The 482,826-nt window shown below is 35.4% G+C and overlaps 13 protein-coding genes across 27 annotated transcripts in view; 8 read left to right on the plus strand and 5 right to left on the minus strand.

Annotated features, from left to right (window-relative positions):
- LOC123686427 overlaps positions 1–634 on the plus strand; it is a 1,220-nt gene extending 586 nt beyond the window's left edge. Inside the window, exon 2 of the mRNA XM_045626539.1 lies at positions 89–634. Coding sequence (XP_045482495.1) covers positions 89–548 — 460 coding nt within the window. The 3' untranslated portion in view covers positions 549–634. The remainder of the gene's footprint in view (positions 1–88) is intronic.
- A 59,767-nt stretch (positions 635–60,401) lies between these two features.
- On the plus strand, positions 60,402–81,345 carry LOC123686428 (casein kinase I). 3 transcript variants are annotated; one of them, XM_045626543.1, is made up of 9 exons: positions 60,402–60,420; positions 65,702–65,752; positions 71,486–71,722; positions 71,870–72,018; positions 72,690–72,937; positions 73,488–73,794; positions 76,030–76,104; positions 76,174–76,370; positions 79,344–81,345. In XM_045626543.1, the coding sequence occupies exons 2-9, from the start codon at positions 65,710–65,712 to the stop codon at positions 79,393–79,395; spliced, it is 1,308 nt and encodes a 435-aa protein (XP_045482499.1). In that variant the 5' UTR covers positions 60,402–60,420; positions 65,702–65,709; the 3' UTR covers positions 79,396–81,345. The 3 variants fall into 3 exon arrangements, with proteins under 3 accessions (XP_045482499.1, XP_045482498.1, XP_045482497.1); XM_045626542.1 differs by lacking the exon at positions 60,402–60,420 and adding an exon at positions 61,086–61,629; XM_045626541.1 differs by lacking the exon at positions 60,402–60,420 and adding an exon at positions 61,769–61,802.
- Positions 81,346–86,101: 4,756 nt separating this feature from the next.
- On the minus strand, positions 86,102–90,776 carry LOC123686429 (probable basic-leucine zipper transcription factor G). 2 transcript variants are annotated; one of them, XM_045626545.1, is made up of 8 exons: positions 90,465–90,685; positions 89,986–90,404; positions 88,492–88,694; positions 88,219–88,424; positions 87,906–88,160; positions 87,589–87,817; positions 87,178–87,535; positions 86,102–86,978 (listed from the first exon to the last, which is right to left on the minus strand). In XM_045626545.1, exons 2-8 carry the CDS (start codon positions 90,088–90,090, stop codon positions 86,691–86,693), a joined length of 1,644 nt encoding a protein of 547 aa, XP_045482501.1. In that variant the 5' UTR covers positions 90,091–90,404; positions 90,465–90,685; the 3' UTR covers positions 86,102–86,690. The 2 variants fall into 2 exon arrangements, with proteins under 2 accessions (XP_045482501.1, XP_045482500.1); XM_045626544.1 differs by having other exon boundaries at positions 89,986–90,776.
- Positions 90,777–108,010: 17,234 nt separating this feature from the next.
- Positions 108,011–382,829, plus strand: LOC123686431 (furin-like protease 1). Of its 5 annotated transcripts, XM_045626552.1 has the most exons (11): positions 108,011–108,165; positions 145,342–145,585; positions 372,876–373,070; positions 373,697–373,825; positions 375,022–375,360; positions 376,057–376,342; positions 376,422–376,964; positions 378,332–378,453; positions 379,058–379,139; positions 381,427–381,491; positions 381,621–381,786. In XM_045626552.1, the coding sequence occupies exons 2-10, from the start codon at positions 145,409–145,411 to the stop codon at positions 381,486–381,488; spliced, it is 1,935 nt and encodes a 644-aa protein (XP_045482508.1). In that variant the 5' UTR covers positions 108,011–108,165; positions 145,342–145,408; the 3' UTR covers positions 381,489–381,491; positions 381,621–381,786. The 5 variants fall into 5 exon arrangements, with proteins under 5 accessions (XP_045482508.1, XP_045482507.1, XP_045482503.1 ...); XM_045626551.1 differs by lacking the exon at positions 381,427–381,491 and having other exon boundaries at positions 381,621–382,829; XM_045626547.1 differs by lacking the exons at positions 381,427–381,491; positions 381,621–381,786 and having other exon boundaries at positions 379,058–381,204.
- A 50-nt stretch (positions 382,830–382,879) lies between these two features.
- On the minus strand, positions 382,880–393,466 carry LOC123686432 (IDLSRF-like peptide). Its single transcript, XM_045626553.1, has 3 exons — positions 393,157–393,466; positions 387,963–388,247; positions 382,880–384,635 (listed from the first exon to the last, which is right to left on the minus strand). Exons 1-3 carry the CDS (start codon positions 393,305–393,307, stop codon positions 384,442–384,444), a joined length of 630 nt encoding a protein of 209 aa, XP_045482509.1. The 5' UTR covers positions 393,308–393,466; the 3' UTR covers positions 382,880–384,441.
- Positions 393,467–403,332: 9,866 nt separating this feature from the next.
- Positions 403,333–406,278, plus strand: LOC123686433 (polyadenylate-binding protein-interacting protein 2B). Its single transcript, XM_045626554.1, has 4 exons — positions 403,333–403,594; positions 403,703–403,879; positions 403,938–404,059; positions 404,773–406,278. Exons 2-4 carry the CDS (start codon positions 403,706–403,708, stop codon positions 404,924–404,926), a joined length of 450 nt encoding a protein of 149 aa, XP_045482510.1. The 5' UTR covers positions 403,333–403,594; positions 403,703–403,705; the 3' UTR covers positions 404,927–406,278.
- Positions 404,615–416,028, minus strand: LOC123686430 (ubiquitin carboxyl-terminal hydrolase 8-like). Of its 2 annotated transcripts, XR_006748465.1 has the most exons (10): positions 415,833–416,028; positions 415,626–415,741; positions 415,270–415,571; positions 415,040–415,193; positions 414,830–414,989; positions 414,010–414,771; positions 410,946–411,610; positions 410,711–410,887; positions 407,788–409,283; positions 404,615–405,004 (listed from the first exon to the last, which is right to left on the minus strand). XR_006748465.1 is itself a non-coding variant. In XM_045626546.1 (9 exons), the coding sequence occupies exons 2-9, from the start codon at positions 415,724–415,726 to the stop codon at positions 409,181–409,183; spliced, it is 2,424 nt and encodes an 807-aa protein (XP_045482502.1). In that variant the 5' UTR covers positions 415,727–415,741; positions 415,877–416,018; the 3' UTR covers positions 408,937–409,180. The 2 variants fall into 2 exon arrangements, 1 of the variants encoding a protein (XP_045482502.1); XM_045626546.1 differs by lacking the exon at positions 404,615–405,004 and having other exon boundaries at positions 408,937–409,283; positions 415,877–416,018.
- Positions 416,029–416,397: 369 nt separating this feature from the next.
- On the plus strand, positions 416,398–422,503 carry LOC123685949 (histone deacetylase 6). Of its 7 annotated transcripts, none has more exons than XM_045625847.1 (12): positions 416,451–416,469; positions 417,613–417,681; positions 417,738–417,967; positions 418,068–418,254; positions 418,356–418,627; positions 418,810–419,002; positions 419,061–419,120; positions 419,190–419,634; positions 420,240–420,403; positions 420,466–420,782; positions 421,199–421,394; positions 421,457–422,503. In XM_045625847.1, exons 2-12 carry the CDS (start codon positions 417,619–417,621, stop codon positions 421,952–421,954), a joined length of 2,625 nt encoding a protein of 874 aa, XP_045481803.1. In that variant the 5' UTR covers positions 416,451–416,469; positions 417,613–417,618; the 3' UTR covers positions 421,955–422,503. The 7 variants fall into 7 exon arrangements, with proteins under 7 accessions (XP_045481805.1, XP_045481803.1, XP_045481804.1 ...); XM_045625846.1 differs by lacking the exon at positions 416,451–416,469 and adding an exon at positions 416,882–416,930; XM_045625843.1 differs by lacking the exon at positions 416,451–416,469 and adding an exon at positions 417,226–417,267.
- Positions 422,504–423,696: 1,193 nt separating this feature from the next.
- LOC123686712 (synapse-associated protein of 47 kDa) lies at positions 423,697–430,371 on the minus strand. The gene is made up of 8 exons (XM_045626949.1): positions 430,009–430,371; positions 429,628–429,840; positions 429,488–429,567; positions 429,301–429,422; positions 428,616–428,893; positions 427,352–427,482; positions 426,930–427,046; positions 423,697–424,472 (listed from the first exon to the last, which is right to left on the minus strand). The coding sequence occupies exons 1-8, from the start codon at positions 430,134–430,136 to the stop codon at positions 424,330–424,332; spliced, it is 1,212 nt and encodes a 403-aa protein (XP_045482905.1). The 5' UTR covers positions 430,137–430,371; the 3' UTR covers positions 423,697–424,329.
- Positions 430,372–431,119: 748 nt separating this feature from the next.
- LOC123686711 (lysine-specific demethylase RSBN1L) lies at positions 431,120–438,031 on the plus strand. The gene is made up of 6 exons (XM_045626948.1): positions 431,120–431,548; positions 431,603–433,098; positions 434,363–434,499; positions 434,612–434,894; positions 435,021–435,171; positions 435,240–438,031. The coding sequence occupies exons 1-6, from the start codon at positions 431,374–431,376 to the stop codon at positions 436,025–436,027; spliced, it is 3,030 nt and encodes a 1,009-aa protein (XP_045482904.1). The 5' UTR covers positions 431,120–431,373; the 3' UTR covers positions 436,028–438,031.
- An 8,352-nt stretch (positions 438,032–446,383) lies between these two features.
- LOC123685675 (host cell factor 2) lies at positions 446,384–456,546 on the plus strand. The gene is made up of 16 exons (XM_045625470.1): positions 446,384–446,767; positions 447,259–447,407; positions 447,687–447,951; positions 448,579–448,860; positions 448,937–449,223; positions 449,310–449,508; positions 449,570–449,637; positions 449,721–450,084; positions 451,556–451,731; positions 451,797–451,989; positions 452,110–452,682; positions 452,743–452,936; positions 453,028–453,273; positions 454,480–454,638; positions 454,701–454,893; positions 455,144–456,546. The coding sequence occupies exons 1-16, from the start codon at positions 446,590–446,592 to the stop codon at positions 455,242–455,244; spliced, it is 3,627 nt and encodes a 1,208-aa protein (XP_045481426.1). The 5' UTR covers positions 446,384–446,589; the 3' UTR covers positions 455,245–456,546.
- An 8,257-nt stretch (positions 456,547–464,803) lies between these two features.
- LOC123686157 lies at positions 464,804–466,829 on the minus strand. The gene is made up of 2 exons (XM_045626158.1): positions 466,659–466,829; positions 464,804–466,594 (listed from the first exon to the last, which is right to left on the minus strand). Exons 1-2 carry the CDS (start codon positions 466,827–466,829, stop codon positions 464,804–464,806), a joined length of 1,962 nt encoding a protein of 653 aa, XP_045482114.1.
- Positions 466,830–476,656: 9,827 nt separating this feature from the next.
- LOC123686166 lies at positions 476,657–477,799 on the plus strand. The gene is made up of 4 exons (XM_045626168.1): positions 476,657–476,783; positions 476,834–477,100; positions 477,197–477,418; positions 477,475–477,799. The coding sequence occupies exons 1-4, from the start codon at positions 476,719–476,721 to the stop codon at positions 477,695–477,697; spliced, it is 777 nt and encodes a 258-aa protein (XP_045482124.1). The 5' UTR covers positions 476,657–476,718; the 3' UTR covers positions 477,698–477,799.
- Positions 477,800–482,826: the final 5,027 nt, after the last annotated feature.

Consider the following 482,826-nt stretch of genomic DNA (forward strand, 5'->3'; position numbering starts at 1 on the left):
ATCGTAGCCATTTTGAAAATTTGAAGACTTGATTTGATTTTTTCGTATCGGACGAAAACCTCCTAATTTTTCTTTCTTTTTTTTACAGGCGAAAATTCGCTGAATGCAGTGACAGGCTCAAGATCATAAATCTCGATAACGCGAGAAATGTGTTCGAGAACTGCGAGAAAATCAGGAAGGTCATCAGAGTAGGTGGCATCCTTTTCGTCGCAGTTAGCAAGAACATATTGACTCCAGAAACATCATCCATTCTCGCAAATGAGATCAACAAGGCAACATCCACTTCTACTACCACCGAAGTGTTCAGCAAAAGCCAAGAGGACGCTATAGACCTCGAGGGGTTCAGTTTGGTAGAGGCCATACAATGTTTGACTTTTCTTACTGAAGACGATCCACAGCCCATGGTCTTGGATAATCTGTGCGTGATGTCTTATGAAGATAAGTTTCAACTTTTGGAAGCTCTGCTGGACGATGGTCGCATAGTTATCAAGGCTAATAGTTTTGAAGGCCAGTCTGGTGATTCTCAGCCAGGGCCATCTCATGCTTAACATTATGTTTTTTTGAAATGTATGTTCTTCTGTTCTTGTTCTTTCTTTAATTTGTTCGTTTGATGTCAATAAAGATTTTTTAATAATTTGTTTTTTACTTACCAAAATGTATCATTCATTTTGGAAATTTCAATAAATAAGAAAAAATGATAGGTGAAAATAAAATTTTTGGTGTTGGTAAACATGATCAGTAAATTAATGTAAAATATTTTAGAAGGACAATTTTAAGAATATCCCAAGAGCCTTCTATATAATTCATCAGTTGAAAGACCTTTAACCTCCAAATACTCAACAGCAATGAGGTAAGTGAAAAATTGTATCATTTAGGGGTCTTTTCTGAAAATTTTGAAGAATATTTCATTGAAACATTTCTTTTTTTATTCAACATAGAAACAGGGCTCACAAGACCTTGGTCTTTTTGTGTACAATAAAAATCAGAGGTCAAACAGTCGAGAGTGCTATTTCGAATATTATTGAAAATATTCTTTATATATGATTGAAATTTACTGGAATAAGAATTTCTGCTCGAAATAATTACATGAAATAGCTAAAGAAGGTTCGAACACGAATCAAATTTCACATTGAGACTCATTTATTGAAATATCAATTTTTTTTAGTATGTGTTTCTTCAATTTAATAATCTACCAATCTGGTTTCACATTATTCATTCGATTTTTGACCACCTTTCTAACGGTGGATTGAAATTTTTTGACTGAGACAATCTTGAAGATCATTGGAAATCATAAACTAACAGCATTTATTTGGGAAGAAAAATTTCCGCCATTTGCTAGGTCAAAATGGCAGCTACGTTGTCAGATCGTGAAATTAATCAGGTATTTGAAGTAAAGTAAGTAGTAAATGAAATTCCTGGGATTTCTATATCTTTCGTTCTACTAAATCGATGTAAATCAAAATTTCAATAGATATTCGAATCGGTTAGTAAATTGTTTCATTTAGATTTGAATGATTGAAATAGTAGCCTCGCTGCAAGACTCCGTTAGTAATCTCGCCGCGGGGTACGCCACACTTCGAAGTAGGGACGCTTGCGCAACGGTCATGCGCTAGGGAAGCACGCGAGAGAGCATTTGACCAATGAAAGCAGTTTTTGAGCTCCTTCTCTGGCAAGTGGCAAGTGTATAGGCCTCTTCATTTCCTTCAATTTGGCAACCCAGACTGAAAAGACGTTGCTATTCTTGCCTATTTCGTTGAGTTTTCTCCGGACTCTTATTCCTACTATATTAGAATTGATGATATGTGAGATCAATGCTTTTATTGCAGCCTCACTGTCAGAATGTATCGCTGTATCACATTTCTGATACTAGGTTAATTTCCACACATCTTTCTATTTCAAGTATCTTCTGCATGCAAGGCCTTTGTTGCTTTGTTTCCTGTGACCTAAATATGCTTCTTCCACAGAAAATAACTAGGTTTATTCCCAGACTTCAGATTTTCACCATATGATGTCTTCATTCAGAGAAAGAGATTTCATAAGTGGAAGTTTCTTTTCCCAGTAAATTGGATTACTGGTCTTGTATGGGTTGATGTTTAGCCCCACTGACAAGCACCATTGTTCAATAATTCTGAGGCCTTTCTGTATTAAATCGCAGAAGGTGCTCTCGAAGTTTCCTTCATGTTTTAGGGTGGTTCCATGAGAACTTGAGCTCTTTGGAATATAAATTGCATGCAAATTCATGCAAGTTGGTATGAATAATTGGTTTGATGAGTCTTCAACTCTTTTGAATATATAGGAGTACCTACATTGTGCGATACACATGCGTAAATAAGAACTTCTCGGCGGGTTGAGTTTTCAGTAGCGATGGAAAGAACCATAGTGCCACACATATGACCTATGTGCAGATTATATTAATTTGGATGTAATATGGAAGAATTTCAAAAACGAAAATGGGTGAATAATAAATTTTTACAGTTTATATTTTCGAATATTTGGAATTCAAAGTTTTCCTTCAAAGATTCATTATTGGATAAAATCAACAACAAAGGTAACCTAACCTAATTAAATCAGAATATTATAAATATTACTCAAATAATTAGGGTTCTACCGTTCCAATACCGAAGAAATGCCGCAAAAGGCTTGAGAGTGTGTCTTCATTGTACGTAATTGGCGTTAGCTCTTCAGATGACCCTCTGTTGAGGTCTCGACCTAGCCTGTACAATTATTTCTAGGAATTGGAATTTATCTAAGGGCCCGACTTGGTCTTAACGATTTTATTTTCGTCACGTAATCCCAAGCTCCAAGATCTTCATAATATCACCAGACTCCTATCAGACATATGAATCAATGTCACTTTTTAGTCGAGAAGTGTCCAGTTAAGATATGTATGAAATAATTAATAGTGGTAGATAAGAACTTGAAAATTGATAAACATTTATTGTTTCTTCAGAATGTTTTCTTTCGTTCTTCTCTATCAAAAAAAAATATTATCGACTATTCTTCCTCAGAAGGAATTATGAGAATTTTTATTGATAATCCGCAAAATTTGACAATCCAACCAGCATTGATAATAAAGAAAATTGGAATTTGAACACTATTCATTATTGATGAAATTTGTCGAATGTTGTTTCTCCTCGGGAACTCATTGGATTATTTTAATTGTTTTTCTGGTCTGTCCTAACTGTGAATGAACGTTATGTGCGGTCGTTCCCCGAACAGATCGCTTAGATTAGATTAGATAGAGATTAAATTCCATTCAACGTAACAATTTCAAGATTCGTGTTAAGAACGTCAACAAATCTGGAAATATTGAAGCAGAAGATCGAAAAAAAATCTAATATTATTTATGTAGAATTTTTATTTCATCGCGTCATCAGAATCATAGAAAATTCTATAGCAGAATTAAAAAAATGAGGAAAGCATTGGCGTGAAGTCAATAACTTTAAGTTCAACAGGAAGTCTGTGATCTCTAAGGGCACTATTTTTTTTTGGCTGTTTGTTATAGAGGTTTCATTTTTTTCACGACTTCGAAAAGTAATTATCAAAATAATGTTCATAATTTTCGGAGTGAATTATGTTCTAGACATTCTAGAGCATAAAAGAGAGAAACATTGACGTGAAGTATCGACTTGTCCGTGTAGTTTGCGTTGTCGAAAGCCTTAAACGTTAAATAATTTACCTAAACGTATGACAATAACCCCCGCTCATGCATAAATGTATAAGGATAACGTCCGTTACAGTGAAATAAAAATTTTATGATAATACGATTGCGGAATATGTTTTATAAATGAAACATTTTTGAGGGATTTCGGATAAAATTGCTATTTGCATAATTTTATTGTGACGAGAAATCATTCCGTTCTGTCTCCTTTATTTTTTCCTATTCGAAATTCAAATTATTCTTTTTCTCCTGCAGAAAGGAGAATGGATTTATTTTCGGAGGATATCTATGTTTTCACAGAAATCATACTGTTGAAAGGAAAATTTTTATATGACATCGCATTCAATATTCGATAGGAGAAGAGGAAACTTTGTATTGAGGAATATTTATGCCTTCCATCATATAATTATTTTACACTTTTAAACATTAATTTATTCATTTGATGTATCCGCTTTATTTTTGAATTTTATTTTTCTTGCGGTTAATGTAATGAATTGTTGAAATTTTATTTCTAGGCATTCAAAAACATACTGAAGCGATAAGTGGTAGTGGAAATAAATAGATCATAGATGTCATGCAATACTCTTAGGTATTTGTTAACATAACGCCATCGAAATATTCATCGAATTGTTTCTGCATCATGAAGTTATTCTCAATTAAACATGTCAGTTTACGAGCCAAATTTTCGTCATTTGCGGCAGGTTTTAATTTTTTGCTTCAATATGAAGAAATCTAAGGCTGCGGCTCATCGAATGCTCAAATACCTATAGTAAGGCTGCTTTAGTGAAAGAACGTGCCGAGAGTGGTTTCAACGCTTCAAGAATGGTGATTTTGACGTCGAAGACCAGCATGTCGGTAGAAGAGAAGGTTTTCGAAAATGCAGAATTGGATGATCAAGACTCGTGTCAAACACTCAAACACAACAAGAATTGGCAGGATCATTGGGAATGAAGCAACAAGCTATTTCAAAACGCCTGAAAGTCATAGGAATGATTCAGAAACAGGGAAATTGGGTGCCGTTCGAGTTGAACCCGAGAGATGTTGAACGGCGTATGTTTGCTTGTGAACAGCTGCTTGCAAGGCAGAGACAGAATGGATTTCTGCATCGCATTGTTACTGGAGACGGAAAATGGGTTTATTACGATAATTCGAAGCGCAGTAAATCGTGGGGATATCCCAGGCATGCTTCCATGTCGACGGCGAAACCGAATATTCACGGTTTCAAGGTCATGCTCAGTATTTGATGGGACCAACTCGACGTAGTGTATTATGAGTTGTTAAAACCGACTGAAACAATCACAAGCGTTCGTTATCGATCGCAATTAATGCGTTTGAGCCGAGCATTGAAAGACAAACGGCCGAAATACAACGAGATACACGATAGAATGATTTTACAGCATAACAATGCTCGACCCCATGTTGCGAAAGTGGTCAAGGACTTGGAAACGTTGAAATGGGAATTCCTACCCCACCCGCTGTATTCTCCAGGCGTTGCCTCACTTGTTTCGATCAATGGTACACGATCTGGCTGACCAGCACTTCCAGTCTTATGAAGAAGTAAAAAATTGGATCGATTAGTGGATCGCTTCAAAGATGGCAGAAAGTAGTGGCCAGCGATGGACAATACTTCGCATCACAAATGTGGACAATTGTATGATTGCTTGATTTATTTTCACTGATTCGTATGAATTCGGCTTCCGAAGGGCCATGAACAATTGTATGCTGCTCTATTTTGTGGATGAAGGAAAATACGATAATGATTTTTACTTGTTTAATATGTTAATAGTTAACAGTGAATAGAACTATTATTGTTATAATAGTAATAACTAATGAATACTGAATGAACGAATACTTTCTTAATACTTAAAATGAATTCTTAATTATTGAAGCACTCCCTAGAGGTGAGAGCATGTTGCGAGTAATCATAGATTTAGAATCACAGAGAAGTTCTTCTTCTTCTTCCTGTGTAAGCCTTAACAAATGTATAACCAGTTTTTTACAATGAAGCCTCGAGTTTCGGAAAAAAACGACGGAAGAAAAGCTGTTGTACTCCTATATGTACATACTACATGAAATATGAAGACGAGAAAGCTGAATAAAGTGTTGTAGGAAATATATCGGTAAAATTTCAAATAAACTAAAAGGCACATTCGCTCAAATTGAAATGTTTCTTCGTTTTTCAGGTACAGCAGGAGACCAGATTGAATTGAATATGAGTATTATAATAAACTAAAGAGCAACATGCCGATTTTCAACGTCCCCGCATCAGATCCTGAAGGAAACCAGAACCGTGATGAGGGACACAGTTCCAGAGGGGGTGAGAGATGCCTTATGTAATTAATCACCGAACTCACCAGTGTTTGCCGTGGTAAGCGAGCCGTCTTAATTTCTAAGATAAATACCTACATTAATTAGATTGCGTCAACAGGAGAAGTCGTATAATTACTTAGTGAAGAGACGATGTTCGTTCCTAATACTTTATCGGTGAATTGCAGGCAGTACGATTTGCATAAGCATCATCGCAAGCCCAGCCTGGACTGTTCTGCCATCCGTGCTTCAATTTTTAACACCTATTCCCAATTGCGTCTCGTATTCGTCGTGAATATAATATACAGGGTGAGTTAATAGTGACAGTAGGTATTCAGCGTATAAGATTCGATTATTTTTCTACAGACTGGTACGAAAATGGTGAAACAGGATACCAGCCTGTTTTTAAAATGGGAATGCCCAATTTTGATATCATATTAGGCCAATTGATAAGTCCCCGGTGTGAGGCACAGATGGTGGTCTAGTATCAAATCCATATGATTTTTAGTAAGTACCAACCTTCAAACGATACGTGTCAAAATTTGACAGGAATCCGACCATTAGTTTGTGAGAAATTGTGATGTGAGTTTAGTTACTTTTGTTATTTGAAACAAAAAAATGGAAAAAAAGAATTTCGTGTGCTGATAAAATATTGCTTTTTGAAAGGAAAAAATACAGTTGAAGCTGAATCTTAGCTTGATGAAGAGTTTCCGTGGTCTGCATCAGAAAAATCAACCATCATTGATTGGTATACTAAGTTTAAACGTGGATAAATAAGCGTAAAGTAATGGATGACTGTAAAGTGAAATTGATCGAGATAGCTGACATTGTGAAGATATCATCCGAACGTGTACATCATATCATTCACGAATATTTGTGCATGAGAAAGCTGTGTGAAAAATGGGTGCCGCGCGAGCTCACAATCGATCAAAAGCAACAACGTGTTAATGATTCTGAGCAGTGTTTGAAGCTGGTTAAGTGCAATAAACGTGAATTTTTGCGTCGATATGTGACAATGGATGAAACATGGCTCTATCATTTCACTCCGGAGTCCAATCGACAGTCAGCTGAGTGGACTGCACACGATGAACCGAATCCAAATCGAGGAAAAACACAACAGTCAGCTGGCAAGGTTATGGCATCAGTATTCTGGGATGCGCAAGGTATAATATTCCAAAAGGGCCATACCATCAACAGCGATTATTATATAGCGTTATTGGATCGTTTAAAGGATGAAATCGCGTAAAAACGGACCATTCGATGAAAAAAAAGGTGCTGTTTCATCAAGACAATGCGCCGTGTCACAAATCAATGAAAAAATGGCAAAATTGGGCTTCGAATTGCTTCTGCATCCTCCGTATTTTCCCTGTACTCAAACCTCAAAAAAATGCTTGCTGGAAAGAAATTTAGCGCCAATGAAGAAGTAATCGCCGAAACTGAGGCCTATTTTGAAGCGAAAGACAAATCGTACTACAAAAATGGTATCGAAAAGTTGGAAGATCGCTATAATCGCTGTATCGCCCTTGAAGACAACTATGTTGAATAATAAAATCAAATTTTGCCAAAAAAATATGTTTTACTATGGTAGACCGGGGACTTTTCAATTGGCCTGTTACAAGCTAAGAGCTACTTGTAATCACAGAAAATCAACTCTAATTTCTCCACAGCTCTCTTGACCACGAATTTTAATGAACGCTTGTTAGTTACTCTCGATCACAGATTGAAGTAATTCGAAAACTCTTCCTACCAATCAATGATTGTTGATGGAATAAATTATTATTATTAATCTATGAGTCTGACTTGCAAAAATACGAGATTCACGTGAATCAATCAATTTTTCCTTCAGATAGTTATTTTCGAGGTATTTTATGTTCAGTTTTCATACAAGTTACATATACTACTTTAATTTATTTCACCAAATGGTGGTTATGATACTAAATATGATCTCTATTATAGATTTATGATGTGTCATCAGTCAATTGCTAACAGTGATGATGGAAATGATACACAACGCAATTCTAGGAAAAAATGAATCGAAGTTTATAATGATGAATTGCTCTTTCACATTAAGGAATAAACCCATCGGTAAGAACTTAGAACAATTATTATAGATAGATAGTAAGTTCATTCAGGGAAAACAATATTTTCCAATTTTTTTTTCAGTCTTTGGATGCGTAGAAACTTTTTTTTTGGTCGCTGCATTCGACATGCTCTTCTAGGTCTTCCTTTTCTAGAATTATCGTGTTTGCGGCAAGTCGGACGAAGATTCTGGAATGTAACCATGAATTCATCATCATAGTGAGGGTAATCTTATCGTTTGAGACCATTCTCGGCTCAAAATTCGAAATTTACATACATTGGGACGAAATCATAAAATGATCTGTTCGAGGAACAACCGCTCAATTTAAAATTTATCGAGTGAACTAATATAATGGCTTTCAAATTTGGGGAACCGAGAGCATGTTACATTTCGTTCGAAAAGTGTTCAACTAGTTGCGAATTTCTTTTTTTCTATATTCTGACATACTACCATGCTCTGCACAATTGTCTGGGAGGTTTTAGAAAGAATAAAAATTGTTCTGATCAGGTTCTCAGTCTTCCTCTTATTATTGAATCAGGTTTCGATAATAAGTTGAAAATTGGAGCTGCCTTTGTGTATCATCTGCAGCTTATGATACAGTGTGGAAAGATGGTTTGATTCATTAACTCCATAATCATGGGAAAATGATTTGTTTATTTGAAAATATGTTATCTAACAGGAGACTTTGTGTTTTTTTACGACAAAAGTGGTAGTTTCAAAACGTTGAATAATGGACTTCCACAGGGATCGGTTTAGTGTCCCATACTTTCCAATTTATAAAGAAAATAATAACTCATCTCAAGATCTACAGAATGAGAGAAGATGATAAATTGACAATTCGACCAACCTCAAAGGTTAAAATATTCAATTCTAAAAATAATAATAAGGGTAAAATAGCCCCTAATAAACATAAAGAACAAGTGTTACAAAAATGGTTCTTGATTGCGATGGGGCAAATAGGTTGATCAGTGACATTCCGTACTGAATATCTTGAGGCTGTATTGTCACAGGACCGTCCACGGTATCACTAATTGCGTTGTTGGAGAGGGAAGGCCCTTAAGGGTTGGGAATCGATGAAGGAGAAGCGATAGTCGCAGAGGTAATTCAGTGAAAACAATCGAAAGACAGATCGACAGAGAGATCACATTGCCTGTGGAGGGAGGCTTGTCGTAATTATATGTGGCCAACCAAGGTTACTTAATTTCAAAGGTCTCTTGGGTAACGGACTGATTGAATGCTACCCCACTTCTTCTGCACAGTCGAGATGAGGGATGAACAACCCTCGCGTTAACCACGATATGAAGGCGATGCCACATATAATCAAGTGCGCTCGGGAATATTTTCCAGTAATTTTAGGTTTGTCATTTCCTATTATGGAATTTGATGCATTTTTTAGGAGGTTGGACCATAAATAGGTATTGAGGATATTTAAGAAAAACTGTTCAACTTATAATGAAATTATAAATGGTTGCTCAGCACTAAATCTGAAAATTCTTAAATATGATTTTCATATTCGTCGTACTCCCCTATTGATGCGCATTTTTCTGGTGTGAGGATGGTATAATTTTGACAATTTGTTGATTATTTTCAAATTTTGAGCAGAAATGGTCTCTCTGAAGAAAAATTCTCAGTAGGAATCAAAAGGGAAAGGTAAAAAATTAGTAGAGTAAATTTTTTCGCTGCTTGAACGCATTCAGTTTGAGTTCATCGTGCTTCAGTACTTTTGCCATTTCGTTGGACAATAGGCCATTTGAATGTATAAAAAATATTGTCATGTTTATTGAAATCCTCATAGATACGATTTTTATGCAAGATTAACGAAAAAAATATGTAAATATGCAAAGAAACTTTGAAAGCTCGAAAAAACCTATGAATTATCATATGATGAAAAACGAACTGTATTAAGTGAACTTACGATGACGTCAATTTGAAGTAAACACGTATATCAATTGCATTTTTGTTTTCTAAGTGTTTTATAGGGTTTGGCTGTGAATTTCTACATTTTCAACAAAAAATATAGCAGCTTTTTGAAACTTGGAACAGATTCTTATTCCTTATTAAAAGATCACTGAGAATTTAAGGTATTTAAAAAAATATTGACTTTGATCCTTGAACAGGCTATAGTAAAAATGCAATAGATCAAAGTAATCTCCACAATTACATTTAAATCATATTAAATTTATTATTTATCATCAAAATCATCTCCACAAAAAAAACGGATGAATCAATAATAAAAACAACCGTTTTGGTACTTGATTGAAATTAGGGATTCACGGCTCGACTTGATTACAAGTCAAGCTCAAGTCAAGTAGTAGTTTTTCAATCCCAAGTCAAGTCAAGTATTTATTTATCAAGTACTTGAATCATATCAAGGTACTTGATTTTTTGCAGTATTATTGTGTACCTAGTGGTAATGAAAAAATGATGAAATGAGGAGGAACCTTGAAAAAAAAACACTTTTATTTATTAAACTTATTGTAGAAAAAACCGAAAATATCAACTTTTTTGAAATATAACATAAATTAAATCACTATAAATCATAACAAAATAATAAATAATAAAAAAATAAAATTTCTCAATATTGAAAAACCTCCAGGCTTTGTTTGATTTCATAATTTTCCATCCAGGATCTAAGACACATGAGGTATCTAATAGATTTGTCGCCTAACCTATTGCTGGTTTTTTTGTAACTGTAAGAGCAGCTCTGGAAAATTGTCTTTCAACAGGAGCTTAAGATGCTGGAGTTGATAAAAAATCCTTAGCCATATTGGCCAAGTTTGGAAAGATATTTCTGAAACTACCAAAATCTACCAATAGATTTCATAGAAAAGTGAGAAAACTACTAATAAAGTCACACTGGCGAATGCTTCAGTCTCTCGGCGCTCGAGGAACCCCCTAACCTGCGTCTAACACACGTGCATATCAAGCTCAAGTAATATCGAGTAGCATGATATCAAGTCAAGCAATAAATATCTAAAATCAAGTCAAGCCAAGCTCAAGTATGTAATTTTTCACGAGCTTGATTTTCAAGTCAAGTAGTTGGTTGAAATGTCAAGCTACTTGGCTTGATGAAACCCTAGTTGAAATAATCCAATATTTTGTGCTAAATAAACATCACCGAATGATTTAAGAGGATTAGTCTATCAGTTCATAAATGAAATAATTTTCGTAAGAAAGGATTCAAGGAATGGAAACTTCATTTGGGGAAATAAATTAACAGATTAGGTTTTGAAATTCAGTAAAAAGTTTCAAATACTTGCTTCATTTCTCAAATATCTTGGAATGAAACGTTGAAGCTATATGTTAAAAAACACAAAATTTCACGATGATTGTTATCTAAAGAAATTCAAAAGAATTCATTCTCCAGTAAGCAATCAATTATGCATGAACCAAAAGGCTGTCGATAGAATTCAACCTTCCACTTAAAAGGAAAAGTTTCATGTTATAAGTATCATCGATCGGCTTCAATCTAGATTTAATAGATTGTCTCAATACCTCCAAGTACCTGATAGAGGTAATGACCGATTTGGTAAAATGTTTTCTTGAGCAGAGGAATTCTCCTATCCAGAAATAACTTTCTCACTTGTCAGTTACCATGATGGAGTGAACACGATACAACGACATATCGTTGACAAACTGTATTACGTTCTTTTCGGTTCATTGAATAGAGTGCTCCAACTCCCAATATTCAACGTCATTTCGTATTCAAGACACGAATTGCATATGTGAAAATTTTTGAATGCAATTTTATATATTCAGCGGACGGGTGAAGACCTAAAGTGGCCAACACACTACACGTCCTGGAGAACATGGAAAATGATTCAGGAAATTTCCATATTTCAAATCAGCTATGAACCTAATTTCTTTAATTTCAACTCCTAATTCAAATAAATACGATAGAATAGTCTTGAGTCGTTGCACCAGAAAATTTCCTAGTGGAATTCATAAAGAATTAATTAATTTGAATCTTACTCAAAGCAAATTTGAAGCAGTCATAATTAGATCGGATTATTATAGACTTATTCAATTCATAGACCAAAATGTTTTTTCGAGTACTTCAAAAATATTTTCCACAACGAAATTCTTGCGATAATATCACTGTCCAAACTCATAAACACTTTCAACCTCATCAGAATCCCGAAAGTCTGTTCCCTTCTCATTATTAGCAGGTGTCCAAACCATCCTATAAATATTTCAATGTGTGGAAGCCTAGAAGCTCTTCTCTCTCCTATAACCATTCAGTTCGTGCTGTACCAAACTCCCTTCAGATTGAAACTTTCTAACTTATGGGTTCGTTGGAATTCAATCATTTTTCAATAATTTTAATAGAGGCGAAAGCTGTGGAAGGAAAGTAGAGAAGTTCAATTTGGTGTCGAAATGTTGGTCTCTTTTCAGGTTTGACGTGAAAAAATCTCGAAGAAAATGATGGCTAAAGAGCTGGTCAAGTTTTTGGTCGAATCCCAGTATCGAGATGATGATATTGCTTATTATTTTTTCTACATATAGTCGGTTATTGAATTTTTATTCGATGATCTTATCAACATTTTATAGCACCGCAGGTGCGATCAAAGAATCAACTATAATAACAAACTCATAAACTTCAAGATGTGATTTACATATTGTTGAAGGATGTCAGAGCAAATGCTGAAGGACAAATACTATTACTGTTTATTGATGAACGGGGGGCCATTCCAACATCTTTTATATTAGGCCACAATCGATCAATATCAACAACGTGTTAATGATTCTGAGCAGTGTTTGAAGCTGTTTAAGTGCAATAAACCTGAATTTTTGCGTCGATATGTGACAATGGATGGAACATGGCTGCATCATTTCACTCTGGAGTCCAATCGGCAGTCAGCAGAGTGGACTGCACACGATGAACCGAATCCAAAGCGAGGAAAAACACAGCAGTTAGCTGGCAAGGTTATGGCATCATTATTCTGGGATGCGCAAGATATAATATTCATTGATTACCTCCAAAAGGGCCAGACCATCAACAGCGATTAGAATATAGCGTTATTGGACCGTTTAAAGGATGAAATCGTTATAAAATTGCCACATTTGAAGAAAAAAAAGGTGCTGTTTCATCAAGACCATGCGCCGTGTCACAAATCAATGAAAACAATTGCAAAATTGCATGAATTGGGCTTCGAATTGCTTCTGCATCCACCGTATTCGCCAGATCTGGCCCCTAGCGACTTTTCCCTGTACTGAGACCTCAAAATAATGATCGCTGGAAAGAAATTTAGCGCCAATGAAGAATAAATCGCCGAAACTGAGACCTATTTTGAAGCGAAAGACAAATCGTACTACAAAAATGGTATCGAAAAGTTGGAAGATCGCTATAATCGCTGTATCCCCCTCGAAGGCAACTATGTTGAATAATAAAATCGAATTTTGCCAAAAAAATGTGTTTTACTATGGTAGACCGGGGACTTTTCAATTGGATTGTTACCAAAACGAATTCCAAACAGATTTTTTAACATTACCTGAAATTGTAATGCCTTTAGACCTGTGTGTTACTCGACTCCTATTTAATGATAATAACTACATATCAATATCAATTTGAAAGCATAATAGTCTGAATGGCACCTTTTCCATAATCTATACTTTCTCGAAAATTAACAAATTGGGTGTTCAATATTGTAGCTAAACTCATAAATATGTGCAAAACAATCGGAACTTGAGTCAGAGGCCTGAACTATTTCCTTTTTTTACAATTTTGGTATTTTTCCAACAAAAAGTTTTCCGTTGTTGCGTGAATATTCAGCTCAATTGATTTAGGTGTGCCTATAACTTCAGTGTAGCTAAAAGTTCAAGTGGCATTCAATGGTAATCAATGGATATTTATTTCATCGTAAATGAAAAGGTATGCCATCAACGATATCAGCCAAATGGCAACAGTTGAACCAATGCATATCCTTTTCATGTTGAAAATAAACGTTGTCCACATTAATATCGTCCAATTCCCAATCCAAATTATTAATCATGGCTCGATAGTGCATTCCATTCACAGTTGAACCAGCCTCATTTTCGAATAAGTGAGGTCCAATCACATCACCACCCCAAAAACCGTATCAAACAGAGACATGTTGAGGGTGGAAAGGCTTTTATAATACTCGTACAGAAGGCTCATTCTACCACTCGTTCATTCAAAAACTCGCCACTTCGTGGCTCGTTTTTGAATTTTGAACTCGTGGAAGAATATCAATGCCTTCTGCACTTGTATTATAAATAACTATTCAACAATCATTCTTCTTATTAACGTAGCTTTCGAGATGAAAATGGATGTCATCAATGAAAATGATTTTTCGATGAAAATCATAAAAAAATATATCATTCTGTATGTATTTGACCCAATCAGCGAAAATAAGACGCTGCTGGTGATCGACCTGCTTGGGTTTTTGTGTTAATTGAATTTTAAAAGCCATAAGACCAAAGTCTTCATATTATATGTACAACTTTGCTTACGCCGTTTTGCAATAGATGGTAGGTGGTAGTTGAAATGAATAGATCGTAGATACAATAAGCTTAGGTATTTGTAAATATAACGCCATCGAAATATTAGTCGATGTGTGTCTGCATCATAAAGTTATTCTCGATTAAACATGTCAGCTTACGAGCCAAATTCTCGTCATTTGAGGAAGGTTTTAATTTTCCGCTGTAATATGAAGAAATCTGCGGCTGAGGCTCATCGAATGCTCCCAAATACCTATGGTGAGGCCGCTGTTAGTGAAAGAACGTGCTGAGAGTGGTTTCAACGCTTCAATAAGAACGATGATTTCGACGTTTAAGACCAGCATGGCGGTGGAAGAGAGAAGGTTTTGGAAGATGCAGAATTGGAGGCATTAATTGATCAAGAGTCGTGTCGAACGCTACAAGAATTGGCAGGATCATCAGTAGTGACGCAACATGCCTTTTGAAAACGCCTGAAAGACATGGGAATGATTCAGAAACAAGGAAATTGGATGCCGTACGAGTTGAAGCCGAGATATGTTGAAGGGAGTTTGTTTGCTTGTGAACAGCTGCTTGCAAGGCTAAAACGAATGGGATTTCTGCATCGCATTGTGACTGGAGACGAGGAATCGGTTCATTACGATAATCCCAAGCGCAGAAAATCATGCGGATATCCCGGCATGCTTCCACGTCGACGGCCAAACCGAATATTCACGGTTCTAAGGTCATGCTCAGTAGGACCAGCTTGGCGTAGTGTATTATGAGTTGTTAAAACCGACTGAAACAATCACAGGTGATCGTTATCGAACGCAAATAATGCGTTTGAGCCGAGCATTGAAAGACGAACGGCCGCAATATTACGAGATACATGATTAAGTGATTTTACAGCATGACAATGCTCAACCCCATTTTGCGAAAGTGGTCAAGACAAACTTGGAAACGTTGAAATGGGAAGTCCTACCCCACCCACCGTATTCTCCAGACTTTGCAGAAAGATGGGAGAAATTAGTGGCCAGCGATGGACAATACTTTGAATCATGGAAGTATAACCAGTTTTTTACAATAAAGCCTCGAATTTCGTGGAAAAAACGGCGGAAGCAAAGTTGTACGCTTATGTAAAAAAAAATTTTTTGGGTGAATTTTACTCTCCAATATTTTCATGTCATGTAACATTCCTGTGGGTGTATAATGAAGATTTCCAACTTGTCCGTTGATGTTGTATTAAGTTTCCTTCAACTCTCACTAATGGCTCATCCCATCATTGTATGGCATCATTACAAGCGGCATTCGCAATAAATCTGTCAGAGGGATAAGATACCCTTGTCTTTTCGCTGTTTGTGTTTTAGGCGGCGAAAACACACCTAACCTGTGTGTTACGGAATTACATCCAGGACCTTCTGTTCTTTTTCAGCGGCGTAATAAAACTGACAAGAGGAAGTGTTTTTGCCACGAGCTTATCTGATTATGAGGTCCACGTGTACGGCTATCTTTATTGGCGCGATATGTGAAAATTGAAAAAGCACGAGGGGCATTACGATTTACCCCAATCACGAAAATTAGGTCTCGACCAGACATGACAAAGTTATGTGTAGTTGATTGTCTCTTGGATAAAGTGTTCCTGTTTTAGGAAATATGCACAGGGTTATCCAATAAGAGGTTTGTTTCATTTTGAATAGCCAGCTGTCATCTTTCGACATTTGAAAAGTATGAACAACGCCATTACTAATAATGGAACGATACACGTTGGGCAACACTCTGAAATTGTTAAAATTCCATATATTGCAAAACTGTGGAAGTAAAGTTGTACATCTAATATATGTTTTGGAAACGTTTGTGTTTATCCAAAAATTCACCCATTCAGTTGTTTAAACCAAAAATCTCATTTGGTTAATGGTCAAATTTCGTTCGATGGTTATGAATATTTGAAAAAAAAGACCCATCAAATCGAATGGAAATCCAAAAAGCATTTTATAAAGCAGGGCGAATGTTCATGCAGAATTCTGTCAGGATCAATTCATTGAAATTTTGTGCACGTATCAAGTTCATCGTTGAAGAGAGTTATCCAAAATTCCGCAAAAAATAATTGAATAAATTCGTATTATTATCTATATATTGGGTATATTGAAAAAATTACATAAATACGAATCTGAAGAATCGCGCAAAAGCTCGTGTTTTCACGTATGTTTGGTTTGATTAACAATACTCAAGTTCGATTAGATTTATTGTATCCCTGACCTAACGTAACCTGTGAAAATTTCAATTCAACTAAACATTTATATGTAACCCTTCATTTGTAATTAAAAGATTTATATAAAGGGTGTTTTTTTAGAGCTATAGAACTTTAAATTGCAATAAAACAACGATGGTTTTTTTCGATTGACATGAATTTTATTAATCCGCAAGATAATCTTGTGGCATTACATTTTAAATATGATTTCTAGCATATGACCGCCACGGCTGGCTCGGATGAAGTCCAATTTGGACGTCCAATTTTCGATGACTTTTTCCAACATTTGTGGCCGTATATCGGCAATAACACGACGAATGTTGTCTTCCAAATGGTCAAGGGTTTGTGGCTTATCCGCATGAACCAATGACTTTACATAGCCCCATAGAAAGTAGTCTAGCGGTGTTCACAGGTCCAAAACGTGAAATTAGGCGGTCACCAAACGTGTCTTTCAATAAATTGATTGTGGCACGAGCTATGTGTCATGTTGCGCCCTCTTGTTGAAACCATAGCTCCTGGACATCATGGTTGTTCAATTCAGGAATGAAAAAGTTAGTAATCATGGCTCTATACCGATCACCATTGACTGTAACGTTCTGGCCATCATGGTTTTTGAAGAAGTACGGACCAATGATTCCACCAGCCCATAAAGCGCACCAAACAGTCAGTTTTTCTGGATGTAACGGTGTTTCGACATACACTTGAGGATTAGCTTCACTTCAAATGCGGCAGTTTTGTTTGTTGACGTAGCCATTCAACCAGAAGTGCGCTTCATCGTTAATGGACATAGTGCGCGTATTCCGCACAGAACCATATTTTCGAAATAAAATTGCACTATTTGCAAGCGTTGTTCAGGCGTGAGTCTATCCATGATGAATTGCCAGACCAAACTGAGAATACATCACTTGACAGCTGCTAAATCTGTCGCCATCTTGAACAGTAATGCCAACTTAAAGTTATATACCTCGAAGAAAAACACCCTATATAAGAATTATGAATAAAATAATATCGGAAAGTATTTCAAAATCAGATTTTCATCCCATAACAACATTTTTTTAGAAAATGTTTCCTATGAAATATATTGATCAAACAACCTATAAATATCGAAAAAAAGAGATAAATAGACCACACAAATGTCGACGGAAATACTCATTTAACTACAGTCTGTTTAAATGCCTTGTAATCAGTGAAATTAATTCTATACATTATCTGAATTACTTTATTTATCATCAAGTCAATTCCGGATTTTTCAGTTGTTTTTGATCCTTTAGTTGGAGTAATGAATAACAGACTAATCTATCTTACAACTTTGATAATAATAATAAATGGGAATTTATCTGTTGGGGTTTTTAACAACATCAGATCGCTTAAAATATAGCAATAATGTTTTTTTTTCGTTGTCATTTCGAACGATGATTTTTCTAGAAAAAATAATATGAATATCAGATTATATGACCAGTCATTATCTTTTAGTGACAGCACAAAGTTTTTAGGCCTATATGTTGATGCTAACCTTAACTGGAAGTCACACTGTGAATATTTGGTACCAAAAGTTAACTCTCAAAGCTATGTTCTGGGACAGCTGAAAACTGTTCTAACGGAGAAACAACTGATTCAGGTATATCATGCTAATGTTGATGCAAGACTGAGATATGGTGTCTGTTTCTGGGGTTGGTCGACACTCTGTGAGGACGTATTTGTGGCCCAGAAGAGGTGTATACGTTCTATTGCAAGTACACCGAAAACTACTAGTTGCGAAGACTTTTTTAGAAAGTTTAAAATTTTGACTGTTCCGTCTTTGTTTTTGTATGAAATGTGTTTGTATGTTTTTACAAATCCCGATAAATTTAGGAGAAACTGTGATGTTCACAATTTCAATACCAGATATAGCTCGAACTTGAGAACCAACGTTTGTATGTCTAAAGTTGCATTTCGATCTCCCCATAATTTAGGCCCTCTAATATTTAATAATTTGCCAGATAATATTAAAACTTGTCAATCACTAAATGAGTTCAAAATCAAGTTGAAATCTTTTTTATTGAGAATTGTTTTTATCGTGTGGACGAATATTTAAAAATTTTAATATGATATGTTATCTTGTTTTTATTTTTTTTTTGTATAATTTAGTATTGATGATATAAGTTTGGATTTGACTATTCCTATACAGTTGTAAAATTGTCTTTGGAAATAAATGAATTGAATTGAATTGAATTGAATGATAACTTTAAAAGCAATTCGCAATGTATGGCATCTCCTAGAATTTATGGAAACCTATAACGTATCTACTGAGAAAATTGATCGAATTCTGCAAAAGCCTCATTTCCCTCTTTTACCTCAGAAGGGTTTTTATACCGATATAGTCTTGTCCCAACTGAATGGTTCCTTAAAACATTAGCACCCTTGGGACACAGGAAATTTGGGTTTAAAAATAATCGTTTCTTTGACAATTGAATTTCCGACTAAATGAAGAAATTGTAACGTTTTACATATGGCATGTGACTAGGAAAGCACAAGATCAGGAAGATTTTTTTTTGATAGACAGATGCGAAGTGTGAGTCTCCAGATTTAGGGGAACTTGTACGTATGTGAAAGGTAATAAACTGCATTTTCTGAGGAAAACCATTTGCATTTAACACAACAGTTTATATTGTGTAGTAGGTAGAGTAGTTTTTGATTATAAAGTGGATTTAGTCGCTTAGACTGATTTTACATAAAACTTGGCGACTGTAACAAAAAAGTTTAAAGTTATTTGAAGAATATAAGTTTGTAGGAGATAAAAAATAACAGAACTCAACTATCTCAAAATAAGGAATGTTTGTTATACTCAATCAAAACTCAATTTGACTGACATTTCAACAAATAATCAGATAGCAGATAGAATAAAAGGCCAATTGAAAAGTCCCCTGTCTACCATTGTAAACCACATTTTTTTGACAAAATTCGATTTTATTATTCAACATAGTTGCCTTCGAGGGCGATACAGCCATTTTAGCGATCTTCCAACTTTTCGATACCATTTTTTTAGTACGATTCGTCTTCAAAATAGGCCTCAGTTTCGACGATTACTTCTTCATTGGTGCTAAGTTTCTTTCCAGCGAGCATTTTTTTGAGGTCTGAGAACAGGGAAAAGTCGCTGGGGGTCAGATCTGGCGAATACGGTGAATGCAGAAGCAATTCGAAGCCCAATTCATGCATTTTCGCAACTGTTCTCATTGATTTGTGCACGCCGCATAATCTTGATGAACAACACCTTTTTTCTTCAAATGTGGCCGTTTTTTATCGATTTCATACTTTAAACGATCCAAAAACGCTATATAATAATCGCTGTTGATGGTCTGGCCCTTTTGGAGGTAATCAATGAATATTAAACCTTGCGCATCCCAGAATACTAATGCCATAACCTTGCCAGCTGACTGTTGTGTTTTTCCTCGCTTTCGGTTCGCTTCATCGTGTGCATTTCACTCAGTTGACTATCGATTGGACTCCGGAGTGAAATTATAGAGCCACGTTCCATCCATTGTCACATATCGACGCAAAAATTCAGGTTTATTGCACTTAAACAGCTTCAAACACTGCTCAGAATCATTCACACGTTGTTGCTTTTGATCGATTTTGAGCTCACGCGGCACACATTTTGCACACAGCTTTTCCATGTACAAATATTCGTGAATGATTTGATGTACACGTTCAAATGATATCTTCACATTGTCTGCTTTCTCGATCGACTTCACTTTACGGTCTTTCACAATTATTTTTTTATTTTATCGTCGGTGACAGCCTCTTTTGGGCGTCCACTGCGTTCGCCGTCTTTGGTGCTCATTTCACCACGTTTAAACTTACCAAACCAATCAATGATGGTTGATTTTCCTGGTGCCGACTCGGAAAACTCTTCTTCAAACCGAGATTTTGCTTCAACTGTATTTTTTCAAAAATATTTTCACTGGACTGACCTGGACCGTTGTATAAGAGTTAATTTAATCACGTACTCGTCATCAGCGAGTCAAACTTTATCGTTTATGACCAGTCTCGGTTCGAAATTCTTAATCCCAGCATCTTAGGACAAGTATAGATCATTGAGCGTACAAAAAATATTGAATATTTAAGGATTATATGGAACAGTAGTGGTTCATTATATTCAAATTATCGTTATGAATCCATTTGAAAATTTCCATTGATTCTAAATATTCAGTTTCCTTCCTTCAGTGCTCATTACAGAATATTAACTTGTTTTTGTTCAATTCACTTTGTGTCTTTGTTTTGAATAACTCCGATCTATGTAAATTCATACCAATATACTTCTGAAATTTAAATCTATCCCCCAAAAATTAGAAAAAGGTATATTGGCTGCAATTAGGTATTCATCAAGCCAAGTAGCTTGACATTTTAACCAACTGCTTGACTTGAAAATCAAGCTCGTGGAAAATTACATACTTGAGCTTGACTTGAATTGATTTTAGATATTTGTCGCTTGACTTAATATCAAGCTACTTGATATTGCTTGAGCTTGATATGCACGCGTCGCACGGCATATATTTTAGCGATCTCATGCACACTTGGACTAAATAAGGGGATTCCTCGAGCGCCGAAAGACTGAAGCATTCGCCAGTGTGACTTTATTAAGTAGTTTTCTCACATTTCTATGAAATCTATTGGTAGATTTTGGTAGTTTCAGAAATATCACTCCAAACTTGGCCAAAATGGCCAAGGATTCTTTATCAACACCAGCATCTTCAGCTCCTGTTGAAAGACAATTTTCCATAGCTGCTCTTACAATTACTAAAACCCGCAATAGGTAAGGCGACATATCTATAAGATACCTCATGTGTCTTAGATCCAGGATGGAAAATTATGAAATCAAACAAAGCCTGGAGGTTTCTCAATAATAAGAAACTTTAGTTTTTCATTAATTTTCATTTTTTATATGATTTATGTTTCCATTCGAAAAGTTGATATTTTCGGTTCTTTTATACAATAAATAAAAGTGTTTTTTGACTTGAAATTAAGTCTAGTTCAAGCCAAGTAGCTCAAAAATCAAGCCGAGCCGTGAATCCCTAGCTGCAATTTCGCCTGAAAATTGCGCAGGAAAATGTATCAATTTTCCCCAAAAATTTCAATTATTTTTCAGATGAAAATCGAGAAATACTCCCTTGGACCTTAAAAATCTTCCTCTAATTATTATTATGCAGAATAATGAATTCTTCTTGCGTCAACTGAAGAAATTAAAGCAGTTATAAAGTAATAAAGAAAAATAATTGTTTGAGGGAAGTCGGTATGTTTTTTTATCGCACGGCGAATTTCCATTTTAATTACTAAATTACAATCTGGCTTCTTGTATTAGCATGATAATTTTTTTCGAACGGGAACAAGGAGGCAAAGGACACCAATTATCGATTTAGGGGTGTAAAATAAGTGTAGGATGTGCGGAACCCTACGTGGTAAGCCGACGGAACGGATTTAGATAAGGGGACCTCGAGAAGAATCACCGCGTTCGAAGGGACTTTCTTGGTGAATTTGCATTCGATTCCAACCCTTATATCTCACTCTAAGTGTACAGCTTAAACCACTGGCGATACACATCGGCATTTCTATGGGGTTGAGGTCTGATTTCGTTTCATTGTCGGATTTCTTATCGGCAGTTCATTTCCTGCATAAAATCTAATTCGATGAAGATTTTTCGGAGAGAATAACGGAACCTTGCTCTTGAAGAGCACTGCTCTGTCGCAAAAAGTAGTGTAAGAAACGCATAGTAAATGTAGAAAATATAACAAATCTGCATTTGGTATGAGGCCATTAGCGACCTCATTTGAATACCACTTCAAAATAAAAACTGATAAGAATTTTTTGAACGGAAGTTTTGAAATAAAATACTAACAATTTTTTCTTGGAAACAGTAAAATTCAATAGCTAGCTAATAATCATATCAAATCAATAAAAAAAAACAATATTCTGTATATACTGAAAGCTTTTACCCTTGGTTGTAAGCTGACTCCAATACTATGAATATTTCGATGAGGCTTGGTGAGGTAATTATACCTTTCAACACCCCTCTTGGATCCGCACAGACTCCAGCAGTCGTGTTTCTCGTGTTGAGCAACTACTCAAAAAGCTATCTGGATATGGTTTATCCGGTGTTCTTATACCTCTCTTGGAGACCTTTCCAACAAATAAGGAGCACTACGTTGAATATGAAGGATTGAAATCATTTTCGTTCACGGCAACCTTCAGCGTTCCTCAGGGGTCTAATTTGAGACCACTTTCATTTGTCCTTTTTAACAATTACACTTCAGATAAATTTTGAGATATTCGGAACTAAGAAGTTTACCTCATTTCATTTATTAGCAAAATTATTTCAACTGACTTTGTTGATGGCGTGATAATGAATTATTTCTGAATGTGAGGAAGTGTGAAACGATGACGTCTATGAGAAAATTATTTTGGATTACATATCAACTCAATAACTTGGATGTGATTAGAGTAACTGAGGCAAAAGACTTAGGCATTTTATTCGATGATAAACCAACGTTTTCTTCTCATATAAGGGATATAACTTCTAGTCCCATGAAAAGTATAGGTTTTGTGATACTCAACTTTTTTTGTTGAGAGCGATTTCATCCGTACATCAAGCTTTTGTTGATAGTAAACTGACATATTGCAAAGTAGTATGGAATCTTTGTCATAAAAAATAAGTTTATTGTAGAGAAAACATTCCTATTTATGTTATCAAGCAAAACGATCGGACAGGTCAATTTTCGTTTTTAACTAACCACTTTATGACATAAAATTTTACTTTGGACGTTATTCATTTCTACAGAGTGAAGTCAAAACTTATCTAGCATTCATCAAGCCAAGTAGCTTGACATTTCAACCAACTACTTGAGTTGAAAATCAAGCTCATGAAAAATTACATACTTGAGCTTGATTTGGTTTTAGATATTTATTGCTTGACTTGATATCAAGCTACTTGATATTACTTGAGCTTGATATGCACGCGTCGCACGGCATATATTTCTGCAGTCTCGTGCGCGTTTAGACTAAATAAGAGAATTCCTCGAGCGCCGAGAGACTGAAGCATTCGCCAGTGTGACTTTATTAGTAGTTTTTTCACATTTTTATGAAATCTATTGATAGATTTTGGTAGTTTCAGAATTATCTTTCCAAACTTGGCCAAAATGGCCAAGGATTTTTTATCAACGCCAGCATCTTCAGCTCCTGTTGAAAGACAGTTTTCCAGAGCTGCTCTTACAGTTACAAAAACGCGCAATAGGTTAGGCGATGAATCTATAAGATGCCTCATGTGTCTTAGATCCTGAATGGAAAATTATGAAACCAAACAAATCCTGGAGGTCTTTCAATATTAAGAAACTCAATTTTTCATTTGGTATGATTTTTAGTGATTTAATTTATGTTTCTTTTTCAAAAATTTGATATTTTCGGTTCTTTTATAAAATAAGTTTAATGGATAAAAGTGTTGTTTACAAAGTTCCTTCTCGTTTCATCATTTTTTATTGATGTGACACTACACAATAAAACTGCTAAAAATCAAGTAGCTTCACATGATTCCAGTACTTGATTTATTAGACTTATTGATGATGGTTTAAAAAAATGGGTACCGTAGATAACAATGTTTTTGAGAAAATAACACATTTACAGTGAGAGTTAAAAATGAATCTTTCAAGAAGGAAAATGTTTATTCAAACACAAACGAAATTTGGCGCAAATGCTCACATTGAGCTCCGTCATAAGAAAAAATGTTATGTCATAAGGTGGATGAATAAAAACTCAACTTGACCTGCCCGAGCGTTTTTTTTTTTAAACATTCAATAACGGAGTTATTGTGTTCCTTGCTTTATCCACACAATGTATATCGCCTAATACCATCAAAAGACGTCCCTTAGGAAGTTGCGCTGATTCCAAAAACCGAAGTGATCTTGCCTAATTGAAGGAATCCATCCCCCTATATGTAAAATATGTCGAGCATCGGTAATAAGGAAGCGGAATTAGGGGGAGTCTGAAATGAATTTCGCCGGTGTTATGACATCGAAGTACCAACATGTTATAAATCTGGGCGTGGGAAGAAGGAAGTGGTTTTGGATGCTGCGTATGATGTTTGGTGTTTTTGCGAAAGCGCCCCTCTGCGTGGGAAAAGATCTAGGAAACGGCCCAGACTGGTCTAGGCTGTTCGATGTTTCCGGGATTCCACACATGGTGGCGAGTCGATCACCTTCTTAGTGCACGTGTTAAAACCACGGCTTTCTTACCGGAAGGAAGCTTGAACTCCTGAAGGCAAGGTTACAGAAGGGACCACGTTGCACCTGATCTATATAACTTACCGAAAACCGGAGAAACCACTGACTCGATGCTAAGAACCTGTAATCGATCTGCCAATCGATTGGTTAGATTCAGATTTCAGACATACACGTAATACTTTTGTATTCACTTAAAAAAGGAAATTCTCCTCAATTCACGTTTATTACACTTCAACTGAGAATTCAAACTTAACTTGATGTTGAAGGTTTCAACACCCTAGTAAAGCAAGCAGAACCGCTTTGAAATTTTGTATTTTTTGGCCATATTGAAAAGGTCTTTGCTCTTGAAAAAGGGAAGAAATGCTTAACGATATGCTGGCAGAACCAATAAGACAATTGTTTTATGGACAATCTGATTACACCATAATTTTAGGCTAATTTTAGACTCACGTTTGATCCCTCTGCAAAATTTCTGAATTTACGAGTTTTAAAGAAATCCCGAGTTCTGCTAGCTTCACCGCTAAGCTAGGATGTGAATCAAACATATTTCAAGAGGTTATTCTCAACGTCGAAATTTCTGAAAAACTAAGTTCATATCAGACTATATCTTAACAGCACAAGTGCACTTTTTTGTGTCCATTTGATGATTAACTTAAAATCAGTATACAGCAGATTTTGGATAACTCCGCACTCTATATTTTCAAGTATACTTGTCATTTTCAAGTATGCAATTGAATGGGAAGAATGAAGAAAGGACTTCAAGTAATTTTTCCACAAAATTCCACTTGAATCATATACTTATAGTTCCCTGGCCATGTTATTTCTCGAAATGGTGATCACGATTAGGGATTCACGGCTAACTTGATTTTTAAGCTACTTAGCTTGAGCTTTACTTGATTTCAAGTCGAGTAGTAGTTTTCCAATCTCAAGTCAAGTCAAGTATTTATTTATCAAGTACCGAAAATATCAACTGTTTTGAAATAGAAACATGAAATAAATCACTTCAAATCATAACAAAATAAAGAATAATAAAACAAAAAGTTTCTTAATATTGAGAAACCTCCAGGCTTTGTTTGATTTCATAATTTTCCATCCAGGATCGAAGACACCACGTTTTCGTTCCGAAACGTTGGCAAAATCATAATTGATTATTTATTTCTGTCCAAATTCCTATGACAAATTGCTTAATTTTTTGAAAAGATATTTCTGAAACTACCAACATCTACCGATAGATTTCATAGAAATGTGAGAAAACTGCTAATATAATCACACTGGCGAATGCTTCAGTCTCTCGGCGCTCGAGGAATCCCCTCATTTAGTCTAAGCGCGCACGAGATTGCAGAAATATATGCCGTGCGACGCGTGCATATTAAGCTCAAGTAAAATCAAGTAGCTTGATATCAAGTCAAGCAATAAATATCTAAAATCAATTCAAGTCAAGCTCAAGTATATAATTTCTCACGTAATTGATTTTCAAGTCAAGTAGTTGGTAGAAATGTCAAGCTACTTGGCTTGATGAATATCTAATCACAATTGACCACTGAGTTTTTTGATTTGAAACCTTGATACTTTTCGTTGGTACTACGTGAAAGATGAGATCTATGCCAATGCTCCACAATATATTCGAGACCTTAAAGATGGAATTCTGAAGTTATCCAGGATGTACAGCCGTTTTTCATCGTTATGACATACCTTCCTCTTTACAATGAAATAAATATCCATTGATTTTTCTTGAAATATACTCGTTTTTAAATGTCAGAATGAAACCTCTTATTCGAAAACCCTCCACAAACAAAATTTCATTGAAATCTGAGGATTAAATATCGTTTAAGGTTCATTATTACCCTTTTCTATATAAAATATATCGAAAGATCAAAAAAAAATGGGGTATTCGAAAATTTCATAAATCTCTTAACTCATAAGAGGCAGGACTTTGCATTCAAGAGTATGATTCTTTGTGTCTAGACCGAATATTTTGAGTTGTTCATCTTGAAAGCCACTTTTCGACCCCTTATGGACTGAACGAAAGGAACAAATACATATTGAACGATGGTTGAATCGTGAAGCAGAAGTCGAAGGATATTTTTCGATGTGACTTTCTATATTTCGATTACACGGTTTATAAGAAAGATTGTGGGGTTGGCTCCGCCCGCCAACCACACCCCTTGCACTCGAGCAACCGTGCTTAGGCCTGCCGCCCCCAAGTTCACACCACGTCAACTCCGCTCCTAACGCTATATATCAGTGGTGTCACCTTGAAGGTGAGTCCTGCCACTTACGAAGTCAAAAGCGGTAGTTGGATTATTGGAATTTTATGTTTTCACTATTTCGCCCCTTTTTCTCTATATGGTAGTTGTTGGAGATTGATTCAAACGGATTTTGCAGCATTTGGTTCGATGATACAAAGAAAAAAAATATCCTAAACTGCGTTGTGGCCTCTATTTCTTTCAATTAGCAAAGCAGGGAAAGATGCCCAAGTTTAATGTGAGTTTGAAGTAATAATTTCATAAGTTTCATAAGGAAAAATTTGACGTCTGAAACTGAAAATATTGATCACAATCCAGCTAATCAAATTTAAAGAATTTTTCATTTTCAGACAGAGGGATATTTCATTATTTTCTTTATGCCTTTCTACATGGTTCATTCAAGTGTAGAAAATAGGGATTCTCGGTTTGACTTGATATTCAAGCCAGTTGAATTGTCTTAACTTGAAATCACCTCAAGTTCAAGTCGAGTAGTAGTTTTCAATTTCAAGTCAAGTATACTTGATAAATAAATAATTGACTTGACTTGATATTCAAGCTACTTGGCTCAAACACAAGCTTAAGTAGCTTCAGCTTGACTTGAAATCAACTCAAGTTCAAGTCAAGTACTAGTTTTTCAAGTATTCAATACTTGACTTGACATTGAAAACTACTACTTAACTTTAACTTGAGTTAAATTCAAGTCAAGCTCAAGGTACTTGAGCTTGAGCTAAGTAGCTTGAAAATCAAGTCAAACTGTGAATCCCTAGTAAAAAAGCGTAAAGAAAATAATAAGATATAATGAAATATCCCTCTCTTCATGAAAATTTCTTCAAATCTTCACATTGACTACATCCCTTCGAAGTTATCTGTCATAGTATTATGCCAGAATAAAATGTTTTCTGATAATTGAATGGAAAACTTTGATGTATGTGCATTCGCCATTGTGTCATGTTCAAGTTCTGTGTTGAAATCAAAAAGTTTCAGAAAAATGATTAGTATTTTAATTTTATCGAATGCATTCACATAAAACACAACAGGATTTCCTAACTTGAGAGATCTCACTGAAATCTAGGAAAGTCGAGATAGAAACATATATCTATATAAATTTCAATTACACTAAACAGATATCGAAAGAAAAGATAAAATGATATGATAGTCATGATGTGTATGAGATTTTCGCTGAAAATAAATTCGATGAGTCTTGGAAGCGCCACTGGCTTGGATAATCTCACTATCAGGATCCTCATCAATCCATTAGAGAGACATCAACACTATAATACTCAAGTGAAGTGTTAGAAGAGCTCTCAGAGATAAATTGCGAACGTATCTTCCATATGACGAGTACTTCGTAGATCTGAACCATTATGCTCTAGTTAAAACCACGGATGAACGTGAAATTTGTCAGCTTTTAGGTCAAGATGCTGTACGGAAAGCTCAAAATTCAACGTTCGTTGAACCCTTTTATAGAGGAGAAGTTTCAGTGGATTTTTGAGCGTTAATTCGAAAACATCGATTCATCAGGTAGATTTTCAATTGATATTTATTCAAAGAATATTCAAATTTTAAAATTTGAATGTTATCCAACTGAAGTCAGATGGAACTTCAAATCAATTTTATCCTTGACTAACTTGTTGCTCTCATCGAATCGATTCTTGAGGAAAAATATTCAGCTCTCTCTGGGAGTATTTTGCTTTTTGAGTAATGTAAAACCATTGAATCGGTTTTGGTTTATTGTTTTATATTTATTATTGACATAAAAATTGCCATCGTCCAGTCCTAATCATTAATGTGAATCGGATTTCAAAAGGTCCTATTTAACAGTACCTACTCATTTTGAAAAATACAATGGTTTTAGTTTCTCTACAAATCAATCAACTTCTGGACTTCCGCAGGGTTCAAATCTTGGGCAACTATTGTTTTCCTTTTTTATAAACGGTCTTCTTGAAAAAATTAGTTCAAATCCAAACGCGCTCTTCGATGGGCTGGGGTAAGAGCTGGGCCTCTTGCCGCGACACGAGGCCTCAAATCATATTCTCTGAGGCGATTTCTTATTGTCTGAGTGCTAATTTGCACCCCATGAGTTTGCTCAAGCTGAGTTTGAAGGAGGCGGTTGCAAACCGTTGCCTAAACGAAGAAACTCTCAAGTAACGTTCTTGAATGGCAGTTGTTACCCGTGGTCTACCCTGTCCCTGACACACTGGCGTGGTCTACCCTGTCCTGGTCTTCGGACATTCATACCCGTCTCCCTGAATCGCTGCAACATTCTGGACACACTTGTATGGGAAACTCCAAACCTTTCTGCAATTCTTGTGTATGTCCACCCTTCTTCTCGCAAAACTACCGCTTGGGCACATTCCTCTTGGGTCAAATTGCGTGTTTCGCGTTGCATAGCGATCGAGTGTAGAAAATCAAACGAAAGAAAAACTATTGATCACTAGAATTGAACGAGAACAACAGATTTCAGAATGGAGCCAATACATTCAAAATCTGATAATCTTTTTTTATTCCTGCTGGGAAAAAAACATCTGTATTGAAGAAAAACGTTGAAAGTGGATAACATATGCATGCATAATTCTGATAAAAATAATTATCATTGAGAACACCTTCAGTTGTAGAATAAATTTGAGATTTCCATAATGTGCGTTAATTTTTTTGCGCAGTGTATTATGTTATTAGACAAATCAACAAAGAGTGATTATCGAAACTCATCCACGCAATATGAAAATTTTCGCCCTTCAACCCTAAAATGGCTGAAAACAATCTCAGCAAAACCTGATCTGGGCTTTGTCGAACTGGATGACAGAGCTTATGTTCGTAAGCTCTCATAGTCCCACATTAATTCACCTAACTGATTTATTCGTTCACCTATGAAATATCGCCCCATAAATTTTCGTGACATCCAAGCACTGCGCTCGCACATGTGATCAGAAGTGGCTGCGAATTTCACTCTCCTTTTTGCAAACTCCGATTAAGGTCATGCCTCAACAAATGGAACAGGAGATAAGTAATGGCTTTTGTTGCTGTAACGCTTTTGTGCGTCCATCGATAGATACCAGCCGAAAGGGAAAGTGTATTGGTTTATTATTAACAATAAAATAAGCCTTCGGAATCGGTCAAAGAAAAAAATTATTTAATTAATCTCTCAAGAATTACTATGAAGCACTCAAGATAAATTCGAAGGTACTTTGCAAATGAGTGTGACACTTTGCTTCCTCGTATCTTGCTCCTGAAAAATCAGACATATGCAGTACGTTATTTTTGGTATAATCTCCCAAGTGGATATGATTTACGTATGCACACAATAATTTATTAATCCTCTTAGACAAATAGATTAGGGATTCACGGCTTGGCTTGATTTTCAAGCTACTTGGCATGAGCTTGACTTGATTTCAAGTCAAGTAGTAGTTTTTCAATCTTAAGTCAAGTCAAGTATTTAAATCATATCCAGCTACTCGATTTTTAGCAGTTTAATTATGTAGTCACATCAATAAAAAAAATGATGAAATGAGAAGGAACCTTGTAAAAACACTTTTATTCATCAAACTTATTGTTTAAAAGAATCGAAAACATCATCAACTTTTTTGAAATAGAAACATAAATTAAATCACTATAAATCAAAAAAAATAAAAAATAATAAAAAATTAAGTTTCTTAATATTGAGAAACCTCCAGGCTTAATTTGATTTCATAATTATCCATCCAGGATCTAAGACACATAAGGCGTCTTATATATTTGTCGCCTAACCTATTGCGGGTTTTTGTAACTGTAAGAGCAGCTCTGTAAAATTGTCTTTCAGCAGGAGCTGAATATGCTGGCATTGATAAAAAATCCTTTGCCATTTTGGCCAAGTTTGGAAAGATATTTCTGAAACTACCAAAATCTACCAAAAGATTTCATAGGAATGTGAGAAAACTACTAATAAAGTCACACTGGCTAATGCTTCAGTCTCTTGGCGCTCGAGGAATCCCCTTATTTAGTCTACGCGTGAACGAGACTTTGCCGTGCGACGCGTGCATATCAAGCTCAAGTAATATCAAGTAGCTTGATATCAAGTCAAACAATAATTATCTAAAATCAAGTCAAGCTAAGCTCAAGTATGTAATTTTTCACGAGCTCGATTTTCAAGTCAAGTAGTTGGTTCAAATCTCAAGCTACTTGGCTTGATGAATCCCTAGCCGAAACCACTACCAAAGCATCATCAGCGAACAGATTAAACAAAAACTTTCTTATAGAAGACGAAAAGCATATTCAGAAACATTGCTCTCAAATTAACAGGGAGATCATTGATAAAAAGCAACAATAGAAGGGGTCCAAGGATGGATCCTTGTGACACTCCAATACAAAGATCGTGTTCGTTTGATAGGCAGCCTTCAACTTTTACAAAAATGGATCTACCCCGGAGATATTCGAGATAGCTCAAATTCTCATGGAATTATTTATGTCTGTTACCAAATTTCATAAAAATCACGAAATATTTCATATGTGCGCATGAACTAAAATTCTGTGGAACTACGATCCTTCCCAAATATTCATATTGTACTATTCATGATCCATCCAGGATATATTTCATGAAATCGAAAGAAGAAAATCTACCAATATGAAACAAGAAATCTACATATCTTTTCAGATTTATAGTCGCTAAAATAGTAAGTTTTTTTTCGAAATTGTGCTTGAATATTCTGATTTTGATAATACGGCCAATGTGAGATATGAAAAAAGGAATAAAATTGTTATTTTACCTTAAATTCAAATTTCACGTCAGTCGAAATCATTAGGAAAAAAAAAATTTCGAATTTTTTCAAGGAATCCATTTGTGAATGTTTTACATCTTAGAGGATTCGAATTCTTCATTGATTCCAATAACCATTTACGTTCAATCCATCTGAAAATTCATCCATCCCACGAATAAATAATTAAAATGATAGAGGCGGAATTTCAAATGAACCCATACAAAATTCCGTTTAGGAATGCTCAGTAGCGTGAAGAAGTCACGCCGAGCTGGGCACGCGCTTGAATTGTCACTGATTACTAATTGCCACTAATATAACGACACCATGTGCATATTACGACAGTTTACAGTTCACTTCGTAGTCCCTTAACTTTACCACTACAAGGGTTATGTTTGTTTACGTCCCTTCAAGTGATCCTTCAATTAGCGTTGGAACGAGCTAAGTACCAACACGGATACGTACGCCAATCTGTTAAATCAAAGAGGTTATTAGGGTGTAAGGATGCTGTCACGAACTTCTGAAAAAGAGCCATTAGGGTACAGACCCAACCGATATCCCTTTCAGAGCATATAAAGTGAGGGTAGTTGACTGTAAGAAAAATATTTTCAACGGTTGAACCCCTAAAAATGAGGAAAGCGATGACGTGAAATCGGGAGCTTTTAAGCGCTTGTTCATTCGAAGTCCAATTGCTCGAAAGCTCCTGTCTTCAAGTCTTCAAGTGTTTTCTTCATTTTTTTTTTCGATATTCTGCTTGAATTATCGTACGAGATAGTGTGATAATGTCGAGCTTCATAAGTAATAACTAGGGGTTCAGGCTTGACTTGATATTCAAGCAACTTGACTTGAGCTTGACTTGAAATCAACTCTAGTTCAAGTCAAGTAGTAGTTTTTTAATGTTAAGTCAACTACTTAATAAATACTTGACTTGGCATTGAAAAACTACTACTTGACTTGAACTTGAGTTGATTTCAAGTCAAGCTCAAGTCAAGTAGCTTGAATATCAAGTCAAGCCGTGAATCCCTAGTGATAACAGATATATGCCAAAATAATATCCAATCATCTACAAGTAAAATCCCATGAATTCTACAATTATCTACGTTATCAAATTGATTGAATGAAGATAAGAATTATGTTATTCTGTTTATGTTGAATGCATTCTTTCAGAAGAAGAAAATTATGGCCATTTTATGAGCTTCCTATTGAAGACGTTGCGTGAGGAAATGGAAAAGATTGCTGAAATATTGATAGATGCCATAAGGGCATATTTTCAACTAGAAAACTATTGGGATCTTTATAAAATATAGTAGGAAATAATGACACTCTACTGAAATCTGTATCAGATATATTGAGGTATTCAGGAACGTAACAAGATTGATGTTCCAAAAACTAAAATTTGAAACTACTAAGTAGTTCTGATGAATAAAAACTGATAAAAAAATTTGTGAATATATCTACTTAATTCCGTGAAGGTAATTTTGATGAAATTTCTTCGTGTCCCAAAATAAACTGAAACAAATTACGTACTTAAACTTGAATTGACTTGATTTGAGATATTTATTACTTCAGTTGATATCAAGCTACTTGATATTACTTGAGCTTAATACGCACGAGTCGAACGACACATTTTTCTGCAAACTTCTGGACAAAATAACCATCTTCAAAAAATAAATAGGTGAGTTTGACATCGATCTCTCAAATCATTTCGAGAAATCTCCTGTAAATCGAGTAAATGAAATAGATTGGCCTTATGAAATGTACAAATTCCTGACTGAACCACGTGCTGACAGTTCTGAATATATTTCAGAATGATGGCACGAAAACGTTTTTCCAAACTCGGCTAAAATGGCCAAAGATTTCTTATCAAATCTAGCATCTTCAACTCCTGTTGAAAGACAATTTTCCAGAGCTGCTATTACAGTTACAAAATCCCGCAATAGGTTAGGTGATAAATCTATAAGATGCCTCATATGTCTTTTTTGTCAATTTAAGTACTTTGTGAGTAAATATTCGACTTGAAATCACCTCAAGTTCAAGTCAACTGGCTTGAATATCAAGTCAAACCGAAAATCCCTATTTTTACTACTTCACTTGAACTAAGGGATTCACGGCTTGACTTGATATTCCAGCTACTTGACTTGGCTTAACTTGAAATCATGTTCAAGCAGTAGTTTTTTAATGTCAAGTCAAGTACTTTATGAATAAATACTTGATTTGTCATTGAAAAACTACTACTTGACTTGAAATCACCCCAAGTTCAAGTCCAGCCAAGTCAAGTAGCTTGAATATCAAGTCAAGCCGTGAATACCTACTTGAACTTGACTTGATTTCAAGTAAAGCCGTGAATCTCTAAAGGAACGGTGCGTGAGTAGACACCTCAATAAATCCTAAATATTTCAGAATTTTATAGATGACTAGTGGAACATCCCTAGTGCGCTTCTGTCCACCAAGTCATTCCATATGATATATAAAACGATCCTGTCATGTAACACGTACCGTCAGTCATGTTTATTGAAAAGGAAAATCGAACACGATATATACCACTGGCAGAATAGAAATAGAATGGAAATGGAATGATGATATTTTTATCTCCTTTCCATTCCAACCGGTCGGATATAGCTGAGATATTTAATTTCCATACGATTAACTCGAAACGTCTGATTCGCAAAGATTACTCTCTACTTGTCAAGTGTACCGCACCAGTGTTTGACGATGCCACACACTCGGAAAGGGGATTTCCTGATGATTTCCTCAACAACGAACTTCTAGACACCGAGGAAATCATTTTTCCCGAGTGGGATGCCAAGAGAACTTGTACAGAAGTCGACGGATCAATGAAACTTATAGCACTCCAAAGGACATGGATTTTCAGCTGATATAGGAGGAAAGTTTCGAAACATTGTAATATTTAATTCAAACACCACTTACTTCGCATTAGGACTTATTACTTGTTCATTTATAATAAAATTCCTATAACAACACATAAGGAATGTGTATTGTGATAAATATAATTGAAAAAAAATCCTTCAAAAAATCTTCTTCAACAAATTTACTGTTTCAAATATACCATAATCAATTTATTTATTCGTATATTATGCTATGTCTGAACTTTCGGCAAGGAGTAGAGATTCACTGCTTGACTTGATATTCAAGCTACTTGGCTTGGCTTGAGTCGGAATCAAGTCAAGTTCAAGTCAACTTCAATGTCAAGTCAAGTATTTATTTATCAAGTACTTGAAACATCAAGTAAAGTGTTTTTTTAGAGCTATAGAACTTTAAATTGCAATAAAACAACGATGGATTATTCGATTGACATGAATTTCATTTATCCGCAAGATAATCTTGTGGCATTATATTTTAAATATGATTTTTGGCATATGACCGCCACGGCTGGTTCGGATGTAGTCCAATCTGGACGTCCTATTTTCGATGACTTTTTCCAACATTTGTGGCTGTATATCGGCAATAACACGGCAAATGTTGTCTTCCAAATGGTCAAGGGTTTGTGGCTTATCCGCATAGACCAATGACTTTACATAGCCCCACAGAAAGTAGTCTAGCGGTGTTAAATCACAAGATCTTGGAAGCCAATTCACAGCTCCAAAACCAAACGTGTCTTTCAATAAATCGATTGTGGCACGAGCTGTGTGACATGTTCCGCCGTCTTGTTCGAACCACAGCTCCTGGACATCATGGTTGTTCAATTCAGGAATGATAAAGTTAGTAATCATGGCTCTATACCGATCACCATTGACTGTAACGTTCTGACCATCATCGTTTTTGAAGAAGTACGGACCAATGATTCCACCAGCCCATAAAGCGCACCAAACAGTCAGTTTTTTGTGGATATAACGGTGTTTCGACATACACTTGAGGATTAGCTTCACTCCAAATGCGGCAATTTTGTTTCTTGACGTAGCTATTCAACCAGAAGTGCGCTTCATCGCTAAACAAAATAAAATGGACGTAGTGCGCGATACGTATTCCGCACAGAACCATTATTTTCGAAATAAAATTGCACTATTTGCAAGCGTTGTTCAGGCGTGAGTCTATTCATGATGAATTGCCAACCAAACTGAGAATAACTCACTTGAAAGCTGTTAAATCGGTCGCCATCTTGAACAGTAATGCCAACTTAAAGTTATATACCTCGAAAAAAAACACCCGTTACATCCTATCAAACTTCTTGATTTTTAGCAGGTTTATTGTGTAGTGCGCACACCAAAAAAAAATAATGAAATGAGGAGAAACCTTGCAAAAAACCTATTTATTTACGAAACTTATTGTATCCAACAACCAAAAATATCAACAATTTTAAAATACAAACGGAAAAAAAATCACTATAAAATATAAAAAATATAGTTTCTAAATATTGAGAAACCTCCAAGCACTATTTGATTACACCATTTTGCATCCAGGATCTAGACAAATAAGGCATCTTATGGATTTTTCTTTTTTCGACTCATCTATTGCGGGTTTTTGTAAAATTCAGAGCAGTTCTGGAAAATTGTCTATGAACAGGAGCTGAAGATGCTGACGTTGATGAAAAATCTTTGACCATTTCAGTCCAGTTTGAAAAAAGTTGTCATGCCTCTTCAACCATTCTAATACATATTCTAGGGATTAATGGCTTGACTTGCTATTCAAGCTACTTGACTTGGTATTCAAGCAACTTGACTTGATATTCAAGCTACTTGACTTGAGATTGATTGAAAACAACTCAAGTTCAAGTCAAGTATTTATTTATTAAGTACGGAGATGGACTTGACTTGAAAACAAATCAAGTTCAAGTCAAGTATTTATTTATTTAGTACGGAAATGGACTTGACTTGAACTTGAGTTGTTTTCAAGTCAATCTCAAGTCAAGAAGCTTGAATATCAAGTCAAGCCGTGAATGCTTAATATAGTCATAACTATCAGCACTTGGTTCTGTCAGAAATTTGTATGAATGACGTCAAGCAATTTTATTTGCTCAATTTACAGGAGATTCCTCGAATAAACTTAGGAGATCGATGTCAAAGTCACCTACATATTTATTCTTTGAAGATGATTTTTTCCCTGTCTTGTGAACGCACGAGCTTGCAGAAATAAACTGCTCTTCAAAAGTAAGGAACACCCTCCTATGAATCTAATTTCATTGAAATTTGAAAAACATCGTTTTTGGGGATTTTTCGTGATGTTCTTCTAGGTGTCCTCTATCTCCTATTAAAATGTTTCCTAACTTATCCGGGTATATTCTGTATATTTTCAAGGATTTCCTATTTCTATCTGACTCGTATTGATTGGATCAAATTAGTTAAAAGTGAACTGAAGAGTTTTTTGGGGATGTTGTTGTCCATTTGGTGATGATGCTATTGAAAAGGCACTTACTGGATATGTTCAAGTCCACATATCCAGTGGTTTCATGAAATATAGTTTTTGAAACGAGGCAGGGGGTGAATATTCTTAGGGTCGAAGCTACGATATCCCGTTGAATAAGTTGAGAATCCCAAGTGGTTATTTATGCCGATGGCAGGCTTCCCTTTTGCAGACACATGTTTTAAGCTACTTACGAACGGTTATAAAAAGACCGAAATCTCATTTTTTAAAGCTATTTCATAAAATAAATGACGCGAAGCGAATACAGTTAGAGTAAATGTATTTTTGTGTTTCAGAGAATGCCGTGAAGGAGCTATTATTTTATATTCGCTATCGTAAAAATGTATACAGGACCTTCGAATCAAGGCCCTTAATGCTTTTTAAATCTTTCCGCCGATGTTGGTTAAAGGTTCAGGAGAAACATAAAAATGATTTACTATTGGAAACAATTTAGTTATGGCCGATTCTTGTCATTTTATATAAACGGAATGAAGCACACGTAGATTCAATTTAGACAACACAGAAATCCACTGTGAGAAAAATATTGTTATTCAATTTTTTTCTGTTTTAAACCCCAAATGAATACGAGATTATTCAATAATTTTGATATAGGAAAGAAACTCAATGGAATGAGCGAGTGTTTACATCATTTCAAGATTTGATTCACAATAAGGACGTTATTATTCAATTCATTTATTTCCAAAGACAATTTTACAATTGCATTGGAAACATGATAATATACAAGGTGATTTACCGCGATTACCTATTAGACGTTTATGGAAAACTGATCTATATGCATAATGACATGTCCAATAATGACATACATAATGATATGTCCAATACAATTCAATTTGTGAATGATGGATCAATAAAACTTGATTATTATCCCGACTTTAGCCTATACGCGTAGGATAGAAAAATATCCTCGCAGTCGACTTTCACACTCCCCGCTAAGAGGAACATTCACTCAATCCCAGATATTCAAAATATCAGAAGGGAAGAGCTCGGTCGTGTCCGGTCCTTGTGGTCCCCCTGGTTCTCGTCGAACTTCTGGTCCTCTTATACGCGATCCTTGGACCTGTCCGTCATTTCCTAGGAATTTTCTTACCGTCCTTGCAGTACCTAAAAGAACAGCTTTTTGGATTATATTACATATATACTCAATAAGTCCTAGTTGCTTGATATTTCTCTTGAGATTTTTGGGTACTATTCCTGTTGTTGAGATGATAATTGGAATAGTTCTCGTTGATATCATTTCCCACTGCCGCTTTCTCTGAAATTCGAGATCCCTATATTTTGAAATTTTTTCGACCTCCTTTTGGCGCATGTTGTTGTTATTTGGTAATACTACGTCGATGAGTATCGATGTATTTTGATGTTTATCGACTAGCTGTATATCTGGCCTGTTGTGAGGGACTGTTTTATCAGTCAAAACTGTACGATTCCAGTACAGTTTATAGCGTTCGTTTTCCAGGATGGTTTCCGGTTGGTACTTGTAGTATGGCATTTTTTCAGAATGAATTAGTTTTAATTCGGTTGCCATTTCTTGATGTAGTATCTTTCCTAATGCATCGTGTCTCTCTTTATATTCATTTCCTGCAAACATTCGACATCCTTCTGTGATATGTGTGATTGTCTCATTCGTTGGACACCCATAACGGCATCAATCGTTAGTAATTGTTCGATCCTTTATGATATGCTTGCAGTAATTTCTAGTTGAGATCACTTGATCTTGGATGGCTAAAGGAAATCCTTCCGTTTCTGGATACATCGCACCTGATGTGAGCCAATAGTTCGACGCTTCAATGTCGATATGATCCTGGTTCACCTCGTTGAAATGTAGTCCATGTAGGGGCTTTTCTCTCCATCTTTGCAGTTTTTCTTAGATTGTCTTATGGTTGTATGACAATGCTCTGCTTAAAACGTATTTTGTAGACCTCTGACGTGCCTGATTCGTCTTTGAAGTATGTTCGTAGGCATTCTGTTTGCCCATGGGCAAGTTCTATGATATCTAGCAGACCTCTGCCTCCTTTATTCCTCGGCAGTGTCGTCCCCTCAATGGTACTTTTCGGATGGTGCTTGTGTGCTTTTGTCATCAAGGTTCTCATTTCGAGTTGCAGGTTTTCTATATCTGTTTTACTCCATGGAATTATACCGAAAGAGTATGTTAGAATTGAACATGCATATGTATTGATAGCTCTCGTCATATTCTTGCTGTTGAGGTTTGTTTTTAAAATTTTGTTGATTCCCCTAATGAACTCAGTGTTAAGTGTTCCTTCATTCATTCAGAAACCTTTTTCAGTAGCATTCAGTTGTTCAGAAGGGGGGTTCAGTGCCAAGCAGAACCATAAGGGACTAAATGAATCTCCTTCGAAAATTCCACTTTTTATTGGAATCTGTTTAGTTGTTATGTTCGCCGTAGAAAGTTCGATATTCGTTTTCCAGTTGCACATTGCATACTTCAGAAAGTTTATTGTAATTGTTATTATTATTATTAATCATTTTGTGCTGAAATTTGGGGTTTCTCCATGAAATATTTTCAGACCTCTACAATTCCCGGTTATACCGGTAACAGACTACTATACTTTCTCATTTCAAAAGGCACACCTATAGTATATTATTGCTTCATCAGATTATTGCTTATTAAATGACAATTTCAGCAAATGCCAGAACTTGGGTATAAACTCAACGGTTCATGAGTTAATGAGATTCTTATGAAAAAAATGGTTGCGACTAGGACTCGAATGAACTTTTTTTATTTTAGATGAAGACTAAATTATTTCAAGAAAGATTCCATAAATTGAGTTTATATCTATTGAAACTCTTCATTACGTTTTTATCACATATGAAAATATTTTCTTGTTGCCCTTGTACATCACTGTGAACTTCACGTTTTCCAAAGTAGTTATCGAAATACAGTGGAATACCATACGAAACATAAATAATATTTTTTTGGAATTTCGCTGAAAATTAAGCTATTTATAATTTCCAAACGATTTGATTTTACGATTTAGTTCACAATTCCGGCCATTCGTTGGGGTGTAGAGTGAATGGTTTTCAATCGATAACCAACATATCACCGCGGCATCATAAAATATAACATCCAGCTAAATTGTAGAATTTGGGAATCCAACTATTATTTAATTTGGACACCAGCTCATCTATAGTCAATAACATTAACATTGATTGGTTTGATCAAATGCAAAGGTTTGACTCGTTTAGAATTTGACGCGATGTAGATTGAATTTTTCACTGTTTATCAGTGGACTGCAATTTCGTTCGCGTATTAAATTGCAAAATTTCGAATAACGAGTACTAGCTTCAATTTAATACAATTCCATTGGAATCAAAATGAAAAGTAGCTATATTGTTTTGAAAATAAAGGGATTTGCAATATGATGTTTCATTTTGATATTAAAAAAAAAGTGAGCCGCTGTATGTCATCGATAATTACATCTTTAAGCTCTTCATTCGATTGTGGAATATTGGCATACGCCTTATCTTTCACGTGGTCCCAAAGAAAAAAAGTGTTAGATCACAATATCTCGGTGGACAGTTAAATTAGACGGCCATGAAATTTTTCTTGCAAAATGGCAATTGTTTCGTTGCTTGTGTGGCAACTTTAAACTTCAAAAGCCTTAAGACCTAAGTTTTTATGCAAAATACGGTGTAATATCGTTTGTGGAATGTCTAAGACTCCAGATCGACGAGGAATCAACAAACCTGGGTTCTCGCCAACATTACGGGCTACAGCAGTAATATTCTCAGTTGTTCTTGAGAAACGCACACTGTTTCGACTCTTCACATCACTAACTAGTCTCAACACATGAAATGTCACCACCAGTGTCACTATTGGCGCTCTAGAAGGTGCTTCAAGACGACTGTGAAGAAATCGAAAATAATTGATACTGGTATTGAATTTGACAAACTGAAAACAAAAACGATAGATAGACTTCAAAACATTCAATCTTCAATCGGTATTTGGATAATCTTGAGGTGAACTGTGTTGCTCTAGGTAGAGCAAATAACAGGTCAATTGAAAAGTCCCTGGTCTACCATAGTAAAACACATTCTTTTGGCAAAATTCGATTTTATTATTCAACATAGTCGCCTTCGAGGGCGATACAGCGATTATAGCGATCTTCGAACTTTTCGATACCATTTTTGTAGTACGATTTGTCTTTGGCTTCAGAATAGGCCTCAGTTTCGGCGATTACTTCTTCATTGGCGCTAAATTTCTTTCCAGCGATCATTCTTTTGAGGTCTGAGAACAAGAAAAAGTCGTTGAGGGTCTGATCTGGCGAATACGGTGTATGGAGAAGCCATTCGGAGCACAATTCATGCAATTTTGCCATTGTTTTCATTGATTTGTGACACGGTGCCATGTTTCATCCATTGTCACATATCGACGCCAAAATTCAGGTTTATTGCACTTAAACAGCTTCAAACACTGCTCAGAATCAATAACACGTTGTTGCTTTTGATGGATTGTGAGATCGCGCGGCACCCATTTTGCACACAGCTTTCTCATGTACAAATATCCGAGAATGATATGATGTACACGTTCAAGTGATACCCTCACAATGTATGCTATCTCGATCAACTTCACTTTACGGTAATTCGAAATTATTTTGTGTACATTTTGATTTTTTCGTCGGTGACAGCCTCTTTTGGGAGTCCACTGCGTTCGCCGTCTTCGGTGCTCATTTCACCACGTTAAAACAGCATACCAATCAATGATGTTTATTGATTTTCCTGGTGCAGACCCCGGAAACTCTTCATCAAGCCAAGATTTTGCAGCAACTGTATTTTCTCCCTTCAAAAAGCAATATTTTATCAGTACACAAAATTTGTTTTTTCCATCTTTTTTCAAATAACAAAAGTAGCTACACTCACAACGCAAAAATACTTTTTTTTTATTCAATTTATTCGGTCCTCACTTGATTATTTTTTTAATTTGTTTCATTTTTATCAATGAAATTTCAACATTACTTTGAAATGGAATCTTGTGGACAACACCTATTCGATATTTGATCTGCAACACTTTGGATATTTGTTACCCAATAATTGTTATATATTATTAGTTGCGTGTTGTTATTTGATGTTGCATAAATGCACGAATTATTTGAAGATAAAATAAACTTTTGCGAATAAAATCTGGCGTTTGATCACGGTTTGTAATCTTGAATGACCTGTAATTTATGATTGAATTCATTACCACCCTTTTCCACATGAAGAATATAATTGGGGACGTACTATACACACAATTGTGGGATGACATTTGAAGGATTATGGGAGTAATTTCAAGCCATGTGGTCCTCGACCTTTCAGCCACCGCAGAGCTCTAGATATTAATTGAATACGAGGCAGCGTTGATTAAGAAATTGGAATGAATTTTGAATGGGGTGAGGGATGAACAGGTCCGGCAGAAGGGTTGGAATCAAATGGGCGAGCTAACGAGCCGGAAAACATTTTTGCATTTGGTTTTAGGAGTATTTGAGCTTGAGGGGCTATAAGAAATAGAGATTCACTGCTTGACTTGATATTCAAGCTATTTGACTTGAACTTGACTTGAAATCAACTTAAATTCAAGTCAAGTACTTAATAAATAAATATTTAACTTGACATTGATAGTGGTGTTAAGCTATCGATATTTAAAGGAATAGAAGATCATTTTTATTAGGGATTCACGGCTTGACTTGATATTCAAGCTACTTGACTTGATATTCAAGCTACTCGACTTGACCTTGACTTGAAATCAACTCAAGTTCAAGTCAAGTAGTAGTTTCTCAATGTCAAGTCAAATATTTATTCATTAAGTACTTGACTTAACATTGAAAAACTACTACTTGACTTGAACTTGAGTTGATTTCAAGTCAAGCTCAAGTCGAGTAGCTTGAATATCAAGTCAATACGTGAGTCCCTGATAAAAATGACCTCTTATTCCTTTAAATATCGATAGAATAACACCACTATTTTAGATTCATTTCAAAATGAAAATCTAACTTAATGATTCCATCATTGAAATAGGGAAAATTCTGTCAACTCTCAGTAAAACAGAGGATGGTTTTCGATTTCCGATATTCATTGATATTCATCAGACAAAGTTATATCGACCTGCTTAGATTTCCAAATAATGTAGCATTTTCAATTGAATCCACTAAATCATGAAAAATTGTCATTTAGCTAGTTTATTTAAAATTTAGCTGTAAGCCTGAAAATTTCAAGAAAAACACTCATAAAAACTGAAACTATTGAATTTAAATTTAGAAATCAGTTCTATAATAGTGAAAGAATGGTCATGCAAAATTTCGTAGGTATTGTATAATTGAGAGATTGAAGACATTTGAGAATCTATCAACCAGATTTCAATGAAATTTTTGTGTGTATCCGGTTTCCCAAATTCGTTATCTAGTGGGAAGATCTCAGAATCTCTTTTAGCTAGAAAAAAATGAATGGAACATTTTCGACTGAATTTTTGAGAGAATTAATTTGGTGGAAACCGCAACCTCATGAATTCAACTGTTTTCAAGCTATAAGAGAAAATTGGAAAATGGCGTGAGATGAAAAGTTCTCAAAACTTCATTGTAAGTACTTGAATCATATCGAGCTAATTGATTTCAGGCAGTTTTATTGTGTAGTGTCACATCAATAAAAAATGATAAAATGAGAAGAAACCTTGCAAAAAACACTTTAATTCATTAAACTTATTGTATAAAAGAACCGAAAATATCAACTTTTTTGAAATAGAAACATACTTTAAATCACTATAAATCATAACAAAATTAAAAATTAAGTTTCTTAATATTGAGAAACTTTCAGGATTTGTTTGATTTCATAATTTTCCATCCAGGATCTAAGACACATGAGGCATCTTATAGATTTGTTGCCTAACCTATTGCGAGTTTTTCTAACTGTAAAAGTAGCTCTGGAAAATTTGTCTTTCAACAGAAGCTGAAGAAGCTGGCATTGATAAAAAATCCTTGGCCATTTTGGCCAAGTTTAGAAAGATATTTCTGAAACTATCATTATTTGCCAATAGATTTCATAGAAATGTGAGAAAACTACTAATAAAGTCACACTGGCGAATGTGCTTCAGTCTCTAGGCGCTCGAGGAATCCCTTAATTTAGTCTAAGCGCGCACGAGATTACAGAAATATATGCCGTGCGACGCGTGCACAACAAGCTCAAGTAATATCAAGTAGCTTGATATCAAGTCAAGCAATAAATATCTAAAATCAAGTCAAGTCAAGCTCAAGTATATAATTTTTCAAGAGCTTGATTTTCAAGTCAAGTAGTTGGTTCAAATGTCAATCTACTTAGCTTGATGAATCCCTAATCTGTGATAATCTGTGAACTTCAGATAATTAAATAAAACATTCGGTGGCCACCAAGGTTTCCGGATATAATACCATCATCATTGTTTATCATACTTTTAATAGTGTCGAAGTTGATTTCTACTTCCGTTGAGTTGGTAATAATGATTCCTTGTGAAAAATTCGACAAATTCTAGTGCAATAATCTAAAAAAAAATAAAATCAGCCTAATCAGGGTTAAATCCGATAATCCATATCGAAATTGATCCAATACGAACCTGTTCAAAAGGGGGTTGCGGTTTCTGCTCAACAGAACAAGGCAGGGGTGGTGCGGTCCCATGTGTGGTGCGGTGGTTTGTCTGTGGTCACGTGTTAGGGGAATAATTCGCCCTTTATAAATATAAAGCTTCATCATAGCTACTACATTCTTGACTTTTTAATTCTATAATCATCGATTTATCGTCAAGTTCATGAAGAGGGATTTCAAGGAATTTCTACGACACTGGCCTAAGTACTTGAAGAAATTTCCGTTAAGTATAAATTTTCAATTCATATTTTGGGAAACGTTATAGATCGCATTGGATTTTTCTGAATAGCAGGTGCGGAAATTTTGAAAAAATTCAAAAATCACAGGATTCCAAAAGCAAAAATCTAGATTTGTCACCTTTATTTGTTTGTTTTTTCTATTCTGAATGGAAATCTTAGTATTATCAAACCTGGAATCGATATGCTGACTATGTGTTGCCAGATAAAGAACATTAACTCCTTTCATTGGCTCAGAACCTTTTTGTGGTATAGATAACTGTTAGATAAATATTACTACCAGAAAGAGTTTCAGGAGAAGGAAAAAAACTGATGAAAATACTGCTAAAGGAATTATTATATTTGTAAAGCTGTTGGTTTCAATTCAAACTGCATGATGAAATATTGGATACACAAAAGATCTCAGAATGTTCAGAACCTGAATGACCTTAGGATGCGTTTGCTAAAATATGTTGTGACTATTCCGAATCCACTGCAAGAACATACTGTCTCTACTTACCACTGGAGTATTCGACCAAATGCTAAATATCATTAGGCTGCTGTCCAAGTGCCTTTCAGGCAGAGATACTTGCAGCTGAAAGATGTTTGGAAATGAACCCAGCAATACATTCTGATGATCAGGCTGCAAGTATTGGGATTCTAACACTTGCCCAGATTCTTTCTGTGGTATAGGTAAATATTTCTACCAGAAAGAGTTTCAGTAGAAACAATCTGGCGAGATCTTCCTGGGTTGGATCATTCCAAAATCTTACTTTAATACTGCGAGGTCTAAAAATTATCTGGATCTTAGCCAGAATATGCTACATCTATTCAATGAATTCCTTATAGAGCATTGCAGCCTCAGGAGGCATCTCATGAGAAAACACCTTATCAGGAGTTTTCAGACTTTTTGTCGGCAATAAAGCCTAAAATTCCTGAATAAAATTTTTTTATTATGACTAATGAGTCTAGCAGAAAAAGACGAGTGCAGATTCTATGGGAAGGAGGAAGAAACTCCGGTTCTTCTGGTGACGGAATGCCTCGCTAACGCAAAATATACTTTGGACAAGAGAGTGAGGAAGGAACCTTCTTGAAACAATCCCAGATAGTGGAGTTCATCAGAGCTCTCGAACTGGAAGCCGAGCAGTAGACTACGACTCCTAATGATGAGAACCCTTCTGATAGGGGCACAATATACCATAAGGTCTATAGGCTCAATATGCAAGACAATTGCATTTCTTTAGGTAACGAGAAATTAACAAAGAAAGAACTTACTATTGAAAATATAATATAATACTGGTTTCGGGGGGGGATCGATTATGGTATGGGATGGAATATTTTTGACTGCTCGCACAGACCTAGTGGTCGTTGATAATGGAGCTATGAATGCTGATAGGTATATAAGGAACATTCTTGAAGAGCATGTAGTGCCATTTGACCCATACATTGGTGAAAATTTCATTTTTATGGACGATAATGCCAGACCCTATCGTGCGCGCATCGTTCAGGAGTTCCTTGAAGAGGTTGAAGTCTCTCGAATGGAATGGCCAGCAAGAATTCCAGATCTCAATCCGATTGATCAGGTTTGGGACAACCTCAATAGAAGGCTGAGAAGTTCAGAAAATCATCCAGCTACTCTGAATGACTTAGGAATCCAACTCAGAGAAATCTGGGAAGGATTAGATCAGAACATTTTAAGATCACTCATTTTGAGTATGAACCGTTGTTGCCGAGCTGTAATTAACGCAAGGGGTGGAAATACCAAGTATCAAATCACTTATCAGCATTCCAGTATTTTGAAAATTGTTTATTTCTCTTCTTTCACATAAGATTCGGTGAAATCCTGAATTTTTCTTCCATTTAATGTGTCTTGTTTCGTTCAAAACTTTCATTAAAATTGAGATTTTCAGAATAAGCGTTAATTTTTTTGCGCAGTGTACTTACGGTTACTTTTCAGAATGGTGACTCTTCAGTATATCGCTGTTCTACTGGGTGCTACAAGTGTGTGGTCCATACTACAGCCTTGCAAAGAGTCGCCACAACGTTTTGGAATGAATAGAATCCAAAAATCAAATGAAAAATCCTCTATTTCGTTTCGAAGCAAAAATGTTCGTGACTACCCCTTCCCTAGACAAAGCCATCGACGCCTATGATGAGTGGGAGTGACCAAGGGTGAACTTGGAACTTTCCTTCGGGAATCAGGATGCGATATACTCGACCCCAGCCTACAGCTTCGTTCTGCAACGCGCAAACGACGAAAAGGACCAAAAGTTAATGAGACAGTGGCGGTAGGAGAGGGAATCGACATGTTTTGAATGGGAACCGTCTCAAAAGACCGCTTTCATGTAGAACTCGTTTGATCTCAATATGTGACACAACCGCTCAGATGAAAGCTTCTTCTCTCCTATTTGCTGTTTAGGAGAGCCTCATCCATCACGGCACAGACTCACTGACTCTTTTCATCTCGTCTCCTTTTTTTCTTCCACGCAGGGAAAATACCGAGGTAATTTCAAATTTCTCGTTCCCTCTTTAAATGTTCATCATCTCGAGTGTGTATTCATCTATTTATTCTTCGACTCTGAAGCGATTTGCATGTTTATTTGTTTCATCTGCTCGATGTAACATGGAGAAAACACACACAAAAAAACTGATGTGAATACGTCCAAAGTGCGTGTAGCTAATCAAGCATTTGATGTCTACCATTTCTCCCTTGCTGAATGTTGGCACACATGATTTGAATGATACGAGTCCATTATGCGATTCTTTTGAAAAATTACATTTGTTTCCAGGAAATGAAGGAAGGAACTGATTGCTAAAAACAATCAGAATCAATTATGATAATTCGCCTAATTATATACTAAATAAAATGCAACTTTCCTCAACAGGTGAGGTCAACAGTGTTAAATATAACATGGAAAATAAGTGATTGACGGTTCCGAGCGATTTTCCACATTTTCGTATTAAAGTCGGAAAATCGAGTTTTTCGTTGGACCACCCTGTATATTGTTATTAGGTGTACAATTTGATTCCGCCGTTTTGCAAAAGATGGGTGTAGCGGCAAATAGTAGTCGAAACAAATAGATCGTAGATGTCATACAATAAGCTCAGGTGTTTGTAAACATAACGCCATCGAAATATTAGTCAATTTGTGTCTGCATCATAGAGTTATTCTCGATTAAACATGTCAGCTTACGCACTTGTCATTTGCGGGAGATTTTAATCTGCTTTAATATGAAGAAATCTGCTGCTGATACTCATCGAATGCTCTCAAATACCTATGGTAAGGCCGCTATTAGTGAGAGAACGTGCCGAGAGTGGTTTCAACGCTTCAAGAATGGAGATTTTTGACGTCGAAGACCAACATGGCGGTGAAAGAGAGAAGGTTTTCAAAGATGCAGAACTGGGGGTATTACTTGATGAAGATTCGTGTCAAACGCAACAAGAATTGGCAGGATAATTGGGAGTGATGCCATTCCAAAATGCCTGAAAGTCATGGAAATGAATGGAATGATTTAGAAACAACAAAATTGGGTACAGGACGAGTTGAAGCCGAGAGATGTTGAACGGCGTTTGTTTGATTGTGAACAGCTGCTTGCAAGGCAAAGATTTCTGGATCGCACTGGAGACGAAAAATGGGTTCATTACGATAATCCCAAGCGCAGAAATCATGGAGATATCCCGGCCATGCTTCCACGTCGACGGCCATACCAAATATTCACGGTTGCAAGGGCATGCTCACTATTTGATGGGACCAGCTCGGCGTAGTGCATTACGAGTTGTTGAAACCGACTGAAACAATCAGAGGTGATCGTTATAGAACACAATTAATGAGTTTGAGCCGAGTATTGAAGACAAACGGTCGCAATACAACGAGATACATGATAAAGTGATTTTACAGCATGACAATGCTCAAATCCATAGTGCGAAAGTGGTCAAAATATACTTGGTAACGTTGAAATGGGAAGTCCTACCCCACCTGCCACGTTGCTCCCTCGGACTATCACTTGTTTTGATCAATTGCACCGGCCTGGCGGACCAGCACTTCCGATCTTATGAAGAAATAAAAAATTATATCGATTCAAAAGATGACCAGTTTTTTCAACGCGGGATTCGTGCGCTGCCCGATATATGGGAGAAAGTAGTGGCCAGCGATGGACAATACTTTGAATACCAATTTATACCAATTTTTTACAATAAAGCTTCGAATTTGGGAGAAAACGAGGGAAGTAAAGTTGTACGCCTAAGTATTTTCTGGCAGAATGAAAGGATTTGCCACAAAATTGGAGAAAATATTTTTTCATGTGTAGTATTCAATGACTTAACATAATGAGGAACAAATTAGAACCAAATACCTCATCAAGACAGGCATAAAATATGACTGCGATGTCTTTTGGAAGGTCGTTGTAATATCTTCGTACGCAGCATACAACAAATAGGATTTTGAGGTAACGAGAAATGATCCATCAAGGGATTGAAGATGAATCGGACTCTTGGGGAAAGGCGACATCAATTACGCCTTTAGTAATTAGAATATCCAGTACAGGAGCCTGTGCTGTTGAGCACAATCTGAGTAGCTCTTTTGCTACGGAATTTGTTTGAGGTCGCTAATGAGAGGATTTGGTGATATTCTCGGAAATTTCAAAGAATATGATCTGGATTTTGTGTTGGAATGAAGTTTAGGGAGTGAAAAATTACGCGAATGCTGGAGCAGAATATTATGCAAGGATTCCTTACTGACAGTGAACTTTGAACGAAAAATAGATAATGGTAAATAATGAATCAAAACTATAAAATAGTATCGAAATCAATAATTCGATAAAAAAAAATATCGACCTAGAATCTGTTTCCTTTCTTTCTCTGATTTGGCTTATCCTTAATTGATATTATTGAAATATATCAAGTAGAGTTGAGTAACCTTATTCCTTTGAAACTACATGCGTGGAAAGTCACTGCACAAAACATGAAATGCGAAGCATTTCGAAAACTATTTAACAAAAAATTAAGACTACTCACTAGGCTTTTCGACTGGAGAAAAAATTTCAGGGCATGCCATTTCAATAAATTGACTTCTTGATATTTTTCAAAGGTCATTTCAAAAAGTTGCAGTGTCTTTCAGAACACCAGTAGGTTGACCCGTACACTTGCAAAAGCCTTGAAAACTTTTCGGGAATACAATAAAAAAAGAAAGAGATATTATCTTTAACCATTATAACCATGAAATTTGTCGAAACTATAAGGCCAACTGAGAAGTCCCCGGTCTGATGCACATATGGTGCTAGTATTAAATCCATATGATTTTTATTTAGTACCAATCTTCAAACAATACGTGTCAAAATTTGACAGCAGTCCGACCATTAGTTTGTGAGATATTGCGTTGTGAGTATAGCTACTTCTGTTATTTGAAAAAAGAAGGAAAAAGCAAATTTTGTGTGCTGATAAAATATTGCTTTTTGAAGGGAGAAATTACAGTTGAAGCAAAATCTTGGCTTGATGAAGAGTTTCCGGGGTCTGCACCAGAAAAATCAACCATCATTGATTGGTATGCTATGTTCAAACAAGGTGAAATAAGCACCGAAGGCGGCAACGCAGTAGACGCCCAAAAGAGGTTGTCACCGACGAAATAATCTAAAAGTTCACAAAATAATTTTGAATGACCGTAAAGTGAAGTTGATCGAGATAGCAGACATTGTGAAGATATCATCTGAATGTGTACATCATATCATTTACTAATATTTGTACATGAGAAAGCTGTGTGCAAAATGGGTGCCGCGTGAACTCACAATCGATCAAAAACGTGTTAATGATTCTGAGCAGTGTTTGAAGCTCTTTAAGTGCAATAAACCCGAATTTTTGCGTCGATATGTGACAATAGATGAAACATGGTTTCAACATTTCACTACAGAGTCCAATTGACAGTCAGCTGAGTAGACTGCACACGATGAACCATATCCAAAGCGAGAAAAAATACAACAGTCAGATAGCAAGGTTATGGCATCAGTATTGTGGGATGAGCAAGATATAATATTCATTGATTACGTCCAAAAAGGCCAGACCATCAAAAGCGATTATTATATAGCCTTATTAGATCGTTTATAGGATGAAATCGTTAAAAACGGCCGCATTTGAAGAAAAAAAAAGTGATGGTTCATCAAATCAATGCGCCGTGTCACAAATAAATGAAAACAATGGCAAAATTGCATGAATTTGGCTTCGAATTGCTTCTGCGTCCACCGTATTCGCCAAATCTGGCCTTCAGCAACTTTTTCCTGTTCTCAGACCTCAAAAAGAATGCTCGCTGGAAAGAAATTTAGCGCCAATGAAGAAGAAATCGCCGAAACTGAGGCCTATTTTGAAGCGAAACACGAATCGTACTACAAAAATGGTATCGAAAAGTTCGAAGATCGCTATAATCGCTGTATCGCCCTCGAAGGCAACTATGTTGAAAAATAAAATCGAATTTTGCCAAAAAAACGTGTTTTACTATGGTAGACCGTGGACTTTACAATTGGCCTGTTAACATGGATCGATGAAGGGGGGGATCTAACTATTATTTGGCGCAACACCACTGACTAATGCCCCCTCATAAATATGCCACCGATGTCACTTAATACATAAAGATAATAATCCAGCAATTCAAGGACTGCCATCCTAACCTAACAGTCCTGCGATTTGTTGTTAATCACGAAAAGAGTTGAACGCCAAATGCAGGTGTCTTGGTCCTCCCGATGCATGTCCGAAATGCTACGCCTCGTTGACTCCGAAGTCGTTCGATCTACGACGTCCACCCCTTGGTGTTATGGAAGAATGATCCTCATTGTCCCATTTCCGCCCTGGACGGAAATCACAACGCCGCAATCTGCGCGATTTGTTTCAAAACGCCCTGTAAAGACCTGTCATTATCCGCGGACTTCATTGTTTACCTCAGTCCGTTACTGTCGCTACTCCCACGGCACAGAAGGCCCTGCGGTATCTGGTCTTTTGTGTCCGAAAGAACAAAAACCGTCTGCATCTGTTCCGATAACTCGATCGCCATAAACACCTGGTTTAATTCAATATATTTTATTGTTTCAATGTCCCATGTATTCGAGTAAACAATATCAAGGTGCGAATCAATGCGGTATGGTTCAACCTGACCTGTTTCGAAAGGAACAAGTTCGTTATTTGAGTTGACACCTGAATTCCTGAAGCTGCATGTACATTTAGAATTGGCGGAGAGTGATTCAGGCCACCAAACTTGTATACACCGCATTAAAGTACAGTAAAACGCTAGACATTAAGAAAAAATGGCCTTTATTGCAATTTGCACTTGTAAATTTTGTTAGTAAACTTGCTAAATGTATTAGAGCTTACTTTGAGAAAGCTCTTGCCTTCAAGTAGTAAGTGCATTCACTTTCTGACGGTTTACAGATCACAAGTTTATTGGTACTGCTCTCACTTTGGGAAAACGCTTGCTGGCTTTCTTGCAGTTTACACATTACAAATTTATTGGTAGTGATAAGTAATGATGATCAATGAACTGATCAAATGTAAACGAACGCTTTCTGCCTAGTAACAAGTGCACTTCTTACAAGCTTATTGGTACTGGTAAGCACTGGTCATTACCATTAGTGAACTTGCTAAATGTAAACGAATCTCATTTCGTGAAAACACTTGCTGGTTGGCAACAAGTGCACTTTCCAACGGTCTACACATTACAACTTTATTGGTACTAGTAAGTACTGGTCATAAGTGAACTTGTCAAATGTAAACGAATCCCATATTTTGAAAACACTTGCTGGTTGGTAACAAGTGCACTTTCCAACGGTTTACACATTATAAGTTTATTGGTACTACTAAGTACTGGTCATTAGTGAACTTGTCAAATGTAAATGAATCTCATTTTGTGAAAACACTTGCTGGTTGGTAACAAGTGCACTTTCCAACGGTCTACACATTACAAGTTTATTGGTACTACTAAGTACTGGTCATTAGTGAACTTGTCAAATGTAAACGAATCTCATTTCGTGAAAACACTTGCTGGTTGGTAACAAGTGCACTTTCCAACGGTCCTCACATTACAAGTTTATTGGTATTACTAAGTACTGGTCATTAGTGAACTTGTCGAATGTAAACGAATCTCATTTCGTGAAAACACTTGCTGGTTGGTAACAAGTGCACTTTCCAACGGTTCACACGTTACAAGTTTATTGCTACTACTAAGTACTGGTCATTAGTGAACTTGTCAAATGTAAACGAATCTCATTTTGTGAAAACACTTGCTGGTTGGTAACAAGTGCACTTTCCAACGGTCTACACATTACAAGTTTATTGGTACTACTAAGTACTGGTCATTAGTGAACTTGTCAAATGTTAACGAATCTAATTTCGTGAAAACACTTGCTGGTTGGTAACAAGTGCACTTTCCAACGGTCCTCACATTACAAGTTTATTGGTACTACTAAGTACTGGTCATTAGTCAACTTGTCGAATGTAAACGAATCTCATTTCGTGAAAACACTTGCTGGTTGGTAACAAGTGCACTTTCCAACGGTTTTCACATTACAAGTTTCAATCAGTGGACTTATCAATTGTAAACGAATCTCATTTTGTGAAAACACTTGCTGGTTGGTAATAAAGACACTTTTTTGTAGTTTACACATTACAAATTTATTGGTACTGGAAAGTACTGGTCATTAGTGAACTTGTCAAATGTAAACGAATCTCACTTTGTGAAAACACTTGCTGGTTGGTAACGAGTGCACTTCCCTGCGTTTACACATTACAAATTTATTGGTACTACTAAGTACTGATCATCAGTGAACTTGTCAAAGGTAATTGAATCGCTTCATGGCAGCTAGCAAGAGCACTTTCTTGTGTTTACATATTACAGCTTTAGTGGTCCCAAGTACTGACCTTCAGTGAACTTGCCAAATGTAAACTAAGCTTCCTATGGATGCGCTTACAGATAAGTAACAGGTTTACACATTACAAGTTTAGTAGCCGCAAGTACTGATTATTGTGAACATACTAAATGTAAACGAAGATTACTTGGGGAAAATGCTTCGAGGTAAGTGCCAAGTGCACTTTCTTGCGATTTACAAATGACAAGTTTAGTAGTCCCGAGTACGGGTAACGTAGCGCAAAATCATGAAACACTGAAAATTGGAGAATTAAACCTGTCTTGACTCCACTAATGAAGGAAACTCAAGGAGTTATGTTTAAATAAATATTTATGATATCAAAACACCTGCACCTTTCGGCTTTTTTATTCGTAAATATTATTGATACATATCAAGTGAGCACTCGTCTCAATAATTATAACCTAATGAAGGTAAGCCGATATTATTCCTCGAGGGTTACTTCAGGTCAATATATTCCCTATTCGTACAAAGGAAGGGAAGCAGTTTGGGTTTGGGGGTGCTTTTTGCGGTTGGCAACCTTCACACTGTAAATTAGTGGGGATTTAGTTATCATTGGTTTATCAGATATGCAGATTCCGCTTTTGTCGTTTCATACTAATAAATGGTCCACTATCCTTGGGTTCAGCTATCTAAGTTTACTATCGTGACGATCTAGCTTCAATTCGAATTCAGAGCATACCATTTGAAATTGCTGACTCTCGTACAGATTTACTGTGAATCTCGTCTACACCTCATTTGAGATCGAGTGATAATTCTGAGACATTTTTTTTCGGTAAATTCGAAAAATTCGTGCAAGAAGAATTAATCAAGCAGTGAATTCAGACAAAATTAGCAGTAACCCAACACAGATTTTCGGGATTTATCAGGTGTAGTAAAAAAGAGCCATTATTTTTCCAATAGATGGCTTTGGGTGTCTGTATCTCGCGTTGTATATGCCCGATTGGATTCAACTAGATGGCGTTGGAAAGATGGGATTTCATACTACAACAACTTTTATGATAGTTTTCTGATTATTTGACTCAGTTTATTCTGAGCGCACGTCAAGGGTGACACTAGCAAAGAGAAAATACACTAGGTTTTACAGATCTTCGATAGGAACAAAGGACAAAATGCAAGCCAGGTGGCTGAAAATATAAATAGTGTTTTTGGTCCTGATACTGTAAGAGCCAATCACGCGCAATTTTGGTTTCGTCGATTCTGTTCCGGTAATTTCTATGTACCACGCACAGGAAGGCCAGTTGCTGAAAATGTCGATAAAATCATAAACGATGTCGAGTTCAACTGTCATGTAAGCACAAGAGCTTAGCGTTTGGAATCATTTGCTTATGACTGGTCTCAAAAAGCTGCTTGATGCATGGGTACCAACGAGTTGAAACAAAAAACTTCATAAGCCGAATTTTCATCTGCGAATCGTTACTGAATCGAACAAAATCGACCCATTTTCGAATCAGTTGGTAACTGGTGATGAAAAGTGGATCACTTACGACAACGTCAAGCAAAAACGGACATGGTCGAAAGGCGGTGAGCCGGCGGAAACGTTGGCAAGCTAGGATTGAGAGCCAGGAAGGTTTGGCTGTGTGTTTGGTGGGATTAGCAGGGAATTATCTACTATGAGCTGCTCCCTTATGGCTCAACTACTAATTCGGAAGTGTACTGTCAACAATTGGACCGTCTGAAGGAAGCAATCGCCCAGATGCGGCCAGCTTTGGCCAATAGGTGAGAAATTGTGTTCCATCAGGACAACGCCAGTCCACACACATCTATAGTGACTCGCCAGAAGCTCCAGGAGCTTGGTTGGGAGGTTCTTATGCATCCACCTTATAGTCTGGAACTAGCACCAAGTGATTACCATAGATGTTCCAATGTCAATGGTGAGAAATTGTCTTCAACAGCGGCTTATGAAAATCGACTGTCTCAATTTTTTGCCAATAGGAACGATGGCTCCTATGAGAGAGGCATAATGATATTATCTTCAAAATGGTAACAAGTTATCGAACAAAACGGCGCATATTTGACCTAAGTCGTATCATTCTAACTATGGTAATTAAAGCCTTGTTTTTCATGCAAACTTAATGGATTTCTTTTTACTACACCTTATGTATTGTGATTTGTGTTTGATCCTGATTTAGATAGTGCATAGAGAGCCATATGTTCTCCCTTACCTCAACCGGCTCGAGAATCCAATATTTCAGGAAGATAATGCCCAACCTAATGTTTCCAGAGTTAGTTTAAACTTTTTTGAAGTGACTCATGTGAATATTTTGCCATGGCTTCCCAGATCCCCCGATCTTTCGCCCATAGAGCATGTTTGGGACATCATGGGTAGAAGGCTTGGAAATTTACCCCAGCCTCCCGGACTTTGGCGGCTCTGAGACAAGAAGTACAGGTAGCTTGGGATAGTATCCCTCAAGAAGAAATAGACCATCTTATGGCATTAATACCGAGACCTTTTGGGGAATGTATAGATAATCGCTGTGGACAAGTACATTATTAACAAATTTATCAAGAAAAAATTGTAAACCCTTCGTTTTTTCCTCCAAATATCAATCATTCATTCCTTGCTATACTATCTATGTTTTACCAAAAAAAATTGAACAGCTCCTTCTGGGTGCAGCAGTTTTTTTGTCAGATAGTTTAATTAACAGTGAAATGATCCAGATACGATTGATTCCCACTGGAAGTGAGCTAACAGTTTGAATGCCTTACAAATTGTGACGTGATTTCAAATCATATAATTTCTTCTTCAGATGTTCACCTAACGAAAAAAAATGAATTTGATAATATTCTTCTTAGCCATCTACCCTATTGTCGATAGTAGTGGTAAAGTGTCAAACATCCATCCGCTGAATTGTGGCAATAAACAGGATATTAGTTTTCATGGGCTGTGAACGGAAAGGGGACGAAAAGCCGTCTATGTCGAAGGCTGGACACGAGAGGCTTTTTTAGTTTGTCCGATTTAATTTGGGAAATGGACTATCAAGTGAAACTACTAAAAAGACGCACGATCCCTGACGTGCCGCTTGTTCTGTCTAAAAGCTTTTCGCGCCACTCAATTCGGCTAAAACCTCTTGAGATACTGCCTGGTCACAATTCACTTTCACCGAGTTAGAATATGAAACTTATTGGGTTTCCTTTTTTTGTGGGAGAAAACTATGGGTTGACGGTAGATGTCGTCGATGCTTGAACTTCATTCAGCTGCCTAAATTTCTCATTTGCAGAAAATTGGTTCCCGGTCTTATTCTTAACTCATCCACAAGATATTCAACTGAAATTTGGCAGAACCATTTCAATTTGAAGTTTACATAACGTGATATGACAATTTCGGTTGCAAATCTACAAGGTGTTATTTTTTCTGGAACAGTGCCTGTTTCTTCCTTTAGAACTTTTTTGAGTAGACTAATGGTAATTTAAAGAAATGTGAAAAGTAACTTTGATCTATTACATAATTCTTGTAGTTTTGTCGTATCTGTATCCGATTTCGAGAAAAGAAATTCGAAACAATTTTCTGGAAATACTCAGGAAAGTTCAATCTTAATTATTCACTTAGTAAGTTGTTATAAATAATCATTAGTTAGAGCTTATTACCTCGATCCGTAAGAAGGATTCATAAATATTCAATAAATTCGTATAATCGTCACAAAAAAAGAAGACTACAAGAAACACCCTGTATAGCGGGCCCATATTAATAGGACTTTCCCTAACATTATTCTCATTTTGTTTGTACCTCCAATTTGGGAACAACCTGTATTAGTTCAGGGGAACCAAATCTTATCCGCTATATTGTTAAAGAAAAATTATTATAGATGTGATTTGACTCCTATGTCTTCAATAGGAGAGTCTTTTTTATTTCGAATTAAATTTCATTCAATTTATTCCTGTTTTTAAGTAGTTGATATCTGGTCTTGTTGCAATGATTCTTTCAACTATTTCTTCAAGAGTTGGCAATAGACTTATTGACCTAAGTACCTATAGTTTAGGCATGAATAGCCTCAATTTGTGCTCTTATACCTATATTGTTATTCATTCAGACCACGCATTGCTGAGACGAGAAACACTTCATTTTTCGATGTCCACATCTTCGCTTGCAGGCTTGATCGTACTGAATGTGTCGAGCATCTGAGGGTCAACTTAAACGTCTTTTCCCACTTTGATTAAGTGGGATTTTCTCCATTTAATTATTGAATTAAATGAAGTAAAAGTTTTTTTTTTATTCTACACATTTCAAAACATAAACTGTGCAAATTTCAAAGTACCATTATAGGAAATGATAAAGACCGAAATGTGAGTGTATGTGAATTAGTAGATACCCAGATGGTCACTTAATTGTGAAACCACGAACAAAACAAACAAATAGCATTTATAATTCATACGAATCATAGTTGAGAACTAAATGCATCGTCTTCGGTGCGTTCATCATTCAAATATGCCATTTGAACAAATACCCGCATGGATGAGAGAATACAGGGAGTTTAATGAAAGAGAGGCCGAAGTAGGTAAACAAAACAGTATTTCAAGATTCGTGTAGCGTCCCCATTTTATCATCGAGCGGATCAAAAAAAAGGCTAACTAATAGCTGTTTATTAAAAAGATAGTAGTGAATAAAAAAGCGCTTTCCCTCGCAATATATAGCCATTCGTCATCGGAATATTTTTATCTCCTGTCAGTTGGAACATAAAGCGGTGGAGATAAAGTGGAGCAGTTTCCTCTGGAGACCTCTGCGCGGTCCACCACCCGATATTAGATGGACGTTCTGGCTGTGTTGACCAAAACGTCAAAACTATACGAAATGATCGCTCTGTTGATGGCAGCTCTGAAGTCCCACCATTGCCGTAGTGGTTTATTGTCCTAAATCGCTGCTTTCGACTTCCTGGAAGTGATAATAGATAGAATAATTGATATTTAATCCCAGAAGAAGAAAGGTTTTTCCATGGTGAATAATGCAGTGTCTATATTTTATAGAGTATGTAGTGTCAGCATTATATATAACATAAAATGATCCAATTGTGCAGAGGCTTCCTAACTCTTTCAACCCTTAGTTTAAAATATTTTCAAGGGCTCACACTGAAAAGTGTATAATATATAAAAAAATTATTTAATTTCCATTCTCTACTTTAATCAAATATAAAGAATTTCGTTAACTTTTTCGCCTCTAGTGAAAAATGAAATTAAAAATTCACAAATAACTATAATATTCATGAGAACACGCTAAAAAAACGATAATACATAATACAGAATTAAAAAAAAATCAAGGCCACAAAAACATTATGCAAACTCTTCTTGAAAGACTATTACCCATAATGATTCAACTGAATCGATCTTCATTCTTCATCATTATTGAAAAAGTTATATTTGTGCGTTAATTAGTTAATTTCTCACTTATCTCTAGTGATTCTTACATAGGTTATCAGGACATTACCTTCTTTTACTTTTAATATCTGAAATTTAAAAATTTTGGTAAAACGTTGAAACTCTTCAATAAATGGTTTGAATTTCTATGTGGACTTTTACAATTGGGCAACTCTTTCGATCCCTAGCTATTTTTTTCAAGTTTTATCTGATCGTGCGGAACAAACATTTTGGTAATCACAATTTACCTTATAAACTACCAGTTTACGATACGATCTTATAATACCTAATAATGATAATCTTCCTAGTTTTTTTTTTTAATAAAAGCAAACAAATGATCTAATATTTATTTCATTTTCTCCGATTTACCAGATATATAGTACCAAATGATTATTATCCAGTTGTGTTTTGTACCCAAAACTCCACAAATATTTAATTTTTTTAATTCAAACTGATGGCGCCCCCTATACACAACATACAGAAGTTATTCAATATATCCTTAAAGGAATTCTGTAATATTGAACTCCAGTCACAGACGAGACTGGAGATCAATATTCACTGAATATATTATATGAATTGTATTATATTTTAGCTTCTGCTGGGATTATCTTTTTAATCGCTGTAACAAATGAGAAATGTGTCAACTAGTTAAACATTACAATCCAATTAGTGTCTTTACAGTTTGCTTTTTCTTTCATCGATTTCATTCTGAAAGAAAACCCTTACATGAAACTGTAAAATATTACTAACATTCGACCGTGATGAGCTAGATGTCGCCAGTTGTTGCCATTGTGAAGTTCAGCTCGTTAATTGTCGACTGGATTGTCGGAATTATGATAAAAATAGCGAATAACATGACCAATTACGAATTACGGTTCAATTCAAACACGAAATATGAATTTATAAAAAGTTATACTCAAATTGATTCCAAAATTCCAATAGCTACCAAGAATACTAGTTGGACAAGTTGAGGCTTGAATCACCTTGAAGCCAGGATGCATAATTATCAATTCAATGAGTCATCAGTAAGTCATCACTCATAATTCAATATATGTTCATTTTTCCCACAGTCAATAGCAACTAGATACTGAAAAGAGGTGAAATGTAGACATCGATAAGTCTGACATCTATTTTCGTTACGAATAAACAAAAAAAGGCTTTTTTTATTAAGATGTTTTATACTTTCTCTTTGTTAGTTATTGTACAATGTCGGTACCGGATTTTAAACCTATAATACTTTACAAATAGATGTTTCATATTTTTCATCAAGTAATTTTCTCCCAGGAGTTTGTTTTTTTCACATATAAAAAGTAATTATAATTGAGTCCTTGATTTTAATTCAGTTATCTATTCGAATGTATTTTGAGAAGAAGATAATTTCAAATAGATATTTCTAAGAATTGATAAACTGGATTTCATTGTTCGCGGTTATGTTTGAAAGGTTATTTGCAACAGTTGTCATAGCAACGGTAACATATGATTCACCACGCCTTCATTCCTAGAATAATTCATGAGAATTTATTCGAAATGAAGTTCCACAATTTTATTTTAACCAAAGGACCATCAGAAACATGAACTTACATTGGTTTTCGTCAATATATTTGAATAATATTGTTTTTTCGTGATCGTAGAATATTTTGCGATGTATCCGAAATGACATATCGGAAACTATTTTTGGCGCATGTGCAGATACATTCGTCGAGAATGACCCGAAGTCAATGGTTCCTTGTATATTAGTACACTCTTCCTGGAAAGGAGCGAGTGAAAATGTTTAATTTTTAGGCTAAAACGGCCTTTTCTCAACCAATAAGTGAAGATTGTGGCCTTTGTTAGCTTATAAGTGCGCTTCGGCATCCGTGTACGTTCAAAAAGAAGATGAATAAGGTCCTGAACTGGGATGACCGGGTGTCTATGTGGGTATAATGGCGTTCAGTTCTGGTCCACAAACTTAACCACAAGTGCGAATTTCAAAGGATTTTTCTTTACTGGATTTCCAGAATTGACCATTAGCAGTGCGGCATTTTCATTTTGCAGCCGAACTACTCTGGAAAAAATCGAGTGAAATCATACAGAGTCCAAATCACGTCGTGTTTGAGTTCTGTGATACAATTAACAATGTGATATAAAACTCCAAACAAAATTCTAAGAGTGGATATTTCCTAAGATAAACTTCTGTTCATGTGTATCTGGGATAGACTGATCTTATTTGAAATAGACATACCATTTTTATAACGGTAAGTTCGAGGGGAAGAAAACATTAATTGCATTCAAAATGTCAAAACAGGATTTAGCAATAATTTGATTTTCTACTTTTGTGTTGAATCGGACTGAAAATTCGGTTTTTAGGTTATCCTTCACAATCTCTCTTAATCAGTTTTTATCAGATCTATGTTAATTTACTATCAAGGTAGGTATGAGAACTTTATTATGTTTTTGAATGAAAGACAAAGTTTGGTTATGTTCTCCAATAGATTCATCTCATATCCTGATTGACAAATCTGCATTCTGGTGATTTGTAGAACAAAATCAACATATTTTAATGTTTATCAACATTCCCCAATTATTGAATTCGAATTGTATAATATTTACAAACATTATATCACAGGAAGAAAAATCTCATTGTCTTTGTAGTGTGATGATTACTCACCACCACAGATTCAAGAAATGAAGAGGTGATAAATAATTCTAATAAGAATAAAATAATACTCGGACGACAACAAATTATATGCGTTCTCAAATTTTCTTAGAATATGAATTTCTAACAGATTCCAGTTCTTCTGTTTTTAGTGGATGTAGTTTTTTCTTTGCTTACATATGGTTTCTGCTGTTTATTTTATTGAAGAATTGGATAGCTTTCTTCTTTTAGTCAATCTTCAATTCACTGCTACAAATATATGTATTAGAAGAAGTCAATATTCTATTCCTCTGTGAATATATGATAGATTTCATCTCACGATAGGTATTTCGTTCAATTTAGTCATTCAACAGGTTTAAGGAACCATTGTGTTGATTATAGTTTAATTATCAATTTGTGCTATTCTTCATTTTTCCTTTTTCAGTTACATTTCATTATATATTTCCGTTTGATTAATAATTTTATCAATATTATTTGATCGACTCGCAGAAATTAAATGTTGGTTCTAAAACAGATTTGGAACAGATTAGAATTTCTGTCATATTATTTAATGATTCGACACTTGAAAGGAAATCTGTATTAATTTATTTATTATTTTAACTTTTTTATTTCTAAGGATCCTAAACCTGGTCAATGAACCTCTCATTATGATGACTGAATTTACCAGTTGATTATTGTTATTATATAATTTCTTCCATTTGGTGATCATTTTCTCATCACAAATATAACAGTGTAGGTAGTAAAAGTAATGAAGAATGAAATTTTCCTATTCTTCGAAAACCAATAAATTGAACAATTTTTAAAATATAGCTAACGTAAACAAAATTTTCCAGAAGGTTTTTATGTTTTCTCGCTTATATATTCTGTAGAGTTTAATATGATGGTATAATATTGTTCATATAATGATTTTTTTATATCTGAAAAAAGCAATTTTTTCTGCTCAAGACAAATTTTTTATTACTTTTAAGGTTAAACGTCATTATTTTTATTATTGGGACAAGTTGCAAGCAATATAAATACATCCACTCTGTAAAATTTTCGAAAAAAAGTGTATAACGAAAAATCTGACTGAATCTTTTGTGCAAAACTGCAAAAACTCCTTCAAAAATTTGTATTTGTATGATTAGTTTTTGTTTTGAACGTTACTGGAAATTCTTCAAGTGTTTTCGTGAAATATATTTCGCGTATCTTGTTCACATATGTGGCAAATCCATTTCAGTAATGGGAAAACTCGTATTAAATAATTTTTATCTTTCAGTTATCATTCCGACTCTATTGTTCCTTATCTTCAATACAAATAATATTAATTCAACAACTGGCTTTTTTTAAGGGAAATCTAATCGAGCAAATAAAATTGCTTTACTCCAAACCTCTGATAACTAATATGAACATCCGACCTCCGTTGGTGACTTGAAAATAATTGAGTTTCTCCCATAAATTGAAACTGTCAATCCCGTGGAAATTTGATTTGAATTTCCATCGCCTCATTTTGGATGTGAGAGCTCAAACTTCAAAGTGATTCCTGATTGAATATTGCCATCGACACATTTCCCCTTCTATTGAATGCCAATAACTTGAAATAATGTTTCAAAAAAATATGACCGCCAATTTATTTTTCCATCAAAACTGTTCTGACCAAATATTTTCATCGAAAGTTGAATGTTTATGAGCTGTCCTATTCAGAATTGGAATTTTTTTAATCTATTTTTCGTGGTATGCTTGAAAAGAAAATCTTAGAAATATATCAGAAATATTTTAATAATAATGTTATATCAGGATAAATGGGGATTTAAGTATATTTATGGTAGAGACATTTTGGGAATTCGGTAGTCTGAAACATTGCTTCAAATGCCTTCTTAAATCTCGCTCAATTTTGACAGTCAGATCAATTTGAGAAGATATGATTATTTGAAAAAAAATATTCCCATCTTTGCTTTCCCAAAACGTCATGTCTATAAATATGAGTGAACGTTTTTTTCTAATGCTTTCTAATTCGTTGAATTAGGCAGCAATTTTTCATCTTAAACATTTCGCAAAAAAAAATTATTTGTAATGAACGGTATGGGGTATTTTGGAATTTTTTCATTAATTTCTTTTGCTTCTATGGCAATTTCTAAGGAGGGTGAAGATGTTAATAGCATCCGTTTAAATAGGTTAAAGGGGTGAATTGAATTTTGAAGTGTTCATGTTTGAATGCCAAATGTGAATGATATAGAGGAGTCTCTGACAAATGCTCCTTTTTTTATTTAAATTCATGAAAATCGGTTATTCAAAGATTTGATTATCAACAATCCGATGAATACAAATTTTCATGAATCATTCTTAAATTTGCTTCTACGTGATGTTCTTTCGTATCATACATCATTTATTCTGTATTCCATTCATGTACTAAGCACTGTGTTCATTGAATTCTCGTTATAGATATGAAGGATCCCAACTAAACTCATTTTTCGAACATATAGTCGCTTTGACCTCGTTTTATAGTATGTACAATATTGACATATTATTGATTTTCGAAAGCATCATCAACTTTCTTTAAATTATTCACTGCTATTCGAAATGATGTCTGATTATTACCCTGTAAATTTATTCAAAAATGTTGCCCTTGAGAGATGCTGAAATTCTTATCGATTCTTGTGCATCATTCACCAGCAAAAAGTTACGTGATTGCACAAAATTCGCATAAGAGTTTATCTCAGGTTATCTAAAAAACATTTCATCTAATAATATTGTTTTTTTTTAATATCACGTTTAATTCGAAATATCATTCGAATGCTCATAGCAGTGCACCTGTAAGACTCAAACAAAATTCTTTACTAGTACTTTACTCAAAAAAGCCATTCCACAATAGTTTCTTTTTGGTCCCAATATCTCCCAAAAGGTTTCAATTTTTGCATGCGCAACGTGCTATGGGACATTTCATGTCTAAACCTGAATACCCATACCAAATTTTATTGAAGTCGGGTGAGAATTGTTGAAGTTACCACTGTTGTAAGGATGGCGTACACACAGACAGACGGACACAAAACCGAAGTTATGCAGGGTGGTCCGAAATGCATTTCGCGAGTGGAATTGTTGGAATCGGAGACCACAAGTGATCGCGGTAGGCTCGGAAGTAAAAATTAACATGGAATAAAAATCGCCTGAACGCTATGCATTTAGGTCACACTCATAACTAGTTGACCCTTTCAATTTTGGTGTATGGTTATTATGCTGCTGGATATTCATTAAATCTCTTCACATCAATATTGAGGAAATAATAAACAATTGTGTAAAGTGTGCAGTGTTTTTTCTCTTGTTTACGGTGTCTTTAAGATAAAAAGGATGTTGTAGTTTTCGTAGTATTCCATTTCCATTCATCAAGGTTAATCAAAAATAAATCAAAACGTTCCTGGAATTTTTATGACTCAGAAAAAAATCCCTATTTATCTCTGATTTACTACTGGTGTAGGTAATGGTTTAACTGGATTACATACTGTATTAAATAAGATTCTCACAAAATCAATAACTCCTCTTTCAATGAACATGAAATAACTGTTTCTAAATTCGTTTAAGGATAATGAGAATTTCGAAGAAAAGATATTGCTATGAATTATTGATCGGACAAAAGAAAACTCATGCAGGATATTAAAATTTTCTGATTAAAATTTCTATTTATTTTTCAATTTCAGGTGGTGCCATGGAAAAGAACGACCAGAATAAAAAGAATTCAAAACGCCATGGTAAGTTAGGGTATTCCCCTGTAGTAATTTTATTTTTTTCAATTATCCCACTTCAATTTATGTAAATTATATAGAATATTTTCAGTTAACAGTGGTATTATACTCAAAGTTGAAATAACCAAACTCGTTTTCACGAAATCTTTATTAGTCTTCAATGCCGTTTCGACAACAATGTTCTCATCTTCAGAAACTAAAGGTTACTCAGTACTATAACCTTTAGGTTTTCTGATTCAATCTTAATAGGGTTCTTACCCTATTCATTCACATCCTCCAAGATTAGACTTTTAAGGAGTATATAAATTAACTCGCCAAAAAAAATATTGTAAGAGGAAAAATCGAATATACGAGTATACCTATGATGAGAAACGATAACGTCAATTTGAAGTAAACGCGTATCATTTGTATTTTGGTTTGCTTAATCAAGAATTTAATGAATCAAAGTGATCTTTATAAAGGAATATATATTATTAAATAATAATAGATCTATTACGCATATCGAACTAATTCTTACAAATGAATCATTAATGAAAATAAACGTTTCCTTATATGGCATATGTTGTTTATATATCCATTTTGACAGCCTCTGAGTGTTAATTTAATGATTGCCATTTTTTTGAGAATTATTTATGCGAATTGAAAAATCTGCCAATTCTGCCTTATCTTCTATAATTATCATCTTATTTGGATCTGAGTGAGTTCCATGGGGATTCAAGCTCATTTGGATATACGGTGCAGATATCTCATGCGCAAACTTGAAATTACCGTAATCTCAATATTTCGCGGTCCACTATCCGATTTTGAGTATATTTGTTGTGAGTATTCGGATAGGGACATAAATGATTCTATAGAAATTTCATTTGTTTAGAATACACGGTGGGTGTGGGTAAATTTTAGGGATTCAATGGTTTCAAAATAGAAATCAAATGACGTAAAATTTATTGTATATTGTATTGGTTTTACTTATAAAAAGTATATTTAATGTAGTCAATCGAAAGTTAATGTTTTTAGTTGTTGATAACACTTTAGCAATAATTATAAAGAAATCGATTAATGTATTAGAAAACTGTCTCCTATAAATTCGTTGCACTGCCAAATTAGTTCTTCATTGGCAAATCACAGTGTATATCAAATTGCCGCAAATTGATTAAATTTGCATATCGTTAGGTATATCATTGAACTCAATTATGGGAGATATACGCAGACTTTCTTTTTTAACGCAAGATAGAATTAACTTAGATTTCCTTTCATATTTTTTTGTGTTTAAGCGAAATTTATAAACGATGACGGTTAGGATTTTTCTTTTTGCATGTCTAATTCATTTTAATGCTATGGAAAAAGTAAAATGAAAGTTTATTTTTTCGAAAAACTAACAACTAGTCACTTCGTAACAGTTCTTAACAATGTGGTCAACCACATTGATGTTCAATTTACAAACTATAACGTAATTATTTAATTACGTTATTAATAATAATAATTATTAATTATTTAATTTAAGAGTAATCGAAAAAACGCTTGAACTAACAGGCCAATTGAAAAGTCTCCGGTCTACCATAGTGAAACACATTTTTTTGGCAAATTTCGATTTTATTATTCAACATAGTTGCTTTCCAAGGCGATACAGCGATTATAGCGATATTCCAACTTTTCGATACCATTTTTGTAATACGATTTGTCTCTCGCTTCAAAATAGGCCTCAGTTTCGGCGATTACTTCTTCATTGGCGCTCGAAGCTCAATTCATGCAAGTTTTGCCATTGTTTTTATTGATTGTCTCGATGAAACAGCAACTTTTTTTCTTCAAATGGGGCCGTTTTTTAACGATTTCATCCTTTAAACGATCCAATAACGCTATATAATAATCGCTGTTGATGGTTTGGCCCTTTTGGAGGTAATCAATGAATATTATACCTCGCGCATACCAGAATACTGATGCCATAACCTTGCCAGCTACCGATCACTGATGGTTGATTTTCCTGTTGCAGATCCCGGAAACTCTTCATCAAGCAAAGATTTTGCTTCAACTATATTCTTTCCCTTCAAAAAGCAATATTTTATCAGCACCAGAAATTTTTTTTTTCATCTTTTTTCAAATAACAAAAGTAGCTACACTCACAACGCAATATCTCACGAACTAATGGTCGGACTGCTGTCAAATTTCGACACGTATCGTTTGAAGGTTGGTGCTAACTAAAAATCATATAGATTTAATACTAGCACCGCCATCTGTGCATCAAACCGGGGACTTTTCAATTGGCCTAATTTCTTTGGTAAACTCGGGAGCAATAATCACTTTTTATGCTATCAATAAACAACAATCACTGTATAATTTTGGAGGGTCTAGGAAATATGTCAAAGAACCACTCGTTAACTACCGGATTCATTTTATTTTATTATTAAATGTAGGAATGGTTGTGGGAAGGCTTTTCGGAAATTGTTTGTTATGGAAGAATGGTAATGGTCGAAAAATAAGAAATGTACAAATGAAGAGATATTTTCAAGAGATTGCTGTCGCTTATACAGTCTTTTTATGTTCCCTAAGGAACAAGAGGTAATTTGAACGCTATCGGTGAGATTTCTCGGTCGATCAAGATTTCAGGGTTCCGTGTTGCGTGTTAGTATATACATATCTATTTTCGAGGAATCAAGGTCATTTTCATCACCTTGCTGAAAACAAATCATATTGGGACCTGGCATTGACCTCCTTTACAGTATGAGGAACGACCCGTTGCCTCCTTAAACTGTTCAATCCTGTTTCAGTTGACTAATAATTGTCATAATAATATAATTGACTAATAGACGAATAAAACAATACAGATTCTTATCACGTTTTCCGTAATGACTAACTAAAAATCTCGCCAAAAAGTTTTCATTCACTCAACCGAACGAAATTATACTTGTTACACTTTGGCCCTTTTCGTGCCTATTAGGTCAATTGAAAAGTCCCCGGTCTGATGCATAGATAGCGGTGCTAGTATTAAATCCATAGGATTTTTAGTTAGTGCCAACCTTCAAACGATATATGTCAAAATTTGACAGCAGTCCTACCATTAGTTTGTGAGATATTGCGTTGTGAGTGTAGCTACTTTTGTTATTTGAAAAAAGATGGAAAAAAAGGAATCTCGTGCTGATAAAATATTGCTTTTTGAAGGGATAAAATATAGTTGAAGCAAAATCTTGGCTTGATGAAGAGTTTCCGGGATATGCACCAGGAAAATCAACCATCATTGATTGGTATGCTAAGCTAAAACGTGGTGAAATGAGCACCGAAGACGGCGAACGCAATGGACGCCCAAAAGAGGCTGTCACCGACGAAAAAATCATAACAGTTCACAAAATAATTTTGAATGACTGTAAAGTGAAGTTGATCGAGAAAGCAGACATTGTGAAGATATCATCTTAACGTGTACATCATATCATTCACGAATATTTGTACATGAAAAAGCTGTGTGCAAAATGGGTGCCGCGCGAGCTCACAATCGATCAAAAGCAACAACGTGCTAATGATTCTGAGCAGTGTTTGAAGCTGTTTAAGTGCAATAAACCTGAATTTTTGCGTCGATTTGTGACAATGGATGAAACATGGCTCCATAATTTCACCCCGGAGTCCAATCGACAGTCAGCTGAGTGGACTGCACACGATGAACCAAATCCAAAGCCAGGAAAAACAACAGTCAGCCGGCAAGGTTATGGCATCAGTATTCTATGATGCGCAAGTCATCATATTCATTGATTACCTCCAAAAGGGCCCGACCATCCAACAGCGATTATTATATAGCGTTGGATCGTTTATGGATGAAATCGTTAAAGAAGAAGAAAAAAAAAGGTGCTGCTTCATCAAGAAAATGCACCGTGTCATAAATCAATGAAAACAATGGCAAAATTGCATGAATTGGACTTCGAATTGCTTCTGCAGCCACCTTATTCGCCAGATCTGGCACTCAGCGACTTTTTCCTGTTCTCAGACCTCAAAAGAATGCTCGCTGGAAAGAAACTGAGGCCTATTTTGAAGCGAAAGACAGAGCGTACTACAAAAATGGTATCGAAAAATTGGAAGATCGCTATAATCGCTGTATCGCCTTTGAAGGCAACTATGTTGAATAAAATCGAATTTTGCCAAAAAATGTATTTTACTATGGTAACCTAGTGTAATAAGCGAATTAGGCAAGAAAACGGACACGAAAAAAGCATACATTTTAAAGATAAATCAAGAATTTGCATGGCGAATTAGAAAATTTGATTAGGCTTACTCGGAAAATCTATCATCGGCAAATCCAGCAAGTATCAACGTGACACGTATTTTGAGGAAAGGAAAGCTGATAGTGGTTACTGATAAAGAAATTTAGTTGAAGAATTATTGGAACCTTATCGTGCCTGTTCTGATCAAGGACGAAGCATGTTTGATTGGGAATTTCGCTTCTAAAAACTGGATAACCGAATTCCGTTTTGGTTTAAAATATACGGTAAAAACCTCAAGAATGCATGCACCGACAAATATTTAACCTTGTCCAAAATCAATTAAATATTTTGCAGCGGGATAAAATCTGTCGTACAAATACATATTCTAAAATATATGGTCTTATCTTTTATTAGTTTACTTTATCTTTTCTATCGATACATACAGATACAATGAAGATGTAGAATCTGTGTCTGTACATGAAACAAATTAATCAAAAAATAGAAATTCGAAGGCATAAGTGTTGGAATTGCCTTCTGCAGCGAGTATTAGACTATATTTTCTCTATTTCAGTCAAGTTTTGTGAAATATTGTCGAAATTCAATGGAAAATTCAGAATATACATCCTAGTGACTTTTGTTTTGTATTTTGGCAGTTGGTGCGACTGTTATGAAAATTGACAGATTATGGAATTTGAATCGTACGTTTCTAATTTTGAAATAATTTATAATTACGCATTAAATTCGTGAATTATGTCTGAAGAAATCGATTTAACACCACCAGAATCGAGAGAAATTGCGAATAAAGTTGAAAATCATTTCACTACATCCAAATTATATTATATTGACAATTGAAGTGTGTTGAAATGTGATCGGATCGGAAGTCAGTGTAGACAACCACAAAAAGAACTGTAATGAACTCATTACGAAACTGAAATAGAGAATTATATTTTTTAAATCTCCAAAATTACTGAACAGATTTTCTTTGGGTTTTCACAGGTAGATTATGCTCAGCTTGAAGCAACATTTAGGGTGTAAATAAAAAGATTATTGTCGTTTGAAGATAGATTTTGAATTCATCTCTTGATACTATTTATTTCAATTCACAAAAATTTGATTTCATCAATCAAAGGAAAGATAGTCTAGGCAACTGTCTTTTTAGTTATTGTACCCATTACTCACCAACATATTAGATAAATCAGAATATATTTTTTCGTCAAAATTTGATTGTCGAAAAGAGATAGAAAGAAATAAAGGAAGAGAGAATTTGAACCCAATGGTGAATCATATTTTATTTATTTAGATATTTATTTTTGGGTCTTAAACAGGGAACTTGTTTGTTGGTATCCTGGACTGAGATCAGCAGTAAAAAATATAACAACACTAATATAAAGCAATAAGGTCATCATTATCATTTGAAAAATTTACGATTATTAGAAAAGGGCATTCATTTCTTTGGAAATTGGAGCATAATTTTTATACAAAATTAAAAAGTGAAAATATTGATGAAAACTAGTTTCTTGCAGAGACTGATCTTTTTAATTTATATTTTTTTTTTCAGGGGTGAACGAGGGTCATCAAGCCAGATATAATGCAAACTCCACCAGTTCGGGTGTTGTCATGGTGGGCCCGAACTTCAGGGTTGGAAAAAAGATAGGTTGTGGCAATTTTGGAGAACTGAGACTAGGAAAAAATTTGTATAATAATGAACACGTAGCTATTAAATTGGAACAAATGAAATCCAAAGCGCCTCAGCTGCATTTAGAGTATAGGTTCTACAAATTGTTGGGCAGTCACGGTAAGTTCAGTTTATCAAAAAATATTGATAATCATGTACTTTTCTGTTCAATCCTTTGAGTAGTTGCTACCAGTTCGTTAGAAAGGCTGTAAAAAAAACTCTTTTCAGAATAAGCTGTATTCTTTTCTTAAAATCTTATTGTTTCAGAGGGCATTCCTGAGGTGTATTACTTCGGACCTTGTGGTAAGAATAATGCCCTGGTTATGGAACTGTTGGGTCCTAGTTTGGAGGATCTGTTCGATCTCTGTGATCGTAAATTCTCCTTGAAGACTGTTTTAATGATAGCGATTCAATTGGTGAGTCGAAATTTTATTCAATGTTTGTGGAAAAATCGTTAGGAAATAGAGTTAGCTACAATTTCAAGGAATCAACTGGTCTTGGTTTTAATTTTTTTAAATAATAATTCTTATCGGTCTAATCAGACATTGAAAACCATATACAACGACAAGTGGAATTAATAATGGAGGGACATAAGTGGTTAAAAAAAACATGAATTTTTTAGGGTTTTGCAACTCTTCTAAACGTATATTCTTCAACTGCAAGTAAATTACATACTATTACTTCATATTTCCAAGTCTTTCATTCTTCATTTCTTAGAAAGTTCCACAAATTGTTAGCATTTAATTTTAATAAGTTGGAGACACGAGTATGAATCCCATTGGGGGTTAGTATTGATCCACTTCATTTACCTACCACAACTTTTTCAGAGAGTTTATGAATGATGAATAAGATTTGATTTGACTGTTGGCAATATTGATTCAAATTTAAAAATAGATTTCTCGTAAAACAAAAGGATTTCCAACATATCTCCGAGTCCTTACATCGATGATTTATTCATCTAATATGAATTCATCTTCACTAACAATATGTACTTGAAATTTTAAGATAAGATAATACTCGTAAATACAGTTTTCAAGTATATTGCATATTATGAATAAATTTCTTGAAAATTCTCTCTATATTTCAGCTCCACCGTATAGAATACGTTCATAGTCGACATTTAATCTACAGAGATGTAAAACCCGAAAATTTTCTAATCGGTAGGAGCAGTATCAAGAGAGAAAAAATTATTCACATTATAGATTTTGGTCTTGCAAAGGAGTACATTGAATTGGAAACCAATAAACACATTCCGTATCGAGAACATAAATCTTTGACTGGCACTGCGCGTTATATGTCAATTAACACGCATCTAGGAAAAGAGCAATCCCGAAGGTAGGTTGTTGTATTTGTCGTTAACCACAGCTTCTGGTATCTGGTTATACTGTGAAAAGTATTTAGATATAATTAATTGTTGAATTATTTCAATTGAAGGTTGCTTTCATGCTTGACGAAGATGTTTTCAGCTATCAGAAATCCATTTTTTTTTTCGTTCATGAACTTAATGGTACCTGATTTTCGTTTTTATCTTGTAAAGACAGGCTACCTAAGTAACCTTGGACCTTAATTCGTGAACATATGCAAATTTTTGTCAGATTATCTAATTTTAATAAGGATGCTTGTAGAGACGAGAATGAATTGAAAGAAGCGAAGACTTCAATTAAATTTAACTAATGATTTGAAAAATATTAACTATTGTTGTAAAATTTCGAATATAGCTTTCCGAGACCATGAACAATTGTCAAATCATCTAAAAACATATTTTGAAGATACCGGATCAACAAATTCAAACCTAACCTCACTACAGTTATCTATACTATAGTAGAAAGCCAGTGATGAGCAGCTTGTCTTTAGATTGTCTCATGCTCATGATTTTCCTTTCCAGGGATGATCTAGAGGCTCTAGGACATATGTTCATGTACTTTTTAAGAGGTTCCTTGCCCTGGCAGGGTCTGAAGGCAAATACGCTTAAGGAACGCTACCAGAAAATCGGTGATACAAAACGTTCCACAACAGTTGAGCAACTGTGCGAGGGTCATCCTGAGGAAATGGCAACATACCTGAGATACGTTCGCCGTTTGGACTTCTTCGAAACACCTGATTACGAATATCTACGAGGTCTCTTCCAGAATTTGATGAGCCGAAAAGGATATGTTGACGATGGAGAATTTGACTGGTCTGACAAAACTACGGTAAGTAAATCTATACTAATTTACTAACTGCATCAGTTTATTATTTCCAAAAATGAACCTTTCGAAACTTGATACATACACTGCATTGATTCTTCTAACTCGAGAACACATTCGATGAATTTTGAAGGAATAAAATTTGAAAAAAAAAAATTCTTAGAAACTGGGCAACTCATAATCATGAAATTAGAAATATACAGGGTGATTCACCGGGATGGCCTATTAGATTTTTATGGAAAACTAATCATAATTTTGAGCTGAAAATTTGCATATTGGAGTGAAGACAATGATCTTTCTCCCTAAAATATTTTCAGATTTCTACAACTTCCGGTTATACCGGAAACAGACCCCCAGTATATTATTGCATTATTAGATAGCTTTTTTGACGACAATTTCGGAAATATGTCATACCTTGGGTAAAAACTCAACCGTTCATGTGTTAATGGGATTCTTATAAAAAAAAACGGTGGCGATGAGGACTCGCTTTTTTTTTAATCTTTCGGCAGAAAAAGCCTTTTTCGAAAAAAATTTTTTTCTGCTTCGATTTTGCAAATACGTAGCATTATAAGACTGTTTGCGGTTTGTACCAAAAATGTACAGGGTGTTTATAAGATCATGAATTTGGACAACTTAAATTCATCAAAACTCAAGATTTTCAAGTTAGAACCAATATTTTTATTATTTCAGTTGATTCTAGGTACTAGAATTTTGGGGGTTACTTAATCAAACCCTATACCTAAAATGAATACTTAAAGAGTTATTGAGGAAGAACCTTAAATGAGGGAAAACCGCAATCCCCACTGTGTGGAGTAGTCTGTGACTTCCGGAAAACACAGAAAGAAATTAAAACTCGATTTTTGGATAACTAAATTCATAAACGTCTCCATAGGCCATCCCCGTGAATCACCCTGTATATTACTACTAGGGTACTAATACAATATTTGCTACCTCGATAGGCCTATGTAGATCTTATAGTTTCAGAGTTTTGAAATTTTTGTTCATTATTTATTTTTTTTACATGTTGAGATATTTTGCATTTATAGAGGAAATAAACCTTGGTGTAAAATTTGCAGTGGGCTACACTTGGTTAGAAAAGATTATTGAATTATTTGAAAATTTTAAGATAGATTTTTTTTTATTTACAGTAGATTTTCTTATTGTTTCAAATTTTTGCTGAAATTTTTCATTATATTGCATGAGTCTTTTGAACTAAATTCATACATATTTCAAATTCAAGGAATTAATTAAGAGTAAGAGATGTTCGCTTACAAGTATCTAAAGCAAATTAATGTTGCATTATTATGTAGTTAATGCGAAAAATCAGTAATAAGTAATGGAATATTGAATAGCTTTAAATATAGAGGTATGGAAACACTTGTATTCGCACACTTATGTAAGCAATAAGATGAAGTTCAAGAAATTATTTTCTTTTCGAGCGATGGGTGACATTCGAAAGAAGAGAATATTTCTTTTTTTGACTAGTACTACTCTTCAGCTTGTTATGGATGACAGGTAATCAAAAATTTGTGGCAAATTGATTTTTGATTTGTAGGTTCAGCGAAAATCAATTGAAATGTATAGATCATTAGTTTTGCTATTTACTTACAGATTTATGAGAATTTTCGAGATAAGTTAATGCTGAAGCAATTTTAGATGAAAAAAAATTTTTCATATTTTGTGAAATAGTTTAGGACTTAGTTTAGTTTTTATTTAATCGTTTTGAAAAAAAATTGTATAGGTGTATATTCATGACGTCTTCATCAACAATCATGAACTGATACGGATTTTATTTATAGGTTTTGATGTACCTATTTAATTTGAAAGTTTAATTTTTCAATGCAGCCACCCAATCTGTATGTTCTTCAGCAACTGAGACATGCTCCACCATCAAATAAAATAAAAACTAAGTCCGAAAAGGTATACAAATTGAAGGCTAGAATGCTTGCTAGGGTTGAACCTTCCTCTGAATTTTTCTCCTATTAGGTCATTGAAATTTTGATGATTCATTGACGTAGATATATAATTTGGGGTATGCCTGTAAGACTTTCTAATTTACTAATGTTTTATTTAGATGTTCTTTTGCAGTTCAGCCCCCCAGTTACTATTTTAGAATTCTGCAGTGGCTAGTTTGTTTACCTCGTTATTTGAAAGAAATATAGTAAAGAAGTACTGTAATCGTTAGTTTTTATATTTGTTTTTCCTTTTATGCCGACTCTCAAACTAACCTCAATGTTTCAGAGCACTCCAGTTGGATCGTTACAAACCCATGATGTAGTTGTATCGCCTAATAGAGAAAGACACGGGGCCCCTAAGGTGAGAACAATTTTTATTTTGAAATAATTGGACTATCTATTTGATTATATTTGCGTTTTTTCCTTTCAGACGACTGGTAAAAGTAGTGCCTGGCCAGAGGCCTCCAAACAGAGTACTCTAGGAAATTTGACTCCGGCAGACCGTCATGGATCTGTTCAAGTCGTCAGTTCAACTAATGGAGAGTTGAATAATGATGATCCGACAGCTGGGCACAGCAATACCCCGATAACTCAGCCCCAAGAGGTCGAGATGATGGATGAAACCAAGTGAGTAAACTTGAAATAGTGAAGGCTTCGTAGAGTAAATTGCTTTTGAAGCTAGCATTGCTTATTTTCCTGCAAGTTTTTGATCCTGTTTCAGACTAACAATACTAATAAGATTATGATTGAATAATTGACCAATAAAACACATATTTTCTTCATCCTTATGCCTTATTTCCTTATTGCCTATTCCCATTTTGTTCCACTAATAATTATTTAAGAAAAATAATGACACAATACAAATGTCAGCAAAAAATAATGAAGACAAGAAATCATAAATTCATTTGACAAATAGAAAGAAGAAATCAGAAATAATAATTTATCAAATAGATCTGAAAGAAAGACACGCAGAGACTGAAAAATTTAAAATTACATTTTTCATAAATATAACTATGCTTTATTCTTTTTCTCTATTAAAAACAAACAGTTCATCATTAATTTTCTCTGAGATATATTCGATTCTATACTGATATTTGCTTACTGGTTGCAATATAGATTTCTGATGAAGTTATTTCGTTATTAGTAAATCGCGAAATACTGATGTTCTGGAAATTCCAAATTTGGAAGTGCACAATGCGTACTGTACATCTGAAAGAGCTGATATTCCTTCGGAGCCACTATTGCACATAATGGGATCCCGGGAATTCTCAACAAATTTCATTCAAAACTAAATTGAAAGATCATCATAAAAAAAAGACATATCACTTTCACAAATCTCTGTTTAAACTATAGCTCTTTTCGTTCAATAAAAATTCTAAAACATGACAAGAAAGAGTTGGAAATTGAAAGGGTGAAATATTTTGAAATATCTAGGAGTGAACATCTAAAATATAGAATGAACCCAGAATATTGCCTACTGTTATCCAGGAAATCTCGATAAAAATTAAAAAAAAAATCATTTGCATCTAACACCTATATCAGTAACCTAACATAACACCTATATTGAGCAAATTTCTTGAACCTGTTCTTATTTTGCTGTACTACTGTCTGAAGAATGTAAAAAAAAATCTGCTACTAAACATAAAAAAAATTGGTTATAAATTATAGTAAAAAGTGATAAATATCTCAATTATGATCATAACTACTAGTAACAATTGACATAATTCATTGAAATAAAATAATCTGTTTGAATTAGGAACAATTCCTCTACTCCATCCATAAATGTTTCCATTTCCTTTTTTATTTCATGAATTGAATATAAATAGAATGAAAACAAAGTAATTTCCTCAAATATTTTATTGCCAGCGACAGTTGTTGTTTCGCCACACTGTTGCTTCATCAAGCTACATTCGTTGACTGTTCAAAAAATGTAATTAGTTTTTATTTTATTTTTCCATCTCATTTAGTTTGTATGACGCTGTTTGCCCTTCCATTAGAGAATGAACCTGTCCTTTTGTCCTTTGACTTTATTCTTACTTTCATGCATGAATCTTTCATCTCATCTACTTCAATTACATAAAGGTGTAATAAGTTCTTGGTTTTTGGGATATATCGAAACATTGCAAATAAACTAACTGACAAAGAGACTGCAACACCCAGAAGAAGCTGTTTAAATTCAATTTTTTTTTAAACATAGATAGTATAGCAAGGAGCTCATGATTGAATTTGGAGAAAAAAATCGTAAAGGTTTTTTCATGTGAATAATTCTTGTTACTTAAATATTGACAATATTGTAGTCGTTTTTTGCAAGTTTTTTAAATTTCACAACAAACCAGCTGTTTGAAGGGATCCAAAGTCGATGTAGTAGTTAAAATGCCTAGAGCATGTGTACGCGGAATTTATCACCAGCTAAGTGAATTTGAAAGAGGTCGAATTAATGGTCTACGGGAGGCGGGTTTGTCATTTCAAGAAATCGCTAACCGTACAAACAGAAATCCAACTACTGTTATGAGATATTGTCAAGCGTGGTTTGATAATGCCCAAAATTGAAAGGGCACAAAGGAAGTTCTAGATCGACGTCTTAGACTTATGGTCATTAAAGACCGATTTGCGACAACTCGATCTTTGGCCGATGAGTGGTTAGGAGAACAAGGCCATCATGTAACTGTCCGAACGGTTTACCTCCGGATAAGGTCTTTTGGACTGCAGCATTATCGACCCCATATTGTGTTACCTCTGACGGTTGAGCAACGGCGACAACGATTACAGTGGTGCAAAGAACGTCAACATTGGAATGTGAAATGACATCAGGTCGTCTTTTCTGATGAATCTCGATTCTCCTTGGGTGCACATGATGGCCAAAAAAGGGTTAGACGACATCGGGGAGAAATACGTGAACCTCAGTTTGATGTTGAGCGGACAGTAGGCGTTATGGTATAGGGTGCTATTGCACCTGCAAGTAAGTCACCTTTAGTCTTTATTCGAAGTAACATGACAGCGCTGCGGTACCTTCAAGAAATAGTGGAGCCATATGTTCTCCCTTACCTTAACCAATATTTCAGCAAGATAATGCCCGACCTCATGTTGCCAGAGTTAGTTTGAAATATTTCGAAGCGACTCATGTGAATCTTTCGCTATGGCCGCCCAGATCCCCCGATCTTTCGCCCATAGAGCATGTTTGGGACATCATGGGTAGAAGGCTTGAAAATTTACCCTAGCCCCCACGGACTTTGGCGGCTCTGAGATATGAAGTACAGGTAGCTTGGGATAGTATCCCTCAAGAAGAAATAGACCATCTTATTGCATCAATGCCGAGACGTGTTGGGGGAGTGTATAGATAATCGTGGTAGACAAACATTATTAACAAATTTATTACAAAAAATTGTAAACCCTCCGTTTCTTTATCCAAATTTCAATCATTTACTCCTTGCTATACTTTCTATGTTTTACCAAAAAAAAAAATGTAAGCAGCTCCTTCTGGGTGTTCTGGGTTTCTTTTACAGTTAGTATATTTGAATTTGTCATCAATTTTGAAATATTTCTTGAAGAAATAACCATCCAAAGTTTTTTCTGGCTTGAATTGATTGGTTTGTGTTTCAGATGTTGTTGCTTCTTTAAAAGAAAGAAGAAGAAAGGAGTACGTACCAAATGACTGCAGTATAGTGAAACGGACCAACATCTTACTCTGCTGCCATGTGGCCACAGTGGGGGCACCCTTAACTAATCGCTCGGCAGCACACATTGTACTATTTAGCTAATATAGATTAGCCTTATCTATTTTAAGTATGTTAAGTCGTACCATATCTGTACAGAACGTCTGCAGAGAAGCCTTACTCATTGGTCAGTTCTGTATTTTCTCGCTAAGTTTATTTATCGTCCAGATGCTTGTCGTCATTATTTATTTTACTTTACCAAATATTAATATGACCTAGAGTAGAGAGTGTTCTAGTAATGTTGCTTTTAATTTGAATGTTTTCCTCAGAGTAAGGCAGAAAGAAGTTGACGGCATGAGGGTTTGCTATTTGGCCACTCTGGATTCTATACAAAACCTAGGTTTCCCCATTCTGAACATCATCACAAAATTCGTTTCAATTCCTCAGAAAGTGGCCTTGTTTGTTTTTTAATTTTCTTCGGTAAGCAGAACTTCAATTCCATCTAAGGCTATAGCGCTCTATTTCTTTTTTTTTTTTTGTTTTGTTGCCCTTTGTTTTTTATAAATTGTTCAAAAATAAAGCTGCTTCATGTATTTTCGATTTTAATTATTCTATTCTCAGAATAATTTTAAGTGATCTTGTTGAACAGAAGAATTTTCTGGAGAAATGTACAGTTGCAAAATCATTTATACAGATGATATTCAAGTGAAATTCTGGATACTGTTGTATCTTGTAAAATTTCAATTTTTTCATTTTCACCAATGGCGCATTTGCTTGAAGCAGTTAATATATATTCCCGAAATTATTCTTGAATGATTTTTGTTAGAATTGTGTAGAGCAAATAATAATAATAATAATAATCGAGATGCCTTTTAAACTGTCTGGTATCCTCATGCAGTTTTGTGAGTAGACGAGTCCTCCCACTTCATTTTTGTAATTAAAGTTCAGGTGGAGGCATGTATGATGCCTGTTCCATTTCTCTGTTTAGCGACATCTGTCATCTTACTTGCCTTCACTAAGCTTCTTCATTTGACGTAACCTTGTGATTTATTCGTTGTATAAATTTTTGCTTTGTTGATCTCAAGTGAAGGTTGATCGACTGCTTGAAGTCCACATTTGAACAAAGAGATGCCAATGGAAATTGAGAAAGTGTTCTTCCGATACTTGTAATGTCGAAACATTTTGTTATTTATTCTATATGCAGTTGAGCCCAAGGAAAACCTGGTTGGGTGCTTTAGATGAAAAACATTGTCGATATAAAATCTAAAGTTGTATCACCTAAAACGATCCTGTCTTGTTTTCATTGGGCCACTCTGTATCCTTTAGGCTGAGAAACGGCGACTATCAGACTTTAGTTGTACTCGACTCAAAGTGATACTCGCTATTGTATTATATTAGTCTGCCAGTGGCTGGATCTTAAGTATATCTGTTAATTCTTGGTAAATTTATTTAAGGAAACGCTACGAGTATGTTCATGTATCTAGTTGTGAATGTTGTTTCTTGGAGAGAGAGATTGAATAGATTCTTTTCCAGCGGTTGGTCTGTTGCTCTCTTGTGGCTAGGCGTTTCTTTCGTTAATTTTTTTTGTCCTTTGTTTGACCAGTTTGTACAGGGCGTAAAAATGTAATGCCTGACCAAACTCAATATCTGCCCATGAAGTCGATAAAATTTTAATTCTTTTAATATGGCTATTACAAATATAGAATGTTATATCACAGTGTTTCTTATTCTTCAACCCTTATCGTTTGTATATCTGGCAGACTCGACAAGTTTTTTTTGTAAATATAGATTCTAGCAGCAATATAATTACATGCGTCATACACTTTTAGATGTATATAAGTACTTCCTTGATAGTGAATTTTTATCTTCCTACAATTTTGCAATTTAAATTTATTGTAACATTGTAAAAATTGTTGAACCCAAATTAATATAATAAATACTGCTATTTATTCTATTTCTTTTTATTCAGTAAGAGCTTCGAAAAACAAGACCTTGGATAAATTTATCCGGATATAATAATCTTGGGTTTTCCCAAACAAAATGGATCAATTCAATTTGTATTTGAAGGGTTTCAAGGATGTAGATTCCAAATTAAGCATCGGTTCCAATCAGAAAAATTTTTCTACAAGATTACAGCACGATTTTTGTACTAAATTCGCAATATTTAGGCTTTGAGAGGTGTTAGGAGGAAACCAATGGTAGGTTAGTATTCCGAATCGAAAATTCTCCATGATTTCAAATGTGGAAAGTTCTGAGCGGCAGATTTTATTTTTCAAAAAATTCCACAAAATGCTGGATATCTCAGTTCGTAGTTCTCCTAGGAATTCCAAATCGGTATTAAGCATCGAGCCCCCCTCATGCTATCAAATTTTGAAGCAGATCGGGCTACAAATTCTCTTAGTAAAATTTTCAAAATCGGATAATTTGCCAGGACTCAATGGTGCCATCTAGGAAGAATAGCTCAAACCGGTTATGGTAATGAGGTTCTGATCATAGGATTCTATACGTGTTGGGCCGCGGAAATTATTAGTTTAGGAAGATTCAGATAGATGGCCTGTAGCCAAATTCTAGACTAATTTATTCGAAATATCACGAAAATGTGACCTTTTAGAAGCAAACTGATTGCAGATTCGTATTCGCCGGGGTCGAATGCTTCTTCTTACAAATTTTCAAGCCAAAAAAAATTTTCACGAAATTCATTTAAGGTCTTGATTTTTTGAAAAAATTGACCGATCGAATTTTCGACTGTTTATGGAGTTGATATTGTAGTCTGTAGTATTATTTCATATTCTCATTTAGGAATTATTATCGTAGATTGGAAATCTTTCTATTAAAGTTGAAAATATTCGGATGAAAATTCGTAATAATACTTCGATTATATTTTACGACAGAAAATATGGCAAATGAGCTCCAAAATTCGACATCAAAATTGGCAACGGAGGACCATCAAAATTTGATATCTTCTAGAATTTTCGATTCTGAATAGTAACCTATCATCGGTTTTTTCCTATAGCACCCTTCTAAGCTGAGATATTACGAATTTTGTAGAAAGATAGTGCTTTAAACGTGTAGAAAAATTTTTCTGATCGTAACCGATGCCTATTTCGCAATCTACATCCTCGAAACCCTTTAAATACTCCATAAAATGTTCAAAATTCGATCGGTCGATTTTTTCGAGAAAACCAAGATCAATTTGAAAACGGCGAATACAAATTTGTATTTGAAAGGTTTCGAGGACTTAGAGATCAATTTTCATTTGAGATACCAGTATGATGAATTGTGAAACATTTCAGCCTTTCCTTTCTTTCTTTTCCGATTTCGATCAGAAATTACTGGCAATTCTTGCGTTAGTTCAGCCTTTTTCCGCAAAAGTTAGACAAAATGAAAATTTGGCGCTGCGATCGCTTGTTCTTGGATGCGACATGAAAAATTCAAAATTTGATGTATTGTATGATCAAAATGATAAAATTTTAATCTTAAATATAAAATGACAGGACATGTGAGAATTTAGGCTTGAATATTTCCACGAGTTCATTTAGTTACTAAAATATTCGCTGATTTACGCTGTTATATATCACTCATTACTTTATAACTTTTAGCTTCAAGTAGCAAAAATTTGAAGTTCACTTGAATTGAATTCCGGAAACAGCAATATCCAATCATTGTAAATATTGCTAGCTCTACTCTGAGATTTTATGGTACACCTCTAGTCATCGGCCCTCTCTCTCCGTTCTCTTCGTGGATGTTCCTCATAAGCAAAGATGTTTGCTCATGAGTGTACACACATCTTGACCACTTTCGTGTGATGATAATTCTGTCTAAATTAAAATTATTCTGTGTTGGACCCTGTATTGATAAACGACAAAATTTACGAAATGTCTCTAGCATGTGGGGGTTGGCCGAAAAGTTTTTATCAATAAATATTTTAATATGTTTGAAAAACTTTTCGGCCAACCCACATTTCGTAAATTTTGTCGGATCCGAGACGAGCGATCGCAGCGCCATATTTTCAGTTCATTTTGTCCAACTTTTGCGGAAAAAGGCTGAACTAACGCAAGAATTGCCTACTAAATTGAAGCCTTGAAAATTTCATGGGTCTAGACCTTGGAAATTTCTCGAATTTTTTTAACTGGTTTTTTCTGTAGTGTATTTTGATATTATTTCGGAATATTCGGAAGACATTGAATTATCGATTTTCCTCAAAAATTAGAATGTCATAATATCCTACACTATTATTAATGGAATTCCATAAAATCGTAAAAATTGTGTGAGGGAAATCCTATAAAAACAAACTCCACAAGAAAAAATCAACTCAAAAAATTCGAGAAATTTCCTAGGCCTAGACCCATGAAATTTTCAAGGCTTCAATTTAGTAGGCGATTTTTGCGTTAGTTCAGCCTTTTTCCGCAAAAGTTGGACAAAATGAACTTGAAAATTTCATGGGTCTAGGCCTAGGAAATTTCTCGAATTTTTTGAGTTGATTTTTTCTTGTGGAGTTTGTTTTTATAGGATTTCCCTCACACAATTTTTACGATTTTATGGAATTCCATTAATAATAGTGTGGGATATTATGACATTCTAATTTTTGAGGAAAATCGATAATTCAATGTCTTCCGAATATTCCGAAATAATATCAAAATACACTACAGAAAAAACCAGTTAAAAAAATTCGAGAAATTTCCAAGGTCTAGACCCATGAAATTTTCAAGGCTTCAATTTAGTAGGCAATTCTTGCGTTAGTTCAGCCTTTTTCCGCAAAAGTTGGACAAAATGAACTGAAAATATGGCGCTGCGATCGCTCGTCTCGGATCCGACAAAATTTACGAAATGTGGGTTGGCCGAAAAGTTTTTCAAACATATTAAAATATTTATTGATAAAAACTTTTCGGCCAACCCCCACATGCTAGAGACATTTCGTAAATTTTGTCGTTTATCAATACAGGGTCCAACACAGAATAATTTTAATTTAGACAGAATTATCATCACACGAAAGTGGTCAAGATGTGTGTACACTCATGAGCAAACATCTTTGCTTATGAGGAACATCCACGAAGAGAACGGAGAGAGAGGGCCGATGACTAGAGGTGTACCATAAAATCTCAGGGTAGAGCTAGCAATATTTACAATGATTGGATATTGCTGTTTCCGGAATTCAATTCAAGTGAACTTCAAATTTTTGCTACTTGAAGCTAAAAGTTATAAAGTAATGAGTGATATATAACAGCGTAAATCAGCGAATATTTTAGTAACTAAATGAACTCGTGGAAATATTCAAGCCTAAATTCTCACATGTCCTGTCATTTTATATTTAAGATTAAAATTTTATCATTTTGATCATACAATACATCAAATTTTGAATTTTTTATGTCGCATCCAAGAACAAGCGATCGCAGCGCCAAATTTTCATTTTGTCTAACTTTTGCGGAAAAAGGCTGAACTAACGCAAGAATTGCCAGTAATTTCTGATCGAAATCGGAAAAGAAAGAAAGGAAAGGCTGAAATGTTTCACAATTCATCATACTGGTATCTCAAATGAAAATTGATCTCTAAGTCCTCGAAACCTTTCAAATACAAATTTGTATTCGCCGTTTTCAAATTGATCTTGGTTTTCTCGAAAAAATAGACCGATCGAATTTTGAACATTTTATGGAGTATTTAAAGGGTTTCGAGGATGTAGATTGCGAAATAGGCATCGGTTGCGATCAGAAAAATTTTTCTACACGTTTAAAGCACTATCTTTCTACAAAACTCGTAATATCTCAGCTTAGAAGGGTGCTAGGAAAAAACCGATGATAGGTTACTATTCAGAATCGAAAATTCTAGAAGATATCAAATTTTGATGGTCCTCCGTTGCCAATTTTGATGTCGAATTTTGGAGCTCATTTGCCATATTTTCTGTCGTAAAATATAACCGAAGTATTATTACGAATTTTCATCCGAATATTTTCAACTTTAATAGAAAGATTTCCAATCTACGATAATAATTCCTGATGACAAATCGGTGTTAAGCATTGAGATTTCTTCAAGATATCAAATTTTGAAGCAGCAAGCTTTCAAAAACAGGGGTGGTCAAGAGGGGCCGGATTTTTTTTGGGAGGGTGTAAAGTAAAACGAAACTATAGTTCTGCTAATCTTTTAGCCTTAGTATGTCAAATTTTAGGGGGGCCCGCAGCCCCTCCGCCTAGCATTGCCACTGTCCGGCCATAAACTTTCTCAGTAAAATTTTCCAAATCGAATTATTTTCTGGGCTTCAATAGTGCCTTCTAGGAAGAGTAGCTTGAACTCGGTTTAGTTGAGGAGATAGCCATCACAGGATTCTGTACGAGTGGGGCAGCGGGAATTATTAGTCTATTACAATATGGATAGATGGCTTGAAGCCACATTGTCTTAAATTTTGTTTTTTTCTGAAAAAATGGCAAAATTCGATTGTCACCAGTTCTGCATTAGGCCTTGATCTTATTTCATGCGTTATTTGATTTGTAATTTAAAATGTTCGCACTAGATCGGTCGATTTTTTCGGAAAAAGCATGACCTTCCATATTTTTCGGCCAAAAAAGGTTTTTGATTGATATCGACTTCAAAATTTGATGCTATGAAGAATTTTTCATGCTGAACTGCTCTTCGTAATCAGTTCCTTTTTAGAAGCCTTCAAACTAGAATTATCTCACAATGCCTTCAGGGAAAACAGGGTTTTTCTAATAAATGTTGAGATTCAAGAGAAACTAAAGAAAATTTTAGTTCCTTCCTTTATTGGTTCTTCACAATACTTTTAAAAAGCTTCTAGTATCTGGAGCATATAGGGAGATGGGAAGAATATTGATATTTCATCGATGGATGAATTGACTTTGAAAAATATTGCCACAATATTTAAACATATCCCAAATTTGTACAGTCTTAAATAAATAAAGGATAGTTTTGAATGATTCATAGTATGATAAAAATTGGAATGCAAAAACTAAAATCATTCAAGAACAATAATAAAATATAGAAATTAAGTCAAACAGTACAATTAAATATACCAAACATTCAACGATAAACTATGAAAATATAATAAGAGTAAAAATTCTGTAAATGAATGTAACACATTCTAATTTCAATAAATTTCAATCACATCCTAACAGAGTTTGATCATTCCCGACAGTTCTTATTTATTTACATTGTACTTTGAATCAAACTTCAAATATGATTTTAGGGAAAGGATTTTTTTTAGAAAACTATTCCTTTCAATCAGGTGGTGGATAAGTCTTTTAAGTTTTAGAGTTCTCCCAAATATTCAGTGAAACTCTTTTGGTATTCATTTCTTTTTGCTGTCGTTTATAGTGAACATTGTAGTGACCATATCTAATTGTTGATCCGAAGGAGTATTTTCGACATCAACGGCAGAATACCTATTGACATTGAGATCAAAACGGGTTCTTTTAAGTGGAGGTCCATCATCTATATCTGGTTCGGCAAAAATAGACTTGGAAGGTAATGTTTTATCTTTACCAAGCCATCTGCTTACATTCTCAATGACTTGACTGAAAACACTCTCTTTCTCATTCCAGCCTCTTTCAGCATTATTCAACATCTTGGACAATTCCTTCAAAAAATAAAGCTTATAATAGTTTTTATGCAAATACTAATTCAGTCAGTTAGCGTAAAATTTCCGAAAGGTTGAGAAAATTGAAATGAACCAAAATTTGAATTCAATCGAATAAAAGAAGGTAAGGCCTAATGTTTTCATTTCCTACCCACTTTAGTTTTTCCAATTTTAAAAGCTTGCCGGTATTTCAATTTACCTTTTCAGTGATATTTTCGGAATCTGCCATTTCAGATGGCAATTCTAGATCGTCCTTGAAAACTAAAAATTCGTCCAAATGAAGATCTTCATCAATTTGACTGGATAATAAGGCCCTCCGAGCACCTTGTTCTGCTTCATTCATTTCCTTTTGTGGCAAACGTATGTTTGGTAAAGAAACAAGAAGGGCAGATAGAAGAACAACCATTACACATGTACTTGGTGTAGCTTTCGATGTTGATGATTTGAAGAGGAGCTCTTGTAGTTTGGAGAAATGAGACATCAACTTGTTATTCTGTCTTTGCAGCTGCTTTATACGTTGAAGAAGAAATTTTTTTTCTTCTGAACTCCTTTTGACTCTGAAAATAACTCAACATTAAAAAAAGAACTGAATAAGCACTAGTTATTCTACCTTTCTTCCAAACCATCAACATATTCCTTTTTGCGTTTTCTTGAATCCTGCGCAGAAATTTTGTTTCTTATTTTGCGTCTTATCCTTTTCAACTCTCTTTCTTCATTTTTGGTAAGTGGATAATGTGTGGGGAGTTTGATACCTTCTTTTGATAACAACCTTCTTTCTTCATTCGTTAGATTCAGAGCGGGGTGTTGGCTATCAGTTGATGATACAACATCAACTTCATCTAGAAAAAAGATAATATCATTTCCTCACATAATGCGCCTTCTGACATTGAAAATATCAAGAATATACATTGCAAGAGTAATTCATACCTTCTGTTTCAGGTGAAAGTGGTTCAATCTTACACTGAGTAAATATGTTGTCCCTAGTGTCGATTTTACACTGTGTGAACATGTTATCCCCAGTTGAAGATGTCACTCTGAAATTCTCTGCTTTCAAATCACTAGCATTCAAAATCTTGAAGGAATTCATATGGAGAGGAAGAAGTACAGATCGGCCGTTAGAAGTTATATTATGGACCTTGAGGATCTTCTTGTTAGGCTTCACATTTGTAGTTTTGATTTGATCTGAAAGTTGAAATATAAGTTTGATTGAAGCTATTATAGCATTAGAAATTGAACTCACTAGGGTGTATAGGCTTTGTCACCAGAATCTTCTTGTTATTATTAGGAGTTTGCACCACAATTTTAGTGAGTTTATTCTGTTTGATTACTGGGATTGTAGGTTTACTTGGAGTATTTATAATTTTAATGTTATCATTTTGGTTCAGAAGAGACATCATCAGAGATTCATTTATGTCTTCAATAGTGTGATTTGCCATAGAGGAAACACTGAAAAATTGTTATTATTTATATTTTTTTATTTCTTGCATTATGAGCTATAAGAATTAATAAGCACCTTTCATCTGCTGACTCAATAATGCTACTTTTCTCACTCTCTGAAGTAACACTTCCTGGAGAAAAGACCTCTTCAGGATTCGAGCTAGTTTCACTGAGGAGATTGATATCATCATCAAAATTGATAACATCATTATCACAAATCCCATGATCAATAGAAATGGGATCTCCAAAAGATTGACAGGAAGTGAAGAACTCAGATGACTGCAAAAAAAAATTGGCATTGTATTTCAACATTTCCCAACTCATTTTATTAATTGCATCATTTCAATTCTGATTGAAAAAACATATTGTTTATGTTTTATATTACATCTATCAATAAACAAATAAATAAAAGTTTTCTTGAAAGCTGATGAACACTAATGAAACATCTGACTCTGAAGGTAAATTTGAAGTAACTATAGTAGGTATAATCCACGAAATATTTAGTAGAGTAATTTGTTGTTTCTGAAGATAAAAACATTATTGTCGAAACGTCGTTAAACGTATTCAAAAATCCAGTTGATAAGAGTGTAGTTACTTCAGAATATTTACTCCAAAAATTTCATAAATTTGAAAATCTTGCATCAACAGAAGTATTTGTAAATTTTGTAATGTCTGATTTTGAATTAAACTGATAAAGACAATTTTAAATCTGGGTTTTTGCATGATAGACAAATATTTCTACGATGATCTTGATAGATGTTTTTCTATTTGAATATTGTGAATAGGAATGTAGATAGCAGTATTTTTTCAATCTCAATTTTGAATGAATTTTAATGTCTAATGATTTTCATATCGTCAACTCCAAATGTATAAAATATATTATATGTTATTATAATAAACATATCTTATAGTCATTTATTAACGATCATCTTATGTTACTATTTAATTCTAATTTTCCTGTTCAATCTAGAAGATGGTCAAGAATTTTTGGAAATTCAACGTTATTAAGTGTCATTATGTCATTTTTTGCGATATATAACTTGAATTATACTCAATCAATAAGACGCAAATTTCAAAATATCAAGGACTAAATTGGCAAAATTAGGATAGTATCTAAAAGCAACCTTTCACCCAAAAGAGCACATGTAATAACATATGGGAGATAGGCACATGTGACCGAAATATGTTTATTAAGAATTCATTTGGGATAACTGTAAATAGAAATGAATGGTAGTATTGATTAAGGAAATGGGGTCGAAGTAAAATACATTGAGGGAAAACTATTACGAAATAAGTAAAAACCGTAGGAAAACTTGGAGATTATGAATTGGAAATATTTTATTCAAGTCATGTCGCTTTTTAAGTGATGTTTCATCATTGGAAATGATTAAAGGACTTTGAATCTCTCTAAAAATATCTAAACAGATAACAATGGAGCTGTCAAATGATAGTAAACAGGGCGGAAAACGATCGATGCAATTTTCAAATACAAAAACTTGTTTGTAGGCATAATTTTCCGTATCAAAGTTGAATCTTGTGTTTCCGAAAAATAATATTTATGTTTACTTACCAACAATTCCTCTGGGGTACTGTAATCGATAGACATATCGATGTTATCCATGTCTAGCTTCGAATTCACTTCCCCGTCGCTACCCAGAATGTCGTAGAAACTCATGTTTCAAATCGCGAACTGGAACCACCGTAAAAAAAACCTCGTAGACGTACGTATTCACTTAGTTGACCTCAAATTTCAGCATTTTCACTAGCAGTTCTCCTATGGGAACCCGGATCAGTCGCAATATGCTCCCGTTTTCGGGTTTCTACGATAGCCAGCGTGGAATGAGTGACGTCAAGCACTCAGTTGCCGCTTCGCCGTTGTTTCACTCACTAATAGGAACCGGTACCTGTGAGTCATGGCTTCCAAATGAAAGGCACTCACTTAAGTTTCTCCATTCGTTGTTAATGATGAAATGAACATCTGATTAATATCTGGAAATGAAGAAAGTTATCCTAAGTCGATGCGAACGAATTGTAGGGATGGGCGTGAACCTTTTGGTCCTCCGCGGTAGGATCATCTAGGCAATAACTTGATAAGCGACAACGCTGTATCCTTCGCGACCGGGTGGACCCGTATTTTCCGAAGTCCCCAGTTTTTCAGGAATTAAGGACCTTCACCTAATAATAACTAATTACTTTAAGGAAATACCAGAATAACAACAAGAGATGAACCTTTTACAGGAGTTTATGTAATATTTTTCGCATCTCGAATCACTCGTTTCATCAACTCTGATCGATATTGTGAGCAACTCAAGGATATCTTATCATTTTCAAGGATTATCATTTGTACTCGATGATAAATAATGATTGTTAAAATAGCATTGCTTCAAAGCTTTCTACGAATAGGTATACAATATCATTTTCGTTATCTGCTAAACATTGATTGAATTGGCTCAGATTTCTATTTGAGAAGTGATATTCAATAATTATTATCTACTGGAAATATGTAATGAACTATTAAAGTCCATGGTACTCGAACTAGAAGTCATTTTCTTCGTAGATTATTTTTCTGCGTTACGATACCAACTTCATAACTTTTAAAATTGACGGGTATCATGAAAAACTATATGTAGTTTATAATTTCTTTTTGGTTTATTATTTTCAATATTTTTTTCCTAGTCCGATTCCGAAGTTTCATAATTGAATATTGAAAAAAAATCCATAATTCGAAATTTCGAACAAGAACCTTATAAAATTTGATGCTATGAAGAATTTTTCATGCTGAACTGCTCTTCGTAATCAGTTCCTTTTTAGAAGCCTTCAAACTAGAATTATCTCACAATGCCTTCAGGGAAAACAGGGTTTTTCTAATAAATGTTGAGATTCAAGAGAAACTAAAGAAAATTTTAGTTCCTTCCTTTATTGGTTCTTCACAATACTTTTAAAAAGCTTCTAGTATCTGGAGCATATAGGGAGATGGGAAGAATATTGATATTTCATCGATGGATGAATTGACTTTGAAAAATATTGCCACAATATTTAAACATATCCCAAATTTGTACAGTCTTAAATAAATAAAGGATAGTTTTGAATGATTCATAGTATGATAAAAATTGGAATGCAAAAACTAAAATCATTCAAGAACAATAATAAAATATAGAAATTAAGTCAAACAGTACAATTAAATATACCAAACATTCAACGATAAACTATGAAAATATAATGAGAGTAAAAATTCTGTAAATGAATGTAACACATTCTAATTTCAATAAATTTCAATCACATCCTAACAGAGTTTGATCATTCCCGACAGTTCTTATTTATTTACATTATACTTTGAATCAAACTTCAAATATGATTTTAGGGAAAGGATTTTTTTTAGATAACTATTCCTTTCAATCAGGTAGTCCGATTCCGAAGTTTTTATAATTGAATATTGAAAAAAAAATCCACCTTATGAAATTTCAGGGAATTTAAAAATGTTTTTCCTTGAATTAATTCAAAGGTTTTTTCATTGAAAATTATAAATTCAGTTAATGAAAGTTTTTTCAACTTTATATTTCATAAACAAAACTTAAATAATATTTAAATTGCTGAGTTATTGAATTCACTTTATTAGCACCAACATTACATTCATCACTATTGATATTATATTTGTAGGATTATATGATGACTGTGATTGTGAGTATTTACTATTTCAAAACGTTGGTTTTCCATATATTTGTTCTATATTTATTCGTCGAGCATTACCCGTATAGCTATTGTTGCAAAACTTTCAGAAAACTAAATTATATTTTCTAGAGTAGCATCAATACTGCTCTCATTTCAGATGGTATCTTTAATGAAAGTTTGAATTTCGCAAGATCATAGTGGGACAGGATAAAAAAAACTTGATCAAATGAGCTCAGCAGAATTGTGAAGGTGTATTTTCTCTACGGTACTGCTGATTTAAAGTTCAACAGGCCCTGCTATCACACCCATTCTTTGTAGTAATAACGGTTTGGATACATGAACCTCATTCGAAATAGAATGAGAGTTGCAGTTTATTTCAAGAATATTTTGAGAATGATGGGAGAGCCACTTCTCAATCGATTTACAGTGTGTATTACAATCCATAACTTGTATACATCATTTGGGATAGTGCATTTCTTCATAGAGGAAGTTCGAAAATGTGTATCGAATCTTTTGAAATGAACAACTTCAATGATCATTAGAAAACAAATATCTCATCTACGTATAATGTCACATACTTGAAAAGGAATTTCTACTGAATATTGAAATAGATTTACAATGGAATTTCAAGGAATATTCTGTGTAGAATTTATTAAATGAAGAGCGCTCAAAAGCTTCTGACTTCTAGTCAGTGTTTCCCCCATTTTTTATTAAGGATACTCTTTTCCAAAATAAAGGAAATAGAAAGTTTGGAAACGGGCATTGAATTAATTTGAATAAACAGTTTCACGGTAGATATAAATTCTCTTATACGAAAGTAAATTCTACTGAATGCTGAAAAATACATATTTATACCTATACCTAAAGTGAATTTTAAAGAAATTTTTAGTTAGAATGGAATTTTTTCATTGATATGTACTTATTAATTCCGGAAATGCGCATAAATAAAATTCAGAAAGTAATAAAAACAGTGCAAAGTTTATACCTTGAATTCAAGTTGTTCCTATTGATATGACCAATAAAATTTATATAATTTCGAACAAAATTTGAACAGTACCTACTGATACCAATAATCGCACATAACAAAAACATTGAATTTTCTAATCGGCTTGTACAGAAATACATTGAAGATAACAAAAATTACAACAATAATCAAGCATGATAACACTGCAACAAATACAACACTCAAAAGTTTATTATTTACACATTAATTGAACTGATATTCGAAATTATATAACTTTGGGACCATTTCAATGAGACACCAAAAAATATTCCACTCGTAATAAACGAATGATATCATTTAAGGCTAAAACTTGATATGATTTCTTTAAAGAATGTATGCATCAAATTTCGTAGAGAATTTCGATGAAAATAGTTAGACTTTTCCGAACGATTGTTAGTTTCTACAGGCTGATTTATAATTGGATAAGATTAAAGATTAGTCAAAGAACTCTCAGTGATCATAGTTGGGATAATTAGGTGAATCATATTAAATACATATTCACGAATACGCACATACACCATGTAATTATATGCATGAGGATATAATATGTGAATTATGTATGAACTTTAATAAAATCAGGTGAATCAAATTTATAATATTGAAAACTTTCGACTCTTTTCGGTTTGATCAAGTTGAATGTTCAAGAATATTTTTAAGCGATCATCGAACTTCAAATTAAATCTGTACATGTGCCTGTACCAGAAATCACTACCATTGGGTATTGACCATGAAATAAGGTATAAAGGTAGTTCTTTTATGAGAAAGGTAAAATTTATCTCAAGTTATTCTGGAATCCGGATATTGTTGTAAAAATGTAACGTTTTAAGTGTATTTTACAAAGCTTTACTAGTTCTGGATTTATGGGTACTTATCTTCGAACAGTATTGGAGCATAATGAGTCTGTCTTATGTCTTAATGACTTACCCTTGTATAGACATTGCGATTTCAGTGGCCCTCTCGAAATCTTTCTTGGTGCCTCACTTCCTTTACAAGTCGGTGAATGTTTTCGATAGCTACTTTGTAGACAAGGATGGAGATTTGTGAGAGGAATTCGATGGTTCTGGTTGTACCGTTAGTTTAAACTCCGTATAGAGAAAGTTCAATGAGCTGACCATTCACCAATTTTTGGTCCGTAAACTCTATATGCTCTGTTTAATAGCATTCAGATTCAGATTCCTCGAACTGATACATATAAGTTTGCAAAATTATGAGGATCAGGTTGTGGTTGATCTTATTGAAAAAGATTGCTCTAGAAGATGAATTCAACCACTTTCCACATTCTCCTTGTGCCTGGTTTTATTTCTGTAACTTGCCATCGGAGAAGGTGCAACTTTCGGTAATGAACAGTTTTTACATCTACCTGTGAAGGATAGATTAATGTACCTCAACAAAAATGTATAATTATAATCTCATATAGTGAATAAAATTTCATCACCGTACAAATATAATCATTTTCACATAATTTGTCCAAACTTCTGTCAACATTTGATCACATCTATGAAGATAAAACAAAATAATTCAATGGCATCACATAAAAAAACCTGTTTCTATAGTTGCTTCAATAAAAAGACAATACAAAATAATTTATTCAACTGCCACTTTGCCTGTGGACGACCATTTCAACTCAATGATATGTTAAAAAAACAAGGATTATAAAATAGGAAGTTGTTGAAAATGGTCAATACAATAATTCAATATAAATCTATACTGGAAGCAATTACATTTGCAATGATATAGAGTAAATTTTTTCCTTGATATACATACATATTTGTTTCTGATGATCTCAACCAGCAATGAATTTCATTCAATAAAATGAGTACCTATTGGTCTCGTAGACAAACATTTGTTCATTTTGTAATTTTTATAAAATTTTTAATTGAAGTTCATACTTCTGGTCGAACAAATGTGTTCTTGGTATTATGTGTGTTTTTATCTTCATAACATTAAAAAAAATACAGTATTATTCAATTCTGGAAAATGCATACAGTTTCATTCAATTGAAAAACTGTCGATATAGGATTCCTCTGAATTAATTAGAGTTTTATGAAATGCCTGCTTTATCTAGTCTAGACTGAAAAAATTGATCAATAACCAAAGGTACAGATTCCTGTTTGATGTGTTTCTGAAAGTAATACAGCTCAGGAAGAGAGGGCAACACATCATACTTTAATTGTGTATACATGATTTTGGTGGAGGATAACTTTCAATTTATATTTTGGAATAAGGCGCCTGCACCAAAATATATTGTGGAAAATACATAGTCGAAACTCGAGAGGATTATAATATGTCGATTATTTCGGAAACAAACGTGACATTCAGTATTTTTCAACTAGAGAAAAATTGAAAAAAAAAAGGTTTTGTTAGCAAGAAGATGTAATATTTTTTTTAAAATGAATATCTAGTAAAAGGACATAAGTCATATTATAAAAGCTCGTGAATGAGGGATCCACAATTTCCAAAAGAAATATAAACTATAACAAAATTGCACTGGAACCCTAAGTACTAAATAATCTTCTTTGTTCTTTGAGAACAAGAAGAAACTTTTTCAAAGGAAAACTTTCTGAAACGGATCTGCCATATTAATTAAATATAAAATTCTCTTTATACAGAATTGAAAACTAAAAAAACATCTTACTAGGGTCTGATAAGAATATTAGTTCTTTGTTAAGAACTGCCCAAAACTATGTATGTACATGCATGTTTCCCAATACTCACCCAATTTTAACTTTTCCAGGAATTCGGTTTCTGCATGACTTCTCTAATAGGAGTGGGTCGTCCTTTCAATTCGATTTTCCTAATTCTTCGTGATTCTTCTCAATTGAATCTTGATTCGAGAGAGATTAATATCGTTCATAACAATGGAATGGAAGAATGGAATGCTTCAGAGCTATATCCAATATAAGCTTCTGCAACTTCATCTTAAGAAATAATAAGCGAAATTCAAGCCAGCGATAAATAGAAATTGAAAATGGAAAAACAGGATTCGTTTGGAAATTCTATCTTGGAAGAAATATGTTTGGATTGAATATCGGAAGAGTATTAGATTCTGATTGGATTTTATATGCTATTCATAGTGAAGGAAACAAAGAAAATAAATCGTAACAGAAATATTATCAATCTTTGATTTTGTAACATATTTGACATAAGAGAACACCTAACATAAATCCGAAAAAAAATTCGTTTACTTTATACTCGATGGAAAATTACATTTAAGATGAATTGGTGGATGCGCTGCCATCTGAAAGATTTTCACCACTTTAATTTTAGATTGGAAACATTTTAACTTCAACTAGACATACATTAGTCGAAAGCACATTCTGAAAATATTGGTTAGAGCTAGTGGACACAAAATCAAAATTGGCTCTATTCAAAATTTCTCATTTTCGTCAAAAAGATTACTTGAAATATAAAACATTATATTCCTTTAGAAAATAATACTTGAAATCATGGTATTAGTGAAAAATTTCTTGTTCAATTGGTCATCAGTCAACTATAGTTGATATCTCTGTTTTACAATAGTACCTATAACAATAATTTTTCTGATTATTGTTATTCTATGTAGCTAATATGTATGTTTTTCTTCAGGGTCGAATATAAATGCACTTTATTTTTAGCAATGGAAAATTTTTAATTGACAAAACTCTAAAAAAAATTCAGAATATCTGAAACATGCCAGCGTCCTGTAGAATGTTAGCAGCTCCTTATAAAGTTATTTCAATGCCTGAGATAAGAATGAAATATGTCAGTGGAACTGTGACTTTTTATAATAAATCATTGATAAAATGAATAATGTACTACGTGATGGATGATCTCAATAAGTTTCAGAAGATAATGAAGCTGCAAGATTCGAGCTAATGATATTTACTATCTTGAATCGAGATAACTACCTTGCATTCATTAGAGTGAACTCGAAGATATCCCAAAAAAATTGGGGTTGCAGTTTTATACTCAAAATGATTGAGATTAGCGACCCTAGTGCTTTTTGAACCAAATTGGGCAAATATTATGAAGTGAGCCATCATTTTGCTCGATTATTTTTAACACCTAATTCTACACTCATAAAAACTTGCTCTACATGCGAGCAAGTAATTAAATTAATTTATTTTTATTTTGAATTGATTGCTAATAAATTTATGTCGATAAATATTAATTAAGAAAAGCAATAAATGTAAGAAGTATCCATGTATCACTCCAGTTCCGATCAATATATATTTCTCTTATAGAAGCTTCACTCTAACTGACAGAAAAGACAGAGTGGTTGTTTTCGTGAGAAAGCCACTTATCAACACGGAACCTCAACCTGTCTCTTGAAAACTGATTTGAAATCACGATAGATCACGTGAAGCATTGGTGTCAATACCTATTTTACAAATATTGAGACACTTAAGAAGACAAGTTAAAAGGCCAATTGAAAAGTCCCCGGTCTACCATAGTAAAACACATTTTTTCGGCAAAATTCGATTTTATTATTCAACATAAAGTTGCCTTCGAGGGCGATGCAGCGATTACAGCGACCTTCCAATTTTTCGATACCATTTTTGTAGTACGATTTGTCTTTCGCTTCAAAATAGGCCTCAGTTTCTCCATTGGCGCTAAATTTCTTTTCAGTGGGCATTCTTTCAAGGTCTGAGAACAGGAAAAAGTCGCCGGGGGCCAGATCTGGCAAATACGGTGGATGCAGAAGCAATTCGAAGCCCAATTCATGCCATTTTGACATTGTTTTCATTGATTTGTAACATGGCGCATTATCTTGATGAAACAGCACCTTTTTTTCTCAAATGGGGCTGTTTTTTAACGTTTTCATTCTTTAAATGATCCTATAACGCTATATAATAATCGCTGTTGATGGTCTGGCCATTTTGGAGGTAATCAATGAATATTATTCTCTGAAGAATATTGATGCCATAACCTTGCCAGCTGACTGTTGGGTTTTTCCTAGCTTTGGATTCGGTTTATCGTGTGCAGTCCACTCAGCTGACTGTCGATTGGACTGCGGAGTGAAATGATGGAGCCATGTTTCATCCATTGTCATATATCGACGCATAAATTCAGGTTTATTGCACTTAAACACTTTCAAACACTGCTCAGAATCATTAACACGTTGTTGCTTTTCATCGATTGTGAGCTCGCATGGCACTCATTTCGCATACATCTTTCTCATGTACAAATATTCGTGAATTATATGATTATACGTTCAGATGATATCTTCACAATGTCTGCTATCTCGATCAACTTCACTTTACGGTTATGCGATTTTATTTTGTGATCTTTTTTGATTTTTTCGTCGGTGACATCCTCTTTTGGGCGTCCACTGCGTTCGCCGTCTTCGGTGCTCATTTCACCACGTTTAAACTAAGCATACCAATCAATGATGGTTGATTTTCCTGGTGCAGACTTGTCTATGTCTATTGTTCGAGAGTTATCGTGTTCACGGCTGGACCGAAAAGTATTAAATTTGAACACGGATTCGTCATCACTGAGTCGAATTCTTCATGTATAAAGGAGAAAATATATGGCTTGAAAAAACAGACAACGCTCAAAAAAGAAATAGATAATAAATCTTAGTGAAGCACTAGGAGTGCTTTTTTTAAGCGGAGAATCTATTTGGTAAATGTAAATTTCTTCAAAATTGACAACATCGCTTAAGCATATAAGGGTAAATCATACAATAAAAATGAGTTACCCCTGATTAAGCTTATTTTAATATAAGGAAGAAAAGGAATATTACAGTAATTCTGGATACACAATGAAGTTTACAATTGAACTCGATTTTTATATATGATTGTTTCTTTATAATAAACTTGAGACTTTTAAGTAATTTAGTTCAGGTTAGTCCATTAATGAATGGGTAAAAAATAAACAGTGGCCTCTCTAAGGTGAGCTCAGGACACAGTAAAAAAGCCTATAAGTATCATCATCTCTCATATGACTGGATAAAAAACACTGAAACATCACAAATTGTATATAAAATATTAACATATTCCTTCTGGATCGATATTCATCTACCTTATGTCACTATTTGAAGAAATTGTGAGTTTTGGATTCAGCTTGCTGATATGATTATTTTGGTAATGAATGAATTAATCGACTTATGTAAGTTTGAGTTGGTCATCTGATGTAACTACATCGCTATTATGAACGTTAATATTGCAAATTCTAATCTATGAATTCACTTTCGTGGAATTGTGAATTCTTTTCAATTCTAATTTCTCCAAAAAACTCTTGACCACGAATTTAAATGAACTCTCGTTATATCAGATTGTAGTTCTTCTTGAATGTCTATCATGAAATAATGTTGGAATTTTTGGTATAAAGTTGAAATGGGGATTGAAAAGAGTAAGTATCTTCCATAATCTTTGTTATAGTTCAGCAATGGTATTGAAAAATCATTACCGAAAAATACGATTAAGAATAATGTGTCAATTGAATTTGATGTGAGCGCCAAAGAAAATGATATTAACTTCCGTAAATCTTCAAATCGAGGATTGCTGATTACTACAAAAACCGCCAGTCAGACCTTTTTCAAGACATCTTAAATATGCTGCATTTATATGTTGAATTTTTCGGTAGAAAAAGGAAACGAAGATTAAAAAGCAAGTGGAACTTCCGGATACAAACCCATAAGCACCTCCTATAATTAAGATATAAGGTGGGCAACATTTTTAAAGTTTCATGTATTACAGCTTAAGTTATGATTCCATATAACAGTGAAATTTTGGGTGAGCTCCATAAAAATCGATGTGGAAGTCTACATTTTGGGATTTTAGCCAGTCTCCTTCAAACAACAAAAGACTATTCAAGAGCTGAAAAACATATTATACAAAAAAGCATACTACACAATTGACGAGTTCTGGACAGATCATCTTAGTTAGATAGTTTGTCTGTGAAGTATCATTATACCTAATTGTTGAATTATTATTGATGTATTGTTTTTTTTTATTAATTGTAACTGCCTGTTTAGTTTCATGACATATATTGTTGACTCTCCACGTAAAATTTTGGTGGGTTAAAATTATTCATAATTTACTTATTTTCCTGCGAATGAAGTTTATTATTATTATTGTAAAGGTAAATTCAACAGAGCTAATTTAATGAAGTCGCTGGTTAAGTAGGAATGAAGTAATGCTGAGTTTTTCGGTTGAAATGAAGATCAGAGAACAAGTGGATCTTCTAGATACTAACACATAGGTACCTTTTGTAATTATGTCATAAGTGAGACTACCCAAATCAATTCAGAGTGGTCTTGAATGATTGGGATCGACTCAATGATGAGGAAGTCGAGGTCAAAATCTATTATTTCCGGCCGTCGTCTGGCGTCTAAACGATATATCTCCAATGGAATGTGCTAAAGATTTGAAACTTTCAGGATAGGTTCAGAATGCCAATATCTCGGTTTATTTCGTTTGGTTTCATGTCTGTTCGTTCGTATGCCTGTCTGTCACATTTTGCGAGCTCATCTCCAGGAGTATAATCACAAATGTGAAGCTAGGTATCCCGTTCGATTAAGATTCAAATTTATAATCGTATTCAAATGAGGTATTGAGTGGTTCGCTAAAAATTTTTGCTCTTTCGTATGTGAAGCACACTAGTTGAGTTTGTGCAAAATGTGAAATACCTAGGATCTCAATATTTCACGTTATTTGAGTCCGATTTTTAGGATATTTGGTTAAATATTGAAGATTTCATAAGAATTTCTTTTTTTTTTGAGATAAGGTTTGCGTAAATTTGAACTTCTAGGCCGCTAATTCTGTTCTTAGGACGAAAATAAAGCACTGTAGAGTGCTGACTTTCCCAGTGCAGAGTATTTCTATACGTTTTTTTGTTTCCCCCTCTTTTTTCATTTCCCTAAACGAATCATTTCGTTACAATTCGAATTTTGAGCTGGAAATGGTCTCAAATGATAAGGTTCGAAAAATTCGTGGTCAAATTCTAGAATATCCGACATATAAAATGATAATTTCAAACTTCCTATAAAATTTAAATCTTCTTTCATCGGAACCTCAGAAAATTCAACATGAATATTAGAAAAGAAACCTAATATTTCTGTGAAAACAGATTCCACCGTGTTGATATTCTACAAGCAGATAAGAAATTAACAATTTCAAGCTATATCCAATATTTCGGAATCATAGAAAATTCAAGAAGAAATTTTTTTATGGAAATTATCAGTGTTTGAGCTTCTGTTCATTCATGCCCCAATTGAGTCCTTGGAGATTACATATACAATTATGTGGTCTCCAGGGGCGCATGAATGAATGAGCGCTAATAAGCTGCTGGTTTCATATCAGGGTACTTCTTCTTCGTTCTTATAGTTCAATACGAATTATAAAGGATTTTCCAATAGGAGTTATCATTTTTAATAGTCTGCTATCTGGGCAGATGTCACTTTTGAAGCTGTCATCTTTTGACCAGTAAAATCTACGCCATTACTAAAAATGAAACGAGGGAAGCTTCAACAACTTATTGAAATTGTTTAACTTCATTACAAAAATGGTAAAATTTTGCAGTCATAGTTCTGACAAAACTAAAGCACTTTGGTGTTGTCGTAAAGCACCTTCTAGGCCGAAAATAGTGCAAAAATAGTTAGTGATGTGAAGAATCGAAACCGTGTCCATCGCTCAAGAACAACTGAGAATATTGGTCTCTAGTAGAATTGACGAAAACCTAGGTTAGACGATTCCACATCCATCTTGGGGATCAGGCTTTTCACAAACGACATTACACCGTATTTTACATAAAGCCTTAGGTCTTAAGAGGGAACACCACCACGTGCGATTCTCGTAATATTTTTTTGAATTTTGTAGTCACGTGGTGTTGTTCCCTCTTAAATTTAAGTTCAGATAACACAAGAATTCAAGCCAGTAGGTCACCAGCAACGTCGTATCTTCACTGATTATGTCCAAGGAATGCATCAAGACGATGCAGATTGTCATCGAAAAAACATATTCAGTAATGTGGGCTATTTTCACTTTGGAGGCTACGTTAATAAGCATAATTCTTGCATTTGAGGCAGGGAAAATCCAAGAATGAATGTTGAAAAGCCTCTCCATCGTCAATATGTCATTGTTTGAAGCAGGTTTGGAATGGTGGTTGGACCTTACTTAATCTAAAATGAATTGATGTGGACAACGTTTATGTTCAACCGGACGGCTTTACGAGCCACGCAAGCAACTAATTGCAAATTTGAAAGAAAAGTTTCCTGGCCTTGTTATTTCTCGAAGTGGTGATCACAATTGTTCATCAAGATCTTGAGATTTAACGCCTTTAAAATTTTTTCTTTGGGGTCACATGAAAGATAAGGTCTATGCCAATGCTCCACCACAATCGATCCAAGACAAATATGTAATTTCTGAAATTATAGAGGATATACAGCTTTCTTTTTGTATCAATAAAAAGCCTCTTATTGGAACACCTTTAGAAAATTCAAGTAGAATACCAAAAAAAAAAAAAAAACTCGATGGAAGCTAGGAGCGTCATGCAGTAGTTGAGCCTTTGGAAATTCAAATTATTATGTGTACAACTTTGCTTTTGCCGTCTTAGGTAGTCGAAATAAATAGATCGTATATACAATAAGCTTGGGTATCTATAAACATAACGCCATCGAAATATTAGTCGATTTGTGTCTGCATCATGAAGCTATTCTCGATTAAACATGTCAGTTTACCAGCCAAATTCTCGTAATTTGCGGGAGGTAATAATTTTTTGCTTCAATATGAAGAAATCTGCGGGTGAGGCTCATCGAATGCTCTCAAATACCTATAGTGAGGCCGCTATTAGTGAAAGAACGTGCCGAGAGTAGTTTCAACGCTTTAAGAACGGTGATTTTGAAGTCGAAGACCAGCATGGCGATGGAAGAGAGAAGTTTTTCGAAGATGCAGGCCTTACATGATCAAGAGTTGTGTCAAACGCATAAGAATTGGCAGGATTATTGGGAGTGACGCAACAAGCCATTTCCAAACGCCTAAAAGTCATGGGAATGATTCAGAAACAAGTAAATTGGGTGCCGTAAGAGTTGAAGCCGGAAGATGTTGAAAGGTGTTTGTTTGCTTGTGAACAGCTGCTTGCAACGCAAACACGGAAGAGATTTCTGCATCGCATTGTGACTGGAGACGAAAAATTGGTTCATTATTCAAATTGAATATTTACATGCTCAGTACTTGGTGAGACCAGCTCGGCGTAGTGTATTATGAGTTGTTAAAACCGACTGAAACAATCACAGGCGATCAGCATCGAACGTATGCGTTTGAGCCGAGCATTTAAAGACAAACGGCCGCAATACAACGAGAGACATGATAAAGTGATTTTGCAGCATGACAATGCTCGACCCCATGTTGCGAAAGTGGTCAAGACATACTTGGAAACGTTGAAATAGGAAGTCCTATTCCACCCACCGTATTCTCCAGGCGTTGCTCCCTCGTACTATCACTTGTTTCGATCAATAGCACACGGCCTGGCTGACCAGCACTCCTGTCTTATGAAAAAGTAAAAAATTGGATCGATCTGTGGGTCGCTTCAAAGGATGACCAGTTTATTCAACGCAGGATTCGTACGCTGCCCGAAAGATGGGAGAAAGTAGGGGACAGCGAAGGACAATACTTTGAATCATAAATGTATAACCAGTTTTAACAATAAAGCCTCGAATTTCGGAAAAAACAGCGGAAGCAAAGTAGTACGCCTATGTAGTTCACGAGATGCTTTCAGTGAGTATCGAATTTTGAACACCCTGTATTTTTGGGTTTTATATATTTCAAGAGGTGCACTAAGGTATTTGTTAACATAACGCCATCGAAATATTAGTCGATTTGTGGCTGCATCATAAAGTTATTCTCGATAAAACTTGTCAACTAACGAGCCAAATTATCGTAATGTGCGGGAGGTTTTGATTTCATGCTTCAATATGCAGCTGAGGCTCATCGAATGCTCTCAAATACCTATGGTGAGGCAGAATTGAAGGTTGATGGACAATATTTTGAAGCATAAATGTATAACCAGTTTTTTTCACAATAAAGCCTGGAATTTCGGAAAAAAACGACGGAAGCAAAGTTTACGCCTATGTAGTTCCCGAGATGCTTTCAGTGTGCATCGAATTTCTGACACCCTGTATTTTTTGGTTTTATATATTTCAAAAGGTGCGCTAAGAAAACTTCAAAGGAGAGGTTACAAACATTTTTCCTCCAACAATTCTAAAAAAAATGAACCAACGAAAGGATATTCCTATAACTTGATGCCATCTCCATTGAAAAATCTTCAATATCGAAATACATCCCTAATAATATGGATATCCAACCATTTTCCGCCTTTGACATCTTCCAAGAACTACAATTGAAAGGAAAGCTCTTCTTACATGCTCCATCTGATGCAACACCATATAATAGAAGATGGAAACGCAATTGATGTGTGAAATCTGCATAAGAGATTATTGGAAAATATTTTATTGAGTAGTATTTTTTTTAGATAATTACGTCGAATCGTCGGCTTTATAAGACATTATCCGACTGAAAATTCTACAGAAAGCCCCTAAGTTCAAAGAGGAAGTAAGTTGTGAACTTCACTGAAAGCTTCGTGAAGTTAATAAAATAAAAAAAAAATAATATGGATATCCAACAAGTTTGCGCCTTTGACATCTTCCAAGAACTACAATTGAAAGGAAAGCGCTTCCTACATATTCCATCTGATGCAACACCATAATAATAGAAGATGGAAACGAAAATAATGTGGGAAATCTGCATAAGAGATTATTGGAAAATATCGTATTGTGTATTTTTTTATAGATAAATACGTCGAAATCGACGGCTTTATAAGACCTTATCAGGCTGCAAATTCGACATAAAATCCCTAATTTCAAAGAGGACGTTCGTTGTGAACTGCACTGAAAGCTTTGTGAAGTTAATAAAAGAAATAAAATAATATGGATATCCAACAAGTTTGCGCCTTTGACATCTTCAAAGAACTTCAATTGAAAGGAAAGCTCTTGTTACATGCTCCATCTGATGCAACACCATAATAATAGAAGATGGAAACGTAAATGATGTGTGAAATCTGCATAAGAGATTATTGGAAAATATTTTATTGTGTAGATTTTTTTATGGATAATTACGTCGAAATCGACGGTTTCATTATCCGGCTGAAAATTCGACAGAAAGCCCCTAATTTCAAAGACAATACTTTGAATCATAAAATGAATAACTAGTTTTTTACGATAAAGCCTCGAATTCCAGAAAAAAAAACGTCAGAAGCAAAGTTTGTACGCCTATGTACATATACAGTTAGGTGGTCTCCAAGGACGCATGAATAAACGAGTTGTCAAAAGCTCAGGGTTATTTTCTCATTATTATTGTATTGAAACAAGGGCGTAGAAATGGGGGAAATGGGTAAATACCCTCCCGCAAGATTTTCAAAATATAGCATTTTAGAATTCTGTCAAAAACGAAGAACGGAAATTTTTCCAAATGAACCAACAATCTTTTTAGTTTACTTTAAAATCGACACGGCAGCAAAAAATTGTACCCTTTTACTGTTTATGAGTTCATTATTGCTTTCAATATCTTTACTTTCATTGCATTGCGATCACGTCAATGTTCGAGGTTTATCTACCCGCTTTGTAGGCGTCCCTTGTTTTGCCGTCTGTGATTTTTGCATTCGTCATCGGTGTACACTTACCTGTTGTTTTCGGTTTTTTGTATCATTTTCGTCCCATAATTTCAATTCAATACTGTAGTTATCAAAGAACTGAACTGAGTAATTCGCATCGAAAATTGTCTGGGCTGTTTTGTACAATTTATTGTGTTTCATTCAAATTGCAATTCATTTGTGAAGACATCAGTTTTGAATTGACTATACAGGGCCGTTCGTGAATTGGTGGTACAAACGAAAAAGACAGATTTCTCCGATCATTTTAAGAAATAAAATCCTATAACATGGATCCGCAAATGATTTGTTTTCGAGATTCAGATGTTAAAGTTCAAGTTTTTTTCTCATAGCACCTCACCTTCACAAGATATTTAATAATTTGGTATATATATTCCAATTTAAAGTTTTTATCATTGATATGATAATTTTGAATTCAAATCTACAGGGTGATATTTTTTCTGGGGAACTACTGGTAGTTTAGAAAATTGTAAATTGTTCTTATAAAACAATTCTTCAGTAATCATCAGAAAAATTCAAATTATTATAAGATCCAGTAAGCTGGGATGAATAAAATTAATTATAAGTTTTAGTTTTTATTTATTTGTGTAGAAAGATTCAATAAACTGTTATAAGAATCACAAAAAAGTAGGACTGCATGAAACAACCTGTATCTCGAAAACAAGGTGTTTGCGGGCCCATGTGTAGGACATTATATTTTTTGAATTATTCAAGAAGTCTCTCATTTTTCTTCGTACCTTCAATTCGGGAACACCCTATACACTGTGTCCGTGAAGTATGGAACAAATTCATTTTTAGCTAAACAGACCATTTTAAGAAATAATCCTGAAACACGTCGATTTTTTATTTTGATTTACCGTATTTTAGAATAATAATCTAATATACAGGGTGAATTACTTTCGAATAATGACGTCACCGTCAATTTTTTTAATTGGAACACCCCCATTTTGTCTCAAATTTCCGGTTACTCTAGCTGAGCTGATTCCAAAAATGTATCACATGTTGATTCCAATTGGTACAGGGTGGATAAAAATACAATAGTTTTGTGTGTGCTCATAAAGTAACGCGTAACATTCTTTAATAGTTAAAGTAACGATATTATCAAAAATAATTATTGTCTAGCGGCAATAAACAAATAATGACATTTCACAAAAAACTAGACGACTATGTTTTTTTAAAATTGATAAGAAATAATTTCTTTCATATTCTGTCTGCTAGACCACAAGTACCAAACATGTTTGGAAACAGCTCATTTTTATTAATCTAAAAATGTAACAAACTACAGGGTGTTACATTCGAACTAATTGCCGCTAGACAATAAGTATTTTTGATAATATTGTTAATTTATCTAATGAAGAATGTTACGCGTTACTTTATGAGCACACACAAAACTACTGTATTTTTGACCATCCTGTACCAATTGGAATCAACATGTGATACATTTTTGGAATCAGCTCAGCTAGAGTAATCGGAAAATTGATACAAAATGGGGGTGTTCCATTTAGAAAAAATGAAGATGACGTCATTACTCGAAAGTAATTCACCCTGTATTTTGGATTATTATTTTAAAATACGGTAAATTGAAATAAAAAATCGACGTGTTTCAGGATTATCTCTTAAAATGGTCTGTTAAGCTAAAAATGAATTCTTTCCATATTTTACGGACACAGTGTATAAGGTGTTCCCGAATTGGAGGTACGAAGAAAAATGAGAGACTTCTTGAATAATTCAAAGAATAAAATGTCCTACACATGGGCCCCCAAACACCTTGTTTTCGGGATACAGGGTGTTTCAATCAGTCCTACTTTCTTGTGATTCTTATAACAGTTTATTGAATCTTCTTCTTCGTCTCAATTTAAGCCTAGGGCTTGTATATTCCACTTTAGTCCTCGTTGGATGTAGATATCCATTATTGAATCTTCATTAATTGAATTTGTTCCATACTTTACGGACACAGTGTATAAGGTAAGAACAATCGAATCGGTAATAAAAAAATACTTATTTCGAGTAATTTTCTCACATTACGGATATGAGTAAAATTTTTTTTTTCGATTACTCCCCCCACCAAGAAAAAGAAGATCTTTGCTCTTGTATCGAAAAATGATTCTTTTTTTTTTATAAGAGAAGGACAACTGGGAATGATTGGTAGAGAGGTCCGATTGTGTCCATGGGCAACCGTTTCTGGCACGAGTTCTGGGGCGCACCATCATCCTCCGACACCGCCGTTGTAAACAACGCATAGAGGAAGATCGAGTCGGCGAGGCTGACGGATCCGAACATTTCGTTTCGAACGAGCCGACACAGTCAGTGCCAGTTCAGCGAGAGGTGAGGAGGGTTGTGTTTTGTTCGGCTCGCGACTCGTGACTACACACGCACATGTCATCGAAAACAGTGTCATGTTAACATGACTGTGGTCAGTCAATCAGACCGGTATGTAATACAGTAATTTTGCAAGGCATCTTACCGTAGTATTTTTATTAATTTCGCCACTTCGTTCTTTGATTGAGTAAGAACACGTTCTTCCTTCCCATCTGAAGAATAACTTGAGTAAACTAACAATTTCTACCTGTAACAATTGACCCTCTCGCATACCTGGTTCTGTCTCTGCCTTCATCTAAATTACAACTAATTTCAGCTGAGACAACACGCTACTTCCTCCAAGAGTTACAATAAAGCCGAATCTTTGTTGAACAAACAGAACAACAGTTAGTTAATCTTTATTGTACTTTGTACTTAGCCTAGAACATTGTTACACAACTTATACATACCTTCACTCTTGGCGATTGTAATCGACAATAACTAAACACTAAACAGTTATTATTGCTAAAATATCGATATGTTTGTATATATTCGCAAGTTTTATTCGAACAAGGTCAATTAGGCAAGCGTTTCGTTTATTGTTATTCGATCCAGCTCTGCATTTACCTATGGAGAAATTGTTATTTTTATTTTGAGATTAAGCGGTTGTGTGTATCTTAAGTCTGAACCACCTCAAAACGGATTGATAGCTAGGTAAACAATATTATGTTATCGGCTACTCTTCAAATATAAGATTACCCAATATAACTCGGAATTGGCAATAAATGCGTTTGTTTTGATTACCAAAATTTTCGATGATGCTTTAATATATTTGGAGAGCGTTCGATTAATATAAACCGTTACAATATTGTCAAAAATTATCATGCCGTTTTAATTGTTCTCTAATTCCATTTTGGTAATGTTGTTAATGAAAACACCAGAACTAATTGTAAACAATAATACTGGGTAGTTTATCAATTATATAATTCATTATTACCAAATATTTTCAGTTGCGGCATTTTATGAACTCGTAGTGTTTAAATTATCGTATAATTTCATTTTTAGCATACAATTATTTCGATGGCGTTTTTTACTCTCACATGAAATCAGTGTATTAATTGCTTGAAATGAAGTACCATGATTAGTTTTTAGATTGCATTGGAGGATTTTGATATGATCCTTGACATTTGAAGGTTTAAAATCGAGGGTTCCCTCGAGTAATTAATTGTTGCTCTCAAACTATGAATCACGAATTGTTGTAGACTTCAATAGTTTGTTTTGTAAATTGGTAGAAAGATTTTCAACACATTTTGATTGATGACTTAGTGGAAACTGATCCCTGATCGGATAGTGGTTTTGAATATTAGTCCGATCTATAGAGGTATAAAAAAATGTTTGTTGAAATTTGCAAAGTTTTTTTATCGGAGCTATTACCGAAGGCTTATTGCTCAAAATAATAAACCAGCAAGATTATGGTTTACAATGTTGACACGATATAAAATTTAATACAAAAATTCATCATGACTATTTCAGGTTCAATAAATATTGAAGAATCACTAATCACAAATAATAGTAGCGTCACCAAACATTCAATATTTATATCCAAACTCAACTCTATGTTCCGAAATTTTGATAGTCATCTATTGAAACTAGGAAATCCAATCCTGCACCAAAATATCAATCCCGCAAATCCGCGGGATGAAAATTATCAATCCCGCGAATCCGCAAGAATGCGGGATTGTTAACAATATTTTTACCTTTTTTTACTCAACCTATTGAACATGGTCATAAAAGGGTATTATTCTATTAAAAACATACTATAGTATAAGAGTATTTATTTCATGGCAACAGCTGTTAAGTTTTGCCGCGACTAAACTCGAAAAATCAACCGAGAAGTGCTGTCCCACAGTTTTTCTATCTAAAAAACCATTCGTTATTCAAAATTGAGCTTTTGTGATTGGTTGAAATTGAGTCGAGATCCGGAGATGTGAACAGCTTCAAAGTATGTACTCGTTCTGCATTCAAAAAGGGTCATTTCATGTTTTAATAACTGGTCAAGTGTTCTTCGTACTCGTGCTCGTACAGCCATAGAAGAACAAGCACTATGATTCGATTCCTCTTCTAAATTCAAAGGCGATGGTTCATGTCTCTGCTAGATTTGATAAAAGTACTTTATCCTCATCAGAAAAAGTGAAATGGTCTTCGGTTTGGGATTGTGTTTTGTCTTTTAAAGACGTCCTATTTGCAGCTTGTCAGTCAAACTCTAAATATCATTTCGTAATGTTGATTTGCTATGAAGTACAAATGTATCTTCTTGGCCATTTGTAGACATTGATATCCCAGAAATTCCAGATTCTTGACTGGGTTTTCTTGATGCGGTACCATATTTGTCATTAATGAACGGCGCTCTTTTATCTTAGAAAATGAAGCTTTTACCATTTCTTTACTCGATGTCGAGTTATAATGACTTTCAAATTTGCTGATCATGAATCGTAGTGTACTTTCAGCAGTGACAAGTGTTGCTTCTTCGTCCGTAACTTCTAATTGGTTTATTGCTTTTTGGGATGTTTCAAAAGACGTTTGCGCTTTTATTGTCTAATATGCAATTTTAATATTGAATCCCGCAATTTTGATCCCGCAGAATTTCAGATGGATCCAGCATTTGAGGGATTGGATTCCCTATTTGAAACTTGTTACTTACTAGAAAAATAAAATGGTACGGCACTGGCACTGCCCTATGTGCGCCAGGCCTGGGATTTATTGAGTGATGTGTTATGGAAAATGTTAAACTGAAATGAAGAAAAAGCAATTAGGATGAGACAACATGAAACTAATTTCCCACTTTGAGCGATTTTCCGTGATTTTCATATTTCTTTCTGCTTGTATCAAGTTTCAAACACGCCAGCTTCATTGAGTTTTTTTCAAAAGGATGTAAAATAATTTCCGGAATTTGCCATAGACAAACATTGGTCTTCGTAGTTACAATTACATTCGTATTTAAATGAAATTGAAATTAGTGAAGCGAACAGATTGATCGATTATATGTCGAGTAGGTAGATTCAAACCCAACGATATCGATAGCATTAAAAAGTGAAGTGTTGAATCAATGGAAAATGCTTTCATCGACGAGCTGTTTTTCAAATAATTGAATATTTGGAAAATTCCAGTAATCCACTTCGTTTTTAGTCGAACGTTTTTTCAACATCAATTTCGAACGGAATTTCATTTCCAGTTGAAAACGATATTGAAAACTATTCGATCGAATAATACCCTTTAGAAATTTAGAATTTTGCAATCATTAAAAATTGATACGTACCTCGAAATAAACTGCTCCACATGAGTTGGGGATATTGACTTAAATTGCAGCAAAATCTAGTTCAAATAAGTTTTTTTTAATGAAAATTCATATTAATATCATTTCAAGTTGCAGGAAATAAAATTAATTTAAGCCTGAAGGTCTGCAGCGTATACAGGGTGGTTAAGAAAAATCGAGTAAAATAACGAAATTTTATTCTCACAATTCAAGCATTTTAACACTATCAATACAATGTATGGCCTCCAAGGGCATCAAGTACAGCTTGATATCTTCATTGCATACTACACACGAGGTTGTTGAACATTTCTTGAGGAATTTGGTTCCATAAACAGGGCAGAAGCTCTCTAAGATCATTTAAGGATTCTGGGATAGGTTGATGATTATCTAATCTTCTTTGGAGCATATCCCATGCATGTTCTATGATCTATGCATTCAAATCTGGTGAGTGCGGAGGTATTGGTAAATGTGGAATACCAAGCTCCTCGCGCGCATTCTCAACTATGACTGCATGGTGCGGTGTAGCGTTATCGTCTAGAAATTCAAAAGTTTCACCAGTAGTAGCGTGAAAATTTGACCCAACATTGTCAATGACATGCTCCCTATAGTGTAAGCCGGTCATATTCCCAGGACAAATGTGTAGAACTGTGCTTCTTTTGAAACATATCCCGGTCCATACCATAACACTACCCCCTTGGAATGGATGGACTTCTTGGACATAGCGACGATTACGGGGTATGCGTGGGATTGTCCATACCCTTATTCTTCGAAAATCTGAAAATCGTCCATATCTGGATTCATCAGTGAAAAGGACACTACGCCAATGATCGTTCCAATTGATATGTTGACTTGCTCATTCCAGTCTTTGACGCTTATGGTCACGTGTTGATGGAACACCTTTTAATGAACGTCTAGAATCTAGATTCACCTCTTTCAAACGTCGTCTGATGGTTTCGATGGAAACTTGGACCCCATCTGCATTTTGAAGAGTATTCCGTAGCATTCTGTACGTAGATATAGGGTTTCTTCTCGCCGAAACGGTGATGAAACGATCCTGAGCAGGTGTTGTTTTTCGTCGCCCACCAAGCCTCAGTCTTCCAAACACGGAACCTGTCTCCCTGAACCTATTCCTGACTGGCTGACTTAGAGCCTTTCCGCTACAATAACCTGAGTAAGGCCACCCTGTAGCATTCCGATAGCCCGATTAGCCTCAGCGTTTGTTAATTTACGTCTTGGCATTTTCAGAAAACTCATTTCAAATCGAAGCCGTTGATAAACTGACTCCATTTCAAAATGAGAACATTCATGAAGTATATGAACCAAACTTCAGAAAAAAGGCGACCAGATTGACGAAATGTCTCATACTGATTTTCATTGGATCGATTCAAGTTGTTATTGAGTTTTAAATGATTTTACAGCGATTTTCTCGAAGATTACATATTTTTCAAAACGATTGAATACGATATCCCTAACTCTTGTGGAGCAGTATATTTTTAGATCAGCTTGAATTTGAATTGGAGAGGCATTCACAGCCAATCCTCTCTGAGTATTGCGGTATATGACTATATGTTTATACCCTGTAGCTTACAGAATAAACCATTTTATTATTATTATTATTATTTCAACCGGATAGAATTGTCAGTTTGACAGTCAGTGACCCCTGCCAAATACACCTTCCATCTCCATAGTTTGGTTTTATATCCCAAGGGGTTTAGTATTTTCGAGACATTTTACTTGATATGGCTAATTTTCGAATTAGTGAAATGTATGATAATATGTTTTGTCGTTTCTTCAAATAATTACAGACTCATCACAAAGTGGATTAATTTAATTTCACGAAAATGCGATTAATGAAACAAACTAATTCCATTCAGCATTCTGTGAAAGTGAGGCCGACAGTAAATTCGCAATGTTTACATTGATGATATCAATGATCCTCATGAGATTAAAACTGTAATTATATCGGATAAACATTTCAAAATTACATAAATAGATTATTTCATTCATCACCTAAATATGTTATCGCAGCAGAATTCACAAGTTGTTACCCAAATAGGGACAAGGTCGATGAAAATTATTCCAGAACAAATATTTTCATCGTGATTTTGGTCTTTTTACTATTGTAATGATTTTCTTCATCTATAGTCGCCTGGGCTTTTCATATCATTTCATAAATCATTTTGGACTGAGATGCCCTTCTGGAATTTCAAATATTCTATCTGTTTTTAAATCATGTCTTTTATAGTTTCTAACTCAATTTCTTCTTTTATCTTTTGGTAGCTTACGGACTATGGAGCTCCTATGATATGTTTTTTTAACTTTTGATTCTCGTTAATTATGTTTCCATGGTCTTCTTTCTTCTTCTTGTGTTTCGAAATATATGGTTTCAGTCTTCTTTGAGTTGATTTTGATTATCCATCGTTCGAAGTTGTTCACTGCCATTTCCACGTCGTTTAGAAGTCTTGTCACGATTTTTATATCTGAAAAAAAAAAAATCAGGGACCTATTACCGAACCTTGCGGTACACCGTGTTTGATATTCCTTGTTGTCGATATTGCCCCTTGAAAGTAGACTCTGAACCTGTTTGCTAGATATGAGTGCACTATTCTCGTCTGCTTGATTGATAAATCAGTCCTAGGTGCCACATCTTGTCGAACACCTTTTTCATTTTGGGACATCTTTGAGCCTGAGAGTTATGAGATCGTATGGTGTTCTGTATAGGCTTTGGTACTCTGCCCCATCGACACTTTAAAACACGTTCTACGAATTTTAAAGATTGGAAATCTAGGAATAGAATTTATGAAAATCATTTCTTGAAAACGAGTTGATATATACAGAATTGAAATTTGAAGCAGGTGTTGCTTTAATGATACTGAATACAATAAAAGTGTAGGGTTGATGTAAAAGTGGAAAACTCCTCTTACGATCCAATTTCAAAGTCTATTCGATTGCATTATGTTATCACCGTTGTGCTTGCATGTTTTTCCTCGTTGGCTAAAGATAAGCCATAATTTTCAATCAAGTGGTTAATATAATTGAAAAATTTGAGAAACTAACTAGACGGAAGATGACTCAGTAGGAGTGCTTGAGTAATTCGAATTGCAATATATAATATACTGCATTACGATCTTGCCAGTCTGGCACAGTTTCTAACAGTAATTTAGCGTAAAGTACTGCAAATTAACAAGAGACACCACCTGGTTGCGTCGTTTCCCAATTTTGGATGCTTGTATTTATCTGTCTATGTTATGATTCACGGTATTATAATGAAGGATCACATTTCTTGCCGCTAGAGGGTCTACCCACCCAGCTTTATTTCAATAAGGTTATTGACTCTAATGAAAATATTGGCTGATTGTCCTTTTTTCAGTGTCAATTGCCAAAAAATAGCTGTGAAAGGATCTATTAATAATTCTGCATATCGTTTTGGCACTGAGATTAAGTCATCAGGATTCCCCACGCTTCGTATTTATGTAATTCACACTTCACTCAATAATTCCTGGGCATAACCAGTAAAATAAAGTTTTTCTTAAAAATTCAACTTTATTCGTCAATATATTAGGACAATTGGAAAGTCCCCGTTCTGATGCACAGATGGCAGTGCTAGTATTAAATCCATACGATTTTTAGTTAGTACCAACCTTCAAACGATACGTGTCAAAATTTGACAGCAGTCCGACCATTAGTTTGTGAGATATTGCGTTGTGAGTGTAGCTACTTTTGTTATATGAAAAAATATGGAAAAAAAGAATTTCGTGTGCTGATAAAGTATTGCTTTTTGAAAGGAAAAAATACAGTTGAAGCAAAATCTTGGTTTGATGAAGAGTTTCCGGGGTCCGCACCAGGAAAATCAACCAACATTGATTGGTATGCCAAGTTTCAACGTGGTAAAATGAGCACCGAAGACGGCGAACACAGTGGACGCCCAAAAGAAGGCTGTCACCGACGAAAAAATAAAAAAAGTTCACAAAATAATTTCGAATTACCGTAAAGTGAACTTGATCGAGAACGTGTACATCCTTATATAATTCATGAATATTTGTACATTAGGAAGCTGTATGCAGAATGGGTGCCACGCGAGCTCACAATCCATCAAAAGTAACAAAGTGTTAATGATTCTGAGCAGTATTTGAAGCTGTTCAAGTACAATAAACCTGAATTTTTGCGTCGATATGCGACAATGGAAGAAACATGGCTCCATCATTTCACTCCTGAGTCCAATCGACTGTCAGCTGAGTGGACTGCACACGATTGACCGAATCCAAAGTGAGGAAAAACACAACAGTCAGCTGGCAAGGTTATGGCAGCAGTATTCTGGGATGCGCAAGGTATAATATTCATTGATTACCTCCAAAAGGTCCAGACCATCAACAGCGATTATTATATAGCATTATTGGATCGTTTAAAGGATGAAATCGTTAAAAAAAGGCCCCATTTGAAGAAAAAAAGGTGCTGTTTAATCAAGACATTGCGCCGTGTCACAAATCAATGAAAACAATGGCAAAATTGCATTAATTGGGCTTCGAATTGCTTCTGCGTCCACCATATTCGCCAGATCTGGCGCCCAGCGGCTTTTTCCTGTTCTCAGACCTCAAAAGAATGATTGCTGGAAAGAAATTGCCGAAACTGAGGCCTATTTTGAAGCGAAAGACAAATCGTACTACTAAAATGGTATTGAAAAGATTGCTATAATTTCTGTATCGCCCTCGAAGGCAACTATGTTGAATAATGAAATCGAATTTTGCCAAAAAATGTGTTTTACTATGTTAAACCGGGGACTTTACAATTGGCCTGTTATTCACCGTCAAGAGTGATACATATTCTAAAATTTTGACACGCATTTTTTGAAGATTAGTACTAACCAGAAAAAAAGTGTTATGGCACTGGGACTGTTGGCTGAATTTTTATCCTCCTCAACCTCATCGTATTGTGAAGGTTTATCAAATAATCAGATTTAGTATTTTGGAAAAAATCGAAGAAAACGAAAAGATAACCTAAAAATCTCTCCTTCCCATTCAGTGACTTGGAGAGTGTCGTTTATTCCAGGATAATTAGAAACGATTCATCAAACCAGCATCTCACATCTGTACGTAGATATTAATTAGTCATTTCCATAATAGACCAAAAGGGTAAATCGATACTGCACAGGGTTAGGATTATAATTGTCTAATATGGCACTGAAGGTGGTTTCCTCTTGGATAACGTAATAGGAAGATGATTAGCAAGCAGTTTGTGGTGTGAACTTTTTTTGAGCGCTTTCTATTCGATGTTCGAATAGCTATTGATGTTCGAATTCAATCTGTCAAGAAAGATCCTTTTGAAGTATATCGAGTTTTCAGTTTCTAACAATTTTCGAAAATATCGAAAAAAACTAATATTTCAGGACCGTATCATCAAAACCCCAGATCTAGATGAACTAACCGACAACATTGAAATCATAATGAATAGCATCTAGCATATACAAGGTTGTTCAATAAAGTATGCGGTTCTATAAGAACACAATTTTATGGTTTGCAATATAACGGGTGTTTTTTTTCGAGGTATATAACTTTGAGTTGGAATTACTGTTCAAGATGGCGACCGATTTAACAGCTGTCAAGTGATTTATTCTCAGTTTGGTTTGGCAATTCATCATGAATAGACTCACGCCTGAACAACGCTTGCAAATAGTGCAATTTCATTTCGAAAATAATGGTTCTGTGCGGAATACGTATCGCGGACTACGTTCATTTTATTTTGTTTAGCGATGAAGCGCACTTCTGGTTGAATGGCTACGTCAACAAACAAAACTGCCGCATTTGGAGTGAAGCTAATCCTCAAGTGTATGTCGAAACACCGTTCATACAGAAAAACTGACTGTTTGGTGCGCTTTATGGGCTGGTGGAATCATTGGTCCGTACTTCTTCAAAAACGATGATGGCCAGAACGTTACAGTCAATGTTAATCGGTATAGAGCCATGATAACTAACTTTTTCATTCCTGAATTGAACAATCATGATGTCCAGGAGCTGTGGTTCCAACAAGATGGCGCAACATGTCACACAGCTCGTGCTACAATCGAGTTATTGAAAGACACGTTTGGTGACCGCCTAATTTCACGTTTTGGACCTGTGAATTGGCCTCCAAGATCTTGTGATTTAACACCGCTAGACTACTTTCTGTGAGGCTATGTAAAGTCATTGGTCTATGCGGATAAGCTACAAACCCTTGACCATTTGGAAGACAACATTCGCCGTGTTATTGCCGATATACGGTCACAAATGTTAGAAAAAGGTCAATGAAAATTGGACGTCCAGATTGGACTACATCCGAGCCAGCCGTGGCGGTCATATACCAGAAATCATATTTAAAATGTAATGCCCCAAGATTATCTTGCGGATAAATTAAATTCATGTCAATCGAATAATCCATCGTTGTTTTATTGCAATTTAAAGTTCTATAGCTCTAAAAAACACCCTTTACATACCTACAATCCTGTGGTTTCCTAGGGCGTAATAGGTGCATGAACGAACGAGCGGTCAAAAGCTTTTGAAGACTTTTTTTATGGGTAATGCGAATCCTAGCAATGGCAATGGAAAAAAAGCAATAGAAAAAAAGCGTTTTGCGGTCGATCATTATGCTCCAATTGGAAGCATCAGCTATTATGAAACCGTGTTGCGTCTGAATTTTGAACCGCACAAAATCGCGAAATAATTCGCCACGTGACTATTTCAAGTTGTTCACGAAGTATGAAGTTCGCTCTATTTTTAGAAACATCACTCGGCTATGACTTAATTTTGAAAGTACGCACCTCACTGTCGTTCTATCGTTATTTCATAGCTACTGCGGAATAACATTAAAAAAAAAATGAAACTGGTTTTGTACGATGAATAAATAATACAACCGACTACATGAATTTCGTTGGCGAATTTAATTTCAGATATATTCCATTTGCCGACAAAATTGCTGCTCGGAATTAACATTTCCAAAGAAAACATAGGCGGTTATAAAATATTTAGCCCTCTGGACATTATCCTATTGTTTCACTCACAATTCTACATAGTGTCTACATAGCAAATTCGCCTTATGCATATCTAGGGGGGATGACCAGATAAAACAATCCTGAATACTGAATGAATTGCATCGAAAAGAAGGGAAATACCCAATTTTAATTCTGGACACAAATTCTAAGGATATTTTATTATGTGCTAGAGAATTCCACAGTTTTTCATACTTTGGTCGATATTTCCGATAATAATTTTTTCATTTCATTGGAGAATTTTTGTTTTGTTTTCTGTGAATAGAAAACTCTCATGGGAAAAAAAACATTAGAAACTAAATATTATAGTTGAGGATACAAAAAAATTATGTAATTATGTACTTTTTTTGCTAGTTAAATTCCGAAAAATAACCAAGTGTCTTCCATTTTTCTTTGAAATACGAACATTTCATCAGGATTCACCCTGTTAATAAACTTGTGATCTTTTCTATTAATTTCTTAAGAATTGGCAACCAGAAGAATCGAATTATTCGAGGCCTCCAAAATGCGAATTTGGCGTCACTTGGAAGCATAAAAATAAAATCACTTAACATAGAAAGCGTTTGTTTTCATTAGTGATTTGTACGTTTTTTTTTGTGATTTTGCTTTGAGTAATAATCTTAATGTTTTATAAAAGGATTTCATTTAGAATATTATTTTAATTCATCATATCCTTGATATAGTAATCTGTGAGGTTAGAATTCAATGTTGTTTTGAATGTTTTGAGTTTTCAGTGACCTCATATAAGGAAAATGATCTCGATCAAACTCTCAAAATGACTAGCATATTTTAATGTAAAAATCGAAGAAACAAATTTGTATGTCTAATCATTGTAATTTGTGCTTAGAAGTGCAATTTATGAGGGTAAGCAATTTCAAGCTTCATGCTACATTTTACAAAAGTCAAGTGGAATACCGAAAAAATTATCACTATTTCCTTAGGGATAAACCAGATTATATTGAAATTTTCTCAGATAACATGCCAATTGATTTTATTATTCAAGATAGTTGCCTTCGAGGCCGATACAGCGATTATAGCGATCTTCCAACTTATCGATACCATTTTTGTAGTACGATTTGTCTTTCGCTTCAAAATAGGCCTCAGTTTCGGCGATTACTTCTTCATTGGCGCTAAATTCCTTTCCAGTGACCATTCTTCTGAGGTCTGTGAACAAGAAAAAGTCGCTGGGGGCCAGATCGGGCGAATACGGTGAATGCAGAAGCCATTCGAAGACCAGTTCATGCAATTTTGTCATTGTTTTCATTGATTTCTGATACGGCGCATTGTCTTGATGAAACAGCACCTTATTTTTCTTCAAATGTGACCGTTTTCTGAAGATTTCATCCTTTAAACGATCCAATAACGCTATATAATAATCGCTGTTGATGGTCTGGCCCTTTTGGAGGTAATAAATGAATGTTATACCTTGCGCATCCCAGAATACTGATGCCATAAACTTGCCAGCTGCCAGTTGTGTTTTTCCTCGCTTTAGATTCGGTTCATCGTGTGCAGTCCACTCAGCTGACTGTCGGTTGGACTCCGGAGTGAAATGATGTTTCATCCATTGTCACATATCGACGCCAAAATTCAGGTTTATTGCACTTAAACAGCTTCAAACACTGCTCAGAATCATTAACACGTTGTTGCTTTTGATCAATTGTGAGCTCGCGCGGAAACCATTTTGCACACAGCTTTCTCATGTACGAATATTCGTGAATGATATGATGTACATGTTCAGTTTCTATCTCGATCAACTTCACTTTACGGTCATTCAAAATTATTTTGTGAACTCTTGATTTTTTCGTAGGTGACAGCCTCTTATGGGGGTCCACCGCGTTCGCTGTCTTCGGTGCTCATTTCACCTCGTTTATACTTAGCATACCAATCAATGATGGTTGATTTTCCTAGTGCAGACCCCGGAAACTCTTCATCTAGGCAAGGATTTTGCTTCAACTATATATTTTCCCTTCAAAAAACAATATTTTATCAGCACACGAAATTATTTTTTTCCATATTTTTTTTAAATAAAAAAGTAGCTACATTCACAACGCAATATCTCACAAACTACTACAAAAACTACAAAACATTTGTTTTAATTCAATTTACATTGATCCTTTGGACATTAAAACGACAATAATTTTCTTCAATTTGAAACGTCAACAAAATAAAAACATTTTTTTTTCAACCAAAATATACTACTTAAAATATTTTATTTATTTATTTTTTCTCCTTTGTGTCAACTGGCTATATATATTGTTTTGTTTGTTTTTGACACTTTCAAACTAATGGTCGGACTGCTGTCAAATTTTGACACGTATCGTTTGAAGGTTGGTACTAACTAAAAAGCATATGGATTTAATACTAGCACCGCCATCTGTGCATCAGACCGGGGACTTTTCAATTGTTCTAGTATGTAGAATAATAATCATTCGAAATTGCATGCTGAATCTCAAGAGGATCAGAGACATCAACCGATAAAAGTGACATAATTATGAATACATATACCCTTATAAAGTGATGTAAAAGTTTTATACTTTAGTTATTGCTCTTTTTCGAATTTTACTTATGTATACCAATGTTTTTGTTGTCGATGAAGCAGGTATCTAGGATGGCTTGTAAAAGTAGGATTTTAATAAGATTCAATTTTCAGTGTAAATGAGATCGTGAGGCATCCACACTGCCAACGTTGTTTTATGAATATTTCAAGGGATAATTTCGAATTTCCCAGAGAAAATGGAGAAGTTGAGCGAGTAATTAGGCTAATGTTTGGATATATTTCTTGATAACGAAAGTCGTAAAAAATGGCCTAATTTAACTCCAGCAAAATGAATGGACCCCCCTGTATGTATTATTATTCAGGGATAAATAATCGTGCTCGTGAATTTCAATTCTCAACAGGACTTGCAATGAAACACGTTCAAATTAGTTGGTCCATGTTTTGTTCGATAATTTCGTTCGTACGAAGACGGAAAAATTTGCCAGGTTGAAAATTGATACGAACGGATCATGTGGAAAAGAATGAATACTAGAGCTACTGAAGCTATAAACCTTTAAATTGCAATTAAACAACGATGGATTATTCGATTGACATGAATTTTATTTATCCGCAAGATAATCTTGTGGCATTACATTTTAATAGTTATTTATGATACAAGTGCAGAAGGCATTGATATTCTTCCACGAGTTCAAAATTCAAAAACGAGCCACGAAGTGGCGAGTTTTGGAATGAACGAGTGGTAGAATGAGCCTTCTGTACGAGTATTATACATTATTTTCTCTAATTCATTGCATTTTCATTGAAATTAATGAAATATTTCCATAAATATATTTTTGTGATTTTTGCATTGAAAAATGTTGGTTGGCAGAACTGATTTCTTCAAGGCAAATTGATGAATTGACAGATAAAGCCGTGGCGGAAAGTTCGGAGTACCAACATAGAATAATAAAATATAACCATGAAAACTGTGCGTTTCTGATATATTCTCGCACGATTTCGTTCTACAAGATGTGGAAGAATGAACGGAATAACCACAGAATTAGAGAAATATGATTTCTGGCATATGACCGCCACGGCTGGCTCGGATGTAGTCCAATCTGGACGTCCAATTTTCGATGACTTTTTCCAACATTTGTGGCCGTATATCGGCAATAACACGGCGAATGTTGTCTTCCAAATGGTCAAGGGTTTGTGGCTTATCCGCATAGACCAATGACTTTACATAGCCCCACAGAAAGTAGTCTAGCGGTGTTAAATCACAAGATCTTGGAGGCCAATTCACAGGTCCAAAACGTGAAATTAGGCGGTCACCAAACGTGTCTTTCAATAAATCGATTGTGGCACGAGCTGTGTGACATGTTGCGTCGTCTTGTTGGAACCACAGCTCCTGGACATCATGGTTGTTCAATTCAGGAATGAAAAAGTTAGTAATCATGGCTCTATACCGATCACCATTGACTGTAACGTTCTGGCCATCATCGTTTTTGAAGAATACGAATCATCTTGCATCATGACAATGAGAGCTCATACACATCAAATGCAACAAATGAGTAGATGGACACACAAAAATCAAATTAATGGGTTATCCGCATTACAGCCCCTACTTGACACCTAATGACTTCTTCTTCTTTCCAGAAATCAAAAATAAACTTCGTGGATAACGCTTTTCATCGCCCGAAGATGAGGTTAAGGCGTTCAAAACGCCTGTTTTGGAACTACCATCTTCTGATTGGAAAAAATGTTTCGAATGATAGTTCAATCGCATGCAAAAGTGTATAGATCTTGAAGGCGATTATTTTAAAAAGCAATAAAAATATTTTGCATCAAAATCGGTTTGTTTTTTGTATTCTCAATACATAAATAGTAACCAACGTAATGCAATTCACTTGCTCATGAATATCAATTACAGTTTCAATTTTGGAATTAGTGAGTCGACTTTGAATGGTTTTTAATGGAAGCTTTTAAGATGGTGAACGAGACGAAGAAATCTGGAGAAAGGAACTGTTTGGCGATTCGCACTCTCAGTTTACCGGAATTCGGCTTCGGTTCCTTGTTATTTTAATCTTGAAATCGATAGAAATGTATGGAGTTATTCCAATCGTTGTGGAATGAATCGGAGTTTCTGCTTTCTCGATGAATTAACTGGGATATTCGGTCAGAAAATTCTGGCTTCGATTCCGGTCTTTGTGCCATAATAATAATAATAATTGGATGATAAGGGAAGGGAAATCTTGTGAGATAATAGAACACATGCCCCATAATGTAATTTTGTTCTAAGAGTTACGTGAAATATTGAAAAACACACACAATTAGAAATCTACAGGACTACATCGAATTCATAACTTTTGGCAAGTCGAATCCATAAGTAGTAGAGTAGATAATCCAATGGATATGCCAAAAGTTTCAAAAGCAGGGACCATAAGACATTATCAACAAAATACAAAACGAAGAAACCTTGAGACCACTCTTTTGGTATAGTTCTATGAAATAAAACTGATATCGAAAACCTGCAACGCAAAATGAGCACTTTGATAACAAAAGCAAACAAGCAAGCGAAAAGCAGCATTGAAATGACAACACTGCCAAGGAATGAAGGAGTCATAGCTCTGATCTTGGAACTTGCTCATGGGTAGATACAAAGTCTACGAACATACTTCAAAGACCAAGCAAATACGTCAGAGGTCCAAAAAACATTATGTGCAGCAGATGAATCAATTTACAATTGAATAAACACCATATTTCATACCACCTCAAGACAATCCAAGGAAAACTGCAGAGGATGAGTGGAGAAGCTCCTGCATGGAAAACAATTGAACGAGATGAACCAGGATTGCAGCGTTGAACTATTGGCTCACATCTTGTGAATTGTATCCAGAAAGTGAAGGTTTTTTGTCGATATGGGTGTCCAACGATTGAAACTATCCAACATATCATGGGTGGATGTCCAATATCTGCAGATAACGTATTTAAAGAAAGACACTCGGAAAGACACGTTGCAGTATAAAGAAGGAATGATGATACTTCATGAAGAATTAGCAACCACATAAGGAGAAATGCAGTGCCATTCAAGTACATGTGAACTGGAAACTCCATATTGGTATTGAATTGTTTTCTTTGAATATTTCAAAGTATTATCATTGAAAATTATGAACTAATAATGGATTTACTACATAAGTACCTACAGTTAATATTCAAGATGAAAAAGTCGCCTAACGATTATCATTGAGAGTAATTCCATCTCGCGGACAAAACTTTTTTGTGATAAATAACGGCTGCAAGTTCCCTTCTCCCTCTCCTTTCTTTGAGGAAAACAAAGGAGCTCGGTTGGGTTCTTTCCTAGACAAGCGAATTATGAGAGCTTCTTTAATCGACTATTTTTGGGCGGTCTCAATGAAAGTCCGTAGTAAAATTTTTTTCCCGACAAACAACATTTTAGCATGCGAAAAATTCATTATCGAAAAGTTATCATCCTATTCCATTTTAGTAGTGAGAACTTTTCGAGAAAAAAATGTCTGATCCCCTCCGAAAAGTTTAGGTATATATTTTGGTATTTTTAGGTGAATTGAAACTAATCATTTTTAATCTTGATGACAGTGATCTCTCGGTTCAGTTAAGTTTTGAATGACGTTTTTGAATCATTTTTATTTTTAAACACATACATGGTGGCCACTTTTTCAATGGGATTTTATTGGTAACTTTTAAACCATAAGAGTTAGAAGGTCGGTCAAATGGAGAAAAAGTTGCATGCATAAAAGCATTATCAAGCAGTTCAAACAAATCGAGATGATCAGGGCCAGTTATTGAGATATCATAAGAAAAGTAAATTCTGTCATTTTGATTTTTCTTTTTTTCCTACTTTATTTCAAATATTATCAAAAAATGTTACAGGAATTTTTTATTCGACAGTATATTGTTCTCAATTTGCATAATCAGATTTCGTATCCAACGTTTCGTGCTCTCTGGGCCACCCTCAACCTCATTTTTTTCAATACGGACCTGTATATTTTATGACACTTTTCGAAATAACTTTTAACGCTGAAATCAACGATATATCATACAATGTCATTCAAAGTTGATTTTCAGGTGATTTTGATCCCTATCCAAATTTCTTTGGGTCGGATCTGTAGTGAATGCAATTTATCAAAAACTGCTGTTAATAAAATAGTCAAGAGACGCGAATACAATGATTTCAAATTTGAATACCAAGCCTTGCAAAACTTATATCGTAATGATATCAAAATAAATTTCGATTCTGTAATTTGTTTCAACGGAACAAATGACAAATCCAACAATAGTGATTTCTCGCGAGAAGATTGAGAATGTATTGGAAGGTATTCAAGAAGACAAAATAAGCAAATGTATAAGAAGTATGGGTTCCAGAATCGTTAAGTACATTTAACAAATGGTGGACATTTCGAACACTTACTTCATTCATTTTCATTTACTTTCGAATAAGCATTTGATTTTTTTTTTCATTAAATGATAATTCGTTTTATTATAATGAATTGAAATATGTAAATAATTATTACTTGTTTCTTGATTTGATTCTGATATGTTCCATTCAGTTCAAGATGAGTAAGTTGATTTTCTCATCGAAATGTATTGCATGTTGTTAATTAAACTAAAGGTACCTAAATGTAATACAGATCCGACCTAAAGAAATTTGGATAAGGGTAAAAATCACCTGAAAATCAACTTTGAATGACATTGTATGATATATCGTTGATTTCAGCGTTAAAAGTTATTTCGAAAAGTGTCATAAAATATACAGGTCCGTATTGAAAAAAATGAGGTTGAAGGTGGCCCAGATAGCACGAAACGTTGGATACGAAATCTGATTACGTCAAATTGAGAACAATATACTGTCGAATAAAAAATTCCTGTAACATTTTTTGATAATATTTGAAATAAAGTGGGAAAAAAAGAAAAATCAAAATGACAGAATTTACTTTTCTTATGATATCTCAATAACCGGCAATGATAATCTCGATTTGTTTGAACTGCTTGATAATGCTTTTATTTTACCAATACAATCCCATTGAAAAAGTGGCCACCCTGTATATTTCATAGTTTCCAATCATTATTCACTATTTATATGATAAATTTTGTTATACTCATATTTAATGGCTTTTTATTCAATGCAAAATATAATGTTCTATCGAGTGAAGACTAATAAATTATTAATTTCTGTTAAATTTGTAGTATTTCTGAAAATGGAAATACATACAACGAAATTGGAAATAAATAATGCATAATCAACGTCAAAATATTATCTCGGAAACTAGGATATCTAGCAAATGATGCAAGCTAGGTTGGACTAATCGATAACGAATATATCCAATGAAAATAAGAATTAAGAGCTTAATGTCAATGCTCTTCAAAATTCCCATTTGGTATTTAAATAACCAAAACCATCTGCTGACGAATGAATATTTGAGCTTTGCAATTAACTGTGAAATACCTGAAATCTTACGGCCTAACATTCTTTCTTGAATTAGTAAAGTTATTTTGTGATTCAGGAGAAAATAATAAGTCATAATATTTTTTATTAGCTTCATCCAAATAATTTGATGTATTTTGCAAGATATGAGAAAAAAAAAATTGTGTAGGAGTTGCAGTGTGTTGATAATTTGATATTGAAATCGTATGAGCAAGAACAAAGTGTTTTCAAAATGAAATAAATACATGAAAAATCAATGAGGTTTTTATTCTGCGTAACATATGAGTATACAGACCTGATAGTGTAAATATCATTAGAAAACCCAAGACAAACATAAGATGTTTTTTGTTGCACGAAGCGTGACTAATCTAAAGATCTCTTGAATTTCCGTTGGAAAAACCGTTGAAGGAAAGCAGATTAAACGGTTCAATATACACAAATATTTTCGCAAACTCATATTGTATTCTCGAAATTGGGGGAAGGTCATATTTAGAATTTGTATAACGTTAGCATCATGAAATTCCCACTCATTTCGTTGAATTAATTAATCCCAAGTTTTGTTTCATGGCAACAGCAAATTGACTTATATTTATATACTAACCGACAAAGAAACTGCAACACCCAGAAGGAACTGTTTAATTTTTAATTTTTTTTTGGTAAAACATAGTATAGCAAGGAGTTAATGATTGAAATTTGGAGAAAAAAACGAAGGGTTTATAATTTCTTTTCAATAAATTTGTTAATAATGTGTTTGTCCACCGCGATTATCTATACACTCCCCAACACGTCTCGGCATTGATGCAATAAAATGGTCTTTTTCTTCTTGATGGATTCTATTCCAAGCTACCTGTACTTCATGTCAATTCTTGGACCGATCCTTTTCGTGATATATATGAATGATATCTTCGAGAACATACCATCAGATGCAGTTTATATGAATGCAGATGATTCCTCCTTCTTGAACAAATCAGTCTCCCGGAAAAGTATCATGGAAAAGAATGAAATATGTACGAGTAAGGCGCAGGAGTGGTTTTCGGCTAATGGACTACTCATGAATGATTCCAAGACCCAGAATATCATCTTCACCAGTAAAACAGATATTCATACATCAATCAAGTATTTAGGACTGGAACTTCAATCTGACCTGAGCTGGAGGAATCATATAACAAATTTATGTAGAAGATTATCGACATCGATTTTCATGATTCGGAGAATGAGAAAAATAGCTGGAACAGAAGTCGCAAAACTTGCGTATTATTCTTCCTTCCACAGTACGGCCATATATGGTATCATCTTGTGGTGGCAAAGTGCGGATGTTGAGAGAGTCCTACTGCAACAAAAGAAGGCAGTACGAGCCATTTTTCAGATGAAATCTACTGAGAGTTGCAGAGAGGTCTTCAAGAGAGAGAATATCTTGACCATCACGGCAGTCTTCATACTCACCTGTCTCAACTTTGTCCATCAGCACAGGTTAAAATTTCAAAAAACACTCAGATTTTCATGATTACAACACGCGTCAGAAAAGTGCATTTGTCATACCATCGGCCAGAATAGGGAAAATCCAACAGGGCCCAAACCACACATGTATCAAATTGTATGATGAACTTCCAGAATCTTTCAAGAAATTGAGTCCCACCGTTTTTCACAAAAGAGTGAAAAAGTCACTTTTGGAGAAAACGATATATAGGTTGAGTGATTTTAAATTATATTGAATTTATTATTATATTATTATATTTTATGTACTTTTTTCTGTGTATATTCTCATACATTTAAATGTTTTTATATTTATTTTTTATAATATATATTTCACTAAATTAGCCTTTCTTTCTATATTTGAAAAACCATGTGAATTTTTGATGGTGGTTATTTATACATGTATATATATTTCGTCGTGTGCAAAAAAATAAATAAATATTATTATTATGTCTCAGAGCCGCCAAAGTCCGTGGGGGCTGGGGTAAATTTCCAAGCCTTCTACCCATGATGTCCTAAACATGCTCTATGTGCGAAAAATCGGGGGATCTGTGCAAAAGATTCACATGGGCATTATCTTGCTGAAATATTGGATTCTCGACCCGGTTGAGGTGAGGAATAACATATGGCTCTACTATTTCTTGAAGGTAACGCAGCACTGTCATGTTACCTTAAATGAAGACTAAAGGTGGCCTACTTGCATGTGCAATAGCACCCCATATCATAATGCCTACTGTCCGGTGTACATGACGCTCAACATCAAACTGAGGTTCACGTCTTTCTCCCCGACGTCGTCTAACCCTTCTTCGGCCATCATGTGCACCCAAGGATAATCGAGATTCATCAGAAAAGACGACCTGATGTCATTCCACATTCCAATTTTGACGTTCTTTGCACCACTGTAATCGTTGCCGGCAATGCTCAACCGTCAGATGTAATACAAGATGGGGTCGATAATGCTGCAGTCCAAAAGTTCTTATCCGGCAGTTAACCGTTGGGAAAGTTACAGGATGACTATGTTTTCCTAACCACTCATCAGCCAAGAATCGAGTTGTCGCAAATCGGTCACTAATGGCCATAAGTCTTAGACGTCGATCTTGAACTTCATTTGTGCTCTTTCGACGTCCGGTACCTATTCTTCTTCGATTCTGGGCATTATCAAACCACGCTTGACAACATCTCATAACAGTAGTTGGATTTCTGTTCGTACGGTTAGCGATTTTTCGAAATGACAACCCCGACTCCTGTGGACCAATAATTCTACCTCTTTCAAATTCACTTAGCTGGCCAAAAATTCCGCGTACACGTACTCTAGGCATTTTAACAACAACAACTAAACATCGACTTCGGATCTCCTCGAACAGCTGGTTTGTTGTATTATTTAGAAAACTCGCAAAAAACGACTACGATATTTAAGTAACAGAAATTGTTTACATGAAAAAATACAATCATTTACTCTTTGCTATACTATCTGTTTTACAAAAAAAAATCAAAATTCATATAGCTCCTTCTGGCTGTTGCAGTTTCTTTGTTAGTTAGTATACATATATGCCTTTCAGGAATATTCACAAGTCCGCGATAAAAATATAGTCTCATTTAAATGGGATATTCAAATTGGACGATAAGCATGGCGTAGTATGAACGAATTTTGATTACAAATGGATTGATTAGTGTTTATAAACTACGTTGACAACTATGTTCATTTGTTGCGGAATTTGAATAGGTCGACCTTGGTCTTGTGCCGAAAAAATAATTGAATTTTCATTCTGACTTGACTGAATGCTCGTATGATTACCTTTATGCTTCCACAATTGATCAGTCTGGTCCTAACAGGTCAATTATTCTTTCAGTTACAGGATAATGAAATATTGGAAATATTGGATGTAAAAAACATTGGAATTTATCATTGATATGGACGGAAAAACAAACAATTCTGTGATTTTGGTGTATTTTCCAGGCATTCATTATATTTTTCACCATGGTGCATACATCTAGTATTCTACATCTATCCCAATTATTTCTGCATACATCCATATATGATTCGGAAATCGAACACCTCTGGCTTTGAATTTCCTGGTAACGAATATACAGGGTGATTCACCGGGATGGCCTATTAGACGTTTATGAAAAACTAAATGGAAAATTTTGAACTGAAAATTGGCATATAGGGGTTTGAGATAATGATCTTTCTCCCTAAAATATTTACAGATTTCGACAACTTCCGGTTATAATTTCGGCAATATGCCATTCCTTGGTAGAAACTCAACGGTTCATGAGTTAATGTGATTCTTATGAAAAAGTGGTGGCGATGAGGACTTTTTTTTAATATTACGGCAGAAAAAGCTTGTTTCGAAATTTTTTTTTTTTTTCGATACTTCAAATACGAAGTATTATAGGACTGTTTGCGGCACCAATTATTCAATAAGAATCCCATCAACTCAAGAACCGTTGAGTTTTCACACAATGTTTGGCATATTGCCGAAATTGTCATCAAAAGAACTATCTAATGAAATAAGGAAGTAGCAGTCTGTTTCCGGTAAAACCGGAAGTTGTCGAGATCTGAAAATATTTTAGGGAGAAAGATCAATGTCTCAAACCCCAATATGCAAATTTGCAGCCCAAGATTACGATTAGTTTGCCATAAACTTCTAAAAGGCCATCCCGGTGAATCACCCTGTATAAGCCATAATTATTGGCGTGCTCTCTGTGTTTCATCATGGGACCCCGCCTTATGCACCTGATACTCATAAATTGATAAATTCATATGATACGGAGATACACGGTTTTATTTCATGTGTAAATATGCATCGATACAAATACAAACAAATTTATCAAAAAAAAATTGATTTTCTTGCGGTTTTATCATACATAGGTTAGGTTCAGTTTGTGGCAACATAGATATTGTTTATTTTAATCGCGCAGATAAAGTTGTAGGAAAGGTATCAGATATCAAAACCAAAACTATAAATTTTGTCTGGCAAGACCTGTTAGGATGTCAGACGAATTACTCGTATAAATCTAAAGCCTTCACGTGTTGTCGTTTGTCGAATTCTAAGCATCATGGTAATCTTCAGGAGGTAGCCTGAATTCATAGATGAAAAGGTTGTTTTTATCCCGTCCTTAAGCTCTTCGCCAGGTGTTCCGTAAATAAACACACTAGGACTTTTATTAACTTCACAAAGCTTTCAGTGTAGTTCACTACGAACGTCCTCTTTGAAATTAGGGACTTTCTGTCGAATTTTCAGCTGGATAATGTCTTATAAAGCCGTCGATTTCTACGTAATTGTCCATTGAAAAATCCTACACAATAAAATATTTTCCAATAATCTCTTATGCAGATTTCACACATCATTTGCGTTTCCATCTTCTATTATATGGTGTTGCATCAGATGGAGCATGTAAGAAGAGCTTTCCTTTCAATTGTAGTTCTTTGAAGATGTCAAAGGCGGAAAATGGTTGGATATCCATATTATTAGGGATGTATTTCGATATTGAAGATTTTTCAATGAAGATGGCATCAAATTATAGGAATATCCTTTCGTTGGTTCATTTTTTTTAGAATTGTTGGAGGAAAAATGTTTGTAACCTCTCCTTTGAAGTTTTCTTAGCGCACCTTTTGAAATATATAAAACCCAAAAATACAGGATGTCGGAAATTCGATGCAAACTGAAAGCATCTCGGGAACTACATAGGCGTAAACTTTGCTTCCGTCGTTTTTTTTTCCGAAATTCCAGGCTTTATTGTAAGAAAAAACTGGTTATACATTTATGCTTCAAAATATAGTCCATCAACCTTCAATTCTGCCTCACCATAGGTATTTGAGAGCATTCGATGAGCCTCAGCCGCAAATTGAAACATGAAATCAAAACCTCCCGCACATTACGATAATTTGGCCCGTTAGTTGACATGTTTCATCGAGAATAACTTTATGATGCAGCCACAAATCGACTAATATTTCGATGGCGTTATGTTAACAAATACCTAAGCTTATTGTATGACAACTACGATCTATTTATTTCGACTACCGCTCACCGCTACAGCCATCTATTGCAAAACGGCGGAAGCAAAGTTGTACACCCAATATAAGAAAAAAAAAATAAAAAAAAAGGACCACCGATCTTTTTTTTTCGAAATGGGGACACCCTGTACATCAATAAGTAAGGCTTAAATTGACCAATAAAATAAACGAGCGCTCAAAAATATTCTTGGAAACTTAATGAAAGAAATGTTTTGTTTATTTCAATTATGCCAGTGCTTCATGTTGTCAGTCTCAAACTGGTTCAGAATCGGTCCAACGAAGCAGATATTTCAATTCCTATTTTTGAATTAACGGTTAAGATCAAATTCTATGATGCGGTCACAACATGTACTTCTCGGAATAATCCTTTTTTGATTCGTATAGATGAGGACTTCAGGACTGGAAACGTGTAATAATTTGTAATCCGAGAACAATAGGCAGTTGAACAAATCGAAATTTACGGGTCAGTTGAAATGCAACCGACGTTCATGCATGGGCTATAAACTTATAGTAGCTATAATTTACTACCAAATGCTTGTTTGGCAGGTACTCAGGTAAACTGCTACTTGAGCAAATAGAACGCAAGCGAAAGGTTTACATTCCGCTTCAATTTCAATCAACCAAAGATGTTTTGTTGATAAACAATTCGGTACGTTACGTATGTTATGGTTGCTGATACGAGGTATCAGCCAATTTATTAATGGCTAATAAGTTATTCATGATTCACACCACATTTAGCTCCACACGTTACCGTCTCATCGGAAATCGAAGAGAATCTATTCAACTCTAGAAAATAACGATTCAGATGTAAAGTTTTTTATTTGAAAAAACACTGCAAATTCAGACTAATAATATACAGGGTGATTCACCTCGTTGGTCTATTAGACCGTTCTGGTATTCTTTCAGTTGTACAAAAGATAGAATGTTCTGGTTTGCTCTAGACAAAATAATTTGATTTTTCAGTTCATAGTTAACTCGAATGAATTGCTTAGGTAATAATTAAAAAAACCAGGAATGTTATTGAAAAATTAACTCTGTGACATGAGGAGAATTGGCTTTGTAGTATATCTGTGTTTGTATGAAATACAAAAGATTCCTCTTTCCTGAAAAAAACCATAAATAAGCAATCCTTATAAAAGTATCGAGTGTACTTTGGAAAAAAGTTAATGGATGTTTATTAATGATGTGTCTCTGGAAGTATTGTACAAAAAGTGCGAATAATTAAATTAACGAACTATAAATATATCAAATTCATAACACAAATAACATGAAAAAACAACTCACCTCAGATTCGACGCATATCGAAGAAAATTGAGGATTTCTTTACATTGTTACACGTTAAAAACTTTGTACTTTGGTACCTTGAACTTTTTCTGTAAGATAGGCCAACCTTGAATTAATTAACGATGCATATTTTGGAATCAGCGCTCGAAACACTATAAGAAATAGTAGTCTAAGTATCTTGGAGTAGGATCTATAATTCACTGCAAATTCAGACTAATAATATACAGGGTGATTCACCTCGTTGGTCTATTAGACCTTTATGGAAAACTAATCATGAGATTGTGCTGAAAATTTGCATGTTCGTGTTTTTGACAATTCTCTTCCTCCCTAAAATATTTTCAGATCTCTACAACTTCCGGTTATACTGGAAACAGACTAGTACTTGTCATGTGAAATTGTCATTAAAAAAGCTATCTAATGATGCAGTAATATACTTGGTGTGCCATTTGAAATAAGGAAGTAGTACTCTGTTTTCCGTATAACCGGAAGTTGCAGATATCTGAAAATATTTTTGGAAGAAAGGTCATCGACAATAATCCCAACATGCAAATTTTCAGCACAAATTTATGATTAGTTTTCCATAAAAGTCCAATAGGCCATCGCGGTGAAGCAGCCTGTATATATGGAAATTAACCAACGTGCTGATATCGTTTTAATAAGAGAATATCTGTTCCCAATTTTTGGAATTTGACTCTAATTTTTTTTTCAAAATTAATAGATCATTTTTTAGCTTAGGGGATCAATGCTGTATACCATCTGATCGTAACTTAGTGGGTGTTAAAACCATTTTCTATTGATTTTTTTAATGAAGTCAAGTTTTCTTCTGGATATAACATGTTAACTTCATTCGAATATTAGGAATATTAGACTAATATCGTTGAACCAAATATAAAATTGGATATTTCTGGAGAAGAATGAACTCCCAATAGTTTCGGTTTTATGAATATTTATTGCTAGAGTGCTAGCGTTTTTGAGCCGGAATTGGTCTCTAATGATAAGGTTCGACTCACTGATGACAAATTTATGGTCTTATCAAGAATGCCCGTCCGGTCGTAAACATGATAAATCTCGGAAGAGAAAACTTAGAAACTCGAAATTTTCAGGGTAGGTTCGGATCTGGAATGTTACGTCTTGAATCTGATGAACATAATTTGATTTGGGGTTTCGTAAATATGACCGTTTAAAATTTGGTTCTCCTGATAAATCAAAATTTCAAAATCGATCGAGATGAAAATTTGTATTTTGATGTTAAATAACAATTGGGGATTTACCGCTTGGCTTGATATTCAAGCTACTTGACTTGATATTCAAGTTATTTGGCTTGAGCTTGACTTGAAATCAACTCAAGTTCAAGTCAAGTAGTAGTTTATCAATTTTGAGTCACGTGCTTAATATATAAATACTTGACTTGACATTGAAAAACTACTAATTGACTTGAACTCGAGTTACTTTCAAGTAAAGCTCAAGCCAAGTAGCTTGCATATAAAACCAAGCCGTGAACCCCTAATAACAATTACAAGCTTCATAATATAATAATATAAACGTAATCACAAAAAATTCAAGAAGATTAATAATTGAAAGAAATTATCAAAATTTCCGTGAATACAAAACCGATGGAGTCGAGATTTTGGGTGTTGATATAAAATAACGAAAATGTTTCAATTATTTAAAATAGAAAGAATAATAATCCGCAGTGTAAAACTGGCAGTGTTCTTGTGTTGTTTTAGTTACCAACCAATATCGAATGATACTATTCGTCATGAAAATATTTCAAGATGAAATCGTCACTCTTAAATAATCAGATTGTTCACCAACAACAAGTTTTATAATTGTATAATGGATGTATGGCAATGAACCATTTGTTTATTGATTCGTCCATCAACTCACTCATGTCTTATTTGGCTTCTTGTCATACAGCAATCACATGTTGAAATTCATTTCAGTCAATTGAGTATGTAATTGAAGCTCCACTGGAGAAATAAATTCTCGCTGATGAGTTTGTTTAAGGGTCATTATTCTAATCTTTTTCAAAATACAAAATTAAACGTTTGTGGTTTATGATGTAAATATGTACGTATTCTATCTCGTCAATCTATCCATTACTCGTGGAATTATTTTGGAGCGTTTTACAATGGAATTTTTATCACTGCAAAGCTTTACTCTTAATAGTTTGTGGGTTCTTACGTTTGGTTATCGGTCTACTCGAGTGAATTACCGTTCTTTTAACCTATTTCTTTGACTTTACCTCATGCCTTTCTCGTGCCCATTTTTGTGGCTGAATTTTTGACGCTAGCAATGAGATAATTGCCATTTATCTCAAGTCATTTCTGAGGTTGAGTTCTGGTTTAGAGAAATTACCATTACATTGTATTAATACAATGATTTGTAAACGTTTAATGTCCAAGACGTTAACTATGTATAATTCTGTGGTGGTTTACAAAGGCAGTTAGGTCCAGATATAGGCACGAAAAAGAAAGTGTAAAAAAAGGTTTCTGTTTCTTACATATTATATATGATTTCTATGGAGCTGAGGGGAAATAAAATAACTGAACAGGCGATTAATTGTCCCCGGTCTACCATATTAAAACATTTTTTTTTTTTGGCAAAATTCGATTTTATTATTCAACATTAGCTTGTAAAGCTAATGTTTATTTTTGATATTATATTTTGAACACTGTTTTTTTTTATTGGTTTTTTAATATTATGTAAAGTGGTTTGTCCGTACCTATAAATAAATAAATAAACATGGTTGCCTTCGAGGGCGATACAGCGATTATAGCGATCTTCCGACTTGTCGATAACATTTTTGTAGTACGATTTGTCTTCCGCTTCAAAATAGGCCTCAGTTTCGGAGATTACTTCTTCATTGGTGCTAAATTTCTCTCCAGCGAGCATTCTTTTGAGGTCTGAGAACAGGAAAAAGTCGCTGGGGGCCAGATCTGGCCAATACGGTGGATGCAGAAGCAATTCGAAGCCCAATACTTTCAATTTTGCCATTGTTTTCATTGATATGTGACACGACGCATTGTCTTGATGGAACAGCACCTTTTTTTTCAAATGGGGTCGATTTCATCCTTTAAAAGATCCAATAACGCTAAATAATAATCGCTGTTGATGGTCTGGCCATTTTGAAAGTTATCAATGAATATTATACCTTGCGCATTCCAGAATACTGATGCCATAACTTTGCCAGCTGACTGTTGTTTTTCCTCGCTTTGGATTCGATTCATCGTGTGCAGTCCACTTAGCTGACAGTCTATTGGAGTCAGAAGTGAAATGATGGAGCCATGTTTCATCCATTGTCACATATCGACTTAAAAATTCAGGTTTATTGTACTTAAACAGCTTCAAACACTGCTCAGAATCATTAACACGTTGTTGCTCTTGATCGATTGTGAGCTCGCGCGGCACCCATTTTGCACACAGTTTTCTCATGTACAAATATTCGTGAATGATTGATATACACGTTCAGATGATATCTTCACAATGTCTGCCATCTAGATCAACTTCACTTCACGGTCATACAAAATTATTTTGTGAACTTCTTTGATTTTTTCGCCGGTGACAGCCTCTTTTGGGCGTCCACTGAGTTAACCGTCTTCAGTGCTCATTTCACCACGTTTAAACTTAGCATACCAATCAATGATGGTTGATTTTCCTGGTGCAGACCCCGGAAACTCTACATCAAGCCAAGATTTTGCTTCAACTGTATTTTTTTCCTTCAAAAAGCAATATTTTATCAGCACACGATATTCTTTTTTTCCATCTTTTTTCAAATAATAAAAGTTGCTACACTCACAACGCAATATCTCACAAACTAATGGTCGGACTGCTGTCAAATTTTGACACATATCGTTGGAAGGTTGGTACTAAATAAAAATCATATGGATTTAATATAATACTAGCACCGCCATCTGTGCATCAGACCAGGGACTTTTCAATTGGCCTAATAAACTTCTGTTTTTTTACCATAAGTTTAATTCAAACATCGACTCAAATGTCATCGATCCTTGATTCTTTGTAGCATCCTTTGAACAGGAAGATATTTATACATCCGCCACAGCAAATACGCCCCATTTTATTGTCAATTATACTTCATTAATCTCGGGAACCTGTTATTTCCCGTCTACAAACCTAATTTTATTTGACATTTATTGCACGTTCCGAGGGACATTGTAATAAAAATTTAGAGTAAGATGTAACTACGAAAAAGGGAAATGAACTTCATTTTGGTTACATTGAATAACATCTTTGCTCAAGCAATTTAAGCCCTCCTGAATTGGGGTTGGTATTTTCGCTATGATATGGTAGAACGAAATGGCCAATATGTTTTGAGTAATATTCTACATCTTTCTGGATTGCATCCTCCTGGTAATTTCTCCCCTTGTTTCATTTTATAGCATTGAGGGGATGTAGGCAAACTGAGGGTGAGCAGAAAAATCTACCTATTCTCGAGAACATTCTGACGCGAATTTCACAGAAATATTTATAATTTTTCATCGGTTTTTGCTTCATTTTGTTGTCTTAAGAACTTTTCCCAGTAATGTATTCATATATACATAATAATTTTATGCCACCACGTATAACACCATACTTTGTTAAAGAAGATTTGGTTTGAAATAAAGCTTAAATGACTTGATACATCTGAAAATATTGCAACAAAACTTTTTCTGTTCTTTTCATCAATTAGGTTATTGTTAAGTTCCGAATGAGTATAATAGACAGTTGAGCGATGAAAAGCATTTCGAGAATCTCTTTGAGTGAACCTTCATATCAAGATTTTAATCGCATAATTATACAGGGTGTTTCTGAATTGGAGTTCTAAAGGAAAATGAGAGATTCCTTGGATAATTTCAAGAAAAAAAAGTTGTTTTTAGATACAGTGTGTTTCTTGTTATCCTACTTTTTTTGTGATGATCATACAAGTTTATCGAAACTTCATTAACCTTCGCTACAGATTTGGTAAAAATTCATCACAACTCATTAACTGGATCTTTATAATAATTTGGATTTAAAGAAACCGAAAAGTGTAACACTGGACCAAAGTTTCTTTTTACATTTTTCTAAACTGCCAATGGTCCACCAAAAAAGTTCTGAAAGAAAGAAACGGGGAAACACCAACCTGTAGATTTGAATTCAAAATTTCAAAATTTAATTTCAAATTGGAATATCGATCAAATTTTATTGTGTAGGAAAGGAGCTATGAGAAAAAAACTTTAATTCAACTTAAACACCTTGTATCTCGAAAACAAAGGCATATGTTTATAAGATTTTTTTTCTCTGAATGATCCGAGGAGTCTGTCATTTTCGTTTGAACCTCCAATTCAGGAACACCCTGTGTGTGAAATTTGAAAGTGAATATGAAATATCTCTTTCGATTGGCTTTCCGTTTTGAAATAGAGATTTTTTATCATTGATGAAGTATAGAAAGTTGTTTTGTTCTTTTGAAAATTATCGTGGAAACATGCCTTCAATTAGAGAAAATTGTTCTATTTATCCGGAGAAAATTACGGCAATGAGATCATGTGTAAACAGGATCCATGATCTTATGTCAACGCACTTAAAATGGAACATTCGTCTCATACTATCGACGTGTAGGTAAATATTTTCTGATAACAGACAACGATGTTATCTATACAAATCTAAGCATCAATTAAAATTGGCGATCTCTCATTAAGTTACGCTTATCTCGAAATAATCGTAAACTTAATCTTCTTTTGGGAGGATGCTGAAATCTTGCTTGAAATACATGTTATAAGGAGAAGGAGAGCTTTTCAATTTGACGAAAATGAACTAATAAAGGGTGTTTTTTTAGAGCTATAGAACTTTAAATTGCAATAAAACAACGATGGATTATTCGATTGACATGAATTTTATTTATCCGCAAGATAATCTTGTGGCATTACATTTTAAATATGATTTCTGGCATATGACCGCCACGGCTGGCTCGGATGTAGTCCAATCTGGACGTCCAATTTTCGATGACTTTTTCCAACATTTGTGGCCGTATATCGGCAATAACACGGCGAATGTTGTCTTCCAAATGGTCAAGGGTTTGTGGCTTATCCGCATAGACCAATGACTTTACATAGCCCCACAGAAAGTAGTCTAGCGGTGTTGAATCACAAGATCTTGGAGGCCAATTCACAGGTCCAAAACGTGAAATTAGGCGGTCACCAAATGTTTCTCTCAATAAATCGATTGTGGCACGAGCTGTGTGACATGTTGCGCCGTCTTGTTGGAACCACAGATCCTGGATATTATGGTTGTTCAATTCAGGAATGAAAAGTTAGTAATCATGGCTCTATACCGATCACCATTGACTGTAACGTTCTGGCCATCGTCGTTTTTGAAGAAGTACGGAAGAATGATTCCACCAGCCCATAAAGCGCACCAAACAGTCAGTTTTTCTGGATGTAACGGTGTTTCGACATACACTTGAGGATTAGCTTCACTGAACCAGAAGTGTGCTTCATCGCTAAACAAAATAAAATGGACGTAGTGCGCGATATGTATTCCGCAAAGAACCATTATTTTCGAAATAAAATTCCACTATTTGCAAGCGTTGTTTAGGCGTGAGTCTATTCATGATGAATTGCCAAACCAAACTGAGAATAAATCATTTGACAGCTGTTAAATCGGTCGTCATCTTGAACAGTAATGCCAACTTAAAGTTATATACCTCGAAAAAAAAACACCCGTTATAATGAAAAGATATCTTTTCATCAAATCGCGTTTGAAAAACACTCCATTTCCTTAAAGAGATAGCAGGAGTTGAACATGGTTTAATATTCGAAAATCCGAATTCGAATTATTCATATATGGAAGTGAATCATTGGTATGCATGGATTTGCATTGGAATTCATTGCATGATTGTTGGGTTCATTATTATAAATAGAATTAAGTCTGAAATGTGCTCAATAAATTTCCGAAAACATATTCAATTTATCTGACGGTGAATAAATATGTGTGGAAGTACCTCCTACTAATTTAACAATCAAATATAAACACTGTTCCTCTATTGGAATATACAATTTGGTTCAATTATTAATCGTGCAGTATCAATATTGCTATCAATTTTGGGTAAACTGCAGGTTTGACCTCTATTAACCTCATTGAGAAAATATGAACGCTAATATCAGCTATACGATTCAATTATATTATCTGAATTCTATCATTTTGTTTCGTTAGCTAATAGCTGGAAAAGTTTTAAAGAAATGAAGATTTTTCGACAAAAATGTCACTTCAGGAAAATTATTTCCAGTCGAGTACATAAAATGCGAGATGAAGTTGCATTAGATATTCAAGAACCATGATATCCACCGCAGGTAATTTTTTTCTAGTTGTTATCTTTTATATTCCAAAAATAATAATGAGAAAAAATTGCCTTAGTCTCATTTCTAGCTGTTCTGTTATAAAAACTAACGTTGTTTCTTTCACCCAATATTCCAGCATAATACGAAATCCTTGACTCGAGTTTCGTGATCGAATTAAATTTCGTTGCCTTGGTGACAAATGAAAGAATTTAGGAAAGTAAATAAAGCCATTCCTATAGGAACTTTCAGTGGGGAATTTTCTTTTTCAATTTTATGTTATAATTGTTCTTGTATTCTTTCAGTTGTACAAAAGACAGAATGTTCTGGTTTGCTCTAGACAAAATAATTTGATTTTTCAGTTCATAGTTAACTCGAATGAATCGCTTAGGTAATAAGCAGAAAAAAACCAGAAATGTTATTGAAAAATTAACTCTGTGACATGAGGAGAATTGGCTTTGTAGTATATCTGTGTTTGTATGAAATACAAAAGATTCCTCTTTCCTGAAAAAAACCATAAATAAGCAATCCTTATAAAAGTATCGAGTGTACTCTGGAAAAAAATTAATGGATGTTTATTAATGATGTCTCTCTGGAAGTATTGTACAAAAAGTGCGAATAATTAAATTAACGAACTATAAATATATCAAATTCATAACACAAATAACATGCAAAAACAACTCACCTCAGATTCGACGCATATCGAAGAAAATTGAGGATTTCTTTACATTGTTACACGTTAAAAACTTTGTACTTTGGCACCTTGAACTTTTTCTGTAAGATAGGCCAACCTTGAATTACTTAACGATGCATATTTTGGAATCAGCGCTCGAAACACTATAAGAAATAGTAGTCTAAGTATCTTGAAGTAGGATCTAGAAACTATAATTTCAAATTAATGGAAACAGTATTCGAAAACTTGAAAATTTCAGGAGCTCAAACATTTCAAGAGTCTATATTAACTAGTGGCGAACAAATATAAAGAGATTTGTTTGATTGGCATCATCAAATTAAATTTGAATATTTTTTCCCTGAGATGAATCAACCAATGGAGTCTCGAAGAGTGATCAACTCGAATTGCAAGTTAATGAATGTTTTACATCTAATCGAACTATATAGCTTAAAGTTTCCGAGAAGGGTAAACTTGAAGTTGGAAATTTCTTGCGAATATAACATGATGCGTTCTTTTCCCTCCAAGAAGCTTAAACAAACTTTCTTGGAGAGCACATTTAGAAAACGATGAGGGCACCTTCATATTTTCAATTTACCGAATTGTCTCGTCCCAAATAGAAGAATTTTGTAGAGAAGAAAAATTATGGATTGCCTGTAATAAGAACACAGGAAGCTCCAATGAAGGAACTTGTTGAATAGTTACACACCATAAAACCCAAGATTCTTTTTAATGATGGCATTCGAATGACGTGTATCTATTTCGTGACACACATATTGGCGCCAAATGTTATTCATTCTGCGGAAACGTCAAAAAAATGGTGGATTATCAGAACGCGTAGATATGAGAGAACGTATGTGGGTGGTCGGAACTTAAGTTTGAAAACCAAAGCGTTAATTTATTCATTGTTCATTCATGCGCCTTTGAAATTTGACAGCGATCTTTGTTTCGAAAAATTCATAAGCCTGAATTTTTGAGTTAAAACTTTTCTTATGAAATTCCTTATTATTCGTTAGAATTTCATCTTAAGCGCGTTTATGTGTGAAATAATATAAAAAAGTATGCAGTTTTCTTGAATTTTACTACGGTATAATAGAATTCTTTCTTTCTTTAAGGCCGAAATATAATGCTAATAATGATTTTTTTCTAAACAGTATTAGAACCAGAATAAGATATTCATCTCAATATACGGTGTGTTCAGCCCCCAATTGTATTTATTAGCAGTGATAAGAAACTATAGATTTGTTGGATTTTTTTGCCAGAAATTCATAAATTCATGAGTTTTTTTTTTACAAATCGAGTCATATCATGATGTCATAGCAGACAAGTGTCAATATCACCAATGAGAACAATCCAGTTACGTGAAAATAGAATTGAAAAACATTTTCACTTGATAAAATTGAAATAGGGAGTCATCTCCCAGATATCTGAAGCCAATAGATTTTTTGCGCTTTGAAGTCTTGAAATCAGTTCAGTTAAGAGTGTCTAGAAGAAGGACACAGCAGAGCGTTAATCATGAAACTCTCTGGCATTATCTTATCGTGTTTTTACATTAATTTACTGCGTTATGGGAGATTCTGAATGACATCAGTTGTCGGGGACTTCACTTTGGCCAAGCAGTTAAAAGCTGTACGATTCCTTGAAACCGTGATAGCGAAACATTTCTCTGATAGTGAGATGGTTAGTCTCGTTTCAAATACATCCGTAAACAAGTGCTTGGGTGCTTGAATAGTGATAATTGACGTTATATTTGGATTCGCTCATTTTGGATAACGATTCTCTTTTATAAAATTCATTTGACTGTGATAAAACCACTGTTGGTGAATCGTGATAAAAATGATGTGATTTAGTTTTAGAAAAAGTGAGTGGATTCGAGTTTATGTTATTGAACTCAATAATTTAGTTTCTTTGGTACGTAGTCTTTCAAGCAAAATTTTATCCTCCTGGTACTAAGATAGTTGATTTAATGAAATTCGTTCAGAAATACATACACTGTATCCGTAAAGTATGGAACCAATTCATTTTTAGCTAAATATACCATTTTAAGGAATAATTTTGGAACACGTCGATTTTTGATTTCAATTTACCGTATTTTAAAATAATAATCTAATATACAGGGTGAATTACTTTCGAGTAATGACGTCACCGTCATTTTTTTTTTAAATAGAACACCCCTATTTCGTTTCAATTTTCCGATTACTCTAGCTGAGCTGATTCCAAAAATGTATCACATGTTGATTCCATTTGGTACAGGGTGTACAAAAATACAGAAATAAATAGTTTTGTGTGCTCATAAAGTGACGCATAACATTCTTCATTAGTTAAATTAGCAATATTATCAAAAATACTTATTGCCTAACAGCAATAAACAAATAATGACATTTCACAAAAAAACTAGACGACTATGTTTTTTGAATTGATAAGAAATAATTTTTTTCATATTCTGCCTGCTAGACCACAATTGCCAAACATGTTTGGGAACAGCTCATTTCTATTAATCTAAAAATGTAACAAACTACAGGGTGTTACATTCAAACCAATTGCCGCTAGACAATAAGTATTTTTGATAATATTGTTAATTTAACTAATAAAGAATGTTACGCGCTACTTTATGAGCACACACAACTAAGAACATAACTGATGTAGGGACAAACACACCGTTTTTTGGAGTGTAGGGCCTTCGCCAATATACATACCTACTTTTTTTTTGTGACTTTGAGTAATTTTCAGTGATTGTTTCAGTTGTTGTTGAACTTGAAGTGAATATTTTTCCTAAGAAGAATACCTTTTGTGCAAAATTGAATTGTTTCGCTAATATTATCCCTGACATGTATAGTTTTTACTCTAATACTACCCTTTCACTCAAAATGTTGAATACAAATATAAAGTTCAATGAACTTTTTCACCAAATTATTATAAGAAAAATCAACCTTTTCATATGAGGAGGTTCGGAAGTTGATTTTCAGTATCTTCGAAATCTATCGTGCAAAAAAATTATATGCCCAGAATTTTTAGTTCATTTTTGTTCAGTGTTGACTCAAAAATTTTAAAAATTAGTCAATTATTCAGATCTCTTGTTAAATCGATAATATTCCTCATAATTGTTCATGCAAGTTCAGGTAATCAGTGACATAAAAGGACATAATGGAACATGGAGTAAAATTCGCTGTTTTTGATTATAGGAAATCATAATTTTCATTCTTGTTCTTAGCCCCAAATTGTATTCTATAATACTGATTCATTAATTTTCCCATATTGAATATTGAAGCACATTCAACAGATAATATTTCATAAAAATAACAGAAAAAACATGGAATAGTTATTTATAATACAAGTGCAGAAGGCATTGATATTCTTCCACGAGTTCAAAATTCAAAAACGAGCCACGAAGTGGCGAGTTTTTGAATGAACGAGTGGCAGAATGAGCTTTCTATACGAGTACTATACATTATTTTCTCTAATTCATTGCATTTTTATTGAAATTAATGAAATATTTCCATAAATATCATTTAGTCATTTTTGCATTGAAAAATGTTGGTTGACAGAACTGATTTCCTTAAGGCAAATTGATGGATTGACAGATAAAGCCGTGGCGGAAAGTTCGGAGTACCAACGTATAATAATAAAATATGACCATGAAAACTGTGCGTTTCTGATATATTCTCGCACGATTTTGTTCTACAACATGTGGAAGAATGAACAGAATAACCACAGAATTAGAGAAACAATTTGAACTGCTTGCAACATGAGATTTTCGTCTTTGCACAAAAATTGACATGCCATTGAATATAATCCAAGAAATTCATTAATAATAAATATGTAATCAATAAATAGAATTCCATAACAAAACTCGGTTTTTCTTTCCCAAATATCTGTGTATTACTTGAAATAATTACAAAAATTGTAGATATTCGAACACGTAGCACTGAACAAGTTACGTGAATTTGCTGAATTGTCATAAATCGAATATTGATCCGAATAAAAATGCAGCGTATTTCACGCATTCCACATTTTTGTGTATAGAATTTAGTGGTGTCGAATTTCAGCAATAAATGTGCATAGTCATAAATTACACAGTTCGTTACTTTTGTTAAGTACGTCGTCTCTGTTGTGGTGTCCAACCCCAAACTTGAGTAATCTATGCCGACCAGAGAGGTACCTGAGGGTATTGCATCCCCCCCACTTCGTGCTCTATGTCGGGGTACTACTGCATTTTTTGTGTACGAATTTAGCAGATGCCGGATGGTGTAGTTTGTGACTGTTCGAATTTTTCTTGTTGCAGAACTCTGCGTCAACAGGTGGAAACGACGATATTTAGTTAGTCATTTTGTGGATTTGTTGTTTTAAACATGCGGATGTGGACTAACCAAGTGGAAGCCAGTGTTGTGCCATATATTGTAGTCTTCCTTGCACTACACGTATTGGTGGATGGCCATTTCACACACCAATGGGCAGTTCATGTAGAGGGTGGCAAACAAGTGGCTGATAATGTTGCCAGAGACCATGGATTTATCAACAGAGGAGAGGTAAGTTCGAAAATTATATTTTCCATTGGTACGCCACTGAATTTTTTTACTACGACTCCATTTGATATCTTTTATTCCGAATTTACTTATTCAGTAAATCGTTGCTCAAGATCGAATACGTTATGAACTAATAATCTCAATTAACAAGCATTTAACGCGAATTCATGTCAACTATTCTACTTTATCTGTTGTGATAAAGTTTCAAGGCAAGGGTTAAGTAAATTAAGTTATTTTGATAATTATTTGGGAATCGAGTCCAGTTGAGCTCTAGTAAGTGTTTGTTTCTCAATGTCAACCTCAGACTTTCGAGAATTTGTGAAAGATTGTGTAAGGCCCAATGAATCGAAAGTCTTTTTGAAACATATACACTCTTCCATTGCTTATAAAGTACTCTCAATAGGCTTCGTCTTCAACTCTCCTCAAATAGGGTAAATGCACTGTTTAGCCGACCGGCACTGGTTCTCGACCATTCCGTGATTTGAGATAAAATAATAATAAAAATATATCATGTAGTGCAAAATATTTTCGCGGTACGTGTTCTCGACCATTCTACCCTTTCAAGATAGTTTGCATAGTTGTGGTATAGGTCAAAGTTTTCGCGCTAAAAATAAGTTTATAATCGTCTATCATAGAAAAGGGTTCTTTCTCGTCCTCTCTTAGAAAAGTGCTTTCAGATATATGACCAGAAAAAAGTAATTATTTCTTATTTTAAATGAATTATGTGTGTATATTTCGTTCCATATCAACTATAAGATATATTTTCGAGTGTATTTCAATCAAAAAGCAAATAAATGTATATTTTTTTGTTCAATATTCTGCGGTCGCGAACTGGTATTGGAAAATTTGTATCTTTTATTTCTCGACCAAAGTGGTCGAGAACTAATATGTTACTTCAATAATTGTTTATTTCAACCGATATATTTCTGTTGGATCATTTTCGTTTTTTTTTTCGATACCCTGATTCATTTATATATCAACTTTCTGAATATTAGTTTGCGACAACCGAATTAACGTTGAAACATTTATTTCTACCCTTTATTTATTCGCGGTCGAGAACCAATTCGATTTTACTTAATTCTCGACCACTGGTGGTCGGTGTTTTATATTTTATTTACTCATTAGTTTCTGAATAGATATTAAGAGCAAAATAACCAAATAATGTTGTATGAGTTGCTATTTTGAAATATTTATAGAAAGTGGAAACTTTTGCAAAATAATTTTTTTTTACATTACGAGTGTTTCTTACTTGATTACCTCATCTGAAACCCATCTGAGTGATAGGTAGTGATGTCGATGGTACGGTACGAAAGTAAGTACTAATCACTCATCTCGCTCTAAAGTTTTTTATGAAATTTTTAAGTGGAGCGGCCACTATTATTAGTGGTCGAAAACTAACACAAAAATGGTCGAGAACTCTGCGGCGTGGTCGAGAACCGAAAGTTATTGAGATTTTCTATATGTTTTCACATTTCAAAGGTTAAATGCGGAAAGAACGCTTAAAATTATATGACAAATCATTTAAAACTCGCCAAAGAATCGATAAACACCAACACCATTAAAATTTGATAAGTTTATGTGTAAAAAAATTGTGCTCGAAATCGATGTTTCTGTTAACTGGTCGAGAACCAGTGCATTTACCCTACACTTTTCTATTGCTTATAAAGTACTCTCAATAGGCTTCGTCTTCAACTCTCCTCAAATACGTATTGACAGTTTCGAAATTGGTTCAGGTATTGGATTAGCTTTTCCTTGTCTATTCTTTCAAAATTTCTACTCCTTATGTTGTCTAATCTTTCAGCCACCCACCTAATAACCAAAATTACTTCTTCTAGTTTGTCGGTTATTTAAAAATACTTCAAGTCCCCTATAATCCGGTAGGAAGACGTTTGGCGCCATGAGATGTATGGACGAGATAATTCGAATTCTTTGGTCGCTTGTTATTTAATCTTAACATACAGGGCGATGAAAATAAAACTCAACTTTACTGTCAAATTAAACTTTTGATGCATAATTTTATCCCTACTCAACACGTATTAACAGATGCGTGAATTTTAAGATAATTCCTCAGTCCGTGTAGAATTCGAATTTCTGAGCTATGGATTCAGGTAAATTTAGAAAACTTTTTTTTTTGGTTGTCCTTTAACAGTTATGAACCTTTACTTAGCTTCGTATCCTGGAGTAAAGAATGTTTTTATCACGAAAGTGACAATAGCTTTTGATGTGTTGTGTATGATCATAAATCTGTCGATTTGAGTTCGTATTGAAAGTTTGACAGTACCGTTTTCAATAATGAACAAAACAAAATCTCAACTCTTTTCAATTCTTGTTTCGTGCCTATTTTGGAGCCGAAGTTCGTAAGTTCTGGTGCCTATTTCAGGTCTAAAATTGATTTGAAAGGGTTTCACTGATTTTTGTTGGAATGTCAAGTCTGCTTGGAGTGACTTTACCAATATGAAAAAATTTACATATAGAATATAAAATTCAAATAAAATATTATCTAGAAGCTAGTTCGTCGGATTTTGAATCAAAAATAATATTGGAAAAGTCGTTCATCGAAAACATGACAAGTTGAAATGATTTTAATGCTGCAATGACACAATAAATTTTAATGAAATGTGCTATAATTGTTTTTATTTTGATTATCGTTACTATGACTATTTCGGACGATTGTAAATATCAACCCATGAAAAAGAAAATAAACCGTAATATGAAATTCTATCATTTTTAGACAGTTGAATGGTTGAAGAAATGAAAATTATTTGCTTGAGAAATATTTCATGTATTTCCATTAAGGAAAGATATTGGCCAGTCAGTCATACGTAATAAATTTTGGGAATTCACTTTACCTTCAATAATTTTCATGTGAATATAGACGATATTATATTAATCTGAAAAATTCACGAATGAATGAGTGAAATTTCTTCAATGTTTGCGACAAAAAAGAATAGGAATATAATAGAATACCTTTAAGAACAGGCACGAAAAAGGCATACTGAAGTAAAGTAAAGGGTAAAACAGTAAAATTAAGTAATTGAGTTTAGGAGAATTGAATAATATTGATCTGAAAAATTTATGAATGAATGAGTGAAATTTCTTTATTGCTTGCGACACAAGAGAATAGGAATAGAATAGAATACCCTTGAAAAAAGGCACGAGAAAGGCATAGATACTTCAATAAAGTAAAGGGTAAAACAGTACAATTAAGTGATTGAGTTGAGAAGAATTGAATGATATTGATCTGAAAAATTTATGAATGTATGAGTGAAATTTCTTTAATGCTTGCGACACAAAAGAATAGGAATACAATACCCTTGAAAATATACACGAAAAAAAGGGCAGTAAAGTAGAGGGTAAAACAGTAAAATTAAGTGATTGAGTTTAGAAGAATTGAACAAGGGTCAAATAGTAACATAAGTACATAAGTTTGTTTCGCGAAGAGGTACAGTGACATTGTGGGCAAATTTAGCCATGAGAAAGGGCCCGAAAAAAGGGCATCGTGTAAAAAGGAATTCGGAAACGTTATCAGAAACATCGGCATCGGGAAGTACGTTATACTGAACCTCCAGGTCTTCGAATTTTGAAGCGATAATTGATATTATCCGAACTAACTCGTTCCTCTTTTTCTGTGGATTTCTAATTATTTAACCAAATGTTTATCTTCCTTGCGTAACCCTATTCTCTGAAAATTATTCATTTCGAGATGAACCAACTAGACCGATGGCTTTACGTTTAAGTGTTAACCAAGTTTACCGTAATACCACAAATATTTATTCTGTAAAACGAACAAAATGTTCAAAGCGGTTTGGTGGAATTGTAATGAAGATTGCGAATGGTAGCGTTTAAATATTACGTCGATCAAAAAATAATCTTCAGTCATTTAATGAAGTATAATGTATTAGGAGCTTTGAGCCCCTTTTGAGACGTCAATTGTTTGCCCTAGTTATGTTTTCTATTCAACCAGAAATGAGGAAAAGGATTATGAATTGTTGCCTTCAGTTCTATTTTCGATTATTGGAACACAGGCTAAAATTATATATTTGGATCGAATGCGATTTTCAGAAACGATTGAATTTTATTACAAAATAATCACATTTGAATCATAAGCGAAGCCAAATAACAACTCAACCGGAGATTGCATTGTTTACATTTTGGATTATGGCAGCTTTTTGAGCCAAGATTTTTTAACCCCTCTGAAATGAAAGGAATCTTAAAATCTGAGTAAATTATTATGCCTCAATGATAGTCTAGGCACGAGATTACTATACAGGCCGTTCTTAAATTGGATGTACAAAGGAAAATGCAAGAATCCTTGGATCATTTTGAGAAAAAACAGCGTATAAAACGGGTTAGTAAAAGTTTTGTTTTCGATATTCAGGGTATTTCTTTTAGTCCAACTTATCCTATTAATCTGTAAATTTCGTTTCTACCTCTAATTTAGGAACACCCGCATAAATTTTGAAGAATCAAGGAAACAAACTTTGTGAATTCTTATCTCCAAAACTTGACTACAGTAAAATGACTAAATTCGAAACGTGCGTTGCTACGATTGTACTGAAAGCAATATGTTTTACCGCTAAGTTTTAACTGTTAACTTCAGAGATAACGAATTTTGTATCACTTTCCTCTGTTTATATACGGTGGCCCACATAAAAACTTCTAACCGAATTTAAAGTTGTGTGACTGACCCAAAATTTTGAAGATTTTGCAATTCGTTTTATTGGTAAATGAATGTCAATTAATGAAATGTTCGAATTCTCGAACGTCCATTTCTAAACCGTAATAACCTTCTGCAACTTTGAGGGTTTTAGTTGCTAACACTTTTTTCTAGCGAAGATTTTTTAGAGAAGTGTCTCAAACATAGAATAATATAGTAATTGACTTTATAAGCGTTACATCCATAAAGAAATGCGAAATTCATTCGTCATATCAGCAGGATGACCATATTTCAAGGAAGCTATGATAACGATATCAACGTTCTGGGTTGCATAAACAAAGTTATTTTTTTGTCATTTTGTTAGTCGACTTGTTTTAAGCCATAGTCCAACAAATGCCTCGCGTTCGAAAACGTCATAATTATCAAATTCCCTAAAAATGGATTCTGGGTTTACACTTCTAACACTAGGTGTAATTTCAAAATCTCAATACTGTCTTTCTGGACTTGTCACGGCCTGTAGAGAAATATTCTATAGGGTGTTTTTTTCGGAGGTATATAAATTTAAGTTGGCATTACTGTTCAAGATGGCGACGGATTTAACAGCTGTCATGTGATTTATTCTCAGTTTGGTTTGGCAATTCATTATGAATAGACTCACGCTTGAACAACGCTTGCAAATAGTGCAATTTCATTTCGAAAATAATGGTTCTGTGCGGAATACGTATCGCGCACTACGTTCATTTTATTTTGTTTAGCGATGAAGCGCACCTCTGGTTGAATGGCTACGTCAACAAACAAAACTGCTGCATTTGGAGTGAAGCTAATCCTCAAGTGTATGTCGAAACACCGTTACATCCAGAAAAACTGACTGTTCGGTGCACTTTATGGGCTGGTGGAATCATTGGTCCATACTTCTTCAAAAACGATCGATGGCCAGAACGTTACAGTCAATGGTGATCGGTATAGAGCCATGATTACTAACTTTTTCATTCCTGAATTGAACAACCATGATGTCCAGGAGCTGTGGTTCCAACAAGACGGCGCAACATGTCACACAGCTCGTGCCACAATCACAAACAAAGACACGTTTGGTGACCGCCTAATTTCACATTTTGGACCTGTGAATTGGCCTCCGAAATCTTGTGATTTAACACCGCTAGACTACTTTCTGTGAGGCTATGTAAAGTCATTGGTCTATGCGGATAAGCCACAAACCCTTGACCATTTGGAAGACAACATTGCCGATATACGGCCAAAAATGTTGGAAAAAGTCATCGAAAATTGGACGTCCAGATTGGACTACATCCGAGCCAGTCATGGCGGTCATATGCCAGAAATCATATTTGAAATGTAATGCCACAAGATTATCTTGCGGATAAATGAAATTCATGTCAATCGAATAATCCAACGTTGTTTTGTTGCAATTTAAAGTTCTATAGCTCTAAAAAAAACACCCTTTATTTAAATATTTTAGCTTTGTAGAGCGAAGTTTGGAACAGCCTGTATATAAAGTATTTGAGTTTTATAACGCCACGAATGCCCAGAATTAGGGAACAAGCAAAAAGGGCAAATTCCGGCTAATTTTTGTGCAAGACCTGGAATGCCGGAATTTAAAATACTTGACAATCTGATAAAAGAGTTTCAGAAAGGGAATCTCCCTCATTGAAACTTTATATAGATGTTGTATTCTGTAGAAAATTTAACAAACACAATACTAGCCGGCTGTATGAGTTTCACGTGGAACGAGGAAGTAAGGCGAAGATAAAAAAAGGCGTATTTTAAAATTGAGAAAGTTCTCCATTTCTTCCATTCATTGTTTACGATAAAGAGACTTTTTTGAATCTTTTGATCTTTGCAAAGCCGCGTCGCAGAGACCGCTTTGTTTCCGCAAAAAACACTGACGGGGCAACTTCGCTCATTCTGACACGGCCCGATAGAGTGGAAGATAAAGTGGAAGGTGTTTTAATTTTTGCTCTTTCGCTGCTGTGTCATTTGATTCCAATCTTTGCCCCGGGTCCTTTTCATGCATGGCGATGTAGATAGCGAGGATATGGCTTTTTTATTATCGACCCTCGTTCGGGCCATCGAAGTTTCTTTCTCGTGTGCTTTGATTGATATGTTAACCGGTGAAGATGTGCGGAAGCGTGCGCCTTCAAGCTGGCCCCCAAAAAGCGTTTTCTCGAATGAACTTTCGCAGTCGATAAATGTATCGAATGATAAATTGAATGGCGCATCGAACTCCACAATCGTATACAGGGTGAATAAAACATTAACTCACGAACTGTATGGAACGGTTACGTGGAATCTTTTTTTTTTTCGAATATCCGTTTCATTTCGATTTAGAGTTCCACGTCTTGGCTCGATATTCAATCTACTTGACTTGGCTTCACTTGGAATCAAGTCAACTTCAAGTCAAGTAGTAGTTTTTCAAGTAGTGAAGTATTTATGAATCAGGTACTTTTTTCATTTCGAATTAGAGATTCACGGCTCGACTTGATATTTGAGCTACTTGACTTGGCTTGACTTGAAATCAAGTCAAGTAGTAGTTTCTCAATGTCAAGTCAAGTATTTATGAATCAAATACTTGAAACTTTTTGCATTCCGAAAAAGAGATTCACGGCTTGACTTGGTATATAAGTTACTTGAATTGGCTTGACATGAAATCAAGTCAAGTAGCATTTTTTCAAGTCGAGTATTTATGTTACCAAGTACTTACTTGAAGAATCAAGCTACTTGGTTCTTTCTCGTGTGCTTTGATTGATATCTCCGGTGAAGATGTGCGGAAGCGTGCGCCTTCAATCTGGCCCCCAAAAAGCGTTTTCTCGAGCGAACTTTCGCAGTCGATAAATGTATCGAATGATAAATTGAATGGCGCATCGAACTCCACAATCGTATACAGGGTGAATAAAACATTAACTCACGAAATGTACGGAACGGTTACGTGGAATCTTTTTTTTCTAATGTCCGTTTCATTTCGATTTAGAGTTCCACGTCTTGGCTCGATATTCAATCTACTTGACTTGGCTTCACTTGGAATCAAGTCAACTTCAAGTCAAGTAGTAGTTTTTCAAGTAGTGAAGTATTTATGAATCAGGTACTTTTTTCATTTCGAATTAGAGATACACGGCTCGACTTGATATTCGAGCTACTTGACTTGGCTTGACTTGAAATCAAGTCAAGTAGTAGTTTCTCAATGTCAAGTCGAGTATTTATGAATCAAATACTTGAAACTTTTTGCATTCCGAAAAAGAAATTCACGGCTTGACTTGGTATGTAAGTTACTTGAATTGGCTTGACTTGAAATCAAGTCAAGTAGCATTTTGTCAATTTCGAGTCGAGTATTTATGTTATCAAGTACTTACTTGAAGAATCAAGCTACTTGTTTCTTTCTCGTGTGCTTTGTTTGATATCTCCGGTAAAGATGTGCGGAAGCGTGCGCCTTCAAGCTGGCCCCCAAAAAGCGTTTTCTCGAACGAACTTTTGCAGTCGATAAATGTATCGAATGATAAATTGAATGGCGCATCGAACTCCACAATCGTATACAGGGTGAATAAAACATTAACTCACGAACTGTACGGAACGGTTACGTGGAATCTTTTTTCTTCGAATATCAGTTTCAGTTCGAATCAGAGATTCACGGTTTTACTTGATATTCAATCTACTTGAATCGGCTTCACCTGAAATCAAGTCAAGTTCAAGTCAAGAAGTAGTTTTTCAATGCCGAGTCAAGTATTTATGAATCAAGTATTTGATAATTTTTCATTTCGAATTAGAGATTCACGGCTTGACTTGATTTTCAAGCTACTTTACTTGATATCAAGTCTAATTCAAGTTGATAGTAGTTTTTCAATCTCAATTCAAGTATTTATGAATCAAGTATTTGAAACTCTTTCATTTCGAATTAAAGATTTATGGCTTAACTTGATATTCAAGCTAATTGACTTGGCTCCACTTGAAATCATGTTCAAGTCAAGTAGTAGTTTTTCAATGTCAAGTATTTATCAACCAAGTACTTGAAAGATTAGCATTTCGAATTAGATATTCACGGCTTACTTGATATTAAAGTTTCTTGACTTGGCTTGACTTGAAATCAAGTCAAGTTCAAGTTAAATAGCATGTTTTCAAGTGAAGTATTTATATATCGAGTATTTTTGGAACAGTTAGAGTGGAAAATTGTATTTCAACAGGAGCTGAAGATGCTGGCGTGGATAAAAACTCTTTGGTCATTTCAGTCCAGTTTAGAAAAACGTTTTCGTGCTTCATTCACCATTCTTAAGTATATTTAGAATTGTCTGCACGTGGTTCAGTCACGAATTCGTCTATTTTATATCGCCAAGCCATTTCATTTGCTCGATTTGAAGGAGATTTCTCGAATAAAGTATAGATACTTTTGAAAATAATTATTTCGGCTAAGCGCCCACGAGCTTACAGAAATATATGCCGTGCGTATCAAGCTCAAGTAATATCAAGTAGCTTGATGTCAAGTCAAGCAATAAATATCTCAAATTAAGTCAAATTCAAGTATGTAATTAGTCACGAACTTGATTTTCAAGTCAAGTAGCTGGTTAAAATATCAAGATTATAAAAATGAATAGTTGCAAAAAATTGAATTTGCTTCAACCTGTAATAGCAATTAATAATTCTTGATAGTAATAGGATACAACCAACGCCATCTATCGAACGTTATTCAAAGGTCCCAAAATTAACATTTTCTTCTCGCTCAATTTCCTTTTGGTTGTGTTTTTCTCAATTTGTTTTTTAAACCTTTTTTTGTACTATGGTGGTTAAAAGAAGAAAAATCATTAAATTATTCAAGCCATTTTCCAATTTTTTTCGAATCTAACGCATATCAATATTATAATAAACGCTTGGAGTCGTTCAAGGAGGAATTCTTTCCATCTCAAATCTTGAATATTCCATAGCTGTAGTAGAATTTAAATTCTGAAAGTTTTCATATCAAAAATTTCTAACATCGAACTAATTATATTTTGTTCTCCCTCTTCTTTTCATTCAATATGTAAATATGAAAATGGTTTTCACTAGCAAATATTGTACTAGAGTTGATTATACATTCTGTTAATTTATTATTTGCCTTAATTGAAATATTGACTCCCGGACACTCAATGTTCATTATCTATAAACCCTGTCATATACATGAGGGTTTTCAATATTTTCAATGACCCTTATGACGAATATCCGCTTTTAACAATACGTAGAATTGAGCTCATCCTTCAATGGTAACGAAACAAGCTTCTGAATTGTGGTTGCATCAACATAAATCAGAGATTTTATGTTAACCTATATACCTAAACCGTTGGGCTGTCCTATTATTAATATTAATGAGACTTTATCAGATGCTTGGCCTGCTAATTTGATGATAATTTACATGCGTCTGCCGTATATAATGGCTTTCTTTTTGCGTTACGGTATTTCGGTACGTTTTTTTAAATAAAGTTGCATAATGCAGCCAACATAATTTTGTTGATAAGGTTTGGTTGATGAACATTCGAGTTTGGTCAGCTACAGAGCTATAAGTTGAAATACAATAAACAGTAAAATGTCTCGAAAATACTAAACCGCTTGGAATATAAACCCAAACTATGGAGATGGAAGGTGTATTTGGCAGGGGTCACTGACTGTCAAACTGACAATTCTATCCGGTTGAAACACCGCAATACTCAGAGAGGATTGGCTGTGAATGCCTCTCCAATTCAAATTCAAGCTGATCTAAAAATATACTGCTCAACAAGAGTTAGGGATATCGTATTCAATCGTTTTGAAAAGTATGTATTCTTCGAGAAAATCGTTGTAAAATCATTTGAAACTCAATAACACAATAACTTGAATCGATCCAATAAAAATCAGTATGAGACATTTCGTCAATCTGGTCGCCTTTTTTCTGACGTTTGGTTCTTTGCATTAGCTCCATGAATGTCCTTATTTTGAAATGGAGTCAGTTCATCGACGGCTTCGATTTGAAACGAGTTTTCTGAAAATGCCAAGACGTAAATTAACAAACACTGAGGCTAATAGGGCTATCGGAATGGCCTAACTCAGGTTGTTGTAGCGGAAAGGCTCCAAGTCAGCCAAAGTGTGATATCTCGACTTCGGAATAGGTTCAGGGAGACAGGTTCCGTGTTGGAAAGACCAAGGCTTGGTGGGCGACGAAAAACAACACCTGCTCAGGATCGTTTCATCACCATTTCGGCGAGAAGAAACCCTACACCTACGTGGAGAATGCTACGGAATACTCTCCAAAATGCAGATGGGATCCAAGTTTCCATCGAAACCATTACACGACGTTTGAGAGAGGTGAATCTAGGTTCTAGACGTCCATTAAGAGGAGTTCCATTAACACGTGACCATAAGCGCCAAAGACTGGAATGGGCAAGGTAACATATCAATTGTAACGATCATTGGCGTAGTGTCCTTTTCACTGATGAATCCAGATATGGACGATTCTCAGATTCTCGAACAATAGGGGTATAGACAATCCCACGCATAACCCGTAATCGTCGCTATGACCAAGAAGTTCATCCATCCCGAGGGGGTAGTGTTATGGTATGGGCCGGGATATGTTTCAACGGACGCACAGATCTACACATTCGTCCTGGGAATTTGACCGCCTTTCACTATAGGGAGCATGTCATTGACAATGTTGTGCCAAATTTTCACGCTGCTATTGGTGAAACTTATCAATTTCTAGACGATAACGCTAGACCGCACCGTGCAGCCATAGTTGAGAATGCGCGCGAGGAGCTTGGTATTCCACATTTACCAATACCTCCGCACTCACTAGATTTGAATTGCATAGAACATATGCTCCAAACAAGATTGGATAATCATCAACCTACCCCAGAATCCTTAAATGATCTGAGAGAGCTTCTGCCCCGTTTATAGAACCAAATTCCTCAAGGAATGTTCAATAACCTCGTGTGTAGTATGCAAATTTCGTTATTTTACTCGATTTTTCTTAACCACCCTCTAGTCTGTAGACCTACAGGCTAAAATTAATTTTATTTCCTGCAAATCACATTAATATGAATTTTCATCACAAAAATCTCATTTGAACTATATTTTTTTGCAATTTAAGTCAATATCCCTAATTCATGTGGAGCAGTTTATTTCGACATTGATTAACCATTTTTATATTTATAGCGAAAATAATATATCTGAATTTTTTGAATCAAAAAATTTATTGCTTACGGAATATGAGCAGCAGACGCTTTCAATTTTCTTAAATAAGTACTCAAGCGGATCCAGAAAATTTCATACCTCGTAAAAATTTTAATGGCTTTTACACTATGCGAGAATTGAGCTTCGCGTTTTATGCTTTCTCGATACTCAATTTTCCATTCGATGAAAACGAACATTAATGAATAGGCAGTGAAATAACCGGGATTCGTTATTTTCCCAAAATTATATGGCCCAATCGGCTCATGAAATAAATTGTTATTTTAATCGTTATTTCATTCTTTTTTGAACATTGGGGTATTCAGTGTGAATGAATTCAATTCGACAAATATTAAATAAGGATCATTCGTTCGATATTTTATGGAAACCATTATTCAGGTATTAGTAACTGAAGAAACTACAAAAAAAAAGTTTGGAATAAATAAACTAGAATTTAAATAAGCGAGAATTTTTTCGGCTTCAGATGACAATAACGCTACTGAGAATTTTTACTTCTTCCATTCCTCCATATTTGAGTTAAAAGTTGATGTTCATGAAGTTGCTCTTAGACATCGACAAATTTAATTTCATTTGGGTTGTTCATTGAGAGGAATTTTCAAAAAAAAGTTGTTGAGGCAACAGATGATTTCCGGTCTACCATAGTAAAACACATTTTTTTTATTATTCAACATAGTTGCCTTCGAGGGCGATACAGCGATTATAGCGATCTTCCAACTTCTCGTTAACATTTTTGTAGTACGATTTGTCTTTCGCTTCAAAATGGGCCTCAGTTTCGGCGATTACTTCTTCATTGGCGCTAAATTTCGAACATTCCTGTGAGGTCTGACAACAGGAAAAAGTCGCTTGGGGCCAGATCTGGCGAGTACGGTGGATGCAGAAGCAATTTGAAGCCCAATTCATGCAATTTTGCCATTGTTTTCATTGATTTATGACACGGCGCATAGTCTTGCTGAAACAGCACCCTTTTTTCTTCAAATGGAGCCGTTTTTCAACTATTTCATACTTTAAACGATCCAATTACGCTATATAATAATCGCTGTTGATGGTCTGGCCCTTTTGGAGGTAATCAATGAATATTATACCTTGCGCATCCCTGAATAGTGATGCCATAACCTTGTCAGCTGACTGTTGTGTTTTTCCTCGCTTTGGATTCGGTTCATTGTGTACAGTCCACTCAGCTGACTGTTGATTGGACTCCGGAGTGAAATGGTGGAGCCACTTTTCATCCATTTTCACATATCGACGCAAAAATTCAGGTTTATTGCAATTAAACGGCTTCAAACGCTGCTCAGAATCATTAACACGTTGTTGCTTTCGACCGATTGTGAGCTCGCGCGGCACCCATTTTGCACACAGCTTTCTCATGTACAAATATTCGTGAATGATATGATGTACACGTCCAGATGATATCTTCACAATGTCTGCTATCTCGATCAACTTCACTTTACGGTCTTTCAAAATTATTTTGCGAACTTTTTTAATTTTTTCGTCGGTGACAGCCTCTTTTGGGCGTCCACTGCGTTCGCCGTCTTCGGTGTACATTTCACCACGTTTAAACTCATCATACCAATCAATGATGGTTGATTTTCCCGGTGCAGACCCCAGAAACTCTTCATCAAGCCAAGATTTTGCTTCAACTGTATTTTTTTTCTTCAAAAAGCAGTATATCATCAGCACATGAAATTCTTGTTTTTCCATATTTTTTCTAATAACAAAATTAGCTACACTCACAACGCAATATCCCACAAACGAATGGTCGGACTGCTGTCAAATTTCGACACATATGGTTTGAAGGTTGGTACTAACTGAAAATCATATGGATTCAAGACTAGCACCGCCATCTGCGCATCAGACCGGGGACTTTTCAATTGGCCCAATATTATTATCATTGTTGTGTCAGGGTTTCCTTAATTCTATTATTTGCGGCTTTAAGTAGAGTAGCTTAAGCTAGGTTTCGCCCCTATATTATATATTATTTTTCTTGCTAATAAAGGCACTATTGTTATTATTATAATTAAACGAATTGCATATGTAGAATTGGCAATCAGTATGTCAAAAAAGTAACTTGACGCGATGTTTCAATCTGAATGAAATGGTATGGTCGGTCGTTTACAAAAAATAGAGAAAGCATTTCCAGATGAAAAGTCCATCTATCATCGGCGACAACAAGATGAAGTAAATAGGAAAAGATCGTGACTAGATCGCTGTTAAAAAGTGGAAAACAACACTCTTAAGTTTGAGCTATCGAAAAGAAAGAACGTAACATGAATTCTCCCTTCTCATCTCGAAATTGACAGACTATAAATCCTGGCTGGGAAACTTTACCGATATCATACTCAATATCCGAGGTGGATAGGTATGGACGCAGTTTTTCGAACGCCATACAGAAATTATTTACCTCCATTACATAAATTCGGCCTCAAGAAAAATATTTCCGAGCTGCCAATGAATTCATCTTGCTTTCATCTTGAGGAAGGTGAAATTTCCCATCAAAAATACATCAATGAGAAATTATTCATCAGTGCTTAACCGAAGAATGATTTCCAGGAAAAATCTCCCTTTGAATATAAAATGGGTGTTGTAATTCTCTCGCTCTTGCGGAAAAATTCCGATATTAAAACGTAGTTGGTCTTGGATCTTCCAAAAGTGACATAATGTTAAGATGAAAATTTTGCATATACAGAATGGCCCACTTGAAATTCGGCTCAGCGGAATATTTCGTTGAATATGAGTTTTACATTATGATTTCCTAGTGAAATATAGAATGTATAGGGAATTTAGCATACTAATCAAATTCCTGTTTTCACGGAAATATTCATTTTCTTTTTCGGGTACCAGATCAATATAAAATTTTGCAAAAGTCTTTAAATTGTTATTCTATTCAGGGTGTGCCTAAATTGGAAGTACAAACGAAAACGACAGGTTCCTTTTTTCATCTCAAGAAAAAAATTTTTTTTTTGTAGCACCATCTCTTAACTTAAATTCGGCATTAATATTTCAATTTCAACATGGGCTATGTTACTTTTCAATGCAAATCTACAGGGTGATCTTTTTTCTAGAACAGTGCCTGCTCTTTTCCTCCAGAACATTTTTTTTGGTGGACCACTGGTAGTTCAGAAAAATATAAAATGAAACTTTGGTCCTGTACTACACTTTCTGATTTCTTGAAGTTTTGTCGTATCTGCTACCGATTTCGAGAAAAAATTTCAAACAATTCTCTAGTCGTTATACTAGGGTTATTCTCAGAGAATAACCCAAATAATTATTAAGATCCAGTTAGTAAGTTTTGATGAATGAATAAATTATAACTTTCGGTACTTATTTACACTTATTCACAAAAAAGTGGGACTACAAGGAACAAGGACTATATCTAGAATACAACGCGTTTTCGAGCCCATGTTTATGGGACTTTTCTCTTCAAATTATTCAAGCAATCTCTTATTTTTTTTAGTACATCCAAGACCCAGTATAAACAAGAATATTCTCAACTCGATTAGATCTGATGTCTGGGAAATATTGATTATTATATTATTATTTCTCTGCTAATATTCTTCGTGATTATCAACTGCATAGATTTTGTGGATACGGAAATAATTATTAATTTTATTTGATATCTGAATAGAATAGACGAAGTTACCTCTTTGTAGAATCTGCAGCGTTTTCACCATTAACATTCTGAATTAAATATTTTTCGAATCTGATGGAAATATCACTAGATAATAACTAGAGCTGAGTATTCTCGAAGGTATTTTGTGAAGAGGATTTAATTGTGGAGAACTCCATGAAGGATTCATAAAGGATAAATGATATTCATTCAGAATAATGTTCGCGGTGTTCGTGAACCTTCAGTCGCTTAGCATGTCGAACTGTACAGGACAGTATTCAGGAGCATGTGGAATATTAAACAGTTGAATTAAGTAACCTAATTTATAATAGTTCGATACTTATTCGACCTAAAGTTAAGTTACAGTAAAAAGCCAACATTGTCCTATTTTAGTACCTAATAGATGTATGAATGATTGTAAGAATAAGCCTGTACGAGTATTACATCATATACAACTTTGCTTCCAACGTTTTTTTCCCGAAACTCAAAATGCGATGCAGAAATTCTTCCGTCTTTGCTTTGCAAGCAGCTGTTCACAAGAAAACAAACGCCGTTCAACATATCTCTTCTTCAACTCGTACGACACCCAATTTCCTTTTATCTGAATCATTAGCATGACTTTCAGGCGTTTTGAAATGGCTTGTTGCGTCACTAATGCCAATTCTTGTTGCGTTGGACATGAGTCTTGATCAAGTAATGAGTTCAATTCTGAATCTTCGAAAACCTTCTCTCTTCCATCGACATGCTGGTCTTCGACGTCAAAATCATCTTTCATGAAGCCTTGAAACCATTCTCGGCACGTTCTTTCACTAATAGCGGCCACACCATAGGTATTTGAGAGCGTTTGATGAGCCTCAGCCGCAGATTAAAATTAATGCAGAAAATTAAAACCTCCTACAAATGACGGAAATTTGGCGCGTAAGCTGACATGTTTGATCGAGAATAACTTAATGATGCAGGTACAAATCGACTAATATTTCGATGGCGTTATGTTCACAAATACCTAAGCTTTTTGTATGACATCTACGATCTAATTATTTCAACTGCCACTTACCGCTACAGTCATCTATTGTGAAACGGCGGAAGCAAAATTGTACACCTAATAATTATTAGCTAACAAATAATGAATTGACTGATATTTCATATCAGCAACCATAACATACGGAATTCACTGAATTGTTCTTCAAGAAAACATTTTTGGTTGATTGAAATTGAATGAAATGAAATATAACTATGAAATCTGTTATAAATGAGATTCCGCCCGATTATGTTGTACGAGGTATAGCAGAATGAACGGTGTCGACAAAGAATTATAGAAAAATCATTCTTATTGTATTCAGTCTTTTTATTTAGATCTATTAAGATTTGAAGTTGAAATTAGCGTCGAGAGCCTGAAACAACATTCCTGAATACGGCCCTGTAAATCTTCCGTATTCAACATTACCGAATGAATTCTTGTTTTCAAACGAGGATAGAATCGTCAGGTGAGCTCTTGACGTGTACAGTACATCTCGGTATCCAGCGGAGCAACATCCGGCAGATAAGAAAGGCAAAGCAGAAATTATATTTCAAGTAGGACAGGAATAAATGAAGTTATTCCACCCTTCAGGGATCTGGGCGGGTCCTCTGCATTCCTGGCTTTGAGGTCTTCGCCGAGGATATATAAAAAGTTCCTTCTGAAAAGCATGTGCCAAATGAAGTAAACTGGGGAAACGCGTTACAGAATAAAATGACATTATGTCGATGAATTTGGGGAGAACAACCATCTCCCCGGGTCTGTCAACCCCTTGGGAATGCGTCGAATGTGGGGATGCGTATGAATATATGAAAAAGACATAGACATTGCTTTAGGAAATAACCATTCACATCGGTGTGACGTCACTTTTGTGGCGTGTCGGCTGTTTCACTTAGTGGAAGTAACCGATGAAATTTTTATCAGTTTTCCTTCCGGCAGATACAGAATCCTCTACCCGACTTACACCCTCATCTTTCCATTTTGGCATTTGGAGGTTCATTCATCAAGAAACTGTACGTCTTCTTTCTTAATTTTTTTTCATTTTCATCCGAGTTTATTCCTATTCGAAAAATGTGAATGTTGCTCCTAACTTACTCCGTTAGAAAATCAGTTCTGCACCATGTCACTATCTGAAGAACCTTCCTAGTAATGTATTTAACATTTTGACAAATTTTCATGACGTTCGGATGAATAGCAAAGCTAGAGTTGAAGGACAAACAAACTTATATTCGACCAGACGAATATTTCTGTAAGTTTGAATTTTTGGAATGTTTTGAGACAGGTCAATTTTTGTTTGGAGAAGGCAATTTGGATTGCAAATTTGTGGATATTCAATAATTTCCTTATAGTGAAAAACCAAGATGCCTGGGACTGGCACTGGAGTATTTGGGATTGGCTCCAAATGCGTACTATCGTTAGGCTGCTGTCTAAGTGTCTTTCAGACAGAAATACTTGCAAAGAAAAGTTGCTTAGAAATTAACAATCAGAAATATGATATGCCGATACATTCTGATAGTCAGGCTGCAATCAAAGCACTGAGCTCACATATCATCGATTCTTAGATGGTATTGGAGTGCCGAAGAAAACTCAACGAAAAAAAAAGGTCTTTTTAGTCTGGATTCCTGGACACTCGGGAGTTGAAAAATATGAAGAAGCCAACACACTTGCCAGGAAAGAAGCACAAACTCCTTTCATTAGTTCGAAACCTTTCTATGGTATAGTCATATGTACCTATTGGAAAGAGTTTCAGGAGAAGGAAAAACTGAAAGAGAAGCTCTCTGGCGGAATCTTCCTGATTAGAATCATCCCAAAAAGTTCCTTAGAAACTTTGACTCTGCGAGGTTTGAGAAGTATCTGGATCTTAGCAAGAATATGCTACATCTCTTAACTGAATTCCTTACAAGGCATTGTCTCCTTAAGAAACACTTCATGAGAATGGGTCTAGCAGAAAATGACGAGTGAAGATTCTGTGGGGAGGAGGAAGATACCTTGGATCACCTGGTGACGGAATGCCTCGCCTTGACTAGCCAACGCAAAATATGCTTCGGACAAGAATCTTGTAGAAGGGAAGAAATAGCCTCCTTGAAGCCATTTCAGATACTGGAGTTCATTGGAACTCTGGAACTGGTTGGTGAGCTGTAGATTACGTAATGGAGAGTAGAAGTCTAGTGCAATGGAAACTCCTAATCATTGCCAACGAGTTTTTTTATATCGAAACAAATGCCAAACAGAAATTAACTTGTCTCGATTCTTTCCAAAAAACCTAAATTCATGGAAAAATCCTGCCTGGACATTTTTTAAAGGGGCCGCACTGTATGGATTAAGTAAAAACTACGAAAATAATCGCTACGTTAAATAAGTAATTCAACCTTCGTTTGAATTTTCTCAGGGCTTGATTTATTATTAGTTCACTCGTTGTATTATAGATGGCATAAGGCTATACATAATACCAGCACACACGAGCGAATAATATTTCAGTAATTGACGTTGCTATTGCTGTGTAATTGAGAAGACAAATTCTGTTTCAACTGCATCACTAACACACAGTAATTGCCTTTCTTTAATTTTGAAAAGGTCGGAAAATTCCTTCATTCCGTCAATATTTGCACTAATTGATAGAGAATGAGGTATACTAGCACAGAGGAAAGGAGAACAAACTTTGAACATTGCGCGGTAGTGGAAATGGTGTTCAATCCTTTTTTTTTAATGTTTTGTTTCTGTTCGACTCTTGTTTGGAGTCAGGAAGTAGTAATTAGTTCGAGCAGAGAGCAAGTTTGAAACGTTTCGCTGGCCATCTGTGTGGACGGATCCTGAAATTACTGAGCAACAGACAATGACAGTATATCGGATGCGGCCCTGTCGCGGATGGTGTTCCCTTTCGTGATACGTTCGTGGTCAAGTAATTTGCTGAAGTACAATAATGTAGAGGGAACTGCATAGAGTGTGGCCCAGTTTGGAATTAATCATCTACGAAATGTTAAGTTTGGCATTCTAGGGGATATGCAACTGATTTTGGCGTCCCAACTTGTTACGTATGCGAATTAGTTCTTCCAACGCGGCTCGCTTTAATTTGTGATCTACTAATTTATCATGCAGTTTGGGCGAACGGTTCCTTGTGGTCTGATGGAAACCGGATATACAGGGGGATTCACCGCGATGGATTTTAATGGCTGGTTTATGCACCATTCCTAAGAACTAAGACTAAACCTAAGAACTAATAATTGAATGAGGGCGTTTATGCATTTAACTTAAGGACTAAGAACTTACCCTAGCAGTAGAAAGTTGACCAACTTTCAATTAAAAGCTAAGCTCTCAGTTAAAATAATGAAGTTCGCATGCGCCGCATAGAATTTCAATATTAATGAGTACCAGTTTCTATAATTTTATGTTCCTTTATTCGTGTTTATCGATTAAAGTATTCGGTGTGTCTGAAAAAAATTAAATTCAATTGTTTCACAATCAAAGTATAGAACAAATAGAAAGTAGTTCGAGCACGTGCCCTTTCCTTCACTAAGAACTAACAAGAGAGTGCATAAACGCCACTGAATTCTTAGGTTGAGTTCTTAGTCCTTAGTTCTTAGGAATGGTGCATAAACCAGCCTTAAGACGTTCATGGAAAACTAATCATAATTTCGTGCTGAGAATTTGCATGTTGGGTTTTGAGACAATGATAGAAAATTATTACGACAAGGACTCACATTTTTGGAATATTTCTCTAGAAAAAGTAGAACCTATTTAATTATCGATCCTTCCAATACGTAGTTATCAAACTGATTGCGGTTTGGACCAAAAATGTACAGGGTGTTTATGGAAAGATCATATATTAGGTGTACAACGTTGCTTCCGCCGTTTTGCAATGGATAGCTCTAGCGCTAAGTGATAGTCGAAATTGATAACAGGCCAATTGAAAAGTCACCGGTCTTACCATAGTAAAACACATTTTTTTTTGACAATATTCGATTTTATTATTCAACATAGTTGCCTTCGAGATCGATTATAGCGATCTTCCAACTATTCGATATCATTTTTCTAGTACGATTTGTCTTTCGCTTCAAAATATGCCTCAGTTTCGGAGATTACTTCTTCATTGGCGCTAAATTCCTTTCCAGTGAGCATTCATTTGGGGTATGAGAACAGGACAAAATTGCTGGGGGCCAGATCTGGCGAATACGGTGGATGCAGAACAGTTCGAAGCCCAATTTATGTAATTTTGCCATTGTTTTCATTGATTCGTAACACGGCTCATTGTCTTGATAACACATCACCTTTTTTTCTTCAAATGTGACCGTTTTTTAACGATTTCATCCTTTAAACGACCCAAAAACACTATATAATGATCGCTGATGATGGTCTGGTTATTTTAGAGGTAATCAATGAATATTATACCATGCGCATCCCAGAATACTGACGCCATAACCTTGCCAGCTGACTGTCGTTTTTCCTCGCTTTGGATTCGGTTCATCGTGTGCAGTCCACTCAGCTGACTGTCGATTGGACTCCGGAGTGAAATGATGAAGCCATGTTTCATCCATTGTCACATATCGACGCAAAAATCCAGGTTTATTGCACTTAAACAACTTCAAACATTGCTCAGAATCATCAACACATTGTTGCTTTTGATCGATTGTGAGTTCAACGCGGCAGTCATTTTGCACACAGCTTTCTCATGTACAAATATTCTTGAATGATATGATGACCATGTTCAGATGAAATCTTCACAATGTCTGCTATCTTGATCAACTTCACTTTACGGTCATTCGAAATTATTTTTTGATTTTTTCGTCGGTGACAGCCTCTTTTGAGCGTCCACTGCGTTCGCCGTCTTCGATGCTCATTTCACCACGTTTAAACTCAGCCTACCAATAAATGATGGTTGATTTTCCTGGAGCAGATCCCGGAAACTCTTCATCAAGCCAAGATTTTGCTCAACTGTATTTTTTCCCTTCAGAAAGCAATATTTATCAGCCCACGAAATTCTTTTTTTCGATATTTTTTCAAATAACAATATTAGCTACACTCACTACACAATTTCTCACAAACTAATAATCGGACTGCTGTCAAATTTTGACACGTATCGTTTGAAGGTTGGAATCAACTTAAAATTATATGGATTTAATAGTAGCACTGCAATCTGTACATCATACTGTGGACTTTTCGATTGGCCTAATACAATGAAATAAACATCCATTGATTTTCTTAAAAATATACTCTTCTCCTTATGTCAAAATGAAACCTCTTATTGGAAAACCCTTTATAAAGCTTCCCCGACCTGTCCTATCCAGCAAAGCTAGCTGAAAGTATCAATGAATCACTATTATTATTGAACCTGAAGTGGATCAAACACAGACTCGTTAACGACAATAGCGGAAAATGACGTGGGTATGAATAATCGTCATTACCACGATGTGATTAAACTCCTTCTCATGCCACCTTGGCCCTTGTTTCGAAGCTTGGAAATATCGCAAATACCTAGTGTATCAATGCAAGGCCGCGTATCCTGCAGAGGTGCCCAGCAGGATCATTATTCACGGGATGCCTGATGCCCTGCTAAATTGAATACGTTCCGCACTCACATAACCCGTGTGGGGAAAAAATTAATTACGTTACCCCTGAATTTCGGTCGGGCATCTAGTCCCCGAAGTTTGATTAAACACAGAAACTGAATTTGGCATGAAAGCGTTTATAATTCGGCTTCAAAGTTCATTTGCGTTGAGACTGCCATGGGAGATTTTTAGACAGTTAGAGGGCAACTGCGAAATTCCCTTTTATTACAACGAGCGAGTTTGTTGCGCTCAAGTTCTAGGCAAGAGGTAATAACCTAGAATTTCCGCCACAATCTGGGAAAATCGTGACTTATCTCCAAGATTAACGGTTTATGATGATCGCCTTGACCTCCATTTCCTTTTCGATTCGAACTGTTGTTTACATGACAACTTTTCTTCAGGTATGAAAATTGTTTCGACGCTACACTCTGTCTGCATGTCGTGCAGTCAATGACCTCCTTTAACGTCGAAATTAACAATGAATTTGGTGTGAGGTCAAGTTAGTTGTATGATGAATATGTAGAGTACAAAGAAAGAGGAAATAATAACGTAGGGTAATATTTTTCAAACGACCTTGTCCTATTCATGAAGTATCACAATCGGAATGCAGAGTTATCAAGTTTCATAAAGAAGTTTAATCACTTTACAGTGATAGGGATCTAGTATTGTGTAACATCAGCTTGTCCCGATCTCAAATGTTTATTAAATACACCTTTCAATCGGACAAAAACAATAGAAATGTTTGTAATTGCATAAAACATAATATTGTTGATGATCTATCATTAGTACATAGGCGTTTAACTTTGTTTCCGCCGTTTTTTTTCCGAAGTTCGAGGCTTAATTTGAAAAAAACTGGTTATGCATTTATGATTCAAAGTATTGTCCATCGATAGCTACTACTAGCAGCATACGAATCCCGCGTTGAAAGAACTGGTCCTCTTTTGAAGCGATTCACGAATCGATCCAAATTTTCAAATCGTCATAAGACCAGAAGTGCTGGTCAGCCAGGCCGTGTGCCATTGATCGAAATAAGTGATAGTCCAAGGGAGCAACGTCTGGAGAATACGGCGGGTAGGGTAGGACCTCCCATTTCAACGTTTGCAAGTATGTCTTGACTACTTTCGCAACATGGGGTCGAGCATTGTCATACTGTAAAATCACTTTATCATGTCTCTTATTGTATTGCGGCCGTTTGTCTTTCAATGCCAGCCACGGCTGGTTCGGATGTAGTCCAATCTGGACGTCCAATTTTCGATGACTTTTTCCAACATTTGTGGACGTATATCGGCAATAACACGGCAAATGCTGTCTTCCAAATGGTCAAGGGTTTGTGGCTTATCCGCATAGACCAATGACTTTACATAGCCCCATAGAAAGTAGTCTAGCGGTGTTAAATCACAAGATCTTGGAGGCCAATTCACAGGTCCAAAACGTGAAATTAGGCTGTCACCAAACGTGTCTTTCAATAAATCGATTGTGGCACGAGCTGTGTGACATGTTGCGCCGCCTTGTTGGAACCACAGCTCCTGGGCATCATGGTTGTTCAATTCAGGAATGAAAAAGTTAGTAATCATGGCTCTATACCGATCACCATTGACTGTAACGTTCTGGCCATCATCGTTTTTGAAGAAGTACGGACCAATGATTCCACCAGCCCATAAAGCGCACCAAACGGTCAGTTTTTCTGGATGTAACGGTGTTTCGACATACATTTGAGGATTAGCTTCACTCTAAATGCGGCAGTTTTGTTTGTTGACGTAGCCATTCAACCAGAAGTTCGCTTCATCGCTACGTAGTGCGCGGTACGTATTCCGCACAGAACCATTATTTTTGAAATGGAATTGCACTATTCACAAGCGTTGTTCAGGCTTGAGTCTATTCATGATGAATTGCCAAACCAAACTGAGAATAAATCACTTGACAGCTGTTAAATCGGTCGCCATCTTGAACAGTAATGCCAACTTAAAGTTATATACCTCGAAAAAAAACACCCTATATAATGATTCCGAAAAACCTAATACTCAAATAATAATATTCATCGTTATCAAATCCGAGTATCTTGGAGGCCGTTCAAGCAGCGTTTTATATACTATATTCCTACTACGTTCAAATAAAAAAAAATGCTATCACGTCTAAATGAACTATTCATCCGAAGCCACAATAGAGACGCCACTTTGTGAACACATATTTCCAGATTATTATCCAATCTGACTCTATGGACGCGTATATATCGTCACGAGCAGATATTAAAGCTCTATCGTCCTCCGTGTAACAAAGCAAGAATTGGTGGGAGAGATAATACAAAGCGATAGATAATTTCGAAGGATAAATCCTAGGAGTGAACCGTCCCAGTTATTCTGCTCACCTCCTTCTCAGATAAATATCCTTGCCCTGAAATAACACCGATATTTTTTCGGGGATGCCCGCCTTCCCGCATATATATTATGTTTTACGGGACGCACTGATATATCCCTAGATTTTAGGGACAATCTGCCAGCTGTCGGAGGATTATCTCCATAATAGGGACTGGACAGGACACGTCTTCCTGCAGTTCTTTGCTTTTCGCCCAAATATCTGGCAATCGAGAAAATCCCAAACTTCTATATCTTCCGCCGCTTCCAGTTTTTTGATGTACGCAATGCGACAGAATATTTGAACGAAATGAAAACGGAAGCAACTGGGGCGTTTTCGGCAATTTTTGGTTGTCTCCTATCGATGACTTTTAACGTATCGAATGGAATAGGAGAAAATATTGAAACATTGTTTTCATCGACGCAGTTTGAACTGCCGTAGTATTGGATTTATCAATTTTCAATATTGCGATGTATTTCACCAAAACAATCGAGAGGAATATTTCTGTGAATAGTTTTTCCCTAGTACCTCAGTATCAGTCCAATAATAATACTAATTTATTCAGCATCAATAATTTACATGCTTTGTCAATTGAAAATTTACATTTAATCCTTTAGGAATTCTTCAATAGTGTATACTGTATCTTCTAGGAGAATTTCTTTGAGACATTTCTTGAATTTTTTTTCTATTCAGTTGTTTGTTGGTATTGGGAACTTTTACTCCCTGTTGTGCATACTTCCGTTCATGGTATGGGATGGTAAGTTTATTTTGATTTCGTGTATTAAAATTGTGGCATGTGCTATTGGTTGGAAAGGTGTCTAAGTTCTTATGGACATATGTGGAACACTCCAATACTGCTGGCACCAATGCTTTGATGTTGAAAGCACGTATCTCTTCATTATCTTCAGATTCCCCTCGTCCAAAGCCTTTAGCGAAAAAGAGTTAACGTCAGCAAACAAAAGTACAAAAAGATACATGTTCAACTCATATTTTGTTAGATTTAGGTCGTTTACGAATATTAGAAAAAGTAAGGGTACCAACTTCGATCCTTGAGGAACCCCAGACGATATATTCCTACTCCCAAGTATTAGTTTGGGTTAGTACATGTTGATCCCTATTCAACAGGAATGAGCAGATGATATCAAGAGCAACTCTTTCCCATCAGTAATATAGTAGTTCGATAAGCCTTCCATAAATCGTGTGAAATCATTTCTGATGACCATATACCATCCAGGGACTCGACTATATCATTCATGACCACCATTAGCAGATTTGTTGTTGATTTGATGGTCCAGAAACCGTGTTGGTGTTTGCTGAGCATTTTAATATTTTCAAAATGTGCTAAAAGTTTAAATTTGATTGTTACTTCTAAAATCTTTGATATGGCTGGTAAAATGGATATCGGTGGATAGTTCGACACGTCATTTTCATCTCCTCTTTTGTAGATTGGCAATACTTTTGCTAATTTAAGTGCTGTTGGGAATAAACCCTTGGAGAGATATTTGTTGGATATAACCGCGAGTTTCTAGGCAATTTCAACTGACAGGGTTTTCAAAATTGTTGTTGACATGCTATATATACTAACTGACAAAGAAACTTTCCAGAAGGAGCTGTTTAAATTTAATTTCTTTTTTTGTAAAACATAGATAGTAAGGAGTAAATCATTGAAAATTGGAGGAAAAACGAAGGGGAATTTGTTAATAATATGTTCGTTTACCGCGATTGTCTATATACTCCCCAACACGTCTCGGCATTGGTGCAATAAGATGGTCTATTTCTTCTTGAGGGATACAATCCCAAGCTACCTGTACTTCATGTCTCAGAGCAGCCAAGGTCCATGGGAGCTGGGGTAAATTTCCAAGCCTTCTACCCATGATGTCCCGAAAATGCTCTATGGGCGGAAGATCGAGGGATCTGGGCGGCCATGGCAAAACATTCACATGGGTCGCTTCGAAAAAGTTCAAACTAATTGTGGCAACATGAGGTCGGGCATTATCTTGCTGAAATATTGGATTCTCGAGCTGGTTAAAGTAAGGGAAAACATATGGCTCTACTATTTCTTGAAGGAAATGCAGCGCTGTCATGTTACCTCGAATAAAGACTAAGGGCGACCTACTTGCCTGTGCAATAGCACCCCATACCATAACGTCTACTGTCCGGTGTACATGACGCTCAACATCAAGCTGAGGTTCACGTCTTCCTCCCCGACGTCATCTAACCCTTCTTCGGCCATCAGGTGCACCCAAGAAGAATTGAGATTCATCGGAAAAGACGACCTGATGCCATTCCACATTCCAATGTTGACGTTGTCTGCACCACTGTAATCGCTGCCAGCGATGCTCAACCGTCAGAGGTAACACAAGATGGGGCCGATAATGCTGCAGTCCGAAAGACCTTATACGCCGATAAACTGTTCGGATAGTTACAGGGTGGGCTTGTTTTCCTTACCACTCACCAGATCAAATTGTCGCAAATCGGTCTCTAATGGCCATAAGTCTTAGACGTCGATCTTGAACTTGATTTGTGCCTACTCTTCTTCGATTTGGGCATTATCAAACCACGCTTGTCAACATCTCATAACAGTTGGATATCTGTTCGTACTGTTAGCGATTTCTCTTAGTTGGCGATAACTTCCGCGTACACGTGCTCAAGGCATTTTAACAACAACTAAACATCGGCTTTGGATCTCCTCGAACAGTTTATGGTAAAATTATAAAACTTGCAAAAAACGACTACAATATTTAAGTAAAAAAAATTGTTCACATGAAAAAACCTTCACGATTTTTTTCTCCAAATTCAATAATTTACTCCTTGCTATACTATCTATGTTTTACCAACAAAAATTTGAACAGCTCCTATTAGGTGTTGCAGATTCTTCGTCAGTTGGTATAATTTGAGATATTAAGTGTGATGAGAAGATATGGTGAACCATTGTGCGAAAATCTTGTTGTATGAATCGTGTCTAATTGAGTTCCATAAGGTCTACAAGTGCGACTGCATCATATCGCGTGGAAAAGGAAGCTTAATGTTTCCTCAGCGTCTCCACTCTTTTATGATTCCCGTCCGCCTACAAGACGTGCTGTCTTCGCTGTATAATGTTCGTCGGAAGAACTGGAACGGGACATGGAATCCAGGATTTTTGTTCTATTTTGCGAAGGGTTCCGGCTTTTATGATAATTCAAATACAAGTTTTCAATATTATCTTTCGGATGGAGGTATGGATTGAAAGATAGAAGGTCCAAGGGATATTGAAAACATCGGAGGAATAAATTTCGGCACTCCGCGGGTTTCGCATAATTACGTTCTGGAATACAGCTGGAGCAGTCGGTACGCTCGATTTGACAGGCCTGATGCTCCTGAAATGGAAATGACGATTCCAGGTGAAGCCAGTGAAAGTGCGGACTTTATATTGAATATCTTCATCCTGGTTGTCACATATTTTTCACTTTACAATAAAAAAAATAACATGAAAGATTTTAAAGATCACCCTGTATACGATAACGAATATAATGTGGTAGCTACTTGAAATTTCCAGGGTAGGTTCGGGGAGCATTTGAGTTGTCTTATTTAATTTAGGAATCTTCACGGCTTGTCTTGATTTTCACGCTACTTGGCTTGAGCTTGACTTGATTTCAAGTAAGGCTCAAGTCAAGTAGTAGTTTTTCAATCTCAAGTCAAGTATTTATTTATCAAGTATTTGAATCATATCAAGATACTTGATTTTTGGCAGTTTTATTGTGTAGTGTCACATCAATAAAAAAAATGATGAAATGAGAAGGAACCTTGAAAAAAACCCTTTCATTTATTAAAGTTATTGTATGAAAGAACCGAAAATATCAACTTTCTTGAAATAGAAACATAAATTAAATCACTATAAAACATAACAAAATAAAAAATATTCAAAAAATAAAGTGTCTTAACACTGAGAAACCTTCAGGCTTTGTTTGATTTCATCATTTTCCATCCAGGATCTAAGACACATGAAGCATCTTATAGATTTGTCGCAGCTCTGGAATAATTATTGTTTTTTAACAGGAGCTGAAGATACTGGCGTTGATAAAAAACCCTAGACCATTTGGGTCAAGTTTGGAAAGATATTTCTGAAACTACCAAAATCTACCAACAGATTTCATAGAAATGCGAGAAAACTACTAATAAAGTCACACTGGCGAATGCTTCAGTCTCTCGGCGCACGAGAATTCCCCTCTTTAGTCTAAGCGCGCACGAGATTGCAGAAATATATGCCATGCGACGCGTGCATATCAAGCTCAAGTAATTTCAAGTAGCTTGATATCAAGTCAAGCAATAAATCGCTAAAATCAAGTCAAGCTTAAGTATGTAATTTTTCACGAACTTGATTTTCAAGTCAAGTAGTTGATTAAAATGTCAAGCTACTTGGCTTGATGAATCCCTAATTTCATTAGACGCTTCCTGAATTGTTCTCCTCAATAACCGAAAAAATACAAATCCGATCGTTAAATACAGGGTGTTCTCTAATAACTGAGGACGTCATCTGAACGGCTATGTTCCCAGGGAATCAAGCTACAGTTGAAAAAAATTGCTGAAATCCGCCAAAGGGTCAAGAGAAAATTGAACACAAATTTCGTTGAGATTTTGTCGTTTTCCTAATTTTTGTTGAATTTTCCATACCCTGACCTTTGATTTTTTTTTCACGAAAATACAAGAGTTCCTTCATGGGAATTTTATACCTTTTAATCGATTGATTCGATTACGTCCTATATCACGAAATTGCTTGAATTTGGGCGATTAGTTCATTATTGATATGTTCCTCGAGATTGCATTCGTATGAATTCAATAGCCCTAAATGGATATGAGCATTATCATTTTTTTTTGAGCTGATCATTTTTCCCAATGTTTATGCCATTTAGATATAATCGATGTGATGCCTCATTGACCCAAATTTAATCTACTTTAATGGCCTTATGATTGTTGGAACAGTAAACATTTCGAATTCATTAAATTTTTGTTGACTTCATTTTCCAGGATGTCTAATAGTGTTATTCTCACCGAATAAAGTCAATAAAAAATAACGACAAGGGTTATTAGTGTTGTTATAAAAGATCTTCTCGAATATCGCGCATTGTATTTCAAAGCTCATGATGGTAATGTGCGTTTTTTCGAAAAGTCTTCCTATTAAGTAAGTTCATGTTTCCAGTGTCTATTAATTAAACAGCTCATCTTCAGGCCACTTTAAATAGGGGGTTTTATATGGATAACCTTATTCTTGATGTCTCATGCGCCTCGGGCAATTTATTTTACTTGTCCTTTACCCGGCATTTCAGGAAAGATTGAAGAATGTAGATTACAGAGATTTATATACTCTCCAGAGTCATGAAAATTTTATCGTTTACGAGACCAACTGGCTTATCTAATAATTGTCTATAGCCTGGCGTATTCCAGACAGAAAGGGAATAGATGCATTTATTCATTATTCCGAGAAGCCTTATCCTTTATTCCGGAAGATAAGTGTGCACGTGACATCGTTTAGAATGCGATCAAATAGTAGACATGGGGGATAAGGATTCAGATATCGACAAATACTTCTTGAAAATATGTCACTCAATATTTCATCCTGATCGGATATGTGAGAGCTCTTCGGATGGCAGTGCAGTCTACCACTCTTTATTGCTCCGTAATATTTGGGATTCGGGGAACTCAAAACGAGGGCTTATGTATTGAGAATTGGCAACACTGATATTGCCAGGTGAAATCCGATATTTGAAATTTGACTTTTTTTATGTTATAAGAACCCATAGCATTTTGACGTACGAACACAATATTTGTTATTTACAGTAAAATGAGAATTTCATCTCTGCCAAAATATGGATTTAACTCATGAAAATTTTCGAGCTATGAAATTTATAGCTTTCGACTAGGTCTAACTTGAGACTAATGCATCTATCAACTAAATTCAACTTTTGGCGTTGAAGCATCATTTTAAGTCACTGTATATCGCTGGTACACTGAATTCAAACTTAAACGTAGTTCGCTCACGGATGAAGTTAAAGAAGGTGATCCAAAATCAGTCGTTGTGTAGGAAAATATTTAAGCTGTGCGAAAACTAATTGGAGAAGATCGGCATGTGACATATCAGGAAATCGAGAGATGTTCAACTATTAGTATGACTAGTATACATAAGATTTTGCACGAACATTTGTGTGTTCGGTAGCTGTGTGCAAGTTGTATTCGACATTTGTTGGATGACGCTCATAAAATTGCTAGTGTCTATTGGTGCTGTAAAATGAGTTCGAAATACAATTGTGGTGCATCCAAAGAGGTATACAACATCGGCACAGGTGACGAGTCGTGGATTTTTGCATACTAGTCAGAAAGAAAAGGCCAATCTGCAGTTTGGGTGTTTCAATATGAAGCAAAGCCGATAAAAGTTGTTCGTTCTTGAAGCGTTAAGAAGCAAATGGTGGCCTCTTTCTTCACGAAAACTGATTCTGTGGCAATTGAGGCTCTTTATAATCAAAATACCGTTAATTCAGAGTGGTATAAAACCATTTGTTTGCCTGAAGTTTTCGTTAAATTGAGAGAAACAAACCCAAAACGGCAAATCATCTTGCATCATGACAATGCGAGCTCACACACATCAAATGCAACGAATGACTATTTGGACACACAAAAAAACAAATTAATGGATCATCCGCCTTACAGCCCCGACTTGGTACCGAATGACTTCTTCCTCTTCCCAGAAATTAATAATAAACTTCGTGGACAACGATTTTCATTGCCCTAAGATGCGGTTGAGCCCGCATGTTTTAGAACTACCATCTTCTGACTGGAAAAAATATTTCGAATGATGGTTCAATCGCATGCAAAAGTGTATAACAATAACAGTAATTTATTTGATACTTTCAGACATTTTTTACAATGTATAGGACAAGTCTTATCAGTGGACAAATACTAAAAATTATCATCTGTCATGTACTGTAGTATGCTTTTTCCATGAGTACAGACTTGATTTTTTTTCCCAAATTTGACATTGTCAAAAGTTTTGACAAGAGATGGTAATTTGTTATACATCTTAATACATTGATAATAAGGACAGTTTTGATATTTAGAGGTTTCATGTTTAGGGATGGATAATACCTCTTGACTTCTAGTTGGGTATTTATGAAAACTACTCAACCTTACAAATTTATTTTGATTTTCTCTGACATACTGAAGGCATCTATATATATATATATATATATATATATATAAACTGGGCACTGTCAAAATTCCATATCTTACAAAAAAGGCCTACAAGATTCACGTTGCCCCACATTGAATATCAATCTCATTATACGCTTTTGTGAAATGAGCAGTCTGTGGCTAGCCGAGGAACCACCCCAAAGTAAGATATTATAATTAATATGGCTGTACACAAGACTGTAATAAACTTCAATAATATTTTGTATAAATCTTAAAGGCGATTATTTTGGAAAGCAGTAAAAATATTTTGCATCAAAATCGCTTGTTTATTTTTTGTATTCTCAATACGTGAATACTAACCCTCGTATAACAATGTTTTGGAACTAAAACCGAAAATTCAATTACTGGTATAGGCAAAGTTATGAAATAAACATAATTGCTTCACGTGGATACCGTTGACCTATTTCAATTATCCAACAACAATAACATATTTCATCGAAACTATCAAATAAATTAGAAAGCAATCCTTCATAAAGTTTGATTGATGAACGATGAAAATTGTAAAAAATGTCACATCCACAATTCATGTTGAAAAATGTGCTTCAACATAGATTAAACCAGATAATTCAGTAATAAAGCCATACAGCGAGACTATCTTTCATTGTTCATCCAGAACTGTCACTTCCATTATTTATTTGTATTTTTTTGTAACCCGACATATTTTCATAAAAATCTTCCTTTCTTCCAGGTGAGCTTGATTGTGGTTCTTCCTAATCCTTTGTCGTGAGTATTATCAGCTAGTTAAATTGTTTCGGGTTCAAGGCTACAACACACAAGTGTCGTAAAACAAAATGAAAGAACAAAGCGATGAGAATAACGCTCAACACGCCACCTTGCATTATACAATTAGTTTATTCTGCTCTGCGAATTATCTTCTACAATTCTAAATTGCTGCAACACTCTCTGTTTTGTTATTTTTTTTCTCGTAATTTTTGCTCCTATACTCGTGGGATGATGATACATACAATGTAACGGTAATTAAAAAGATTACTATTTTATATGTCTGAATGCAATGTTAGAGCGGACTCTGTAATATTGATGATGTTTCGTATTTAGTCTGTTATGTTAGAGATGATAGCGTACGTACGTGGGATATTTGAATTTGTTTTATTCGATTTTGATTATTTAGTTCCGGATTTAATGCATCGGTGCAATTTCCTGTAATTTTGCTATGAAAACCCGTTTTTTTGTGGAAATTGTTTTGGATTATTTATGACTTTCATATTAGACAATTGATGGTTTGTTGTTTGTTCATTTGTAATTTTTTTCAGTTTTCACAAAATTATTGTACTGAAGTACTGAAGGTTTCGCTCATACAATCAAAGACCTGACGGCAATCGTGAAATTCACTGCATACGTTCAATTCGGATCTACAGATCTTACACTTTTCGGTAAATTTCATCAACGAAGAATATATTTTCTTTGTTTATTTCTGTCAATTATACTAACTGACAAAGAAACCGCAAAACCAGGAAGGAGCTGTTCAAATTTTAATTTTTTATGTTAAAACATAGTAAGTAGTATAGCAAGGAGTAAATGATTGAATTTGGAGAAAAAAATCTTTTATGTTTTTTCATGTAAACAATTTTTGTTAGTGTAGTAGTAGTTTGTAGCCGTTTTTTCCAAGTTTTTTTTTATTTTACAACAAACCAGCTGTTCGAGTAGATCCAAAGTCGATCTTCAGCTGTTGTTAAAATGCCTAGAGCACGTGTACGCGGAATTTATCGCCAGCTAAGTGAATTTGAAAGACGTCGAATTATTGGTCTACGGAAGGCGGGGTTGTCATTTCGAGTAATCGCTAACCGCATAAGAACAGAAATCCAACTACTCTTATAAGATGTTGTCAAGCGTGGTTTGATAATGCCCAAAATCGAAGAAGAGAAGGCACCGGACGTCGAAGGGGCACAAATGAAGTTCAAGATCGACGTCTTAGACTTATGGCCATTAGAGACCGATTTGCGACAACTCGATCTTTGGCTGATGAGTGGTAAGGAGAACAAGGTCGTTCTGTACTTGTCCAAATGGTTTACCGCCGGATAAGGTCTTTTGGACGGCAGCATTATCGACCTCATCTTGTGTTACCTCTGACGGTTGAGCATCGTCGGCAACGATTGAAGTGGTGCTGAGGATGTCAACATTGGAATGTGGAATGGCATCAGGACCTCTTTTCTGATTAATCTCGATTGATTGAACATGCGAGTAGGTCACCTTCAGTTTTTATTTGAGGTAACATGACAGCGCTGCGTTACCTTCAAGAAATAGTGGAGCCATATGTTCTCCCTTACCTTAACCGGCTCGAGAATCCAATATTTCAGCAAAATAATGGACGACCTCATGTTGCCAGAGTTAGTTCAAACCCATCTGAATCATTCGCCATGGCCGTCATGATCCCCCGATCTTTCGCCCATAGAGCATGTTTGGCACATCATGGGTAGAAGGCTTGGAAATCTCCCCAGCCCCCACGGACTTTGGCGGCTCTGAGACATGAAGTACAGGTAGCTTGGGATAGTATCCCTCAAGAAGAAATAGACCATCTTATTGCATCAATGCCGAGACGTGTTGGGGAGTGTATAGATAATCGCGTTGGACAAACACATTATTAGCAAATTTATTAAAAAAAAATGTGAACCATTCATATTTCCCCCAAATTTCAGTCATTTACTCCTTGCTATACTATCTATGTTTTACCCAAAATTAAAATTTGAACAGCTCCTTCTGGGTGTTGTAGTTTCTTTGTCAGTTGGTATATTTTGACGGCAATTCTCTGGAGGTTTTTCCTAATCGCGAATATCCTGTCGTTTTCTTATCTGAAACTTAATTTTCGCCGAGTTATACGTACCTCTTTAACGCGCAGAATGTGTCCATACGACATCGGCCTGTCAACAGATTGTGAGCGTAATTTATTTACGTTCCTCTTCTCCGCGAACCCCTCCCAGAACGCGTTCCTTTCCATTCCACTTCCTGGACGTAGAGCCGTGCCACGGCGTTGTCTTCCAATTATTCAAAACTTTTCTCAGATTCCTCTTTGAACTTTCGCTCCTCGCCATTATAAAAGCTGTTTCCGAATGTTGTTGCCCGAATCTGAGGCCGGAATTCCACGGAGAAAAAAAAGGTTCATTGCCGTCAGTGGTGCCAACTGATACAAATTCGCCACTTCTCCTCCACGAACCGGAAACGTCAGTCATTTCCGCGGAGATTTGTCAGATTTGGAAAACTCGATTATATTAGCGGTAGGTGCGAGCTAAATATACTCGATTTTTTTTTCTCTCTACTCCGATTTCTTCTCGACTTCGTCTAAAACCCTTCTTCGACCATCATGTGCACCCAAGGGAAATAGAGATTCATCAGAAAAGACGCTGATGTCATTCCACATTCCAATGTTGACGTTCTCTGCACCACTGTAATCGTTGCCGGCGATGCTCAACCGTCAGAGGTAACACAAGATGAAGTCGATAATGCTGCAGTCCAAAAGACCTTATACGGCGATAAACCGTTCGGACAGTTACAGGATGGCCTTGTTCTCTTAACCACTCATCAGCCAAAGATCGATTTGTCGCAAATCGGTCTCTTATGGCCATGAGTCTTAGACGTCGATCTTGAACTTCATTTGTGCCCCTTCGACGTCCGATGCCTACTCTTATTCGATTTTGGGCATTATCAAACCACGCTTGACAATATCTCATAACAGAAGTTGGATTTCTGTTCGTACGGTTAGAGAATTCTCGAAATGACAACTCCGCCTCCCGTAGACCAATAATTCGACCTCTTTCGAATTCACTTAGCAGCCGATAAATTCCGAGTACACGTGCTCCAGGCATTTTAACAACAACTAAACATCGGCTTTGGATCTCCTCGAACAGCTTGTTTGTTGTAAAATTTAAAAAATTTGCAAGAAACGACTACAATATTTGAGTGACAAAAATTGTTTACATGGAAAGACCTTTACGATTGTTTTCTCCAAATTCAATCATTTACTTCTTTGCTATAATCTCCGTGCCTCGGCGTTGTCTTCCAATTATTCAAAACTTTTCTCAGATTCCTCTTTGAACTTTCGCTCCTCACCATTATAAAAGCTGTTTCCGAATGTTGTTGCCCGAATCTGAGGCCGGAATTCCACGGACAAAAAAAAAAGGTTCATTGCCGTCAGTGGTGCCAACTGATACAAATTCGCCACTTCTCCTCCACGAACCGGAAACGTCGGTCATTTCCGCGGAGATTTGTCAGATAAGGAAAACTCGATTATATTAGCGGTAGGCCCGAGCTAAATATACTCGATTTTTTTTTCTCTCCACTCCGATTTCTGCCCGACTTCGTCTAACCCTTCTTCGACCATCATGTGCACCCAAGGAGAATCGAGATTCATCAGAAAAGACGCTGATGTCATTCCACATTCCAATGTTGACGTTCTCTGCACCACTGTAATCGTTGCCGGCGATGCTCAACCGTCAGAGGTAACACAAGATGAGGTCGATAATGCTGCAGTCCAAAAGACCTTATACGGCGGTAAACCATTCGGACAGTTACAGGATGGCCTTGTTCTCCTAACCACTCATCAGCCAAAGATCGATTTGTCGCAAATCGGTCTCTTATGGCCATGAGTCTTAGACGTCGATCTTGAACTTCATTTGTGCCCCTTCGACGTCCGATGCCTACTCTTCGATTTTGGGCATTATCAAACCACGCTTGACAATATCTCATAACAGTAGTTGGATTTCTGTTCGTACGGTAGCGATTTCTCGAAATGACAACTCCGCCTCCCGTAGACCAATAATTCGACCTCTTTCGAATTCACTTAGCTGGCGATAAATTCCGCGTACACGTGCTCCAGGCATTTTAACAACAACTAAACATCGGCTTTGGATCTCCTCGAACAGCTGGTTTGTTGTAAAATTTAAAAAATTTGCAAGAAACGACTACAATATTTGAGTTAAAAAAATTGTTTACATGAAATGACCTTTACGATTGTTTTCTTCAAATTCAATCATTTACTTCTTTGCTATAATCTCCGTGCCTCGGCGTTGTCTTCCAATTATTCAAAACTTTTGTCAGATTCCTCTTTGAACTTTCGCTCCCCGCCATTATAAAAGCTGTTTCCGAATGTTGTTGCCCGAATCTGAAGCCGGAATTCCACGGAGAAAAAAAGGTTCATTGCCGTCAGTGGTGCCAACTGATACAAATTCGCCACTTCTCCTCCACGAACCGGAAACGTCGGGCATTTCCGTGGAGATTTGTCAGATTTTTCGGCCAGCGTTTGGAAAACTCGATTATATTACCGGTAGGCGCGAGCTAAATATACTCGATTTTTTTCTCGCTCAGCTCCGATTTTACCGAGTGGGCGTTACTTGAATCGATGTTTTCTCTGGATTGAAAAACTTGCTCTTTTTCTGGTTTTTTATTTCTTCCGTAGTTAGCCAGAGAAATTTAAATTCTACTGTAATCATTTCAAATATTTAATATATTCTATCCATTAGATGGAAATTCATTATAAATGAAATGAAACTAATTATTCTCCACAAATATTTTTGGAAATTAATTTATTTCATATTTTTCGACTTTAATAATAACAATAATATGGTTTATTCTGTAAGCTACAGGGTATAAACTGAAGTATAAAACTGCTCTGTATAATTTTCAGTCACTGTAACCGGAAATTAAGTTATTTTTGTAGTAGGTACAGTTTAATCGACACTGATTTTATTGGAATGATATTTCAGCATATAATGAATTAATAAAGATCTGTTATACAGGGTGATTCATCGGGATGTCCTATTAGACGTTTATGGAAAACTAATCATAATTTCGAGCTGAAAATTTGCATGTTGGGGTTAGACACAATGATGTTTCTCCCTAAAATATTTTCAGATCTCTGCATCTTCCGGTTATACCGGAAACAGACTACTACTACGACTGAAATAATAAAAAAATGAAGGTTCTAATTTGAAAATCTTGAGTTTTAATGAATTTGAGTTGTCCAAGTTCATGCTCTTTTTATGAACACCCTGTACATTATTGGTCCAAACCGCAAACAGTAGATATTATAATACTACATATTTGCAGAATCGAGAAACAAAATTTTCGAAGAGCTTTTTCTGCCGAAACATTAGAAAAAATGTGAGTCCTCATCGCCAACAATTTTTTTATAAGAATCCCATTAACCGTTGAGTCTTTACCCAAGGTATGGCATACTGCCGAAATTTTCATCAAAAAAGCTATCTAATGATGCAATAATATACTGGGTGTGTCATTTGAAATAAGGAAGTAGTAGTCTATTTCCGGTATAACCCGAAGTTGTAGGTTGTAGAGATCTGGAAATATTTTAGGTAGAAAGGTCATTGTCTCAAACCCCGAGTCAAATCCCAATGTGCAAATTTTGAGCTCAAAATTATGATTGTTTTTCCATAAACTTCTAAAAAGTCATCCCGGTGATTCAATCTGTATATACAGGATGAGTCTTTGTCTTGCACATATATGTACTTCAACCGAAGATTTTTGAGGTCAAAAGAAACACTTTTTTTCTTTATCATTTTCGCCGATTCGGCTCGGTTGAAAAGGTACAGGCTGTTGAAAATCCATAAAATAGTGCTTTTTTTTTAATTATCTCGCAAATGGAATTGAATCGAAGGAAATGATTTTTGGAATATAGTTTAGTATTGATGTGATGATGTTTTCCAAACATAAAATTCCATAAAAGTCCGGTCAACTCCAGAATACTCGCTATACTAAGTGAGAAAAAAAATCAAATCGGAAAAAATAATGAACGAAAAAAGTGTTTCTTTTGACCTCAGGAATCTTTGGTTAAAACATATGTACAAGTTGGATTTGGTTTGAGTTGAAATGTGTAAGAAAGAAACAAATAATGAGGTCTAAGCAAAATTTATTGCTTTCGCATTCAATGCATATTCCGAAACGTAATATTTGTAATTGTAGTGGGTGGAAACATTTTCTTCCTGAAATGGTACCCAAGGTCAATTAAGGAAAACATTGCATCAAGTGAACTGTTTATGTCACCAATACAAAACAATCCTATACTCTATCGGTCGTAATTACAGATTCTAATGTACACGGTCAACACTCGGATTGGGAACAATCACTTTAGGTAGCTACCTACACAGACGAAAATTGAATATTCGATAATACAATTGCGTCCTAATTACCTAATTGCAAGCAGCTGCGGTTTAACTCATAACGAAATTAATACAACGATATCTCTATGAGGCATGAGCTCTATCATGAATGATAATTTCGTACCTATGTACCATAACATAACTAAGGAAAGTTGTTAACTATGGTGAAACTAACAAATAACATTGGTCACAAATATAGCCATTATCCAGGATCATCTTAATTGAGAGAAAAAAGGAAGTTTGTACTCACTGGATTTTTATTTTGAAAAACTACTCAACTGTTTTTCCTGCTAGGCATCCTCAGGAGTTCTAGAAGTTATTTTACAATTTTTAATTAACTTCTTACAATAAAACACAAAATATGGTTACTTTTCAATCAAAAATGTATTCACACTAAACATCCAATCGGAAAACAAATAACAAAACGACTGAAAAATTCTCTATAAGTCTCACGAAAGTATTAATTTAAATTTTAGGGTTAGATTCTCAAAAACACGGCCAACCACTGAAAACAAACACTGCGCTATTCAAATTACACAGAGTCAATCATCTTCCTATAATATACATTAAACTATAGTCTTGGAGTTAAATTAGGTTTTCAAAAATGGGCTTGTATGAAAGATAGGTCTCAGTTTGGTTATTTGAAATCGGCTAAACATGAATTTGACAAGAAAGAAGACATACAACTATTACATAACGTTGGGAGAGGAAATAAATTTGATTTACTTGAAATATATGAGATACAGAAAAACTTGAAGAAGAACGCAAACTTTGGTCTAAATAACCAAACTGAGACCTATCTTTCATACAAGCCCATTTTTGAAAACCTATTTTTTTTTTCTCTCCAAGACTATAATTTAATATAGGTAGGTGATTGACTCTGTGTGATTTGAATAGCGCAGTGTTTGTTTTCAGTGGTTGACAGTGTTTTTGAGAACATAACCCTAAAATTGAAATCAATACTTTCGTGATACTTATAAAGAATTTTTCAGACGTTTTGTTATTTGTTTTCCGATTGGATGTTTGGTCTGAATACTTTTTTGATTGACAAGTAAGCATATTTTGTGTTTCATTGTAATAATTTAATTGAAAATTGTAAAATAATCTTCTAGAACTACTGAGGATTCCTAGCAGGCGAAACTAGTCGAGTAGATTTTTAAAATAAAAATCCAGTGGGTACAAACTTCCTTTTTTCTCTCAATCAAATAACATTGGAATTATTTTTATGGCTTCCACCCAAAAATTCACGCACTTCACCGTTATGATGCAATCCTAGAAAAATTTTCTAACAAAAATAGTTGCCGATATGACATCCGTCTAAATTAATGAATGAAAGTGTTGGTAACTCGAATAGATTCGATGTCCTGAATAGAAGTGTAGTAAATTTAATTAACATTCAATACAAAGAACATTCTGGTAAATTTCTGAGGTGTCAGTTTTCAAATTCACCACACTCTGCAAAAGATATTCAAGTCCTCGAAGGTAATTGAAACACCTAATAAAACCGACACACGACATTTTTTTTATGATAGATACAGAGATAGGAATGATAATTGAAATAATAATCAGAACGGACATTCAAGTAATTAAATGAATAAATGCATCGTATTTCAAAGGTTATCTTCATGAAATTTAGTATGTTTTGATTATAAAAGGAAAAAAATATATACAAAATACATGGCATTTAGTAATTATTCACTCAATGGGATTGAGGAAGTTTGCCTTCGAGGCTTATAAATAGATTACTTCGTAAACCATACTATTTATAGCTTATATTCGACCTGACTTAAATCGAATTTGCAGAATAAACCAACTCAATTTCATATCACAATATAAATGTTTATTTTCACTAATATATGAGAATAGTTGATCATCTTATGAAGAGGTGATTTCTAAACATCTTCTGCTTCACTTTGATTCTGTTTCATTTCAACAAAATTCATGAGAGCTTTATAATTGTCTACAAGAATAATGATGGAACAGTTTGGACAATAACAATGGTGCTTTACATTCCTTGGAAAGAAGGTTCTTTTGTTGGAATTCTTGAGGGCAGGTATGTGTTTCAAGAGAATTCCAGGAAGTAGTGAAAAGATAAAGAACAGTTGTGGAATGTATGAACTATGGACGCCACAGATTTTAGAGATGACCAAATAAGAATAATATGGTGCACGTAAATATGGTAAGATTGAAGACAAATGATCCATTGTCCATATCGTTCAAAAGAAGATTTTAGATGAATTAATTATGGTGTGAAAAATTTCTAGTTACGATTTTCAATACTAGTTTTGAACCTAAATTTCACTGGTTATTGAAGACACAACGTTCAACTACAATTTTGGAATTTGAGTAGTTTGACATGAAAATATGGTTGTATATTATTAGAATCATTAGTGAACTAATACACTAATAATGAATAATTGATTGTTTTGATCTCTAGTTGTAGAAAATGCATAATGGATTATGAAAGAAAAACAATACCGACATATATTGCATTCCTGCTATTAGCGAAAATATGTTATTAAATAAGAAAAAAAGATTCAACAACGCGAATAATTCATACTTATTAGCAGAAATTGATAGGATTAGGTGTAGATTTGAGGTAAACACGTCATTCAATTTTCGTTCCTTTACGTGTAGTATCTTGTAGCGAATTTTCAATTAAATAACGCCTATAGTATAATTTAGTTAACAGATAGCACATGATGGAAATAAACACATTCTTATATGGACTGAAGGATTTATACTTCCAAGTGACGTCACACTAATAATGTATTTCAAACGTAAAAATCAAAAAGAACTTTTCCGTTGCATTGTTTTATGTGGGCCAGCCTGTGTATACAGGGTATTCAACGTACAAAATTAGTTGGGGTTACTTAAGGAAACCCTTTACCTAAAATGAATACTTCAAGAGTTATCGAGGAAGAACCTTTATTGAGGAAAAACCGCAATTCCTCAACATGTGGAGTAGTCTGTGACTTGACTACTGTGCAATTTACATTTCATGAATTATAATTAATTTTTTGTTGGGATTGTTGAGAAATCAATGAACCAATACAATTTTCAATTACGAATAATTCATTACAATTCTCAAAATGTCAAATTCAGTTATGAAAACATCGAATATTAGTTTCTTTCACAGACTACTCCACACAGTTATAAATTGCGGTTTTTCCTAATCTTGAGTTTTGATGAATTTGAGTTGTTAAAGTTCATGATCTCCTTATAAACACCCCGTACATTTTTGGTCCGAACCGCAATCTCATAATACTACGTATTTGCAGAATCGAAAAAGAAAAAAATTTTTGCGAAAAAAGCCTTTTCTGCTGAAATATTAAAAAAAAATGTGAGTCCTCATCGCCACCATTTTTTTTAAAAGAATCCCATTGACTCATGAACCGTTGAGTTTTTACCTAAGGTAGGGCATATTGTCGAAATTGTCACCACAAAAGCTATCTAATGATGCAATAATATACTGGGTGTGCCATTTGAAATAACGAAGTAGTAGTCTCTTTCCGGTCTAACCGGAAGTTGTAGAGATCTGAAAATATTTTATGGAGGAAGATTATTATGTCAAACCCCAATATACAAATTTTCTGCTCAAAATTATGATTATTTTTTCATAAACATCTAATAGGCCATCCCGGTGAATCACCCTTATGCTCATTCTTTGTGCTATTTCTTTCTTGTATTTAATGAGGATATTTCGATATGTTTGTACAACAATCTGACTATCTGAGGATGATTTGATCAATTTGAGGTTTCATTATCCCTTTTCATTCGTTAGGGAAGAATTATTGATGCAAAACTGCATAGTTCGGTTTGGTACCTTTCATTTTTAGTGCGATACATTTCGAAACGAATAGATTTCACTGTGTAAAAGCGGTTCTTTATGAGCGCATGGAAAATGGACCAATTCCGAATGGTTTATGGTGAAAACAATTCATTTGCAACATTCAAACATTGTCAACTTCCCGCATCGGGGTCATTCGAAATAATTTATGGTATTAATTCTTCACCAGCACACTTTGTTTGTATTTCGTCATCCAGTTTTTCCAATCTGCAGTTGGCGATATCGCTCTCGCTATATATCAGAGTTTTTTTTCGAACCTGTCATTTCAGCATGAATATCAGTACTTGACACTGTCATAGCCAGAGATTCAGTATTTCATCTCTGCATGACTTTGATGCCATCGCGGCATGATTATTTTGTACTGAACAAAAGGTATTCATCGATACAATTCTAGTGAAATCTACGTAATACTGTTGTTTGGGAAATTTGTTTCACTTTGTGCGGAAAACATCGAAAAGTCCTGACTCTTCATTACGTCAGTCTTCAGTCGTTTCGATTTCCCAGACTAATTGGCTTAGTATTTTCTCATTAACAGCCATGAAAATCAATGACGTAGATCTTTTTTTTCTTGGGGGGGTGTAATCGAAAAAAAAGGTTTGATAACGAAGTTTGAACCAAATTACTCGTAATAATTTTTTTATTTCCAAATCGATTGTTCTTATTTTATACTGGGTGTTTGAAAAATAAAATGGCCCGCAAACGCTTTGTTCTCGAGATACAGAGTGTTTCTTGTGATCCTACTTCTTTGTGATGCCTAACCAGTTTATCGAATCTTTGTTCATCTTCGCTACAGAGTTGGTAAATCAGTACCAAAACTTATAATCAGTTTATTTATCACAGCTACCTACTGGATCTTTATAATAATTTGGATTTTCCTGAGAATTAATATAGAGAGCTGTTTGAATTTTTTTTCTCGATATCGATTGCAGATACCACAAAACTATAACAAACCCAAAAGTGTAGTACTGAACCAGAGTTTGTTTTCAAATTTTTCTAAGCTACCAGTGGTTCACAAATCGAAAATTCTGGTGGAAAAAAGCGGACACCCTTCCAGAAAAAATTCACCCTGTAGATTTGCATTCAAAATTAGGATTTCTCATGATGAAAAATTTAAATTGGAATATCTATGACAATTCAAGTTGAATATCTTGTGAAGGGAAGGAGCTATGAGAGAAAAACTTGAACTTAAACACCTGTATCTCAAAAACAAAGCGTTTGCGGACTCATGTTATAGGACTTTTTTTCTTGAAATGATCCGAGAAATCTGTCATTTTCATTTGTACCTCCAATTTAGGATCACCCTGTAGATATAGTCAATTCAAAACTGATGTCTTCACAAATAAATTGCAATTTGAATGAAACACAATAAATTGTAAAACAGCCCATTTCGATGCGAATTACTCAGTTCAGTTCTTTGATAACTACATATTGAAACTTTGTGACGAGAATGATACAAAAAACCGAAAACAACGGGTAAGTGTATACCGATGACGAATGCAAAAATCATAGATGGCAAATAAGGGGCGATGTCGAGAAAGCGGATAGATAAAGGAAAATAATGAACCTCGGACAAAGACAAGCTCGTAGTGCAATAAAAAAACTCATCTTGAAAGCGATAATAAACTCATAAACCGTAAAGGAAGGCTTTGCTAGATTTCTGAAATTTTATATTTTGAAAATCTTGGGGAGGAGGGGTAATTACCCCCAGTAGCCCCCCATTTCTACACCCTTGATGAAAATGCATTTGAATTGATAATTTAATGATAATTCTGCCGGTTTGCTCGTTGACAAAAAAAAGCGAATGAATTTAAACGTTGTTGATCTAAATTCACAATACTTTCGGCGAGTCGAATGAAGCAGTTGCCTAAATTAATTAATTGGTGTGGCTTGAATACAAATGACGTAAACTTCCAAACCTCCAAGAAATTTACTGTGATAAATATGTAAGGGTTTCCGATGATATTACATCTTTCGTTCTGGCAATTCTATTAGCTCATTCAGAGGATTTCAGTTTTGCAGGTTTTCTTTCAAACTTACGACAAGTGCCTATTCACGCCCCAGCATATGAATTTCTCACAAACTCTTAATCTAAGTATATATAAAACCGCTTGCACATATACGTCAAACTTTAAACGTAAAATCACAGCCCAAACGGGACCATCTAGAGCAAAAATGACAAGAATAAGACCCCCCTCAAAATCGTCTGGAGATCCCGGGAAAAATCCCAAACCTTCGATTCTCCCCGCGGTTTTCGAGTATACGGGGTGTTTCGGATCATTTTGACATTTCAAGTCCCATATTTCTGTGGTATCTGTGGACAATTTGGCTGTCAGTGTCATGTTAATAATAAATATTCCATTTCGATATATGAAAGTTCTTGAAAAAGTTTGCAGTTTCCAAAATTGTTATTCAATATTTAAATAAATGCCGACAGATAAAATGCAAAGTTTTCGGCGAATCGAAAATTCGATAGATATTTGTCAAAATTTGGAAATGAACATTGATATCATCGAATGCATTTTCCTCAATTCAGGTTTGTTTTAAGTGTTTGTATCATTCAATTGGATATGAATGTTACTTTATTTCAGGAATTTTTCGTTTATTTTCCACAAACTATAAAACTACATTCTCTTTCGTGAGAATTTGAATCTATTGCGACAGAAGATGGAACTACAAAAGAGAACAGAAGCTTCATCTGATCATGTATTAAACAGATAGAAAAACTCCTTATAGATAATTCACAATTGGCTTTATTACTGGAAAAAGAGCCAAGTTAGTCAGATGACATTCAAAAATTTCCATGTGTTTTTGGAATATCTAAAATATACACTTTTACGACTGAAGAGTGCAAAAATATAAGTTACCTATCAGTTTTTGAAGAATTTGAGTGCAGTGCTGTTGAATTTATAATTAAGAAATCAAATCGTTGTGAAATCTTTCATACGAATAATTTCAACCATATATACCCTGTTATATTATCATAATATTATTTGTCGTTCAACTGAAACCTTGGAAATTAAGAGACTCTCAAACTTATAACCTGATTTCTCAAAAAGGTTCTACCTAGATATTAAATTTGCTTATGAGGTAACATAAGCCATGGGTATTCGAAAGGCAAGTCTATTCATTCTGTCTCTTTTCAGGTTGTTCATTTATAGCTATACTATATACATATATAAAATCAGTTCAAATTTTTCACTTGAATTACTAGTCAAAATGTTACAACAGAAATAAAATTTGAAGGATCATTCAGTATATGAAGAATTTTGACATGGCAGTTACTTTCGAAATTGGTATAAATTTTCCAGCAATTCAATGTAGGTATAAAATACTTTATACTTGCATCTTGAAATGAATTTTGCACTTTTTCAGTGTTCAATAATGAGATAATTATTGAATTGACTCAAGAGATTAACAGAGTATGCTTTATCAGGATTAGTTAATACTGCTAAAGACGTTAATAAACCTATTAATTTCTTATATGGTTCATCATTACAACTCTCTTTTGTTGAATCAAATTTCAATTAAGTTTTCAAAGGAGTTTTCATATGTTTACAATTAGACATGCTGAATTATTGCAATACATACTTGAAGAATATAAACAATTACTATACTACCTTTTTCATAATTTCTAGTGATATTCATCCCTAAACATTTTTAGCTTTCCCTGAATTCTTTATGATGAAATTATCACTTAAATATTCTATCAGATATATTCATTCAGAATTAACATTTGTTAAAACAAAAAAGTCAACCACGTACAATGCAACAACAGTTAGCAAGTTATGTTTTGATTTTATGTGAATACAATGCTCAATTGTTGATCTTTTTTAACTAATATCTGTCAAAATTTCATTTACTATATATATTTCCCTGTTCAATTTACTTCTGAGTGAAACCCAGAGCTACAAGCTTGCTCTATAACGTAACGAACCATCACGATTAAGCTTTAATTCAGCTGTCCTCCACTGAATCAGAATTATCTAGTGAAATTTCTATATCATCTCTTATCTATGATAACTACATCTCGACTGGTATTAATGAAATTGTTACCTGTATCCCTTTGATCATTCACCAGAACCCACAAAAATCATTTTTGTCCATATACCTTCAAGAAATATGGAACAGAAAAGTATGCAAAATTCATCGATACAATTTTCAGACTTTAAAAACGCCTTAGTTCTTCAGGAATGTCCAATTGGTCTTTCAATATTATAAATTATGGAAAATAACCTACTATTAACCAAATTTTTAGATTTCAAAAGGTGTCCTTCCTTGTATTTCTTAATAAATTATGAAATAGAAGAATAATTTGTTGCTCAACTGAAAAAAGTATTGATGAACCTCGGAAATGAGGGACTTCTAATAACCTGATTTCTCAAAGATGTTACTGATATGATTACGATTGCTTGTAAGGCAACATTAGCCATGGGTTTTTGAAAGGTAGATCTATTCATTCTGCCCATTTTTAGTTTATTATAGCTATACTGAATATTCCTAAAACAAAATTTCACTGTAGGTCTTTTCATAGATCTTATCGAATGATTATGTAAATTCAATATTTGTCAAAACTGAAAATAAACATTGAATGCAGTTTCTTTTTCAGGTAGTATTTCTATTGACTGATAATAACTCTCACATTTTGATTATGCATTTTTCCCAAATTTTTCAAAGAAGAAAGGAATTGCCATTTCTAGAGAAATGAGAATTTCAGATTTCAAAATGTCTAATTACTACTTCAAATATATATACACCCTATATAATTGTTGATCAAATATTGTGTATTTCTTTACAAATTAGTTAATAATTTGAAGCTTTAATCTCAATTTTCAGACTTGAATTGGTCCAACATCTCTAGATACTTCTAATTGATATTCGACAAATAAATATCCTGTATAATTATTCATCCAAACGAAAATAATCCATCTTCTGAAAAGAAAAACAATGTTTACTATATAGAATTAATTTTAATAATGATTCAAAAGTGATGAAATTTTGCAGACTTACTTATTTTGGATCTTAGATCACGAATCCCCTTTAATAAATTCCTTAATCCAGCTAGTTTTTTTTTTTATTTGGGAAATTGGCCTAATGAAGGTGAGGTTATCCACATTAATAGCTAGTTTTCTTGTATTTTATTAACTGATTCTCGTAAGAAATGATTAATTAATCACATTTCAAGCTTTCCCTGAAATAAAAATGCCTTTTTTTCGTCAAAATCGATGGTTTTATCCATTGTTTATATATGGCGGCGGCCATCATGTTTAATACGTAAAGTCTGTCAGATGCAGCGTTGCCAGGTCGACAAGCCTAAAATATCGTACCGCGTGTTTAAAATCATCGTATTTTATCGTACATATTATCGTATCCCACTGATTTTTATCGTACACATTCGAAATAAAGGAAATTTTTGCGAGAATATGACAATTTGTGGAAAAGGATGAAAAAACAAGCAATGTATCGATTAAGTAATATATTTTTTATTTAGACAAAACGGTTAATGAATAATTAATTAATTATCAGACAAGATCAGAGAACCTGTATTTTCCTATTCACAGATTGTCGGTATTTTCACTTTATTCAGAATACACCTTATTCTAATGTCTCTTATGGTTAAATTTTACTTTATGAATAGGATAGATAGTAGAGATGCGTACAGATTCGAAAATAAAACAAGAAATTTTTTAAGGAAATCGTGAAAGAATGGATCGAATTTTACTTATAACATCGTGAAAATTGTTTCTGTTATTTTTGTGTTTTTTTTTTTTTTTTAAATTACTCATTTTCATACAAGTTCTTTTCCCAAATAACTTAGAATATTGCAAAAAACATGCAATCGTCGACAAAGATGTAAAGGAAACCGAATAAACAATACCCAAATACAAAATTCTTTGAATATGGGTGTTCGAGGTACTAGATACGTTTCGAAATTGAATCTGAAATACTAATGAAAAATAATAATAAAAAAAATGAAAAATTTTTCGGAAATAATTCAAGGATCCTATTATTTAATGATACCTATACATATACTTAGGGTTGAAGTTTGTAAGTACGATTTCAAGTAACAAATTTATTTTGATAATTATATTTGACTTCAATAGTCTTTCTGAATTAAAATTAATGAATTTATTTAACATGCATTGTCATGTATTTCTTTTTCATATTAATTCAATTAAATATCTCCAGTCTGCTTTTTTGCAGATACGCCCTTTTCAATTGAAATAGCAGTATATTTTTGATGGTCTTTGTTATGTGCTTTCAACAATTGAACATTTGCTCCCATATCCACATATTATAAAATAATATGAATCTAAATACTTGAATTGATTGGAAATACGAAGAAATATCTTCGTAAAAATTCTCTATGAAATAAGGGTCATCAAAAAAACGATTTTGTTGTGTGAAATGAATATATTCAAATCTGAAATATTCAGCCACTCAAATATGTCAATGAAATACCTGTTACAAACAATTTTTTTTCACTAAATAGAATACCAAATATGAGATAATGGTATATTTTCAACTGAAGTTTGAACACCATCTGTTTTTAATGAGGCACCTACCCTTCGGATATTCCATGATTCTTTGTATTTATTTTCAACCGACAGCCAGAAAAGAAATTTTATGATTTTATTATGTTTAAGTAGGTTCGTTCTTCTAGATCCACGTAGAACGTAGAACCCCAATGAACTATGAATTGATTCATCGGAACATTCTAAAGTCTAGACTTTCCCAACCGTTTCGGTTAGATTTTTTAAAACTACTAAAATCTACCAAATGATTTCTTCCTACTAAAAATTTCATGAAAATGCGAAAAATCTACTAAAAAAGAAAATTTCTACTAAATCTGGCCATACTCAGTTTCATTATATTTTTAGTATCTATGGAAATTTCAACTCAAATGATAGGTACACTGAAATGATCGTACAAAACGCTATTATCGTACATGCGGTATCGTACATAGTACCGATCAGCAAATTATCGTACAAAACGATAATTATCGTACGAACGGCAACGCTGGTCAGATGCGAAATAATCTGCAACGTTGCCTGTATGCCAGATCTTCTTGATGGGATCGGTTTTTTACTTGGTGGAAATTCATATTAATAGATTGTTTGAGATTATGACGTATTACAAAACTGTATGGAAACTCATAATTTTCGCACAGCTATTCGAGCAGAAAATTCGGCAAGTTTATTTTCGAAATGAATAAATGGTAGTTCATATGGTGTTATTCTGGTTTTTTCGATATTGACATCGAATTCAGTATAGTCCTCCTGAACATATACAGGGACATTGATGATGACGAGGACGCTGTGATTACAAGGTTTTCAAGGGGTTCACAGACCAAATTAGATTTTGTGTTATACTTGCCAATTGTCTTCTTTTTTTTTCATATGAAACAATAGATTTACTATTTTTTTTTTTAATTTCTACCTGAATGGCTAAAACCGTGATAAGTAAATAAATATATTATAATATAACAAATACATAAGCGTACACATTTTTTTACCGAAATTTGAGGCTTTATTGTAAAACACTGGTTATACATTTATGATTCGAAATATTGCCCATCGCTGGTCACTATACTTTCTCACATCTTTCGGGCAGCGTACGAATTGAAAAAACTGGTCATCTTTTGAAGCGATCCACGAATCGATCCAAGTTTTTAATTCTTCATAAGATAGGAAGTGCTGGTCAGCCAGGCTGTGTGCTATTGATCGAAACAAGTGATAATCCGAGGAAGCAACGTCTGGAGAATACGTCAGGTGGGGTAGGAATTCCCATTTCAACTCTTTCAAGTATATCTTGACTTTCGCAACATGGAGTCGAGCATTGTCATGCAATAGAATCCATTCATCTACTCTCTCGTCGTATTGCGGCGGATTGTCTCTCAATGCTCAACACAAACGCATTGATTGCGTTCGATAACGATCGCCTGTGATCATTTCAGTCGGTTTTAACAACTCATAATACACTACACCGAGCTGGCCCCACCAAATACTGAGCATGACCTTAGAACCGAGAATATTCGGTTTAGCCGTCGACGTGAAAGCATGGCCGGGATATCCACATGATCTTATGTGCTTGGGACTATCGTAATGAACCCGTTTTTCGTCTCCAGTCCCAATCCGATGCAGAAATTCCTTCCGTCTTTGCCTCGAAAGCAGCTGTTCACAAACAAACAAACTCCGTTCAAACACCTCCCGGCTTCAACTCGTACGGCACCCACTTTTCTTGTTTCAGAATCATTCCTATGACTTTCAGGCGTTTTGAAATGGCTTGTAGGCTTAATGATCCTGTCAATTATTGTTGCGTTTGAAATGAGTCTTGATCAAGTATTGCCTCCAATTCTGCATCTTCAAAAACCTTCTCTCTTCCACCGCGATGCTGGTCTTCGACATCAAAATCACCATTCTTGAAGCGTTGAAACCACTCTCGGCACGTTCTTTCACTAATAGCGGCCTCACCATAGGTATTTGAGAGCATTCGATGAGCCTCAGCCGCAGATTTATTCATATTTCAGTAGAAAATTAAAACCTCCCTCAAATGACGAGAATTTGACTCGTAAGCTGACATGGATAATCGTGAATAACTTTATGATGCAGACACAAATCGACTAACATGTCGATGGCGTTATGTTCACAAATAACTAAACTTATTGTATGACATCTACGATATATTTATTTCGACTATCACTTACAGTTACAGCCAGCTATTGCCCAACGGCAGGAGCAAAGTTGTAGGCCTAAATCTAATATTTCGGAATATGACATTGTTCAGCTAAAATATTTTCGAAGTTCAGGCGCTTCCGGTTATATAAGAATTAAAAAAATTTTTTTTTCATTTTATGTCTCAGATATTATCGAGATTTCCATTCTCAATTACTCTTTGCTAAAATTATTGTGTTAGTCCTCATAGTTTTCAAAATATCAAGGAAAAACCGTAAAAAAGAGAGAATTTCCTTAGTCACAATTACCTGAATTATTTTTACTGTGAATATCCTATGCCTATGTCAATTCACTTTCTCAAACTAAAATGATGTTGGAACATCGTGCATATCTTGAATTTGAGAAATATCATCACAGGGTGCCAAAAATTGTAAACAAAATTTGATCATAACTTTCGATTTTCAAATCAGAACCCTATTTTTTTGTGATTTCGCTGGATTCTACGGTAAAAAATAAGGGTAGTGTCCAAACGTGATTATGCTCTCAAATTCAATAATTCAAGTGTTATTTGAGATTTTATGAATTTATGTTATACGTAGGGTCAATTTTATTCGATCTGTTTCCAGACAGACTAGCAATAATACTCTATGACCATAGAAATTTAAATATCTAATTACTTTACATGTGACAGGTATTTTCATTATCAAAGCTTCACTAATTTGATTTCACGAATTGTATTTCCGATATTCAAATGACAAAATTCTGGATATACTTTTCTCTAATTATGTGGCAAATCAGTTCTTTCCGGCACATTTTGTGGAACAAAATAGACTGGAACGGATTTATCTATTATTTGTCAAATTTGTGATACAGAAAACTGTTCTACCAACCAACATTTTTCAATGCAAAAATCACTAATAGATATTTATGGAAATTTCCGTCAATTTCAATAAAAAGGCAGTGAATTCGGGAACATAATGTTTAAAACTCGTACAGAAGGCTCATTCTACCACTCGGTCATTTTGAACTCTTGGAAGAATAACAATAAGTTCTGCACTTGTATTATAAATATCTTATTCCATATTCACGATGAATGCATTAGAATTATTGGTAGAACTCATCAAATTTTAAATCAGAAATTTCCTCATCTTCTTGAAAGGATGTTGCATACTTCATGAATATCCATTATACTGGATGGAGTATGTTGAAGTATAATAAACAGATCTTTTCTAGATTAAAATAATAAAATTACGAACTCGTTTTTGCGACTGATTTATTCAATCAATATAACTCAACTCTTTTTTTTTTCACAAACTACTACAATTAATAAACTAATCAACAAGTTCTATGTTGACATACAAATATCCAATGCTCCTAAACTTCAGGCTTCAATACCTTCCCTCATTGAATCATTGTAGTCAACCCCATTGCATTTTTTAACATTTGTAGTCTGGGTTTGAACAAAGGTTTCGTCATAATATCTGCAAGCTGGTATTCTGAAGACACCTTCTTCACTTCAATTATATTGTCAAGCACCAGTTCACGCACAAAGAAATGTCGAATATGTATGTGCTTTGTACGACGGTGATATTCTGGGTTCTGCGTTAACTTGATTGCAGCTTCGTTATCAAGCATCAATGTTGGCAAAGATCTCACATCGATCATTTCTTCAAATAGACGCTTGAGCCAAACAATTTCTTTAGCGGTTTCACTAGCAGCAACTATTTCTGCTTCTGTGGTAGAAATTGCTACTGAAGTTTGTCGCTGGCTATACCAGGATATAGCTCCATCTGCATATATACTTAAGACACCTGTTGTTGATCTACCTGTAGAATTATCGCCACCATGATCTGCGTCACTGTAGATCTTGAGCTGATCTATGGTACCAGCTTTGTAGGATATTCCGAGCTCGACTGTGCCTTTCAAATACCGGAATATTCTTTTCACTCTTGAACAGTCAGTATTGGAAGGGTTTTCGAGCTTTCTTGAAACTATACTTACTGCAAATGCAATATCTGGTCGTGTACCAGTCATCAGGTACATTAAAGCACCGACTGCTTCTCTATAAGGAAAAGTGCAATTCAATTCATCCTTATCTTCCTTCCCTAATTGAATGTTCTCTTTTACAATAGGCGTTGAAACAGGCTTACAGTCCTGCATCCCAAATCGCTCGAGTATTTTCTTGGTGTAAGCTGATTGATTCACTTGGACAATTCCAGCTTCTTGTTTTATTTCTATGCCAAGAAAATAAGATGCAGGTTTTGTTGTGATTTTAAATTCTTTCTTTAAACTCAGCAAGAATTGATCTTTCATTTTTTCATTTGTAGAAGCTACTAATCCATCATCAACATAAAGAGCCAGTAGCAGCAAGTCTTCCCCATTTTTTTTATAAATAAACAGGGATCAGCATCAGATCTTTTAAAGTTGAGTTTTTGAATGAAATCACTGAATCTCCGATTCCAACACCTTGGTGCCTGCTTCAGACCATAAAGACTGCGTTGAAGTTTACATACATGGTTGCTACCATCTTCGTACCCTTGAGGTTGCTTCATGTATACCTCTTCACTCAGTTCACCATATAAAAAAGCTGTACACACATCGAATTGAGTCAAAGACATATTTTTGCTAGCAGCAATACTCAACAATGACCTTATAGTCCCACCTTTGGCTACTGGGCTATATGTTTGGTCATAATCTTCGCCTTTTCTTTGTGAATAACCCTTGATTACCAAACGTGCTTTGTACTTGTCAATGGATCCATCTGGATTTGTCTTGAGCTTAAATATCCACTTGCAAGGTATTGCCTTCTTTCCTGCTGGTAAATTTTTCATTTCCCACGTACAATTTTCTTGCAGTGATTTTATCTCTCTCTCCATAGCTAAAATCCAGTTTTCTTTCTCATTGCAAGATATCGCCTCTTTGTAGGATAATGGTTCTCTAGGCTCATTGACTTCTGCTGCAACTGCCATGACATAATTCTCAAAATGTTTAGGCAACTTCGTTTCTCTTCTATTTCTCAGCTGTCTCCTCAATTCGATGTCGTCTTCTCTAATCTCATCAAAGACACTCTCTTCAGTTATATGTTCGTCTTCTACAACATTTTGCTTTGCTTCTATAGCTTCTCTCTGTGTGTTTCTCAGTTCTGGATTTACATGGATATCTTCTATCATTTCTTCTTCGGATTGATCTTCAAATTCATCATTTTTCAGTGAATCCTTATTTTTTATGAACTCAAGAACATTTTCTTGTGGAAGTGTAGAAAGATTCTCTTTCTCAGTCTCATTCATTATCTGTAAGGATTTGCACTCATCAAAAATGACATCTCTTGATCTGAAAAATCTCCTTTTTTCAAATGACCAAATTCTGTATCCATCGTCGTTATCATAACCCATGAGAACACCTTTGACTGCTTTCTTATCCATTTTCTTCCGGTTTTTCTTCGGAACATGAGCATAGCAAATACTACCTATAATTCTAAGATGCTTGAGATTAGGCTTCTTCTTGTGCCATACCTCAAAAGGTGATTGATTATCGATCCCTGAATTGCTTGTTCGGTTTAAAATGTATGTAGCTGTATTCACCATTTCTGCCCAAAAAGTCTGATCGAATAATCCTTCTCTTGCGTGCATCAAAGCTCTTGCTGTCTCTACAACTGTTCTGTTCTCCCTTTCAGCACAACCATTTTGTTGAGGTGTGTATGGCATTATTAGTCTTTGTCTGATTCCATGATGGCTTAGAATTTTTCGCACTTGCCCATTGTCGAATTCACTGCCGTTATCTGACAAAATCTCTCTTATGCCATATCCTTCAGCTTTGATTTCAGCAATTACTGTTTTCAGTTTTTCTACAACTTCAGATTTGTGCTTGATAAAATAGACAAAACGGTATCTGCAATAGTCATCTTTGAATAGCACATAGTAGCGGTAACCAGATTTTGACTTGCTTTCGAAAGGTCCACAAACATCTGTATGTATCAGTAAACCAGGTGAGTTGGCTCGTTCCCTTGTACCAAATTTGAGTACATGAGCTTTTCCATAAACACACCCCTCGCAAACGTCACTATCTAGGTTGACTTCAATGCCTAGTTCACGCTTCAATACTGTTCTCACATGTCTTTTATTCTGGTGGCCAAATCTTTCGTGGTAGAGCTGTAATGCATTTTCCTTATTAATAAAATTGATTTCATTCGAAGTTTCTGCTCTTATGGCTTTCATATCAAGTTTATATAAGCCCCCTGAGAGACTTCTCGAACCCACAATCAATTTTTCTCCAGATAATTTGAAATTGCATTCTTCAGCCTTAGAAACAAATTCACTGTCAGGGTTTTTATCTTGTGCTGATAATGTTGAAAACAAATTTTTTCTTATACTTGGGACATACCATACTTGAGATAGAAAAAACTCGTATTTTTCTCCATTCACCCAAGATTGTACACGAATTTTACCAAATCCAATCGCTGGTACGGAGTCCCCATTTGCTGTTTTTACTTGGTGATTTTGATCAAATGGTGTGAAGGTTTCAAACAACTCACTTTGGTTGGTGATGTGGTTTGTTGCCCCATTATCAACATACCAATTGTCATTATCATTCTCGCAAAACAACACATCACTGGAGACTGTTAATAAAGAAACGTTTTTTGGTTTCACTCCATTGTTCTTCTTAGGTTTCACAGGTTTTGGTGGCTTACCATCTGCTTTCCATTTTGAACAATCTTTCACTTTATGCCCTTTCAGTTTGCAGTAATTGCATATCAAGTTATTTCTTTTGTATGCACCACTATAAAGAACCTCTTGTCGGCTTTCAAACTTTGTTGTTAGTGCTTTCTCATATACACATAACTGGCTTGTCAAATTGTCCACATTTTTGTCTGTATCGGACATTAAGCTCCAGCTAGACTTGAATGAGAAATACTCTGCAGGCAACGTGTCTAATATTTTACAAATGAGAAGAATTTCAGGTAACTCACAATTACATGTCTTTCCATTTGTAATTTTATCTTTGGAAATTTCTTTTTGTAAACTGTTCCACAAATTCTTCAGCTTCGAAGTGTGCATTGCGATATCATCATCTGCTTGTTTTACGTAACTGAAAAATTGCATACAAACATCATATGTCTTTTTCTCGACATTTCCATCCATAAGTCTGTGCAATTCCAGCCAAACATCTCTTGCAGTCGAAAAACGCATGACTTTTTCCAAAGTTTCTTGTGTCATATTGACAGTCAAGATTAAAAGAGCACTGCTATCAGCTTGATTGAATTCCATAAGATTTTTGTCATACTCGGATTTGTCTTCTTGCGTTGCATTTTCTTCCAAGGGTTTAGGAGCTTGAAGTTTGCCCTCTAAAACTTCCAATCCTCCTTTCACTGACCTCAGTAAAATACCAATCTTGTACTTCCAAGTCGACCAATTTTCTTTTCCCTCTAGTAAGCCTATCTGTACTTTGCTGGCATCCATTATTTACTCCACCAAAATACTTTTTTACTTCTTATTGAAGGAGAAAAACTTTCTGTCACAAATACCTTTTACGGAACTTTTTTATTATTTTATTTTTCCAGATGTAGACTTCTGTTTTATAATCTACAAACCGCGCTCTGCTACCATGTTGAAGTATAATAAACAGATCTTTTCTAGATTAAAATAATAAAATTACGAACTCGTTTTTGCGACTGATTTATTCAATCAATATAACTCAACTCTTTTTTTTTTCACAAACTACTACAATTAATAAACTAATCAACAAGTTCTATGTTGACATACAAATATTCAATGCTCCTAAACTTCAGGCTTCAATAAGTACCTACCTAGAAGAAAAAAACCTCTACCTACCAAATGAAATAAAATCATGCAGGACTCCTGTGTGCCAATTCTATTGATATGAAAAAGCGGTAGAATACATTTTATGAATTCAGGAAAAAATCAGCGTGGTGATGAAAAGGGAGTAACAGAAAGTTTGAAACATCCTTCCGAATTATCTTCTCGTCAATTGGTGATAAATGTGGATATTTCTGATTGAATGCTCGACAAGTTCTCGAAACAATTCTGTTACATTCACCGTGGATATGGAATAGATCCAGAATTTCATTATTTGAATAACGGGGATTCATATCGTCAAATTATAATCTACTAGATTCAATAATGAGTACACCTGTCACTTTGAAATAATTGAATATTTGAAACGCACTCTAGAAACAGATTGAATGAAATTGACCCTACGTATAACATAAATTCATAAAATCTGGAATAACTCTTGAATTATTGAATTTGAGAGCATAATCATGTTTGAACACTACCCTTATTTTTACCGTAGAATTCAACGAAATCACAAAAAAATAGGGTTCTGTTTTGAAAATCGAAAGTTATGATCAAATTTTGTTCACAATTTTTAGCACAATATTTGAAACACCCTATGATGATATTTTTCAAATTCAAGATATGCACGATATTCCAACATCATTCTAGTTTGTGAAAATGAATTGAGTACACGCATACGATATTCACAGTGAAAATAATTCATGTGATAGTGACTATGGAAATTCTCTCTTTTTTACGTTTTTTTCTTAATATTTTGAAAACTATGAGAACTAACGCAATAATTTTAGCAAAGAGTATTTGAGAATGGAAATCTTGATAATATCTGAAACATAAAATGAAAACAAATATTTTTTTCGAAGAATTTTTTTTTAATTCTTGTATAACCGGAAGTGCCAGAACTTCTAAAATATTTTAGCTGAATAGGGCATCATGAACAATGTCATATTCTGAATTTTCAGATTTCAAATCGGCCCCGTTCTCCAGAAACGTCTAATAGGCCTTCGAACTTGAAACACCCTGTATAAATATTCATATAAATATCTAAATATAAATATTTTTGAGAGGTTACGCTCGATATCGGTGTAATCTGGGATTTGGTACCATAGAAAAACTCGAAACCCTTAACGGCGAACCCCCTCAAACTTAAGGCTAGGACCGCCCTTGATTTGTCGTCATGGAAAGTTATTTGCATCAAATATTTTCATGTGATCAAGGGCGAAATGGTATGTTCTAGGAAAAAAGTCATATAGAATTCTACCCTAGAATCAGCATAGGATACCGAGTGAATCGTCTAAAATCAGCTAACGATACAAGGTTTCCGAAAAAAATCTTTTATTTTCTAGAGGGATACCCAGTGAAGGATCTACCGGCATAGTGACGGGGTCCAAGGGGCGGAGCCCCTTCGGCGAGCAGAGCGAGTCTCATATATAACTTCGTTTTTCCTATCTGAATTTTACAAATATTCTTTTTCAAATTGACTTCACTATGTAACGGGTGTTTTTTTTCGAGGTATATAACTTTAAGTTGGCATTACTGTTCAAGATGGCGACCGATTTAATAGCTGTAAAGTGATTTATTCTCAGTCTGGTTTGGCAATTCATCATGAATAGACTCACGCCTGAACAACGCTTGCAAATAGTGCAATTTTATTTCGAAAATAATGGTTCTGTGCGGAATACGTATCGCGCACTACGTCCATTTTATTTTGTTTAGCGATGAAGCGCACTTCTGGTTGAATGGCTACGTCAACAAACAAAACTGCCGCATTTGGAGTGGAGCTAATCCTCAAGTGTATGTTGAAACACCGTTACATCCAGAAAAACTGACTGTTTGGTGCGCTTTATAGGCTGGTGGAATCATTGGTCCGTACTTCTTCAAAAACGATGATGGCCAGAACGTTACAGTCAATGGTGATCGGTATAGAGCCATGATTACTAACTTTTTCATTCCTGAATTGAACAACCATGATGTCCAGGAGCTGTGGTTCCAACAAGACGGCGCAACATGTCACACAGCAATTGAAAAGTCCCCGGTCTACCGTAGTAAAACACATTTTTTTTTGGGCAAAATTCTATTTTATTATTCAACATAATTGCCTTCGAGAGCGATACAGCGATTATAGCGATCTTTCAACTTTTCGATACCATTTTTGTAGTACGATTTGTCTTTCGCTTCAAAATAGGCCTCAGTTTCGGCGATAACTTCTTCATTGGCGCTAAATTTCTTTCCAGCGAGCATTCTTTTGAGGTCTGAGAATAGGAAAAAGTCGCTGGGGCCAGATCTGGCGAATACGGTGTATGCAAAAGCAATTCGAAAACCAATTCATGCAATTTTGCCACTGTTTTCATTGATTTGTGACACGACTCATTGTCCTGATGAAACAGTAACGCAATGTAATAATAGCTGTTGATGGTCTGGCCTTTTTGGAGGTAATCAATGAATATTATATCTTGCGCATCTCAGAATACTGATGGAATAACCTTGCCAACTGACTGTAGTATTTTTCCTCGCTTTGGATTCGGTTCATCGTGTGCAGTCCACTCCATGTTTCACCCATTGTCACATATCGACGCAAAAATTCAGGTTTATTGCACTTAGCTTCAAACATTACTCAGAATCATTAACACGTTGTTGCTTTTGATCGATTGTGAGCTCGCGTGGCACCCATTTTGCACACAGCTTTCTCATGTACAAATATTCGTGAGTGATATGATGTACACGTTAAGATGATATCTTCACAATGTCTGCTATCTCGATCAACTCCACTTTACAGTCAATCAAAATTATTTTGTGATTTTTTTTGAGCATCCACTGCGTTCGCCGTCTTCGGTGCTCATTTCACCACGTTTAAACTTGGCATAGCAATCAATGATTGTTGATTTTCCTGGTGCAAACCCCAGAAACTCTTCATCCAGCCAAGATTTTCCTTCAACTGTATTTTTTCCCTTCAAGAAGCAATATTTCATCAGCGCACGAAATTCTTTTTTTTTTCATTCTCCATTGTTTGTTTTTGTATCAGGATGTTTTGCTAACTTCTGGAGTTGTGAAAAGCAACACCTAATGATCGAATTTCGTTAGCATAATTGGCTGTTGCAATAATGCTCGGCTATAAAGAGAACAGAGGTTGATTACATGATTACAAAGACCCTGTTCCAATACGATGAAAGCTTAGTTATAACCCTTTAGCAGAACTTAACACCCATCAAATGTAGTGGTTTCTGAAAGGGTTGAAATTTCACACTATAATGTTTGATTAAGTGAAATCGGTCAGATCTGACAGAAAGTGAATTAGGGTGAGATTAAAACAGTGCACACACTTACGGACTATTACGTATCGTTCACAAACCTGAACTTCCGGTGCCAGTTTCAGTTAATAACACTAGAGAGATCCAAGGGAGTTTATTAGGGAAAATTAATATACTACCTATTCAAACTTTGTTGCTGTTTTGTTAGGTTCCGATTCATCAAAAACCCTTAATCAAGGAATGTATGTTTAGGATTTCGTTTACATATATCAACTAGCTGTATCTTCATTACCGCTCTACATAAATTGAAGTTTGTTTCTCTTGAGACTTGTTCATTCAACACTCATGAATTTTGAGCACCTACGGTTATTCCTTTACACTTACACATTTTTGGAAAAGATCAATAGAAAATTAAAATTAGATCAAATGTTTAGTTAGTGTCATTCAGCTCTAACAATTTTTTTTTTCACTGCTTATTGCCCTCTCCAAATATATTCATACTACGACAATCTATGTGATATCCTAGTAAATAAAGGATGTTTCTAAATTGGGGGTACAAAGAAAAATAAGAGATCTCATCATTAAAGGAAAAAAGACCCGAAAACACGGGCCTGCTAACGCTTCGTTTTCGAGATACAGGGTGTTTCTTGTAATCCTAATTTTTTGGGAAGATCATACCAGTCTATCGAATTTTTATTAATCTTCGTTAAATATTGGGTAAATAAATACAAAAACTTATAACATCTATGCCAAATTTGAGTTGAGAATTTTGTGAAGGGAAGGTGCTATAAAAAAACTTCAAATTTTAACACTTTGTATCTCGAAAACAAAAGATTAGCGGGTCCATGTTTTTATGACTTTTTTTTTAAATGATCTGAGGAATCTCTTATTTTCGTTCGTACCTCCAATTTAGGAACCCTGATGTCGTTATTAGTATAATGCCAATACCAGAGATGCTACAAATGATAATAATTTCATTCAAATCAATTCAACTTTGTATAATTGAAGACCTTAATACCGAATTGATGGAAAATACGCAGAACAGCATAAAACATGATACATGAACTTAATTCAAGGAGTGCATTTACAATTTAGGCCTTAGTAGATTCATCAAACATTTTTAAAGTTTAAGACTCATAGGAGCAACTTTTTAAAGAAAAAATTGATGGACTACCCACTAGTACAAAAATTCCACATATTAAACCTGTGGCTTTTAAGAATCAAAAGAGGCAAATAAGAATATGACGACTTTGAAGATGCCTACCGTAGTTGAAGGCGGTACGTTAAGCGAAAAGCTGTTTAGACCAAGGCTAGATATCTGGAAAAATTCCAATTGTTATTCGCTAAGTGATCAAGATTAATTTTTTCGATGGACGAGATTAGTCCCTTAACTGCAATCGTCTGTTTGCGTATGATTCTGAAGAAATTATTGCGAGAAACTCGTTCTGTATAGATCTTTATCTGCATGATATCGGTATACCAATATAAGCTAGTTAGCGACATGCGCATAAAATCAATTATTGTTCCTAGTGAATTCAGGACAGCTATTACGGACATTGCTTGCACACTGACATGTGGTTTCACAGTTCACTGAACTGTCATGTCATACTGAGATGCCAGTGATCGTGAATCGCGACTTATAACTCGCCAAGTAATGCTACGCTCATGACGTTGCAGGTCTTAATATCAAACCAGCCAAGTGACCAGATGTTAAGGGCAGTGAGAATCTACCTACATCGTAATTCGCATCGTCGACGATATTCATGAATATGCATAATGGCTAATTTTTTAAAATTGTGTTTTAGTAGGTTTTTACCGAAAAATAACTTCGGTCTTTCTGAAATAATTTTGATTTGTTGGAGAGACATGTTATTTTCTTTCTTAAATGAGCCCTTATTGCAGTACCGGCTCACTATTCATAAGAAGATGGTACAAACTCTTGCGGTAATTTAACCCTTCGTTCAACGCGCGTTATTTCCCAACGCGCTTAGACGTGTGGTCTACGATCGTAGACCATAATTACATAATTGTCATTGAATGACATATTGAGTGAAATATTCACCGGGCAAATTGTGAATTCATCTTTGTTTATGTCTTTGCTTCAATCTTGAATATTTTTTTTTATCAAAATAGCACTGTGAAGAAATAAAACCTGAATAATCACTTTTTTCACACATTTATTGATTTCTTGTCAATTTTGGGCAACAAACAAAAGTTATAAGGATTGGAAAAAAAGTAAATATTCTGATATATGGACGTAACAAGTAGAAAAAATATATTTTATTTAATTGAACAAAGTCATCTGTGCATCGAAATTCGACTTGAAAATTGCGATTTTTTTCAACCAACCAAACAGTCAATACAAGTATTCACTGCATGTTCTCTGCATGCAGGTTTTCTGCAGACTTTTCTTAATGATTTGTTGCGGCTTCGATGACATATTAGGCCAATTGAAAAGTCCCAGGTCTGATGCACAGATGGCGATGCTACTATTAAATCCATATGATTTTAGTTAATACCAACCTTCAAACAATACGTGTCAAAATTTGACAACAGTCCGACCATTGGTTTCTGAGATATTGCGTTGAAGCAGTTGAAGCGTTGAACAGTTGAAGCAAAATCTTGGCTTGATGAAGAGTTTCCGGGGTCTGCACCAGGAAAATCTACCATCATCGATTGGTATGCTAAGTTTAAACGTGGTGAAACGAGCAACGAAGACGGCGAACGCAGTGGACGCCCAAAAGAGGCTGTCACCAACGAAAAAAGTTCAAAAAATAAATTTGAATGACCGTAAACTGAAGTAATAGAGATAGCAGACATTGTGAAGATATCATCTGAACGTGTACATCATATCATTCACGAATATTTGTACATGAGAAAACCTTGTGCAAAATGGGTGCCGCGCGAGCTCACAATCGATCAATAGCAACAACGTGTTAATGATTCTGAGCAGTGTTTGAAGCTGTTTAAGTGTAATAAATCTTAATTTTTGCGTCGATATGTGGCAATGGATAAAACATGGCTCAATCATTTCACTTCGGAGTCCAATCGCTGTCAGCTGAGTGGACTGCACAAGATGAACCGAATCTGAAGCGAGGAAAAACACAATAGTCAGTTGGAATGGTTATCCCAGTATTCTGGGATGCGCAAGGTATAATATTCATTGATTACCTCCAAAAGGACCAGACCATCAACAGCGATTATTATATAGCGTTATTGGATCGTTTAAAGGATGGAATCGTTAAAAAACGTCCCCATTTGAAGAAATGAAAGGTGCTGTTTCATCAAGACAATGCTCCGTGTCACAAACCAATGAAAACAATGGCAAAATTGCATGAATTGGGCTTCGAATTGCTTCTGCATCCACCGTATTCGCCCGATCTGATCCCCAGCGACTTTTTCCTGTTCTCAGACCTCAAAAGAATGCTTGCTGGAAAGAAATTCAGCGCCAATGAAGAAGTAATCGCCGAAACTGAGGCCTTTTTTGAAGCGAAAGAAAAATCGTACTACAAAATGGTATCGAAAAGTTAAAAGATCGCTATAATCGCTGTATTGCCCCCGAAGGGAACTATGTTGAATAATAAAATCGAATTTTGTCAAAAAAAAGGTGTTTTACTATGGTAGACAGGTGACTTTTCAATTGGCCTGTTATACGTATACAGAAAGGATCAATTTTTTTTTTATTCCATCAGGTTTTCCATCGTCACATGTCGGTCTTCAGTTCCGGTCTATTGAATTGAAATGTCACTTGCTTTTAGCTGTCAAAGCCAAGTGACTAATGAATATGATGTCAAATCAATCAATACAATAGATTCGTCGAATTTTAAGACTTTCAACGGGAAAAAAAGTATATAATCTGCCTTTATCTTTTACAGACAACTAACCTATTGAATTTAGAATTATTATTTTTCAAGAAGAGTTTCATAATTTCATTACGCCGACTAACGAGTTAGAAAGTTCAAAACCGTATCTCACGCTATCATCTTTAGTATTTATTGAGATTTGTTCGTTTTGCACTACTCGAAACGCAATTTCATGCAGAAGTAATACTTATTCACTCGAAGACTATCAAAAATTCAATCTCGGGAAAATAACACAACCAAAAATGATAAAATCATTGCCACGAATGGTTTTCGAATTCCTTCGAAACTGAGATTGGTAAGATGAAATATAACAGGGCATTCTGTGACTGAAATATTTAATCGCGATCTAGAGATATTTATTGCATAGTGCGAAAAATCACGTAGCTCAAATGAATTGTCGAATTCATTTCACGAATAGGCCATTAGTTAGCGATATTTGTCGCCAATGTGGCACTGTGTTGTCGGCCATAATAACCACATATAATACAGGGGGCAGACCATACTGTAATTCCGAGGAAAATTAACAATTAGCAGGTCAGCTTTCCTCCACATGATAAACGTTTCTCCCAGTTTTAATTATTAAAAAAAAATTAAGTGTTCTATCCTCAATTTCGAGAGATAGATCAAAAATGTATAGTCGTTCATTAAGCCATTTACAACGAGGTTATGAATTAAGGTGAATAAAATACTAGAAAAGCACTGACTATGGTATTAGGAGAAGAAGAGAATCGTGTCAAATTTTGACACGTATCGTTTGAAGGTTGCTACTAACTAAAAATCATAAACCCATTTTGAAGTGTTGAGTATAAAGTTGAAGGAAAACTCTATAAAACACTTCTGTTGGTGGAACCTTGTATATTGAATCATCTGGTTACATGTTCCAAGGTCATATGCTAAAACATCAATTAAAATATATATACAAGTCACAAAGTGGAAAATAAAGATCAAAAATACAACGGTCACAAAGGCATAATATGAATAGTCAAATAATATACAAGGTTCCACCAACAGAAGTGTTTTATAGACTTTTTCATAATCTTTAACTGAAAATCATACACTGAGAGAAATCCATATTTTTTTATTAATAAAGCACCTATTTGGAGGTTATTTATTCATAACTATTACAGCAGATTTATATTTAATATTTCATTAATAGTTAAATTATGCATTCAAAAAAGTTTATTAATAAAGAACAAAATATTTGTTTACAAGGTATTCGATAATATTTAATATATTTCGGTTATAAATAATTTGTATGAACTTACGTTATCTCCACAAATAACATAAATTCAACTGGTAGTTTACGAACATTTGCTATTTATAAATAAACTCTTACAGGAATTCAATAATTTATTCACTTAGAATATAGGATTTATTAATAATTAACAAACTAACATAATTCTAGCGATCCAATCTGTGGAAAAGTTTAAGGACACATCCCTCAAAGAGAAGCGCATCTCCTTGAAGGATCTGTCCTTGAAGTTTTCCTTTGATTTGAATTTCCTTTTTAAACATAAAATCTGTGTTACTATGGGCTTATTGAACGCCGCTTAGCACATCTGTACTGAATTTTGGGTTTAGATCGTTTGTACGTTTTTAGTTATTAGTGACAGTGGTTAGAGGGAACAGATGCACTCAAGATGACTAGGGTTCAAACCCGGATACCCTCAATATGAACTCTAAAAAATTACCTATTTTGGCAAACGGTTCTTCTCAGACCCTAACAATCGGATAATAGAAACAACCAAAATAATTATCTAAGAAATACGTTAATCATTACCGAATTGAAATATTTTTTTTTATTCAGCATGGATACATATTACATATAAATAAGGTTTATCAATTATTATTCAATGATATATTAACCTCAACTATATTTATTTCCTTCAAATTGATATTTCTTCAGAATTATTAATATAAGTTATGCGTATATAAATGAAGTGTAATAATAAATGATGATTATTGGTGGGATTTAAAATAAATTATTTATTTCCATGAAACAATATTTGTTTGTCCATATATCCAATAAATGATTTATTAACTATAATACATTTTCGTTTATATCAAATAAACACTTCTCTCAGTGTATGAATTTAATACCAGCACCGTCATCTGTGCATCAGACTGGAGACTTTTCGATTGGCCTAATATGAGTACCAAAAGCTGTTATCGTTCGCGCATTTCTCCCATCATAACGATAATCGCGATCGAAAGCAACATGTGAAGTATCGAATTATATCCTGGAAAAGGATATTCCAGACAGTGCTATAGAGCAAATCGCTCGAAAATCTGTCCCACTGGGCGTTAACCTCAGGGTGGCAAATTCTCAACCACGACATGAATCGGTTGAAAACAAAGAGGGTCAAATTCGAGCGTTCTCCGCGGAAAGAAATGGCCTCACATTTGCATAATGTTATGGAAAGAAAATGTCCACAAATCCTTGATTCATTGGCATCGGTAGGTCCTAGCCGGTCCCATGAATTTAGCGGCGGTAAATTCACAGAAGCCATTTGCCCTGCCAGTTTATGCAATTTTCAAAGTGCGACTACTCATTCTATATTTGTCCTTTGCGAGTTGACGCGGATAGAGGATAAGGATCTAGCAAGGATCGTCGAGGGATGTATGAATCTTCATTAGACAATCATTGTAAATTAGTTTATGGAATATCTGAAATTCAGTTGAGTTACTCGTCTGTTCTACGACTGAAACTCATTATATGAAAAATAGTGAACATTAGGAGGCTATTACAGGATAATATTAATATTGATGATAATAGTAATTTATTTCGACCAGTTTATTTGCCGGTTGTATGAATCAATTCCAACTTTTAGATATATATGGTTTATTATATGTACCTTGTTTTCGTATTTTCAAATTGAGCGAATAAACTTATTACTTCAAACAGCCACATTCAGAACATCTGTACAGTGGGTTGACAAACGTCATCATAACTCAACTTAAATATATTAAAATAAACAGTTGAAGTTTAAATATTTCTCTGAATTAAAGGCTCCAATAGCGACAAAAAAAATAAAGATCTGTCTTCAAAGGGCCTTTAAACAATCTATAATTCTCATAATCACAAGCAGCTTACAACTTTTCGATACCATTTTTGTAGTACGATTTGTCATTCGCTTCAAAATAGGCCTCAGTTTCGGCGATTACTTCGTCATTGGCGCTGAATTTCTTTCCAGTGAGCATTCTTTTGAGGTCTGAGAATAGGAAAAAGTCGCTGGAGGCCAGATCTGGCGAATACGGTGGTATAGAAGCAATTCGAAGCTCAATTCATGCAATTTCGTCATTGTTTTCATTGATGAAACGGCGCATTGTGTTGATGAAACAGCACCTTTTTTTTTCTTCAAATGCGGCCGTTTTTTTAACGATATCATCCTTTAAAAGGTCCAATAACGCTATATAATAATCGCTGTTGATGGTCTGGCCCCTTTGGAGGTAATAAATGAATATTATACCTTGTGCATCCCAGAATACTGATGCCATGACCTTGCCAGCTGTCTGTTGTGTTTTTCCTCGCTTTGGATTCGGTTCATCGTGTGCGGTCCACACTGACTGTCGATTGGACTCCGGAGTGAAATGATGGAGCCATGTTTCATCCATTGTCACATATCGACGCAAAAATTCAGGTTTGTCTCACTTAAACAGCTTCAAACACTGCTTATAATCATTAACACGCTGTTGCTTTTTATCGATTGTGAGCTCGCGCGGCACCCATTTTGCACACGGCTTTCTCATGTACAAATATTCGTGAATGATATGATGCACACGTTCAGGTGATATCTTCACAATGTCTGCTATCTCGATCAACTTCACCTTATTGTCAAAGTTATTTTGTGAACTTTTTTAATTTTTTTGTCGGTGACAGCCTCTTTCGGGCGTCCACTGTGTTCGCCGTCTTCGGTGCTCATTTCACCACGTTTAAACTTAGTATACCAATCAATGATGGTTGATTTTCCTGGTACAGACCCCGGAAACTCTTCACCAAGCCAAGATTTTTCTTCAACTGTATTTTTTTTCCTTCAAAAAGCAATATTTTATCAGCACCTGCAATTTATTTTTTCCTTCTTTTTTCAAATAACAAAAGTAGCTACACTCACAACGCAATATCTCACAAACTAATGGTCGGACTGCTGTCAAATTTTGACACGCTGTTAGTTTGTATCGTTTTTTTTTCACACTTGTCCTACAAATTGCTGAATATCATAAATATATCAATAAATGATTATTATCATCATACTGCTGGTATCGAAATATACTATTCAGCAAACAATTAAATGAAGTGATTGTAAAACATATGTCAATTTGATCCAATCACGGTCGACCTTTGAATTGACAGAAATTGCATTGGCATCGATATAAACGCTCAGGGTGTAAATAAAGCATCAGCAACATGAATGCCAGTCATTCCGATAGAATAGTTCCAAATTGATAGCCATTCCGGTTGATTGAAGGTAATGTTCGAAATTAATTGCATCCGCTAAATCGCATTCAATTTGCCGATAACACGCCAAGTGATAACCCCGGAGAAAGGAACCACTTCAACTGACACCCTGAAACAATTAAAATATCGATATTCTATAACCCGCAAATTTACATATTAAAATATGCACCCTATCTGAGCTCGATCGGTTAGGGTGAATGAAGAAGAGTCCCATTTGAATATAACTCATTGCCGGGATATAGATGCCATAAGATTTCTCAGAAAGTAATTATGTTTACCGCAAACATAAATAACGTTAATTGGAATTTTTTGTAAACTGGCTTCTATTGTATTTGTGGTTTATTTTATCCAAAAATGGTTAAATTGATATCACTTTTTATTTTATGATTATTTCTACATTATTTCCCAAAACCACATCAAACTTTATGACATCACTGATGACGTCATAGTCTCTAAAACATCCAGGCTTGTGGTTAACGTGTTAACTATATTTTATAAATGACCTTTCGATATAATATGCTGCTTTTAATCCTCCTTTTTTATTCATTTAACTACCGAATATTTCATCTGCCAACACTTAATTACTCTGTTAAATATTCCCTCTCAGAAGATTCTGAAAATAGAATATAGTCAACACGATACCAGTTAGCCCATAGAGGTCCCAAAATAATATTTTTATATGAACGTTTAAGTTGTTTTCTACTTAATTCTCATCTTCTGGATATAGTAATTCCACGACGAAGTAATTAAACAGAAAGTTGTTGGCTGTACGCAGTTAATTCTGGTGAAAATATAACATTACTTGGGGGTATTTGGTATACATACTTGCATTGAGTATGTTGTTTGAGTGAGATAACTTCACTAACTCATAATACGAATGAACGGTTACTGATGGCGAAGTAATGTTAAACAAGAGTATGTGCAGTAGCGAAGTTTCAGCGTTCAATATTGGTTGGTTTCATCTTGTTTCTTTCTGATTCCAAAATTGAATATGCCTTGTTTGTAGACCGAAACAGATCGTCTTCAAAGATTTCGTAATAGATCGCTACAAAGGAGATAATTATTCAAGTTTTCTGAGTTGTCTTATGGTTCTGAAATGTGATAGTTTCCATAACGAATTTGCATTTCAGTATGTTCACGAATTGTTCTTTTCCAAAACTAATTTTCCTCCTTTTCATGCAAGATATTTTCCATCCATCTTCTATACGAACATCTTTAGAGATCCCAGAAGTTTCTAATTCTTTTGTAGACGTCAAAGCCCTCTATACAGGGTATAACCAAATGAGTGCGAAAGTTTTTAGAGGGTGAATCTTTGTTGGAAATTGAAGGGGGTCGTTTCTGGATAAGTTTTCGTTAGAGGAATGGCATTTTGTGGGTATGTTTTACCAATGAAAACGCTACCTCTTTGAAGGCGGTCCCTTTTGCAGAACATATATTCATGATAACCTGGTGCAATGAACGAATGGTTTTTCTTCTCTGAAGTTGATGGGAATGCATTCATATTTGAAAGACAAGTGGTTTTTTTTTTTTTTTTGAAATGATTTACTATTTGACATTTTGGCCTTAATGCTCGTCCGATTTCTTTAGAGCTATTGCCACTGGGCAACAAGATATGTTTCAAGTGATCCAACTCCTTCTGAAGGTATTGCAATTCACATATACGTCGAGCTCTCTTCTCAAGGGTCTTAACCGCTCCACATTTTTGTTGTGTATGGTAATTAGAGTTATTGTGGGGAAATCTGTCTGTCTCTCTTTCCAGTTCTCTGCCAATCTCAGATGTATACTCTACAGATGTCATCTTCCTCATTATTCTGAATATTCTGACCGTGAAAATATTGACCATCATACATATAAAGTAGATTATATTTGAGATGATAGCGGATGCGCTATGGAAGCTACGATTTTTCTGGAAATTAAGAAATATTTTTTTGCTTGTTTGCTCAAGTCTAGAATGTTTTGATAAAATTTGAATTCTTAATTCTAATTTTTGCCAGGGATTTTCAATTGACAATAACATTTTTCACTTGATTTCACTGAAACAAAGTCTAAATGTTGCTCAAAGCTGAAGTCTATTTGTGAAAACCAAAAAAAATATATGTACATTAAATATTTACTTGAGGAGATAACCTTGTTCATATGGATAGAAGAAATGGCAAATGGAAAACAATTTTTTTTTGTGGAAATGGAAGTGTGTTTTTCCATCGATTCATGTAAGGTCCCGCATAGTGTTTGTTCGAATAGAAAAAAATATGTAGATAACAACGACATGCTGATTGACGATGAACTTTAACATATGTCATATCCACATGAGGGAGGTTAACAATCAGTTGAATAACTGCGTAAGTCTGTTCCTTCCACACAATTTATTTTCAGCAATGATATGTGAAAGTTTTGCAGCTAGAAACAGTGGCGTCGGTACGATCAGATAGAAAATAGTTTTTTTTCATTTAGGGAATGTTTTCTTAAGGCGATAGTTTTTCAGTTGTTTGATATATTAAACAAAACAGGCAAATTGAAAAGTTCCTGGTCTACCTTAGTAAAATACATTTTTATTATTTATTCAACACAGTTGCCTTCGAGGGCGATACAGCGATTATAGCGATCTTCCAACTTTTTGATAACATTTTTCTAGTAGGATTTGTCTCAGCTTCAAAATAGTCCTTAGTTTCGGCAATTACTTCTTTATTGGCACTAAATTGCTTTCCAGCGAGCATTCTTTTTAGGTCTGAGAACAGTAAAAAGTCGCTAGAGGCCAGATCTGGCGAATACGACCAATTCATGCAATTTTGCCATTGTTTTCATTGATTTGTGACACGGCGCATTGTCTTGATGAAACAGCACTCTTTTTTCTTCAAATGGGGCTGTTTTTCAACGATTTCATCCCTCAAACGATCCAATAACGCTGTTACTGGTCTGGCCCTTTTGGAGATAATCAATGAATATTATATCTTGCGCATCCTAGAATATTGATGCCATAACCTTGCTAGCTGACTGTTGTGTTTTTCCTTGGATTCGATTCATCGTGTGCAGTCCACTCAGCTGACTCTTGATTGGACTCCGGAGTGAAATGAAGGAGCCATGTTTTATCATTTGTCACATTTCGACGCAAACATTCAGGTTTATTGCACTTCAAACACTGCTCAGAATCATTAACACGTTGTTGCTTCTGATCGAATGTGAGCTCGCGAGGCACCTATTTTGCACACAGCTTTCTCATGTACAAAATACAATATCATGAATGATATGATATACACATTCAGATGATATCTTCACAATGTCTGCTATCTCGATCAACTTCAGTTTAAGGTCATTCAAAATTATTTATTGAATTTTTTTGATTTTTTCTCGGTGACGGCCTCTTTTGGGCGTCCACTGCGTTTGCCGTCTTCGGTGCTCATTTCACCACGTTTAAACTTAGCATACCCATCAATGATGGTTTATTTTCCTGGTGCAGACCCCGGAAACTCTTCATCAAGCCAGATTTTGCTTCAACTGTAGTTTTTCCCTTCAAAAAGCAATATTTTATCAGCACTGAAAATTCGTTTTTTCCATCTTTTTTCAAATGACTCACAACGCAATATCTCACTAACTAATGGTCGGAATGCTGTCAAATTTTGACACGTATCGTTTGAAGGTTGGTGCTAAGCATCAGACCAGGGACTTTTCAATTGGCCTAATATATACCATGACGAAAGTATATTAATCTTTCGGATTTTTTTGTAACCTATTTTTTAAAAATTGTTTAAAGAAGCCCATGCCCCAAAGTTCGTTCAGCTCATGTCCGCCTCTGAATTCAGGGGGGCATAAATATCCAATAACACACCAAACTGATGCCATAAAGACGGACAGACAAAACAGCGAAATCGTAGAATGGAATTTATATGGAGGTCCCAAAGTCGAAAAGAAAAAGCAATCAGCTCATAATGGCCCATCTATTGTATTCTGAATCTTCGAGATTAATATTCATTCAGAAGCAATATTTCAGAAGTTCTTCGCTCCATCCACTTCGATTATCAAATTTGTTTCTCCAAATTGAGACGTGAAAAGAGGAACTATTCGAATGGGCTAAACAATAAACACTGCCAAAACTAAAGCCGAAATCGCGGTGCGAACTGCAGAAGGAAGAACAATTCTTTTTCTTTTTATATTATGAATATTTCTACATTATTTCCCAAAACCACATCAAACTTTATGACATCACTGATGACGTCATAGTCTCTAAATAGATATAATGGATCAAATAAAATGAATTATTATTATTTTTGAAACATCCAGGCTTGTGGTTGACGTGTTAACTGTGTTTTATAAATAACCTATCGATATAATATGCTTATTTTAATCTGCCAACACTCAATTACTCTGTTAAATCAGACCCCCCCCCCACCCCATCTATTGTATTATGAATCTTCCAGATTAATATTCATTCAGAAGCAATATTTCAAAAGTTCTTCGCTCCATCCACTTCGATTATCAAATTTGTTTCTCCAAATTGAGTCGTGAAAAGAGGAACTATTCGAAAGGGCTTAACAGTGAACACTGCCAAAACTAAAGACGAAATCGCGGTGCGAACTGCAGAAGGAAGAACAATTCTTTTTCTTTTTATTTTATGAATATTTCTACATTATTTCCCAAAACCACATCAAACTTTATGACATCACTGATGACGTCATAGTCTCTAAATAGATATAATGGATCAAATAAAATGAATTATTATTATTATTGAAACATCCAGGCTTGTGGTTGACGTGTTAACTGTGTTTTATAAATAACCTATCGATATAATATGCTTATTTTAATCTGCCAACACTCAATTACTCTGTTAAATCTAAACCCGCCCACCCCATCTATTGTATTCTGAATCTTCCAGATTAATATTCATTCAGAAGCAATATTTCAAAAGTTCTTCGCTCCATCCACTTCGATTATCAAATTTGTTTCTCCAAATTGAGTCGTGAAAAGAGGAGCTATTCGAAAGGGCTTAACAGTAAACACTGCCAAAACTAAAGACGAAATCGCGGTGCGAACTGTAGAAGGAAGAACAATTCTTTTTCTTTTTATTTTATGAATATTTCTACATTATTTCCCAAAACCACATCAAACTTTATGACATCACTGATGACGTCATAGTCTCTAAATAGATATAATGGATCAAATAAAATGAATTATTATTATTATTGAAACATCCAGGCTTGTGGTTGACGTGTTAACTATGTTTTATAAATAACCTATCGATATAATATGCTTATTTTAATCTGCCAACACTCAATTACTCTGTTAAATCTAAACCCGCCCACCCCATCTATTGTATTCTGAATCTTCGAGATTAATATTCATTCAGAAGCAATATTTCAGAAGTTCTTCGCTCCATCCATTTCGATTATCAAATTTGTTTCCCCAAATTGAGTCGTGAAAAGAGGAACTATTCGAAAGGACTAAACAATAAACACTGCCAAAACTAAAGCTGAAATCGCGGTGCGAACTGCAGAAGGAACAACAATTCTTTTTCTTTTTATTTTATGAATATTTCTACATTATTTCCCAAAACCACATCAAACTTTATGACATCACTGATGACGTCATAGTCTCTAAATAGATATAATGGATCAAATAAAATGAATTATTAATATTATTAAAATATCCAGGCTTGTGGTTGACGTGTTAACTGTGTTTTATAAATAACCTATCGATATAATATGCTTATTTTAATCTGCCAACACTCAATTACTCTGTTAAATCTAAACCCGCCCACCCCATCTATTGTATTCTGAATCTTCGAGATTAATATTCATTCAGAAGCAATATTTCAGAAGTTCTTCGCTCCATCCACTTCGATTATCAAATTTGTTTCTCCAAATTGAGTCATGAAAAGAGGAACTATTCGAAAGGGCTAAACAATAAACACTGCCAAAATTAAAGCCGAAATCGCGGTGCGAACTGCAGAAGGAAGAACAATTCTTTTTCTTTTTATTTTATGAATATTTCTACATTATTTCCCAAAACCACATCAAACTTTATGACATCACTGATGACGTCATAGTCTCTAAATAGATATAATGGATTGAATAAAATGGATTATTATTATTGAAACATCCAGGCTTGTGGTTGACGTGTTAACTGTGTTTTATAAATAACCTATCGATATAATATGCTTATTTTAATCTGCCAACACTCAATTACTCTGTTAAATCTAAACCCGCCCACCCCATCTATTGTATTCTGAATCTTCGAGATTAATATTCATTCAGAAGCAATATTTCAGAAGTTCTTCGCTCCATCCACTTCGATTATCAAATTTGTTTCTCCAAATTGAGTCATGAAAAGAGGAACTATTCGAAAGGGCTAAACAATAAACACTGCCAAAACTAAAGCCGAAATCGCGGTGCGAACTGCAGAAGGAAGAACAATTCTATTTATTTTGTAGGAGTGCAGAGAACTGAATTAGCTTCGCTCTTGTTGTTCGAAGTCAGGATGCTCGAAACAAACTTATTGTGAACAAACTTGGCTCAAATTATGAAGTGCGCCTCCTCAAAACAGAACAAACTGATTTAAGATAGCCTAATTTGCTTGCTTCTGGAATAATTCTGACGCACCTCATCAATTATTTTGCCGGTGACAGTTGGGAGAGCCAGGCCGCATCCGATAATTGTTGCCGCTGTAAAGGAAGCGAAAGTTCGTCTTTTGTTTTAGGTTCCGGAGATGGGATGCTCATTTTGTGTTGTTTCCATTTTCGCAGCTTCATTGAATTTATGACTGGCTGAGATATCGGCCGAGTTTGCGCCTGAAAATGAAATTACCTATTCGAAGAATTTTTCAAATTGAGCACTTTCTGCCTAAATCATCTCGAAAGACAATAATCCACTGTGTCCGTAAAGTATGGAACAAATTCATTTTTAGCTAAACAGACCATTTTAAGAAATAATCCTCAGTTTTTGATTTTAATTCACCGTATTTTAAAATAATAATCTAATATACAGGGTGAATTACTTTCGAGTAATGACGTCACCGTCATTTTTTTTTTAATAGAACACCACCATTTCGTCTCAATTTTCGGATTACTCTAGGTGAGCTGATTCCAAAAATGTAGTAATAGTAATAGTAATCTTTATTAATCCTTTAGATTGTATCACATGTTGATTCCAATTGGTACAAGGTGGACAAAAATACAATAGTTTTGTGTGTGCTCATAAAGTAACGCGTAACATTAATTAACAATATTATCAAAAATACTTATTATCTAGCAGCAATTGGTTTGAATGTAACATCCTGTAGTTTGTTACATTTTTAGATCAATAAAAATGAGCTGTTTCCAAACATGTTTGGGACTTGTGGTCTAGCAGACAGAATATGAAAGAAATTATTTCTTATCAATTTAAAAAAAACATAGTCGTCTAGTTTTTTGTGAAATGTCATTATTTGTTTGGTAATTTATTGGTGTTCAATGACAGTTTAGTACTACAATATTTTTGGTATTCGGTAATGTTTTAATTATTGCTTAAATTTAATTTGAACTAGAAATGGAGTTTTTTTTTGTGATACATTTTTCGAATCAGCTCAGCTAGAGTAATCGGAAAATTGAGACCAAATGGGGGTGTTCCATTCAAAAAAATGACGGCGACGTCATTACTCGAAAGTAATGCGCCCTGTATATTAGCTTATTATTTTAAAATACGGTAAATTAAAATATAAATCGACGTGTTTCAGGATTATTTCGTAAAATAATCTGTTTAGTTAGAAATGAATTCGTTCCATACTTTACGGACACAGTGTATGTACTTAACTAACAGTTACAGAACTAACAGGCGAACCTCTAGTGAGCCTCTGTTCATCGTGTTTATTTGCAATATTTATTAGAATATTATATTAGGTTGTGTTGAAAGCAAATAAACTTTATTATTAATTAACATCTATCGAACATCATAACAAAGATAATAATGTTGCTTTAGTATTACTGATAATATGCGCTTCAGATCGATCGAAAATTGAATTTGATTCCCATTTTCCTATAGGCTTCGGAGTATCAGCTACCACTGCGTTTGATTTATTATGCACTCCAATTAACTTTATGAAATCGGCCAAGAAAATCATATTTATCCTCCCTGAAATCACCATATTTAACAATTTCGTTTGTGTAAAATCCAAAAATCGAATAAAACATTCTTTTTGAAAATTTTTAAGGCAAAAATTCAATACATTTTCACGGCAAAGACGGCTGGTATCGAATGATTGCTGAGGAGTTGCCACTATCAGGAAAAAAATTGCGAAAATAAATGCAATTATTGTAGTGAGAGAATATGTGAAATTCATAAAATGTGAAGAGGTATTCCAACCATTATGTTTAAGTAAAGCTGAAAGCTTTTCTGAAGGAAGTTGACAGCAATGACTAAATTCTGGTAAGGAAATTAAATTAGGTTGTCAACTTTGCTTCCGCTGGTTTGCAATAGATGGCTGTAGCGTTAAGTGGTAGCCCAAATAAATAGATCGTAGATGTTAAATGATAAGCTTAGGTATTTGTAAACATAACGTCATCGAAAAATTAGTCGATTTGTGTCTGCATCGTAAAGTTATTCTCGATTAAACATGTCAGATTATGAGCCAAGTTCAGGTAATTTGCGGGAGGTTTCGATTATCTGCTTTGATATGAAGAAATCTGCGGCGAATGCTCATCGAATGCTCTCAAATACCTATGGTGAAAAAACGTGCCGAGAGTGGTTTCAATGCTTCAAGAACGGTGATTTTGACGTCGAAGACCAGCATGGCGGTGGAATAGAGAAGGTTTTCGAAGATGCAGAATTGGAGATTACTTGATCAAGACTCGTTCCAAACGCAACAAGAATTGGCAGGATTATTGAGTGACGCAACAATCCATTTCAAAACGACCGAAAGTCATGGGAATGATTAAGAAACAAGGAAATTGGATGCCGTACGAGTTGAAGCAGAGAGATGTTGAACGGCGTTTGTTCGCTTGCTTGTGAACAGCTGCTTGCGGAGCAAAGACTTGAGGGATTTCTGCATCGCATTGTGACTGGAGACGAAAACTGGGTTCTTTACGATAATCCCAAGCGTAGAAAATCATGGGCATATCTCGGCCATGCTTCCACGTCAACGGTCAAACGGAATATTCACGGTTCTAAGGTCATGCTCAGTATTTAGTGGGACCAGCTCGGCGAAGTGTATTATGAGTTGCTGAAACCGACTGAAACAATCACAGGTGATCGTTATCAAATGCAAATAACGAGTTTGAGCCGAGCTTCGAAAGACAAGTATGACAATGCCCACTTTATATAACGACAATACTTTGAAATTTAAATGTATAACAAGTTATTTACAATAAATCCTCGAATTTCGGAAAAAAATGGCAGAAGCAAATATGTACCGGGTTTTTCACCATAATTTGACCCCCCCTTCAACTTTGTTACTAAAAGAGGTACAAAAAAAAGTTTTTTACAAAAGTTTCACGAAATCGACTAGTGTTTTTTAAAATGATTTCACAAAACGAAATATAAACAGAGTGGGCCACATATTGATTGCAACTTAATTTTTTCAAATGGAACACCCTGTATATTTTCCTATATTTGACTAGCTCTTATTCCCCTCATTTTGAATATATAACATATGTTTAGCCTATCTCTCTTATTCTGAGTACCACAGAGTTTCAAATTTTAAGAACCACCTGACATGCTCAGTAATCAGTTTTCAAGTGGTAGGCTGCGATAACTCAAAATGCCCTTTTTTGAGTTATCTTGTTGGCAACGATATGACATATAGTCAAATTGCCAACGAGATAACTCAAAAAAGGGCATTTTGAGTTATCGCAGCCTACCACTTGAAAACTGATTACTGAGCATGTCAGGTGGTTCTTAAAATTTGAAACTCTGTGGTACTCAGAATAAGAGAGATAGGCCAAACATATGTTATATATTCAAAATGAGGGGAATAAGAGCTAGTCAAATATAGAAAAATATACAGGGTGTATCATTTGAAAAAATTAAGTTGCAATCAATATGTTGACCACTCTGTATATATCTCGTTTTGTGAAATCATTTTAAAAAACACTAGTCGATTTCGTGAAACTTTCGTAGAAAACATTTTTTTGTACCTCTTCTAGTAACAAATGTAAAGTGGAGGTCAAATTATGGTGAAAACCCGGTACGGTATGTAGCATTTGAGCTTCAAATTGAAGAGCTTACGAACAGGTTTTCAATGGATCTTTCTAGCAGCAGGTGGTTGTGCTTCGAGAATTTTGATTGAAGAAAAGTTTTTTCTCAGAAAAACAAGAATCCTCAGAATTCAACATGAGTAGAACCATGTAATCTGAACTAATTCACAGAATATTGTTGACATTCTTCCCACTTTTCTCAAAAAGCTCTGCAAATTGATTTAGTAAAACAGTAAACCGTTGGTCCACTGAATCTTTCTGTTTCCATCAAATGGTAAACATTTCACTTAATGTATGTTTCTTGGAATAAAGACCTTTTTTATTATTATTACCTTCCCTCTGAAATCCGATGAAACCAAATGGAGTAATTGTATTATTGACCAAAAAAAATTACACCGTTCGATCGGAGCCAATATTACTCATAACGACTGTGCGCAGGGCCAATTCGGAAATCAAGACTTTTCATGATTTCTCCTTTGTGTCCCAGCTAGCCAAGTTTCAAATAGCTAATGGGCTCTTTATATAACGACAATTGCCGCTCTTTATCGCCACATTTTATTCTCATTTTCGGTACAAACGACAGGCCTGGCGGATTTCAACAATTGCCACGGTCGGCAGGTGTCGAGTGTGTTCGAATTTCGGTGTAGAAAAAATCGCCCATTTCGTATTGATGGCCTCCATAAAATTCGGCATGAAATATATGAGAAAACGCAGAACTATTACGAACTGTTCGCTGTGTGCAAATGTACAGAGGGAAAATTGCGGAAATGTGCCTTTTTTAAATGGCCAAATCTGTAGAATAGGGGTGTCAAGCAGTTGGAAGCGCAATTTGACCATGGTTCTGATTGATTTATGACAAAGAGCATGGTCTTGGTGAAAGAGATTCTTTTTTGCATTTGAGGACGTTTTTTTTTTTGGTTTCTTCACTCAATCTATCCGATAACGTTATGTAATAGCCACTGTTGATGGTTTTAACTTTGTCATGATGGTCAATAAGCAATAAACTATGCTCGTTTTGAAACAGAAAGGTTATCGGGTATGTAGTCAAACTTGAACAATTTTAGCTCTTTATTGCTTCAGCCAAGCTTTCGGACAATAACTTGTCCTTCTTCAGGGCTACTGAAAATTACATAAAGTTGTAAAAAACACACAGAAATCAATACAGCAGAACTTACATCAATGTGAGTCTCAAATGTTAAAAATATTTCAATGTCCATATATAATATGTAACTTGCAAGGAAATAACTATATTTTTCTCAATCTCAACAACATAATTAAACAACGAGTCAAATCCTAAAAGACATATGAACACATGAAGACAGCTTCTTTTTCGCTGGATTGCTGAACCAGCCTAGTCACCTGCACTGACACTTTCATGTCAGGCGATGTGAGAAGATGGAATTTTGATTTTTTAGTTTTGGAAATAACTGTTTACAAAGTTCCGGAAATTTTATGGCAAAAAGTGCACTCCAACATCAACAATTATCCTGTCATATTAATGACATGATAATTGTTGATGTTGATGTTTCACTGCCTGATGGCAGTGAAATGTTTGATCTTCAGTTTCTAAAAAACTGTTAATACTGTTTCCTCCAGTCTAGTTGATCAGTTTCTGGAAAAAGAGGGATACAATCTCGAATTCCAGGACCATTGCAATCGTTCCACCCCACATATACAGCCGCGCGTAAATTAAATAACAACCCTTAGAGACGATGTCGCAACCTCACCGCCTATTTGACGGCCGACTTCCTGCAGAAAATGGCTGCAAACTTTCTGGCAGAAAAAAAACTAACGGAAATATGTACGGTCTCCGGCCTTGTTGATTTCCTCTGGGATGTATTGCTGATATTGGTAATGCGATTCATGGGAATTGGTATAAAACGGTGAATTCATTAGGTGTTGATATAGAGTCATACATAACGGCATGCGAGGGTCCCAGCTGGTATGTTCCGCATATTTAACAGGATGTGACATCGATCCTGGTCAGGATTAATGTCTGTGTACTCGGCACGGCCTTTTGAAAATGGCGCAGGTTGACAACGCGGTGACACCTGGTATGTTTTCGCATTTCTGCTCAAATAGCTAGGCCTGTTATGGTGACCGAACGTTTTGATGCGGCGCAGAGAAGGATGAAGGATGCCTTGAAATCTGGAATTGAAGGTTAAATAGGGACAATAAAATGATTTTAAAATAAGCATTGATCAAGCTTCGCAGAACTATAGAAGTCAAACTTTGAATCATAACTCAAAAGCCATCATGATGAGAATACGATGAAAACTTGAAGATTCGATCACACACATTATCAACATATATTCTAACTGACAAAGAAACTGCAACACCCAGAAGTAGCTGTTTATTATTATTATTATTACATTAGAAACAGAGTTGAGTATGTAACTATAAAACTCTTAATAAACAAAATATTCAATAAAACCCTAATGAGAAAAATAACATCAATGCGATTTGAGAAAAACAAAAAATACTCAAATATCCAACTTATGAAAAAATAATTAACTTTATTCAAGAACCCTTGACCTCCAGATGTCGAACCTATTTTTGAACACGTTCACCGACGGAGCTCCAACAACATCATGTCTAAGTTGATTCCAACAGGCGAAAACTCGGTTGCTCAGAAAATTTTCACGGGATCTCGTATGTATAAATTTTGATTTATTTGTGAATGATTGACTTTGGAGAAAAAAAATCTTGAAGGTTTTTTCGTGTAAAAAATTTTCGTTACTTAAATATTGTAGTCGTTTTTCCAAGTTTTTTTAATTTTACAACAAACCAGCTGTTCGAGTAGATCCAAAGTCGATGTTCAGCTGTTGTTAAAATGCCTAGAGCACGTGTACGCGGAATTTATCGCCAGCTAAGTGAATTTGAAAGAGGTCGAATTATTGGTCTACGAGAGGCGGGGTTGTCATTTCGAGAAATCGCTAACCGTACGAACAGAAATCCAACTTCTGTTATGAGATGTTGTCAAGCGTGGTTTGATAATGCCCAAAATCGAAGAAGAGTAGGCACCGGACGTTGAAGGGGAACAAATGAAGTTTAAGATCGACTACTTATGGCCATTAGAGACCGATTTTCCACAACTCGATCTTTGGCTGATGAGTGGTTAGGAAAACAAGGCCATCCTGTAACTGCCTGAGCGATTAACCGCCGGATAAGGTGGACTGCAGCATTGTCGACCCCATCTTTACCTCTGACTGCTGAGCATCGCCGGCATCGATTACAGTGGTGCAGAAAACGCCACATTGGAATGTGGAATGGCATCAGGTCGTCTTTTCTAATAAATCTCGATTTATCGTGTACATTGATGGCCGAAGAAGGGTTAGACGACGTCGGGGAGAAAGACGTGAACCTCAGTTTGATGTTGAGCGTCATGATATGGGGTGCTGTTGCACATGCAAGTAGGTTACCTTTAGTCTTTATTCGAGGTGAAATGACGGCGCTGAATTACCTTCAAGAAATAGTGGAGCCATATTTTCTCCCTCACCTTAACCGGCTTGAGAATCCAATATTTCAGCAAGATAATGCCCGACCTCTTGTTGCCAAATTAGTTTGAACCCTTTCGAAGTAACCCATGTGAATCTTTTGCCATGGCCGCCCAAATCCCCCGATCCTTCGCCCATAGAGAATAGTACAGAACCCATAGAGAATGTTTGGGACATCATGGGTAGAAGGCCTGGAAATTCACCCCAGCCCCCACGGACTTTGGCGGCTGTGAGACATGAAGTACAGGTAGCTTGGGATAGTATCCCTCAAGAAGAAATAGACCACCTTATTGCATCAATGCCGAGAAGTGTTGGGGAGTGTATAGATAATCGCGGTGGACAAACACATCATCAACAAATTTATTAATAGCCGGAAAATCGAGGTGTTAAGTTTTCGTTGGACTACACTGTATAATGATATTATTTTAGATTTCTTTGAATTTTATGAACGACTCAAAGCCTCCATTTTCATGCATTATCGAAATTGAACGTAAAAGCCGTTAATATTCACAATCTGGTATTCACATGCATTTTCAATATTTCATGAAACCACTAATACCTATGATATTATAAATTATTGATGAGATGATCCTATAAACCATACATTGTTCAATAGTTTGATCTATGAATTATTTATCATGGAACAAATAAATAGTTGGTGATAATGTCTAAAAGGATAAAGTACTGCAGTATGAAGAGATATGTTACCAATTTATAAAAAGTAAAAAATAGCTATTAGTTCATCCTGAGTGTTACGTCCGATAGCTCAGTGAAATAGTAGAGAAAAATGGACTGTTTACATACGTGCCTATGAAGCTGGAGCGACAGCGAAATATTTTATGATGCTGTATGTAAATAATGTAAAAATTGTGGTCAACAATGATGACTCACCAAATGGGGCATCAGGTTAAGAACAAATCGTCTCTGGTACAAATCCCAGCTCTTCACAGGGCTCCTGGTGCGGGTAAAAATTACAACAGACAAAAATGAACAAAACATGGGGCGAAAAAGTGCTTGACCCCTGAAAAAATAACTGCCTGTAGCTTGATACAATCACTCGACATAGTGGCCTTAGCTAGACATAATCTATTTCCAAATTTTATCTTAATATCTCAAATCTTGAAAGAGCTATGAAGGAAAAACTAAGAATTTCTTGATTTCGAAATGAGAAAATGTTGAAAATACACTGATCAACAATTGCTAGGGATCATTTATGAACTTCTCTTCGTTTGTATTTTTTCAAGTTATCTCGTGAATATCTGTACATTATATGTTCTCTAAAGAAAAAGTAAGATGTTTTGAGTTGATTATATCAAAGTCTTCCTCACTTCATCGTCTCTTGTTCACAAAATCGATTATTATCTGTAGGCTGTTACAGGTGGAGTGAAAAGCAATGTGGTATTTGTTATTAAATCTGTTTTTTTCTCTCGTTCAAACACATAAGGTGACAATAATTGAAGAAATGAGAACAATATCAGCTAATCAGTCATGCCGAGAAGACGTTTGGCTCCTGTGCAACTGGACCAAATCATACGGTGGATACGGGAAGGTTTGTCCCAGCGAGAAGTGTCCCGGCGGTTGAATGTTTCGCAAAGTGTCGTGAGTCGGGCTTGGAATAGGTTCATCCAAAACGACTCAGTAGCTTATGTTCATGGGGGAGGTCGGCAGCGCAGTACAACAGCTGCCCAAGATCGTCTTTTGATCCTCAATGCTAGGAGAAATCCCACTTACCCGGCGTCGCGGCTCAATAGATCACTGAGAGTTGCAACAGGAGTTCTAATTTCGAACCAGACTGTAAGACGACGACTACATGTTCGTGGTTTGAGAGCACGTAGGAGGGTACAACATCCCCGTTTGAATAGGGAACACCGGGTTCATCGACGGCAATGGGCTGAGGAGCACCGCAATTGGACACTTGAAGATTGGAGCCGATGTTTATTTACGGATGAGTCTAGATTTCGTTTGGTCAACTCCGATGGACGTATTCTTGCTTGGAGGGAAAGAGGTCGAAGGTATGCAGAACAGTTTATGGTACCCACAACAGCTTTTGGCGGAGGTTCTATATGTGTATGGGGAGGCATTTGTTTGAACCAACGCACAGAGTTGGTTGTTCTGCAGAACACCACCATGACCAGCCAGAGATATCACGATATGATTATTGAACCCATAATTGTTCCGTTTGCGGCTGCCGTGGGCGAGAATTTCATTTTAATTGACGATAATGCCCGTCCACACCGTAGTCGTCTGGTTAATGAAGCGCTAGAAACTCATGTTATTGATAGGATGGACTGACCAGCTCGCTCTCCAGACATGAATTGCATCGAACATGTCTGGTCTGAGATGTCTAGACAATTGTCAACCTTAGAACAACCGATCAATAACCTGGAGGACCTTTCTAACGCTTTACGGGATATTTGGACGAATTTGCCCCAAAATTTTATAAATCGTTTGATCGAAAGTATGCCTTGTAGGGTAGAATGCTTGAGACGAGCTCGTGGGGGACCAACTAGGTACTAGCTTAACCGAAACTTCAGCCTTCTTGTGGCTTCATCATAAAATTTTTATGTTATTCAAACACAGAATGTTGAGTGTTCCTAATAAAGCCTTTTTTTCTCTCCAACTTTCCATTTTTTCATTCTTTTCTCAAGTGAACCATATTATCAACTGAAAATACTCTGATATCTGACTAAATTTATAATCTTGGAGCGAATATTTCAGAAATAAATTTAGAACAAGTAAGTGATCCCTATCAATTGTTGAGCAGTGTATAATGTTTTGGCTTCCGTTGGCTTGTTACTTATTCACAGAGGTTTTATTGAGGGGTCAAAATTCCATGAAATAGGAGGGAAAAAACGGAGCATATTGTGTATATCGGACACGTATAAAAATATTTCTTTATTGGCTGTAGGATATCATGATATTATGTTGTTAAGTCCTTTGGGAGGCACGGTCCCAAGGATCTAAGCCTGTCCACTCGGTCTTATCAGAAACACAATTTTACTGTATATACGTAGTGCAAGGGCGAATAGTGCTATTATTGAATTGTCTCTTTGTTCAGATATCCCAGGCCATATTGTCACGATTTCTGCTCCTTGTTCGAATCCCGAATTTCGTGTCTTATGGACATATTTACATGCGGAAAAAATAAAAACGAGCGCACATGAGCTTGAAACGCCGCTCAGGGGGATTCATCTAATCTTGTCCCATCCTATAGGAAATTCTTCTTTTGCATTTCGACCTGAATTTATGTATCAGATATTCTCGAAGCGGTATCGAAAATACACAATCTATGTTGGTTTTATCCCGGAGAAGTTATTTTGATGTCTATTTTATTCATGAACGAGATCCGACCAAAACTGAATAGAATCTGTTCTGAGCAAAACGAAGATTAAATCTGGATAGAGTCAACTGGCACAACTCGGTTCATTTCTCGGCGAATATCGAATAATCCCATCCATACTCGTCACAATAAGAACTTTCCGAAAAAGAGGTCAATAATCCATATTGAAAAATCTATCAAGATGTTGCTTTTTCCTTTCATGAGATAAGCTACTACAATGAAAACAAGAAAAAAACGATAGAAGATTAAAAAACTGCTCCAACCAAATGTCGAGGTAGATTTTTCAGACAACTCACTCTATGAGAACGTTTTTCACAAGAATATATTTGTAGGCTTGGTTAATCGATCGTCTAGAGGTATGATTCGATTACCTGGCCTTTCGTCTTTTTCTCCGTGACTTTATTGGATTTGTAATAATTGAACTCTTTTGAATTATTTACATCTATTTATAAAGTCTCAATTATACAGTACAAACTCAGTATTGAGAAGATCCTAATTACGTCTTAATTACAAGTTTCTCACTACGGTACTGAATTTCGTCTTTAACTCGTTTTTTGATTACTCGAAACGTCTTCGTTTATCACGTCTTCGTCGTACTTAAAGTTTTCGGTCGTCTCGTCTCTAACTCGTCTTAATTTAGTCCGCGAACCGGACTTTTCGTCTTACGTCTTAAGTTGACCGACCGAACTTGACTCGTCTTCGACTTGAGTTAAACTGTCTCTCTGCCGATTTGAACTACCCTGTCTCGAATATCGACCTCCCTTCTTTCGGCTTGACCACACCCTTAGGGAAAGTACCATCCCCTAGTCCAATAAGAGCGTTGCCGTACCGCCCACAAAGATCTTCGCGGATTACTGGAAATCGAATATTCTCGAAGGACTAGAACCTGATACACAGATGTGACACATCTGGTACGACCGTATTGTCTTCGAACTTTTACAACCCCCCAGTAAATCTCTTCAAGATTTACAACTCCATGACATATCTTCGACACCTCGAAGAATAACACATCCTTTTTACATTATATGTACAATAACAATTCGTTCCCTGTAAATTCATTGAAACTGTCATGCCCTCGACACTAGAAGAAACTAATAGGTCTCCAAGCATCCGGTTGACCATCGGATACAATTATTTACAGGGAACAATAACTGCATCCTACATATCTATAGGCCTTTTGCAAACTGACTAGACTCCTCTAGAACCCAGGCGAATATACCATGTTAGGCTGGCTCGTTACAATACTTCATATTGGTACATTGTAGCCATTAATCTTCTTTATACCTTTAACAATCAAAGTTTATTTTTTAATACTTGTTTATAGCCATAATGGCATAATGTCGTCGAATTATGTGATTTTAAAGGTAGAAGGGTATAACAGCTTGGTTTTTTTTAGTATAACAACTTAGTCTTGTAAAGGATGTATCAACCACAAGGTCGACGGACTGGAGTCCGGCAAGGTACTGTTCTGGGTCCTATTATTTTTATAGTATACATAGATGACCTGCTGGACACCCGATACTAAGGTTTCATCTTTCATACCTAAGGTTTCATCTTTCAGAAAAAAAGTTTTGCTTTACGGCTCTGGGATCTTGGACTACATATATTATCGTAATCTGAGATATCGGAATGTTTCACTTCTATCGAGTCCAAATTTGGTTTTCTCTATCCAGTTCTCTTTCTATCACTAAATGTAATTCTACTTGAGTTAGAGTCTACCAATTTTTAACGTTTCTGATTCGAGGGGTGAATTTCTATTCGATCACTATTCGATTTGTAAAGGGTGTTTTTTTTTAGAGCTATAGAACTTTAAATTGCAATAAAACAACGATGGATTATTCGATTGACATGAATTTTATTTATCCGCAAGATAATCTTGTGGCATTACATTTTAAATATGATTTCTGGCATATGACCGCCACAGCTGGCTCGGATGTAGTCCAATCTGGACGTCCAATTTTCGATGACTTTTTCCAACATTTGTGGCCGTATATCGGCAATAACACGGCGAATGTTGTCTTCCAAATGGTCAAGGGTTTGTGGCTTATCTGCATAGACCAATGACTTTACATAGCCCTACAGAAAGTAGTCTAGCGGTGTTAAATCACAAGATCTTGGAGGCCAATTCACAGGTCCAAAACGTGAAATTAGGCGGTCACCAAACGTGTCTTTCAATAAATCGATTGTGGCACGAGCTGTGTGACATGTTGCGCCGTCTGGTTGGAACCACAGCTCCTGGACATCATGGTTGTTCAATTCAGGAATGGAAAAGTTAGTAATCATGGCTCTATACCGATCACCATTGACTGTAACGTTCTGGCCATCAACGTTTTTGAAGAAGTACGGACCAATGATTCCACCAGCCCATAAAGCGCACCAAACAGTCAGTTTTTCTGGATGTAACGGTGTTTCGACATACACTTGAGGATTAGCTTCACTCCAAATGCGGCAGTTTAGTTTGTTGACGTAGCCATTCAACCAGAAGTGCGCTTCATTGCTAAACAAAATTCGCTTATGAAAATCGGGAACAACGGCAATCTCATTTTGGGCCCATTCGACGAATCTACGCCTTACTTGATGATCGTTTGGCTTCAATTCTTGCACGAGTTGGATTTTGTAAGCACGCAAACCAAGATCCTTCCGCAAAATCTTCCATAAAGTGGATGGACACAGATCCAATTCCTGTGCTCGAAGGCGGATAGACTCATTCGGGTTTGCCAAACCAAACTGAGAATAAATCGCTTGACAGCTGTTAAATCGGTCGCCATCTTGAACAGTAATGCCAACTTAAAGTTATATACCTCGAAAAAAACACCCGATAGTTGGATTATAAGGCTGAATGTTTGGTGTAGTAGTTCTAATGTCACTCAGTATATTCCGTGCCGATTAAAGCCAGTTGGGGTTATCCAAATGAGTTTAAATCGAATGACGTGAGGTGCAGTTATGCAACTAGTCTGCGTAAATACCAAACAATGTAGCAGAATTGGAAATGGCACGATTTACCGATGTAGACGTTTGACGTCCAAGATTTCAATCCATTTATTGATTTGTCCTCTGAAACGAATTTACACAGTTGTTATCCAATCTAGTTTCTCATCAATAAAACAGTTCTGACACCCTACACAATGGTGCATCGACGAATACAGGTTAATTTTGTTTGATTTGAAGTACATGTACCTACGTCAGCTGTCAACACAATGCACGAATTTCACTATTCCCCGAACGCATGTTTGATAGAATTTGGCATTACTAGTTTACCACAGAATTCGCACAAAGATATCAAGAAATTTTCAAATTTTGAAAAAAAAAACATTGTTTTGACTTGTTAGTGTGTTTGTCTTTCATGAATTCCAACGAAATTTAGTCGATAGTTTTGAAACTTTGAGAAGTTGTTGAGTACACTGTAGCCAAGGTTTTTGTTTATTTTAATGTTAATTGAACTGATATATTTGCTGAGCAAAGAGCAACATTGTTTCATTGAGATGGGATGAAAGTGAAACAATTCACAGTTTTTATTATAGAATAATAATAATCGTTGTTAGTTCTTATCAATTTTCAATATTATCTATTACGTTTGTATCTATTCATGTGCCATTCCCATAGAACAGCACTTAAATTAACTTTTTACAAAGAATTTACGAAGAGAATGAGAAGTCACTTGACTTCATCCGAAAATTCATTTTCTACTGTCATTTGTTGTGCTCATGCCTCGTCAATAATTGAACGACATCTTGAGATTCAATTTTCCCCATGCCCAAAGTTCCTTCTACAATTTTCCACATTATTGGGCGATAATTCCTAGTCTAGCGAACCAAATATTGATTCTATTTAGAACGGAAGTATGTATATTATCACGCCACCTCTGTAAATCTTCAAATTTAATAAATTTGCTAGCACGAAGGGGGAGAAACATTTTATTGGACGATTCAGGGCTGATATAAGTGGATAGAGGGATGAGATTGGTTATGATTACACTTCTTTAGAGCAAAAAAATGTTAATGGCGAGGAAATTTAGTTTCATGATCCAGAATTACATTTTGTACTGACTAAATCTCAATGGATCCGTACAGTTATTTTCGAAAGTAATATATATTGGAATATAGTTATTGGTATTTTTATTTATAATTTTTTTAACACTTTTTTCTTTTTCAGGTAAGAAAATAAAATCGGAGATCTTGAGGTGGAAATCGATGTTCCCAGTTATTTCAACCATTTCGGTTGAATGAGTTTAGAAACTTATCCTTTCGTCATCCTCTTCCGAGAGTCTTCGAGAATATCCGTTCTCTGTAAATTGGCACCGAATGGTATGGAGAGGATAATCAATTATTTTCATACTACCGTAAGCACACGTTAACAGATATTTCTTCCGTGAACATCAGGTTGTTCACACGAGGACAAAGCAGGAAAATACCGTATTTGTTACGCTTATTATATTATATTGTCATTGGATTTTCATTCAACGTGATATTTTGGTAGGAACGTTCAATATTACATCGTTTTTCGGCCTTTAAAGAATCCAGTAAGGAAAACTGAATCGTATACGATAAGAAACATATAACTTTCGAAAGGAAAGACCTCTAAAGACTTAAATTCTCGGTATTAAAGCCATCCGATTTTGTTTTCCTTTAAATGAATTAGATCGAATTGAAACTTGGTATTTTTTTATAAAATATTCACACGAATTCTTATGCTAAATTTCGCATGCATAGCATAAAATTTTTCCCAAAATGTCCTTCGAAGTGTGTGCCATAGTAATGAATAACAGGCCAATTGAAAAGTCCCCGGTCTACCATAGTAAAACACAATTTTTTTTTGACAAAATTCGATTTTATTATTCAACATAGTTGCCTTCGAGGGCGATACAGCGATTATAGCGATCTTCCAACTTTTCAATACCATTTTCGTAGTACGATTTGTCTTTCGCTTCAAAATAGGCCTCAGATTCGGCGATTACTTCTTCATTGGCGTTAAATTTATTTCCAGCGAGCATTCTTTTAAGGTCTGAGAACAGAAAAAAGTCGCTGGGGCCAGATCTGGCGAATACGGTGGATGCGGAAGCAATTCGAATCCCAATTCATGCAATTTTGCCATTGTTTTTATTGATTTGTGACACGGCGCATTGTATTGATGAATTTGTATCGATGTTTTTCAACGATTTCATCCTCTAAACGATCCAATAACGCTATATAATAATCGCTGTTGATGGTCTGGCCCTTACGTAGTAGTCAATCAATATTATACCCTGCGCATCCCAGAATATTGATGCCATAACCTTGCCAACTGACTGTTGTGCTTCTCCTCGCTTTGAATTCGGTTCATCGTGTGCAGTCCACTCAGCATCAAAATTATTTTGTGAACTTCTTTGATTTTTTCGTGGCAGCCTCTTTTAGGCGTCCACTGCGTTCGGTGCTCATTTCACCACGTTTAAACTTAGCATACCAATCAATGATTGTTGATTTTCCTGGTGCAGACCCCGGAAACTCTTCATCAAGCCAAGATTTTCCTTCAACTGTATTTTTTCCTTCAAAAAGCAATATTTTATCTACACACGAAATTCTTTTTTTTCCATCTGTTTTCGAATAACAAAAGTAGCTACACTCACAACGCAATATCTCACAAACTAATGGTCGGACTGCTGTCAAATTTTGACACTTATCGTTTGAATGCTAGTACTGCCTAAAAATCATATTGATTTAATACTAGCACCGCCATCTGTGCATCAGACCGGGGACTTTTAAATTGGCCTAATACGCCCCTTTAACATCAATTGATTTAAAAATAAGAATAACCTGATGATTTTTCCTCCTGATAAAAACACAATATCATTTTACTATATCTCTTAGTGAGAAAGAACGGCTCCAATAAAAATTGTACAACAATACAATTAAACTATTCATATTTCTCAGAAGAATCAGTTCATTCAGAAGTTCATTACGGTGTATGAACTCATATGTTTGAACTATCAACCACACGCTTTGATGTGAATATAGTGATTCACAGGTAGGTAATTACGTTAATTGAGATGCTAATTATATAAAGATATAGATATACAATCAATTAATTTTGCCTGTTGCCAAAGGTTGTTGTGATGAAGCTGATGTCATTTGGAAATCTCAACATCTTCAACGAGATGCTAGGAGAATAATCTTTCCAATACAATATATTTCCGAGAAAATATAATCTGATTGATGAAATACGAAATTGACATTGTATTTTCGAGGAAAAAGCCAAAAGGGAATATAAGTATGCCTTACGCAGAAGCCCATTCATCGTATTTATCTAGAGGCCAAACTCAAATTGATTTTTCTAACTAAACACTGGCCGGAACCCTCACGAATATTCCTGTTTAATTAATTTTGAATGAAGAGACGAAATCATTAAAAACAAATATTTGTTCATTTGAAAGAAGACCCCCAGCCGAACTTTGATATCAAAGGCGTTGATGACTGAGAATGAAAGTCAATTTGTTTTTGAAGCACTGAGCGGAAAGGAGGAATTGGAATACAAAAATGAGGAGGTTCTGAGATCAGGCTTCAATATGCCTTGGTAATGAGCAATCTTTCTGTCTCTGGAAAAGTTAATGGGCCTTATTTCGCAGAATGCAGGTATTCCATTAGAATTATCATAATCTGATGAGGGGAAAGCAATTTCACTCTATATCAAAATGAAAGGGCGAATTTGATTCTCTTGCCTCTTCACGCCCAGAATGTGAGATTTGGAGGGATAAAAACACTACAAACTCAGCAACGTTCTTCCAAGAAATATTTACAGTTGGCCTTGGATACTCATCTCTTCCAGAGGATCGAAATTTATTCCTGACTCCTCCTTTTTAACAATTTTCTCTACAGTTGCTCATATATGTTTTCTACTAGTTTCTGCAGTTATTTCGTCTTTCATGGAGGTGCCCTTTTATCAATCTTGTTAACCAAGACATCTTGCTCATTACGCATTACTTTATTTGTTTGTACTGCCATCAGTTCCAGTTACTCTTCTGTCTGCCTCTTTATAATCGATATCAATGTTTTCTTCATCGTACTTCTTGAATTGTAATCACCAATATCTTCATCATTTTAACTCTGTTTTCCGAACATGATTTTTTTTCGAGTTCAATAACAGGTACAGTTCAATTGCTTCATTTGCATCTTATGTTCAGTCTTTTTTGAAATTATCTTGATCCTCCACCATTGGAAATAATTCCCAACTTCATCTATGTCTTCCTGGAAATCAACGCTTTCGCGGTTGAGAAATAGATGCTTCTCGTCTCTGGTATATCGGAAGCAAAAATAAGAAACAATAGGGGACCTATTACAGGTCCTTGTGGTACACCTGATTTAATATTTCTTGCCGTTCTGATATATTTTCAAATTGTAGGATAATTCTACTAATTCTAGATTTGAATCTACTCCATACGAATGAAAAAGATACGAAATTTAAACAATGCGCTTTGGTTAATCATTCATTCAACAACAGAATATGAACATATTCAAAACAATTCTGCGTGCTGATCGTATGAAGCACTATTTGTTCAACGATGGAATAAATTACATATTGATCATCATTCAACTCTAACACATAAATTCATGAATCACCAAAAATGACGCTACAAAAAAAAAAAAATAGTATGCATTGAATTTTTTGAGGAATTTCAGGTAGCCACAAACATGACAATCAGTGGTTTCCATCAATGAGTAAACAATTTTGTTGATTGTTTCGTGCATTATTGAAGTCATGCATTTTATACCACTCGAAACGCTTATTATTCAGCTAAACCTCCAAGTATGCCAACCGAATGCAAATGAAGTACCTGTAATATAGTATTGTTCTTGGAAATACACTTATATTCCAGTCAACAGTTGTTGATCAATATTTTCTCGATGCATTGACCGCTATGCTGAGAGAAATTTGAACTTTGGAAAATTAACTTCAAAATTTAATTTGATAACCCTTAATTTATTTTAATTATCTGATTCATTTTTGGAATTATCGATAAAAAAAATAATGCAAAACCATTATAAAAACCTCAGTGCAATTATAACAAACGGTGATCTTGGACTATAATATTCAAATAGTGCAGAGAATGAAACTGTAGAAGCATTGTTGTTCGAACAATGTATAAATGAAAATTAATGTCTGATTTATAATGAACATTTTTCGTTTTTGAATAACACTGAAATGTATTCACGTTTAGATTTTTCAGCAGGATAACAAGAAGTTATCTGAATGTTCATCTTAAAAGATTATCTATTAGCTAACAGGCCAAATGAAAATACCCCGGTCTACCATACTCACTTTTTTTTTGGCAAAATTCGATTTTATTATTCAACATAGTTGCCTTCGAGGGCGATCCAGCGATTATAGCGATCCTCCAACTTTTAGATACCATTTTTGTAGTACGATTTGTCTTTCGCTTCAAAATACGCCTCAGTTTCGGCGATTACTTCTTCATTGGCGTTAAATTCCTTTCCAGCGAGCATTATTTTGAGGTCTGAGAAAAGGAAAAAGTCGCTGGGGGCCAGATCTGGCAAATACGGTGGATACAGAAGTAATTCGAAGGCCAATTCATGCAATTTTGCCATTGTTTTCATTGATTTGTGACACGGGGCATTGTCTTGAGATGAAACAGCACCTTTTTTTCTTCAAATGGGGCCGTTTTTTAACGATTTCATCGTTTAAACGATCCAATAACGCTATATAATAATCGATGTTGATGTTCTGGCACTTTTGGAGGTAATCAATGAATATTATACCTTGCGCATCCCAGAATACTGATGCCATAAACTTGCCAGCTGATTGTTGTGTTTTTCTTCGCTTTGGATTCGGTTCATCGTGTGCAGTCTACTCAGCTGACTGTCGATTGGACTCCGGAGTGAAATGATGGAGCCATGTTTCATCTGTTATCACATATCGACGCAAAAACTCAGGTTTATTGCAGTTAAACAGCTTCAAACACTGCTCAGAATCATTATCACGTTGTTGCTTTCGATCAATTGTGAGCTCGCGCGGCACCCATTTTGCACACAGCTTTCTCATGTACAAATATTCGTGAATGATAGGATGTACACGTTCAGATGATATCTTCACAATGCCGGCTATCTCGATCAACTTCACCTTACGGTCATTCAAAATTATTTTGTGAACTTTTTTGATTTTTTCGTCGGTGACAGGCTCTTTCGGGCGTTCACTGCGTTCTCCGTCTTCGGTGTTCATTTCAATAAGTTTAAACTTAGGATACCAATCAATGATGGTTGATTTTCCTGGTGCAGACCCCGGAAACTCTTCATTAAGCCAAGATTTTGCTTCAACTGTATTTTTTCCCTTCAAAAATCAATATTTTATCACCACAAGAAATTCTTTTTTTCCATTTATTTAATACTAGCACCGTCATCTTTGCATCAGACCGGGGATTTTTCCATTGGCCTAATATGTAGATCAATCAGCTCTGTTGATGTATTATATTCTTGTCTTAGCTATCCTGTTGAATGGTTTTGTAGAAGCTTGATTCGCAAATTTTTACTCAAATCGAAATTAATAAATTACCAGCGTTTTGAAGAAGTATTCATTAATTACCAGGCAGCCTTCATGGATCAATTGAATTGCTATCTGAAAGAATGTGCATCACGATTGCGTCTCCAGCAGAGCAACAAAATCTGTTTCGAAAGAAAAGGGACTAAAAGTCGCCTACGCTCTTTGGTGTGAAATCGACTGATGGCATTCAAGCAGCGTCTAAATTGATTCATTTCGCAACGAACTAAAGAATAAATTTATGCAAAAAAAGAAAAGCCAGTGCTCACGACAACCGTCTCTTTACGTGTTCAACGCAGACGGAAGGTGATTTCACTCGGGTAAATTGCATTTTCATATTCTTCGATGCGATTGAACGGTCAAAGGAGCTACCAAATCCCTTCGAACATTGTTTATCCATTCCAGCGCTGCTCTTTTAGCCAGAATGGAATTCGGAATAAACATCGAAGAACGTTTGCGGTATGGAATTCAGCACATGGCGCAGTCAGATGACACGAAGTGCACTTTGAGTTTAACTCGATCAATAAATTATATAGGGCAATATTCACCAACCGACTTCAATGTGTAAACAAGGAGAATAACTATATCTCAGGCAAAAATTCCACTCTCGAATCGGATGAAAAGGCGAACTTTTCAGCGCTGCCGGTAAAATTCTCACCGGGCCACTCATAACGAAGCGTAAATTGAATTGGCTGGATCAATTCAGAATTTTCATGAGGCCGTCGTTATTCCCAAACAGAACGTCCGAAATACAAATGCAGAAATCTATGGTTCGGCCTTCTAATGAATCATATCACACGGTTGGCAACGCGGTCGATTGCTACACCGTGGACAGGAACACGGCTTAACGAGTTTTCCGAAGAATATGATGATTTCGCTGCCTACTAGCTGCACATTTTCATCCCTACGCTCCTAGGACTCTGCAAAATGTTGCGAGAATCTGTAGGCATCTGACATCGTAACCTCAACAGATTATTTACATGTTAACCCAATAGTTGACCTATTATTCTGGTGAAGATATCAAAGAAATCAATTACTTGATTGATTCAAGACGCAGTTGCATATAATTAAAGCATCATGTTACATCTGCACAAGAGCCAATTCATTCTGTTGCAGAGAAATCAATAAGAACAGCATGAGACTTCAAATTAAAGCGACTTCTACTTACCCTGTAGAGCATTAGAGCATCAAACGACGCGTCTTTCTTCGCGTTGTCTTAATGAGTCCCAATTTAATTAAATATAAATTTGTTTTGCGAAAAGATAAAACTCTTCGCTTCTGGTTCTTATGTTTGTGGGGCATTGCCCAATTTAGTATTAACTTCCGAAATCCATGCGGACTAGTCTACGCATTGCGTTTGAAATCGGGAGCTTGACTTCGACGGGCTCTATCATCTGACATAAATCATTAATTAATTCCTCGTCCTTTATCGTGAGACACCGAAAGGTGAAAAGAACCTGCCTTGTAGAGAATCTAAGCGTCACTTGAGAAACTCATCTCGAAGAGAAGATTCTCCTTGACTGTCCCTCGCCTCGTCTTCCTTGAGACCTTGTAGAGCATCTGAGCGTCAATAGACGCTTCTCTTCTCCTCACTTCTCCTGAGTAAGCGTCTAGTCCAAAGACTCCTACTTACGTATAGAGAATATGAGCGTCAATACATGCTTGTCTTCTCTTCAAGTCTCCTGAGTAAGCGTCAACTTCAAATATTGGTGCGCATATATGCGATTTGTTGTGAAGTGAAGATTCTCGAAGTAGTCAACTCTCTTCGCGACAAGTTTTAATTTTGGCACAGACTTGAGAATTTCATAGCAAAGAGATTCTCGAAGCAAATATTCTCTTTGACTGTCTCTTGTCTCATTTTCGTGAGACGTCGGTTGGCGAAAAAGACTCCTACTTATCCTGTAGAGCATCTGAGCGTCAATAGGCGCTTTTCTTTTTTCAACGTCTCCTAAGTAAGCGTCAACTTCGAATATTGGTGCGCATATATGCGATTTGTTGTGAAGTGAAGATTCTCGAAGTAGTCAACTCTCTTTACGTCAATTTCAATTTTGGCACCTACTTGAGAATTTCATAGCAAAGAGAAGATTCTCGAAGCAAATATTCTCTTTGACTGTCTCTTGTCTCATTTTCGTGAGACGTCGGCTGGCGAAAAAGACTCCTACTTATCCTGTAGAGCATCTGAGCGTCAATGGGCGCTTTTCTTTTTTCAACGTCTCCTAAGTAAGCGTCTGTGAAGGGAAGACTCTCCACGTCATCAAATGACTCGTCCCTCCTTTTACGTCAAGTTTTGATTTTGAGCGCACACTTGTGAAACGTATAGCGAAAAGAAGATTTTTGAAGCGAATATTCTCTTTAACTGTTCCTCGCCTCATTTCCGTGAGGCATCGGCAGACGAAAAACTCCTTCTTACCATGTAGAGTTTCTGAGCATCAATAGACGCTTCTTGTCTTTTCACGTCTCCTGAGTAAGCGTCAACTTCAGAGATTGGCGCGCATATATGCAATTCATGGTTAGAGAAGATTCTTGACGTCGTTTTGAGCACTGAATATACAAGGTGCTTCTAAATTGGAGGTACGAACGAAAATGACAGATTCGTCGGATCATTTCAAAAAAAAAGTTTTTTTCTAATAGCGCCTTCTTTTCTCAAGGAATTTAACTTAAATTTGGCATAGATATTCCAATTTGAAGTTCTCATCATGTCATATGTTAATTTTGAATGCAAATCTACAAGATGAAATTTTTTCTGGAGCAGTGCCTACTTCTTTCTTTCAGAATACCTTGTCTTGGTGGACCATTGGTAGTTTGGAAAAATGTAAAAATGAACTCATTGGTTATGTCGTTTCTGCTGCCAATTTCGAGTAAAACTTTCAAACAATTCTGTAGTAACACAAAGGAAAATCCAATTTAGTATAAAGATCCAATTGAAAAGCTCTGATGAATAAACGAATTAGAATTTTTGGTACTTATTCATCCAATCTATGGCGAATATTAGTAAAGATTCGAAAAATATTGTATAATCATCACAAAAAATAGGACTACTCCTGTATCTCGATAACGAAGAGTTTATAGGATTTTTTTATATTATCTAAGAAATCTCTCATTTTCCTTTGTACCTCCAATTTAGGAACACCCTGTATAAACATACCTGACGCCTTGCCATCTGGAAATCATCTCTTTGGCTGTTCCTCGCCCATTTTCGTGACGCGTTGTTAGCCGAAATCGACTGATCTGTTCGCGTCGCTTAACGCTTGAACCTTTATGGTTTGATTTTGAGGATCACCTCGCCGAACGATTTCACGCGACAAAATTCAGCTCATGGTTGATCGAAACTAACGAAGAGGGTCAAAATCAAAAACGACGAGAGGTAAACTTAAGAGGGACATATTTTCCCCAGTATGACTTCTACATTCGAGAAATTATTAACTGGTCGCTCGCCTATATATCAGAATCAGGCCAATATTTCGGGTTCGTCGGGCCACTATGTGCACCTTTATTTTTCATAACTTTCGGCTATTTCATATATATGAGCTACGTGAGTTACAACTGGAAGGGTCTAAATGAAGCCTGTGGGATTATACGTACCCAACTTCTCAGTTCCAGGGAGTCGTATTGAGGCATTATCACGGAAAAATTCTGCGGCCAATTTCGACCTAGCCGTGGTAGATGCAAGCAATTTCAGTAGGAGATACATTTAATTAAACGTTCCCTATAAATCCTATTACACCTTACACCATGTAATGATTTTTCTTGGCTCCATCTCTCTCCCTGAAGAAACATTCCCCTCGTCATCTCGATCACCTCGAGAGCCGTTTTGCTAATACACCCTCGCTGTACCCCCATTGGGGAGGATTTATACAGAGGGTAACACCTACGTGTCCCTCACAACCGAGAATTTGTCTTTCGATTCGTCAGCAACCATCGGTATTAATAATCAGAGGTTGGGGAAGCGGTTTCATTCCTTCTCGCTGGAAATTCAATTTTATCGAATTCCTCCTCGTACTGCATTTTACCTTGGATATGCCCAAGAATTCCTGGTGAAAACAGTGAGTTGCAACTCCGTAGACTCGATATAGATATACATGTGGGATCCGAATTCTTAACACCCAACTGAATGATACGCTACTGACTTTACGAAACGAAAACTACACGATCCATCCTAAAACGGAGGACCATGCAGTTTTATCGATATAGGGAGACGTAAGGGGAAGAGGTACTTGAGACTTAAGACTGAGACTGGAGCACGATACAAGGGGACGGAGGTTAGGATTCGACGTTACAGATTAGACGGAAAAGGTTAAAGAATTCGACGTTAGAGAATAGACGGACATAGTTAAAATTCGACGTGATAGACGCATATGATTCGACGTGAAATATATTAGACGCAGCTAGTTAGATAATTCGACGTTAGATATAGACGGATCAACTCGAATAATCAGACAATTAGACGATTAAGAATTATACGAAATAAAATAACTTCGATAGTTCGATAGACGAAAGTTCAGTGGCTGTACATTCAATTGAAGTTGAATTGTACATAGTGTAAATAAACAATAGTTGAGTACCGGCGGCCTTTTTATATAAACCCCTAGACAACGATATAAAAAGCCTACATACATATATTAATAAAGCTATTTTGTTGCGATTCGCAGATGTAAATTCTGTCCCATGAGGTCTTTTGCGTTACTCGTGTGGTACCCTACTTCGAGCTTCTTCTTGAGACCAGCCTTATGCAAATGGTTCCAAAAGTTTTTGGTGCAGTCTTCAGCTCTTGGGCAATCAAAACAGCGCTTACATACTCGACAATGTCCATGATTTTATCGACATTTTCGACAATGGGCTTTCCAGCACGTGATTGGCTGTTACAGTATCAGGACCACTATTTACATTTTCAACCGCCTGGCTTGCAATTTTGGCTTTATCGAAGAAAAACTGTTAAATATAGCATATATTCACAAAACTGTCAGAAAAGTTTTTGTAGTACGAAATCTCATCTTTCTAACACCATCTCTTGGAATCCGATCGGACTAATACAACATTTAAAGTTGAAATAATGAAGATAGTGTTAATTTTGAGCATCAAATACGCAGAAGCACGTGTCACAATGTGGAACCTCCAAGCAGAAGAATTTACAGTGAGTGCACTTAATAAACTGATTAGACATGCCATAGGAGTTTCATGGTTCGAGAACCAACAGATAAGAGACGACCTGAGGATTTTCAACAGCCTGTACCTTTTCAACCGAGACGAATCGGAAAATATGGCAGAGGAAAATAGTGTTTCTTTTGACCTCAGGAATCTACTGTTAAAATATATATATATATATATATACAAGTCAAAGACTCTCGTCAGAATAATAATTTACAGTTGATCAATTCCTGTTACATTTTCGACATTGTATGTGTATTCATTATCTCTTCAGTTTGACCTGGTTATAGAATACAAATTCAATTAATATGTTTCGTAGTAGGTAATGATGTTTCGGAGAAGTTCGGTGTAAATTGTAATTAAGCCCTTATGGTCGACCACAAAGTTATGGTGACCAATATTTACCAATTATAGTTGTTACCTTGTTACCCTATGGACCTTGAATCCAACTCTACATCTGAAGAATATAGTGTGGACCTTGATTAACGAAGTTGTGCTTGCGATGGAATAGCATAACACAATAATTAATAGAGTGATCTCTTTGTGAATTAATATAATGGATACGCTACGATTTTGTTCCGTACAAGATCAGTAAACTTAAAACTTAGGATCAGTTTCATAATCCATGCGAAAAGGCTCCCCTTGGTAGAGGCCGCTTCATTAGAAAGGGAGCTTGGAAGTGGATATACGGTTTCATGAACATACTCCGACCGTCTTTCAGAGAAAGTTTTCATTTATTCGTAAGTGTCAAATTTCCCAGAGTTGGCTACTCTGAGAATTAGTGCTATTTTTGAGTAGGTCAAATTTTCATTTCAAAGTCAGGTATTGAAATGGTGATAGGTAGAAGAGGACCAACAGAATGGCCACCTAGATCATCAGGTTTCATTCCACTTGAATTCTTTCTCTAGAGACTTTTTAAATCTGAAGTAAAAGGAAAACCAGTAGCTGATTCAGCAGAACAGTATGAAACTGATGCCAAGAGATATATTCACTAGGGATTCTAATTACCATTATCGTTGAAAGTAAAAATTCCACCTCGAGAGTACTTGAAATTGAAATTTTATTCAATAAAAAAAGGTAGACCATAAATAGATCATACTGTAAAAAATTGGACATCCGTATTCAACTTGAAACAATATGAGAATTTTTTGCTGTAACCATTTTCATGGAAACTATATTACTGATGCATTCGTAATAAAGAACAATTCATCTGTTAAAACAAATTTTATACGTATTTCCAGCAATGGAATTCATTACGCGTGAAGAATGTCATTTTATGTTTTTCATCGAGTTTTCGAAATAAGAGAAATGTGAACTATGACAATATCAGAGATCAAAAAGCTAATAATGAACATTGAATTGTCGGACAATTGAACCCCTGAATTCAAAAACTGAATGAAATTTGGCTTTGATCCTGCGAGCCTATCCTAGATTCATCCATATAAAATTTCCAATCACTGCTGCTTTCGATAACGCAGCAATCGAACTCTTGACTAATTCGGAATATTATTCGATAAAGCATTCCCGGTTCTATGAAATCCCTCTCTTTCAATCTGGCATTATCATTTGTTGGCAAACTCATTTCCACCTGATGACAAAAAGGCCCAATACAGTCCCCTCAGCCCATCAGAAAGTTTTCCAATAACAATTTAAATTCAATTAAACGGAGTTAAATGCCAATAGATTGAACTCAGCGATAAGCAATGTTTTCTTATTTGCCGTAGGCTGGATTTCTCATTGAACAAGATGAACACGTCTGCATGCCTTGGCGATGAACCACCAAGCTTTATTATTCCAATTTTGGGAAGATTCAGACGTCGCGTTCAGATAACATCGCAATGGAACCCTCCTAATTTTTTTTATAGGAATTGCTACCATTCCACATCAAATATAAGATCATTTATACAGGGTGTTCATTAATTGGAACAAAAATGAAAATGAGAGATTCCTTGGTTGATTTTAAGAGAAAAATGGACACACATATGCCCCCAAACGCTTTTTTTCGAGATACAGGGTGTTTCTTGTAGTCCTAGTTTATCTAGTCTTCATGGGTAATTGAAACGATTCGGCAAAATTTAAGCACCAAAAGTAATGATTAATCAATTCCTCATAGCTAACTAACGATTTTTTTTTTCGAAAATGCTAGTAACTTTGACAAAACTATAGTGTACAACTTCGCTTCCGCCGTTTTGCAATAGATGGCTGTAGCTTAGGTATTTGTGAACATAACGCCATCGAAATATTAGTTGATTTGTGTCTGCATCATAAAGTTATTCTGGATTAAACATGTCAACGTCCGGAACGGATAGGGCACGCCAAGAAGAAGAAACATGTCAGCTTACGGGCTAAATTCTCGTCATTTTCGGGAGGTTTTTCTACTTTAATATGAATGAATCTGCGACTGAGGCTCATCGAATACTCTCAAATACCTATGGTGAGGCCGCTATTATTGAAAGAACGTGCCGAGAGTGGTTTCAACACTTCAAGAACGGTGATTTTGACGTCGAAGACCAGCATGGCGGTGGAAGAGAGAAGATTTTCTAAAATGCAGAATTGGAGGCATTACTTGATCAAGACTAGTATCAAATGCAACAAGGATAGGCTGGATCATTGGGAGTGACGCAACAAGCCCGGTATTTGGTGGAACCAGCTCGGCGAAGTGTATTTCCAGTAGTGAAAACTGACTGAAACAATCACAGGCGATCGTTATCGAACGCGTTTAATGCGTTTGAGCCGAGCATTGAAAGACTAACGGTCGCAATACAACGAGAGACATGATAAAGTGATTTAACAGCATGACAATGCTCGGCCCTATGCTGTGAAAGTGGTCAAGACATACTTGGAAACGTTGAAATGGAAAGTCCTATCCCAAACGTCCTATTTCTTTCCCAAACATTAACTTTTTGAGAGAACTGCGTGTGCTCCTCTTTCATCCAGTGAGACCAGTAAACAACATTATCAGATAAAAATGTATAGTGTTTATTAAAATCAAAACGAACCCAGAATAATTCAATTCTGTATGTAGGTTACTGATTCGTGTCCAATGTCACGAAACTATCGAATACAATTTCACGTTTTCATTTCTCAGAAATATCAAAAAACATTTATGATGTTCAGTGTTTAACCAGTTATAACCTGGGTCCACCTGTAGATGCTTCGATTCGTTCAGATTCAGATTTGTTTGGGGCAGGTGTGTCAAATGAGTCACCGACCTAGACCTAAATTGGTAGTCATGAATAATTCATTGGTTTTCGCAATTTTTTCCTTCCTCATTGTTACTTTTTGATATGTCTGTTGAAAGATCCTTGCTATTATTTCTTTTGTCAGTAAACTTGAGATGAGCAACATCGTTACATCTGTGTTCAGTGCTTCAACAAATGCATAAATTTGATCTGCAGATAAAAATCATAACGGCATCCAAACTTCAATTTTGTCTATTTTGTTTAATGAAAAAGAAAGTATACAACTTGTTTTGAACATGATTAACGTCGAAACAGTAAAGGCTGAAACAGTTTCTTGTAATTTTTGCAATACTTTACATTCAAAGATTCGTTCAAAAAATATATTCAGAGAACCCGATGGATGTCTGTAGGTAAGTCCTGTGCTGCCAAAATCGCATGAAAATGGAGAAATAGAGTTGAGCTTCTAATATAATATCCCGAAAAGGAATCGAATGGAAATTGTCGCGTTGCATAGCGTGCAGAAGTGCTCTTCAGCAAACAATTAATAGCTAGGTGAAGGCAAATATTAAATCTTGAATAACGTCGCTGCCAGAAGTTACACTCTTTATTACGTTATCCCAAAGTGTTCTCAATTGCCAAGTATGTAAATATAGGGGAGACTCCAAATAGCGTCTGCGAATTACGGCTTGAATCAATCCCCCCCTTTATTTTGCTCCTCATTTATAATCTATATTAAAACACTTCGCCTCTTGCATTTAATGTGCTACTTTAACCAAATATTTGGCGGTTTTATTACGCGAAAAATCAATCATAATTCATCAGCATATAGATGTGGGAATATTATGTATTTGACGTAGCCAACTCCCGCAGGTGCGTGAGATCAAAACTAACGATTTGCAGATCGTCAGTTTTGACTGATGTGCACTGCAATCTTCATTGCACTGCTGGGGCAATTAGCACTTTTTTGAAATTCTTCATTTCTGAAAAAAATAGATATGAACTGAACGCGTTCGGTTCAATCGTATAGAAAATAACATGAGATGTAATATCAGTATTAGCAGAGGAATTGTAAACGGAGTATTATATATTTCAACGTATGATACAAGAGCACAGATAAAAACCTCAACAACAACTCTGTCTGCAAGTATAGGTGTAATGACTGGTTTGTGTATTTGTTTACAGAATAAGCTAACAAATTAATATTAAAGGCCTTCTCCATCCTTTCCCTTCACCAATGGTTGACGACTTTATAATTGAAGCATAAAACAAAAAAGACTAGAACCAGAAAGGAGTAATCAATGTTAGTTTCCATTATATTTATTTGAAGTTAGCGACCAATTCTAAAAAAGAATCTAAAACTGAATTGATAGCTTGGAAACCACCATGAAATTTATAAATTGGACAAGTATTCACCAAGTGGTCAATTGTTTCTTCTACACCACACTCAGATAGTGGGCTATCAATACAATGCCATTTGAAGAGCATACTATTACAACAACCATGACCAGTCCTGAGTCGATTTAAAATCTTCCTAGGAAGATTGAAACTTAGTGCTTTCTCTGAAGGATTAACGATTAGACTTTAGTTGAAGACATTACAAGAACTCCAATCCGAACGCCAAATTTCCTTGTCACTTTCATTAGATTGAAGGTATTAATCCATAAAGGGTGACTTTAATCTGGCAGTTTTATTATCTGTTACAATTGGAAATAGGTTCGGGTAGAAATGAAATTTTTTCCAAGATTTCTTGACTGAGACCTGTCTACGAATATTAGGCGGAAGATAATGTGATAGCACTGCTAACCAATGTGAAGGTATATAGATCTAATAATAATAATTCTCATAGAAACGTTAAGCTGTGCACCAATTTTATGAACATGAGAACTATTGAACCAAACAGAACAACAGTATTTAGTAGCAGAAAAAACCAAGGCCAAGACTGTCGTACGAAGAGTGCTGGCATTAGCACCCCATGAAGAACCAGCTGATTTTTGCTGGATATTATTCCTCGACTTCAATTTCAAACGTAAATTTTCCAAGTGAACCTTGAAACTCAAAGAAGAATCAAGTGTGACTCCAAGATATTTGGGAGTATAATTCTGCTTCAAGACGGAATTATTGAAAGTTATTTTCAATTTCCTATATTTTTGTTGATTATTCAAATGAAAACAGGATACTGGCTCAAGCTCAAGTAGCTTGAGCTTGACTTGAAATCAACTCAAGTTCAAGTCAAGTAGTAGTTTTTCAATGTCAAGTCAAGTATTTATATATTGAGTACTTGACTAAACATTGAAAAACTACTACTTGACTTGAACTTGAGTTGATTTCTAGTCAAGCTCAAGCTACTTGATCTTGAACCAAGTAGCTTGAATATTGAGTCGTAAATCCCTACATAAGCGCCACTCAAGAAAATAATTTTCCATAAATTTTCGATGTTATGAGTGTAAGTTACCATTCAAGTTTTTTTTTTTTTTGAGCTGAACGTCTCAGATGAGAATAATGATCCAATATAGTTTTTCGGTAGCCAAATTCTGAGACGATCGGTGATGCCGTTAGCCTGGCTCGATCGATATCCAGCAATGTCATTAAGTACTAGTGATGGATTAGGGCAATACGCCTGTTGCTAAGATATCGGAAATGATTAGTTGATTCGCTCAGGGGATACAATGGAATTTAGGGATTTTCTTTATCGAACGTTTCCCAGATGAGTCATCTCTTTTCCCCGGCTACCCTTAAGAAATGTCCTTCGTTCCCGTTTTCACGAAAATTGGGGGGAACGTAAGCTTCACAACAATATGGTATCGGGGTGCTATGAACACAATGTTATAATGAAGCCGTAACAGCTGACCAAACAGTATGTGTATGTGCAGACTGCTACGTTAAATTCTGGTTTAATTGTCATTAACTGAGTCTGCAAGATAGTCACTACATTCTGCTCCGGGACGGAGTTGGTCTCCGATCCGAGATACAAGAACGTGCCCGTATCTGGACGACGGTTTTTCAACATTAAGGCACACAGAAACCAATGCTGCAAGTCCGCATCACGAATAATAGTAGCGTATCCAATCCGCAACACACATGGGTTGTTCAATAAATTTTGCTGTTTGATAAGAAAGGGCGTTGCTAACAGCCTGATTTTTTATTGTTTTTATGCTCGTACACTTTTCATATGGAAGTGTGGGAAGTTTCATTTCAATCTGCCGATTCATTCTTTGTTTACAAGCCATTTAGTATCGACTTGTCACAGTATTAGTATTTATTTACAATGGAAAAAACCAGTATCGTGCAGTGCTTTTAATTTTTACAAGCTTCAAAAACAAAGGAAATTTATGAACCAATGTTGAAATTGATAAAGACTCTTCGCCTTCAATTAGTGCAGTAGAAGAACGTGGACATAACAGGCTAATTGAAAAATCCCCGGTCTACCATAGTGAAACATATTTTTTTTGGCAAAAGTCGATTTTATGATTCGGCGACATGGTTGCCTTCGAGGGCGATACAGCGATTATAGCAACTCTTCGATACCACTTTTGTAGTACGATTTGTCTTTCTCTTCAAAATAGGCCTCAGAGTCGGCGCAAATTTCTTTCCAGCGTGTATACTTTTGAGGTCTGATAACAGGAAAAAGTCGCTGGGGTCAGATCTGGCGATTACGGTGGATGCAGAAGCAATTCGAAGCCCAATTCATGCAATTTTGCCATTGTTTTCATTGATTTGTGACACGGCGCATTGTTTTGATTAAACAGCACCTTTTTTTTTCTTCAATTTGAGCCATTTTTCAACGATTTCATCCTTTAAACAATCCAATAACGCTATATAATAATAGCTGTTAATGGTCTGGCCCTTTTGGAGGTAATCAATGAATATTATAACTTACGCATTCAAGAATACTGATGACATAACCTTGTCTGTTGTGTTTTTCCTCGCTTTGGATTCGTTTCATCGTGTGCAGTTCACTCAGCTGACTGTCGATTGGTCTCCGGAGTGAAATGATAGAGCCATGTTTCATCCATTGTCATATATCAACGCAAAAATTCAGGTTTATATACCTAATCAGCTTCAAACACTGCTCAGAATCATTAACACGTTGTTGTTTTTGATCGATTGTGAGCTCGCCTGACACCCATTTTGCACACATCTTTCTCATGTACAAATATTCGTGAATGATATGATGTACACGTTCAGATGACATCTTCACAATGTCTGCTATCTTGATCGACTCGACTTTAGGTCATTCAAATTATTTGGTGAACTTTTTTGATTTTTTCGTCGGTGATAGCCTCTTTTGGGCGTCCACTGCGTTCTCCGTCTTCGGTGCTCATTCCACCACGTTTAAACTTAACATACCAATCAATGATGGTTGATTTTCCTGGTGCAGACCCTGGAAACCCTTCATCAAGCCAAGATTTCGCTTCAATTGTATTATTTTCCTTCAAAAAGCAATATCTTATTAGCACACGAAATTCTTTTTTTTCCATCTTTTTTCAAATAACAATAGCAGCTACACTGAAATTTCTTTTTTCTGAAATACTCTATTATGCTCAATTTGGTAGAGTACCTGAATTCAGGTTTGCTAGCAATTTGAAAAGATTGTTCGATTTAACGTGCATAATATTGAAGAAGCAGGTTAGGTGAACTATCGATTGTTAAAAAATGTGCAGTGCAAGCTGCAGACATTTTATTAAATGAAGTTGAGGACATTAAAGAGTGTGTAAACCAGTCTTCTAATATCCTCAACAGTTCATATCCAAATTCTTCGGAAGTTGTCATTTTGCCCGATTTCTTTCTTCTATATTTTACCCTAGGGAACTAATTCAGTTGAAATTTTTTTTCTTCAAGAAGTTTAGGTAGAAATAATATTGATTTTCCTAATCCGTTTGGACAAGCCCTGTCTTCTTCTTCTCCAAGTACGTATTCGATTCGAATGTTGGCAATCATAATTTTGTTGTAGCCTGTACGTATTGTTAATACAAGATTTCAACATAACGTACCGGTTATAATCCAAAATTCATTGTCCATCACCCTATCTATCGAAAAATATTACAGTCAGTTCAATTTTGCCATCAAACTGGTTAACGCAAAACCAGTTTGCCATTAGTTGAGTACAGAATCTTTTATATTTGTTAGTTCTGAAACTGGATACCTTCCATGAGAACTTCAAAGATTCCCAAAGAAAAAAACTCTCACGGATTCTCTTCAGCAATGTTGAATTCCCCTGCCCTATTGATAAGAAACGTTGGTGGCGAGCTTTAAAAATACGCCAGCACAAATAAATCAGGGCAATGATAAATGTGATTAGAGAAGATGAATAATTTGAGCTCATTAAAAAGTAAAACCGGAAATTCGCCGCGAAATGAATACAGGGTCTGGTAATTAAACACGAAAATTAAAGTCCAGGGCGAAAGGAGGAATTATTATACAAAAACAAAGTGGGAATAATTGAATATTCATAAGTTCCTATTGGTCAAGAAGGTTTAGCCGGAATTGGATTCCCAACGTAACTATGTAATGAATAAAAGAATTAAATTTTCATTGTTGATGAACTGCTGACTATGGTATTCGGATAATAACATTAGCAGGGGATTGCCAGCAGCATTAATAGCATAACATTATGTTCGAACCGCTTTTGTGTATGTGAGGCTTCCAGCTTTCATGAAATTAAAACACTCCAATCTACCACCGTTCGTACACAAATTTTTAAGTCAACACGATGGGATTCAACATGTTGTTACATATATCCAGGGAAATGCATTAGTAAGGAGCTGGTCTCGTTGATATAGTTTTTTCGAGGCCCTATTTTGACACTCTGTGGTGTGTTGACCCTTTTCTTGTTCTGAATTCTTCAAACCATAAACAAAGCTTACGAGTGAACATTTTTACGATAAGCTTGTGTCTTTACATAATCACAAAATTTTTCGAAGATGGAATGTTAACATTGTCACCTAAGGGTGTTTTTTTCGAGGTATATAACTTTAAGTTGGCATTACTGTTCAAGATGGCGACCGATTTATTAGCTGTCAAGTGATTTATTATCAGTTTGGTTTGGCAATTCATCATGAATAGACTTACACCTGAACAACGCTTGTAAATAGTGCAATCTTATTTCGAAAATAATGGTTCTGTGCGGAATACGTATCGCGCACTACATCCATTTTATTTTGTTTAGCGATGAAGCGCACTTCTGGTTGAATAGCTACATCAACAAACAAAACTGCCGCATTTGGAGTGAAGCTAATTCTCGAGTGTATGTCGAAACACCATTACATCCAGAAAAACTGACTGTTTGGTGCGCTTTATGGGCTGGTGGAATCATTGGTCCGTACTTCTTCAAAAACGATGATGGCCAGAACGTTACAGTCAATGGTGATCGGTATACAGCCATGATTACTAACTTTTTCATTCCTGAATTGAACAACCATGATGTCCAGGAGCTGTGGTTCCAACAAGACGGCGCAACATGTCACACAGCTCGTGCCACAATCGATTCATTGAAAGACACGTTTGATGACCGCCTAATTTCACGTTGTGGAGCTGTGAATTGGCCTCCGAGATCTTGTGATTTATCACCCCTAGACTACTGTCTGTGAGGCTATGTAAAGTCATTGGTCTTTGCGGATAAGCCACAAACCCTTGACCATTTGGAAGACAACATTCGCCGTGTTATTGCCGATATACGGCCACAAATGTTGGAGAAAGTCATCGAAAATTGGACGTCCAGATTGGACTACATCCGAGCCAGCCGTGGCGGTCATATGCCAGAAATCATATTTAAAATGTAATGCCACAAAATTATCTTGCGGATAAATAAAATTTATGTCAATCGAATAATCCATCGTTGTTTTATTGCAGTTTAAAGTTCTATAGCTCTAAAAAAAACACCCTTTATAACATGTTCTGAATATATTCTTTTTTCGACCAAAAAACTAATCTTCCTTTCCTATGGGTGTAATATTTCTAATTTCCCTCGGGTTTCTGATAGATGCATTTTTCTTAAGTTAGACCACGTCGAAAGTCATAATTTTCATAGCTCGAAAATTTTCACGAGCTCAATCCATATTTTGGAAAAGATGAAATTTTCAATTTACGATAAACAACAAAACTTGCGCTCGTACGTCAAAATGTTATAAGTACCTATAACACAAAAAATGTCGACTTTAACGATGTCAATATCAGATTTCACCTGGCAATATCAGTTTTTCCAATTCTCAATACATACATAGTAGCCCTTGTATTTTTGTGGATGGAATGTGGCTATACATTCTTTTTCCTCTATCGAGCATCGCCATTGAGCAACTTTTGAATTGTTGATCAGAATCAGAAAAATAATAATTCGTAGAACTGAATTAATATGAATCATTCAATTTAATCGGGAAACCCACATCGTTTGCTGAACAACCACTCCACTGATGACGCTACTGTATCGAGATGTCCTCATGATAAACCACGGTCAAACTGCAAAAGCCATTGAATATTCCATGATCGTAACAAACTCTGGAAACCTTGATATATCAGAAGCCCTGAAAATCTCGGTGCTCATTAGCATATATCCCAATTGAGTTCATGTAGTTTGCAGATTCTCCCTAAGGATGGTTTTCCATTCAACACTGCGAAATTTCTGGAGCATCTTATCTGCTTTTATTACACGTACGATTTACAAAAGTTGAGGAAGTTGAAAAAATTTTTGCCAATTCTTGTCCACCAATTGTTCATTCATGAGATATCAAATGTTCACTTCCTTATTTCTGAACTTTTTCAGTTTCAGACAAGTTCTTGTCTTTGAACAAAATCTGACTGTTTCTTTTTCAATAATGATTAGACATAAACTTAGGTCTTTTGGTATGATCGAGGTGTAACGTAATCAGAGAGATGTGGTGAATTTATTTCAAGTTAGTGAAGACCGAGAAGTGTATGCCCTAGATCTACCACTTATGCACAAGATCGCTTTCTAACTGTGCCTTGTACTTATCGAATCATGCAACAGCTGCATTTGAAATAGGCAAAAATGACTCAGACAGGTAATAGTTATTTATAATACAAGTGCAGAAGGCATTGATATTCTTCCACGAGTTCAAAATTCAAAAACGAGCCACGAAGTGGCGAGTTTTGGAATGAACGAGTGGTAGAATGAGCCTTCTGTACGAGTATTATACATTATTTTCTCTAATTCATTGCATTTTCATTGAAATTAATGAAATATTTCCATAAATATAATTTAGTGATTTTTGCATTGAAAAATGTTGGTTGGCAGAACTGATTTCTTCAAGGCAATTTGATGAATTGACAGATAAAGCCGTAGCGGAAAGTTCGGAGTGCCAACATAGAATAATAAAATATAACCATGAAAACTGTGCGTTTCTGATATATTCTCGCACGATTTTGTTCTACAAGATGTGGAAGAATGAACGGAATAACCACAGAATTAGAGAAATAAGTATTTAGATTTTCCATATTTAAAAAATTGTTGAATCTGTTTGAACTTCCTTAACTTTTGTGGAACAGTGTAGACATTCATTTTATTGATTTTATGTTTGATCGATATTTGAGTGGTGCTTATTTATCTTCTACATTATGTGAGAACAGTTTTCATAAAGATATACTGGTCATCATCTAAATTTAGGTTCTTGACGTTTCAGATTGTTTGAATTTTAATCATCGTAATTAAACCTTTTATTATTCAATGGACAGCCATAACGTCTGGTACACTGGATGGAAATTGGTTTTATGGGTTTGTGGTGTAAATCAAACTGTGAAGTGATGGCTATTTCTCATCAATTTCAGTATATTCCTCCTTTAATAGGCTGGCGTTGAGTGAAACGTTGACAAGGTTCCCCAGTAAATATTTTGACTTGTCAGTAAACTTTTGTGTTCAAGACCTTACAGGATGAACCCCCATTCCTAACTGAGTCCGGAAGGGGATGATCAATACTTTTCAGAACCGGACCAGATGAAGGCATCTTTCTCTTCTTGTACTTCTTGCTATAGCATAACCCTTTTATCTTTTAGGTATCTCTGTTAATAGTTCAACCATTTCATTCTTTATTTATATATGTATTTTGTTATTGTAACATAAACTTAATTGTTTTTCGGTTCCAAAACATACAGTTCACTAAATTGTTTCGGGAAAAAAACCAGAGTTAACATTTCAAATAGTTGATATCTTTCGATAAACCCTCTCCAGGTCTGAAAATATCTGGAATATCTTCAAACACAACCAAAATTTCATGCAAAACAACAACTTTGTTCATATATCCAGGGAACAGATCCCTCAAAGGATTGAGCGATGAAAAAGTTTAACCAAACTATTCAATTCCCGCTGTTTATGGGCAAGCCTTCCTGTTAATCTTCCCCAGGAATTCATTTATTGGGGGTCGAAGATAAATGGTTTACGTGATTAATCGGTACATTGGATACCACAACATTATCTGGCGCTAAGAATATAATGGCGTAATCTAAATTCTCACCCATGCCCTAGAAATAAATATGAGCGTGTGTAGAACAAAGCGGAAATTTAGTGTTGGCGAAGTAGAGTTGAATAAATAGGCTTACGTCTAGCGCAACCCCGACCAGGCAAGCAAACTTTCGGGCAAGACAAACTATATCTGCCACGCATTTCATATTTTGGACGTACCAATGCCGCAGAAAGTGATGTTGAGGAACGCGGTTGCTTGTGCGGTTTTGTAAGGGTCTTGCGATCGATAACTATACAGAATTCGGATAGAAACCACCACCAAAATCAATGAATTCACTTATACAAGGTGGCTCACAAGAACAGTTTATATTTCTTCAGGTAACTGCGTGGACGCAAAAATTCAGAGGGTATCGAAAGATATAAAAATCGTTTGCTTGGTTTCTCGGGAATGTATCCTGCGTTGTGCGTACCCGAATTTTACAAAAATTGAAATTCTGTGTCTATAGCGCGAAAATTTCCTCCAATATTCGAGGTTTTCCTCATTTAAATGATGCGCCAAGTATTCCCCTTATTCTGAAATGGTTAAAAACGTTTGATGAAATCAGTTCGATACTAGATAAACTAAATTTCAGATATCCAAAGTTATTGAATACCTGATCTCTTCATTCGTGAGCCTGAAAGTGCTTCAAACGTGCATAGATCATCGCATTTTCTACAAAAATCTGATGCTTCAGCCCTATAAAATTCAATTGTTGCGAGAATTGAAACCCCAAGATTCCATTCAGAGGTTATAATAATTCGTAAACCAGGCAATTGAGAGTTTCTAAACTTTTAGCAATAGCTTGTTTTTGGATAAAGTTCATTTTCACCTCAATGGTAAATAATTAGAACTGACGCTACTAGAGTCAAACCTTGGCTGCAAAGTCTTCTGGAGTAATTATCGTTCCTTTACTTTTTTTGGAGAGGAAAGGAGGCTTGTAATTGCTTTAAACTCAGAGTGGTGTATTAGTCTCTATGAGAGGAAACAATTGTTGATAAAAACCTATCAAACTGTAATGGCTTCTCTCATGATGTCTGACGTCGTAAGTCAAGCAGCTGTTTGAGTTCTGAAGAGTTAACTTCTAAGAAGGTGAAAAAGAGTGAGGAGAATACCGAAAGAAAAATACTCTTGCAGAATCTTACAGGCATGAATAGTCAAAAATATTCCTTCGGAACTGTAATACTGTAGGATGAAAAAAGTATTTGGATATCAGTAAGAACTTTCTCCACCATCTACCTATCTTTCTTAAAATCTACTGTCATCTTAGGGTGTACCTAATAAGAAAAGATATATCAGCCACTGACGAATGCAGATCCTGAGGACAGTAGAAAGAAACTCCTGAATACCTCGCCACAGGATGTCCCTTCAATGCAATTAAACGCAAAACATGCTTTGGATTAAAAATTTATGAGAGTTTGGTTGTAATCTCCTTGAAGTCATCCCAGATACCTACTAGCATTTATTACAACTCAGGAACTGGAAGGTGAGCTGTAGATGGTAAAATGGTGAAAACTAATTTAGTTCAAGGTAAACCCTTAACAGTAATCATGGCAGGAGCTGAGAAATTGATGTTTGTTATGATGGCAACGATATTGGAAGCAATTAGGGATCAGCCTATAGTTACTAGGACAACCAATGGGTTAGTTGGCGTGCAGAAATCACAAAAATAAGCTGTTGCTACGATAACAAGCTAAAGATTCCAGGTATTCATTACTCTGAGTTTCAAATACACGGTATCTCCCGATTCAGACTTTTTGTTCCTCTCCGTATATTTTTAATCAGTGACAAGCCTCGAAAACGAAGGTAATATATAGATTCCGACAATTCTTTGTGTTCTCTGAATTGAACAGCCAACGCACCTAATAAGCTCATCGAATTCTCACTCTTTTTTGCCGGCTAAGTGGGATGAAATATTTTCCAGGAATCAGAGGTGCGAAGAATTTTGATTGAATTCAACGAATCTCGCAGACCAGGAAAGAGAATTTCTCATCCCTGTGACTTCCGATTGTTATTCAAGGTACAGCACGTTCCCAAAGATATATTACTCTCATCTGAAAAAAATGAACTTCTGTGTTTTCCGAAGGAATTATCTATCCTTACTTTTTTGAAGAGGAAAGGGGCTTGTAATTATTTTGAAGTCATAGCGGTGTATTAGTCTCTATGAGAGGTAACATTCGCTGAGAAAAACCTGTCAAACTTTAATGGCTTCTCTCATGATTTCTGACGTCGTAAGTCGAGCAGCTGTTTGGGTTTGGAAGAGTTAACTTCTGAGAAGGTGAAAAAGAGTGAAGGAGAATACCGGAAGAGATAGACTCTTGCAGAATCTTACAGGAATGAACAATCCAAAAAATTCCTTTGGAACTGTACTACTGTAGTATACAAAAAGTATTTGGATGTCAGCAAGAACTTTCTCCACCTCCTATCTATCTTTTTTAAAGGCTACTGTCATCTCAGGGTGTACCTAATAAGAATAGATATATCAGCCACTGACGAGTGCAGATCCTGAGGGCAGTAGGAAGAAACTCCTGATTACCCCATCACAGGATGTCCCTTCAATGCAATTAAACGCGAAGAATGCTTTGGATTGAAAATTTATGGGAGTTTGGTTGTAATCTCCTTGAAGTCATCCCAGAAACCAACTGGCATTCATTAGAACTCAGGAACTGGAATGTGAGCTGTAGATGGTACAATGGTATAAACAAATATAGTGCAGGGTTAACCCTTTACAGTAATCCGGGAAGAAGATGAGAAATGCGTTTGTTATGATGGCAACGATATTGGAAGCAATAAGGGATCAGCCTATAGTTACTAGGACAACCAATGGGTTAGTTGGCGTGCAGAAATCACAAAAATAAGCTGTTGCTACGATAACAAGCTTAAGATTCCAGGTATTCATTACTCTGAGTTTCAAATACACGATATCTCCCGATTCAGACTTTTTGTTCCTTTCCGTATCTTTTTCATCAGTGACAAGCCTCGAAAACGAAGGTATTATATAGATTCCGACAATTCTTTGTGTTCTCTGAATTGAACAGCCAACGCACCTAATAAGCTCATCGAGTTCTCAATCTTTTTTGCCGGCTAAGTGGGATGAAATATTTTCCAGGAATCAGAGGTGCGAAGAATTTTGATTGAATTCAACGAATCTCGCAGACCAGGAAAGAGAATGTCTCATCCCTGCGACTTCCGATTGTTATTCAAGGTACAGCACGTTCCCAAAGATATATTACTCTCATCTGAAGAAAATGAACTTCTGTGTTGTCCGAAGGAATTATCTATCCTTACTTTTTTGAAGAGGAAAGGAGGCTTGTAATTACTTTGAAGTCAGAGCGGTGTATTAGTCTCTATGAGAGGTAACATTCGCTGACAAAATCCTGTCAAATTATAATGACTTCTCACATGATATCTGACGCCGTAAGTCAAGCAGCTGTTTGAGTTTTGAAGAGTTAACTTTCAAGAAGGTGAAAAAGAGTGAAGGAGAATACCGAAAGAAAAATACTCTTGCAGAATCTTACAGGAATGAATAGTCAAAATAATTCCTTCGGAACTGTAATACTGTAGGATACAAAAAGTATTTGGATGTCAGCAAGAACTTTCTCCACCCTCTACCTATCTTTCTCAAAGTCTACTGTCATCTTAGGATGTACCTAATAAGAATAGATATATCAGCCACTGACGAATGCAGATCCTGAGGGCAGTAGGAAGAAACTCCTGATTACCCCATCACAGGATGTCCCTTCAATGCAATTAAACGCGAAAAATGCTTTGGATTGAAAATTTATGGGAGTTAGGTTGTAATCTCCTTGAAGTCTTCCCGGATACCAACTGGCATTCATTAGAACTCAGGAACTGGAATGTGAGCTGTAGATGGTACAATGGTATAAACAAATCTAGTGCAGGGTTAACCCTTAACAGTAATCCGGGAAGAAGATGAGAAATGCGGGTTTGTTATTATGACAACGATATTGGAAGCAATAAGGGATCATCATACTGTTACTAGGAAAACCAGTGTGTTAGTTGGCGTGTACAAATATCAAAACTATTGTTTTTGGTTGAATCGATCAACTGTAATTCTATTAAAATTGGGATAATGAAACACCGGATTTCTTAACTAATATATTGAATTTGGCTGTACAAGTTATATGTTTACAAGGTAACAGCTACGAGCGTACTGGTATGGTACCCCAATTTCCTGGGGATGTTAAGCGTCGCTTTGGATTTTGCATACCAAAGCGCAATCCAGGTCCCTGATTGGGCCACGTCTTTGCTCCTTGCCCTAAGATGTGACTTCAGGATGACCATATGTAGCGACAACGTGGCGCCTATTCTATTTTTAGCCCTCGCTGTACCTGCTGGGGTTGGTTTCTCGACCTAAATGCGTCTTTCTGAATATTCAAATGCCCGTAAAGTTTGCGTGAAATTCACTTGACGCAACAACTATGCTGTTGCTACGATAACCAGCCAAAGATTCCTGGTATTTATTACTCTGAGTTCCAAATAAAAAAATGGTATCTCCCGATTTAGACTTTTTGTTCCTTTCCGTATATTTTTCATCAGTGACGTGTCTCGAAAGCGAAGGTAATATATAGATTCCGACAAATCTTTGTGTTCTCTAAATTGAACAGCCAACGCACCTTATAAGCTCAGCGAGTTCCTCCCCTTCTTGCCAGCTAAGTGGGATGAAATATTTTCCAGGAGTCAGAGGTGCGAAGAATTTTGATTGAATTCAACGAATCTCGCAGATCGGGAAAGAGAATGTCTCATCCCTGCGACTTCCGATGGTTATTCAAGGTACAGCACGTTCTCGAAGATATATTACTCTTATCGGAAAAAATGAACTTCTGTAGAGGGGCTGTAGGTGGTGGAGAAATGAAGCTCTGCTTCGGAAATCGTGCAATGCGAACAAATTAAACTGGGGCGTAGATCAAACGTGTGTGATCGGAATAAAATTGAATGTTTGACCCTAAAAGGGAAAATACCCATTGGGACTCGCGTTTAAATTCCAATTTTCGAATTTAATTCCGGATTTTTCTTCTCGGATACGTCCAGTCGAACATCCACTTGATCCTGTGCACATGCAGAAAATGTAATTTAGTACGTTACAGGCGGTTGATATATTAAAGAGCGAAAAAATTCAGTTTATTGTATCTCGCCGTTCATGTTGTTCTGGCTCTGGATTCAATCCAGCTGTTTCTGTCTTTCTCGCTCTTTCGAATTTTATATATCGCAGCAATTTGCTACTCGTTTTCAACATACTTGACGATATACATTTTATTTACGAGCTGAATCGGCATGTCAACGACAGAAAATTTCCATCCGCTTCCAGAGTAATTTAAAGAGGACGAGAACAGATATGTCGAAAGTTTCTACAATGAACAGCCTTTCATATACTTCATTTCTGAACCCTATTCGACCCTAATACAATATATTATTATTTCCATTTTCCACCCAATTCTGTTTTCCACATATGAAATTCTTTCTTTGAAGTGACTCTCTGATATTCTATCCAATAAAATGAATGATAATCATATTTTGCTAAGAGTATACATGGATGAACAAATACCGAAATATACTAACTGAAAAAGAAACTGCAACACCAAGAAGGTGCTGTTTATATTTTATTTTTTTTTCTGGTAAAACATGGATAGTATAGCAAGAAGTAAATGATTGCATTTTGAGAAAAAAAAATCGTGAAGGTTTTTTCATGTGAACAATTTTTATTACTTATATATCGTAGTCGTTTTTTGCAAGATTTTTAAATTTAACAAGAAATCAGTTCTTCGAGGAGGTCCAAAGTCGATGTTTAGTTGTTGTTAAAATGCCTAGAGCACGTTTACGCAGAATTTATCTCCAGCTAATTGAATTTGAAAGAGGTCGAATTATTGGTCTACATTTCAAAAAATTGTTAACCGTACGAACAGAAATCCAACTACTTTTATTAGATGTTGTCAGCGTGGTTTGTTAATGCCCAAAATTGAATACGAGTAGTCACCGGACGTCGAAGGGGCACAAATGAAGTTCAAGATCGACGTCTAAGACTTATGGCCATGAGAGACCGTTTTGCGACAACTCGATCTTTGGCTGATGAGTGGTTAGGAGAACAAGGCCATCCTGTAACTGTCCGAACGGTTTACCACCGGATAAGGTCTTTTGGACTGCAGCATTATCGTATTGTGGTACCTTTGACGGTTCAGCATCGCCTGCAACGATTACAGTGGTGCAGAGAACATTGGAATGAGGAATGGCATCAGATCGTCTCTGCTGATGAATCTCGATTCTCCTTGGATGCAAATGATGCCGAAGAAGGGTAAGACGACGTCAGGGAGAAAGACGTGAACCTCAGTTTGATGTTGAGCGTCATGTACTCCGGACAGTTAGCGTTATGATAAGGTCACCTTTAGTCTTTATTCGAGGTATCATAACAGCGCTGCGTCACCTTCAAGTGATAGTGGAGCCATATGTCCTCATTTACCTCAACCGGCTCGAGAATCCAATATGTCAGCAAGATAATGTCCGAACTCATGTTACCAGTATTAGTTAAAACTTTTTCGAATCGACCCATGTGGATCTTTTGCCATGGCCACCCAGATCCCCCGATCTTTCGTCCATAGAGCATGTTTGGGACATCATAGGATAGTATCCCTCAAGAAGAAATAGACCATCTTATTGCACCAATGCAGAGACGTGTTGGGGAGAGTATAGATAATCGCGGTGGACAAACACATGATTACCAAATTCATTTAAAAAAATTGTAAACCCTTTTTTTCTCCAAATTTCAATTATTAACTCTTTGCTAAACTACCTATGTATTAAATTAATCTCACGGCATCCAAACAATTTTTCTATTCTGGAAAAAGTACCTCCTCGAGCGGGACTCGAACCCGCAACTGGTGATTCGGAGGTTGCAGAATTGAAAAATTGTCTGAATGCCGTGAGATTAATTAAATATATTAATATATACAGACGTTGAACCATTACTTATATACTATCTATGTTTTACCAAAAAAAACTAAAATTCAAACTGCTCCTTCTGGGTGTTGCAGTTTCTTTGTCAGTTAGTATATCTAATTAGGATATCTTGCTATGGCATGCCGCGAAAAGACTCCACTTTTTCATGTGATGAATAAGAAGCGTTTATAATGTTAACAGCAGACGTCATTTTTGTGTTTAGCGTTCTAGGAAACAAGCAAGATAAATAAAATACAAAAACACTTGTGTCAACCGTATTAAAAAAAATAATTTCATTCATTACTCCAGACATCCTTTTTGAATGTTCAATTCGGGAAACTGTCTTGACTGAATGTTCAAATAAATGATTTCATTCCGCGAGAATGTAGTGGCCAGTTGTACCAACTTGGCGGCAAATTCCTTCAAGCGGACTTTTTTAATGATCAATGCTTCAGTTGAATTTCTGAATTATATGGGATGGAGTATTTTGACTTTTGTAAGAAATTTCTATGAAAAAAAAATGGTAATATTTATCGCTTGAAGTTATATCAACCCTTTTCAAGTATAACCAGAAAACTATGAATAATTTTTTTTTGCAATATTTTCGAATGGAGCTGAACAATGTAGGATGCACAACACTTAAGTGAAATCTGGTGGATAGATCGAAATATTCCAAAAAGAGAATAATCCCTCAATGATTAGATCCTCACTAAGTTTTACATTGAAAACCTCTTAAATTATTTCCAAATTCCAGTAGGTTCAAATAAGTATTTTTTAAATTATTGAAAAAACAATTGTGTACACGGTGGTCGGCCGGATGGACAGAATTTCTTTTGAACTTGAATTAGAGATTCAAACTACTTGACTTGATATTCAAGCTACTTGGCTTGAGCTTGACTTACTTATCTATTAAGTATTAAGTATTACTTTATCTACCCTTGCATTGAAAGTATTATCTACTCAAAAGAGTTGATATAACATCATTTCACCATTAGCTATAAAAAATAGTTAGTTATTGTATTGTATTTGCACTTCATCTTTGAGAATGTCTTTTAGGAATTCAAGTTAGGGATTCACGGCTTTGCTTGATATTCAAACTACTGTTGGCTTTAACTTGACTTGAAATCAACTCAAGTTCAAGTCAAGTAGTAGTTTTTCAAGTACTTAATAAATAAATACTTGACTTGACTTGACACCGACAAACTACTACTTGACTTGAACTTGAGCTGATTTCAAATCAACCTCATGCCAAGTAGATTGAATTTCAAGCCAAGCCGTCAATCCCTAACTTGAATTCCTTAAAGACACTCTCAAAGATGAAGTGCAAAAAAATACAGTATATTACTATATTAGTTATAAATTCTTCAGTATATTACTATTTTTTTAGGAGATTTTATATACTCTGTTTTTGTATGGAGAGGTCATTCAAGAGAAATTGATATGTTCCGTCTCGAAATTTTGATGGCAAACCTCAGATTCGGATTCAGAATCCCAAAAAACATATAAAATCGAAGAAATCAAAACTACCCCAAAACTTTTCGCTTGACTGGACTAACATATCCGGAAGAAAATGAGAAAGGAATCCATGTTCGATTTATATCTGTTCAATCCTTCATCCTGACGAAAATTCATCGACGACAGGACCTAGTGGCCCGGAACTTCGTACACCGTGTTCACTTCACATTTCCTGAAAGTCCTCTTCGGGTTTTCGGGATTGAAAACCTGTAGTGAAATACGCGTACATGTGTCGAACGCTGTTCTAAGGGTAAACGGCAGATTTGTTCCAACATCAACTGGCAGATTTATCCAATTGATTAATGACGCACAAGTAAAATCCATTTGAATCAACTGGGAAGAGTTTGTGTTTAAAGAGGATATCGGCTCGGTGGCACTACAAACATTACAATGTTGTCTGATGCTAACACGGATTTTCTAACGGTAATTCACCTTTTTGTTTGCAACGGGATTGCAAGCCGTCCGTTTCATTTAATTCAGAATTTCACTTCACTGGCCTGACTATGGAATCGCGTTAGATTTTCACGCGTATATTGTTAATGTCTTATCGAAATTAGGTGTAGTGGGCTTTTGAACTTTTGTTTTTGTAAGTAAGTAAGGAAACAGCGTTAGGTCCGCTACATTAAAACTGTGTGGCTATTAAGGTGAAATTTTTTATTAGACCCCAAATAATACATCGGCGTACTTTCTATTGTAGAAAACTGGTTATACATTTATGATTCAAAGTATTGTCCATCGCTGGCCACTACATTCTCCCATCTTTCGGGAGTACGAATCCCGCGTCATATAATTATGATTGTAATTATAAAAGTTTAATGATGCCTGGCCTTGCAAGGGGTAGCAAATGTCATAAGTGTCCAGCAATGGATGACGAGTTCTCTTTAGTTATCCACTACGCCACTGCCTCTCTCCAGAAGGTACCGGACGCACCGAGAGCTCGATAGATAGTTCAAGTCCCTTCTAGAGAGAAATGCTAGCAGTATATAAACCAATGGAAGGGCAGAGGAGGGCAGTGTCGATGTAAACGGCAGTCAGTGCCGTACACTCAAGTAGATATAAGTTGTGGAAATGAATTAATGGAGCAGTTGAAATGAATTATCTCTAAATAGTTCTTTCTGGTTGTGTATCTAAAATGAATTAATGTTCGTAAAAAGTACCGACTTAATTAAACGAAAAACGTAACAATACATAGTACAACTTTGCTTCCGCCGTTTTTTTCCGTAATTTGAGGCTTTATTGTGAAGTACTGGTTATATATTGTCCATCGCTGGCCACTACTTTCTCCCATCTTTCGAGCAGCTTACGTGAAAACACTGGTCATCTTTTGAACCGATCCACGAATCGATCCAATATTTTACTTCTTCATCAGACCGGAAGTGCTGCTCAGCCAGGCCATGTGCCATTGATCGAAACGAGTGATAGTCCGAGGGAACACTTTCAAGCGTTTGGAAATGACTTGTTGCGTCACCCCCAAAGATCAAGTAATGTCTCAAATTCTGCATCTTCGAAAACCTTCTCTCTTCCACCGCCATTCGATGAGTCTCAGCCGCAGATTTCTTTATATTAGAGCAAAAAATTGAAAACCTTCAGTTTTTATGAAATGAAGAAGGCATAACCGTCGTGGGTTCTTAGGCTATCAGTTGAATATCCCCATAATGAAGATCGGGTGTGAATTAAAAAACCCTTGTAGGCATTTGGGGTGTTATTTATTTCGTTTGAAAGTGCCAAATGTTCATTTGCAACTTGAAAATGGCCCAACACCGTATCAGTTCAAACAAAAATGGTTTTTCGCATCTTGCGAACAGCAAAGGGGAGAAATGATACATATATTGCCAGTTGTTCGGGAACGAACATCAAAGCCGTTGTTTATTGAAAATTAGGGAGTATCAAGTCCCCTGTTCGAGTACGAAATGAACACCACAGCGCGTTTTGCGTGAATCGTTGAAATTGTGGAGGGGGCTGAAAGCGTTTTTTTCGGAATACGTTATTGGCTAACGTTCCCATACAGTGGACCAATTCATAAATCACTTTTCCAATTAGGTGGAAATGTCGAAAACCCTCGAATATTTTTAATTGGGTTTTCATCCCAGGGAACAAAAAAAGAGGACACGGGACCACGCGGCGCAAAATTGTATGGGATTTAGTATCGGCCAATATGGCAATCGAAATCTGGATAACTACCGAAAAACTCTGCTCCATTCAACATGTACCATGTATCCCCATAAAAATAATTTGTGTGTCCGCTTTGGAAGATTTTCGGCATTAGAACTTCATCCTTCAGCAATCTTCCGGAGCAAAGCCCAAAATTAGGATTCCGTTAAAATCTCAATGGTAATTATGACTTTGTTCAACAGTTTCTCTTACTTTCTTCAACGTTCCACGTATTATAAAATGTAGTAAAGAGAAATCCATCATTTTTGCATGAAAAACAAGGCTTTAATTACCATAGTTAGAATGATTTGATTTAGGTCAACTATGCTTCGTTTTATTCAATAACTTTTTCCCATTTGGAAGGTAATATTACAATGTCTCTCCCATAGAAGCCCTTGTTCTTATTGGCAAAAAATTGAGAAAGTCGATTTTCACAAGCCTCTGTTGAAACGAATTTTTTTAATATCAAAATCGTCTGCCATGGACAGGAACACATGTTGCCAGTTCCCGACTATGAGGTGGATGGATAAGAATCTCCCAACCAAGCCCTGGAGCTTCTGGTGAGTGACTATCGATGTGTTGCCTGGCGTGGTGCTGATGGATCACAATTCTACTCCTATTGGCGAAAACTGGCCGCTTCTGGGCGATTGCTTCCTTCAGACGGTCAAATTATTGACAGTACAGTTCCGAGTTAGCAGTTAAGCCGTAGAGGAGCAGCTCACAGTAGATAATTCCCTGTCAATCCCACCAAACACGCAGCAAAACCTGCCCGGCCGTCAATCCTAACTTGATCACCGTTTCTGCCGGCTCACCGCGACCGTTTTCGCTTGACGTTCTCGTAGGTGATCCACTTCTCATAACCAGTCACCAACCGCTTCAAAAATGACTCGATTTTGTTGCGATTCGCAGATGGAAATTCGGTCTATGAGGTTTTTTTGCATTAACTCGTGTGGTACCTATACATCGAGCTTCTTCTTATGCAACTGGCCTTTGATATTGAAATCACCGGAACGGACTCGACGAAACCAAAATTACCATTCAAATGGCCCCACAAGAAAATGTCAAATTATGCGATCCTGGAGATTATTCAATAGAACTTGTCCTTTTAATCGAAGTGACCTGTATCGGCGTTTTCCAGAAAAATTAATACTTACGAAAATATTACTGTTTTATAATTTTCACCCTGTGTTAAAATAGACAACATAATAGTCAACAATAATTATTTCAATTGAATCAAAACCAATCTATTCCATTTGCACAAAGGACAATAATGAAAACGAAATGTTGCTCTTAGATTTTGTTCTGATAATCAGATTGAATTTTTTTCTGACTAATGTTAGATCATAAACTAGAACCGCACGCGCGCTGAATATATACAATTTTGGTCCATGACACAGATTTCGGCCTACAGAATTCAATATCGTGAAGCGACAGAGCGCTCTCATTCCCTTAATTCATTTCTGCCAGAGAAATTATCCAATTTTCATGGTAGGGGATCCAGGATATAGTTCTGTATCATATCGAATGAGTTCTATAATCGTCACTATTAGAGGCAATTCCTTAAAATAGCCTTAAGGTGGGATGGGATCCAGTAATTAGTAATCTCATCACGTAGTGAACTTCGTTCTAGGGGTATTGTTAGCCATAGAAATCTTATTTGAACATTCCCGGAATTTCACCAGTCTCTGGTACGCAATGGAATTTCTTTTATTCCTCTCCATTGATATCAATAGAGTTCATAGCGAAAGCAAACATCAACCACTATTTTCTGTCGATATGTTAATTCTCGTATCCAGCTGCAGGCACATTTTTTTCATCAAACACTATCACATATCCAATGAGTAAAGTTCTCCTAATGTTTTTATTTTAATTTATATTTATAAATAGCAATTCCCTAATTGCTTCAGTCTTCTACCGCCATGCCTCACACATAATCGATTGGCGAAAGCTCGGCATATCTGGGTGGTGACAGCAAGATCTCTTCGATGTGCTCTATAGAAAACCTTGCAATTAGGAGACATGCATCCTGTTGGAAAATCGTGTTCTTCAACTCCTGAAGACATGGAAGGAAATAATATTCTACCACTTCATTAACCTATCGGTGGGCGTTCATGTTGCCTCGGATGAATACCAATTGATGCATGCTTTGATAAATAGTAGAACCACATAACATAACCCCTATTAGGCTTATTGAAAAATTTCCGGTCTGATGCAAAGATGGCGGTGCTAGTATCAAATCCATATGATTTTTAGTTAGTACCAACCCTCAAACGATACGTGTCAAAATTTGACAGCAGTCCGAACATTAGTTTGTGAGATATTGCGTTGTGAGAGTAACTACTTTTGTTATATGAAAAAAGATGGAACAAAGAAATTCGTCTGCTGATAAAATATTGCTTTTTGAAGGGAAAAAATACAGTTAACGCAAAATCTTGGCTTGATGAAGAGTTTCCGATATCTGCACCAGAAAAATCAACCATCATTGATTGGTATACTAAGTTTAAACATGGTGAAATGAGCACCGAAGATGGCGAACGCAGTGGACGCCCAAAAAGGGCTGTCACCGACGAAAAAATCAAAAAATTTCACAAAAAAATTTGAATGACCGTAAAGTCAAGTCGATCAAGATAGCAGACATTGTGAAGATGTCATCTGAACGTGTACATCTTATCATTCACGAATTTGTACATAAGAAAGCTGTGTGCAAAATGGATGCCGACAGAGCTCACAATTGATCAAAAGCAACAACGTGTTAATGATTCTGAGCAGTGTTTGAAGCTGTTTGAGTTCAACAAACCTGAATTTTTGCGGCGATATGTGACAATGGATGAAACATGGCTCCATCATTTCACTCCGGAGTCCAATCGACAGTCAGCTGAGTGGACTGCACGCGATGAACCGAATCCAAAGCGAGGAAAAACACAACAGTCAGCTGGCAAAGTTATGGCATCAGCATTCTGGGATGCGCAAGGTATGATATTCATTGATTACCTCCAAAAGGGCCAGACCATCATACACGTGTCTCAAAGCAATGAAAACAATGGCAAAATCGCATGAATTGGGCTCGAATTGCTTCTGCATCCACCGTATTCGCCAGATCTGGCCCCCAGCGACTTGTTCCTATTCTCAGACCACAAAAGAATGCTCGCTGGAAAGGAATGTAGTGCCAATGAAGAAGTAATCGCCGAAAATGAGGCCTATTTTGAAGCGAAAGACAAATCGTACAAAAATGGTATCGAAAAGTTGGAAGATAGCTATAATCGCTGTATGTTCGAAGGCAACTATGTTGAATAATAAAATCGAATTTTGCCAAAAAAATGTGTTTTGCTATGGTAGACCGGGGACTCTTCAATTGGCCTGTTAGTGTGTGTTAAGATTCGATATGTCTCTGACATTTGACGGGTTCCAGTCTCTTGAAGCGCTTGCGCGTTGTTAGGAAAGAGCTGATCCCCTAAGTTATAGAATATTGAGTTGAGTTGACTTATAAAACGTTCACTGAAATTTAGACAGAGGAGTGTAGAGTCGTCCAGTTGTATACTTAGCATTCTTGTCATTTAATGTGTTATCTCTTTTTAGTCGATTGCCCGATCCGTGTATCATAAATCCTAAGCTCCGAAAATAATTGGCAGAATGTAGGTGAAACGTCAGGTAGACAACTTATTAGATCAAGTCTAAAAAGCCTGGAATTGCCAAAGCTGTTGGGTAAATTTCATGTTCAGAATGTAACATAGGATGAAATTTGAAAGGAAAATTGCCCTGTTTGATGGAAACTTGCTCGGGATCATCTTATAAATATTCCATCGAGTTCTTCACCACGAGGCCCATTAAACGATATAGCATCAAGCTTTCGCTCAGATATTACATCGGATCACATTTCAGGACTCGAAGAAATCCTTATGAAATATTCATCGCGCACATTACTGACCAGATTCGATTAAATCCTAAACCTGTTAATTTCCGAGATGGATATCTCCGGATAAGTCTTTGCGAAGGACCATTCATTTTCTGGTCATCAAGATTTGGCACGGTCGATGCGGCCGGCCGACTTTGTCAATGGCGAGACCGGAATTAATTGGCGAAACAGATGAAAAAGAGCGGCGAAAGAGGGACTTTATAACTTTATAAAAGGGAAAAGATAAGTGACCGCGGTTGTAAAAATTTTTTTTTCGCCATCTGTCCTTTCAAGTTTCCTAATTAAAACGGGTCGCTAGTTCACTCGGCCCGTTGGCTCTACTGCAAAACAGACATCAGAACTAACGTGGTGTTGATTAACAGCAAACTAACTTACAGCGTTCACTCCGGTGCCCGTTGAAAAATGCGGAGTACCAGATGTTTCAAAATGCTCCGTTTTATCGTCAGATGTCCGAGAATCTTATATGGAGTCCACTTGACAATCTGCGCCCGCCAGCGTGAGGTTATAACTCGGCCAAGTCCAGAAATTCAGTATAATGAACTCGTTCAACGAATCCAGATTTTCACACAGGCAGTAATGGATTTTGATTTAGAATGTTTCTGATTTCTGATGGTGATGATATTTGTCATTATGCAAGTCAAAAATTTGTGATTATTTTCTGTATTCGTGTATTTTTTTATTGATATTCTATGGTTAAACATTATGGTTATGCATGTTAGGTTATACTGAAGTTTTTTTTTAATGTTGTACAACTGATGATATATTTTATAGAAGAGAGAGAATTGGCTTTTTGTTTCAATTATTAGAGGAGAATACTACTGTTTTATTAATGTTTATTTTGAGATAATCGATCAGTTCCTTTTAGAGCATCGAACCCAGCCTTCATTGAATAGAAAAACAAATTATGTATATATAAACAGACGAATTCTCACTTTACCAGGTGTAGTATGTAAGGTTTGATAAAAAGAAATTTATTACTTTTGCATGAAAACAAAGCGTGAATTACCATATTTGGAATGATCCGATTTAGGTCAAATATCCGCTGTTTTGTTCGACAACTTGTTGCCATTTTGAAGATAATATCATTATGCCTCTCTCATAGAAGCCCTCGTCCCTATTGGCAGAAAATTGAGGCAGTTGATTTTCACATGCCTCTGTTGAAGCGAATTTTTCACTAGCAAAATTGTTTGACATGGACAGGAACAGATAGTTATCACTTGGTGCCAGATCGAGACTATAAAGTGGATGTATATGAACCTCCCAACCAACTTCTGGTGAGTCACTATCAATGTGTATAGCCTGGTGTTGTCCTGATAAAACACAATTCCAATCCTATAGGCCAAACGTGGCCGATTCTGGATAATTGCTTCCTTCAAACGGTTCAATTGTTGACAGTACAGTTCCGAGTTAACAGTTTTACCGTAGGGGATCAGCTCATAGTAGATAATTCCCTGCCAATCCCACCAAACATACAACAAAACCTTCATGGCTGTCAATAAACGGTGTTTTGTGCAATCTTTAGCTATAAGGTAATCTAAACAGTTCTAACATCTAACGATCGGACTCAACAATGTTCATGATTTTATCGACATTTTTAACAAATGGCCTTCCAGTGCGTGGTGCATCATTGACATTGAAATTATTGAAATATATTGATTATAACAAATAACAATATTTCGTGATTATTTCGTGATACTTGTTGGATTTGGTCCCAACTCATTGAAAATCCATTCAAAATAAAAAATTTCTCACTCTAGAAACTTGAAATCTTCAGGATAGGTTCGGAACTCTAATATCACGGTTACTTCGAAGAAATGCTGAAGATCCTATGATTCAATGCATCTCTTCTGATTCTCAACAAAACTGTTCATGACATTAATTCAAAATTTCCTCATCGCTGACGCATGAACACAGTTAATCAGAAAATATTCATAAACAGATTCGTTTTAGTATATTTCTTCCTTCGGGTGTTTTTTCATTAAGCTCTCACGGAAATATAATAAAAATAATCAACCACTTAGAATTCATTAAATACAAGAGACTTCGTTTGAAGGATGATAAATTATTAATACTCCAAACAGACTACAAGCCTTCAGTTGGCCAGAAGTTAATTTTTTGGTGCTGCTTACGAAACCAGCTCTAATTAATGGTCTTTGCAGGATGACAGCCAAAATTTATCAAAGAACACTGCCACTTATTTATTTCGCTTTTTTTTTTACCGAGCCTGTCAACACCGTCTAAGTCTCTACATAGTTCGCACTCTACTGGGATATCATTAACAGCAATTTGGATAGTTCGTTTATACTTCCATCTCGGCTCTGTTTGTTTATACGATCAGAATCGGATAGCGTTCATAAATATACGCAAGAGATGTTTGGGAATGTCCCTCTTGGCTCGGGGAATCGCCTCGTATCAGGTATTGTTTATTCGTTCAGGAATGCGGGATTCCCGAAAATAAACCTGGAACCATTTCGCAACAATCGATTGGTTCAGTCTGAAACCGCGGTGAAGGCGTCATTCGTTCTGAAGGATACGAATGCAGAATGCTTCCGAGATATATTGTTGTCTGATGATGTTTCCGTTGAAATTTGTGAATATCATGCTGTCCAGGTTTTGTTCCTTACGTTATTGATTCGCTCTGGAATATATCGGATGCTTTTGAACGATATCTGTGTTTTCTCTTCAAAATAATATTTGACCTATCTCCAGAATATTCGGCTTCAAAGCCACCCACAAACTATCAATCGATAAACAATAAATTAGTAGGATCCAGACTCAGATGCGGTACAAATATTAGCATCTGCCGCATTTGTTTGTGAAAACGTTAACTCTTTTCTGTGGGCTTTCCTTAAGTGCTGTTCCTTAATTGGAGGTTCAAACAAAAATGGCAGCTTCCTCGGATAATTTTGATAAAAAGGTCCTATAAATATTGGCTTTGTTTTCAAGATACAGGGGGTTAAGTTTGATTTTTTTATTCAAGTTTTTTCCATTCACAAGATATTCAACTTGAATTTGGCATAAATATTCCAATTCAAAGTTTCCATCTTGTGATATGCTAATTTTGAAAGCAAATCTACAAGGTGATATTTTTTGGAACAGTGCTTCTATCCTATGAATGTTTTTTTTTTCATTTGGTGGAACACTGGTAGTTCAGAAAAATGTGAAAGGAAACCTTGGTCCAGTAATACACTTTTTGTTTTGTCTTATCTGCTGCCGATTTCCAGAAAAAAAATTCAAACAATTATCTAGTAATCTTCGGGAAAATCCAATTTATCATAAAGATTCACTTAGTAAGATTTGATGAGTAAATTATACACTGTGTCCGTAAAGTATGAAACAAATTTATTTCGAGCTAAACAGACCATTTTAAGAAATAATCCTGAAATACGTCGATTTTTATTTTAATTAACCGTATTTTAAAATAATATTCTAATATACAGGATGAATTATTTTCGAGTAATGACGTCACCGCCATTTTTTTTCGAATGGAACACCCCCATTTTGTCTCAATTTTCCGATTACTCTAACTGAGCTGATTCCAAAAATGTATCACATGATGTTGATTATAGTACATGGTGGACAAAAATACAATAGTTTTGTGTGTGATCATAAAGTAACGCGTAACATTCTTTATTAGTTAAATTAACAATATTATCAAGAATACTTATTGTCTAGCGGCAATTGGTTTGAATGTAACACCCTGTAGTTTGTTACATTTTAGATTAATAAAAATGAGCTGTTTTCAAACATATTTGGCACTTGTGGTCTCGCAGACAGAGTATGAAAGAAATTATTATTATATTATCAATTTAAAAATAACATATTCGTCTAGTTTTTTGTAAAATATCATTATTTGTTTATTGCCGCTAGACAATAAGAAGAATTTTTGATAATATTGTTAATTTAACTAATAAAGAATGTTACGCGTTACTTTATGAGCAAATACAAGACTATTGTATTTTTGTCCACCATGTACCAATTGGAATCAACATGTGATACATTTTTAGAATCAGCTCAGCTAGAGTAATCGGAAAATTGAGACAAAATGAGGGTGTTCTATTTAAAAAAAATGACGGTGACGTCATTACTCGAAAGTAATTCACCCTGAATATTAGATGAATTAGATTATTAATTTAAAATACGGTAAATTAAAATAAAAAATCGACGTGTTTCAAGATTACATCTCAAAATGGTCTGTTGAGCTGAAAATGAATTTGTTCCATACTTTACGGACACAGTGTATGTTTTGGTACTTTTTTACCCGTGCTGTAGAAGAAATGCCATGTATCTCGAAAACAAAGCTTTTGTGGGCCCATATTTATAGGATTTCTAATTCTCGAAACTATCCAAGGAATCTCTCATTTTCCTTTGTACCTCCAATATAGGAACACCCTGTATAAAAAAGAAGCTGTTGTTCGGCAGCGTTCAATTATTATACATTGTGTGCGATATCCTTTACAGATGCAAAACGTGAACTGTAAAAATATCGAGTAGGATTGGAACCTTTTCACTGTATAGTGTAAACTATTCATTATAAATAATTACAAGACTTTTCCAACAGTTCATTCACACCTAGAATGTCGAGGCAAACTTCCATCTGAATAATAATTTTTTTTTCTTGCTGTTCGTCGTGGAAATCCGACAAAATGAGAGAGCGTAGTAGGCAGGCATCGAATATAAGGTCAGAGGAACAGCATCATTATATCCTCATTTTGAATGAAAATGTAGGTTGTATAAAAGATAACGGGGGTGCTTGTAGAGTACATAGGTTTATTTTCAACGGTGCGAATTGTGTCTCATCCCGAATTGGATTTTAAAAATGGAACGTTTTACCGCGTCTTCGATTCACGTCGAGTGAAACATCCTTACAGGATCAAAGGGCAAATACCAAGACCAAAATTCTGGGACCCCCCTTATGTTTGTCGAAATGGGACACTAATTTTAGTTTTTTTCTGTGTTTTCCGGAAGTCACAGACTACAACACACAGTGAGGAATTGCGGTTTTTTTTCATTTAAGGTTCTTCCTGGATAACTTGTGAATTATTCATTTCAGGTATAGGGTTTGCTTAAGTAACCCCCAATATTTTTATACATTGAATCGACTGAAATAATAAAAAATTTAGGTTCTAGTTTGAAAATCTTGAGTTTCGATGATATTGAGTTGTCCAAGTTCATGATCTTCTTATAAACACTCTGTACATTTTTGGTACGAACCGTAAACAGTCTTATGATACTACGTATTTCCAGAATCGAAAAAGAAAAACATTTCTTCGAAGAAAGCTTTTTCTGCCGAAAAATTCAAAATAAATGTGAGTCCTCATCGCCACCATTTTTTTCATAAGAATCCCATGAACCTTTAGTATGGCATATTGCCGACATTGTCGTCAAAAAAGCTATATAATGATGCAATAATATACTGGGTGTGCCATTTGTAATAAGGAAGTAGTAGTCTGTTTCCGGTATAACTGGAAGTTGTAGAGATCTGGAAATATTTTAGGGAGAAAAATCGTTGTCTCGAACTCCAATATGCAAATTCTCAGCTCAAAATTATGATTAGTTTTCCATAAACGTTTAGTAGGCCATCCCGGTGAATCACCCTGTATAACGGACTTTTGTTAATTTATTATATGCCGAAATATCATTTCAATAAAATCAGCGTCGATTTTCTAATTATCGCGTTCATTTACCATCATAACGAATATATTTTTCATAAAGTAACATTCTCTTCTCTCATTAAAATTTCGATGAGGGCGCAATTTTCGAATTGCTGTCATAATTGAACAGTGCCTACTACAAAATATAACCAGGTTTCCAGTTACAGTGACTGAAAATTACAAAGCAGTTTTATACTTCAGTTGAAAAATATTAAATAAATTAATTTCCAAAAATTTGTGGCGAATAATTGGTTTCATTTCATTTATAATGAATTTCCATCTAGTACGGCCGAATATATCAAATATTTGAAATGATTACAGTAGAATGGAGCCATTTGCCATACCAAACGCGAGAATTTGATGACCTTGCGCTATGATGCTGATCGTTCATCTTCCTACTTGGTGGGCAATACAATATCGGTATTCAACAATTTTAGCTGTGAGAATGGTTGTTGGCAATCACAAGTTGATTTCAACCCCTGAAGCATTGTATTCTGAAATTTGAGGTTGCTAATTTCGGACTTCAATACTTCGGGGGTTGGAATCAACTAGGAATTCACGCTTGGCTGATTTTCAAGCTACATCCTTGGCTTGAGCTTGACTTGATTTCAAGTCTAGTTTAAGTGAAGTAATTTTTCAATCTCAAGTCAAGTATTTATTAATCAAGTTCTTGAAACATATCAATCTACTTGATTTTCAGCAGTTTTATTGTGTAGTGTCCACATCAATGAAAGAATGATCAAATGTGAAGAAACCTTGCAAAAAATACTTTCATTTATTAAACTTATTGTATAAAAGAACCAAAAATATCAACTTTTTTGGAATAGAAACATATATTAAATCACTATAAATCATAACATAATGAAAAAATTAAGTTTCTTAATATTGAGAAACCTCTAGGCTTTGTTTGATTTCATAATTTTCCATCCAGGATCTAAGACACATGAGGCATCTAATAGATTTGTCGCCTAAACTATTGCGGGTTTTTGTAACTGTAAGAGCAGCTCTGGAAAATTGTCTTTCAACAGGAGCTGAAGATACTGACGTTGATAACAAAATCTTTGGCTATTTTGGCTAAGTTTGGAAAGATATTTCTGAAACTACCAATATCCACCTATAGATTTCATAGAAATGTGAGGAAACCGCTAATAAAGTCACACTGGCGAATGTTCAGTCTCTTGGCGCTCGAGGAATCCCCTTATTTAGTCTAAGCGCGCACGAGATTGTAGAAATATATGCCGTGCGACTCGTACATATCATGCTCAAGTAATATCAAGTCGAGCAATAAATATCTAAATTCAAGTCAAGCTCAAATATGTAATTTTTCACGAGCTTGATTTTCAAGTCAAGTAGTCAACAACGTCTTGATGATTCTGAACAGTGTTTGAAGCTGTTTAAGTGCAATAAACCTGAATTTTTGCGTCGATATGTGGCAAAAGATGAAACATGGCTCCATCATTTCACTCCGGAGTCCAATCGAATCCAAAGTGAGGAAAAGCACAACCGTCAGCTGGCATGGTTATGGCAATAGTATTCTGGGATGCGCAATGTATAATATTCATTGATTACCTCCAAAAGGGCTAGACCATCAACAGCGACTATTATATAGCGTTATTGGATCGTTTAAAGACGGCCCCATCTGAAGAAAAAAGGGTTACATCAAGGCAATGCGCTGTGTCACAAATCAATGAAAACAATGGCAAAATTGCATGAATCGGACTTGGAATTGCTTTTGCATCCACCGTATTCGGCAGATCTGGCCCCAGCGACTTTTTCCTGGTCTCAGACCTCAAAAGAATGCTCACTGGAAAGAAATTTACCGCCAATGAAGAAGTGATCGCTGAAACTGAGGCCTGTTTTGAATCGAAAGACAAATCGTACTACAAAAATGGTATCGAAAAGTTGGAAGATCGCTATAATCGCTGTATCGCCCTCGAAGGCAACTATGTTGAATAATATAATCGAATTTTGACAAAAAAATGTGTTTTACTATGGTAGACCGGGGACTGTCAATTGGCCTGTTAAAGTTCAAACCAATATATGACTCAAGAGAAAACATACAAGCGAAGTTTAAACTCGACGATAAAAACACAACAGTCAATGGACTAGTTTAGTGATGTTGATACTATATTTGACACGATAGAATTAAAATATAGAGCAAAACTGATAAATCAGTGAAACAATTTTGAAAATCCATCAATAAATGACTGAGAAGTAGATTATTTAAATTTACGTATTTTAGCGCGGAACGTCTTTGGTCTGTGATGTCACGTCACTTGCCTGTGATCGCTACACCATAAATTACGTTTAAATACTTAGCCGTGCCAAGGCTCTCGCGCCGTTTGTAGTTGTACAGTGTAGTTTTAACTCGAGTTTTGTTTTTATGTCACCATAATGGAAGAAGGCTTCGTGAAAGGACAAAGTGACAATTTGCCTAAAATAGATATATTCGCAGTGATGGAGTTTTTTTCTTCAAATCCATCTTATGTCAGTGCTGAAATAAAAGGAGTTAAACTTTTCAAGTAAGTATCTACTTTTGAGTTTGCTTCATCATGGTTCAACTTATAACGATGATTTATTTAAAAAACGTTTCATAAACAGTTTGTATTTGAGTACTGGTTGTTGAAGTCTATCAATGGCAAAACATATTTATGTGAGGAGTAAAAAGTAAAAAGAGAAAAAAGTAATTATTATGTATGTATATAGTAAGTTATTTCAGCCATCGTGTAACGAACAAAACACGACACGAACGGCACAAGTGATTGTACACCAATGAATTCGTAAGCACTCTGCGAATGCCAGTCGTCTAGTGTGTGACGTCACGCCACTTACACGTACTATGAAATTATTCTTCCAAGCGCAACTTCAGAGTCCCATAACTTTTTCATTTCTACAGATATTTCAGTGATTCTTCCACATTTTTGTTTCATTTTACTTAAATTTGTAGAATTAATCCTTAACAAAAAAATGAAAACTAGTCCATTATCGCATCGAAAATCGCAGCTGATTAAGAATCGCATTCAATCGCATAGCTCAGCGTTCAGTGTAGACACAACCTGAACGATTTGTTTTCTCCATCATAATTTCTATGATGAAATTCAGTCTTTCTCCTCCGTTCTGCGTGTACACAATTTCACCGAACGCTCTTCCTTTCAGCTCATAATGTACATACGTTCCGCATTTCCGGTATCGCTCCTGGCTCTCGGAATATGTTCACCGCGGGCGGGTTATTCCTCCAAGAAATATTTTTGACCAGCTCGAGGGGGCGAAAGGGACAGCGGAGCCCCCCTCCGGGCTGAGTTAGGGTACAATAATTACAACGGCGCCGCGTTTGTTTCCTAAATGGAGAGCGTTTCCTACAATGGATACTGCGGGCGGTGAGGTTAGGTTAGTTGGGTTTATAAAGACTGTGCGGAAGGTATCCGAGCATACTAATACATTTCGACCACAACGAGGATTATATTGTTAATTTGAAAGAGGTAATGGGATTGGATTACGCAGTTTAGTTTCGTGTTTTCGAATAATACGGGCTGGTAAATGCAGGCAAAAATCTCCGGGCAGATCCGTTCGGATCCCACTTAAACTGGTCCTCCTACTGAAATTAACGTGAATTTTAAAAGTGAGCAGCTCGGTAGCCCGCACTGGTGCGAGGTTTATCTTTCCCTTCGCAGACGTTAAGAAACCTTACCTTTTTATGCTTAGTCTCTCCAACTTTTCAAAAGACCAAAAAAACTAGAAACTAAAAAAAAAACTAGAAAAACTGAATTTTTGTTCGGAAAAGGCATTTGCACTACACTATTGGAATAATGGCATGAGAGGCTATTACATTAAAAGAAGAGAATTACGTTGTTAACCCGGTCCTCTTCAGACTTAAGCACGAGGCACAAGTAACCTATAGTCCGTTCAAATATGAGACAGAGCAATATAAACTAAGTAAATCGCATGGTTTGCGCATAGGATACCTGTTATTGGTCAAACAGTAATTAATACTATCCCTCCTTCGTCTCTAACAGATTGCAAAGATCGTGCTCGCACCGGAATGTGGATATAAATTGTAAATGAATGATTTGTTCATCCGTTTCAACAGAAAAGTAAGAAAGAAAATTTGTTGCTTAACTTTATGAGATATATTTTATGTTGAAATGTTTTATATATCCGAGAATACTAATACATTTTGACCAAAACGAGGATTATATTATTAATTTGAAAGAGGTAATGGGATTGGATTACGCAGTTCAGTTTCGTGTTTTCAAATAATACTTTAATATTTCAGAGCAATTGATGAACCCCAGCCGCAGATTTCTTCATATCGAAGCACAAAATTAGAACCTCCTGCAAATGACGAGAATTTGGCTCGTAAAATGACATATTCAATCTAGAATAACTTTATGATCCAGACACAAATCGAGTGATATTCCGATGGAGTTATGTTAACAAATACCTAAGCTTATTGTATGACATCTACGATCTATTTCTTTCGTCTACCACTTACCGCTACAGCCTTCTATTGCAAAACGGCGGCAGCTAAATTGTGAGCCTGATATGTTATTATTAGCTGAAGGAAGGAGAGTTTGGAAAATACAGACAGAAAAGAGAAAAAGAGCAGAATTCTATGATAGAAATTTCAAGGGAGGAAACCAATCGCTGAGGCTGCATTCACACTGAAGCGATGCGATTAGGTGCGATACTGCGATTTTCGAAACGAAAACGGACAGTTGCGTTTCTTTTATGAATTATAGATTCCTTTGTACGTTCGGTAAAATTGTATCCCCAGAAGAGAGAATAAAGCCCGAAATTTCATCATAGACATTTCGAGAGAGAAAACAAATCGAGCTGATGTGTTTACACCGAATGTCAAGCGATGCGATGCTGGGACAGAATTTCAAAGCAATGCTAAGCAATGATGGACAGTTTAGCATCTGTTCTGTTCAGTTCTGTTCTGTGCCTTCATATTTCACATATTTTATTTTGAACCCTGGATATCCTCATCACAAAAAGTTATCACAATTTCAAACATTCTTCCCTCTTCAAATCTGTAGACTGAAAAAAATCCAGTTTGCTGCCTTTCTAGAAGGTTTCACGAGATGTTTTTTTCTTCTAATGAATTCTACATATTCCAAATACCTATTGGTATAGGTGAGTTAGGAATATATGTCATATTACGAATATCTCGAAGAAATATGTTAGTCGGCAAATAATAAGAAGATATATTTTAATGGCACTTAGTTTGAAAGTTGTGGAAAATGGCGTGAACTCAATAATGATTTATATGAGGTGAAATAGTTCAATTTTTACTCAATAAAGCTATCAGGATAAAAGACGTTTATAAATCTTATAAAAATCATAACAGAGATTGCTACACGGAACGAGTGGCCTCCTGAACTTGGGCAATAAAACGCTCCTAACATTCCCGACCTCTTTCCCAGGGTAGGACTTGGCGAAAATTACCTTGAAGAACGCATTCCTTGCATTTATTTAAACAACTGAGAATGATGATTTTAGGGAGCCAAAGAGCTTCTAGTCTAATTTTACATGTTTTTCATTGATATCTGTTTTGTAGCTATGGAAAAAAAAATATATACTACTCTGCATTTGATGGGTGCACTCTTTTTCTACATTCTTCGCGAAATATGATATATGAAAGCAAAATATTGAACATTAAGGGACCTCTTAAAGGTCCTTGTATATTTCTTTTCGATACCAATTCTAAAGAACGAATGAAATTATTCTGAACGTAGAGAATTTGAACCGAAAGTCATTTATTATCAAACACAGGATATAATATCAAAAATTTAACAACTTTGTGTCTATTCCTTCACAATAATATATCTTTATGATATATTTGGTTCATTTTTATCTTGGAATATATTTCCAATTCTAGAAATGACGAAAATAATAATCAACCAAAAGGAAATTCAATAACTAAAAGTGTACAAATTGAGTAAACGATTAACAAATTGAATAACTGAATCAACATAAAGATAGACGTACGTTTCGGAATTTTGGTATTTAATAATACAATTTTTTCTCATCAGTGCCTTATAATTCAACAAACTCACCACTTGTATATCTACTTCACAAAAATTGTAATTGGGAAACTAAGTGAACGTTACTGTTTGTCTAGTAAGGATTCACAGACAAAGCAATTACTTCAAGTATAGTCATAGATTTCTTTCTTGTTATTCTCATGAAATACATATACAAATCGACACAGGATATTATAAAATATTATATAATAGAAAAAAATTAATAGTTTCTCGTCTACAGTGGTTGAATAGGCTTTGAATAGAGAGGAGTTTGCTGAGCTAAATTTTAGTAATAAAAAGGCACCGAAATAAGAAGAAGTCTACAGCATTTCTTCCCTGGAACATATTAACAAAATCTGAATTTATCGTTCTTGAATGTGTAGGAATTGGAAGGAAAATCCTTCAGCTCGAATCAAGAGGCAAATATTCATACAAAAAATTAGCTTTCTGATGAAAAGATGGGGAAACAGCGAACGCATCACTGTCAAATATTTCTGCTCCAACACATACCTGAATCCGATTCTGAGCGGTTGAAAGTCCTTCGTCCAGGATCTAATTGACACAAGGGGTGAGTCAGAAGTTCCTGAGTCGACGCTTGTCTTGGTATGTTTCCTTACATGGCAGAGCATCGTAACTTGGCGGTCGTCATGACTACCTCACATCAGACGTAAGTCATTCCACAATCTCATTCACATTCAATGGAAGGACCCATTTCTTTCTGTCACCCTTCCACGAGAATTCCTCTATGCAAACTGCATTCTATGCACCGGCTAATGGGCCACGTGACGTTCAGTCCTAAAAATCGGTTGTCTGTCTGGAAAATTGGACTTCCAAGCTAATCAAAATGCATGGAAAGGATGCTGAGAGTTAATCTCATTCCACTCTCTACGTAGCTATGTGACTTGAAGACTAGTATTACCGTAATGCAGACAATGTTCAGCTTTTGTCCTATCCCATTCTATTATTGGTTCATTATATGCCATGGAAGTTATATATAATATATTCTTTAGAGATAGAGTATTACAACGAAGTATCAACTTCAAATGTGAACGAGGCATCATACATTTCAACGCATGATACACAGATGAAAGTCTCAGCAAAACTATGTCTCCCCGTATAGGTGACTGGTTTATGTTTTTGTTTACAGAATAAGCTGACATAATCATATTGAAGGACTTCCTCTTTCCCTTCACTTTCTCTTCACCAACGGTTGACGATTTTATAATTAAATCTGAACACAAAAAGAAAAGAAACAGAAAGGAGTAATGAATGTTATTTTCCAATATATTGATTTGAAGTTATCGACCTAATGAAAAAAAAAATCTGAAACTGAATGAATAGCTTGGAAACCACCATGAAATTCATAAATTGGACTAGTATTCACCAAGTGGTCAGTGGTTCCTTTACACCACACTCACATACTGGGCTTTCAATGGAATACCCATTTGAAGAGCATACTATTGCAACGACCATGACCAGTCCCAAGCCGATTTAAAACACACCAAATTTTCCTAGGAAGATTGAAACCTTGAACTTTATGTGCAGGATCAACGATTCGTTTTCTGTTGAAGACATTACAAGAACTCAATTCCGAACGCCAAATTTCTTTGTCACTTTCATTAGATTGAAAGGAAGTATTAATCCATAAAGGTTTGCGTGACTTTAATCTGGCAGTTCTAGTATCTGGAAGGTAAGTTACAATTGGAAATAAGTTCGGGTAGGAATGAAGTTTTTCCCAAGATTTCTTGACTGTCTACGAATATGAGGCGCAAGTATATGTGATAGCACTGGTAATCAATGTGAAGATGTAGATCTGATAGTTCCACTGATAATTCTCATAGAAACGTTAAGCTGTGCGTCAATTTTATGAAAATGAGAACTATTGAACCAAACAGAACAACAGTATTCAGCAGCAGAAAAAAAACCAAGGCTAAAGCTGCCGTACGAAGAGTGCTGGCATCAGCAGTCCATGATAGACTACAATATCCACAAAATTCAATATGGATCAATGTGTAGATTGAATCTTCCCTTGAAACAAACTACAGGATCTACAAGCTTTGGACGCTAATAGCTGGTGGAAGATTCCTCGTAGTCAAGAGGTTCTCTGACTAACTGGATGGGCTATATTCCACTTTCCCTAAAGTTCTGGAGCGATTTTATGAAGAAATTTCTTTGACGATGGTTGGTTCGCCTCGTGTTGCAAATACTAGTTTGATTCAGAATTAATGTCAGAATTTTTTCGTTATGTGACTATCCAGCCCCACGTTGGGTGCCAATTGATATGGATTTCGATAACTGAAATCTTTATTTATTGTAGATTAATTATTATTTCTTTTGAAATTTTAGAAATTGGGGTGGATTCTAGTCACAAATAACTAGACTAGAATTCACCCCAATTTTCGAAATTTCAAAAGAAAGAGTAATTAATCTATAGGTACAATAAATATAGATTTCAGTAATCGAAATCCATATCAGTACCTATCAATATACTGTTGTGTTTCAAGATCTGATTGTTGGGTATGTAAACCACTCCTTTCTGCATATGGCTTACCATTTCCTAGGTGCTAATCCTATCCCATTCTCATCTTGACACACTGTATAAACCCCAATATTGACCGCTTCTCTCATTCCCCCAAAATCCTAATGGAGAAAAGGATCGTTCCAGTTTTCTTCTCTAGCAAAACCCCTCCCTTTGTTCGATGGGAAGAATAGATTTGCCATGCCTCAACTGAATGTCACTTAAACGTATCGATAGATACATTTGGACTCTTTGTCTGGGATTATTTGTGGTGGATATTAATTAAAACTCCGCTTTTGAGGAGATAACCGGTCATTTGTTCCGAAGATAATCTATTTGATTGTCCAGAGGATTTTGTAGAGGAGAAAAAGGAAGTTCGTAACTTTCATCTAATTTTCCGGCTATTCCATTTGACCTTTCGAAGGCAACTCTGATTCGGATTTAACTGAAAAAAATTGAAATTGATCTTATTCAATTACTGAGTTAAGAGTGCTTGGCATCTTCAGGAGTTATTGTCGCTGGCTGACAATAATTTAATTCTATTCAGTTCGCTAACTTCGAATCCACAAAATTTCATTTTCGAAGGCTCTCTTATTTGAGTGGAAATGAATTAAAAATTCTCACTCTAAAAATGTAATTAAGGACATTCCGAACAATTTTGGTTATGAGTCTTTACGTCGGTCTGTATATCCGCAATTCATCGTATCAATGTTCATTCAATTTCGGCTATTCCATCTGACCTTCGAAGGCAACTCTGATTCGGATTTAACTGAAAAAAATTTAAAATTATGTTATTCAATTACTCAGTTAAGAGTGCTTGGCATCTTCAGGAGTTATTGTCGCTGGCTGGCTATGAACTAATTTTATTCAGTTCGCTAACTTCGAATCCACAAAATTTCATTTCCGAAGGCTCTCTAATGTCAGTGGAAATGAATTCAGAATTCTCACTCTCAAAATGTAATTAAGGACATTCCGAACAACCTTGGTTACGTGTCTTACGTATGTATGTGTGTCAGCAATTCCTCGTAACAATGTTCATTCAATTTCGATTAAATTTGTAGTTTGAGCCGTAGATGATGCCATACGAATTTCAACTCTTCCGAAAGCGTTAACTTGGTATTTCTGGAATCTCAATTTCTCGTATTCTGTTGGTAAGATTTCGGGTAATGAGTGATTGAATAGGAAATCAACATCTTCTGCATTGCGCATGGGCAGATATAAAATTCATGGGACCATCAAATTCTAGCGAACCTTGGATTGATTTTGAAGGAATTTGGTATGAATATTTTGGTTGGAACTGATTTCTTAGGATTTCCAGCTTCCTAATAGTACAAATTCAATTAAATTTGAATTTGCTATGGTTATTATGATTCGGTGAACAATGATTCCATAGAACATCAGGTTTTTCGAATACTTTGCAGATTGGGCATGAAAATAAAAATTTTGTGTAATGTCTCGAAGTAATTGTTTTTTTTTCATTTTCGAAGGACAAGGAAGCATTGTACCATCGACAGAGTATTAGTGATGTTCTTATGTATTAATTATATAATAATAATTAAAATGGTTTGTTCCATACTTTACGTACACAATGTTTCAAAGAATTTTGGCGATGTGTGTAGTTAACCTAATTCAGCCCATTATCCCGAAATTTGTAATGCCACATCATCGATCGATGAGATACTCGATTCGTTTACCCCGAACACTCCAAAATCCAATATGCGGTAATATTAAACGATTCATCCAGTTGCCTATGGCTGGAGACGAAAATCCCGAAGAGCCCATTCAAGGATAAAAATCCACATTGTGGCAATTACCCCGCGAGAACATTGACCAACTTTTATAAAAGCACTAGAAGGAGGAAGAAGGAACGCGATGGAGATACTCCAACCCCCACCACTCCCCCACCCCAATTGCCACATCAACAGTCAAATTCCGAGGAGGGGGGCGAAAATTATATTCGCAATGATGTCAACCTCTGAACGGGAAGGAATTTTATTTCGCTGGGTATCGTAAAAACACGGTAACCGACACGGTATACAACTCTACACGCGAGCTGGAAATCCTCTGAATTATACGTCCTTTTCCAATAAATCTGCCCTTAATGTTTTCAACCTCACAATAAGCGGAAGGCGGTTTAGAAAACGGCTTATGTCCAACTCAACTCGTCATTCAAGATGTATTTCTAGCTTCTATCATCGAATTTATGTCGCCATACAAAAGTTGTTGAACTTTTGAGGGTCGTCTCAGGTGATTTTATGGGTTTCTTTGGCTCTTAATTTGAACGCTATCAAAGCCACTTCGATAACTTGCTTTGTACAGGGTGTCCCAAATTTGATGATCACTGAAAGCATCTCGAAAACTATGAGACGGTATAATTTCTATAATATGTTATGAGTATCATATAACCAATAAAAATTGCTCGTTCGAACATGTTTTAATGCTATTTTTTGTTTCAGGTGAGCTATCGGACTATTTTTACACAAATATCAATGTACAGTAAGTGAACATTTTTCATTAAACCCTCTTGTTGAATTGAATCATCGAGTGCAGTTTTTCCGATTAGAATAAAATAATATATTCTCTGAGAAACTAGATACAAGAGCTATGTGATTAAAAAATCGGTTGTTATGCGGTTCTGAAATCTACATATCTAGTTTTTTCAATGAATTGGCATTTTTATCGTTTTGGCGTACGACATTCTATTTGCAACGTTAAATATAAGACACATTCTTCGTTGTTGCTATCCATAGTTGAAATTGCATAGGAAAATTGAGACAAACTAAAAAAAAAGGGAATTGACAAATCAAGAGATAAAATTCTAGTTAAGCAGTTGTGAACAAATATGTGATATAACAAATTAAATACCAACAAGGCTTTGGAATTTTTTTACCAAACTTGGCAGGAATATTCAACTACTCAAAGGTAGTAATTGATTAAAATTTCAGGGAAATTAAACTAAAGATAAAGACACTTTTTATCAATAATGTGTTATACCACCTCTATTAGTTTTAAAATCCCGCAACCCTCTTGGTATAGATTTCACCAGATGAGGTATTGCATCCCAGGCAATATGTAATTGAGCTTCTTCTAGTGTATGTGGGAAATAACTAATTGCTTGAATATTTTACGCATCATGTCCCACACATGTTCGGTCAGGATAAAGCAAGGGATATCGGGGAGTCCATGGCAATGATATTGACGTTATCCACTTCAAAGTGTTATAGAATTCCTTCCAATGTGGGGAATGGGCATTATCATATTGCGAAATCGGATTATCAAGCTCTTGGAGGAATGGAATGATATGGGATTCCACCTCTCAATAGTATATCAGTTGGCATTTATATTGCCCTGGATGATTACTAACTGATACCAGCTCTCATGAGCAATAATGTTTCCCATACCATAACCCAAACAGTAAGGTGCAGATGCCACTCAACAGAAAACTGGACATTGTGGCAAGGATTACATTCTCAAGCAGAATTCACTGAAGATCACTCTTTATCATTCAACATCCCAATTAAGTCGTAAGGTACACCTCTCCAAACTGTGCTGTCGGTGACGAGCCGTCAGAAGAATCAGAAGTTGTGGTCGATAGAACTGCAAGCCAAAGTCTCTCTAATTCGAACGTAATCTGTACGAAGGGTAACAAGACGTCCTTTGTTTCGAGGCCATTGATTGGCTATTAAATTGATCTTGCACTCGAGAATCGGTCTCTTAATCTCTTAATGGAAGATGGAAGTCCCGGACCGCATTTGTCTGTCTTGGTTGTCCACTTCCTAGTCTATGACCTTCTTGACCTTCTTTAGACCTTGGTCGATACCATCTTACTTCAAAGTATAGGTTACGGTAAAGACGATTAGCATTGTCTCTGAATGAAAAGCCACCTTCACGTAAGCCAATTATGTGACCTCTTTCGAATGAACTGAGTTGTCGATAATGTTCACGTTTCCGCACTTCAGGCACATTCGCAGCCTCAAAACATGAGGAAGAACATCAAAACGAATGAACTGCTTTCGATCACAATACCGAAATCTATCTAATCTTTCAAGATATATACCAAGTTGTAATAACAAGTAAAACGTTTAATTTTACAGGGTTTGAATGATATTTTAATCAATTACCACCCTTAAATAGTTATTTCTGCCAATTTTGATAAAAAAAATTCAACGACTTCTTGGAATTGCATTTTCATGTCACAGAGTATAAATTACTACACCTAATATTGACTATTACATGTATAGTCAATATTAGGTGTAGTAAAAAGAAATCCATTATTTTTCGATAGATGGCTTCAGATATCTGTATCTCGCGTTGTATAAGTCCGATCGGGTTCCACTAGAAGGCGGTAGAAAGATGATACTCCGTATTACAAAAACTTTTCAGACAGTTTTGTGATTAGTTGACTCAGTTTAGTTTAAGCACTCGTCAAAGATGAGCACAAGTGATGAGAAAATACTCTTTCTTCAGCAGTTTTCTTCGCTAAAGGCGGATCTGCAAGCCAGATGCCTGACACTGATACTGAAACAGTCAATCACGCGCAAACTTGGTTTCGTCGATTCCGTTGCGGTAATTTCCATGTCAAAGATGCATCACCGAGTGCTTCATGCAGTGGAAGGTTATTTGTCGGAAATGTCGATAAAACCATGAACATTGCCAAGTCCGACCGTCATGTAAGCATTGTTTCGTTTACCCAAGAGCTAAAGATTGCACAAAAAACCGTTTGGAACCATTTGCATAAGGCTGGTCTCAATAAGGAGCTCGATTCATGGATACCACAACATCTACGAATCGCTGCTGAATTGCAACTAAATCGACCCATTTTTTGAAGCGGTTGGTGACTGATAATGATAAATGGATCATTTACGACTACGTCAAGCGAAAACGGTCGTGGTCGAAACTCGGTGAGTCGGCGGAAACGGTGGCCAAGCTAGGATTGATGGTCAAGAAGGTTTCGCTGTGTGTTTGGTGAGATTGGCTAGATTGGCTGGGAATTATCTACTATAAGCTGCTCCCATACGGCTCAACTGTCAACTAGGAACTGTACTGTCAACAATTGGACCGTCTGAAGGAAGCAATCGCCCAGACGCGGCCAGTTTTGGCCAATAGGTGAGGAATTGTGTTCCATCTGGACAACGCCATGCCACACACATGTGTGACTCGTCAGAAGCTCTGGGAGCTTGGTTGAGAGGTTCTTAAGCATCCACCTTATAGACCGGACCTAGCACCAATGGATTACCATCTGTTCTTGTCCATGGCGCACAATTTTGCTGGTGAAGAATTCGCTTCTGAAAATCGACTGTCTCAATTTTTTGTCAATAGGAACGAGAGCTTCTATGAAAGAGGCATAATGCTATTACCTTCAAAATGGCAACAAGTTATCGAACAAAACGGCTCATATTTGAACTAACTGGGAATGGTAATTAAAGCCTTGTTTTTCATGCAAAAATAATGGATTTCTTTCGAAGTTGAGGGTAGAGTCACTCGAAACTATTTAGTGCGAATATCGAAGAAACAATTTCAAATACAAATGGCAACAATCAGACCAACTCGATTCGTTTCAGACCATGAAGCAACCCAATAATGGAAAATGATAGGGATCGATTTCCTCTTATTACGCCCGCGATAGAGATCAAATACTGTTGCGATAGAGAAATTCTTGTGTCATGGTTAATCTGCAGGAAATTCTAGCTGGGTCGCGATATCACACACGCTGTCACCTTGATTTGTAGCCCAGTTATCAGATAACGAAACGTCTGCTTATAGCGTAACATCATACACGCAATGTAAATTGTTAATTGAATTTGCGAATGTGATTAATTTTGGATCTGTTTGGCGCTGTTTGCATCTGACCAAGTGGGACCAGTTCTGACCCGATAGTACCGAACTGGCAAAACAGTTTTGATATTAATGTCTTCACTGAACCGCCAAGTGGATTGTATTAACGATCGCTGTTGGCCTAGTCGTATTCCAATATGCGTCCATTAATTGCAAAATGTTGCTTAGTTTATAGTTTACCGGATAAGGATGCTGCAGTTATTCAAAATGTCGGTGAGGATTTAATGAATAGCAGCAACAGCGTCACCTACAAGCTCGCGCTGCTCTAGACTCCTTGCAGCGTTCATTATAGACAACATTAGTGAGGTTAAGATCGTTCTCCTGGCGGGAGATTCATATTCTATTTTTTTGTGTTAGTGGGAAGAACTCTAATATTCATTAATATAATATTCATTGATAGTTCGTATTTTCATGTCTATAATGATTATTGAAATCTACTTCAATATTATTCCTTGTGTTACATTGAAAACAAATTAATGCTACACACTGTCTATATCTCACTTGTCCAGCCCCATCTGATGTATGGTATAGTGGCATGGGGTAATGTTGGTAAAACTACTTTGACCAATCTTGAAGTAGTTCAAAAAAGGATCATCAAAGTAATGTATAAAAAAGATTTTACCTATCCATCGGACAAACTGTTTCAGGAAAGTTCTATAATGGATATACGGCAGCTATACTATTATTTTACAAACATCTACCAACATAAAAATAGATATCAGCTGAAGAATTACGATCATGATTACAACACAAGAAACAAAAATAAAACATACGTACTGAAGAAGACAAAGAAAGCGGCTGGCCAAAAATGTTACACTTATCAAGCCCCCAAACTATATAACTCACTACCAGACCATATTAAATATGAGAATACACTGAAAAATTTCAAAAATCAACTGAAAAGTTATATTTTTGAAAACTCTAGAGAAATGATTCATAGAATGATAAAATGAAAAAGAATATAATGCAAGCACTATCCTGGTTGAAAATGTTTACACCTGTTTTATTTTCATGATGATCTCTTTGATGGCGCTTCAGTAAATGACCGACTGAATTTTTATATAATTTGCTCTATCAGTTCTGGTCAAAATTATCCCCTCACCTTGTTTTATTGTACTTTGGTTTATCTGTTTTATTGGTCAGTTTAATAAGTTTAAATAGTTATGTTATTGTTATTTTTATTGGGTATATGTTATAATTGTTGTAGTTTTTCTCGTCTTATATTCATGTATTCATAGGTATGTCACGTACAGGTCTGACCTTTAGTGACTTCTTTTTTGGTTTATTTATTATTTTTGCAGATACATTATATTATAGAAGATTTTTGTAATTTATAATGAATAAACTTATTATTATAACGTTCGGTTTTAAATCATTTTCGGTCAAAAAATCCTTGAACTGACATTGAGTTCGGCATTCATTATAGACAATATCAGTGAGGTTAGAATCGTTTTCTTGGCAGGAGATTCATATACGAATCTCAAAATAGGGTTCCGCTTTGAAATAAATACGCTTTTCTAAAAGTTGATGTTAGTTCGGAGAGATAAAGTATTGGAAACCTTCATTAATATTTCGTGTTTTCATGTCCATCCATGCTATTTAGAAGTTAATGTTAGTCAAAGAGAGATCAAGTATAAGGTAAGTACCTTCATTAATGATAGTTCGTGTTTTCATGTTTATAATGATTGAAAACACTATTTTGATTATACCTTGATGGGAAAAGTTCACTGAATCAGTTTCAAAAAGAATATATCATTATTAACCTTTCGAGGAGTCAGAAAACAGTTGAGAGACTCGCATAATTTTCGTTCGGTTGCATGAGAGATGCACGTAATTTAAATTTCCCGCCTAACCTCACTAACGTTGTCTATTATAATATCGGGTTACAAAAACGTTTCACGCCTTTGTCAGCTCACACATCTGCTGTTCTTAATAAGATTTAAATTCTTTTGAAGCACGCTTCTCTACTCCTAGCTGCAATTCCACGCCTACCCCTCCTCTGACTTCGTTTTTTATCCGGCGATGTTTTTGACGTGCCATCATGTGTGCTATTTCCTGTTTATGAAGCAGGAGCCATATTCACGTGGCTGGAACGTGGACTCGCCTCAATGAATCACGTGGTATTAGAAAAAAAAATGTTATACCCTATTGCTAAATGGCTGATATAGACAGCATCCGATGCACACATTTTGGAACAGCTGAAACTGTTTCATAATGTTTATATTTTCAATATCAGTTATCTCATCAGAAGATTTTTTCATGATTTTTGACAATTTTCCTATTGTAACAACTTTCAATTATGAATTACGCTCATACGCTTACTAAGTCCTAGTTGCTGAATATTTCTCTTGAGATTTTTGGGTACTATTCCTGTTGTTGAGATGATAATTGGATAGTTCTCGTTGATATCATTCCCCACTGCCGCTTCATCTGAAATTCGAGGTCCCTATATTTTTAATTTTTTTCGACCCTCTTTTGACGCATGTTGTTGTTATTTGGTATTGCTAAGCCGATGAGTATTGCTGTCTTTTGATGTTTATCAACTAACAGTATATCTGGCCTGTTGTGAGGGATGTTTTATCAGTCAAAACTGTACGATCACAGTACAGTTTATAGCGTTCGTTTTCCAGGATGGTTTCCGGTTGGTACTTGTAGTATGGCACTATTTCAGTATGAATTAATTTTAATTTGGTTGCCATTTCTTGGTGTAGTATCTTTTCTACTGCATCGTGTATCTCTTTATATTCATTTCCTGCAAACATATGACATCCTCCCGTGATATGTTGGATTGTCTCTTTCGTTGGACACAAGATCTTGGAGGCCAATTCACAGGTCCAAAACGTGAAATTAGGCGGTCACCAAACGTGTCTTTCAATAAATCGATTGTGGCACGAGCTGTGTGACATGTTGCACCGTCTTGTTGGAACCACAGCTTCTGGACATGGTTGTTCAATTCAGGAATGAAAAAGTTAGTAATCATGGCTCTATACCGATCACCATTGACTGTAACGTTCTGGCCATCATCGTTTTTGAAGAAGTACGGACCAATGATTCCATCAGCCCATAAAGTGCACCAAACAGTCAGTTTTTCTGGATGTAACGGTGTTTCGACATACACTTGAGGATTAGCTTCACTCCAAATGCGGCAGTTTTGTTTGTTGACGTAGCCATTCAACCAGAAGTGCGCTTCATCGCTAAACAAAATAAAATGGACGTAGTGCGCGATATGTACTTCGCACAGAACCATTATTTTCGAAATAAAATTGCACTATTTGCAAGAGTTGTTCAGGCGTGAGTCTAATCATGATGAATTGCCAAACCAAACTGAGAATAAATCACTTGACATATGTTAAATCGGTCGACATCTTGAACAGAAATGCCAACTTAAAGTTATATACCTCGAAAAAAAACACCCGTTATAAAACATAGAAATAGGTACGTAGATACAGCTTGATATTGAGGTTGTGGCTATTCTCTTGGATTATATATTTAGTAAAGAAGATCATAATTTCAGTTGATATATTGTATAATTTTTGTCAGTTACAATAAATGATTTTCGAACAGGGAGTTATTTCGAAAATATTGCGCCAAATACGGACTTGAAATTCATATAATTTTTGAATGTCAACCAATTATCTGCAAAAAGGCTCCAATCATTGTTTCAAATGTAGGTTGGGCTTGTTTTTGCTAAGCCTGGTCTGGATAGACGGTCTTCGTTAATTTCTGCGTTATTTTAGCAAAATGCATGGGTCACCCGGAAGAGTTGGAACGGGTCATAGTCATATATTTAAAGTTACGTCTAATAAAATGGAGTTCGGAGAGCTTGATAACGTAAGCCAATTTCCGAGCGATGTGGATTGAAGGCGGGAAGTGTGACAGCGTAGAGCGCCCTCTTTGGGCAGTATATCGGCCGCTAGAGAATAAGTTTGGACCCGTATTTTTTGAAAACGGAAACCACGATCGCGCATTCCGCTTCTTAACGATATCCTTAACCGGGTATTTCCCCTCAGATGAAACCAACTCTGAAATGAGGGTAGAATTGAAATTTTCCCAGAGTACGTTTGTCCGAATATATACCTGGGATACTCGATTGATTCCAGATCGTTTTCGGCATGTTTGCGTTATTCCCTGATAAACATGTGAGATTCTAGCGTTTTTTCAATATTTTCAGTTTTTCAAGAGAGTTAAATCCACAGAGAAGTAATAACAAAAAAACTTATCTGAATATATTTACTTCAGTTTTCGATTTTGGATTACCATTGAATAAGGAATATCGGACTTCCACATATTTATTACAAATTTAACAATTGTTTGGTTAACACTAGGGATTAACGCCTTGGCTTGATTTTCAAGCTACTTGGCTTGAGCTTTCAAGTCAAGTAGTATTTTTTCAATCTCAAGTCAAGTATTTATTTATCAAATACTTGAATCATATCAAGCTAATTGATTTTTGGCAGTTTTATTGTGTGGTTTCACATCAATAAAAAAACTGATGAAATGAGAAGAAAAAAATACTTTTATTTATTAAACTTATTGTATAAAGGAACCGAAAATATCTACTTTTTTGGATAAGAAACATAAATTAAATCACTATAAATGATAACAAAATAAAAAATAATGAAAAATGAAGTTTCTCAATATTGAGAAACCTCCAGGCTTTGTTTGATTTTATAATTTTCCATCCAGGATCTAAGACACATGAGGCATCTTATAGATTTGTCGCCTAACCTATTGCGGGTTTTTGTAACTATGAGAGCAGCTCTGGAAAATTGTCTTTCAACAGGAGCTGAAAATCCTTGGTCATTTTGGCCAAGTTTGGAAAGATATTTCTGAAACTACCAAAATATATCGATAGATTCCATAGAAATGTGAGAAAACTACTTATAAAGACACACTGGTGAATGCTCCAGTCTCTCGGCGCTTGAGGAATCGCCTTATTTAGTCTAAGAGCGCACGAGATTGCAGAAATATATACCTTGCGACGCGTTCATATCAAGCTCAAGTAACATCAAGTAGCTTGATATCAAGTCAAGCAATAAATATCTGAAATCAAGTCAAGTCAAGTCAAGCTCGAGTATGTAATTTTTCACGAGCTTGACTTTCAAGTCAAGTAGTTAAAATGTCAAGCTACTTGGCTTGATGAATCCCTAGTTACCCTGTAGCTTCACCAGATATGTCAAATAAAAAAAGGTCTTTTCAGAAATGTCTAACTCGAATTCTTCATGTCTGTTCTTCGGCAAAAAAACAATTGTTCCCTACTTATCGTCTCATTTTAATCTATACAAATGTCTTCTCAATTTTCGTAAAAGGGTGCTTGGAAATCTCAGGTGGATAGCAATGTTTTTTTACAAGAATAGAGATACCGGTAAAAATGAAAGAACGAATTATTCAGAAAAAATGAAGCTTGGAAATAAAAGTTTCAAAGTCTTCTGCTAAGTTACGGATCACTTAACAGGTGCCCCGAAAGAATAAAAGAAAAAAATGACCATTAAAAAAATGTCAATAAGTCAAATGGCATGCCCTCAATTTTCTGCCTATCGGATGCTCTAGTGAGTAGTCTTCATTTTTTGTTGAGACATGTGCTGAAATGAATAGTTTTTGAAATGATTTGTACGGAGGCTGGCAGTATACTTTCCACGCATGCAAAAAGATAAGATTTCTCAATACCTACTAATAATTAATAAGGATAAGCTCAATCAAAGAAATCTTCAAAATATTCGGAAACAATAACAACATACAGGCAAGAACCAAAGTTGTTCAGGGTGGTCTGAAATGCATTTTGCATGTAGAAATTTTCGAATCGCAGACCAAAATTTTTGTTATGCCAAAACACAATGCTTTGAATAACCAAACTGAACCAAAATAGTAAATAAGAGTCAATTGAAATTTCAACAATTTGTACTGTTGAAAAATCCCGCATAAATCAATTCTCGCAGGCAAAAGGAGTGTACTGAATCATGGCCTGGATCATTTGAAATAATCTTATCATCTGAAGGAAAGCCGCAAGACTCAGGTTCTAAGTTTTATTTAGTTAAGTTAACTTCGTTTAGGGTTCTCCGCTCCTTCTTTCCTGTCTTCTATTTTTCCACTAACCTGTGAACGAAGTTTGGTATCTTAACATCGAACGTTAGAGAAGTTACTGTTCCTGAACTCAATTTGATTTTGGAATAAGAATTGACCAGTACGCTCAGCTTTCCAAGAGGAAATCGTCTAACTGTAAACGAAAGGCGTGGATGTTAGGAATTAAGTGAGGGAAAGTTTTCAGGAAAACACGACGTGATATGTCAAATTTCAATTTGATGGAAATTCATCAAATAACTTTATTCTCATTTATTCCCGAATTTTGCTACCGAGTCTACTGAAGGTAATGGAAAGGTTATGAAACAAATTTTTGCTCTTCGAATGGAACATTTTCACGTGAAAAGTGCTGTTTGAACAATTCTGTATCTCTGTAACTGACTTAACTTAGTTCTTACCAGATTTTTATGAAATTTGTTATCTCGATCCAGTTTGACTTGATTTCAAGTCAAGCTCAAATCAAGTAGTAGTTTTTCAATCTCAAGTCAAGTATTTATTTATCAAGTACTTGAATCATATCATCATACTTGATTTTAGCAGTTTTATGGTGTAGTGTCACATCAATGAAAAAATGATGGAATGAGAAGGAACCTTGCAAAAAAACACTTTTATTTATTAAACTTATTGTATTGTATCAACTTTTTTGAAATAGAAACATAAATTAAATCACTATGAATCATGACAAAATAAAAAATAATAAGAAGATAAAGTTTCTCAATATTGATAAATCTCCAGGCTTTGTTTGATTTCTCAATTTTCAATCCATGATCTAAGACACATGAGGCATCTAATAGATTTGTCGCCTAACCTCTTGCGGGTTTTTGTAACTGTAAGAGCAGCTCTGGAAAATTGTCTTTCAACAGGAGCTGAAGATGTTGCCGTTGATGAAAAATTCTTGGCCATATTGGCCAAGTTTGGAAATATATTTTTGAAACTACCAAAATCTACTTATAGATTTCATAGAAATGTGAGAAAACTACTAATAAAGTCACACTTGCGAATGACTTTCGGTGCTCGAGGAATCCCCTTCTTTAGTCTTAGCGCGCACGAAATTACAGAAATATATGCTGTGCGACGCGTGCATATCAAGCTCAAGTAATATCAAGTAGCTTGATATCAAGCCAAGCAATAAATATCTAAAATCAAATCAAGTCAAGTTTAGCTCAAGTATGTAATTTTTCACTAGCTTGATTTTAAAGTCGAGTAGTTTGTTACAATGTCAAGCTACTTGGCTTGATGAATCCCAATGTGATATAGAAGAATTTGATTATGGAGCGATAAGAGGATATTACTCACATTTATCTACTTTACGTTGAATATATTTCATGTCAAATTCAGTTTCATAAACGAAAACTGAATTATATAATATACGGCATTTTTTAATTACCAAATTTCATATATCCAATTTTTTTCGTTTTTAATAGTTTTCAGGGATCGAATTTTTCAATTACTATGAAAGATAATGAATGGCCTACCGGTAAAATTCGGCGTACTAATTGAAATTTCAAAAATTCCCATATTCCTTCAGAACGAATTTTTCTTATATCTGAAAAAGTTATTAATGATCGTGCATAACTCAAAAATCTTATATGGAAAAATTCTTCTCTTTGTTGGTAGAAAATTAATTTAACATCACCGCGGTTGTTGGTGCAGAAATTAAATTCCATTCACTAATTTTCAGTAGTTGGAAGGCACTAATTTCATCTTCTGTATTCAATTCGACGAACGAATATTTGGACAAGTCATTTTAAGCGAACGAAGAAGGGCGTCCTCGAAAAAGAGCATATTTTAATGAAATTTTGCTGCCCTCTTGGCTGCTCCCTACAGGATCTCTCCCCTAATGGACCTTGCATGTTGAAGATCCTTGTTTGTGCTTGGCGATATGAAAAGTGCCTCCTTTTCGATTCAGCGCGAGAAAGGACAAGTCGGATCGTCACACATGAAAAGAAGTATTAGCGTAACAGTGGCGCGTTTGCCATAGAAGCTAGGGAAACAGTCTTCGGTTACGAATAGGGATTCATCAAGCCATGTACCTTGACATTTTAACCAACTACGTGAAAAATTACATACTTGAGCTTGACTTGACTTGATTTTAGATATTTATTGCTTGACTTGATATCAAGCTACTTGATATTACTTAAGCTTGATTTTGCACGCGTCGCACGGCATATATTTCTGCAATATCGTGCGCGCTTAGACTGAATAAGGGGATTCCTCGAGCGCCGAGAGACTTAAGCATTCGACAATGTGACTTCATTAGAAGTTTTCTCACATTTTTATGAAATCTGTTGGTAGATTTTGGTAGTTTCAGAAATATCTTTCCAAACTTGATATAATTGGCCAAATATTTTCTATCAACGCCAGCATCTTCAGCTCCTGTCAAAGGACAATTTTCCAGATCGTTAATAGAAAATCTTTGGCCATTTGGGTCAAGTTTGATAATATATTTCTGAAACTACCAAAATCTACGACACATCTATAAGATGCCTCATGTGTCTTAGATCCTTGATGGAAAATTATGAGATCAAATGAAGCCTGGAGGTTTCTCAATATTAAGAAACTATATTTTTTTGTTATTCTTTATTTGTTATAATTTATAGTGATTTAATTTATGTTTCTATTTCAAAAAAGTTGATATTTTCGATTCATTTATACAATAAGTTCAATAAATAGAAATGCTTTTCGCAAGGTTCCTTCTCATTCCATCATTGTTTCATTTATGTGACACTACACAATAAAACTGCTAAAAATCAAGTAGCTTGATATGTACTTGATAAATAAATACTTGACTCGACTTGAGATTGAAGAACTACTACTTGACTTGACCTTGACTTGAAATAATGTCAAGATCATGCCAAGTAGCTCTATACTAAATCGAAGATTCAAATATTATTATCTCAAAAGAAAAAACCATTATCGTAAGTAATTGCACAAGTGCATCAAAATTACCGATAATTTTGCATGACAGCGTGTTGTCATAAAAACTGCATGAGTTCATTTTCATTTTCTCCAAGAATGAAAATGACCGAATGCAGTTTTTCAAAGAAAACACGCTGGAATGCGAAATTATCCGGTCATTTTGATGCACGAGTGTAATTCGGGGGAATATTTCCCGAATAAATTGTTACATCATTTGTCAAACTGATGTAGAATGGAATTGCCATAGATTCGAACTGTGTAAGATGCAAAAAAAACTATGCATTTATGAACAGAACAATTATCGCAGTGCTGTTTCGCTTCCTACGATGCAATTATCGCTGTAATTTTCGATAATTGTTCTCCATATACATAGAATTTTTGACAGGAGGGAAATATTCATTAATATCATAAGCATTATAAAAAGTCGTCTATTTTTTTTGACTTCTTATTTCATTGTCCATTCTGATTGTAGTAGCAAAATTCAAGTTGATCAGCTAAAATTTGCTGATTTACTAACGAAAAAATTGTAAGCTGCTCAAAAAAAAAAATGATAGACATAGGCAAACGTGAGCTAAATATCTCTTCCGCTTTATTTTGAATTCGTTAGCTGAACAAATGCTCAAGAAATTCAGTATATATGAATGATTCTGTCGCAAAATATGTGCATCAGCTTCTCTACATCTCAAAGTCTAGACACGCCACTGATATATAGCTCATAAAGTCGGAGATTCGGGCCAAACACCTAGTCCTTTAGGTATGTTCCTTCTACTTTATTAGTCAACGCACCCTGGAACAGTCTGCAAAAAAACGTTGTGCTATCGAATTTTTTAGGCGCATCTCTCCCCCATATACGGTTAAATGTCAATCACGATATTGACATTCGACTACCTCTTGACTTGCGTGGTGAACACTTCACGTCTGACTTGTCTAAACAGAATTTTCTTTTCGATCTCGTCATCCAATATAACGCCTATATTGAACAAACAGAAAAAAAATAACGTTTTCGGAAACGAATTACAAGAGATGGATAGGAGTTTTTTAGAAACTTGTTACCTGGTTCACATTGTATATTGCTATGAAAAGAGATTTGACTGTTAGGGATATAGGCATCAAGTCTGTTTTTGAAGGGTATATTTTTTCAAACGGGAAGTTATAAAGCAACCGCCACTCTTGAACTAGCAGTAAAAAATATTTTATCCGCGATGAAAATCAATCTTTCATTATGACAGCCAAAATATCTCGCACCCTTATTGATCCACCCTTGAGTGAAAGAAAAGAAGCACATATTTAAAATATCATCCTCATGAAGTAGAATAACGATTTCCCAAAAAAGTTGTCGTCACTTAAAACGTTTGCTGGGGCTACATTGCTACTTTCACGAAAAATATTGTATTGTTTGTTCAACTGTGATCTGTGTCTATTTCTATCGATCTGGTGCTTGATTTATAACGATAGATTCCGCTGGAAGACCACCCTAATTCGAATTGATTACACGTTCCCAGTATCGAATTGACTCGGTAAAAGCAGAAATAGAATTAATTTCTTCGGCAGTAAACAGGAGCTGTCGGTCCACTCAAGATCTGACCTATTCGGAATTCGTTGTTATTCCAAGACTGGTCGTTAATTTTTATTATCGAAGAGACCATCCCCCAGATTTATATATGTCCACGAGAAGGGTTTTCCGGAAAAGATTTCCCGATTCGATTGTACGAAAGGACTTTTCAGCTTCTTATCTCACCCAGTTTTCCTCCAAGTTTCAGTGTTTTGTCTATGCGGTTGGACAGGACATTATCCTTTTGTCGTGATGCGAACAGGAAAGGAATTGAGACCAGTATCATCGTGAAATTTATCATGCCGTTATGATTATACACTCTTATAACAAACTAGCTGAAGCCCGCGGTTTACCGCGCTCTGGAAAACTGCATGGATGGACAAAACCAAAATGAAAAATAAACCCGATATGGGTAGCAGTGATTATATAGTTACTATATGTTCAGAAGATACGAAAAAAATATAATTCTATGAAATTATATGATGAAATAGGAGAGATGAGAAGAAGGTAGTTGAATCAAAACGTTCCCTGTCTAGATACGTAATGAGAATCGGAAAGCGTAGCTCAGTATTTATACACTTACCAACGGACACGCCACACCCACTTCATCCGTAGACAATGGTAATAGTAATGTCTTCATTTCACATTATCTCTGACAGTATGCGTCCAAATGAAAAACTTTGAGAGACAAAGTTTATCTTCATGAAATTACCTTTACGATGATATAAGTTTCATTCGTAAGAATTCAAACGCTTGCCCAATAATCATGCTAGAATAGTTATTTATAATACAAGTGCAGAAGGTATTGATATTCTTCCACGAGTTCAAAATTCAAAAACGAGCCACGAAGTGGCGAGTTTTAGAATGAACGAGTGGTAGAATGAGCCTTCTGTACGAGTATTATACATTATTTTCTCTGATTCATTGCATTTTCATTGAAATTAATGGAATATTCCCATAAATATAATTTAGTGATTTTTGCATTGAAAAATGTTGGTTGGCAGAACTGATTTCTTTAAGGCAAATTGATGAATTGACAGATAAAGCCGTGGCGGAAAGTTCGGAGTACCAACACAGAATAATAAAATATAACCATGAAAACTGTGCGTTTCTGATATATTCTCGCACGATTTTGTTCTACAAGATGTGGAAGAATGAACGGAATAACCACAGAATTAGAGAAAATCATATTTTAATTGTCTATATTATTATCACACAAAATTCCAAATTGTGACTTATTTATACAAGATAGATATATGGTGTCACGGGCTTTTTTCAGATCTATTCAAAACAATCATTCATTTTACCGACTTATTCCAGTTAAACTCACATAAGTCCCGGTCCCATGGGAATATCGGGATAAAACTTGGCGATAGTGTACCTTTCGACAGGTGGAAGAATTTTTGAAATTCAATAGCTATTGAGCCTATTCACAACAAGCATATCAACAAACTTACAAAGTTACCACTTTATAATATTAGTATAGATAACCTAATTTTACTTCATTGGAAGTATCGTTACATCAAAATCTAATCTTGAAATGATACCACGAAAAGAAAAATAAGCATTCAATACAGTCTAACTATCAACACTTCTTTATAAACTTCATCCAAACCCTAATGAATCAAGCAGAATCACTTTAGATTTTTCAATAAGTAATAAATTATCCAAAAAAGAATCCAAAATTCAAAAGCAGTTCTGCTAACTTTATATATAATATGTATCCCATTTGTTACCTTTCGGTGTATGGGAGTTCTGCTAGCTTTACTGGGGTTATTTTCAGTTGTGAAGCATGGACGTTGAGAACATATTAGAGAGAACGACTGGTAACAGAATAGTAGTTATTTCCATTATTTCAAATACCTGATGAATTTAGGTTAACTTTATTATTATAGGGTACAATACCTTGCAGAGAAGCTAAGGCGCTTTATTCAGAACATGTTCACGTTGATAACGAATCAACGCAAACAATATATGAATGTATATACATACATACCGAACATGACGTCCAATATAGATGTATATAGCAAAGGGCAGATCATAGTAGTGTTTGAGGTTATAAAATACGTATTTGATAATTGGTACGGAACATATGTACATGTAATGGTATTACGTTGATGCAGAGTCCAATTAGTTTCGAAGGTGGCCAGCTTATTAGTGAGTTTAATTAATCCTACTGTAAAAAGTCCAATTGTTTCAAATCGCAAGAGCGAGGCGTTATATTGTTTATAGCAAACCGATATATGACACGAATATTCGTATTGTATCGCATGAGTATTTCGCGAGTGGTGTAGCAATTAGTTCTGTCCTGCTGAAGCCATTTGTCCAAAAAGATTTATTCCAAGTGAGATACAAAAAACTGGCGTTCATCTTTAGATGATAACGTTCGCCATATAGTTTTCATTTTCCTTGTTTTTGAATATAATTTATAATTTTAAAACGTATAAATGTGATTGTAATCAGTTCTACTCAAAGGTGAAAAGGATTTTTTTTATATAACAGACCAATTGAAAAGTCCCCAGTCTACCATAGTAAAACACATTTTTTTTGGAAAAATTTTATTATTGAACATAGTTGACTTCGAGGGCAATACAGCGATTATAGCGATCTTCCAACTTTTCCATAACAGTTTTGTAGTACGATTTGGCTGTCGCTTCCAAATAGACCTCAGTTTCGGCGATTACTTCTTCATTGGTGCTAAATTTCTTTGCAACGAGCTTTCTTTTGGGATCTGAGAACAGGAAAAAGTCGCTGGGGGCAGATCTTGCGAATACGGTGGATGCAGAAACAATTCGAAGACCAATTCATGAAATTTTGCCATTGTTTTCATTGATTTCTGACACGGCGCATTGTCTTGATGAAACAGCATCTTTTTTTCTTCAAATGGGCCCTTATTTAACGATTTCATTCTTCAAACGGTCCAATAACCCTATATAATAATCGCTGTTGATGGTCTGGCCCTTTTGAAGGTAATCAATGAATATTATACTTTGCGCATCCCAGAATACTGATGCCATAACCTTGTCAGCTGACTGTTGTTTTTCCTGGCTTTGGATTTGGTTCATCGTGTGCAGTCCACTCAGCTGACTGTCGTTTGGACTCCGGGGTGAAATTATGGAGCCATGTTTCATCCATTGTCACATATCGATGCAAAAATTCGGGTTTGTTGCACTTAAACAGCTTCAAACACTGCTCAGAATAATTAACACTTTGTTGCTTTTGGTCGATTGTGAGCTCGCGAGGCACCCATTTTGCACACAGCTCTCTAATGCACAGATATTCGTGAATGATATGATGTAAAGGTTCAGATGATATCTTCACAATGTCTGCTATCTCGATCTACTTCACTTTACGGTCATTCAAAATTATTTTGTGAATTTTTTGATTTTTTCGTCGGTGACAGACTTTTTTGGGCGTCCACTGCGTTCGCCGTCTGCGGTGCTCATTTCAACACGTTTAAACTTAGCATACCAATCAATGATGATTGATTTTCCTGGTGCAGACCCCGGAAACTCTTCATCAAGCCAAGATTTTGCTTCAAATGTATTTTTTTGCTTCAAAAAGCAATATTTTATTAGCACACGAAATTCGTTTCTTTTTCATATTATTTCAAATAACAAAACTAGTTACACCTACAACGCATAACTACATCTCACAAACTAATTGTCGGACTGCTGTCAAATGTTGACACGTATCGCTTGAAGGTTGGTACCAACTAAAACTCATATGGATTTAAAACTAGCACCGCCATCTGTGTATCAGACCGGGAACTTTTCAATTGGCCTAATATGTTGCGTGAGTTGAAATATTCATAGAATGAAAAAAATTGAGGTGTACTTCTCCATGCGATTTGAACATTTTCTTTTGTCAACGGTAGACGGCAATTCTGTTCCTCAACAGCGTATATTATGTTAATGGATTTCCCAGTTTTCTATATGCAAACAATCACTTATACACAAACCCGAAGCACGAGGAAAAAAAAGGCAGAGCAGACTGGAGGAAATATATTTTCCCGCGTTTCTCCTGTATTTCCCAAGGATTACCATTGACGAAATATCGATTTAGTGCATGAGATTTCGCTCACGTATTCCAACAAACTTACGGTACCCATTGTAAATGTGTGTCTCCCATTTTACGAACAAGACTATTATTGAATCATTCCGATTTGAGAACTAGCAGCGAAACAATTCGAATTGCTTTTATGCAAGACGGTTCGAAGTTTGGAAAAGAATTTATATTTAGTCGTCAAAGCTGCTAATAAAAATATTTCCACGTCTTTCATCCATTTCCATAATTTCGATTGTTTTTCATTAGGAAAATTCTTCAGTTCGGGAAGAATGCGACAAACGAATACCATGAATTAAGGTCATCATGGAGGACCCCTATCAAGAGGTTTCAATCTCCTGAGTGCCTTCGTTTGGGATATACAGGGTGATGTTCATCTTATGAGTGAAATTTCACTGTTAAATAACTCTTTAACTTTAAGTCGGCACCAGGAAAATCAACCATCATTGATTGGTATGCTAAGTTTAAACGTGTTGAAATGAGCACCGAAGACGGCGAACGCAGTGGACGCCCAAAAAAGGCTGTCACCGACGAAAAAATCAAAAAAATTCACAAAATAATTTTGAATGACCGTAAAGTGAACTAGATCGAGATAGCAGACATTGTGAAGATATCATCTGAACGTGTACATCATATCATTCACGAATATTTGTGCATGAGAAAGCTGTGTGCAAAATGGGTGTCGCGCTAGCTCACAATCGATCAAAAGCAACAACGTGTCAATGATTCTGAGCAGTGTTTGAAACTGTTTACGTGCAATAAACCTGAATTTTTGCTTCGATATGTGGCAATGGATGAAACATGGCTCCATCATTTCACTGCGGAGTCCAATCGACAGTCAGCTGAGTGGACTGCACTCGATGAACCGAATCCAAAGCGAGGAAAAACACAACAGGCAGCTGGCAAGGTTATGGCATGAGTATTCTGGGATGCGCGAGGTATAATATTCATTGATTACCTCCAGAAGGGCCAGACCATCAACAGCGATTATTATATAGCGTTATTGGATCGTTTAAAGGATGAAATCCTTAAAAAACGGCCCCATTTGAAGAAAAAACGGTGCTGTTTCATCAAGACAATGCGCCGTGTCACAAATCAATGAAAACAAAGGCAGAATTGCATGAATTGGGCTTCGAATTGCTTTTGCATCCACCGTATTCGTCAGATCTGGCCTCCAGCGACTTTTTCCTGTTGTCACACCTCAAAAAAATGCTCGCTAGAATGAAATTTAGCGCCATTGGAGAAGTAATCGCCGAAACTGAGGCCTATTTTGAAGCGAAAGACAAATCGTACCACAAAAATGGTATCGAAAAGTTGAAATATCTATGTTGAATAATAAAATCGAATTTAGCCAAAAAAATGTGTTTTACTATGTTAGACCGGGGACTTTTCAATTGGACTGTTAGCTGTCGAAATCTATGAACATCCATATTCTGCATTTTCAGAAGAATCGAAGTTGGTCGAAGCGGTACACAAGTTTCCCTCTAATGCTGTTATATTGAAAGATGCGGAAAGATATGCCCCGCACGAAATTGAAATTTAATTTATTTTCATTTGAAGTCGAAACTAACACGATTTCGCCAGCAAGTTTCAGGAAAATATTGAATAGAAGCTGATTGCGTCACCTCATAATGATATGTCCTATCGATTCCCTCCCCAACATTCATGTTTGAAAGAACTGGATTCCCAAATCTCAAACTGAAACGAATTTATCGGATTGCTAGGTGTCCAGATAATATTTCTATCGAGCCATTTTCGAGAAAATCGCTTCACGGGATATAATAATTTTATTATATTATTATATTTTCAGGTGTATTTCTTAAGATATTTAAACCAAAGCCACACTTTTTAATTAAACTCGTCACTTTTCAATTACGCGTATATTTCACCGTAACTTTGAAGTCGTAACTGTTATTAAGATTTAATAATCTGAAAATCCTTTATTTTTTCAATAAAATAGCAATTTCACGTTCCGTGCATAATTTCCAGATTATCACATCATCAGAACCATAGATAATTGAAGAAGTAAATCAGAAAATAAAAATCCAATATTTTTGTGATTACGAATTCGATCTGGTTGAAATTGTACGTGTATATTAAATATAACAATTTCAAGCCTATTGCTGATTTTCGTGCTGATAGCGTCTTCACAATCATAAATAATTCAATAAAAATATCGAAGAAAAAACGAAGAGGTTTATAGTTATGAGCCCTCAAAGGATGCAATTGGCGCTTAAATACACGAGCGTTCAAAATCTTCTGACTTCACGTCAGTTCTTCCTCCATTTTTCAGGCTCACCCTAGAGAAAATATTCTCAAAAATGTACGTAATGTGAATAGAGGAATGAAAGGTCTTTAAAATGATGTATCACATGTTTGTTTGGAAAAACAATCGGAAGACGACACCACACCTACACCTAGGGATTCACGGCTTGACTTGATATTCAAGCTAGTTGACTTGGGCTTGACTTTAAATCAACTCAAGTCAAGTAGTAGTTTCTCAATGTCAAGTTGAGCATTCATTTATCAAGTACTGATTCATGGCTTGATTTGATATTCAAGCTACTTGACTTGATATTCAAGCTAGTTGACTTGGGCTTGACTTGAAATCAACTCAAGTTCAAGTCAAGTAGATGTTTTTCAATGTCAAGTTAAGTATTCATTTATCAAGTACTGATTCACGAATTGATTTGATATTCAAGCTACTTGACTTGATATTCAAACTAGTTGACTTGGGCTTGACTTGAAATCAAGTCAAGTAGTAGTTTTTCAATGTCAAGTCAAGTATTTATTTATATATTCACCAGGTACTTGACTTGACATCGAAAAACTATTATTTGACTTGAACTTGAATTGATTTCAAGTCAAGCCCAAGTCAAGTAGCTTGAATATCAAATCAAGCCGTCAATACCTAGGTGTAGGTGTGGTGTCGTCATCAATTGTTTTTCTAAACAAACATATATATCTCATTTGAAAGACCTCTCATTCCTTTATTCACATCGCGTACATTTTGGAAAATATTTTCTATAGGGTGAGCCAGAAAAATGGAGGAAGAATTCAAGCTGTGAATCCCTACCTACACCAAACGAAATAATCACTGTCGTTTGTGTCAAAATTGAAATCGATTTTTCTCGGAACTGAATGCATTTAAAGAATAAATATTACGTTCCTACCTTTAAGTGCTGACTGTACGGAATTTATACGTAGGCCAATATTGAATCTGTCTAATGGGGTCTGCAGGGTGAGATCGCCAAGACGTAGACGTGCTAGTTTAGAATGGATGGTATGATCGGATTCATAATGAATAGAGCCTGAGGTTTCCTGAATAAGGAACGTCGGTGGTGGTATAACTATAACCCTAGAATTACTGAGTGTGCCAGCAAGATTCCGGTTTTCATTAAACCATTTCTCGATACGGTCGATTTCGTCTAACTTACTAAATGCCATCTCTGCATTTGCCGTCTAATCTTACCAGTTAGTGGCTCGTCAAATCCACGGGCCTACGTTTTGTCTCCATTTGATAAATGCGGCATCAAAAACCAAATGAATATGGATGAGAGACGTCCTACCATTGAATTTGCGTATTTACGTAATGGCCGAAATGATTCCAGTTACAATTTCGGCGATATTTACTTAAAACCCTTTAAATGACTCCCTCTGTCTTGATGTGAAAGCAAGTGGAGGGGAAACCGATAGCGGATCCTGCATTCGGGATGTTATTCTGGACCACCGCAAGCGGGAATTCACGGGAATAGAATTTTGGGATAATTGTTACTCTTTTCAGAAGTTCATTTCACCAATGTTCGCAGTAACCGCAAGTTTTGAAAATTCAATAGAGAAGAAGGGTTTTGCCAAATATCTAGAAATAATCTCAGAGTTGAACAGTTGATACAGTCATCAGTGCTGTGTAAAAATGACACGAATGACTCGTTCCGTCTGTGATGATCTTTAATTTTGATCTTTTGTCCTGACCTTGATCAAAGCTTCTCAAAGAGAACATGCTATCTGACGGCGTCCTTGGATTCTGAGCACAACCTGAACATGCTATTAACTCTGACGACGTCCTTGGGATTCTCAGCACAACCTGAACATGCTATTAACCTTGACGAAGCTCTAGAGATTCTTGGCACAATCTGAACATGCTATTAACTCTGACGACTGCCTTGGGATTCTTGGCACAACATTAACATACTATTAACTCTGACGACTTCCATGGGATTCTCAGCACAACCTGAACATGCTATTAACCTTGACGAAGCTCTACAGATTCTTGGCACAATCTGAACATGCTGTTAACTCTCACGACTTCCTTGGGATTCTTGGCACAACATTAACATGCTATTAACTCTGACGACGTCCTTGGGACTCTCAGCACAACCTGAACATGCTATTAACCCTCACGAAGCTCTAGGTATTCTTGGCACAACCTGAACATGCTATTAACTCTGACGACGTCCTTGAGATTTTTAGCATAACCTGAATATGCTATTAACCTTGACGAAGCTCTAGGGATTCTTGGCACAATCTAAACATGCTATTAACTCTGACGACTTCCTTGGGATTCTTGGCACAACATTAACATGCTATTAACTCTAACGACGTTCTTGGGATTCTCAGCACAACCTGAACATGCTATTAACCCTCACGAAGCTCTAGGTATTCTTGGCACAACCTGAACATGCTATTAATTCTGACGACGTCCTTGAGATTTTTAGCATAACCTGAATATGCTATTAACCCTGACGATGCTCTTGGGATTCTTGGCACAACCTGAACATGCTATTAACTCTGACGACGTCCTCGGGATTATTGGCACAACATGAACATGTTATTGACTCTGACATAATCCTTGGGATTCTTGGCACAATCTGAAGATGCTATTAACTCTGACGACGTCCTTGGAATTCTTGACATAACCTTAGCATGCTATGAACTCTGATGACGTCCTTGGGATTCTTTGCACAACCTAAACATGGTATTAACTCTGACAACGTTCTTGGGATTCTTGACACAACCTAAAGATTGTCTGCTGCAGGTTTGTTTAGAGTTGCTCTTTTCAGGCTGGCCAAATTTAGACATTTGCATATGTTTTTTTTTCTATGATCCACAAAGCCTGTAATTCTGTTGACAAGCTCAAGTTCTGCACTAATTCCACAGAAAGGTTCACGTCCAGGAGGGGATGTGCTTTTGGCACATATATCTAATTGAGAGCAGTGATCTATGGTTAACCGCCGCTTTAAGGTTTCTTTTGAGGCATTCCCAAGCATGCATAAAACCGAAAGAGAAACATTCCAAAAAGTTTCTTTCAAACTATGATACTGCGACATCTCAGAAATATCTGAATCTTGGCTAGAATATACTACACTTCCCACTAGATTCCTTACAGGGCATTACCGCCTCAGGAAGCAAAATGAAGAGTACAGATTCTGCGGGGAATAGGAAGACACTCAGAACCACCTGCAAAAAATTCTTAGAGCAAGACTTGTAGAAGTGAGGAAGTAACTTCCATGAAGCCATCACAGATATTAGAATCCATTAGAACTCTGGAACTGAAGGGCGAGCTGTATACTACGACGACTAATGGCCAGAACAGCTCTGATGGAGGGCACAATAGAGCATAACGCATAACACATCTAGAGTTTCTGCCTGTAGAGCAAAATGTTTATAACCGTAGCGCATGAATACCCGTTATTAAGGATTATTTGAGGTCCAGTTGATTCATGAAATCCACAGCACTTCGACGGTCATGAAAGATAGTTGCAAAGGGTGTTCCGAAATAAAATATAGTTACATTAGATCCGAGAACTCAGTCATTGGGTGACTCTAGGGCATAATATAAATGTTTTTAAATACCGATGATGCTGAAGTAATGAACGAAATGATCTTTTAGTTCCAGAAGTAACATCAACAACATTATGATTTTTGAGGCATTAGTTTCTTTTTAGACTTGAGAAGAACAATATATTTTATTTTCGATTCAGTTTCCATAGAAATATTGCTGTACAACAAAACAAAATCACGAATGATTCCGCCTTGAAGAATCTCGTGAAGTTCTATACCTCTATCCACTAATAAGGTTCGATACTATCTCGACATTTTCCATTTCAACAATTCCTCGATATTATTCTACGTTTTATCAGCCAAAAGCGGAAGAAATCCTCCACCCAATCAATCTAAAACTGTCGAGCGTTACGAAACAGATAATACCTGAACATCTTTTTACTATCTTCCTTTCGATTCTCCACTTCCTGGCTTCATGAACTGCTACTCGAGAGATTTCGATATTGAATCATCCCTCACAGTTGATTTTTCCCGCTATAGAGTTTAGAGTTCCGGCAAACACAGTGCTGGAACTCTTTTGTACGGCACGTTTTAGATTCAGAATCGAAAATAGGGTTTAAAAAAAATGAGAAAATTTCTGGCGTTTACTCAAGAAGTTTTCATGCGACTGTTGCATCCTTGGAGGCCACATAACTGTAAAAAGTAGCTTTATTCTAAAAAACGCTTTCTCCCATCTTTCGGGCAGCTTACGAATCCCGCGTTGAAAAAAAATGGTCATCTATGAAGCGATCCACGAATCGATCCAATTTTCTACTGCTGGTCAGCCAGACCGTGTGCCATTGATCGAAACAGGTTCGAGGGAACAACGTCTGAAGAATACGGCGGGTGAGGTAGAACTTCCCATTTCAACGTTTCCAAGTATGTCTCGACCACTTTTGCAATATCAGGTCGAGCATTGTCATGCTGTGAAAACACGTAATCATGTCTCTCGTTGTATTGTTGGCGTTTGTCTTTCAATTCTCGGCTCAAACGCATTAATTGCGTTCGATAATCACCTGTGATTGTTTCAGTCGGTTTCCACAACTCATAATACACTATGCCGAGCTGGTCCCACCAAATACTGAACATGACCTTGGAAGCGTGAATATTCGGTTTGGCCGTCGACGTGGAAGCATTTCCCTGATATCCCCATGATTTTCTGTGCTTGGGATTATCGTAATGAACCTATTTTTCGTTTCCAGTCTGTGATGTAGAAATCCCTTCCATCTTTGCTTTGCAAGCAAACAACATCTCCCAGCTTCAAGTCGTACGACACCCTGAATCATTCCCATGACTTTCAGGCGTTTTGAAAAGGATTTTTGCGACACTACTAATGATCCTGCCAATCCTTGTTGCGTTTGACATAAGTCTTGATCAAGTATTGCCTCCAATTCTTCATCTTCGAAAACCTTCTCTATTCTACCGCCATGCTGGTCTTCCGATGTCAAAATCACCGTTCTTGAAGTTTTGAAACCACTCTCGGCAAGTTCTTTCACTAATAGTGGCCTCACCGTAGATACATGAGAGCAGTCGATGAGCCTCAGCCGCAGAAAAGAGGGTTTTTGCAGAGACAGATAAAATATGCCAATATTCTATTATCCTTTGAGCCAGAACGGTTCATCGAACAAAAAAACTCAAGGAAATAAATTCGTAGAAATTATAGAAGACTAAAAGCTTATAACAATAAGATTGATTGACTGAAAATAACGTCTTTTAGCGTTCAGTAGATAATAGTTGATAAAATCTGAACAATGAGAGCGTCATAAGTGACAGCTTCCCAGATAGCAGTCTATTCAAAATGAAACGTCTTATATCTTATGTATATCTCCTGAAAAATCGAAATATTTTTGATGAAATTGAAATATCTTAATTTTTTTCCTGTGGGTTATTCCACTTGGATGACGATGCGAAGAAGGAATGAACCAAGCGACAATCCAAATCGATTTCGGCCTCACTTTTCCCCCAAGTATTTTGCTAACTTCATGGATTTCTGAAGGGGATAAAAAAATATTTGGGGACACAGAGGCCGTTTTAGAATCTGTTGACACACCTCTTTGAATGCGAATGAAATTCGGTATTTGATGAACTCTCGGCCCTCTTTAGATCCAACCGAGAGAATTTATCGTTAGGAATGTACCCCTTTCGCCTCGATCGTTTCGAATAGATTATCATTTTCTTTCTGGACGAAACTGAGTCGTCCGGAAAGTTCAGGACGTTTTAATTTAATGTGTGAGACCCTTTATGTTATTACTGAGCCTTATCTGGGGGACCTCCTTTCTTTTGACGTTGCCGTCGCGTTGAATAGGGAAGCAAATTGGAACAGAAATCGAGACAGCTGGCGTTCAACTTGGGTCGAGTGGTTGCCTACTGAACTCGAAAACGATGAAAGCTCTTTCCCGCATCATTTCCAATCTATTTTTCATTGATATCATGAATTTTGCGGATCGATGCCTCCTCCATAAAACAAAATGTTGGGAATAAGGTCCAGATCCCCCCCTGAAGGACCATATTCCACACATACAGGATCATACTATTAGTCATACCACTTTGCTTTGCCGTTTTGCAATGGATGGCTGTAGCGGTAAGTGGTAGTCGAAATAAATAGATCCTAGTGTCATACAATATGCTAAGGTATTTGTAAACATAACTCCATCATAATATTAGTCGATTTGTGTCTGCATCATGAAGCTATTCTCCATTAAACATGTCAGCTTACGAGCCAAATTCTCGTCATTTGCGGGAGGTTTTAATTTTTTGCTTTAATCTGAAGAAATCTGCGGCTGAAGCTCATCAAATGCTCTGAAATACATATGTTGCGACCACTATTAGCGAAAGAACATGTCGAAAGTGGTTTCAAAGCTTCAAGAACGGTGATTTTGACGTCGAAGACCAGCATGACGGTGAAAGAGAGAAGGTTTTCGAAGATGCAGTATTGAAGGCATTACTTGATCAAGACCCTTGTCAAATGCAACAAGAACTGGCAGGATCATTGGAAGTGGATCAGTAGAAGCCATTTCAAAACGTCTGAAAGTCATGGAAATGATTCAGAAATAAGGAAATTGGGTGCAGTACGAGTTGAAGCCGAGATATGTTGAACGTCGTTTGTTTGCTTGAGAACAGCTGCTTGCAAGGCTAAGATGGAAGGAATTTATGCATCGTATTGGACTGTAGACGAAAAATAGGTTCATTATGATAATCCCAAGCGCAGAAAATCATGGGGAGATGCCGGCCATGCTTCCAAGTCGACGGCCAAACCAAATATTCTCGGTTCCAGGGCCATACTCAGTATTTGGTGGTACCAGCTCGGCTCAGTGTATTATGAGTTGTTAAAACCGACTGAAACAATAACAAGCGATCGTGATCGAATGCAATTAATGCGTTTGAGCCGAACAATGATAGACGAACGGCCGCAATACAACTAGATACATGTATAACCAGTTTACCACATTGAAACTTCGAATTTTCGGATAATCCGAAGTGGGTATCCTATAATCCGAACGATGAAATGTTACGTATGATCCGAACAACCTGAACTCTGCAATCCGAACGGAAGAATGGAATCCAGCAGATTTGATTTATTTGCGTGATTTAGGAGAAGGACTAGATCAACTACTTGATTTAGTTAGATGATGCAGAAAGTTCAGAGTGAAAAATCCGAACGTGTTCGGATTATAGATATTCAATTCGATTTCTATAATCCGAATTATTGGATGAAATGAACGGGTCCTGCCAACTTTCAGTCTGGATTATCCATACATTAGTGTATTGACTGGACTAATAGTCGATATCACTCAGATCCATCAATGGTTGGTTTTGGATGAATCATTAGGCCCTCACAAAGTTAAAGGGTTCCGAATTAAATAATGCGTGGTTTGTGTAATCTGTAAGATTTATAATTACCGCCACTGAATGGCTGACATGAATGAGTAATGAGATGGAATAAGCGAAAACCACGGCAACTCTGGAGTGCTTTGTCCTTCCGGCGTGGCTGGCTGATCTATTGAATCGGCCGATATAATGAGCCGCATATTTGAAGGCCATTATCCGTAAATAGCCAAATTAACCCCGAGGCCCTGCCGCCGTTGCAGCCGAACACTCAAACCGATTCCTAATTTCGAAGGGGCAAGTTCAAAAAGTAAATTGCATCTCGGCTTCCTTCCCCTCACCAACTTATCCAGAAATTCCGGGGATCAGTTATAACTTTCCACGCGTTTAATACTGCAGTTCGAATAAAATTTCGGGGTGTGCTTCAGACTACTAGACGGATGGACTGTTGACAGAAAATGTCGATATCGGCAGAAAAATTCCAGATTAGAAATTGGTAATCGCAACATTCGCTTCTTCGCTTTATGGTAATCGCTTTGCTGGTCTAATTTCCAACGACAAAATCCGGCAAAAACCCCTAACGAGTTATTGATTATTGTTAAATATTAAGTGTAGTAAAAAGAAATCCAATATTTTTGCATGGAAAACAAGGCTTCAGTTACCAATGATCCAATTTAGTTCAAATATGCGCCGTTTTGTTCGATAACTTGTTGCCATTTTGAAGGTGAAATCATTATGCCCTTCTCGTCCCTATTGGCAAAAAAATTGGAAGAGACGATATTTACAAGCCTCTGTTGAAGCGAATTTTTCACCAGGAAAACTGTCCGCAAAGGCTAGAACAGATGGTGATCATTTGGTGCCAGGTTCCAAATATAAGGTAGTTGCATAATAACCTCTCAGCCAACCTCCCTGAGCTTCTGATGAATCACTATCGATGTGTGTTGCCTGACTTTGTCCTGATGGAACACAATTTCCTTCCTATAGGACAAAGCTGGCCGCTTCTGGGCGATTGCTTCCTTCAAATGGTTCAATTGTTATTGTTCAGTTCCGAATTAACAGTTGTGCCATAGGGGAACAGCTCATAGTGAATAATTTCCTGCCTATCCCACCAAACACACAGCAAAACCTTCCTGGCTGTTAATCCTAGCTTGCCAACGTTTCCGCCGGTTCACCGCCTTTCGACCATGTCCGTTTTTGCTTGACGTTGTCGTAAGTGATCCACTTTTCATCGCCAGTCACCCACCGCTTCAAAAATGGGTAGATTTTGTTTCGATTCAGCAGCGAACTGACCAACAACATTGGCGTGGCTGGCTGATTTGTTGAATCGGCCGATATAATGCGCAGCGTATTTGAAGGCCATTATCCGCAAATAGCCAAATTAACCCGGAGGCCCTGCTGCCGTTGCAGCCGAACACTCAAACCGATTCCTAATTTCGAAGGGGCAAGTTCAAAAAGTAAATTGCATCTCGGCTTCCTTCCCCTCACCAACTTATCCAGAAATTCCGGGGATCACTTATAACTTTCCACGCGTTTAATACTGCAGTTCGAATAAAATTTCGGGGAGTGCTTCAGACTACTCCACAGATCGACTATTGACAGAAAATGTCGATATCGGCGGAAAAATTCCAGATTAGAAATAAGTAATCGCAACATTCGCTTCTACGCTTTATAGTAATCACTTTTCGGGTCTAATTTCCAACGACAAAATCCGGCGAAAACCCCTAATGAGTTATTGATTATTGTTAAATATTGAGTGTAGTAAAGAGAAATCCATTATTTTGCATGAAAAACAAGGCTTCGATTACCAATGATCCGATTAAGTCCAATATGCGCCGTTTTGTTCGATAACTTGTTGCCATTTTGAAGGTTAAATCATTATGCCCTTCTCGTCCCTATTGGCAAAAAAATTGGAAGAGACGATATTTACAAGCCTCTGTTGAAGCGAATTTTTCACCAGGAAAACTGTCCGCAAAGGCTAGAACAGATGGTGATCATTTGGTGCCAGGTTCCAAATATAAGGTAGTTGCATAATAACCTCTCAGCCAACCTCCCTGAGCTTCTGATGAATCACTATCGATGTGTGTTGCCTGACTTTGTCCTGATGGAACACAATTTCCTTCCTATAGGACAAAGCTGGCCGCTTCTGGGCGATTGCTTCCTTCAAATGGTTCAATTGTTATTGTTCAGTTCCGAATTAACAGTTGTGCCATAGGGGAACAGCTCATAGTGAATAATTTCCTGCCTATCCCACCAAACACACAGCAAAACCTTCCTGGCTGTTAATCCTAGCTTGCCAACGTTTCCGCCGGTTCACCGCCTTTCGACCATGTCCGTTTTTGCTTGACGTTGTCGTAAGTGATCCACTTTTCATCGCCAGTCACCCACCGCTTCAAAAATGGGTAGATTTTGTTTCGATTCAGCAGCGAACTGACCAACAACATTGGCGTGGCTGGCTGATTTGTTGAATCGGCCGATATAATGCGCAGCGTATTTGAAGGCCATTATCCGCAAATAGCCAAATTAACCCGGAGGCCCTGCTGCCGTTGCAGCCGAACACTCAAACCGATTCCTAATTTCGAAGGGGCAAGTTCAAAAAGTAAATTGCATCTCGGCTTCCTTCCCCTCACCAACTTATCCAGAAATTCCGGGGATCACTTATAACTTTCCACGCGTTTAATACTGCAGTTCGAATAAAATTTCGGGGAGTGCTTCAGACTACTCCACAGATCGACTATTGACAGAAAATGTCGATATCGGCGGAAAAATTCCAGATTAGAAATAAGTAATCGCAACATTCGCTTCTACGCTTTATAGTAATCACTTTTCGGGTCTAATTTCCAACGACAAAATCCGGCGAAAACCCCTAATGAGTTATTGATTATTGTTAAATATTGAGTGTAGTAAAGAGAAATCCATTATTTTGCATGAAAAACAAGGCTTCGATTACCAATGATCCGATTAAGTCCAATATGCGCCGTTTTGTTCGATAACTTGTTGCCATTTTGAAGGTTAAATCATTATGCCCTTCTCGTCCCTATTGGCAAAAAATTGGAAAAGTCGATTCTCAAAAGCCTCTGTTGAAGCGAATTTTTCACCAGGAAAATTGTCCACCATGGACAAGAACATATGGTGGTCATTTAGTACCAGAATATAAGGTGGTTGCATAATAACCTCTCAACCAATCTCCCTGAGCTTCTGGTGAATCACTATCGATGTGTGTTGCCTGACTTTGTCCTGATGGAACACAATTTCCCTCCTATAGGTCAAAGCTGGCCGCTTCTGGGCGATTGCTTCCTTCAAATGGTTCAATTGTGACTGTTCAGTTCCGAATTAACAGTTGTGCTATAGAGGAGCAGCTCATAGTAAATAATTCCCTGCCTATCCCACCAAACACACAGCAAAACCTTCCTGGCTGTTAATCCTAGGTTGCCAACGTTTCCGCCGGCTCACCGCCTTTCGACCATGTCCGTTTTTGCTTGACGTTGTCGTAAGTGATCCACTTTTCATCATCAGTCACCAACCGCTTCAAAAATGGGTCGATTTTGTTGCGATTCAGCAGCGAACTCACCAACAACATTGGTGTGGATGGCTGATCTATTGAATAGGCCGATATAATGAGCCGCATATTTGAAGGCCATTATCCGCAAATAGCCAAATTAACCCGAAGGCCCTGCTGCCGTTGCAGCCGAACACTCAAACCGATTCCTAATTTCGAAGAGGCAAGTTCAAAAAGTAAATTGCATCTCGGCTTCCTTCCCCTCACCAACTTATCCAGAAATTCCAGGGATCACTTATAACTTTCCACGCGTTTAATACTGCAGTTCGAATAAAATTTCGGGGTGTGCTTCAGACTACTAGACGGATGGACTATTGACAGAAAATGTCGATATCGGCAGAAATATTCCAGATTAGAAATTGGTAATCGCAACATTCGCTTCTTCGCTTTATGGTAATCGCTTTGCGGGTCTAATTTCCAACGACAAAATCCGGCGAAAACCCCTAATGAGTTATTGATTATTGTTAAATATTAAGTGTAGTAAAAAGAAATCCAATATTTTTGCATGGAAAACAAGGCTTCAGTTACCAATGATCCAATTTAGTTCAAATATGCGCCGTTTTGTTCGATAACTTGTTGCCATTTTGAAGGTGAAATCATTATGCCCTTCTCGTCCCTATTGGCAAAAAAATTGGAAGAGACGATATTTACAAGCCTCTGTTGAAGCGAATTTTTCACCAGGAAAACTGTCCGCCAAGGCAAGAACAGATGGAGATCATTTGGTGCCAGGTTCCAAATATAAGGTAGTTGCATAATAACCTCTCAGCCAACCTCCCTGAGCTTCTGGTGAATCACTATCGATGTGTGTTGCCTGACTTTGTCCTGATGGGACACAATTTCCCTCCTATAGCCCAAAGCTGGCCGCTTCTGGGCGATTGCTTCCTTCAAATGGTTCAATTGTGACTGTTCAGTTCCGAATTAACAGTTGTGCCATAGGGGAACAGCTCATAGTAAATAATTCTCTGCCTATCCCACCAAACACACAGCAAAACCTTCTTGGCTGTTAATCCCAGCTTGCCAACGTTTCCGCCGTCTCACCGCCTTTCGACCATGTCCGTTTTTGCTTGACGTTGTCGTAAGTGATCCACTTTTCATCGCCAGTCACCAACCGCTTCAAAAATGGGTCGATTTTGTTGCGATTCAGCAGCGAACTGACCAACAACATTGGCATCATAATAAATAAGTCAGGTATATGTTGTATCCAAGTGTGAGTGGGTACATGAATGAACAAGCCCTCTGAAGCTGAAGAAGCCAAGTCAATAGTTTTCTCAATTTTTTTCCTTGTTGAATTTTCTTGGAAAAAAATATGAATCGAATCAAGTACTCTAACTGTCATTTTCTGCGTCTTCAGATTATTCTAGGAGGCCATTGTGATGTCTGGCACATTTCCACTCGCAAACAAAAACTTACACTTATCTCTTAGGGTCAATCGAAAACACCATGCTTGTTTTCGAAAAAGTTCGGAATCATCTTGGGAACCATTCTACAACGATACTTTTCTAACAACCGCAACTTTGTTTTCCACAGGTTTGTCGAAAATCATCGCTGACATTGATTATAATTCCCTTGGAAACCGACCTGGTAAATGTTGAGGTCTGCCATCAAACGGTGTTGTAAAACATAAGGATAGAACAACGTTCCTATCAAAAGTTCCAGAGTTCGTTCGGAGAAGTTAGTTTGAGGATACTTCTCAGAACACCGACTAATAATTTATTTGTGTTATTATTCTTTATAATGAATAAAATTATATTTCCGTCTGACAACGTTGGGAAATATTCATAATACAAAAATCTAAATATATTGTACACTTTGCTTCCGCCGTTTTGCAACAGGTGGCTGTAGAGGTAAGTGGTAGTCGAAATAAATAGATCGTAGATGTCATACAATAAGCTTAGGTATTTGTTAACATAACGCCATCGAAATATTAGTCGATTTGTGTCTGCATCATAATGTTACTCTCGATTAAACATGTCAGCTTACGAGACAAATTCTCGACATTTACGGGAGGCTTTAATTTTCTGCTTTAATATGAAGAAATCTGCGGATGAGGCTCAACGAACTTATGTCTTGACAACTTGTAAACGTTAAAATAGGTTCTTCCCCATCCGCCGTGATCTCCAGACGTTGCACCCTCGGACTATCACTTGTTTCGATCAATGGCCTGGTTGACCAGCACTTCCGGCCTTATGAAGAAGTAAAGAATTGGATCGATTCGTGGATCGCTTCAAAGGATGACCAGCTTTTTCAACGCGGGATTCGTACGCTGCCCGAAAGATGGGAGAAAGTAGTGGCCAGTCATGGACAATATTTTGAATCATAAATGATCACAAAGTTGTACGCCTATGTATAAAATTAGTGATAATTTGATTCGAATCTTTCAAGCGATGAGAGAGTAAAATAATTCAAATATATGTGCGATATATTTCACTTCAACCCAATTGTTCTCTGGACAATTTGGGGGAAGAATGGGTAACATTTGAAAGTTAACCCATAATTCACGAAAATTTCTGTACCAATAAAAAGTCACATTTCCGGATGCATTAAAGAATCTCTTTTGACGAGGGCTCATCTCCAAGAGAAACGATATTTTCCGGACTTCCAGGATCCTGGAAGCACACGATTGTGTTCCTGAATCGACGCATAAAGTGTTAAAATTCAGATTTATTGGATCGTTTTCGAGTTACTGGAGCATGCACCGGAGGAATCTTTCCCGCTGAAGTTGAAACATTTCTCGAGGAGAATGTATGCCGAAGTAACTAGATAAAAACTCGCGAACTTGAGAGAGAGAAAGAGAGAGATCGGGGCCTCTGGTTTTTGGCCGTAGCCAATTCCTGCATCTGCCCGATAAATGAAGGCCCCTCTCGAACAAATCAATCATTCGTGTCGGCACTGGGCCTGGCATCCATTTGCCGGGCCAGCAAGGTGAATGATAAAACTTCATCTGATATGCAGCTTCGATTAGAAGATTACCCCTCCGTCAGTTCTTTTTTTACATATCGCAATTTTCAAGCCTCTTCTGTCATTGCGAGAACATTTTTTGGTAGCGAAAAATATAGGAAAGTGATCACAACAACTTCGTCTAATAATAATAATAATAAACAATCCCTATTTTGAGGAAACTCTCAACAATCAAGCGTTTAAACAAAATATTGTCAGCACAAAAGAAATAACAACAATTTTAAATTTACTCACAAGTTGGGAATTGACAATGGACTAGTTTTCATTGTTTTGTTAAGGATTAATTCTAAAAATTTAAGTAAAATGAAACAAAAATGTGGCAGAATCATTGAAATATCTCTAGAAATGAAAAAGTTATGGGACTTTGAAGTTGCGCTTGGAAGAATAATTTCATAGTACGTGTAAGTGGCGTGACGTCACACACTAGACGACTGGTATTCGCAGAGTGCTTACCAATTCATTGGTGTACAATCACTTGTGCCGTTCGTGTCGTGTTTTGTTCGTTACACGATGGCTGAAATAACTTACTATATACATACATGTATAAATTACTTTTTTCTCTTTTTACTTTTTACTCCTCACATAAATATGTTTTGCCATTGATAGACTTCAACAACCAGTACTCAACTACAAACTGTTTATGAAACGTTTTTTAAATAAATCATCGTTATAAGTTGAACCATGATGAAGCAAACTCAAAAGTAGATACTTACTTGAAAAGTTAAACTCCTTTTATTTCAGCACTGACATAAGATGGATTTGAAGAAAAAAACTCCATCACTGCGAATATATCTATTTTAGGCAAATTGTCACTTTGTCCTTTCACGAAGCCTTCTTCCATTATGGTGACATTAAAACAAAACTCGAGTTAAAACTACACTGTACAACTACAAACGGCGCGAGAGCCTTGGCGCGGCTAAGTATTTAAACCTAATTTATGGTGTAGCGATCACAGGCAAGTGCCGTGACGTCACAGACCAAAGACGTTCCGCGCTAAAATACGTAAATTTAAAAAATCTATTTCTCAGTCATTTATTGATGGATTTTCAAAATTTTTTCACTGATTTATCAGTTTTGCTCTATATTTTAATTCTATCGTGTCAAATATAGTATTATCAACATCACTAAACTAGTCCATTGAGATAACTATTAACATCATAAGGTTCTAGATTCAATAAGATTTTGTAAACTGATTTTTTGAATTGTTTGAGGTTGTTTATTGTCTTTATAGAATTCGGGATTTAGTTATAAAATTAAGACATCTGTAGAAAGGACCCTTTTCCTATGTATGGGATATGTATATTCCAATGATCTTGCTGGATAAATATTTTTTTGTTTGAAGTTTTCGAAAATATCCCTAATTTTGGAAAAGAACATCAATATTTCTTGAAAATATACTGCAAAGACCGTTAGAATTCCGGAACTTTCAAATTGACCTCTGCAAATCTGCCTATTCATTCATTGTCTATAACAGGCCAATCGAAAAGTCTCCAGTCTACCATAGTAAAACACATTTTTTTGGCAAAATTCGATTTCATTATTCTACGCAGTTGCCTTCGAGGGCGATACAGCGATTATAGCGATCTTCCAACTTTTCGATACCATTTTTGTAGTAGGATTTGTCTTTCTCTTCAAAATAAGCCTCAGTTTAGGCGATTACTTCTTCACTGGCTCTGAATTTCTTTCCAGCGAGCATTCTTTTGAGGTCTGAGAACTCACTGAGAAGTCACTCGGGGCCAGATCTGGCGAATACGGTGGACGCAGAAGCAATTCGAAGCCCACATGCAATTTTGCCTTTGTTTTCATTGATTTGTGACACGGCGCATTGTCTTGATGACACAGCATTTTTTTTTCTTCAAATGGGGCCTTTTTTCATGATTTCATTTTCAAACGATCCAATAACGCTATATAATAATCGCAGTTGATGATCTGGCCCTTTTGGAGGTAATCAATGAATATTATATCTTGCGCATCCCAGAATACTGATTCCAAAACCTTGCCAACTGACTGTTGTGTTTTTCCTCACTTTGGATTCGTGTGCAGTCCACTCAGCTGACTGTCGATTAGACTCCGGAGTGAAATGATGGAGCCATGTTTCAGCCATTGTCACATATCGACGCAAAATTCAGGTTTATTGCACTTAAACAGCTTCAAACACTGCTCAGAATCATTAACACAAAAATTCGTGAATGATATGGTGTACACGTTCAGATAGTAAACTTCATTATACGGTCATTCAAAATTATTTTGTGAACTTTTTTGAGTTTTTCGTCGGTGACAGCCTCTTTTGGGCGTCCACTACGTTCGCCGTCTTTGGTGCTCATTCCACCACGTTTAAACTCAGCATACTAATCAATGATGATTGGTTTTCCTGGAAACTCTTCATCAAGCCAAGATTTTGCTCCAACTGTATATTTCGCTTCAAGAAGCAATATTTTATCAGCACACGAAATTCTTCTTTTTTTTAATCTTTTTTCTGGTGCATCTGTGCATCAGACCGGGTAGTATTTTCCCTACTATGTAGTTCTACGTATTACGAATCTACAGATTATTCATCAGCTAGCTGCTTCAACAACTGAAATACACAAATCGGATTCCAAATGAAAAAAACCGATAACAACAGACTCGTGTACGAATCTCCAGAGCTTTTATAATTCCTGAAAAATACTTGACGTCGTACGGAGAACGGAAGGATTATAAAATTCTCGATAAAACCTATACGAACGGCGGAAGGACGATTTTAAATCCAATGTATACTGTAAGCTGCGAAAACCCGGCATTGAAAATTCTAGAGATGATTTTGAAATATTCAGGTAGCTGTTCCTCTTATCACAGGACATAGGACGTGTTAATACTTGTGAGAGGTTTTTTACACGATCTACTAATTCCTTCTTTAACAAGGATAAGTAAATGTATTCCACTGTATTTCATCCTATGCAGTGGCGAGCTCGGTGGCGAGAGGTGGATTTAAAATATGTACGTTGAACAATTTTCATAACTTTTATGTCGGATTCGGTGCTAAAACTTTCAGAACAAATGTGTAAACCGTATTAAAATTTATGTCTCCCATAATTCTATATTCATGGATGTAGTTTATCTCATTCATGCCAGGTGGAATGATACGTTCATTAGCGTCCGGTTCTGCAGGATCTGCTTATTTTCCAGCCTGAGGGCCATTGATTTCGTAACCGGCAAATTATGCCGTATCTTTTTTTTTTAATTAACTGTAGACACGGAATTGAAAAAAATCGAATCTAACTCAGTAGAATGGAACCTTATAATTTCACGGACTGAACATTGACTTTTGACTGAAACTTTAAGACAGAGAAGACCTATCGACTAATAGGCTATCAATAAAAATTAACTTGAGCCTAAATCTCTTATCTTTGGATTCTTTGAATTTATAACATTGAAATTCAAAATGTAACGGCTGTATTTTCTGCTATTCCTGTCAGTGGCCGCTTGACGTCATCGATGACGTCATGACAAAGCTGCTGATACTTCGTACTTGATAAGTATATGGAAATCAAGATTTATTAATTCAACGTTTAATTGATTAACGAAAATAAAAACGACAAATTGGAAAGCCCTTGAACCAAAACAGAAGGGAGTTTTTTCCGGGAGCACCCGAAGGGGAATAACTTGCTTTCTGCGTTTTTTTCCATAGTCGCGCCAAATCGAGCGGTTCAAAAATCGGCGTTTCTTTTTATATCAATATATATATTAGATACTTTGTTCGAAAATGCCGAAAGGGGAAGAGAAAAGAAGCAGAAGGGACCGAGATAACTGGAACGTCAATAACAGAACACATTATTTTTGCGAGAGCTGCTCGCGGGCCTTCTTCAAATCATATTTCTCAGCGTGAAAAACCATCTTCTCCGATTTATACGATCTTTGAATCGCCGAGAGAGGCCGATCTGACCGATTTAAAGCCACGAATTAACCCTTTTTTATCACGCATGTCTTTGCCTGTCAGTTTTTCGATACGACGTCTCTGATTTCATCATTTACGATATCTGATATCGTGTTTCTTTCAACGGAAACTATTAGAGAGAAAACAGCCGATATTGGCGTTTGTCACATATCTGATCGTTTTAGGCAGTGTTGAAAATGGTTGTAAGATCGATTGTTTTATTATTGATGTTCTTAATATACACACAAACTTGGAGTGCAACCTGACATAGATCAGAGATCAAAATTTTAAACAAATATACATTGGCGTACAACTCTGCTTCCGCCGTTTTTTTCGATATTCGAGGCTTTATTGTAAAAAACTGTTTGTACATTTATGATTTAAAGTCTTGTCCATCGCTGACCACTACTTAATCCATCTTTCGTGCAGCGTATGAATCCTGCGTTGAAAAAACTGGTCATATTTTGAAGCTATCCACGAATCGATCCAATTTTTCACTTCTTCATTAGACCGGAAGTGCTGGTCAGCCAGGCCGTGTGCCATTGATCGAAACAAGTGGTTGTCCGAGAGAGCAACGTCTAGAGAATACGGCGGGTGGAGTAGGACCCATTTCAACGTTTCCATGTCTTGACCACTTTCGCAACATGGGATCGAGCATTGTCATGCTGTAAAATCACTTTATCATGTCTCTCGTTGTATTGCGACGGTTTGTCTCTCAATGCTCGGCTCAAACGCATTAATTGCATTCGATAACGATCGCTTGGGATTGTTTCAGTCGGTTTCAACAACTCATATTACACTAGACCGAGCTGGTCCCACCGAATACTGAGCATGACCTTGGAACCGTGAATATTCGGTTTGGCCGTCGACGTGGAAGTATGGCCGGGATATCCCCAATACATTCGTTTCACTATTTAGCAACCGGTTTAAAACGTTCACTGCGATCATATGGGGATTTGTCAATTATTAAGAAGACAAAATTCTTTAGATATTACTCAATAGTCATCGGACCAACGTACATAACTGATTTTTACCTCGATTTCTTCATGAGTGAGTCGATCCTAATAAAATTAGAAAATTTTAGACAAATGCGCAAAATGATAGCAGTGTTTGCAGTTCAATGAAGCTAAGGAATAAATTGAATAATATGTCGAATCAAAATCGGAACATTTGTAAAGGATAATCGTTCATATTCTCGCCAATAGGGGAATATCTCTGAGCTATAAATCTGAATTCGATATTGCTCTTTTGACGTTGATATGCAGCTATAAAAAATCCTATCACAACTCCCCTGTTTTATTATCATTGGTGGGCCATATTGGTTTGGACAAACAGAAATTTTGTCATATTATAAAAGTTTAATGAGTCTTCTTGATGAAGGATATTTAATATAAATCAAATAATTTGACAACTTTGTGTCTAATCCTTCACAATAATATATCTGTATGATATATTCAGTTTATTTTTGTCTTGGAATATATTCCAATTCTAAAAATGACAAATTTAATAATCAACCAAGAGAAAAATTCAAAATGACTAAAATTGTACAAATTGAGTTGGTTGATTATTAAATTTGTCATTTTTAGAATTGGAATATATTCCAAGACAAAAATAAACTGAATATATCATACAGATATATTATTGTGAAGGATTAGACACAAAGTTGTCAAATTATTTGTTTTATATTAAATATCCTTCATCAAGAAGACTCATTAAACTTTTATAATTTGATGTAATCATTTATTGATTTGAGAGTCAGTATCAACCAATTGATAAATTTAGAATTTCTGAAATTGTTTATTCAATTGTAAATGTCGATGTGTATATGTATTTCAAAAGAATAACAATGAAGAAATCTATGACTACCTTAAGTAATGGCTTGTTCTGTGAATCCTCACAAAAGCAACCGTTACGTTTAGTTAGTGGTTTCTTACTTGCAATTTTGTTGAGGTGGATATACACGTGGTAAGTTTGTAAATTTAATAATTCGGTTGTACTATAAGGCACTGATGAGGAAAAATTGTATTATTAAATACAAAAATTCCGAAACGTACGTCTGTCTTTATGTTAATTTAGTTGTTCAATTTATTAACCGTTTACTCAATTTGTACAATTTTAGTCATTTTGAATTTTTCTCTTGGTTGATTATTAAATTTGTCATTTTTAGAATTGGAATATATTCCAAGACAAAAATAAACTGAATATATCATACAGATATATTATTGTGAAGGATTAGACACAAAGTTGTCAAATTATTTGAGAAATTTTGTCGTAAATTTACATGGAATCAGTTGGTTCTCGCGGAGTGTTCATTCATCGGTTTTATCAAGAACATATTTGTGCAATAAAGTACTCTCAGGTGACGTTACAACACAAATGATGAGAGGACATGGAGAATTATTCGAAAAATGTAACTAATTGTATTTACGTTTAGATTTTCCACCACGAATACCTCAACATATTTCGTAATAAGATCATAAAGTATAGTTGTATGCTTTCCACAATTCATAAATAGGGATTCACGGCTTGACTTGATATTCAAGCTTCTTGACTTGAGCTTGACTTGAAATCAACTCAAGTTTAACTCAGGTAGTAGTTCCTCAAGTTAAGTCAAGTATTTAAATAAATGAAAATGAAAATTTACATTTTTCAGGATTTTTATCAAAATTTGACAGAGTTGAAGCCAATGAATATGTTCTTACCTTCACGTGCTCACTATTGAATACACATTAAAGAAAGTTCATGTACAAATTCGTCATAATTTTCTCGTCGATTAGTTCTCAACGGAAATTCGATCGAAGAAAATTGATGAGATCTCTTCTATTCAAACTCGAAAATATCCTTCATTCCTGCTGATGCTAGACACTTACATCATCTGCTCACGTATCTATTCAGTATAGGTGCAGGCATAGTTCTCGCTGAAGCTGTGGAAAATGATGGAGGGAACTCAAGATTCAAGTTTCCGACAATGGAATCCTTACGTAATAAGTTTCCCACCTAAATAGCAGCTTTCACTAGACAAATTATATTCCACGCAATAATTCCATCAAGCCTGGAAAGACGTTTTCGGTCAAATACGGTATAATTAAAATCTACAACCGTACTCGGAAAGAAGAAGAAGAAGATCACGTGCTATTCTGATTTTCATCCAACAATATCGCAATGCTTTCGGACATGAAATTTGAGGATACTTGATTCATGTAATTAAAATATTCTTATTTGATTCTTACAATGGAATATCTTGTTTTTTTTTTCTGTTTGTTTCAATTCGAATGCCTCAATTTGAAACTGAGGCATTCGATTCCTCTGCAACCAAAATATACACATAATATGAAAATTTCAAGGAATACAAAATTGTTTTTCAAAAACCATGAGTTTTATGATATATAACTGTGACGAGTTTCAAGATTTATATGTTCTAAACTGCATAATTTCGGCTTGAATATAAAATTAATAATATTCTTCTTTTTTTTCAGGTGAGCAACACAAATAAAGATACTGAGTACTTATTTTCCTGGAAGTAGTAAGTGGATTTGTTATTTTATAATACCTGTACCTCCAACAAAAATGAAAAAGCAGTAAAAAATGATATTCTAATACTCGTAATTAAAGAAGTTAGTATCATCACAAAATATTTTATATTATGTATTGAATATCGAAATGATCTTAGAGATTGCGTATTTTCTGCTATTCCTATGAGGTTTTCTACCTACCAAATTTTCAATTCCAATTGAAGGAATATACATAGAGGTAAATAAACTAACTGACAAAGAAACTGCAACACCCAGTAGGAGCTGTTTAAATTTGATTTTTTTTTTGTGAAACATAGATAGTATAGCAAGGAGAAAATGAATGAAGTTGGATGAAGAAATCGTGAAGATTTTTTCATGTTAACAATTTTTGTTACTCGAATATTGTGGTCGTTTTTAAAATTTTTCCACAAACCAGCTGTTCGAGGAGATCCAAAGTCGATGTTTAGTTGTTGTTAAAATGCCTAGAGCACGTGTTCGCGGAATTTATCGGCAGCTAAGTGAATTTGAAAGAGGTCGAATTATTGGTCTACGAGAGGCGGGGTTGTCATTTCGAAAAATCGATAACCGTACGAACAGAAATCCAACTACTATTATGAGAAGTTGTCGAGCGTGGTTTGATAATGTCTGAAATCGAAGAAGAGTAGGTACCGGACGTCGAAGGGGCACAAATTAAGGTCAAGGTGAACGTCTAAGACTTATGGTCATTAGAGACCGATTTGCGACAATTCGATCTTTGTCTGATGAGTGGTTAGAACAAGGCCATCCTGTAACTGTCCGAACGGTTTACCGCCGGATAAGGTATTTTGGACTGCAGCATCATCGACCCCATCTTGTGTTACATCCGACGGTTGAGCATCGCCGGCAACGATTACACTGCAGAGAACGTCAACATTGGAATATAGAATGGCATCAGGTCGTCTTTTCTGATGAATCTCGATTCTCCTTGAGTGCACATGATGACCGAAGAAGGTTTAGACGACGTCGGAGCGAAAAACGTGAACCTCAGTTTGATGTTGAGCGTCAAGTAGGTCACCTTCAGTCTTTATTCGAGGTAACATGCCAGCGCTGCGTTACCTTCAAGAAATAGTGGAGCCATATGTTCTCCCTTACCTTAATTGGGTATGGAATATTCCAGCAAGATAATGCCCGTCCTAATGTTGCCAGAGTTAGTTCAAACTTTTTCGAAGCGACCCATGTGAATCTTTTGCCATGGCCGCCCAGAAGGGGGGTAGAAGGCTTTGAAATTTACCCCAGCCCCCACGGACTTTGGCGGTTCTGAGACATGAAGTACAGTTAGCTTGAGATAGTGGTAAAAGAAGAAAAAATAGACCTTCTTTTTGCATCAATGCTGAAACGTGCTGGGGGTGTATAGATAATCGCGGTGGACAGACACATTACTAACAAATTTATTAAAAAAAATTGGAAACTCTTCGTTTTTTTCTCCAGATTAAAATCATTTACTTTTTGCTATACTATCTATGTTTTACCAAAAAAATTTTTAAATTAAACAGCTCCCTCTGGGTATTGCAGTTTCTTTGTCAGTTAGTATATTTCATCGAGCAATATACATAAACAGTCACACTTATGATGAAAGTACCTCACATTGTCTCTGTACATTTATTTTTAATTTAATTGCTTCGTGAATTATATATAAATCTGCCGTCAAGGGAATTATTCTAACCTCATTATTATCGTACGTTGCACAAGTTTCATCAAACAAGGGTGGTATCCTAGTCAATAACTAATGTTGTCAAGTTGAAATTAATCGGAAATCGGGCGTTACATTGGAATTCAAATGGAGCCAGATTGCGCCAAAATCAAATGCACATTTCGGGGTGAACTTTCCATGTAGATCATAAAAACGTTTGACGGGCACCAACAATGGAAGTTTGATAAAGCAGAGTTTGTTTTAGCCAAATTGAATTGTAGGGTAGACCCTATATGCACTTCCGCATTTCACAAACAAAGTTTTATAACGACTTTACTGTACAGGGTAACCCAATTGCATATTCAAATCCCCTCCATTAGCTAGAGACACTAATTCTGTTGAATGCAATCTTTCCCGTTAAAAATAGCGCTGCACGATAATTGAAAAAAAACGTATATTTATTTCCGCACCGTCCATAGCAACACAAATGATGACGTCTAGAAACATACAACCTGATTCCATCAAAAAATCTTCCACATCGAGAATATTCGCTAACTATTTACTCTTCTGATGCAAGACGAAAATTTTGATAAAGGAAAGCATTCAGTTTTTCAAATTACAGCTACAAAAAAAAAACAAAAATTTTGTTAAGTCCTTGGTAAAAATTAGTAGAAGCAAGAATTGAAACAATTTTCAATGCGGACAAGAAAACATAAAAATAAAAAACTAAAACTAAAAAAATTGAAATGAGTTATCTACGAAAATTTATCTCTACTCTAAGACTGACTACTAGATCTGTTTAAATATGACAGGCCAATTAAAAAGTCCCTGGTCTACCATAGTAAAACACATTTTTTTTTGGAAGAATTCGATTTTATTATTCAACATAGTTGCCTTCGAGGGCAATACAGCGATTATAGCGATCTTCCAACTTTTCGATACCATTTTTGTAGTACGATTTGTCTTTCGCTTCAAAATAGGCCTCAGTTACGGCGATTACCTCTTCATTGCCGCCAAATTTCTTTCCAGCGAGCATTTTTTTGAAGTCTGAGAACAGGAAAAGTCGCTGGGGGCCAGATCTGGCGAATACGGTGAATACAGAAGCAATTTGAAGCCCAATTTTGCCATTGTTTCCATTGATTTGTGACAAGGCGCATTGTCTTGTCTTTTTCTTCATCAAACGTGGCCGTTTTTTAACGATTTCATTCTTTAAACGATCCAATATCGCTATATAATATTCGCTGTTGATGGTCTGGCCCTTTTGAAGGTAATCAATGAATATTATACCTTGCGCATCCCAGAATACTGATGCCATAACCTTACCAGCTGACTGTTGTGTTTTTCCTCGCTTTGGATTCGGTTCATCGTATGCAGTCCACTCAGCTGACTGTCCATTAAACTCCGGAGTGTAATGATGGAGCCATGTTTCATCCATCTCGATCAACTTCAATTTACGGTAATTCAAAATTATTTTGTGAAATTTTTTGATTCTTTCATCGGTGACAGCCTGATCGCGTTCACTGTCTTCGGTGCTCATTTCAACACGTTTAAACTTAGCATACCAATCAATGATAGTTGATTGTCCTGGTGCAAACCCCGGAAACTCGTCATCAAGCCAAGATTTTGCCTCAACTGTATTTTTTCCCTTCAAAAAGCAATATTTGATCAGCATACGAAACCCTTTTTTTCCATCTTTTTTCAATTTATAAAAGTAGCTACACTCACAACGCAATATCTCACAGACTAATGATCAGACTGCTGTCAAATTTTGAAGTTTGAAGGTTGGTACTAACTAAAAATCATATGGAATTCATACTGGCACCGCCATCTGTGCATCAGACCGGGACCTTTTCAATTGGGCTAATAATTGTCGAATCGTGCGTCAATCTCTAAATAAAAAATCTCGTGGACAAGAGCTTTTTTCAGCTTTCAAGTTTAGTGCCTACTCTGTAGATGACTCGAATTAATTCTCAATTTATAACGAAGGTGAACAGCAACATAGGTATTGGCTCCGAAAATATTTTCTCTTCTCGATAAACTCTCAGCAAACGCTGAGAGGAAATTTATCGTCTCTCCACCGTTCATATAACCATAAAAACTGGACACTTTCCAACGGAGTATAAGGAACAGTAACCCATGCTGGTTCTTCTGCCTCCCTCTATGAATAACAGCAGTGTTTGGTAACCCTTGGAACGGCAGAAGAAATTGGAAATTCTCGGTGATTTTCCGATCTGGCAGCTAATCAATTCGCAAGGAAAACTGTTGGGAAGTCTCTTCTCATCGTCAAAATCTGATCCGGTCTATTCGAAATGCGAAAGGAGGGAATTGGCGTAGGTGGAGTTTAGGGGCTATTGGAGATTCTCCCTCATTTCGAAACGAATATGCGGCAGGACCCCTCGCAGTCAGAACAGTGTATAAATTTGCAACATGAACACAGCGATTATTGGATTTGGTAACTTCGCTTTTTGATTTTTAATTCGTTTGCGTTCTGCATCAACACTAGTTGAAATAATAATTATTTGGTTATCTTTTAATTACGACCAGAACATAATAAAAGGAAAACCAAATGAGATTTACTAGAGCATGCATAAAGCTTATGAAAACACAAAGAAAAATAGAAATCGAATTTAGACAGAAACAATTAACAATATGTGATACACAGGATGAAAATATGATCAAAAAAATACATGGTATTACAATGTGGAGAGTACAGAATATCTACCTTTCATCCAGATTAACTCGTTTGTTCAAACCACACAACAGTGGTTTGACCATTCCGTTCTGGTGTAGTGGAGGTGAATGGTCCACCACGCTCTGGAACGTCGAAAACGCCGATAAAATCGTGGTAAATAGCGATATAGACCGTCATGTTAGCTCGCGTAGCATCGCACAGGAGCTTAACTTCGATCATAAAACCGTTTATAATCATTTGCAGAAGGCTGGATTTAAAAAAAAAAGCTCGACGTTTGTTTGCCACACGTTATGACTCAAAGAAAAACCTCATGGACCGAATTTTCATATGTGAATCGCCACAGATCGTTATCAAGCCAGGAAGGTGCTGCTGAATGTTTGGCAGGATGGCAGAGATTACTTTAAGCTGCTCCCCTATGATCAAACACCCAATTCTGCCCTCTACTGTGAACAACTCGACCTTTTGAAGCAGGTGATCGAACAGAAGCAGCCAGCATTGGTGAATAGGAGAGGAATTGTTTTTTATCAGGACAATATCAGGTTGCACACATCTTGATCTTGATGACGCGCCAGAAGCTCGAATGCATCCACTCTATAGTCCTTCTGCCCAACCTGATATTTCTGCTGTATTCCAAAACGTTTCATTAGAAAATTTCAAAAGGTTTTCTGACCATTCAAACATAGTTGGACCAGTTGTTAGACATTATTGGCAACAACAGTTCCATCGATCACATTGTTCCTTATGTTGCTTGTAAATAATGGAAATATTGCGATTGCAAGAGTGTTCTTCTTCCTCAGCGATACAGATCGTGATATAAGGACTCAAACCAGAAGATGTGTAGTCAAGAATGCTGTTCGTCTATAAGCTTCTTCTCACCGTTGTTGTTGGATTTCCTAGGTGTGTTCTTTAATAAATTTAGCATAGGTGGACAAAAATGTTCAGCAGTTCCATCTGTGCTTCTGTATCAGCGGCACAAGGAGCAACCAGTTTATAATATTCCATTCAAATCTCTATTAGTGTACCAGTCACCAGACTCATTGGTCTCCTCTCAAATACCAGGAGTATTTAGACCTTCTAAGCCTTTGGCTATCAGTTTGGTTAGATTGGATTAGATTTAATTAAGGAGGTTTCGTTATACTGCGACCTAATGGTGGTCTATTGTGCCCCCTATCAGAGCTATTCTCTCCATAACGTGATTTACAGCTCGCCTTCCAGTTCCAGAGTTCTGATGAACTCCAATATCTGGGATGGCTTCGAAGAGGGGGCTAATTCCTCACTGCTACAAGTTTCGTGTCCAAAGCAGGTTTTACGTTGGCTAGCGATGGCGAGGCATTCCTTCACCAGGTGATCTGGAGTTTTTTTCTCCTCCCCACAGAATCTGCACTCGTCATTTTCTTGTAGATCCATTCTCATGAGGTGTTTCCAAAGGCGACAATGCCCTATGAGAAATCCAGTGGGGAGGTATAGCATATTTTTACCAAGATCCAGATGGTTTTTGGATCTCGTAGAGTCAGAGTTTCGAAGAAACTTTTTGGAGTGATCCAAACCAGGAAGATTACGTAAACTCTAAATACTGCTTCATAGACCCAAACTCATAAGGGTAATGGGTAAAAGTGTGCTTATCCTAAGGTGAAGGGTATTCAAGAAAAGACAGATGATAAGTACGTTCTGTTTGAGCTTTCCTTCTGAATGGCTAGATCCCATAAATATTGTTAGTGTTCAAACTCCCCTTCTTTGTATCGTCCATTTATACAGGGTGGTCACTTTTTCAATGGGATTGTATTGGTAACTTTTGAACCATAAGAGTTAGAAGGTCGGTCAAATGGAGAAAAAGTTGCATGCTTAGAAGCATTATCAAGCAGTACAAACAAATCGAGATTATCAGGGCCGGTTATTGAGATATCATAAGAAAAGTAAATTCTGTCATTTTGATTTTTCTTTTTTTCCCAATTTATTTCAAATATTATCAAAAAATTTTACAGGAATTTTTTATTCGACAGTAAATTGTTCTCAGTTTGACGTAATCAGATTTCGTATCCAACGTTTCGTGCTCTCTGGGCCACCTTCAACCTCATTTTTTTCAATACGGACCTGTATATTTTATGATATTTTCGAAATAACTTTTAACGCCGAATTCAACAATATATCATATAATGTCATTCAAATTTGATTTTCAGGTGATTTTGACCCTTATCCAAATTTCTTTGGGTCGGATCTGTATTACATTTAGGTACCTTTAGTTTAATTAACAACATGCAATACATTTCGATGAGAAAATCATCTTACTCATCTTGAACTAAATGGAACATATCCGAATCAAATCAAGAAACAAGTAATAATTATTAACATATTTCAATTCATAATAATTAAACGAATTATCATTTAATGAAAGAAAAATCGAATGATAATTCGAAAGTAAATGAATGTGAATGAAGTAAGTGTTCGAAATGTCCAGAACTTAACGGTTCTGGAACCCATACTTCTTATACATTTGCTTATTTCGTCTTTTTGAATACCTTCCAATAAATTCTCAATCTCGCGAGAAATCACTATTGTTGGATTGGTCATTTGTTCCGTTGAAACAAATTACAGAATCGAACTTTATTTTGATATCATTACGATATAAGTTTTTCAAGGCTTGGTATTGAAATTTAAAATCATTGTATTCGCGTCTCTTGACTATTTTATTAACAGCAGTTTTTGATAAATTGCATTCACTACAGATCCAGACCAAAGAAAATTGGATAACGGTCAAAATCACCTGAAAATCAACTTTGAATGACATTGTATGATATATCGTTGAATTCGGCGTTAAAAGTTATTTCGAAAAGTGTCATAAAATAAACAGATGCGTATTGAAAAAAATGAGGTTGAGGGTGGCCCAGAGAGCACGAAACGTTGGATACGAAATCTGATTACGTCAAATTGAGAACAATTTACTGTCGAATAAAAAATTCCTGTAACATTTTTTGATAATATTTGAAATAAAGTGGGAAAAAAAGAAAAATCAAAATGACAGAATTTACTCTTTTTATGATATCTCAATAACCGGCCCTGATAATCTCGATTTGTTTGAACTGCTTGATAATGCTTCTATGCATGCAACTTTTTCTCCATTTGACCGACCTTCTAACTCTTATATGGTTTAAAAGTTACCAATATAATCCCATTGAAAAAGTAGCCACCCTGTAGATGGAAGTAATACCTGGGAGCTGTTCAGGATTCATCTGGTCTTCTCCTTCGCCCCATTTGTACGCCAGTGGAAGTGCATGTCCCTTCCCGGTTCCCTCTCTCAGATTATTAATGTGAGGTAATCTCGATCTCCGATGAAAACAGGTCGATTGAAGTGAAAGTAATAAATCTGGAAGAGTTCATCCGTCGCACTCCTCCAGAACCTTAAATTACGCCACCCCCGAAATAGACGGGGTAATTCTGAGCCTCCCCTCTCTCTCCCGGCACCCGGCAAATTCGAAAATATGCGTTCGATTTTCTGCATGAATCGAGTGATAGATGTCGCGTTCATGCGTGCCATTACTTTGCATGAAATAGCCAATTTTCGATATTTGATTGATTCCCTACAGGATTAGGCACGCTGTAGCTGCTTCATTTCGTGGGGACTCGGGCCGTAGTTCTTACGTGGCCACGTTACAACCTGTTGACGAGTTGGGCCACTCGGAAATTTCACCTGTCGTTTCGAGATTTACCCAATAACTTATCACTTATACCTTTTTCGGAAATATATTTCCGAGGGATTTACGAGGATCTTCTGAGAAACTGGCGAAAGTGGCTGAAAACGAGGTTGAAGAGGGAAAAATTCGATAGGAATGCTGGAGATGGATCGACAGGTTCCTAGAATGAAGGATCACTATTTATTTGCCATGACATGAACGTGGAAACGGGGCAAGCGGTTTACTATTTCCTGTAATAAAACTTTAAATAGATCAGGTCTTGTTGTGTTCCCAAATCAGTTAACCTGGAAGATCTATTGTAATGGACTAGTTTTCATTTTTTTGTTAAGGATGGATTCTAAAAATTTAAGTGAAATGAAACAAAAATGTGGAAGAATCATCAAAATATCTCTAGAAATGAAAAAAATATGGGACTTTGAAGTTGCGCTTGGAAGAATAATTTCATAGTACGTGTAAGTACCGTGACGTCACACACTAGACGACTGGTATTCGCAGGGTGCTTGCGAATTCATTGGTGTACAAACACTTGTGCCGTTCGTGTCGTGTTTTGTTCGTTACACGATGGCTGAAATAACTTACTACATACATACATATAAATTACTTTTTTCTCTTTTTACTTTTTACTCCTCACATGAATATGTTTTGCCATTGATAGACTTCAACAACCAGTACTCAACTACAAACTGTTCATAAAACGTTTTTTAAATAAATCATCGTTATAAGTTGAACAATGATGAAGCAAACTCAAAAGTAGATACTTAATTGAAAAGTTTAACTCCTTTTATTTCAGCACTGACATAAATGGATTTGAAGAAAAAAACTCCATCACTGCGAATATATCTATTTTAGGCAAATTGTCACTTTGTCCTTTCACGAAGCCTTCTTCCATTATGGTGACATAAAAACAAAACTCGAGTTAAAACTACAATGTACAACTACAAACGGCGCGAGAGCCTTAGCGCGGCTAAGTATTTGAACGTAATTTATGGTGTAGCGATCACAGGCAAGTGCCGTGACGTCACAGACCAAAGACGTTCCGCGCTACAATACGTAAATACGGGCGTGACAGCAGCAACGGACCTAGCAACGGTTCTCTTCATCCGTTCTTCAGAACAGTTCTCCTTCTAAGGGCTCTACCAGGGATTTTGGAAGGAGGATTGACTCATTTTGACTCGAATCGATTATAATATATCTTTTGAACACGTTCTATATGGTGAAATGATATTTACCCCCTTGTTATCCCCTACCTACCCCCCGAAGATTGAAAAATTCGGTAGTCGGCTAAATTGACCGTTGCTGGGGATTTTTTGATGCAAATCGATTGTTTCAATCGAATTGAACACGATCTATATGGTGAAATAATTTGTGACCCCCAAAAAAACCCCCTACGCACCCCTCGAAGTTTGGAAAAATCGGTGTTCGGCTGAATTGACCGTTGCTGGGGATTTTTTGATGCGAATCGATTGTTTCGATCAAGTTAAAAACGACCTATATAGTGAAATAATTTGTGACCCCCAAAAAAACCCCCTACCAACCCCTCGAAGTTTGAAAAATTCGGTAGTCGGCTAAATTGACCGTTGCTGGGGATTTTTTGATGCGAATCGATTGCTTCCATCGAATTGAAAACGACCTATATGGTGAAATAATTAGTGACCCCCAAAAAAACCCCCTACGCACCCCTCGAAGTTTGGAAAATTCGGTGTTCGGCTGAATTGACCGTTGCTGGGGATTTTTTGATGCGAATCGATTGTTTCAATCGAGTTGAACACGACCTATATGGTGAAATAATTTGTGACCCCCAAACAAACCCCCTAATCACCCCTCAAAGTTTGAAAAATTCAGTAGTCGGCTAAATTGACCGTTGCTGGGGATTTTTTGATGCGAATCGATTGCTTCCATCGAATTGAAAACGACCTATATGGTGAAATAATTTGTGACCCCCAAAAAAACCCCCTACGCACCCCTCGAAGTTTGAAAAATTCGGTGTTCGGCTGAATTGACCGTTGCTGGGGATTTTTTGATGCGAATCGATTGTTTCAATCGAGTTGAACACAACCTATTTGGTGAAATAATTTGTGACCCCCAAAAAAACCCCCTACCAACCCCTCGAAGTTTGAAAAATTCTGTGTTCGGCTGAATTGACCGTTGCTGGGGATTTTTTGATGCGAATCGATTGTTTCAATCGAGTTGAACACGACCTATATGGTGAAATAATTTGTGACCCCCAAACAAACCCCCTAATCACCCCTCAAAATTTGAAAAATTCAGTAGTTGGCTAAATTGACCGTTGCTGGGGATTTTTTGATGCGAATCGATTGTTTCGATCAAGTTGAGAACGACCTATATAGTGAAATAATTTGTGACCCCCAAACAAACCCCCTAATCACCCCTCCAAGTTTGAAAAATTCAGTAGTCGGCTAAATTGACCGTTGCTGGGGATTTTTTGATGCGAATCGATTGCTTCCATCGAATTGAAAACGACCTATATGGTGAAATAATTTGTGACCCCCAAAAAAACCCCCTACGCACCCCTCGAAGTTTGAAAAATTCAGTAGTCGGCTAAATTGACCGTTGCTGGGGATTTTTTGATGCGAATCGATTGTTTCAATCGAATTGAACACGACCCATATGGTGAAATACTTTGTGACCCCCCAAACAAACCCCCTACTCACCCCTCAAAGTTTGAAAAATTCGGTAGTCGGCTCAATTGACCGTTGCTGGGGATTTTTTGATGCGAATCGATTGTTTCAATCGAATTGAACACGACCCATATGGTGAAATACTTTGTGACCCCCCAAACAAACCCCCTACTCACCCCTCAAAGTTTGAAAAATTCGGTAGTCGGCTCAATTGACCGTTGCTGGGGATTTTTTGATGCGAATCGATTGTTTCAATCGAATTGAACACGACCCATATGGTGAAATAATTTGTGACCCCCAAACAAACCCCCTACTCACCTCTCAAAGTTTGAAAAATTCGGTGGTCGGCTGAATTGACCGCTGCTGGGGATTTTTTGATCCGAATCGATTGTTTCGATCGGATTGAACACGGCCTATATAGTGAAATAAAAAATAAAAGTGCCGGTTTAGTCCCTGAAATTATGGGTCGAAACTACTATAGTTTAATCCATGAAGTGCTTTAGGTTTATTGAAGCACCCCGAAATCATAATCAATAATTCTACTTTCGTATGAGAAATAATTGGACTTCTCTTGTCATGTAAATTATTGCATTTGGAAGCAACACAATTCAGCACCATTTTCATCAGATTTATATAATTTCACAATGAAATAAAAAAAATTCAATTATGTAAGTACGTTATTGGTTCAAAATCTAACTTAATTCGGCAAATGAATCCACTAATTTCGAGTAATCTAAGGTACATGTCACTTCCCTTTCGATTGCAAGGATTGACATGTTTGATAATCGCTCTTGTCCCAAGGAGGAACGAAGATACGACTTAATGAGTTTTAGTTTGCTAAAGGAACGTTCACAAGTAGCAGTTGTCACTGGCAAACTCAGAAATATTCTCAAAGCCGTTTGTAGATTCGGATAAATATTCTCAAGAGTGAGATCATATATACCATTCAATATTTGTAATGGTCCCATTTCGATAAAGTTGTCTATAATTAGGTTACTTTGAAATTTGAAACTTTCAATTTCCATTGAAAATTCATGTGCATTTAAATCAGAAGGATATTTTGTTGCAAGATCTGCAGCACTTTTCTTCAAATCGTCAATAGTCATAGATTGAATAACACTTCCATTCAAAAAACTGAAGTTGTCGGCCACTTCCTTCAAAGCAACAAATCTTTTTCCCATTTCCATTATTGTTTTATCAAGCACTTGAGTTTTCTCTATACGCTTTTAATTCTTTTAATAGTCCAAGTATCATTCGTGAGCTTTTAGAAATATCAAGTTGCTTTTCCTGCAAAGATTGATTGATTCTATTTATCTTACTCAACAGAATATCCCCATGCTGTTTTAGTTTATTTAAATTATTTTTTTTTTAACTTTTCAGTTCTCTTTATGTTTGTCATTAATGATAGTTATTTAAAAAAATAGCCGAAATAAATTATTCTCGTTATATGAGCAATTATTGAACATGTGGTATATTCCCCAATGAAGCAATCATTTCGATTTACCAAGATTAAGGAAATTAATCTTTTTGGAAAAATACAATACGTGCGAATAAACAAATACATGTGGTATTGTGTACATGAAGAACACAGAATGTTTCAAATAAGTGTCTTAGATTATTGCACTAAGACATCAAGGATTCACGAAGTCGCCCACCTATTCAACGAAATCATACAATTCGATATATGAGTTCAATATTCTGCATTTGATTGCCATAGTGAGAAGTTGCGTCGTCTCGCAATTTTTCGAATTTCGGGAGCTCAGTGATTGTTTGGGGGTCACAAATTATTTCACCATATAGGTCGTGTTCAACTCGATCGTAACAATCGATTCGCATCAAAAAATCCCCAGCAACGGTCCATTCAGCCGAACACCGAATTTTCCAAACTTCGCGGGGTGCGTAGGGGGTTTTTTTGGGGGTCACAAATTATTTCACCATAAAGGTCGTGTTCAATTCGATTGAAACAATCGATTCGCATCAAAAAATCCCCAGCAACGATCATTTTAGCAGACTACTGAATTTTTCAAACTTTCAGGGGTGAGTAGGGGGTTTGTTTGGGGGTCACAAATTATTTCACCAAATAGGTCGTGTTCAACTCGATTGAAACAATCGATTCGCATCAAAAAATCCCCAGCAACGGTCAATTCAGCGGAACACCGAATTTTTCAAACTTCGAGGGGTTGGTAGGGGGTTTTTTTGGGGGTCACAAATTATTTCACTATATAGGTCGTTTTCAACTTGATCGAAACAATCGATTCGCATCAAAAAATCCCCAGCAACGGTCAATTCAGCCGAACACAGAATTTTTCAAACTTCGAGGGGTGCGTAGGGGGTTTTTTTGGGGGTCACAAATTATTTCACCATATAGGTCGTGTTCAACTCGATGGAAACAATCGATTCGCATCAAAAAATCCCCAGCAACGGTCAATTTAGCCGACTACTGAATTTTTCAAATTTTGAGGGGTGATTAGGGGGTTTGTTTGGGGGTCACAAATTATTTCACCATATAGGTCGTGTTCAACTCGATTGAAACAATCGATTCGCATCAAAAAATCCCCAGCAACGGTCAATTCAGCCGAACACCGAATTTTTCAAACTTCGAGGGGTTGGTAGGGGTTTTTTTGGGGGTCACAAATTATTTCACTATATAGGTCGTTTTCAACTTGATCGAAACAATCGCTTCGCATCAAAAAATCCCCAGCAACGGTCAATTCAGCCGAACACCGAATTTTTCAAACTTCGAGGGGTGCGTAGGGGGTTTTTTTGGGGGTCACAAATTATTTCACCATATAGGTCGTTTTCAATTCGATGGAAGCAATCGATTCGCATCAAAAAATCCCCAGCAACGGTCAATTTAGCCGACTACTGAATTTTTCAAACTTTGAGGGGTGATTAGGGGGTTTGTTTGGGGGTCACAAATTATTTCACCATATAGGTCGTGTTCAACTCGATTGAAACAATCGATTCGCATCAAAAAATCCCCAGCAACGGTCAATTCAGCCGAACACCGAATTTTCCAAACTTCGAGGGGTGCGTAGGGGGTTTTTTTGGGGGTCACTAATTATTTCACCATATAGGTCGTTTTCAATTCGATGGAAGCAATCGATTCGCATCAAAAAATCCCCAGCAACGGTCAATTTAGCCGACTACCGAATTTTTCAAACTTCGAGGGGTTGGTAGGGGGTTTTTTTGGGGGTCACAAATTATTTCACTATATAGGTCGTTTTTAACTTGATCGAAACAATCGATTCGCATCAAAAAATCCCCAGCAACGGTCAATTCAGCCGAACACCGATTTTTCCAAACTTCGAGGGGTGCGTAGGGGGTTTTTTTGGGGGTCACAAATTATTTCACCATATAGATCGTGTTCAATTCGATCGAAACAATCGATTTGCATCAAAAAATCCCCAGCAACGGTCAATTTAGCCGACTACCGAATTTTTCAATCTTCGGGGGGTAGGTAGGGGATAACAAGGGGGTAAATATCATTTCACCATATAGAACGTGTTCAAAAGATATATTATAATCGATTCGAGTCAAAATGAGTCAATCCTCCTTCCAAAATCCCTGGTAGAGCCCTTAGAAGGAGAACTGTTCTGAAGAACGGATGAAGAGAACCGTTGCTAGGTCCGTTGCTGCTGTCACGCCCGTTACGTAAATTTAAATAATCTATTTCTCAGTCATTTATTGATGGATTTTCAAAATGTTTTCACTGATTTATCAGTTTTGCTCTATATTTTAATTCTATCGTGTCAAATATAGTATTATCAACATCACTAAACTAGTCCATTGCTATTCATGCTAGTCTCTCAGCTTGCAAACTACTAATCAATAGGGTCAAGAACCTAAAGGTGACGTTTTTTTGAAGATTGTCGGAGATGAGCAGTATATAGATTCAGTTGCTTTTCGACAGAAGTTGCAGGCGTTGATATGAAAGACCAATTTCAAGCTCCGCTCCTTATTTCAATGATGAAACATTCCAGAAGAATTTCGAAAAAACTTACCCAATATTTTCGTTAGCGAAGAACTGATAGGGTTGTGAATTTTGGTATTCATATCGAATAGCAATTTCAAGCTATGTGCGAAAATTTGAGCTGATATCATGTATATATTCAGGAAGAAAACAATAGCCCAATAATTCCGTTGCAACAGATCCGACCTAGTTGAAATTCTGCAAGTAAATATAAAATAACAATGGACTAGTTTAGTGATGTTGATAATACTATATTTGACACGATAGAATTAAAATATAGAGCAAAACTGATAAATCAGTGAAAAAATTATGAAAATTCATCAATAAATGACTGAGAAATAGATTATTTTAATTTTAGCGCGGAACGTCTTTGGTCTCCGACTCGTCTGTGACGTCACGCCACTTGCCTGTGATCGCTACACCATAAATTACGTTTAAAAACTTAGCCTCGCCAAGGCTCTCGCGCCGTTTATAGTTGTACAGTGTAGTTTTAACTCGAGTTTTGTTTTTATGTCACCATAATGGAGGAAGGCTTCGTGAAAGGACAAAGTGACAATTTGCCTAAAATAGATATATTCGCAGTGATGGAGTTTTTTCTTCAAATCTTATGTCAGTGCTGAAATAAAAGGAGTTAAACTTTTCAAGTAAGTATCTACTTTTGAGTTTGCTTCATCATGGTTCAACTTATAACGATGATTTATTTAAAAAACGTTTCATAAACAGTTTGTCGTTGAGATTTTTTTTTATTTCAGCCATCGTGTAACGAACAAAACACGACACGAACGGCACAAGTGATTGTACACCAATGAATTCGTAAGCACTCTGCGAATACCAGTCGCCTCGTGTAAGTGTCGTGACGTCACACACTAGACGCTGCGTACTATGAAATTATTCTTCCAAGCGCAACTTCAAAGTCCCATAACTTTTTCATTTCTAGAGATAATTCAATGATTCTTCCACATTTTTGTTTCATTTTACTCAAATTTTTAGAATTGATCCTTAACAAAAAAATGAGAACTAGTCCATTTTAAGGCAATTTAAGTTCGTTTATCAGAAATATAAAAATAGAAAATTCAAACATGAAACGAATGTGAAGTCTCTAGAGAAATGATATGTGGAGAGATAATTGAAAGATCAATGAATATTGGTCCGGACCTGGACCTTCATTTATTTTCGATTCATTCATTCATTTTATTTGGGATTTCGTCTGAACTGATGCAATCATGGTGAACATGTGTTGAATTCCTCATATTCTCAACATCGGTGTTTCTGATAATAATAGTATTTTAATTTTGGATTGGCTTTCTTTCTGTGAAAGCTAATTGGATGAGTTTTATACAAAACGCAGTTTGACTCAGCATTGATTTTCCTCTGCTGAAATAACGCAAAATAAATTTCAACTAACGTTAAGAACAATGGTTTCGCCACTCAGTGGTTTCTTCTGTTAATTTTATACGTCCAGTGATGCAAGACGGAGTTTTTAGACCACCCTATACAGGGTGATTCACCGCGATTGCTAATTAGAGGTTTATGGAAAACTAATCATAACTTTATGCTGAAATTTGCATATTGGGGTTTGAGACAATTCTCTTTCTCCCTAAAATATTTTCAGATCTCTACCACTTCCGGTTATAGCGGAAACAGACTACTACTCCCCTATGTCATATGGCACACCCAGTATATTATTGCATCATTAGAAAACTTTTTTGATTGCAATTTCAATTAATTCATGAGTGTTTGGGATTCTTATGAAGAAAAAGGTGGCAACGAAGACTCGGACTTTCTTGAATATTTCTGCAAAAAAAGTTCTTTCAGAAAAAACCTTTTTCATTTTAGATTCTTCAAATACGTAGCATTATAAGACTGTTTGCGGTTTGGACCAAAGATGTACAGGGTGTTCATAATAAAATCATGAACTCGGACAACTCAAGTTTATCAAAACTCGATATTTTCAAATTAGAATCTATTTTTTTATTATTTCAGTCAATTCTGTGTGGGGCAGTCTGCGATTTCTGGAAAACACTGAAAGAAACTAAAATTCGATGTTTCGATAACTGAATTTGACATTTCAAGAATGGTGATGAATTGTTCGTAATTGGAAATTGTATTGATTTATGGATTTTTCTCAGCAATGGACTAGTTTAGTGGTGTTGATAATACTATATTTGACACGATAGAATTATAGATATAGAGCAAAACTGATAAATCAGTGAAAAAATTTTGAAAATCCATCTATAAATGACTGAGAAATAGATTATTTAAATTTACGTATTTTAGCGCGGAACGTCTTTGGTCTCCGACTCGTCTGTGACGTCACGCCACTTGCCTGTGATCGCTACACCATAAATTACGTTTAAATACTCAGCCGCGCCAAGGCTCTCGCGCCGTTTGTAGTTGTACAGTTTAGTTTTAACCCGAATTTTGTTTTTATGTCACCATAATGGAAGAAGGCTTCGTGAAAGGACAAAGTTATTTTTACTCAATAACTTATTTCAAACCAACTTACACCTTAGTATTTTTATTATCAGAAATATACAGCTTGTACTGATAGGTACTTACATCAAAATGATCTTCACACACATATAAAGTAGTTTTAGGTCCAATTAAGTCACGCCTCATTAATTTGCACCACTTCTTCCTTTGATTCATGTCATTTGGTACATGAAAAAACAATTTATTGGGGTTTTTAATTGTCGTGCTTGCACACATAGGCACAATACAATATTTGTAGGATGATTTTTTTTATTTCAGCCATCGTGTAACGAACAAAACACGACACGAACGGCACAAGTGATTGTACACCAATGAATTCGTAAGCACTCTGCGAATACCAGTCGCCTCGTGTAAGTGGCGTGACGTCACACACTAGACTATGAAATTATTCTTCCAAGCGCAACTTCAAAGTCCCATAACTTTTACATTTCTAGAGATATTTCAATGATTCTTCCACATTTTTGTTTCATTTTACTTAAATTTTTATAATTAATCCTTAACAAAAAATGAAAACTAGTCCATTCTAACGAACAATCAATTACGATTTATGAAATGTCAAAGTTAGTTCAAATTCTGTTTACCTATGGATGGTGGTCTCAGTAGAATGATCATCATATTTTTCACTTGAGAGTAAGGGAGTATAGTCTTTCTATCGAATTACCAATTACCAGAAGAATTCCACTTTTTGCCATTCAATAACCAAATCATAAACTTCCAGACTAAGTCGGATAAATAAAATTTGCTCTGCTACATTGAAAATTTATGATCGCATCGGATGGGAGCATCAAAGGATCCACCAACAAGTTCCGAAAGGCACAAGTTGAGTGAAGTGAGCCCACCGGAGAATTCCATCGAAATAATCCAGCTTCAACTTCGTTTCCAACACGTCTCGTATCGAAAGTATGCCATATTTCCCCTCAGAATTTCCACCTGGCGATAACGTCCAAGTTGGATTCGTTCTCAGATGGAGCTCGAATCTTTCGGTATGCAAACCGAAGTATTCCGACGCGCCAAGAAACAACCAGAACTTAATTTCGCGGATGTAGTTTGATTTTCGTACACAAAGCATCGTCGTCATGACTCTGGAATTCCCCTGCTAATATTAAAATCAAGGAACAATAAAGCACGCGCGCGCGAATCCGCGGGTATAATACAGCGAAGGGAGAGGAGACGGTAGAGAAGTTAAGTAAGGTGGTCTGTTCCAGGAAACTTTTGATCAGATAATATAAGACTGGGAATAACACCTCACACTCGATCATTTTCGGCAGGGTTGATATGAAAGGGTTGCGCCATTTACACCCCTAAAGTTTGACGATTCTTATCTTCATTATTAGGAAGTGACTACTTTATCTCATGCTGTAATGATGGGGTCTGTGGTGGTGTTATTGCTGGAGATTGCCTTGCAGATTTTAGGAGAAGAGATTTGTTTTAATGCTCGCTACAATATAAGACAGTTTTTGCCTGAAATTTGAGGTCTCTTGTACCCTTAAAACCTTCAGGCTTTTTGGCTATCATCTAAAATTTCAAATGCTGATCCTGCTCAAAGCTACTTGGCTCTCAGATCGTATAAAATTTAATTTTGGTTTTAACTAAATTTTGAAATAACTCGTCGTTTCCATATCAATCTATATCGATGGTGATCTTGATTATGGATTCCCTAGCAAATTCCAGGAGAAGAGATCAATTTGTTGCAACGTTCACAACAATATAAGATAGTTTTGCTTGAAATTTACGGTCTTATCTTCTCTTGGATAGGGGTTTTTGTACGGTTACACTTTTGCTGAATTGCATCTAAAACTTCCAGCAATCACGCTATTTTGACTATTATCTAGAGTTCCAAAAGCTGATCCTGTCCAAAGCTGCTTGACTCTCAGATCGTATAAATACGTATCGCGCACTACGTCCATTAGCGATGAAGCGCACTTCTGGTTGAATGGCTACGTCAACAACCAAAACTGCCGCATTTGGAGTGAAGGTAATCCTCAAGTGTATGTCGAAACACCGTTACATCCAGAAAAACTGGCTGTTTGGTGGGCTTTATGGGCTGGTGGAATCATTGGTCCGTACTTCTTCAAAAACGATGATGGCCAGAACGTTACAGTCAATGGTGATCGGTATAGAGCCATGATTACTAACTTTTTCATTCCTGAATTGAACAACCATGATGTCCAGGAGCTGTGGTTCCAACAAGACGGCGCAACATGTCACACAGCTCGTGTCACAATTGATTTATTGAAAGACACGTTTGGTGACCGCCTAATTTCACGTTTTGGACCTGTGAATTGGCCCCCAAGATCTTGTGATTTAACACCGCTAGACTACTTTCTGTGGGGCTATGTAAAGTCATTGGTTCATGCGGATAAGCCACAGACCCTTGACCATTTGGAAGACAGCATTCGCCGTGTTATTGCCGATATACGGCCACAAATGTTGGAAAAAGTCATCGAAAATTGGACGTCCAGATTGGACTACATCCGAGCCAGCCGTGGCGGTCATATGCCAGAAATCATATTTAAAATGTAATGCCACAAGATTATCTTGCGGATAAATAAAATTCATGTCAATCGAATAATCAATCGTTGTTTTATTGCAATTTAAAGTTCTATAGCTCTAAAAAAACACCCTTTACTTCTGCTCAATTTCATCTAAAACCTTCCCCAATTAGGCTTCTTGGCTATCATCTAGAATTCAAAATGCTGATGCTGCTCAAGCAGCTCTCAGATTGTATAAAGTCCAATTTGGGTTTTAATTATATGTATTTCGAAATACATACTTAGCTCATTTAGTCGTTGTCATTTCTATCTCGTGCTGTATGGTGGGCTTGATTGTGTTGTTGCTGGGGACTCCCTTGATGATTTCAGGAGGAGAGATCAATTTGTTCCAATGCTCGCAACAATATACACTGTTACACTTTTGCTCAATAAATCTTAAACTTCTAGCAATCAAGCTTTTTTGGGTATTATCTAGAGTTTCAAAAGCTGATCCTGCTCAAAGCTGCTTAACTGTCAGAGCGTATGAATTTCAATTTGGGTTTCAACTTAATTTCAAAATTTCTCGTTGCCATATCTATCTCATCTCATGCTGTAATAATGGTGATCTTGGTTGTGTTGCTGGAGATTGCCTTGTAGATTTAGAGGAGATTCATTTGTTCGTAACAATATTAGACAAATTTTTGCTAGAAATTTGGGGTCCTACCCTACCGCCTCATGGGATAAGGGGTTTTGCACTTCTATACTAATACCCAATTGAATCTGAAACCTTCACCAATCAAGCTCTTCATTTATCATCTAGAATTCCAAACGCTAACCCTACTTTCAAATCGTAAAAAGTTCATTTTGAGTTTTAACTTAATTTTTAAATAACTCATTTAGTCATATGGTGTAATGATATGGATCTTGGTTGTGTTATTGCTGGGAATTGCATTGTAGATTTCCGTACAAGAGATCAATATGTTTTAATGCTTTAAGACAGTTTTTGCTTGAAATATTTCTCTTGGTGGGGGAGCTTTTGCAGGCCTAATTGTAATTGCAGTTCTGCCCAAAGGTTCAAATTGAAATATGTATTCACTAAATCTTGTAAAGAGAACAATCTGTATTAAAAATTTGGGTAATTCGGATGAAATCGATGTTTTTATCGAAAATTGTAAATTTGAATGGAAAATGCAGTCGAGATATTCGGACTTTTGTATAAGGAGGGCGGATAGAATTAATTACGACATATATATAAGACTTTCTGGCTCAAAAGTCGAAAATTAGGGACATTCTCCTTATACAAGCGCACAAAAATGTGATTGTTCAGATGAAGACGAATTTTCAAAGCCAATATCGAAAGATCATCAAGATGAACTAATGCTGCATGTAATCGAACCAATCCTCGTGGCCATAACCTTTTATTCGAAGCGTTCATGTCGAAATGATAGAAATTTTGCAAGAATAAGTCGTGGAAACGGCATACCGTACAATGTACGAGGTATAGAGTCTCGGATAGCAAAACATGGAAAGGTTGAACGCAGGGTGAATGCTCTCATTATGAAATTAATAGCCTTTGTTGTTGGGATCATAATGAAATGTTGTCTTTTTGAGCCCTTGGGCTGGCACGGTCCCATCATTTGTGAGTCACAATTCCTTGGCATCAGTCGCTTTAATATAAACTGAATTTAATAATCCTAGAAAGTCTCTCTGGTATTCGCGTAGAGTCGCGTGATATTCATTTGTTAAGAAATGGTGACCGTAAACAAGAAAGTTTTGGACCCTAGGCATTTAGGGCGCTGAATTCGAGAAGTTATGACAAATAAATGCCGCTAGATTTTTCGAGATAATTGTACCCAGTCGAACTTAAAAGTGCTCTTTCGACTTTTATATCGTTGAGTTATTACATCTTCATTCGCTCAATTTTTTTTTCGACATGAATATGTTCTAAGAGTGTTATTCACGTTATTATCCAGAACTTCGGTCTTATTACACGTTTCTGAGAATTCTCTCAATCCGTACTCGTATGAAAATCGCTCGAGAATAAAATTTCTGGCTTCCCCTTGAAACTTCACGGTATACATTATTGAATTTGATGAAAATCCTCCTTGAAGTTGACAGACTGCATTAATTACTATTTTTTACCAGTGACTTATTATTTTGATCTTGTAACTCTCTGATGAACAACAGAATGTCTTTTTAAGAGAGGTATTTCGCATTTTGTGTTGAAAGAATCACGTAATTTTATAGTATGGTCATCTGCAGGTTAATTATGTGTAACTGTATGCTATTTTGGAGATTTGAAGGTTCATGCTTGATTTCTTGATACTATTCTATTGGAAAATTACGGCTTCACTTGATATTCAAACTACTTGACTTGATTATTCGGTTTGGTCGTCGACGTGGAAGCATGGCCAGGATATCCCCATGATTTTCTGCTCTTGGGTTTATCGTAATGAACCCATTTTTCATCTCCAGTCACAAAGCAGAAATTCCTTTCGTCTTTGCCTTGCAAGCAACTGTTCACAAGCAAACAAACGTTTTTCAACATCTGTCGGCTTCAACTTGTACGGCATTCAATTTCCTTGTTTCTGAATCATTCCCATGACTTTCAGGCGTTTTGAAATGGCTTGTTGCTTCACTTTCAATGATCCGACCAGTTTTTGTTAAGTTTGATACGAGTCATGATCAAGTAATGCCTCCAATTCTGCATCTTCGAAAACCCCTCTCTTCCACCGCCATGCTGGTCTTCGTCATCAAAATCGCCGTTCTTGAAGCGATGAAACCACTCTCGGCACGTTCTTTCACTAATAGCGGCCTCACCATAGGTATTTAAGAGCATTCGATGAGCCTCAGCCGCATATCTCTTCATATAACAGAAAATTAAAACCTCCCGCAAATGACGAGAATTTGGCTCGTGAGCTGACATGTTTCATCGAGAATAACTTCAAATGAAGACACGAATATTTCGATGGCGTTATGTTAACAAATACCTAAGCTTATTGTATGACATCTACAATCTATTTATTTCGACTACCTCACCGTTAGAGCCATCTATTGCAAAACGGCGGAAGCAAAGTTGTACGCCTAAGCACCCACGAGTTTGCAGAAATATATGACATTTGGCACGAGCTTTATTTTCAAGTCAAGTAGTTGGAAAAAATGTCAAGGTGAGGATAATGTACTATCGAAAAATGAACCTGAGTTTTGGAACCGAATTCACCAGTCTGAAATAACGTATGATGGAATGAAAGTTTGCCGTGTTGGCATGATTGAATCGGCAAGGAATGGTACAAGATAAATTCCAGGTTTACATCGAATTCATGTTGATTACCTGTCTGGCGAACATTGTATTCGAAAATTCAAAAGTTTATCGATTCCCTTGCCATAATATTTTTATCTCCATAGTGAGACTCGAACCATAAAAACATAGGGGTATGATATGCGATAATATTTTCGTGGGTTTAAAGGCGTCCCACGAAAAATTTATGTCCAAACCCTTTTCACACCCTCCTACGATTCTATCTCACGAGGGGGCTTGCAGGGAGGTATTCCGATTGAAAATTCCATTAGGCGAGTACTCTGGAAATATCTTACGGCGTAGTTTACAATCCCCAAGTTGCTATTGAGTAGAATTGAGACAGGAACCTCGAATGCTGCAAATATTCGCAATATATGGGAAATTCCAGCACTGTGGAAGATATTATTTTGTTCCTCATATGATATTCGATGTATATGTTCTCGATGTTTCAAAAGTGCCTGAAATTCGTATGTACGCAATGATCAATGATATTCTCTTAAATCATAGAATATTTCAACTCCAAGTATTTGAAGTGTATATTTGAAAGTGCTCAAATTCTTATAGAAGCACTCAACTCACTTCCAAAGTCAAATATCGAAGGTACATTTCAATTGAAAAGTCCCCGGTCTACCATAGCAAAACACATATTTTTGGCAAAATTCGATTTTATTATTCAACATAGTTGCCTTCGAGGGCGATACAGCGATTATAGCGATCTTCCAACTTTTCGATACCATTTTTGTAGTACGATTTGCCTTTTGCTTCAAAATAGGCCTCAGTTTTAGCGATTACTTCTTCATTTACGCTAGATTTCTTTCCAGCGAGCATTCTTTTGAGGTCTGAGAACAGGAAAAAAGTCGCTGGGCGCCAGACCTGGCGAATACGGTGGATGCAGAAGCAATTCGAAGCCCAATTCATGCAATTTTGCCATTGTTTTCATTAATTTGTGACCCGGTTCATTGTCTTGATGAAACAGCACCTATTTTTTTTTCTTCAAATGGGGCCGTTTTTTAACGATTTAATCCTTTATACGATCCAATAACACTATATAATAATCGCTGTCAATTATCTGGCCCGTTTGGAGGTAATCAATGAATATATCATACCCTGCGCATCCCAGAATATTAATGCCATAACCTTGCCAGCTGACTGTTGTGTTTTTCTTAGCTTCAGATTCGGTTCACTGTGTGCAGTCCACTCAGCTGACTGTCTATTGGACTCGGGAGTGAAATTATGGAGCCATGTTTCATCCATTGTCATATATCGACACAAAAATTTAGGTTTATTGCAATTAAACAGCTTCAAACACTGCTCAGAATCATTAAGACATTGTAGCTTTTGATCGATTTTTAGCTCGCGCGGCACCCATTTTGCACACAGCTTTCTCATGTACAAATATTCGTAAATGATATCATGTACAAGTTCAGATGATATCTTCACAATGTCTTCTATCTTGTCAACTTCACTTTACGGTAGTTCAAAATTATTTTGTGAACTTTGACGCACACTCAAACTTGACAGAGTCTACTCATCACAAAACTCTCACAGAAGTTTTTGTAGTACGAACTCTCATTTTTTCCAACGCCATCTAGTTGAAACCGATCGGACTTACACAACGCAAGCTACAGATAGCCATCTATTAACAAAATGGATTTCTTTTTACTACACCTAATAAAAAGTAAACTATTAACATGGTCCCGTATATTGTCATCAACAATGAAACCAATCACTCCAGATTCCGATGACAAAATCCATTTCTATGCACCACAAAACGACCCGAAAGTAAATACTGAAAATTCAAGGAACGTTTCCCTTGCCGCATTCCGTTTTGAAATCTCGGTATAGCTGTCATTTAAAAGGCCATCCGGACAGACAGAAAGCAATTCCACGTCTTGTTCGAATTCGTGAATAGCCAGTCCCCAATACAATGTCGAATGTCCCGGGTTGTGGGGAGTATGTGGATTCATTTTACATTCAGGACTTGATCTTGAACGCATTCGACTTCATTGTTTCCGATTATTCGTAATATTGGCAAGTCCAGTTGGGGCCTTTTGCGAAGTTCTTGCGGCCGCACGTCAAATTTGATAGCTTTCGACAGTGTCGTTTAAGTAAGGCAAAAACCCAAAGGAACGTACAGGCTGCGGAATTGTAGAAAAATAGTGAATGTGAATAAATGAATACATCAAAATATAAAATTATAAATGGAATATACAATATATACTGTGTCTGAATTGCCATAATGAATAAATTAGAATATACGGACGTCAGATTGACTGCAACATGAAAGTAGCAGTAGTGTAGTTGATTCTAGGAAAGTATTGGCTTAGTTTTTTCGCTAGTTGAATGTTTAGAAATGAAGACAAACTGATTTAACTTTGAATTTGGATCGAATCACAGTTTTTACCACAAACACATATGCCAATTGTGCTTCTACTCCCAATATATGCTGTAAAATCATCGTTCAATAATTTTCCAAATCATATGGCAATAGTAAAGGGTTTTCCAATAAAAGGTTGCATTATGATATTGAAAAAAAAACGAGTATATTTCATTTTAAAAAGGAAGGTGGGCCATTAATGTTGGAAAGATATCGACCACATGGCCTCTATGACTACGGTTGCACCTCCATATTCTTTTCTTGAAATTTTCCATCGCCAATTCGCACATTTGAGATTATATATGTTCGATAGTTTCACTAATCCATCTTTAAGTTCTTAAACCGACTGAGGGGAATTGACACGTTGTCCCAAAGAAAAAAGTCTAAGGGTTTTAAATTTCGGTAGCCAATTGTGATCACCTGTTCAAGAAATAACATGCAAAATTGCGATGATTTCGTTGTTTGTACGGCACATACCGCAGTCTTGTTTAAAAACGTTAAGATCTAAGTCTTCATGCAAAAGACTTGTCCCAACAGCTCAAATTTTTCCACCAGTTTCGCTATTGCTGGCCGAGAAGGTGCTTTACGATGACCCAAAAGTGCTTTAGTTTTTCGAAATGTGACTGCAAATTTTTCACCATTTCTGTAGTGTCTTTTTGACAATTTCAATGCGTTGTTGAAGCGTTCATTGTTCCATTTTTAGTGACATTTGCCAAAATAAAGGGCTATTCAAAATTAACCCTCTTGTTTGAAAACCCTGTACAAAGTTGTTTTGAGGGAAGTGAAAAAAACCTTGCCAACTGATGTGACACTATGATTCCTGACCATCAAGAGTATGTTATTGTCGGTCTTGAAACACGACTATTTTATTCATTTATCGACGAAGCAGTAATTCCTGTGAAACCATTCATGTCCGAACTCGATTACCCATGCTAAATCCCATTAAAATTGTGATAGAATTATAGTTGAGTTAAGGCTGTTACACAAACACGCAGACACACACGGACATATTTGAAAGAAATATTTTATGTGGGCGGGAATTTGGTTATAATTTTTCATGCCAAATGAGATCACAAAGCTTCTCTGGTAGACCAGGAGACATGAATAATATGGAATCTAATTCCAACAATATCGAAAAAATGAATGTTTACTTATTGTCATAGAATGCAGGACTTAAATGGGTAGATCTTAATTATATCAAATTGGTACATTGAGAATATCGAATACACAATTACAATTTTTTTTCCCGCTCAAATGACTTTTATGTTGATTATTCTTTATCAAACACATGAACAAATTAATTATTATTTGAAGCTAAGGAATGTTTGATTGACGGACTGTGACGTCATTGATGATGTCATAACAGATTCACGAGTTTTGAGAGGATATGTCAAACATTTTGTAAAAATATGGAATGAAGTAGGATTATATTGGTGTTTGCTAGGATATCAAATACTTTCTAGGAAATTGTCAACTGCGAGATTTATCCGAGAGCTTTGGGTCCATTTCGTTGCAACCATTTTCATTAGTAATGTTGCGAGTGTTTGACTCCGACGACCGTTTGATTAGATGGATTATTCTAGGTGCATTTTCTCGAATTAATTCCATGGAATCCCGAGGTATAAAGCACTTCCGAGACTCTCGGATATTCCGATCTCCAAGAGAATCCGAGATGTCGAGAAATCATTCATCTGCAAAAGGCAAAAGGTGGTGTCTTTCGTGACACTCTATTCGTCGGCATAATCCTTGCTGATGGACGCTACGAATGCTATATGGGAATTAGGCTAATTCGATCAAATCCTCTTCCAGACTTTGCTTTTAATCCATTTATTTATACGGTGCATGCATAATTACGTTTAATTCATTTGGCTACACGCAGACTTCCATTAAAGTTGAAAACTTTTTAAATTGCGACCCCAGACTTGTAAGTTGGGGCAATTCCAAAATGGAATGTTTAATTGAAATATTCTCTTCTACGCCACCGCATCATCGTAACTTTGGTCTGCGGGCGAAAATGTCCGAAAAGAAAGAATTCATGCCAACTGTTCGTTCTGCGGTCAATATACTCAGGGTGTCGCAAAAAATTGTCCGAGCCGTTTTGGCTGTCATAACGACCCATTGTTTAGTAAAGATATGTCGAAACTTCAGGAGGTGATTTCTTGATTGAAATTAAGGTCTGTTGTTCCAGGATTTGTCTGCCTTTCAACGTTACAGCTCTTCAAAGATATGGAGTGATTCTGACGTTTCAGTTTTCTACTCGATCGGAGGGTTACGAAATTCTACAGATTTGTTTCGTCTATTCTATGGGAATGCAAATTGACAACCGCTTTCACATTTTGAATCAATTTTTTTTTTGTAGTAAGGGAGAAAAAAGATTTATTTTCTAACCTGATAGTTTTCAAGTAAAAATAATCTTTGATAAATCTTCAGATTGATTGGTAAACGTGGTGAAATGAGCACCGAAGACGGCGAACGCAGTGGACACCCAAAAGAGGCTGTCATCGACGAAAAAATCAAAAAAGTTCTCAAAATAATTTTGAATGACCGTAAAGTGAAGTTGATTGAGATTGAACATCTGAACGTTTACATCATATCATTCACGAATATTTGTACATGAGGAAGGTGTGGGCAAAATGAAAGCCGCGCGAGTTCACAATCGATCAAAAGCAACAAAGTGTTAATGATTCTGAGCAGTGTTTGAAGCTGTTCAATTGCAATAACCCTGAATTTTTGCGTCGATATGTGACAATGGATGAAACATGGCTCCATCATTTCACTCTGGAGTCCAATCGACAGTCAGCTGAGTGAACTGTGCACGATGAACCGAATCCAAAGAGAAGAAAAACACAACAGTCAGCTGGCAAGGTTATGGCATCAGTATTCTGGGATGCGCAAGGTATAATATTCATTGATTACCTCCAAAAGGGCCAGACCATCAACAGCGATTATTATATAGCGTTATTGGTTCGTTTAAAGGACAATATCGTTAAAAAACGGCTCCATTTGAAGAAAAAAAAGTTGCTGTTTCATCAAGACAATACGCCGTGTCACAAATCAATGAAAACAATGGCAAAATTGCATGAATTGGGCTTCGAATTGCTTCTGCATCCACCGTATTTGCCAGATCTGGCCCCCGGCGACTCTTTCCTGTTCTGAGACCTCAAAAAATGCTCGCTGGAAAGAAATTTAGCGCCAATGAAGAAGTAATCGCCGAAACTGAGGCCTATTTTGAAGCGAAAGACAAATCGTACTACAAAAATGGTATCGAAAAGTTGTAAGATCGCCTAAATCGCTGTATCGCTCTTGGAGGCAACTGTGTTGAATAATAAAATCGAATTTTGCCAAAAAAATGTGTTTTACTATGGTAGACCAGGGAATTTTCAATTGGCCTGTTAATTCAGGAAACCTCAGAATTTTGCGTTCTACTAATCTAATTTCAATTTCGGAATGGGTATTCGGGTTGGGTCATAAATGGTTTTGTAGAAATGAGCAAAACAAGAGGAAGCGTTACATCAATTGAATGGAACATTTTCATTATCTCGAATGAAACTATACTCACTTTGGAACTGTACACCACCGCACCGATTCAAAACCCTTACCGCCGTTTCGGAAACCGGATCCGGATATCAGATGTCGTAATGAATGATCGACATCGACACATCCGTCTGAAAAAAGATCGCCGCGAAATTCGCAGCTAACTTTCGTGTTTAATTCGGCGTAAAATTAAACCTTTTGAATGGAAAATTGGTGTGTTAAATTCCTCGCTGGGGTATCACTTTCAAAGAATATACATCAACACACATTTTCGACAACCCCCCCCACCTCCCTCTCGGAGTAATTAGTGTATAAATGAAGACGACAGGACGCGAATGGTTTTACATGAAACTCTCTGAACTTTCTGCATGTAATGCGATATTTGACGCGGCTAAAACCTCAACAGTTTCGGGTTTCGTTCAAGCCTTCGTTCCTATCATAGGCTTATCTATTTGTCTGTTTCCTCATTCGCTCAGATATTCAACAGTTTTCCCCCCCCTTGAAAACGAGGCATCTCTTCAGGCGGTGGAATTCTTGAGGGTATTTACGCATTCTATCATATCTACCTCGACACTGTTCTACTGGATTATATCCAGTTCCATTTCTAACGAGAACTATGCCTAATCATGCTGAACTGACTTGTCTGCGCGATGAATTATTATTTATTACTATAACTGAATCGTTATGATTCTGTTAGCCTTCCGGGAACTGCTACCTATTCATACAAACCTAGGGAGGACGTCGATACTGTTAACGAAACCAACGACATCTCTAGAAGCCTTAGCTGTTACTTCGAGAGTATCCAGGACTGACCTTCCATATGAGTGGACAAATTTGCACACTATGTCTTCGGCTGTTTTTATCTCCTTTCCACAGAGCCTGCAAAACTCATCTGCTGACTCGCCTACGCGGTACAAAAAGTATTTGCACCGGCAGTGTCCTATCAGCAGTCCTACCCTTACCGCATTATCTGAAGCTCAGCTCTTGGTAGCTCCAAGAGCTTCTCTATAGGTCGGTGAAAGCACCACAAATTTCTTTGCCTAGAGATCGTCTATTGTTCCACAGTATAGAATTTCTATAAGATCGTTTCAGTACTTTATGGTCTGTTATATTTGCAGCCTTCACAAATTGTACATGGAAACAGCTGAATCTATTGTGCGCAATTGTTCAAAACCAGCCTGAGAAGCACAAATTTGGTTAAATCCCCATGAAGTAATAGCAAAGTCTCTTGGAGATATTAGATAGCACAAATTTGGGTATTATTACTGAATCGAGGTTGTTGTGGCTCTATTAGCCTTTCAAGAACTGTGACCAAATTGATTTTTTGTTTGTAATCCGTCCCTATTGATACAAATCCAAGGAGGTCGTCGATACTGTTAACAAAGCCAACGACATCCTTAGGAGCCTTGGTAGTTACTTCGTGAGTATTCAGGACTGACTTTCCCGTATGAGTGGACATTTGCACACTATGTATTCGGCTGTTTCTACCTCCTTTTCAAAGAGCCTGCAAATATAACCTGCTGACCTGCATAGCGGTAGAAAAAGCATCTGCACTGATAGTGTCCTGGCAGCAGTCCCACTATTACCCGAAGCTCAGCTCGTGGTAGCTTCAATAGCTTACTGGTATAGGTCCACAAATTTATTTGCCTGAGCAAGAACAGGAGTGTTCCTCCAGATGGTTTTTCGTTTGTCCCACTTCCATTGTTGGACCGCTGCCTTATATTGGTCTTTTTCAAGCCCAAAAAAAGGCTGAGGACCAACATATGTTAACCTTGATGCTCTTTTCGCAAGTTTATCGGCTTTATCGTTCCTCGGGATCCATATTTCAGTTACTTCATTGTTTCTAACTAAAGCACTCCCATGTCAGCAGAGACCTCCAATTCCAGCCATAAATAATTATTAATCATAGCTCGGTAACGCAATCCATTCACCGTAACAGTTGCACCAGCCTCATTTTGGAACAAGTAAGGTTCATCGAAATTGATTCCTCCCATATCGCTTGGTGAAACATAATTTTAATATCAATAAAAGAAAATAAAAAAAAACACCTGACTATACGTTTCACAATTTTTAATAAAATATATAAAATCTCGTTGACATGCATTTTTCGGGTTTTATCCCATTCTCAAAACTGCATTCTCAATCACAGCACCAGCCCAAAAACCGCACCAAACAGTGTCACGTTGAGGATGGAGAGGCATTCCAACAATCATTCTTGGATTTTTCAAGTCACGAATGCTTCAATTCTGCTTATTAACGTAGACTGAGAGTTGCAAATGGGCATTATCTCTGAAGATGATTTTTCCAAGAAAATCCGGATTATTTTATGCATTTCAAGGACCCAATCGGCGAAGATACTAGCAACGACTATTGATTGAGTTCTTGTGTTAACTGAACTTAAAAAGCCTTAAGACCGGTCTGATTTCTGTTTGTAGTATGCCTAATTCCCAAGATCCGGAGAAACGACATCAGCTCTGCTTTTTCCACCAGTTTTACTATAGCTGACTGATAAAATGAAAAAAGTACTGGCCGAGCGTTTTAGTAACTGGGGCTACGATGAATTGAGGTTGGAACACTCATATATTCAAATAATTATAACTCTTAACTATTGAAGTCAGGACTTTACGTTGAAAAATATTGTATTCAGCACAATCAAGGCATTATGCATTTAGAATTTCAGGACACTATACTGCCAATTCCCGTATTATACGAATTTTCTTAGGTTTGAATCCAACAGTTTAAAGCAACAACGTGTTAATGATTCTGAGCATTGTTTGAAGCTGTTTAAGTGCAATAAACCTGAATTTTTGCGTCGATATGTGACAATGGATGAAACATGGCTCAATCATTTCACTCCGGAGTCTAATCGACAGTCAACTGAGTGGACTGCGGACTATGAACCGAATCCAAAGCGGGGAAAACAAAACAGTCAGCTGGCAAGGTAACTGCATCAGTATTCTGGGATGCGCAAGGTATAATATTCATTAATTACCTCCAAAGGGCCAGACCATCAACAGCGATTATCATATAGCGTTATTGGATCGTTTAAAGAATGAAATCGTTAAAAAACGGCCCCATTCGAAAAAAAAGTTGCTGTTTCATCAAGACAATGCGCCGTGCCACAGATCAATGAAAACAATGGCAAAATTGCATGAATTGGGCTTCGAATTGCTTCTGTATCCACAGTTTTCGCCAGATCTGGCCCCCAGCGCCTTTTTCCAGTTCTCAGACCTCAGAAGAATGCTCGCTGGAAAGAAATTCAACGCCAATGAAGAAATAATCGCCGAATCTGAGGCCTATTTTGAAGCGAAAGACAAATCGTACTACAAAAATGGTATCGAAAAGTTGGAAGATCGCTATAATCGCTGTATCGCCCTCGATGGCAACTATGTTCAATAATAAAATCGAATTTTGTCAAAAAAAATGTGTTTTACTATGGTAGACCGGGTACTATTCAATTGGCCTGTTACACATGTCATGAAACCAGTGGATTCAGCTTATGTTGATAGATTTACAATTTTTGAGATATATTAATAATTAAACACATTAATCCTCATAAATAACAACTAATTATTTCCAAGAACTAGATATTTGTATTTTTTTTCGCTTGAAGTATTTAAATCAATTCAGTTAAGTTTTAGAGTAAGACAAACTCAAATTAAGAAAATAAAGGTTTATAACAAAGGAATAAATTATATACTGGATATAGGGATAAAAGAAAATCAATTATGAAACTATGAAATAATACTATATTTTCTTCTCGAAACAACTTCACAGAACAAATCCTAATAAACATATTAAAGTGATGTATCTTATAAAATGTAAACTCCCTTTTTGACCCACAAATAGCACCCTTAATTTTGTGATGTCAGAGTTCATGGAATACTACTTCATTACAAATATCACTTTTTATTTTAGTATCTCTACATATATTAAAAAAATAACAATTTCATTTGACATATAAATCGGTGGATTTTTCAAAAGAGCGATTGAATCTAAGTGATTTCTAGTTGTTTGGAGATAGTCAAATAATCATGTATTCAAAATTTATACAGTTTTCTAGATACAATATTCACATTTTTCATCAACCAAGGACATTATGGCTTTTTGAAGTTCTCTACCTTTGATGCCTATTCGACAAATATGAAATCGAAAGTAATAATATTAAAATGGTCATTTAAAAATTTCTCTTATCCTTGCCATATTGAAATATAAAATGAGTCGATAACATTTACTGGATTCGAGGTAAAATTGCTATGGTCAAGTAAAAAAAATCTTGATTTCGATCGAATTTTGTCAAAAAAATGTGTTTTACTATGGTAGACCGGGGACTCTTCAATTGGCCTGTTAGGAGGAGATAATAAATAAAATTAATTGGTTTTCTTAGTTGATCCATTATTTGAAATAATAAAAAACAAACAGTACTACAGGATTTTAGGATTCGACGTAGATTTTTCCCTGTCCGGCTCTGGTGTTAGATCTTTTCGAAGATTTGCCCAAATGTGTACTCCATAGGGGGATGGAAATGTACAGAAGTTTTGAATTCCACGTATTCGCGCCATATTTCATACTTTTAAAGTGATATAAATATCAATTTTTATTGAAACTGTTATCGGAATACAGAACGTTCTGTTAAGTATAGTCGGGGGTTGATTCCCGTGGGTAGACTAAATCTACATTTGTTTCATGAGGAAGCCCTGCCACACGTCAACGTAAAACTGATTAATTTTGCAAAGACTCCAGTCCTTCCAGGAGAGGCATAGGAGGACATTACCATTCGAGAGACAAATATAAGGCTGAAACTTTCAACAGTTTTCCTCTTCTTTATTCTCGGTAACAACCTTGTCACCTATATGGATTTTGAGGGATGAGATTCGAGTATGCATTATTCATAGCAATACATCCTTGCCGATGTAATTTTTTTTTATTACTTGTACGTCGAGGTGAAAGGTATAGTTCGAATAGTACGATATTTCGATCATCAAAAATAGATTTAGGAAAATTAGAAACTTCTACGCGCTTTCCAATTCGTATTCATTCAGTTTATTTCTCATCAAGTTTTGCATATAAATTTTTGCTTCAATAACAAGCCAATTAAAAAGAACCCCGGTCTACCATAGAAAAACACATTTTTCTGGCAAAATTCGATTTTATTATTCAACATAGTTGCCTTCGAGGGCAATACAGCGATTATAGCGATTTTCCAACTTTTCGATACCATTTTTGTAGTACGATTTGTCTTTCTTTTCAAAATAGGCCTCAGTTTCGGCGATGACTTCTTCATTTACGCTGAATTTCTTTCCATCGAGCATTCTTTTGAGGTCTGAGAACAGGAAAAAAGTCGCTGGGCGCCAGATCTGGCGAATACGGTGGATGCAGAAGCAATTCATGCAATTCTGCCTTTGTTTTCATTGATTTGTGACACGGCGCATTGTCTTGATGCAACAGCACCTTCTTTTTCTTCAAATGGGGCCGGTTTTTAAAGATTTGTTCCTTTAAACGATCCAATAACGCTATATAATAGACAGCTTCATTGGGGCGTCCACTGCGTTCGCCGTCTTCGGTGCTCATTTCACCACGTTTAAACTTAGCATACCAAACAATGTTGATTGATTTTCCTAGTGCGGACCCCGGAGCTCTTCATCAAGCCAAGATTTTGCTCAAACTGTATTTTTTCCCTTCAAAAAGCAATATTTTATCAGCACACGAAATTTTTTTTTTCCATCTTTGTTCAAATAAAAAAAGTAGCTACACTCACAACGCAATATCTCACAAACTAATGGTCGGACTGCTGTCAAATTTTGACACGTATCGTTTGAAGGTTGGTACTAACTAAAAATCATATGGATTCAATACTAGCACCGCCAAGGACTTTTCAATTGGCCTAATAGTACTGACGAAAATTTCGATTTTCTTCTATCTTCTACATGTTGGCATGTCTTCGGTCTTCTATAGAAAAAACTGATTATTTTTTCTGATGTAGAAGCACTTTTGCTGAATTTTTAGATAACCCATTCAATAGATGAACTTCATATACACACACAATTTCATTCAAATCTGCCGGTAAAATTCTGCGATACCGAAATTTTACAAGAAAAAGTGTTTGGTCACAGAATGATAAAATCCTCTCGAAATTTGCTATGACAAGACAGTTAACAAATTAAACCAGGATCTTCAGACACTGAACTTCATGTCTTGGATTTCAATTGACGTATTTCCCAAAAAAAAAAATTTAATACGAATAAATCAGCTCATTTTCTTTTATTTGTAAATAATAACGTTGATGAATTAATCATTTTCATTGTTCAGTAACTATCATCATCTTATATTTGCAATGTTGAAATGATAGTCTTCAGGTTCAATACATCTGCTAGATGAAAAGTGTTTTTTTTTTCTGTAAAATTTTTCTCCAACTGAAAGTTACGAATGAAAAACTCTGTATTAATTCCCCAAACGTAAAAAGAAAGGATTCCGCATAAATACGGTTCTGCATTTCCTTCCGAATGGAAACCATTGTGCCCTACTGATAAACACAAATTTCAACAGCCCCTAGGTATATATATTCACGGAAATATTCGCAGTGGGGACTGATAGTTGAAATTGATAAATGAAAAAACTCATCTCGAAGATTTATGCATACCACTAGGGGGAAGTAGAAAAACCAGAAGTAATAGGGACAATTCGCTCAGTTCTTGCCTGAGCAAAAAAATGTACCAATTCTCCATTCGATGTTTATTCAGCACGATGATAAACACAAGAAAATTTCCAACTGATCCATAATATCCATTTCTGTTTCTGTAATTTTAGAATTTTGAGCCGAGTATGGTCTCAAACGATAAAGTTTGACTCGCTGATTACTAAACTGTCCCCAAATTCAATTCTGTAGTACAGGGTGGCCACTTTTTCAATGGGATTGTATTGGTAACTTTTAAACCATCAGAGTTAGAAGGTCGGTCAAATGGAGAAAAAGTTGCATGCATAGAAGCATTATCAAGCAGTTTAAACAAATCGAGATTATCAGGGCCGGTTATTGAGATATCATAAGAAAAGTAAATTCTGTCATTTTGATTTTTCTTTTTTTCCCACTTTATTTCAAATATTATCAAAAAATGTTACAGGAATTTTTTATTCGACAGTAAATTGTTCTCAATTTGACTTAATCAGATTTCGTATCCAACGTTTCGTGCTCTCTGGGCCACCCTCAACCTCATTTTTTTCAATACGGACCTGTATATTTTATGACACTTTTCGAAATATTTTTTAACGCTGAATTCAACGATATTTCATACAATGTCATTCAAAGTTGATTTACAGGTGATTTTGACCCTTATCCAAATTTCTTTGGGTCGGATCTGTATTACATTTAGGTACCTTTAGTTTATTTAACAACATGCAATACATTTCGATGAGAAAATCAACTTACTCATCTTGAACTAAATGGAACATATCAGAATCAAATCAAGAAACAAGTAATAATTATTTACATATTTCAATTCATAATAATTAAACGAATTATCATTTAATGAAAGAAAAATCGAATGCTTATTCGAAAGTAAATGAAAATGATTGAAGTAAGTGTTCGAAATGTCCACCATTTTGTAAAATGCACTTAACGGTTATGGAACCCATACTTCTAATACATTTGCTTATTTCGTCTTCTTGAATAACTTCCAATACATTCTCAATCTTCTCGCGAGAAATCACTATTGTTGGATTTGTCATTTGTACCGTTGAAACAAATTACAGAATCGAACTTTATTTTGATATCATTACGATATAAGTTTTGCAAGGCTTGGTATTCAAATTTAAAATCATTGTATTCGCGTCTCTTGACTATGTTATTAACAGCAGTTTTTGATAAATTACATTCACTACAGATCCTACCCAAAGAAAATTGGATAAGGGTCAAAATCACCTGAAAATCAACTTTGAATGACATTGTATGATATATCGTTGAATTCAGCGTTAAAAGTTATTTCGAAAAGTGTCATAAAATATGCAGGTCCGTATTGAAAAAAATGAGGTTGAAGGTGGCCCAGAGAGCACGAAACGTTGGATACGAAATCTGATTACGTCAAATTGAGATCAATTTACTGTCGAATAAAAAATTCCTGTAACATTTTTTGATAATATTTGAAATAAAGTGGGAAGAAAAGAAAAATCAAAATGACAGAATTCACTTTTCTATGATATCTCAATAACCGGCCCTGATAATCTCGATTTGTTTGAACTGCTTGATAATGCGTCTATGCATGCAACTTTTTCTCCATTTGACCGACCTTCTAACTCTTATGGTTTATAAGTTACCAATACAATCCCATTGACAAAGTGGCCACCCTGTATACTAGATAACTTTCAAACTGAAAAAACTTGAAATTTTCTGGCTAAGACATTTGAGCAAATTATCAGTTCTTCTAAAAACCTCTGGGCCTCATCGAACTCCATTACATCGCAAAAATTTCATCATACCACCTACATCGTAGGAGAGAAAAACTGCGGGGATCCCCAACAGCATCGCCATCATTCAAAAAGTCATTATTTACTAAAGAAACCCTCCGCAAATTGCGTCAATTTGTCAAGTTTAAAACTTGCATTCTGTTGGTTTCGCATAGCTTTTCTGGCTTTATGTCAGATAATTGACTGGCCCCAAAGTGTACGTCTACAATGCTGACAAAATAATAGGAGGGATTGGAACGTGAACAATGCGAATGCAATGCTTAAGGAGCTTCCATATTGAGCTTGTTAACTCTCTGAAACATTTAATTTAGCAGTTGGTTCCGTGCTGACCACAAATCGGTCTTTCCTGCTGTATTTCCACGTCATCTACTGGATACGTGCATGTCTGCATGCTGCGGAGATCCTAGAGTTGTTAACACATTTCACTTTATGCCATAAACTTAATATCTGGAAGTTAGTTGGTGGACTTAATAATATATGATACTATCAGAGAAAAAAACTTCAATACCCAGAAGGAGCTGTTCAATTTTTTTTTTTTTTTGGTAAAACATAGATAGCATAGCAAGGAGTAAATAATTGAATTCGGACAAAAAAATCGTGAACACTTTTTGTGACTCAAATATTGTAGTCGTTCTTTGCAAGTTTTTTAAATTTTACAACAAACTAGCTGATCGAGGAGATCCAAAGTCGATGTAAAGTTGTTGTCAAAATGTCTAGAGCACGTGTACGTGGAATTCATCGCCAGCTAAGTGAATTTGAAAGAGGTCGAATTATTGTTCTACGGAAGGCGGGGTTGTCATTTAAAGAAATCGCTAACCGTACGAACAGAAATCCAACTACTGCTTTGAGATGTTGTCAAGCGTGGTTTGATAATGCTCAAAATCGAAGAAGAGTAGGCACCGGACGTCGAAGGGACACAAATTAAGTTCAGGATCGACTTATAAGACTTATGGCCATTAGAGACCGATTTGTGACAACTCGATCTTTGGCTGATGCTTGGTTGCGAGATCAAGGCCATCCAGTAACTGTCCGAACGGTTTACCGCCAGATAAGGTCTTTTGGACTGCACATTATCGACCCTATCTTGTGTTACCTCTGACGGTTGAGCATCGCCGGCAACGATTACAGTGGTGCAGAGTACATCAATTTTGGATGTGGAATGGCATCAGGTCGTCTTTTCTGATGAATCTCGTTTCTCCTTGGGTGCACATGATGGCCGAAGAAGGGTTAGACGACGTCGGGGAGAAATACGTGAACCTCAGTTTAATGTTGAGCGTCATGTACACGGGACAATAGGCGTTATGGTATGGGGTGCTATTGCACATGCAAGTAGGTCATCTTTAGACTTTATTCGAGGTAACATGACAGCGCTGCGTTAGCTTCAAGAAATAGTGTAGCCATATGTTCTCCTTTACTTTAACCGGCTCGAGAATCCAATATTTCAGCAAGATAAGGTACGACCTCATGTTGCCAGAGTTATTCAAAATTTTTTCGAAGCGACCCATGTTTTGCCATGGCCGCCCAGATCCCTCGATCTTTCACCCATAGAGCATATTTGGGACATCATGTGTAGAAAGCTTGGAAATTTACATCAGCCCCCACAGACTTTGGCGGCTCTGAGACATGAAGTACAGGTAGCTTGGGATAGTATCCCTCAAGAAGAAATAGACCATCTTATTACTTCAACGCCGAGACGTGTTGGGGAGTGTATAGGTAGATAATCGCGGTGGACAAACACATTATTAACGAATTCATTAAAAAAAATTGTAAACCCTTCGTTTTTTTTCTCCAAATTTAAATCATTTACTCCTTGCTATACTATATATGTTTTACCAAAAAAAAAAAAAATAATATTTAAACAGCTCCTTCTGGATGTTGCAGTTTCTTTGTCAGTTATTGTAATAGTCTGGCGATGGTGGCAAAGTTTCGAATAACCAAAACTTATTCAAAAAAATGGAAACATTACGTGGCTTTAGGAGGACCAGCACATCTAATTGGAACTTTGTTTTTTGAAAATCCTCCTTTGCGAAAAATAAAAAATCTGAATTGAATGTGTGTAATGGAATTCACGTTTGCCTTCAGGTCTTCAATCGTCCGATTTCGGTCTTCAGTTTTAGGGATTTCGCATATATTTCCCAAAAATCTTTAAATATGTATGAAGAATTTGGAATAGTTGATATGATTCTACATTCAACGGTGATTCAAAACATTGATAGAGATAAATTGCACTGTATTCAAGCTCTTCTATATACTTTATATACTCAATGCTTTCCTTCTCGAATTAATAAATTCAATGTTATATTCGTAAATCCGTTGGTTAGTACTTTGCAAACAAGAATTTCCATAAATGCAAATTATTTAAATTGTTCCCAATATAAATTCAACAGTTCCCCCTGATTTTCATAATTTGAAGTTCTTTATAGTAACGCCTTATTCGACTGAAAAATTCTGCTTTTCTTTAATTAGATAAAGCAAGAAGAAAATTCAATTGAGCCTACTTCTTGCACATGCGTGATTTTTCGGATGCGTCTCTAGAGAAAGATGGTACAAACAAAAATGTACCCTCAAAAAAATAACTGTCCCCTCGTGAAAAAACTCAAGTTATGTTTTTTTACGGATTCGCGCAACATTGGGACCTCGTTAGGAATTTTCTGCCCCTATTTATGAGCATTTCCACTCTGAATAATTTGTTGGAGTTTGTCATTCGAACGTTTGGGATTTACTTCATTAGAAAGGACTTTTGATGTGGAACCGCATATTATGACATCAGAACCGGTTATTTCGCGACAAAATTGACATTAACATCTTCATTTCGGTTTATTATTCCTAATAAAGGACCTTTGGAACCGTTCGAGGATTCTGATATTAATCGAACTCAACTTCTTGAATAATGAGGATGTATCACTGTAACAGGCCAATTGAAAAGGTTACCATAGTAAAACACATTTTTTTGCAAAATTCAATTTTATTATTCAACAAAGTTGCCTTCGAGAGCGATACAGCGATTATAGCGAACTTCCAACTTTTCGATACCATTTTTGTACTACGATTTGTCTTTCGCTTCAAAATGGGCCTCAGTTTCGACGATTCCTTCTTCATTGGCGCTAAATTTCTTTCCAGCGAGCCTTCTTTTGGGGTCTGAGAACAGGAAACAGTCGCTGGGAGCCAGATTTGGCGAATATGGTGGATGCAGAAGCAATTCGAAGCCCAATTCATGCAATTTTGCCATTGTTTTCACTGATTTGTGACACGGCGCATTGTTTCGATGAAACAGCACCATTTTTCTTCAAATGGGGCCGTTTTTAACGATTTTATCCTTAAAACGATCCATTAATGCTATTTAATAATCGCTGTTGATGGTCTGGCCCCTTTGGAGGTAATCAATGGATATTATACCTTGCGCATCCCAGAATACTGATGCAGTTACCTTGCCAGCTGACTGTTGTGTTCTTCCTCGCTTTGGATTCGGTTCATCGTTCGCAATCCACTCAGCTGACTGTCGATTGGACCCCTGAGTGAAATGATGGAGCCTTGTTTCATCCATTGCCACATATCGACGCAAAAATTCAGGTTTATTGCACTTAAACAGCTTCAAACACTGCTCAGAATCATTAACACGTTGTTGCTTTTGATCGATCGTGAGCTCGCGCGGCACCCATTTTGCACACAGCTTCCTCATGTACAAATATTCGTGAATGATATGATGTACACGTTCGGATGATATCTTCACAATGTCTGCTATCTCGATCAACCGCACTTTACATTCATTCAAAATTATTTTGTGAACTTTTTTGATTTTTTCGTCGGTGACAGCCTCTTCTGGCCGTCTACTGCGTTCGCCGTCTTCGGTGCTCATTTCACCACGTTTAAACTTAGCATACCAATCAATGATGGTTGATTTTCCTGGTACAGATCCCGAAAACTCTTCATCAACCCAAGATTATTCTTTAACTGAATTTTTTCCATTCAAAAAGCAATATTTCATCAGCACACGAAATTCTTTTTTTTTGTTGAATAGCATTGTTAGACTTCGCCCCTGAGTAGAAGGCATCTATCCAATAAAGGCGTTTATTATTATTATTATTTTTTCCATTGTAAAAAATACTGTGATACTAAATGACTTGTAAACAAAGAATGAATTACGGATTGAAATAAAACTTCACACACGTTCATATGAATAGACCAACATAACCAAACAAAAATTAAACTAGTAGCAATGTCGTCTCTTATCGAACTTATTGAACAACCCATGTAAATATTTTGTTAGCAAAGTGAATTATGGATTATTGAAAAATTTGATTTGTATTAAAAAACATTTTAATTCAAAATTTCAATCATTTCAGATAATCGAAGATCATTGGCACTTCACCCATAATCGAGTAGCTAAAAGATCCATCTTACCTAATGATGAAAGAAAAGTACGATTGGCTGTAGATACGAGGGTCAAATGGTCCCAACAGCAAGTAGCGAAAAGGAGAGTTAAGAGAGATTTGGCCCTACAGGATTCTGATCCAAAATGGCCAAGCATGTGGTATTTGGTGAGTAATATTCTCCTCTCATTTATCGTAAATGGAACAAATGAAATTTTGTAGAATCTTTAACAGATATTAGTTAATTATTCCATTGACTTTTTTTCAATTATTTCAGTGAGATGTTTTATATATGTAATCTAGACGTCTAAATAAAGTCAGATATTGATGTCTACTAATAGCATATCGCATTACATATATTAGTAGTCTGATAATTGATTTTTTCACTATCAATATTGTTAGATATTTAATTAACGTTTTTCTGATATAAAGTCGAAAAGTAATCTATTTTCATATTTTTTTTAGGTATGAGAAACTTTTCACTCATAATACAATACATCTAAAAGATATTTCCAAAACGTAACTAATAGAAAACGTCTAAGTAAGATTATCTAATTTTGATCAGAAATTAGACCAAGATGATTTTAGATCTCCTCAAACATAAATTTGATAGATGTAATTTAGATCAAAGTGTGTTGTTTGGGATAGATCTTTATGAAAAGTTTTCTTCGAGATTAATATTGCCATATTTACTTAGCAAAATATTCTAATGAGTCAGTGCTTATCAACCAAAATATTATTCATTTCAAAATACTCATTATGTCACTAGAATGAGGCTCATTATTTTTTCGCAGAATCGAGGAAATGGCTTGGATATGAATGTCATTCCTGTGTGGCAAGATGGTATAACAGGAAAAGGTGCTGTTGTTACTATCCTGGACGATGGACTGGAAAAAAATCACCCTGATTTGGTTCAGAATTATGTAAGTATCAGGATTTATATAATTCAATCACAGTTTGTGAGATAAACACATTCAATGTGATTTATGTGATCTAAATAAGGTGTTTGAAACGCTAGTAGATACCTCAATATAAAGTGTGTTTTTTTTAGAGCTATAGAATTTTAAATTGCAATAAAACAACGATGGATTATTCTATTGACATGAATTTTATTTATCCGCAAGATAATCTTGTGGCATTACATTTTAGATATGATTTTTGGGCATATGACCGCCACGGCTGGCTCGTATGTAGTCCAATCTGGACGTCCAATTTTCGATTACTTTTTCCAACATTAACAATAACACAATAACAAGCAATAACACGGCGAATGTTGTCTTCCAAATGGTCAAGGGTTTGTGACTTATCCGCATAGACCAATGACTTTACATAGCCCCACAGAAAGTAGTCTAGCGGTGTTAAATCACAAGATCTTGGAGGCCAATTCACAGGTCCAAAACGTGAAATTAGGCGGTCACCAAACGTGTCTTTCAATAAATCGATTGTGGCACGAGCTGTGTGACATGTTGCGCCGTCTTGTTGGAACCACAGCTCCTGGACATCATGGTTGTTCAATTCAGGAATGACAAAGTTAGTAATCATGGCTCTATACCGATCACCATTGACTGTAACGTTCTGGCCAACATCGTTTTTGAAGAAGTACGGACCAATGATTCCACCAGCCCATAAAGCGCTCCAAACAGTCAGTTTTTCTGGATGTAAGGGTGTTTCGACATACACTTGAGGATTAGCTTCACTCCAAATGCGGCAGTTTTGTTTGTTGACGTAGCCATTCAACCAGAAGTGCGCTTCATCGCTAAACAAAATGAAATGGACGTGGTGCGCGATACGTATTCCGCACAGAACCATTATTTTCGAAATAAAATTGCACTATTTGCAAGCGTTGTTCAGACGTGAGTCTATTCATGATGAATTACCAAACCAAACTGAGAATAAATCACTTGACAGCTGTTAAATCGGTCGCCATCTTGAACAGTAATGCCAACTTAAAGTTATATACCTCGAAAAAAAACACCCTATACAAATGAGCAGATAGTAACTTCACAAAGCATTTGAGAAAAGTATACATATTTGGATCCTTTTTTGCAAGCTTCAACCAACATATTCAATCGTGAAAACGTAAAATAAGATTATGTTAACATTTTACATTTTGTTTCAGGACCCGATGGCCTCCTACGATGTTAATAGTCATGACTCTGACCCTAGTCCACGTTACGACATGATAGATTCCAATAGGCATGGAACCAGGTGTGCTGGCGAAGTGGCAGCAACGAGTAACAACTCTGTGTGTGCTCTTGGCATAGCGCATGGTGCCAAAGTTGGCGGTGTTAGAATGCTGGACGGAGACGTCACCGATGCAGTAGAGGCCAGATCCTTGAGTTTGAACCCTCACCACATCGACATTTACAGCGCCTCCTGGGGCCCAGACGATGACGGCAAAACCGTCGATGGACCTGGTGAAATGGCCACAAGGGCCTTCGTCGAAGGGGTCACTAAAGTAAGTTACTATAGAATGGTAGCAACATTAGTAAAGACAACTTCAACCTTACTCGATCAGAATTTGGAAATTTCTAAAAGACAGAGACTGAAATATCATTCAAACTCAAGCCGCGTTTGATTTGTTTAATTCGAACAGTAGATTCTCCAATTATGTTATTAGTTTTTCAGTTAATCTACATATAGTGCTGTTTTTTCAGGAATCATAAAGTATTTCAATAAAAGTATAAGATTTTAATCATTCTCCAATTAGGGTGTCATAAGTGTCATGAGTGTGGAAATAAAAAATTCACTACTATACACGATTTAATTGCATGTGGGAAATTAAAAAAAATTGAGAACTGGTTCGAAAATCGTTACTTTGTTTAGATAGTCCTGTTTTTCTTCACTCACACACGGTCTGCATTTCTGAATTCTGATCAACAGGTCGTCAATACTTGAGTAGACTCCTTTATTCGATAGAGAAACAATTAAGTGCTTTTATCGAATTTGTGCATAAACATAATATTACCTATATAGCTTCATTAACCCCATTCAAAACTCGAAAAGTGAATTAATGATTCATGAGGAAACATTGCATCTTAATGCATCGAACGCTACTCACCGTTTGATGTGCATGATGTTAATTGAACCTTTGTTTCTATAGTAATACTGAAATGATATTGTCATTAATATGTTGACATCCTTAATTTTTCAGGGAAGGAATGGTAAAGGTTCGATCTTCGTTTGGGCATCTGGAAACGGTGGAAGAGATCAAGACAATTGTAATTGCGATGGATACACAAACTCTATATACAGCTTATCGATATCAAGTGCTACAGAACATGGTCATGTACCTTGGTACAGCGAAGCTTGCAGTTCGACATTGGCCTCGACTTACAGCAGTGGTGCTGTGGGCGAGAAGCAGGTTGTCACCACTGATTTACGGTTTGCCTGCACCAGCAGTCATACTGGTACAAGTGCATCCGCTCCTTTAGCAGCAGGTGGGTGAAATATATCTGAGTAGATATAAGTTCATATTCAAATAGTTCATTATCTTGATACCAAGCCATTCAATTGCAGGTATATGTGCCCTTGCGCTAGAGGCGAATCCAAATCTGACATGGCGTGACATGCAACATATAGTTGTAAGGACGGCAAGACCTGAGAATTTAAAAGCCCATGATTGGCAGACTAATGGTGTCGGTAGGAATGTTTCACATAGTTTCGGTTATGGTTTGATGGACGCCCATGCCATGGTCCGCTTGGCAAGAAGCTGGAAAACGGTTCCAGAACAGAACAGGTGCGAAATAACAGCTCCACATGATCAGAAGGCCATTCCGGCGAAGAGTGTGGTCATCCTGAAGCTTCAAGTGACTAAATGCGAGGGCGTGGCTGTTCTTGAGCATGTCCAAGCAAAACTTACGATATTTTCTCAGAGAAGGGGTGACTTGAATATACAGCTGACCTCCCCTATGGGAACTAGAGCAGTTCTGTTAGCTCATAGAACGCATGATAATTCGCGTACGGGTTTCAATAACTGGCCATTTATGTCCGTTCATTCTTGGGGAGAGTCTCCAATAGGTGTTTGGGAATTGGAGATCCACAATGACGGAAGGCTGTTGGGTAAGAAAACTTTTTTCATTGAGATACGTCAAACTGTTGCATAATGATGAATTATTAACCAAAATTACTGGTGCTTGTTACATGTTTAATATGTGTATCCTGTTTGCTTCTTGATGTTCCCTTAGCTCAAGAATTCGATGTATAAATTTTAGAAGATACTTTTAAATAGTTTAAGATTATGTCCAGGGAATAAGTAAAATAATTGTCCAGCTGAATATCCAAGTTTCATGGAATCAAACACCAAGTGACAAGGAAATAATTTAACTTGAGTAAACGCTCTAAGCTTCATTGAACTTGAAATTAAAAAATCAATTAACGCTCCCGTTAATTTCGTTCTAAAAGTTCTAATTATTCAACTGTTGTGCTTAGTAAGAAAAAATATATTTCATTTATTAACCAAAACATTTATTAACATAAAAAATAATGGATGATCGTATTGTGTTCTGAAAATATTCATCACCTATGTAATAATTGGCATTTTCACAACTAATATTCTACTACTAACCTCCATTCCAGGAAGAGCAACTCTACAGAATTGGTCTTTAGTGCTTTACGGAACGAAGGAGTTCATTCCTAGTAGCGAAACTACACCTAAGCTCAACAAGAGCAAACCGAGCTCTAAAAAGAAAAATCCAAAAAAAACCAAAAACAAAAATACCGGAAAAACCGTACCAACAACAAAATCTTCAAGGTTTCAGTTCAAAAATAAGACTAAAGTAACTGCTCCTAAACCTTCACCGACTGCTTTTACTACAAAATTGAAGAAACTGACGAAACCAACTACTGAACTGTCTCCGTATTTTTACGCTATCAATCCTAATAAATATAGGAATCCGGATGAGAGTGTAAAGCAATATTTGAAATTTGTCAAAAACATAACCATCACTTATCCTATCTTAATTCCTGCTAGGGATATAATAGTTAAGCCTCCGGAAATCGTCAAAAAAACTCAAAAACAAAAAGAAAAAAGCAGAGATATCAACTCTAATAGGGATTTGAAAACGTTTACGACAAAACCTCCAGTTATAACTACTACTCGCGCTTCTACAACTTCTCCTAAGCCAAGAACCACTGGTAATACCACACGTTATTCATCGGCATGCTCATTTTACTCGCATATGTCATCTTATGGCCAAACAGTGATTTCTGATTCATGACGAATATCTCATTTTGTATATTCGCTTCGAATACGACATCACTGTTTTATGTTACTTTCAGTTTTATCAATTCAAAATATTTGTTTGGAATGGTTCATAACTGTTTTTTTGGAATATATTTGTTCATTGTTGCCTTTTGTAGATTTCATTTATGTTTTTCAAATATCATCTGATACTAGTAACAAGTATTATTTCACCTTATTCTTTCAGCTAATATCACTGGTTGGACTTTGGTTCTCCATGGTACCGCTACAAATCCAAATGAAGATAGTACAGAACATCCGTCGAACAATATCGACAATATTTCATCAAATTCTTGGAAAGGAGATGAGGTAAGACTATATTTTTCTTAAGATATTCCTAGATACACATATGATTATTTATGCGACCTCGTAATTTTACCAAAGTGTCAGTGATTTTCAAAATTTTGGCTGAGAATATATTCCCTCAATTCTTTTTGGAACATTATATTGCATTATTCTTTTTTTATCACCTGTGGTAGGTCATTCTACATTTTGATACCATTGATCATAATACTATTGCTCTCTCATATGTGTTTCTTCATAGAAATTATCATTCTCGCAATAGAGATATTTAAAAAGAAATGTTTTTTTTTTCGGACCGGACTTTTTTTAAAGAAAATTATTTTCAAACGACAGAGTTTTGAAAGTTTCACGTTATTGTATATTCACCGTATGTCACAGACCTGTAAGTTCTGGCTTCAGGTTTGTGTTCTGAAAACTGAATTATGTGCATTGAAGCAATAATCTACATTCGATATTTCCCGTAAAAATTACACGAGTACGAATTTGAACGAGAGTGCAAAATCTTTTTTCAAGATGTTCCTTGGTTCAAGGATCAGTATAGACACAAGTAATAATTTTTTCCCTTTTGATATGATGAATACTCTTTGCTAGCAATATTTCAATGTTTCAGATAAGGAAAGATACTTTAGAAGTAGAGGAAGAGGTGAAAAGCACTTCAGGCTGCTCGAAACTTGAGGGTCAAATGAGTTTAGGTTTGTGTATTGGTATCATTATGTGCTATATTTTCTTATGGAACCTAAAAGATGCTTTAATCATACTGATAATACCAAGCTTGTCATCATTCATCTTTGCCATCAGCTTTTGGTGGAAGGACTTAAGAAACTTGAAATCTCATTTAATGATGAATCATCATGATTTTAGAAAGCAGAATCTAAAAATAATATTGGACAGAAGTCAAAAATTGTCTGACAACAATTTTCATAACTTCCACAAACCAAAAACCAGATTGAAAATTGCAAATATTTGCTATCAGTGTTTGAAACCAATATTTAGCCCTTCAAATTGGCAAGAAGATGAGTTGAGAATACCATCTACGGATTTCGTGACAGAGAATACTTTTCCGACCAAAGATTCTGTCTTGCATAATGCTTATGGAAATATTCCTCTAGAATGAATTAATGTTAATATGAAGATGTGAATAAACAAACTCTCATTTGTTATGTTAGATTATAACCTATTTATTGAATTGTACAGTCTGTTTTATAATCTTTAGTTTGAGTGTCCTGGCAAAAGATGCAAATTTTTTTTTAAGCGGCTAATTTATTGTGGAATATACAGTCCGGTTCATATTTTGTGCTCAATCATTATCAAAAATTTCACTCCATGTTTTCTTTTGTCAAATACTGAAAATGTTCATAATTAATTGATTTCAACATAAAGATTATTATACAGTGTACTCATCGTCACTGCTAAATATTTGAAAGGTTTTAAATCAGATTACATTTCATCTTCCTATTTTAGGTTTCCTGAAAAATATATAATGGATAAATAATAGTTGCCAAATATCATATCAATCAATCAATTAAATACAATTTAATTTTGACTTTGCTGTCGAGTATTACATGAAAGTTGCAGGTAGCTGAACAGAATCGTGAGAAATCTTTACTCCCATTTCCCTAATTCAAATAATTCATTAATGAAAAAACAATTTGTTCGTATTATATTTCAAAATCCAAACCATATGTCAGGTTTGATTTGAGCCATCGTATGTTTAATGTGAATTTTTTTTTACAATGATTTATTGATGAATTATAATGAAGTAATTCATTGAAATTTTGATGAAAATCTTTTGCCAAATCACTTAATAATTATGTACTTGTGCCGTGTCATCTTAATCAACTATGTATCCTAAACGTTAAATGTGCCAAAAGGACCGGGTACAGCACCAGATGAATCGACTGGCCTGATCGAAGATTATCAAGTGAAATTATATCTACAACGTACCAATTCAGATAAAACGGTGTCATCTGGTCATTTGTTTTCGTCTTGTAATTGCAATGTAATGTTTTCTGTGATTATTTAATTAGTGTATATAATTACAACAAAGACTCCTTTATATTTTATTATTGTTAATTTTTGAAAGTTGTTCCTGAACAATATGTTTACCATTTAGAATCATAGGATGCATGTAAAATGACTGACTGAGGAACTGTTTTGCGGGTGAATCACTTAATATTGACTTTTTTGATCATATTCAGTGAAAATTCGGTGAAAGAAAATGCTCAATGTATGAATGAAGAAAGTGTTTTCTCGTATTGTAGGTATAGATGTCTGTAACTAAACCATAGTTTTAAATTAGGTTAGACATTTTGACAAGACTATTATCCTTCTGGCGGCCTAGTATTAGCATTTCTGTTTATTGAAGCAAGATTTGAAAGCCCTCAATGATTTAGATCTATTTTGGAAACAAGGAAATCTGTTGGTTCACATTATAACGATTTGAATAATCGTTCACAAACTTAAAGAATATTGACTTTACCAGCTTCTCAATCCTTATTCCAATAATATGATCGAGGGCATCATATTGCTTATGTTGGTTGGTCAAAATCTGAAACTAGATTTTCCTGATAGAATATAATCCATTGTTTGGATTTGCACTGGCATAACAACAGTTTCTGTTGTTAACCAACGAGAAGATTGATGATTTGAATCGAATTTAGATTCTTCAGAACTGCTAAAGACTAAACATATGTTGTTACAATACATATAACTGTTTGTAAACTAACTGAATCAACTAAATAAATTGTGGCTATATAACAATTTCTCAATTACCCCCACCATTATTTTGAATTTGCTTTTATCATCATTAACAGCGATCTTTGAAATTTTCTTCCTCTCTTTGGAACCTTCTTCAGAATGAAACTTGAATCCAAAATAATTTCTTTCCTTTGTAACGAAAATATAATAAAAAACCTGCTTGGTATTCTATACTGCTGTCTCTCTAAATTTTCCCATAGTATGAGCTTTCATCATTTTCAGTATATCCTAGGATATTTAATTGGATAAAACCAATATATTTCAAGCAGTTTGCAGTTCCATAATAGGTAAGTTCTTAGGATATGGCTTCATTTTCTTTATTTGTGCATGATTTCGTTTTGAAAATTGTTGTCAGATTTTATTGAGTTGTACAGTGGTCCTTTTTTTATTATTTTCTTATAATTTCTCCTTTTCAGACTGTTTATCGAATGGTATAGTACAAGACACCAGTTCTTATCACAACTGTCCAGATGGTTATTTTAAAAATAATATCGATTTGATCAAAGGAGAAATAGACGAACGCTTCCTAAACAATACTTGTGGGTCATGTCATTACACTTGTAAAACATGTAATGGATCTTTGGATTATGAATGTCTCACATGCTTTCCAGATGCTGTTCTTACGAATCAATCACCCAGTGAAAATTATTGCTATCCTATTTCAATTTCTTGGATCATTAATGCTCAATCGATGTACATTATGTTTTTCTTGGTTCTTTTCATTCTTATGACTCTGCTTTTCATTGCCCTACTGTGGTTGCTATGGAAATTGAGGAAAAACAATAGATACAATAATTTGAAGAATCACGTATTAGGTATTCTAGACAAAGATTAATTGTAGGTTTTTATGTTTTTAGTCAATTTTATTTCATTCAGTTTCATGAAGAGTAGCGTAATTCTAATCGAATACGATATTTGAATAAGCGAAGTTTCTATTCATTATAAATATTTCCATTAAATAATTTTAGCTATCACTTCAACATCACAAATATATTTTTTGTAACTCATCTTCTATTGATATTTTTTAATGCTCTGATATAAGTTCTGTACCTACTCCTGATAAAAAGAAATATTCAGGTCACTTTCATATGGAATAGTGCTTTAATTTGCTGGTATGTTTTCAGAAAAGTTTTTAGTAAACAGCTTTTCCCAAAAAAGTACAGCACAATTCATATTCCATTTGGGAATCAAGTGCTAAATTTATAAGTTTTAATTTTTCCAACTGCCATCTACGCTTATTTCCAAATAACATATCAACTTTTATGGGTTCATTTTTTCATGCATTTTTAAATAATGATCTGTGTACATGAATATATATTTCTTCCTGAAAACTTTTGGGAAACGCTGTATATATGATGTGATGAACCAGTTCTTTCTTACAATTAATCTGATTAACATTTCTTTACTATACATTCCATATTTCATGATAATTTTAAATTGAACCAATGTACATGATATTAAAAAAAAATTGTGAACACCATATCTATACATTAGTGTATCCTGAAATGGTGGATGACGTAAGACTGAGGTGAAAGTGATTTGGGATAGCAATGAGTACTTCAATGTAAAATACACATATGTATTGAATTTCTGAAGTGTTTTATTATGATAAAACCTAAAAAATGGTCTTTTCGTTTTATTTAAACACTCACTAGAGGGTTATTGATAACAACGATTTGATAATATATTCATTTAATTAGAAATTTCACTTTACAATCGAATAATGCAAATTACAATGATATCTTCATAAAAACATTCGATATGTATGTATACCGTAGTGAACCAGCCTTTTATGTAAAATAGTGTAAATATAACTATCGAGGTAATCATTCATAATTTTATCGCACACCAAACTTCAATTATACGAAAAAATATACTTATTTGTTCATGTTTCTTATCGACTAAGTTTGATGCGTGCAAGGAATGATTGTGCTGAATTCAAGATGCATAAAAGCGTTTCGTTTTGTTTACCTTTTCAGTGTCAAGTCGTTATCCTTGCCTTTGAAACGCTTCTGTGATCTATGCCATTATATTATATGATATGTACAGAAAAATCACACGATAAATGAAGCAGTCGGGTTGAAGCAGTGTAACAACCCCTGCTCATAATCACACTTCGTATAATGAGCAGATAAGGCTTTCAATTTCCTTCAGGTACCTCAGCCAAATTTCTGTTCTTCGTTCAACGATATTGAACATCTTGTGGGCTCAGAAAGATGCCACACTATCATTTACCCCATTTAACTAAACAATTCAATTTGCCCAAACATAATGCAATATTCAGAACAGAGGAATGCAAGCTTTTGCCCATCTCGTTCAAATACAAATCATTCTGAAAGCTTCGACATCTACCCAAGTTTCTGAAGTGTGAATGATTGATTCTTACAGACAATAAAGTGGCACTGCATCACTCTTAGTGCCGCAATAATTGTTCTGGGAGTCTCGACTGAGAAATAGAACGGTTATCAATATCATGAAACCTTACTAATATAATTGAACAGTATCAAACTCTTTGTATACATAATATATATCATTTTACACTACGTTTGATTAAAAACATTTAGAGAGATTTAAACTTTATAAGAAACTATATAATATAATCTAAAACTGTGATCACACGATGTCCTTATGATATTTCTTTAAGTACATCTAATTGATATGTAGTGTTACTCCAATTGGTGCTTCATGATATGTATTCATAAGTTTTTTATTGGCCTATATTCCTGATTTGCATGCCGAGACAGTGGCAGGCATTCGAAGGAAGTTATTCGTTTAAGGGGCGGGGGACGGATGGTAACGAGACTCTGCTGCTTCTAACAGAAATCAAATTTAATAGATGATTGGCAGAGATTTCCATGAGGTACTTAGAAGTTAACAGAACTAACCCCCAAGATGGAATACTCGAAATGCGTGTTAACACTCTCAAGGTTCATTTTACGTACATAAACACCCAAATGCGGCATACCAATCTATAAATTTCATCACTTTGGTGCGAAGTGTTCGATGTGAATGAGATCTGACAATTTTGAAGAGAAATCGTTGGATAGGCCCTATGCACTTACACCCCAAAGTGCCAAATCGGTAATATTTCAATTTGTTTAGGAACAATATGCGGCATTCAGGTAGATACGTACGAAAATTCATAGATTAATAAGGAAGATATGAATAAAACGATTTGCTCAAAGGTACGTGAGGTTGTGGGTGAGCGAAAAAAACAGCAGCAGGGTCTGGTAAAGTTCAGTCCAAGAAACCAGTATTCACTAGTTTCTCCAAGAAGAATTTTACGTCACCTAATTCCGAGTCCTTTATACCTAACGATTTCAGCATCCCTAAATCTCCATTTTCAACAGCCATAAAAACAGAACGAAGATGCTCCAGATCCGATCTCATCAGATGAAGAGCAGCCCCAAAATCTTCAATCGTCTGCGATTCTGAAACAAAAAAATTGATCGTTAATCCAGGAAATCAGAAATACATATAAAGAGAAATCAGAGATTCCTGGGGTAATTTTAAGAAAAAAAAAGTCCTATGAACATGGACCCGCAAATGCTTTGTTTTCGGTATACAGGATAGTTCCTGATGTATAGTCCTACTTTTTTGTGATGATTATACCAGTTTATCGAATCTTCATTGATCTTTGCTTCAGGTTGGGTAAAGAAGTACCAAAACTTATAATTAATTTATTCATCACATCTCTTATACGTACTGAATCTTTATATTAATTTGGATTTTCCTGAAGATTACAAGAGAATTGATTGAAATTTTTTCTCGAAACCGGTTGAAGATGCGACAAAACTACAAGAAACCAAAAAATATAGTACTTGACCAAAGTTTTTTTTATATTTTTCTGGGATCTTTATTATTTTTTGCTACAGATTGGGTGAATAAGTACCAAAACTTGAAATTAATTTATTCATCACAGCTCTTTATATAATCTTTATATTAGTTTGGATTTTCCTGAGAATAACTAGAGAATTGTTTGAAATTTTTTCTCGAAATCGGTAGAAGATGCAACAAAACTACAAGAAAAAAAAAATATTGTACTTGACCAAAGTTTCTCTTCATATTTTTCTGAAACTTCATTATTTTTTGCTACAGATTGGGTAAATAAATACCAAAACTTAAAATTAATTTATTCATCACAGCTCTTATACTAACTGAATCTTTATATTAGTTTGGATTTTCCTGAGAATAACTAGAGAATTGACCATATTCACCGTCGCCATATTGGTGTGCGACAATACCAACTACCCAGTGTTCCCAACGGAGAAATATTGAGTTTACTAGAAAAATTCCTCAATATAAAGTTTATAATTGTGGTTTATGTGTAAATTCCGGAGTACCTTTTCTGGCTGCTACGCCAGATAGGCTTGTTTGGGACAATATTTCGCAAAAATTTCACCTTTTGGAAATGAAAACATTAGTGAAAGGTAGTTTTATATACAAATTAACTGTGGCCGAGTGTATAAATGAAGGATTGGCTCTATTTTTGGAAATAGACAGTGGAAGAATTATGTCTATGGCTGATAGTATTTTTGATATAAGCGGTATTTTTCTAGTAAACTCAATTTTTCTCAGTTGGGAACACTGGGTAGTTGGTATTGTCGCACAACAATATGGCGACGGTGAATATGTTCAATTGTTTGAAAATTTTTCTCGAAATCGGTAGATGCAACAAAACTACAAGAAACAAAAAAATATTGTACTTGACCAAAGTTTCTTTTTATATTTTTCCAAACCACCAGTGGTATACCAAAAAATAGGTTTGGGGGCACTGTTACATGAAAAGATATCACCCTGTAGATTTACATTCAAAATTTGCATATCACATGATGAAAACCAGCAAAAATTGGATTATTTATTCCGAATTTTTGTTGAATATCTTTCGGAGGGAAGGTGCTATGAGGAAAAAACTTGAAAAAAATTAAACAAGGCGTTTGAAGGCCCGGTTTTATAGGTCTTTTCAAAAAATTATCCGAGGAATCTGTCATTTGTGTTTGTACCTCCAATTCAAGAACATGGAAAATTTTCCGCGGAAAATATGTTTACCACGTACCAGTTGACCATAATTGAATACAATTGATAAGATGCTATGGACAAAAGCGTACTTAGATTTTTTTTCCTTGAGGAAGTAATCCAAAAGTATTTTTTTGACAACAACGTTTACTCATATCTGTAATATGAGAAAGAAAGGTTCGAAGGTGAAGTTTGATTCAAAAATACTAGAAATAATAGAATTTTTTGATTCGATTTTTCTTAAATTGGAGGAACGAAGAAAAATGAAAAATTCCTTGAATAATCTTAAGAATAGAATGTCCTACACATGGGCCCGCAAATGCTATGTTTTCGAGATACAGGGTACATTTCTTGTAGTCCTACTTTTTTGTGATGCATATATAACAGTTAATCGAATAGATATTGATCTTCTCTACAGATTGGATAAATAAGACCTAAACTTATAATTTATTATTTATTGATCACAGCTTACTGGATCTTATAATACTTTGAATTTTCCTGAGAATTACTGAAAAATTGTTTGACAAGAACCGACAAGAAACCATAAAGTGTAGTACAGGACCAGAGTTTCTTTTTACATTTTTCTAAACTACCAGTGGTTCATCGAAAAAAAGGTCTGGAGGAAAGAAGCGGACACTCTTCCAGAAAAAATATCGCCCTGTAGATTTACTTTCAAAATTAGCATATTCCATTATAAAATCTTTAAATTGGAATATCCATTCCAAATTCAAGCTAAATATCTTGTGAAGGGAAGGTACTATGAGAAAAAAACTTGAACTTTGACATTTGTATCTCGAAAACAAATCGTTTCCGGACCCATCTTATGGAGGTCTCTATTTCTAAAAATGATCCGAGGAATCTGTCATTTTCGTTTGTACCTCCAATTCAGGAACACCCTGTATAGTCAATTCAAAACTGATGCCTTAACAAATGAATTGCAATTTGAATGAAACACATTAAATTGTAAAACACAGCACAGACAATTTTTCGATGCGAATAACTCAATTCGGTTCTTTGATAAATACAGTATTAATATTTTTTGAGGAAAATGATACAAAAAACCGAAAACAACGGGTAAGTGTATACCGATTTACCGCAAAAATTACAGATGACAAAACAAGGGGGACGCCGACAATACGGGTATATAAAGGAAAATAACGGACATAGACGTGCTCGTAGTGCAATAAAAGTAATCATCTTGAAAGCGATGAACTCATAAACCGTAAAAAAAAAGGGTCTGATTTTTTGCTGGCGTATCGATTTTGAAGAAAAGTAAAGAGTATTGGTTCATTTTATGGAAAAATTTTCGTTCTTCGTCTTTGAGAGAATTCTGAAATTTTATATTTTGTAAATCTTGAGTGGGTTATTACCCCCAGTAATTTTATTATTTTTTTTTATGAATTTCCTTTAGGAGGAACGTTTTTCTCTATTTCAGTTTATATGCGTTTTGTGTAATGTTTTCAGTATGATAAATCATAACTACTCCATCAATGGGTATGGAACTTAGGTTTTCAAAATTTCAATTCGCAAAATCCATTTTAGACCATCCTGAACAACTTGGCTTTCGTGTATGTCTGTCCATCGGTATGTGTGTCCGCACAGTGTTAGTCAGAATTCGATGATATGAATATTCAGATTGGATAAAAAGTAATGGGTATTTAACCAAAAATAACTGATTTTTCTGGGAGAAAGACAAGGTAATAGTGCCACACCCATTGGCAGAGAATTTTTTTTCTAATTACCGGATAGCGCAATGGCCACTTTGTCCACGCCCCCAAGAGGTTTAAGGGCATCTCGAGCCTTATTTCCAAACAGTTTTTCCAAATAGTTTGGCCCATGACTAGCTAAGAGGGATTTAAGGAAACTACCAGTTTCTTCAACTGGTGGCCTTTTGGCTGCTGTGCAAAGGCGGGAATCTTCGTCGTAACCGTCTGGACAGTCTGGTGCACCATCACATAAGTACTGAATGGAGATGCAGTTTCCATCTCCTGGACATTTGAAAGGTTCGTAAGGATGACATGCATCACCTGAAAAATGGAGGAGAGGTTTAAGATTGTGCGTATCAAATTTAAAATCACTAAAAAAATGCGAGGAAAGACTAGGCGAACCTAGCCTGAAATTTCAAGGTTGAGTTCTTGATATTTATCCCTCAAAATCATATACTCTCTCCTAGGCTTCGTGGGAGACAGAGAGAGAACAGAGCTGATGAGACATGTATAATTCTTTGAGTTATGTGTAGGCTTTTTTACTGTGTTACATCGCCAGTCTAGACACAGTTGAGGTAGGTTTTTCCTACAACGAATGGTCATACTATTACTATACATACTACTACTATATACTGCTATACTATATTACTATATATTAGATTTAATTTGAATAGATTTCATAGTTTCCCAGAAAAACTCGCAGGACGGTTCTACAGTTCTACATAATTTCATTGAACGATTTCTAAGTTCTTCTATAAGGCCAATTCAAAAGTCCTCGGTCTGATGTACAGATAGCGGTGCCAGTATTAAATCCATTTAATTTTTTGTTAGTGCCAACATTCAAACGGTACGTGTCGAAATTTGACAGCAGTCCGACCATTAGTTTGTGAAATATTGCGTTGTGAGTTTAGCTACTTTTGTTATTTGAAAAAAGATGAAAAAAAAAGAATTTCGTGTGCTGATAAAATATTGCTTTTTGAAAGGAAAAAATACAGTTGAAGCAAAATCTTGGCTTGATAAAGAGTTTCCGGGGTCTGCACCAGGAAAATCAACCATCATTGATTGGTATGCTAAGTTTAAACGTGGTGAAATGAACACCGAAGACGGCGAACGCAGTGGAAGCCCAAAAGAGGCTGTCACTGACGAAATAATAAAAAAAAATCCCCAAAGTTGAAGTTGATCGAAAGTGAAGTTGATCGAAATAGCTGACATTGTGAAGATATCATCTTAACGTGTACATCATATCATTCACGAATATTTGTACATGAGAAAGCTGTGTGCAAAATGGGTGCCGCGCGAGCTAACAAAAGCAACAACGTGTTAATGATTCTGAGCAGTGTTTGAAGCTGTTTAAGTGCAATAAACCTGAATTTTTGCGTCGATATGTGACAATGGATGAAACATGGCTCCATCATTTCACTCCTTTGTCTAATTGACAGTCAGCTGAGTGGACTGCACACGATGAACCGAATCCAAATCGAGGAAAAACACAACAGTCAGCTGGTAAGGTTATGGCATCAGTATTCTGAGATGCGCAAGGTATAATATTCATTAATTACCTCCAAAAGGGCCAGACCATCAACAGCGATTATTATATAGCGCTATTACATCGTTCAAAGGATGAAATCGTTAAAAAACGGCCCCAGTTGAAGAAAAAAAAGGTGCTGTTTCATCAAGACAATGCGCCATGTCACGAATCAATGAAAATGGCAAAATTGGACTTCAAATTGCTTCTGAATCCACCGTATCCGCCAGATCTGACACCCAGCGACTTTGGAACTTGTTGGAACGAAATTCAGCGCCAATGAAGAAATAATCGCCGAAACTGAGGCCTATTTTGAAGCGAAAGACAAATCGTACTACAAAATGGTATCGAAAAGTTGGGAGATCGCTATAATCGCTGTATCGCCCTCGAAGGCAACTTTGTTGAATAATTGAATCGAATTTTGCAAAAAAAATGTGTTTTACTATGGTAGTACGGGGACTTTTCAATTGGCCTGCTATAATAAACCAAAAGCGGCTGAAAAATTGTTCGAAGATACATTTAAAAATTTCATTACCAATAGATATTATATTGCGTGCTTTTTAATACCTCTACTATCCCACATCGTCTTGAATGTTAGCTGCTGGAACTATCACTCAAATTGATTCCACATGAAAAAAGTATTGATCGCGTAAGGTGTTTTAAATATGCATGTAATTATGCATTAGACATTTCATCATTATGATATGGTGCACGCTATTTCTTGCTGACAGTTACCAAGTAAGTTCATTCTTTGAAGGAACGAGTTTTCCACTCTATCCATCATCATTGAAAAAAACCTTGAACCTTGAAATATCTTCATCTACGGAAGTTGAAACTTTATTTGATACCGCATATTCCTCTTGAAAAAACAGCTTAGGACACCCTACGATATTGTATAACATTTTACGTTGTATAGAACATACACCATACATTTTGAAGTCAAGAAAACGAAGAATAAAAAAAAATTTTTTCGTCGAAAACTTGGCGACATAATAATAATACAATCGATAACATAAATCCTACGCACTACTAGTTCATACGAGTTAGATACATTATTTTTATTCTTTTACATGCAATACATTTCAATCATGGAAATGAAAAACAATACATTTGTGCGGGCAATATGCTAATGTGGTGTATTGAATGTTTTTAAAATAGCTATAGAAACTAACGGAAAACATTGAGAAGCCAATATGTAGGTTTCGTTCCAACACGATACCTATTCTCCAATAATATTTCCATTTGAAGGCCAAATAGGCATAGTTCCAGTGTTCCAGAGGAACAACGCAATATAATTTTGCTCAAATGGTTGTAATGTTCAGCCGATGATTGTTCCAGACTTATTGATGAAGAATTCGAGGTCTTAAATCAATTCTGTTCGCCCTAACCCCGTTTGATTAATATAACCTTCAAATGGAATGTACTGGAAACTTGAAAATTTGGGGGTAAATAAAGGGAGTTAGGGGTGAAACAGTGAAGCTACCGTTCCAGGCTCCTCTATTTTAGTGGCGTCAATTCGTTGGCCGCCTTTCCTTTTTTTTTTATTCTTAGGTTGTTCCACTCCGCCTCATTTGTCAATATTCCCTGCTATAAAAATAAAAATCTCCATACTACCTTTACTAAGCCGCCTGTATCATAAATACACATCGCAGCCCAACCAATAACCGAATTCCCTATTACCATCATTGAAAGAGGGATGACATCAATATGTATTTCACAAAGACGAAAACAACGCCACCTTGGATTTAGAATATTTGGAAGCCGATGTTTACACATTCAACATATGGAAAATGTCTACGATTTTGCATTCGAAACTAGTTACTGTTAAATGCCAAATGTTTCCAGCGGAAGACATGTATGTAATCCCAATTAGATTTCGAAGCAATACTGAAATAAGAGCCCTACAGCCCTTTGTATCTTGTGGTGTGATAGGTAATCTGTTTTATTAAAATCTCTTAGACACATTATATTATAGAAGTTAAATTTTGTATGTTTACGATCTACTATGGGTAGTTCAATATTTTTGACTTATGTAAATGTATTTGTTTTGTTTTGCTGTTTTATTTTATTCAAGAATCTTGGAAACATTTGCTGTAATATTATGTATTAGGACATTTCGATATTCTTCAATCACTAGAATTTAATTTCATGGGAAGCAGGTGCTGTTTTTTTTTGGGTGGGGGTTGTTATAAAGGCTGGTCATGTTGTTATTGATGTTTTTTAAGTAGGGGTGCCGAAAAATTATTTGCTTCAGAGGCTGAAATTACTCTCGCCAGCGCTGATAACGATAAGTCGATAAGGACAAAATCCCCAAATGAAATTTTATATTCTCAATAATTCGATCAAACTGAAATTTATATGCTTTTTCGTCACCTCAAAAAAAATTATATTTTGTCGAAAGTAACTCTAATTCTATGTTTTTATGAAATGTACATATTTCAAAACTAAGATAAACCAGGAAGTTTTCATTTAAAATTCATTAACAAAGGGTGGAATCCAGGTAAGTAGGAAATTTTATTCTCCTAATATCTCTAAAAATTGATAGATCGAGCAGAAATCTACTACTTTTTTATAAAAAAGCATATTGAAGGTTCATTAAAAAAATTACATGAATACGAATTCTAATCTGATCCTGACTTTATCCCAGTGTTTTTCTTATTTTATTCCAAACGAAGCCGAAGACCTAAACCAATCTTTCATTCATAACGAAATTTTCGTTTTCCTTTGTATTCGACAGAATTATTTCACCTTGTTTTCAGTATGAGAAATATCTTTATAAAGCAATCGAAAAATTGAAATCTAATTTTAAAAAGCTGCACCCCTATTGCATGTGCATACAACAGAACTTGCATATGCAACAAGTTAAATAAAATTCACCTCCATAAATGGATACAAGGAGTGCCCAAAGAAAAAAACCTATTTTCTGATATGAGTAATAAAAAGGAGCAAAAACAAGGGTATTTTGTTGGAAAGGCTATATTTAGCTAGCGGTAACATCAAGTCAGTTGTAAACAGGCAAAAAAGAAGAACAAGCATCAACGATATGTATGATAAGTAGATGCAGGCAATAAAATGGTTGTAATAGTGCTATAGTTAATGAACTCTTCGTTCAGGGTTGATTGGATGCTCAGTTGCAGCACGAAGATGTCACATACGGCCCACATTCTTAGATGTTGAATCGATTACTCGCTAATAATGTTTCCAATAGTGTGCCGAACCGGCAACATTGATCCGACCCAAGATTGTGCAAGAAAAGAAAAAGAAGAAGGATGTTTCCGATCACTCAAGACAAAAACACAACAAAATTGTAATTTATAATGAAATTCCTGTTTTCACATCAACTCTGCGAAATCACTTGTCTAGAAAAAAAAAAACTTTGTAATAAATGGCAATAAAAAGCTACACCTCTACTTCTCCAGCAAGGCTAGCATATGCAACAAGTTAATACATTTCATGATGGATATGAGGAGTGTCCAAAGATTTAAATTCAATTTTCTGAATGAAATATTACCGTCTCTTGCTAATATAAGTAGTGAAAAGGGGTGCATAAGTAAGCGCATAAGGTGGCAAAAGCTGCAGTCAGTTGTGGTAAGGCATTACATGAGAAGTAACAAGCAACAGTGGTATATGTGATGGCGGTCATATCGATCGTGTGGCACAACTGTTGAGTCTCGATCAGTCTCAAGACTCCGTAATTGAACTCACCGTTCCTCTTTGAGCTCATATGTCCGTACAGCCTGCTTAAGTCGATGGCCATGACCGCGCTGGGTAGCGCTGCACACACTGCGAATACCACAACGGCCCCCAGGGCTGCTGCTCCCAGTATCGGTTGCGGCGACGAGGCCACGCGTATCATGGCTGACGCTGATCGGAAGGCGGCAGCTCACAGAAGCAGCCGCACGCTGCGTTCAAGGCTTTATAAGCGGGGACGGCGTACCTGCGTACCGTTGCCTGCTCATTTGATCCGCGCACCACCCACAGCTGTTACTCAATCGATAGACACGCAAGACGTCGCTGATATTTGCCGTTTTCCTTTTAATCCGAATTCAACACCTGTTACCACGGTGAAAAATGGCCCATAAATTGCGGATCGGGTTGTTCCTTTCTTCCCCCCCCCCCTCTTGTTTCATTCAGTTCGATACCCTCCAGGCTCTATTCTACAGGTTTGCCAACAAGTATGAATTCTGTCATGTTGCAAAAAAAAACGAAATAATTTTGAATGACTTCAGTTTGTTGTATGCTTCGGTAATAATAGCAACGTTTTATATTTAATATATTAGATTAGACGTCTCGACTTCAGCCTTCAAGTTCTGCTCAACTATTCCCAAGATGTTGGCAAATCTAATTTCTCCAAGAGACTTGGCTGTCACTTCATTAGGATTCTCCCAAATTGTGTTAAATGAGTTATAGTAGTTTTATAATGTGGAACAATAGAAAAACTCTCTGGAGGAACCCTCCTGGTCTTGCTAAGGCAAAGAAATTTGTGATGCTTCCACCGACCTATACCAGGAAGCTCTTGAAGCTACCACGAGCTGAGGGTGGGACTGCTGATAGGACACTGTCGATGCAAATACTTTTTGAACTGAATGGGCAGGATAGCAGATGAGATTTGCAGGCTCTGTGAAAAAGAGGTAGAAACAGCAGAACACATAATGTGCAATTGTCCACTCATACGGAAAAAAGTCAGTCCTGGATACTCACGAAGTAACAGCCAAGGCTTTGATAATGAAAAATCAATTTGGTCTTAGTTCTTCAAAGGCTAACACAGCTTCAACAACCCCGATTCAGAATAATAATACCCAAATTTATGCTATGTAACATCTTCAAGAGACTTTGCAATTACTTCATAAAGATTCAACCCAACAAGTATGAATATTGGTCACAAAAATAGAAATTTTCATATTGTTTTTGTGTAGAAATAATTTTCTCTTCCAACAGAATGACTTTAGTTTGTTGTATGCTTCGGTAATAATAGCAACGTTTTATATTTAATATATTAGATTAGACGTCTTGACTTCAGCCTTCCAGTTCTGCTCAATTATTCCCAAGATGTTGGCAAATCTAACATCTCCAAGAGACTTGGCTATCACTTCATTAGGATTCTCCCAAATTGTGTTAAATGAGTTATAGTAGTTTTATAATGTGGAACAATAAAAAAACTCTCTGGAGGAACACTCCTGGTCTTGCTCAGGCAAAGAAATTTGTGATGCTTCCACCGACCTATACCAGGAAGCTCTTGACGCTACCACGAGCTGAGGGTGGGACTGCTGATAGGACACTGTCGATGCAAATACTTTTTGAACTGAATGGGCATGATAGCAGATGAGATTTGCAGGCTCTGTGAAACAGTGGTAGAAACAGCCGAACACATAGTGTGCAATTGTCCACTCATACGGGAAAAAGTCAGTCCTGGATACTCACGAAGTAACAGCCAAGGCTTTGATAATAAAAAATCAATTTGGTCTTAGTTCTTCAAAGGCTAACACAGCTTCAACAACCCCGATTCAGTAATAATAATACCCAAATTTGTGCTATGTAACATCTTCAAGAGACTTTGCAATTACTTCATAAAGATTCAACCCAACAAGTATGAATATTGGTCAAAAAAATAGAAATTTTCATATTGTTTTTGGGTAGAAATAATTTTTTCTCCCAACAGAATGACTTTAGTTTGTTGTATGCTTCGTTAATAATAGCAACGTTTTATATTTAATATATAAGATTAGACGTCTCGACTTCAGCCTTCCAGTTCTGCTCAATCATTCCCAATATGTTGTCATCTAACATCTCCAAGAGACTTGGCTGTCACTTCATTAGGATTCTACCAAAATGTGTTAAATGAGTTGAAACGATATTGTAGTAGTTCTATAATGGGGAACAATAGAAAAACCCTCTGGAGGAACACTCCTGGTCTTGCTCTTGCAAATATGTGGTGGTTTCACCGACCTATACTAGGAATCTTTTGTATCTACCACGAGCTGAGCTTCAGGTAATGCAATAATGGTGGAACTGCTGACAGGACCCACTCGTTGCAAATACTTCTTGAACAGCGTGGACGAATAAGCAGACGAGATTCGCAGAAACTGTGGAAAAGAATTAGAAACAGCCGAACTCATAGTGTGCAAATGTCCATTCATATGGGAAAAAGGCAGTCCTGGATACTCACGAAATAACAGCTAAGGTTTCTAAGCGTAACGTCATCTTCGTTAACAGTATCGACGGCGTCCTTAGGTTTGTATGAATAAGGGGGGTTAATGATAAAAAATCAATTTGGTCGCAGTTCTTGAAAAGCGTACATAGCCACAACAACCCCGATTCAGTAATAATAATGATAATACCCAAATTTGTGCTATCTAACATCTTCAAGAGACTTTGCAATTACTTCATGAAGATTCAACCCAACAAGTATGAATTCTGCTTTGTTGGTCAAAAAAACAGAAATTTTCATTTTGTTTTTGTGTAGAAATAATTTTCTCTTCCAACAGAATGACTTTATTTTGTTGTATGCTTCGGTAATAATAGCAACGTTTTATATTTAATATATTTGATTAGACGTCTCGACTTCAGCCTTCCAGTTCTGCTCAATTATTCCCAAGATGTTGTCATCTAACATCTCCAAGAGACTTGGCTGTCACTTCATTAGGATTCTACCAAAATGTGTTAAATGAGTTAAAACGATCTTGTGGCAGTTCTATAATGGGGAACAATAGAAAAACCCTCTGGAGGAACACTCCTGGTCTTGCTCAGGCAAAGAAATTTGTGATGCAAATATGTAGTGGTTTCACCGACCTATACTAGGAATCTTTTGTATCTACCACGAGCTGACCTTCAGGTAATGCAATAATGGTGAAACTGCTGACAGAACCCACTCGGTGCAAATACTTCTTGTACAGCGTGGGCGAATAAGCAGACGAGATTTGCAGAAACTGTGGAAAAGAATTAGAAACAGCCGAACTCATAGTGTGCAAATGTCCATTCATATGGGAAAAAGGCAGTCCTGGATACTCACGAAATAACAGCTAAGGTTTCTAAGCGTATCGTCATCTTCGTTAACAGTATCGACGGCGTCCTTGGGTTTGTATGAATAAGGAGGGTTAATAATAAAAAATCAATTTGGTCGCAGTTCTTGAAAAGCTAGCATAGCCACAACAACCCCGATTCAGTAATAATAATGATAATACCCAAATTTGTGCTATCTAACATCTTCAAGAGACTTTGCATTTACTTCATAAAGATTCAACCCAACAAGTATGAATTCTGCTTTGTTTGTCAAAAAATCAGAAATTTTCATTTTGTTTTTGTGTAGAAATAATTTTCTCTTCCAACAGAATGACTTTAGTTTGTTGTATGCTTCGGTAATAATAGCAACGTTTTATATTTAATATATTAGATTAGACGTCTTGACTTAAGCCTTCAAGTTCTGCTCAACCATTCCCAAGATGTTGGCAAATCTAACATCTCCAAGAGAATTGGCTGTCACTTCATTAGGATACTACCAAAATGTGTTAAATGAGTTGAAACGATTTTGTAGTAGTTCTATAATGGGGAACAATAGAAAAACCCTCTGGAGGAACACTCCTGGTCTTGCTCAGGCAAAGAAATTTCTGATGTAAATATGTGGTGGTTTCACCGACCTATACTTGGAATCTTTTGTATCTACCACGAGCTGATCTTCAGGTAATGCAATAATGGTGGAACGGCTGACAGGACTCACTCGGTGCAAATACTTCTTGTACAGCGTAGGTGGGTGAACAGACGAGATTTGCAGAAACTGTGGAAAAGAATTAGAGACAGCCGAACTCATAGTGTGCAAATGTCCACTCATATGGGAAAAAGGCAGTCCTGGATACTCACGAAATAACAGCCAAGGTTTCTAAGCGTATCGTCATCTTCGTTAACAGTATCGACGGCCTCCTTGGGTTTGTATGAATAAGGAGGGTTAATAATAAAAAATCAATTTGGTCGCAGTTCCTGAAAAGCTAGCATAGCCACAACAACCCCGATTCAGTAATAATAATGATAATACCCAAATTTGTGCTATCTAACATCTTCAAGAGACTTTGCAATTACTTCATAAAGATTCAACCCAACAAGTATGAATTCTGCTATATTGGTCAAAAAAACAGAAATTTCATTCCCAAGATGTTGGCAAATCTAACATTTCCAAAAGACTTGGCTGTCACTTCATTAGGATTCTACCAAAATGTGTCAAATGAGTTAAAACGATCTTGTGACAGTTCTATAATGTGGAACAATAGAAACACCCTCTGGAGGAACACTCCTGGTCTTCCTCAGGCAAAGAAATTTGTGATGCAAATATGTTGTGGTTTCACCGACTTATACTAGGAATCTTTTGTATCTACCACGAGCTGAGCTTCAGGTAATGCAATAATGGTGGAACTGCTGACAGGACCCACTCGGTGCAAATACTTCTTGTACAGCGTGGGCGAATAAGCAGACAAGATTTGCAGAAACTGTGGAAAAGAATTAGAAACAGCCGAACTCATATGGGAAAAAGGTAGTCCTGGATACTCACGAAATATCAGCCAAGGTTTCTAAGCGTATCGTCATCTTCGTTAACAGTATCGACGGCCTCCTTAGGTTTGTATGAATAGGGAGAGTTAATAAAAAATCAATTTGGTCGCAGTTCTTGAAAAGCTTACATAGCCACAACAACCCCGAGCTGAATCGAAATAATTTTTTCTCCCAACAGAATGACTTCAGTTTGTTGTATGCTTTGGTAATAATAGCAACGTTTTATATTTAATTATGAGACATCCAGAAAAATATGGCTTGATTCATTTGATAATGGGGAAAAGAAGCGTAGGTAGGAGAACAACTTCGTGGCTGAAAAATCTTAGAGCGTGGTTCGGCAAATCAACAGCACAACTGTTTCGCGCTGCAGTGGATAAAGTGATGATAGCTAATCTTCTTGCAAACTTAACATCATCATCATAGTCAACGGTCGAAACGGTTACGACACTGGAAGAAGAATATTAAATTGATTAGAATAGACGACTAGACTTCAGCCTTCCAGTTCTGCTCAATCATTCCCAAGATGTTGGCGAATCTCACATCTCCAAGAGACTTGGCTGTCACTTCATTAGGATTCTCACAAAATGTGTTGAATGAGTTAAAACGATCCTGTAGTAGTTCTATAATGGGGATCAATAGAATAATCCTCTGGTGGAACACTCCTGGTCTTGCTCAGGCGAAGAAATTTGTGATTCTTTCACCGACCTATACCAGTAAGCTCTTGAAGCTACCACGAGTTGAACTTCAGGTAATGGTGGAACGGCTGACAGGACACTGTCGATGCAAATACTTTCTGTACCGCATGGGCATATTCTTCACGAAGGTTCACCCAAATCTTCTTAGGATGGTTTTGAACATTTGCACACTGTTTCCATGTTCGAGGATCAAGCGCTGGCTTGAGTGCACGTTCCTAAGATAGGCAAGCTCTGGATATTTGCACACGATATGTTCCCTTTTCTTATTCACAGAACCTATACATTTCATCTAGTGACTGGCCCATTTGATACGGACAGTATTTGTCACTGATGTGACACCCTCGCTGGTTAAACTTCCTTGAGTTGAAAATTGCATGAATCTTTTGACTTGCTTGAGTCCTGATTATTATCTTTATTTTGTATAGCGTGGTGGCTGTTCTCTAGAGGTCTTACTAAGACCAAAAAAAATGTTCGGGTTCAACAGGTTTTGACTTTGATGCACCCTTCGTGAGTTCTTCAACTTTAGAAGATGTTGGCAAATCCCTGAGTGTACTATTACTTAGTGAGGATTTTTTTTCGTGGGCTGGACAGTATATTTATCTATTTTCATGTCATATGATTTTTTTCTGCCGATAGATTCATATAGGATACACAGAGGTACTTGATGAAGTAGTCCTATAATCTAAATCGAATCGCAGCTGGTTCTGGTGTAAGCTGTATCATTTTCTTCATAATGTGAAGAAACTGGTTCATCAACTAACCAGTATAGGTAGATATTTACACTTATTACGACTCCGTTCAATGGTGTTAATTGTAGTTAATAGATACACGTTATACAAAACCCTTAACTGTCTCATTTAGGCACAGTAAGACCAGACATGTTGCTTAACAAAATATGGATTGACTACAAGAAGATCAATAAATATCACATCGAACATGTGTGATCTAAGATGAGGAGAAGTTTTCAGAATACAAGTTAACACAATTCATCAAAGAAATGCGAAACTCAACATTCTTAATGACAAAAAAGAGGTTTTTCATGTTCAGAGTATTCCATTAAGTTCGGAGCTCGGGAATGAAGCTTTAAAAAATGTTTCACCTTAAAACTCGACAAGTAAGAATATACCAGAATATAGTGGATGTTGATTCTACGTGTAAAATAAAGGAGCATCATGAATTTCTGTCAACAGAATTTCTCACATCTAGAAGCCAATTCGGATAATGCCATCTATTTAATCATGAAGGATGAAGACACATCATCTTTATAGCTGTTGTGAGTTGGAATATCTGGATCTTAGGAAACACGGGGAATAGAACCATATGAGTCAGTTTACAGTAAATATTGAATTGTATCTAATATTAAAATTATATCAATACATAGTACCATTAACAATGATTTTATATCTTTAACGGAAAAATTTGCTACTTTTCTGAAGACCATACTTATTCAAATGAAATGGAAGATTCTTCCATTCAATTCAACATTCAGCTAAATTTACTATTGCTTCAGTTTCGGTTTTCAATATTTCAGCCATTTTGTCGACGCAGCTCATCCCCATAATTTTTCAGGAATGATTTTAGGGTCTCTAGATTAGCTTTCTGGGTAAGTTTTGTCAAACATTGATCAATGCTGAAGTCCTCATAAGCAAATTGGAACGAAAATTATTCATCGACTTGAAGAACAAGTATATCAGACAAACCTGGAAGAATGTATCCTTCCAAGGATAATTATCCAAAACTTATTTGTTGGTTATCGGAACATCCTTGACGTCAATATGCCACGTTCTATGATGAATCTTCTTCACCTATTTGGGCTTTTATTATTCTAATTCATGTTGGAAGAAGGGATTTGAAATCAAAGTCATTTTATGTTAATTTTTTTATTAAACTAAAGCGTATGCAGCATAATCCGCCACTCCACATCTATTTTTACGTCTTCTGAGCTTCATATATCCATTTTCACCCCAATGGTGACCCCACCAATTTTTCAAAATCCAGGCATCTTTAACCAACAATAAGCATTGCCTGATTCACTGTATTCGAAGAACAGCTTATATCATCGTACACTCCTTTACTGCAAAAAGAAAAATTATAATCCTTCACAGTAATGTAACCACAGTGAATTCAGCTAATCTTGTCCTGCATTGGAAGTTTCAAAAAGCATTCAACAGCTTTTTAGCGCTCGTTTATTCGTTCGCCCTTGGAGACCATCTAACCGTATATGTGAGATGTAATTTGTTATGGTTTATCGAAATAAGAGGTTCTGATGATACGAGCTGGGCGGACAGAATTAAATTTGACCACAGATTTGACAAAATAGTAGGTAGAACGTCATTGTTTTACACTTACTGATAAAGCTGAAAAGTATGAGGACTCGCATTAATTGAGGCTGCTACTGGACCAATTTTTGCTATTGCTGCTTCTAGTGCTCTTTCCTCTCTAGCGGGTAATATGGCCCAGGAGCTAGTGTTAACGATTGCGTACTAAGGGTGAAATTTACATTTCTGTTGCTGGAATCAATTGAAAGTAGATTATGATAAAGAAAACTGAATGAGCTCATTAAAAAAAATATACACCAAGATTTAAAGCTACACCTCTATAAAAGGCAATTGGTACAAGATTTGAATCCCCAATATGCCATTCAGAGATTATAATTCGTAAACCAGGTAATTGAGCGATTACAAACGTTTACAATCATCTTGTTTTCGGTTTCTTTGAAGTCGATCTCAATCAGAAACTTTTTGTGGCGAGAAAATATCGAAGGTCATAGTTCGAGAAAAAATCGACCGATCTAATTCAAACATTTCATAATCCCCTAAAATAATCCATAAAATATGAGATCAAGGCCTTATGCAGAACTGGTGACAATTGAATTAATAAATAATAATGCTATTTTTTCACAAAAAAAAACCAAATTTAAAACAGTAAGCAATGTGGCTACAAGCTATCTATCCGCATTTCACTGAACTAACAATTTGTTCGGCCCCACTCGTATAGAATCCTGTGATGGGTACCTCCTCACCTAAACCGGGTTTGAGTTACTCTTTCTAGATGGCACTATTGAAGCCCAGAAAATAATTTGATTTTGAAAATTTTACTGAGAGAGTTTATGGCTGGATTTGCTTCAAAATTTGATATCATGAGGAAATCTTGATGAATATCATCGATTTGCCATCAGGTAATTACTAGGAGGACTGTGAACTACTGTGAAACGATATCCAGCATTTTGTGGAATTTAATTTTTTGAAAAAAAGGTTGGACACGGAGGACTTTCAAAATTTGATATGAAGGAGAATTTTCGATTCTAAATACTCACTTATTCTTGTTTTGTATGGTTAAATTGATAAAATCTCAATATTAAATATAAAATGACTTGTATATTACTCAGTACATTACAACTTTCAGCTTCAAGTAGCGATGATTGATAATTAATTACTTTGAATTCTGGCTCTGGAGTTTCCAAAAGTGGGAATTGTTGTTATACCACAGAGTAATCTGTGGTTATACTTTGCGGTGTCAGTTATGAAACATTTCATATCTCATCGTTATACCTACATAGTCTTCTCTTGCGTTAGTGTGGACATCCTTGGATGTTTCTCAACAGGTGTGGTCCTCACAATCTTCGTAGGGGTGGGGACATATCTCATGAATTACCATAATTCTTCCTAAATTTTAAAAATAATTGGTTGACCACCGTGTATTGGATTGAAAATATTTTTTAATGAAAACTTTTCGGCCTACCACCCACATTTCGAATTTTTTCTAGCATCCGAGAACAAGCGATCGCAGCGCCAAATTTTCAGTTCATTTTGACCAACTTTTGCGGAAAAAGGCTGAACTAACGCAAGAATCACCTACTAAATTGATGCCTTGAAAATTTCATGGATCTAGACCTAGGAAATTTTTCGAATATTTTGAAGTATTTTTTTTTTTCTGGTAGATTACGATATTATTTTGGAATATGCGGACATGAAGTAATTTCATTTTATTCAATTGATTTGGATTATCTATTTTCCTCAAAAATTCGAATGGATAGAGTTAGAGACGAATCCTCTAGTTGGAGGAGAGTCAATCGCATGTTTCGAAATACATTCAATTCCTATGCGAATATCATTGGCATAGGAAATTTTTTGAACTGGTTTTTTTCTGGTGGAGTTCGTATTTATAGGATTTCCCTCACACATTTTCAACGATTTTATGGAATTCCATTAATAATAGTATGATTTTCATTCATTTTCATCATAGTTGTCCATCAAAACTTGGAATCTGATGCTAGAGATTCTCAAATTTTCGGATAAATTTTGTTACTCCAATAATAGGCCGCACTATGTATTTCGAAACATGCGATTGACTCTCCTCCAACTAGTCCAACTAGAGGATTCGTCTCTATGAGAACTCTCTCCATTCGATAGATTCTGGTAGATTAATCACGATATTATTTTGGAATATGCGGACATGAAGTAATTTCATTTTATTCAATTGAATTGGATTATCGATTTTCCTCAAAAAAATTCGAATTATAGGTCTATGATGTTATTATAGGTCTATGGTTTAAAACGACAAAATGACTTCTTTGGCGCCACCTACTGCGAATAGAGGTAACTGAGAAATCGATACACAAACCGTAGTTTTCTTCTCATATTTTCACAGTTCACCTGTATGCGATTTGGAAACTAGCGCTGACATATTTTGTGATTTGAGTTTGAGAGTCTACCAGGTGGAAGGCAACAATTAAGGTTGTTAATGGTTGAAATTTTGTTGACCCATCTCGAGTGAAATCACACCAGGGAAATCTGTTTTACTTTGGTGCATTGCTACTGAATAATAAAGTGTTCCCTTATATAATTTTCTTCCATTCGTTTGGGAACACCTCTGCTAAGAACTTCTTTGTCCTACAAAAGAAGTTAAATTTGGTATGTTTTTCTTTATATACCTCTTTCCTAAAATGGTGGTTCTTCTGTAATTTCCTTTATGGGTTCATATTATTGAATATTTCATCTTATTTTTCTGTTTGCATTAAGAATATGAAAATGCATGCGGCGCAGTCGAATGAGGATAACGTTTTAGATTGTGAAAACGGTTCATATTATGGTGAAAATGGCAATGTAAATAATGGAATTGCTGAATATGGGCCCTCTGGGGAAGATGTATTTTCAGAGTATTTATGGATGGAAAATGAGGAAGAATTCGATAAAGAGGTATTTGTTTTCTCAAAGTGTATTTTTGACAAATTTTTCGAAAGTATATTTTTTTAAGGTCATGCAACGTCTTGAGGAAGAAGCCCTGATGGAACAGTGTATTGAGGCTATGTTAGCCGATGAAACTTCTGATTCTGTATCCAGTTCAGGTAGAGGAGTTCAAGGAAGAAGTAGTAACGAGTGAGTTATTTTTTAAAGGCAATATTCAATTTATGTTGCAGATGTTGTTTGATTTTTCGAAATTATTTAATTTCAACAGGAATACCCTAATATATATATAGAAAGAATATCATATGACCTAGATTTTCAATATTTATTTCACAATAAATGTTTCATTTGGCTGACCTACTTTGAAAAATTAACCATGAGTTGCAACTTCAATGAAGGTTATGCTTTTTTGTGAGAACCGTGGATACCTATTGTTTTTCTATCGTCTTAAAATACTAAATATATCCCACTATTAGTTTATTTAATCAAAAGTTGATTATCAATTATTGGTTTCTGAATTTATTCCTCGTTTCTTTGAATAGCCAAATTAAATATATTTCAAAGTAAAGAACTAGTTATGCAATATCAGGTCTGTATCTTATAAAAAGTTATTTCTAATCAACGTTAATAATACTATTCTTTTTCTGAAATAGATTCTTCACTCAAACTTACGGACTGGAAGAGATTGTATCTCTTATTTCATATTACTCATTTGAGGACATATTCACTTGTAATAGAATATTGTGGTGAAATTAACCTGTTATATTGAGAAAGATGAAGCATTCTTATTCAATTAAAATAATTCTTCATATTATTGATTACTCAATATTACATAATTATTGATTTAGAATATATGTCAACAAGCATATAGCTCATTTTATAATTTACAACTGATATTTTTTTAGACCTACTTGTCCTAGAACAACAAGTAACGACATATCTAGTATGGTCAGTAACTTGAAACTGGATTCAGCGGAGGTGGTAAAAGGAAGTAATCTCAACCCCCTCGCTGCAGAATTCATACCAGGTGCTCGTTCTCCATCCCAGTCCACATCTTAATTCTGTTTGATCCATATTCCATCCCTCCATTTTTGTAAATATAACCGATTTTCACCAACAACTTATAGCTGTACTTTCCTATGAAGTAATATGAATTATTTCTTCCAATTGTGCATAAAAATGACTGGTGAGTAATCACTGATTTGAATGTATAGAATTTGTTAAAGTATTTCTTTCTATTTAGTTATTTCAGTATTATTACATTTTAAATACCTCTCGAACATTGTTTTGTATTATATGCTAATGTTTTCATTTAGAAATCAATCGAATCTCAAATCACTTAATATTTAACTTTTATTTAGATTAAAATCTCTTAATGATTGTTTTTAATCTAGTCTCAAGCCACATTTTTATGCATAATTATTTTCATTTTCAAATCTTATAGTAACAAATAAGGCACGACTTAATGTTTCTCTCGTTTGAAAATTATCAGCATTTTCGATTGGAAGTACTTAAAATTATTCATATGTAGGAAAAATCTCAAAGTGGCAGCTTTGTAAAGTGACTAAATTTGTTTTTATTTATTGAGATTAGTAAAATATAATGGGATTGATCCGTTCTATATATAATTATTTGAAACTGACTTTGTTGGTATTCTTAATTACATGTATTTGTAAAGCAATTGAATTTAACTGGTGATCTTTTTCTTGAATTATATGAATTGTGATACATATTTTCAGTAATACTTGTAATTATATTGAGTTATCTGTATATTTAGAATTTTAAACAGTCTTTAGCATCCACTTATATTGACATAATTATTTAATTTATACTTGAAAAGTGGAAGGTACCGCATAAGATACAGTTTGTCACTTCCAGAGGTGGCCAAATGGAGGTTGAAAATTGGTCATCCAAATAAAATCCTTAAATGTTCTAAATTCCAACAAATATAGATCTCATGTTTATATGAAATAATTGCTACTGTATATCATTTTGCAATGTTTTCTTCAATTTTCAAGTCATTCAACGAAATGTAATATTTAATTGTTTCTTTTTCCTAATGAAAAATATCTATATTGTATGAAGTCATCATGAAAGTGATGTTTTGAAACAGTTATTTACAGTTAGCAATTCAGTAGATAAATCAATCTTGTTTTGTATATCTTGAGGAAAGTCATTAAAAAAAACTATTTAATTATTGAAATGGGTTGGACATTTTTCTTTGATAACCAAATAAAGAATAAAACTGTTCTCGTCACATTCTATTCCACTACAATTCTGAAAATTGTGTGATATTCGGCTGTGCGAGTACCCCAAAAAAAATATATATTACATATATCGTACCTTCTACAATTGGATGAAGCAGTATGAGAAATTGGAAATCCATAAAATGAAATATATTTCTACTCTTATTGGTTTGTCTTTTTGTGTATATAGCATTTAAAAAGAAATTGATTTTTTATAATTGGAATCTCGCAAATGCATCAACTGGCTGATTATTCCATATATATTTTTGGAATTCATAAAAAACCTTGTATTTTAATTGAAAGAAGTAAGTTTCCCTGAATTATAAAAACGTTCTGTGACTTTCATTTATACCTGCGAAAATGCACTGAAATTTCATTAAGATCAATTTTTTCCACATCACTATATTCCTTCATGTAATGTTTCGTTAATCCAAAATAAGTTTAAATAATTCTCATAGATATTAATACTGAGAAGCCGCTATCAATCCAAAAATCTGCTCAAAGGATTTCCTAGATTCATTTGACATATTTTGTTCATCTTTAGGTAATTTTCAAAATTCAATCAAGGGCGTAGATCTTGCTTATCTTGGGGGTGTAATCGAAAATCTTTTCGACTAATATGAGAAAAAAGTTTTGATAACGAAGTTTGAACCAAAAATTACTCAAAATAATAGCATTCTTTGATTTGATTGTTCCTAAACTGCAGGTAGGTACGAATAAAAATGAATAATTTTAAACGAATGTCCTTTACATGGACTCGCAAATGCTTTGTTTTCGAGATACAGGGTGTTTCTTGGTGTCCTACATTTTTGTGATGCATATTACAGTTTATCAATCTTCTTATTCATCACAGTTGACTGGATCTTATAATAATTCGAGGATTATTGAAGAATTGTTTGACATGAAACCATAAAAAATTTCTTTTTACATTTTTCTAAATTACCAGTGGTTCACCAAAGAAAAGTTTTAGTGGAAAGAAACGGGCACTCTTCAAGAAAAATATCACCCTGTAGATTTTCATTCGAAATGAGAATATCACATGATGAAAACTTTAAATAGGAAGATCTTTCCCAAATTTGAGTTGAATATCTTGTGAAGGGAAGGTGCTATAAGAAAAAAATCTTGAATTTTTACATTTGTATCTCGAAAACAAATAGTTATAGGACTTTATTTCTTAAAATGTGGAGGAATCGGTCATTTTCGTTTGTACCTCCAATTTAGGAACACTTGTAGGTATAGTCAATTTAAAACTGATGTCTTTACAAATAAATTGGGGTAATTACCTCAGTACTAATTTTTACGCCCTTGAAGTCAATTAGAAAACTAAGTATTGACCTAAAGGTACATAAATTTGCCGGTATCAGTACGTTTTATAAATTCATGATAAAATTACCTTGAGAGCCACAACAATAGCCTTGTTTGAAATTTTTATATGTACACCTATCTTCGAAATTTGATTGCGATTTTGGCTTTGCTTCCATGGCAAGCAGATAGAGCTGAATATGTATAAGTTATCGGCTTGAATCTATATAATTTGAGGAATGAACTTTACAGGGAAGCACCCTATGTAAAAACGAGTTGTCAAACTAGTTAATGTCACTTTTATATTAAAGCATATATAAATATAATACAGGCATTTAACAATACATATATAATTTCGATAATGTAACTTACGGATGATTTATACCAACAATAATCTTGTTTTCCATATCATGATTCAGAAATCACTTTAATAATTAGATTCACTCAAGTTTTTGGTCGTTCATAACGTGAATAAGCTAGAATATCGAACTCAAATAAGTTTTTATACGTCGTGCTACGAATTGTAATGTAGGCAAACTTAGCCGTAAACACTCTCGCATTACATCTTTATCATCACTAAATTGTTCCCCCTCATCATAACTAATCAGACGGGTATTCCCCTAAACATTGGAAATCTTCGCAATTTGATAATCGCCACGTTTATGATCTCATTATTATTATTATTATTAATCATTAATTTCGTAAGGAATTAGGGGTAAATTTCAAATAAAGAATTTGATCTATTAAATTCTTGACAGAATTAAGCAAAAGCTTTCAGAGTTTTGATATTATAAACTATAATGCAGAAAAGTGGTAAACGAACTGATAGATCAAAGTATAATATCGAAAACTTGAAAACTACTAGTAAGACGCTACAATGTCTGTACAAAATAAAACCATAATTGCCTATTTCCTGCAGACATTGTCAAGTGCAATCAGAAACCATTACACTACCTAATGTAATAGGTTGTGATAAGAAAAAGAGATATTTGGACAGAGCAAGACTAATTTTTCACATCATTACACTATGTATAGTGTAATGGGTTCTAATTACACTGATTAGAAAAAGAGATTACTTTAATTTTAGTCGATATTTGAACAGTGCAAGAGTAATCTTCCACATCATTACACTATGTACTGTAATGGGTTCTGATTACAAAAAGTTATTAATCTACTAGATCTCGATCGCTTTTGAATGCACTGAATCACTCATAAGCACGTATTTTTAATAAAGTCCATTTGGGGTAAGCTTTTTCAGCGCTTCGACACACGAAATTCATTCAAAATACAAAATTTGAGAGATCCTTTTTCAATATTTTTATTCAGTGTGAAAATCTTAAAATAACAAATATAAACTGCAAAATAGCGGACAGTTTTGTTAAGTTGTCGACTAAATTAATTTAGATAATACTTTGATTATTTGGTCCCTTCAGTACACCACAATGAAAATTAAATAGTGATCAGAAGCCAAATATTATGGCTTTTAAAATTCGGAGACGGGGAATCGAAAAATAAATTGTCTTTATCCATTGGAGGAATTTAATATTTTTTTTTATAAAATAACATAAATGGGGCAACAATTCAGTAATAAATATTATAATTCTTACATATACCAAGATACATAAGAATAAAAATGAATTAGGGATTAGTTTGAATAAAAATTCCTAAACTAAACTTGATAATACTTAATGAAATAACAAGATAATAAATATCATTAAAATATACAAGTATCCAACAATGATGAATTTAGCAACATTTATCACATTCAATGGTATTCTATAGAATAGAAAAAAGCACAAGCCTTGACTCTCAATGCATCGTCCTCTAGAGTAATTGGCCGAACCAGTTCATCGTTGAATTCGTACCACCTACAAGAAAAAAAGATCGACTTGAGGCAAACATTACAAAATGAGCAGATAACTCGTAAATATACTAACTGACAAAGAAACTGAAACACCCAGAAGGACCAGTTTAAATTTTTGTTGGTAAAACATGGATAGTATAGCAGGGAGTAAATGATTGAATTTGGAGAAAAAATCGTGAAGGTTTTTCATGTGAACCCTTTTTGTTACTTACTTTTGTTGTGAATTTGAAAGAGGTCGAATTATTGGTCTACGGGAGGCGGGGTTGTCATTTCGAGAAATCGCAAAATCCAAGAAGAATAGGCACCGTACGTCGAAGGGGCACAAATGAAGTTCAAGATCGACGTCTAAGACTTATGGCCTTATGATACCGATTTGCGACAACTCGATCTTTGGCTGATGAGTGGTTAGGAGAACAAGGCCATCCTGTAACTGTCCGAACGGTTTACCGCCGGATAAGGTCTTTTGGACTGCAGCATTATCGACCCCATCTTGTATTACCTCTGACGGTTGAGCATCGCTGGCAACGATTATAATGGTGCAGAGAACATCGAGATTGGAATGTGAAATGGCATCAGGTCGTCTTTTCTGATGAATTTTTATTCTCCTTAGATGCACATGATGGCCGAAGAAGGGTTAGACAACGTCAGGTAGAAAGACGTGAACTTCAGTTTGATGTTGAGCGTCACGTACACCAGACAGTAGGCGTTATGATATGTGGTGATATTGCACATGCAAGTAGGTCATCTTTAGTCTTTATTCGAGGTAACATGACAGAGCTGCGTTACCTTCAAGAAAAAGTGGAGCCATATGTTCTCCCTTACCTTAACCGGCTCAAGAATTCAATATTTCATCAAGATAATGCTCGACCTGATGTTGCCAGAGTTAGTTTAAACTTTTTCGAAGTGACCCATGGCCGCCCAGATCTCCTGATCTTTCGCCCATAGAGCATGTTTGGGACTTCATGGGTAGAAGGCTTGGAAATTTACCCCAGCCCCCACGGACTTTGGCGGCTCTGAGACATGAAGTACAGGTAGCTTGAGGTAGTATCCCTCAAGAAGAAATAGATCAACTTATTGCATCAATTCGTGTTGGGGAGTGTATAGATAATTTCGGTGGACAAACATATTAACAAATTTATAAAAAAAAAATTGTAAACCCTTCGTTTTTTTTCTCCAAATTTCAATCATTTACTCATTTCTATACTGTCTATGTTTTACCAAAAAAATTTTAAATTCAAACAGCTCCTTCTGGGTGTTGCTGTTTTCTTGTCAGTTTGTATACTTTGATTTGGTATTTCATTTCCAAAAAAGATGAAACATTTGAATACTCTTTTCTTAACCTGCTCTAGTTGAATGTCTTGGAAACTCTAGATTTTTTGTTATTATATCTCCGTTAGATCACATACAAATCATAATAACAGAATAACTCACTTAAAATTCGTGAAACAGGCAGCTGTGTAATGTCCAGAAGTCATAGAACCAGAGTGCATTGCAATAGAATTCAAGGTGTAAGTGCATCCTCCAAAATGGAAATTTTTAGTAGGAAAAGACACTCTTGAATCAACTTTCGACACAGATACATTATTATTACGAACTATTTGTTTGTATCTGAAAAACAATATCAATAATTTTCCGATTATTAATATGTTTTCGCGGATTGCCTCACCTTTTCAGGACAATTACCAATATTTCAGGAGCCACAACAACGGTTTTAGAATTTGTCACAGGCTGTTTACATTTAGAACAACAGTAGTCATCAATAATATAATCCTGCATATAATTCCTCATCAAATCTTCAATCCTGAAATCATCCTCTGGTACAGGAAGCATGAATGTACTTTCCATTTCAAACTTGTAAGTTGTTCTGTTGCAATTGTAACAAACTTGAGTTATCCTCAGCTGATGGTAAAAATTATCAGTAAAAATGGATTTCTTTCCTCCCAGCTGATTAAACCAAGCTTGTTGAACAGGAGACATCATATCTGGTTTTTGTATGTCATAAGCACAATCTTCGCTTAGATTATTGAGGAGGAATAAGAAAAATTCCATGCAGTCCTCATGGTTGCCCATTCTGTAGCTTGGTTCAATGGAACATATTTTTTCATAGAAATCGATTGGATTTAATGTTTTAGGGTTATTCGACCATAATGAACGGAAAAGAACAGCTGTTTCTATGATGATTGCATCCGGCTTCCTCCTTACATGGTGGCTATACGAACCAGTGCAGAATAATGCTGCAAGTTGTGGAATATTTCTCATGCACTGGACGACAGTATTCATGTAACATGTGTTTCTAATATTTCTGAGACCAACAAGGCCACCACCATCAGGCTAAAATTTGCAATAATTTCTCAATTCAAATGAAAGTTCCATTCAATTTGATTTTTCGAAAATTTCTTGGTTTGAGCGATCTGAAAATATCTCATTATTGAAGCTGATTCGATGTTCTTTTCCAAAATATTCTCAAATTTTCGAATTATATAAATTTTCTTAAGCATATTAGATCCCAATTAATTTCTATATTTGATACTAGAGTATAATTAAATTTTATATTGAACAGAACAATACAGCACTTCATAAATTCATGACATAATTACAATGAAAATTCAATTAATTGCTATTGTTCAATATAATCAATTTGTATATTCGTCATGGTTGTTATCAATTCTGTTGAATACGATATCATTTTATATTGTAAAAAAAAACGATTGTAACCTTCCTCGCATTGAACAGGTTTTCAGGAATATGGGGGTGTTCCAATAAAATCTTTCATTTGAGATAACACTAGTTAAATCGAAAAGTCACTTTTAGAAACAAACAAAAGTAATACAATAGAAATTCTAGACTACTGGAATGTAATAAAGATATACTGTCAATAATAAGGGAGGATTTTTTTTTCATTTATTTTAATAGAAAATATTTGTGAATGGCTAAAATAACAAAAAACCATGTTTATATAGAAACATTTCCAGTAAATACAGTGAATGTTTCTAAATATGTAGTATATTATTTCCTCTATCTGGGAGAATAACCCATTCAAGTTGTTAAGTCTCATATCATGCTATCGTGATTTTAATACAAATAGTAAGAAATATGTTTTTAATTTTATTCTTTGATTTTTAGTCCTCTCAGATTCTGAAGCAAAAAGAATCAGTGCATTATACAGGGTTAGAACAATTTAGAGGGGCACTACAGGGATATCGAAAACCGTTAGAGATACAGAGTGGATTGAATTAGAAAAAAGTTGTGTTATTTATGGATCAGTGTGTTGGTGTTAATAGATCCAAAATATCTCCAATGGTTCACGAGATATCGCGAAAAAACTGAAAATTGAGATATTCTTTTTTTCTGTCTAACTCATTTGTTTCTGGAGATAACTTCACGATATTCGGTTTGTAGCCATTACCCATTATAGAGATTCTAATGGTGTCGTCAGATTTTTTCTGTTTTCCATTGTTTCAGAGACGCGATATTTTTTTTTCTTATGGATGTCATATTGGTTTTCTTTAGAAAAAAAATTACGAATTCAACAACGTATCACACTCTACAAAAATATCAAGTCTAGATACGCAAATTTGAAGGGTTATTATGTGAAATCATCACTTGACTATCGCGTCTCTGAAACAATGGAAAACAGAAAAAGTCTGAAGACACCATTAATATATTGGATAATGGCTATAAATTGAATTTCGTTAAATTATCTCCAAAAACAAATGAGTTATACAGAAAAAAAAGTTATTCAGGAACCAATGGAGATATTTCGGATCTGTTCACACCAACACACTCTCAACACGCAACTCTTGGTTTACGATATCCCTGTAGTGGCCCTCTGAATAGTTCTTACCCTGTATATAGTTCAAATAGAAAATGCTAAGGCAGCAAATGGACTGAGTTTTTGCTATTTAATTTTTGAATTAAACAAGCAAACAAAATTGCAGGAAGTCGATTTTTTTTTATTGAAGTCTACAGTTCATCATTTGAAATAATGGACCAAAACTGACCTAGGACTAATTCCTTTTCTAGATTATGTTACCCTCAAGTGGAAGTAAAGAATTATTATTATGTATAATTAAATATAATAATGATATTTTATAATAACCCTAACTTACCCTCATAGGAAAAATGTGGGCCATAAAAAAAACTTGTTTCAAGCCAAATCTCATTTCACAAGTATTTTTACTATATCAAATGGTATATCATATCATAATTAAAATGTTAGAAGAGGAGAAGACACCATTAGAAGCTCCTTACCTTCCCCCCTCCACTGTAAGAGGGGGGGTGTCATGTCTACACAATTTGCTTTTCGTGAATTCACTTCATTATAGAATAACCATTTGAATTTCTCCTTTAGGAATACCAGAACAAAAAGCTTTGACAAATATGAGAATAATTTTGTAATATTACACGTAACACCAAATAAATATTACATGATTATTTATTTTTTTACTTCTACTTAGCTCAGTATTTTAAATCATTAGAAAATTAAAGAAATGTGGTTTGAACACAAAATAAATTTTTTTAAATTCCGAATCAAATATAAACCTTTTAGCTTCTTTTATGATGTATTATTAAATATACCAGTAAGATTCTCTGATTTTAAAGATTTCATATTGGATAATTGATGAATTTTTCATGAACTAATATTAACGATTTGGAGAAGAATCTTTCAAACCAAGAATATTTCAAAAATTGAAAGTGTTTGTTTGAAATAACTCAGAAATTTTACTTACATTGAATGTCAGTGGACCATCCATGAGTCGAGATCTTTGAATTAAGTTAATAGGCTTTGTAGCCCTGTTTATCATAGGCCTGTCGATTTTTAAATCTTTCTGGCTTATGTCACTGTCTAAGCTTGGAGTTATTCCCATAGTAGGATCTCCAGCTGCTTTTGGTTTCAGAGCACGAGCTTTTGCTAACACATCTAACCGCTGTTGGGCAATTGTTTGACGAATAAGCATTTGTTGGTCTTCAGTTTTGTCAGTGTCTACAATTCCTTTTGTTTGATCTGCTTTAGAACTTCCCATCTGAGAATCATATTGAGCATATAATTCATATAAGTCTTGAGTTCTATTTTTCTCTTCCGTTAATATTTCAAATTTCTTATCCAAGTCAGCTATACATTTTTCAAGTTCCTTTCGTTTATCAATATCCTGTTCTTCTTTCCATCTATTTTCGGCAACAACAATATCTTTCAAAACAAGTTCACTTTGCTTAGCTAATTCCCTATTCTTCTGAATCAATTCCGCTCTTGTTCCCACATCTTTAGTGGGTTCTACAGAGGCATTCGCTTCTTTGAATGCTATTATTGGTTCCTTTGCTTCCTCAGAGGGATATTGAATATCATCAAGATCCAACAACTCATCCAATTCATCATTCACTTTGTTCATCACAACATTTGGATTTATACAATGAAAAGGGTACTTTTGTCCCCACTCCATGTAGCCACCACTCAATATAATTGGTTTCTGTTTATAAGTTCTATTAGTATCCCACTAAAAGTTTAGAAATTTATCAACATAAAAAAGTTCAAACATATCTGATCCAACTCACATCAACCAATGACGATAAAAGTTTCTCTAGTTTAGTTGCTGCCATGGTTTCTGAAGTACTCTTCCAGTCAAATAAAACAACAATGTCAAAAGTATCTCTTTTTTGCCATACAGGTTTGAATTCCTCAGGTATGACTTCACCAATGCAGTGTGCAGATAATCTAAATCAAAACAACTTCATACAAGCCTAAAACTATGCCATCTACCTTACCCCGACTGAATCACATCATCAGGAACATTGATGACTGTTCCTTCTTTCATTCTCGATTCTTTAAAATCTTTATTAGATCGAGCATCAACAAGTAATATATTGTTTTTGGGATCTTGTAAGGCAAGATACAATGCTTCACACTTAATTTCATTATCTGAAAATTCGATTCAAGCTTATGGTTGTACCAAATTATCAATTTTTCCAATACTCTTTACCGGTCTGACAGTTACCTGGAAATTTCTTAATTGAGGTGGAACTCTCAGATGTCTTCTTGGAAGGTGTAATATTTGATTTATCGTTATCTTCTCTGTTAGAATATCTGAGAGTTAAATCTTTTTGTAAGACCTCCAATTGTCTCCGAGCTTTCTTCAACTGTGTTTCAAATCTTATTTCCATGAACCGTTTGTCATTTATGGTTTTGCAGTATTCTGCATAACATAGCAAAAATCTGTATAAAATGATATATGCTTTTTCTTGATCAATTAAATTGTCTTGGGCGTTTTTGTATAGAATATCCAAATTCTTCATTTTGCTAATGGAAAATTTCTATATAGTAGGTAACACAATTATGTCTGAATTCACATACCTGTCGAAATTGCCATTCTTTTTCAGTGGTATTTCTTTTGCAAGAACATTGAGAGCATCAATGTTATCAGCAATATACAGTTGTTTGCAAGTGACCGTCATTTTTCTTAATCCAACCTGTTAAATTCAATGAAAAAAAAATTTGAATTAAAGGGAAGGCTAATGATAGGAAGAATTCTCAAATAAACTACAATATAATTGAACCTACAAAACCGGCAAGTTTTTACGGAAAAACTAATTTTGTCATCATACTTTCCGACTCAAGTTAACAGTATAACCTCATGAATACAGCGGAATTCAACTGGCCTGACACTATTGTTGTATAGAAATTGATAAGAATTGTATTTATCGATAATTTATAATGATTTACTAATTTACAATTACAATAGCAAATGAGAATGACAATTGACAACTGACCAAAGAAATAATGTCATAGGTTGTCAACATCACATTTGAGCTCTGATAAAATTATAAAAATTGAATGATAATAATATAAGTTATTAATGTATATAATTATAATTACGTTACTAAAAAATTCATAATTCATAATATTCATATATTGAAAAAAAATTATATTTCAAAAATTTTGACTTAGGGTAAGCGCACACTAGGATTTGCTGAAAATAATCCCGTATATGGTATAGTATTATATCAGAGATAAGAATTGTTATCTCTGGCATATATTTAATCAGATAATTATAAGTTAGGGAAATTCTATCCCTCCCCTTTTCTCAAAAATAAAGACATCTCGCTTCAATGTAAGAAATTCATTTCAAGAATTCCTCTCTCACACAAAAAATCCTCATCCTGTTGTTAAAATGTGAGATCACTGGTTGTTTTATGGGGTAAGATTAGAGTTTTCGAAGGGAATTGGCTATTATTTCTTTGACAATTATTCCTCGAAAATATGGTATACTCAATTAACTCTAATAGAGCAAATGTTTCAATTATTTGTCAGTTCATATTGGAAACCTAATAAAACAATAATTCATTCTAAAATATACCTAAATGGACTTAAAAGAAACATCAACTAAATAGTAATCAGTTAAATAGATGCATAAGACAAAATAAAACTGACATTATTCTTAATATGTTCGGTTATTAAGATAATATTTTATCTTCAAAAGTTTCGGTTCATTTGTCAATTTTCGGAAATATAGTTATTTCCTATTCTCTCATCAACTAAAATATAAAAGGTACGAAATCTATGAAACAGATTAGTCTTCAACAGAACGTCAGTTCAGAAATAAGGCTCTAAAGAAATTGTGAATTCGAGTGTAATATTTCTAGTCCTGAGGTAAATCTTGTAAGTAATTTTGCATAGTGTATTTTCATTCTAAAATTTTTTAGTTCTGTGTGTATATTAAATTGAATTGAATATCCATTTTTGAATTAGGTTTTTGTAAATGTATGGAAGTATGGAAAAAAGTACTTATTTCTTTCTTATCGATCCAAATATTAGAGATAAGTGAATTTTCGATGGATTTGGTGACGTGACGTCACATCAATCCTCCATCAGAAAATCTGATTAAAAACGCACCTAACGTTTTATGAATCAGCTTAAGCCTTCTTTAATAGGTAGTGTCATAGACCTATTATCATTTGATATTAGGTCTATGGGTAGTGTATATTTGTGTTCTGTGGTAGGTAGTACAGACTTTAGGCTTTTTGCATTCATTATCGTAGATCTTCCTTTGCTGTTATTTCAGTGTTTGTTTGTTTTTGGAATAAAATATTAAATAATTCAGGTGCCACTCAAAATTATCAAATGTAACTTGAAATACGTCTACTCAACTGCTTTCCAGTTTTTTAACAGGCGGAAATAAACGAAATTTGTTCAAAGATATCTAAATCCCGCCTAATGATTGTACATCATGAATTTGTTTACACAGGTTTTATTTCGTAGATTGATTGTTTTAAGAGAACCTTTGTCCTGCAAATGATATTGTTTTCAATTCTGATTCATGTTTGATAATTCTTGATTTCAGAGTTCTATGAAACCAAAAATGTCTAGATCTACAAGTAGAACTCAAACGAGGAATAACCATTCAAAAAAAGTAGAATTATATAATTTTGATTTATTCTAGTGTATTATGATTTTTTTTTGTTTAAGATATCTCTCAAAGAAATGATGGCATTGAGAAAGAAAGAATTAGTTGATGGCAAGCTGTCTGTCCCGGATAGTGTTACTCCAGATCCGTACGAGTTCTGTTATAAATATCTAGAAGATTTCAGAAGAGCAACATTAGTAGGAACTGAGACTGAAGTTATGTGCGATCATAAAAATGATTGGGACGAAAAACACCCGGAAAGTGCAGCTCGTTTGTCAGAAATAATAAATAGGTAAAATAAGAGAAATTTCTATCACTTTTTCGCATTTTGTTAGTTCTTTTCAGTAATTTCTCGAAATTCATATAATTTTAAACTTAAACATTAATTTCAGGATAGCTACTTTATGTTTATTGACCAGATGTGATGTTCTTGCTTTTGACAACATTTGTTCTCAATCAGATGTACAACTGATACATTCCAACTTTTTGTTTGAAACATTAAAGCGTGTATCTAAAATTCGGAAAACCGATGAGAGAGAACAAGAAGCTACAAAATTTGATGGTGTCTACTTCTCTAAGGTAAATAAAAACAGAAACTTTTTATATTAACACATAAATCCTTTATTGCTCCAAGAAGAAACACCAATATACAATTTGTTCTGAAAAACATTTCTTTTTAGGATACTTTCAAAGCAGCAATGAGGGCATTGACATGGACAATAAATGTAACAAAACTAGTATGCCAAAAAAAATACCATAATGGATTTGCAATTGTTCGTCCTCCGGGGCATCATGCAAGACACAATGCATTCGAAGGGTATTGTTTTTTTAATAATGTTGCAATAGCGGCACAAAAATGCTTGAAAGAAAAGCTCTGTAAAAAAATTATGATAGTAGACTTTGATGTACATCATGGTGATGGAATTCAAGAAGCGTTTTATAATAGGAACGAGTAAGCATTTTCTATTTTTATAATTTGATTTCTTGATTATTTCTCTGAGTTTCAACGAAAAATATTATCTGGCTCGAAGAGTGTTCTACACAGAAGACAACCCCCTATGATTTCCTGAGGGGTCTCATCAAGGCCTAGAATATATAAACATTGATATGTACTTAAAATGAATTTTTTTACAGCGTTCTATACTTTTCTATGCATCGCTATGAGAATGGATCATTCTGGCCAAATCTTAGAGAATCAAACTTTGATTACATAGGAAAAGATGAGGGAAAAGGATACAATATAAATGTCCCATTAAATAAAGTAGGTGCTAGAGATACAGACTATTTGGCCATCATTTTCAATCTTCTACTTCCAGTTGCATATGAGGTAAGTGCTTGTGAAAAGGTTTCATAATTGAATTCTTATTTTTTAAATTTATTTTCAGTTCCATCCAGATCTGATCATGATTTCTGCGGGTTATGATGCTGCTATTGGATGTCCTGAAGTGAGTATATTTTCATATGAAAATAAATTTACTATTTTTGGATTAAATTATAATCGAATCTATTTTCAGGGAGAAATGCTACTTACTCCTGGCTTCTATTCCCACATTGTACAGCTTCTTTCTGGGGTAGCTGATGGACATATAGTCATGGTTCTTGAAGGAGGTTATTTTATTCCTTCCTTGAGTGAAAGTGCAGCTTTGTCTATTAAAGGGTTGCTGACCGACCCCTGCCCATTGCTTGAAGAAACTGGTTATGTTCAATCAAGCGTTGTTGAGACCATCAATAATTGCAAAGGTGTACTCTTCAATCACTGGAATTGTTTCTCTGCCGTTCAGAGATTCGAATATACTCCAGAATATAAGTTCAATCCATATGAAGAGCATATTGTACGTGTTAAATATTTTGGAGAGGTTGAAAAACCTCCTTATACAACAAGAGGCTATTATCCAGAGCACAGCCAGTTAGCTTACGATGATTTCTCTTCCTTCATATCAAGATTCCAGAGTAATGAAAGTAAGTACGGTGGTAAAGTAGTTCATTTGTCTGGTTGATGTTATTGTTATAGTTATTTTTATAAACGTAAGAAATTATTATATGACTTGAGAATTGTTCTAGATAATTGAAATTAATTTCCCGGCATTCAGAAATTTTTTCAATTCTGAAAAAAGTACCTCCTCGAGCGGTAGTTCGACGCTCAATCAACTAAGCCATCGAGGAAGCTGAAGATTCTCCTCAATGAAGAACCACTAATCCCATAATCGAGTGTTGATATGCCTTACGAACTATATATATAATTCGCAAGGGTTGAGGAATGTTGAAATTAGAAAGAACATAATACAGTCAGTGATCATCGCAACTCAACATTCCTCAACCCTTGCGAATTATATATATATATATAATATATATATATATTTTGGGATTAGTGGTTCCTCATTGTGGAGAATCTTCAGCTTCCTCGATGACTTAGTATATTAAGCGTCGAACTAGATATTCTAGGTTGCGGGTTCGAGTCCTGCTTGAGGAGGTATTCTTTTCAGAATTGAAAAATTGTCTTAATGCCGTGAAATTAATTTAATTTATTAACACACAGATGTTAAACGATTATTCACGTTTTCTAGATAATTACAAATCTTACCAAGGAACTGGATATGCATTTGAACCAATTACGCTTTTACATGCCCCAGATAGAAAATCTCATTCTTACGAAGATCCAGCAAGATTAGTAAGAATACTGGAATTAATGGAAGAATCAGGGTTGTCTAAACGGTGCATAGAAATCAAGGTAAATTTTATTGAAATAAAAGTAATTACTAGATACTACTTTTATATTATTATTTTTTTCAGGTACCAAAAGATCGAAATGACTACGAGTATTGTCTAAAAGTTCATAAAGAATGTTTTATGGAAAAATTGATGTCCAATTCTATCAAATCTTATCAAGATCTTTATGTGAATAAACACACTGCTAAAGCGGCGGAGACATCTGTTAGTTTGTTACTTACCTTAGTCGATGCTGTTATTAAAGAAAATGTAACAAATGCGGCAGCTCTGATACGTCCACCAGGACATCACGCAACTGTTGATAAAGCTCAAGGTTTCTGCTTCCTTAATAATGTTGCTATTGCAGCAAAGTATGCTAGAGAAAAATATAATGTTCAAAGGTAAGATATTGAATTTATTTTTTCATTAAACTATTTATTCAATATAGAATTTATTAATTACTCGAAAAATACCGAAAGAAGTTCACATTTCATTACAATACATCAGTTCACATAGACTTTATTCATGCACCTAGGTGAGGACACCTGTGTGTGCAATTTCAATAATTTACCATCGCATTGGAAAACAACCCCCATAACAATTTATAAATTTGAACGCTATTTACATGTATGAAACATCTGTAAGACCATTTATATTCAAGTTTAACAGTGAGTTTATGTAAGCAAAAAAGAGCAATGGACCAAGCACTGGTCCCTGTGGAATACCTATTTTTATTTCTAAAGGACCACTTTTTACATTTCTGATCCTGGTTTTTAAAGAGCTCCAATATTTATTTAATTAAACCTTTACCTTTCAGAATACTCATAGTTGACTTCGATATTCATCATGGCAATGGTACACAAGATATTTACTATAATAGTAATGAAGTTTTATACATCAGCATTCATAGATTCGACAATGGAAACTTTTATCCTTTCAAGCCTTCAGCGGGAGCTAAGTTTGTTGGTCATGGACCTGGAGAGGGTTTCAATGTGAACATTCCTTTCAGCAATGTAAGTAACATTTTTTTCCTATAAAAAAAACTTTAATTCATATGATTTTATCATTATTTCAGGAGCCAATGGGTAATAGTGAATATTTGGCAGCGTTCCTGAATATAATTCTACCAATCGGTTACGCATTCAAGCCAGAATTAGTGATTGTTTCGGCTGGATTTGACGCAGGCATCAATGATCCTTTAGGAGGTTATAATGTTACACCCGAAATGTATGGGCAATTCATTTACCTCCTCAAACCCCTAGCCAATGGAAAGATTATAGTTGCCTTGGAAGGTGGTTATAATGTAAATACAACAGGTTACGGTATGTTGATGTGTATAAAAGCTCTTAGAGGAGAATCAGTGCCAACACCACCCGATGTTTTCGACAAACCGATCAATAAACATGCAGCACAAACTATAAGAGAAGTTGTTGCCATACAGCAGCAATATTGGCCAAGTTTAAACGTTATGAAACGCATAGCAGATCAAGTTTTTCATTGTCGGTACAATAAAGAATTCAAAGAAGAAATGTACACGGCGGATAAATTTGATCCTACTAATGAAGAATGTTGATTGATAACTGATGTTACTTTTTTTTCAAATTTTAATACAAGAAGAATGGGCATTTCTAAATTAATTTGTTCAGTAAGTATTTCAGTATTGAACAAAGAAAAAATACTTTGAATTGAATTGAAAGTTTTCATGTTATTAACTAGTTTATATGTATTATAAACATCTCTAAGTTACAGATGTTTTTTGCCAATAGTATTAATTTGCCCATTCTTCTTCTCGTTTTAACTTATTTATATTTTAACTTATTGAATTTAATGAAATATACATTCCATAGTTCAAAATTTGAAATAAGAATTTCAAAAGTGCCTTATGATAAAATGCTAATAATATTTAATAAACATTGACAATATGTAAGGTTCCAGAGATTGCTCAAATTATCTTAATATTTTTTTGTTCTACTTTTTCATTGCAATATTTTCTGCTAGTCAATTAATGCCTCTGACTTTGGCTAATTTGTGAGGAATTCGGAAGAGCCTTTCAATTAAATCAGATTTTGTTGCTTTGTTATCAAGTCTTCTTACTATGTTCAAAAATAAAAATTTTAATCCATTTTTTCTTTCAATTACTTTCCCAAACATACAAATTCATTTGAAAATAGGCTATAGTATACATATCCGGCGCATACACCGGATTTCTTTTCGAGGACCCAACTATATGGCGACATCTGGGAAAAGTAGCTCGAACCAAGATTCGGTAGTTTTACAGATTTCTACAATGAGTTGGCAGCTCCAAGTTATAGCAGAGTAATGTGCGTATAGATGGCGAAGATGAAAATGCAATACATCATTGAATTTTTTTTAGATAAATTAACATAAATATGTTAATTGATGCATCACGAACTCTGTATTGAGTGAAATTTTTAAATCATATATCCTAAATAGAAAACTTTCACAAGAGATATAATTGTAGATTCGTATTCGGAGTGGTCAAATTTCCTTCAATCGAATTTATCCACGGTTATCCAAATTTGAGCATATTTTAAGGTTTATAGGATGTTGCGAGGTCCTAGATTCCGAATACGATAACGATTTTCAGCAGAAAAAATTATCCAAGCATTTAGAGGACAATTTATTATTCCGGCTTGACGATGTGGATTAAGCTTTATTGGTGCAAATGACTCCAGACAACACCCTCGAATTATTCTTGGAAACCCCGTTATTCTTCCTAATAATTTTCTTGTAATATTGGGATCATATTGACACTGCAGGAAAGAAACCACCTGCAGGTAAATTTTATTTATTCATGATATCAAATGTTTAAAGTAAAATCTCAAAATTTTTTCAGGAAATATCTAATGGCGAATGAATGCTTGTGAATGAAGACGTTTTAAATTATCGAATTTTGAAGTTGATCTGATCAAAGTCTGTTTTCGTGAAATATTACCAAAAATACCATACCCCTTTTAGGCGGATGCGCTGGGATCTAGCGCATCCACCACAATTTGTTTTCAGGACACGACTATATGGCGACATCTAAGTGAAGTAGCACAAACCATGCTCTGTAGTGACGTATGCGTTACAGAATTTTACAGGTGGTAGGCTGTGTCAAGGATAAATTCTCTAAATCGTGATAGCTTATAGCTGAATTGAATTTTTAAAATTTTAGCTGTGATATGATTTTCTTGTCAGGTCTGTGCAACAAAAAAGAAAATAATGAACTGTAATGTTAAATTTGCAGCGTTTGTCTTCAAATTGCTATTGAAATATTAACTAGCAAAGAGAGTCAGTTAAAAAAAGCATCTGTTTCGTATGTTTGCTACATTTATTCAACAATTGTAATTATCATAACAATGAGAATACATATCTGACATGCATTGTACACAAAAACTAATCCTACTCTGATAATACATCAATGTTTTGAACGCAATATGTGTTTGAAAGTCATCAAATTAAGATACACACAAACTGAAAAAAAAACTGTTTCCATCAATATATACATAAATTGAATAAAATACAAAACTGCTACCTATTAATATACAATGAGACTATTAATAATTAGATTAAATACAGAGGATTATGTACATATATTTATTTATTGAAGCAAAAAGAGAAGACCTTTAAATGCTTATATCAAGTTAAATGCCACAACATTTTCAGATTCAGATCAAGTGCAGCACATTTAGAATTTTATGATTGAGTGATATGCGCCAAGTACAAGAATTCTAAGCAATACCAAATATTTTTACATTATTTTTGTTTCATTCTTTGCTAATAAAATCACTTTAGAAGTGTATTATTAAATTCTCGGCTATTTCTGGGCATATACCTCGGAGCAGGTGACTAGATTTAAATCCCAAAAATCCTATGTAATGCAATAACCAGTCTCAACTATCAAAATTAAAACTATGTTTCTTAAGTCTCTATCAATAATATATTCTATTTCAAATCTGTTTCTTCATGTAGTAAATCATCCATTTCCTTCTCCCAGTTGTCATTTTTTGAAAATGTTGGTTTATTATTTTCATTCACAACCTCGTAATCTTGAAGCTCGGCTTCTAATTCCTTCTCCCAATCTTCTTCTATGGTAACAGAAAAGGAATAAGAGGAAAGGAAAAGAACTCTGGGAAAAAATGATAGGAAAATTCTATTCGAATGAGAAGTCTACGCAACCAACAAGTCGGGGAGTTTTTATGACTGGTTAGTTCGAAATTAATGAAAAAACGTATTAAGGCACTATTGTCACTATTTCAGAGCTAAAGTTTATAGAAACGGAAAGAAATTATGATATAAATGTTGAATAGCAACGGAATTTACATTGTGTACTTATATACAGGTGGTCTCAAAACTAAACAGATACGTGCGCCGACATATCTGAAAACAACACAGTTCTTGAAAATGACTTTGTTTGGCCGTCCTGTATATTTTTTTAGTGGTTGGAAGAAATCTCATTCGAACATAGATATTTAAAATATAGAGTAAAGAAAAGCAATGTACGATTTATATAAAATTGATACTATTTTCTATACTGATTATATATATAACATCGGAATTGAGATTTTTATTCATTTGGAGAACAGGAAATACTTCATTTCGGTATGGAAGCTCTAAGTTGGATAAAATGAACTTGAAATCAATATTTTAGGATCATCAGCAATAGTTTCCTGTTTGATAACACTTCACAGCAAATATTGTACTTAATACCGTATATCATTCTTTTTCTTCACTATTTATTATTACTCTTTATATATGTATTGTCATTCGTTATTTCACTAATGCTGATCCGTTTTACCGACGAACTTCACCACTCATAAACAGTTAACTAATTACTATTATTTCAGGTAATGGGATACTTAAGTATACAATGCGCAACTTTAGGAAATTTTTGAGCTTGCACGTTTGAGGGTTTGTAAAGTTGCAATTAGTCAAGACTGCTCAAGTTGAGTAAAAGATATAAACAACTCTTAAAATGAGATTTTCAAGAAACCTTTACTTCGGATAAACCTTGACTGGTCACAGCTTTTTCAAACCGAAAAAGAGTTTTTAATAGGCCATTGGAAAACATTTTTCCCTAGCTTATGAATCAACAAATGGGGTTAGTTTTCGAAAGAGCAGACTTTAATAATTTAAGATAAATTATTAGACAGCATTCTGTTTGCTTCCGCGTCCCCAATTTTAGCTTCACAAAGTATTTTTCAAACCGCAATTCCACTTAATTGACTACTTTATCTCTGTTGCTGGAAGAGGCGAACAATTCGCTATTTTCTCTTAGATCTCACAGAAAATAGGTTCAGATTTACGTAGTGATAAGTAGCTATCAGTCTACACACAAGACGAAGGGGCAAGTTCAACAGCAAGAAAGTTTATAACTAATTTTTGAATTAAGTACTTTAGTTTGGATTTGTTATCAGTTTCAACACAACTTTTTCAGAAGTGATCATGGTCATTTTTCGTTCGTGTGTTCATCAATTGACGAATTGCACAATTGTTCATTGTGAAGCTGTCGAGGATGGAAGCTTAATGAAGATGCGCTTTTAGAATCATTACTCTACAAAATTTCAGTAAAATCTTTATCCATTGATCAACTTCATATATTATTATTGTTTCATCATTATTTAATATAATATTTTTTGTTATTCACACTTAAGTCAATCCCTACTTCAATAAATGCTAATACATAGTGACATCGAATGTAAAATACCTCTTTTTTAAGTCTTCATTGAGAAAATGAACTGCAACGGAAAATCCATTCAATGAATATACTATAGATAAATAATCAATTGATTATATGACATTGACTATAACAATTTTCTTCAATTAATGTTTTAATAATAATTCACTTTGTCAGACTTCCTGAAAATTCCCAACCCATTATGATATGGAATCATTATTTCGAAAATAAAAGGGAAATGAAATGTTTATGTTTTTTCGACGAAGGTAAAATTTTGCAGCCCATTCCATTGTTCATATGAAAAATTATAGAGCGATCAAAATAATTTTCTGTTATGTCAGGAATACTTCGCTCATTTAATATCTCTCTTAATAACCAACAGTGCTACAAAGAAATACCTAACGACAAATATATGAAAAAAAAACATAATAACAGGAAGGTTCAAGTAATAGGGGATAGTGGGATGAATTGTTAACAGATTGGAAGCCAAGTTGACTGACCAAGATCTTCTTAAGCTGGAGAAAATCAAACAGGAAACTAAGAACTAGATCTTAATAATATCTTGCCATCAAAATCAACATCTACTGAAAAGCTAATAGCATTCCTTTTACTACCGAAATAATAACATGCAATTTTACCTTTGTTCATTAGTCCTTCAGATTCACCACTAGGAACAACATACGAACAGAAAATAAATTTGAAAATCATAATAAAATAATATGCATTCTCCTTGAAAAGTGATAACCCTTTTTCAAAATAAAATTGGATGCATCTATTGGGATATAAGTAATAAAAATAAAAATTAAATTTTGAAATCAATGTTAAAATAGAGGAAAAAAATGATTTACTTCCAGTTAATAGAGCTCACCTTTAGACTTAGCTCCCATGGTCAATTTTTTCATGCCTGCTTCTACTTCTGCAAGTACTTCTTTGTCAGTCCTTAATGTGTCTGATACAAATTCATGCCTTTCATTTGAACTATCAACTACAACGAAAAAAAAGAAGCAACAAAATTGTATAAAATATCCTGAACATAGTCAAGTATTTGGACTAACTCTCAACTGAATAAATTTAAAAAAATACTGTTGTTACTAAATTAGCAATACTTGAATTGAAGAGTCCATATCAACCAACATTATTACTCAATTGAATTCAAATACTACTAATTCTACTTGAATATACAAATTCCATAGGTTGATGTGGATTAGTTCAAATCTGCAGCTAAAAAATATTCTAACGCAGCTTTCAATGTTCATTTCTAATCACATGCATCAAATTCTAAATTCTCACCTAAGTTTGGATCAGAAGAATCTGTAACATATTTATTTTCTCCCTCTTTCGATATAAATGACATCTCATTAGCCTGGCAAATAAGACTTACACGATAGAAGTAGTTCCTCCAGAAGTTCTCTTCAGTAATTCTGGAACATTGAAATTTCGATGAAGAGGTTAAAGAAAAATATCATTTCAAAACAATTATAATGAAATGTATCTCAACGAAATTTAAAATAAAAGCATATTGAAGGAATTTATTTCAAAAAATTAATGAGATAACTTATCAGAATCAAAAAATGAACCTGGAGTTTATTTCTTTAGGAATTGTTCTGTCTACATTTTAGTGATCGAAAAAAAACTAATTTCAGTACCAATTCGGAATTAAAATGATCAAGAATATGCTCATTAGAAGTTAGAAATCAGTTCTGTACCCCTAATAATAATTCGAAGTAATACAGATAATTGAAAATGGCTATGGCGGTTGTAGACAAAACGTCTAGCATAGAACTTAGTAGACCTAGACTAGAAAACCCAGGATATCTGTTGGGGAAAAGGGGTATAGATTTCAAAGAGTTTTCTTCAGGAAAATTTGTTATTCAATTGGAGAAATGCTCAGAGACTGATTTGTGGAAAATAGTTGAAAACAAGGACTTGCATATAACAGAATTGTTTCCTTGTAAAATTTTAGATAAATCAAAACATAAATATAATAAAATAAATTTATTAAAACAAATAAAAATCAACAAAAGGTATCAACAGTATAAGAGGAACATAAGCAAAATCAGATCTAAAAAATATCACAGTAAACTCAGTCATACATAGTAAAAAAAAATGAAAAGCAACTATAACAAACTTCCAAAAAGAAGATTTAGTTGTAAATCCATTATATTGGTAATTCTCAATAAATAAATACACATTATCATTCAATATATTCTTCTCGATATAAATAAAGTTGATCACAGTTAATTGCTGAAACATTCTCTTCATACCAAAGGAATAATTTTCCAATAATACTCAGCATCATTTTTCTTAGAATGCTCTCTTTTTCCAAGCTAAATTTTAAATAATTCTATTTCTGGAGCAAAATTAGATATAAATTCTGAAAGCTCATCTTTTTATTGATATTGATTTCAACATGAATTAGAATCTCAAGTACAAGATACTAGTTCTTCGTTTATGAATTTTTCCCTTACAACTAATTCAAAAAGAAGTTTCATTTCGAGTTGTTTCAAATTCGATCTAGAGTTTCAAGTAATTTTTTTTTTTACTGTCAACTTACAATTTAGGCACAAGTTCATAGCGCATCTGTTCTAAATTAGGATCCTGTTCCATAATGGCCATGGCTATTGGGTAGGAAACCTCATAATCAAACTGGAATTCAACACCAGCAGGAGGACTACGAATAAAACTTCTTCGATCTGTAGATAGACTGAGGCATTCTTCTTTAAGTGCATCTTCATTCTGGCATCCTGACCACGGAGGAAGAGCTGTTGCTGAATTACCAGCTTGACTTTTCACAAATGCTTCTTGCTCTTTGTTAAATTCACCCAAGATACTCTGGAAAATATTTTATGTTGACTACCACGACTCGTGAAAAGAACAAAATAATGAAATACACCAGTTTATCTGAATACTGCATTATGAAATAATCTCACTCAACAATGTAATTTCCATAAAGTATACAGAAGTTTCAAAAATAATATAAACTTCAAATTGTACTTATATCAATATATAATAAATGAAAATAGTGATAATAAAAAGAGAATAAATGTACAAAGTACAGAATATTGCAGCAGTAAAAATTAAATTATTAACAGTAAATTGAAAAAAAGTATGAAAAAATATAAGGAACAAAAAAGAAAAATTTTGAATTGGAAAAAAGAAGAAAAAGGGAAAACAAAGTGAACATATTGAGTATTTGAAAGCATGCTCTGCTAGTTTAAATCATGAAAGAACAATCTTACGTTTTTCTCTACTGTTTCTTTAATTTTTGCAGCAGATTCAGTCACAGTTTTCCCAGCTTTATTGACAGCCGAATAAAGGAAACTCCCAAATGATTTAGCGCCAGCCAAAGCTTTACTTTGCACTAGAATTAATAAATTTAGCAACAATTTAAATAGCATAACAAATTCTCTAGTCTGATTATCTTACCATTTCCAAATTGACCTTCTTTTTCTTCAGTTGGAGTTTCAGCATTAGAGCCTGGTCCTGAGTCAGCTCCTCCAGTAGCACTAGAGAAATTTAAATTCAAAAGAAAAAATGTACAGACTTATAGAAATTAATTTATTTACCTTGAATTATCATCATCTTCTTTAGGAGGTTTCACTGATGGTTCAGTAGATGTTTTATTATTCTGTTCAACTTGCTCCTCTGGTAAATCTTGAGGTTGTTCCTCCCCTTTTCTCAATTTTGGGATGCTTGATCCTATCCAGCCCCCAATGCCCTGAATTTGGCCTTTCACATTGGTTAACATATCTAATTTGCTGCCAGTTTGTTTAGTCGGACTGTGAAAGAATCAAAAAATTAAATTCATTAAAACTTAAAGATTGGACAATGCTACATTCTGCATTCAAACTTCTAGATGATTTACTAATTAAATTTTGAAAACAACGTTGCATACTTGAAGTATTTATTTAACATGGGATCAATACAAAATAGGTCAAATATCTTACCTCACATCTTTTTTTTCAAAATCAGTGAAGGCAGTTGTATCCTCAGTTGGAGTAGGAACTTTTTCTTCATTTTCTCCCCTAGCAGCTCCCATCCAAGAAGAAACTTGGTTCGTGATTCCATGAAACATCGTTCAATAAATGGTTTTTACAACTTGACAACTAGAACTTAATCAATGGTAATTCAATATCTCTTCTGGCGTTCTTATTTAAAACCAATATTCTCAACCTATTCCGAATAGTAGTTTTTATTGAATTTACAAGTATTCAGTAGAAATAGAAATATTCTAAACTACTCTTTCTGTAAAACAATAGGCGCAGATATGACAAGAAGTTTTGCGCAAATCGACAAAACCAATTTCGTCGATTGTAGAAATGGCGCAATCGCAATGTCGACAGAATAAGCTAATCCTACAAATCACAAGCGGGAATCACAGAATTTAAAATATTACCTGCTTTCCTCTTCGAACAACCACGCCTTTTGTTTATTTTAAAAAGATGGGATTCCCAAATCACCACAAAAGCCTTTTTTAATACAGAAGATTCATCTAGAGCCGACTGGGTCAAGTAAAAGCATTTTTTCACGCTAAATTATATATATACGCATGTTCCGCAATGTATATGTTACATTGTTAGTTCCAAACTGGTTGTGTACTCTTAACTGTAGTCAACAAATATCTTTTCTATAGGATAGATATTATTATTATATAGAACTATATCAGACAACGGGAAGTAAAAACCGAAATCGAAAAATTTTAATATATTTTTTAGAATTCCAACGGTTTTTTTTAAATAAGAGTCAAACAAGTTTCCGGAAGATTAAGGGGGTACGGGTTCAAGGTTTATGTAATATTTAATGATGATTTTGTTTAATTAATTCTTGTATAATTACATGAATATAAATTTGAACAAGAGCGAAAAAGTCCAAAACTACACGTCCGTGCTTTTTTTATTTATGAATTACGTATGATTCCATGTAGTTGAGAATATTTAGTACTCCCTACTATGAATTCTATATGTATTGATAGCTCGGACAGGATAGAATTTCGCGTATCTTACAATGAGTGATTAGAAGTCAAGGTTTATGGTAAGCTGGCATTATTTTTCATAGTAATGGCCAGTGTTAACCGAGTTCGGACCACAGATCTTACGATTATCGATGTTTGTGAGCCGGATATAAGTATGGCGGCAAGTTGAGTGTTGACTAATTTTGGATATTCAAAACATTGAAAATCACCTTTGTCGGTTGACATTGCCTGCAAGTTTATAATCTCTTCAAAGTAGATTCAAAATGTAGCTGCAATAACAAATTAATGCATTAATGAGTTATTTAACCTTATGAAAAGAAAATAAGTTGCGATTGACAGTATGGCGTCTAGTGAAGAATCAACTGGCGAAGATGAAAATAAGAGTCATTTAGACGAAAATGATATTGTTCAAACGAAAAGTAATCTATTAAATAATAGGTTAGAGTCCATTCTGGAGCCGCCTGAGCTGAAAGATGATCAGTGTGAACATGTAAATGGGTTATCCAATGGAAAAAGTATGGTTCTCCAATGTTATTGATGCTAAAACTTATAAGATTTTGAAATTTTAGGCCATTTGGAAGCAGATATGATTGAGATAGAAACAAATAATTCTGACTTCAAGGCAAGAATTCAAGGTAATGGTGAAATGGAGGATTACAAAATAAAATTGGATTTCATTGTATCTGCGAAAGGATCTCTTGAAAACACCCACGTTGCAATGGATTGGAATGCAACTCCAAAACCAATTCTTGAAGATATGTTGGAAAATAGTAGAACATGCTTTGATCAAGATTATACTAAAATTGAATTGAGTTGTGTCATTAAACAAGAAAGTGATAAGGAAAACTTCAATGAAAGTGATGCTGTTTGTTTAGAGAAAAGTAACTTTATAGTGAACGTTGACAACAAAAGTGATTCAATCAGTGATTTGGTGAGTGTGAGTTCAACAACTCCGGATAATTTGAATATGTCCTTAAAAAATGGCTGTGATGATTTCTGCAGTAGCAGTACTGCAGCACAGATATCCAATTTGGATCTATCAAACAGTACAAGAGACCAAGGCCTTCATATTGGTGTGACCAAACAGGAATTTTTATTTGATGGTAAAGTTATCAAACCAAAGAAAAAATTATGTTCTCAACTGATTGAGAAACTAGATTATAAATTATTAGAAGGCAAAAAAGGCATTGACCTATTAACTGCAATAGAGGAACAAACAAATGCAAATTTGAAAAAGCATGATCTAAGGGTATCAAGTTCAGAGTCTGGAACAAGTGTAGAAATTGAACCAAGTCCAAGAAAAGCTAGAACAAGATCTGTGGATAGTATGGAAAAGCCAAAAAGAGGTCTTAAAAGAGCCTTATCTGCAGATAACAACGAAAATCCATCAAAATTACCAAAAATAGATTTTAAAAATTTACACCAAGCTCACAAAGCGTCGATTAAATCTGATAGAAATAAGGAAGATAAATATAAACGAGGTCATAATAGACACGAGGATAAAAAAAAGAGTCACTCCAGCAGAAGACATCACAGGTCATCAGACAGGAAACCTCGATTGCTAACCGATGGAAATTACAGTTACCCTCCTAGTGATTCTTCATTGAAGTACAGAAAATATTATCATATAGAAACACACACTAATGGTGGCGCTAAAATTTTAAGAATGTACCATGATGAAATTAAACATCTTAGTTCTTCTGAAATGAAGAATTTAACTTATGAATTTTTCAAACTTGCCTTTGAAGAAGATTCTAAGGGTCATGCCAAATTTGTGATAGCAATAGTACATGGCTCAGCTAAATACCTGCCAGATATTTTGCAATATATGGCTGACCGTTATCCAAGTTTGACTGTTCACAATGGTTTACTCAGTAAAAGCTCTGACATTGAAACGACAACCCTTTCTGTTTATAATGAAAATGTTAAGAAAACATACGATAAAGGCACTTATAGATATGGACCTCTTCATCAAATCAGCATTGTTGGTACAGCTCATGAAGAAGTTGGTGGTTATTTTCCAGATATTTTAGAAAAATTGGAGGAGAATCCTTTTCTTCGTTTGGTAAGTCACTTTCTTTCTAGTTCGTTCTATAATTCCCCTCTGGCTACCATGAATAATATTTTATCAGTATAGCAAATTATATCCACCGACATTCAAAGTTTACTAAATCCAGAAAAAACATTTTCAAAACATCACGCAAGCAACAAGAAACAGAATCTTGTAAACAAAAATCAAGGTGTTCAGTAATCCCTTAGATTAGTATGTATATTCTTTTATATGTTAAGGCATCAGCAATTTCTTGATCAGACTGTTCAAAAACGGTAGAACATTCCGAATCATGGATTATAACTTGATACTTTATTACTATGAAAGAGACAGTATTTATAGTTTGTGCATTATTGCTGGAAGAGCAATCGCCTCTGCTTCTGTCTATCTTTTAGTTCAAGTGGTACCCAGAAGCTATGAATGATTGGTGTCTCTTGACTCCTTTTCATGTTTTTGGAATGCTTCTATATTTTGATAACACCTATATTCATTCTCAGGTAGTCTTTTGATAATAGACAGAATTTCTGTTCTGACAGTAAGCGGCATTGGTCTTTTGAATACTACCCCTTCAGTTGAATGGTGGTTTCTACTTCTTTGAACTTGAGACATTTTGTTATGCCAAAAATTAGAAGATAGAAACTCCATAATTAAAAATATCTGTACTGGTTTGCTGTACCAATTTCTCCACAAAAAACAAAGAAATATGTTTGAAAAAAATTAGCCTAGATAAATTGATGTTATTGTTACCATGTACGTTTTATACAGGGTCAGAACTATTTAGAGGGGCACTACAGGGATATCGAAAACTGTTAGAGATATAGCGTGGCTTAAATTACAAAAAAGTTGCGTTATTTAGGGATGAATGTGTTTGTGTTGACAGATCCAAAATATCTGGTTCCCGAGATATCTCGAAAAAACTAAAAATCGAGATTTTCTTTTTTCTGTATTTCTGGAGATAACTTCACGAAATTCGGTTTTTAGCCATTATACAATATAGAGATTCTTTTGGTGTCGTCAGATTTTTTCTGTTTTCCATTGTTTCAGAGACGGGAAAGTCAATTTTTTTTTCTTATGGACGCCATCTCGGTTCTCCTTCTGAGGGGATAAAGAAAAAAATAATGAATTCAACAATCAAGTTGAAAAAATTAATTTTCCTGGGTGTAGAATTTCTCATATAACAGTATATTATGAATGTAATTTGACAAAACAGTGAAATCTTGAAGATTAGTAGTACTTGTAATTTGTTAACAATATGTTTACATAATTCAAACCATTTCAGGTGATGCCTTGGGGAAATCTTTCGAGTTGTAAAAAAATGTTACCATCTGAGTCTAATGATGGTCCAATAGTCTGGTGTCGACCAGGTGAACAGCTAGTGCCGACAGTTGACTCAAAAACCCCAGTAAAAAGAAAAAGGTATTCATATATTTAATTTTTTTGAAGCATTTAATTAGGATCAATTAAACTCAGTTGCACCTGCACCATTGTTTTTTTTTAACCTTTTTTAAGTAATTAATTTTTTCTTCAGGACCGGAATTAATGAACTACGAAACCTACAATATCTACCTAGGATGTCCGAAGCAAGGGAGCACTTATTTGAGGATCGCACCAAAGCGCATGCAGATCATGTAGATGCTGGCCTAGACAGAAAAACAACTGCTGCAGTTGGTATTCTCAAGGCTATTCATGGTGGGAAAAACGAAGGTTCGATAAATAGAATAACAAAGGATGTTATAGCTTTTTCCGCTAAGGATTTCGATACACTTTCTGAAAAATTACAACTAGATCTTCATGAACCTCCTATATCACAGGTTTGTATTTTAAATGTTCCCAAATGAATGAATGAACTATTGAAGCTTTATAATCAATCACCAAATTGTAATTACTTTTTGAAACATTTTTTTTTGTTTATTATATAATAAATATTCTTGTTTTAGTGTGTTACTTGGATTGAAGATGCCAAATTGAACCAGTTGAGAAGAGAAAATATAGAATATGCTAGAATTAATTTATATGATAATGATATATATTTTTTACCCAGAAATATTATCCATCAATTCAGGACAGTGTCTGCTGTTACCAGCATAGGTATGTTGTATTAAAAAAAAATTCACTTCTGATGTTTGATCGACTAATTGAAATTTGGTTTTTTTCAGCTTGGCATGTCAGGCTTCAGCAGTACACGCCTCATATACACAAGGATCAAGTGAGAACATTTGAAAAATCCAGCCATGCTCATAAACATGAAAAATCCAAACATAGGAAATCTGAACCTGAAAAAATCAAGCAAAAACTTGATTTCGCTGCTTGTTTACCATCACAAAAACATCCTTTGAAAGAAAAAGATAAAAACAAAGATAAAAGAGACAGAGATAAAGATACATCAAAAAATAGACGAGATACTTCTTCACATCATAAGCAGAATAAGGATAAAAGTCACAAATCATCACATACTTCTAGTAGACATAAAGATCACGATAAGTATAGGGAAAAATCTAGAAGTCACCATGTTAAGCATAAATACGATAAGCACAATAAAGAACAGGATAAGAAAACGAAAAATTCATCACATAGTAATGGAAGTAGTAAACATAATGAGGAATATAAAAAATCTTCTGAAGGAAGTAAAGTACCATCAGAATCTCTCAAAAACTTGGACAAGTTAAATCCGTTATTGAATTCAAATAAATTGAGTCCTCCGGAAAAAGTAAGTTCCACAACATTCAGTATTGACAAAATTGATGGTTGCTCGGAAGATAAGAGCGACAGTTCTGTGATAAATACACCTGTGAAAAGGCAAGAACACGGCACCAATCATGTTTCACCTTTCAAATTCAAAACGGAGAAAAAACTTAATAAAATAATTCAACCTCGCTTGCCTCAATCTTCTGACGTTCTGGGGGATATTTTGAAACACATGAAAAAGTGTGATCCCCATATATAACAGTCATTTTTTTTAAACTGAATTTGTTCATTTATTGAATCACTATATTTAAAAGATAGCTTGATATAATTGAAAGTTTTATATGTAAATACCTAATTTATTTCTGAAATTGTGAATAGGAAGCAGTTTTCCACTATCATCAATTTGAGGTAGAAATAATGTAAATATACAGCCTGGTCAGATTCCATATGGGGCTTTTAGGTGATAATACCACATCGATCGAATTGAGATCATCGGGGCAAATTCAGTTCGCAAAGGAATTGATAATTGTTGTATTGATGTTTTATTTTGAATCCTATTCAACAAATACTTGAAAAATATTCCCGATTAAAACAATGGAGGTTATCAGCCTTTAAATGTAAAAAAAATAGAAATAAAACTGAACTTTTGTCGAATATTTTTTCTTTTTCTACTGTATTATCACCTAAAACCTCCCATCAGCTTTTTATTGGGCCACCCTGTATATACGTGGAAATCGTTTTTCAATTGACTTTTATTACCAAAACTATACTTTTATTCTTTGAGAAATCATGCCTTACATTATGAAAGAATATTTGTTATTAGACCTTCACAAGCAAATTGTGATATTGTCAATTTGATGTATAACTCAATATTTTGATAGTTGCTGCTGGTGAAATTCTATATGTACCAAAACCTGATTGTGATTCAAATATTTCACACGAATTAGAAATAATTTTTTTATTTGATTATAATGAAAATGATGGTCGCTAATGAAAGAATATATAATGAAATCAACTTTTAAAAAATGCAACTATATTTTCAGAAAATTGATTATTTAACTTTTATTTTTCATCCTGGTTATTAACTGAGAATTTCATCACAAAATATTCCGAAAAACTAATAAGGCTATTGAGGCCAATTTCAAATTGCTGATAATTAAAAAGATATTTTATAGGAATACCTGTGGTCAATTTATAAACATTTTTTCAACAATATACAACGGTTTATTCTGATTTTCCATTTGTTATATAAATGCATTTGAAAGGATTATGAGACTGTTTTCCAGTGAATTTTCAATTATGTTTATTATCAATCAGTTCAGCATATACACACACCTATATTATGTACTAATTTTTGTTTTCAACAGATTTTTTTCATGATTTTTTGAAATTTTGTGTGATTTTTTTTTATGTATATACAGGGATAATGACGAAATGAAATGTTTTAATTGATTTTACAACTTTATTAAGGTTTTAAAAATTTGTGCCCGCAAAATATTCTACTTGGATGCGTTTTTTTTTGTCTGAGTTTTTATGTATACTGTCACTATGCCTTTTTTAATAATATTGAGCAAGTCAGCGTTTCAAGGCATTTTATTTGATAGAATTTGCACAGTTCAGACACTCGGACAAGTAGATACTGTTTCTCTTTACTTGGACGAGTGCTTGTCTGTTAGGCATAGACATGTTTTCAAATGATGCTGAGAAATCAAGATTTTTTTTTCTACTTGACCATAGCAATTTTACCTCGAATCCAGTGAATGTTATCGACTCATTTTATTTTAATATGGCAAGGATAAGAAAAATTTTTAAATGCCCATTTTAATTTTATTACTTTCGATTTCTTATTTGTCGTATAGGCATCAAAGGTAGAGAACTTCAAAACGCCATAATGTCCTTGGTTGATGAAATATGTAAATATTGTATATAGAAAACTGTATAAATTTTGAATACATGATTATTTGACTATCTCCAAACAACTAGAAATCACTTAGATTCAATCGCTCTTTTGAAAAATCCACCAATTTAAATGTCAAATGAAATTGTTATTTTTTTAATATTTGTAGAGATATTAAAATAAAAAGTGATATTTGTAATGAACTAGTATTCCATAAACTCTGACATCACAAAAATAAGGGTGCTATTTGTGGGTCAAAAAGGGAGTTTACATTTTATAAGATACATTACTTTAATATGTTCATTAGAATTTGTTCTGTGAAGTTGTTTCGAGAAGAAAATATAGTATTATTTCACAGTTTCATAATTGATTTTCTTTTATCCCTATACCCAGTATATAATTAATTCCTTTGTTATAAACCTTTATTTTCTTAATTTGAGTTTGCCTTACTCTAAAACTTAACTAAATTGATTTAAATACTTCCCATACACCGAAAGGTAACAAATGGGATACAGATTATATATATATATATATATATATATATATATATATATATATATTTAAATACTTCAAGAGAAAAAAATACAGATATCTAGTTCTTGAAAACAATTATTTGTTATTTATGAGCAATATTGTGATTAATTGTTAATATATCAAAAATTGTAAACCTATCAGCATAAGCTGCTGAATCTATTGGTTTCATGGCAAGTGAAACAGGGCAATTGAAAAGTACCCGGTCTACCATAGTAAAACACATTTTTTGGGAAAATTCGATTTTAATATTCAACATAGTCGCCCTCGAGGGCGATCCAGCGATTAAAGCGATTTTCCAACTTTTCAATACCATTTTTATAGTACGATTTGTCTTTCGCTTCAAAATAGGCCTCAGTTTCGGCGATTACTTCTTCATTGGCGCTAAATTTTTTTCCAGCGAGCATTCTTATGAGGTCTGAGAACAGGAAAAAGTACTGGAGGCCAGATCTTCATGAAACAGCACCTTTTTTTTCTCCAAATGGGGCCGTTTTTTAACGATTTCATCCTTTAAACGATACATATAATAATAGCTGTTGATGCTCTGGCCTTTTTAGAGGTAATCAATGAATATTATACCTTGCGCATCCAAAAATACTGATGCCATAACCTTGCCAGCTGACTTTTGTTTTTCCTCACTTTGGATTCGGTTCATTGTTTGTAGTCCACTCAGCTGGCTGTCGATTGGACTCCGGAGTGAAATGCTGGAGCCATGTTTCAACCATTGTCACATATTGACGCAAAAATTCAGGTTTTAAACAGCATCAAACACTGCTCAGAATCATCAACACGTTGTTGCTTTTGATCAATTTTGAGCTCCCACGGCACCCATTTTGCACACAGCTCTCTCATGTACAAATATTCGTGAATGATATGATGTCCAACTTTTAATGATATCTTCACAATGTCTGCTATCTCGATTTTTATTTTTTCGTCGGTCACAGCCTCTTTTGGGCGTCCACTGCGTTCGCCATCTTCGGTGCTCATTTCATCACGTTTAAACTTTGCATACCAAATAATGATTGTTGATTTTCCTGGTGCAGACCTCGGAAACTCTCCATCAAGCCTAGATTTTGCTTAAACGGTATTTTTTTCCTTCAGAAATCAATATTTTATCAGCACACGAAATTCCTTTTTTCCATCTTCTTTTAAATAACAAAAGCAGCTACACTCAAAACGCAATATCTCAAAAATCAATGCTGTCAAATTTTGACAAGTATCGTTTGAAGGTTGGTAGTAACTAAAAATCACATGGATTTAATACTAGCACCTTAGAATATAGATTATTATTATTATTAATGTTCTAAGACTAGCACCGCCATATGTTCATCAGACCGGGGCTTTTCAATTTGCCTAATAGAATATTGAGAGAAATAACCATCCAATATTTCCTTGGCAGCAGATCCAATCGAGTTGAGATTTTGCAAGTAAATATAAAAAACAGGAAAGAACTTCCGTTAAGTTGTGAACTCGTTCATTCACGCGCCTTTTGCACCCTGGAAGACCAGATGACTGTACAAATATCTAGTCTTAAAGAGTGCAATTGGTGGATGAATGAATAAAGGCTTACAAGCTCCTGATTTCATGTCGGTGGTTTCCTCATTTTCATATTTTATTTAGTATATCGTACAGTTCTCATTTTTCACTGAGCTCCCTGTATATTTCCTAGCTATATAGGCCCCCGCGTCGAAGTGGGAATATCTTAAGGAGATGCTAATCGAACAGATGACCTATTCGACATGTCACATTAAGAACCTGCACAATACGAAGTGGGTGATTCAAGTCCAAAGTCAATCCACTTCTCATTCCAGAAGTTGTCTGTTTGATGTTGCAATATCCTGTGCCCTTTTCGAATCGATTGCCTATGCGTAAATAATTTTCCCTCCTTCTTGCTGCCTAATGAATATCCACAAGGAATTTGAATTCAATTGCTGTTCCGTAAATTTCTGCCTTTCTCAAGTCTGCTTAGAAATTTCTACTGAAGGTTCAACCGTACTCTCATTCATACCGAAGGTATTCACCAGACCTTATTACTATTATTAACTGTGAGACTCTCCCTTGAAAACAAATGATGCCATATTCTGTTCAGGAAAGTGTTGGATGTATAGAGAGTCCATTTTGGTTTGAGGAAAAATGTTTCAAGTTTCAGTTCTCGACAAAATCCCAATGTAAACTTTTCCATAATCACACGGTATCACCCTGTCCTGCCCTAAGGAGTGTGGAATAGGGCAGAAGCAATTCGTTGAAGGTGGTAAAGGTATTCAACAGGTAGCCTTAAAAGCGTGAGGCAACTACCCATCAATGATCTCCCTCGTTCCGTGGTTTCCCCCATAGCTCTGATTACGGAACTCCAGCATGGTAGTTCCCCGCAGGGACTTAGTCGGCAAGTTTCATACACTTGAACAGTTTCAAACACTGCTCAGAATGGAAAGAAATACCTTACCAATATTTCCTTGGCAGCAGATCCATTCGAGTTGAGATTTTGGAACTAAATATATAAACAGGAAAGAACTTCCGTTAAGTTGTGAACTCGTTCATTCACTTTTGCACCCTGGAAGATCAGATGACTGTACAAATATCTAATCTTGAAGAGTGCCAATGGCGAATGAATGAATAAAGGCTTACAAGCTCCAGATTTCATGCCGGTGGTTTCCTCATTTTCATATTTTATTTAGTATATCGTACAGTTCTCATTTTTCACTAAGCTCCCTGTATATTTCCTAGCTATATAGGCCCCCGCGTCGAAGTGGGAATATCTTAAGGAGATGCTAATCGAACAGATGACCTATTCGACATGTCACATTAAGAACCTGCACAATACGAAGTGGGTGATTCAAGTCCAAAGTCAATCCACTTCTCATTCCAGAAGTTGTCTGTTTGATGTTGCAATATCCTGTGCCCTTTTCGAATCGATTGCCTATGCGTAAATAATTTTCCCTCCTTCTTGCTGCCTAATGAATATCCACAAGGAATTTGAATTCAATTGCTGTTCCGTAAATTTCTGCCTTTCTCAAGTCTGCTTAGAAATTTCTACTGAAGGTTCAACCGTACTCTCATTCATACCGAAGGTATTCACCAGACCTTATTACTATTATTAACTGTGAGACTCTCCCTTGAAAACAAATGATGCCATATTCTGTTCAGGAAAGTGTTGGATGTATAGAGAGTCCATTTTGGTTTGAGGAAAAATGTTTCAAGTTTCAGTTCTCGACAAAATCCCAATGTAAACTTTTCCATAATCACACGGTATCACCCTGTCCTGCCCTAAGGAGTGTGGGATAGGGCAGAAGCAATTCGTTGAAGGTGGTAAAGGTATTCAACAGGTAGCCTTAAAAGCGTGAGGCAACTACCCATCAATGATCTCCCTCGTTCCGTGGTTTCCCCCATAGCTCTGATTACGAAACTCCAGCATGGTAGTTCCCCGCAGGGACTTGGTCGGCAAGTTTCATACACTTAAACAGTTTCAAACACTGCTCAGAATGGAAAGAAATACCTTACCAATATTTCCTTGGCAGCAGATCCATTCGAGTTGAGATTTTGGAACTAAATATATAAACAGGAAAGAACTTCCGTTAAGTTGTGAACTCGTTCATTCACTTTTGCACCCTGGAAGATCAGATGACTATACAAATATCTAATCTTGAAGGGTGCAATTGGCGAATGAATGAATAAAGGCTTATACACGCTCCTGATTTCATGTTGGTGGTTTCCTCATTTTCATATTTTATTTAGTATATCGTGCAGTTCTCATTTTTCACTGAGCTCCCTGTATATTTCCTAGCTATATAGGCCCCCGCGACGAAGTGGGAAGGATTTAATATCTTATTGATTTAATCATTTACCCTGTTCACTTTTTATTGTATGGTGAAATTTGATTTCAGGGTTGTTCCTGAATATATTTATTGTTTCAAGATTTAATATCTTGAGGAGATGCTAATCGAACAGATGGCCTATTCGACATGTCACATTAAGAACCTGCACAATACGAAGTGCGGTGATTCAAGTCCAAAGTCAATCCACATCTCATTTCAGAAGTTGTTTGTTTGATGTTGCAATATCCTGTGCCCTTTTCGAATCGATTGCCTATGCGTAAATAATTTGCCCTCCTTGCTGCCTAATGAATATCCACAAGGAATTTGAATTCAATTGCTGTTTCATTTTGCCTAATAGAATATCGAAAGAAATAACTATCCAATATTTCCTTGGCAGCAGATCCAATCGAGTTGAGATTTTGGAAGTAAATATATAAACAGGAAAGAACTTCCGTTAAGTTGTGAACTCGTTCATTCACGCGCCTTTGTCACCCTGGAAGATCAGATGACTGTACAAATATCTAATCTTGAAGAGTGCCAATGGCGAATGAATGAATAAAGGCTTACAAGCTCCAGATTTCATGCCGGTGGTTTCCTCATTTTCATATTTGTTTTACTTTATCGTACAGTTCTCATTTTTCACTAAGCTCCCTCTATATTTCCTAGCTATAAAGGCCCCGCGTCGAAGTGGGAAGGATTAAATATCTTAAGGAGATGCTAATCGAACAGATGGCCTATTCGACATGTCACATTAAGAACCTGCACAATACGAAGTGGGTGATTCAAGTCCAAAGTCAATCCACTTCTCATTCCAGAAGTTGTCTGTTTGATGTTGCAATATCCTGTGCCCTTTTCGAATCGATTGCCTATGCGTAAATAATTTCCCCTCCTTCTTGCTGCCTAATGAATATCCACAAGGAATTTGAATTCAATTGCTGTTCCGTAAATTTCTGCCTTTCTCAAGTCAGATTATAAATTTCTACTGAAGGTTCAACCGTACTCTCATTCATACCGAAGGTATTCACCAGACCATATTCCTATTATTAATTGTGATACTCTCCCTTGAAAACAAATGATGCCCTATTCTGTTCAGGAAAGTGTTGGATGTATAGAGAGTCCATTTTGGTTTGAGGAAAAATGTTTTAAGTTTCAGTTCTCGACAAAATCCCAATGTAAACTTTTCCATAATCACACGGTATCACCCTGTCCTGCCCTAAGGAGTGTGGGATAGGGCAGAAGCAATTCGTTGAAGGTGGTAAAGGTATTCAACAGGTAGCCTTAAAAGCGTGAGGCAACTACCCATCAATGATCTCCCTCGTTCCGTGGTTTCCCCCATAGCTCTGATTACGGAACTCCAGCATGGTAGTTCCCCGCAGGGACTTAGTCGGCAAGTTTCATACACTTGAACAGTTTCAAACACTGCTCAGAATGGAAAGAAATACCTTACCAATATTTCCTTGGCAGCAGATCCAATCGAGTTGAGATTTTGGAAGTAAATATATAAACAGGAAAGAACTTCCGTTAAGTTGTGAACTCGTTCATTCACTTTTGCACCCTGGAAGATCAGATGACTGTACAAATATCTAATCTTGAAGGGTGCAATTGGCGAATGAATGAATAAAGGCTTATACACGCTCCTGATTTCATGTTGGTGGTTTCCTCATTTTCATATTTTATTTAGTATATCGTGCAGTTCTCATTTTTCACTGAGCTCCCTGTATATTTCCTAGCTATATAGGCCCCCGCGACGAAGTGGAAAGGATTTAATATCTTAAGGAGATGCTAATCGAACAGATGGCCTATTCGACATGTCACATTAAGAACCTGCACAATACTAAGTGGGTGATTCAAGTCCAAAGTTAATCCACATCTCATTTCAGAAGTTGTCTGTTTGATGTTGCAATATCCTGTGCTTTTTTCGAATCGATTGCCTATGCATAAATAATTTGCCCTCCTTGCTGCCTAATGAATATCCACAAGGAATTTGAATTCAATTGCTGTTTCATTTTGCCCAATAGAATATCGAAAGAAATAACTATCCAATATTTCCTTGGCAGCAGATCCAATCGAGTTGAGATTTTGGAAGTAAATATATAAATAGGAAAGAACTTCCGTTAAGTTGTGAACTCGTTCATTCACGCGCCTTTGTCACCCTGGAAGATCAGATGACTGTACAAATATCTAATCTTGAAGAGCGCCAATGGCGAATGAATGAATAAAGGCTTACAAGCTCCAGATTTCATGCCGGTGGTTTCCTCATTTTCATATTTGTTTTACTTTATCGTACAGTTCTCATTTTTCACTAAGCTCCCTCTATATTTCCTAGCTATAAAGGCCCCGCGTCGAAGTGGGAAGGATTAAATATCTTAAGGAGATGCTAATCGAACAGATGGCCTATTCGACATGTCACATTAAGAACCTGCACAATACGAAGTGGGTGATTCAAGTCCAAAGTCAATCCACATCTCATTTCAGAAGTTGTCTGTTTGATGTTGCAATATCCTGTGCTTTTTTCGAATCGATTGCCTATGCATAAATAATTTGCCCCCCTTGCTGCCTAATGAATATCCACAAGGAATTTGAATTCAATTGCTGTTTCATTTTGCCCAATAGAATATCGAAAGAAATAACTATCCAATATTTCCTTGGCAGCAGATCCAATCGAGTTGAGATTTTGGATGTAAACAGGAAAGAACTTCCGTTAAGTTGTGAACTCGTTCATTCACGAGCCTTTTGCACCCTGGAAGATCAGATGACTGTACAAATATCTCACCTTAAAGAGTGCAATTGGCGAATGAATGAATAAAGGCTTACAAGCTCCTGATTTCATGCCGGTGGTTTCCTCATTTTCATATTTTATTTACTATATCGTACAGTTCTCATTTTTCACTAAGCTCCCTGTATATTTCCTAGCTATAAAGGCCCCGCGTCGAAGTGGGAAGGATTTAATATCTTAAGGAGATGCTAATCGAACAGATGGCCTATTCGACATGTCACATTAAGAACCTGCACAATACGAAGTGCGTGATTCAAGTCCAAAGTCAATCCACGTCTCATTTCAGAAGTTGTCTGTTTGCTGTTGCAATATCCTGTGCCCTTTTCGAATCGATTGCCTATGCGTAATTAATTTGCCCTCCTTCTTGCTGCCTAATGAATATCCACAAGGAATTTGAATTCAATTGCTGTTCCTTAAATTTCTGCCTTTCTCAAGTCTGATTAGAAATTTCTACTAAAGGTTCAACCGTACTCTCATTCATACCGAAGGTATTCACCAGACCATATTCCTATTATTAATTGTGAGACTCTCCCTTGCAAACAAATGATGCCCTATTCTGTTCAGGAAAGTGTTGGATGTATAGAGAGTCCATTTTGGTTTGAGGAAAAATGTTTCAAGTTTCAGTTCTCGACAAAATCCCAATGTAAACTCTTCCACAATCACACGGTATCACGCTGTCCTGCCCTAAGGAGTGAAGCAATTCGTTGAAGGTGGTAGATTCATTCAACAGGTAGCCTAAAAAGCGTGAGGCAACTACCCATCAATGATCTCCCTCGTTCCTTGGTTTCCCCCATAGCTCTGATTATGGAACTCCAGCATGGGGTAGTTCCCCGCAGGACTTGGTCGGCAAGCCTCCTCCCTTAGAATTTATCACCACGAGCTCTTGACCCTGGTCTTGTGACCTTTGCGAACTTGCACAACAAACGCAAACCCTAAGTCCTCACATCATACGTTCAGCCTCAGTTGGTGCGGGGAAGTTATTATTATATTATTTATTGTATTTAGGTATGGGGAAAAAGCAGGCTGCAATTAGCCACGACACGTTTTTTGGTCAGTCTTGGTTTCACTGTCTACTTTACAGCAGGCAGTTACTACAAGCCCTTCCACCACGACAAGGTGCTGACCTCGGAAGAGAAAAAAATTGTTGGACCAGAAAATTTTGTATCCCCTCTAAAAAATCTTGGTCCCCCCTTGGCCCCCTATTCTTGAAAATTAGCTTTTATGAAATAAACAACCATTTGTAAATGAATTACAAGTAATTTTTCAAATACCACATTCAGCTTTAGGTACTGCATTGTGCTTTTCCAAATGTGATTTTTTTAATTTCTATAGTAAGAAGTAAAGTACTTTCCTATAATTTTTCATGTTTATTATTTTTTTTTGAAAATAAATTTTTTTGCTCTCAAACAAGAACAAACATGCGATAAAAAATATTCAATCCAGAAACTACATGCCTGAAAAATTTTTGGAAGCGACATCTACGTTTTTACTGAAGAGTCAGCCGCACTCAGATTGGTGTCCCTTTCAAACGTGCAGATGTCGCAGTAGCGTTTTTCTTGTCTAGTCGTTCTCATTGGAATCTATCTTACCGACCGAGACACAATTTTGCATTATAACGTTTTGCCGCTTTGATTTTATTTATTGGCGTAGCAGTAGAAACATTTTGTCTCTCGAATTGTTTTTGAATAGAAAAATCCTTCTTAGTGGTTCAGGTAAATCTAGAGATATGTGACTGATTCACCAGAAAAGATTGGGAAATTTCTATTGCATGAAATTCAAATTTGATTTATTTTGGCAATGTATCTATGCAATGTGATAACATAATGGCGGGTAAGGCGTTAGTGTGGAAATATGTGGCTAATCCTACCGGCCCCCAGCCAAGACCTAGGCATGGACATCGTGCTGTTGCTATTAAAGACCTAATGGTTGTTTTTGGGGGCGGAAATGAAGGAATTGTTGACGAATTACATGTTTACAATACAGGTAAGACCTCCATGTAAAACAGATATTTCTAGTTTATATTTGAAAGTTATATGACAATCATCTTGTGCACTTCTATTGTTCAATTCTGTTTACATATTGCAAATTGACCTTTTTTATTATGTTTATATATCAATCAAATGTCATTTCCCAGGTTTATCCAAAATATTTAATAATGGCGTCTTCAATGTTACAATTTTTGACATCTTTATATTTTTGTATTACTTGAACTACTATTGGATTATTCATATTTAACTATTATTTGAATAAAGCTGGAGTATTTCTGAATTAAAACTTAACTCTTCATAATCTGAAATCTTACCTAGTTTCAAATTCATATCCTTGTTTATCATTTCCCTAAATTCTTAATAGAATAATTAATATCCTATGTATTAAATTATTCAATAAAAGGTTAATAGTTCATGGTTGACCATACCTATATTCTTAAGAGAAAAAGGCAAACTTCAATTATTCTAAAATTTTCATTTTTACAGCTACAAACCAGTGGTTTGTACCTGTAATAAAGGGAGATGTGCCTCCAGGTTGTGCAGCTTATGGTTTCGTTGTCGAAGGCACTAGACTGTTGGTGTTTGGTGGTATGGTTGAGTATGGGAAGTACAGCAATGAATTATATGAACTTCAGGTAATGATTTGGAATGTAAAAATGATTATGTTCAAAATAAATTTTCTTTTTTTTCTAATGTCTCTTTGTTTATCTTTACAAGTAAAAATTAAATGTGTCTAAAATTGTGTATTTATTCACTCATGTGGCCTATTGCAGGTACTTGCTTTAATAATTATCATGACCACCAATATAAATCTAATTTCTCATGTATTTTAAGTATATGAGTACTGAGTATTACACTAATCTTGTAAACTGAGATTGCAAATGTAATACCACTTTTTCTGAAATATTTTATAGGCTTCTAAGTGGGAATGGAAGCAGCTGAAGCCGAAAAAACCTAAATCCGGGCCTTCACCATGTCCAAGACTGGGACACAGTTTTACTATTGTGGATTCCAAAGTATATTTATTTGGTGGACTTGCCAACGAAAGCATAGACCCGAAAAATAATGTGCCACGTTATTTAAATGATCTTTATACTTTGGATATTCACTCTACACCAGTCCAGTGGGATATTCCATTGACTAATGGTCCCTGTCCTCCTCCGAGAGAATCCCACACAGGTAACTAAAAATATAATATAAATATAAAAATGTAGATCTTAACAAATAGCCCATCATTTTCAAAGAATTATGATGCATCATATGTTGGAACTTTGTTATTTGTATGATGAACTGTCAGTGTGATACCAAGTGAAACACTAAAGAAATGGTTATTTCCCAATTTTTCTTACTATAGGTCATTAATTATTTTAATTTTATCATTTTTTATAGTTATCTTACAAATACCTTACGATTTTAATCTTTCTTTAGGAAGTTTGTTCATAAGGTCTTCAAATTTGTGTAGGTAGAATAATAAAGCTGCATTAAGCCCGTTTATTGAAAAAATATTTCTGACAGAATTAGTTGATTATGTAGGGTCATAAAATTTCATATTCTTGTAAGATAATACATTGGGAATTTTTCAGAAGTTCTTGCGATTTAAATTTTCCTTATGAAAAGCATCTATTAACATACATCTACCGAGAGTTTTCACTCTGCCTCCATTATTTTTATTTTTTTCATTAATGTTATGTCCACAAGGCCTAAACTTTGATTTTAGAATTCTCACACGAATTGCAATTTGGATTTAATTGATCTTTACAAACTTTGTGAGAATTGAATCATATTCTAAATTGCTTAATTTTGTAGGTGTTGCTTACTCGGACAAGAGTAAAGGAAAATCCTTCCTGGTAATTTACGGAGGGATGAGTGGTTGTCGGTTAGGGGATTTATGGTTTTTAGATATTGATAACATGACATGGTCTAGGCCACAAGTTAATGGTGTGGCCCCTCTGCCGAGGTCTCTTCACACCGCGACCCTTATAGGTCATAGAATGTTTATATTTGGAGGATGGGTCCCAGCAGAAGATTCCAAAACTGCTAATGAGACTAAGTGGGAATGTACATCTACCATGGCTTGCCTGAATCTCGGTAAGTCACATTTTGGCTTGTTTATTTAATCAAAGACTGATATAAGATTTATCCTGACTTGTCCTTTTTTTCCAAGAATCAATGAATTGGGACGATATAAACCTCAAACAAGATAGTGAAGAAAATATGCCGTGTGCACGAGCTGGACATTGTGCTGTTGGTATTAGTACAAGACTTTACATTTGGTCTGGCCGTGATGGTTATCGGAAAACTTGGAAAAATCAAGTTTGTTGTAAAGATCTCTGGTATTTGGAAGTGGACAAGCCTGCTGCCCCTAATAGAGTGTCATTAGTTAAGGCAGCCACCCACTCATTAGAAGTCAATTGGATGGCCATGCCCTCTGGTCAAACATACATTCTCCAGGTAAGCGATTACTAGCAATTTTGATGATAAATCAGTATGCGTTGAAATATTTTATTTCACCATTTTTTTTTTTTTTCTGATTACAGATTCAGAAGTATGAACTTCCACCAACGCCTTCAGCTAAACCTCCTGTTCCCACTCAAACCAATGTTCCTCCCCCGCTTCTCATATCACCAAAACAGGGACAGTCCCCTGGTCAACATGTCATTAACAGCCCAACTGGATCGGTTACTCTTAAATCGCAACAACATGCCGTCCCCAAAATCATTGCCCCTGTTATTAAACGTAAGTAAAAATGATTTATAAATGTTAATTCGATGATTGGATCTTATTATCATTATTTCAGCAACACAAAATATTCGTATTCAAAGTCCAGTAAATGCTGCAGCTATACGACAAGCATCGCCTGCTCAGGTAATTATCTTCGAGATTTTTTTTTTGATATTGCAATATTTTATTATTAATTATCATAATTGTTAATTTTTTTCATAATTCAGGCGAGCCCGAAGCAAGTATTAATCCAGAAAGGAGCGAATGTTATACAGAAGAGTAATGTTCCACAACAAGTGGTGACTTTAGTGAAAACAAGCACCGGTATGACTTTGGCTACTCTACCTAAGAATACAAACTTAGTTCAATCAAAAATAGCTGGTGTGATACCTCAGCAATCCAAGAATACAGTGGTGAAAATAGTACCTGCTAATGCAAGCAATAAACAAGTCTTGACAACTGTAAAAACGATTCCTTCGAATATGATTCAGATGAATAAAGCTACAGGAAAACTTGTTCTCTCTAAGTCCGCCACTGGTCAAATTCCTACACTTAACAATCAGCAAGTCTTAGTTGTCAGTTCGGCCACAGGTAATTGTTCATTTTAAATGCCTAATTTTGTATGATCTATTTTATCATGTACTTGTAATTTTGATCACCAGTCTACTTAACAGACCAATTGAAAAGTCTTCCTTGCGCATCCCAGAATACTGATGCCATAACCTTGCCAGCTGTCGATTGGACTCCGGAGTGAAATGATAGAGCCATGTTTCATTCATTGTCACATATCGATGCAAATATTCAAGTTTATTGCACTTGAACAGCTTGAAACACTGCTCAGAATCATTAACACGTTGTTGCTTTCGATCGATTGTGAGCTCGCGCGGCACCCATTTTGCACACAGCTTTCTCATTTACGAATATTCGTGAATGATATGATGTACACGTTCAGATGATATATCACAAAGTCTGCTATCTTCATCAACTTCACTTTACAGTCATTCAAAATTATTTTGTGAACTTTTTTCGTCGGTCACAGCTTCTTTTGGACGTCCACTGCGGTCGCCGTCTTGGGGTGCTCATTTCACCACGTTTAAACTTAGCATACCAATCCATGATGGTTGATTTTCCCGGTGCAGACCCCGGAAACTCTTCATCAAGCCAAAATTTTGCTTCAACTGTATTTTTTCCCTTCGAAAAGCAATATTTTGTCAGCATACAATATTCTTTTTTTTTACCATCTTTTTTCAAATAACAAAAGTAGCTACACTCACAACGCAATATCTCACAAACCAATGGTCGGACTGCTGTCAAATTTTGACACGTATCATTTGAAGGTTTGTACTAACTAAAAATCATATGGATTTAATGCTAGCACCGTCATCTGTGCATCAGATCGGAGACTTTTCAATTGGCCTAATAAGGTAAAGGAATTTGTTATGAGTATCCTGCTTTCACACAAGTTCTGGAACTCGTAAAGAGAAAACTTATAATTTCATTATTTGTCTTGTTTGTGTTGTTTTATAGCATTCAATTTTGTATTGAATTTTTCTAATTCTATGGACAATCCTTTCATTCTGCCATACCTTGTAGAAAAATATCGTGCGGGAATATCTCAGTTTCACACAGTATTTATGGTTATAATTCATTATTTTATATTGGTATCTGTAATTCTACTATCAAATTTCTTATACAGAAAACAGTTCTGCCAACCAACTTTTTCCAATGCAAAAATCACTAAAAGATATTTAGGGAAATGTGTATTTCCAAGAGAATTTGGTCAATTAGAGGAAATAATGAATATTTGTACAGAGGACTTATTCTTAAACCCATTTATTCATTCAAGTTTTTGAATTTGTGGAAGAATATTGATGACTTCTGCTTTTATATTTAGAACCAACTACTCTGTGATGCTGTTGAAGACATTTAAATTATACTTTCAAGTTGAATTTTCTGTATTCATTATTGTGGGAGTTTAATTAAAAGAAGCGACACGATAACGGTACTTCTGTGAAATTACCTATCATTACTTAAAGTTTCAATGTCCTGTCTTTTCTTATAGGGCTCCGTACTATACAGACCTTCACCAATGCACAGACAGTACCTATGAAAACAACAACATTGAATGTGCTGCCATCTACCACCTCCAGCATAGCAGGTTTGCAGAATGTTAAATTGACAAAGCCCATTACCATACAGATGCCAGTTGGTGGGCAGAAAAATATAACTTTAGCTAAAGTGAGTTTGTTCGGAATTGTTGTAAATTGAGATTCAATTCTATAACCTATTTATTTTTTTTTTAGAAACAAGTCATGATTGGGGGAAAACCAGTTACTGTACAAATGGCTAGTGGAAATAAAACATTGACTTTAGTTCAACAACCGCAGGGTATGGGTAAAATTGTTCGTTTACCATCGGCTTCCTTATCGGCAAATCATCTGGAGCAACCTAAACTTATGGTTGTTTCAAGACCTAAACCACCCTCAGCAACAATAGGTGAGATACGGTTTAGTTTTTAGGCGTGATCGATTTTCAAAAAAAAAAAAAAGTCACTCACCAAATCATCTGTGTGAGGATTATCATTTGAGAATAATTCTTCATTTGTTCCTTTTGCAGCTTCAACTTCTTTTGATGGTCCTGCAACCACAGACGCAGCACTTGCAGCTCTTGCAGCAGAGGCAGGTCTTATTGATCCCGAACCCGAGAAGGATGATGTTGCACAAGCCGAAGAACTTCTCAAAGCCGCCGAAATGATAACTCCAGCGGATGATCCTCCTGTAGAGACGCCTCTTGCATCAGAAGCCATAACCCCTATGGAAACTGCTAGTGGATTAGCGGGAGGACAAAGTAGCTACTCAGATTTGATCGGTCTGAAAGGAGGGGCTCCGGTTTATACCGATAGCAATCTCGAAATAACCGTTATTCCAAGACGTTTCTGGGCCCTCGGTTTACTAGGTGGGAACAGGGAAAATAACGGAGAGCCTGATGCACTTTCCGCCTCTTTGACAACAGAGGAAGGCCTTAGCTCGGAGCAGAGTTCCCTGAATGGTGTACTGAAAAGTGATCCAGATCTTGCCGACGACAAAATGGATACTTCCGAGTTGGAAACATCGATGAATTCCTCAAGAGACGAGTCTTACAGTGAGGAGTTCATTAAGAATGAACCTTTAGATATCAAACCTGATATGGGTATGTTCTGAGCGAAAATGTTTCAATGGTACGGTATGACTAAAATTTTTTTTTAATCAGATTCAGAACATGGCTATGACTCGTATGCGAAAACTCATAACTCTGCGGCAGTACTTATCGCAAATGATATCAAGAAAGAGCCCTCCGATGATGCATTATCTGCGTTGGCATCTGCAGCTCTGGACCATCAAAAGGATTCAGAAACTATGGATAATGATAATATGAATGAATCTTCGGCTAAAGATGAAATGAAGGTAGGAAAAAATTATAATGAATAGAAATGATTTTTTGAAGAATTCTTGGTCTTATGTTTTTCAATGTTTTAAAATTGAATAATATTCTTAGCCTCAAATTGCCGTGACTGCTGGATCAGAAGCAGTTGAAAAAGAACAATGGTTCACTGTTGGTTTCATCAAAGGAAATTCATGCGATGTACAAAGTTACTACTTATTCAATGAGGATACATCAAAAATGACTGTGGAGAATTTACCTGATCTGACTCAATATCAAAAATTCACTCTTGAGCCAGGAACAGCATACAAATTCAGAGTAGCTGCCATTAATGGAGTAGGTAGAGGTGATTGGAGTGAGGTAAGAACAAATACTTTGGGAACCTATTCATATTTTTCGTGACAGGCCAATTGAAAAGTCCAAGTAGTACGATTTGTCTTTCGCTTCAAAATATGCCTCAGTTTCGGCGATCACTTCATTCAGTGGCGCTGAATTCCTTTCCAGCGAGCATTCTTTTGAGGTTTGAGAACAGGAAAAAGTCGCTGGGGCCAGACCTGGCGAATACGGTGGATGTAGAAGCAATTCGAAGCCGAATTCATGCAATTTTGCCATTGTTTTCATTGATTTGTGACACGGCGCATTGTTTTGATGAAAAAGCACCTTTTTTTTTGTTTAAATGGTGTTGTTTTTTAACGATTTCATCCTTTGAACGTTCGAATAAGGCTATATAATAATGGTTGTTGATGGTCTGGCCCTTTTCGAGGTAATCAATGAATATTATACCTTGCACATCTCAGAATACAGATGCCATAACCTTGCCAGCCGATTGTTGTGTTTTTCCTCGCTTTGGATTCGGTTCATTGTGTGCAGTCCACTCAGCTGACTGTCGATTGGCCTACAGAGTGAAATGATGGAGCCATGTTTCATCCATTGTCACATATCGACGCAAAAATTCAGGTTTATTGCACTTAAACAGCTTCAAATACTGCTCAGAATCATCAACACGTTGTTGTGAGCTCGCGTGGCACCCTTTTTACACACAGCTTTCTCATGTACAAATATTCGTGAATGATATGATATACACGTTCAGATGATATCTTCACAATGTCTGCTAACTCGATCAACTTCACTTTACAGTCATTCAAAATTATTTTGTGAACTTTTTAATTCTTTCGTCAGAGACAGCCTCTTCTGGGCGTCCACTGTGTTCGCCGTCTTTGATGCTCATTTCACCACGTTTAAACTTAGCATATCAATCAATGTTGGTTGATTTTCCTAGTGCAGATCCCGGAAACTCTTCATCAAGCCAAGAATTTGCTTCAACTGTATTTTTTCCCTTCAAGAAACAATATTTTATCAACACACGAAATTTTTTTATTCCATCTTTTTTCAAATAATAAAAGTAGCTACACTCACAGTCACAACGCAATATCTCACAAACTAATGGTCGGACTGCTGTCAAAGTTTGACACATCATTATAAGTTTGGGAATCTGTGCATCATACTTGGGACTTTTCAATTGGCTTAATATTGACATGATTTAGATAAGAGAAAATGTTTTTTCAGATTTCTGCTTTCAAAACTTGCCTCCCGGGCTTCCCAGGAGCACCGAACGCCATAAAAATTGCTAAAGCAGCTGATGGTGCCCATTTGTCATGGGAACCACCAAATGCCAATCAAGGGGATATTTTAGAGTACTCGGTATACCTAGCTGTAAAAGGGAAAGTGAGTATTTCTTTTTTGAACTTGAATTGTTACATCAGTTGAATATTTCAAATTTTTTTCAGGAAAAAACTAATCCTTTATCACAGCTAGCGTTTGTCAGAGTATATTGTGGTCCAAGCAATTCGTGTGTTGTTCCGAACTCGTCTTTAGCTGCAGCTCACTTGGATACGACCACAAAAGCAGCTATAATATTCCGTATTGCGGCTAAGAACGATAAAGGTTATGGGCCAGCCACTCAAGTGAGGTGGTTACAGGGTAAGCAATCTATGTGTATATCTAGCTTTGGTCCATGTTAAAATTCTTCAACATGAACTTAGAATTTAATAATGATAACAAATATGTGATTATTTATATATCCAAATGACATTAATGAATAATTTAATTTGGAAATATCCACTAAATTGGAGGGAATCCCAAGCTAGTATGTGTTGTTCTTCCAGAAAGTTTTTCTCTGAATGGACTTGAGGAGAACCAGTATTTAATATTTTTTTTTTCTTTTCTTCAGATACGCAAGCCAACAAGCAAGCAATAAAGAGAGCTTCTGAAATAAGTAATACGCAATCGCCTTCTCCGAAAAAGCAAAAGTTTGATAAAGAAGAGATGTAAATGAAGTACAAAATGTGCGGTCAGTTCTGAAGCTTATTGGCGAATGAACTTTGGACAGGTGCTCTGGATCTCTGTTTCCGATATTGAAATCAATTTTGGTTGGTTCTCGGAAAAGAAAATTCAATAACTGGATTTCTTCCCAGTTATGAATTGAATTTTCTTTTTCAACATATGGTGAAACATAAACAATCTTAAAAGTACTAGTTATTGTTTGACGAAATGGAATCCAAGATGTGTTAGTGAATTGAAACATTTTATTTTTTGAACTTGAAAATTTTTTTATCAGTTTATCTGAGTGGAATTCTATATTGTAAAGATCTAAACGTAGAACTTCTCATGAAAAAGTGTGAGTATGCCTTTAAATATCCCTTGTATTACTTATAGCTGAGTATAATAAGTGTTAGGTGCTTCTGTGAACACATATCAAAAGTGTTTAGTTATCTGAATTTTTTTTGAAAATATTGTTAGCTAGAATAAAAATTATTTGAATATTATACAGGCAATAATTTATTCAATGATGTACTGACAAGAAATTTCATTTTAGAATTCAATGATTTATTCAAATGTAATGTATATTTGTTAATTTGATTGTTTATCTAATGTCTTGATTAAACTTTTTCAAATAGACTCTAGGCATTAAGGTCTCTCGTCAGTTATACAGTTTTATTAACTTGAGGTTGAAAGACTAAATCCACTTTTAAGAAATGAATCGATTTTTGTTTTGAAAATATATTACCTAGAAATTTTACTGTTGAAATTGATTAGGAGTGGAAAAAAAAAGTATATTTGAGAAGCAATAAAGATAACATTGTATCAAATAAGAAAAGCTATTGCTAAACACTTTTGATGGTTGCATTGAAATCTATTTTCCTTGGGAAAATAATTTTCGATTGAAGTGAACATCAATTTTAATTCTGAACATTTTCTTATAAAGACGTAATTTATTATTCAAAATACTTTTTATATGATATCTTTAGTTGCTAAAAAAAATATTGACCTTTTACTGAGAACAAGGTATTTTGTTATCAACTTAATTGAAAAATATATAGTGTAAATATTCATATTCACTTTTACTGAAGTTGTTATAGTTCAATATTCATCGCAATTTTTTTTTTTAAAGGAATTATAGCCATAAATGTACTACTTTTATGTATGTATGTATATATTTCAATTATGAACTGTCTAAAGATGTAATCTTTTCTTTTCATCCGTATTTGCTTCAGAGATGAATGGGTATATAAATTTACATATTCATAGTGTGTTTATATATACATACATATGAAACAAAGTAGATTTCATCAATTATGTGTTTTTTTTTCGTCTACTTCTACCCCTTTATATATATATATATATAGATATATAGGAAACATTTTTATGCATGGTCTGGACGTTTTTCATTTTGTTAAAGATGATGTTTATTTTTCTTTTTATATTCTCGTATATGAAAGTTGGGATGAATAATAAACCTATTACGAAGTGAATTTTAATTTTTTTTAAAACGCGGCTGAATGTATTTAAAGTGAAATAGTTTTATCATTGCAAAAATCTCTAGTCCTAATTCGGTTCTTTGTTTTGGTTTGTTTACTTTTCTGTTGTCGATTCTTTCTTGAACTTAATGTACAGGGTGGGTAAATAAGCGAGTTAAACGGCAGTATCTCAGACTTGCAGTAAAAATTTTTACCATTCAAGTGTTCACACTGGAAATTGTTTTGAAGTTCATACCTCTACCGCTAGAGGGCGTAATAGCTATCGTCGAGTAGAAAAATGCATTTTACTCATAATAAATTTGTTTTAGCAGCTTCGGATAGGGGGCGCTAAGTCAGAAGTTCATTTTTTTCCGAAATTTCAAATGTAATGATAGAATTTTCTCAACAGAAATAGAAATTTCATTGAATTTGTATGAAAAAGCCTGAAGGTCGTAAAGTGATAGCTTCGGGCGTTCCGGAGTTATGACCGAAAGAAAATATTCTTCAACAGATGAACAACACTGAAAAACCAAATTGTCGATTGAGGTTCTACGGCCTCACATTCCAGAATTCAAGAAAAACGAAATTCTAATTCATGCAATGTCTTGAAAACTATAGGGTATCCCATTTAAAAAAACACCAACTCTCGTTTATATCTCTACAACGGTAATTTATGTCTATGATCAGTAATTAATGGCATATTGCTTTCACGGGCTTATGCAATCTATTGAGAATGCTTTAATGTGATGAAATATGTTGTGATGTTGATTTGTTATGAATCAAGAAATGTTTTCAATCTGGGTTTTATTATATGCATTAACATTTCCATTTAAACTCTTCAAGAGTGCAATCCTACAAATATTTTGTTTTTATTGTGATAAACTGTCTTTTCGAATATTGCGCCTTTGCTATTGATTTTCTAGATTCCAAATACTGTAACTCATAATCCACCCACATGTATTGCAGGAACCTATAGGCAAACCATTTCGTTAAATATTAACGCTAGATGGCAGCCTCAGCGAAACCTTATTGCAAATATTGTTAAATCAATATTTTCGGATTTTTTTTCGGATGGCGCGGATTTTTTTGGATTTTTTGACATAGCATTCGGATTTTTCAGTGAAGTTTTCAGATGCATTGGTACCAGTGTTACCAGCAATTAACAGTTTTGAATAGTAAACAAATCTACAAAGAACTCATTCGCATTAGTCCTAGGTTTCATTAATGTTGAGTTATGATGGATGTTGTAGGTATTAAGTTAATGTGTTGACAATAATAGAATTAGATATGTTATCTGAATTTTGTATCACATCTAAGCTCGAGAGTTGGTAAATTCATTTCGATAAATAAACTTTTTAACTAGGGATTGCAAAGTTTCGGCCCAAATTTTATAATAGAAGAAACATCGTGTTTTCCGAATTGTATTGAAACTACTAAATTCTAACATTTCAATGCGCAACTAAAATAAAATAAATAAATATCGATCTTTCCGTCCACTCAATACAGCGTGTTCCTAAATTGGAGGTGCAAATGAAAATGAGAGATTCCTTGGATTTTTTTAAGAAAAAAAAGTCCTATAAACATTGGCTAGCAAACGCTTTTTTTTCGAAATAAAAGGTATGTTTTGTCACAGACTTAACGAAGGGGGAGGTTATTAGGGACATAACCCCCCCACATTGTTTACAAGAAATATAAAATTATAAGTAATAATTGAAAAAAAATATAAAAATTGAAAGGTTTTGCTTTTTCAAAGTGGTGTTTTGAAAGATATGGATTTCTTCAAATACGGTTATCATAAGTTACTCACTGAGACACTAAGCTAGCTTAGTGTCTCAGAGATGCCTCAGAGCTCTGAGGCATATTGCTTTTACGGGCTTATGCAATCTATTGAGAATGCTTTAATGTGATGAAATATGTTTTGAAGTTAATTCGTTATGAATCAAGAAATGTTTTCAATCTGGGTTTTATTATGCGCATTAACATTTCAATTTAAACTCTTCAAGCGTGCAATCCTACAAATATTTTGTTTTTTTTTTTGTAATAAACTGTTGGAATTATATGTCCTGTAATTTTTTTTCCTGCATCAGAAAGAAGTCTGTTCAAGACAAGAATTCCAATATTTCATTATCTTTTCGAATATTGCGCCTTCACTATTGATTTTCTAGATTCAATATATTGTAACTCACAATCCACCTACATGTATTACAGGAACATATAGGCAAAGCATTTCGTTGAATATTAACGCTAGATGGCAGCCCCAGCGAAACCATATTGCAAATATTGTTAAATAAATATTTGGCATTCGTTGTAAATCAGAAAGAGCCTGTCAGATGTTTTAATTAACTTGAGCGCATGGAAAATATTCAATTTCTTGAGTTATTTTTAAATAATATATGGTTCTATGAACTAGCGGTTTTTTTTTTGGATGGCGCGGATTTTTTCCGGATTTTTTGACTTAGAATTCGGATTTTGAATTGGAGTTTTCTGCAAACAGATGCATTGGTAACAATTTCAGAATTTGGCATGCGGTGAGATCTATTATCGCGTTGTCAACTCATGTGTGCAGTTAGGAAAAAATTCAGAAAACAAACTAGTTTTTATTTTTGAATAACTTCATACGAAATAAAATCATGATCATCACCAATTTTAGCATGAAACTTCATATCTCCAGAGTCTAGTGAAATTCCATTATTTCATTATCTTTTCGAATATTGCGCCTTTGCTATTGATTTTCTTGATTCAAAATCCTGTAACTCACAATCCACCCACATGGATTGCAGGAACCTATAGGCAAACCATTTCGTTAAATATTAACGCTAGATGGCAGTCCCAGCGAAACTTTATTGCAAAAATTGTTAAATTAATATTTTCGGATTTTTTTTTCGGATAGCGCGGATTTTTTCGGATTTTTTGACATAGAATTCGGATTTTTTCGTGAAGTTTTCAGATGCATTTGTATAATATATCCAAAGTCACTTGAACTAGTCCATAAAAACGTTTGGCCAGATGTCCCTTTGAAGTGGATACCGGGATCCGCTAAATACCGGGGTTCATTTGAAAGTATTTTTAGGCAATAAATTCACTGACCCCAAAGGAATTTTTGGGTAAATAAACTTTTTCACTAGGGATTGCAAAGTTTCGGCCCAAATTTTATAATAGAAGAAACATTGTGTTTTCCGAATTGTATTGAAACTACTAAATTCTAACATTTCAATGCGCAACTAAAATAAAATAAATAAATATCGACCTTTCCTTCAACTCATTACAGCGTGTTCCTAAATTGGAGGTGCAAAGGAAAATGAGAGATTCCTTGGAAATTTTTAAGAAAAAAAAGTCCTATAAACATTGGCTCGCAAACGCTTTTTTTTCGAAATACAAGGTTTGTTTTGTCATAGACTTAACGAAGGGGAATGTTATTTTATAAGGGATACAACCCCCCACATTATTTAGAAGGAATATAAAAATTGTAAGAAACAATTAAAAAAATATATAAAAATTGGAAGGTTTTCTTTTTCAAAGTGGTGGTAACCCCCCATGAGTCAACTCTAGTTACGCCACTGTTTTTTGTAGTCCTACATTTTTGTTGATTATACCAGTTTATCGAATTAATCTCCGTTAGAAATTAGTTGATTTACCAAAAATAATGAATACTTAAATTCGTCATGGCTTACTAGCTAACTGGATCTTTATAATAATTTGTATTTTCCTGTAGACTAGAGAATTGTTTGAAACTTTTTTTTCCAAATCAGTAGCAGGTACGACAAAACTACAAGAAACCGAGAAATTACTGGACCAAAGTTTCTTTTTACTGGTTTTTTATTTTTTAGAACTACCATCAGTGGTCCAAAAAAGTTCTGGAAGAAATAAGAAGCAATAAGCTTTGTTCCAGAAAAAATATCACCCTGATGTAGCGAGTTGCATTCAAAATTAGCATATCCACATAATGAAAACTTTAAATGGGAATATATTTGCCAAATTTAAATTGAATATCTTGTGAAGGGAATAAGGTGATATGAGGGAAAAAAATCAACTTCAACATCCTCTGCATTTTGAAAACAGTTTGTGGGGTCATGTTTATAGCATTTTTTCCTCAAATGATCCGAGGAATCTGTAATTTTTTTATATCGGGTGTCCCAAATTTGTAATCTAGTGAGGGGATCCAGAATCCCTTTGAGCTAGAAAAAAATGAATGGCACATTTTCGGGGTCGATTTCTGAAAGAATTGATCTAGGTAAGACCTCTTTCCTATCAGTTCAACTGTCTTCAGACTATAAGAGAAAATTGGAAAATGGCGTAAAATGAAAAGTTCTCATAATTTTGTTGATACTGGTGCTATGAACATAAAACGAAAATATTCTACAGGCACTTTTTGCTTTAGAATTCATTGATGTAATCATTCGTTTTTTAATGCAATCAGTTTTGAAGGTGTAATACAAACTTGTATTCTTCAAAAAACGAACAATATAAATTTCTGTAACAAATGAAATTGCTCTTTTTTTTTTTTCAAAAAGTTATAACATTATATATAAATTTCTCACAAACTACTATCAAAATCATCAAAAGTTTCAGTTTCACACGGAAAATCAACCAAGTGCCTATCTATCATAATCTGTGAACTTATTTAAAATATTTTTTGGCCACCAAGTTCTCCGGATTTAACACCGTTTAAGATCGTTCAAATTTTTGAGATTCAATGTTTTGAATTTTTATCTAGTGGAATGTTCTTAAAATTATCTATATTATACTAGGTAAGTACCTACAGGGGGTCTCAAATTCGATGCTCACTGAAAGCATCTCGACAACTATAAGACTCAAAGAAAAATCTTCAAGGACTCCCGATCTCTTTTTTCGAAATGATGAGATATAAGAAAGCAGGTTAGAAAGGTATTACAAACCTTGATGCGTTCTCGACTTTTCAAAAAAATTACTGTTTCAACTATTTCGCTATCTATCTTAGTTTATATTAGAGATATTCGAAAAATTCTAAAAATTTTTTTTTCAGTAATTTTTATGGTTTATAAAGGGTGTTTTTTTAGAGATATAGAACTTTAAATTGCAATAAAACAACGATGGATTATTCGATTGACATGAATTTTATTTATCCGCAAGATAATCTTGTGGCATTACATTTTAAATATGATTTCTGGCATATGATGTAGTCCAATGGCTTGGATGTAGTCCAATCTGGACGTCCAATTTTCGATGACTTTTTCCAACATTTGTGGCCGTATATCGGCAATAACACGGCGAATGTTGTCTTCCAAATGGTCAAGGGTTTGTGGCTCATCCGCATAGACCAATGACTTTACATAGCCCCACAGAAAGTAGTCTAGCGGTGTTAAATCACAAGATCTTGGAGGCCAATTCACAGGTCCAAAACGTGAAATTAGGCGGTCACCAAACGTGTCTTTCAATGAATCGATTGTGGCACGAGCTGTGTGACATGTTGTGCCGTCTTGTTGGAACCACAGCTCCTGGACATCATGGTTGTTCAATTCAGGAATGAAATAGTTAGTAATCATCGCTCTATACCGATCACCATTGACTGTAATGTTCTGGCAATCATCGTTTTTGAAGAAGTACGGACCAATGATTCCACCAGCCCATAAAGCGCACCAAACAGTCAGTTTTTCTGGATGTAACGGTGTTTCGACATACATTTGAGGATTAGCTTCACTCCAAATGCGGCAGTTGTGTTTGTTGAGGTAGCCATTCAACCAGAAGTGCGCTTCATCGCTAAACAAAATAAAATGGACGTAGTGCGCGATACGCATTCCGCACAGAACCATTATTTTCGAAATAAAATTGCACTATTTACAAGCGTTGTTCAGGCGTGAGTCTATTCATGATGAATTGCCAAACCAAACTGAGAATAAATCACTTGACAGCTGTTAAATCGGTCGTCATCTTGAACAGTAATGCCAACTTAAAGAGAAAATTGACGAAGGCTTCTAAATTCACTTTGTTAAAAGCCATTAATCTAGCTACGGAAGTTACTTCTGGTTTTCGTGATATATTGAATCTTCTCATTAATGATTCTGCAAAATTATTTCCAACCAGTCCTTTAGTAGTGTTGAATCTATATGCAACTCCACAGTGAACAGCAAAGTCGAAAGCAATTTTTCTGAATTGATCTTTGGTTGAACTAAATGCCCGTTTATCTTTGTCCAAGATATATTCTTTCAGATGGTTCAATTGTTCGTCTGAGAAAGCAGATTTGAAACGACCAACATTTACAGGAAAATTCTGGAATACAAAGGATGATGTTCGTTAAAAAAAGAAATTAGTATGATCAAACGAATTTTGGTTACCTCATCAGGATATTTCTCATAAATATCTTCTAAGGTGGCTTCTGGAATTCGATATGCTTTTGAAGCTGCATTAACACTCATCCCTTGATTTTTTTATTTTATTGAGTGCTCATTTATAGTTGGAATATCATTGTATGTCTTGTATTTAGAAAGCCTGTTGATCTGCTGATAGAATGATTTTCATTTCGTTCTATTTATTTAGTTGCAAGTATTCAACCATGTATGTTGTGTGTATTGTTGAATCATGATATTCTTGTTAATTTCATTGATGTTTTTTTTTATAATCTGGGTTGGGCTGTAGCTGGTATTCCCTGTACTTTTCTCGTTTTGTCTTGATAAGCTTTATTATATAGGGAGGAAGTTCATGAAGTGAAGGATTATATCTAGCAATGGGGGTGTGGTTTTAAATGCTGTCTGAAAGAGTGTTGTTCAATTCTGTGATGTACTCTTCGTTTATATTTATGTTGCCATTTTCTTTCATGAAATTCATTATTTCTTCATTGACTTTCTAATTGAATTTCTAACGAAATGTGATTTGCATGATTGTACATTAATAAGATTTTTGTCGCTTGAATGAGCGTTTTCCTTGAAATGTTCTAAATATTTGAAAAGAATTTCAGACGTCCTCCTCCCAGATGGATGAGCTACTGGAGTGGTTCCTTCTGGAGCCCCATTTTTCAGGGCCCGCGTTATCTTCACTCTTGGAAATATCAGGAACGGTGGTATGAAGTTTCTAATAGCATTCATGCCACAGACAGCAGGTACGCTAACTCCCCTTTTTGCTGAAGAAATCTTGACCACTCTACGATTGTCTCTTGGAGTCAAAACTTTAGGATCTTTGGTAGGTACTGTTGGAAAGCCAGTTTCAGCTATATTATAAATCTGAGAAGGCGAAAATGAATATTTTCGATGAAGTTCTCCATATACCTTAAAGAAGGCTTCTACATTAACTTTGTTAAAAGTCATTAACCTAGCTGCGGAAGTTACTTCTGATTTTCGTATTGATATATTGAATCTTCTCAAAAAAGCTTTTGCAAAATTATTTCCCACCAGTCCTTTAGTAGTGTTGAACCTATCTGCAACTCCACAGTAAAGAGCTAAGTCAAAAGTAATTTTTCTGAATTGATCTTTGGTTAAATCAAATGCCCGTTTATCTATATCCAATATCTATTCTTTCAGTTGGTTCAATTTTTCGTCTGAGAAAGAAGATTTGAAACGACTAGCATTTACAGGAAAATTCTGGAATACAAAGGATGATGTTCGTTAAAAAAAGAAATGAGTATGATCAAACGAATTTTGGTTTCCTCATCAGGATATTTCTCAACATATCTTCTAAGGTGGCTTTTGGAATTCAATATGCTTTTGAAGCTGCATTAACACTCATCCCTCAATTTTTTAATTCATTGTTTTTGTTATCTGTTCCCATGTGTTCGGGATTATCTTCAATTGTATTTGTTTCTCTTATTGATTGTGGTTGTGCGAATATGATATCCGGAGATTTGTTTTAATTTCTTCTTTATTTGTTTATTGGAAGCACCGTCCTGTATATTTTTTTCTTCATCTCCCTCCGAAGTCCCGTAGGAAGTGGTGCCGCCTATCTGAGATATTTCAGAGAGGTAGAAATCCTCAAACTCTGCAGTGTTCGCCGAACTTTATTGTCAATTTTCTTTATTTTCAACAGCTGTCGATTTATTCGTGTATGAACGAGAACGTAGATTAGAGGCACATATGCTTAGCATGAAAGCTAGACACAGACTGCACAACATAATTTCTTATAAATTTTTACAGACATCGATCACAATACCATTTCTTCATTTTCGCCTTTTCAGTGTCCATTCCGGTGCACTCTGCATGAGCATACCCCTTACATTCGAAGCAGCAAAACCATATCTCATCTTTTCCGCGTTTGCTGCATATAATGCAGGTTCTTCCATCATCTGTATCATAAACAAAGTCAGTATATTCTAGATCTATTGAGGAGTCAGAAGAGTCGTAGAATTCTATTTTTTTTATAACTGTTTTTTGTTTTACTTTCTGTGCTTCTATGCTTTTTTCTAATCTCTCATTTTTGTTCATATCTCGTAATTTACTTCTCCTCTCCTTCTCAATTTTGATGGCTTCTTCTTCTTCAACGTCCATCGACACTGGTGTTCTGGTATTATCAAATATATTATCTGGTTCATAGGGGGGTGTATGTTCAGATATTTTCGATGTAGATGGAATAGGCAGAGCAGACTCTTCTGTTCTTGTATCTTTCAAACCAGAATTTTGAGTTTCTGGTCCTGTCATTACTGTGAATTCTACCTCTTCGAAAACAGTTGAAATTTTGATGGCTTCTTCTTCTTCAACGTCCATCGACACTGGCGTACTGGTATTATCAAATATATTATCTGGTTCATAGGGGGGTGTAAGTTCAGATATTTTCGATGTAAATGGAATAGGCAGAGCAGACTCTTCTGTTCTTGTATCTTTCAAACCAGAATTTTGAGTTTCTGGTTCTGTCATTACTACGAATTCTACCTCTTCGAAAACAGTTGAAATAGGTTGATCTCGTTCTGTTATCGAAGATGCCTCAAAATCAAGATAGTCAAACGCTTGGCTATCAATTGGATATAAGCCTGTATCTGTGAAACCCCTCAGAGCATTTGATACAGTTGCTGTTTCCAAGTATGCTTTTCTAAAGAGAGATGAAAAGTCATATAATGTTATGACACGAACGCGATTGTGTGTTAAAAAATCTTCGCAAGCTTGTAAATATGCTGTTTTGAGGGGTCCATATATTGACACATCTAGAGGTTGAATGAGATGACTGGTATGTGGTGGAAAACCAAGCAGAATGATATGATTTTCCTCACACAGTTTGATGACATCCAACGAAATGTATTTTGTATGATTGTTCATTAATAATAAAACGGGATTTATCTCGCTTGGACGAGCGTATTTTTTGAAATGTTCTAAATATTTGAAAAAAATTTTAGACGTCATCCTCCCACATGCATGAGCTACTGCAGTGGTTCCTTCTGGGGCCCCATTTTTTAGAGACCGCGTCGTCTTCACTCTTGGAAATATCAGGAACGGTGGTATGAAGTCTCCAATAGGATTCATGCCACAAACAGCAGTTATGCTAACTCCCCTTTTTGCTAAAGAAATCTTGACCACTCTACGATGGCCTCTTGGAGTTAAAACTCTAGATTCTTTAGTAGGTATTGTTAGAAAGTCAATTTTATCGATATTATAAATCTTAGTAACCAAAAATGAATATTTTCGATGAAGATCTTCATATATCTTAAAGAAGGCTTCTACGTTCTCTTTCTTAAAAGCCATTAACCTAGCTGCGGAAGTTACTTCTGGTTTTCGTAAAGATATATTGAATCTTCTGAGAAAAGTTTCTGCAAAATTATTTCCAATCAGTCCTTTAGTAGTTTTGGATCTCAATGCAAGTCCACAAGAAACAGCAAAGTCGAAAGCAATTTTTCTGAATTGATCTCTGGTTAAACCAAATGCCCGTTTATCTATATCCAAGATATATTCTTTCAGTTGGTTCAATTGTTCGTCTGAGAAAGCATATTTGTTCTGGAATACAAAGGATGATGTTCGTTAAAAAAGAGATCAGTATGATCAAACGAATTTTGTTTACCTCATGAAGATATTTCTCAACATATCTTTTAAGAGTGTCTTCTGGAATTCGATATGCTTTTGAAGCTGCATTAACACTCATCCCATGACGTTTTATTTTATGGAGTGCTTTTTTCATATCATTTTTTGACCATGATTGCCTGTCAGTTTTTGTTTGATGTATTTTATCCATATTTATCCAAACCTTAAGTTAAAACATGACCTAATAAATATTTTTAATAGTGCGTTTGGCATTTTCATTTGTAAACATCATAAAATGAAAAAAATGTTTTCAACACTCAAATTGATCGTGAAAGATGATAGTTTCGAAAAAAAATATACTTACAGAAGACGAAGTGAAGAAAAGACTGCTAAAAACACACACGGAATCACATATTTAGGGTGTTTCATTTTATACTGGACAAACGTATATATTCGTGTAGATGATAACACTGGGAGAATCATTTTTGACTCATGACATATACCTCGGAGCATACGCGAGATACAGGGTGTGCAACATCATTTCTGAGCAATACTGTATTGAGTGTGGTGAGTTATGTGTAACATTCGAAGATACGATTTCTGGTCATATCAGAGTATTTTTGAGTGCTCAATTCAGAAAAGGTGAAGAACCTTGAAAAAAAAATTCGAAACGGCGGAAAACCTACAACGTCCGAATTTTTTTTTCTCGCTTGTCAAACTGAATTTCATTCTCTAAATTAACTCATTTTTCTAAGAATTTCTGTGAGAAAATTCTTTTCAAATATCAAACAAAAATTTTTTTACAAATCTACAGCAAAAAAAATTTCACCCGAAATTGATGAAATTTCTCACGATTATACTTTTTTTATACCTAACACGAATATGAAAACAGAATCGAAACGGCCATCCAAATTTCTCCTTCGGTCCTCAAACATAATTGAAAGGAAACAACTGGTTGGGCTATGAAGGCCAAAATTTTGAAATTGCCTTGTTTAAACATTCCAGCTGATAGTATAAAATTATCACCAAAAAAATTTTTGCTGTAATTTCATTGAATCTCTGTGAGGGAGTCGAACTATCGACCTTGAGGTATTACCTGTTGAATTTAAATTTGAACTGATCCAACGATGTTATTTTTCGTTACCAAGCAACGGTAATTCACAGAATGCAATTATTTAAAAAAAATTCTCAAATAATAAAATACCATTAATATCTGGAAAATTATTGAAGTACCCAAAAGTTGCAATTTTCCCTCAATATTTTACCTGAGGAATATGGATGTTGCGTCATATAATAAAATCAAATGAATTTAGGTTTTCCACAAAACGTTTAGAACATAGACAAACTAATCTTATCTAGAACTAGTTTATATATGGTTTAGAACGTCAAATGATATAATCAAACCGATTTGACTGTCAATATCAGCTGATATCAGTTTAGTTTTACCATCGAGATAGAATAGAGAGGAGCTGTTATCATGCTAGAAAAAACGTGACCAGTAGGCAGGGCTAATTCAATTACTAAAATTGGAGAAAGATCAGGGTCGGATTAGGTAAACTTGCAATGAAGGAATACAAAAATAAACCGTGTTCATCACTTTTTTTTAAACAGTCTGAGCATTGTTCAAAAACAATTTTTTGTTTCAAATAATATACAACATATCCTGCCATATAAATTATAATATATTTAGAGTATGGTGAAGATAAAATGCAGATATGCAAAATTGTGAATACGGATCTGTTCACTACTACGAAATGTTATTGGTCAAAACTTGACTGAGATCTACATCCAAAATGAGTCTCAATGAGTTTGATAGACCGTTAGCACGTGGTGACCATAGATAAATTAGTTAGTTTTTCTATGGTGGTGACTCTATTATGCACCATAATACCGTGACAGACTGGAGCGTTTCAGCGGGAATTTTGAAAACTTTTTTATTTACGTGTTTTTTATTGGTACTTTCTATATTTTTCCATGTAAATATTTTTTTTCGTGTTTATATAGGGCTCATCTACAAATTAAAAGCAACTTCAAAATATAGGTAACATCCCTATTAGCTTCAATTTCGAATTCGTTTCAAGGAACTAATAAAATAATATTCAATGAAATGCTATCAGGTGCATTGTGAAATTCTGTGAATTAACGTTGCTTGGTAACGAAAAATAACATCGTTGGATCAGTTCAAATTCACAAGGTCAAGGTCGAGAGTTCGACTCCCCCACAGAGATTCATTGAAATTACAGCCAAATTTTTTTAGTGATAATTTTATACTATTAGCTGGAATCTTTAAACAGGGCAATTTCAAAATTTTGGCCCTCATAGCCTAACCAGTTATTTTTTTCAATTATGTTAGAGGACCGAAGGAGAAATTTGGATGGCCGTTTCGATTCTGTTTTCATATTCGTGTTAGGTATAAAAAAAGTATAATCGTCAGAAATTTGATCAATTTCGGGTGAATTTTTTTTTTGCTGTAGATATGTAAAAAAAATTTTGTTCGATATTTGAAAAAAATTTCTCACAGGAATTCTTAGAAAAATGAGTTAATTTAGAAAATGAAATTCAGTTTGACAACCGAGAAAAAAAAATCTCGAACTTTGCAGGTTTTCCGCCGTTTTGTCACGTGCTAGTCGATAAGAATTAATACAATTTAAATCAATTTTATTTGATTGGATTTGAGAAATAAAACAATGAAAATGCTATTTTAGTATTTTGAAAACGGCCTTTAATGTGGAAAACCCAAATTTATTTGATTTTATTTTATGACGCAACATCCCTATTCCTCAAGTAGGATATTGAGGGAAAATTGCAACTTTTGGTTACTTCAATAATTTTCCAGATATTAATGGTACTTTATTATTTGAAAGATTTTTAAAAATAATTGCATTCTGTGAATTACCGTTGCTTGGTAACGAAAAATAGTATAGTTGGATCAGTTCAAATATACATTCAACAGGTAATACCTCATGGTCTAGAGTTCGACTCCCCTACAGAGATTCATTGAAATTACAGAGAAATTTTTTGGTGATAATTTTATACTATCAGCTGAAATGTTTAAACAGGGCAATTTCAAAATTTTGGTCTTCATAACCCAACCAGTTGTTTTTTTCAATTATGTAAGAGGACCGAAGGAGAAATTTGGATGGCCGTTTCGATTCTGTTCTCATATTCGTGTTAGGTATAAAAAAAGTATAATCGTGAGAAATTTCATCAATATCGGGTGAATTTTTTTTGCTGTAGATATGTAAAAAAAATTTTGTTCGATATTTGAAAAAAATTTCTCACAGGAATTCTTAGAAAAATGAGTTAATTTAGAAAATGAAATTCAGTTTGACAACCGAGAAAAAAATCTCGAACGTTGCAGGTTTTCCGCCGTTTTGTCACGTGCTAGTCGATAAGAATTAATACAATTTAAATCAATTTTATTTGATTGAATTCGAGAAATAAAACAATGAAAATGCTATTTTAGTATTTTGAAAACGGCCTTTAATGTGGAAAACCCAAATTTATTTGATTTTATTTTATGACGCAACATTCCTATTCCTCAAGTAGGATATTGAGGGAAAATTGCAACTTTTGGTTACTTCAATAATTTTCCAGATATTAATGGTACTTTATTATTTGAAAGATTTTTAAAAATAATTGCATTCTGTGAATTACCGTTGCTTGGTAACGAAAAATAGTATAGTTGGATCAGTTCAAATATACATTCAACAGGTAATACCTCATGGTCTAGAGTTCGACTCCCCTACAGAGATTCATTGAAATTACAGAGAAATTTTTTGGTGATAATTTTATACTATCAGCTGAAATGTTTAAACAGGGCAATTTCAAAATTTTGGTCTTCATAACCCAACCAGTTGTTTTTTTCAATTATGTAAGAGGACCGAAGGAGAAATTTGGATGGCCGTTTCGATTCTGTTCTCATATTCGTGTTAGGTATAAAAAAAGTATAATCGTGAGAAATTTCATCAATATCGGGTGAATTTTTTTTGCTGTAGATATGTAAAAAAAATTTTGTTCGATATTTGAAAAAAATTTCTCACAGGAATTCTTAGAAAAATGAGTTAATTTAGAAAATGAAATTCAGTTTGACAACCGAGAAAAAAATCTCGAACGTTGCAGGTTTTCCGCCGTTTTGTCACGTGCTAGTCGATAAGAATTAATACAATTTAAATCAATTTTATTTGATTGAATTCGAGAAATAAAACAATGAAAATGCTATTTTAGTATTTTGAAAACGGCCTTTAATGTGGAAAACCTAAATTTATTTGATTTTATTTTATGACGCAACATCCCTATTCCTCAAGTAGGATATTGAGGGAAAATTGCAATTGTTTTGAATTTTTGTTTTCAAGGTTCTTTACCTTTTCTGATCTGAGCACACAAAAATACTCTGATGTGACCAAAAATCGTAACTTCAAAGATTATACATCACTGACCACACTCAATAGAATATTGTTCAGAAATGATGCACACCCTCTATCAGGCTTATGCTTCGAAAATGAGGAATATGTCATAAGGCAAAAATGATTCCCGTAATACCAATTGTTTTTTAAAATTATGTTAGAGGACCGAAGGAGAAATTTGAACGACCGTTTCGATTCCGTTTTTATATCCGTGTTAGGAATAAAAAGGTACAATCGTGAGGAATTTCATCAATTTCGGGTGAATTTTTTTTTGGTGTAACATGTGAAAAAAAAAGTTTGTCTGATTTTTGAAAAAATATTCTCACCGAAATTCTAAGAAAAATGAGTCAATTTAGAAAATGAAATTCAATTAGATAACCGAGAAAGAAAATCTCGAACGTTGTAGGTTTTCCGCCGTTTTGAATCAATTTTTTCAAATTTGGATGGCCGTTATAAAGGAACTGTTTGTTATTTTTCGATTCTGATTTGATATTCATGTTAGGTATAAGAAAAGTACAATCGTGAGAAATTTCATCAAATTCGAGTGAAGTTTTTTTCCCTGTAGACATGTGAGAAAAAAGTTTTTTTTTTCAAGGTTCTTTACCTTTTCTGAATTGAGCACTCAAAAATACTCTGATATGACCAAAAAACGTAACTTCAAAGGTTATACACCACTGACCACACTCAAAAGAATATTGCTCAGAAATGATGCACACCCTGTGTTTCGCTTAAAATCTCGCAAAAATGAGTCCAGTATAAAATAAAACAGCTTATCTATGGTCTCAACTACCATCCGACACGTATCAAATCCCGTATCTTACTGACCGCTCATCGTTATGCGCTGCGCTGCCAATAGAAGAATAGAAGAATATTACTATGTTTTCAGCACTGACAGAAGCTGTTGCTGTTAAACTGATATCGTAAATTTGTCACCTTAATCTTATTCGCATAGACCTGATATCAAAAGGACAGGCCCTCACGTGGCTTGAGCGAACAGTTTGCAGCAGGCTGAATATGAAAGAGAGAGATGCAGCTAGTTGGGGCAACGTCAAAGTCTTGAATTTTTTTTTTATTCTGAATGAAACTCATTGTTATTTTGATTTATTGGGATTCTAGCAATGTAAACGTGGGTTACAATTGCTTGAAATCTTTCTTGGATTAATCTATTTTCGACTATCAAAAGTTTAATTTCAGTTTGAGAATTTATCGAAATAGTTATGATAAATAATATTATTATTTTTTACATACCAAGAAAGTAAAAGTATTTTTCTCTCTAGGTATGTATATCAGGGAGGAAAATGGTACTTTTACTACCGCCGGGAGGAAACCATTTTTCTTTCCTTCATTAGGGACGAAAATGAAGTTTTCTAGTAAGATAGTAGAAAAAATATATTTTTTATCATATCGTAACTTGAAATGAGAATAATTCTCGTATATTTCCATCAAGTGAGAATCGTTATATAGGTATTATTATTGAGTGAAAATGGTTATTCTTTCGAATGTTTGATTGGAATATTCAATTCAATATAGACTAATTCTTAAATATAGGTACCCATTTGAAGATTTGAAATGAAAGTATATACTACTTAATAATCATCTATTTGTGTTCTTCTTTATTACTTTGGCTCTCGACAACCAAAATTTATATAAGTATGGATATTATTGATAGTAGAATGAAAAAACGTTTTCGAAAACAATTTTATTGTTTGAATAGAATCGGTTATGTTTATTAAATTTTGAATTCCTTCAACTAGTTTAGTTTAACTCTCTTTTCAGTCTCTTCGCAGACGGCTTTCCCACTATCCACTAAGGTAAATATTCACTCATCCTTCCTCTTCTTACTTCATGACTCCTTCAAATCTTGAAATTTATGGCATTATCTCTCCAAGGATCAGTTATGATACCTTTATTTTACCTGAAAAATATATATTATAACAGTATAAGTCGTTTTTCTTATATGTATAAAGTAATTTTCAACCAAATAACAATTCAAGACACCCATATTCAGCCTTTCAGTGAATGAGCTTCTCTAAACATGAATTTTTGAGCCACGGTATGGGAGATGTTCCTCATTCAGTATGGCAATCTAGAAAACTAAAAATTTCAAACTATTTCAACTTCGGTCTTTATTTAATTCTAACTTCTAACATTGTTATTGTTTGAATCTTACCTAGAATTATAAATATTTATTATTTGTGATTTATCAAGATATTAATTAGTTTCCTGATCCATTATTCTTCATGTCAGATATCATAGTACCAATTGGAAAGTCCCCGGTCTACCATAGTAGACTTTCACTTCAAAATAGGCCTCAGTTTCAGCGATTACTTCTTCATTAGCGCTAAATTTCTTTCCAGCGAGCATTCTTCTGAGGTATAAGAACAGGAAAAAATCGCTGGGATCCAGATCTGGCGAATACGGTGGATGCAGAAGAAATTCGAAGCCCAATTCATGCAATTTTGCTGATGTTTTCATAGATTTGTGATACGGCACATTGTCTTAATGAAACAGCACCTTTTTTTCTTCAAATGGGGTAGTTTTTTTTTAACGATTCATCCTCTAAATGATTCAATAACGCTATATAATAATCGCTGTTGATGGTCTGGCCCTTTTGGAGGTAATCAATGAATATTATACCTTGCGCATCCTAGAATACTGATGCCATAACCTTGCCAGCTTACTGTTGTGTTTATTCTCGCTTTGGATTCGGTTCATCGTGTGCAGTCCACTCAGTTGACTGTCGATAGGACTCAGGATTGAAATGATAGAGCCATGTTTCATCCATTGTCAGATAGCGACTCAAAAATTCAGGTTTATTGCAATTAAACAGCTTCAAACACTTCTCAGAATCATCAACACGTTGTTGTGAGCTCGCGTGGCACCCTTTTTGCACACAGCTTTCTCATGTACAAATATTCGTGAATGATATGATATACACGTTCAGATGATATGTTCACAATGTCTGCTATCTCTATCAACTTCACTTTACGATCATTCAAATTTATTTTGTGAACTTCTTTGATTTTTTCGTCGGTGACAGCATCTTTTGGGCGTCCACTGCGTTAGCCGTCGTGGGTGCTCATTTCACCACGTTTAAACTTAGCATACCAATCAATGATGGTTGATTCTCCTGGTGCAGACCCCGGAAACTCTTCATCAAGCCAAGATTTTGCTTCAACTGTATTTTTTCCCTTCAAAAAGCAATATTTCATCAGCACACTAAATTCTTTTTTTCATCTTTTTTCAAATAACAAAAGTAGCTACACTCACAACATCTCACAAACCAATTGTCGGACGCAAGGGCGGTCCTAGCCTTAAATTTTGGGGGAGGTCGCCATTATGGGCTTCAAGATTTTTGATGGGACCATTTCGTACCTTGTCTGAAATGCATATTAAGTGTAAGGATGTTAAATTTTGGGGGGGTCATAACCCCCTTGACCCCCCTGTGACCGCGCTTGGTTGGACGGCTGTCAAATTTTGACACGTATCTTTTGAAGGTTGGTACTTACTAAAAATCATATGGATTTAATACTAGCACCGCCATCTGTGCATCAGGCCAGGGACTTTTCAATTGGCTTTATAGTTTTCGAGTATCAGTGAGTATCGAATTTGGGACACCCTGTACAGTAGGGTGTACAGAAGGAAAATTGTCTTCTTCGGTTTGTTATTTCCGGTACCTACCTGTAAGGAACCTTAGAAATCTTTGAACCTCTTAAAATATGTTCACAGTTTACGTTTGAAAATTATTACCATTCTAAAATTGAATGAGAAACACTTGGAATTTTTCAAAATGAATTAATCGGAAGTTCTGAATTAAATATTATCCCTTGGGATTTGAATCCGGGATGCTTGAAAAAATGTTACGAATTTCCATAAAATGTACCAAAATATTAATCGAAATATTTGAAAAAAATATCATACCATGGGGTTTGAAGCCGAGATGTTCGAATCAATGTTCCTAATTCCAATAATATGTATATATAAAATTTATGAGCTTTCAGAAGAAAGAGTTTTTGGTAAGTTGAAATATTTCTTGATAATAAACCACTGATATGAGATAATAAAAAGATCAATATGCTCTGTGAGATTTCTCAGAGGATTAGATCATTTGGAAAAGCCTTTTGTGTTCTCTGAAGAATTTATTTTGTGTCCGAATGCCGCTGCAGGCACTGCCCTGTTAATGTTTTAAGCAAGATGGAATCGATGGACAGTCCTAGTAACCAGAAAATTTTTTTTCAGTCCGGGGCTCGAACTTCAGCCTCTTCCAGCCTTAATTCCTATGAAATTTTGGCAATTTTCGTTCTGGGTAGTATAAAATCTGAAAATTGGTTTGCAAAATTCGCCTGTTCACTATCCAGAGAATTTTTGAATTTTATATTTTGCCAAATGCATAAAATTGTTCACAGGAGTGGTTGCTATACCTCATATATACCTACATGTTGAAAATTTAGGAATTTTGAATAATAAATATGAAAGGGGAGAATTTAGAAAAAGTTACAGTTATCTCTGTTACCTGATATGTTTTATAACAGGAATGGAAAAAAGATTCTATGAGCAAAGATTCATTATATTGTTCCTTTTCATGTGGAATTAATACAAAAATTTGAGGCGCTATTTATTATCTCTAAAATGAAACAAGTACCTATGTGCATATTATATTATGTTTACTTACAATCTGATATTTATAATATTCCCAGCAGATTTTCGTTGAAAGAACGGATTATTCACATATTTGAGTTGATAAATACGGATATTCAAAGAGTTTCATCAGTGGCGTTCTGAAAATATTCATCTGAAAAACTAGAAACTGATTTTTACAAATGAAATGATGCAATTTTTTGTTGAGAAAAATTGAGCTCTCCTGAACTGGAAATAATTTTTCAGTGATTGAAATCTGCTTGAATTATTAAATTTGGAAGATGAAAACTATTAGCTGTTGGTCCATTTTTTTTTCATTTAACTTTATCGAATACCTCAGAACTTCTGAGTTTTTGATATTGCGAAAAACACTCTACTCGATCATAATTAAAATTCAAAAATTCAAGTGGTTTGATGGAACTGATAAATCTGATTAATTTTTTTTTATGAAGGATTCCTTAAACATATTATTGGCTGGTTTTTACTGGAATTGCAAATTTTAGATATTTTTGAGTTGGAATGAGACAATTTTCAATGATTTTCAAAAGGAATGATCTTTAAATTGATGATAAGTTAGGTTGGTTCTCAGTATACCTAGGTGCATAAAACATATAAATTTTTTTGATATTATATCTCTCATAAATATTCCAATGAGTATTCGTTCTTTTTGGATAATATATCTTTGATTCGCTCTTTAAAGTCCCAATATTTAATTCATTGAATTCGCTTGGGGGCCCTAGGTTTTGATCTGCTATTCTTAAGAAATTTTTTTTTTCATTTCTTCCTTATGAAATATTCATAGAAAGTTATACAAGGACCTGTGGTTCTTGGAATTTACTGTTTTCTGTTACAAATCGAAGGAATTGAAGTATTTTGATTGCAAATATCCAGAGAGAGACAGTTCCTTTTTGTGAACCACAAAAAAAAAATTTTTTTGTCAACATGACAATTTTTGTCAAGGTGACATTCATATTGTCACATTTTGACTTCTGCTGTAAGTGCTCTCCTCACTTTTCTGTTTATATTTTTTGAATCTACCTACATTTTCTACTGCAAATGGCATCTTTACCTTCGCCAAGTCTGTCTGTAGCCACGGTGAAGAGAATTTTGGAAGAATGGAGGTGAGTTGAACTAATTTTTGTGATGCTCTTGTTAGACGCTTTATTTTCAGGTTTTCTTCTCCCAAGGAACGTTTGTCCCTTGTTTTTTACTTCCGATGCTTCTACGACTTCATCCAGAAGGATACCTGCCTGAAATCCCAACTTATCATCGATGCCAAGAATTACTTGGAAGGGGAAAATATTCGCACCAGGGCAATGAGCAATTTTTGCCAGGCTATTTTGTGGAACCATGAAAAACTGGATATTGAGAGGCCTATCATGTATGTTGCCGTTCGAGGAACAACCGAAGCTGAGAATGAGATCCTGTTCCAACTCAGGTATGTGAATGCGAAAAAAAATTTTTTTCAAGTGAATGTGAAAATTATGTTTTCTTCTGGAATATGTTTGATAATTTTTTTTTGGTGAAATTTCAGGTCGATGATGCCTCGTGAGTGTCTGCAAGTTCTGCGACAGTTCCCAAATTACCGCCATTTAGCAAAAAGCCATCCACTTCTGCGTTCCCTTCTGATGAGGCATGCCTTCTATTCTACCTCCGAGGGTGATACAGAATTACACGACTTTTCTATTAAGCTGCATGAAGAATTTAAGGCTCATGATATGTGGATGAATCCCGGCCTTCTATTTAAACATTTGAGGTGAATCAAAATCAAAAAAAAAATTTTTTCTGTTATTCCATAAAATTTTTTTTTAGGTCTTTGAAAACTGAAGATCTGCTATTGGATATTGCCTGCAATGAATATCATTTGAGCCTTATTGCCACTTGTAAGCTGACTGTTTTCCGCGTAATGCGGTGCTTTACTGAAAATTTTCCAAGTTTCAATGCCTTGAGTAACATTCTCAGCTTACAGCTTGGAGAAGATAGATGTGATAAGTATTTAGAGCGAATTTATTACAGTCGTAACAACAATTTTTGAATTTCGACTTGTATTCTAAATTTCTGTGATATTTATAATGATGTACCTGTTTATTATGTGATGTTTTATATTGTTTATAATAAATTTTCAGTGACTACATTCTTTCATTTGTTTCATTTCATCGATTAAGAAAATTGTTAGACAGTATGGTTCAATATCTTGATATGATAATTATTTTTTCTTTTATGTTCAAGGGTTGAATTGAAAAATTTTGAATATAAATTTGAAAAACTAAATTTTGTTCCCTTATTTTTTATTTTCAATTCATGAATTTCAAAAAATGAAAATCAGGGTATCTACTTTGAAAGTAATCATTTTTCAGGAACATCAGGTAAGTATGGCATTCATTCACTAAATTGAAAATTTAAAGTGCTGCTGCAAGGATGCTCCAATATGATATTTTTCAACCGCATTATTATTTTTATTACCTATCACCTATTACCCTAATAGATTCGGAGTTAGAAATTTCTACAAATTTTGATCAGATTTTCGGCAGAATAAACTAGAGTTCAAATCCTGGGGTTATTCTGAATATTCATCACAAGATTTTTTTATATTTATAATATGTCATTCATAGATATTTTTGACAGCAATTTTCTTCGAATGAAATTTCTGATATTGCAGAGCATATGTCATAAAATATGTCAGTTGATAAAAATACGAAAGCGAATTCAACACAATACTCATTTACAAAAAAATTTATATTTGAAATTCCTTTAAAGTGAGCTTATTGAAATCCAGGTTGTTTTTGAAATTCTAAATAAAATTTTCTAAATTTCATAACTTCCACTGGATTGTGAAAGATACTTTCTACGAATATCATCTAATTCTCAACCCAACTTGACTGTAATTTCTAAGAAGAGCTCTGTAATGTACAAGAATGATTTTTATCATTCGATTTTTGCATTCTAGATATTCCAAAAGGTGAATTGAAATTTAACGGTAGACTGAAAATGTATTTACATGATCCTTTCCAAAGATTGATTAAGGAATAGAGTTATCATGTTTGAAATTATTCGAATAATCAATGAAAGTTGAGTGAGCTGTCAACATCTTATAAAATATTTTTTTCTAAATTATTTTTCGTAATTTGATGGATATACCTACTTTATCGATTTTGAAATTTCACAAAAATATTTATTTTAAATCTGACATTCTCCATAAATTTTGCAAGATAGTAGGCTTTGTTATTTGCCATTGATTTGAAAATTTCAGTTCGATTGGACGGGTATTTTTTCAATTCTTCTTCTTTCTTGAGGATTTGATTTCAGCCTGACGGTGTCAATATGCTGTTACCTACATAAAGGGTTTTCCAATAATTGTTTTAATTTTGAGGAGCCCAATATCTAGGCAGCTGTCACCTTTGAAGCTGTCATTTTTGACATTCGACAAGTAAAAATTATGCCATTACTAAAAATGAAACGATACACTCTTAAACAACGCAATGAAATTGTTAAAAATCTGTACAGAAATGGTGAAAATTTTGCAGTATCAGTACAAACTAAACAAGCACTTTTGGGTGGTCTTGAAGCACCTTCTCGACCGGCAATAGTGAAAATGGTGGAAAAATTCGAGAAATTTTGGGAATCAGGTAAACGAAATTACACCAGACTTAGATCTTATGGATTTTAAAGTTCAGTTAAAATGAGAACTCAAGCAGTTTGATCACCAGCAACGTCGTATTATCACTAGTTGAGTCATAGAAATGATCAAAAGCACTTGGGAGGCTACGTTAATGAGCAGAATTGTCCCATTTGAGGCTCAGAAAATCCAAGAAAGATTGTTGAAAAGCCTCTCCATCCTCAATGTGTTTTTTTTTGGCGAGGTTTCTGAGCTGGTGGTATGATTGGACCTTATTTATTCAAAAATGAGGTGCAACTATTACGATGAATGGATTATTGTACCATCGAGATATTAATTCTGCTTTTTAATGGCAGGAATTGGAGAATATGTGGGAGACGTTTATTTTCGACAAGACGGCGCTACGTGCCAGATAAGAAACTAAACAATAGTAATTTTGCAATGAACGTTTCTTGACCGTGTTATTTCTCGAAGAGGTGTCCACTGAGATCTTGTTATTCAACAGCTTTAGACTTTTTTCTGTGGGACCACGTGAAAGATTAGGTCTATGCCAATGCTCCACAACGATTCAAGACCTTAAAAATGGTATTCGTGAACTTATCGAGGATATACAGCAGCAAATGTGCGAATTAGTCATAGATATTTTATAATAATAATAATAATCAATTATCATCTCAACAACAGGAATAGGACCCAAAAATCTCAAGAGAAATATCAAGCAACTAGGACTTAGTGAGTATATATGTAATATAATGCAAAAAGCTGTTCTTTAAGGTACTGCAAGAACGGTGAGAAAGTCCTAGGAAGCGAAGGTCAGGTCCAAGGATCGCGTTCGACGAGAACCAGGGGGACCACAAGGACCGGACACGACCGAGCTCTACCCTTATGATATTTTAAATATCTGGGATTGAGTCAATGTTCCTCTTAGCGAGGAGTGAGAAGCCGACAGCGAGGAGTGAGAAGCCGACGGCGAGGAGAAATCCTTCGCGTATAGGCAAAAGTCGGGGATAATAATAATAAGTCCTTTACTTTCAACAGGTAAACACCCAATTACAGAAAATAATCACACTTGCAATAAGAAAAAAGAAGCTACATAGCAAACAACAAAAAAAGAATAAAGAAATAAACTGACAATATCGAGTTACAATAATCTAAATTAGCTTCAGTACGTGACACAGTAACAATCAATACTGGGAATTAATATAATATTTCAAGAGCAAGGAAATAACCGTATACCAAAAACATAAAATACAATCATATACATTCAACCTCAGCCGTGGCGGCCATTTGACTAATATTGTTTTCTATCGTTAATGACGTAGATACCTTTCTCTTTACAATAAACTCAACATTCAATGGAACCTCTTATTGGAAAAACCTTTACAATTTTTTTATTTTTTTTTATTTTCAATTGAATCAATTCAATTTTTTTTTTATTTTCAATTGAAAAGTCCCCGGTCTACCAATAGGCCTCAGTTTCGGCGATTACTGCTTCATTGGCACTAAATTTCTTTCCAGCAAAAATTCTTTTAAGGTCTGAGAACAAGAAAAAGTCGCTAGGGGCCAGATCTGGTGAATACGGTGGATGCAGAAGCAATTCAAAGCCCAATTCAAGCAATTTTGCTATTGTTTTCATTGTCTTGATGAAAGAGCACCTTTTTTTCTTCAAATAGGGCCATTTTTTAACGATTTCATCCTTTAAACGTTTAAACGATCCAATAACGCTATATAATACTCGCTGTTGATGGTCTGGCCCTTTTGAAGGTAATCAATGAATATTATACCTTGCGCATCACCGAAAACTGATAACATAAACTTGCCAGCTGACTGTAGTGTTTTTCCTCGCTTTGGATTCGGTTTATCGTGTGCAGTCCACTCAGCTGACTATCGATTGGACTCCGGAGTGAAATGATAGAACCATGTTTCATCCATTATCACATATCGATGCAAAAATTCAGGTTTATTGCACTTAAACAGCTTCAAACACTGTTCAGAATCATTTACACGTTGTTGCTTTTGATCGATTGTGAGCTCGTGCGGCACCCATTTTGCACACAGCTTTCTCATGTACAAATATTCGTGAATGATATGATATACACGTTCAGATGATATCTTCACAAGACATTGTGAATGATCGTAAAGTGAAGTTGATCGAGATAGCAGACATCCTAACTCGATCAATATTTTTTCAGCACACGAAATTCTTTTTTTTTCAAATAACAAAAGCAGCTACACTCACAACGCAATATCTCACAAACTAATGGTCGGACTGCTGTCAAATTTTGACACGTATCGTTTGAAGGCTGGTAGTAACAAAAATTCATATGGATTTAATACTAGCACCTCCATCTGTGCATCAGACACAGTTCCTGACTTTTCAATTGGCCTAATATACCAACTAACTACATCTTTATAGAAAATTCTGCTTTGAAAGTATATTTATGATTTTTGGCTCCTGTTAGTATCAAATTTCCGTGCAGAAAAGAAGAACAAGATGAGACATCACAGAAGGAAGAAAAAGTTAGCTGGTAAGCATTTTTTTTATTACATCATATAAAAAATGATTCATCATTTATACTATCATGAATACTAATCAGGGGGATGAGTTTTTCTTACTGAGGACACTGATCAATGAATATCACTTTTATTTATACTTGGTTAAATAAGACAATATAATAATAATAGTATGAAGCCTATGAACAAATTGAATACGCAATTAGATCTTAAAGGCTTTCACCACCGAATTATTCAACAGAAGATACCAATTCCGGTCATCTCAGATCTAATCGGTTTTTCAACCGACGGTTGGTTGTAACTCAACCCTGGTATACTACTATATTGGTTCAGATACTGTAATTTCACATATCCCCATTAGGAGGTTTGGGAAAATGTTAACCTATCCACATGTTGACCTATCCACTATCCGGTGTTTCAACAAAAAGAGACACCTATCGTTCATAAAGCAGTAATAGATATACATGTATATCACTCGAGCTGAACCAACCAGAATTTGAGTGTAATCTGAGCTACCATCAGCTTCAGGTCATTGTATTTCAGCGATTGGCATAGTTACGGAAGTAAAGGGTGGGAAACGGAATTATCCAAAAATTGGAAAATTGAAATATTTTCAAATTTGTGCCTCTATTTTTGAGGTAAACACCAAATGTGAAGTCCTGGAATCAGAGCCGGGGCGAGAAATTTTGGCGCCTGAAGCAAAGAATTTTTCGGCGCCCCTGCTGAAGAAGCATCCATAATAACAATTCGAAAATCTTGAGTTTGATGAATTTGAGTTTAGTTTTTACGAAAGAAATTGTTTCCGCAGAAATATTCAAAAAAATTTGAGTTCTCGTCGATACCATTTTTTTTTATAAGAATCTCATTAAATCATGAACTATCAAGTTTTTACCGAAATTATGGCACATTGCCGAAATTGTCATCACACAAGCTATCTAATGATGTTATAATATACTGGGTATACCATTTTAAATGAGAGAGTAATGGTCTGTTTCCGGTATAACCGGAAGTTGTTAAGATCTGAAAATATTTTA

This window comes from Harmonia axyridis, chromosome X (assembly GCF_914767665.1).
Source record: "Harmonia axyridis chromosome X, icHarAxyr1.1, whole genome shotgun sequence".
NCBI lineage: Eukaryota > Metazoa > Arthropoda > Insecta > Coleoptera > Coccinellidae > Harmonia > Harmonia axyridis.

Bases quoted from the DNA above. Each gene is read 5' to 3' on its own strand.
- LOC123686166 (XM_045626168.1), top strand. From the start codon at position 476,719: ATGGCATCTTTACCTTCGCCAAGTCTGTCTGTAGCCACGGTGAAGAGA. The intron at 477,101-477,196 runs GTATGTGAATGC...GTGAAATTTCAG, and splicing joins GAGATCCTGTTCCAACTCAG to GTCGATGATGCCTCGTGAGT. The intron at 477,419-477,474 runs GTGAATCAAAAT...ATTTTTTTTTAG, and splicing joins CTTCTATTTAAACATTTGAG to GTCTTTGAAAACTGAAGATC.
- LOC123686711 (XM_045626948.1), top strand. From the start codon at position 431,374: ATGGCGTCTAGTGAAGAATCAACTGGCGAAGATGAAAATAAGAGTCAT. The intron at 431,549-431,602 runs GTATGGTTCTCC...TTGAAATTTTAG, and splicing joins TGGGTTATCCAATGGAAAAA to GCCATTTGGAAGCAGATATG. The intron at 433,099-434,362 runs GTAAGTCACTTT...AAACCATTTCAG, and splicing joins AGAATCCTTTTCTTCGTTTG to GTGATGCCTTGGGGAAATCT.
- LOC123686430 (XM_045626546.1), bottom strand. From the start codon at position 415,726: ATGACGGTCACTTGCAAACAACTGTATATTGCTGATAACATTGATGCT. The intron at 414,990-415,039 runs GTAAGGTAGATG...GTTTTGATTTAG, and splicing joins GATGATGTGATTCAGTCGGG to ATTATCTGCACACTGCATTG. The intron at 409,284-410,710 runs GTGAGTTATTCT...TTTTTCTTGTAG, and splicing joins GCCTGTTTCACGAATTTTAA to GTGGTACGAATTCAACGATG.
- LOC123686712 (XM_045626949.1), bottom strand. From the start codon at position 430,136: ATGTTTCATGGAATCACGAACCAAGTTTCTTCTTGGATGGGAGCTGCT. The intron at 428,894-429,300 runs GTAAGATTGTTC...AATATTTTCCAG, and splicing joins AAGAAACAGTAGAGAAAAAC to AGTATCTTGGGTGAATTTAA. The intron at 427,047-427,351 runs GTGAGAATTTAG...TTTTCGTTGTAG, and splicing joins TTCTTCTGATCCAAACTTAG to TTGATAGTTCAAATGAAAGG.
- LOC123686433 (XM_045626554.1), top strand. From the start codon at position 403,706: ATGAAAATGCATGCGGCGCAGTCGAATGAGGATAACGTTTTAGATTGT. The intron at 403,880-403,937 runs GTATTTGTTTTC...TATTTTTTTAAG, and splicing joins AGGAAGAATTCGATAAAGAG to GTCATGCAACGTCTTGAGGA. The intron at 404,060-404,772 runs GTGAGTTATTTT...ATATTTTTTTAG, and splicing joins CAAGGAAGAAGTAGTAACGA to ACCTACTTGTCCTAGAACAA.
- LOC123686157 (XM_045626158.1), bottom strand. From the start codon at position 466,829: ATGGATAAAATACATCAAACAAAAACTGACAGGCAATCATGGTCAAAA. The intron at 466,595-466,658 runs GTAAACAAAATT...TTTGTATTCCAG, and splicing joins TTGAGAAATATCTTCATGAG to AACAAATATGCTTTCTCAGA.
- LOC123686429 (XM_045626544.1), bottom strand. From the start codon at position 90,090: ATGAGTTTCTACGACATTCTGGGTAGCGACGGGGAAGTGAATTCGAAG. The intron at 87,536-87,588 runs GTAGAATAACTA...AGTTATTTTCAG, and splicing joins GTTGATGGTTTGGAAGAAAG to AGTCAAAAGGAGTTCAGAAG. The intron at 86,979-87,177 runs GTAAATTGAAAT...TATTTTTTGAAG, and splicing joins CCGAAAATATCACTGAAAAG to GAATTGTCCAAGATGTTGAA.
- LOC123686432 (XM_045626553.1), bottom strand. From the start codon at position 393,307: ATGATACGCGTGGCCTCGTCGCCGCAACCGATACTGGGAGCAGCAGCC. The intron at 388,248-393,156 runs GTGAGTTCAATT...TCCATTTTTCAG, and splicing joins TATGAGCTCAAAGAGGAACG to GTGATGCATGTCATCCTTAC. The intron at 384,636-387,962 runs GTAATTAGAAAA...TTTTTGTTTCAG, and splicing joins AGTGGCCATTGCGCTATCCG to AATCGCAGACGATTGAAGAT.
- LOC123685675 (XM_045625470.1), top strand. From the start codon at position 446,590: ATGCAATGTGATAACATAATGGCGGGTAAGGCGTTAGTGTGGAAATAT. The intron at 448,861-448,936 runs GTAAGTCACATT...TTTTTTTCCAAG, and splicing joins CATGGCTTGCCTGAATCTCG to AATCAATGAATTGGGACGAT. The intron at 449,224-449,309 runs GTAAGCGATTAC...TTCTGATTACAG, and splicing joins GTCAAACATACATTCTCCAG to ATTCAGAAGTATGAACTTCC.
- LOC123685949 (XM_045625843.1), top strand. From the start codon at position 417,241: ATGGGTAGTGTATATTTGTGTTCTGTG. The intron at 419,635-420,239 runs GTAAGTACGGTG...CACGTTTTCTAG, and splicing joins AAGATTCCAGAGTAATGAAA to ATAATTACAAATCTTACCAA. The intron at 420,783-421,198 runs GTAAGATATTGA...TTTACCTTTCAG, and splicing joins GAAAAATATAATGTTCAAAG to AATACTCATAGTTGACTTCG.
- LOC123686431 (XM_045626547.1), top strand. From the start codon at position 145,409: ATGCGGATGTGGACTAACCAAGTGGAAGCCAGTGTTGTGCCATATATT. The intron at 145,586-372,875 runs GTAAGTTCGAAA...CAATCATTTCAG, and splicing joins GATTTATCAACAGAGGAGAG to ATAATCGAAGATCATTGGCA. The intron at 378,454-379,057 runs GTAAGACTATAT...TCAATGTTTCAG, and splicing joins ATTCTTGGAAAGGAGATGAG to ATAAGGAAAGATACTTTAGA.
- LOC123686428 (XM_045626541.1), top strand. The intron at 72,019-72,689 runs GTGAGTCGAAAT...TCTATATTTCAG, and splicing joins TAATGATAGCGATTCAATTG to CTCCACCGTATAGAATACGT. The intron at 76,371-79,343 runs GTGAGTAAACTT...TTTGTGTTTCAG, and splicing joins GAGATGATGGATGAAACCAA to ATGTTGTTGCTTCTTTAAAA.